This window comes from Rissa tridactyla, chromosome 14 (assembly GCF_028500815.1).
Source record: "Rissa tridactyla isolate bRisTri1 chromosome 14, bRisTri1.patW.cur.20221130, whole genome shotgun sequence".
NCBI classification, from domain to species: Eukaryota; Metazoa; Chordata; class Aves; order Charadriiformes; family Laridae; genus Rissa; species Rissa tridactyla.
In genome coordinates this window covers 12,398,622-12,959,965 of record NC_071479.1, presented here as the reverse complement: position 1 = coordinate 12,959,965, position 561,344 = coordinate 12,398,622, and the positions used below count along the sequence as shown (strand labels likewise).

The following is a 561,344-nucleotide window of genomic DNA, read 5'->3' as shown; positions in this document are numbered from 1 at the left end:
GTACTTTCTCACATCTTGCCCGCCTGGGGGGCTTCACCCTGCCCCCCTCCTCTGCCCCCCGACACCCAACCCCTCCACCCTCCCCACCCTGCCCCCCTCCTCTGCCCCCCGACATCCAACCCCTCCACCCTCCCCACCCTGCCCCCCTCCTTAACACCCCTCACACCCAGCATCCCCCGCAGCCCTCCTCTGCACCCCACATACCCAGCACCCCTCCACTGCGCCTCTTGCACATCTCTTACCCCCCTCCATCACCCCCCGTACACCCTACACCCCCCGAGTGCCTCTCTGCACCCCTGACCGAGTCCCTGAAGTCCCTCTCTCTGCCCCCCTGCTCCCTACCCGTCCCCACCGCCTCCACCTTCGTGTAACGTGGGACCTCCTCACATGCCAGCCTTGTCCCTGGGACTGCCCCTGCCTCTCCCCTGGCCGTGGGACACTGTCACTTCCAGCCCCCCCAACCTGGATGCCTCCCTCTCAGGGGGATCCTGTGGACTGGGACCACCCGGGGCTGCGGCCCCCTAAAAGCCATGGGTTCTTACCATGCTTCTGAGAAGCATCACTTTTTTCCTCCAGACCATATCAGGGCTCCTAAGCCCTGAAGAGCCTGAGGGAAGTCATTTATTTAGTCCTGGGAACAAAGTATGTTTTTAACAGCCCAAATCTGCAAGTTTTAGGTCCCTCCCTCCATGGGGGACTTGCTGGGACTAAACTGCACCAAGAGAGAGGCCGGGATCCCCCAGCAGCGCGTCTCACATGCTGGAGGTTGGGGCTCTCTGAGGATGCTCCTGGACAACCTCTCCTTCAAATAACCCAGCACGGGCCCTCACCGATGACGGGGCACACAGGTAGCCCAGGGTGCTCACAGCCCCCGCGTTGCCTCTCCTGGGACACACTGTGACGTGTCCCCGTCGCGCCTCCCAGCAAAGGCGCCTTTCTGCCCCAGATGGAATCACCCACAAATCCTGACTCCAGCATGCTCCACAGAGAGAGCCGGAGAGCCAGGAGGGTGCGTGGGGCTGGGCTGGGACCTGGGCAGGGCTCCCTGGGCCTGGGTGGAGACGTTCACAGGGCAGTACAGTTATCTGAAGGGTCTGGTCTGGGGAGCCCAGGGAATCATAGAATCATAGAATGGTTCGGGTTGGAAGGGACCTTAAAAATCATCTAGTTCCACCCCCTGCCCTGGGCAGGGACACCTCCCACCAGCCAAGGTTGCTCCAAGCCCCGTCCAACCTGGCCTTGAACCCCTCCAGGGATGGGGCAGACACAGCTTCTCTGGGCAACCTGGGCCAGGGGCTCACCGCCCTCACAGCCAAGAATTTCTGCCTGAGATCTCATCTAAATCTCCCCTTTTTCAGTTTAAAACTCTTCCCCCTCATCCCATGGCTCCCCTCCCTGCTCCAGAGTCCATCCCCATCCTTCCTGTAGGCCCCTTTTAGGGACTGGAAGGGGCTCTAAGGTCTCCCCGGAGCCTTCTCCTCTCCAGGCTGAACCCCCCCAGCTCTCTCAGCCTGTCCTCACAGCAGAGGGGCTCCAGCCCTCCCAGCATCTTCATGGCCTCCTCTGGCCCCGCTCCAACAGGTCCATGTCCTTCTTGTGCTGAGGGCTCCAGATCTGGACACAGCACTCCAGGTGGGGTCTCCCCCGAGCGGAGCAGAGGGGCAGAATCCCCCCCCTTGCCCTCCTGCCCATGCTTCTTTTGATGCAGCCCAGGATACGGTTGGCTTTCTGGGCTGCAAGGGCGCATTGCCGGCTCACGTTGAGATCATGTTGGAACACGGCATGGAAATCACTAGCTTCCCATGATTCTGTTTGTGGTAGCACCTGAAACTGCCACCTACACAGTGGGGAATAGCTTTCATCAATGTTCGTGCCGTGGTTCTGGGGGCGGGGGAGAAGCCCTGCTGCTGGCTCAGGTCCCATCTGTGTCCTCGCCCTCCCCTGATACTTATGGGAGTTTGTGTATTGACCGGGTTGATCAGGTTTTTTTAAGACCGTCATCCTCTGCCCACATCCTGCAGGTCCGGAGAGCAAATGAAGACCACTGGACTCCAGTTGATGGCATGCAAAGCTCTCAGCTTTCCCAGTGAGCCCCCTCAAAAAGCAGCTCAGGAGGTCATTTGGTTGCTCCTGCCCAAGCAGCTTCTGGGGGAGGCATGAAGCTGGATCTGGGGCTTGAGCTCAGGCAATTCCAATTAGAAACAAGGTATAATTAGCAATGGCAGGGGTGGCTGGGAGCAAAGTGTCAAGGGAATGCTAAGATTTCCATCCCTCATCATCATCTAACCAAGACTGGACCCCTTTCTTGGAGGAACAGGGTCATGACCCAATTAATTGGGCAGAATGCATAGGTAATGGGGGAGGATCCTCTGGCCAGTGCTAGACAAAAGCAGCTCATTTTCTCATCAGGTCTTCAAAGGATGTGAAACCACGTCAGCCGTCTCCACTGAGAAGAAGCGCGGTTGATTTTGGCCTCTCTTCTCAGACGTGCTTAGAATGGGGATTGAGGAGAGTCCTTCACAGGTAAATGTAGATTAAATACAAAGGAGTCTAATTCTGGGATTTGGTGATGCTTCTCCAATCCCTGACGCTGCCCACTTGAAGGTGCCGTACAAACACCCAGGGATGAATTAATTCTCTGACTCCACCTGGAACCCGAAGGAGCAAACCTCCCCCACGGGCCAGGGGGTTCCTGGCACAGTCCTTTGCTCCATTTTTGCCAAACTGGGCTGTACCTCAAGTCCCCGTCGGCAGCAGGAGCAGCCATTGGACACCTCCTGCCTGGGCGCAGAGCTCTGGCCCAGAGGCCCCTCTGGTCTCCCCTCCTGAAGTCTCCAGCCACATGGAAGGTGTTCCCATGTTCACCGTATGTTTCTACAGCGGGTTGATCACCATTCCAGGTTGGAAGTGAGAGACCAGCTCTTGACAGCTCTGCTCCGTGCACACAATCAGCACATGGGTGTTACCAGGTCGGGAAGCAGCCACCCCCAAGGACCTGCGTAGTTCTTCCTTTCTCTGTTTTATGAAGAACTCAAGAACTAACCGAGGCGAAGAGCGAGAAGGAGAGGAACCCTCGGTAGAAGCCGAACCAAATTAGATTTGCACTGACACTTACCCAGGAATTAAAGTTCTGATGATTATTTCACCATCACAGTGAAATATAGTTCTCGGAGACATCTTCCCATTTTTCTTGAGGTCTTTGATCCAGCTGGAGCGGGGAGCTGTGGTGATGGTACACCACTTCCCAGTGAGCTAGAGAGAATGGCTCCGCACTGGTTAATGTGGAGAGCAAGGAGCAGGAACCCCCGCTCGCTCCTCTGCCCATGCTGCTGACAGGTGGACAAGCATCTCTTCTGCCAGGCGGAGCAGCCGTCTGCAAGACAGAGCTAACCAGATGCAGGATCCACTTGGCCAAACCCAGGTCTGTGACCCTCACTGACCTGCTTTCTCTGCCACTAAAGTGTTCACGCACCCAAATGTCGTGCCATCCAATGCCGGGAGGCCTCAGGGACTCTGACTTCAGCAGGAACTGAGCTCCTTGCAAAAACAGGCAGGTGGGTTTCGTCTGACCTCTGGTCCCTCAGGGAGACCGTGTCCAAGCAAGGCATCTTCCCCATCCTCCACCACGGGAACGCCCTCCAGCAGCATTACCAGCTCTCCATCAAAACGTTCTCGCAGAAGGATTTTTGCCCGGGCCTGAGGCACCAATGGAAGCGCCAACTTCGGGAGCAAGAAAATGACCTTCACCTCCAGCACACCTAAGAAAGACGAGCTTCGCAGTCACCTCCCAGCGTTTGTCCCCGTGCCTGGATCCTCAGGGGCAGCAGAGCAAACCCTCCTCTTTCCCCGCCTGCGGGATGGCTGGTGCCGAGGTGGCATGGTTACCTGGGTTCTCCCTGCAGCCGAACGGCGCGCTCCTGCCGCGGTCTGAGACAGAGCGATCCCCGCGGGCCAGAGGGCAGGGAGAAGGGGGCGAGACATTCCCTGCCAGCTCCAGCCCCACCGGCGGTTTCTGTGGGGTCAAAGCAAGAGGCTCCAGAGCGACGGAGAGCCCCAGACGAGCCCCTTGGCACCCTGGGGTGCGTCCCACCTGGTGCCAGGGACTGGATGTGTCCCGTCTGCGTAAGTGATCCCCGTTTCATCCCTAAATCTTCCTTTGCTGTGGGTGAAGCTTCACTCCCTGAGGCTCGTTCTTTCCCAGGCGTGGAGGTGTAGAGCAGCGCGCTCCAAAATTTTCTGATTGCACAACCTCATCAGTGAAAAACACTGGAGTGTGCACCCCCAACATAGGTATATTTATCCATAAATTAGATCCGTGTTCACAATAATAGATATTTTAAAAGGATGAGATAAAGATTAAATGAATTCTAGTTTTAAAATATCAATTTATTTCACTTTATTCATTAATGGTATAATGGTTTATTTATTAATGGTATAAGTTAATTATAATTAAAAATACTTTCTTGCTGCACCCCAATAGATTGTTTTGCGCACCCCCTGGGGTGTGTGCCCCCCGCTTGGAGACCGCTGCTCTGGAGAAAGCACTGATCTTCCCTGACACATAGACCTGATAAAAGCTATATATGTTTCTTTTATCCCTAGTGATGCTCCTGGTCTTCACGGCGAGCTCCGTTGGTCCATAAGGTGGTGTGGTCTCACCCGTCGGTGTCGCGAGCTGATGAAGGCCGAGCACGGAGCACACTCAGGACATGCGGTGCCCCGACCCTTCCCTGCCACAGGGGCTCCCCGAACTCTTTCCCTGCCTGCCACCCCCAGAGGTGCCCACCCGGCCGAAGACTGACACGACTACGACTGGCAGGAGCAGTCAGGAGCTCACAGGTTTCCCTGTCGGCAGAGAGAGCAGAGGGGTGGAGGACGGCTCCGGCTCACCCTGCCCTGGGTACCGCGGGTGGGAAGGGATGTGAAATTCCTGTTTTATTTCCAAAGGAGCTGCCGATTTTGCAGGTGTCCTAAAAACTGGGTTCCCCAGTTGGCCTTGCCTTGTCCGTGTGCTCTGTCAGGACGTGTTTCTTCCTCACCTGAGTGGGATAAATCACGTTGGGTTCCTACTGGGAAATCCTTGGCTCCCTCAGGGACAGGGGTGTTTCCAATCGCAGAAAAGCAGTTCCCATCATTTCTGCTAACTAGGAGTCTTACAGAGCCTTATTTGTAAAGAAATCCCAACGCAGCCTTCGGCCGAGGTCCGAGATGGACGCATTTCGCGGTGCCTGTAGGCATATCTTCTTGCACACGTTGGGCAGCAGTCACAGCATCCTTTCGCATCTCTTTATTTACGATCACCAGGTAACACCTTCCTGGCTCCGTGTGCTGCCGAGAGCCCCTGACCCCTTCCTGAAGGCACATCAGGAGCCAGATTGATCTGCTCTCCCGGACGTGCTCGGGTACCACCCACGCTCCTGCTTCATTGCCACCATGTTGCACGTGGAAGCAGCTCACCGTCCCCAGGATTAGCTTTGACTCCTGAAACTACAAAGATCAATCCCCTGACAATAGTTTTCCTACTTATACATATTTTATTGCATTAAGGGAAAGACATCCGGCTCTGCAGTGTCTGCAAGTCCAGCCCAGACAAGATTATCCACCACTTAAAAGGAGATGCAAACAGCCGAGCATTACTGCTGTGCTTTGTGCGGTGTTTCACCTCCAAAAAGGCTCTGCTGAGGAATAAAAGCTCTTCCCAGAAAGCCTGACAAAGCCCAGGTGTAGATAAATGATTAAAGAAAATAAGGCTCACCAAGGGCACCATCACAGCAAAGCCAGTACAGCTTCTCTACCTGGGCAGTACCTATTTTTTAGGAGAAAAGTTCCCAGAATTACTTATTGGGAGAATTCCTGTGGCCGAGCAGCCAGCAATTTTACAAAATCCCCTCCTAGTCTATTTGGGTCTCCAGGGGATGCTGTGTGCCATCTTCCTGCCACTGGCCCGAGAGGGTGAAGATCGCCGCCGTGCTCCACACTGGGAGGACGCTGCCCGGCTCCTGCTGCTCCGAGCCCCGTCCAACCTGGCCTTGAACCCCTCCAGGGATGGGGCAGACACAGCTTCTCTGGGCAACCTGGGCCAGGGGCTCACCGCCCTCACAGCCAAGAATTTCTGCCTGAGATCCAATCTCAATCTCCCCTCTTGCAGTTTAAAGCTGTTCCCCCTCGTCCCATGGCTCCCCTCCCTGATCCAGAGTCCCTCCCCAGCTTTCCTGGAGCCCCTTTAGGGACTGGAAGGGGCTCCAAGGTCTCCCCGGAGCCTTCTCTTCTCCAGGCTGAACCCCCCCAGCTCTCTCAGCCTGTCCTCACAGCAGAGGGGCTCCAGCCCTCCCAGCATCTCCGGGGCCTCCTCTGGCCCCGCTCCAACAGGTCCATGTCCTTCTTGTGCTGAGGGCTCCAGAGCTGGACACAGCACTCCAGGTGGGGTCTCCCCCGAGCGGAGCAGAGGGGCAGAATTCCCCCCCTCACCCTCCTGCCCACGCTTCTTTTGATGCAGCCCAGGACACGGTTGGCTTTCTGGGCTGCACGCGTGCATTGCCTGCTTGTGTTGAGCTTCTCATCAACCAGCACCCCCAAGTCCTTCTCCTCAGGGCTGCTCTCAAGCCATTCTCCACCCGACCTGTGTTTGTGCCTGGGATTGCCCCGACCCACGTGTAGGACCTTGCACTTGGCCTGGTTGAACTTCATGAGGTTCGCATGGGTCCCTGCCCAGAGCAGGGGGGTTGGAACTAGATGATCTTTAAGGTCCCTTCCAACCCGAACCATTCTATGTTTCTATGATTGATTCTGTGAGAGAGCGCTCATCTGCCAGGATCATCTCTGCCTGAGATGGGCTTCCTGAGGCTGGCAGTGCCAGTTCAAGCCAGTTGTGTGTGGGGCTCCCGGTGCTGTGATGGTGGTACCAAGCCCTCGGGTCCCCACCAGGCAATAATGGTTCTGAGCATTGGATGCACTGGTCAGGGAGAGCAAGGAACTGCTGGCTGTGCCCCCACCAGCACCACACAGCACCGCCTGACCATGAGCCCCAGACCCCTCGTGTGCTGTGTCACCGAGAGACACATCCCTGCCATGGACACCTATAACACCCCCCTGTTGAGGGTTTTCCTTATGGCTCCTTTGACCTCACTGTTTCTCAAGCTGTAGATGATGGGGTTGAGCATGGGGGTCACAACGGCATACAGCAGGGCGAGCACCTCGTCCATCTCCTTGGAGCTGCTGGAGTGAGGCACCAGGTACACAATGGCCCCAGCGCCAAAGAACAAGGACACCACGGTCAGGTGGGAGCTGCAGGTGGCAAAGGCCCTCTGTGTCCCTGCTCCCTTCTGGAGGACAGCCCCGATGATGTGAACGTACGACACGAGAGTAAGGAGGAAAGAGCCCACCGCTATAGTCCCAGCGAAAGTGTACAAGGTGGCCTTGTTGAGGGGAGCGTTCGGGCTGCAGGACACCTTCAGCAAGAATGGCACCTCGCAGAATAAGTGGTCAATCATGTTGGACCCACAGAAGGGCAAGTGGGCTGTGAGGAAGGCCTGGATCAGAGATGAGAAGGAGCCGCTGAGCCACGAAACGGCCACTAAGCAGTGGCACATCTTCTTGCTCATGAGTGCTGGGTAGTGGAGGGGGTGGCAGATGGCCAGGAACCGATCATAGGCCATGGCAGCCAGGAGCATGCACTCGGAGCCCCCAAAGCAAAGGAAGAAGTAGATCTGTGTGATGCAGCCCACAAAGGAGATCGTCCTCTGCGGTGAGAAGGAGTCTCCAAGGATCTTGGGGAGGGTGACAGAGGAGTAGCAGATGTCCAGGAAGGAGAGGTGGCCCAAAAAGAAATACATGGGGGAGTGTAGGTGGGCGTCCAGCCAGACGAGGGTCATGATGAGCAGGTTCCCAAGCACCGTCACCAGGTAAACGAACGAGAAGCACAGGCAGAGGGTCACCTGTGCTCTGTAGGTATTGGAAAACCCCAAGAGAAGGAACATGGAGGGGCTGCTGAGATTTCCCCGCTGCAGGGACTCAGGGTTCATCTACAGGGAGAGCAGGAGGAGATAAGGACAGGTAGAAGCGGGGCGAGCGCTCACCCCTGCCGTGGGGCATCACCAGCTCTGCTGCGCGGTGGGCTGAAGCCATGACTCTGCCCCGGCACCCCTCACACCTCGCTCCAGGGGCTCGGGGGGAGCGGGGGATATGCCTGTGGGGGCAGATGTCGGGTCTCAGCCCACGGCGTTTGATCCTCAAAGCAACCCCTGACTCTGTGTCACCTGAAGGACACCAGAGAGAGGTGGGACCTCACCACTGCAGTCAGGAAGGATCCCAGGGACTGCTAAATGAGGGTGGACAAGAGCAGCTCCTCTCCCCCCCTCCAAGTTTCCCGTGCTGCAACCGGAGCATGGTCTAAAGATCCCACAAAACATCCAATGTGATGGGTTGGACCCTGCCTCGATGAAGAGTTACTGCCCTTCACGGGACCAAACTGTGTTTACACCATTAGTGAAGATACAGAAAGATCTCCTGCTTCCCCTCTCCATCACGGATTGCAGGAGCAGACCTTACCCCTCTCCAAAATGACAAAAAAGGAATTGTTAAAAGTTGCGGACAAAGGTGTCTGCTTGCAAATACCGCACTGTAGATGTTAGCCTCATGTGCACACCTGGAAGCAATGTAAGGGAGGGTCCTCTGAGAGACCTTGGGAGGAGCAGAAAGGCATCTGAAGGTGCTGCTGTAATTCCTGCAGGCTTGAGGGTGTCAAGGCAAAGCAGAGCCAGCAGCCTTCAGGAAAAGGGAAAGACTCTGCATCTAACGAGAAACTGAAGCTCAGGGATAAAATAAGATGAGACACAGAAGGTTTTGAGTGTGAACCTAAAGCTACTGAATCCCCGGGAAGAGCAGTAAGGAGACGCTCAGAGATTCGCGCCAGCCTGAAAGAAGATGTTAGCGCTGACAGAGCTGTCACCAGGTCCTTGCAGGGAGAAGCGTGGGAGCATCTGCCGGGCGCGAAGAGGAGGTGGTGCCAGGCTGAGAAGACTTGAGCACCCTCAAACAGCGTTGCAAGCTCCCTCCAAGAGGGAACAAGGACAACTCCACCACGCTGGGGATGTGCTCCACAAGGCGGAGATTCAGGGACGGGCGGTGGGTTTGTGCTGGTGCCCAGCAGCCGGGGTGGGTGTGTGAGCAGGGAGGGAGGGAGGAGCAGCCAGGCCAAGGAGGGGAGAAGCCTTCAGGGATTTGATGCCAGGCTTCGAGCCTCGACGGGAATGGAGGTCGAAGCAGAGGCACGTGCTGGAAGAGTAGGAGCTGGTAAACAAGGGCAGAACCACAGAGGGAAGGGAAGCACCTGTAGGGGTAAGAGCATCTGGGAGAGCGGTATGAGCAGCAAAAAGCTGGCGTCCCCTCTGGCTCAGGAAGAGCAGATGGTCCCTAGGAAATAACACAAATGATTGTGGCCTCATGCAAAGCTGGTAGGGAGGGACTGCAATTACTAAGAATTAATAAGATTCCCAGAGGTCAGAGAAATAGCTGGTGTGAGCAGAGCAGAGGCAACGGAGAACGCGGGAGAGGGTAAGAAAGGGAGGCGAGGAGGAAGGGCAGCACAGCACAAGACTTTGAGAGGCACCATCAAAAGATCTTCCTGGATCTAAATTGCCTTGGGAAGGAGGGAAAGGAAGGTCTGCCCGGAGGGTGCTGGGAGCCTGTCGCAGATCCCCCAGCCAGGCTGGGGTGAGGACAAAGCCCCAGGAGAGAAGTTCTTCCAGGAAGAGTAACTCTTTGGAGGAGTGGTGGTGTTATAAATCACAGCCTTGTCTCTAACGGTCATTCCGGATATCCTTGGATATGACATCTCGCATGTCTCTTCACCAGGTCACAGCATGAAGCGAGCTGATGGTTTTTTTTTTTGTACCTGTTCCTGAAAAATAGGCTGTTTTTAGAAGAGCTATTTGAGAAAATAACTTCAGCTAGAGTAGGCATGAGTCAATGCCGTTTTGCGTAAATGGGAAGATCAATAGGAGCAGATTGGTGGCTGTGGCTGTGAACAAGCACAAATCAGGACAAGTGAGGGGAGCTGGTTACTGCAGCTGGGCACGTTTAGGAAGCCGAGCATGCAAATGTAGAAAAGAGCTGGGGCTTCGTGAAAGAAAAGGTGCAAAATCCAGCTAAAAACTCCCATTCGAGCACAAGGGAGAGGCTGGCGGAGCAGGGCTTCTCCTCTAGAAAATGAGTAACTTATATACACCAAGGAGGATATTTGGAAAGAGTGGAAAACCTGCAAGGGAAGAAAAGAGCCTGAAAAGCAGTAAGCAAAGTCTGCGCTGAAAAATGGAGGAGTGCAGGGAGACTGTGGAAATTGCTTGTCGCGTTATGAGTTTAATATATGCCCTTCGGCCACGTAGTTGAAGGACGGGCAGCCCCGCAGTGCTGCTCAGTTCAGTGCCCTGGAAGTCAGACGTTGCCCACTCCCAGTTTTCCAGGAGGACAATGACAATTTATGGCAAATGCAGAGTGACTGGTGACAACATGAGGGCACGGGGACGACGGCGTCGAGGAGGGAGGAGAGTCTTCAGAGGTTTGCTGCACGTCAGCAGGGATGCGGGAAGGGAGCATGGAAGGAAGAGTGAATGCCGCTTCTCCTGCAGCGAGGGTGCAAAGCATCTCCGTGATGGAGGCTAAGCCCAATGGGAGAAGAGGAACCCAGGACCAGGCATTTGCAAGGCTTTAGGGGAAAGAAAACGAAAGAAAACTCGTGGGCACAGGAGCACCGGGACTCTGGAGCAGTCTGCCTGCCTGTAGGGTCCTCGGATGGAGAGCCAGTGGCCTGGTCAGCCCAGGGGATTCCTGAGTCATGAGATGCCAAACTGGCCATGGGGACAACGGAAAGGTTTCCAGTCCATGTGGGAAAATACCGACGCCGTGGTAGGTCAGTCAGACCTTGCCGGCTGGTACGCAGGGAGCCCACTCGAGGAGGAGGAAGCCGAGCTGCGCTGCCAGGATCCCTGGAGAGGGGAGAGTCGATCAGAGAGGACACGGCGCGAGGTGGTCAGCCCAGAGAAGCAAAGCCAAGCAGGGAGATGACTGCGGCATCAGGGAGCTTGAGCACGCTGCGGTGAGTAACCCCGGCACAGGCAAGCCTGTAAGAACTAGCAGCTTAAACCCAATTTCAAAAATGACTTTGAGCCAGGAATCATCTCCTTAGAACTAGTGCACCAGGGTTTGGGCAAGGAGCCGAGGTCTCGCGTCCTGCCTTCTCAAGAGGTTTCGGGCCCAAAGCGCTCACATCATGGGGCAAAGGCAGGAGGGGTTTTGGTTCCTAAATCTCTTTGTCACCACTGAAAACTTTTCTCTTTACCTAAAATTAACCTGTTCAAAGTATAAGTAGGTGTCCTCTGAGCCTTTGTATTGGTTTAATGAAGCAGAGGTGGAAAACTACATGCCTGGTTCACCTGGAAGATGGCACACAGATGTCCTGGGGAGGGCACCTGCCCCCAGCTCCCTCCCTGTGCCCCATGGCCTCACCAGAACCAGGGCCAAACCCAGGATCCACTCTCCCCAGGGCATCGCCACAGCCTAAACTACCAGAAAACCAGCTTGTCATCTCCAGCACCCGTTTCCTCCCTGGGATGTGGAGGGGGCAGGCGGCACGAGGCGCGCCAGACCGTGTGTGTCCCCAGCAGCGCCCTCCAGCCTGTGAGCCAGGGGAGGAGGTGTCAAAGGTGGTGTGTGACCGGGACGCAAGCGGCGTCTTCATTTCATTTTCCAATAACTGTAGGGGGCTGCAATTAAATCTGCTCATCTGATAGTCACTAGCTGGATGATCAGCCAGTCATTGGAAGGGTCTGTTTGCCTTTCTGCTAATTAAATTGCATTTGATTTGCAATAAAATCTGATACGAGACAAGTGAGCTCGAGGTAGACCTGGGAGCGGCTGATGGGCGCTGCTCTGTGCGAAGCACGGGCCATGGCCATGGTCTTGCTGGGTTCGTTGAGCGGCATCCCAAGCGGAGCGGGAGCGCCGTCGGGAAGCGGGCTGCAGCACAGGCAAACAAGGGACGCGCCTGCAGCCGGGCAGAGCCGTGTTTGCAGTAGGGGCAGGGCTCCTGCGTGCTGCAGGTGGGTGAGCTGCTGGCTGTGAACTTTGAGACACGCACCAGGCACCCGGGCGCTCATCTGGCTGCTGTGAGAAGGGCTGCAAGGACACCACGTCTGCTGGTGGCGGGAGAGGGGCACAGAGCAGGGCAGAGCCGGCCTCGCGGCCCCCGGCGTAGGGCTGACTCCTTCCCTCCTCGATCCTACAGCTGTCCTGCCATCGAGCAATCACCCTGCGCAGACGTCGGGGACTCCGGTGACCCAGCGCCTGCATGGCTTACCTTGAGAAGATGCTTTCTCTTTTCACACCAGGTGTGTCTGGCAGCACCAGCTGTGTGGGACACCGGGGTGATTTCAATACGCTCCTGGGAGGCACCTGGGAAAAGATCGCCTGGTACAGCAGGGTCCGTAATTGCTCCCAAAGCACAGCCCCCGGGGCACGGATGCCGTGGGAGCAGGGAAGCACATTGCGAGGGAATAGGGTGCGCAAGCGCTGTGCTCAGGGCCCGAGCGTGGACACCCCCTGAGGGGTGCCGCAGCAGCACCCCCACACAGAGGGCCCCAAACCTCCGAGGGCCGGGACTGGAGGGCAGGTCTGAAGTTGTTTTTGAACTTCTCAGCAGCTAGAGAGAGCCGGAGCAGTGGTCCTGCGGCAGAGCTGGAGCAGCACAGCGGGCTCTGCAGCCAAAGTGGCTCAGAGACACCCTGAAGCAAGAGCCCGAGGCCAGGAATATGTCAGAGTTTGGCTCTTCGGCCTGTGCTTTCCTTTTCTAGCTTCTTTTCCCCACTTTTGCAACCGAGAATGTACCTCCTGGGTTTGCTGGATAACCTTGTTTACTTCCAGATGTGCTCATTTGGATTTAAGAGTGACTTAACGGGCCCTAGCAAGAGTAAGGTGTCTTGTTTCTCTGAACAACGGCTTGGACACCTTCCGCCTCTGAGAAGTTTGGGAATCTGGAAGGGATGTTTCCCTGCAGATGCACCAGTCTGCAAAGGTCAGCGTGGGGCCTGAGAGCACCCACGGCTTTGGGGAGGGGAGAGCAATGGGGACGCTGGCCAGAAAGATCTCCCTGGTGCAGCACTTCTCCCTGCCCCCCTGGCTCGACCCCTCTTCCCACTCTCAGCCCACACAAGTGCGTTTTGGAGCCTAAAGCCTCCCTCCGTCTATCTCACCACAGCAGCCCCGGCCTTACCCCGCTCTGCCCGCGGGGCTCCGGCGGCAGCGCAGAGGAGGGCACGGGGCAGAGGAGGGAGGGCTGAGGGCACACCGAGAGCACGTGTGGTAGGAGCGGGCGTCTTCCCTGGTGTTGGCCACAATTATAATTAATTTAGGGCTACCAAGGTGATCAGGGGACTGGAACACCTCTCTGATGAAGAAAGGCTGAGGGACTTGGGTCTCTTCAGTCTGGAAAAAAGACGACTGAGGGGGGATCTTATCAACACTGATAAATACTGAAAGGGGGGGTGTCAGGAGGATGGGGCCAGGCTCTTTTCAGTGGTGCCCGGGGACAGGACAAGGGGCAATGGGCACAAACTTGAGCATGGGAAGTTCCACCTCAACATGAGGAGGAACTTCTTTGCTGTGAGGGTGGCAGAGCCCTGGCACAGGCTGCCCAGAGAGGTGGGGGAGTCTGCGTCTCTGGAGACATTCCAACCCCGCCTGGACGCGTTCCTGTGCCACCTGCTCTGGGTGACCCTGCTCTGGCCGGGGGTGGGACTCGGTGGTCTCCACAGGTCCCTTCCAACCCCCGCCGTCCTGTGATTCTGTGATTTATAATGAATAAATAATTTCTATGAGCAGGCGGTGCTCAGCTGGCTGTGTTTTGCTGGGTTCCTCGTTGTCGGTCCTGTTTGCGTATCTCCATGGCCCGGGGACCCACAGGAGGATCTCAGTTGGAAGGTACCCCAGGGGTCTCTGGTCCTGCCCCTGCTCAGAGCAGGGCCAGCTTTAAAGCAGGTCAGGTTGCTTGGGGACTTGTCTACCTCCATTTAGGTACCTCCAAGAATGGGGATCCCACCATGTCTTGGAGACCAGGGCATATGAGGAGAGGCTGAGGGAGCTGGGCATGTTTAGCTTGGAGAAGAGGAGGCTGAGGGGAGACCTCATTGCCCTCTACAGCTACCTGAAAGGAGGGTGCAGAGAGGTGGGGTTTGGGCTCTTCTCCCAGGTGAATAAGGACAGGACCAGAGGAAATGGTCTGAAGCTGCGGCAGGGGAGGTTTAGATTAGATATGAGGAAGAATGACTTTACTGAAAGAGTGGTCAGGCACTGGAACAGCCTGCCCAGGGAGGGGGTTGAGCCACCATCCCTAGAGGTGTTTAAGAAACGTCTAGATGTGGCACTTGAGGGCATGCTCTAGTGGCAGAGATTGTAGGGTTTTTGTGTGTGTATGGTTGGACTCGATGATCTCAAAGGTCCTTTCCAACCATGAAGATTCTATGAGTCTATGATTCTATGTTTCTGGACACATGCTCTAGTGCAGGACCACCTTCATGATGAAGAACTTTCTCCTTTTGTCTTGATGGAGCTTGCTGTATTGCAGCTGCTGCCCGTTGCCCTTCATCCTACCACTGAGCACTCCGGGAAGAGTCTGGCTGTGTCTTCTCCAGATCCTCCCTGAGGAAGGGGGAGACGGCAGCCCGATGTCTCCTTCGCCATCTCTCCGAAGGCTGGACCAGCCCACCTCCTTCAGCCTCTCCTTGTACGTGCTGTGCTCCGGGCCCTGACCAGCTTTGTGTCCTCCACTGGCCTCTCCGGGGTTTGTCAGGGCCTTTCTTGTACTGGGGACCCCTCAACTGGGCCCAGCTCTCCCAGCGCGGTCCCACAAGCGCTGCCTTGAGCTGATGGCTGCCCTTCGCTAACCCACACCAGGATGGATGTGGCTGCAAAGGCGCTCTGCTGGCTGATGTTCAGCTTGTTGCCCGCTGGAGTTGCAGGGCATTCCCTGCACGCTGCTCAGTCTGCCTGGCTGCACAGGGTTAGCCCAGCCCAGTGCAGGACCCTGCCTTTGCCTGGGCTGAACACCAGGAGGTCTGTGCTACCCCATTCCGGGGCTGCTGAGGCCTCTCTGAATGGCAGCTCCAGCACAACAACCTCTTCCCAGAGCTGTGTTGTCCCCAGGAGGTATATCATCACTGGTACTGGGCATTGCTGGGACTGGCGCATCTTCACACATTTCAGGAGATGCTGACCCTGGCAGCTTGGGAAGTCCCCAGCCGCATTGCTTCCCACCTTCAGGCCACCAGATGCTTCCCATCAGCCACGCTGGGTCAGCCAGTCATGGAACCAGGGTAGAAGACCACGTCCTGAGATGATCCAGGCTGAAAACAGGCACACGGTCTCAACAACTTTCAACACCCGGGGAAGCAGGAACATCCAAAGCCATTTGCGTTTCGGGTGCCAGTGCCTCGCGAGGCTGTGTCCCAGAGAGCACCATGCTGCCCCAGCGTCGCCGAGTGTTTTTCTTCACTTTTAATGAGTCTCAGTTGGTGTCATTAAAAGTTTCTGAACTTCTGCAATCTGAACTTCTGAAAAGGCTCCAGGGGGCTTGTTGCGCCACAGCAGTGCCTGGGGACAGGAGCTATATTTGCCCCTTCCCAAAACAGGGAGCAAAACCAGTGGGGCTCAGACCGGTGCAGCGGTCTCTATGAGCAGTAATTGGCAATTTGGAGGTGGCTCGATCCCACCCGTGGGAATTCAAATCGTTTATGCCTGTGCTATGGAGAGCCAATGCCCATCGCCCAGATCCCGGGGAGGGGCTGCCCCGAGCCTGGAGGGTGAGTACAGTTCAGCTGGGTTGGCACCCCCAGGCCCCATGTCCAGTGGCTCTTGGGGAACCCCATGGTCTCACTCGACACCATCTAAGACGGACGGCCAAGCCCTGATGACCGCATGTCGTTGGAGTGATGCCCGCTGCGGTGACGGTACCGGCAGCTGGGGATGGTGGTGCCAGCGCCCGTCACACACAAAGGGACATCCACGAGGCTCTCATACATGGTTGCTCCAGGCAGATTGGATGGGCACCCATGGGCTTAGGATTTTTGGATGGCCAAGAGCCATCCTGAGCAGCAAGCAGGACCTGGCTCACGGGCTGAAATCAAAACGCCATTCTTGTGACACTTAGAACTGGAAACCATCCAATACAGTCGCATTTAAAAGGGGAAAAAAATGGAAAGTCAAGAGGATTAAATATCACATATGGCACAGAGATTGTCGGAAAAGACCAGCTTAGCTTCACTCTGAGCGCTTAAGCTGATATTAGCAAATACAAACTCTAAACAACGTTACAAGGGGAAAGCCTAAATGGAAGCCAGCGTGATTAAATCAATTTGAAGGAGCTGATAAGAAATCAGATAAATGTTCTCAAACTTGCTGAAGCTGCACCCACATGAGGACAGTAAAATGACCTCGGGTAAGTCAACCGGCAAAAAGTAAGATAAACAGAGAAGACACCAGAATTTGTCCCCTTGCTCCTCTGCTCCGAGGAATGGCACCTGTACTTACGTATATTCCTTTCTTCAAAAGCAGCAGGAGCAGGAAATGTTTGGCCTGTATCCAGTCAAATTCAGAGTGATCATTCAAAAAAAAAAAAGAAATAGTAAAAATAGAAAAGTGAAGAAACTCTGCATCCACCTTGGCTGAGGAGGAGCTTTGGTGGACCCCCAGGCCAGAGGATCTCTTTTGCAAACACTTGAAAAAGTCTGTCCTACCAACGCAGAAGTAAAAGTGCAAGTGAGACAGGAGAAGACATTTCCAGTCGAAGTAAATCAGGTGTGAAACTCAAACTTTTCACTGCAGCTCGTCATCCGCTGCTTAGACTCACCTGTGCTACCTCTAGTTTTCACCGGAAGACTGGAAGAAGCAAATATGCTGGCTTTTAAAGAGGTTGTCAGACCTAAAGAGACTACAGACCAGTAGATCTACTATGCAGTGTGGGCTGGTAGAGAAGTTGCAAAAAATGTCTGACCTGGCTGATGTACGGACAAATTATGTCACAACGGAGACTGAATCCAACTTTCGCACAGGAAAACTGCACCTCAGAAATACTCCTTCTGGAGGAATCAACAAGATATGGGTGTTGGACATCCCCTGGTCGGCTGAGAAGGGTCTTCATCAAAGCTTGCAGAGGACAAGCTGCCGTAGGCTAGGGAGGAAGATCCTCACTTGGATAAAAGAGTGGCTGAGAGAGAAAAGGAGGAAGATCACCCCGGGAGCTCATTGTGCCAACAGGCATCTTGTAAAACATCTCGTCCGCATGCAGCAGATGCCAAAGGTGGCAGGTGCAGCATGAGAAGAGACGACTGGGGAACAGGACATGGCACCATGTAAATCTAAGCTGTACCCACACCTTCCCGGATGGGTAGAGGTTCAGGTCTGGTCACCCAGCCCCAGCAGGGACACGGCGAAGCAGGGAAGGGAGAGAGAAGGATGAGAGGCACAGCTGGATGAGAGGCACAGCTGGAGAGCGAGGAGACTTGTTAAAGATTGAAGATCTGGAACAGCGCGAGGTGGATGAATAGAGAAGATAGTCTCACATCACCAGCAAGCACCGCAGCCATCGGCTGTGAGTCTTCAAATTGCTCCTCATACACCAAGGGCTGGTCCGGCGCCTCCCTTGCCCCAACACCCCTCTGGTCTCTCCAGTAGCCGGTTGGGACCAGGGTGCCTGGGCTTATCTCCGCTGCATCCACCCGGTCTCACCAGCGGGCTCCCACAGCACCCGGCGAAGGAGCTGCAGGAGACACCCCCGCGACCAGCGAAAGGGGGCGCAGAGATGGGCGGTGAAGCTCCTGGCTGCGGGATGCCACCGGTGCCGAGAGGGTGCCTCACCCCAGGAAGCCCTTAAACATTCAGGGAAGAAAAGTCCATGTCATTACGTTTATGAAGACATCTGGCCAGGCTTGCTAGGGCGATGAGGGGGGACAGGTACAAGCCTCTTCTCACCCTGTCCCTGTGTGCTTCTCTTTGCCCCGGAACCTGCCTGTAGTTGAAGGCAGGGGGACAGGGACAGGCTTGATGGGAGGGCTGCGGTGGGGATCCCTCGCCTGCTCTGCATGGAAGGGACTCACACCCAGAAAAGATCTGAAATTGCAGCCTGGGTGCATCCTGCTCCAGGGCACGGGGAGAAAACAGATGGACAACAGGAGGAGTGGAAAATGCCGGTGGCAGAGAGAAATGATCTCACCGCTGTCTGGCAGGGTGATGGCTGCACACGGCAGGAAGGAAATATTCGGCTGGAACACGATGTGGAGACACCGGGACTCCCTGTCGCACAAAGCCCTTTGCGAAGGGCGTTGCTGGCAGCAGGATGTTTTTATCTGCATCGATCCACGCACCGAAAACAAGCCTCGAGGCAAAGCTGAGTGGGGGCCTGCTGCTCCTGGGAGTGTCGCAAATGCTGAACTGTTCCAGTCCAAACTGCCGGCAAGAATTCCTGCTGGAAATGCTGGCTTCCTTCCAAAGAGGGTGGAGATGGCACTGGGTTGGGACTTTCCAGTGCTGACCCTTGCCCTGCCGCTGCCGGGAAGTGCCCAGCTCTCTTCCCCACTCAGCACCAAGGCCAGGAAGGGACAGTTTCCCAAATGTATTTTCCCAGTCCTTGGGAAGAGAAAGAGGTACCTGGGAACATCCCAAGTGCTCAGATGTTGGGACAACACCTTCCTGGGCTACCTGCTACTGTCACACAGCAACGGAGCAGATCCCGAGCTGAACTGGTTGCCTGGGTGACTGGCCAGGCTGGCCAGGGACGGGCAAGGTGGAAAGGCCGTCAGAGAGGATTTTGGAGGAAATTCCTTTTCCAGGAGAGGCACAAGCTGCCTCATGCCCTGCCAGACCTCAGTGCCTGAAAGCACTGGACGAGCCCTTGGAGACGAGCATGTGTGAGGTGCCGGGGCTTTGCTGGAGACGAGGTTTGGCCTGGATGGGTTGTGGTTTCTCCTGGGTGGATCTGGGGGGCTGGACAGAGCAGGAAGGGAAGGATGGAGTGGGATTTCAGAAATATAAATTCAAAGCAAGGCAGTCTCTGGAGGCAGATGTCCGCCACCGCCATAATCTGACTCCGGGGTGGGCTTTCTCTGCACGGTGCCCAAGGGCAGAGACCACGCGCAGCCCCGCACCTGCGCTCTGGGTTTGGCTCTGGAGGAGTCAGACACCCACCTCCCACCAGGGCATCGAGGGGTCCCAAAGCTGAGTCTTGCCCCTGCCTTGGCCCAGCCCGAGCGGGTGGACGAGCGTGGCTCCAGTGGAGCAGGAGGCTGCAATGGCAGCAGGGCGAGTGCAGGGAAGGTGGGTTGGATGGTGGCGGTAGCTGCAGCCCTCCAAACTCCAATTTAATCTCTGTGGCCAAGTCCCATGGCCTTTCTCCACTGTTCTCCTCATGGCCACAGGATTTCCAGCCTCACTGCACCCCTCGCCTCACCTCTGCCCGGCCATGGTCCTGCTCCACAGGAGGCACCCAGGAGGCAAAATCCTGGCGGGTTCTGAAAATGCCCTCGCTTGGGTGAGCTCAGTCCAGGAGCACCCCTGGCTGCTCACCATCCACAGACCCCGGGAGGACAACAGAAGGGACCACATGCCCGAGCACCCCAGATTCTCCCCAGACAGCGACGCGAAGCTGCAGGGTGAGTTTCTGTTTATTTGGCAAAAAACAGGGACTGTGCGCTGGAGGAGCAGGAGGTGTGTCAGGGCCTTGACCACCAAGCTTGGAAGAGGGATGGCGGAGCAGCAGCCTGGAGCTTCAGAGAATGGGTCTTGCATTGGTCAGCAGGAGCATCTACCAGCCAGCCTGCACCTCCTAGAAAACAGCCGGGAGAGGGGGGCTGAGTATTTGGGGTGAGAAGGGCAACACAGAGGGCCCAGCAGGGCTTTCCACCAGGATCAGTGCTTTCTTTTCCAGTTATCTCCAGCTCTGTAGGATAAGCCATCTCCAGCAATGGATTTCTAGCTACGCCCTACAACTGAACGTGCACTGGTATGGTGGGGAATCATGTGCCAGGGTCGGCCAACAACAACCACATTTTGTGTGGTGAGACACCAACCCAACCTCTGGCCGGCTTTGCCAGTCCACAACCCTGAGTTCCCTCTGGCAAGAGCCGGTGTCCCGGCTTTTTCTGCTGGGTGAGCTCGGCAGCTGTTTCTCCACGGAACCAGTGGTTTTGGTGCAAGTGCCCCTGCTCACTGCTGGCAGCTGCACCTTGGGGGTCCCCGCTGCAGAGCAGCTCCGAAGGGAACAGTCCTACCTGGGTGCGAGCTCCAGCACAGGTCCGAACAACTCGGACCTCAGGGTAATTCCGGGAGTTCGTGGTGGCCCTTGCCGGGGCACCATGGGGCACAATTTCCAGCTGAGGACATTGCAAACACCGTGTTGCACCGCAGGAACTCACCTACACGTCATCGAGGCTGCATTCCTCTGTGGAAACAAAGAGAAAGGCTGAGCCCGGGGCTTGGTCTGGCTGGCTGCATTTAGCACCCAAAATAGACAACCCGGGAATGAACTTGAGCAAGGTGAAAGCCACAACGTGCCAAACCGGAGCGCTTTCTCCTGCCATCTCAGACCACAAAGTGGTGGCAGTGACGGGCTGAGCTGGTCCCTGCGGGCACGTCCTGGCTCCCCATATTGACCAAGCCAGCCTGACAGTGCTGGGCCGTGCTCACCTTGCCTGGGCAGCATCTTGATCATCTCATCGGTAAAGCTCTTCTCCCTCGCAAGCTTCTTAAACTGCGCTGTGATTTTGGGGCTCGCCTCCTGGGTTCTGCCTAAAGGCAAAGGCACGAGTTAGCTCCAGGCTGTGACCTGTCCCCGCATCTCCTGGGCAGCTGGTGAGCGCGCCCAGGCGAGGATGGGATGGATGGCGGACGCTGGGAAAAGGCTGGAGGCAGCGGTGGAGATGCTGGAGAGTGGCGGTGGGCAGGCACAGGAGACAGCCCTCCCGGGGGACAGAATGAAGCGGAGATCCTGGCACCAGCGCAGGGTCTCCTCTCTTGGTTCCCACCCCCCCTGCCTCACAGCAGGACCCCCACTCTTCGCCCATTTCACCCAGAGACCGTGGCCATGGACTCCCAGCACAGGGCAGGAGCCTGAGCCCAGCCTCCCCTGCCAGCCCCCAGTCGCTGCCCCTGCCCCTGCCCCGCTCCTGCGCCGGGCAAGAGGTGCTGGCGGGAGGGCAGTGGTGAGGAGGGGTCTCTCGGGACACGGCAAAGCACCCCGACACCTCCGAGCTGTTCGCCCCCGTCAGACCGTCACTGCTACGCACTGTAGAGCCTCAGCATGTGCAAGGTCTTCCCATCCTTCTCTCTGGAGGCGAAGATAACTGCATACGTCTTGCCGTCGGTATCCACCACCTGCGCCGTTTTGTTGCCTCGCTCTGCAAAAAGACGCGGAGGAAAGCGAAAAATTAATTACCCCCCCACCGCCCGAGAGCTCCCACGCTGCAAAAGGGCTGTAAGAGCGCGAATCGGGGTGCCGGGGCCAGGTCCAGCCAGCATGTCTGTCTTCTCTCTCTCCCCCTCCTGGTTTTTCCTCTTGCTACGGCTCCTCTGGAAGCCTGGGGGAGCCCCCAGGTCACGGCCGGGCGGGGGGATGGGAACGCCAACACAGGAGGCTCTGGGGATGGTCACTGCGGGCAGCTGAGTAGCCCCGGCCAGTGTCTTGGGCTGGGGATGGTGCGAAACCGCTCTTCCTTCATTCCTTGGGAGCATCCAGCCGCAGCCCCGTTGCAGAATGAACCTGCTTTTCCCCAGGGTTTAAGCTCGGTCTGAATGTGTCTGTCTTACCCCAGAATGGCTACCCGGGGGGGAGGAGCGGGGAGTCCACCACGTTAGAGGGTCACCAGCTCTGGCATGGACCAGCCTTGTCCTGCAGCCGGTGACCAGCCGCAGAGGGACGTCTCACCCCAGGACCTCGGGAGAGGCGGACGGACACCCCCAAGGACCATGTCCCCAGGGAAAACCAGCTGCTTCAGACAGGCCTAAGGGGCAGTGCCCCCACCCCGTCCTGGGGCCCGGGCTCCCCTCACTCACCGGGGCTGTGGTATTCACCCGGGACGCCTGTTTGCTTGTAGATCGCCTCTGATTTCTTACACCCCTCCGGGCTGCAAAACAGTGAAGGAATCACCAGCTGGGGTGAAGTGACCCCCCCTTCCCCTGCCCTGGGGATGCTGGCTCCGGTGTCGCGACCCCAAACGTGGGACTTGCCGTTCAGGGATGAGACGGTGTGGCCAGGTCATGCCACCCCTGGGGCGATGGGTGCCTGGGTTGGCAGGGCACAGTGCCGGCGCCCAAGGGCCGCCCCCTGGGGTGACATGCTCTGAGCTGGTGGGATGAGGCTGGTCCTGCTGGGAAAGCTTTAATCGCAGGGTCCCTTATCATCCCTGCTGGGAGCGGCAGGGTGCCTGAGCCCCCATGGTGGGACCACCCCTGGCTGGTGCTGCCCTGTGTCTTCCCGGCCTGCCCTGAAGAAGGGGGTCCCTACAACACAGCTCTCCTGAACCCCTGTCTCAAACTGTGGGGCTGGTGGCCCTGCAACCCCCCCCCCCCCCCCCCCGCCCAGGGCTTTGGTGGGTGCTTTGGAGGCACCCAGGTGGAGACCCATCAGTGAAGGTCCAGGGAGGAGGTTGGTCAGTGAAGCCCATGGAGAAAAGCACTTGGCACTTACGTGGGAATTGCAAAGGAGACCTTCAAGTCACCCTCCCCCAGGACCGCGATGGTGGCCGTCGCCATCTTCAGCTCATCCTTCTTTTGGAGGTAGCTCTCGGAGTCAGAGGCCAGAGCGATGATGTACCATTTCCCCTCAATCTGGCAGTGAGGGGGAGCAGTGAGTCCAGAGGAGCAGACAGGGGCTGTCCCCGTCTCGGGGACTGTGCCAGGACACCCTCAGGCCATAGGAAACCCCCATCCCCTCTGGCTACCGAAATCCCTGCTGGGGCACCTATGCTGGAGCTGGGCGACTGCCCTCACCTGGGTGTGACGGCGGAGCCAGCGGTGGCTGCGGTGTCCCCAGCCACCCCCGGTACCCAAACACCTCTCCAGCCCCCGCCCTGGTGACTGGAGGGCACGCTCCCACCCTCCCTTCCCTGGGATGCTGCGGATCACCTGGCTCTTGTCCAGCCCCGCGGCCCCAGGGTCCTCAGCCTCCGCGCACAGCAAGCAGAGCAGGGCCAGCCCCAGGCTCAGCCCCACGGTCCTCATCTCGCCGCAGCTTCCTCCGGCTTCGCCAACGGGATGGTGAGCGGTGCCGGGGCTGCCGGCTTTATAACACCGTGCTCTCCCCCTCTCCACCCGCCCCGGCTGTTCTGCGTGCCGAGCTGCACGGGTAACGCTGCCGGAATTGGCTTGGGCGAGGTGGTGGTTTCGAAGGGCTGAAGTCACCCCGGGGTAAACAGCGTCTGGTCTCACGGAAGAAGGAAAGTGCCTGCAAGCCCCGGAGGGTTGCAGGAGCTGTTGCACCAGCGCTGAAATTTCGGACTTTCCCGGTTTCTTTAGTCGCTTGTGGAAGAACAAAGAGAGCTTTTGTTTCCTGGCTCACTGATGGAGGGCGGGCAGGAGGAGCAGGGAGGTCCTTCCTGGCATGGGCCACTGCAGCGCCGTCACCCAGTGACCCATCACGAGGGGGCTCAGTGACCTGTACTCCGGCCAGGCTGGCATCTGCCCCGAGGCTGACGCTGGGATCGTGCCCGAGCCCGGGCGCCTGCGTGCCACCAGCTTGGCCTGACCCCGTGGCGCCGGCGCAGACTCGCCCCCCGGCTCCGCGTACTCGGGCTCCACGGAGTGGGACGCACCCGGAGCAGGGCAGGCAGAAGAAGGGGTTCACGTCACTGTGGGAGCGTCCCCTCCTTTCCAGGGTGTGATGTCCCCTGCGCCCTGGCTCCGGCGAGCTCCTGGGGTCACAGTCCAGAAAAGTTCGTGCTGCTCCCTCTCCGTCTGGCTGGGCATGGAGGGACCCCCGCTCCGGGGCAGGGGGGCAGTGGGGGGGACCAGGGGCTGCCTCCGTTGCGCAGGAGGTGGAGGGGGATGGACAAGAGTGCTGGCTGCCCTTGGGGCTCATTGCAGCCTGGTCCTACCCTGGTGAGTGGGCAGATGGGGACACCAAGGGGTCCGGGGACAGGCGTGGGGTTCCCAGTCCTGCCATGCGTTTACCCTGGGCAGCCCCAGCATAGCCCCCACTCCTGTCCAGGTGGTCCTGGGGGGAACTGAGCAGGGAATGGGGTGTCCTGGGGACGAGCTGGTGCTGGGAGGCAGAGCCTGTGCCGGCAGGGCTGGGCAGCCTGACCGCTTGCCCTGTGCCCCCCCAGCCGAGCTGCGCCAGCCCCTCTTCATCCCAGCTGGATTCTCCCCTGCCCGCATCCCCGGCGGCTGCCCCCCCTGCACCTTCCCCATCCTCTGCTCCCCACGCCGGGCGCAGCCAGCAATGCAGCAGAGGAGCCCCCCATCACCCCGGGGTGCTGGGACGAAGGGTTGGATCCGGGACCGCTGGGCGCAGGGGGGCTGGGGACCCTGGCAGCACCCCTGCTCCTGCCAACAAAAGCACCAAGTTCTGGCGCAGATTCTGCACCTATTTATTTAGGAGGGCGAGGTGTGATCCTGGCATGGGGCAGCGGGTCTGAGCAGAGCCCGGCCGGGGTGGACGGGAAGGGGCACCATGGAGGGGGGAGCAGAGCCCGGGTCCCACCAGGGCTGGAGGACACACGGCCCTGGCGTTGGCTCCTTCAGCTGCAGGGAGGCAGGACAGACGGATGGCCGTTAGAGCAGGGGAAAGCTGATGTGATGCAGAGCCCCGAAGCAGGGGGGGCTCCCTGGGGGGCTGCGAGTCCCTGCTCAGCCCAGGCCATGCCGGGAAGGAGACCCAGCTTCCACCGGCCACGGTCACCTGATATCCTTGGTGCATTGATCTGTCGAAAAGCAAAGAGAGGGGTGAGCGTGCCACGGGCACTGCCCTGAGCCCTCCCCCAGCATCCCCACACAGGGGGGGCCACGCGTGCCACCCCGCGCCCTCCTGGCACTCACCCGACTTGGGCAGGATGGCCACCATGTCCTGGGTCAGGCCCACGGTGGGCACGAGCTCCTTGAACTTCTGCAGGAGCTGGGGGCTGGCGTCCTGCTCCCTCGCTGCAGCCAGACACCCAACGTGGGGGCTGGTGAGTGGGGGGGGACCCGGCAGCGAGCCCCGCGCTGGGGGTCTGGCTCCCACGGGGCAGCGATGGGACCCCCGGGAAGGGCAAGGGCGAAGCCATGGAGGTGCAGGGTGGGCACAGGGCACCCCACAGCTGCCCTGGGCTGGCAGCAAAGGGGCACAAAGCCCTTGGGACGGGTGACCCACCTGCCTGGGGTGGCATGGGGCGGCTGGGGGTCCGCAGCCAGACTGGCACACTGCGGGGGGGGGGTGGGCTTCAGTTCAAACCACAATCAATTGAGGGCGTTTTTAGTGCAAGATTTCATTCACCCCAAAATGCATTCCCTGGGGGCGCCTGGGTGCCGGCATGTTGGGTCCCAATGTGGTGGCCCGCAGCGGTGGCGGAGACCCCGGCCCCTGCCTCCCCCAGTGCCTGTCCCCACCCCTCCCCGGGGAGCCGTGGGTGCCCGTCCCCGCGCCCAACACCCACTGAGGAGCTGCAGCGCGCTGTGGGGCTCCTCCCCTCTCCGCTTGAACTCCTGCACGATGGCGTAGCCGCTGTAGTCTGTCTCCATCACGAGCAGGTCCCTCATCTCTTGTGCTGCTAAAGGAGCCCACACGGTGCCCGGTCCGGCAACGCCCAGGCACCTCCGCGGCCCCCGCCGGGGCTCACAGCTCAGGACCTGAGCCCCGGGTTTGCCCGAGTGTGGGGGTCTGTGAAGGGAACCCCTGCGCGATCCAGTGGAGCCGGGCACCCGCCCGCACACGGCCTCTCGCCGAGCGATGGAGGCGGAGGGGCCAAACCCGCCTCCCACTGCCCCCCGGGCACAGGGGACCAGCGATGGACCCACTTCAGGGTGCCCGTAGCTCCGACCTCCCCCCAAGCCCGCACGTACCCACGTAGTGCCCTGCCTGCCCACTTCGCTGGAAGAGCAGCTCAAACTTTTGGCATTTGTCCGCCCTGGAAAAGGAAAATGGAAACAGCAAAAATGGCTGGACGCCACGTGGGAGGGCAGCGGGGTGGGGGGCAGGGGGGACTCCCCCTGCCTGGGGGACACGCTGGGGTGCAGGAAGGACTGGGGTCTGTGGGACGATGCTCCTCACCCAGCCGCCTTGGTGGGGAGGGGAGTCCCCTGCCCCAAGAGGGGAGCAATGAGCAGGACGATGGGCACTCACAGGGGCCAGATGAGCTTCAGAGCCAGGTCCCCTTCCGGCATGAAGCTGACGATGGTGATGGATGACTTCATCCCATCCTTCATCTTCAGGAACACGGAGCAGTTGGAAGCAATGGCTGCGACATGCCACATCCCTGCAAACTGCAGCAGGGCATCACCGGCGGGGTTTGGGAAAGCCACGGGGACCTGCCGACCCACCAGCGTGCGGAACACCCTGCCCTGCCCCGTGCCAGGACAGGGGACAGCGTCTGGCCCATGTTCCCTGGGGAAGCGCCACACAGTCCGGGGCATCACGGCCCCCCGGGTGTTCGCGTCCCTGTAGCAGGGCCACCACTGGGTCTGGCCACAGCACGCAGGAGCTGGCCGGGACTAACCCAACTTTGCTCAGGGCTGGGACCGGGGGGTGCCTGGGGGTGCCCAGCCGTGCCCGGGGACGCAGCACGGGCACCTGCCCCAGGAGGACCAGCCGGGGGGGCGCCCCGTGCCATTACCTTCTCAGTGTCGAAGTCTGGCTGCACAGGGACCTCAGCCCCCGCCGGCAGCAGGCAGAGCAGGGCCAGCGCCAGGCTGGGCAGCACCACCATCATCATCCTTGCTCCGGGGGCTGGATGCGGGCGGGAAAGGCTGCATGGACCTGCCTCTTCCCGCACCCACCTTTATAGCCCCCGCCGCTGGCAGCACCCCCTGCCCGCCCCCACTTTATGCAACGGGTTACACAAGAGCAGGGATAACTTGTACCCGTGTTAGGTGACAGCGTTGGCCCGTTCCCCCTCTAATTGCCCTGTCCCGAATGAATGCAGCCTTGTGTAAGCCCCAGCCCGGAGCACGTCAGGGACGTGGCGATGCCCCGTGCCCGGTGCCGTGTCCGGGGAGGGGGCTGAGGGTGTCCCCAGTGCCCCACTCTGGGCTGTTGCCTGCTGGCCCCAGGGTCCAGCAGTGCTGGGACGCATCCTGCCTCGAGGAAGAGGATGATTGAGCCCGTGTTTCAGCCCGGGGTTGAGCCGCAGCCCAGTGCCCCCCAGAAGGGGTTGTGGCTTCCCAGGCTGCTGGCAGCGGGCACAGACCCCGCTCGCAGCGAGGGTCCGGGCTCATGGCAAGGAGAGCAGGAGGGCAGCCAGGGCTGAGCCACATCCAATGTTCACAGCCGTTGCTCCGGTTCATGTCCATCCCGAGCCCACATTTTTGGAGAGACCCCCCGCCGCGCCTGCCCATTGCCCCATCCCCACGCTGCCAGCCTGCTCCTTGGAGGGGAAACTGAGGCAGGGCGGCTGGGGCGGCCCAGGGTGCCTGAGGGGGCAGACGGGAGAGGATCTCCCGGCGGGTCCCAGCCCCGGGGACGCCTCCTCCCTGGACAAGGCAGGTTTGGTGGCCAGGCAGCACCATGGCGCGGGGCTGCGAGTGCACACGGGGTCCCACCCCGGTGGCCCCACGGCCAGAAGCAGCGATCGGCCCTGACCCCTGAGGCCAGCCCCAGCCCAGCCCACCGCCACCGGCCCTGCTCCCCCCTCCCCATCGCAGCTCCCCATAAACGCCCAGCAGACAAGGGCGGGGGGGCTGGTTTTATATGGGCTTTAATGGGGACGGGGGTGCAGGCGTGGGGTGTGAAGGCGAGGAGCGAAGGCTGCTGTGGTGCTGGGGGACGTGCTGGGGACAGGACGGGACGGGACTCGCGGTGCTCTCGGGCTCCGGCGGGCAGCAGCCGGCGGGTCTGCCTGGAAGAGACGGGGAGGGCGCGAGCGTAGCTGAGCTGGGGGAGACACAGGGACACTCAGGGGGACACACGGGGGGACACACAGGGGGACACAGGCCCTGCCAGCCCCTCGCTGAGTGGGTGGGCAGGTCCTGGCAAGGTCCTGGGGCAAGAAAAGAGCCCCCATAGGGCCGGGGTGGGGGATCCCCAGCAGGGGTAAGGGGGACCCCAGCCAGAGGAGCAGCCTGGGGGGGCCAGGAAGGGGATGGGGGCTCTGCAGGGTGGAGTGGCTCTGAGCACCCCCGTGCCCCCCCCCACCCCATAGGGCTGGTGTGAGCCTCAGCAAAGGCAGGACTCACCTAGGCAGCGTCCGCCATGCATTTGTCTGCAGGAGGAAGAAAAGCGGAGGTCAGCTCATCCAGGGGCTGGGGGGGGCTGCTGACCCCCCCAAGGGACCCCGCATGGGGCTCTGCCCAGCGGCACCCCAGAGCTGGCCCCGTGCTGGCCCCGCAGGGAGGCAGGCAGAAGGCAGGAGGGTCTCCTCCCTCTTAACCCCCCCGGCTGACTGCCTGCCCCCCACCATCCCCCTGCCCCTCCGGCTCTCACCCGTCCGGGGCAGGATGAGGATCTCTTCGTCCGTCAGACCCTGCTCCCTGGAGAACTGGGTGAATCTCTCCAGGCGCTCGGGACTGAGCTCCTTTGTCCGACCTGCAGCCGAGAGCAGGGTGAGAGGCAGCCCCCCCGCACCCCCGTGAGGGGTCACACTGCCCCGGGGTGCGGGCAGCCCAGCAAGGGACAGGCTCCCCAGGGAGGGGGTCCTGACCCAGCCACCCCATGGGTCACCCCAGCTTGGGAGATGCTGCTGCCCTTCTCCCATGGGAGAGACCCCCCCACCGAGGGCATCCCTGGGGGTCCTGGGGGGTGAGGGGGTGGGCGACGTGGGGGTCCCAGGGCGGACGTACTGTAGAGCAGCACCATGGTGGAGGAGCCGGTGCTCTTGGAGATCTGGGTGGCCACCAAGGCGTACTCCTCGTAGTTGGTCTCCACCACGCGGATGTCATGCTTGCTGCCCCAGCCTGCAGGAGACAGGGAGGGCACGGCTCAGCCCCGGACACCGAGCCAGCCCCGAGGTGCTCCAGTGGGAGCAGGAGCAGGGACAGGCGACAGAGGGGCCGGGCTGGGAGCTGGGGGCACGTCAGGGGCTGCCCCGCGGGAGGCCGGGCTGGGAGCCGGGCACTCACGTGGGCTGGTGTAGCTGAACCGTCCCGGCTCCTCTGTCTTGGTGTAGAGGCTGTTCCTCTTCTCGCACTGGTCACCCCTGGGGAGCACAGCACGAGGACATCAGAGGGGGCCAGGGGGGATGCTCCAGCCCCAGGCATGGCACCATGGGGGAGCACCCCCTGCTTGCCCACCCGCTTCCCACGCCCATACTTGGGGTAGGTGGAGGTGACTTCCAGGTTCCCGTCTGCGGTGGCAGAGATGACCGTGGTGCACATCTTCATCAGGTGCTTCTTCTCCTTGAACCAGTTGGAGTTGGAGGCCAGGCCGATGCTGTACCATCTCCCTGTCAACTGCACACAACCTCCACTCAGTCCCCGGCCACACAGAGACCCCCGTCTCGCCCCTCGGCCACCCGACAGCCCCCGCCCAGGCCCCGCCCAGGTCAGCCTGCGCCCCACGGCAGGATGGCGTCCTGGCGTCCTCGTCCCCCAGGGAGCTGCTACAGCTCCCAGTGTTCACAAAACCCAGCAGCCAGGAGAGCCCTGGTTTACGACATGCCCTTCACTCCCAGTACCCAGGGGGTTTCCTTCCTCTTTGCCCCAAGCCCAGGGAGGGGGTGACAGGACCGCCTGGCTCTCAGATGCCATTTGCATCCATCTAGGGGCATGAGGAGGGGTCAGGACCCTGGGTGGGGGCATGGCTCATCCCAGCCTGGTCCCCAGGGCCACCCGGAGGGGAGCTGACAGCCTCGGGGACGGCTGTGCTGGGACACCCTGGCAGGACATGCCAGACCCCATCCCTGCAGGACGTGCCTCCATCCCCATCACTTCCCTGGGGTGGCTCTGTCACCCCGGACCCCTCCGGGGGTTCCCTGGGGGAGCAGGCAGCGTGGCCCCCGCCCTGGCCTGGTGGGACCCCAGGGCTGTGGGGCTGGGATGCCGGCGCACGGGCGGGCTGGGGCTGTCCTGTCTGGGTCCTGCCCATCATGGGGCGAGGAAGGGGAGTGTGAGCACCCTGGGCATGCCAGCACCCACGGGCTGGGAGGGCAGAGGGGTGTGCGGGACCCCCCAGCACAGCAGCCCTTGTTTTTTTGGGACCCTATGTTGGGGGGGGGATGGGGTCTGGGATGGGGAGAGGCATCCGTGACCCATCTCCACGCTGCCTGTCAAGCTGAGCTTGCTTTTCTCAGTCTCCCCTACAAAATCCCTGCGCATCTACAGCCACCCCACGGCACAGCAGACAGCCCGGCCCCACACCTGCTCAGTCCTGCCCCACAGGCTGGAGCCTGGATCCTGCATCCCCTCCGGAGCCACCAAACCCAGGTGCCGGGGGGTCCCCAGGGACGGGGGGCTACGGGTGCACCGGCCGCCCTGCCCCTCCCAGTGCCGGGGCCAGCCTGGCCCCAAATCCACCTGCAACACCATCTCCGCACATTTTCAGGTTGAGGATCCCCCAAAATGCCCCGAACCCCCACGCAGGTGATGCCGGCCGGGCTGGGTCACCTTGTCCTGCTGGAAGTCGGTTTGCACGGGGACGCCGTCCTGCGCGCGCAGTGCCCCGAGCAGGGCCAGCCCCAGGATGCTGAGCAGCGTGGCGTGCATGTCTCCCTCCGTGCCGAGCCGAGCCGAGCCGAGCCGAGCTGAGCCGAGCCAGAGGAGCAGGCAGAGCGCTGCGGTGCCGGAGAGAGCCCGGCAGGCCCCTATTTATGGGCAGGCTGCACGGTGGCCGCCCGGGGGGCCAGCCCTGCCTCCCCCCGTGCCGTTATGCAAGCGAGAGCAGGGGCGAGCGCCCAAGCCAAAGGGCAGGCGGGGGAACCTGCAAGCGTTTCCCTCTTGTTGATATGACATGTTTGCTTCGGAGCGCCAAACTGCTCCACAGCAAAAATACAGCTTGCAGCCAGCGCGGCGGCTGTCCCTGCCCCCAGCGCCGCGGAGCCAGGGGCCGGTGCGGGCAGCCGGGGTGGCCCCCAGGCATGGGACCAGGGCCAGGATCGGGGGCCAGGGCTTGCTGGCTGCCCCCTCCTTGCAGGACGGCGTCACTCAGACCCAGAGAGGGGCCCAAGCGAGGTGGAGGGAATGTCAAGTGCCTGCCAGGTCCCGATCCAACCCATGGGACTCACGGGCACCTGCGGGTGCTCCTGCAGGACCCCCCCCCCCCCCCCGCCCCGGCCCTGACCCAAGTCCCTCCATCACCCGAGGGAGCATCTCCACTGGCCCTGCCACCCGCGGGGCTGACTCCCATCCAGATGCAGCTCCAGTGCACTCCGACGGCGAGCTGGGGGGCTGGGGGTGTTGGGGGGCAGCCAGACCCTTGCCTTGGGCAACCCTGATACCCAGCTCCCTGGGGACCAACACGCAGCCAGACGGATACCCCCCCCCCCCCCGCCACCCTGCACCCTTTGCCAAGAGGGGCTGGGAGACGTCCTCCCCCTTGGTTTGGGGTCATCAGCAGGCACTGAGCTGCCCCTCTCTCCCCCCCCCCCCTTAATTTGGGGAAACCCCGAGCACCCGCAGGGTGAGGGCCGGAGGGGAGCGCTGGGTGTCAGCCGCCGCGGCCGTGGCTCTGGCGGGGTTTGGGCAGGGCTGGCCGTGGCGGGCAGAACATCAGCCCCGCGACTCTCCCCGCAGCGCGGCCCTGCCAAGGCGCTTTACGTAAGGAGCCTGTTTTCACAACAGCTGGTTTTTTTCCCCTGGCAGCCCCCCCTACCCCCCTCCCGGCACATTCCCTTCCCCGCACCCAGCTGTGAGCCCGGCCTGCCCCTGCACCCCACGCGCCGGGGCGGCCCCAGCTCCGCGGATTTATTAAAACAAAACAAAAAGCTGAGCCAGGCAGGACTGAGCATCACGAGAGCCCGGCTGGGCTCCCTCCCCCCTCCCCGCCACCCCGCGCACTGGGCTGGGGGCTCTGCCTCTGTCCGAGCCCACCCGTGGGGTGCAGGGTGCCAGGCGGAGCCCTCTCCGTCGCACATTAGATGCACGGAGCACCCACGGGTGTCACTGCGGTTCTGCGCTGGGGCAGGGACACAAAGCGCCCCCCGGCCTGGGTATCCCGTCTCCCTGCCCTGCCCGGGCGGCAGGAGGGGATGCCCAGGCGTTGCGGGGGGTTACAAAGCAGGGGAGCAGCCCAAGGAGGTGGGTGGCAAAGCTGGGTGCAAGCTCAGGAGCGTGGGGGCATGTGGGGGTACACGGGGGCACCGGCGGCGGCGTGGGGCAGGCTGAGCCTGGTACGGGGCAGGATGGAGGTACCCGGGCTGTGGATCGCCGCGGTGCCCGGCCACAGACCCTTAGGCACAACCTGGGCGTTTGCGCCCCAGAAATGGGTTCAGGCCAGCTAAACGCGGGCTGGGCTGAGCGGGGCGCAGGGGGGACCCTGGGGACCGGCCCAGCTCCCCCGGGCGGGAGGGCAGGGCTGCCCATCGCCCCCCATCGCCCCGCCACCGCTCCACCACAGCGCGGCCACTTGCGGGGTGCGGGTGGGTGCAGGGCAGAAAGCGAGCCGGATCCGTTAACACCCCGCCGCCCCCGCCGGGCTCTTGCGGGTGGCCCGGGCTGGGGGGTCCGTGAGCGCGGCCGGACACCACCACTGCCCCACACGTGGGCAGCGGGGACGGGGCTGGCTTGGGGCGCGTCACGTGGCAGTCCCTTACATAAGTCCCTGATAAACAACATGTGTTACCAGTTTCCGCTACGATTGCAAAACGCCGGCGCTGGGGGCAGAGGGCTGCTCCTTGCCCCAGGGGCTGCGGGGTGCCTGCGGGGGCTGCTCCCCGTCCGTCCCCCCCACCCACCGCCCGGCCGGCACCGGGGAGTTGGCACCGCTCGCCCAAAACACCCAAGCGCGGGGGGCAGCACGGCCTCAGCCAGGCTGGGCACGCGGGGCAGAGGGCTCCCGCAAGGGGCCGCAGCCCCTCTCCCCTGGTTGCACCCCTGGGCCAAGCCCCCGCCGGCCCCCGCAGCGCGCTCAGGGCACGTGAGGGACGTCCCCTGCCTGGCTCTCCAGCCGGGCGCGGGCTTTGGGACGCGGGCGGGGGTCCGGCCCCGGCAGCAGCCCCTTGGACAATGCCGTCGGCAGGGCTGGGGCAGGGGAACGGGGTGTTTCGCTGCCCCGGAGGCCCTGGGGATGAGAAGCAGGACCACCGCGGGGCCGAGGTTTCCTCCTCTGGGATTCTCCTGGCTTGTCCCAGGGAAGGGCTGATCCTGCGCCGGTCCCCAGCCCCCCCCAAGCCCGTGCAGCCCCACGGCACCCAACAGCGTGCCATCCCCCCACGCTGCGCTGGGTGCTCAGGGCTTTCTCTCGCTCACCAGCCGGACTCACGTGCACTATGTCACCCCAGAGTAAATCAGGAACTGCCACAACCCCATGGCTGGGGTGAGGCGCAGGCAGAGAATGATGGAGCTGAGGGAGGGAGCTGGCCGGTCCCCCAGCACCCCCCGGCACCCCCTGGCCAGGAGCACAGGGCCAGGACACCAGCAGTCTCGGGGCGCGGGCAGTGCTGGCCTTCTCCTGGGGCAGATCAAGGGGTGACGTGCCTGGACACAGACTCTCCTCTGAGGCATTTATTGGGGTGTCGCTGGCTGCCGCAGGGCACGGGGGCGCAGAGCAGAGGGGTGACACAAAGCCGTGGGGGGACAGGACAAGGACAGCACAGCTGGAGGAGCCGGGGAGCCCCAGGGCTGGCTCCAGGGCTGTGGAGCAGCAGCAGGGTCTTCCCAAACCCCAGTTTGGTCCTGCGTGGCCATGGGCAGCTGGATGAGGCGAGGGCTGAGCTCTGGGGACCTCCTGCACTTACGGCTTTGTTTCTGGAAGGGGAAGAGAAGTGCCGAGGGGCTGGGGAGGTGTCCGAGCCCAGCACCAGGGCTGGGAACCCACCTCTGCCTCCCCAGGCACCACTGACAAGTGGTGGGGCTGTCACTGGGGTGCCCGGTCCTCACCCCGGGGTGTCCCTGTCCCAGGACAGCCCATCCCAGACCAGCCCCCACCCCAGGAAACACCAATACAGACCCCATTAAGCCCAGCCTGACCCATGTGGGGGGCAAACAGGGGCTTTCCTTTGCCAGGGGGCATCCGATGCCCATTCTGGGCGATGGTCTGCCACCTCCTCGCCCCGCACAAGGGCATGGATGGATGCTGTCCTGGGGGATGGTCCGGCATGGGCTCCCCGTGCCAGAGCAGCCCCCGTGGGGCAGGACCACATGGCCGCGGTGTGGCGTGGGTCCGGCCCGGCGTGCCCAGCCCACAGCCATGGCAGGGTGGTGCCCAAGGTGGGGCCAAGCTTGGCGCATGGGGGTCCCAGCGCATTGCCCGGGACCCACAACTCACCATCGAGGATGTGAAACTCATCTGCGGAGTCGCAAAATCCTGCAAGAGAGAGAGCCCGGGGCAGTCACCCTGCCTGGGCACCCGGGACCCCCCTGCCCTGCACCCCAGGGACACTGTGGGGCACAGCCCAGTCCTTGCACCTTGCATCCTGATCCCTGGGGTGGCCACAGCACAGGGACAGACCCCACACGTGGCCCTACCGTGGGTGACATGGGGCCGCAAGCTGCTCAAACCGGTGTGGATGTGCCTCCCCCTCCCCACGCCGGAGGGGCTGGACCCCAGGCCCTGCTGCCAGGCCCCTCCCGGACACAGCCCTCGCCGCGGGGGGCCCCTGCCCCCAGGGGACTGCGTGCCACCCACCGTATTGGGGGAAGTAGTAGGTCACGTCTTCGTTCAGGCCCACAGCCCTGACACGCTGCTCGAACTTCTCCGCGACAGCGTCACTGACCCGGCTGGTCCGTCCTGCGTGGGGAGGGAGACGCTGTCACCGGCTGCGAGCTCTGCCCCGAAGCCCCCTCGTGCCCCCCACGGCAAGGCTTGGGGCCAAGGGGTCTTTCAGCTCAGAGAAGCTGATTACCAGGTCCCCCCTCACCCCCCTGCAGCGTTTGGGGACAAAACTCTCCATCTGAGATGCTCTCCCCCGAGCCCAGCACGGGTTTCCCACCCCTCTGCCACCCCTGTCCCTCATCTGCCACGCGTCCCCCAGCACCGACCCACCGTAGAGCTTGACAGAGATGCTCCGGCCCTTCTGGTAATAGAGGATGGCGTAGGTGCTGTAGTCTGTCTCACCCACCACCACGTCCACTTTGCTGCCATAGCCACGGCCTGGGACAGACCGAGGACAGCCCCAGTTAGTCCCAGTTAACCCTGGTTAGCCCCAGTACTGTCCAGGGGCCTCGTTTCACCATGAGCGGGGTGTACAAGGGGTGAAAATCAGGGCCAGAGCGGGTGCAGCCCCATGGGGTGCCATTCCCCACCACCATGATGGCATTTGGCACTGGGGCACTTTGAGATCCCAGAGGTGGGATACTGGGAGGGCACTGGTACCAAAGCCCCGCCGAGAGCTGGAGTGGGGGGCTCCAGCTCCACGGTCCCCGCAGCCCCCGCGCCACCCCAGCCCGGCCTCCCTTACCCTTCAGGAGGAAGCGTCCGCGGGCCTGGGTGGGGAGGTAGCGCTGACGGATTTCCCAGCACATCCCGTCCCTGTACGGGGAGAGGAGGAGGCTGCGGGCGCAGGCTGGGGAGGATCCAGCCCGGGCCCCCTCCCGCCCTGCTTGCCTGGGCACACGCGGTATCTTTTTTCTCGGGGCATCCCTGGGGAGATGCTGCAAAAAGATGTCTCAGAGCCCCATGGAGACACAGCGAGAGCCGCAGGGCCCAAAAACTCGCTGAGCCCGAGGGGTCCCTGCCCCCTCCCTGCAGCTCTGAGCCTGGCTCAGCCCCTCAGATGCACTCCGCCCCCCCCAGGCTGGCGAGCAGCACCCATGGGTGTGCTGAAGATCCCCCTCCTCAGCCGTGCTGCCGCTGGGCTGGCCCCCAAAAGCTTGTCCCTGGCTGGGTGCCCATGGGGCAACCATGTGCCAGATCAGTGCCTCAGTTTCCCCAGCCTGGTTTCCCCCCACCTTGCCCAGCCTGGGCAGCCCAAGGCTGGTGGCCGTGTGGGTGGCAGGGTGCCAGCCTGCTGTGGCCAGGGCTTTTCCCACAAAGCATCCCAGGGGAGATCCCACCCACACTTTGCTCCCAGGCAGCTCTCTCCTCCTTGGGGCCTGTGGCCAGGGCACTGGCTCTGCTCGTACCCGCCTGCAGCGTCCCTGTCCCATCCAGCATCCCCATCCCAGGGCACTGGCCCTGCTCCGACCCACCTGCAGCGTCCTTGTCCCATCCAGCATCCCCATCCCGGAACGCTGGCTCTGCTCCGACCTGCCTGCAGCGTCCCTGTCCCATCCAGCGTCCCCATCCCTGGGTGCTGGCCCTGCTCCGACCTGCCTGCAGCGTCCTTGTCCCATCCAGCGTCCCCATCCCAGGACGCTGGCCCTGCTCCGACCTGCCTGCAGCGTCCCCACCCCACCCAGCGTCCCTGTCCCCATCCCAGGGCACCAGCCCTGCTCCAATCTGCCTGCAGTGTCCCTGTCCCTGCCTGCGGCCCCACTGGCTGGCACCACTCACAGCTTCCTGAAGGTGCTGATGGCCAGGCTCTGCCCCTCCAGGATGGTCACCGTCACCGTGGTGGCCTCCAGCTGGTGGCTGTGCTCTGCCAGGTAGCTGCAGCGGGAGGCCACGCCGACCAGGAACCACCTCCCTGCAAGCTGCATGGCACAGGGGTGGCACTGTCTGCTGGGCCACTGCCTCAAAGCGCCACCACCCCGCTGCCCCGAGCACCCACCACCCTGAGCACCCTTCTTCTGTGCTGTCTCCACTCGCTTGGCACCTCTGCCGCAGCCCGGCCCCTTGGCCTGTCCACGGGGCACGAGGAGCCGGCGGGTGGCACAGAGCAGGACAGACAGGAGCCTGGCATGGGGACAGGCTGGAGCAGGGGGACTGCGGGGAGGGGGCATCCGAGGCATCCCCGCACACTGCGAGCACCCCGGGGCAGCCCTGGGTGTGTGCTGGGCGAGCACCCCGCTCCCGTGTCCGCATCCTGCAGCCCCAGCTCAACCTGTGCCCGGCGGAGGCCGTGCCCAGCGCCGCGGGGGGGACGCGAGTGCCCAACCCCAACCCCAGAACGGCTGCACCGGCCCCGGGGCGAGGATGGAGGGGGCTGCGGGAGCCGGGGTCCGGCTAGACAGCAGCCGGCCAGGACGGGGGTCCCTGCCGAGGCTTCGGCCCCCCGCCTGCCCTGTGGGGCGGCTCTGCGGGCAGCGCTGGGGGGCTGAGCTGGGACTGGGGGTGCGCCGGGGGGGCTGGGCTGGGGGAGCGGCTGGCGGGGCGGGTCTGAAGGGGGATCCCCTGGGGTCAGGCCCGGAGGGGGACACGCAGGGGGACGGGCTGCAGCCCCCCCCACCTCCCTGCGCCCCAGGCCCGCCGGGAGGGGGGGACAGCCGGGTGCCCCCGGCCCCTCACCTGGGGGAGGCTGAGCTCCTCCTGAGCCGCCACCTTCTCCAGCGGGCTCTGGGCAGGGGGCGGCCGCCGCTGCCGCCCCGGGCTCTGCCCCAGCGCCGGCGAGGCCGTGAGGAGCAGGCCGAGGAGCAGCAGGGTGCCCAGGGCCGCCATGGTGCCGGGCCGGCGGGGACCGCTCTGCCGGGAAGCGGCGGGGTCAGGCGGGCAGGGTGGCCGGGCTGGAGCCAAGCCAGGCGAGGGCCTTGGGCAGCTGCAGGCCGGGCCGGCCGGGGTCAAGGCCGGGGTCAACGCTGGAGCCGGGGGTCCCCATGGGCCGGGCCGGGCCGGGTGGGTCCCGATCCCGGGGGTCGCGATCCCGGGGGTCCCCCCAGAGCCCCGGGGGTGCCGGGCGGCCCCGACCCCACGGTGGGGAGGCGGGGCCTGTTCGAGAGGGGCGTGGCCTGTGTGGAAGGGGGCGTGGCCTGACAGACGGGGCGGTGCCTGGAGGAGGCGTGGCCTGACCGGGCCGGGCGGGGCGAGGAGGGGCGGAGCGGTCGCCGTAGGTGAGCGAGCGTGCCGCGCTCGGCTAGCTGCGCCTAGGGCGTGGTGGGGAGCTCTGGGCTCGATCTCTCAGGCCTGCGGCGGAAAGCGGTGCGGTGATTGGCGGGGGGGGAGCACCACCGAGAGGGGCGGCCAGAGCGGCGGGTGCCGGCCGCAGCGGAAGCGCGGGGCGGGGAGGCCGGAAGCGCGGCGGGAGGAGGCGGGGGCAGCGGGGCGCCGGAGCCGCCGAGGTGCCGTGAGGGGCGGGGGCGTCCCGGGGCGAGGGTGCCGGTGGTGCCACTGGCCCTCGGGGCGGGTGCGGGCCCCCCGGTGCGGGGCTGCGGGCCGCCGGGCCGGGCCTCACCCCCCGTTTGCTTCCAGGCGCGGCGGCAGAATGACACGATGGACGCGGGCGGCGGCCCCCTCCTTCCCGACAGCGTCCTCTACGAGATCTTCCTCTACCTGGACCACGTAGACGTGCTCTCGGTGGGGCTGGTGTGCCAGCAGTGGCACGCCGTGGCCCGCGACGAGTTCCTCTGGAAGGAGCTCTTCTACCGCTACTACCGCGTCTCCCGGGAGGTGCCCCGGCACCCAGGTGCGCTGGCGGGGGGGAAAGGGGCTGGCGGGGCTGCTGCAGGGCTCCCGGCCGAGCGGGCAGGGCGGCGGGGCCGGCCCGGCGGCTGCTCCCTGAATGACGGCCCCGAACCCTCCCTGCCCTGAGCCCAGAGGGGAAGATCCTGCCCCCGTCTGCTGCTCAGCCCTCTGTCCTCTGGTGTCACGGCTGACAAAGCCATTAAACCGTATCACGTTAGCAGTTCTACGTGCTTGGGTGGTGGTGTGCACCTGAAGGGTACCATCAGGTAGTTGAAAATGCTTCGATTTTCTCTTTCTCACAGAAAGGTGGTCTCAGCTCTCCCTGGGCAGGTGTTCTCTGGTAGCCACTGCACAGCTTGTCCAGGCACTGCTGCTGAGGGAGATCCCAAGGAGACGCAGTGAGTCACTGCGCTGCCACCTCACAGCCTAGTTGGATTCCATGATAATCACTGCTGGCTTTTCCTGATCAGGACCTCACAGCAAGCCTCTGCTTCAGGCTCTGTCCCTTTTTCATCTGGACTAGGAAGAGCTGCAAGTGCACATTAGCTGATCAGACCATTTCCATAAGATGTAGGCAGCAGCTGCAGCCTGGCTGTGGAGAGAGAACGCGTGTGCCTGCTGCCCGGAGAGGGAGGTGGGCGTGCGGCCTTTTAATTGTACACTGGGCAAATGGTGACCCACTTTGCAAGGGCAGGTCGGACTTGATCTTGGCCTCAGCGTGCAGTGGGAAAATGGCCCAGTAACAGTCAGCATCAACTGAGCCTGGCAGGGCCTTCCCTGGGTAGAGCTGTTGGCAGTCTCGGTGGCAGCGGTTCTCTGCTCCCTGCTGAGTATCAGGCGCTGGAAGCGGTTTGGTGCAATCTGGAAGGGTAACCCAACGCTGTCGCACCAGCTGAGACAGGCCTTGGGGACCTGCTGACAGGAGTCCTTGCTGCCAAGGTGGGTCTTCCTTGAAGGCGGAAAAGCCCATTCCCAGCGTGCTGCAGAGGTCTGGGAGGGCTGTGCTCCATCCTCCACCCCACGGATGTGCACGGTGCTCCCAGCAGTGGCCACGGCAGGGGGAATTGGCTTTTTCCGCTCAGGTTGCAGTTGCCACAGAAGAAATGCCGAGGATCAAGCAGTAGGGAGTCTGTCTCCCTGCAGTGAGTGCACCCACTAGTGCAAAAGGGCCCTGAGAAGAGATGAGGTGTGGATGGGACAACTCAGGCTGCGTGACTTCACTTGCGCAGACCCTGGAGCTCCATGGGGTTGAGGACGTTTATCTTTAGGTTTTATCTGAGGCTCTTTGACCAGGCTTGTTCGCTTCCAGCCTCCTGGAGTTAGTTAGTAAGCTACTAGCCCTGTTCTTTAGCACTAATCGGGATTGAGCAGTCGGTGTAACTCAGTAACGTATTTGGGCACCTCCCAGGCTGCACTTCTGGAGCTGTGAAAATCCTCCACGAGGCAGCAGGAGCAGGGGATGGCTGGCAGGGCCAGGAAGGGGCTGAAGCGGGAGTTTGGGGAAATCCTCTGCCAACTTGCCTGCCCTGGGCAGCTGTGTTGTTTGGGGAATGGCATCCAGTGGGTCTTGTAAGAGAAAATGTTGGGGTTCCTTGGCCAGATGGGATCTGTCCAGACCGCTTCCCAGCCGGATGGGCTGGGACCGAGAGCTTCAGAGAGGGATGAAGCCCTTTGCCTGGAGAGCAGTGGCGGGATGTCCTGGCAGCAAGCTGCTCCCTGCCTGCAGGAGCAGGTGCCTCCTGGGCTGCAGCGAGTTCCAAAAAACCCTTCACTTCTGTTCAGTGTAACTAGGGAAATTGGCCCTTATCCATATACATGTATAATCCTCTTTGCTTCCTCGGGATTTGCTGTTGCAAGAAGTCTGTAGGCTGCCTTACCGGGCACTTTGTTAAAAATCCTCCTTATTTGTCTCTTTATTAGGTGTCAGTGTGACTTCTGCGAGGGTGCTCAAGGCTCTTCTACTGCCGGCTCCTCTTCTGTCCTGGCACTGCTGCGTCCAGCTCCCCTTCTTCTCTCTTGTTTTCTCTACTCTCTTATCTCACAGAGGTGGTTTTTCCTGGTCTTGTACCCTTTCTGGAACCTTCTTAACTCTGTGTTAGACAAGATAAAGATAATCAGAGCAGAGCCCGGTACCCTGAGGAGCAGCTTCCCTCTCATCACATGATAGATTTGTTTGCGTTGTGCTGGAGCACGTCTGCCGTTCCGACGGCTGTTTTGTCCTGAGCAAGGCTTTTGTTAGATAGCTGACAGCTATGCCCTGGATGTTTCTTGCAGTGGCTGTACTGGTTTACAAAGTAGTGGTACGGTGTGGAGTTGTGTGTTTACTGGAAGAAAACATTTTCTGTGCGTGGGAGCGGGGAAGCTACTGAGAAAAATATTAAGCCCCGCTAACGTGGCTGAAGCTGTGGGGACCTTGGCCCCAGCAGAGCTCCTGGCATTGCCAGCAGCAGGCACGACCACGCTTTGTTAAAGACTGATTCTGCGGCTTCTGTGTTTAGCTCAGGGCTGTTGCTTCCCTCCACTGACATTCCTGTCCCGTGTCCCTGCTCGTGTGTTACAGCTGCCGTCTCCTGGTATGATGAGTTCCAGAGGCTCTACGACACCATCCCTTGCGTGGAAGTGCAGGCCCTGAAGGAGCACAATGACCAGGTTTTGCACCTCAGCTTCTCCCACTCTGGCTGTTTGTTTGCATCGTGCTCCAAAGACTGTACTGTCAAGGTAAAGTGGCAGAACACACTCTGCACAACCCTTCTGGCTTTGATTTAGCGGGGCTTAGCCACGACAGCAGCCTTCAGGAAGTCTGTGGAGAGGAGAGGTTTGACCAGGTGTCCCCGGACTTAGGCCGGTTCCTGCAGATGCCGAGTTGTTCTCAAAGCCACAGAACTAATGACTCTTGCAAACGTAGCCTCGAGGGCTGTGGCTTCCAGCTCCAGCCCGCGTGAAGGTGGCCGAGGTGCCTGCCTGGCTCTGGCTGCTTTCTAGGTGTGAATCAGTCCCCTGTTGTGCCGTGGGTCTAACAAAGAGCGCAGAGATGACGATCCACTGCAGAAGTTCTTGCGTGAGGGGTTGTCTTGGGAGAAGTCTCTCTGAACGTGCTGACAAATCCGCCTGTGACAGTGCCATTTGCTGTGAACACCTTCTCCACTGGCTGATGGGAAAGCAGTCCTGCATTCAGCTGCTCTCCAAGCTGTTGGCCATTTTCTGGCAGGGGAATTGACAGGGAAATCGGGACTGGGGCGCAGTTAAATAGGGTCTTTGATATTACTTTTTTTTCCTGTCCTAGTGAGTGCTGGCAGAACAGGTAAAGTGGAACCGCTCTCAGGCTTCTCCACAGCTTTCTGACTGTTTGTCTGTCTGTAGATCTGGAGCAATGAGTTGGACATATCCCTGCAGCACAGCTCCAACATGAGGCCGTACAACTGGAGCTACACACAGTTCTCCCAGTTCAACTCCGATGACTCCCTCCTCCTGGTGTCAGGTGTCTTTGTGGGGCCTCACAACTCCTCGTCAGGAGAGATTGCCGTAATCAGCATGGGTAAATACCACCCTTGTCTTTACTGGGGCTTCCTGGGAGGTGTGAAATGGTGGGTGCTGGCTTCCCTTCCTCTTCAGGTGTGCGGTGGGCTTGACCTCTGCTTGTCCTGCCTTCCACCACCTGTGCAAAGGGGTCCCAATCGTAGTTTCATAGGGTAAACCTTCCGGATAGCCTTAGCTCTGCTCAGGTCGGCATGTCATCACCTAAAGGCAGCGTGGCATGTATTTATTCTCACTTAACTTCTGCTCTAAGCGACAGTCTGGGCAAGGCAACAGTTATCTGCGTTACCCGTTGTCTTGAAGGCACCGTTTCTGACTCAAGTGGTGCTAGTCCCACCCTGAGGTCTGACGTGGCTTTCTGAAGCGCATTCATCTGGGTCTGCTTCACCTCTTCTGCTGCAGTTCCGTGAAACTTGCTGATCCCAACTCTGTTGTCTCTTGCCGTCTCTGTGCAACAGTCCCATTGTACCAAAAATCGAGGAGTGCTGCTAATTGCACAGCTGTCTTGCTCAGAAAGGCCCTGAGCCCCAGGGAGGGGAGTGAAGAAGTTCTGTACGTGTTTGGCTTCTTCTTGTCCTTGGGGTTTCTGCTTTGGGCCGCGCTCGGAGAAAGGCTGTGAGGTTAGCTTGCGCTCTGGTCTGGCTTTGCCTGGCTGCCCTTTTTTTTGTTTGTTTCCCATGTGCGTGCTCTCTCCACACATCTCTGTAGAAGAGAGAAACAATCTGTCTCCGTAGTAGCAACTGGAATTGGGCGGTGGTTGGGCAGCGTCCGCTCAGCTTGCGGTGGAGATGCTGCATCGGTGCCTCTCCCACGGAGGCTTGAATCCGCTTCTCGTGTCTTCTGCCACGGTTTCTCCAGAGCCCTTGCCGGGAGCCATCGCCTCACTCTTGTGTTTCCCCTCCCTTCCAGAGAACTTCACGCTGCTTTCCAGGGTGAGGAATAAACCCTATGATGTGTTTGGCTGCTGGCTGAATGAAACCAACCTGATATCTGGCAATCTGCATCGGATTGGGCGTATAACCTCCTGCTCCGTGCTGTGGCTGAACAACGCTTTCCAGGTGAGGTGCCTTTGTTCCGGCTCCACAGGCAGTGCAGCTTCCTGCTGGCTCCTGGGGGAGGAAAAGCTGCGGAGGAGGTGTGAGCGGGGAAGAATGGCCCAGTCCTCCTGCCCTCCCTGTTTGTCTCCTCTGACTTGCCCTCAGGATCTTGAGCTTGAGGCAACGCTTGCCTGAGGTTTCTCCGTGCTCCATGTTATGTTGCAATATTCTAATTCTACCCCCAGATTCCATTAACTCTTGCCCCATTAATTGGGATGAGGACTTGACTGCAGTGCCCTAGAGCGTGCGTTGCTCAACAGGAGAGTGGTTGAACCACAGCAGGGTTGCTGAGGTCCTTGGTAGTATGAAGCTGGGCCTGGGACAGCTGTAGTCTGGCATGTGTCTGAGCGACGGCCGTTCTCCCACTTGGCAGCTCAGTGCATTGTTCCCGGGAGCCAGAGGCAGCTCAGAGGCTGAGCTCAGCCCTCCCTGTCCTTGCTGACGTTTCTGTGGGCCAGGTGCTGTCTCTTACGCTGTGACGAGACCTGGAGATCAGTGTGTGCTGGCCTTAGGCTGCTTGTTTGCTGCTTTTTCATTCCCTGGCACTTGTGCTGCTCGGACATGTTCCTCTTCCGTGTTTTGCCTCTGTCTCGATGTCACAGCTGCACATCCTGGTGTTTTGTGGTTTTTAACATGATCGATGCTGACCCCAGGTGAAATCCTCTGGTAGCAGAGACCCTTCCCCTAACCACTTCTCTGCGCTGTGCTGACACTACAGCGTTAACCCTTCCGTCTCCAGGAGGTGAGGAAGTTGAAGTCCGGCTGCAGGCTGCCAGAGCAGTTAGGCAGGAAGAGACCTGCTTGTGTTTGGGAGCAGATAACCAGGCTGGTCCCGCTGAGGGGTACAGGCAGACTTTAGGAGCGCAAAGGTCCTCTGCTGCTTGTATGACAACGGGGTGGCACTTCACGCTGCACCTATGTTTATCGCAGAGGCCTGTTCCTGAAATTCTTGTAGAGCACCGAGCAGTGACAGATAATGACCTCAGGCGGGGAAGCGGCAGCAAGGCTGCCAGGCCTCTGTGTTTCCCACTCCGCTGTTGTCTGCCTGCAGGAGCTTTTTGTCTCGGTGTGCCCACCTCTGAGATGGGAAGGAGTGCAACAAAGCTGGCCAGCCTCTTGGGCCAGTTCTCGTGGTCAGTGTTCCACGCAGCAGTGCGAAGAGAGGTCGGGGTGTGGGGGGCTGCGTGTCCACTGCGGGGGCTCGAGGTCTGGGCAGGTGGTTCTTGGTTTGAGCTGTAGGAGTGACCCTCCAGTGAGGTGGTTCCTGCTCACTTCTCCCTTCTGCTTGCAGGGCATAGAGTCCGAGAATGTGAATGTAGTGAAGAGACTCTTCAAAATCCAGAACCTGAATGCCAGCACTATCCGGACCGTGATGGTGGCTGACTGCAGCCGGTACGATTCCCCAGACCTGCTCCTGGACTACGAGGAGCAGCTAGCTGCTTCCTCCACCTCCACCTGCCCGGTCTTTGATCTTGGCAGTGACAGCGAGGAAGAGGAGGCCAAGCCCAAGCAGACTCCGGAGCCAGCAGTACAGGAATTGCCGGATGAAGGGGGTGTGACAGCAGAGGACGGGCTGCAGCAGTTCTTTGATGATATCATGGAGGGCCGAGTGAGGCCTGCCATGACCGAGACAGAGTTGGAGACAAAGGTGGCTGAGCTGTTTGTACGCAGCAGAACTAAACCGCCTGAGCTGAACCTGCTCTCCACGGACAGCAACAGCAAGACAAAATACTTAATCTTCACCACAGGATGCCTCACCTACTCCCCGCACCAGATAGGTAAGGCTGTGGTCTGAGCCCAGGGCATGGCAGCTTCCCTGGGGTGTGGGCTGCGGCTACGCTCTAAATTTGAATCTGGAAAAGACCTGGTTTATTTGCTGCCTGTTTGTGGTGAGTGAGTTCCAGTTTTGCTCAGGCCGATGGATTCTCGATACGGGAGGCTTTTGAGATGCCCCGGTCACTGAAGGGGGTTCCACCCCACAAGCGCTTGCCTGAGGGTTTTGTTGCTACCGGGTTTGACACGTGGCCAAACAAGAAAGCCATGGCGAGGGCTGAGCAGAAGATCAAGAAGGAACTCCTGACTTAAGGACATCAGCCACAAGTTGCACACAAGTGGGTGGATGTGAAGGGCAGTGGTTGCCCTGATGGGCACGTGTGGAAGGGCCCCGGCCCTATTGTCTTGTGGGGGTCAAGAGGGCATCGGGGCAAGGCTGGTTTGAGCACCTTGGGATTCACGCGCGTGTTGCTCGCGCAGTGCTCCTCAGCGCTGGGAGACAGAGCCCTGCCTGCCCCAGTGCCTCGCCTGCCTCCCCCGGTGTGTGACCCCCCTGCATCGCTTGGCCTTTCAGCCGTAGCGAGACACTTGGGCACCCCTGTTTTGGTATCGGAGAGCTTTCACAGTGGGTTCTTCGCTGCCTCAGCAGGTCCATGGCAAGCTGATCCCAGGCGGCTTGCTGGCGCTCAGCCTCCTTCCCCAGTGGGGCGCAAGGGGCTGTAGTTGCAGCACAAGCCAGGCAATGGCGCCGCCGGTGACCTTTTTCTGGGTTAGGACTTCCCTTGCTCATCTGGGGCTCTCTTGTCGAGGCACTGGGACTAGCAGAGTCTGAATTTATAGGAAATAAAAGCGCAGTGATGAGCAGAAGCAGGTCGTCTGGGTGCTTCTCCAAAAGCCCCTAAAGTTAGCAGAGAATTTCAGTGGAAAGGACTAGACAGATCAGTAGAAACGTGGGGAGGGAAGGAGGGCTGCTTCTAGACACGAAGACTCTTCTGTAAAGCCGGACGGTTTCAGTTCCTTTTGCTGCTCGCACAATTGCAGCCTTGCTTTCCTGCCCTTCTAACCTTCCTGTTCCTTGGTCCTGCACCAGTACAGCCCAGTAAGGCAGGGAAAGGCAGCTTCCAAAGCTGTAGGCAACTTAGAGAAGAGTCACTTGGTCTTTGCCCACCCAAGTTAGGAATGTGACCTGGACTGAGAGTAGCTCTGCTCCTGTCTGTGTCCGGGTCCGCAGACGGACGTGGTGGACCTTGGCCTGCCTGGGGACGCGCGGCGGGTGGTCTGCCCTGCCTCAGCCCCCTCAGCAGCGCTGCATCCTGACCCGCCGGCCTGAGCAAACGCTGCCTCGCAGGCTGGAACCTGCAGCGCGCGAAGGCAAAGCGTGGCGCAGAGGCGGCGTCTGCTTTTGGACTCCGCCGACTTGCAGCGCAGCCTCCCAGGGCCGTGGGTTTTGGTGCCTTTGAACTCCAGTGACTCCCTGGCCGGCAGCCAGCGCCCGCGGCACAGGCTGGCTGTTCGGAGGGACGAGCCCTGGCTCAGCCCCTCTCCCAGCCATGAGTCACTGCAAAATGTTATGTTTGCCTATCGGTTTGTGTGTCAAACTGGCCTTTGTGCATCTGCTGTCTGCCCCTGAGGAACAGGTACTTGAAAGAGCTCGCCGTTGTGCTCGTCTCTCGCCAGGCTGCTGGGCTGGAGCTGCTGGTGGGAGCCGCGCTCCCGGCTGCTGGGCATGGGTGCCATCCTGCCTGATCTGCTGCACTTCTGCAGGAGTTTCCTTTGCGCTCCTGTCTCCCTTGTGCGGGTGGCAGGCTGGAGGCACGGGCAGAGCTGCCTGTTCTACTGCTTTGTGCGCGGGGAGGCCACGTAGCTGAGTTTGGAACTGGGAATGTAGCTGTGGAAATGAGGATGAAGGTGCTGGCAAGCAATGCCAGTTGGGTGGAAGAATGAAGGCCCTGGCCTGAAGGTCCTGAGCTGCCCAGGTTCAGATGCAGTGATGTCGTGAAGGGCCTTGGACTTGAGGTGCAGTGTGGTGCCGCCCTGACCTTGTTGGCGTGCAGGAAAGAGAAGGGTGTTCAGCAGCGATTCTCTCGGAGAGGCGATGGGATGGGCCATCTTCCAGCTCCTCTTGGACCTGCTGAGGATTAAGCCCGTGTGTGCCCAAGAGCTGCTGAGGCTCACAGGAGTCCTCCAGGAACTGCTGTTGATGGTTTGTGTTTGGGACTCCTGTCTAGAGCTCTAAGGGGAGAGGGCTTCACCCACAGCATGTGGGTCGGGAAGTTCGAAAGCTGTAAAGCTGTAGAGCCCAGTTTGGGTTTAAACCCCTGTTCTTGGAGCATTCTGGGGCTGACCCCCCCCCCCAGGCTGGGTATTGCAGGAAATGGGCCCAGCCCAAGGATTCATCCCGGAGAAAAACCTTTCTGCAACCGGAGTGCCTCAGGGGCCAGCGCAGCTTCCTTGTGCTCCGGCGCAGGCTGCGGGCTGGGCTCGGGGCGAGGTGCGGCTGCAGCAGCCGGGTTGGCAGCTGGGCATCTCCCTGGCTGGGGGAGAACGTGCCAGCGTGTCCCTTACGGGCAGCGTCCTGGCCAAAAGCACCGCTTGCGAGAGCTGGAAGGAGCCCGTCAGGGACAGCAGCCCTGTCGTGGTCCTCAGCTAGCGGAGCCAGTTCTCCTTTCTCAGCAGCACAAAGGGAAGCCCCTTCTTGAAGCCTGGGGACTTCCACCAGCCCCGCTGTCTGCTGGCAGCAGCCTGCAGAACCGCCTGATTCTGCTTTCTGTCCCCAAGGGATTAAAAGGATCCTGCCCCATCAGATGACGACTGCCGGGCCGGTGCTGGGGGAGGAGAGGCGCTCGGATGAGTTCTTTGACTCACTGGATCACGTCATCGACATCCATGGGCACATCATCGGGATGGGCCTCTCCCCTGACCACAGGTGAGCGCGGCGGGGCGGCAGTGCTGGCCTCGGACACCGCGGGGGGTGGGCGGCAGCTGCTTAGGGGCTTTGGGGGAGAACCGGAGAAGAAATGACTGCGGTGGATGGAGCAGGCTGTCTGCATAGGCCGCTCGGCTTGTTCACATCCCCTTTATGCCCTAGTGCTGATGCCACGTGTCACCACCTGAGCACTTTCCCACACCTGCTTTGTCCCTTCCCGGGGCAGGGGGGTTGGAATAGCTGATCTTTAAGGTCCCTTCCAACTCTATCACCATTCTATGATTCCGTCTCGGCAGGAATGCTTTCCTCCTGCTGTGCTCCTGCGCCTGGTTCAGGACAGGATCAGGCAAGGACCGTTGTAAGAGCTCCTGGTGGAGCTGCTCACCTTAATCTGTCTTGTCCCTGAGGCAGATGGATAGGCCACTGTCCTTAAAGTTGGTTTTAACGGGATTAGAGAGGCTTTACCTCACCCCTAGGGCCCGCTGTCCCAGCTGTGGTGGCCCATTCCTTTCCAAACAGGGTAAGAAGTGGTTCAGCAGCGTGTCCCTGTGCTTCAGCCTGGGTTTCAGTGAGCAGAGCTGCAGGTTGTTAAAGAGCAGAGGAACGGCTCGGTCCCTGCCCTGCCCGGCTGCGCGGCGCAGTCACAGCTGGGGCTCTGTGAGCTTTGTTGCACGTGGCGAGGTGCAGCGTAACTCTCTGCTCCCTGCCCCAAGGTACCTGTACGTGAACAGCCGTGCCTGGCCTCGGGACTGCGTCATCTCCGACCCGATGCAGCCGCCCCCCATCGCCGAGGAGATCGATCTCCACGTCTTCGACCTGAAGACAATGAAGGAGGTGAAAAGAGCCCTCCGGGCTCATCGGGCCTACACGCCCAACGAGGAGTGCTTCTTCATCTTCCTGGATGTCAGCAGGGACTTCGTGGCGAGGTGTGGGGCGATGGCGGGGGAGAGGGGGGACAGGGTCCTGACCCCGTGCCCAGGAGGCCCCTGGGGCCGGCGCTGCGGGGTGGCTTGTGCAAGCAGGGCTGGTCTGGCTGCTGGAAACTCCCGTGTGTTGTGAGCAGAGCAGGAAACGGGAGGTTTGGAAAGAGCAGAGGGACTGAATCAGAGGCGTCTGCTAAAGGCCGTGCACCCTGCTCCTGTTGTGAAATCAGCGAGGAAAGGGGAAATTTGGGGCTGTGGCACGTTTGGGGTGGCAGATGCCCTTCTCGAGGGGCTGCGGGCAGCAGGTGCCACGGAGTGAGCTGAAGGGGCTCTTCAGACAGCCCCGAGGGAGCCGGCCTGCCCAGGCTGAAGCTCCTGGGTGACGGGGCTGCAGATGGAGCCTGGGGCACCCTGCGCCTGCGCAGAAGGAAGGGGGTTGGGAGCAGCAGGTTGTCGAGGCTGCTGGGGTGACGTCCTGACCGCTGTCTTGTCTGCCGCAGTGGGGCAGAGGATCGCCATGGCTACATCTGGGACCGGCACTATAACATCTGCCTGGCCAAACTGCAGCATGACAACGTGGTCAACTCGGTGGCGTTCAGCCCGGTGGAGCAGGAGCTGCTCCTGACAGCCAGCGATGACACCACCATCAAGGTGTGGCGCTCCCCTCGCGCCGTGCGCATCCAGCAGGCCAGGAAACCCCGGCCCAGGAAACTGCTCTTCTCCTGGCTCATGAACCAGAAAAGCTGAACCCAGGTACACCCGCTCCTGCAGCTTCTCACTGCAGCCACCTCCTCTGGAGCTTGCAGAGCTTTGTGCCCTGCACAACAGAGACGAGCTCTGGGCACACGAATCCCATCTGCTGAGTCAGGAGAGACCCCGGCAGCGGGAACTGCTTCCTCCTTGGAGCATCCGCTTCAAAGACAGAGTATAAGAGCCGAGGGCCCGTTCCTGGGCCTGGTGGGCAGCAGCCCGAGCTGGTCACTGCAGGGTAGGCGCCCCACAGCTTCTCACGAACGCTGCACCTTGGTCACAGCTCTCTGGGTGAGCGTTGGTCTCTGAGAACAGACTGAGACGCGTCTCCAGCGTTTGTACTGGGTGAGCCTGGGCCGTGGCCGACCTCGCTGGGAGCTGCCGGCTGCAGAGCACTTGGCAGAAGCGGCGGTACAGTGCTGTGCTGCCTTACTGCAGGACTCTTTTAATATAGTAGTTTTATTAATGTTTGTTTGTCCCAAACCTCCACAGGCAACTCATCTGGCTGCTGGGTAACGCCGAGTGCCTCCTCCCACACGGCACCTTGGCCCCGGGGGGCAGCGGGGGAGGCAGGGCTGGGGGCCTCGCTAGCGTCTCATGTGGCCCCTGGGGACGCAGCCAGTGCCCTGTCGATGCCTTCTGTTAGAACTACGTGCTGACCAAGGTTTCCAAACTTGAGAGCGGGAAGGGCTGGTGGTAACGCGGTGCTGGCTTTTCCTCCGTCTTCCTCTCCGAAGCAGCACTTAAATAAGCTATGGCATCGGTAACCTATTTATTCTAGGGGCTGTGCTGTCCCCTCCCGAGGGGGTGGCCGTCAGGGTGGCTGGTGGGTCTCGTGGTCACCTCCCTCCCACGCTACGCAAGTTGTGGCACTTTAGGCTCTCTTGGTACGTTCTCCGTGAATAGGTGCAGGCACCCACGGGTGGCTGCAGGTATTCACCCAGAGGTGCCGGGGGGGACGCAGCCCACTTCTGCCTGAAGTGACAGTTGAATAAGCTTCCTTCCACCTGGAATGACTTGCTGGGGGTTCGGTGGCCGGCTTCTCCGGGGACCCCTCCAAGGATGGAGCTGGCTCACTTTGAAGCGATGACGAACGCGGTGGTGTTTACTCTGTATCTGTCCCTGACGCTTTTCTCCCCCTAGCAGCTACCCAACCGTAAGAGTCTAAAATTAAGCTCCTAACCTTGACCTGGCCCAGATGGCCGGGGCTGGCGCTGGCCCCAGGAGCTGCAGTTGTTCCTGGGAGGGGGGGCTCTGGGCTGTGTCTGGAAAGGAGCCGGGTCCCAGGCAGGGGCTGGGGGAGGCGGTTCAGGCTCCCCTGGGAGCACCGGGGGCAGTTGTCTGTGCCGCTCAGGGCCTCGGGTTGCAAATACTAGACTTAACGGAGGCAGCAGATACTGTCTCGATACGCACTGATGGCTTTAACAGCTCCTCTGGCCCTTGGCAGCAGGTTTGTACCCCGGGTCTGCTCTGCCCCAGCAGGTGCCTGTGGCTTTATCCAAAACCCCTGTACTCAGGTTTTCTGTCAGCGTAGGACTTCCAGAAACACGGGAGCCCTTCAGGGCTGTGTGCGCACACGGGATCCCCATCCAGCTCTGTCCAGTCACACAGCAAAGGAACAGCCTCTACCTTCTTCCCTCCCCCCCCAAGATTGTGAAATCTGTTCTCCTTGGCTCGGTGTAGTAGTGAGCAAGGCACTGAGGGTTTATGTTTGTACCGAGTTTTGCTCTTCACTATGGCATTGAATAAATATTCTGCTAAAGCATCTCTGCAATGCGAGTTTGTTTTTCTGAGTGCTGTTCTTCTACTGAAGCCAGACGTGTCAAACTGCTGCGCCTGCGTCCCTGGGGGGCTCCAGAGGTAGGCGACTCCCTCGGAGTATCTGCCCTGGGCTGTGCCGGCAGCGAGCTCTAAAACAGGAGCAGAGAGGCAGAGAATTGCCCTAATCTTCGTTGCCCTTGGGGAGGACAGGACAGCCCCGTGCACGGGGAGCGGCAGCTCCTGGCAGCCCGGGGGAAAGCTCTTCTCTGCCAAGTGCCACGGGCTCCAGGACAGGCCGGGGTCTGGAGCATCCTGGTTTCTCGCTGTTGGCGCTGTGGTTTCTGAGCCCTAACGGACACTGCAAGCGCTGGGGCCGGCCCTGTGGTGCTGGTAGCATCAGTGTCCCCTTAGAGCCTCTTGCCGTCGTCCTTGGTGCATCGTGGGGCCGCTGCACCTGCGTGAAGTGGGTCTGGCTGCTCCCCGGAGGGGACAGGCCCCTTGGGGTACCCTCCTATTCGTCTTCTGCAGCCACGCGCCGCTCCCCAGCCCCTCGGCTGGTGCTGCGGCTCTGGGCGGGCAGGACGGGGCTTCCTGCAAGGACGGTGGGAGCAGCGCGGGCACTTGGCTCCCAGCAACCGCTAAGAAAAACCCGCCTGTCCTACAGCAACTCCGCAGCTGCTTTATTATTCAGCACCAGGGTGTAATGGGTTACATTTGCCTTCGCAGTTGTTCCGCAGCTTCCCCTCTGCCGGTGAAGCTGCCCCGTGCCTGCTCCCACCAGTCCTGTGCCCCCCTGGCACCGGTGAAGCTCCAGCAGCCAGGCTGGGGCTGCATCACCCCCCGCCCCAGGAGCTCCTTCCCCGCCTGGTGCTGGGCAACCCCCCCCCCCCAGGCTGCAGCGTTCCCGCAGGGAGGGCAGGAGCTGGGGGAAACTCCCAGCACAGAAATAAACCCCCACCCCGAGGGGCTCCTGCTCCTCCTCCAGCCCCAGACTCCCCTGGGTTATACGAGGATGCTCTTCCAACTGCTTTTATTAGTGGGGGTTTTTTTGACCATATTACATCCTCAAGGGGAAAAAAAAAAAAAAAAAAAAAAAAAGAGTTACTTCACAGTACTAGGCCGAGATGGGTGTTCTCCAATAGCTGTGGTCAAAAGGGGAAAAAAAAAAATGCACAAAAAAAAAAAAAAAAAAATATCCAGCGGTGGCTTACACCGAGCACTGTGTGCCAGGCGGGCTGGCAGAGCCCTGCCCAGGAAGGGACCGTACCCCCGCTGCAGCACACGGGCTGCTGCAAGGGACACGCGCGACAACTGCCGCTGCACGCTCCAGAGCCGCTAAAAAAGGGAAAAGGACCAGAAAGCGTCGTCAGCATCAGCTCTGGCCCTGCCCAGCCGGGCGTGAGGGAAGGGGAGCGCCGCAGCTAGTAAAAGCATCTGTCGCAGGGGTGCGCGGTGCTGTGCCGTACCCCTGCCGTGCCGCGTCCCCCTGCGAGAGCAGTGCAGCCCCCCGTCCCCGCCGCAGGCTGGATGGGGTCGGCCTGATCTCCGCTCGCAGCACCGGCTCCCACCCACCTTCCAGCCGCCTGCTGGGGCAGCAGGCCCAGCACCCCCTCCCGCAATAGCCCAGACTCCCCCCAGCTGAGCCAGCACCCCCACAGTCGCCCCCTTGGCCAGAGCCACCCGGCCCCGCCGCAGGCAGTAGGGGGGGGTCCAGCACCCCAAGAGCAAAGACAACTCAGACGAAGCTTCCTCCCGCCATATAACACTTAATTCCCAGTGGCTAATGAGCAGAACTGATTTTCCTCCCCCTTTCCAGACCTTTCCCGGCCTCTGTGGGGCTGGGAGCTCCCTGGGGCCTGGCCGGAGAGCGCTGTCAGGGGTAGGAGCGGGGCTCAGGCTTTTTGTTTCCTCCTAAGGCAACACAGGGGCCATCCCCTCCCTCAGGCCAGGCACGAAGGAAGGGTCCTGCCTCCCCTCTCCCACCTCCGAGAAGAGCCAGGGCTGCAGCAAGGCTGGGCGCAGGCAGCTGTTGGCCCGACGCCGCTGCAGGTGGACACGCACCGGCTGCCCCTGGGAAGAAAGGGACAGGTCCCTGCCTGTCCCCAGCCCCTGCATCCCAGCAGCCAGGCCAGGAGGGCTCCCAGGCAACCTGCCCCCCCCGGCTGCCACAGGCTCCTGTCCCCCTCCTCAAACAGCAGCGTCTGCCCCCAGCCACGGCCTCTGCACACAACAGCTACGATCAGATCCACACCGAGACTTTATAGAGGGGCTCAAAGGGCATCCCAGCACCCAGCCACAGCCAGGGAGAGCCCCCGGCCACCGCAGCACCCTTGGGTGCAGGAGGTTCAGCTACGTGACAGCCTGGAGAAGGACGTGGCGGATGCCCGGAGCTCCCCAGGAGCGATCAGGACAGTGCCACCACGCAGGGAGCGGGGGACTCCCCGGGCCCCGGCTGGGTGACAGCTCGTCACAGGGGTTGCCGGGCCAGAGCAGAGGGGGAAGCAGAACACGAGCACACAGGGCTCTGCACCCATCAGGCTGGGCACTGCTGGCAGAGAGGGACTTCGGGCCTTCCGCCACCATGATCCATGGCGACCATGAGCATGAAGATGGTGACCGTGCTTCAGCATTGCTGCCCGCCCTCCTGGCCGGGTGCTGGCCAGGATCCCAGTCTGTTATTGCAAGGCGGGCTCAGCAGCCAGCTCCTGGGACCAACAAGACCCCTCCTGGGGCGCGTTGGGATGCTGACACGGGTGAGGGGAGCGCAGGCGGAGAAGGCAGCAAAGCCTCAGAGCCCAGCACAGCCCACTGCCTGCCCAGAGCTACTCATGGCCACAACCAACCAACTCCAGAGGGACCAGCCGGCCACAACGCAGGGATGTGGCAGCAGCTTCTTCTCCACAAATACAGAGACTTTCTCACGAGTGCTGAACACTTGCTGCCCAGAAGGGAGGAGCGCCAAGAGCCCAGGGACAAAAAGGGGACAGCAAGCTCCACCTGGGGACTTCCTCAGCCCCACCAAGTCCTACCCCGGTGGCTGCAGACTCCATGAGGGGCCAAGCAGAGAGAGCACTGCCCTGTACAATGACCAGGAACCGGCAGGCAGCCGAGGGAAGGACGGGGGGGAAAGCTGTGGCTGGTGGGCAAGGTGGGCCCCGGGGAGGGCAGGGGCTGGCCAGCAGCTGCCCACTGCGCAGGCGGACCAGAGACATGCCACATCTGTCAGTGCCACAGCCAGGGAGGTGACAGTGCCCATGGGGATGGATGGCGGCAGCGCAGGTACCGACAGCAGCGAAGCTGTGTCCGTGCTCAGCGGCTGGAGGGGGCCCTGGGAAGGCGGGTGTGCCTGCGCTGCTGCAGCTGAAAGCCAGGACAGGAGCATCCGTGTGCGAGGAAAGACAGGTTCCAGCGCTGCCACCACCCTGCCCAGCGCTGCTCAGGTGCAGGCAGGTAGAGAATGGCAGGGTCTGGCTAAAAACGCACCTGGGGCTCCCAGGGTTCAGGGGCCTGAAGTCCTGCACTGAGCCCTGCGTCACCCTCGTCTCCCAGGGCAGGACGGGCAGTCTCCAGGGAAAATTCACTCCTCTTTCACTATGGGCATCCCTGGTGCTGCCCCACGCTCCATCTTTGACAGCGGGCACTGCCTGCCCCGTCCCGCGCTGCTCAGAGCACAAATCACCCATCAGCCACACAGCGAGGGCCAGGCGTGGGGTACCACTCCCCCGCCTGCCGCACGGCGGGGCTCAGCACCCCGCTCCCCAGGCACCGATGGCGTCAAAACAGCGGCAAAACGTCTCGCACCTCTCTCGCCCGCCTTGCTCTGAGCCTGCCACGCGCCCTTCTCCTCCACCGAGGCACAGAGCTGCCAGCAGCGCAGAGCAACGGTGCCGCTGCGCACACAACACTTCCAGGAACACAGAGATCTCTGAAGAAAATCCTAGACAGCTGAGCCAAACATCCACTTGAGGTGGTGCTCGGGCAGGCCAAACCCTTGTTTTACTACACAGCACTGAGGATGTGCACTAAACTGGTAGAGCAAGAGCTGCACTGGTTTCCACTGGGAGCCCAGACAGCAGCAGTTCAGACACCCGAGTCCCTGCAGAAGATCTTCTTGTACCCCACAGACTGTGAACGTCCACCCAAACCTCTTCTCAGGGAAGGTCTCTCTGACACCAGGGAAGAGGGTTCCCATCAGACACCTCTTTTCCACTCAGAGCGAAGGTCCCATTTTGGGAAGGGCTTTTGCCTTCCGCTTTTGCCCCCTCCTCGCTCCGAGCACTGCCAGAAGTGCAGCGCCAGAGGGGGATGCCCCACTCGGGGGCTGGCTCTGCGTTCACTGCTCCTGGAGGTGAGGAGGGTTAGAGGCCCGTGAGATCAACGATGGCTTTAATAAAGATGGCGTCATCACGCACGTAGGAGTTCTTGGCTTCCATCACGGAGACGGGGCAGAACAGCGGGCAGCCGCTGGCAATGTTCATTTCCGTGATGGGTCGCTGAAAGGAGGAGGACGTCACGTCGGGTCGGAAGGCGTCGATGATGTGCTCCCGGTTGTTCTGATCCAGGAGCATCAGGGTTACCTGCGGGGAAACACGAAAATATACAAGAGTGGCTGAATAAAAAGCACGTGGAAACCCAGCCCTGGGACTGCTCACTGGAAGCCTGTGAAACGTGCAAGTACCAACGCAAGCACAGCCGCATCACGTGCCTACAAGTCTGAGAAATGCCTGTAAGCAGGGTCAGCCCAGAACTTCATCTCGGTGACATTTTGTAGAAACCTTCCCACATCCTGCCCTGTCACTGGAAACTGCTGTGTGGCAGCACAGGACTGTCAGACTGACTCTGAAAACCTACAACCGGCCAGGGCGGCGTTTGCTCCCAACACCAATTCCCCACGCAGGTATTTCATTAAGTCCCACGGCTGCCGTCCCCCTGCGAAAAAAAGGCGTCCCCTTCTCTCTGCATCAGGACTTCGCCCGTTCTGCCTTGAAGTGTCTCGCAAACATGCCGCGTCTGGGAACAGCAATCGGAGCTCCCGATGCCGAGTGAGCATCAGCTGCACCCCAAGCACCAAGGCTACAACAACCCTCCTTCGCCCCGAATTCGTGCAGAGGCTCTGCTCGCTTCCCAACCCCGCTGCTGCTCCCCAGCTGCAGCCTCTGCCGTCTCACGCCCCTGCCCTGTAGCACGCTCGGTGCTTTCAGCACGACTGGGGAATCCCCAGGGCAGCCGACATATCAAAGTCCTTCCTTTGCAAAGCAAGAACAACAGCTTCTGCTTGCTAAGTAGGCCAGACCAATGATGCCCAGCTCAAGTAGGTGGAAAACCAGAGAGGCGCGTTGCTGGACATAGCGGGCTTTGTCCCAAACCTACCTTCTGGTTGAAGGGCCACCGCAGAAGCGCATCGTTGGGTCCTTTCATCACCACGAAGAACAGGGACAGATGGGTCCCACGCCCGGTGCCGTCCCCGTTCAGGTAAACACGCAGACACATCTTGTAGCCGTACTTGCTCGTGTAGAAAGCTATCGGAGTTGCAAAAGAGACACAGTCAGTGTCCAAGCCAGCAAAGCCTGGCACCAGCAGGTTCCTTTGAACTCTGAGGACTCTAAAGTTTGGATCCTGGAAGAAGCCAGGTCTGTGTCTTAAAATACCTGCACCACAGAGGTGGTCTGGGAAGCCACCACGTACAAACAACAGATAGATGCCATCTTAGACTGGTCTGGGGACAGCCGGAGGTCAGGCAGCCACAAGGCCCTGGTCTAGCCGAGACACAGAGCACTGTGGCACAGAGCCGGGCACCAGCCGGCCCCTCGGGCTCCCCCCCAGCCACCGCAGGCACTGCGGGACTCAGTGCACTGCTATAAACAGGCAGACGGGCACTAGCGAGATACTGCGGCTCTTCCACGGGGCAAGGAGCAAGAGATCAGGGCTTTGTCACCCACTTCCCTCCTGGCACTCCCTGACCGGCTTCCTCCAGTCCTTCTTCTCCACCGAAAGACTTTCAGGGCAGATGCCACCCTCTGCTAGTCCAAGCAGCACATCCTCACCGCCCGCCCGGGGCTTCTCAGCACTCCTTGTAATGCCGTGAACGCAAACCCAGGTGGGCAACTGGAGGAAGGACGGCCCCAGCGCGGTGGGAGTACCCAGGAGAAGGCACCAGGCAGCCGGAGAGCTAAAAACCTTGTGCCCCACACCACCAGCTCGAAGCAGAGATCAGGGCACGCTGCTTCCCACCAGCGTGAGCAAATGCAAAGTGCGTCAGAAGGGAAGCAAAAGCCCCAGAAAGCCACCCCTGGTGTCTGACAGCCAGCAGCAGGTGGCTTTCCAGCAGGAGCTTCACTTCGGACTGTCCCAGCTCATGCCCCTGATGAACATTTCTCACGTGGATTTGCCTTTTGGAACTCCAATTTTGCCCTTTGCAAAATCCTGTGGCAGTCACGTCCTCACAACGCAAGCGAGTGCTAACTCTGCTTCCTTCTCTTTAACACTGATGTCATTTGGTATTTCCTTGTCCTTACGTCTGAATGCAAACCAAAGAATTATACCCAGTTCCCTTTTTGAACTTTCATCCCATTCACAACCTGGACCTCTCTCCTCTCAGCTCTCCCCTTCCCAGACTGAGCAGCACTAGTCTATCTGCTTCACTTTCTAAGATTAAAAAAAACCCACCTCCACAAGAAACGTTTGTTTCTCAATCTAATTTTCTCAGCCAAAGCAGCACCAGGAACGAGGACGCCTCGTCTAAATGACACAATTGACTACCGTAGGAAACAAGGCCTTGTACTTTGCACTTGTAAGATAGAGAGTCCTGCCTTTTCCAGAGGCAGTCCCAGCCCTGGGCAGAGGCACCCACACCTTCCAGTCCCTCCAGCCACAGACAAGATCGTCGTGAGCAGACTGCAGAGATCAACCAGCAACACAAACACGGTCTGTGGCCGTGTAGTTTTTCCTTTGACGGACGAGTTGATAAAAGCCCTGAGCCCTGCCTTTGCTGCCCTGCGGGGCACGGAGACCGGCCGGCACGCAGCATGGAGGAGGCACCAGCAACCACGAGCTGCAGCTCCGGTAGGAACTGTGCCTTCAGAGAACGGTCCAACGCCTGGGCGTACAAAGCCTCTTGCATTCAGAGAGGTTTCACCCCTCTCCCTCCCTCAGGCTGACTCTGATACTTATCCCTCCACCAGCTCACTTGATTCTCCAACCTAGAAAAACAAATCCCACCCCATCATGGGGACCCCCGGCGGCACCAGCCCATGGAGGGGCCTGAGGAGCCCCTGAGCTGGGGCACAGGGAGCTGGGACACCCATGGCCAGAGGACAAGACTCGGCTCCCTCCAAACTGCAGCCCCTGGGGACACGCAGGTCAAGCAGCTCTCGAGCACGGTGCAGGAGATGGAGAGGATGCGAGATTCAGGCTCCTCTCTCTAAGCCAAACAAAATAGATCTGAAGCAGATTTATCGGCCTTGGGAAAAGGAAGGAAGCGCTGCCCGTCCCGAAGGGGACGCAGCGCAGGGGTTTTCCACGGCTGCTGCCGACTTTGAAAAGGAAATGCTAATTGCCTGCGCGCAGTTTCAGTAGCAGTTTAGTTCCCCCTCAAGAAGGAGAATCCTTTTTTTTCTTTCAGTTTTTCAAGAGAAAAAGGACAGCCTTCACCCAGAAAACAGATTTTAAAGTAGTTTTAAAAATCCAATTGCTTTTATCTTGTGGCCCAGGCACAGTCTGCTTTTTCACAGCACCAGGAGGAAGGTACGCGCTCAAGGTTTGCGTGCAGCTCTGGGCGTTATGAAAAAGCTCTCCGTGCCGGAGAGGCTCTCCGTGGCTCAGATCCAAGCGATTCCCGCTCAGGCAAACCACAAACTCCCCTCCTCAAGCATTCTGTTGCGAGGTGAGATCCCCACTGAGCAACGACATCGTGCGGAGAGATGGTTTCACCTTACAGCGGCAAGCCTGGGAAGCGCTTTCCTAAGCAAACAAGGCAAATCATGACCTACAGCTCACTGCCCGAGATCTCCTTTTTGAAGAACAGGAAGAACAGTGCTGGGCTGGGGCAGCTCTATCTAACGTATTCAAGCACTTTTCTAGGTATGGTTTGGGCTTTATTTAGACATAGTCTCTTGCACCATCATGGTTTAGGTACTAAAATATATTTTGGGGGCTCTAGTATATATTTCCTCCCTTCCTTAACCATTTTATTGCTGTTTTTACGATCTCTGAGTATTTTAATTCTAACTAAAGGGTTATTCAGGGCTATTCCAGAGCTAAGAGGTTACATTCTCCATTATGAGAAATTAAAAAGGTCTTCTGCAATCAAAAAAACACCTCTTTCAGCAGCAGTTTCATTTAGCCCAATGTTAAAAAAAAAAAAAAAAAGCAGCGGTTCAGGCTCCAGAGGAGAAAGGGGGACAGAAGTTGTGACAGAAGACAGAACAGCCACCATCTCCCCTGCTAAGGGCACCGCTACAAAACCCACACCCAGCCGAGACACAAAAGGCTTTTGCAATTTTGCGGGCAATAACCTGGAGAGAAGATCGCAGGAGAGCGGCCCGTGATTGCCTCCTGACGCTTCCTGGCAAATTCTGTTATCTTCCAGATGAAAACACCGTCGTAGGTGGAAGCTTCCATGTTGCGGATCTTTTCCTCCATCTCAGCCATGGCCAGATCTTTGAGCCCGATGCTCCTTTCCAGCTGCCGGACCTGCTCAGTGGGACACACGGTGCAGCCTGGTTAAAACACGTACTGCTGTGAGACCCGAGAAAGCCAGCAGACACCAGCATCCCCTTCGGGATGACTCTTTAGCGCGAGACCTTCTCCGGAACTGACAGGGATCACGGGAGAGTGAAATTTAGCATTGTAAGCCAATTCACTGAAGGGTCCTTTTGAACCCTGCCGTTATGCATGGACACAACTCAGTGCTTGAGCTGGAAACTCTCCCAACAGCGAACAGACAAATCCTCCCAACGAGCAGCTCTGTGACGTTAGCAGCACGAGAAGGGAGGATGGCGGGGAAAAAAACCAACCCAGCATTGTGACAAAACTAGATGGAGAAAGAGAAGAGCCTACACCTGGCCAACAGGTCTCCAGAGGGTGAATCGCTGCTAGCTAGCAGAGGGTCACACCAGTTTGGGCAGGCCCCTTGCAGGGGGAGCACAGGCACCCCCAGCTGCGGCGCTCAGCAGGGACCACGCTGGACCATACTGGTGGGGGCAGCTGCTTCACGCCTCCAGACTGTGCTCGGCACAGAGCTGTAGCGCCGCATCAATGGCGACACTCCTGTTGAAGGTCTGGACAGTGAGCAGCCCCACGGATTCAGAGAGATCCGGGGAAAGGCCGGGTGCTCTGTCTCTCATTGGAAAACTTCACCTAGGAACAACGTCTCGGTGTCTGCATAACTTGATTACTAATAGAGATCTCAACGCTTTATGCATGTCAATTTAATCCCCATCTTTTCCAGGAGACTTTTGAGGGTTGGGCACAGGCAGAAACAATGTTGTAGATCTGCGGAGTTTCAGGGCCAGGCGGTGAAGCTTTGCTAGCCAGTAACATGGAAAGGAAACCGAAAAAAGTCTCTGCTCAGAGCGCTGGAAAGCCCAAGCCAGTGGTTACACACCTTGTTACTCAGTGTTTCGATTTTCTCCTGGTCTAGTCGATGTTGCCGACTGTAGGCTTCGGCTGTTAGAGACACTCTTTCCACCTCCCGATTGAGCACGCAGACAATGTTCTCAAAGGTCACTGTTTTCCTCTCAAGGGCCTCACACCTTCCCAAGAGCTCCAGGGACCTGGAGAGCTCTGACTCCGAGCACAGAGAGTTTGCTGCCAGTAGTGGGGAGTTGTTTTGTGACGAGGAAAGGGTAGGAAGGGGCTTCAGGTCTCCAGACCCAGCCTTGAGGCTGAGCACAAAGCTCAGTAGCATGTAGAGATGCTCCGCCAAACACTTGCTTTCATGTTCTGGTAGCTTTTCATTTTCCACCTACATGAAGAGAAATATATCCCCCTTTCAGCAAGCTCAATCTACGCTGTCACCATCCACAGAACAAATTCCTCCTCTCGAAGTCACAAAGTTAAATTATAAAGGGGAAAAATCAAAGAAAAATAGTTAAAAAAAACCAAACTGTTTTGGGGGTGGGTGGGGTGGTGGTGTTTGTTTTAGAAATGCAGCAAATCACATACAATGGCAGACGCTTCACGTTTCCCCAGCTGTACACACTATTCTGCTCTGTCTTCCTCCATTGCTTCCCAAAAGGGCTCTGTCAGATGCACTTAACAGCACCAAGGGACAAAGCCTCACATCGTCCCCCTGAGGAGGGATTTACATGAACATCACCAGTAGGAGCTGGGAAAACTAAGCCACATGGAGAAATACGGCCTGGCCCAAGCTCCAGCAGGAGCTGCGCTTACAGCAGCGTAATCACCAGAGTCTCAAAGCACTCCGGGTGTTCCTCAAGGAGGAGGAGGTTTCCTTCCACATTAAGTTCATTCTCTGGATACCCAAACTCTGGAGAGCAGGTGATGTTAAGGTCCATTTGCAAAGGGTGTGAAACAGCACTTTGTTCAGATATCTGAACGCAAACACGGGTAACAGCTTGGGCGACAGCAGTTTGCAGGTTAACTCCAACACTGGAACTGAAAACAAGTCCCAAGATAAACATCAAGAGACAAGCCCTTACCACCTCAGCACATCCGACAACCTCAAATCTGCAAGGCACTTTAGATCTGCCGCAAGTCTTCACATGGTCCCGAAACTAGAAAGGAAGGCAGGCAGCGTTAGATCTTAGGTGTTCCCAGTAGCTCCCTTTCCATCTCGCTGACATCTAGGAAACAGAAGACGATCTCGAGAATGCCCACGCCGTCGCTAAGCACTGGCTGCCAAAGCGTGTGGTTAAACCCGGGCACTGCCTACCACAGGTGTGCCTTTCACTGTAATATAAATACAGCGCTGACACCTGGAAGGAAGTGTTATTTCTCTTTCTCTTGTCGGCTGAGAGGTGTCTCTTCTCACCTGCATATACAAGAAAGAAGCAGCAAACAGCACAGGTACACCTTATGGATGCTGAGGAAGAAGCTTCACGGAGGGCAGAGGAAGGGGAGGCATGAGGAACAACACGTAACCCTGCTCAGGACGTGCCACAGCCGGGTATTTTTACTTCCCACTAAGCATTATAAATCGGAGAACAAAAGTCTTCCCAGTGGTCCCGCCTAAGTATTTATAGCGATTCTTGCAGGTCTACCTGCGCAAGGGAAGGTGCTCCGCGGGGCCCGGCATCCCCTCGCTGCGGTGCCGAGGGACACCGCACCTCGGCCACCTCTCGTGGCAGCTGCCACAAAGAACCAAGGCCAACGATGGATATTCCTACAGAGAAGTGCCACGAACGCCCCAGTTGACAAGCTGACTCGTTTGGGTTCCCACACAGTGCATGATTAACGCTAACGAGCACTGGCACATTACCCTCTTGTTTTTGATATACCTCTCATCATCAGATATCCGTGGTCTGTTCTGAGCAACCACCATATTCCACATTTAACACCTACATCTGCTACGACAGATGTCAATTAAAACTGTTTTTAAACCACTTTTTTAAAAAGCTGCCTAGATCCATCTGGCTGGCTTAATGAGTCAGGTTACTCTGAGTTACAATGGCTGCAGCTAATCAACAAAAGTTTGGAGAGAGATAAAAGGAGGAGTTAACATTTAAACAAAGCACAGATCACCTACGGGAATGCTACGAGCCTAGTCTCTGCTGGGCTCCAGCTCCAGCCTGCAGACCAGCGGATCTGTATCCCAAGGTCCCGGCACAAAGCCCTTCGTTACGCTGCCCATTGTGAAGAACTCTCTGCTCATCTTTTTGATGCTTTTGTCCCTCTTGTCCTGCTGCTAAAGGGCCTTTTGCAACAGCGCTACTAAAAATATTTGCTCGTAGCAGGCAGGATGGTTTCAGACGAACGTGTTTTTCGAAGACATTTCCCAAAACTTTGACGTTCAGACTTTTGAGCCGGCAGCGTGGAGGCCCTATAAATTCCATTACACGATGAATTAGAAATACTTTAATTCAGCTGAAGAGGGGCTCCCTTTCCATAATTGCGGCAGTGGTCGACACGGTTGTTTACACAGGACATAAGCACCCTTCAGACCCGCGGGTGTGCTTTTCCCATGGAGGCTCTGCACCCAAACGTGGCCAACGCCGCTGGAAGGGAGGTGGCGGCAGCAGCACGAACACAAAGCTGCAAGTGCCAATGAGTCACGTTCACTCACACCCTACCAGTGTTTTGAGCCGTATGGAAAGGTCACATCTGTACTAACGGCTCCCACTTAATTGTTTTCCCCACTCCACTCTCTAATGGTCTTTCGTTTTCCTCCCCGCTCCAAGAGTGCTGGTGTCAGCCCACCGAGACCCCAGCTGCCACCGTGGCACGCGGTTCACCGACAGTCACCTTCTCCCTGGGAATCTTCTTCCCACAGCCTTCGCAAGTCAGCGGAAATTCAGGGCAGACTTCGTCATGAGCCTGTAAAGGAATTGACAGGAGAATAGTTGGTGCTCTAAATGAAAGCTCCGACGAGGTTATATGCTGAGTACAATTCAATGGGGGTCGTTTTATACTTTATTACAGAAGAGCGCTGTATTCTACCAACCTATACTCAAGTCCTGGTCATGCTGACAATTTTGCATGCTGACTCATTTGTGCGATCTCCAGGCCTACAGAATTTTGGGTGCCTACGTAGCCTCAGCCTCAATTTAAAAGCTGCTATAATAATTTAAAAAAAAAAAAATTAATAAAAAATTACTGCTTTGATGGAGAAGATAATCAAACAGGAAACTCCATTTATGGCTCTGCCAGGAAAACACATGTTCAGGCAGGTTGAGTGAAGTAAGCCACTATCTCAGCAAGACAATTTGTATAGTTTTTCCACTGTAATGGTTAGCAGCCAGCTCAAGTACGAACCCATAGCCTACTCATCACACGCTGGGCTGAGCTGGCTGATAGGATCTTCACATTCAAATCAGAAAACCATTTTTCAAACAGAAGGCAAAAATATTTTAAAACTGTTTCACTTAATAGCCCCGGCACACAAGCACCCACCCCCGCGGCACACGCGGCGGCCGGAGGAGCTGAACGAGCGATCAGGGCAATGTGATAGCTCTGTCCTCAGCAGACGCTGGGGCCAGGGATACCGACTAAACTGGGAATGCGAGAGCGTGCCTCCGCGTTCTGTGTCATCTCCACACTCCTTAAACCTTCTCTTTGACACATCGACCAGTTGGAACAAGGCATCTTAAATCCCATGAATATGCAGTTCAAATTTCAGATTGAAAGATAAGAGCACTGAAGTATCCTGCCATGGTAGTAACGGGAAAAAAAGCAGAAGCATTTATTCTTTATTAAAACGAGTTACTCTCTGAGGGGGGGAACATGCACAAACTTAAATACCGTCACCACACCAGAAACTGGAAAGTGAAACCCATTAGTGGCTCAGCTTTGGCTTTAGTTACTCTCTCCTTTTTATACTTTAAATGAGTAATCAGACTCAAAGCCGCCCTGCGTTGTCCCTGCAAAGGTGACGGGGCAGCCCGGGCCGGGCACTGCTGCTGCAGAGGCGGCGGCTGAGCACCCTCCTCCATCCCACTCGGAGGGGCTGAACCCTTTCCTCTACCCACCTACTGCTCTCATGTTCTAGAAACACCTTGATAGCATCGTCCCCACGACCCACAAAACGCTGGCATAGGAACAGACGGTCTGGCTGAAGGAAGGAAACGTCACTGTAGAGACAACTATTTAAAAAGGGAGTATTTAAAACTCACGTTCTCCCGTGCCAACGTGCTAGGCGTGAAACCACCCCCCCCCCGGGCTCCGCGCTCCCCACCTCCCAGCACTCATCTTCCATCCCGACTCCATGCTGCACGGCGATGTACCGCCCCCCGCGCGGGCAGCCCTGCGAAGCGTGCCCAGCCTGCAGACGAGGAGGGAAACCAGCTACGCTGAAAGTGCAACTGGGCCCTATGTAAACTGAGACGCCCAGAAGCATCGGCTTTAACCAGCACAGCTCCAAACCTCCAGACGAGTGGTTTTGTATAAACAGTTTCAGGCTCTGCTGGAATCCCCTGTTCCTTCCCTCTCTACGCGGGTGTCTAAACAGAGACGGATGGTGTTGCCGCTGGAAGAAATCCACCCCACCCAGGAGCCAGAGAGCAGGGGTTGGCATTCCAGCCCGATCTGCCACACTCCCCCAGGAATGGGGCAATCCTCCTGTTTACACCTTTCCCAAAACCCACATCCATGAGCTTCTGCAGCAGGGATGAGCATCTCTGACGTTCAAGCACTCACTGTGAATTAGGCAGCTTTGGATGGCCATCCCTGTGAGGAGGGCTGGGCGAGAGCAGGGTCACCCTCCCAGAGTGAACCTGTGCTGGAAATCAAGTCCGACGGGGGTCGGGGAGGGGGGATGGCAAGAGAAGAATTAAAGTGGAGCTGGAATGCAATGGTCTGGCTCAGACCTTCAGGGCCACTCTCCCATTACCCCAGAACCGACTTCTCACCCAGCAGCCGTAAACGGAGGCACGGACCGGCCTGCAGCACCCAACAGCAGGAGCAGGAAGAATCAAACTGGGCAGAGTTAACAGCCTGCACAGCAACACCTCGCTCTTCCCGTTCAATTAAAACCAAACCTGCCAATTGATCCGCACATCAATTGCACTCCCTAAAAATAAACAGCAAGACAACCCAGCAGCAGCCTGTACATCACATGCCGCCGTCAGAACAGGCGACTCTCTGGGAGCCCACTTGGGAGACTGGAAAACCAGACACCACCGCTGCCTTTGGAAGGACCAGGGCAGCCTACGAGCACTCGTGGGTACCCCTGTGGCCGCTCAGCCCCTCCTCGTGTTCCTCTCCGCAGCAGCGCCGAGGGGCTGAGCCCTCCTCCCCTTGCCCGCAGGCCTGCTGGCAAACAGAGCTGCCTGTGCCCACGCCGTAACTCTCCTAACCTCAGCATCAGGGAAGCAGAAAAGCGATTTGGAGTATCTGCAGTTGAGGTTTCTCTCGGGGATCACCCCTTACACCCCTAGCACTCGGTCAGCAGGAAGGGGCTGGTCTTTCATGGCAGCTCTGCAACAGCAAGGGCAGCACAGTTCAGCGTGGCCGTGCAGAAATGCACAGGCAAACAGAGGGAAAAAGCGGGATTTAATAACCGCAGCTGATCCCTGGAAGACACAACAATCGTTTCTTAAGGAATGCCGGGATGAGCTGCTCTGCTGCGCCTGTATAAGTAAGACAAAAGGGAAAACTGCAGTTTCATCTGATCGCTGTTTCACCTCTCAGGGTTTCGCTAAATTTGCCTTGAACTACGGAAGAGGCTACTGCTGAAAATTGTTATCCCTGCACCGCGGTGGCAGAGCAGGAGGTGTACCCACCCCCCAGCTGCCCTGCTTATGCCCTGCCGTATCAGCCCACGTCCGTTTTTATGGAGGTCCTGCAGCCGCCTTGGGAAATCCGTAAGCGTGACACAACACTCCTCCCACGCTCAGAGGCAAGGCGGGCTGAGAAACACCACCTTTGGAAGAGCTGCTGCCCGGGCCCCGCAGGGGGGGCATCGCCAAGGGCAGGGCGGGCAGAGGGATGAGGCGCAGCACAAGAGGCATGGTGCACACCGCAGCGCAGACGCTCTCCGGCAGGTCGACCTTTGAAAGTCAGTCTGTTAGTGCCCTCTGAGCACGGCAACAGCAACCGTTAAGCACAGACGAGGCTGAAAGGCTTGGCAGCAGGAAGGGAGCAACGAAAAGAACAACGAAGAGGACAGCAGAGGACAGCCAGCTGAAGCGGCACAGGGCACACCAGAGCGCTGTCAGGGCCTTGGCAGTCCCCAGCCCCTGGCACTGCCGTGTCCAGCACACGGCTCCTTTGGCATCTGAGCCTGGCTACAAGAAAAAGGGTAGGCCCACGGAATTGTAGAAAAACCACTGAAAATGGGTCTGCGGTGTAAGAGAAGCCTGCCTAGCTTTCAAGGGAAACTGAATCCCTTGCACCAAGGAGCATGAGTTGCTTTGTGCACCTCTGCCAGGTCCCCAGGGGCTCCGGAGCCCCCAAGACGGGAACGCGGCGCACAACGCAGGTACTTTGGGGTGTCCCGCTCCTCTGAAGTCAACACGCCCCTCCCTGCTGCGTCTCCTCCTCGTCAGGGGAGTCCTAAGGCTGGTGTTAAGCCAGGCCTGCTCCAAGCTTTCCCCACACAGCTGGGCCGGGCTACCACACACACGGTCCTTGTGCTGTCGCATGGAGCCCAGCAACACGGGGCTGGAAAGCAGCAGCCCAGTTCGTAATTCACAGTGCCAACTGGGAACGTGAGATTTCCCAGACACGATCACCCGGTGCCAGCCACAAACTGCTCCCTTTGCTGGGACATGCTGGTGACGGGGATCCAAGCAAGTTCACTTGGCGTTATCACAAATAATTAAACCTCAAAGAAAGCGTCAAAACCAGAGATTAAGTTGCCATCGGTAACTGCTTGCGGGACACGCGTATGGCAGTGATGGCATGGGAAACCAGCCTTTACTCTGCTCTCCAACGCCACGGCGTCCATATGAGTTAAGGCCAAAAACTGGCAGAAGAGATGTCAGGGGTTCCCAGGGGCCTCGCTCACGGCTCTTTGCAGAAACAGCAGAACAACCTCTGCTTTCAGCTTTCTACGGCTCTGTTCATCAGCTTTTAGGGCTGATTAGACAGACGTCTGATTTGGGGTTTATTGGTAGCGGGACATCAAGGCAGCGTTTCTTGCATTGCAGACAGATGTGAAAGCAAGAGCAGGTTTTGAAGAAGGCCAAAGGTACCAGAAACGTTTGAAAGCAGCAGCAGGTTTGCTACCATTTCCTAAAAGACTCTGCCTTTCCCTGGATGCTTTGAACTACAGGAGCATGAGGCAGTGGGATGCTCCATACTGCTTTTTCCAAATCCCTCCATCATCGCAGAAGAACGATTTTCCTAGGGAGACTCTACCCTGAAACGGAGCCACAGAGCATTTTAGATAAGGCTGAGTCTGAACCTGACACGGCCCCACGGCTAGCTGAACCCCTGCACCACTGTCCCTCACCTCAGATGTGGCTAGCTGCATTGCAAAACAAAAAGACTAAATTTGCTTGCTAAGGAAATTAAAAATTATGGTGTTGGGACTACAGCTGGTTGAAGCGTAAGGGAGATTCAAAGCACTTGGGAACATCAGATCAGAGATAACCCCATAGGCCTTCTAGGCTACAATTAACAGCTACGGTCACAGTCGTGTGAAAAATACCCAAGACGTGCTGTTCGTACCTAATGAGGTCACTGCTTGAGAACAACCTGTCACCGGGGAGCGAATACCAATCATACCGTCACACTAACGATGCCAGGCGCTGGCACTGATCTGGATTCACCTCCGGTAGTCATTGCTGACAGCCGACCGCTGTCGTTAGCTGCAGGAGATGCCGCAGTGCTGACAGCTGTGCTCCAGGCACACTGAAAAGCACTGTCTGTGCTAACCAGGTCTCTCCATCCTAAAGAGATCTCCCTCCCGCCCAGCAGTAGTTTCACCAGCAGGCAAAGCTTCACCTTAACCGTTCAGAGCAAAAGGGCAGCCTCTCAGTGGTCTGCCTGACCTTCATATCAGAAAGGGCGATGTTGACAGCGGTCAGGCTCTGCGGGCTGCAGGTGGTGGGCAGGGGGATGTCGACTCCTTTGCCTCGCAGGCAGCGTGGAGGTGTGGGCTGTGAACAGAAGGGCTGTGACAGCACGAGGCGGAGAACACCACTGGCACCCAGAAAAGGGGAGATGAAACAAAAATCAGAACTGGGACCGGTGTCTTTCACACGCTGGAGAAGTCAAGTGTGTGGTAACTGGCTTGATTTCAAACCTGACCTCTCTAGGTTGGCAGAGAGTTGGAAGCGCCTCTTTACCAAGGGTGCACGATCATGGCTTTGGCTCCTGCTGGATACCCAGAGCTCAAGGAACATCTCCCTGGGTGTGAAGTGCTGCCCCACAACCCCCAAAGCTGCACTCATGCTGAGGGGTTTCACCATGGCTTAGACGGGACAGACAGCACTCACCTCAGCTTCAAAGCTCACGACTTACAGCTTTCCATTTTCCAAGGGGCAGATGCCAAAACTGTTAATGAGGTGGGCCGCAAGAAGGCTGAGCTGTTTTTAGAAGCTCAGAGCAGACCCTCTACAGCCGGGGCTTTCCAACCCCCTCCCACGCGCGCTCTCCGGCACTCCCCGTGGCTTACCTCCCACCACGGGCTTGGACGGGAAACCGCCTCGTGTCTGGGCAGCGAGATACAGAGACTCTACTGCAGGGACTGTAAGGGAGGCTGGGTTTTGTGGGGGGACTCTGGAAAGTAAAGGTGTGTCAGATCCCTCTTCCCAAAAAGCAGGAGGTCCTTTTTGGTCACCTGCACGTGCAAGTCAGGGATCCTCCCACAAGAAAGTGCTCTAGTCCTGGGGCAAACTGCTGATCAGACTGGAGACTGGCTGCAAACTGCGCTTCAACACCACGCCGTAACTTGGAGCCAAAACCTTCAGAAAAAGACAATAAACGCTGTACCTGATTTTAAAAGGAAGGTTGGTCGCCCTGCTACAGCATCATCAAGCGTGCTTGTCACAGCGCTTAAAATGCCATACGCCATGCAGACGACACTGCTATAAACCACTCAGAAGTACATTTCAGAGGCAAGAGGAGCTGGTGTTCTAAGCAACGTGCAAAAGCCTGAAGCTGAAAACCACCACCAAAAACTATCGGGGTATTCCTGGGACACGGATGGAAAGGGGAGGCATGAAACAGTGAAGCACCGTGAAGCAGGAGGACCCCCTGGCTCAGGGCCCCCAGCAGTTTTCTCTGCACGAGGTGTAGCAGGGCTTCTCCAGCACCTCCCAGCAGGAACGCTGGGCAAGAAGGGACTGCCCAGTCACCTTGTGCTCCAGGCCCCAGGAAGCTGTGTAGCTCAGGAGATGCAGACATACTCTCCAACACCACGGGCTTTGGAGTAATAGCATTTAAGTTCTGAGTTTGGCATCTTCCACAGCCTTCCAGGCTTCAATTGAAGTGAACTCTTCAAAACCATGGTGACAACTGACTACAAGGAAATCGCATCCCTTCCAGTTTGGGTTAGGATTGGTTATCACCACAGATGACAGTCACCCACCCTCATCGGCTGAGCTCATCTGCTTTCCTAGAAACCATCCCTCCCAACTTAGTTTAAATACTGCTGTCAGGATTAAGCTTAAAACTTAGTTCTCCTTCCAAAAGTTAGGCAAAGCCACTTCCTTATGTCTCAAATAATTCTCTACCTGCTGAGATGACCAGGGCATAGTTAAAACCCCAGTCTGGGTAAGAAATGGAAATGCCAAGGCTGCCCACGTGAACACCCCTCTGCAGCCCCCTCCTCCCATCCCAGTCCTGGTGGGGGACAAAGAAAGGACTTGGCAGTATGAAAAGCATAAATAAAAAGTATATGAGAACTGAAGATATGTTGATAAAACAGAAGGGAGACGTAGGCAACTGGAGGTACTGCAAGGCAAGAAAAGAAAGGCTCCAGGGCTGAGAAATCACAAACTCCCTCTACCTGGCTATCACAGAGCATGTTTTCTCGGTCCTTCCTTTTGCTCTAACAGGCTAGTTTTAGTTTCTGTGACCCTCCTCAGACTTTCCACCTGAATCTAAAGGCTCCTGCCCATAGCCTGCTTTTCTGTATGTACATTCAGGCAGACTCATCAGGAAAAGAGGTTACTGATTAAAAGGAAAAACCCTGCAGCCCCACCACAAACCGCATTATCTGAATGCCACTAAATATTTACAATATTTACAAAGTCAGAAAAATGCATTTATAAACCCAGACATGTTCTAAGCACTTAAACATTTCATACACTTCACACAGCTTTAAGCAGAAGTGCAAGTCACGTCCAAGCAGATTGCACTCTTTCAGTTTTGGATGTCCCTTTGAGACCTGAACTTTGGTCTGCCTGAACAGAAAGCAAAACTGAAATCAGTTTTATTAATTTTTTTTTTTTTTTTTAAGAACTGGAGCTTTTCAGATGCAGAACATTTTTTTCCTTGTACGTGCCCTGATAAGATTAGCAAACCAGAAGTGACAGTATCTCTTGATATGTAAGTGGATAGCAGCTGAGTAAGTCTCTCTCAGTACGAGCACAGGATTTTTAAATTAGCAAACAATGAATTCGCTCTTAGGGACTTTCCATGTCCTGTCGGAAATAGCACAGCAAGGGACTTTCCATAGTGGGAGCACTGAGCTGCTGCGGGACATTACAGACATTGCTGGCTACAGATGCAAGCGTACCGCAGGAGGCAACCTCTACCTTGTGGCACTAAGCCAACAAGCCCACCCGTAAGGCAGGGTTCAGCGTTAGTCCGCGGTACCAAGAGACGCTCTGGGATAACGCGGTCCTTTGACACCTCCTTTCACCAGCCCTCCTCAGCCACACATACCATCTCCTAAGCTCCGACCGCAGGAGGACAGCCAGGCCTGATTAAATGCCCCAGCTCTTTGGCAGGCAGCTGGGAGGAGAGATAACACAAGCCAGACCCTGCCTCCTCCCACCAGTTCCCAGGAAAGGATCAGCTTTTCCCAAGAGGGCACAAAATACCCTTACCCCCGCCGCACTGAATGCACCCGCAGCAGGCAGAGAGACAAGCTCAACCCCAGGATGAACCAACTCGCGCTGCTCGAAATCCCCGCTCCCGTTCATTGCGCAGAACCACCACCCCGACAGCCACGACCAGCGCCGCAGACCCGAGCACTCCGGAGCCGCACCTCTACGAAACATACTCTGTTTTAGCAAAACACCTAAACGGAACCTTTTGAGGATTAGGTGGAGAGTAAAAAAATGAGGCACAACCTTATCAGTTCAGACACTCTTACGCAGTTGTGTGTAAGATCCCAGAGCATCACACGCGCACGCGAGGCAGACTTAGCCCACGACAGCTCATTGCCCTTTTGAACTTCTAGTGTGAGTCCTGGCTGGACTCAAGCCCGTGTTCAAACACTTGTAAGACCACGCAGGCAGGACCTCTGGCAGCTGATGATTTTTGCCGAGTCCTGCAGGAACTCTTTAAATGTTTTATTTTTTTTTTTTGTTTTTAAACAGGGGAGGAAAAGTTCAGAAGAGCTCATCAGTCACAGCACGATCAATAGCATTGGAAGCTGCTGACAAATATAATTTTATTTAGTCTAACAGAGATGAGCCCACTTACTACAATCCCCATTTTGAACACTGCGGTAGGCATCAGACCTCCAGTCACTGGTCATCAGCAGAAATTAAAGCGTGGGTCAGACAATCTGCAGGCACCAACAGGACAGCCTGAACCTGGAACCTCCATAAAACACACTGCACCCTGAAATACAACTCCCGACCTCTGCTGCATCAGGGTGAAGCTTTTAACTTGACATTTACCCAGTCATACATCCACACCATGAGCCACTTCATCTACAAATGAGCGTTTCACCGCAGCAGAACCATTTAGCACCCTACATCCCCTCATCTTTTGAGCTGAACTTTCAGCATAAAGAAGCGGAAGGTTCTAGACAGCAGGACAAGGAGCAGAGGCACAGAAGCATCTCTCTGTAACAGGCTCGACGAGCTAGGCAGAACACTCAGGTGTGATCCACAGCTGCCGTTTCCTCCTGCCACCTTGCAGTGGCATTGCAAAGAGAATCTAAGAGCGAGGTTAAACCCTTTCCTGATCCTGATACACAGTTGCCACCACAGCTCCATGAATGACAGGGCTACAATCTTTACCTTTGGCGAGTGTTAGAGGGAAATAAAATTTATTCCTCTTATCTCAGGCCCCTCCACGTGGTGATTCTTCCGTTCCAAGAGGTATGACAAAGCCGTCTTTCAGGAGCACCAAAGCTTCACAGGTCAATAAACATTCACTACTAACTGCCAGTGCATTTTAACGATGCAAATTGCCACAGCAGAGCTGACTGGTTGGAAAGCCCAGGGAAGGATGTGGCCCATTGCCATCCTCAGCAAGACGACACTTCTCAGGAGGCACGTTAGGTGTATGCATGCTAAAGACCAAACGCCCAGGGCCGCGAAAAGACGACCTAGATTAAAGAGTTGATAGGCTTCTCAGGAAGAGCAGGGTTGGAAAAATCATCCTGTCCAGCAGCTCGTGGCCCAGAACAACTTGGAGAAACGGTGGCCAGCCCGTGACCAACGCCCAGCCCCACTGCCCTGGTAATCATGGGGGCAGCTGGCTGGAAATAGGATCGTGGCCAGGCCGCTTTCCCCAAGCTTATGGGTCTGAAGTAGGTTTTAGGTTCACATATCGCAGAGAACTTCACAAGAAGTTCATGGCACAGCACAGTTTCTTGACAGTTCACTTGTCTTTTATAGCAGAAAGGAGTTGGAGAGCGCGCGGGTGGCTACCACCATGGAAGGGACGTGCTTGGTGCCCACAGTCATAAGCGAATCTGAAATTGTTTCAGTTCAGCCTGTGCCCTCAGCAGGGCAGGCAAACCTGGCTCAGCCAAGAAACCTCTCCAGCTCCCAGTGAAGTCCAGGGAGTTGAAAGCTCCCACCACCACTGCTAGTGTCAGCGGACAAGGGAAACCACCTGAGCCTGCCCCGAACACAGAGGAAAGAAAAAGGACGCAGACATCGAAAGCCTTGCTTTCATCTTTACCTCGTATTCTTTAATAGTCCCCTTCCAAGTGCAGCCACTGTTAATACAGACAGCAGGCAGACTTTCCACCTCCCGGCGAGCTGCGTTGTCTGGGAAAGCCTAAAATGGAACAAACAAGCAAACCACAAAAATTACTGAGGGGCTGCAGTTTTAGTCCAGTCTCTTAGTTCTTTATTATGACTTTATTAAGGCTCCTCCCAGGCCAGTTGCCACATCACATCCTCAGAGATGTGTTAATGGCAAACAAATCGTTATTACAGCATTTAAGTAGGCTACCACTATGTTGACATGACCTGGATTTTAGAAGCTGGGGAGTCCACCACATTAATCATAACTCTTACTACTGAAGAAAACGTTTCCTAGGAATAAGGGATTCTCAGAACTTGAGCTTTAAACAAAAACTGGAAATGGTATTAATGGCATCAGTCAGCTGCTTTATTTTTTAAAATGCATTTTTACTTACCGAGCTTGTTTCCAAAATAGAAATTCCTTCTTCGTATATTCCCTCCTGAATACAGCTGGCACACTTTTGAGGTCCAGCACTAGCAAACAGAAAAATAATCATCAAACACAAGAAAGAGACTGATTTATGACCTAAAGATGAAAGGATTTCTGGTACCTTGTTAAAATGATAGCACTTTCTCATTTTTAAAACAACGGATTGAGCCTTTGCTCAGGTATATTTTTGACAGCCATTTCTGATTAATTTTTTTTCTTCTCCCAATTAACCGCTCCATTCAACTTCCCTCACTTAAAGGCAAGAGCGAGACAGGACACAAGGAACCTTTTCTGCAAGCCAGGGTGTGCTTAAATTTCTCACATTTTGGCACAACCACCACGTCATGACTTTTAGGAGGCAGTTCCTTCAGGAGCTGGGCTGAAGACTGAAAGAGATGGGTGACCCACCTGGATTGCCACCTGAACAGCAAAAACAACCTGGGAGATTCTGGAAAAGGGAACTTTGACGCAACTCCCGGAACAATAAAACCAAGTCAGAGGTTACACATTCCCTTAAGGAAGGCCTGATGCTGAACCTCAAGGATTAAACACAGCTCCCTCGCCGAGAAGGCCCTGAAAATGAGACTTTTCTCTCCTTTTTTTTTTTGCTTGAAAATGCCTTTTCAAGCTTTTTGTCTTCAGACTGAAGGCACAAAAGTTACCTTATAATTTTCTTCAGACAATAGGAACAGTAGCGATGTCCACACTGAGCTTGAAACGGCCTCCTCAATATATTCTTGCAATTGGAACAGAGGTATTTGACCTCCAGCTTAGTTCCCAGGATCTCCTTTGCAAATCCAGGCTGGTTTAGATCCAAAGAGCCAGGTGGAGTAGAGTTTGCTGCTGCCATGTGAACGAAAAATTCTGGCTGTATCTCCAGAGCCTGAAAACAAACATATTTTCCCTGGTTGATTATTGTAATTGGATGATGGTAATTTTTCACACAAACTGTATTTACTCGCAGCATATTACACCGGCCCCCAACACACCAATGTAAACGACAAGCCTGCCTTCACGTAGTTAAAACCAGGGAAAGGAACTTTACAGTTAATTTTAGAATTCAACCCAGAATAAAGAGCAGATAGATCTCACTACCCACCCCCCCCCGCCAAGTTCATTTGAAATGCAGCCTGAAATCAAGGTTCCTGGCCCAAAACAAGGTAAAAACCCCTCATAAAGTCGAGCAGGAACATAAATAAATCGCCTCAGCCCACCCGCAGGCGCCGAGCGCGGCAACCACAGCCTCCCACCGCTTGTTTTTCCCACGTCACTTGCCCAAAAGGACCGGAATTCTGCCCCAAACCAAGCCGCTCCCAGGGTTCTGACAGCCCCCCACCGCCCGTACGGGGAGGAACGTCTCCCGAGCTGCCGGCCGCTGGCGGAGCTTCCCCGCACCAGCGCAATCCCCGCGGAGCCTGGCCCGCTGCCGCCCCCCCGCGCCCCGCGGTAAGGCCCGGCCTGCCCCGCCGTGAGGAGGAGCCGCGGCCCGGGACGGGCCCGGGGGGGTGTGGGGGTGGCGGCGGTGGCGGAGGCGGGCGGGTTCGCCCGCCTCCGCCACCGCCGCCACCCCCACACCCCCCCGGGCCCGTCCCGGGCCGGCACTCACCGGCCGCCTCCGTCCGCGCCCCGCACCGGAAGCGCCCTTCAGGCCCCGCCCACCGGACACGTGTAGGAAGCCACGCCCCCTCCCGGCGCCTAGCAACGGCCCCGCCTAGCAACGGCCTCGCCTGGAGACGGGAGGGGCGGGGCATCCGGTGTCACCGCCCCCTCCCGGCAGTGTCACACACCCCCCCCATACTGTCACCCATCCCTGTCACCCCCCGACACACCCCCCAGGGTCACCCACCCCTGTCACCCCTCAGTCACCCCACTGTCACCTCCCCTCAGCACCCCCCTTCCACCCCCAGTGTCACCTACTGCTGTCACCCCAACGGTGTCACCTATCCCGGTCACCCCCAATGTCACCTATCCCTGTCACCTCCAGTCATTCCCCCAGTGTCACCCACCCCTGTCACCCACACTCACTCCCAGTGTCACCTACCACTGTCACCCCCACCCTCCAGTGTCACCTGTCCCTGTCACCCCCACACTGTCACCTACCCCTGTCACCTCCCCTCAGCACTCCCCTTCCACCCCCAGTGTCAGCTATCCCCGTCACCCCCAGTCACTCCCCCGGGGTCACCTACCGGTGTCACCCCCACGCTGTGACCTATCCCTGTCACCCTTGGACACCCCCCAGTGTCACCTACCCGTGTCAACCCCCAGTGTCACCTATCCCTGCCACCTCCAGTCACTCCCCCAGTGTCACCCACCCCCGTCACCCCTACTCACCCCCAGTGTCACCTACCCCTGTCATCCCTGGACACACCCACGGTGTCACCTACCCGTCACCACCAGTTACCCCCCATCACCTCTCCATCACTCACACCCTCAGACACCCCCCACCCAGTGTCACCTCCCCTCAGCACCCCCCTGCCACCCTCACCCACGGTGTCTCCACTCCCCTGTCACCCCCTCACAGTCAGCCCCCGTCATCCCCACCCTCTGTCACCTTTCCCTGCCACTGTCCCACCCCCCCGGTCCTCCTTGCCCCCTACCATAGCTCTGTCTCAGTCCCCTGGGACCCCTTTGCCCACCCCCCGCCTGCCGGTGGGGGACACAGAGGGACAGCGGCGCTGACCTGGGGGCACCCTGACCCCCACCCCGGGGTCCCACCCTATTTTAAGGCACATTTGGCCATTTCGGGTGGCGCTGGGCACCCGCTTACCTGCGTGCAGACCGCCATGGCAGCCCCGCAGCACCCGCTCGGTGGGGACCAAGGACTGGGGCCGCAGGGACGGACGGGTGACAGCGGGCGGGCTGCGGTTTTGTCACCAAAAAAAAATAAAGGTGACGTCGGGGGAAACGCAGCTGCGGCGGTGAGGTCAGCGCCAGGGGCTTTTCGCAGGGGAACTTGACGGACAAATGTCACAGCGGCAGCGTTTGTCACTCGGGGGCCCCAGCCTGCGTGTCCCCCAGCCCGGCTGGCATGCCAGGGGCTGCCGGAGCCCCCCCACCCCGCGATGAGGCAGCACCGCAGCTCGGGGGCTTCACGGCCTCCTGCACGGTGCTGCTCTAGTTCTCACCGCGCGGGGAATTCACCCGGCGCTGGGGAAATCCTCCCCGCTCAGAGCCAGGCGCCACCGGCTGGGCACGACCCCCGGAGGAACGGCCGTGGTGTCCCTCCCGGTAGCCCCCGCTGCGAGAGCGGAGCAGGGAGGCCAGTCGGGGTGGCCCACAGCGGCCCACCGTGGGCGAGCCCAGGGAGGCACCGAGCCCCTCGCACAGGGCTGCGGGCTGCTGAGATGCTCCCCGCAGGGCTGGTACGAGTGACCGGGGGGACAGCCGTGGGGACAGGGGACACGGTGCATCCCCGCACACGTGGTGGCAGTGGGACGGACAACGCTTCGCTCGCTGTGCTGCAACATCCCTTTTTCCCGGCACAGCGCTCTGGGAAAGCGAGCGTGAAAACCTCCGCGCTGCCAAAGCTCTGGGCTGGCTGGTGGGATTCAGGGAAGACAAGCCCCCGTCCCGCTCCGGCAGCACTGGTGATCCCGGGGCCCTGCCGGGCAGGACACGCTCTGCCCAAAGAGGAAGAGCCATCAGCGACACGGGAACCGCCTGGGGTTGCTCCCAACACACCCCAGCTTCCACCGCGCACCCAGTGGAGCAGAGCACCGCGCCTCACCAACCTCCCACCGCCACATCCCAAAGCCACTCCTTCCTGTCTCCGGGGTGGCCGGAGCTGGGCGCGTGGTGGGGACAGACACCGCAGACCCACAGGGCAGAGGGGAACCCCCCCCCGTGCCCCTGGCACCCCATTTCTGAGCAACGCCCGCATCACCCGGCCGCTCCTCCCGCGTTTCGCTATGAGGACCTGCAAAACCACCGCCCAGGGGAGTTAACTCCCGGCCCCTCTCCCATGCCCCTCGTTTCAGAAATGACGAGAGCAAGCGGCTCGGGTTTTCCCGCCTTTAGTGCGGAACTTTTTGTGTGATTCAGATGCAGAGTTGAGGGATTTTATTGTCTCCCAGCTGAAAGGGCAAAGACGCTGCTGTCTTTCAGAGGCAGAGCTTCTGTAGAATGGTTTGGGTTGGAAGGGACCTTAAAACCCACCCAGTGCCACCCCCTGCCCTGGGCAGGGACACCTCCCACCAGCCCAGGTTGCTCCAAGCCCCGTCCAACCTGGCCTTGAACCCCTCCAGGGATGGGGCAGCCACAGCTTCTCTGGGCAACCTGGGCCAGGGGCTCACCACCCTCACGGCCAAGAATTTCTGCCCGAGATCCAAACTAAATCCATTCTCTCTTGCTTTGAAACTCTTCCCCCTCATCCCATGGCTCCCCTCCGTGATCCAGAGTCCCTCCCCAGCTTTCCTGGAGCCCCTTTAGGGACTGGAAGGGGCTGGAAGGTCTCCCCGGAGCCTTCTCTTCTCCAGGCTGAACCCCCCCAGCTCTCTCAGCCTGTCCTCACAGCAGAGGGGCTCCCAGCATCTCCGGGGCCTCCTCTGGCCCCGCTCCAACAGCTCCGTGTCCTTCTGCTGTCGGTGCCCCAGCGCTGGAGGCAGCACTGCAGGGGGGTCTCCCCGAGCGGAGCAGAGGGGCAGAATCCCCCCCTCGCCCCCCTGCCCACGCTGCTGGGGATGAGCCCAGGCTGCGGGGGGTTTCTGGGCTGCCAGCGCACGTTGCCGGCTTACGGCCGGCTTTTCACCCCGCAACACCCCCGAGTCCCTCTCGGTGGGGTCTCTCCGTCCCTCCCCCTCCCCGCCCCCTCACCCACGGCCTCACGCCGGCTTCCTGCCAAACGGGCGCAAACTGGGGAATTTTGCCGCCAAGCGGCCGCCCCAACCCGAGGGCCAGTGCTGCCCGGGGAGCGGGACTGCGCCTGCTCCGCCTTGCCCGAGGGGAACCCCGGTCCCCGGGAAGGATGGGCCTTCCCGCGATACCCGCCTCATCCACCGGCGGGCAGTGGAAATGCCCCCCCCCCAGCCCCAGGCCCCCCCTGCGCGGAGGTACGGGCGGGCGGGAAGGCCCCACAGCGCCTTCCCCCGCCAGCTGCCGCCCGGGCGGGTCCTCGGCGCCCGGGGCCGTCCGAGAACCGCAGCAGCGGCGAGCGGGCCGGATGGACGGACACCAGCCGCCATGGCGTCCCTACCCGCCGCGAAGCACCGACTCAGCGCATATTCGGCTCCGCCCAGCCGGGCGCAGCTATTGGTCAAGAATTCTGACAGCGCCGCAGCTTTAGCCAATCCCTTCTCGGTAGCGGTTTATTGGCAGCAGCAGCAACCTCTCAGAGGGCACGGCCGCATGCCCCGCCCGCCTCCAGCCTGGTGTGCACACTCACCAATCGAATAGCGAGGAGGCTGATTGCTAGGTTTCTCTACCTATTACGAACAAGAACGTCACGCCCGGCTCGCCCGCTATTGAGCGCCCTCCATTCCTGAGTGGCGTGGGCGCCGCCCTATCGGCGAGCGCGGCGGCCGGCGGGGGGCGGGCGTTGGGCTGCGGGCCCCCCCTCCCCACAGCCTCCTGAGCGGCGGGCGCGGCGGCGGGCGGGGTTGGTGCCGGTGCCATGGCGGAGAGCGACTGGGATACGGTCACGGTGCTGCGCAAGAAGGGCCCCAGCGCGGCCCAGGCCAAGTCCAAGCAGGTCAGCGGGGGACTGGCGGCGGGGAGCGGCCTAGACCTTAGGCCGCAGGTTCGCCCGGGCCTCGGCCGCAGGCTTGGCCTGCGGCCGAGGCCCGGGCGAGCCTGCGGCCCATGCTGAGGGGGCGACTCCGGGTAGCGAAGCCCTCACCTCGGCCCCTTTTCCCCTCCCCAGGCCATCTTGGCGGCCCAGCGGCGCGGAGAGGATGTGGAGACCTCCAAGAAGTGTGGGTATCCAGTGGCCTGGCTCCCCCTCAGCCTGGGGGGTAGGGGGGGGGATAGAAGGCAGCACACCCCCTTCTTCCAGCTAAGCTAAAAGTTGTTCTAATTGGGGCTGCGTAGAGCTGAGAATCACTGGGAAGGGGGGGCAGCGCCCTGGGGAAAAGGGGGAGCGCTCTCTTGTAGCCAGCTGTGAGTTTCTGGTTGCCCAGAGCTGAGCGCTGGCTAGTGTCTGCAAAGGTCTTGGAAGAGCTTTCGTGATCGCAAAACTCCCCATTTTCGCAGCTTATTTCTCTTGTTGACAATGTATGCTTAAGGATTTCAGTGACTGCGTATCTTCCGTCTTTAAAAATTCCCTGTTTCCTGTCCAAGGTAAATTATCAGGTTCTCTCACCGTAGGGATGAGATTATGATGGTTGGAAATAAAGAAAACTGTGATCTTTGCACGAGATTTTAGTCAGCTTGATCAAGAGACTGAATGTCAGAGACTAATGTGAGAGAAAGGATCCAAACTATGACTTAAATACTGTAACTAATGAGACAAAACAAATAGCGTGTTTTTGAACCTTGGGCTTTCAGCAAAGCTAAGTAGGGTTAAAGTTTACATATAAAAGGCATCAGAAAATTGATTAAAAGCCACTTATTCACACTGCCTTATACCTGAGCAAACAAGATACAAGTTCAAATATTAACCTCCACACATGCTGTAGCACAAACATGTGTGTCCGGAATAGTTTGAATATTAAATCCACAAGCAGTAGCAAGATCTTGCCTATCTGGAGTGAAGTTCAGATGTGAAGTAGCGAAAGGGGAGGGCTCTGCATGGCTGTGTTTAGACATTGACTTTAACGGGATTAAGGTAACATGTTCTCTGGTGGACAGGATCTGGTTGAGATTAGTGCAGATGTTGGCATGTTGAAATCTTGAAAGCTCCCTGGAATCCTGGGCAGCTGAGTGCTTACAAAAAGTGTTTTGATACTTTTTGGCGCAGCTCTGAGCCTTGTTTTGTTTGTCCTTGGTTTGTTTTTTTTTTTTTTGTTCTTGCTTTGAATGATAGGGGCAGCAGGCCAAAACAAACAACACTTTATTACAAAGAACACGGCCAAGCTCGACCGAGAAACAGAAGAGCTGCACCATGACAGAGTTCCGCTGGAGGTGGGCAAAGTGATCCAGCAGGGCCGACAGAGCAAGGGCATGACGCAGAAGGACTTGGCCACAGTGAGTACGGCCCGGGGCCCACCAGCCTCTGCTCCCGCTCTCCTGAGGCAGGTTTAGGTACCTCGAGGCAAAGGTGGACACTTTTCCTGTCCCCTGATGGGCAGCTGCAGTGGGATGGTATCATGAGCAGAAAGTTTGGTGAACGCAACATCTCTGATGTCTGATCTCCAGGCAACATTAGTCATCTGGGAGATGTTTTAGGGGTTTATCTGTGCAGGCCTTGAACACCTGCTTGGAGACGGGGCGTTGCTGCGGCTGGTGAGCTGGTAGGAGGCTTTTTTTTCCCCTCTCCTCCTGTCAACTCACCACTGCCGTGAGGCTTTTGTGTACCATCTGGGCCTGATGCAGCGTTCAGGAGCTCGCTGCTCTCTTAAGGAATAGCAATATGTAGTGCCACTGCTCCTCCTGGGAGGCGGAGGGAGGTAGGAGGCTGTCCATGATTGGTGTCAGCGTCACTGTGACACTCAAATAGTGTAGGGAGGTGATAGTGGTGATGGAGTAAGCCTGGAAGTAGCACTCTGTCTTCCGATCCTGGCATCATTAGAGGCTGTTACTTATCTGTGTGAGTTGTGGGGGGTTGGTGCTGAGTGTTTGCTGTGTATGGAGCCAGTGTTTAAGACACATCCTCTCTTCCTAGAAAATAAATGAAAAACCACAAGTTATTGCTGACTACGAATCAGGAAGAGCAATCCCCAATAACCAGGTTATGGGCAAGATCGAAAGAGCCATTGGTAAGTTAAGAAAGATGACTTCAAAAATAATGGCAATGTTTTCGGTGCCTAGGAGGGATGTTTTGGTTTACTTTACTTATATTTTCCACGTCAGGAAGTTGCTTGGCTGTAGGTTATTGTGGGTGTGGTGTCAGTAAGCTGTGTTCTGATAACACTTGGATCTGCTGACTGAAACCAGAACTGAGAGCTCTTTTTTCCTTTGTTCTTCATCTTCATGTGTGGAGCCGTGCCCTGGGGACCACCCCTGTATGCTCCCCCCCAAAATCAATGAAATACTGAGACCCGTGAAGGCCTGATTATCCTTGGGAAGGTATCTTGCAGCCACTAGTGTTGATGTTACTCTCCTAGGCCAGTTCAGACACTGTTCTCTGGGAAGACGGTGCACAAGCAAGAGTCGGAGCTTTGTCTGAAAATAGTCTGGTGCTCCTAGAAACTAAAGCAGAGTTCTCCCTAACTCTGGTTCCCCTGCCCTCTTTTTTGGATGTTTTCTTCCTTATAGCAAAAATACGCGGAAATAAAATTACCAGGTGGGTGATGGAGTGCTGATGGCCGCTGATGGTGGTCGTCTCCTTTGTCTTATTCCAGGCCTTAAACTGCGTGGGAAGGATATTGGAAAACCGCTGGAAACTGGCCCCAAAGGGAAATGACACCAAAGCCTCGAAATCAGTTTGTCCAGACTGATCTCGTCTGGCTGGTTCTCCTTAACCACCAGAATCTCTCTTCGTATTGCCAAGCTGAACAAGAGGGTTTCAGACTTGCTTTGGGGGGGAAATCTGCCGAATCTGTACCTGCTGTAAAAAGGCAACCTTAAAGAAGCGATTTTCCTGATTTTGTTTTTCCTTCCTCCTTTCCAGAGATTGAGGAACTAAACCCAAAAAAATACCGCATCTGAAAAAACATGTGCGTCTTGGTGTTTAGAAGCAGCTAAGGTTAAGACACTTGGGGTGGTCTGAAATGCGATCATTTAATTGGAAAAATTTGTGGGACGGGTGGGATATATTATATATAAATAATTTGGGAGAGTTGGGGGTTGATCAGTGTCTGCATTTGAAATGATGACTCAGTCACTGCATCACAATGACATTTTTGTTTGTTCCTTCCAGCCTGTTTTAAAGAGATCTATAATAAAGTTTGATACCCTTCAGTTGCACAGGGTACTTGCTGCGTGTTTACCAGCTGGCAGTAAATTTTTGTTCTGGGGTGTGAGCGGAGCTGCAGCACCCTCTTCCTTTGGGAAGCGTAATTAGTGGGACTACCTGGAGTGTCTGGGGCATGGGCGGGTGCTGTTGCAGCTTTCCTGGCTGATCTGCCCCTTTCCCCGGCGGTGAGGACTGCAGCTTTGGCTGGCGGCCCAGAGATGAAATCAGTCCTGTGGTTTTGTCGTGTGCGGAGGTGAGCGGAGCCTGTGGGGTTCTACAGAGCGAGGTGGATGTGGACACGGTTGGTTGGGCATTTCCATGAAGCCAGAGCCCTCCTTGTGTCTTGCCTCTGCCCTTCCCCGGCTCCCACGAGCACAACGAGGTGGGGGCTCGTTCCTGTGGGCCAGTGCCGTGGTGGAGCTGTAGGGACAGCGCTTGGTGACTGCATGGCATAACCTAAGTGGGACAGAGCTGAAGGGAGAGTTGTCTGTGGCAGGGCAAGAAGAAAAACAGGTTTCGGTGGCAAACCAGGAAAGCAGGACACCCCGATCCCCTCCAGATGAGCTCGGGGGGTTGAGCTAATCCCCTAATGGGGATGCGAACCGGTCTGGCTGCTGCTGTTCTTGGGTGGCGGGTTTGGCCGGGGGCTCCTTAGGGCTGCACAGGATTAAATTAAGTTTTGAAAGCTGGGGAGGGGGAAGAGAGGGGTCCTGGGCTTAGGGTGGCCCGGGTGCAGGTGGGGGCGCCCTGGCCCTGAGCCCAGCCAGGGCCTCAGGAACATCTTTCTTTTTCCCAATGACCTTTGAAAGGCACGTGGGCGGTGTGGTGGTAGGTGGGCGCCCATGTGGTGGGGCCAGGGCTGCTCTGCCTCGTGTGCTGTGTGGTGCCCCCGCTCTGCTCCCTGCCCCCCCCCGCCTCCCCAAACCCAGCAGGGGCCCTGGCCTTCCTCCCCGTGGCAGCTGTGTGCCCTGGGAGCTCTTGTGCCTAATCCCGGGCGTGGGAAGGAGCTCATGCCCTGTGCAGCACCTGCTGATCTGCCCAGCCCTGGGGGGGGGCCAGCACAACGCGCTTCACCCCTTCCATGGCCAGGACCGTGCTCGGACGTGGTTGGCCACTGCAAGGAACTCCTGCTGACGGCGCCTGGCAAAGCATGGGCATGTCACTACGTCTTGGTGCAGAAAATTCATGTTACGAAAAACAATGTAATTTCCCGAGCAATGGAGGTAGTGGAGGCAGTGGCACGTCCCTCGGCGGGGCTGGCACCCCGGGGTGAGCGCCCGCTGCAGCTCCCCGCTGTTGGATGCTGAGAGCCGGAGGCGGCTGCTGGAGTGTGGGGTCTTGCCGGGGGGATGCTCTGCCCTGCGTACGCCTCGCAGGAGTGAGTAGGCAATTACTGCTGCTGGCTTGTTATTTCAAACCTCATTCCCCTCTTTTGGCTCTGGAGATATAATGACCTTGTCCTGTAAAGAAAGGTGAACGGGAATCGGTTACAGTAAGCGTAGGCTGTGTCTAATTTGAAATACAAGGACCTCTTCCAGGCTGCAGAGGGGAGAACCCGTGTGCTGACCAACCAGCAGAGGAACCAAACCGCCCAGCGTGCCCGAGGGGCTCCATGCCCTCTTTGGGGGTCACTCCTGGGGTCAGTGGCTCTGCTGGGGATTACGTGGCACCAAACTCGTCAAGGGAAACTGTGGCTTAAGCTGCTTCTCACGGTTTTAAGTTGCTGGCTTGAAGAGGATGAGCAATGTTTGCATGACCTGCTCCCTGCAGGGCTCTGGGGAGGAGGATCGCAGCCTCAGCTCTTTCTGGAGCAACTGCCTGATGGCAGCAGCAGCATTTCTGGGTCAGTCCTACAGCTTGGGGTCACTTGTTAGCAGGCAGCCAGATAAGAGGCAGAGCCCTTTGCACCTCCCTGACATGTTGGCAGAGTGCGGGCTCAGGGGGAGCCTGCCGGGATTTGCTGAGCTTTTAGGAAAATGCTGTTTTGGCGCAGCTGGGGGCAAGCAGGAGAGCCCTTCACCCCTGTCCTTACATCTCGAAAAGTGATGTTGTCGAAGCCCTGGGGAGCGTTGCTCTCTGCTGGCGTCCCGCTTGCTGGCCCTCGCCGCTTCAGCCAGTACCAGCCTCCGACGGCCACCAGCGCCAGGACGATGATGGCCAGGAGGAGACTGAGCACCACCTGTGTCACAAAGCTGCTGGAGGATTTCTCTGCAGGGAGAAGAGATGCTGCCAGGCTCAGCTCACCAGGAGAGCTGGGTCTTGCACCCCTCAGCGCCAGCACTCCGAGTGGTGACGGGTTGACCTCTCACAGCCAGAACCGGCCCCGCACCTTCCACTGGCACCTCGGGGCTGGAATGGCAGCCCCTCCCCGAGCTGTACACAATGTCGTCCAGTGCCACCGTCCCCTCCATCGGCCACCTCTGCGTTGTGATCTCAAAGATGATCTGTGGGGGGAGATGGGATATGGGGGGGGGTGATGTCTGGGGAAGGCACCCCACAGCCCCGGAGGGCACCCTGCACCCCAGGGCCACCCCACTCACCTGGAACTCGCTGTGGCTCTGCACAGGCACCACGCCGCCCCGCCAGCCCCGGCTCCGGTGCCCCGCCACGCTCCACACCGTGCGCTGCCCCGCCGCACTGTGCAGCCTCACCCGCAGCTCCCCGCAGGCTGCAACGTGGAGGGGGACAGGCACCCTGGCATCCCCGCAGCCCCTCAAGAGCCACCGGGCCCTCCCGGCTGTGCCATCCTCCCCTGGGATGGCGGTACCCAGCAAGAATGGGCATCCCCACCGCCCCGCCGGAGCTGAACCTCAGCGTCCATGGTAGCGTGGGTGGGGAGGGGGTTTGCAGCCCCTGACCAAGCCCCATCATGGGCTCCTGACACCCTCCCCAGGGACAGCCCCCCCCTCCCTGCTCCTGCGGTGCTTACAGAGGTGCTCCGGGATGTCCATGTGGTACCAGAACCGCAGGCAGGAGTCGGCAGCAGCAGGCAGGTGCTGGCTCTCCAGCCGGGCAGTGGTGCCCCCGGAGCCCAGCACACTGGTGTCAAAGTGCACGTAGTGACCTGGACAGGTAGGAACAGAGCACAGGGTGTCCCTTTGTCCTGCAGCCCCCTCCCCACATGTCCTGCTCCCCTGCAAAATGCCCAGAGCGATGCCTGGAGGATTGCCCCCCCACTCCCCCCAGCCCCGCTCCCTTTGGGACCGATCCATCTCTCTCAGGCAAGGAGGGGGCAGGGATGCTGTGGAGCAAGGCCCCCCTAGGATGCACTGGGTGGGGGGGGACGCGACATTCATGGGTGACCCCATCCATCCCCAGCTCCTCTTCCTCCCCCTGAGCCGTGCCATGGTGCCCTGGGAGGGATGGGTGTCTCCTACCATCCCTTGTGCCCAGGGTGTGATCCTGTTCGGGGCCGGGGTACTTGACAAGGGGCACCCCGCTCTTCCAGCCCCAGGCGAAGCCGTGCAGGCGGGGGTCCGAGGGGCTGCTCCAGCCGCACAGGTCCCGCTCGAAGTCACAGGACGCTGGGAGAAAAGGGGGGGCTGTGATGCACCCAGCACCGCGGGCACCCACTGCCCTGCGCTATCTGGTGGGAGACAGGGCATCTGGGGCGGAGGGGGGCAGCCCCCAGCCCCCTCCCCACTGCCCCCAGCTTTGGGCCAGGCCAAGCTCAGGGCAGGAGCAGGGCGCCTGGTGGCCACCGCAGAGCCATGATGGATGGGACAGGCTGTCCCCATCTCCACAGCCGTGTGCCCCCATGGGGTGCCCCATCCCCCCCCACCCCACCGCGGGCCGGTCCATGGTGCTCCCGTGGTATGGGCTCTCACCTGGCTCGGGGCAGGCTCCGTCCGACACGTGCAGGTCATCCAGCGCGATGTACCCGCGGTCGCCCCCAGCTCCCACTGCCTCGAACGTGGCCTGCCGGAGGGGTGGGCAGGGTGGGACGCTGAGGCTGGCACCCGCCACGCTCCCCTTGTCACCGCTGCCTGTCCTGCTCCCCGCCGTGAGGTCCCCGGCCACTGCCCCGTCTCACCTGCCAGTCCCCATCCGGCTGGACGGTGACGTGGCCGCGGTGCCAGGCATCCCCCTCCATGGTGCTCACGCTCATCACCTTCCTCTTCACCCCGCTCTGCTCCACGAAGACGTCGAGAGATCCTGCCCAGGGCACCCGCCATGGAGGGGGGGGGGGTTCCAGGCTGTAGGCCATGTGGGACCCCCACTCGTCCAGAGATGCCCCCGGGGGCCTCACGGGAGGTCATGGCACTCACCTGGGGTCCCGGCACTCAGCTGGTACCAGAAGGCCAGGCACTGGGTGGGTGCAGAGGGCTGGTAGGGCCGGGAGGTGAGGGCAGCCACGCGCCCCGCAGGCAGGGAGCCCCTGCCTGTGCTCACCACCATGTAATGGCCTGTGGGGAGAGAAGCCCCCGCGCCATCAACCCCGTCCCTGGGGCGGCACCAGGGGACTGCTGGGGCTGAAGTCCCCCCTCCAGGTCAGGAATCTCCCCCAGGCTGGGGAGCCCTGGGGCTGGGAAACTCCAGGTTTGGGGAGCCCCATACAGTAGTGCCCTCTGTACGTCCTGGGCAGGGCAGGCAGGAGGGCAGGCAGGGTGCTCAGTGCAGGCAGGGAGGGCAGGCAGGACACCCAGGGCAGGCAGGAGGGCTCCATCAGAGCCCCGGCAAGCTGTGACCCTGGTACCTGTGGCGGTGCCGGTGGTGTGGTCGGCCGCGGGGCCGGCGGCGGTGCCAGTGCCGTTGCTCTGCCGCAGCCAGGAACGCGCCTCGCTGGCTGCCAGCCCGCAGGCATCCGCCTCGAAGGAGCAGGAGAGCTCGGCCCCACAGGGCCCCGCCGTCAGCGCCAGGTCGTCCAGCGCCACATCCCCCAGGAACCCGTCCCGCAGGGCCTCGAAGGCCACCTGCCACCCAGACGGCAGCGTCAGATGGCCCCGGGCCCTGCCGTCACCCAGGGGCGTGCGGGGGACGCAGCTCTCACCCTGTACTGCCGCTGGCCCGTGGCAGGCAGCGTGGCCTGTCCCCGGTGCCAGACGCTGCCCTGGGTCCCCCGCCGGGTCCACAGCACCGTCTCCTCCGCTCCGTCCAGCCGCAGCTTGAGGTTCAGGGTGCCTGGGCAGAGGGGAGCGTCAGGCAGCCGTCCTGCACCCCTTGGGGACGCCGCGGTCCCCAGGGGAGCGGAGCCTGGCTGGGGCATCCCCGGGAGGATGCCATGGGGCTGCGTACCGATCTGCGGGCCGGCCAGGCGGTACCAGAAGGAGAGGCAGCGCGGGGCGGCGGTGGGCTGCTGGCGGTAGGTGACGAGCTGCGCCCGCTGCCCGCGGCTCCACGGCGCAGAGGGGTCCGCAGCCAAGAAGTAGCCTGAGTGTTGGGGACAGCCAAGGTGGAGGGGACACGGAACATGGGTGCCCTGAGCTGCAACACCCGCACCCCGGTCCCAGATGCGGGGGCCTCCGGGCTGCCCCAGCCGAGCTCGCCTCACAGGCGTGGGGCTGCTTGGGGTGCGCAGGGCACGTGCCAGCCCTGGGGAGGGGAGGTTGAGGGGTCCCCTGGGCCGCCCGGGGTCCCCGGGAGAGGAGCCAGCCCCTTACCCGAGCCAGTGGTGTGGTCAGAGCCCTGCCCCTGCCCCGTGCCATGGACCCATTTGAAGTCGCTGGACTGATCCTGGTACCAGCCACACGTGCCCCTCTCGAAGTTGCAGGACAGCTCTGGCAGGAGAGAGGTGACCGTGGAGGGAGAGGGAGTGGCGATAAGGCACCCCAAAAGCAAACAGGTCCCCGAAACATCCCTTTCCCTCTGCTCCCTGGCCCCACTCCCCGACTTCGCCCCGTGCGAGCGCCCTGGGGCAGGGCGGGTGCTCAGGACTTCTGCACCTCGGTCCTGTCCCCTGGGCTGGGGACAGAGTGACAGTCACCAGGCAGCCCCTGTGGGAGCAGCACCCATCTCTGCGGGTGGGGGGCCGGGGTCCCCCCTGCTCGCGTCCGCCCTCCCTGCCCATGTGCCCCTGGCTGTACCCGCGGCCTCTGATGGCACCGCGTCGGGGTGGCACTGCACGAATGTCACATTGTCGATGGCGGCGCTCCCCGAGTCCTGCAGATCCACCAGCCCCAGCAGCTCGACCTGGGGGTGGCGTGGCGGCGGTGAGACGCAGGGCGCCTGTCAGGGCCGGCACTGCCCTGCCAGTAGCCGAGCAGGCTGGTCCCTGTGCCCCTGGGCGCACCTGGAAGGGCCGTGTCCTCTCCCCCAGCAGGACACGAACACGTCCCTCAGCTGTGCCAGCGTGTCCCCACGTGTGCCAGGCCAGGTGGGTGGTGCCGGTGGTGTGATCCGTGATGCTGACGGCGAGGAAGCCTGGGCAGGAGAGGCGGTGTTGAAGCCACGGGGACCAGCAGCCCCCAGCCACCCCCTGGAGCCCCCCCAGTGCCTCAGCACCTGCCCAGCCATGGCCACAGGGGACAGGGGTGGGGATAGGGACACCCTGGCTCCAGGACAGTGTGATGGGGCAGAGCAGGGCTGGGAGAGCCAGCAAAGGCAGGCGGGCGTGGGGGGCTCTGCCCTTTGCCAGGGTGGGACAGGGAGCGGGCAGGGGACCCCGGGGCTGGGCACGGGGGTTACCTTGGGGGCTGTGGTGGATGCGGTAGCTCATCTCCATGGCGCAGGCAGGGCCGGAGGGACCCAGCAGAGGCGTGCGTGCCTTGGCAGCAGCCATCGCTTGTCCTTCTCCTGCCTGGAGGGCCAGGAAAGCGCCTGGGCACAGAAGCGACATGAGAGGTCAGGGCAGGGGTCCTGCGTCCCTGTCAGCACCCCCAGCCCAGCACCCTGCCTGGGCATCACCCCCCGCCTCCCACCACGGCACCCGCCTACCCCAGCGGGGCAGGAGCGTGGGGTCCCTGCGCCCTGGGAGCCCCCGCGGTGCTGGGGACCAAAGCGCGTTTTCTCGGTGGTGGGAACAGCCTGACCTGTGAGGACGGTGTTGGCAGCCTCAGTGGCCCTCTGCACGCCCCAGCGCAGCCGCCCCACGCTGACGTCGTGCCAGCCCCCGGCCCCCGCCTCGAAGGTGGTGGCTCCTGCAAAAACCCAGGCTCAGCCCCATCGGGCCACCGTGTTTCCCGGGGGCCGCGTGGGCACCCATGTCCCCCCGCCATGCCAAGGAGTGCCCAGGTCGCCCTGCCCTGGTCCCCTGTGCTGCCTGGCTACCGGGGAGCTGGGGGTCGCCTGTGGCTCTCACCACAGCGCTTCTCGTCGGAGCCGTCGGCACACGTCTCAGCGAAGTCGCAGGCCAGCTCCGCGCTGATGCAGTCCCCGCTGTCACAGGCCACCTCCTCGGCCGTGCAGGGGGCGGCACGCGTCTGGCTCGGCAGCGTGGTCGAGGTGTTGTCTGATGGTGAACCACCCTGGGCTGGAGAGTGGTGGTGAGAGGGACCGGCAGCGTCACCGGTGTCACCCCTTCAAGCCGTGGTCCCATGTCCCTGTCCCCAACCATCTCCCAGCTCTCCCTTTCCCCCAGCCCCATCCCTGCCCTGCCCTGCCTGCTGCCACCAGACGGAGGGGACGGAGGGGGTAGCTGCTTGTGTGACACGGCTTGGGCAGCAGGTTTTGGCACAGGGGATGGAGCGTAACAGCTGCAGGACGAGGACACCAGGCAACCTGGGCTGCAAGCCCCAGGGCAAGTGCCTGCCGTGCTGTGCCCAGGATGGTCACCATGAGGAGCAGAAGGACAGGCAGACCCTGCAGTTGGTCCTTTAAGGATGGTGCCATGGGCACAAGACACCTGGGGACCACTGCCCACGCTGGAGCAGGGGTGGGGGACAGCCACCCTCCAGCTCACCCTGCATCGGCTTGCAGCCCGGAGAGAGGATCAGGTCATCGATGGCCACAGTCCCCGCGCTGCTGGCCACCCCCTCAATCAGCACCTGCGGGGAAGCACCGTGCCAGCAACATCAACATGGGGTCTGCACAAGTACAGAGGGGACAGGCAGTGGCGCTGGGCACGGGGGGGGCACTGGGGAGCCACGGGACAGGGGGAACCCAGCTCCTCTGATCGGCCGACACAGCTTCCCCCGGGAAGGGGCTCGGTGGCAGCAGGGGCGATGCCGCGGCTGGAAGGGGTGCATGGGGTAGCCTTGGGGTGACGGTGCTGCCCCTGCACACAGCCGTGGCTGCGGCTGCCCAGGGGTGCTGTTGGGTGCCCTCAGGGTGCCATTGGGGTGCCCTCCAGAGCCAGCTGGGAGGGGGTCTGGGGGTGGGGGTGGCCACGGGGCATAGCAGACAGGACGGTGGGAAGGCATGGGGGGACATGGGATGGATGAAGACACCCCCCCACCCCCTTCCAGTGGGGCAGTCCCTGGCTGGGGGCGGGGGGGCTGCTAGGGGGATTTGTAGGTGCGGGCACAGGGACACGAGGGTGGCATATGCCAGGACTAGGAGGGTCAACCCCTACTCCCAGGCCCACGGGTGCACACTGGGGGTGACCCTGTGCCCTCTGTGTCCCTTGCCCTGCAGGCAAGCCCAGCTCGCCCCAGCATGGCGCCAGCCCACCTTGAAGCTCTCGGTCACTTTGAAGTCCACTCTCTCCCGGACCCAGGAGCTGCCCAGGTCCCCCATCCTCTCCCTCACCAGGTGCTTGGTGGTGGAGTTGGTCACATAGGAGATGCTGAGGCTGCTGGTGGCTGAGCCGTGGAGGTAGCAGTACAGCACGAGCTGGGGATGGGGAGGGGGTGAGTGAGCCCCGAAGCCCTGGGCAGGGGTACGCACCCCCCCCTGCATCCCACGGAGCGGCTGCCACCCCACCGAATGCTGACGAAGGTGGGGCCGAAGGCGCTCAGGGCTCCCATCAGGCACTGGAGAAGCCACCAAACCACCCCCAAAAACCCTCTGCCCACCCCCAGCAAAGGGCCAACCGCAGCCCCAGCCCCTGCGGGGGTCCCCATGGCTGAGGACCCTGTCGCCTGCCACCACTGTGCCCACACAGGCTGCGAGACGCGGAATCCCGGCTGTGACTCACGGAGCAGGAGTTGGTGGCCTGGAAAATGGGACTGCTGAGCTGTGCTGTGCCGCTGGCCCCCGCGGCCGAGGTGTCGCTCACGTGGAGGAAAAAACCTGTGGCAGACACCAGGCAGAAGCTGAGCGGTGCTGGGCCGGGTGTGCGGGTACAAGGTGCTGTTTTCCCGGCAACGGCCTTAAGCCAAGCCCAGGCACACGTTAGCCCAGGGGCTGGAGGCCATATCTACCACGGGGACCCTGGGGTGCCAGTGCCTGGCCACGTACCTGCCCTGCTGTTCCTGCTGTGGTCCCGGGGGGGGACGCTGTACCCAGTCCCCAGGCTCAGGCTCGTGTTCCTCTCCCACTTTGTCTGCCCGTCCTCTGCCTTCCAGCTGCAGAGATCGTCCTCAAAGGAGCAGTGGGAAAAGTTCTCTGCAGGGAGGGAGGCAGAGCAGAGTGACCCAGGGAGGTCCCTGTGATGGGCTGACCCCTCCATAAAACCATCCGGGTGATTTTGTCCCTTTGGCCGCACAGCCACGGGGCAGAGCTGAGGTGACCCCTGCCAGCCCCACAGCCCGGCTTTGCCCCACCGACGCAGACCCTCAGCCCTGACGTGCGGACAGGGGGCCGGTCCCGGGGCCAGGGATGCTCACGGCAGTGCATGGGGTGCTCATCCAAGCCATCTCCGCAGTCGTCAGTGTTGTCGCAGAAGCGGTGCTGTGCCAGGCAAGACCCCCGGTCGCAGTGTCTCTCCTCCGCCCCGCAGACCTGCTGCCCTGGCTCTGGGGCGGTGGGACACACAGTCAGCACCCGGCCAGCCCCATGGGGACCCAGCACACGCTGGGCTCCCCCCACATCCTTCCCTGGGTTGCTCGAGGGACAGGGTTTGCTACCTGCCCCGTGCCCCGGCCAGGCAGATGCACCCAAGACCCAGCGGGCAGCAGGAGAGCCCCCCCAGGTGCAACGCCCAGACCAGTTTCCCTGGGGATCCCGGCTGGTGTCTCACCCCTGTGAACGCGGGACTCACCCTCCAAGCCGCAGTTCCTGAAGATGACGTCGTCGAGAGCCAGCTGTGCCCCGCATGCCGGCGGTTGTGTCAGGGAGAAGATGAGCTGCCGACAAGATGCCAGGGACGGCACGAGCTGAGCACCTGCCCAAGCTCCCCAGACATCCTTAGCTCCCCGTGAGGGACATGGGGGCAGTGCCTGGGTACCGACATGGCCTTGTCTCACCTGGAACTGCCCCGCGATCCGGCCTGGGTAGGCGACCAGCTGGTGCCAGCCCTCGCCTCCGCGCCCGGGGCTCTGCCACAGTCCCACCACCTCATCCCTGTACGCCATGGCCAGGCGCAGCACCGGCTGCTCCGTCTGGTTGAGCCCTGTGGGGAGCCCCAAAACATGGCCCTCGGCAGTGGGCACCCCGGGGTACCCATGGGGACTGAGCCCTGCCCCCTCTGGGGACCAGAGCCGGGATCCCCGGGTCCTGCCAGCTCTGTGTGCAGAGCATGGAGGGGTGAGCGGGATGGCAAGGATCCATCTTGACGTGCCGGTGGCTCTGTCCCTGCCATGGGGGCAGGTGGTCCCGTCCCTCCCCACTGCCCCCCATTGTCACCTCCCTGTGCCCAGTTCCCCGAGACCCAGCCGTGCCCGCCGTGGGCACCCTCACCGCTTCCCGAGAGGTGGTACCAGGCCCTGATCTCACACGTGGCGGCCGCTTCCCGCATCACCGGTGACCTGAGCCAGGCTGTGGCCGCGGTCTTTGCCGGAGGGGACACCGTCACCATGAACCACCCTGGTGAGGGCAGAGAGCAGAGCAGGGGCTGCAGCCCCATGGGATGGCACCAGAGCCATGGCCAGCAGAGCTCCTGCCCCACCATGGGTCTGCTCCTACAAGGATGGGTGTCCCAGCACCCTGGCTTCAGGGCACCCATGGGTGCCCGGAGCCCACTCACCAGCCAAGCGGCTCCCACTTACCCAGGTCAGTGCCCACGGTGTGGTCTGAGTGGGGCCCCACGTCCCATGCAGCCAGGCTGGCCCTGCCCCGCACCCATCTGTAAGTCGAGGTGCTCACGTCCTGCCAGCCGCAATCGCCTTCCTCGAAATCGCAGGTGAAAGGGGTGCCCAGCACCGCTGAGCCCCGCAGGTACCCTGAGGGCGGGCAGACGGGGGGTCAGGGCAGGGCTGGGTCCGCCCTGCGCCCACCGTGGGGACCTGCACCCACCCCAGGGACCTGCACCCACCCTGGGGTCCTGTACCCATCCTGGGTAGCTGCACCTCCCCAGGAGGCTTGTGTCCATCCCAGGGACCTGCTCCCACCCTGGGGTACTGCACCCACCTGGGGAACTTGCACGTACCCAGGTGACCTGCATCCAGCCTGGGGACCTGTACCCACCCCAGGGACCTGCCACCAGCCCAGGCACCTATGCCCACCCCAGGGACCTGTACCCACCCCAGGGACCTGTACCCACCCCAAGGATCTGCACCCACCCTGGGGACCTGCGCCCACCTGGAGGACCTGCACCCTCCCTGGGGTCCTGCACCCATGGTGCCCCCGTCTCCACCGCAAGATCTTGCCCCAGGAGCAGGGTCTGGGAGCGGGGCCGGGGGGGGCGGGGGGGCCCAGGCACTCACCGCACTGGTTCTCATCGGAGCAGTCACTGCAGTCGCAGACGAAGTCGCAGAGCTGCTCGGCCGCGCTGCTGCAGCTGTTGACGACCGTGGACCAACTGGGGAGGATGGTCCCAGCTACGGGAGAGACAACGCGGCTGAAAACCCGGCGAGGATCCCGGCACAGTGCCCACAGCAGGTGACAGAGGGCACATATGACTTACGGGTGACATTTGTCTGGGCTCCCCGGTTTGGGACTCTGCCGGGGGGACACTGAGCTCTCAGCAGCAGCAGCAGCCCTGGGACGGGACCCCCGCACCCCACACCACCCCTATCTCCACCTTTGCCATGTCCCACCCCCAGCCCTGCTCCCGCGCACCCTCATGGTGCCAGAGCCTGCTGGGGCTGGCGCACCAACCCTCCAGTCCGCTCTACCACACCCCTGCTCTGAATCTTGGCACCCATTTTGGGGGGAAACAGGAAAATTTGGTCATATTCCTCCCCACGCTGAGCAAAGCCATTGGTAATACCCAGCCCAGTGCTGGCGGCTCCTCCCGGGCAATGTAGGGCTGAGCTTCGCCAGCGGAGCCCAAAGCAGGGTTTTGCTGGGCTGCATCTGCCGCAGACCCCCCCCAGGACAGCGCAGACCCCCCTGGAGCTGGGGAAAGCGGCGATCCCCATGGGAGCCCGCTCTGGGGAAGGACAGAGCAGAGCAGCCAGCGCCGCGGCCCCTTCCCTCCCCGCAGCGCGACCCCGTGTCGGCAGAGCTCACCCAGCAGCAGCAGCAGGAGGGCGAACACCGCTTGCCCGGCCATCTGGGCCTCCGGGCCACGGCGAGGGTAAAACGGAGCCCAGAGAGGCACAGGGCCGGTGGGGAGGTCACACAACGAGCCCAGGGCTGGAATCTGCCCCGTGTTGGACTTCAGCCCCGCCGTTATCGGCCTCCCAGCCCCAACAGTGGGTTTATGGCGAGGAGGTTTGCCGGGCTGGGACGGGTCACCCGTGGTCCTGCCGCCCGGCACCGCTGCCGGCATCACGCGAGCTGGCAGCTGTGCGTCCCCAGGAGACCTTCGACTGCTTTTCCCCACCGAACCCCTCTTCTCCAGCCCCTCTTTTCCAACCAGGCTGAGATGCCGGGTGCTGCTCTGCCCGGGATGGGGCCAGCTTGCATGGTCTGGTGGCACAAACCAGCTCGGCGAGGAAAAAGGCCACTTCTTCCTGCTGAGCCAGCCATGCTGCCAGTCCGAGAGGAGAAGCTGGCACCTCTGCCGGGGCGTGGGGGCCATGCCGTGCCAGCTGCCTGGGCTGTGTCATGCCTGACCACAGGGAGAAACAGTCGCTGAGCGTAAGGAGCAGCGGGAGAACCTTGGGGCGCAGGGCACGGGCTGGCAGCCGGGTGCAGCCCGGCCAGGGAAGGCAGCTGTGCTGGGCGAAGTGGGAATGGGGTGCCAGGAGTGACCCAGAGCCGGGAAGGGGTCGTGATGCACTCGGGCAATGGAGAGCCGCAGCAAGCAGGATCCTTAGGACTGGGAGTGTTTAGACATAAAAATGTTGGAGCTTCGAATTCAGAACAAAACTCCAGCTGTCTGGAGACTTGGGACAGGCTGGGAGAGGAGGCAGGGACAAGGAGGACATACAGAAGGAGCAGCCTGTCCCAGCACCCAGCTGAGCTGGCTTTGCCGAAAGCTTGGGCTCCAGCCGAGCCTAGGGACCCACCAGGGCAGTGCCCAGGGACCCCCCGGGGGCAGGCAGGACAGGGGGGATCTCATCCTGCCCAGCGCGGGCAGAGCAGCCAGGCAGCCCCGTGTTCCCGCTGCTCCACGCGGTCTGTGCAGCAGCCGCTTTGGGAGGGTGCCCAGGCCGGCGCAGAGCCTGGCAGGCTGCCTGCAGCCCTCCTTCCCCAGCCTCCGGCTGCCTCTCCCCCGCCTCAGCAGGCAGCTCCTGGCCCTGGGGACACAGAGGTGCCATCTGCGGGGCCAGCCCTCACCCCCGCCTGCACCGCTCCATCTGGCAGAAGCGTCTCAGCGCCCAGCTCGTGGCCGCTGCGGGGCAAAGGGGCACAGCTCTAGGGCCACAACCAGGTCACTCCCAGGGGAAATCAACCCCGGCAGAGCCCCAGTATGGGCTGTTCAGTCCGGAAGGAGCATGGCTCGGCAGCCAGAGCCGCCACAGGGCACCACCGGGGCTGCCTGGTGATGGCAGCCACTGCCCAGCCTGTTTCCCCACCTGGGCAGGGGAAGCTGCTGCCAGGACCCGTGGGGCTGGGACTGCCCCAGGGGAGCTCTCCTGCCGGCAGCCCCCGTACACAGAGACGGGCCCCCGTTGCTGAGGGCTGAGCGCGGAGGTTTGTCCCCTCCTAGCCGGTGGCCTTGGACAGCAGATTGCAGCACGATTGCATCAGGCGCAGTAAAACGCAGGGTTCAGCTCCTTCCCCCGGCGCGAGCCGGGGCAGGCGGAGGCTGGCAACCCTGCGCCCTCCCAGCCTGGGCACCCAGGGCCGGCAGCGCCTGCAGGCAGGACCCTGCCCTTCCCCGGAAACCTGGCAGGCACCAAGCTGACCAGGAGCCAGCGCCGCAGCCTCTTGGCAAAGCGGCCACCGGTCTCCTGGGCACCGCAGGCAGAGCATCTCCAGCAGCTCTGAGCCCTCCCCTCTGCACGGGGGAGGCACAGGGGGATGCCGGGCCCCCAGTGCGAGAGATGTGGGCATGCTGGAGCAGATCCAGCTGGCACCGTGACAATGGTGAAGGGACTGGACTTCCCAGGGGGTTGTCACCCATGTGTATAAAGAACTGACGGGAGGGAGCACAGGGAAGGACCCAGCCTCCTCTGAGCAGCCGGTGCCCCGTGAAGGACGAGAGACAAGAACAAAGTGACACCATTAAACGCCACTTCATCTTAAGAAAAACAACTTTTTTTTCCCCGTGAGGGTTGTCAAAACCAGAGCGGGTTGCCCAGGCTGCTGTGGGGTCTCGATCTGTGAAGGTACCCAAAACCCACCCGGCCACAGCCCTGAGCAACCTGCTGGAGCTGGCTCTGCCGGGGCGGGGGGATGGACAGGACATCTCCAAGGTGCCTCCAAGCTCTGCGATTCCGTGACTCAAAGGGCAGCTGTGATGCTCCGTGCGACCAATGCAAGGCAATCAGCCCCCACCCCCCCGCCGGGTTTGTCACCTAACAGCCACCAGTGTTCAGTGCACGCACAACCGCTGGGTGACATTCACCCCAGCACGGGGGAGATGGTCAACACCCCGCAGGAGGTAAGGTCTAGGCACAGCAGAGCTGTTTTTCTAGAGGCGCAGTGTGACCTCATGTGTCTTCAGGGTACCTGGGCTTAGCCCCCAGCTTTCTTCCCCCTTGCAGGGCTGGCGATGGCTTTGGGCACTGTCCTCCGCAGGGGACACAGCTCCAGCCCCCGGGCCACCAGCCAGGCAGTGGGCCCTGCACCCCCAGCCCGGCCCACGAAGCTCATCCCCATCCATCACCTGCCTTTTGAGATCAGGGCAGGACACTGGGCACAGGGGCCGAGCTTTAGCAGGTCGTGCTACCCCTGCACAGCTCCGGGTACAGAGGAACCGTCTCCTCCCCAGGTAGCCCACATCCCCAACGGCATGCAGCCGGCAAAGCAGCCAGGCAGGAGCCGGAGCACACAGGATCGCAGCATGACAAATGAAATGGGGCTGGGACCAGGGGAGGTGAGGTTCCTCCAGCCCCAACCTTGTATGGGACAGCCATCGAGCGATCCACCCGGCCAACGCGACCTGCGCATCTCCCCCAAGCTCTCCTGCCACTGAAGGCTCCAGCAGCTTTTCCCAGTCTCCCCACCCTGCTCCTCACTGGAAATACAAACGAAGAGTCTCCCTGGGAAATACTGAGGGGCAGGAGCCAGCCCTGGCCATCTGGAGGGCTGAAGTCAAGGAGGATGCTCTCCCTCAAGGTGTGACCACCTGCTGGCATGGGAATGGTCACATTCTTCCACACCACGCTCCCGGGCAGCTCGGCTGCCCCCCAGCAGGAGATGAGGGTGGTCCTTCCCTCAGGACCACCCTGCCCTTCCCGCCACCAGGTGTGGGGACCCATCGCTTTCTCCCCATCTGCCTCAGCCCTTCCCAAGGCAAATCCTGACACGCCTTCTGCTGTCCCCACCCCAGACCCTGCCAGCTCCGGGGTCAGGTCCTCCACGAAGGACTGGAAACCTGGGGGGGGTCATTCCTGCTGTAAGGGGGTGCAACCCAGACCCGGGGGAGCCATGAAGGTGTGACCACACAAGCAGCTGTGCTCCCCATCGTGTTTAATTCTCACATACACATGTGGGACAAACCCCCTCGCCACCGGGGAGGCCAAGGCAGAGCACCCACCGGCTTCACCAAGGCTTTGCCGCGCTGTGCCGGGAAGGTGGGGAGCACCCACGGTGCACGGGAAGTCCGGCGACAGCAGAGAACAGGCGAGTTCAACACAAAGGAAAACCAGGAGAGCCCAGAGTGCTGCCGAGCACGGGGAGCCTGCTGCCACCGCCCCGACGCTGGATCCAGCCGCACCAGCTCCAGGCTGGCGCCAATGCCGTTGCCCAGCCAGGGCGAGTCAGTAGCCTTCATTCGCCCAGGTGATCTCGTAGTCTGGATACTCGGCTTTCAGCTTCTCCGTAGTCACGGCGTGGTCCGCTCGCCCAAAGCCCTGGCAGAAGAGAGAGGGTCCGGAGGAGAGCTGGTGCGATTACGACCCAGGGGAGAGCTCGGTGAACCCCTGGGGAGGCTCAGCACAACCCGAGGCTCCGGCAGACGCCGCTGAGCCCGTGTCTGTGAGAGACCACTCGGCTCCAGCCCCTCCACGGCAGCGGCTCAGTCGCGGGCAGCTCGGCCTGCTCCGGCTGCCAGCGGCCAACGGCACCCGGGCAGGGGCACGGTGCCACCCCGACGCTGGGAAAGCCGGTGTCGGGGTGCAGGCAGAGGGACGCCGAGGGGACACGGCCACTCCCAGCGCCGGTGCCTCCGGCTCCCGAGGGGCGCGGCGCCGGTTGGGCCACGCGCGGCGGGAGCGCTGCGGGGGCTTGTGCCGCCGCCGGGAGGGAGGGAGGGAGGGAGGAGCCGCGCCCCCGGCGGGGGTCCCCCCCCGCCCCGCCGCCCCCGGCTTACCACCGAGTACCCGTAGACGTGGATCTTCCTCTCCTCGGGGCGGTGGGAGAGGCGGCCGCCCCCCAGGCACTCGCAGACCAGGCCCTGCTGCGCCAGCTCCTCCGCCGTCCGCTCGAACAGGTCGGCTGCGGGGGGAGGGAGCCGTGGGGCGGGGATCCCCCGGGGGGAGGACGAGGACCCGCCGCCGCAGCCGCCGCCGCCGCCCACGGACGGGCCCCCCGCCACGGGGCGGGCCCCTCGCCGGCTCCCGGGGCCCGGCCGCTCCCCCCGGTGCCGCCCCGGGGATGCCACCCGCCCGGCGCCCCGCGCCCCTCACCGTGGTACTCGGCCCAGCCGTGGCCGCGCACGACGTCCTTCCCGGGCCCGCCGGCCGCGCGCACGCGCACCAGCACGTACTTGAAGACGCCGCCGCCGTCGATCTCCACCTCCGGCACCCGCGAGAGCGCCGCCGCCGCCGCCGCCATCGCGCCCGCCCCGCCGCGCGCCCCGCCCCTTCCGCCGCCGCGGCGGCCAATCAGCGCCCGGCCCCGCCCCAGAGCCCCGCCCACAGCGGGGGGGCGGAGCCCGGCCCGGAGCTGGGAGTGCCGGGGGGGAGCGGTGGCGGCGCCCGGCGCGGGAGCGGGGCCGGGCGGGGCGGGGCCGAGAGGCGGGGCCGGGGCGGTGGAGAGTGGGGCCGGGGCCGGTGGTGCCGCTGCCCCCCGGTTCTGTCCCCCTCCCACCTTCCCTGACACCCCTTGGGCAGCCCCGGAGCCCCGGCCCCGCCGCCGTCGCTCGCCCCCGCCGCTGCCCCTCTGCCGCCGTTAGACCCCCCCCCGCCGTGCTAGCCCCGGGCAGGCCCCTCACCCTGAGGCCTCCCCCCCCCGGGCCAGGCCTGGCTCCGCGCCCGTGTCAGCACCCAGGGACCTCCCCACCCCCCCGCCCCGCCCCTTACGGGGTCCCGGGGGTACCTGGGGGGGCCTTAAGGCGCCCTCACAGGGTCCCCCTGCGCCCGAGGACCGTACAGTGACACGCTCTGGACACAGACACTGCAGCAACAGAGACCCTGCGCAGCCCGGGTCCCACACGCCAAGCCCGTGGGGCCACTGCTGCAGGCACTGGGGCCACCAGCAGCACCCGTGGCACCCCGGGCGCTTGGGGGGGCGGGGGGGGAGGAGGGCCCCCCCCCGCAGGCAGCTGGGTGGGCCAAGGCCGGGGGGGTGCCTGGGGTGCCCCAGCCCTGGCCAAGCACCGCTCACCCTCCGAGGGCTCTGTGGGGTCCTGCCGGGGCGGTGGCTGGGCCCTGTGCCCCACGGCACACCTCGGCCCCCGCTCCCCTCACCCCACGGCCTCCCCCAGCTCACCCCCCCCGCCGCTCCGGCTGCTGCCTGCCTAGCCGATGCCAGACCCCCGCAGCCCATGGCAGCCCCCCGGCCCTCAGTGCCGCATCCAAGAGGGGGGTTCCCGTCCCTCCGCGATGATGGGGCAACACCTATCTACAAAGGGGGGTGACCCGGGGGTGCCGGGGGGGGGGGGTCCCCACCCCCCGTTCACATGATGTCATCCAGGAGGTTGGGGCTGGCCACCCAGTCAAGGGTGCGGGGCTCGGAGGCTGCCATGATCATGCACATGAACTGTTTGCCCGTCCTCTTGTCGATGGGGTAGATGGTGGTGGGTGTGAAGCGCTTGTTGCTCTCCACGAAGTCGCAGAGCTGCTCATAGACGGCGGGGAACTCGTGCCGCAGGAAGACGCCACGGATGCGCAGCTCCCGCTGGATGTTGATGAAGCAGACCTCCCGCGCCTTGCGGCCCTCCTCCCCCTCCTTGTCGATGTCCGCCGTGCCAGGCGGCGGTGTCAGGATCAATGTCTCCATGTCCCGCTCCTTCTTCAGGATCTTTTTCTCGGGGCTGGAGGAGGCTAAGGCCACCTTGGCGTATTTCCTGACCGTCGGCACCTGCATCTTTGGCGACGGCCTCTCTGGCACTTTTTGGGTGACGGCCACGGTTACATTCAGGAGGAAACATTCGTCGGGGTCGTACTGGTTGCCCGTCTCCCGCAGCTCCCGGGCGTACTCCCCCAGGTTGTCCGAGTAGCTCTCCAGCTCCCGCAGGGACAGGTAGGTGGGGGACATCAGCAGGCTCTCCAGCCCGAACTGGAGGAAGTTCTCGGCCGAGCCGGCATTGGGGAAGCCCAGGAAGAGGACGCCACGGCCGCGGGAGAGGTAGCCCACCTTGGCGATGCGCGAGAAGGCCTTGTGTACCTCGGCGTTCTCCCGGCAGAACTGCAGGACGTGGCGGCAGACGCTGCCCACGCGCCCGTAGACGCAGCTCTCCTTGTGCGTGTCCCAGTCCTCGCGGCGGCAGTGCCGGGAGCAGTAGTAGGTGTAGCAGCTGTGGCACGACTTGAAGTAGAGGCAGGCGTTGAACATGGTCTCCGTGCGCCGGCACTTGGCGTTGGAGCACATCATCATGTCGTCCTCTTCCGCGCTCAGGTCAGGCGAGCAGTTCTCCGGCGACTTCTCGAAGGGGCCGACGGACAGCGGGGCGGGCGGGGGGCGCGGGGCACTGGCACGGGAGCTGGGACCCGGCTGCTCCTTCGTGGGTCGGGGTCCCTCGGGCACGCTGGGGGGGACCCTCCTGCCCTCGCCCCGCCGGGGGGGCCCCGGGGCGCTGCTGCTCAGGAGCTGTTTGAGCTGCTCAGCGAGGCTGTCCCTGTCTCCAGCGCGATGGCCCGGTGCTGGCTTGTAATCGATGACGAGGTCGGTAATGAGCTCATCCAGCTGCTCCAGGCTGCGCTGGCGTCCCGAGCCGCTCTCCCTGGGGACGGGCTGCGGGGCGCAGGGCACGGCGTAGGGACCGTGCTCCCGCCCCGCGTCCAGCATGTCCCAGCTGGCCGAGCGCCTCTCGCTCCTGCCCAGCCCGTCGGCACGGATGTCGTTGTCGGTGATGGTGATCTCCGGTGTGACGTACCAGGAGCGGCCGGGGGGACCGCGGCCGCCGTCGGCGTGCATCCTCTCGAGGATGGAGCTCTCCGAGAGGGACAGGGCGGCGTAGCGCTTGGGCGAGCTCGAGAGGTTGATCACCACCGGCTGCCGGCGCTCCTCGGGGGATAAGGCACGGTGCTGCTCCTGGGCGAGCAGGTTCTCGTAGCTGCGCCCACGCTGCAGGACCTCCTCCCTGCGCGCCGCCGGCGCCAGGATGTTATCCCAGGATTTGGAGTAGTGCTGGCTCTCCCGGCCCAGCCGCGGGGGGGTTACACCGTAGCTGGCGTGCCAGGAGGAGAGCATGGCCTCGCGCCCGGCTGGCTGCGGGGTGAAGCGCGACACCTGCAAGGTCTGGTAGGGCAGCGCGCCCCGCTCAGGGCTGTACCAGTCGCTGAAGTGCAAGGGCTGGGCACTGCGGGGCGGGGGGCACGTCCGCGACAGCACCTCCCGCTCCCGGTACTTCCCGTAGTCCTCGGCGTAGAATACCCTGGCAGAGGAGCCGAGGGCCGGGTACGTCCGGGTGTCCTCGGCGTAGACGGTTTTGACGGGGGTGCCGCGGGGGGCGTAGAAGCGGGGCTCGTCCCCGTAGAAGGCGCGGGCGGGCGCCTCCTGCACCGGGTAGCCCCGCGCCTCCTCCACGTACAACGTCCGGGGTGGCACCGTGTGGACGGCGGCTTTGGCCGGGTCCTCGCCGTAAAAGTGCTGGGGGATGCTGTGGCGGGTGGGGTAGGGGTAGCTGGCGTAGCCAGAGCTGCGGAGGGGCATGGCGGGGCTGGGGCACCGTGCCGGCTCCTCTGCGTAGAAGAACTTGGCGGGGACGCCGGGGGCCGAGAAGGTCATGCAGCCCCTCTCGGGGTACTCCCTGAACTCCCGCGAGGCCGGCACCGGCACCGTCTGGTACGCCAGCACCCGGGGGTCCGCCTCGTAGTACTCGCTGGGGTAGGGCAGGAGCGGGGGGTCCCCGCTGTAGGAGTCGCTGGGGGTGGGCGTGCGGGACGTGGACACCTGCCTGCTCCCGGGCACCGCCAGGCTGCGGGCAGCCCCGGGGGCGCGAGGCCAGCGCGGCGGCTCCTGCCGGGTCTGGGCTGCCCGCAGGCTGCGCGCCGCGTGCACCAGCACCGCCTCGTCCGGCTTGATGTCCACCCGGCACTTGACGTGGGGGCTGGCACCCACCACCTTGGCGCCCGGCCCCGCCTCCTCGAAGCAGTTGCTGCCCAGGCAGAGCGGGGAGATGCGGCTGACGCTGCTGCGCTGCGGCTGCAGCTTGATGGGGTGCACCTCGTTAGCCAGCGCCCGCAGGGGGACCTGGCTTTCGCGGCGTGGCGAAGGCTCAGGGCGGGAGGGCTCCCGCGCCACCCGCAGCGCCTCCCGCCCGCGCCGGGCCGGCGGCGGCGACGCCGAGACGGCGATGGGCACCGGGGTGAAGGTGGACTTCACCCGTGGCGCGCTCTTCGAGCGAGCGCGTCGCTTCGCCTCGCTCCTCGGCTGGGGGGCTCTGCCGGCGTAAGGGTCCGGCTTCGGCGGCGCCCGCCTGCCCGGCGGCCCCGGCGTGGGCTCGGGGGTGCCAGGGGGCGGGCAGGGGCGCTCCATGGCCGGGGGGGTGCCCAGCTGCTCGTCCAGCGACTCGAGGAAGTCAAAGCTCCTGCAATGGCGCTTGTTGAAGGGCTGCGTCTCGCGGGACAGGGACGAGGACATGGAGGCGTCACATTGTGCCAGGGGCTGGCAGACGATCGAATCCCCGGGGGCTGCGGTGGCCACCTTTATGTCTTGGTACACCGTAGACACCAGGATGTCAGGTGGGTCCGTTCGTGTCATCTTAAAAGCGACTCTTCTCCTGCCAGCTCCCCTTCAGACGGCCTCAGAGGAAGGCAGCCGGCCCTGCAAGAGAACAGATGAGGCGCCTAAATCCCGGCGGGGACCGCAGGGAGCCGCAACCGCACGGGACAAATCCTCCCAGCGCGGGGCAGGGTTGGGCCACCTTTTCAGAAATGGGGGTTCGGGGGCGTCCCAGCCTCCGCTGCTGCTAATAGTCAGATCCCAACTGGGGGAAGAAGCTGGAAAAAGGTTCGGAATCCAGGGTGCAAACAACGGAGTGGATGGAAGGGCACCCGTGGGTGCAGCGGGCACAGCGGGGCAGCCGGGGAGGGGTGCCAGCTCACTACAGGGAGAGGAGGCCACCGACCGCTGTGCCCCTGTTCCTGGGGTGCCGGACACGGGGACCCTCTTGCGGCATCACGGGAAATGGCAGCTCTGAACAGGGCTGCGGGGACTCAGCCCCGGGGGTTTCCGTGGTGGATGGGGAACGCGTGCCCGGCCCCCCCGCTGTGAGCATCCCAGCGGCTGTGGGGTCTCCTGGGACCACGCGTGCCCACATCCCAGCACCAGCATTGTAGGCAGTGCAGGCAGGAGCATCACGCATGGGTGGGTACCATGAGCACCCATCGTGGTGGCCAGGAAGCCCACACAGCTCTGGGGGGGGCAGGAGCCGTACCCCCTCCCTATGGCAGCTGCACCCGCCATGGCCCACAAACGCCTGGGTGGGGTGCCAGTAGTCCCTGTGGCTTGCGGCCACATCGCTCCCTGGGGCTCCTCCAGACTGGCACAGGCGGCAGCGGGGGCTGGCAGAGGGGTGCTGTGGTGGGTGCCCCAACCTCGCCTGCAAGCGGCAGCTGCTCCATCGCTTCCCACGGCTCCGAGCGGGACAGAGCAGGGTCCCTCCGCAATAGCCCCGTGCTGGAGGGGCTGTGCTGGCTCAGCGCTCGCTGGCTTTGTCCTCTCCCGCGTCCTGTGGCCGGGACACATCTCCGGGGCTGGAGAGTGAGCGGGATGGCACCCACGGGACACGGGGTCTGGCACCCACTGTGCACCCAGCGCCACGCACCCCACCTGCTCTGGGATGCTGCTACATGGGGGCCCGGGGTGGGCAGAGTCCCCCAGCTGTGTGACAAGGGGGGGGACATCGGCACAAGCCCCCGGAGTGACCGGAGGAGCAGACGAGGTGGTTTGCCCGCAGGATGTGGTGGGTTGTGGCACTGATCTTCGCCGACAGCCCAGCGAGAGCCGGCTGCAGGCTGCTGTGGGCACCACGCGGATGTACAACCGGCTCTGCCCACGGCAAGGACACCCGCCCGGCTTTAATGCTCTTCACATCCTATGGGGGTTTTGGGTTTTTGGCCACCTGGCCAAGGGGCCCGGGAGCGCCGGTGGGTGCCAACTGCTCCATGGAACAGTAAAGGTGCACGGTAAAGGCCAGCAAAAGGCATTTGGCTTTAAACAGCAGCAGAGGACCACAGGGAATGTGTTGCTGGGAGAAAAGGAACAGACTTTATTAGGCAAGAAGCAGGATCGACTACACAGAGATGGGGGGGCTCGGGTCCCCCCTCATTACCCGGATAAAGCCCTGTCTCCCCGAAGCTGGGGGGGATGGATGCTGGAGCTGAGGTGAAGCTGGAAGGTTGGGGTCCCTGGCAGGGCTGGGGGGCGCAGTGGCCAGGGAGAGCTTGATGGCAGGAGGAGATGGGGGTCCCAGTGCCTCCAGGGCAGGGGCGGGGGGGGTTTGCACCCATAGCGGCGGCTCAGCATCGCCCCTGCTGCGTTACAGCACTTGGGAGCTGGGCCAGATCCGGGAGGGCAGCACCCCACGCCACGGCGATGCCGACAGCGGCGTTAGGGAGCCCATCCCTGTGGTGTCGGGGCGGCTGGTGGGCAGGGAACCGTGGCCCAGGGTCCTACCTGGTCCGGCGGCAGCAGGGAGGGGGTGGGTGGGCTGAGCTGGCCGAGGGCCCCGCCACGGCTCCATCCCAGCGCTGCAAAATAAAAAAGGCATGTGAGGGTCCTGGGAAACCCCCAGCCATGGTGGGGGGGGGTGGTGCCAGGGCCACGAGGTGCCTTGGGGAGGCATCAGCCACCCCAGGAGCCCCTACAGCCTCGGCCCTGCTGAGCCAAACCGAACCGTAGCCCAGCGAGGCCACCGTGTGCTTCCCCGTGCCCTGGGGACCTGGGCACTGCATCCCACTGGCACCAGCATGTCCCCCACCCACCCCGGCAGCACCCCGCCGCCCGCAGAGCCACACAAGGCCGTGGCGGTGGGGGGACATGGGGACAGCACGATGCCGGCATCCCCAGCGCCGCCTGGGGTTGCCATGGTTTCTCCAAATTATTCCTCCTCTGCGAGGACAGCGTGGGTGCGTGGGGAGGCTGCCGGGGCGGGGGCGCTGCAGGGGGCCGGGGGGAGCCAGGGCTTTGCGGCACCGCAGGGAGAGCAGAGCACCCACAAAGCCACCAGCACCCTCTGCCCGTTGGGGGGGCAGAGCCGGGATGGCCCCGCTAACGCTGCCGGTGCCTGGTGCCACCACGCTCCCACAGCCCATGTGCCCCCGACACTGAGTCCCCTCCCCAGGGAGAGGATCTGGCACCCCCTCCATTCTCCTACCCCCGGCTGGTGGGCACTGGGTGCCCCGCTTCACCCCCAGCCCTGCCCGCTCTCGGTGGGGACCGTCTCCCTGCCCAGGGTCTCTGTGCTGTGTCACCCTGGGGATGCTGACACCGGCTGGCAACGCTTCCAGGGCCGCCGATGCCCACTGAGCTCCCTGCACAGGAGCCACCCCTGGGGGCACGTGGCCCCTGGGGACAGAGCCAGCCCCATGCCCACATCCCCACCCCCAGGAGGACCCAGGTGGTTTGTCACAGAGCCCCCCGTGCCCCTGCTGCTGGGCACGACACACGGACACCTCTGCCCAGCCTGTCCCTGGCACAGCAGCTCCCCGCCAGCACACCCACGGCGTCGCTGAGGGGCACCCAGTGGGACCCCCCCCACACTCCGTGCCATCCCACAGACTTGACCCGGCACCGCTGCAGAGCCTGGTGCCACCCACACACCTCCACCCCACTCAGCACCCAGCCCTGCACCCGCCGATGCCCATGGGACCCTGCCCGCAGCCGGGGACTGCCCTCACCCCCCAGCCCAGCACCCCGCGCCACCCGCCACGCTGTTCCCGCTGCGCCGTATGTGAGCACCCGGCCTCCGGCAGCTCCGGCAGCCCGTGGGAGCAGCACGAGGGTGCTGGGGGCCGGGAGCGACCCCGGGCTGCCGGAGGGGCCCACGGGAGGCTGCCAGGAACTGGGTCGCTGCCTGCACGCGCCACGTGCGGGCTGTGCAGTGGGGCTGTGCAGTGCCCTGCCAGTGCACACCGCGCTGCCCGCAGCACCCTGCCTGCGCGCCGCTCCCCCCCCACCCCCCGCTGCCTGCCCCATGCCCACGGCGAGGGTGCTGCCTGCCTGTTCTGCACCCACCGCCCTGCCAGGGCACTGCCCGCAGCCTGCCCCCACGGTGCCTGCACGCACCGCACCGGGTGCACTGCCCACACACTGCACGCACTGCGCTCAGCACTGCCGCGGAGCCGCCCCACATGCTGCCCTATGCCCTGAGCACGCTGCCAGGGCACTGCCTGACGTGCTGGCAGCTCGCTGTCCCCACGCTGCCTGTCATTGCCCCACGCTGCCTGCACCCACCGCCCTGCCAGTGCCCTGCCCCACAGCCTGCCCACACTGCGCTGAGCACTGCCAGGGCACCGCCAGCTTGCTGCCTGCCCCGCGCACACAGCAAGGACGCTGCCTGCACACACGGCCCTGCGCACGCTGCCAGTGCGCTGCCCCGTGCACGCTGCCCCTGCGCTGCCTGGGCTTTGCTGCGCACCCTGCCTGCACGCTGCCTGCCTGCACTGCATGGGGCACGCTGCCAGCGCGCTGCCTACACATGCAGTGCGCCGAGCACGCTGCCGCTGCACCACGCCGCGGGCGGCCCGAGCACGCTGCCAGCGCACGCTGCGCTGCACTGAGCTCACTGCCGGCGCGCGGCCCTGCGGACACTGCCAGCACGCTGCCAGCACCCGCATTGCCCTGAGCACGCTGGCGGCGCCCACATCTGGAAACACGGCCAGGGCAGCGTCTTGGGTGCCCCGTGACCACTGTGCTCGTGCAGATGACGTCGGAGGCAGCTCCAGCGCACTGCCACGGGTGCAGTGCCCACACACGCTGCACCATGGGCACTGCCAGCCCACGGCCCTGCGCAGGCCTGCGTGTTCCCTGTGCGTGCCGGGAGGGCTCACGCTGCCCGCGCACTGCCCGTACAGGGAGCTGGTACCCGGCACTGCCCGCAGGGAGGGAACCCACCGCCCCCCCGGCCCCTGCCCCGTGTATGTGGCAAATAGACACCTCCCTCTCTGTGCCACACAGTGCCCTGTGGCTCCATGGCATTGCCCCCCCATGCACATCGCACTGCCCCTCCACACACCCCCTGTCCCCCCCCAGCCCTGTGCCCCTGCCCGTGCCTCCCAGCCTGTGCACCCCCGGCATCCCCCACATCCCCCCAGCCCCTGCCCTGAGCCCCCCAGGCTTCCTGCACACACGGCTGCTCGGCCACAGCCCCCCCCCGGGTGCCCCAGCGCCCCTTGCCCTGCCTTCACCCCTGGAGGGGCTCATGCTGCCGGGGGGAGCAGCCTCCCCCAGCCCCAGCCCAGGAGGGTACCCCCAAGTGCTGGCGCCCGGGTGAGGAGGAGCAGCCCCCCCAGGGGCAGCACTGGACGCCCCGATGCCCAGCGCCCCCCGGGACCCCCCCGCGGGGGGCACCCCCAGACAGGCCGGGCCGGGGGCTGGGGGCACCGCGGGTGGGTTTGCGTAGCCCGGGCCGGGTGGGGGGTGCGTGGGGCGGCCCCGGGGGAGGCGGCCGGGGGGAGCAGGGCTGTCCCGGGCGCTGCCGCCGCCACCGCGGCCCGCAGACCCCGGGGCGGCGGCCCCGGGCACCGCCCCCCCCCCTCCCCCCCGCCCCGGTGCGCACCGGCACCGGGCGGCACCGGGCCCGCTGGGCCGCGGAGGGCGCTGAGCCCGCCCCGGGGCCGGCATCGCCGGGAACCGGGGGAAGATGGCCCGGCCCGGGCACTGCGGCGGGATGGGATGGAGGAGAGATGGGATGGGGGACACGGGGCGATGGGCACACGGGAGGGATGGGGGACACGGCGCGATGGGGATGGGGGACACGGCGGGGGATGGGGTGCGGTGGCTTGGGATGACTTGGCCCGGGGGCACGGGATGGGAATGGCCCCGGGGGGCCTGGAAGGATGGGATGGGGTGGCACAGGGGGATGGGATGGGGACGGGGATATGGGGCACGGGGGGGTTGAATGGGGGGAGCATGGGGGGATGGGATGGCCCGGGAGGGTCTCGGGGGGATGGGATGGGGATGTGGAACGCGGGGGGATGAGATGCGGGCTCTGGCCGGGGAGGGGGGGGGGATGGGGGGATGCGATGCGATGCGATGCGATGGGCCGGGGGGGCCGCGGGGGGGTGGCCCGGCCTGGGTGCCCCGGCAGTACGACAGGCCCCAGCCCCCTGCCCGGGCCCCCCTTACCTGCTCCGCGCCCGCCGCCCCGGCGGCCCCCCCGCCGCATCCCGCCGCCGCCGCCGCCGCCGCGCTAAGCTCGGGCTGCGGTGGCCATGGCCCGGCCCGGCTCCGCCCGATCCGGCCCGGCCCGGCCCGACCTGGTTCGGCTCGGCTCGGCTCGGCTCGGCTCGGCCCGGCTCGGCTCGGCTCGGCCCGACGCTCCACCGCGGCCGCCCGGCTCCGCCGCCGCTTGTTTTCCCATAAATACGGCAGGCGGAGTTACCGCCGGGGCCGGGACCGGGAGCCTCCCACCGGCGCCGCCCCCGGCCCCGGTCCCCATCACCGGTCCCCGGTCCCCGGCCCGGCTGCGCTCGGCCCCGGCCCCCATCCCGCCCCCGCAGCATCCCCCGCCCCACTGCGGGACCCCCCCGGGCAGGGTCCGGGGGACCCCCCGGCCCCCCGTGCCCCTCTCCCGGTGCCACCCCTCGGGGGGCTCCCCCACGCCGAGCCGTGCCATCGCGGGTCCCTGCCCTCATCCCGGCAGCCCCCCAGTGCCAGGAACCCCCCGGGCCCGTCCCCACTGGCACCACGTCCCGCCTGACCTTGGCACATGGCGGCCCTGCCCGCCCGTGGCCAACTGGGCAGCGAAATCCCCCGATAAGCTCCTCCGCGGAGTGGCCTGGTTTTCCCAGAAGCGCCGGGGCCGTCTCTGCCTGCGGCTGCCGGAGCCCCGCGGGGGGATGCTCAGCGACGCAACGGGCAACGTGCCGAGACGGGCAAAGGTGGCGTCTGATGGCTCTTGGCACATGATGCCAACACCGGAGTTCTGCCTCAGTTTCCCCATCTCCCACCTCCTCCAGCCAGTCTCTGCTGCCCACAGCACCAAAAGGCACCACCAGGGCCAAGGGTCCCGGCACCCCACCAAGGGGTCTTGGGTGCCGGGGACCCACCAGGAGCTCCCACGGCTCCGAGCCCAGAGCTGAGATCTGCTGCCCTCCGCGTGTCTGCACGGCGGGCGTGTACCGGGATTTGCTTGGTTTCAAAACCCTCCATAGCCAAGACCCTGCCCTCCCTCCGCTGTGGCACCGGGAGCATCCTTCTGCAGTGTCCCGTGTCTGCACCGGGCAGAGGAGCTCCGGGGGGAGCCGGGGGGCTGCAGCTCGCTGGTGTTGCTGCGACTCCCGCAGGAACGCAGCCCGAGCTGACGCATTTTGCCCCCAAATGCCCCCTGTGCTCCCAGGGATGCTTTGGGCACCACTGAGCCCACTGGGGCCAGAAGCACCTGCTGGGACTGGGCTGAGCCCCAGGAACTCATTGCACAGATGAGCGGGATGTGATGGCTGCAGGGGGGGGAGACAGGGAGCAGGGTTGGCGTGTCCCTGCTGCACAGACAGGGCCAAGCGTCCCCCCCCCAGGGCCTGGGGCCCCGCTCAGCCAGGCCCACCGTCCCCACGGGACTTCTATTTTCCTCCCTGCAGGACGTAGTGCTTGGGCTGCCAGTTTGGCCGCTCCCGCTGCCCCCGGCTTCCTGCCCCTGCGGCCCCCGCGGCCCCCGCGGCCACCACCGCACTGCTCCATCTGCTCCCTGCCTGCTGTCGGCCCCGGGCCAGCCAGCAGCGTGCCAGAGCTGAGCACCGACAAGACTTGTGACATATTGGCTGATGCACGCGGGAGCGCGGGGCAGGCCAGCTCGCTGCCCAGGGAGGTGTCAGGGCCCAGCGTCCTCCGTGGGTGCAGTCACCCATGGGACGCAGCAGCCCAGGGGGGTGTCAGGGCCCAGCGTCCTCCGTGGGTGCAGTCACCCATGGGACGCAGCAGCCCAGGGAATGCGCGGCGTCCCGGAGTAGGGGGTGCTGCTGCCAGGTGGGCACAGAGATGCCCTCCCCGAGGGCTTCCCCCTCGGTGCCACCCTCTGCCCACGCAGCCGTGGCCCTGGGTGGCAGCTGTATAGACCGAGGTCACCCACCCAGAGCTCCGCGCTTTGGGGTGGCCACGAGGGCTTGGTTGCCTGAGAGCAGGGGACAAGTGGGTTGGACTGTGTCCCCTGAGCCCCGTGGCGAGGGGTGGGGGGACCATCTGCTCCCCCCGTGCGGCTGCTATTTTAGGCTGGGAAGTGCTGAGGGATCCAACTGGACCACGGGCACGTCTCCACGCCACCGGAGATGGCAGCGCCATGGCACGTGCTGGGGCTCTGGACACTGGGGCTGTGGGCAGGACACCTCCTCCTCCTGCTCCTCCTCCTCCTCTTCCTCCCCGAGCCAGGGACAGCCTGGGGGAGAGGAGAAGGGGAAGATCCCTCTGGAGGAGGAGGGAGCCGGAGGCCGTGTCTGTGCTGGCCCGTCAGCGCTCGCTGGGAGCCAGGCGCAGGGGCTCTGGCAGCTCCGACACCTTTCCCCGAGCACCAACCGGCTGTTGGCTGGGCAGTGGCACCCCCAGGCACCCGGTCTGGGACACCCAGGGAGCCCGGCCCCATGGGCATGGATGAGCCCTGGGGTGGCCCTTGGACGGGGTGGGGGGGCTGCACCCTGGCTTTGCGCCCGCTCCCCGCAGGGGTGGCAGCCCCTCGGATGGAGGGGCGCCCTTGGCCAGTGCCGGCAGTGGGGAGGGATGGGACCGTCCCCTACCCCTGCGCAGAGGACGGTGGTGTTGGGTCCCTGCCATGGCCATGCGGGTCTGGGCTTGTCCCCAGCCCAGTTGCCAGGGGCCCCTGTCCTGCCGGCGGGGGACACGTGAGTGGCCAGTGGGGTGACACGAGCCGGAGCTCATTCCCGCAGCCCTGCAAGGAAGACACCAGCCCGGCGCCTGTCCCCAGCAGGAGCAGGTCCCGTCCCCACGTCCTCCCCCCACGGCCTGGCTGCCCTGCTGTGGCTCGCCAGGGGCAGGCATGAGCCGGTGTGGGGCAAACCCCCTCCTCTGCCGGGGCTTCTGTCTCCTCGGTGCTGTGTCCCCCCCAAGCCCAACAGGGAGCGGAGCTGAGCTGTGAGCTGCAGCCCCGTGACTCAGTTTCCCCACCAGCAGCACACTCCTGCCCCGCTCCCTGCCGATGGCGGCTGGGGAGAGCCCCCCCCGTGCCACACAAGTGGCTGTAGGTAGCCACAGCCGTTCGCGCTAATCACTCACCGCCTGACGGCGTGCGCGGTGCTGCGGCGTGCCCTAGCTCTGCCTGGGGGGGGACAGGGGTGGGCAGCACAGGCTGGGGCTGAGGGCTTGGTTTGTGCATCTCCCCGTCACCGCACACAGTGTGTCCCCGGTCACGGTGTCTGCGTGCGACAGACTCAGCCCTGCTGTGCCCCGGCCAAGGGAGAAACCGAGGCACAGAGGAACACCGTGCCCACAGGTCACACTGGGGGGCCATGGTGACACTGGACTCTCGGCCAGCCCCAAAGCAGGACAGACCTCAGCTCGGGGGGACGCAGGGGGTCACATCTGTCCCACACAGCCCACGAGGCTGGGGGCGGGGGGGCATCTTGCCCTCCAAGGGCTGGTCCAGCTGGGCAGGACCCAGGGGCCAGTCCCCCTGTTCCCCCCCTCCTGCACCGCCGTACACAGGGTGCTCAGACCCCCCCACTGCCCCGTGAGGCCCGTACCTCCCCCCCCTGCGCAGGGCCATGCGGTCATCGAGATGTCCCCTTGAGGAGAGAGCGGCTGGGACGTCCCGCTGCGCTGGGGTGACCCGCAGGGCTGGGCTGGGCTGGCCGCGCTGGGGCTACGCAGAGAGCGGGGAACGCAGGGCCGGAGGACGATGCAGACAGGCAGCGCCTGGGCCACCGGCCACCCCTGTCCTCGAAGGCCACCACCCCCCCATCCCACCGTGGCCACCACGGAGCTGGGTGCCTCTTTGCCGCCGTTCTGCCGGCGGTGCTGGGGTGACCAAGAGCCGCGCGCTGTCCCCAGCTCTCCCGCACGTCCTCACCGGTGCTTCCCTCCCACCAGCGTGTCCCCATGGGTGCCGGGAGGCGGCTGCGGGGTGAGGCGGCAGAGCCAGCCCAGCACCGCCCGGCAGGAAAAGGGAAAAAATCCCAAAGGATTTGGGGCTGGATGGTTTCACCAGCCCCTGCCCGGCCCCGAGCCCCGCTCGCGCCCCACTGGTGAGATTCAACACCCACCTGGCCCAGGGTATCGCCCCTCCCGAGCACCGGCCCCTGGGCCCCCTGGTGCAGCAGAAAGGGGCCACCCAAAGCAGGGTCCCCCCACATGTGCCCCGGGACACTGAGACCCCCCCCCCAAAACCTGCTGGGCCAAGGGCTCTCCCGGCCCTGGCTCCGCTGTCACTCTGGGAGCGGGGACTCGCTGAGCCAGAGCAGCGTGGCAAGGGACAGGGGAGGCCGGTGGGGACCACGCAGATATGGGTGGAGGATGACAGCTCTGGCTGTGCCAGTACGGGCCAGTTTCGAAGCTAGAAAGACCTTTCTGGGCATTTGGCAAAGGCCAGGAGAGGCAGAGCCTCGCCAGGGAAGCAGGTACGGGCAGGAGGAGGCAGGCAGCGAGGGAAGACTCCAATAAGGCGGTTCCCAAGATTCCCCCGGCCCCAGATGGGCAGCGGGACCGGGGAACCCCAGCACAGCCCACTGCCAGGGAGCAAACGGCCGATTCCTCGGAGGAGTTCAGAAAGCAACTGGCGAAAACCAATTTGAAGGATGTTAAACACAAAGCAACGCTGCCCACCCCTGCCGCGCGCGCTGGGCTCATCACTGAGCCAGGGCGAGGTGGCACAGCCTCCCGCAGGCGGATGCGCCTCGCGCTGAAGCTGCAAACCCATTTGCTCATCCCGATGGATTGGGCGGCCCGGCTGGTGACAGTCACGCTCCAGGACCTGCTCAGCAAGAGACAACAGGCTGGCAGATGCCAAGCAGCTGGCAGGTCCCGAAAATGCCCAGCATGGGGAGACGGGGGCCAAGCCACCCCACCACGGGATGCCCCGGCAAGCCCAGGGGACGGGGCAGGCTAGTCCTGCCCTGGGGGTACTCTGGGACGGCGCACATGTGACGGGACAGATCCCCACTGCCAGCTCAGGACCTGCTGCCGCACGGCACGGAGATTCCCATGTTGGTTTTGTTGGCGAAGGGCTGGGCGGCCCCGACGGCACGGCAGCGAGTCGAGGGAGGCGAGCAGCCCTGGTGCGGGCTGGGCAGCTCAGCACGGGGACACGATGGGAAGCGACAGCGCGGTGCAGGCCGTCGGCAGCCTGTCCTCGGGGCCACCCGTGAGACGGAGCCCGGCGTCAGGGCGATTGCACCCGCGGGGTGACGGCTCGGCGAGAAATGGGGCTGGGGTACGACTCGAGTCGAGCGTGAGCAGCTCTGGTGGGGACAGGCGAGGAGACGGCTTCTGGGTCTCACTCGGCTTCCCAGATGCAGCAGAGACATCGGCACGACCCCGCTGTGCAGCTGCAGGAGCGGGCTGGGTTTCCATACTGAGCATCGAGAGGCGATGCAGGATCTGTACCGTGCCACCCTTTGCCAGGCGGGCAGGGGGCTGCCAGCCCCTGGGCTCAGCGCGTGACTCCCCACGGCTGCTGCAGTCACCGAAGCAGAGTTTACCACAGTGAGGGCTCCAGCGCTGGGGAATGGCACGAAGCATCCCAAAACGGGGGTGGAGGGGCTGTGGCACCCTCTTACGGCCACCCTATGGGAAATGGGGGTGATGGGCACCCAGTGCCTCGCCACGCCCCCGGGGGGGGGGAGCCCATCTGGGGACCTGCGTGTGACACAGATGGCACCGTGAAGGTGTCAGGGATGCTGCGCGATGCCCCACTCCCTCCCAGGCTGCTGAATTTACAGAAGGGATTAATATTTGATACCTTCCCTTCGCCCCGGGCTCGTCATTCCCCAGTTGCCGTCCTCACCGCGTGGGCAGCCGGGGCGGGCGGTGGGCTGCGTTGGGGAACAGAACGTCCGGTGCGGGGCTACCAGAGCGGCTTCGGGGTGGCCGGAGCCGGGGGCTGGCAGCCTTCGCACCCTCTCCCCTGCCCACGGGAAAGGGAGGAGATGGGGACGGCACAGGCAGGTCGGGGGGGCAGGACAGTGGATGGGCACGGGGGAGACCTCTCCCCTCGCCACCCCAGTGCAGGCAGCACCACTGCAAGCTGCGGCAAAATCCCCCGTTTCCAAGGCAATGTGGGGATCCCACAGCTGGGAGCAGGCAGGATGCTCGCTGCTGCTCTGCCCGCCCCGCTCGCTTGCCCCTCGCTGCTGCCCGCCGACCACCCCGCAGCTGGGGGCGACGCTCGCGTTTCCCCGAGCGAGGAGCAGCCGAGCTGGCTGGCGTCAGCGTGACGCCCGGCTGGGTGCAGGGGGGCTCTCCCCTCCTGCCACCTTCTCTCCTCCTCTTTCTCTCGCATCGCCTCCCTTCCCCCAGCTCGGGAACAAGGGAGAGCCAGGCCCCGCTGCCCGCTTCAGGGGCTGGGGAGGGAGCCGGAGCCTGCCCCGCTGCCCCCGACGGCTTCGGTGGCAGAAGAGGGTGAGCGTGAAGTCTGTAAAACAGCTGCTGGTTGAGGGTCCCTGTCTGTAAAGAGGGTTGTAAACCCCACGTTCCCGTCTGCCTCCTTGGGAACGACGGGTTGGTCCCCAAAGGCCGGCAGGCAACGAGTCTTGAGCCTGATCACGGGCATCCATCTGCTGACCCTCAGCGGCGCCGGAGGCAAGACGCCGCCTGTCTGAGGTGCCCTCTCCCCCCACGGTGCCCATGGGGAGGGGGCTCAGCGATGCCCTGCCGGTGGGATGCAGCCCCGCCGTGCGGTGGAACCTGTGCCCCAGAAGCCCGGGCAGAGCGGCCAGCACCAGCGCTGGGAAGGGCTACCAGGCACCGCTCCAGCCTGCCCGACCAGTGCCACACGCCAGCACCACTCGCTCATGAACCCCCGAAGCCATCAGCCCCCTGCAGCGACGCACGAGCTGACCTCCTCGGTGCTGGGCTGGTGACCCCGACACCAGGCAGTGCCCCAGGAGCGGGGCCAGGCGGGGAGCCCACCACCCTGTGCCCTTCCACGGAGCCGTTCGCTGCCAATGGCACAAGAACGGGGTGTTTCTCCTACCAGCTCCGGGGAAAAGCCTGCTCTTTTCCCAGCCTGCTGGCTCCTTCCCGCAGCCAGTCTGCAGACGCCAGCACGGTCTCCATCTGCAGCTGCCACCCAGGCCAAACCTCAGGTGCAGGCAGAGCTACTCCGTGCTGACACCATCCTGGAGCAGGAGAGGCACGCGGGAGAGGAGACGCCGGCATCTCTCAGGTGTCCCCTGCCACTGGGAGACACAGCACCCTCCTCCTCCTCCTCCTCCTCCTCCTCCTCCTCCCCTCATCTCACCTCTGCCGTGACAGAAAGCCCCACCACTGCTTTCCCTCCTTGCTGCCGCCGTAAGGCAGAGCTTGCCAACAAGATTTGGAGCTAACCAGGAGTTTCACAGGTTCGCAGGCTGGCTGGCTGCCCCACGGCAGAGCCGGCTCCAGGCAGAGCACACGTGGCCGCAGGTAACACCTGCTTCAACCCGAAACGGTGCCCTGGTTTCCCACAGGCTGCTCTGTGCCTGGACCTGCAGCGTTAGCCCACCGCACCGCGTCTCACCTGACCGAGGTCTGCCTGAGCCTCGGGGACGCGCCGGGTTCCGCCGCGACGGCTCGCTGAAGGAGCCAGGGGATTATTTATTCCCCTTTGCTCGGCAGCCTCCCTGCGATGGGGCTGAAAGGTGAAGACTGGATACTCACCGTGAGCCGCCCTGGGGCCAGGAACACCTGGGACATGCCTGAGATGCTGAAGGCTTGTTTGGGAGGCAAACCCACAAGTTAAAAAGGCGCAACCACTTGCCCTGGTGTCTGTAAGCAGCAGTCTGAGCCAACGCTGGATTAATTATATTATGCCATGATTGAGACTGTTGCTAGGTTACAGCAACCCGTCCCTAAGCCCATCCTACTGCAGGATTTCCCCAGAATCGCTCGTTTGCGAGCTCCACGGCATCCCAGGAGGACAGGCAAGCATCGCCGTCTCTCCCAGAAGCAGGACCCTGCAGCGGGGAAGCCACGGGCAGCAGCACACCCATCCCTGCCCCCCGCCTCGCTGCCCTCCCTTCAGCTCTGCCCAGCGCCCGTCGCTGCCCCGGTGTTTGTCCGGCCCCGCAGCACCTCCCGGAGCCTGCGGCTGCTCTCAGGGGCTCCTCCAAGAGCACCCGCAAGTTCCCACACTCATTTTGTGTCCTGCTAAAACCCGAGTTTTCATACGACCTTTTCATGTTCACTGCTGGGGGGGAAGGAAGCAAATTCCCACCCCGCGCCTTGGGAAGCCAGGGAAAAACTTGTTATGACCTTACAGGAGCAACAGGAATAGGGTGAAGCTCAATCCCTCACGGGGCAGGACTGCTGCACTCCTTGCGCGCGGCCCTTGCCATAAACGATGGGGAATGACAAAGACCTGGTGCACCGGTGAGCCAGCCTCTGGCTACAAGTCCTCAGCGGGATAGAGCTGTGGGAAAGGCCAGCCCCATCTCAGGGTGCAGCAGGAGACGTATTGTACGGGAATCATTAAGCACCAGCCTGGCATGACCTCATCTGGACTGGCACGGCCACCGAAAGATGAACTGGAAGGGGGCTGGTGCCAAGGAGGGCTGCTAGCCCAGCCGGGGGACAGCCTGTCCAGCACAACAAAGGCAGAGCAGGGATACGAGCCCCGGCCGCACAGGGCTGGGAGCGGGGAGTGGTATTTAAACAACAGTGCTGGCAAAGGAACAAATAAGCATAAACCGGCCAGGAATAAATCTGGATGGCAACGACCAGACCGCTCCCGAGGCAGAAGACCAATGGACAGCTTCCCGCAGGGAAGCCAGAAACTGAGCTGGTTTGGGGTGGTGGGAGCTGCAAAATCCAGTCAGTCTGTCCTTGCGCTATTTTTCTGCCTGGTATTTTGACAATGGGGTGGAGGGAGCCATCGGCTGGGTATGGAGAGACATGTCCCTTTGGCACAGGCTGTGCCATGCTGGGCTGCGGTATACGGCTCAGCAGCAGCGCTAAGCGGCTTGATTCTCTTGCAGGGATGAGTTTTGTGACAGCCATGAACACAGATTAACATCAGCAAGAGCTTTAGCAAGCAGCGATGGCCACCTGTGCTAAGGAGACTTGGGCCACCAGGAGAAAGGTGCTGTGAACACGCTGCCTTTCCACAGGAGGAATCCGCGAGGAGAGGACGTGCAAGCACAGCGGAGGCAGCTCCAGGCCAGGCGGGCGCAGGTGAGCTGGAAGGTCCCGCTGAAATTGGCTCCTGGCTGGGGAGCCACAGGGATGCCGGCACAGAAGGCGACTGGGAAGCCTGCAGAGATCAAAACGTAAGTCTGCTCTCCGAGTACGACTTCACCCACTTCTTGGCACAGCAGCAGCTGCATCAAGTCACATGCCAGGAGTTGCCAAGAGTGACAGGAGCTGGTAACCGTCACGCTGGATCGTCCCACTCCAGGCACGGGTACAGCAAGGAACACCCTCCCAACAAAGAGCGGGCACACGTCTCGGGTCAGCAGCACGGCCCTGCTGGTCCTAGCCGGGATGCTACACCCGCTGCCCACAAAGCAGACACGCGACTGCTGCAGATGAGGGATAAATGCCTCGTCCCCTCTCCGGGAGGGCTGCCAGACCAGGCTGATGCTCCAGCGAGCGGAGGCTGCTCCTCAGGCAGCTCTCGCCCCGCACCCCGCGGAGGCTGGCCAGCAGCCGAGCGATCCCGGCGGGAAGACGCAGCAGGCGGGAACAGGGGACCTCGGCGTTACCTCTCATGACTTATCATATACGCTCCGGCTTCAAGCTGGCCCAGCGGGAGCCAAGACGCAACCGCACCGTGGCTGTGGGCCCTGCAGATCCCAAGGCAGGGGAGCACGTGCCTCCAGCAGCAGCCCCTGAGGACAGGGCTCCCTTGGCCGCGCTCGGGATGCGGGCCCAAGCTGGCAGGTACAAACGCAGCGACAAATTTGCACTTCTCCCTCCTGCTGCTCTAAACCGACCGAGAGACCTTGCAGAGCGTGCAGCTCTGGCCAGCCTTAACTGCAAGAAATTGCAGCTCCTCAGCCTCAGGCTCTTGATTTTTTTTTTTTTTTTATGGCTGACTGATACACCCAAAAGCAAATACACTGGTACCTCCAGAGATGCTCACGGGAACTATTTATATCGATGTGATCCTGCAGAAGCTTCCCCATAATGACAGGCACGTACACACGCTTTTTATATTTAGCCTATTTGAAAGACTGGGCATGGGAGAGCCCGGCTCAGACAAGGTCTATTTCTTTCCCCCCTCGCTCACCCTTGCCAGCGCTGGATTACACCTCGTGCTGCGGCCCCGACCAATTCAGTACTCCCTGAAAAATGGAGAAGTCTAGCTCTAAAAAGCGCCTTTTTCCTGCTCTTCCCTTCCATGCTCCCACTTCACCCACCGGGTGGGATTTCTCTGGCCCTGCTGCCAAAGCCAAAACACGCCACACACCCTCCCGGGGCTCCAGGGTAAGTAAAGAGAGCTCCCGCATCTGTTTTTCTCTTTTAAAGGAGTATTTTGGAACACAATGACTCATCTTGGCTTGTTTTTTGTCTCAGCTCCTTGCACTGACAAGGAACACGAGCCGCAGGGAGCGTAAAGGCTCCCACGGCGGTCAAATCTGGCCCAGGTGAAAGACAAACCAATGCCAACATCAGTGTTTCCAGGGGACCCGCCGCCCGTACGGCCTTCTGCTAGCCACGGGCTGCGCTCGCGAGGAAGCAGAGCTGAACGAAAACGCTGCCTCCCTTACGCTGCGTGGAACAGCTCTCTCAGGACAGACCTCTCTTCTGGGGAAAGAACTCATGGTTTTTACGTTCAACTTTTTTTTTTTTTTTTTTTTTTCTTTTTTTAGGTGAACGATTTTTAATTTAGCGCCCCGATCCACGAAGCGTAAGAACGCAGCAGCACGAGGAAGGGGCAAGTGGGACGATGCCCTCCTGTGGGACAGCCCCGGAGTGACATGCAGCTCCCGAGCCCAGGCGGACACGCTTGCGGTGGAGAAGAAGATGTGCAGAGGCAGTTGTACAACAGAGCTTTATAGTCAGAATGAATTGTACCAGGTTTTTTCGATGCAAAAAATGGAACATGACCCAAGATCTTCACAGAACAGAAGCGCTTTCAGGAAGGCAGCCAGCCGAAGCTCCAACACCTGCCTGCCTTCTCGCAAGAGAAGCCTCACACCGGTCGCGTCCCAAGCCACTTTTGCCTCCTCAGACGTGCAAAGTTTGAACTGTCCCATGCAATTTCCCTCCAGTGTCACACGAAATGTAGTAAATGCTCAGAGAAGTAGGCAAATGCTAATGGCAAACAGACCCGAACAACATACTGCTCATGCAGCAAAAAAACCAGTTTGTTTTATAGGGCAACAGTTACAAGTGTATTTTGGGGTCCAGGGGAAAGAAAAAGAAAAACGGAGCAGGGAACTGCCTGCGGTTCTAGACAACTCTGGAGTGAATAACGGCTCAAAAGAACACCTTGCTTTATAGGGTTGTAGAGGGAAACCCCAGTTTGGATTTCATGGTTGACATTTTACAACAAAAAGGGGAGAGGGAGAACAAAACCAAACCTCAAATCAACCTGCAAGCAACAGGGGAATGTAATGCACAGATCCTTGAGGGAGCTTCACCGTCTGAGCTGCCAAAAGGACACCAGAACCAAACCAGAAGGGGGTATGGAGAACTAACAAGCTCCACCAAACACAGGGGCTGCTCACTCAGACGCAGCGAGTGCAAAGGGCTGGCCTGTAGCGCCCATCCGATGGCAACGAAAGCTGCCGAGCAGGCACCAATCCGTGGGTCCACGTTCAAAGCAAAAATTAAAAGGCTTCCCAAACTCATGGGGCAGGAGGAGGCTCTCCACTTGGGCAGGGAAGGGCAGCCCGTTGGCTGCTGGGAGGCTCGGCCCAGGACACGCAGCTGCGGTACGGACAGAAGCTGGAGCAGGAAGGATGCTGTCTGAGCTACAGTGGTCGTCCCCCTCAGCGCAGAGAGGCAGCCCATGTTTTACAGCGTGACTGTAAAATGCCTGAGAAGCAAATGCCTTGCCATGCTAACACTTCCCTGGAGACAGTTCTGAAGCTCTGGATATCTTCATTTCCACATGAGAGTCATGTCCCTGAGAGGTACCGAAGGGAGGGGATTCTAGTATATGCAAATTCAAGGGTGGGAAATGCAGAAAAGCACGGATTTTTCTCTCTTTTTCAGGTTAGCTTTGCACTTTGCATTGTTTTCCCAAACTGCATAGCAGCTTACGTGTAGTGTCTGAGACACTGGGGCCACGGAAATCAATGGGGCTTTATGAATTCCAACAGCAGCACCAGTGAGTGCTAATTAAGCTGCTGTGCAGAAAGGTCCTGTTCAAAGGACTCCAAAATCACACGCACTCTCTCTCCTGGCCCTGCGGCTGCTGTTACAGAGAGCTGTACCATAGCATGATCTGCTTCATTTAAAGCTCATCAACTGCTGGGTGGAGCAATGGCCAATACCACCTTTCTCATTAAAAATATAGGAAGGATAAAAAGTTAAAGACTTGAGACAGGCGAGCACGATGCGTTCATGCGGCATGTTTTGTTGCACTCCTCTTAACAAGACAGGAATTTCAGGTGTGCAGGAGTGGAATATGGCAGGGGCGGAGCAGGAGGCAGGTCCCCTTCGCCTCCCACACCCTGCCGGCGACCGACGGGGCATCTCTGGAAGGAGAAAAACCACCAGCCTGGAAGGGGGCCTGGGAACTGCGCCCTGAACCTTCCCCTTACACTCAAGTACATCTCAGCTGGATTTTCTTTGCGTAACGAACGCACCAGAACAGCACACGCAGATGTAAAGCTTTTTGTTTTGCCAGCTCTGTTTTGAGAGAATATACGGCAAATGGCCAAAGCTTTACACATCTGCACCTGGTCTGGTGTGACTCGTAAGAAAAGATGGAGACAGCCACGACAGAAGAGTCCACTGCGCGTACATGCAGCCAGCCTACAGCTCCTCATAGTCCCCACCTCCTCGCGGCTTGCTCGTGCTGGCTCCTCCTCCTCCAAGAAAAGCCTCAAGTTCATCTATCTCACTGTTTTTCTCCTTGCTCTTCTTTTTCTTTTTCTTTTTCTCCTCTTTGCTCTCCTCCTTCTCTTTGCTCTTCTTGTGTTTGCTCTTCTTTTTCACAGACTTCTCCTCTTCCTGCAAAATGAGAAAATGTGGATTAGTAAATCCCCTGAGCAAGCCAATAACCCAGCATATATCACCTCGAAACTTGGCTCTGACGGGAACCTGACTAAGGGTGAAGCATCCACTACCAAGGCTGGCTCGGAGCTCATTCCAGAAGACCCTTCTGCGCGTTTGGACAGAAGAGAAGCAAGACCATCTGGTTTATACGTAGCAGTGGTCTGTCAGGCAGTTTGTGCCCGACAATAGCCCAGTATTGGACAGGCAGAAATGTCAAAGACAGAGCCTCCTGCAGACTTCCCTCGCTGCCTCTGAGATCAGCTCTGCCAGGGACACCCCTCTGCCCGGACGAAGTCACGGTGCCATCAACAGACTCGGCCCAGCAGAGATGCACCGCTCTATTTAATCCTGTATTTCACAAACTCACACACTGCCTTTTCGCAGTTCGGCTGTTCTGAAAGCTGGCTTTTAAGCTGCCGGAGGGGAATGGTCTGCAGAGCCTGGGTGGCAGAGCCCCGGCTGTAGGATGGGAGAACGGGGGGGAGCCCACCAGGTACACAGAGCATGCTGTAGAAGACCACCCCTCTCCTTGGCTGGCAGGTAATACGGCAAGTCAGCTCTGAGGAATTAAATAGTACCTCTTTGCTTTTCTTTTTCTTCTTCTTTTTCTCCTTAGAAGCTTGTTTATCTGTTCAAACAAAAAAAAAAAAAACCCCGAACATTGTTTTTAATCAATTTAAACTGTAAGAGATGCAATTCTGCCCTGCCCCGATTCCTGAGAACAAAATGCTCCATCCTGGAGCCATGTGCAAAGGCAATCCCGAGTCCTCAGGACAAGCTGTGCCCCTTCAGAAAGCAACATAAGCCCCTGCAGTCACACCCTAATTTAACCAGATACACCTAGTTTAATTACAAGCATCGTATTATGTACGTTATTCTGTGTTACAAACGCTGACCTGGTTGTTCACTGCGTCACAGCTGCTAAGTACACAGACCAGCTCTACAAACTGGTCCAAAGGCCAAACTGGGCACCAGATTATTATTTCCAGAACTAGAATGAGCTTCTGGGAACAACTTCCCTCTGACTAAATACTTGAAGGCAGACAGAACTCCCAGCAGGCACCGTCTGCGCTTCTGTGAGTCGAGCCGGTAACGGAAGGCCCATTCCGGAGCCGGTGCCGGCAGATGGGAGCACCCTAGCAGGCCAACACTCACCGCTCTTCACACTGCGCACAGAAATTATATCCCCATGAGGCCAAAGCGTCAGTGCTGTCGCCCTGCTCCTGTAGCCACAGGTGGCTACTTTCACAGTATCGAGTGAGTCCCAGAGTCCATCACCGTCAAACCATTTGTCCCAGGTTATTGCGGTTGATGACTTGGCTGCTAATTAGACTGTGCTGGACGTCCACTGCCTTGCGCAAGAACTCCTTGAACAGAAGAATATCTACTCGGCTGTTTCACAGGAGGGTTTGTAACTGCACCACGTTCCACGTGTGGTATTTGATTGCCAGCCTTACCTACGCATTCTTTTCCTCGGTTGATCTGTCAATACTTCTCCAGCCAAGGAGAAGTCTAATTGCTGGTCAAGCTCCAACTGACTGACTATCAAAACACATTTTTATATTTATCCCAGAAAGAGGAGATAGGAGAAACCCACATTGAATTATTAAAGATGCTAAACTGAAGTTAAATTATTGACCTGGGCCTCTGCAGATGCACTTCTAGCTATTTCAAGCTGTGCTGTTCAGCAGCTCAAAGCGACAAGCTGATGAAGCCATTGCAGGCTGTGACACCTTGCTTACGCTTTCGGAATAGCTATTCAAAGAGATCTCCCTCTGGTGCTGCTTACAGCTTTTTCTCTCCTTAAGTCTTTTACTTCTCATCTTTCGTGGTGACATCAGGGGCAGATCTATAGGAAGTTGCTTTGCAGTAACGCCAAGGCAGCAGAAATTATTTGCGCGAGTAAGATTTGTTCCCTCAAGGGATGGGAATAAAAAAAAAAAAAAAAAAAAAAAAAGCCTGAGGAATGCTTAGATTGGGATCAGAACCCAACCCCACCTTTCCCCAAAATAGAAGAGCAAATTGGCAGGGTATGTCAGAGCATTTTGCTCAAACTGATCCAAATTCTTGAGGGGGTGGACACTGCAAGGCTGAGCACCACTCCCCAGGCAGGCAAGGCTAAGCAGGAAGCCTTATACAGAAGCAGCTTGTGAAAGACACGCTCCTGCTTCCAGCAGCGACAGAAATAATACACGGCTGAAGCCACAGACGAGCCCAGTTTCCCCCCTCCCCACAGGGAAAAACTTGAAGAAAGTTATTTGTGCTATGTTAAACCACATTAAAGACTCACACAGGGCACTGCACGAAGTTACGGGGTATTTTATTTAGTGCAAACTGGTTTGCTAACACCCTGGGACCATTTTGGAAAGAACAGATGCCTGACAAACAAAATCAGCAAGAGTGGAAACAAGGTGTGACCTTTACCTTCCTCACTGCTCTCCTTGGGAGCAGTTTCTTCCAAACCCAAACCAAAGAGATCTGCGTCATTTTTCACTTTAAAGGAGTGGACTGTTGATTTCACAGGCTGGGGTGGCTTTGCCAACGAGGTATCGTCATCAGATATTTCAGAAAGATCTTCCCGGACCGGGAATTCATCCTGGAGACAAGAACAGACAACACAGACCAATCTTTCAACCAAAATCTCTAGGCGCGTTTTGTATACACAGACGTCAGATGTCAGCACCGGGGGAGGAGGGAAGGCAGTCACAGCTGAACCGAGCCGTTATTGCCTGGAAATCAATGCCCTTGATCTTATAAGCTCTATCTATTTCTTGCCTCAGTAAAATGTCTCGGTAGCATTGGTACTGGAAAGTGTGCTCTCATAACATAAAATCTGTGCTACCAAAATCAAATTTCTGATATGAAGGGATTAAATGAGACCTTCCACTGTGTTAGCTCGACAGCATCAGCCTCTAACCGCCCTAGAGAGGCACCTCTCGTTTGGGGAAAATCAAATCCAGCAGGCTGAAAACTCACCTCCAGACCTGACCGACAAAACCTTTCCCCTGTGCAGCTCCGTGGGGTCTCGCAGACCGGAGGCAAGGTGCAGCAGGGCCGAGGAAGCGGCCTGTGTTCGCAGAATAATTCCCTTCGTCAAGTCAAAAGGGAATGTGCTCCCAGGGCAAATTTGCCCCTTCAATGTGGGCTAAAAACCAGGACGCTGCAGAGACTGGATATCACCCCAAAATCCTTTTTCTCTGCATGACGGGAAGGGAAATGAAGTTTAATGGTCTTCTGACACCTGCCAACTGATCCTCTTCAGAATTCGTTAGCCACTCCTTTCTATCCTCCGTGCCGACCAAACACGGCCTCGCTCTGCTGCTGACCCAGGCAATGCCCCCTCCTCCTCGCTAATGGTGGTGTTTTTCCTGCTTTGCCTTGGAAAAACCCACAAACCTTGGACTTGAAAAGCATGTACAAGTTGTGGGGCATCTCCCTGACGCTGTCGCAATGGCCAGCTCCCTCACAAATCCTGTTTCTCATCATCGCGTGCTAAAGAGAAGCAAACTTGCTGCAAATACTTTTGCTTTCATATTAAACCGCCAGGAAAGGCAGGTACTGAAACTGCCAAACGAATGGAAAATTCCTTAATAAACAGCACGACACACAGGCAAGGTCAAAAAAACTGGGACAACCGTCCTTTCTGCAGGATTCTGGAATGATGCAAACAATGAAACACTCCTGAACGCCAGCTAACCAAGACACCAGGAGTCCCCCTGAACAACAACTGCCCATCCCAAACCACGGAGAGCAGTTTCTAGAGATCGCTCTGCTCGCTGCGAGCACGGATCACCGAAATCAGGGATATCTCAAGCCACAGCAGCAAGCTCCTACCAGCCCAGAGAAGACGCTTGTGTTGTCTGCACGTTGAACACAGGATGGGTGCAGAGGGGATCCCGCTGCGCCGTGTCTCCGAGCAGACACCTGCAGACAGCACTGCGCAACTGCCCCGGTGTTCCGTGTCACAGAGACATCCCGGCTGACCAGGCCGTACCGGAAAGGCTTTCTCCGGCAGATTTCCCTACTTCAGTAACGAGTTTGCCAAGCAAATTTTGTTATGGCCTTTTGACTGCTGTATTGACCGCAGGAAGCTCCCTTGTTCTCTCTCTCCGGCATGCACACACTTTGACATGTTAAACTTTGGGTGAAAAACCGTTAGCTTTGTATTTTATACCTTCCACACTGCTGGACTGACCACGCTTTGGACTTACTGAGAATAAACAGCACATTAGAACCCATAAACACAAGCCTTCTTGCTGTGTGGCTTCAACAGCCAGAGCACTGGTGGGTTTGTGCTTCTATCAATCTCTTCAGGTTGCTTAGCACCTGACTTGCTGCGACTGCCGCCGCGAGATGGGAGAGCAGATGAAAGCTCTGCTTAGTGAGATGCCTCAACACTTCAAGCTCAGCTTCGCAGCAGCACACAGCGATTCCTGCGTGTTATTTACCATTTTCTTCTTCTGGCTGTCAGAATCCTCACTTTCGAAGTCTGGGTCATCCATAACAAATGAGAGCATCTGAGTAGCTATTGGTCCCTCTTGATCACTGTCAGACTCCTCAGGCTTCTCCTCTTTGACCACTTTCTGCTTGAGAGCGTGTCCTTTGCTTTGGGAAGTGGTCTTTGGGGCCTGGGCTGCCGCTGGGGTGGCGGCAGCAGCAGCTGGCAGGCTCACGTTGAGCTTGCTGCTGCTGTTTCTTTCGGACCCAGAACGCGGAGGTAAACTGTCAGGAGGCTTCGGGTCAGTTGCTTTGGTCAAAATTGCTTCACTCTGGGGTTTCAGAGAATTTCTGGAAGACCTGAGAAGAAAGAAACAAATTGTCAGAGCCTGTCCACACTCCCACTCTGTGGAGCAAAGCCCAAACACCAATTAATAGCTGTGCCTGCCTCAAGGGCTGCAACGAGCATCTCAACGGGAGAGGCAGTTCAGCCTAGGGGAACGTGTGTTCAAACACACACTGCTCTGAGGCTGAAGATGACCCTGGTGTCCCTGCGGATGCTGATGCACAGGTGCCTGTGCCGGCGGGCAACGCCTGACTATCACACACAGGATGTGGTACGGGGAGAACGTGATCCAGTTCATCATTCTCCAGCACAGGGTGTGGTGAACGACTTCCACGCCCTTCACCACAAGACTCGGCTCCTCGGTCCTCACATGGCTATGAGCAGACGTTCAGGCACTCAGTTACAGTTTCTTGTTCAAACTTGAGAAAAAGGCTGGGCCGTTCCCAAACAGAAACGTACCAGCGACCACAGGAGCACGGTGCTCAAAGGCATGCTGCCCAGATGTGGAGCAGAAAACACTGCAAAAAGCAGTCACACCTCAAGGTGTGACTCGAGCGCTAGCTCACAGCTCAAGGAACCTCCTGACAGAGACACCAGAATTACCGAGAGGCCGCGCAGAAGTCAGCGGCAGGACCGAGAAGAGGCCCAAGTTTGCCAGCACAACCCCACACTTCAGGCTGTGCTTCGTACCTTTTTTTTTCCTGCTCCGTGTCGATGCCGTCACCAGGTGTGAGTAGGACCTTAGAGTCCTTCACCTCTTCCTCTTCCTCCTCACTGGAGAGGGTGACGTTCTTGCTGGGCACTCGCTCTGCTGCCAGCGTAGGTCTGCTGGGGATTTTGTCATCCAGATCCAGGTCATCTTGGAAACCTGCCACCATGGGGTTCCCGCCGGGTGCCTCTCCGTCGCTGCAAAATAGACAGTGATCAGACCCAGCACCCCCGGGATGTGCTAGGACGGACGTGCCTCCCCTTGAAAGCCGACTGCTCCTCGCCTGGCTTTTCCAGCCAGCTTCAGGGTCAACATCCCTCACCCCTGCAGCTGCCCCGCCAGCCCTCCCCCTCCACCCTGCCCAGCTGCCGCCCCCCCCAGCCAGGCTGGCCCTGCGGGGCTGGCACAAGCCCTCGATAAAACGGGCCACCAAAAGATGTGTCACACAGTGGCTGCTACCGCTCAAGCTGAAAATAAGTGGCTGGAAAAGGTGAGCCTCAGTGCTACAGAGCTGCCTGTTGCTTCAGCTCTATCAGAACATCTCTGGTCCAACGCGCAAGGCTCAGCCAATTAAGCCGTGGGAACTGCCTGCCTTAATCCCCACATCCTGTAATTAAACCTGATCTTATAGTGCCACTGCTATGGGAATTCACTTGCAGCTATTAGCTTCCCGGAATTATTTTTGTTTCTCTGGTGCTCCCTGAAGCAGGCAGCTACCCAGACACCGTAGCCATGCTTTAACATTCCTCAAATTAAATTAACCTAAGGACGCGCTTCTAGAGCTAGGAGTCTGTCAGCCTCCCTGGACCTAACACAGTTATGTGTTCAGAGGCACCTGCTTCGCAGCTGAAATTACCGGCTGAGGATTCTTGTCTGAATGTCCCCAGGACTCAACGATTTTAATACTTTCTGAAGGATTTGCTCATGTCAGGAATATATATATTTTGCCCAGTCTCAGCTGATGAGCCTTCGCATTACCTTTCCTCACTCCGTTTGCTTTATCTGCAACAGATACCCAGTTCCTTCCTGGTGACCTACCATGCACAAGAGTGACCGTAAATTAATGACTCGATACGGACTGTACAAACACAGCCTTCATTTTTACGCAGACACAAATAAAAAAATGATTATGGCTTGAAGCAGATTAGATTTTAGAGGCACAAAAGGAATCACAAAACCCTAAAATCTTTGATCTGGAAGAAACTGGTGTTCCCCAGTCCCTAGCACACGGCCAGCACTGGAAGAGACAGTGGAGCACGGTGTGCTGATGGGATGGGAAATGCCAAGGCGCTAACACAGTCCGGCTGATTGCACTACTCACTCTGGCCCTTCTCACGCCTAGCTACTGGTTTAAAAGTTAGTTTTAAAGAATGAACACATCTGCCAACAGATAATGGAGTTATTTGTGACGTGCGGGACACCACCGCGCTTACCACAACCGGTGCAGCACACCGAGAGCGACTACCACCAACGCTTGTCTGGGTCAGAGCGCTAAAACCAGGGCCAACACCCAGCCCCTCCTGCTGCTTCTGCTCTGGATCCCTCTGCTGTCAGGGCTCCCAGCGCAGCTCCCGGCTGGGCAGAGGCAGGCTGTTGAAGAGCCCCTTCATCATTAACACTGCTGCTCTCAGACCGAGCCAGAAAGGAGGCACACAGCCTGTCCCGCATAAAGGAGAAGAAAACTGGTGCCCAAAACAGCCGCCAAGGCTGGAGGAATTACAAGTGAGCGATTTCTGAGCTCTGTGAAGCACTGGCAGGGTTTCCTCTTGAAACGCGCTGAAAGGAAAATGGAGTTGCGTCCTAAAAATGGCAGGATATTATTCCGAAGTAGTGACACTGCATTTCTTTAACACATCACTGCTCTATTAAGCAGTGACTCTTCAGAGATTGCTGCCACCGTCCTTCTACCACACACCACACAAGACTTGGAGCCTTTAAAGCATTCCCAGTCTGAAGAGACCATCCACGTGCGTACACACACCCGCACAAAGTGGGTCATCTCCCTTTGCAGTGAATAAATTGCCTCCATCTATAACTTCCACACAAATCCTTGAGCGACAGCTTAAGAGCAAAGCGATGGAGTGAATACACGTCAGGAAAATCACTGCTGCAGTATAAACAAGGTCTGACAATGCAAAATTAGTATCAGCTTGTGGTCCTGAGGTTCCAGCTGGAAGGAATTCAGAGCATGCAAAACCAAGCACGTTGCACCACTCTCCGACACTCGAGGTGCTGCCAAGCCTGCGTTAGTGTTGAGCCAACGTGTTCACAGGTGCAGGTACCCACCAAAAACGACTACGTTCGCCGAGGTCTGCGTCTGAGCTACTGATCAAAGAGCATGCCGGGGTTTCCTCAGCGAGCCCTCCGTCGCGTACGTACGCAGAACAGCTGCTGGTGATGAAAGAAACCCTGCTGCAACTTGAGCACACGGTCTCCAACCCCGACTGACCATGTTCCGCCAGCCCTGCTGTGTGGCCAGTGGAGACAGCCCCGCGGGCAGCCAGCAGAATCCTCTTGCCACATCAGCTTTCGGGGCTAGAGAAAGAGGAAAAACCCAAACTCTAGCCAAGCAGGTAAGCTGAGGGAATCGCATGCCGCAGGAGGAGCCTGCGTGACTATATTCTAGAGATGAGGGTCTTCTGGTGTGACCCAAACAGTGTCCTCAGCTTCCCTCACTTGGTCTCGCACAGCTGGGTACCGCTATATAAATAAGAGATGCTAGAGAAGCAAAGAACCAGTTCAAAGCCCTTCAGATGTAAGGAACAAGGAAATCTAATCAATGTTTAAGATAAACATCTAGTGATGCTGAGAAGACAGATCGGGAATACCGTTAGGTACAGCCCACCCATGGACCTAGGCCAGCCTGACCCAGCAGGAGGGAAGAGGGGAGCCCATTTGGAGCCAGATGAGCTCCTCCGGTGCAGTCACACACACACTGGCTCAGGGTATGAGGCTAAAGAGCAGCAAATTAAGTTCTGAAAGAGCAAATTGGGAGCTTGAACTGCCTTCCTAATTAACTGGTAAAGAAACTGATTTTGGGAGTTCTCTTTATTGCAAGCTAGAGAACTGTAACACACCATTAAATAAAACCCAGGACACCATTAATCTCTGTAGATCTGCGCTGGGATTTAGCTACAGCAACACCACGAGACGTCAGGAAGTGCTGGAAGTCTCAGCAGCCGTCTGATCTTTGGGCAAGAGCAGCCTTGTTCCACAGGCATGAGCTCATGCCTCACAGCGAGCGCACTTAAGAAAAAAAAAGTGTTTTTTCCTAACATTACTGCTCCATGTCAACTCTTGCCCCGTTGTTTAGAGATGTTACGGAGTAAGGAATGAGAGAAGTCCACACGAATTCCCTACATCAACAAAACGGACAAGAAATACCAGACTTCACCAACTCTTTCTGAAGCTCAGAAAAGCAAACAAGTTCCTACAAAGGGAAGCAAACAGAGCCCTGAGCGCAGGAGGCCGTTCAGTCACACCGCGTAACATCCTGCTTCCAACAGAGCACAACCTTCCCCGCGTCCCGAGGAGCAGCCCTCTACGTGAGAGCGGCCGGAGCGTGTGGAGCTCTGCCTGGGCGGGGATGCGGAGCCTGCTGCGAGGACCCAAGAGATAACAGGCAAAGGTGACACTATGGTGGGTGCCCGCTACGGGCTGCCTGACCAGGAAGAACAAGTGGATCAGGCCCTCTCTAAAAAGACTGGAGCAGCCTCATGTTTGCAGGCCCTGGTCCTCATGGACTTCGACCACCCCCATGTCCGCTGGAGGGACAAGACAGCAGGACATAAGCAATCCAGGATGTTCCTGGAGTGCATTAGTGATAACCTCCTCCTCCGAGCAATAGAGGAGTCAACGAGGAGAGGTGCTTGCTGGACCTCATACCCACAAAAAATGAGGAAGCCCCACACTGGGAAGAAGGCCAAAGGCAGCCTTGGTGGAGTTCAGGATCCTGAGGGCAGGGAGGAGGGTAAGAAGCAAGGTGGACTTCAGGAGAGCCTCTTCAAAGATTTGGCTGGAAGAGTCCTGTGAGATAAGGCCCTGGAGGGAAGAAGGGCCCAAGAAAGCTGGTTAATATTCAAGGACTGCCTCCTCCAAGCTCAACAGTGGTCCATCCCAACGCATAAGGAGTCAGGCAAAAATGCTGGGAGGCCTGCATGAATGAACAAGGAGCTCCTGGACAAACTCAAACACAAAAAGGAAGCATACAGGGGATGGATGCAAGGATGGGTGACCTGGGAGGAATACAGAGACATCATCTGAGCATCCAGGGATGAAATCCGGAAAGCAAAAGCCCAAAGGGAATTGAATCTGGCCAGGGATGTCAAGGACATGAAGAAGGGCTTCTGAAAGTAAACAGGTGACAAAAGGAAGACTAGGGAAAACGCAGGCACGATGCTCAATGAGAAGGGGGACCTGGTTACACAGGCCATGGAAAAGCCTGAAGTACTGAATGCCGCCTTTGGCTCAGTCTTCACTAGCAAGACCGGTCTTCAGGAATCCCAGGTCCCAGAGACCAGGGGGATAATGTGGAGGAAGGAAAATGCACCTTTGGTGGAAGAGGATCAGATCAGGGATCCTGGACAAAGCAAAACTGGACATACGTAAGTCCACGGGCCCCGATGGAACGCACCCACGAGTGCTGAGGGAGCTGGCAGATGTTATTGCAAGGCCACTTTTGATAAACTTTGATCAATCACGGCGACTGGGAGAAGTACCTGAAGAGGAAAGCAAATGCCACTCAAGAAGGACCCAGAGAACTACAGCCCGGTCAGCCTCGCCTTGATCCCTGAGAAGGTGATGGAGCAGCTAGTCCTGCAAACTATTTCCAGGCACATGAATGACATGAAAATCATCAGGAGCAGCCTGCATAGATTTACCAAGGGCACGTCATGCTCGATCAACTTGATAAAAGTCTATGATGCAATAGCTGGCCTGGTAGATGAGGGAAGGGCAGCGGTGCCTGGACTTCAGTAAGGTCTTTGACACTGTCTCCAATAAAATCCTCGTAGGGAAGCTGTTGATGTACAGGCTGGATGAGCAGACAGTGAGGTGGACTGAAAACTGGCTGAATGGACGGGGCCAGAGGCTGGTGATCAGCAGCATGAAGTCTAGTTGGATGCCAGTAACTACTGGTGCACTCCAGGGATCAACACGGGGCCCAGTCATGTTCATCATCTTCGTTAATGATCCGGATGGTGGGGCAGGGTGTACCCTCAACAAGGCTGCAGATGACACCAAACTGGGAGGTGTGACTGACGCACCAGAGGGTTGTGCTGCCACCCAGAGGGACCTCGTCAGGCTGGAGAAATGGGCTGACAGGAACCCCACAAGCTCAACAAGGGGAAGTGCCAAGTCCTGCCGCTGGGGAGGAACAACCCCAAGCACCAACATATGCTGGGGGCCACCCAGCTGGACAGCAGCTTGGCAGAAGAGGGTCTGGGGGTCCTGCTTGAACATAGGCCAGCAAGGTGCCTCTGCCGCAAAGAAGGCTAATGGTATCCTGGGCTGCATTAGGCAAAGTATTGCCAGCAGGCTGAGGGAGGTGATCCTTCCCCTCTGCTCAGCACTGGTGAGGCCACACCTGGAGTGCTGGGGCCAGGTCTGGGCGCTCCCCAGTACAAGAGAGACATGGGTATACTGGAGAGAGGTCACGAAGGGCAATGAAGATGACAAGGCCAGGCTGGATGGGCCTTTGAGCAACCAGGTCTAGTGGGAGGTGACCCTGCCCATGGCAGGGGGGTTGGGACTAGATGATCTTAAGGTCCCTTCCAACCCGAACCATTCTGTGATTCTCTGAAGTGACTGGAGGAGCATCTCTCACATGAGGGCTGGGACTGCTTAGCCCAGATGTGGTGGGTTGACCCTGGCTGGATGCCAGATGCCCACCAAAGATGCTCTATCACTCCCCTCCTCAGCTAGACAGGGGAGACAAAATATAACAAAAGACTCGTGGGTCGAGATAAGGACAGCGAGAGATCATTCTCCGATTACCATCATGGGCAAAACAGACTTGATTTTGGGAAAATTAATTTAGTTTATCACCAATCAAATCAGTCGGATAATGAGAAAATAAAAACTAAATCTTCAAACACCTTCCCCCCACCCCTCCCTTCCTCCCGGGCTCAACTTTACTCCCGAATTCTCTACCTTCTCCCCCACAGCGGCACAGGGGGATGGGGAATGGGGGTTGTGGTCAGTTCATCACATGTTGTTTCTGCCGCCTCTTCCTCCTCAGGAGGAAGACTCCTCATGCTCTTCCCCTGCTCCAGCATGGGGTTCCTCCCACGGGAGACACTCCTCCACAAACTTCTCCAACGTGAGTCCTTCCCACGGGCTGCAGTTCTTCACAAACTGCTCCAGCGTGGGTGCCTTCCGCAGGGTGCAGTGCTTACAGGAGCAGCCTGCTCCAGCGTGGGTCCCCCATGGGATCACAAGCCCTGCCAGCAAACCTGCTCCAGTGTGGCCTCCTCTCTCCACGGGTCCACGGGTCCTGCCAGCAGCCTGCGCCAGCGTGGGCTTCCCAGGGGGTCACAGCCTCCTCCTTCATGCATCCCCTTACTCCAGTGTGGGGTCCTCCATGGGGTGTAGGTGGATATCTGCTCCACCATGGACCTCCATGGGCTGCAGGGGGACAACCTGCCTCACCATGGTCTTCACCAGAGGCTGCAGGAGAATCTTCGTTGCAGTGCCTGGAGCACCTCCTCCTCTCCTTCTTCACTGACCTGGGGGTCTGCAGAGTCGTTCCTCTCACGTATTTTTACTCCTCCCTTCTGTTGGACAGGTTTGCAGGTTTTTTTTCCCCTTCTTAAATACGTTATCCCAGAGGCACTACCTCCGCTGCTGATGGGCTCAGCTTTGGCCAGCGGCAGGTCCATCTTGGAGCCAGCTGGCATTGGCTCTGTTGACACAGGGGAAACTTCTAGCAGCTTCTCACAGAAGCCCCTGTAGCCCTCCAGCTACCAAAACCTTGCCACGCAAATCCAATACACTTGAGAAGAGAAGGCTTGTGGGGACCTTAGCAATGTATGTAAATACCTGAAGGAGGGCGCAAAGAAGATGGAGCCAGGCTCTTTCAGTGCTGCCCAACAACAGGACAAGAGGCAACAGGCACAAACTGAAACACAGGAGGTTCCCTATGAACATCAGGAAACGCTTTTTCCACTGTGGGGGTGACTGAGCACCGGCATAGGTCAGAAAGGTTGAGGAGTCTCAATTCATGGAGATATTCAAAAGCCACCCGGACATGGTCCTGGGCAACCGGCTCCAGGTGGTGCTGGCTGAGCAGGGAGGTTGGACCTCCAGAGGTGTCTTCCAGCCTCAGCCACTCTATGATTCTGTGAATGTAGCTATCTCTGCTTCACAGGGGAAACGCACTGTGCACTAAGGCGTTCCTCACATGAGCCAAGTGCAAGACTCTTGCTTACAGAGAGCCAGGCAATCCCTCTTGTTTGGGTAAGAGAAGTGATGTCACAAATTCTCAACACACAGCCCGCTCTTCTGCCACATCTTCAATGGCTCTTCAGTTTCGTACCTTACACTTGGTTACAGCACACCCAGAAGAGATGCCGGCAAGCTGCGTAAGCTTAGCACTCAGATAAAACGTTCAGGAGACCTGAACGCATCTCTCCAGTATGTTCTCAGGCTTTGTTCAGACGCCAGAGGAAAACAGCTTCCGGCATTTCATTTTTTAAAACCAATAAAATCTCCATCAGGTTTGAGTTGTTTCACAGGAGAACTTTTGTGTTATTTCAGAGATAAAATTTCTGCAGCAGTAGCTTTTGTTGCAACTACAACAACCTATTGACTGCAGTGGAAGCTGATTAGGGATGGTGCTTACAGAGCTCTTATGTTGCTCCTGGGCATCATGGGGTTGTGACCGGCATCCTGAAGGAAATCAATTATTGCAGGTGATGGTCAGAACCACATCTACACCTCTGGATTTCGGCACATCAGGCTTATTGTGGTAGGCCTTTCTTGGCAAGAAACAGAAGGTAAAATTGCCGGACTGCTGAGAAAACTCTGTGAACCACAAAAGAAACCAGAGCAAGACATGGATGCCAAGCTGCAGGGAAATAATGAGCATCTGAATTTGAAGGGATGCACTGCAAGGTCTTCTCCTAGGGAAACCGAGCTGTTCTAACTGCAGATGGTTACCACTGTCATCAATGGATGAAGCTGTGAATAAGCGTCCTCTCTGTGAAAGCCCCCACCAGCTCATACACACTGGAAGGCTACCAAGCCTGGGGACGGAGCGCAGAAGGGAATCATAGCAGCCAAGAACACGACGACTCTACAACCAAGGAGCAGGGCTTTTGCACCACTGTTGGAGATGTTTGGCTTTTTGTATGGCTTAACACCTATTTGCTTCCAGTGACCGACGCCCTGGAGAAGAGGAGCCTTTGTTAAACACCCATCCTCCTACCCACGGCAAGAACCACAGCTAAAGAGCGCAAAGGGCACCCCAGGACCCAGCCCTTCAGCAAACCCCAGGAAGGTCAGGCTTGTTTCTCCTGACATTCACTTGTTAAACACAGAAAAATATCCCAGCTCAGCCACAGCCACGAGCAAGGCACTTTGTAGGCCAGCATGCTTCTAGCAATCACTACTTTTTTTCTTTCTTTCTTTTTCTTTTCTTTTTTTTTTAATAGAACATCCACGTGTTCTGCCATCACAAGGGATGATGATTCAGGCTGACCTGCATCAGACAGGCATCAAGCCTCACACACAGCATTGATTTCAAGTTGTTGTGGTTGAGCTAGAGAACACTGAACGATGACAAAGATGTCCAAAGATGCAGAATCCACCACACTGCCAGATGAGCTGTATCAGCGTTTAATTACTCTCCTGGTTAATCCAGCGCTGATGACAAGAGGCAGCAGGCAAGGAGTATTCTAAGCGGAGGGATGCAGAGCCTGTGAGTACGCTTAGGTCACGTCTTAAGTGACAGTCTGCTTTCAGACAGTTTGCTGCACATCCCCTTGTCTGAGCAGCCCAGTACACATAATCCCTTTTCCCTCCTTTTGGTTAAAAAACACCAACGCCAGGAAAAGAAAAAAAAAAAAAAAAGGAAAAAAAAAAGCAAATCCAGCCTACAGCACAAGCACATCTCTCTGCCATTTGGAGGACGGAATTATAGAATCACAGAATAGTTAGGGCTGGAAGGGACCATTTAAAGGCCACCTAGTCCAACCCCCTGCCGTGGGCAGGGGCATCTTCAACTAGGTGGTTGCTCAGAGCCTCATCCAACCTGACCATGAACGTTTCCAGGGATGGAGCAGCCACCACCTCTCTGGGCAACCTGGGCCAGGGGCTCAGCACCCTCAGTGTAAAACATTTCTTCCTTATATCTACTCTAAATGCACTGTCTTTTAGTTTAAAACCATTACTCCTTGTCCTCTCGCAACAGGCCCTGCTAAAAAGTCTGTCCCCATCTTTCTCACAAGCCCCCTTTAGGGACTGAAAGGCTGCAATAAGGTCTCCCCGGAGCCTTCTCTTCTCCAGGCTGAACCCCCCCAGCTCCCTCAGCCTGTCCTCCCAGCAGAGGGGCTCCAGCCCTCCCAGCATCTCCGGGGCCTCCTCTGGCCCCGCTCCAGCAGCTCCGTGTCCTTCTGCTGCTGGTGCCCCAGCGCTGGAGGCAGCACCGCAGGGGGGTCTCCCAGAGTGGAGCAGAGGGGCAGAATCCCCCCCTCACCCCCCTGCCCATGCTGCTGGGGATGAGCCGAGGCTGCGGGGCGTTTCTGGGCTGCCAGCGCACGTTGCCAGCTCATGGCCAGCTTTTCGCCCACCCCCCCCCCCAGCACCCCAGAGCCTTTCTCTGGAGGGCTGCTCTCCATCCCTCCATCCCCAGCCTGTGCTGGGACTGGGGGCTGCCCCGTTCTGGGTGCAGGACCCTGCACTTGGCCTTGTTGAACCTCATGAGGTTCACACAGACCCACCTCTCAAGCCTGCCCAGGTCCCTCTGGATGGTAGCGTGTCCCTCAGGCATGTCAACCGCACCACTCACCTTGGTGTCAACTGCCAATGTGGTGAGGGTGCACTCGATCGCACTATGTCATTGATGAAGATATTAAAAAGTACCGGTCCCAAAACAGACCCCTGAGGGACACCACTTGTCACTGATCTCCATCTGGACATTGAGCCGTTGACTGCTACTCTCTGGATGTGACCATCCAGCCAATTCCTTATCCAGCGAACAGTCCACCCATCAAATCCATATCTCTCTGACTTAGAGAGAAAATCCTGGGAATGAACATTTGAAATGGACAGAGAAAAAGAAATGCACCTAAGACAGAAAATGGAATCTGCAGGCAAGCATTCAATGACACTCCCAAGGGAGGACGACTGTCTACATCCTTCCTTCCAGAATCCCATCAAGCCACAGAGTGCCCCCAAACGTCCTGCAACAAACACAAACCCCTTTATAATGCCTTAGGGATGGCAGTACCAGGCCACGAAGGAACGTGGCCATGCTTTGGGCCTCTGCAGCAGGTGCGCTGTGTTCCGGAAACAAAATATCTCAAATGTTTCAGCACATTCGGCCGGAAAGGAAATCCCTTCCTGACCCAAAGCAACCCAGTGGATTAACGCTGAGCGTGAAAGCAAGATGGCAAAACCATGAAGGTGGTGACTAGCTTTTATCGCTGTTCCTCATTCCCAGGGAGCTGTGTGTACTGTTCAATGGGAGACAGTGAACACTACGACTGACTACACCACAGACAGAAAGGCCTAGGGGCAGCTAATTGCTCCGCAATCACTTTCGGAACAGTTGCAACAGGTTAGCCAGGCCTGACTCATCATCCGGACCGTGCATCCAGGGGTGTCCCTGTCTCACCCTCCCTCCATCCTCCTTGACTTACCTTTCACTATCGACACGGTGTTTAGTCTGCGGTTTCCCTTTGTCCTTCTGCGGGGCTGGGTCTTCTAGAAAGCTGTGGTCCAGGCTGTCGTCAGGAACAAAGTCCTCCACGCTCTGTACTTTTGCAGGGGCTTCAGGGTGGGCAGGAGGAGTGGCGGCAGCGGGATCTGCATTAGCAGCGGTAGTTGTAAAACACAGGGTTCACCACAAGCAAGACAGAAATTTGCTTTTCACAGATCTCCCCTGCCCAGGGTGGCAGCAGCCACGACGCAGGACCTTGGCTGCACAGCAAGGGAAGAGGAAGGGTATGAACCGGGTACTCAAACCTGTGCGGAATCTTGCATGAAGGCATTCACAGACCACGCACAGCCGCTGCGGTTTACAATGCACCTGACCCAGGCCCTCAAATAGCCTGAAAAACTCGCTGGCCCTGTTCTACAGTGACTGCTATGACTGACGATACCACCGCCAGATGTTGTACCTATGCTGTGCGCACCGCTCCTGTGTGGGGTCCCTTCATGACTCCCTTACCTTTTCCAGACAGCTCAGCTCACCCCCTCACCTCCTCTTGCCTTTTCAACTCTAACTGTCAAAGGCAGGATTTTTTCACGCTGTGCTTTTAGGTGCCCTGTGTAACCAAAAGCTCAAGAGCTACTGCAAAGAGAGACCTGCTTTCATACAGCTTATTTGTAGAGCCACCGGTACCCATCTTCAAGGTATCAGAATGAAATCTCATGAAATTAGCATAACCAAGAAGCCTAACGCAATTAACCTTCTCAGAATTTGCAATCTTCAACCTTTTTCCTCTGCCTGGACTGCACCTCACTTCTAGGCTCTTTTCTTTTGGGTGAACAAGATCTCTATATTTTTCTCTAGATTTTACGCTACTAGCACAGCTTTCAGATCACTTTTGCATACAAATAACACTATTACTAATGCCATAGAGTAGCGTTGGTGTATGAAAAAACACAGCCAGAAAGAATTACTACTGCAAGACTTCAAGGGAAAGCTTAAATAGCAGCTCCCTTATAAAACGAGTATTACTTTGCGACAGTGATTTTTCAACCGCTTTCCAGTTAGCTAGTCCCGAGGTATGTTCCCGCAGAGGTGCGGACCCTTGGCACGCTACATAAACTCAGTAACGCTGACAGACCAGCTTTTCCTAGCTACTTTTTGCAAACTTCCTAAAAAGCTCCCTTGAGATACCAGGACTGCAGGCCATAAGCCTGAAACAGTTCTCAAGCTAAGTGACAGATTTAAAAAAAAAAAACAAAAAGAACAAGAAAAAATAGAAACCCCAAAGATTGTAACACTGGTAGCAGACCACACATCTTTTTTCTACATATCCATATGACAAAGGGGTTTTTATTGGCAAGGGATTTCTAACGTTCGCTCCTCTTTGTTTGCTTGTTTCTGGGCAGGAAGAGTCACCAACAAACCGAAATGGGTGCACTGTGTCATACCTGGTAACAGATTCAGGATGCAGAACACCGTGTGCAGATCTAAAACCGAAAGATTTCAACATCTGAAACTGCAAACTGTGTTCCCAGCACCTCCTCCTTTCTTTCTGTGGGTGTCTCGAGAGTGCTGTGAGCTCTAGGGATTGACAGCTTGAGAGGGAAGGTATTTCCAAAGGGTGATTCAAACCGTGTCATGCTAATGATTTTTAGGCAGTGCCAGCTCTGCAGCTCCAGTTAGCTTCGCAAACAAAGCGAATGTGACAGGCAAATTAAGGTCCAGATCAGCAAAAGTGCATGCAACAAAACCCTCGATGCCTCTGCCCTGCAACTTGGTCAGGGAGGGGTTTGGACCCAGCGCTGCGCTGCTCTGCTCCGGTGTGTACTAGCACTGAGGAAGAAGTCGAGGCGGGCTGCCCTCCTCCTCAGCCCATCTCTGAAGGAGCATATTTCCCCGGAGGGGAATCTGCTGCAAAGCCTGGACTTACGCGATCATTTCTGGCTGAATAACCTTTAAAACCAGCACTCCGCTATTCTCGTTAGCACACAGGAGCCCCTTTGAGCTGCCAGACTCTTGTGGAGGCAGAGCTTCAGATAGCTCCTCTAACAATTTCTCTTGCTATTCAAGAGGCATATGTGCTCCTGGTAAGAAGGTGACAGTTATTTTATCAGCGTGCCCTGAGTGTTCAGTACCTTCCTCCTGAAGCATGCCACAGCCACCACCCAGCTGGCTGGACACTGCCCCCATCCAAGCTCAGCACAGAGACAAACCAAAGCACCGCTCGGGAGAAAAATAGAGTGTGACAGCGCAGCTCTCCTTGGCCACGCACCGCACACACACAGGGCCCGCGTTCTTCAGACACCTGTCTGCTCAGCCTCTCGCAGGGCAAAAAATGGAAGGAAAACCGAGAAGCACCTGCAGGTGAGATCCTGCCCAGACGCTGCACTCCAGCACCTACCTGGCTGGGGAGGAGAGGGCTCTGACGCAGGAGACGTCCCAAACAGACGGGAAATAATGCTGCGCTTGGGCGGTGGGACTGCAGGCGGAGGTGCTGGGGAGGCGGTGGCTGGCGGAGGCGCATGCGGCTGCTGGGCCTCGGGTGCAGGCACTGGTGAGAAGGATGCGGGGGGTTCAGGAGAGATGGTGGAGCTTGTGGAAAGCGGCTGCGGTGGCTGTGGGGTGCCGGGGCTGGAGCTGCCCGTCGATGTGGAGCTCGGAGGTACGATGGGTGACTGGGAGCCAGAGGAAGGGCTTTGCCCATTAGTTGTTAGTGGCGATGTGTGTCCTCGACTTCGGGCTTCCATCATTTCAAGGAAGCTGCAGGGAAGATAAATTGCAAATATAAGGAATGGAGAAAACACGCTCCACAGAGCACTGAGCACGATGCTGGGCTGCTCTGGCTCTGAGCTGAGCTGGGAGGGTAGAGGTCTGCTCTCAGCGATGCTGTGACTCCCTCGGCCACAATAAATCTGGTTCACCTACGTGAGCTAAACTCACCCGATCTGCATCGAGGTGTGGAGAATCCCAACCTGCTGTGCACCGCAAGGTGACACCTACATTTGCAGTGCTGCTGGGAACTCCCTGGATAGACAGACTATAACAACATGCCAGGGCTTGAAACACAACCTTCAGTCAGTTCTTGGACATATGTCTCTAAGGGAGTATCCAGGAACGGCACATTTTTAGACTCTATAGAAGAGATCAGAGTGTTCGAGAAAACTCAAATGCTATAAAAACCTCTCCTTTCAGCCAAGAATGGATTTGCGAGGAGAATCCTTGAGCGTCAAAAGAAAAGAGCTATCCAGAGGGCTCACAGAGGACTGACTGCAATTATCCTCCTCGCCATGCGCAGATACACAGGCAGCCCCCCCTGCACATATTCCCCCTCTGCGCGGGAGGCAGCGGAGCCAAGCAGCAGAAGCTCTGAAGCAAGTTGTGGTCCTGGCTGGATTCCTGACTAGAAATAAAGCCTGTACCGCTACAGAGGGTGAAATGCTCTAGCCTCTGCAAAAAGGAAAGCAAGCCTGATGCTGCTGCAGCCTCCTTCTGCAGCCTGTTTGGTTAGCAGCATCTTCACAAGCTGTACGCAAAGAAACACTGACAGAAAGCCAGGCTTTCGCTATGAAATGGTCTCAAAATAAGATCTGCTACATGTCGCACGGCTGGGAGATATAAAAAAGGCCACCCACAGTGAAGTATCATGTATAAAATCTAGCACGTCATGGTCTTGCCTCTTGTTTCATTAAGCCTAATGAATCCAGAGCACAGAGGCTTTGGGTTCATCTGCTTCTGCAAGATGGACTCGGTTGCGCTCCAGGCAATGAGTGTGTCCAAACAGGGACTCCTCTCCCCCGCAGAGCACGACCTCGTCCTTCAGGGACTTGAGCCAGCCAGACCCCTCCGCTGGAACGACTGCTAAGCAGAAAGCTGGGGCTAAAAGACTCTAAAAAAGAGTCTAAAAGACTCTAAAAAGACTCTATCCCCTTTTAGCAGGGGCTAAAAGACTCTAAACCCCTTTGAGATATCATTTTCTATTTTAAGGAACAACCTGATATACTTCTAAGGAACAAACTAATATACTTAGCAGTATCTGGAGCCCTGGGGAACAACACTCCCAGGAAGCTGTTACTCGAATTGGAAAACCAGGGGTCCTTCCTAACTAAGGAACTGGATAAAGTGGAGATAAAGGGTGGCACTAAAAAGCAGTATTAGCAGTACAGAGTTCCTCCAGGATTAGCCTTGAGTTCAGTATTTCAACGAAGCGGCACAGAGATTAGGGAAATGCTCACGGGGTTGCGAGCTGGGAGGCAGCATCAACAGAGAGGACAGGGACAAGATATAGAAAGAACTGGATGATCCTGAGTAACAGAAACGGGAAGAAATTCTGCAGTAGAAAGGAAATAGTCCCCTGCTCTGCTCAAGGGCTAGGAAACAAGTGCTCTTGCTCCAAGTTCACCACAAGTGAATGGGTAGGCAAGACTCGCCTCACTCATTCCAGAAGAGCGGACTAAAGGCTGCAACCGCAACGCTGCCTGGCAGGAGCAGAAAAGGAGCCTGGCTGTCACACGGCGTCCACTGCCCGTCCCCTGGGACCGCTGTCAGGGCACCCAAATCAGTGCCATGCTGTGGTAGCCTCACTGATGCTTCCACCGGGATCTGGGGCAAGGCTTATGTGCTTATCCACCCAGCAGCCTGGCTGCAATAAAACAAGCCCCTGGCAGAGCTGAGATTGGAGCATCCATTCCAGCATCCTCCCTCCCAGGGGACTAGTAGCTGGGGTGAGCTGTGCGACAACGCATTCCACCGAAAATGATGCATGATTTGTCATGCACCAAAGAGAAAACATAAAGGAGCTTAACTCTTGCACTGAGCTCTGTGGAGACTGCATCAGGTTTGTCTGGAAGGCGCACAATGCATCACACACACCGCAAAAATATCACAGTGTATTTTTAATGCATCGTTGTCACTGTGCTGCAGGGCCGAGCAGTCGCCCATCACTGCTTTCTTGAAGAGGGGGTCACCATCCATGCCACTGAGCATCCCTGGAGGCACACTACGCATGGCATCTCTGGTGACGGAAAGATAAACCAAGGGCACCTGCAATTCAGCCCTTGTCCAACAAAGCAAATGCTCCGAATCCACAAAGCCATGTGAATTGCTATGGCCTGAAAAGCCGTCCACGAGACTTGCCGGCACGGGATGCGCGGCTCCGCAGATCCACACCAGAAGCACTGAGTGATAAATTCTGTCATCCCTCCCCCCCGAGCTTTGATTCAGGGCTCCTGGCGAGCCGAAGGCAGGATGGCTGAATAGCTCTGCTTTGTGGTACTCATCCCTCCTCCTCCCAAGCCCTACTCAGGGTTAATGACTCCTGCCTCCCAACTGTGAAGAGAGATTAATCCCAGCTGATCTACATGCTCCTCTGTTCCTGTTTATAGCAACAGCGATCCTGGCTGGAAGGTCTGCAAGCTCAGGCACTGCCGCATCCAGCACCCCAGACACTGATGCCAGCGCTGCTCGCCCTCCTGGAGGAGCTGAGCTCTCCGACTGCTTATGGGAGCAGCGAAATCACCAACGCTACAGGAAAACAGAACTGAACAACCTCTGAGTCTCTGATCAGGACACTGGGTCCCACCATCAAAGCAACTGGGTGACTCAGGTACACTGAAGACAAAGTATCGATGATCCTGTTTGAAGGACACACAAAGTACATATATATTCATTTTAGGATGCAGAATATGAAGCTCCAAGAGTCCTTAAAGCTGGACCCAACAAAGCGCAGGACGCTCTTTACGATATCAGGGTATTTGAAGATTTACTGTACTTCGTAGGACCAAAGCTGCCTGTTTTGGAAACAACCTGCTTTGTTCTGGGCAAGCAGCCAGCTCCGGAGGGAGGGAGGGCTGCGACTACCACCTGTTTCTCCTGCAGAAACACATGAATTTTAAGAGCTGGAGGGAAAAAATGCCACATAACTGAAGTATAAAGAGTATCATCCTTCCCTCCAGCTCACCTAGTCTGGAGAGTAACACACATGCAGGCTTCTTCTGCACCTGCTCCTATGCCTTGCTCACCTACATTATGTGAAGGGCATAAGAACAAGTTATTTTTAGGAGAAAGACACAATGGTTATTTGGGGACAGCATGACACAGGCTCTTAGCCCAGCACAGCACCGAGGAGAGCCGTGGCACGTGTGCTTCGTGTCACCTTCCTCATCCCCAACCAGACACGTGGGCCAAGCTCTGTGCTGTGTGCCATGACACCAGGGAAATAAGGATGGTCGGATACCCGTTTTACACGGGCTGCATAAACCAGCTCTGCTGAGCTTTCATATTCATATCTTCTTCCGTGAAAGAGGTGGGCGGAAAAACAGCACACATGAAAACGCTGCCAGCAAGCTCTCAGTAATTTCCAGGGTGGAGGTGTCTCAGCATCCTCCACGCTTCGAAAATACTACATAATGCATGAATGCTTTCTCTGGCTTTACGCACACTCTGCAGAGGCACAAGCGGGGCTGTTTTGGGAACGCACCAGGCCAAACCTGCCACGTGTCTGGTTTTTCTCATATTCTATACAATCTGGCCACTGTGTTCCTTGTTCTATCATTTTGCCACTCCTTTGCAAAAGGACTCACTCAAAATCTTACTGTGCAACAAGCAGCTTCGCTAGGTGCAGCAGAGCAGGTCCCATCGAGGCACAAGCTGAAGTCGTACTGAGACCTGAGTGCACTTGTTCTGGCCAGGATTGGGAGTCAGCAAACGTGCCACGCCAGTCCTGATGGGTTATCTGTCCTCACCCACGTGTGGCTGAGGTGAGGTGGGCTCCTCGTTTGCTTTTCAATCATAGAATCTTCATGGTTGGAATGGACCTTTGAGATCATCGAGTCCAACCATACACACATAAAAAACCCTACAATCTCTGCCATTAGAGCATGCCCCGAAGTGCCACATCTAGACGTTTCTTAAACACCTCTAGGGATGGTGACTCAACCCCCTCCCTGGGCAGGCTGTTCCAGTGCCTGACCACTCTTTCAGTAAAGTCATTCTTCCTCATATCTAATCTAAACCTCCCCTGCCGCAGCTTCAGACCATTTCCTCTGGTCCTGTCATTATTCACCTGGGAGAAGCGACCAACACCCACCTCTCTCCACCCTCCTCCCAGGTAGCTGTAGAGGGCAATGGGGTCTCCCCTCAGCCTCCTCTTCTCCAAGCTCAACGTGCCCAGCTCCCTCAGCCTCTCCTCATATGCCCTGGTCTCCAGACCCCTCACCAGCCTGGTCGCTCTCCTCTGGACACGCTCCAGCACCTCAATGTCCCTCTTGTACAGCGGGGCCCAGAACTGGACACAGCGCTCGAGGTGAGGCCTCACCAGTGCCCAGTACAGGGGCACCATCACTTCCCTGCTCCTGCTGGCCACGCTGTTCCTGATACAAGCCAGGATGCTGTTGGCCTTCTTGGCCACCTGGGCACACTGCTGGCTCATGTTAAGCTGGCTCCACCAGCACCCCCAGGTCCTTTTCTGCCGGGCAGCTTTCCAGCCACTCTGCCCCGAGCCTGTGGCGTTGCTTGGGGTTGTTGTGACCGAAATGCAGGACCCGGCACTTGGCGTTATTAAACCTCACACAGTTGGCCTTGGCCCATGGATCCAGCCTGTCCAGGGCCCTCTGGAGAGCCTTCCTACCCTCCAGCAGATCAACTCTCCCACCCGGTTTGGTGTCATCTGCAAACTTACTGAGGGTGCACTCAATCCCCTCATCCAGATCATTGATAAAGATATTAAACAAAACTGGCCCCAGAACTGAGCCCTGATGGACACCACTGGTGACCGGCCGCCAAGAGGATTTCACCCCATTGATCACAACTCTCTGGGCACGGCCATCCAGCCAGTTTTTAACCCAGCGAAGAGTACACTTGTCTATGCCATGATTCGCCAGCTTCTCCAGGAGAATGCTGTGGGGGACGGTGTCAAAGACCTTGCCAAAGTCCAGATAGACATCGTCCACAGCCTTCCCTGCGTCCAGAAGGTGGGTGACATGGTCATAGAAGGAGATCGGGTTGGTTAAGCAACTGATCCTTCCACTTAAATCCTTCCACTTCAGACCGAGCCACAAGTCCACATCCTCAAAATCCCTGAAGAACTCACTGCCAGTTGGACCCGCTTGCAGGAGGAGACTTCTATGCAATTTAAAGATGAACACGCTCAGTGGGAACAAAAATTCATCAGGGCCTGAGGTTCCCGTTGCTCTGCTCCCAGAGCAAGCAAAAAAAAAGCACAAAAGGGCTTGTTAGCCTCACAGTTCCTAAAATTGTCAGCGCTCATGTTCATTTACTACTGAAGATGGGAGCAGCCTGAAGCTTTTTGGCTTCTGGTTCTAACGTGCTGTGATCAATTTTTCAAACTTATTTCATGTGGCAAGAAATGCTTTGGGTTATTTTATTAATTGTGAAAATGAAGATTAGTAGGCCGTGTGACATCGATTTAACTGGGGTCACTGAGGGTTAGATTTCCACGTGTTTGTTTTGGGCTGGTTAAAGGTACTGAACCCGATTCCCCCCTAAGCCCAGGGCCCTGACTCCATTGCCAAGCGCAGTGGCATCCTGCTGCCCGGGCCTCGGAGAGCACGGCCCCTCCTGAGAGCTCCTCAGGTCTTCCACTTGACACAAAATGGATGCAGTTAACCCCCCCCTCCACAACATACTGGACACGCTCCGTGCTCTCCACTTCTCTAGCACGGTCGATGGCAGTAGGGTTAGCTGCAACTAATTCCCAACGCAGCCCCACACAAAACACTTGCCCGAGAGTCCCATCACACTGGCTCCTGATCTGTCTGACGGCAACAGGGATTCACAGCAAGCGGGAACGATAAAGGCGGGGCAAGGGGAAGGGAAAGCAAAAGCGGTTTTACTTTCCTAACCGGTAATTCAGCCTTTAGGCAGTGTGATTCTGCACTTCAATGTAGCTGAAGATACAGGAGGACAGCTCGAGCGGCAGGTCCTGCTGCCAGACAGCGCCGGTGTCACTCAGCACCACGGTATTCGCAAAATTACAAGCTCTAATGTGGAAAAACCAAACCAGTAAATAAACCCCCCGAACGCAATCAATGTCTTCGTAGCAAATAAAGCTGTCTAACGCAGGCAGTGTGTCTCCCAAAAGAAGAGCCCTCATCAGGAGAGAGCAAACGCCTTTCTGCAGTCACCGGTCCCTCATCTTCCCCACCCGGACAGAAGCACCTGGCTGTCCAGGGTCCCCTGAGAAGGCAGACGACAGCCGTATGGCACCGCTGGGAAAGGACCCAGAAGGACCTCCATCACCAGGCAAACCTGGGACAGGTCCTGCCACTGCAGAAGTCGCAGCTTGGATTGTACAGCGCCTCAGAAAACCCAAAGTTCAACCGCTTTGAATATATTTTTACAAACTGACTAACAGTTTGCACAAGAGCTCTTAAACACAAGGAGTAAATGATCTGAAAATTCATTTCTCATGAACAATTCCTGTGAAGAAGTTGGACTTCACATGCTTATGAATCGAACAATCACACAGTGGTTTACAGATGACAATTTCCTGAAGCTTCTCAAAACCGAGTGTGAAAGAAGATGGAATATCTCACTAAGAATAACTTAAGTATTCCTTTTGACTAACTCACATTAATCCCTAGGGGGAAAAAAAAAAAAAGTTAATTCAAAGAGAGCTGATTACTTAACCCCTGAAATTAAATTTTGCCTTTTGACATGAAAAAAAGAGTAATACTAGAAAAAATGCAGCCAAATGTAAAAGCTCATGAAAACCATGCATTAAATCTGCTTCTTACTAACTTTCGCAAATGTCTCCCCCAGCAGTGTATTCCTGAAAAAAATTAATATGCGGGAAGAGCTTCCGCAATTTCCCAAAAACTATTTCTCTGAGTGCGCCGTTCAGTGAGGGAACAGGCACACTGAGCATGAAAAGTTTTCCTTGTGACAGAAGATAAGCTGCGTACAATTAAAGATGGAAAAATTGAGCAAAGCAAGCACAAATTCAAAACAGTGAAAGGAAAAAAAAAAAAGTCATTGCTGTTTGTTTAAATTAGAATTCAGGAACTCCAAAAGGGATGAAATTTGCCAGCATGGAAAATGTAAAATCTGAGAAATCACCGGGAAAGCAGGAGAGCAAGAGATGTGGCAGGCGGAGAGGAGCCAGCCCAGGGAAACGGCTGGAAGCCTCTCTGTGCCGGAGAGCGGCAGAGCCCCGGCAGCGGAGGAGCAGCGTTGTGTGCCACCTCGTGTCTTCTCCGGGAGCCACATTTGGGAGCAATGACGGCTCGTCCTCGGGTACCCAGCTGCAGCAGGAGCAAGAGATCTCGTGCTCTTTCTGTTCTCACCCATCCAAATTTAGCCTCGGTCATTGTGACAGAGCAGCTCCTGGATGCGCACGGGGGCGAACGAAATAACCGAGATGTCCCAGCGCTGTCACCTCGCCTTGCTCCACGGCCTGATTTTATGGCAGGAGAGCAGGAATCGCCTCGAAGGAGGTGCGGCAGCAGCCACACCACAGCCTGCGGACACCTCTCCTTGCCGCGCAATTCGTGCTGAGTGACAGCAGAAATCCAAGAGTGTCTCAATCGAAGCCACCAAGGCAAGGGCTGCACGTCTGCCGGGGTCACCAAGTCACACCGCACCAACGCAGATGCTGTATACAACAAGGTAAGCGTCGGAGGACAACACACCAGGTGCTCATTTTGACATCCACAACGGCAGCATGTCAAATGTGATAATCCCGAAACGACGGACATCCGACTGGTGTGGATGCAAGGACCTTCCCAAGCCCTAACGACGAGCACTGCAGACCTGCCTCACAACTGCAAGCTCTAATTCCCACCACGCACAGTCACTGTGTGCACAGATACTCTGTTCACCAGCCTATGCTTTTACTAAGAATCAGAACTTTACCCAAACCAGAGTTCCCTGCCACGTGGATGTGGTTATTTCTATAAATCGGGACTTTGGCTAAAGGACTCAAGCCTGAAAAGCTCCTGCAGGGATAAAAAGTGCGTTTACGAAGAGTATACTTTTCAGTTCAGGGGCTGAAGTAACCTCTCTGCAGTTTATCTGCTTCAGAGAGGTGCCACTGAAACAAACATGGGGTTCGGAATAAAGCCTCAAAAATCCTAAAATAGCACTCTATTTTAGTCAGCGTGGTCAAAGTACTTAGACGTGACACGGCCCGATGCTTTTCTTCGGGGATCAGTGGCTCAATTCAGGAAGCATCCGGGGACATTTTAAACACCTTTCTATAAAGAAGCGTTATTTTCTGAAAGTAAAAAGCATTGGTCTCAGTACGGAGACGTAAATGTGCAGCTGCTGAAGGGAAAGCAGAAGCTGGCCAGCTGCATAAAAACGTCAGTTTATTTACTAAACCGGAATCCTCGGGGAAAGTCTTGCTTCGAACATTTTGGTGACTCCTCTTCTGGCAGGTACTAAGGTATTTTTTATGCCACGTTAAGCCAATTATGCAGCCTAATCGCGCCATTAACCCCCTGCAGTGCCAGCCCTCCCCAGCAGCTGGGCAGCCCTTTCCCGCAGCAGGAGAAGGGCAGCCGCTCGCCCGGGCGGGCAATGGGCATCTTCGGGTGCGCGCACCCCATCCTGCTCCGCCTGCGCTCACGAGCTGGTCTGGAAAACGACAGCCCGCTGACGCGTGGGCCCAGTGTTCATTTGGGCTTGGAGTTTCTGCAGGTGACTAAAGGGCTTCTATTGAGGTGATGCTTGCGACCCATCAACTGGCCCAAAGGCAAGAACATGCCTTCGGATTTGGTAGTGCACAGTGCTTGGAGCAACGTGACCTGCCTGGCCCCAGGATTCTGGATGCTACCGCACTGCAGATGATACTCTTCAGTAATCACAGTACTTCTGCAGGAGCGTGCACCCAGAAAGGGCACTTTGTGGCAGTGGAAGCACACCAGGGTTATCAAACGGCCTACACTGGTGTGGTCACACTGGATGGGATGATCCAGCCCAATACCCACCGCTGGAACTAGGGCTCCTTGCCATCCCAGCTCTGCCAGCACCACACCGCTGCTGCTCGCTTTAAGTTCTGGTGGTAAGCAGATGCTTCTCAGAGCCAGCCCAACTCAGATTAACCCAGAAGCAGAGACGGCAGAAGGCAGTTCTCTGCTGGATTTGCGAGCTGAAGCGGCACATGCAAGGGTCCAGCAAATGCTAAAGGTGGTGTAAGCGTGAGAGGTGACAAAACATCAAGATCTTCTGGTCTAAGTTTGGAACAGCTCTGCCAACTCTTCGTTCTTTTTTAGTATCTTCCCATTACTGATGGGAAGTAATAAACAAAAGTACTGGAAAACAATCTGAGAGCACGGCCCCCACATCCCAGCCCTTTGAGTAGGGACATCAAGAGAAGCGCTGAAGGCATGAGGTGACTAACCAGTCCCTAAGGAGAGGAATGAGGAGACTAACCAGTCCCTAAGGAGAGGAATGAGGAGACTAACCAGTCCCTAAGGGGAGGAATGAGGAGACTAACCAGTCCCTAAGGGGAGGAATGAGGAGACTAACCAGTCCCTAAGGGGAGGAATGAGGAGACTAACCAGTCCCTAAGGGGAGGAATGAGGAGACTAACCAGTCCCTAAGGAGAGGAATGAGGAGACTAACCAGTCCCTAAGGAGAGGAATGAGGAGACTAACCAGTCCCTAAGGGGAGGAATGAGGAGACTAACCAGTCCCTAAGGGGAGGAATGAGGAGACTAACCAGTCCCTAAGGGAAGGAATGAGGAGACTAACCAGTCCCTAAGGGGAGGAATGAGGAGACTAACCAGTCCCTAAGGGAAGGAATGAGGTGAACGCTCTGCCAAGTACTGCTTGGTGTGTATGGGGGGTACCTCAGCGTTCTCGCAAGGGAAAACACACTGCCCAAGGTTATAGAACCTGAAACCTGGTCTGAAAAATGCTTGTTAAAATGGCCATGCATGCATGCATATTTCATAATCATCGATTCCAACTTCCAAATAAAGCTGCCTGTAAAGAATCTTTTTCCAATTTCATTTTGTGGTTGACTTTTCTGGCTTGCACACCGCTGCAATAAAGACCTTGCAATGGGAATTCACAGAACACATTTGTCAACAACATACAAATCTGAAGAGATTCCTGTTCCCTGTGCTACGGATACACTGGCTTTGTAGGGCTAAATCTGGCAAATGCTCGTTTCAAGCAGCACGCAAACAGACAGGACACCCAACAAACACAAGGCAGCAGGAACTAGCCACTATCTCAAACAAGAAATGCACTGAGGAGTCCAGAAGTATTCAAAGGGAACAAAAGACAACACTGTTGTTGCTATTACTTTGCGCCTGTCACAAGGCACACAACACACAGGAATGCAATAGCCAAAAGAAGGGGAACCAACTTGTGTGCTGAGCAGTAGAGAGATGGAAAACACCCTCTTTGATCATCAGCGGCTGCAACATACTTATCGAGAGTCCCGTCAGCACGTGCTACCTCCAGGCGCGCTGCTCAGCTCCACCTCCACTGCCCTCCCGAAGACCACATGCCTGGAGGAACCAGACCCTTTCACAGGGACCCCCAAGGGCATGCTTAACTTCAGCTGATGCCACTTAAAAGTGATATTTTACAAGATCCAAAGGAACCCTAAATGTCAGTCAGTGGACCCCTCGAGTCTGGCCACGTGCCATAGCTGGGGCTGCCCAACATTTGTGTGACACTTAAGACTGCAACAAAACAGTTAGAAAAGATGGCTCAATGACATACAGTTCGTAGTTTTGATCTTCTGTCTCTTGCTGCACTGACAGCTCCTCCAAAGTTGCATCAATATCCAGCTGATTCGTCTCCAGCTGCCGTAGCAACGTCTCCCTCTGAAGAAAGGAAAACAAGCTGGGTCTGAGCAGGAAGGGTCATTGCAAGAGATCTCTGTGCTCACGGGGTGCAGTGAGATCTTGTGACACCGCTCTCCCCGCTGCAATCAATTAAACAGGAGCTTCAGTCCCTCTCACGGTGTTCAGTTTAAATACAGAAGCACAAAGGGAAGCTGAAGCAGTAGCAAAAGTACGTTAGTCCAGAAAGTCTGTGTGTAAGAAAGTAATTTGTTCTGCGAGCGGTACTCAGCCATAAATCAATAACGTGTGATTTTCAGAGCCAGCAGCGCCAGCTGCATTTGGAGAACAGTACCAACCCCTGCGGAGAACAGAGGTGCAATCCACTCATTCTCATCTTTTATTCATCCCTGTGCTAACGAGGTCCCTCTGTGAGTAGGACGCAGCTGATGCAAAACCTCACAATAATTCTCTTTTTACTGTCCGGGGAGGTGAGTGAGCACAACCTGTCAACTCGGGGGAATTTTCGAAGTCACTGCCCCTCTGCCTTCAGGTGCTGCCCCACAGATGGGGGACAGACCCTCCAGGCCAGTTGAAGTGTACAGTGAGCGAGTTGGCTTCACTAATGTACCACGGGGTAGCTAAATTCAGTCCTTCCCTTTCCACATTTCCAACAGAATCCAAGCAAAAACCTCAGCTGAGGGGAACTGCTGGCTTAAAAGGCCCCAAATCAATTGCAAATGGTCATGGGACACTCCTCCGGATAGCCCGGATGGCAACCAGAAGAGCTCAATAACCACAGCGTTACGCTGAGCCTGCGCGGGCAGGGCTCACCCAGCACCGGCCTCCTTGCCCCTCTGCCCAGTGGCCCTGGCTCTGCACCGGCTCCAAGCCACAGGGCTAACACAGCGTCCACCGCAGCAGGAACAGGCTTCGGGATCCCCTGGGCAAGACCAGAGCTGTCTGTGGCCACAGTCCCCCTCCACGGCTTCAACCCCCCTGCTCGGCCGCAGCCGCACAGCTGGGCACTGCCGGGCCTCCCGGGGAGGCTCACAGCACAGGGCACACCGGGCACTTCACACACCGAATCCTAGAGTCAAAAATCAGGATGCTCAGCACCTGCAAGTGTCAACCCTCCCTCTCCCACCGCCTGCATGCCCGGTGGCACGGGAAGCAGGGACAGCAGCTCTGCAGAAAGAGACCTGGGAGTCCTGGGGGACAACAGGATGACCATGAGCCAGCAATGGGCCCTTGTGGCCAAGAAGGCCAATGGCATCCTGGGGGGCATCAAGAAGAGTGTGGCCAGCAGGTGGAGGGAGGTCATCCTCCCCCTCTGCTCTGCCCTGGGGAGGCCGCACCTGGAGCACTGGGTCCAGTTCTGGGCTCCCCGGGCCAAGAGGGACAGGGAACTGCTGGAGAGGGGACAGCAAAGGGCTACCAAGATGCTGAGGGGATGGAACACCTCTCTGATGAAGAAAGGCTGAGGGATTTGGGTCTCTTCAGTCTGGAGAAAAGACGACTGAGGGGGGATCTTATCAATGCTGATAAATACTGAAAGGGGGGGTGTCAGGAGGATGGGGCCAGGCTCTTTTCAGTGGTGCCCGGGGACAGGACAAGGGGTAACGGGCACAAACTTGAGCATGGGAAGTTCCACCTCAACATGAGGAGGAACTTCTTTGCTGTGAGGGTGGCAGAGCCCTGGCACAGGCTGCCCAGAGAGGTGGGGGAGTCTCCGTCTCTGGAAACACCCCAACCCCGCCTGGACGCGTTCCTGTGCCACCTGCTCTGGGTGACCCTGCTCTGGCCGGGGGTGGGACTGGGTGATCTCCAGAGGTCCCTGCCAACCCTATGATTCTATGACAACTTGTGCTGGGATGCATCCGATGGCGCTCGCTGCTGCACAGCGGTGCCACCACACCTTGGGTGGCCAGGCTGCACCTCCGTCCAGACAGGAGGGGACGGGACAGAAACCCCAGGTCTCCTCCAAGCTGAAAAAGTTTTTGCTTTTACCACTGCCTTATGCTCAACGTTCACTCAGGTTTTCTACTTTGATAACTGTTTTTTGAAGTTTAGCATCAGTAACTGCAATGAATTTTTAATTCTATGTTTGAAAACACACGTGCTTGCTGCAAAAAAATTCCATAATCTACCACACAATTTACAGAATAAAATCCTCATGGGAAGACAAACATGGAGCGGGGCCAGAGGAGGCCCCGGAGATGCTGGGAGGGCTGGAGCCCCTCTGCTGGGAGGACAGGCTGAGAGAGCTGGGGGGGTTCAGCCTGGAGAAGAGAAGGCTCCGCGGAGACCTTGGAGCCCCTTCCAGTCCCTAAAGGGGCTCCAGGAAAGCTGGGGAGGGACTCTGGATCAGGGAGAGGAGCCATGGGACAAGGGGGAACGGTTTTAAACTGAAAGAGGGGAGATTGCGATGAGATGAGGTCTCAGGAAGAAATTCTTGGCTGTGAGGGTGGTGAGCCCCTGGCCCAGGTTGCCCAGAGAAGCTGTGGCTGCCCCATCCCTGGAGGGGTTCGAGGCCAGGTTGGACGGGGCTTGGAGCAACCTGGGCTGGTGGGAGGTGTCCCTGCCCAGGGCAGGGGGTGGCACTGGGTGGGCTTTAAGGTCCCTTCCAACCCAACTGTGATTCCATGATTGGGATAAAGCAAAGGCATTCAGTATCCATGCACTCGTACTGTTGACAGTGCAGTTCTGTAGACACGACAACTTTAGAGCTATCAAGAAAAGGCACAAATTTAAAGAGCAAGTATCTCATCTGCCTTCCATAAAACACACCGCTCTCCTCTGCCCAGGGAGCAGTCAGGGCACAGACCGAGTCCTCCATGGAGCAGCCTCATTTATATCAAATTCTACCATGACTTAAATCAGCAAACGAGGTTTAAGTAATTTTTGTTTTGTATATTTATAAGATTGGGTGATTCATAATAGCTGATAACCTTTCAGCATGCTAATTTACTGGAAGATACAGTCCTTCTTGAAATTTAAGAGCTTCAATGATCATTTCATCTAATTTACTGCTTCCAAGGCATTTAGATTCTTCATTTTTACCTTTGTTATTAAGAGCTAGGACTGATCCATACCTCCCTTGCTAGGTAATTTTTATTCATCATATTCACAAGCTCTATGCAGATGGAAGCGTGACTTCAATTAACGTGTGTACAAAGAATTATGAAGTCATTAGTTAACTTGCATTCCCTTTATTGTGGCATACAGACAACAAAATTTCAGCAAAACACGCTATACATACTTAACCTTGCTACACTAAACAGAAACACTAATCAAGACTTTAGAAGTAATTCTAGCTTTTAGAATTCAAATTCTAGACTTCAGAATTCAAGAAACTCGAAATTTTAGAAGTAATAGATTTCATCCTTTTATGTTATTCATACAGTGTAAGCAAAAGTGAGACAAAAGAGAGCATTTTTTTTTTTTTTGCTTCCTCGTCCTCGGGTTCCTAACAGGAGTGAAATAAATGCTGACCAAATTAGCTGAGTAAACAGAGACAGAAGGGCCGCTGCTCTCCAGTGCTCACCTTAGGCACCGAGATAATGGCTTTTGTTAAACAAATGCTTTGTCATTCCTCATCCTTTGGCAGCAACATATACCAGAGTTGTATTTATTTAAATTTTCACAGATTACAGTAAATTAAGAACTATAATTAAGAGAGAGCTGCGTTTAGTTCTGTAAAAATTCATCACTAATAGTGGACTTCCAAATACTTAAAAAATAAATTCTATTTTACCATGCTGGTATTAAAATATTAAAGAAACAGCTTATTTTTAGCAACGACCCAAAAGAAGGGAATAAGTCATGTGCTACAGACCGGCGCTTTGGCTGACTGCCACTTTCAAGTGCTTCCTGGGAAAAGGCAATTTCAGCCGTCTGCAGAATTCTGTCTCCTTCCAGCGCAGCATCCGAAGGCCGGGTTGACCTGATCACATTTGCACATTCTGTGGGCCACCAGCACTACCTACAGCCAAACCGCCCTCTCAGGTTTGACAATCCTTCCCCTGGAAAGGAACTGATAAATAATGGACGAGCGCGGGCTGCTGGAGGGGACGCGCTCTATACCGGGGGTATGAATTTCAGGCACTGCTTTTTTATGAAAGATGCATGAAGGGAAGCTGAACACAGAAGTGTGCAACTTAAAACCACCGCTCCGAACACCAACTCCGCTGAAGGACAGCGTGGAATCTCGCATACGGCTGGACAACTCCCCTTCCCCTGGGGAGCTGCGGGAGGGCAGGCTGAGGACCACAGAGAAACCCCAGAGGTCGACTGAGACCGATTAAATCATACGTGTATTAAATACCTGGGAGCATTCCTCTCCTTTAACCCTGCTTTCCACCAAAGTCCCAGGGAAACCATTCCTTTCTGGAGCCTGTTACTGGCAAGTATACCTTATACCTTCTCTCTGAAGGTATAAGCAGAATCTTTAGGAAGTAAGTCTAGCTGTGATTTTCCTACAAATGTTACCATCGTGCTGCAAGGTGGTTAATCAGGCCCAGCGGGACCAGCCCTGGCTCCCCGTCCCTCAAAGGCACAGCCCCCAGCGGGTCTCCAGGAGCAGCAGAACGCCCAGAGCCACCCAGCAGCAGCTACCGCGGAGCAGCGCGAGGCTCTTCTAATAAACCTGCGGCATAAATGCAAGTGGCATTGGAAAAACTAAGCGCAGCACATCTCGGCTGAAGATCCACATCAAGTAAAGCCCCAAGCTTTACTTGGGGCACCCAAAAGCCTCCAAATTTGCAGTGTCACCTGCCTCAGCACAGACTGGCAAGGCCAGGGATCTCCTGCACGCCGGAGAGAAATGAAAGAAGCCTTCTCCACATTGGATCCTATGCTGTGACTTCTATCAGAATGCACAGAAAAGCACCTGCCTCCAGTCCCTGTACGAGCACTGAGCTGCAGGAATTAGTTATGGCCTTGCTGTTTTAAAGGAAAATGCAGGCAGCTGTGATCTGGCCACTCTCTCCTTGAATGACAGACACAGGACAACCTCCTCCACTGCCACCTTCTGCGTCGAGGTACAAAGAACGGAGCAGACTTATTTACAAGCATAGTTCACGTGTGCCCTTCCAAACCTCCCCCTGTATGTTTTGGGAACTAAACTGCAATGAGAAGTCTTTTTAGGCTTGTTTCTGCAGTGCTGAAGTATTTAATTACATTACACGAGGTTGCAGTTACATTACACAGGTTGCCCAGAGAAGCTGTGGCTGCCCCAGCCCTGGAGGGGTTCAAGGCCAGGCTGGACGGGGCTTGGAGCAACCTGGGCTGGTGGGAGGTGTCCCTGCCCAGGGCAGGGGGGTGGAACAAGATGATTTTTAAGGTCCCTTCCAACTCAAACCATTCTGTGATTCTATGAAAAACACAGGATTTTGGGGGTCTTATTATGTGGCACCTGCACCTTTTAGGCTACTCCCCGTGGCACCCCGAGCAGCAGAACGAATGTGGGCTGGTCACCCCACTTCCCTCACCTCTCCCAAGCAACCGTCACTGGAACCTCCGAACAACTAAAGGTTGTATGAGATTTATTTTTATTATTTTCCTGAAGACCAAGGTATGCCCAAGAAGTTCTCTGGCTTTGGGGACCATTACGTTATCTAAGTGTCCTAATTGCCTTCAGTCTCAGATTAATGGATGATGTTTACTTACACGCAGCACATTTAAATGAAAGGTCCCCTAAGGCTCCCATCCTAAAGCTGCTCCCAAGCAAACCCGATACTACAAATGCTTTGGCATTTCCTGCTTATAACTACAGCTAGGGAAATTACTGTATATACTGATTATTAACAGTATCGTTACAAGCAGCTTCCAGAAACAAATCTGGCAGGAAGGCTGTGCTTTGTCTCTTATCAACATGTATTTGAGAAAAAAAAGGAGAGATCTACAACACCGACAAAAGTAACCTGGGAACTAATTATTCTGCATGATTTCCACAAGACGTCACTTCCCCATTAGGAGCCAAGGTTATAAAACCAAACATTTAACCAACACCACGCTGGTAGATTTCAATCTTCTCCACTACGCAGCAAGTTGGGTTTATATCTCAGATTCCTACAACTTCCTCCTCAAAAAAAATCTATTGTTTGACTTGTTTTACTGGGTTTTTATACATTCGATTTTCTTAACCCGGTTCTTTCTGCTCTGCAGCCTGAGGCCATGGTGACATCCACTAATACATCCGCCCTTCTTCTGAACTAGCATTTCAGTGGGGATTATTTGTATAAAAATACACACAGACATTGCAGTTACCGGTGAAAGTAATGTGAAAGTTGATCAAGACCAACTGCCTGGTTTTTTCCATCCAAAAGAGAACAATGATACAACATCATACATACCCCCCAAATGCATATGACGTTGATCCCAAAGGACTCCTGTGTGATCACCCCAAAAGGTCCTCTTCTAAAGGACCACAGCTGAGAATTCCACCCTTCCGTGCCCATTCGGCCTTTGCTTTCCACCCAGCTCACCCAAGAAACCTCCATTATGAAGGAGACACGAGACTTAGATCTATGGGCACAGGATCCAAGCAGATCAGTTACCAGTTGGGCAAAGACAGTTGTCCCTGAACTGTTCAGTTCATGACCAAACCTCTCCTCACCTGAGTTTTAATTGAACAGAACTTAAACAAGAATGTTTGAACAAGAAGTTGAACAAATGCGTGCACGTAACATTTTTGACTTGGTACCTACACCACTGGATGCAATTTTCTTGCCGGTGTTATTCATCACCTCGGATCCTTTCTCCAGAGGTAAGCATTTGTGAACACAGCAGAGAAGAGCCCTCTCGCAAGCAGAGACGTGTTGAAGTCATAGGCACTAATGTACTGACATAATTTTGTTAACAGCTCTTACAAAACCAAAGATCTACTCAGGATCCTTTAACAACAAAAGCAACCCCAAATACCAAATTCCCACCTTAGAGACAAGGACTCTGTCCCACCCGCCCAGCACATCAGGGAAACACCCTCTCTCTTACCTGCAGCTGCAAGAAGGGGATGTTGAAGAACTTGTGCAGGTACTTGAGGCCAAAGCTGTTCTTCATGGAAGACTCAGCATAGCGAAAATACGAGGAGCCGGGAGGCCTGTCTCAACCAGACAGAGAGAGAGAAGAAAACTGTACAAAGACCATAGACTGTGTACACACAGAAGAGGCACTTGCTGAACTACATACCACGAACAACCCTCATTTACAAGCCAAGCCCTCAATCCCCAAATGTAGGCTAGCAGGTCGTTCTGCTAGGGACTCCTTATTTTGTTTACAGACCAAATTCACACTTTGCTCCTCCGGAAGGGTGGCACAACGCGGCTGCTGTTGTGTTGCAGCGTCACGAGGCTGCCAGACTAAGGAATACTATGTCAGGACACCGGGCCATTGGTTTACTAAATGAGGGGTTCAGTGAAGGTTTTGGTTTAAAACCACAAACAGACCTAACATTAAGTCACAAGCATCAGCAGTGGGCACGAAACTCAGCTAAGTCACATACAGAGATGAACCTGTAAAGAAATTATTACATTACAGAATCAAGCCTTAAAACTGACATCATTTCTGTGTGCCTGACAGAGGTACTAACAACTAAGAGATTGGGAAAATGAAAAAATGCCTTAAAAACACAAAACCACACAAAAAGGTACAATCTACTGAATCCTGAACAACAAAGACTATTTTATACTAAATAACGGAAAGCCTCAGATCTCTGCATAAGGGAAAACCTTGCCCGGCTGGCAAGGGAGGCGTATGACGTGGCTGTGCCCAGCAAGTGCTGCGTGGGAATGCTCTCAGAGGAAGAGCAAGGTAGCCAGCTGCACTAGCTGCCTCTCTTCTACCAGAATTATTTGGAGGAGGGAACGGTCGCGCTGCAGGGAGAGGATTCTTTCACAAGAGAAGGACTACCCAGAAAGAAGACGACTTTTTGGGAAGAGTAGTTCTGAAAGGCACATGCCAACAGGTGCTGACTGTTTCCAAGAATATAGCTAACAGCCTGCCTGGTACAGGCTCCTAGATCAAAGAGCCCATCGTGCAAACTGCAGGTGCTGCACGAGACACTTGGAGATCTGAAAGCCCAAAAGTTAGGCACAGGGTCAGAGGACAACGGTGGCGTGCATCTCAAACACGGCAGCAATACGGTTATCTACAGGTGATGAGAGAGTAGCCGAGGTCTGCTCCCCCGCCTGGTGACCGTGGTGCCATCCTACCTGTTCAGATTGTCGATGAGGTCCCGCACATCGCCAGGCAGAATGACCCGGTGCTCCCCCATGTCTCGGTAATTCCCAAGCACGCACACTGGAACGTGGGTCGGCACTTTGGGAAGCTCCCTCAGAATATAGTTAAACGTCCTTCACCATAGGAGAGAGAGATAAAGGCAGATGAGTGGGAACATCATTCTGTGAGCAGTTTCATGCACACATCACAGGGAAAAAAAAAAAAAAAAAATTTTTTTCCAAAATCTTTCTAAGACTGTGGCTTCTTTGCCCCCTCAAATAAATACATGAACTGTAAACATGTTTGTATCATTCTTCATTAAAAAAAAAAAAAAAAAGGTTCAATAATCCACTTCCACCAGCAACCTCACATCTCCTACCGCAATATTGCCCTCAGTCCTACAAAACTGTGTGGGGTCAGCAGAAAGAAAGGATTCCCTCCCTCCAGCTGTCACAGGCTCACTGACCCACACCAAACCTGTAAAACACAAGCTTAAATATGAAGCAGGAACTCTTACCACCTCCTCCTTCCATTCCGCCTTCCGTATGTCTCTCCCCCTCCTCAGCAGATGTGCAAAATGAACAGTTCATTATTTCCGTACGCTACTGCAGCCTAGGGCCTCTGAATAATCCTCACTAATCCCAGTCTTCCTGGGAATTTCTCAGGAGCATTTCCCTTTCCCTTGTGTTCTGGAGAGCAGGGGTTTGTAACATGCCCAGCATGTTTGGCACCTGTGACAGCACTAATTACCAAGCCTCAGACAGCCCCATATCAGAAACTGCAGCGCACAAGCCCCCAGGGAGACTGCTTGTGTGAAACAAGCCCAGCAGAGGAGTATATTGAAGACGCGTCAGAAGATAAAGCTATTATTTTCAAGGATACAAGCTTGCTTCAACTCAGTAGCCTGGTTATCAGCTCCAGAGTCCATCTGGGAATCAAGAAGCCTAAAAGTCGTTTGTTTTTACCAAACAAGCGAGAATCACGGGGTGCATGCTGCTGAAGGTGTCTTACCACTGTTTGGTAATGTCAAACATCATCACGACGCCATTGCAGTTTTTATAGACATCCAGGAACTCTGCATCCAGAGCCATTTCTGACTCTGCCTGAGGAAATAAAAGGCAAAAGACACAGTAAATAACTTGATTCAACTTCAGCCTTGTACAGAACGCAGCTGACACAGGGCTGAACAGGCAAACTTTCTGAAATGACAGAAACGGTAAGAAGCATCCGCGGATTTCACATCATCATCATTTACGCAAGACACCTGGTGGTTCACAGTCCCCACTGCCCACAGGAGCGGGGTGTGAAGCACCTGACAGTCCCCGAAAAAACCACGTCTGACAGCAAATGCTAAAACCCACCCGCTCCTCTTTCCCCTGTGCCCCCAAATCCAGTGTTGACAAGATAACTCCATATAAGCGACAGGACGCAGGACAGAGGTCACAGCTCCCATTTCATCTCTTTGCCGACCCAAATATTGACTGTACTTCTGTTGCCTCCGGTGTATAAAGCCAGGATTTGTCTACTGAGTTTCTCCCCGGCAGGGCTGAAAGTATTTACTAGTCCCTGATCTGCTTTCCATCATTTGGACTCTGCATGCTGCAAAGTACAGTACTGGCACTGTACTGTACTCAACCTCCAAGGCTCCTGCCGCAATTTGGGGCCTACGGAATAATTCTCACTCGTTTCCCAGGAGTGGAAAACGCACGGAGATTTGTGAAGGAAGGAGCAGCTGTGATATCTGTTCTCATAGAGGGTTTTTCCCCCCCGCCAGGAGAAAATTTTGAAAGAAAATTCCCCACATCTGACCACACAGGTTGAGCAGGACTGGCACCCCGGTGAAAGAGGCAACTCTTCACAGCCCTGACTCCCCCCAGAACCGCGCGCTCAGCCCTCCCCACATCAGTGCTGCTGCCCTTCCCATCAACCTCAGCAAAGCCGTTCCTGAGCCAGTCCCAGGACATGGTCTGTGCGCTGAGCCCCAAAGGGCACTGACTCAGAAACAGGAGCAATAAAGCTCTTTAAGAGCTGCAGCAGAGATCATGGGATCACGTGCCTTTAAACTGATTTCTTCCTGAGGATAAAATTGTACATATTGTGAAAGAGGTGCCGTGAAGTGCACTGGCAGCCCAAATACAGTTTGGGGAAGTGGCAGTATGGTCTCCCATGGGGCACTTGGACCTTCTGCTGTAGAACAAAAGGACACGCAATTCGTGCAAGAGCCTTGAGGAAGCCGCTCTGATTATTTTTACACACTAGGTAGCACTTCTATTGCCCCTTCCTCCTCTGCATTTCAAAGGGTGTTAAAAGGTAATTGTTAGCCCAGTCTCAAGGAGCAGCCAGAGAGCACTGGCGTCAAGTGACCTCTTCAGGTCTCTCCAGAAGTCCATTACAAAAGGACTTGCTGCCACTGAGGGTGTGCAGACAGGTACAAAGCTACCGAGTAAACATCTGGGGCACAGTCACTCCCAAAAGACAGAAGGGAAAACAGCAGGGAAGTTGCGGTGAGGGCACGAACAAGGATAAAATGCACCGGCAAAAGAGCGAAGAGCATCAGGGATCAGATTGCCCCTCAACTGCCTGCCGGGCCAGCCTGAAAGCGGAAACAAATACAGAACTTACTCTCCATGGACCAGAGGTGGACTAGAGGCCTCCCGCTAAGAGGCAGACATCCGCGTTAAAGGTGACTCACCTCCTGAGGGTCATTTTCCAGTTTCAAACCATCTCCTCGTTTTTTGCATTTTCCTTAAAAAGAATCGTAAAAAAAAAAAAAAAAAAAAAAAAAAAGGGCATTACACCGGGCAGAGAAGTCCAGGATGGGCAGAAGCCCAGCGTTTTGAATATGACCTTAAAGCAGATCCAACTTCTACTAGAAGCACGGGGAACGAGGAGGGGTGGGACGGACATGCCTTGCCGAAAACTGCCAGCTACCCTGTTCAAGAATACCAGCTTGAATAACTCAAAGATGAACGGGAAGAAAGTCTGGAGCAGCTAAAACCACGCGCTTCACAGCACAAAGCCACGATGACTGAATAATACAGGGTTTGGTGCCCTCACTGACCACAATGGGAAGCTGATCTGTTACATTTTTTTGTTGCGTTATTGTTGAAGAAACCAGAAGATTGTCATGACTGACCGGCACCGCTACGCACGCAGCCTTCCTGAGATGCTACGGCGTTGCTGTGCTGTGTCACTGACCTGAGGCGAGCAGTCTTGGCAATAAATGTCACCTCAGAGCCCAGCGGGCACTTTGGGCTGACTTGTGACCCAAAAAAAAGGGGTGGCAGGAGACGATGAGAATTTAACAGCCAAAAGACAGACCGGAATTATACGAGGGGAAATCTAAGCAAAAGCAAACAAACTGTATCGAGGGGGAGGTGGAGAAGCCGGGGGGAGAGACAGCCTGCCCGCGCGTGAAAGGCCAGAGCCAGAGAGTCAGGTCTGGTCATCACCAGCAACGGTGCAGAAAGGAAATCCTGCAGATGCACCATCCACCGCCACACGCTCCAGCGACACGTGCACAAAGACAAGCTAGAGGACAGATCACAGGGAAGTGCAAGAGGCAGCAGGCTAAACACTTGGAAAAGACACAAGAAAGCCACTACGGAGACTTGCCCTGCAGTGACACAGCCACAATCCCGCCTGGAGGAAACCACGGGTTTCCCTCCAAATCATCCGCTGCTTCTAAGGCATGTGCTAAAATACAGCCCTTAAGCTTAAAGAGCAGACCCCCTGCGACTTCTCCCTTTTCTTACAGCTTCAATAAGCACTGGATAAATCCACAAACCGACATTTTACAGTACCACTGGCATTTGACTCGGCGCCCCCAGAAAAGGAGTGGGTGTTTTTAAACCTCGGGCTCCCTGAAAATTTTGCTTTACATCACTTACGCTGCAATCCTGCTTCCAAATCTTAACGCCTGCAGGCACAGCAGCCAGAGAAGACGACACCACATACCTGCACCCAGGATTAGCAGAGGGGCCATCAGCTAACGCGATTTTCTGTTGTAGCCACTCAGCACTAATTGCTGGGAGACTGTACGCCAGAGGAGGATGTCTTTCGCCTTGTGCTGAAATGCCATGAAAAATCTGCCCTTGCCCCCAGGTAGAGAGTTTAAACTCTGTCTGTGTACAGCAGTTTCCCGAGTTTTATCAAATGATGAGCACTGCACAATGCACAACCCTGCAAGATCGAGTTATGTTTCACAGACATCAAATATCTTCCAGATCTTACTGACAGCAATTAAGAACGGTATTTCTGAATTAACTTGGTTCCATATTTTCTTAGTCAAAATAATGACAAGTTAACTAAATTATAATGGCAGAGTCTTAGAGTTCCTTCTCATAATTTCTAGAAATTCCCTGTGTCACCGACAACAGAACATGTCGGCAGCTCAGATGCACCCGCAAAAAACCCTCCCCTTGACTCCTTCCATAGACTGCAACACCGGGGACCAAACCAGCTTCCGACAACTATTCAAACACGGAGCAACTACTTGTAAAATTTGTGGTTCTGCCAGATGCTGCGTGTGAGAAACAGCGTGTTTCACTTCCTTTTGCACAGAAGGATAAATAGTTATGAAATACTCAGTTACTCGTGAAACTTTTAATGCTGCAGGATACAGCAGGAGATTCCAGTCCCTACACCCTGACAGCGCCTGGTGGGTGCTTCACTGCAGCACTGCGAAGTGTTTGCCACCCTTGTGTCATCTTGCTGGTGGCATCTGAAAGTAGCAGAAATACTAATCCTGATCCTTCCCCATTTATGCACCGTTTTTCCCTGGAGGATCCAAGCATGGGCTCTGATTTTTCCCAGCGCAACTGAAGGTGTGGGATGTCTAGGACTTGTGTGCCTTTTCCTACTTCAATTACGTTCATTTCAAGTCCGTAGCATTTGTGTGGTTTCTCTGAATGTCGAAACGTCCCTACTTCTGCAGTTACTGCTAAATTCTGCTTGGCATGACCTGAATTTCTAGGTGTTAAAACAGAAGCCCAAGCAACCACAAATACTCTTGACAGGTCCTCTCGTCCTGAGCCATCAAGGTAACCTGGACACATGTACGGCCAATGCTTTGAGACTGAATTTAGACTCGCACGCCTCTCCCTGCTTAGGGCTTTATGTGTGTAGCAAGAGGAATGAGTAATATTCTTATATTCTTAGGTGGTGCTCATCACTGCTGTAAAGGAGGTCATCTACAAAGGAGTAACAGAGCTGAAAAGCGCATGTGTGTACATATTCATGCACAGTGTCTATTTTTGGAACCAAAACTGCAGGATGAGCCAGATGAAGACAAGATGTATGTAGTGAAAAGATGCAATACAGCCTGTAACGGTAAGTGCACAATGAAGATTGTGTTGTTATATGACCGAGGTCCTGTCTTCAAGGTCGCACTGCTGTGCGATCTAGGAGCCTCGATTAGAAGGCAAGGGTCTTCGCGTTGCGATTCCTCTCTACCTAGAACGATGACTGCTCCTTATTTCCAAGCACAATAGCAAGACTGAAACCAAATAACCTTCCAGCAGTGGCCCAAAGGCTACACAACAATCCTTTCTGAATGCCAGAAGCCTTGGTTCATGGCCAGCACCTGAGAGCCTCTGCACCTCTGGGAACCATCAGTTTTGTTGCAGGACAGCAAGGATTCAGCACAGCTTGCCAATAAACCTTGTCCACGGTGCGAGGGAGACGCTTCTCTTCACCATTCAAAAATACATATCTAGAATATTTGCACCCCCGGTGTTATCTATCTTATGACACCTGAAAATAACAGAAATGTTAATTCTGTTCTTTCCTCCTTCTTGCAGCACACCTCTGGGAGGGAGAGGGGTGAAGAGGCAGGGAAAGGAAAGGAGTCTCCAATATGGGGGAAAGAATTCATGCTATTTTAGGGGCCATAGAAAAAAAAAATACGGTTTCATCCCTTCGGTTAATGTGTGGGAAAGGATGCAGAAACCAAACCAGCAGGAGTTACAAGACAGGAGGCCAGAACTGCTCCTGAATCACCTGCATCCAAGCAGCTTCTTTGCATTCAGATCTGTTACAGCTTTATGACCCGCAGCAGTTACACAACTTGCTGCACAGCCAGAAGGATGAGTCAGGGCTGTGACTTGTGCTGAGAGATACCTTGCCTGTGTTCTGTTAATCCCAAGGGCAGCAAAGGAGATGGTCTTTACTCCGCACACCGCACAAAATTCAATACAATCCGTAGCTGTGGGCAAGCTCTACTCGTTAAGATTTTAACAAATGGCGTCATTACAGAAATGAGCCCCTCTCTCGGAGCAGGCCCAAGGAGAACCCAGCAGGCTCCAGTGAGTCTGCGCATTGCAAAATAAGAAACCCCAGAGAGTCAAGGAAAAGGTAAGAGGAGCAGTACAGGACAGTGGTCGCTATTTCCCCCTGCTTCAGCGCACCAACCAGCCTCAGAGGTTTTAAGCTTTCACAATAAATCTCCCCACACTTCCAAATTAACATCTCTCCGCTAAACAAACGTCACCAAGGCAGCAGCCACCAGCCAGGCAGGGCCAAACGAGCTGCCTCCTGCCCTCCTGGAACGGGCTGGAAGGAACCATCAGAGCACGCTGCTGAACTGCCAAGGCTGGGGGGGCGCGCTGCTGGCGAGCACGAGGAGAAAGGCCACTCAGTAAAACCACATTTAGCTTCAGTACGTGAAGTTTTTCAGGGTGCAACTTACTAAGTTTCCCCAAATCCTCCAGTGCACGTTCACCCCGGGACACGACGAAGGGCAGCAATGCATAGCAGAGAAGAGGCTGAAGCTGCTTTACAAGACTGAAGTTGGAAACTGCAGTTTACGGATATATCTTTTTAGACAGTCTAGTTACATCCCCACATCAGGCTTTCAATACACTTTCAAACGTCTTAATTTAAACAGAGGTCTCTTAATTTTCTCTAACAAGGAACAATTCTTCCAAAAACGGGAAAACACTGGCAAAAAAATTTAGCCTGGAAAACAACGCATGTCGAAATGCATTTTTTGGCAGTTTCAAATCCAGCCTGATAAAGGCAGCATTCTGCACGACTCTAAATATGCACATTAGCCAGGATCTGGTAGGCAAGGGAAAAAAAAGGAGGATCAGGTCTTGTCAGCGCTTGCTGCAGCAGCACTGGATACTCCACTACTAAAAGTCTACAGTCTACATCAGTGTCGCTCTCACCAAAAGCATCACGCAGGAGGATTTTTTGTCCTAAGCACACAGAAGGAAGAACAAAAATGTCATGAAATAACATTAAGATGAAAGTTAGATGTGAGCAAGCTCTTAACAGTTAATTTGCACATTTTCCTAAAGTTGTCCTTATCAAGAACCCGCACCGCTATAGCAATGATCTGAATTTTTACTCTGCATTGGTTAAGTACATTTGATTACATACAAATACATATCTGTGGTCCATAAGTACCGATCTTAACACAATGAGCTTTATTTCAGAAGAATATAAAGCAGAGAGAAGAGAGTCCCTTGAGATTTCTGACACATGCTCCGCTGTCAGAAATGAAAGCGGTATCAGAAGAGCTGTTATCAACATCTGCACGTATCAAATCTGATCCGTTTTGCCAAAAAAAATGGCAAGTCTCCAGTTGAGAAGATGACTCTGCTCAGAGAAGCTATTCACAGAAATAAATGCTGGAACCACATGAGTCCAAAATTAACTGTCTATCTATTCATACCAAAGTTGCAAGGCGGCGAGAAAACAGATGTTTTGCTCAGATTCCAGCCCGGCACATCTTATCCCAGGATCTGAAAGCCAAACTGCAATCAGACTGACTTCAGCAGTAACTCTGGCCCAAGAAAGGTTTTGTCTACACTGTGAAAGCTGGCGTTTAAGAGAATAAAAAGATAAAGCGCCCGGGATTTTCATTTAAAGTGACTGGCTCAAGTTTAACCTAAAGGCTCCATTATGCATGTGAACTAGAGCTGCTATCTTTAATTATCTGTGCTTTTGTACTATTTTAAATACAATTTAGCCAACACGAAAAATTAATTTTCTCTCTTTCCCACTCCCTCTTATACTTAACTTCTTATTTTTCGGCGTTACCGCGTGTGTAAGTTGCACAGATGGTACAGGGGGGGTAATGCCCCTGGGATGCAGGTCTGCTGAGGGACGTGTGCCAGCACCGGTTCTAGCGAAGGCTGGGGGAAAGGGATCAGCAGCCAAACCATAAAAGTTTAAGTTTCAATGACTGCGGTCAACGGATCTGACTGACAGACACACGCAAACGTGGAGCGCAACCCACAGAGCAAGAGCCGCTCGCTCGTAGAGCTGCGTTCCTGAGCATACTCGCTCTAAAGCAGGAGCCTGGCCGGTACAAAACGCCTCATAAGAGCCAAACAATATTTGCATTCGGGGCTACGGAATGGGCTGTTAACATTTACATCTAACCCCCACCCCCTTCGAGCAACAGATTCCACTGCATCCAGACTGCCTCGTCACATATGTTTTGGGGATTTGTTTTTATTTTTTTTTATAAAATAGAATTTTTTACTCTGACTAAAATTGAAAATTAATGAAAAATGTATTTATACAACGTAACATTTTGCTTGGCTAAGCATTTAGAAATGATTTTGGATTAAATATATTGCATTTTCTGTCCTAAGTGAATTTACGTAATTGGCTTCTCTTTTATCCTTCCCTCCTACGTACATTATTCATTGCAGATAACATTTTATCAATTTAACAATAGCATTCCTTTACAAAAACAGCTCGGCAACAACTTTTATAAACAGAACAAAGAACTCAGTAGCTGTCTAAACATATATAAAACTATAAAGGAGAGAAGATAAGTTTATAGTAAAGTTGAGAGAATCTGAATACACGAGCAGCAGGCTGTTTCATCTGTCCCGGAGCACGTGAAACAACTGCTTCCCAACAGCCGGTTTGATCTGAAGTTCAGATTGCGAATAATGGGCTCTAGCACAGGAGACTCCTCTCTCCTTTCCATATTTTTTCAGGAAGTAGCATCCGTGCACTTGAAAAAAAGTAACTACAGATGTTTTTCTAAAGTAGAAGTAGGTATTTCTGAATTCCAGGTAAGTGTCTAACGAAATTTGAGAAAGAACAATGAATCTCCATTAGAAAGGAAGTTACAATTCTTACCTTTGTCAACTACATCCCAGACTTCAACTTTAACAATGTCGTCGGTGGCTAAAAGCACAAGAACACAAAGTGTTAGAAGGGGGTTTCAGTAAAATGACCAACAGCCAACGCCCCCCCAAAGCCTCACCCAAAGCCAACGCTGTCAAAGGAGGAGATCAGCGTCAAAGGAAAAGCAATTCTCGAGTCAGTTAAAAGAAAACCCAAACATCACAAGAAGGCCCGCTGTTGAAGGCGCATGTTGTACACCAAAACCGTGCTATCTAAAGAACTTCTCAAAGACCCTTAGTCACATAAGCGATAGCTAGATTTCCTTGATGTTTTATGTCAGATTTGAAGCATGTTATAAATATTTTGTGTGGATTCTTTTCATATTCTTTTAAAAAAGATATAAATTTAATTTGGAGAAGAAAGCCTGGTCTGCAAGCAAGGCGTACAACTGAAAGAAAGGAAAATACGCATTTAAGGCAGATCAGCCTTACTACTACTGTCACATCGTCATGGGAATGTGACAAACAGCGCAGACAGTCCCGCGGCTACAGAAATCCACCCTCTCTGCAAATTTCATGTTGCCTTTTGTGAAAAATAAGACATTACTAGCAATTTTGCTTCTTAACAAGCTGCAGTATCAGTAAATTATAAGCAGCAACATATATTTGAGTTTCCAAAATCTGAAGCAAGACAACCAAAACTCTAACTACAGAGAGACTCCTGCCGGTACTGACAGCGGGCAGCGAAACATTCAGATGGCAGGAGGGACGGGCAGCTTTGCTTAGATGTTTCTGCCGAATCCAAATAAGCAGTCTGGTCTTCAAGAAGTTATTCCAAGAAACAATTGCTTTTTGGATAAGGTGTAGGCTACAAGGCAAAAGCTTGCACTTGGAGCGGCTCTGAACATAAAGCAATGGAATAGGCGGATCATGTCTCAGAGTAGAAAATAATCTCCTAGGATGGCATGAGAATTCAGCTAAACCTCATTGTCAAGCCAGGAAACGTTTCCTCTAGAGAATTCACTGTTGGCTAAACTTAAATGTTTCAAAATATTGTAAAGACAGATTACGAATAAAGGAAAACTTTGATCCTCTGCTTCTGGAGAAAGATCCTATGTTACATTTATGCATGAAGCAAAATCAGCCTCTGTTTTTCCTCACAGCGACTCCCGCGTATCTTCCGCTTCGCCAGCGGGGCACGGACGGAACCGGAGACTTGCCCAGGCTCAGCCCGGCCAGTGCCTCAGGCTCAGAGGAGCCTGCAAACACAACAGCAGCCTGCAGTCCTAAAACCTCCGCTCCAACCATTACACTCCCCAAATTACTTCTGCCCCTGAGTATTTCTACAGGCCATCAGGCCAGCTACGGCTGAAGTCCAGCCACTCCCCACCTGCCACTCACTCTCCTGGCACCCAGCTGTACTGGGCTGGCTACTCACGCCCAGGCACCGGCACCCCTGCGACGGGCGCTGCTGGAGTCCACGGCCCACTTGGGGTGCGCCGTGACCCCGCAGGTGCTGGGACACAGATCGGCTGGTGGAGTTCTGCCCCCAAATTCATACCCTGCAGCCGGGACTGGCAGTGTTGCTGCTGGCCCTGAAGGACAAGGGGATGGTCAGACCAGCAATCCATCTCGGCAACAGCCAAGGGCAGGAGATGTTTTCCTTTCTCAGATGGCAAACTTCGGAGGGGCACAGGCAGAGCCCAGAGGGCTGCTTGTTCTTTCCAGCAGCGCCATGTGAAGCAGAACCTAAACGCTATCAAGAGGCTTCCACAGAGAAGCTGGAACCCCATCCCAACCCTTGGGATGACGTGCAAGGGGTGACCCGGTACCTAGCACTGGGACTTTGCTCCTGAACTCCAGAAATCTCCACCTCCTTACCCTAACACCAAATGCACCCTCGGTTAAGATCTGTTCTTGCTGCCGAACGATTTCTGCAGTAACCGACAGTAGAACCCCCAGACGACTGAGGGGCTGAACCCTTGGACCCAGAAAAATCTGTTCTACACCCTTTTATCTGAGGGGGAGCACAGAATTTCAAGAAGAACCTGACTGCACGAGATCCAAGGAAACCATTTTTCCACATGGATTTTTTTCTTCCTCGTAGCCATTAAGTTCTTCCTTTTCATCACCAGCTCCATTCCTGATTATCCTGAACACACAAGAGGATAATTACTTTAGCGCTGCTGTGTTGGCTTTGGTATGACTCACACACAGCAGCATTTCACCTTAATGGCTTTGGAAGGCACGTTGCAGCAAAAAGAAAGTGCCAATTCATCCTTTTAAGCCTTTAACTTGGATTAGCAGAAACCATGGATCAAACCACTCAAAAGATCTGTACTCCGTTGCGATTTGGCTCAGTACTCTGTAGCCAGGGACTTTGCTGTCTCAAAAAACAGTGGAGAGATGTGAGAAGACTCCACTTGCAAGAAAGCTCATTTAAAAATAATAATCGTTGCTTCATGGGTGGGTTCCTCACCAGGAATTCACAGGCCCTTGGACATATCTACTCTCCTGCAATTATACGATTCAATTAATCGTATCGCTTTAGACCACAAATTCTACAGGGCAGAGCAGCTCTGCCATTCCTCACACCCATCTATAAACCACTCAGAGTATCTGAACAGAAGTATTTGCCAATTTTTATTCCAGACTCCCCTTCTGAGACTGCCAAATGGAGAATAAGATTAGTGACTAGCAGAATCTAAGCAAACATTCATTAGGGTCAGGAATGGTAACTCCTTACTCGGACACAAAAATGACAAATATCCATTGTAGAGACAATTGGAACAGAAAAGTAATTTTGTTCATTCTAAGTAGGAAGAAACAACTCAAATCCCTCTACCTTTATTAATTCCTCCAGCATAAAATTTCTGGAGATATGACAAGGTGTTACACTCCACATGTAAAATTTAAATCTTCTAATACCAGACAACCTAAGAATCCTTCAATATTTGACAGCCATGTAATTAACATCCGTAAATATTTGCTGCCAGCTACCTCACAGTGTTTATTCAGGGTAGCTCAAGAGCATGACCACAGGAAAAACAAACTTTATTTTTCCTGCACAGATTAACTCAGCCAACAGGGCGGTAATTAGATCTGAGCCAATTTCTCAGAGTGCCCACATCGCCCATCTCGGGTGGAAAGTTTTCACAGCAGGAAACATACCTTACAAGGTTTTTTAAAAAGAGGGCTATTTTTTAAAACAAGTTTTAAAAACGTTAATGGAAAATTTCCTATACTGCTGGAAATTATTACTGAGAAAACAATACAGTGTTTTACAATGTAAAAGAAACAGAAATGAAAGGCACAATTTCATGTACAGCCTTACAGATACTTAGACTAACTCAGCAACACTTCACCTTGAAAACTATGTACGCTAACCAGCAAGCTCTATAGAAACGTATCACATAAGCACTAGAAATAACAAATACACCTGCAGTTATCAACACACAGAAAAGCCAGCCTCATGCGCAGCCGTCTTCTGCCCCAGGACTGCATCCACGTTGAAAAAGCCAGTGCCTGAGTCTCAGCTCAGTAAAAGAACACACGGTCCCTAAAACATGCAGAGACGTGCAAGACGACTAGACGTCTCTACACATGAACAGTCTCCAAACACCTTTCTGCGTGTATACAGAAACCTGTACGCATGCATTTGGTATGCCTGCTCGTGTATACAAAAACAATTAGGTATGAATAAGCCCCTTAGAAATCAAATGCCAGACTCCCAGGCTGTATTTACAAACAGTACTTCTGTTACCTACGCTGATTAGCGAGGAAACTGAACTCGGAAGCTTTTACTGATGATATTGCAGAAAACCACAATTAATATTCAGTGCACTCTTTAGACTTGGCTATCTAAGAGGTATTTCATTTCATCATCACGGGAAGACAGAGTTCAGGATCATGGGTAGTATGCACAAAACAACAAGTAGGATTGCAACCTTGGACCTCAGGAGGGCTAACTTTGACCTCTTCAAGAAACTGCTTGGAGAGATCCCATGGGCTAGGGCTCTGGAAGGCAGGGGGGCTCAAGAGAGCTGGTTGATATTCAAATACCACTTTCTCCAAGCTCACGATCGGTGCACCCCTAAGAGCAAGAAATCGGCCAAGGGAAGCAGGAGACCTGCATGGCTGAGCTGGGAGCTTCTGAAAAAGCTCAAGTGGAAGAAGGAAGTTTACAGCACGTGGAAGAAGGGATTGACCACTTGGGAAGATTACAAGAATGCCGCCAGAGCGTGCAGGGATAAAACTAGGATAGCCAAGGCCTCCTTGGAATTAAATTTCTTCAAGTATATTGGAGGCAAAAGGAAAACTAGAGAAAATGTGGGCTCGCTGTTGAGTGAGACAGGAGCCATGGTGATGGAGGATGCAGAGAAGGCAGAGGTACTGAATGCCGCCTTTGCTTCGGTCTTTACTGCTCAGGCCAGCCCTCAGGAGTTCCAGGCTTTGGAGGTAACAGCGAAACGCCTGGATGAAGGAAGACTTCCCTTTGGTTGAGGAGGATCACGTGAGAGATCAATTAAGTAAACTGGATATCCACAAGTCCATGGGTCCTGATGGGATGCACCCGAGAGCCTGAGGGAGCTGGCGGAAGTCATTGCTGGGCTGCTCTCCATCATCTTTGAAAGGTCCTGGAGAACAGGCAAGGTGCCTGAGGACTGGAGGAAAGCCAATGTCACTCCAGTCTTCAAAAAGGACAAGAATGAAGACCGAGGAAACTATGGGCCAGTCAGCCTCACCTCCATCCCTGGAAAGATGACGGAACAGCTCGTTCTGAGCATCATCCCAAGGCATGTGGAGAAAAAGAAAGCTATTGGAAGTAGCCAACATGATTCACCAAGGGAAAATGATGTCTGACTAATCCGATAGCCTTCTACGATGGCATGACTGGATGGACAGATGAGGGGAGGGCAGTGGGTGTTGGGTGTTGTCTACCTTGACTTCAGCAAGGCTTTCAACACGGTCTCCCACAGCATCCTCATAGGGAAATGTGGGTCAGATGAATGGACAGTGGGGTGGATTGAAAACTGGTTGAAAGACAGAGCTCAGAGGGTCGTGATTAGGGGCACAGAGTCTAGTTGGAGGTCAGTGAGGAGTGGTGTTCCCCAAGGGTCAGTACTGGGCCCAGTCTTGTTCAATATATTCATCGATGACCTGGACGGAGGGACAGAGAGCACCCTCAGCAAGTTTGCTGATGATACAAAGCTGGGAGGGGTGGCTGACACACCAGAAGGCTGTGCCACCATCCAGAGAGAGCTGGGGGGAAGAGAAACCTTATGAAATTCAACAAGGACAAGTGTAGGGTGCCGCACCTGAAGAGGAATAACTCCATGCACCAGGACAGGTTGGGGGTGACCTGCTGGAGAGCAGCTCTGTGGAAAGAGACCTGGGAGTCCTGGGGGACAACAGGATGACCATGAGCCAGCAATGGGCCCTTGTGGCCAAGAAGGCCAACGGCATCCTGGGGGGCATTAAGAAGAGTGTGGCCAGCAGGTGGAGGGAGGTCATCCTCCCCCTCTGCTCTGCCCTGGGGAGGCCGCACCTGGAGCACTGGGTCCAGTTCTGGGCTCCCCGGGCCAAGAGGGACAGGGAACTGCTGGAGAGGGGACAGCAAAGGGCTACCAAGATGCTGAGGGGACTGGAACACCTCTCTGATGGAGAAAGGCTGAGGGACTTGGGGCTCTTCAGTCTGGAAAAAAGACGGCTGAGGGGGGATCTTATCAACGCTGATAAATACTGAAAGGGGGGGTGTCAGGAGGACGGGGCCAGGCTCTTTTCAGTGGTGCCTGGGGACAGGACAAGGGGCAACGGGCACAAACTTGAGCATGGGAAGTTCCACCTCAACATGAGGAGGAACTTCTTTGCTGTGAGGGTGGCAGAGCCCTGGCACAGGCTGCCCAGAGAGGTGGGGGAGTCTCCGTCTCTGGAGACATTCCAACCCCGCCTGGACGCGTTCCTGTGCCACCTGCTCTGGGTGACCCTGCTCTGGCCAGGGGTTGGACTGGGTGATCTCCAGAGGTCCCTTCCAACCCCCACCATTCTGTGATTTCTTACTCTGATCTAAGTCTGTTTAGGCTGAAGCACTCAAGTTTGATTTTGGAGATAGTTTCCATCATCCAAATGACTTGTAAGCTCTACTTTCACCCATCAGTAACTGATATGCTGATATTCTGAGAAAGAGGAGTGTGGGGTAAGGATGCCACAGCTGAAATACATCATGCCAGAGGTTTCGCTGCAGATGGCGAACACCACTGCATGAGCACCGCACATCTGTCAACGCCTTGGTCCAATTGATAAGCAGAACATCAGGAAGATGGTACCCAAAATACAGATCCTTTAAGAAGAAATGTAGAAGCCAACAGGCACACCTTTGCATCATCGTCACATGGAGAGTCCCTGTGAAAGAATCTGAAAACCTGTGATCAGGCTTAGCTCAACATCAGATCCTGAACGAGAGAAAACCTGAGCAAGTATGACCTGTTTCTCTCCCACATCCGAGGCAAATTACAACCATCCATCCTTATAAACCTTTTCAACCTTTGTCAAGAGAGAGCTGACTCACGTGGAAGCCTGTCTCCATAAGGGCACGAGAGTCTCCAGAACTTTGGTTACCAGCTCCCTGTGAACATACAACAGCAGTATCTGCTTGCCCTCCTTGCGAGGAAGCCTATGAAGCCAACAGAGACTGAGAGAGCACTGTCCCAAGGCTGGCTGCTGGTGAACACACCCTGTGGCTCTGTGATCATTATCACAAGACTTGGGCATCATGGTATCATCCAGCAAAGCAAATTTTAATTGGTGAATTAGACGAAGCACCCAATTTGGTGTCTACCCAAACTGCACGGGTTTTTTTCCCAGCTGTGAGGAGACAGAGAGTACCTGATTCAACAAAAGGTCAGGGCGGTGCAGATGGACAACGTCTGATAATGACAAACTAACTGCTGACCTCTTTTTTAAAACCAAAGCAGTCTTATAGAGCAAGTTCATCTTGAATCAGTAGTTCACCCCACAAGGCTGCAGCATTTTTGATCAGGAACCTGAAAGCTGGACTTAACGCACTGTTGAATCATAGCCTAATGCAATTTCAATGCCTGCCGTGTCTTCTCCAGGCGAGACCCAGGGCTGTCATAGCCCCTTTATACCGTCAGAGCAGATGGGGAAAACAAAAAACCCTCACATCTCATCTCTCAGACCCAAACAAGCACTCAAAAAAAGCTACCGATAAGATACATCTGTGGTTCAGTAAGTCACCCTGGAGTTATTAGTACTACAGTCGTTTTTTAAACATCACCTTCACCAGTTACAGGATGCTCTTTATATTTTAATCAGTAAAAAACTAGTTTGCACCACCCTATTCACTTCTACGCAACAGTAACACCAAAAGCAGGGTTAGCCTCAGAGGCATATTTCCGTAATAAGCCTGTTTGCATTAACAAGTCAAGCGTATCACAAATATTTCAAATCTTTTGGATCACCTATTAAACGCTTTCCTTGAATTGCGGCTTCCAAAGACCTATCCTTTAGCACTTATAACATATAGTTTCTGAGTAAAGCTTTTAAAAACACAACTGAGAAACTGTGAATAATAAATTAAAATAACAAGAGTGATGAGAGATCATTTTATCTCCCAAGCAGACATAGAAGAAAGAAGCAAACAAGGCTGCAGAAGAATTTCCACCCCCAAGGCACTGTCCCATGACTGTCATTTCCTCCATGCCCTTCCATCTTACTTTTATAATTCCAGTGGATGCTGGTGACTTGGATCTCCTGAGTTGGAATATATTCCTCAATGAATTTCTTTCCCTGCAGTCGGTGCCAGAGTGTGGTTTTCCCAGTGTTCCTGTCCCCTCGGATGACAATTTTCACTGGGGAAAAAAGCAAGCAGACAAATAAAGTTGATTAAAAACAAATCAAAGAATGCTGTGAAAAGCATGTTAACTTTTTGCAAGCATTATTCAGACGTAATTAGTTCTCCTATATTACACAGGCATAGATGGGGTTTGTTAAAAAACATGAGCCTCAGTCATTAAAATTAGCGTTTATTCAGCTGCTCACACTAGCTCAGCAGAAAGAACCAACATCAAGATTGAATCTCCAGACTCTGCACAACTTCAGCCAGCTGAGCGTCCATTCCTTCCATCCTCCTGCCTTCTCTACCTCTGCCTAGCCCGTACTCCCATTCTGTCATACCCTGCTCCTTTGCCAGCCTTCTGTGCCAGGCTTCTCCTTCAGTTACCTCCTCTATCGTTCCCATTTCTCCTTAAACACTTCTCATTCCTTGAGAAAATACTCACTTCCTAGATCCACTTGCCCCATGTCCCTGAAAACTCAAGGACCGGTTCTCGGCGGAGCCAATGAGGCCGGGTCCTGCGTTCAGAGGTGCTGCTCCCTACATCCCCCGGGGGTGCGACTCTGAACCCCGGCAGCGGTGAAACCATTCTGGGATGGGTTTGGAGAGCTGAGAGGCAGCTTCTGGTGAACATCACCGCAGAGTTAAGCTGCCGTTGCTCTCAGCTGTCCCCAGCTTTCTCGCACTGGGGCAGCAGCCCCTTTCCCAGGGGAAGCAGAACAGGACTGTGTATTGGTGCTCCAGCTCACAGCCCAGACAGTCTGCGGTGAGGAGACAATCCTTGGCAGGGACGAGGGGCAAAGCAGTGAATGTTCACAGGAGTCTATCTTAAACTGCCCCCGATAAATTCGCCAAACTGCCTCTGTTGATAGCCACAGTTCGATTCCAATTAAATCAAAAGCAGTCTATGTTACGTCCTTAGAAACAAGCTAAACTGAACCAAAACAAGCATGCCCCTTTGGGGACATACACTCACTTAAATAACAGTGAAATAAAACCAAGAGAAACTGCATCTCTGAAGGTTCTCTGTGTGTCAGAGTCTCTACCACGGGAGCCAGCCCTCAGCTGGTTTTAGGTGCAGGTGTACTGACGGCACTCGGCATTCTCAGAATCTGCAGCCTCAGGTAAAGGCACAACAGCCCCATTTCCACCGACCGGCCTCGCACCAGCTCATCTACCACCACGCGCCTCTGCTTCTGCACGTGCTTGTACCCGCTGCGAGGAAAGTCTGTCAATGGAGAAGCTCGTTCAGACCCTCCCGAAGAAGTGTCCAATGCATCAACTGTACACAACCTGGCAAAGTAACTTCTGCAGCAATTAACATCACGAACTTTCCAGAGCCTACCCAATGCTACCATTTTCTTTCTGAAAACAGTATGCGTTGTTTTCTAAATTTTCTGTTACATTAAAGGATGGGTTTTTTTTTAAATACCCTCCTTGTTTTAAGTGGCAACCACAAGGCTATTAGGAAACACAAGCTGACTTGAACAGAATTTTTATGCTTGCGTTTTGAATAGGAGCTATTATCCCCTAGAAAATGGGCCACTCAGAGGCATCTAATGGCAGATTCAGGTGATTAGCATTAGGTTGTGCATCATCATTTGGGCAAGGAAATCTCAGACTGAAGGCTGCCTTCTGTTGTAACTCAGGAGCTATTGCAGGCATTTCAGAGAAAAGTTTAAGAGGTAAACTTTAAGGTATGTGCTGATTTTGGCTGGGACAGAGGTCATTTTCTTCATAGTAGCCAGTATGGGGCTGGTTTGGATTTGTGCTGGAAACAGCCTTGATAACACAGGGACGTTTTAGTTATTGCTGAGCAGTGCTGGCACAGCACCAAGGCCTTTTCTGCCTCTCACCGGCGAGGGCTGGGGGTGCACAGAAAGCTGGGAGGGGACACGGCCGGGACAGCTGCCCCCAGCTGCCCAAAGGCTGTCCCACGCCGTGGAGCATCGTGCTCGGCATGGAAAGCTGGGGGAAGGAGAAGGAAGGGGGGGACGTTCGGAGGGATGGCATTTGTCTTCCCAAGTCACCGTTGCGTGTGATGGAGCCCGGCTTTCCTGGAGATGGCTGAACACCTGCCTGCGATGGGGAGCAGTGAGTGAATTTCTTGTTTTGCTTTCCTCATGCACAGCCTTTGCTTTACCTATTAAACTAAACTGTCTTTATCTCAACCCATGAGTTTCTTCAGTTTTACCCTTCTGATTCTCTCCCCCATCCCACCGGGGGTGAGCGAGCAAGCGGCTGCGTGGTGTTTGGTTGCCAGCTGGTGTTAAGCCGCGGCAAGGTAAAACAGACAGCACCACAAAGCCTGTGGAACAGTTTAGTCTGGTGAAATTTTGTGCTGCAGTTTCCCTGTGCTTTTGCTGCTGTACACTGAGACGTGCTGTTGTTTATTCTTTTACAAAGTTACTTATTAAAATAGCAAAAGGATAACAAAGGCAAAAATGAACATAGTATTTATAGGCTGACTTCATTTACAGGTCTCAGCACATCTCTGCAGAGACAACAAACCATTTCCTGCATTTCCTGTCACTCTGTGTGTGATTCTGTTTCCTACTTACAGTGAAACAATCAATGTTGGGTTCCTTTGATTTTTCTGAATTAATGCAAGTCCATGGCATAGGCAGAATGAGATTCCATTTGCCCCCGTTAAAACCCAGGGCTTTCTAAATGCTCTCGCTGCCTACCTTAGAGCACCATTTTAAAATTCATATTCCCCCACGAAGTGCAGCATGAGATACTGAAACAGTGAGTTTTAAGGGACAAATGGACCCTCCCTTAAATACTTAGGCCGCTCTCAAGGTGCACTCTCAGGATCACTGCCAGATGACTTCACTGTGAGCTCTCCCCAGAAGGGGTGATCCTGCCTCCCCCGGGACCTTCCTAGTGCCAAGAGCATTATTTATGCAGCTACACGTTGAGTCGGATCAAGGAACTGAACCGGCTGAAAGCTAACCCCAAAATTATTCCTTTTCAGTTTTCTTCTCTAGCTCAAGTGCCCAGCTGCAGGAGCGGTAGGAGCAGCACACAGGAGGCACGGCTGGAATGGCAAGGAGAGCACCCCACCCCTGAGCAGCTCACGTTCAGATCAACGCAAGGTGCTCGTGGCACCACATGCTCAGTTTGAACAGGTCCAACGGCCCTTCGCAGCTTCAGCACTCCCCATATCAGGATCTCTTACCTCCTACACAGTGCATGAGTTTTCACTGACTTTTTTCCTGAAGAAAGAAAAAGTCTTTAAAAACAGAACAGGAGGAAGGCAGGTGATGTAAATAATTTCTAGCAAAACAAAATCTGTATTTGGGACGTGGCTGGGGCAGGTGTACTCAATGACAGGCACCTTCAAGACAGGAAGAGCTGAGTGAGCTTCAGGGTGCAGCCAGGCAGGTACGTGACAGGCCTGGGCTGTGTCTGAATGCAGAAAAAGAACCCGTAATTATGGGTGAGGTTAGTACCATTACCTACGGGACAGTAACAATCGCTGCCTTATTTTGATTTTAAGTTAAATCAGCACTTACTGCAACAGCCATAGGTTTGTGGCAAAGACAGGAAAATTATCTGTGGGAAGAAGGGCAGGGATGGGGAATAGATCAAGATGAGAGGAATCACAGAATCATAGAATCACATATCGCTTTATTCATATTGTCACTGCATCAGGACAAATAGAGGGATTTCCACTCTCCAGATGAAGAAATGGAAGCAGAGCAGTGACGATACGGGCCCAGAGGGCAGGTCTCAGACCAGCTCAGAACTAGAAATGAGCAACTCCCAGCTCTGCCCACATTGCTCCAGGACACCGCAGCAACTAAGGATCTCAGACCCCGCAGCAAAGATCCCCAAACTTCTCTGCTAATAATCCCCATACGGAGGGTCATAACCTTGCCCTCATTAAGGTCTTTGGGACTGTGACTACAAGGCTGCAACTCAAATCCTTTAAACTGGTTCTGCTGCCAAAAGCAGCACACCTGATCTGCAGACACCCCCAACCACGCTTCCCCAGGGGGAAGAGGCCAGACAACAGTCGAAGCAGGTTTGCCACAAGGTGCACAAACACCTGCATCAGCAGTAGCAGAAAACACAAGAAGGTGGGAAGCAGCAGGACGAGGGGAAGCCTTTCTTTTCGGAGTAGCGCTGAATGAAAACACTTAAAACTACAGAGTCTGGGAACTACTACTCTCAAAGAACACAAAAGAAGTAAGGACTATAATGATTACCAAAAGGATATACGGTATTCATTTTGTCTTTTAAAGCACGTTTTAGGCAGAAAAGTAATAAGGGGAGGGACTGAGGGAAATCTTGGAGCTACTGACTTGGGTATTTCTGCACTGGCGACTGTCACGGGCAGGCCGCAGCTGCCCAGAGGAGAGCAGCCCGTGCTCCAGGCACACGCAGCAGTGGGGTTTGTCGCGTGGTGAGCGCACTGGGTGCAGCGTCAAGAATAAAGTCCAAAGCAGGCGGCGTGCCGTGTTCTGGGCAACAGGATGGATGGATCCGAACCTTTAGCACTTCCACATCGTTTGCTCCTGTCACTGATCACCAATGGATAACTCCCAGGGAATCCTCTTGCCAGTGCAACCCAGCCAGAACCCTTCCTTTCACCCTTGTTTGCCCATCATTGCCTTACATGAACTTCCACATTTGAGTAACCTCGTGCTGGTACTTCCTTCTGTAATTTGTGTTGTAATTTGTTTAAACAAGCACCGCTGACAAAGGAATGAGATCCACCTCACTTGCTCTCCACCAAGCCCACTTGCTCTGGCCTGTGCTACCCTCCCTGGGCTAGCACAGCTACCCGAATGGTGATCAGATCAGCGGAACTGACCCAAGTTTTCACAAAGATTGGTTCCCATACTTGGAACCATGATCTCCCATAAACATCCAAGCCATTACATACATGGTAGAGACCCACATCATTTTCATCTCTGTACCTTCCATAGCGCTCGGGGAACTCTGGTGTTATTTGGGCCACGGTAAGTAAAACACAGGAGCTCCGTGCAGATGATAAAGAGAGCAAACAAGGAGTGTGTGTGCTGGGAATGCAATATGAAAGTGTTTTTGTTTTGAAATAGGATGTCCCATGCAGAGGACGTGACTGCTGCCGAGGGCTAATACTGGCCTTTGCTCTCATCGTTTCATTAGAAATCTAAAGCTGCTCACCCTGCAACACTCTTCCTTTTGAAAACTTAGCTGAGTGGGAGAGAGACTGTCAAAATCAATCATTTTGGTTCAACTTAGAGGTGCATACCACCCAGTGCTTTTAATCCTCAGCTTGTAATCTTTAGAACACCACGCCATCTTCAGTGTCACCTCAAACCGGGGGGCTGTCTGGTTACAAAATGTACTTGCCAGCCGTGAAGGCTGGCACAGCATGGCCTGTTCTGAGCCCTGCAGCGAGGCACCGAGAGCCAGGTGATAAGGCCATTTACTGCCCGCTTCATCAGCGAGCAACTCAAGGCATTCTCAGCACACTAAATACACTTCTGGGAAGGAAATGGGCTTCAGTTCACAGCCAGTAATGGTCTACAAAAGCAAGGAAACATTTCTTTAAAACAGGTAACCACAGCACCCTTTGGTTTAGGTTCAGCCAACTGCAGGAGAACAGAGGAGTTTCAAAGATCCATAGGTGTTAATGGTGGCTACAAAACACCTTTTGCACTCCTCTGCTGAATGTCACACATTTGGGAAGAAAGGAGCCCTGGCAGTGCATAGGATTTGCAGCTCTGCCCTTCCTGGGCAACGGCCCTTGTAATGACATTCCTGCACAGCCCACCTTCACCTCAGACCATAACCTCACCGTGCTGGAACCTGCCCCTCTCTCCAGTGCCATGCCTGTGTAGGGTACTCCGAAGCCCTTTCGTAATCCTGCCTGTATCTCCTATAAATATTATGTAACAGCGATCCAGGAAGAGTTACTATGGAGATTGGAAAGCTTCCCTTATGGCAGTGACTGAAAGCTGCAGTTTTAGTCCAGATATGAAAGCAATAACTGGAACACAAATCCTGATAAAACAGGGCACGAAGCAAAAAGCTTTCCCAAGGCTTTCAGTAAGGAGACAAAAAGCAACCAAGCTACAGCTGGTAGCTCAGCTGCTGGCATTTTTGGCCTTGCTGCATTAACGGCAAGTAGGTACATACCCATGCAGGTTCACTGACAGCACAGTTAGTCAACACGTCCTCGTCGACTGCTGTGCCAGCAGGATGCAGCTGATCCATACTACCCGCAGCACAAACGCTCACTCCCTGAAAAGTCAACTCCGTTCTCCTACATAATTCACAAGCTGGTATGAGCTACCTGATCTCAACGTGTACCGGTGACGCACGTGGATGTGTTCTGGTCTGTGGGATGCACGAAGCCTCTGCACAGATCAATGGTCTTTAACCAACAGATCTCCAGGTACGTGTTTAACCACGCAGTGCTGTATTCCGAGGCATAATAGTTTCATCCTCACCCCCTGTCTTTCACTGGAAATAAAGTCTCTCAACAACACTGTGCTTCTGTTCACATTCCTGACTGCTTGCTAAGACACTAATTTTCTAAATTAAGCACTACTGGCATATCTAACAGATGCGCGATGGACAAAGGCACCAAATGCTCTCCCTAGTATAGCACAGAGCTTCAAAATATATCCATTCAAAAGCCCAGTCAACAGTGATAATACTAAAAAAAAGCAAAAAAACCTATCCCCAAACCCCAAAGTGCAAACCCCTCCCTTCATGTTCTCTTTCAGATTAAGATCCAACCTAAGCTCCATTCCTCCAACACGTGTGCCTTTGCAGAATGTAGTCAGTGCCACGTTTACAAATCAGTTTCCTTCTAAACCGCCAGTCTCTCGGCCTTCTGCAGTCTGACTTCCCTGCCCGCCTGGATCCACACAGACGAGCTGATACTCGCAGCGCTCTCTGGTACCATCTCTATTTTCAGCAAGGATGACATAACTACCGTCCCTGTCTCACAATTGTTATTTTGGGATGTATTTCACATACTTGCAGTGCCCTCCTGAAACATTAGAAATAACCTTTACTGAGCATCAGGGGGAAAACGCAACCCTGAGCCTCAACACTGAAAGGAAAAAAAATTCTGAAGATGTTCCCTGAGAAAAGAGCAAACGTATCAATTGCAGAAACAGATAATCAGAATGAAATTATGTACCAAGGGCACATAAAGGCATACATCACTCCCCTTGTATTGAAGCCTGGCAGGGCAGAGCTTTTCAATAGACCCTTATCATATAACCACTAGAGCTTAATTATAAATACCATTATCCTGGGCTGCAGGGAAGGTCACCCACACACTCAGGGGAGTTACTCTCTTGATGGTTTAACTGACAAAAATTGATTTACAAGGAATTCTCTCTTGTGCCACAATCAGCGGAAAGCAGGCAGCCGTTCAGGACATCTGCTGACTGGGGACACTGCTGCACTACAGGTTCCCGAGTCCCGCACAGAAAGGGAAAAGTTTCCCATCCCTCCTGCCTCCCACGCTTCCGCAAGCTCTAATATTTCATTGCAAACTTGGCTTTGGGCAAATACCGGCAAAAGCACCACCACGCACAACGAAAGCATATGCATGTCACAGTCCCACCACGCTATGGGGCATCAGATGGGCCACACCGACGCGTCTCGCCTCCCACCCGGGGCCAGCCGTGGCCCCCGCCAGACCCCCCGAACCTGGGCTCCGACTCACTGTTATACTGGACTCCCTTGGCAAACCTCCTCTGCAGAGCCTGGTTCATGGACTGCAGCCCCGCAGGGATATTCTTGTCTCTGACCGGAGTCTGGTCCGAGCCCACCAGCTTCTTCAGGGCCGAGAACATCTTTCTGGTCCCACACCTGCGCCACCACTTGCGGGAAAAGGGCCGCTGCGCCGGGGCTCAGGGGCAGGGCGGCCCCGGGGCAGGGGGCATCGGGGGGACTCACAGCGGCGCGGGAAAATCAGGGCTGAGGCAGGGCTGGGCCGGCCATGAGGGGCCTCCCGGGCTCGGCAGGGCGGAGGTGTGCGGGCTCGGCCCGGCCCGGCCCGCAGCGGCGGGGAGAGGGCTCAGCCGGGGCCCCGCCGTGTGCCGGGGTGCGGGGCGCTAACCGGGCATGGCCCGGGACCGGGGCGGTGCGGGGAGACAGGGGGGCTCCTGCCGGCGGCGGTGGGGCCGGGGCGGCGGCTCAGCCCCGCCGGGCGCCGCCGCTGGAGGCCGGGCGCGGGGAGCGGAGGCGGCACGGGGCTCCCGCCGCCGTCGCCATCTTGCCTCTTCCGCCTCGCCGCCGGGGGACGGGGCGCGCGCGGCGCCGGGTACGGCGGCCGCCAGGGGCCAGCAGGGCGCGGAGCGCGGCCGGCGGCGGGGCCCGCGCCTGGCTTCGGCCCGCCCTGGGCGCGCCCCCAGGACCCCTGTGATCCCCCACGGCCCCTCGGAACCCTTCCCGGGCCCCCATATGTACCCCCATAACCCCCGTCACCCCCTCCTGGGCCCCTCATGGCTCCCCGAGACCTTTGCAGACCCCTCCTGTGAGCTTCATGGCTCCTCTGCCTGGGACCCCTGGGAACCCAGTAACCCCCTCCTGGGACCGCCATAGCTGCCCCGCGACCCCCATAACCCACATAATCCTCTCCTGCCACCCACCCCTGCCCCCAGCACCCCGGAGCCCCCCCAAAACACTTCTAATTCCCTGCCGGGACCCCCACCTGTGAACCCCACAACCCTTGTAATCCCCTCCTGGGACCCCTGTAGGCCCCCAATTCCCTGTAGTCCTCTTCTGGGACCTCTATGGCCCCCTGTGATCCCCACAGCCGCTGTAATCCCCTCCTGTGACACCCCCATTTTCCCCCCGTGACACTCACAACCCCGTAATTCCCTCCTGTGATCCACAATAATCCCCCTGTGACCCACTGTAACATCTGTAATTCCCTGCTGTGACCCACCACAGAGCCCTGGGGACTCTAAACCCCTTCTGTGACCCCTCAGGTTCCCCTCTGATGCCCTTGCTGTGACCTCCCCCCCCGCCGTGATCCCCATCCCTCTCCATGAGCCCTACCCCGGCCCGTGACTGCCCCCCTGGTCCCACCATGCCCTTCCTGCTATGACCTCCATGCAGCAGCAATTATTGGTCCTGCTGCCCCCTTCCCAGCTGCCCACCACCGGCCCCCAGGAGATGGGGGGCTGAACCCCAGCCAGCGGGACGCCCTGAGCCCCCCAGTGCCCCGTTGGCCAGCACAGCACAGCGTGGGCAGAGGGCAGCTGAGGCAGGGAGAGAGACTCAGTGGGGACCCCCCAGCAGCCCCACAAAGCGGGGGGACACGCCACTGGGGAGGCCAGCGAGGACCCCACGGTGTCCTCTGCCCCTCCTGGACACCCCACCCTGCTCCCCACCAGCTTGAGGATGGACACTGGGCTCATTGGTCACATTAGCGACATTTACTGCTGGAGACATCTCCTGTGCCGCTGCCAGCAGCTCCTGGCACCCTCCTGCCGGGCCCCAGTGCTGGGTGCCGGCAGCTCGTCCTCCACCCGCGTCAGTTTGACAGATGCAGAAATTCCTCGTCCTCTGCAAGTGGAGAGACACATGGAGTGACAGACGGACCCACAGAGCCCCTCCTAGCCCCACAGACAGATGGCGATGGCTGATGCTTCCCACTTTGTCCCTGCTGTCAGTGATGGGGAGAAGTGGTCTGGACCCTCCATGCACCCCCATGCTGTCCTGGGATGTCACTTCACGTCCTGTCACCCGCAATGGTGGCATTAATGAACTTTATATTGGTGACAGGAATAATAAAAGATGGGCTCTGCGCTAAGACACGCTACTCCGGCCCCATTTCCCATCCATGGGGCATGGTGAGTGCCCAGCTCCTGCCCCACAGGACTCGCCCAGGGCTGGCTGTGGTTGAAGACCCTTGAGCTTGCCCTTCTTTGTGGGAAGATTTTCCCCGTCACACTCCCAAAAACCTGCTGGTCCATCCATCCCACGGGCTGAGCAGTGCCCATTGTGTCTCCCTAGGAGGTTCAATATGGAAACCCCCGTGATGACTAGAGCTGGAGGGTCTGTCAGGCATTGCATGGAGGGTACACCCCCGGCGGGGACCCTGTTTTGGTCCTTATTTGGTGTCAGGGTCCCTACAGCCCCCCCAAATCTTTCAGCCACTCTTCCCTCAGTGGCATCCTCTCCTGGGGGCTGTTGCCTCTGCTGCTCCCCATGGCACCCCAGCCTGCTTGGGCCATTTCCCCTTTTACCAAGACCATTTTGAAGTTTAGTCGTGGCCTCAGTATATCTGCAGTCTACACAGTCCCCCTGTGTGATACTGTCTGTGGATTAATGACCATGTTCCTCAGTTCGTCAGAGTCCCTGACCCAGGACAGCCCCATCCTGGGCCCACCCAGATCCAGGACAGCCCCATCCCAAGCCCAGGCAGACCCAGCACACCCAGACCCAGCCCGGAGCAGGACAGGAGATGGTGCAGGCTGCTGCCCTGGGTCCCCCAGCACAGCGCGGTGTGGTGCAGGCAGGGTGCAGGCAGGGTGCGGGCTGGGTGGGGGTACCTGCCAGAGAAGGAGCCCCGCAGTACTCCTTGCACTCCTTCTCCGAGTAGAACTGGTTCCCGTTACCCTTGCAGCCTCCGTAGCTGAACGTGATGCACTTGCCCTGAGTGGCGTCGAAGGCCCAGCGTGTCACCGGCTTCTGGCAGGGACCCTGGACGATGGGCAGCCTGCAGGCAGCTGTGGGGACAAGGGGCTGCTCTGAGGGCCGGGGTTCAGGGCCCCCACACCTCCCACATGGATGCTGGACACATGGGGTCTCTCTCAGATCTCCTCTGATGCCTCAGCAAAGGCACCTCCCATGCCCACACCCCACCGGGATGTCTCCTGGTGGTCCCGCTCACCCTCGGTCCGGCACGCCTGCAGGCACTCCTTCTCCGAGTAGAAGTTGTTGCCGTTGCCCAGACAGCCGCCATAGAGGAAGGATTCGCAGGCCATGGAGGAGGAGTTGTAGAAGAAGCGGGAGAGCATCCCGCTGCAGGGCCCGGGGTCCCGGCTCAGGCGGCACGAGTCTGGGGATGAGCGCAGCATGGGCTGTCACAGGCAAACAGGGATGCAGGGCAGGGGGACACCCCATGCAGCCCCCCTCCCCTGGGACGTACCTTCCTTGTTGCCGATGTAAGGGGGCAGGGGTCCCGCGGCCGAGCCCTCCTCGGGGGGCAGGACTGCTCTCCGCGCCCTCTGCACGGGGAAGGAAGCACAGAGCTGCTGTCAGCCCCTGCCCGTGGGACCTGCTGCCCACCCCATCGCCCCCGGACCCCTGCTGCCCCCGGGATGGGCAATGGTGGGGGCAGCTCTGCTGGGTGCTGCAGCCCGTCCAGGCTCCAACCCTCCTCGGTGCTGCCAGCACATCTCCAGTCATCGATCTCGGGTCAACAGGCTGTGATCCCTCCCCACATCATGGTCTTCCCAGCCCTGTGCTCATCATGGGTGGGCACCAGGATCATATATTTTGAATAAAGACACCCAAAGTGCCCCAGTCATGCCCTGTGCTGGGGACATGTCTCCGCTCTCGCTGGTGTAAGGTGGTGTGTTACCTGCTCTCGAATCAACTGCATTGTTTCTCCTATGAAAGTCCCCCCCCCCTTGAAAATCCTTCTAAACTCAACTCTGTTGCGTGACCGTAGCTGAAGGATCAGTGGGGCACTGAGCTGCCTCCCCATCCCTGGAGGGGGGGTCCACATCATGGCTGGGGCACCCAGCCAGGCAAGGAGACACCAGGCTCCACATGCAGCAACTTTCACCCCGTGAACAAAAATCAGAGTAGGAAAGGACCGTTGCCTTCCACTTGGAATTGAGCCCTAGTGCCCACCTGGCCCCAGGACCCTCACCCTGCGGCCCGTGCCTGCCTGTGCCCCCGTCCTCGCAGGCAAAGCCCATCAGCAGAGATGAAAGAGCATCTCCCAGGGCAGTCAGCAGAGCTGCTGCCCAAACAATGTGTCCTGCCCACAGACCCTGGTCCCTGGACACCGGCTCTCCAGTAGGTTTGGCTTGGAGGGGATGTCCCCAGCCATCTCAGGAGGTCCCGGGCTGCACCACTCACCTGGGAGGCAGCTGCAGTCTCCTGAGGAACGCATTCACCTGGCCCAGATGACAGGAGAGAAGATCAGCAGCATGAGAGGGGAGGCACCCTGACGCACTCATCTCACTGTGGTCCTGCACTGTGCACACACAGGACCCCGGGGAAGGGGATGCCCCCCAGTTTCACCCCAGCATTCTTCCCTTCTTGCTGCTTTCCACCTCCCACTTACAGGAGCATCACCCTGAAATTCCCACACCCACCTCCGTCATGCTAGCACCTTCTGAACCCCAGGCTGAGCAAGAAGCTCCTCGGGTCCTGGGAGCACCCAGTCATGGGATCTTGAGTGACCCTGGGTGTCCTGCGCCCTCGTTCCAGTACAACATTGTGGGGTGCGTTGACCTGACAGCCCAGCAAGGACCCCACTAACTGGAAGCTGGTGGAAGCCTAACTGATACATGGCCTTCTCTTATTCCCGTCCCACCCTACTAAAGCCCTTGTCTCTCCTCCCTCCATCCTGACTGTCCCCCTTTCTCCCCAGCCTTGCGCACCAAGAAGGAGCAGCCCCAGTGCTCTGGCATTCTGGGGGGACAGGCAACGGAAGAAGTGCCTCGTGGTGGGTTACCTCTGTTGGCCAGGATGAAGATGGAGTCTGCGGGGATGCCCATCTCTAAAGCCAGCTGCTGGAAAGACTCGATGAGGTCCTCCCGCAGCTCCGGGTTCCTCCCTGGGCAAGGGAACAGGCTGTGAACAGGGTTGGGGTGGGAGGGGGTCTGCATGCAGTCCCCCAACCACCCACCGACCTGCAGAGCTCAGGCAGCTACAGGCAAGCCCAGTACCAGCCTCCTGATCCTACCCAACCCCTCCTCTGTTGCTCTTGACCAGCCTTGAGCAAGGGCTCGGACAAAGTGGTTCTAATGTTTTTCAATCACAAAAGACAGCATCTCCTGCCACTGCAGGGTTTCTTCCAAGCAGATGTTGCCACCTTCATCCCAAACAATGGGCTGGTTTGGATGGTCACTGTGTGATATGGCTTTAAGCTGAGCCACAAGACTCAGCCTCTGCAGTGCTGAAGATGAACTGGTCCAAAGCACCACTTCCAAAGCCACGGTCAGGTGCCTCAAGGGACCATTGGGTGGTGTTCCTGAGCTGTATTGGTCCTCAAGTACCATAGCCAGACGTACCGTACAGCTTCAGGGTGGTGCTTGGGCCAAAACTACTTTTCTTCTTCATCAGAATGACAGCATATTCTTCATAATTGGTGCGGAGCACATAGGACCGGATAGACACATCCCATTCTGGTGAGACAGAGACACAGGGAACATCATTCCTGTCCCTTGGGGAGAAACGGGGCAGTGTAGGACAATCCCAGAGCTGGGGGCTGAAATCAGGCAGCTAATTCAAGAAAACAGCTGATTTTTGGGAAGCGGACTCTGATACAACCCTGAGTCCCTTTAGGCTCACCAGCCTCTTCTTAGTCGAGGGGATTGGAAACCGAGGGTTGTGGACAACTGAGGCACCACCAACGCTCCTGAGATGTGGCTGGTGGGATCCTGCAGCAGCTTGAGCCCTTGGGGACAGGAGGGATCTGCTGGAACGTCTCATAATCCTGTGCCTATGCAGGGACAGTGGTGAGAGCCCCTGCCCCTGAGCCCCTTTCCTCAAACTTCACTCCATACTTTGGCTGGAAATGACCCAAACTGTGGAGTGGTTTTGGAGCCCCACTCTCCCAAACCCTGGCACTGGTTCCCATCACCCAGCCATGGCACAGCTCTTGCGGATGAGCGGGTCAGCAGCGAGCCCAACTTACTGGGGTTATAGTAGGTGTATTTGCCGGGAGTGCTGGTTTTCAGGTACTCTCCTGAGATACGCGTGCAGTCACCTTGCCTGGAGGGAGGAGGAAAACAAGCAGCTGCTTGGAGTGATCGTTTTTCTGGTTATTGCACAAAAATCATGTCTTGGGCACCAAGGCCATGGCGCAGGACCCCTGAAATCACCCTGGGTGTTTGAGCTCAACCCAGACCCTCCTCAGGGCTCTGATGCCAGCCAGGGCAAGCAACTCCCGTGTCCTGTCCCAGCCCCTGGGAGATCGTGGGGTGGCTCTGGGGGAGGCTCGAGCACCCACGGCAGTGCCCCTACCGCAGCCGGGTGCTGGCGGTGCTGATCTGGTCGTTGCTGGGGCCAGGGCCCAGCACCAGTGTGCCCATGCTGAACTTCTCCTTGTAGTTCTTCATCCACGTGCAGGTCGTGCCGATGGCGATGTCATACCACTTCCCGTACATCTGCGGGGAGAAAAAAGGGACATCACCGCCAGCCCTTTCCACCGAGGTAGGGCACCTCCTGGTTTCCTGCAGAGCCGAAATATTCCTGGCCCAGAGAGCAGCTGGGGGGATGATGGTGCAGGGTGCCAAGGCCAGAGCTGCTGCAGGATTTAGGAAGCGGATCAGCACGAAGCAGGATTTTCCTGGGTTCCCTGACCACCAGGCAGAGCTGGAGGCATCAGGCTGGCATCTCCCTGTGTGTCCCGGGGGACCCCAGACCCAGGCACACATGTGGGGCTGCTCAGAGCCTGGCAGGGGACAGGGCTGCCTGCGGGACATCTCCCCGGCACGCTGCATCCTGCATGAATCCTGCGCGCTGGGGCTGCCCGCGGGCCCTGCCAGCACCTCTTAGGCTGGGCGGATCAACAGGCATCTCATGGGATTCACCAGCCCCAGCCGCTCGGGCTCCGGCCGCCTGGCTGAGGTGTTTGCCGAGCTGAGGCCATCCCAACGGCCAGAGCTGGTGGGGTGGCACCCCGGGAAGGACACGCTGCCAATGCCTGTCCCACACAGCCTGACACGGGCATGGATAAATATCTCCCTCCCTTCTGGAGGAGAAGGAAATAAAGCTTTCCCCTATCCCTTCTGCCCCAGAATTAAGGGACCGCAAGCCGCCATTACCCGCTCAGCCTCAAAATTCTCCTGCACTTGGATATCCTCATCCTGGTCCCCGACGGGGGTCCCGCTGACCACGGCAAAGAGGAGGAGGGAAAGGAGACCCCAAAACATTGTGACCGGTGGCTTCAGAGTGCTCCTGAGCCCCAGCGCGCCCGCGGGATCCCGGACTCTGTGCTGTCCCCAGTGCGCAGCAGTGTGACCTTCAGACTGCGGCCAGCGGGGCCGGCCAGCTCGGCTCGGGGGGGCTGCCAGGGGGGAGTGGGGCAGCTGGTGGCCCTGCACGGCCCTGGCCACGTGGGCCTCGGCAGCGGTGGGCATTTGCAGAGAGCTGACATGGGGTGCAGGAGGGGAGACGAGCACCCTCCTGCTGCGCCAGGCTGAGCTCCTCACCCTCCCCGGTTCCTACACAACTGCTTGGCCCAGACGTGGGGCCAGGACCTGCCCGTCTCCTTTATTCTACCTTGGGATCCATATTCCTACTCTGGCACCCTGCAAAGAGCCTGCAGAGCCCCAGCCCTGACAGCCCAGCCCAGCCCTGCGGAGAGGAGAGGACTGAGGGGTCCCCAGCGCTCACCCCAGGCCGCCTGACCCTGACCAGTGTCCGCAGGGAGCAGAGTCCGCGCTGCCTGCTCCCCTTTTGGACCCCCTTCCCCGGGGGTCCCAAGCCGGCGGCCAATGCCTGGGTGTCACCCATCCTATAGCCGAGGATCCCCAGGCCCGGCAGGCGTGGGTGGTGCTGGGCATGCCGTCCCTCCACTGTTTGCCTTTGCAGGATGATTAACTGAAACCAAACAGCCCCGGGAGAAATGGCAAACAGAGCAAAGGGCAGGAGCCCCTCTGCGGGTCAGCCCCCAGCCCAATATTTGCAGAGAAGGGCCGGAGCCAGAGGCACGCTTGCAGGAGGCGGCTGGACTTTCACCCCTCCTCACCAGCGCAGGCCACCAAGGGACCCTTTGCGCAGGACCCATGGATGCGCTGCCCGGCCAGCACGAGCTGCGGGGGAGGCCGTGGTCCGGGCATCTCATGGCACACGTCTTCGCGTCACATCTGGGGCATCCTCAGGAGCAAGGGGGAACCTCTGGACATGGGGCAGAGACCCCTTTAATGAACCCGCCTCATTAACCCGCCCTGTGCTTCTCTCTGTCTGGAGGAGCATCTCCCCCCCGCCCCGGCCCAGAAGCAGCGCTGGGCTCCAGCCCCCCGAGCGGGGGCTGCGGGACGCCGGGGCTGTCCCGGGGGTCCCTCCCCGCGCAGGGGTCCCGCTGCCCCCGGCCCCGCCGGCGCTAGGTGGCAGCCGGCGGTAAGGAATGACAGCCCGGCCCCGCTCCGGTCCCCGACTCCGCTCCGGTCCCCGCCGCGCTGCAGCCTCGGCGGGTGGGGGGACATCGCTGTGCCCCCCCGGGGCGGCCCTTCCTCCGGCGCCGGGGCCGGGACAGGGCCCCGGGCAGAGGGGGCGGCGGGGACCGGCAGCGACGGGCAGTGGGGGCTGGCGACGGTGGGCAGTGGGGGCTGGTGGTGACGGGCAGTGGGGACCGGCAGTGACGGGCAGTGGGGGCTGGTGACGATGGGCAGTGGGGACTCGCAGCAATGGGAGGTGGCGACCGTCAGCGATGGTAGAGGGGACTGGCACTGATGGGCAATGGGGGCCGGCAGCGACAGGCAATGGGGGCTGGCAATGATGGGCAGTGGGGACTGGTACTGATGGTAGAGGGGACTGGCAGCAATGGGCAGTGGGGACTGGTGATGGGCAGTGGGGACTGGCAAAGATGGGCAGTGGGGACTGGCCCCGGGAGCTTTGCAAAGCAGGATGGGCTGTTGAGTGCTGGCAGCGGGGATGGAGCCCTGTGCTGTCGTGGGGCAGGCAATAGGCAACGTCCAGGGAGGCAGGACCGGCTGCTCGTGCACTGCCCATGCGGGAATGGGCCTTCCCATATCACTGGTGCACAGAAATGCCCTGTGGGGGCAAATGTGCTCAAACAGCGGCAGTCCCAAGTGTGAACAACACAGGATACGCTCCTAAATATCCTCTTTGGGGACCAGTCTGCTTTACTGGAAGCACACGTGCCCCATGCTGGGACCTGGCTGGGGAGGGAGGAGGATGTGTGACCCTGGCATCAGTTGTCCTTCCTGCGGCTGCTGCTCGACTCCTCTCCTCCCACTGCTGGTGCTGGGGGGGAGCGGAGGGAGCTGCTCCCTTCCAAAGGAGGAAGCTGGAGAAGCTGCAGGCCTGGGGCACATCCATCCCCATCCTCTCCTCTTCTGTGCACGTGAGCATAGCACGAGGCTGCAAACACAGGCCCACGGGCACCATCCTTGCTGGGAAAGCTGGGGAGCAGCTGTACTGGCTGCAAACCTCAGCTCGTGCACGTGTCCTGTGTTGAGAAAGGCCGGGGAGGTGGTGCGGGCCCCCATCCCCTTCTTCACTTCTGAAAACGCACTCACTGTCCCCATCCCCATCCCCGAGGCTGTGGCAGCGTTTGTGCCAGGATCACTTAATGGCTGCTTTGGCTGGGACGGGGATGGAGAAACCCCCCCAGACTGCCAGAGCACAGGGCTGCGATGGAGCCTCTGCGGGGCACGGCTCTCCAGGGAGGGGGCTGCTGGGGTCCCGGGCAAGGCAGCCCCAGGGAGCATCCGCCAGAACAGGCGGCTGCGGCTGCCCAGGGAGGGACGTTCCTGCGGATTGCTCTGGCCGGGAGACAGGGCAGCAGCGGTCCTGCGGGAGCTGTGGGGCGCGAGCAGCTGCCAATTCGCAGGAAGTTTAGAAAACACTTCGGTTTCAAACCAGTTTGGGCAGAAACCAAATGTAGGGAGAAACCAGCAGAAAATTCCTGCAGACCAAATTCCCCCGTCCCCACTGGCACAGAGAGGCCCCAGCCCCCAGAACCCCCCCAGTGTGGGGGCACAGTGGGGCGGGCACGGGGGCAGGAGGCACAGCAGAACCTGAGGGAGCACCAGGCACCATGAGCGGAGCCCCAGGGCCCCGTGCCCTGAGCAGGTGGCTGAGGACACACGGGGCAGGGCCCTGCAGAGGTGAGGGCCACCGGGATTGAGTGTCCGACAGCGGAAAAGAAGATGTGATTTATTCCCAGGGGCCTGGCCCCCCTCCTCTCCCACTCCCCGCTGGCTGTGTTACAGGCTAGAGGAGACATTCCTGCCTAGTCCCTTCAGTGTCCCTTTATGGACCTGCTGTCCACAAGCTTGTCCACCCCCTTTCTGAACCAGTGTTGCCTGGCTCCTTTTCCTCCCCGGTAGCAAGCTCTAGATGTTCAAACCCCACTACGTAAAGAAGTTTTAGCTTCTCTGTTTTAAACCCCTCACTTGCTGGCACTCCTTCCTCCAAGGATTGCTGGAGAACTGCAGATTCATGCTCATCTTGTCCACAAGGATTTTGCAAGCCTCGCTCATATCCTCCCTTGGTCTTCCCCTTTCCAAACAGGGGACTCTCAGCCTTTCCAGTCCCCTCTCGCACGACAGGCGCTTCATCTCGTTGGTTATCACAGAGCAGGTTCAAAGAAAGTCAACTCCTCTATCTCCTTCTTGAGCGGTGAAAACCAGAGCTCAAGCGCACGGCACCCAAGGCGAGGGCGCATCAAGGTTTTCTACAGTTTCTACAAACCACTTTCCATCTTGTTGCCAACACTCTTCTTCATCACACATTTTGATGACTTTTTTTGGCTGCTGCTGCTGCCAATTAACAGTTCTCTGAAATCCCCAGGTCAGTGATGGCTCCCAGCTCTCCTCCCGAGTTTAACCACTTGTCCTGAGCTCCATGCCAGTGCCCCGCTCTGGTTGCTTCTCCCTTAGAACATCACCTTCATTCCTCCCCACCAAAGCTTTCCTCCTGCCTCTGTGCCCCTCAGTTTTGTGAGATCCTTCTGAAACTTCCCATCAACACAGCCTTTGGCCATCCAGAAGAGCTCAGTGTCATCTGTGAACCTGAAGATTTCCCTCTTCACTCCCTTCTCCCGGGGATGTATGAAGGTGTCGAATATAAGACTGGTCCCAGGGCTGGTCCCCGGGGCACCCCACTGCTGACTGTCCTCCATCCTGATGAGTGACTGTTCAGCCCTGTATGTTGTTTCTGATCCTTCAGCCACCTTTCAGTTCATGGAAGAGCCTTTCTTCTGCTCCCACAGCAGCTTTGTTTCTTTAATAACCTGTGACGTGGCGCCTCGTCAGAAGCTTTCTGACAATCCAGACAGACCCTCTGGATCCGCTGCGTTTGAGACAGGGTCCCCCCTTGCAGGAGGTCTGCCAGCTTCTGCCCAGCTCCACGTTCAGCCACACGCTCCACAATCCCATCCTTCTGCGCAGGCTCTGCGCTCTCACTGGTGCTACAGCAAAGAGAATCTCCATGTTTTAGCTCCCTTTTGCAGAGGTGAAAGTTTCACTGTCCACCAGCCTGCTGCCCAGCTGGAAGGAGAGGTCCCACACGGCAGCCTCTGTGGTTTATCATATAAGTTGTCCCCAGACACGAGTAAACACCATCTGTCCTGGGGACGTGCTCATAGCCAGCTTGTCCCATCAGTCTGGGGCTTCCTCTAGATTTACTTCAAATTGATCTGGCTCCTCTGAGCGACCTGCTGAGCACGTGCGCCAGGCCTGGGCTCTCCCCACCGCTGCTGGCCAACATGGGAAAACGCTGAGCTGCGGCGTGGGGCCTCACCATCCTGGAGGTCCCATTAGACCCTGAGCATCCCCTCAGCCCTTAGTTGGCTTTCTGCGTTTTGGTGGTTTAAGGGCATGTTCTTCGAACAGCTGTAGCATCTTTTTCAGGGGGCTCCGCATACCCGTTTTTAGCTTTTTACCTTCCTGTTTCCAGAAGAACTGCCATGTTTTGTGGACTTCCCTGTTCTCTCCTAGACAAGCTTTCCATTTCCGAAACGCCAGTGTTTTCCACGGTACCTCCAGTTAACTCTCCCGTCAAACCGGGAGCCGGGCTGTTCAACCACCTCATCTTCTTTTTGAATTGTGGTGCACGCTTTACCCAAGCTTCTCAGGGCCTATTTAACATCACCTCCAGGTTATGTTTAGGATCTCGGGGTTGGGATATTTGTTGATAGTATGCCCCATTTCTACATACTTCCTTTTCCCGAACTTATTATGGGCTATACCTGGCCCTCTCTGTCCCGCTGCACTGTTACACCTGGCAGTGCTGTGCTTTTTAGTATGAAGCAGTTCCCCCGGCGCCTCTTCCACCCGGTCCCAAGCACTCAAAATCCACCCAGAACAAGATCTTTGCGATGAGGGTCTTGGAGCCTCGTTGCTCCAAGAGGCTTCGTTTACTGCACCCACAAATCCTATCTCCGCATCTCGTCTTGACGAAGCCGGTCTGTACGTGGGGGAGGTGACCTCCCACCTCCGCTGTCTGAGCTTACACGTTCCCTGGTCCCACTTAATATTTCCAGATGACTTACTGTTCTCCTTGTGCGCAATCTGAATTTTACATTTTTATTATTAGAGCCTGGGATTTTCACCTGCAAAGATTTCTTCAGGCACTTTTTCCTGTACTGTTTCACCGTATATAACCCCTTCCTAACCATACCCCTCCTCTGTCAGGCCTATGAAGCTGGTAGCTGGGGCATCACCACACCTTGGTGGTTACCCTCCTTCCCCCAGGTCTCTTTGTCCTGGTGTACGGTGCCATCGCGTGCTGCCACGCTTACCATTTCCCCTTGTGCTCCTGGCACCGGTGTGAAAGCTTTTCCAGTTCTGCCCTTGCTCCTGGGCCAGCCGTCTGGCAGCCTCAGGGCTCAGCACCCTTCGCTTTCGCTTCCGCTTCGTGTCCTTCAAACGCTCTGAACATCCAGAGCCTGGTTTGTGTCCCAAATGCCTTTTCGTCCCCCAGCTGTGGTTACGCTCCCGTCTGTCTGCCCAGGCTGTGGCCTGGGGAAGGGCTCTGTTTGCATTTGATCGGGGCTGGTCAAGTTATGGTTTTAAAATAGCAGCAGTTATGGCTTTAAACAAAGAGCTGCCAGGAAGGGAGATGAAGCTGCAGGCACATGGGCTGGGTTTCAGGGGGTGGTGTGTCCCACAGCCCCTCTGCCCGGGAACAGCATGGGATGCTTGTGCTCTGCAGTGGGTTTCCTTTCTGTGCTCCACAAACCTGCCTCTCCTCCTTCTTCACCTCCTCCTCCTTCTCCTCCCTGTCTGCTGGGCGCTCCTTACCTTGAGGGCTCTGCTCCTACCCTGAGGTTTTTGTGATCCGTCATCCCAGCTGTGGCAGAGGGGAGTCTCTGGGCCTTGTAGTGAGGGTGAACACCCCACAGCACTTGTGGGGCTCGTCAGGAGACCTCCTGGAGGCTTGGGCCCTGCTCAGCAGGCATCTCCCCTGCTTCAGAGGCTGGCTGGTGTGCCAGGTGCTGCCTGCCTCTCCTTGCGCTGGGCTTGCCAGACCCATGCCAGCCAAGACGGTAGGCAGGGATGGTGGTACAGGGTGGGTGAGGTGAGGACTTGCAAGGGGGCACGGGTATCATGGAGACCTCAGGTAATGCTCCCTTGTGTCCTATAGGTCACGGAGTGCCTGGGAGCACGTTGTGGGATGAGGACGAGCTGTAGGACGAGAGCAGGCAGGACCTCCAGCATGGCCAGCACATCTGTGATGCTCTTCAGAAAGAACAGTTGAGTGTTCAGCAAAGGGCAGAGCAAAGGGGGGCAAAGGCTGGGCTGGGGAGGGAAGTGCAACCCAGATCTGGGGACAGTGACAGGCACAAATCACCCAGGCTCACAGAGGGCAGCGTTGTCCCTGATGGAGGTGGGCTGGGACTGGCTTCATCTGTGGCCCAGGCACTCGTGTCCTGCTCCTGGAGTGTCCCTGGGCACTCGCCACCCATCAAAGCTGGATGGCAGCTGTGGACCTGCCGGTGCAGACCTGCTGGGCTGCTGATCGGTGGCACGTGACCCATGGTGGCCTGTGTCCCAAGGTTTATGCTCAGCTACATCTGGGTACATGGGACAGCAAGAGGGAGGGATGGCAGAGCAAGAAGGCTGCTGGGATAGCTGCGCCTCTAGAGCCCCGAGGCTGTACGTCTGCCCTTCGGGACATCCCTGGAGCTGGCTGCATGGGTGCAGAAGGACAGAAGCACCACCTGGGGTGGAACCATCCACCTGATGGGGTGGCACTTGGAGCAGGGTCTCAGGGTGGAGGTGGCACGGCCGTGTGTCTGTCTGGGAGGTGTGGCAGCATCCTCAGGTGGGGGTGGGCTGTGCCACAGGGTGTCTCTATGTGGTGTCTGTGCCTCGAGCTGCCCGGTCATTGTGTCTCCAGCCAGCAGCATCAGCCCAGGCACCTCCATCCCCAGAGATGTGGGGACACTTGCCCATCCACCCACACCATGTCTGTCCGCACAGGTCCTTCCTCCGCCTGGCCGCTGGCCCTGGGGCTGGCCTGTCCACCCCAAAACCCCAGGAGACCCTTTCCATGGGTGCCCGGGGGACGAAGCCACTGTGTCCCCATCACCTCCCAGCTCCCCATCCCCGAGCCGCCTGCTGCTCCGGCTGCCCAGCCGTACAGATGGCTTCTCCGCCGCGCCGGGTCGCAGCCTCCACCCTCACGTGCGGCTGCTTTTTGTGTCCCTTCTCGCTGCGCGTCGGCCTCACCCCGTCCCTCCCGCCCCTCCGCCGCCCGCGCCCCCCAGCGCAGCCCCCACCAGAGCCAGCCACACACACAAGTGAACTTTTCTGCGTTTTCCAGCAATTAAAAAGAATAAAGCAACAGTTGTCTCCAGGCAGGGCATGGATCCTGGTGACCCTGATTTTCTGTGTGGCTGGGCAGGGTGAATGGGGCTATTGAGACCCCGATGACTGGCATCTCCACTCCAGGATTGTCTCCCCTTCCAAGTCCCCCTCCCCGCGCTCTCCTCCTCCCCACCCTCCTCCCCGCTTTTAATTTCCTTCCTGGAGAGAGCTGCTCATCCCCTTCCCATTGGCCAAAGGCCTGAAAGGGAATGGAGGAGACAAGGGAAGGATTAAAGACGCTCTGCTTAGGAGCAGGCAGCCTGAATACAAGATGCACCGGCTGGGAAAGAATGGGGGCTTAGTGGGGCACCAGATCAGACCCGCCTCCGCTGCATTCAGCCCGACCTGCATTCCTGCATTGCTAAGCAGGGACCTTTCTCCCTGGCCAGCCCATCAGAGGGACGCCCCGGACCCCTGTCCCACCTGCCACTGCAGGTAGACCTTCCCGGGACGGTCCCACCGCGCTGCATTCCCTTGGGATGCAGCCACACTGGGAGACAGCAGCACTAGGGTGCTTGCAGGTCCCTTGGGTCAGCCCCGTGAGGATGAAGAGGCAGCTGGGGTGTCCCTTGGACCAGCCTGGGAGCCAAGTGGGGCAATTCAGGTCTCCGCAGCCCTTGCCACGGCAGACCTATGGGCTCCATCCTGCAGGATTGGAGTTTAAGGCAGTCACCCCCGCTTCGGTGCTCAGAGGAAGGCTGGAGCCTGCAGCAGGGCTGGGCGTGTGCTTGTCCTCCTGGAGAAGGGCTGGGGCACTTCCAGCCACAGCCTTGGTGTCAGAGATGGTGGTGCCCCACTGCTTGTCAACCATGTTCTCTCAGCCACAGAAGACCCCTCAAAAAATCCATGGGTGTTCGTTGCCCTTCTCAGACCCTCCTGTAGCCATGCAGTTTGGGATGCAGATGGGGCACGGTGGCTTGCATTCACCCCTCCCACTGAGCCCATTTACCCCATTCCACAGCGTGCGTGTGACAAAGGACTTGCCACACTCTGGGCTTTGGGCTTCTCCAAGGGCAGGTCGGAGATAGGGTGGATTTTGCTGCTGGAGCTGCTCCTTGGGAGAGGCTGGAGCAGAGCAGGGTGGTGGGAGCACGGTCTTGGGGTTGCACTAGGAATGAGGGCCTCCAAGGGCAATGGTGGGCAATGGCCACCTACGACTGACCAAACCATGGGGAGTCGCCTGGGAGCAGGACTGTGGTACCAGCAGCATCTGGGTCTTTCCATGCCTCTTGCACCCTCTGTGCCAGGTCGACCATGAAGGGTCTCAGGTGAGGTCTTGTCTCAGGTGAGGAGCAGGTAGGAGTAAGTCCCCTGCTCAGGGCAGTCCAGGATCGGTGCCCGCTCTCTCTGCCCAAGGACACCCCCTTGCCAAGGCAAGGCCAGTCCACCAAAGCTGGGACAGCATAGCCCCCTCTGTGCTATTAGTGTGCTGGGTCAATCCTTACTGCTCGCACACACGAGTTCCCCGTGGTTGGGACGGAAACACCCCCCTTCTGTGTGAACTGGGAATACGAGGCTGAGACTGCTGGCTTGAGCTGGTTTCCTTCACAGGACAGAGGGAGGTTGTTCTCGGAAACTTCTCCAGGTCCCTGCTGACACTCACCCCAGAGAGCTCTGTTTTCTGGTGGAGCCCAACAAGGCCCCGCGGTGAGCAAGAGGTTTCCAGGCTGAGAAGCTGGTGGCCTGCAGTGGGGAAGGTCTGCAATGGGGAAGGTCTGCAGTCCTTCAGCCCCAAAGAATCAGCTGTGAAGGCACCCCTGGGATCCCATGCTGCCAGGAGCATCCCAGGGAGCCCAGGTTCCCACGCAAAGACACACCTCAGGGCACTACACACACTACTTTTGGGGCCCTGCGCTGCGGTCTGAGCTCCCATGTCCCATGTAGTGGTTAATGTCATTTTAGGTTTCCTGAGGGTTGTCCCACCTCTCCCCATCTTCTGATCTAGATCTCTTGCTGGCCTGGTCCCTCACACATCCCAAAGAGATGCAGCACCTGCAGTGGTCAGGACGGAGCCCTGGTGACCTGCAGGAGCCCAGGGTGGGATAGGGCCGAGTGCATGGAGGTGGCTCGCCAGGGTAGCCTCGATCACCTTCCAGACTCTTGATTGTATTGATACAGAACAGGACTCAGGCACCAAAAGACAGCCACCTTGTGCCAGCTGAGATGCCCCAGGGTACCCAGGACATATGTGCAAGTCCAGAAGATGGGATGGCCTCCAGACCCTAGGGCAGAGGCCAGGCAAGGACACCTCAAGCAGCAGAAGGAGCTTAGGTGTAAGTGCTGCCATCCCTCCCTGCCTTTCACAGCCAAAGAAGGAGCTCGGACACCACCTTGGATGGACATGCCGGGGTCAGAGCTGAGTCCCACCCCGCTGACCAAGCTGTGCAGGCAGGGTCCCAGTTCTCGCTGCCTCCTGAGCACCGCATGTGACCGTCACAGTCTCCATGCTCCAGCTGTCATGGCTCAGTCAGCTTCAACCCTCACATGTTAGAATCCAGGATTTTAAACCATTTTTCAGTATTTGGTACTGAAAGCCCCATCTCCTGGAGTGCTGTGACTCCAGCAGAAACTTGGTACCAGAAAAGAGCATGAAACCCTTCCTGGGGGTGTGTCTCCATTTCCATCCCAGAAGGCAGAAGAAAATGCCCACCTATTCCTCCTCCAGAGAAGAGTCACATCCCTTCAAGCATCCCACCACCTGCATCAGCCTCAACAGCTGACACGGAGCCCACCTCCACGGCCACTTCCACCACTGCATCCTCTCGCTCAGGGAAAAGGTCTGAGGGCATTGCACCAGAAAGCTGCCCTGACTCTAGGGCAAACTAGGCGAAATGGGTAGGAAATCATCAGTTTTGGCATTAAGGGACCTCCTTTTTCAGCATGAGGCACCTGCCCCACTGGGTGAGCACCAGCCGTGGTGAGGCAGAGGTGGCTGGTCCTCGCTCAGGGGCTGGTGGGCACCTCCCAGTGGCCCTCGGCTGTGCCTGGCCCCGCGGGAGCCCTCTCCCTTCTCACCCTTCACCAAGACCAGGAGCTCTGCCTTTGGGAAGATCTCTGTGGGAGATTTTCACCACCCTAAGATTTGGGTGTTCTCATCGCCCCATCACTGCCGTAACACTCCCCAGCGCCGTCAACGGGCAGGAGACATGGCGGGGGTGTCCCCACCTTGTTGCTCCCCCAGACTCTCCCATCCCGTGTGCTTCCCAACCAGCCCACGTTGCCTGTAGAAACCAGGAGCTCCATCCCGATGGAGGAGCCCAAGGGTCCCAGGTGGGGAAAAAAGCTGAAGCACAGGTGAAAGGCAACTCAGCTCCCTGTGCAGTGGCCGGGGGGAGCTTTTGTCCTTCTTCCGCCGTGCCGAGGGGATGAAGCCTGGCGTTTCCCAGCCTGCGGCAGACACAGCCCCCGGGGAAACCTGACGGGGATGGAGAGCCCGGGATGGAGAGGGACCACGGGACTTTCTCTTTAATGCAATGCTATGAATACTCGGGGTCTTTCTGCTCACTGTTTAATGGATTTGAATGTGAAAAGGTGGTGGAATTGGGAAGAGGGGAAGAGAGGGGGGGAGGCCAGGCCTCTTTGTTCAGGGGTGCTGCTCCAGTCTTGGATTTATTTAGCATTTGGAGGGCTCTGGGGTCTTTCTCTCCTCCCCAGCCACTGCAAAGGCTCGCTCCCTTTTTTGCCTCATGCTTATTAGCATAGCAGCTGCTCCGGGAGAGGGGCTAGGCAAGAGAAAAGGATAGAGGCGTCCGGGAAATGAATAGGAGGGGAAAAAAATAGCTTAAAAGGACACAGGCTTTGAATGAGGGGGAGTCGTGAGTGGAAAAGGGGACGGGGGGCGGCTCGGAGTTGTCACCGTAGCTGTGAATGTGAGCGGGGTGAAATGCGAGGACCCGCCGGGGATGGTTGCCCTGGCCGGGCACTGCGCCAGGGGACAAGGGCCTGATCCTGGCAGTGCGGAGCGAGGCCAGTGCTGCCCCGTGCCCCCCGGCTCGCGGGGACACGCAGGGCAGTGGGTGCTGGGCCGGCACCCTCCTGTCCCCCCAGCCCTGCTGCCCAGGGCCGCCCTGCGCCCCTCTTCCTGCAGGGACTCGGGCTGCCCCGGCCCCTGTGGCCGGGATGGAGGGGGTCCCCCAGCCGTGACCTCCAAACTGAAACATCCAGGGAGAGATTCCAGTAAGTGTCGCAGCAACTGGTAGTTCCCAAAGGTGTTGGGCAGCTGCAGGACCCGACCCCTCTCCGTGGGGCAGGGATGGGGCAGCAACCAAATGCACGCAGCCAGTGCCTCCGGCTCCTCCACCCACTCCCCGGCAGAGCCCTCCAGCCACAGGATGACTCTTTTACACAGAGCTAAAGGAAATCAGGTGTCCAGGGAGCTGCCACACTGCTGGCGGAGGGACAACCGTGCTGAGACACGCCAGCGAGAGCTCCCGAGCAAGCAGGGGTGCGCGGGCAGAGGGCTGGTCCTGGGCAGAAAACCTGAGAGAGAGCTGGGCACATTCGGAGTCCACGTGTGCAACGGCATCGTGCGTAATAACGTTGACTGGGCATATGTGAGAAGTGTTTTTTCAGCTGGAGAAAACAAGGAAAGTGGTGTCAGTGCATTGCCAGGGGTGAGAGGAGGCTGCAGAGGTACCGTTTCCAGGCAGAATTCTCCTGGTTTTTATAATCCATTGGGAGCCAGGAGCGTGCTCGTCGTGCCCTCACCTTTCAGGGCACAAACCACCAGCCCCGGGTGCTGCTCAGCCTCGCGCTGCCCCACCGACACATCGCAGAGGCTGAGCGGGGTGGGCACGGCTGCTCGGCTGATGTCCCCTCCGGCCGTGGCTGCGCGTGGGCCAGCCCTGCCTCTGCTCCATGCCACACAGCAGCATCTGCCGGCGCCCCTGCGCCGGGCTCCCCGGGGTTCCTCCATGTTTGGGCAGGGTTGGCACCATGGGGGGGGTCGGTCAGCAGAGCCAGCCACGCTGCCAGCATGGCCATCCTGCCCGGGCTAAATGTGAAGCGGGTTGATGCTGAGCTGGGTTGGCCGTGAGTAGGATGGATTTGTCAGTGAGCGAGTGCTGGCCGCGGCCAAGGACAGCCCGACGTGCACTGCCCTGCCGGAGGGGCTGAAGCCAAGAGCCGATGCTCACGGCTGGGTTTCTGTGGCCCTTCTGGCTACTCTGGGCTGCCAGGGCCACTGGCCAGACCATGAGGGAAAAGGAAAGGCACCTTCTGGGGAGCCTCTTCCTAAGAAGCAGCAGGAGGACCTCTCCAGCTCAGCCGGACCGCGGTCTGCCACCTCGCGAGGGTGCGGCTGGAGGTGCTGCTCTCCTCAGAGATCGCTCCCAGCCACATGACGGTGTTGGATTCAGGGTGAACAAGGAGTTTCCAATTAAAACAGTTGCCCCAAACACCCTCCAGCCTGTCAACTGTCCAGCTTTGCCTCTGTCCGTTCTTCTACCCATCCCTCTGTCCATCCCCAGCCATGCCCCTGTTCCCCCATCCCTCCCCAGCCACCCCCACCATCCCTCCATTCCTCTGTCCCTCCGTGTTCCCAGCGACCGCCCCCAACCCTCCCCAGTCGTTCCCCATCCGAGCAGCCTTCCACCCCGCCAGACCCAAGCCCCCTCCACCTTCCTGCCCCAAACAAGCCAAACCAGGATGTTGCCCTGGTTGGCCATTTCCTTAGGGCCAGGAAGAGGAACCTGCTAACGTGAGGAAGCCAAAACCTACAGGTCTGTGTCCCACCCGGTGTGAGACCCAGGGGTCACCTCTCCCCGGGCGCCCCGTGCTGGGCACCCCGAGAGACGGGTGCCTGTGGTCACACTGGGACATGGCAGCTGAAGAGCTTCTGAGAAGACACTTCTCCTGCACGCACGATGGAGCATTGGGACGTGTGCTGCCACCAAGGAGAAGCGGGAGCCACCTGTGGTCCCTGTGCTGGCGCATCCCAGGCCTGGGAGCACCCCTGGGGGGACACAGCCCCCTGAGCATGGAGGTCTGCAGAGTGACAGTGACTTTAGGCCACGGGGGCTTGGCCCTGAAACCTCTGCACCCACCTTGCGGCAGGGCGTGGGGGTCGTGCACGCTGCAGGAAGAGCCCAAACCGGCTCCAGCTCCAGCATGGGGAGGGACCCGGACCTTTGCACCGAGTCCCAGCGCCAAACACGGCAGCAGCACTGGGGCAGCGGTGAAACGGGTCGAAACCCTGAGCTGTCCCGTCCCGCACCGTGCGCTGCGGACCTCCGGTGCTGCCACCCCCAGCCTGCCCGGCCACCCCCTCCCACCCCCTCCCCCGCGCCCAGGGGCTCACCCTGAAGGCGGGGATGGAGCCCAGAAAGCATCGAGAAGGGGCAAAATAGGAAGGCTGGAAAAGAGGGCAGCCTGGCCAGCCAGACCGAGCCGCCGGCTCCTCCCCGGCACTGAACAGTAGTCGATTGTGATCTTTTTCTTTTTTTTTTTAAAAAAAAAGGTAACTCCTATTCGGATCTGCAGGCTGCGGCATTATCATAGTCATACAAGCGCCCAACAAAGCATCTATTTAAAATGTACTGAATTTTGATTACAGCCCGTCCCCTCTCGCTCGCCCGCTCGCCGTCTTTCTTTCTCATTCATTACTTACTGTGTTAAGCTCCCTGAAATTCAAATAAAATCCCACCTCCTCCCCCCTGCCCCATCCATATGCGTTGGTCGATTCAGCTCCGATGGCTGGGCTTGACGGATGAAGGGCAATAGAAGAGAAGACAAAGCTGTCAAACCTCGCCGGGCTGTGTTGACTTCCCATCGCCCCCACGGCCGGAGGGGAGCCCGATCCATCTGGTTTGGAGTCAGTAGCACAAACAAAAGCAAAAGACAATGGCAGGAAGCACTTGAAAGTTCAAATTCTTGCTTTGGTTTCTCTTGGAACAACAGCACCTACGTAATGCGGCCGGCGGACAATAATGCGCAGCCAGGGACACGCAAAAATGCCAGAAGAATGTGCTTACGCCACCAAACGATCCAATATTTTTGTTTTATTGGAACAGAAATAGAAAAGGGGGAGGAAAAAAAAAAAAAGGAAAAAAAAAAAAAGCAAGTCTTTGGAGTTCCTAGATTTCTTGGACGGGGTTTCTGTAGAGCGGAGAGCTGCGGCGCAGGGTGGCCGGGGGCCGTGCAGGGCTCAGCCCCGGGGGGGTCGGGGTTCAGCTGCACCCTCGGCGCGTCCCCGCTGCGGGGGCCATCGCGCGTGGGAGCCCAGGGACGCAGGGTGGCACCGCGGGCACTGGGCTCGGCGCTGGGGGGGGGGCGCGGGGGGGCATTCACCACCCAGCCCAAATCCCCTGCAATGGGGCTGCCGCAGGCCCCAGCCCACCCCGTCTGCCCCAGGGAGAGAGGAGCTGTGTGCCAAAATGATGCGTTTCCTCAGAAAAAACCCCTCCTTGAGGTTGTGGCTGGCCCGGCCCAGCTGGGGAAGCCCTGGGACAAGGTGAAGAGGGAGAAGCCGTGGGGCTGAGGTGAGCGGGGCTGACCCAAAGCGGGCGCCTGGACGGGGTTTTGCAGCAGCCCGAGCCCGGGGAGGGGGGAGCTGCACCCGCAGGGTAACCCCGCAGCGCCCCGGCCCCGGGGAGCACCGGTTTGGTGGCACTCGCCGGGGGGGTGGTCGGTGTCACACAGCTCCCACGTCGGGCAAAATCGTACCGCGCCAGGAGAGGGGAGCGGTGCTTGCCCCACATACACGTCCCACAGATATGGCCGCAGTCAGCGGCTGCCACGAGCCCCCAGGTGATGAACCCACAGGACCGCCAGCATTTGCGACTGATGGTTTTGGCATCAGCCTTTTTTTTTCCTGCTAAAAACCAGCCGGGATGGTCGGTGCCCATCTCACCCGCCTGGGCAGGCTGCGTATGCCCAGGGCACCCGGGGGCCGCCGGCTGTGTCCGCCCCAGGCACCCTCCCGCCCCAGCGCTGGGTGGCACCGGGCTTGGCACGTTGGGGTTGAGGTTGGCCAACCTGGAAAGGTCACACCTCCGGGTCTCCTCCCCACTGCCATTTGCGGGACAGCCCCCCCGGCATCCCTGGGAACCCACGGCCCGGAGCCAAACTGGGCACGGCACAGATTTCCCAAGGATTTGGGTGCTTTCAGAGCTGGCAAAATTATCGACGTGGAAAAAGCCTCAGCCAAAAGCCCGCGCTGCTGCCAGTGAGGGAGGCTTGCCTGCACCCTTCCCTCAAAGCCCCAGCTGTGGGCAGGACCCCGGTGCAGACACGGGGATGCCTCTGCTCTTCCCACTTCCCAAAGCGGACGGATCCCGCCTGGAAAACCTCTAAGGTGCAGGGCTCAGCCTGCTTTTGGGCAGCGGCCTGCTCTGAGTCACGCAAGAGGATGGAGATGCCTTTGGGGATGGAGGACCCCACATCGACTCTCACCCCATGCCCCTTCCAGGGGGCGGCTGAAGCCACCCCCAGACTGCCAGCAGCCCCTGGCTGGAGGTGACCCCATCCTCACAGCCCAAGGGCTTGACGAGGACCAAGCCACCTCAAACCCTCGCTGGGGCCTGGCGTAGGCTGAGGAAGCCTGGGAAGGGTTGCAGGGAGCCATGGGGTGGCTCAGCTGGGGCTGCAGACCCAAACCACACACCCCATGGCCATGGTTCATGGGGGCCATCCCAGGACCGGCCACAGAGCTCCCACCTCCCTCCCTTGGGGCAAGTAGCTTCTGCAGGAATAGCCCAAAGCCCACGTGCCCGGTCCAGCACCAGGCCTTGGTCTGAGCCATGCCCCCTCCACCGGCCTCCACACGCTGGGATGGGGCAAACCAGGACCCCCCAACGCCCCAGGGAGCTTCCCCCAGCCCCAGGGAAGGGGCTGGCAGGGGCTGCACATTCCAGCAGCCCCCCCCCCCCCAAAATCCCCCCCACCCACCACCCTGCGGGGGTGTCTTTAACCCCAGAAGAGCTGCAGGTTCAGACACTGAAACAAGGACCCGGGGGGACGTGGCCAGCCACCCCCCCACCGCGGGAGCCACCCAGCATCGCCCATAACCACGTGAGAAAGAACAAACGAAAAAGCCATTTTAATTTTTTTTTTTTTTTTATAAAAAGATCAATGAAAAATTTATTTATAAATTTCGCACTCTGGGACTACACGTCTATATCATACACTCAGGAATATGCTGTACTGTACAGACTTTATCCAGTTAGAAATGATCATATAGTGACCCACATACAGCTTCAATATAAGCCTAAAAATTCTTAACATTAATTAACATAATTAAAAAAGGTATTTGCATCTAAAGAAAAATCTACAGAAAAACTCCTTTCTGGAGCAATCTGTGCATCAGCTTCAATGTCTGCTTATTTCACTGACATTATCAATATATTCTTCTTACAAAAATAATAATAATAATTAAAAAGATGACTGCCGGAAGGCGACCAGTCATGCACAAAAGAGCCTCCCCCACCTGCCTCTTTATTTTTTATTTTATTTTTTTTTGTACTCCCCGTTTTGGCGTGAAGGGTCAGCAGCACGATGAGCCAACAAGGGGGGTGGGGGGGACCCTCATTTCAATTTGAATCAATCTGCATCCCTTTTACTTCTCAGGATCAAGAGAGACGCAGGGTGTGGGGGTTGCATAGAAAATTGAAACTCTAGGGACTAGGAAGGGCAGCAGCTTTTCAGTAAAATACAAAGGGATGTAAAAATACATCAACTCACAATTTCAGAGCAAACCCCCTTCCCCAACGTACAGTTTCCCAAAATCTCAGCGTGTCTAAAGCTCCAGGAGGCTGGAAAGGAACAATACTTTTCTTAAACAACTCACCCAGCAAATCACACAGGAGATTCACAGTCTTAATAGGTATTTTATAAAAATATAAATATGGGTTACATCATGTTGTCTTTACAACACTGGACAGAGCTCCCTTTAGACTGGGTTTATAACCAAGATTTCTTTTTAAAAATCCATCTAGAACTTGGCTTTACAATACACTTTTTAATATCATGTCATAAATGTTATGACATTTCATTGTGGCAAATCCATTTAGTCAAAAAAAAAATAATAAATGTGCAACCATCTGGTAACGACGATAAAACCTCGCTAGAAAAGATCTTGTTCCCACCCCGTAACTATCGCACAGAAGCACCAGTGGAAGTGCTGGACACCCCCTTCCATGCTCACAGAAAGACTTCGGCCAAGCAGTTCCTTGCAAATTACAGCATGAACAGTAGACGCTTTCGACAGGGCTTTTTTTCTTTTTTCTTCTTTTTCTTCTTTACATCTGGAGCTTTTAAAAAAAAAAAAATCACCTCGAATTGTTGAAGTAGAGAAAACCAAAACCAAACTGCAGGTGAAACCATCAGAGACAAAGCAGAATATTCAGTGCAATGGGAAATAATCATGGCAGACTCAAGTTTTTTTTTTTTAGTTTTAAGACTAGGAAAACAAACAAACAAAAAAAGCATATTTCCCAAACCATATTTTTGAAACACTCACCACCATCTTCAAACAATACCAAGCTCACAGTCTTCACCCACAAATATATACATACATGATAAATAGTTAAGACACAACCCAAATAAACCAGCAGGTAACTATTTTCTTTTTTTTTTTTTAATCGTAATGGTTTGGATGCAGGGAGCAAGAGAGGAAAGAGCGGGGAGACGGCAGTGATACGGATGGTTTTAGTGCAGACGAAGAGAAGAGGGCTGAAAGATCAGCGGGAGAAAGGAGACTTCTGAAATTTTCCGCATTTTCCAAATGGATGTTCTTGTGCCATAGCAATAAAAAGCAGCATTTGCGATTATACGTGCAGTCACTTCAAAATGCGACTTCGGGTGGCTTTCTCTTCTTCCTCCCTTTCTTTTATAAATATATATATTTAGGCATATATATATAATATAAAAGGCGGGTGAATCTACATACGTCAAATGAATCGTTCTGCATTGAGAAGTGTTATCCAAGTTTCACCAAAAGAAAAAAAAAAAGTTCCCAAACTATTTTCAGTAGTTTTCCGGCATCTCTCTAGGCAGCAGAGAGCGCTCGCGCTCCTTTTCTGTGCAAAAGCAAATCCTCTGCCACTAGAGTTTATTTCACTTTTCAAAAAAAAAAAAAAGAAAAAAAAAAAGAGTCCAGGATTTGCTAATCCCCCTTTACACACAAAACCAGAAGGATTCAATGTCTTTTCCTGGGATCTCACGCGTGCTAAACGGATCGGAGGAGCGGGTGAGGACGCAGACTTTCTTCGGACACCCAAAAAAAAACCAAACCAAAAAACACCAAAGCAGAAAACCCAACGCAAAAGAACACACACACACACCAAAAAAAAAAAAAAAAAAAAAAGGGGGGTGAGAAAACCGGGTCTGTCATATTCCAATGGAGTCGCCTTGGAAAGAAAAAAAATAAATCAGCGGTGGGCAAACACCGGGAGAAGGTGGGGAGGGGAGGAAGCCTTCCCTGCTCTTCCTCGCCGGGGAAGGGCGGCGGGAGCCCCGGCCCGGCCCGGGCAGCGCTCCCCGGGCCGGCCCCGCTCCGGGGGCACCGGGGGGAACGTTGAAATGAACTCGGTTCTGAGCCAGAATACTTTAAGTCGGAGGGAGCGAGGGGAGCAGGGAGGGAGGATTAAATATTAGCGTGGGGGGGGGACGGGGAAGCCCTTAAAGCATCTGACCAGATGTCAAACTGAAACCGTGAATACTGTGAGTGCAGCCGAGGTAGATGGAGGAAAAAAAAAAACAAAACAAAACAAAAAAAACCAAAACCAAACCACATTACAGTAGGAAAACAACCCTTGGAAGGAGAAAAAAAAAATATTTAAAAAATAAAATTTAAAAGCAGGCGAACGGTGGCGTGTTTTGCGTGGGGCCCCAAATCTTCGCCAAACGACCCCGGCGCGGGGGTGGGAGCAGCTTCGGCGGCCGGGGGAGCTGGGGAGGGATGGCGGGGGGGGGACGCGGCGCCGGCATCACCGGGCGCCGGCGGAGTATTTGGCCTTGGTGATCAGGTAGAGGACGATGTCCTGGTGGCCCCCGAAGGCGGCGATGTGCAGGGCGCTCCAGCCGTCCCGGTTGGCCAGGCGGATGTCGGCGCCGAACTTGACCAGGAGCTTGACCAGCTCCAGGTTGCCGTCGATGACGGACTGGTGCAGCGCCGTCTGCCCCTCGGGCCCGAAGGAGTTGACGTTGAACTCGCAGTTCGTCATGTTCTGCAGCAGCGACTGCAGCTCCTTGGTGTTGCCGCGCCGCACCGCCTCCTGGAAGACGCGCTGGCTGGGCGGCGGCGCGGCCACCGCCGACACCTCGCTCTGGCTCATGCCGCCCCTCAGGCCCCGCCGCCCCGCATGGACGGCGCCGCCTCCGCCCGCCCGGGCATGCGGCGCTGCTGGCGGGTGCTGCTGCCGCCGCGACCCCCGCGCTCCCGCCGCCGCCGCCGCTCCGCCGCCGCGCCCGGGCCCCTCTGGAGCGCAGCCGGCCCCGCGCGCGCCTTTTACCCGCCCTTTTATTTGCATAACAATGGCACGGCCGTGACGCCGCGGCGGAGGGGGCGGGGCACCGCCGCCGCGCGCCCGTTGGAAGGCGCGGGCGGGGAAAGGGGCGGGGACGCTGCGGGAAGCCACGCCCCCTAAGGAGGGAGGCGGGGGAGCGGGGCGGGGGGGCGCGCCCGGCCCGGCCCGGCCCGGGGCTCCGCTCGGCTCCGCTCGGTGAAGTCCGGCCCGGCTCGGTATGGCCCGGCTCGGTATGGCCCGGCATGGCCCGGCCCGGCTCCGCTGGGCCCGGCCCGGCCCGGCTCGGTAAAGTCTGGCATGGCCCGGCTCGGTTCGGCTCGGCACGGCCCGGCTCGGCTTGGTGTGGTCGGGCATAGCCCGCTGCGGCCCGCCCCGGTCTCCCCAGGCCCGACGCGCCGTGGCCGCAGGCAGGGGGCACCACCGCCCAGCCCGTGCCGAGCCGCGCCGTGCCGCAGCGGGTCGTGCCGGGCCGAGCTGAGCCGGGCCGTGCCAGGCGGCCGCCGCCGCCCCCGCCGCCCGCTTCCCCCCCAGCCGGGAGCCGCTGGACCTGAACCCCGAGGGGTCACCGAGGTGCTGCGGGGGGGGGGGGGCGGTGTGTGTATTGCAAATACCCGCAAATCTGGGGGTGACGCCGTTTTGCCGCGGGTTTGTCTCCCCGTGAGGAGAGGGACGGGGGGGATTCAGCCCCACTGGAACCGGCCCCTCCGTGGGCGCGCGGCGGGGGTCGCACGAGGTTTCAGGGATCCACGGGTGGGATTCAGTTTGGGGGGGCAAGAAGACACAGCCCCCACCAGGCACCACCAGCCCCAGAGTGACTCAGTTCGGTCACGGGGCTTTCTCCGCGGTTGGATCCGCTGCCCAGCCGATGACCAACTCCGGGTGCGGGAGCGCTGGGAGGTGTGTGTGACACAGCGGGAAGGCAGGAAAATGGGCAAAAAGGCACCAAAAATACTGCATCAACCCCAAAACATGCCAGAGGGACCCTCCCTGCGCCCGTTTGGCCCGCGGGGAGCAAACGGCGGAGGCTGGGTGGGAAGTGGCGTCCCCCGTCCGGCACTCGCCGCATCTGCCGGGCATTTGGTCGGCTGGAGCGGGGCGGGAGGTGCAGGAAGAAAGGAAGAACATGTCGTAAAACGAGGTGACAGCAGCCGCGCCGAGGGCAGCTGGCCAGCAAGCTGCTGTCACCTGGCCATGCCGGCATGTCCATTTGGGGATGGAAAGGGAAAAATGATCCAATTGCTAAAATTCTCCCCCAGTGGATGAAACAACACCATCTCGGAGCCGTCCATCACATGGCTGGAGGACAGTGGCCCTGAGCTCAGGGCATGACTCGCCCCGTGGCGTTTTCCTGGGACTTTTCCCTGGAGCTGGGGAGCGCTGGGACTCTGCTCCTGCCCTCACCAGTCCCTTGTTGGAGGGGGTGAAACCAACCTGGGTAGGACGGATCTGGCGAAGCAGCTCCTGCTTCTCCTTTTCTAAGGCCATTTCTGCAGTTAGTTTTCCTCATCCCCATCCTTGTCCCCATTTCCGTTCCTGTCCCATTCCCGTCTCTACACTCATCCCCATGTCCATGCCCATCTCCCCATCTCAATCTCATCCCCACCTCCACCCTCAGCCCACGGCCACCCCATCTCTGTCCCCATCCAATCCCCGTCCATCCAATCCCCATCCCCACCCATCTCCATCCCAATGCTCATCTCTTCCCCATGCCCCATGCCCATCCCGTCCCAACCCCTGTCCCATCTCCATCTCCATCTCCATCTCCATCCCATCCCCATCTATCCCTGTCTGGTCTCCATGTCTCACCCCCTTTGGTTTTCCCGAGCCAGGGCTCTCCCAGTCGCAGCTGTAACACCAGCGCATCGAAGCGCGTTGTTCTCATGGAAAAGGGAGGATTGGGACATGGTCGCAGTCGGGGGCTGGTGGCCGGCACAGCACCGTGGCTGCAGCTGCGGCCGGGCTGCAGGCGCTCCTTTTCTGGTGTCCCGTGTCTGTGCAGCTTCTCCCAGGACATCCCGGTGCCACGGAGGCGTGGAGCCCCCACAGCGCTGGCACAGGGCACGGAGGTGGGCTTGGGATCCATGTGCGGCCACGGGAGCCAGGTTTTCCCAAGGAGCCACCCTCTGCCTGTCCTATCCCCCCGAGGGCCCTGTCCGGGGCAGGAGGTGGTGGCTCTGGCCCCCATCACTCCAGCCTTGGTGGCAATGGGGGGCTCCAGTGGCAATCCCTGCCTTCCTCTTCCCTGTGTCGCCTCGCCGAGGTGAGTGGTGGGCCGTGCAGGGACTCACGGTGACTGACGGGAGTTACGGCTCAGCCCGGCACAGCCCGGCACTGCAGGCAGCCACGCCGCGCTGAGGCCACGGCAGCCGGTCACCGTTCCCCGGCACCAAACCCGGCAAGCCCATCACGGCAACGCTGGCAAAGGGAAAGCAGTGGGTCGTGCGGCGGTTCTGCCGGAGCTGGGCGGCACGGTGGTTGCCGTGGGCTGGGGGTCAGGGTCCGCTCCTGCCGGCTCACCCTCTCCTTTCCCCTCCTAAATGTCCCAGCACAGCGGATTTTGTGCATTTACGGGCCGTATCCTGCGAGGTGTGGAGCCCTCTTAGCGAGCCGTGGGAGAGTGGGAATTGCTCACACCTCCCCGGTCTGGGGCTTGGCCAGGGTTACATCCTCGCAAGCAAATCTGCGTTTGCCAGTGACACTGGTGAGAAAAATAAAGCGCCCGGGCAGGGACCCAGCCATGCAAATGTTCGGGGCTGGCAGGTGGGGGCAGGACTCGGCCTGGGAACGGCGCCAGAGAGGGAGGGAAAACAGCAAAAAAAACCCAACAACAACAACAAAAAAAGAAGGAAAATAAAAAGGCAATTTTGCAAGCCTGCATTTCAGCTTCGATTTTGCGCCCCAGCTCTGTAACCGGAGAGGAGCCGGGTGCGGTGGTTCGGCCTCCCCGCACGGCTGGGGCTGCCCGCTGGCCGGCGAGGGGCCGGGAGGGGGCCGGCGGTGGGCGCTGGAAGGCCCCTGTCCTCCCACCCGGCACTCGCTTGGTGGGGCCCCGCAAAACCAGTAGTCCCACCCAGTGATTTATCTGCTCTCTTCTGAGAAGAGGGGAAGCTGCGGCGAGTGCCGGCAGTGCAGACCCGGCGGGAGGCGGGGAGAGGGACCCGGCGCTGCGTTGGCTTTAGCAAACGGTCACGCTGAGAGGCGCGGACCAAATTTCCCCTCCTCAAGAGACACGATGACCAAATTTCCCCCCGGCTCGTGAGAGGCGAGAGGAGAAGGGACGGCTGCCGCCGGCGCTGCCGGAGGGGCTCAGAGCCGCCCCGGCACATTGGGCTGGGCACGTCGCAGCCCTCTTCTAAAAAAGCCAAGCGGGCAGTGCCCGTCCTCTGGACCAGGCGGACAAGCCAGCGAGAGTCCAGCCACCCCCGGAGGCCTCCTTGAAGGGAGCCGGAGAGCCGGGGGGACGGATCCGGGGCAGGCGGCGAGGGGGCGTGCCCCCACTTAATTCATTAAAATGTGTCGGAGAGCGTGGGAAAGACGAGAGCTTTTCTTCCCAGCGCAGAGCCCCAGCGAAAGGCGCGCGAGGGAGAGCCACCCGCCTGCTCGGCTCCCCGCGAGCCGGGAGGAAGCGCGAAGGTTTCCTCCGCCGCCGGCCCCGCCGGTGCTTTGCCTCCCGGCTTTTTGGCAAAGCGGTTTGCCGGAGCCCCGGTGGGGAAATGCCAGGCTTGGCCAACGCCGCCTGCCTGGCCGCGGGGATGCGGGGCTGAGGGGCTGCGGCTGCTGGGTGGAAATGGTCTCCCTTGGGGAGATCCACCTTCGGGAGGGAGGAGAATGGACCCCTGACCCACGGGGCTGCTTTTGGCAAGGGAGCAGCAGGGAAGGGGCTGTGGCGGGGGGGCGTCTCGGGGAAAACGCAGCAAAACCTTCCTCTGCGCTGCCTGAGAGCTTGCAGCGGGGGCAAGCAGGGGCACGGCCGTGCGACAGGCTTCACACTCTCCCCATGCAGGTAATGTGGGAGCATCCCAACCGTGAACCTTCAGCAACACCCAGGCAGTGCCCTGGGGGGGGGCCGGGCCCCTGCCAGGCAGAAAGCTCCTGAGGTTTGCAAGAGAAACCTCGTGGTCGTGCAGCGGGGACACGTGTGTGAGTGCCCCGTGTCCCCTGCAGGGAGCAAGGCACCACAAGCAAAGCTCTCTTGGGTGGTTCGGGGAAGCTGCGGGGACAAGGGGAGGTTCCATCCTCCTGGGACACCTGCACCGTGGGGGCCACCGCGGGAACGCGGGGTGGGACTGCCACTTCCCGCGGATGCCACCATGGATGCTGCTCTGCATGTTCCCTCCCTCCCAGCCTGGGACAAACAGGATTTAAACCCTGGGCGAGACTCAAGAGTGGTCACAACCCTATGTGTGGTCGTTGTCTTTGGGGAGACGCAGGTGGGGGCATCCCTGGCCCCAGGGCTGGAGGACCCCGACTCCCCGTAGGCACCATGGTGACATGGTGCCGGGCCGTGCGGGTTGGGTGGTCACGCCGTGGCTTGGCCTTTTAATCATTCCAGTGGCCCTTATCAGACTTTACCCTGCTGGAAATTCTGCAGCTCTTCCGATGTTCAAACCCTGCCTGTAGCCTGCAGCCTCCACATCTGACAGCGGGAAAACGCTGTTCAGGCAAAAGGCCACCAACTGGGACAGCCTTGGAGGTGGAGAGCTGCTCCTGTCCTGCCCAGGGCCACAGGCAGGGCTCCCCAGCTGTGCCGGTGCCCGGGCCACCCCGCGGCATCACCTTGGCTGGTGTCCCTGCCACAGCCGAGCACACGCGTACCAACTTGCCTTGGCTCGAGCCCGTGTCTCCCGAGACACGCGGTCCCTGGGGCTGCTGGTTGACTGCGCCGCGTGGTCACTTCTTTGCGGCGGCTGCGGGGATGGGGGTGCGTCACCCCACTGCTCCCACCGCACGGTTCCCCCGGGAGACACGATACAGCCCATTGGGACTGGCCTGGGGACCCGACGACCGCTCCATGGGGATGTCCGTGGGATCAAGGCAGGCTGGGGGGGGTGACGCAGCCATAACCCCCGTGGGACACACGGCGAGGCATGCCTGGCAAGCGGCTAGAAGCTCATTTGCCTGAAAGTCATGCCCACATATTGGCAGGCTCATGAGAAGGGTCTGGTCCCAGGCTATTTCCCAGGGAGCAAACATCCTCCCGATGCAAATCGCCCTCCTCACGTGGCACCGACACCTCTCTCCTCGCCTTCCCCCGGCGAGGGGCCAGCAGCGGTGACCCCCGGCCCGTGGGAGCAGCGTTTCCACGGTGTGGGGCAGCAAAAGGGCCGGAGCTTGCCGCCAGCCTCAGGCTTGTCAGCCCTGGGTCCATGCCCAGAAACACGCCAGTTTGTTTGAAAACGGCAGCCGAGCAACTGGGAGCTCGATCGGAGCATCCGGCTGGAGGAGCGGCTCGCATCGAGGACGGGCAGTGGTACAGCCCTCGCCCTCCTCCTCCTCCCCTGCCTTGCCGGCTGCCTCAGGGACCGACCAGCCCTAGTTCAAGGCACAAAGTCACGCCAGGGAAAACCGAGCTGATTTCTCTGAGCCGGTCAAATATGCGGCGAGGTTTCCGCTCCAGATTACAGGAGGAAGGAAGTTTGGTCGGAAGGGGATGGGGATAAGGTGGGGGAGAAGGGAGGGAAGCGCATTCCTGCCTGATGAGGAACAATGTTGATATATTCATTTGTAAACTAAAGCTGGCCTGAGCGCCAAACACCTTGTCCCCATCAAACTCCGAAGGATATGCGAGGAGTACACAAGGCGAGGAGAGGAACCGGCCTGATATCCGATGCAGCGTGTGATTTCCCAAGGCTGAGAGATGCTGCTCATTCAGGTCTCATTCAGGCTGGCGAGATAAAGCAGAGATAAAACACTTCCCCGGTGCTGTTTTATCACAGGGTCCCCCCGTGATCGCATCCTGCAAGGCAGGGGCAGGAGCTGAGCGCAGGCGGAGCGGCCGGGGGGTGGAGGGGCTCTCGGCGCGGGCAGCCCACCCGGAGCCTGCAATCCCTGCCGGAGCGCTGCGGGAGCTGCCCTTCCAACACACGATCAAACAGCTCCATAAAACCACGGAGGGCTCATTACTGCCCTAATAAATGTTAAACATTAGTATGGCACAGACAATGGGATTTTTTTAATTTTTTTTTTTTTTTTAAAGTAGCCATATAGGGAAACAATATTGTAGACTGATTAAAAAGCTGGTTTAATTCCCTTTGATCTGTATCCACCATTCAAAACTGGACAATTTATTACTTCCTGGATGCTGCTCAAGGCCGGTCCGACGTGGAGTTTGATGTTGACTGTGTGTCTGTGACTGGAGGTGACCTCGCCACACGGATCCCACCTCAGCGTCACCTCCTGCGGGCAGCAGAAAGGGAGAGGTGCCGTGCTGGGTCTCAGCCACGTCCCCGGGAGCTGGGTGAGACCCCCCTGGGAGCTGCTTCGTGCCATGCCCAGGCGTACACGCGACCTGCCGGTGTCTGCCCTGGGCTGCTCTTCTCCTAAAACAAGTCCCCCCGCGGTGAGCCTGCCCAGCACAGCCCAGGCTGGAAGCGCAGGAGCCCCCCTCAAACTGAGGGAGGTGGCAGGGAGACAAAGCCCGAGAGGTGGCCAGGAGGTGACCCTGCTGTCCCCAGGGATGAGAGGGAAGGCCCCAGTCCAGGCAGCTGCGTGGCCAGGAGCCGTCCCCAGGGCAAGTGACAGGGTCAGCGTGCCCTGCTGTCCCCCCCACCAGCTCCCCTCCGCAGTGACAGCGGTGGCAGACTGAGGTGAAACCACAGCTCCAAAAATCCCAGTGAGCAAAGCCCATGGGCTGGCTGGAAGTGTTGTTTGGGAGGCTCGGGGCTGCAGCTCCAGCCTCCCCGCTCCCGGCTGGGGCCGGGATGACTCAGACGTTGGTGTGACTCAGAAGCTTCCCCCAAACAGGGTCTGGAGAGGTTGGTCTCGTCGCGCGATGAAGCATGGCTCACCGAGGGGGGCTGGCAGCATTCCTGCTTTGCTTCATCCCCAGCTTCTGGCCTCCCGGAGCAAACCCCAAAGTGGCAGGATGCTGACACACGGATGAGTCTGTGCGGAGCCCGGGGGGCTCGGACTGCTCGACCTCCAGCGCTGACAGTCCCACGCTCACCAGCTGGGGTGGCTCCAGCAGTATCCTCTACCAGCGGCTGGCGTAGAGGGCTGCTGGCAAAGCATGAGCCTCGTCCTCCGTCTGCTCCAAGAACACTCGTTAGGATCCCCAGGTGCTGCCCCAGGGGAGCTGGGGGCTGGTTGCCCACAAGGACATGGCAAGGCACAAGCCAGGAGTGTCACGGAAGAGGCAGCTCATGCTGGAGAATCCGATGACTGTTTTGCAGAGCGTCGAAGCTGCTGGCACCAGAGGTGCGTAAACATAAGGACATGCCGGTTCCAGGCATTGAACAGGTCACCCGGACACACAACGGGAAAACGCCCAGACCCAGAGCACCAGCCCAAGGCAGGATCATAGAATCATGGAATCATGGAATGGTTTGGGTTGGAGGGGACCTTGAAGATCATCTCGTTCCAACCCCCTGCCCTGGGCAGGGACACCTCCCACCAGCCCAGGTTGCTCCAAGCCCCGTCCAACCTGGCCTTGAACCCCTCCAGGGATGGGGCCCCCCAATGTCCTCAAGGGTCCGGGTTCAGCACCCTGCAGCCATGGGGCAGCCAATGCCCCAGGGGGGTGCCGAGGGTCCCTCAGCAGGGATCCCATGTGCCCCTTTCCGCACGTCTCCTGCCATCCAGCTCGGACACTTGAGGGCTCCAGGAAGGGCTAAAAGCAGAAAAGTGTCCTGGCAGCCTCAGGCAGCCTTCCTGTCCCTGCGCAGGGATGGGCAAGGATGGAGGGATGGAGAGCTGCAGTGCTGGTGGCACTGATGGATAAGGAAACATACGCCGCGGTCCGTACAGCTGAGACTGCAGCCAGCGCACTGGAAGCATCTCCGTCCAAGCATGTCACCAGTGGTGTCCCTCAGGGCTCAGTTCTGGGGCCAGTTTTGTTTAATATCTTTATCAATGATCTGGATGAGGGGATTGAGTGCACCCTCAGTAAGTTTGCAGATGACACCAAACTGGGTGGGAGAGTTGATCTGCTGGAGGGTAGGAAGGCTCTCCAGAGGGCCCTGGACAGGCTGGATCCATGGGCCAAGGCCAACTGTGTGAGGTTTAATAAGGCCAAGTGCCGGGTCCTGCATTTCGGTCACAACAACCCCCAGCAACGCCACAGGCTCGGGGCAGAGGGGCTGGAAAGCTGCCCGGCAGAAAAGGACCTGGGGGTGCTGGTGGAGCCAGCTTAACATGAGCCAGCAGTGTGCCCAGGTGGCCAAGAAGGCCAACAGCATCCTGGCTTGTATCAGGAACAGCGTGGCCAGCAGGAGCAGGGAAGGGATGGTGCCCCTGTACTGGGCACTGGTGAGGCCTCACCTCGAGTGCTGTGTCCAGTTCTGGGCCCCGCTGTACAAGAGGGACATTGAGGTGCTGGAGCGTGTCCAGAGGAGAGCGACCAGGCTGGTGAGGGGTCTGGAGACCAGGGCATGTGAGGAGAGGCTGAGGGAGCTGGGCACGCTGAGCTTGGAGAAGAGGAGGCTGAGGGGAGACCCCATTGCCCTCTACAGCTACCTGAAAGGAGGGTGTAGAGAGGTGGGTGTTGGGCTCTTCTCCCAGGTGAATGATGACAGGACCAGAGGAAATGGTCTGAAGCTGCGGCAGGGGAGGTTTAGATTAGATATGAGGAAGAATGACTTTACAGAAAGAGTGGTCAGGCACTGGAACAGCCTGCCCAGGGAGGGGGTTGAGTCACCATCCCTAGAGGTGTTTAAGAAATGTCTAGATGTGGCACTTGAGGGCACGCTCTAGTGGCAGAGATTGTAGGGGTTTTTGTGTGTGTATGGTTGGACTCGATGATCTCAAAGGTCCTTTCCAACTATGAAGATTCTATGAGTCTATGATTCTATGTCCATGTCCAAGCAAGGCCACTGTCCTGCCACAGCACCAGAGGCCACTCAGGCCAGAGAGACCTCAGCAGCTCTGAAGGAAGGCACTTGCTGCTGACACTGCCATTGGGAATAGGGGACAACGTAAACACCTACCCGTGACGTAGAGGCAGAAAGCCTGTTAGCATGGGTGCCATTTCCTAGTGCCAAAGCCCTGCACGGACACGGGATCCAATACTGGGGCTCATCCTGATGGCCCAGGACAGGGTAATTGTGGCCCAAAGATGAGGAGGTTGCCCCAGGGCACATAAAACCAGGGTCTGTGTCTCTAACCGACTGCATCACCACCTGCAAAGTGGATATTTGGTCCCTCCAGGTACCAGTTTTCCAGGACCAGAAGCCCTGCGAGCAATTCCCAGGGCACCGGGGCAGGTCCATTTCAAGATGCCGGTTGAGCAGCACACTTCATGTCACCGCCTGGCCCCAGAGTGCTGCACCAGAAACAGGACAAAAATGACCTGGGGGTAAAAGCGAAGAGGAAATTCCCATTTTAGATAAAGAAGGAATTAAGAAAAACGCATTAACACCTAGCGGGAGTGTAGGGCTGGAAAAAGAGGACGTGAAACACAATTCCTTCACGTTATATGCAAAAAATGTAGACAACTGAGGAGGGAAACAAAGAATCAATGTAAAAATGATGGCCACCGAGGGCGAGATCAGCAGAAAGCATTTTAATCCCATTAGAAGAAATAATCCCCATGGCTGGAGGTGTCAATGTGCACACAGAAAGGTGCGCCAGGCCCCAGGAGCCTCCAGCCAAGTGGGAAAATTGCTTTTTTGCTTCTGCCCATCTCTGGATGAAGTAGCCATCTCCAGGGTAAACCAAGAGAGATGGGGAAGGAGGTGATAAAGATGGCGAGAAGGGAGTTTTTTTTCGCTCAAACAGACCATTTTTGTGTGGCAAGCCCTGGTGCCTTGCACCCCCTGGCCTGGGAGGGTGAATGGCCACCAGCCCATGGGGAAGCCGGGCAGTGCCGGGGCACGGCTGGGCTGTGGGGGCTCGCTGGGTGACAGCCACCCCCCTGGAGACAGGGGACTAGAGGGGACAGATGTGACAGTCCCTGGCTGTGGCTCTGTGGGTAGCACAGAACCTGTCAGCACAGCTCCGTGGGGAGGAGAGGAGAGGAGAGGAGAGGAGAGGAGAGGAGAGGAGAGGAGAGGAGAGGAGAGGAGAGGAGAGGAGAGGAGAGGAGAGGAGAGGAGGCAGCGATTCCCCAGGGAAATCCCCCCAGACCCAGTGTCCCCACGTAGACAAAGTCTCGGCAGCAGGAGACGTGGTCCCTGAGCCCTCCACGCACAGGGGCTGCACCGTGCCAGGCACGGACATCGCTGGCATCAGAGAGGCCTCACTTTGCGACCCCCAAAACCAGACTGGGAGGAGAGAAAAAGTGGATTTAGGGCCAATCTGCAGCAGCCAGCATCGAAATATTAAGCACTGCAGCGCAGCACGTCCCTCGGTCCACAAGCAGAGCAGTGGCCAGGGCCGGGGGCACTCGCTGGTGCACGGGCACGGTCTGGCAGACCCTGCTGTGATGATGATGGTGATGTTCAGCCAGGGAGCAGGCTTCTTCTCCGAGCTCCGCCAAGTCAAGCGCAGGGAAGGAGGGAAAATAACCCCCCAAAATCCCCTTAAAAACACAGAACCCCAGAGCTGCTTCTGGCCAGAGCCAGACTCACACCTCAGTGTGTCCTGATGGGAAGGGAACAGGCTCAGCATCCCCCCCCCCCGGGCCAGAACGGGTCCTTAACTTTAAGCACACACAGGGACAGCAGTGCGTGCTGCCGTGGTGACAGTCCCTGCCTTCGGGGTGCTGCTGGCGTCCACCTCGGCTTCGTTCATCACTGATGAAGGAGTTGTGGTTATTTTACCCTTCCACTTGAAAGAAATGGGGCTCCACAGACGAGGGGCAGTGGGTGGCCCTGGCAGGGCTGCGAGGGAGGTGGGGATGAAGGAGTGGGCATGGGGTGGGCACAGGCACCCTGCTCCCCTCTGCCGTCTTCTGATGGAAATCGGGACAAAATGGCACACTGTGACCACGCACGTGTCACCAGGGATGCTATGCCACGGCAGCACGGGGTGATACCCGTGGACGGGGCTCAGCAGGGACTGCTGGGGAGAGATGGGGACATTGCGGGGACGGTCACCTTTTAGGGTCGCTTGTACTAATCCCCAGGCAGGCGCTCATGGCAAGAGGGATGTGTAAAGTGTGAAAAGGTTTGGGTTTTTTTTTGCCAAAGGGCTGAGCTGGGGGTGAGATGTCCCGGGGAGGGGAAGCAGCCCCTGGCACTGCATGGCCAGGAGCGCTCGGAGAGGGAAAGCGAGTCTCGTGCCGCAGCGTAAGCTGCCCGGGCAGGCATTGCGCTGGCCCGTAAATGTCACACTTCAGCCAAGAGCCCCTCGGGCCCTCTCAGCAATAGCATCAAGGGCCTGGCAGTTAACCTGGATTAGAGGAGGAATTTTGCAAATGCTCCTCGGTTGCAGGGTGGAGCGGTTTAAGCCTGTCCCTGGGTCAGGAGGCATCGGACGGCAGCGCCCGGAGCTGCGGGGCCAACCTGGCTGGGCACCTCGCCTGGCCTGGCCCCCCCTGCCTCCTTGGGATGCTGGCTACTCCCGCCGGTGGCCCCGGTTCCTGGCGACGGTAGGACCACACGCTTTGCTGCCTTTCCCGTGCATGCCCTGCAGAGCCCCGGGCACGGGGGGTGGCTTGACGGACCCAGGCGGGGGTAGGTGGGCAGGTGGGTACTGCTGACCCCCCAGGCTGGCAGGCTGCTGTGGCACTAGTGGGAGTCCCCCCCAGACTAGTCTGGCTCTGCTGGGGCATCCCTGGCTCCAGCGGGGGGTGACGCGGGTGCCAGCGGGCGTCGTGGTGCACCCAGAGGCTTTCCCATGGCTGCCCAGCAGTGCTCAGCCCCCCCAGACCCTCACGCCTGCACCCACCCATCGCCCCCCGAGGAATGCCGCGAGAGCTGCTGGGAGAGCAGGACGGGGTGAGAGGGGACGCTGGGGACGGGTCGTGGCGTGACACGTGTCCCACAGGCTGTGGAGTGCTCCGGGCACCGGAGATGCTCTCTCCCCTCTGCTGCTGTGGGGGACGCGGCTTCTGGCTGCCCGGCATCAGCGACCCGGCAGAGGCGCACTGGGGCGAGTGTGCTGGGCCCTGATGGGTGCCGCAGGGTCGGCACCGCCCGAGTGGCATTTTGGGGAGCTCTGCCGCCCTCTCGCCATGCCCAGCCTGGAGGGAGGCAGAAATAAAGAAAGGGTCTGTTCCCTGGCCACTTTCGATTTAATGATCTCATGGAGGCCGTGAATTTTTGGGCTGTCATGAACCACCGGTGCAAATGGGACAGTCCCCTTCACTGCGGACCCCAAAACAAGAGCCCCCCCTCCCCGCCTTCCAGACTCGCCACAAACCCACAGCCCAAAATCTGCTGAGGTTCACCGGGGATCATGTCCCCTGTGGTCCCTGTGCTGTTGCGGAGCCGTCCCAAGCCCCCGTGTCCCCCCTCAGCTCAGCTCGTAGATGCTCTGCTCATCCCCGGCGGTGACAAGAACGTCTTGAAACTGGGAGACGACGCGTCCAAAATGGGACCCTTCCCAAAACACCTTCCCGCAGCGGGTGCAGCAGTAGAAGTCGGTGAGCTCGGCTTTGTCCAGCACCCCGGGGGGGATGGCACCAACCTGCAGGACCGTGTCCCCCACCAGCGCTGCGGACGCCCCGTGCTGTTCTGGCCCCTCCAGCCGCTCGCCGTGCCGGGGGGAACCGGGCTGGGCAGCGTCGCAGGCTGGCATGGCGGCATCGCAGCCTGGGCTGGGCTTCTCCTCGCTCCTTGCCAGGCAGCCTGCGGGGAGAGGAAACAGCAGATAAACCACCAGGCACTGGTGTGATGAGCAGCGTCTGTGCTCAGCCATGCGAATGACCCTTGTGAGGGGCCCATCATCCCTGCAGGGAGTCCGGACTCTGCCCTGCATCCCGGGGAGGAGCGTCCCATGAATCTGGGAGAAGGTGGCCACCAGCATCCACCAACTGCTTGCCCTGAGCACGGCATCCATGCAGTCTCCTGCTCCCCGGCAGCCGCCCGGCACCTCCCGCAGCTCCTCCGCCGTGTCCCAGAGCGGCCTGGGCAGCAGCAGGCTCTGCCGCGCTCTGGGGAGCTATTCCAGTCTGAGGACCTGCACCAGTGCTGCTGCTGTACTGGGTGCAGTGGTTTTGCCTCCCTGTTGCAGGTTGGGCAAGGCTGCTCTCCGAGACGGGGCTGTGCCCCCTGGGCTGCATTACAGGGCAAGCAAACAGCAAGGGAAGCCTTTACTGCTGCTTTAATTAAAAAAAGTACCATTAACAGCTGTTTGCACTGCTCGGGACACCCAGAACTCTCCTGGCCTGCCCGGGGACAACGGGTGTTGGGGTATGTGTGACACCCACCTCCCATCACGCAGCCTGGGCAGGGGACACCGTGGGGTGCCGTGTCCTTGAGCCCTGGCCCCGGGCAGGCGGATCGCTGCCATCACAAACTGAGCGCCACAAACCCCATGGCATTTTTGGCAGCTGGGTGCAGGCTCTCACCACCCGCGACCGGGGCACGGCAGGTCGCTGGATCCGGGCGGCGGAAGCCGAGGGCTGAGCTGCCTCCCATCCATCAGGATGCCTGGCAGCCAGGGACGCCCGCCGCAGTTATTGCTGCGGGATGACTCATTTTTGGCAAGGGGGGGGACTTGTCCTGCCCAGGCATCAATTAAGACAACAAACGGCATCCTGCATGGCTCCAGCGGCACCTCTGGGGCATCCAGCCTGCCCCTTTCGAGGATCAGAGGGAGCCCGGTTGGGAGCCAGCTGTGCCGGAGAGGTACACAGCATTCCCGGACAGCTGCTCCCTGCATCCCAATGCCACCAGGAGCTGGGACACACTGGGGATTATTGCGGGGGAAAGCAAGGCTGAGGACAGCCCTGGAACGACCACCCGGTCCCAGCAGAGCCACCTCACGCGGCGCGGCAGAGCCTGGACCCGTCACCGCACAAGCAGAAAGAGCCACAGCCAGGGAGAGGTGCGGGAGGCTCAGCTCGCACCAGCCCGTGGTTCAGGGGGGCTCCCCAGAGCCCCCCCCGAGACCTTCCACACTTCCTCAGAGGAGACCAAACAGCCACACTCAGGGTCGAGGCTGTTGCTGGGGTTGTTCTCAGGGTGCTGTTGCAGACCACCCCGGACCACCACGCAGCCCAGGAGTGGCACAAGTTTGGGGAACGTTGCCACAACAGGAGGGGAAGCAGCCCCAGCCCCAGGCCCAGTCCCAGCCACCGGCCAAGAGCTGGGCTCACCATCGCTGCGCCCCGGGCCAGCGCCCCGCAGCCCTGCTCGCAGAGGCGCCTTTCCTTCATCCTCTGCATCTGCTTGGGACACCGATGCCTATTCTTGGAGAAAAAACAGTGACCTCTATTTCCCATTTTCTCCAATTTTTGGCATGTGGTGAAGCACCCGGGCTGCTCTCAGGAGATCCGTGATGGCGCGGGGACCTGGAGGAAGAGCCCTAGAGCCCTGTTCCCGGGGCACAGAGCCCGTCAAGCGGGTGGCAGATCCCCGTGGCAGGAGGCAGGGACTCTGCCCTCACCCTGTGTCTGCTCCCTCCGCCCTGTGCAACAAGATGGCACGGGGTGGCCTCAGCCTGGGCGTGCAGGGACCAGCTCGCTGAGGAGGCCGAGCTGCAGGATGCACCTCCCCAAGCACCCGCGCCACGGACTCCCTGCAAAACCCTGGGCCATCACTTCTTTTGCTTTGGTTGATAACACACAGACACAAATCTGCCTTTCTTCCCCTTTTCTATTCATCACCAGACCCCTGCATCCCCCTCCAGGACCCCAACGGGAGGGACCTGCACCTTGGCTGGGACTTTTAGATCCAAGCGTAAGCGAAGCGACGTCGCCAGCAGCCAGCACTGATGTCCGACGTCTTTCCCTGCTGTGGAGCTTAAAAAATTCCCTGGCTGACCTTGCAGCCCCCCAGCCCTGCCAGCGCCGGGGCAGGGACACTCGATGCTCCCGCAGCAATCCCGGGCAATTTGCTCTCCCTTCCGACACGCTCCATCAGCCGCACTGCTGCTGGCGGGCAAAGCAAACTGCAGACCCCCCCCTCTGCCCTGCATGGATGGGGGGGTGGAACCCCCAGCTCTCCCAAACACCCTAATCCCACCCCCCCGGGGTTCATGAGAAAAAGGCAGGCAGGGAGGAAAAGTTCATCCCTTAAAAGCCCGGGGAGAGAAAGGCCGCGATGGTCACCCAGTCGTTCTGCCTTTCGCTTGCACCAGCCCCCTCCTAATTGTGGCTCTTCAAAGGGTTGAAAATGCTACATCACTTCAAAGTGACCATTTTTGAATGGGAGCTTGTAAAACCCCTTCTCCCCCTCCCACCAAATTCTTTCCAGGGCTTTTGAAGATGCCTGCGCCCCCCCCTGTTGCCGCCACGGTGAAAAGGGCCCCTGGGCGCCAGGCACAGGGTGCCAGCTGGGTACACAGCGAAAACTGTGCCGGGAAAAGGTCAGATCCCCCAGAAAGAAAGGGGTTTTCCTGGGGAAAAGGGGGGATTTTTTGAAGGAGGAGGGGTTTTTTGCCCCCCTTGAGATGGGCAGAGCCTTCCCCGGCAGAGTCGCTGCTCCCGCAGGGCTGCAGCCCAGCTCACCCCGATGCCGATGCCGTGAACAGCGGTGTTACGCTGGAGCCGGAGCGAAAGGCATGTGTGGGGTGTGTGGGGCTGAGGGGGACCGAGCCCGTCCTTCCAACGTGCTGGGAGTTTTTCAGACCTACGGCTTCCAGAGGTCTGCGACGGTTCGCACCAAAGGCTGGATTCCCACCGCATCTCTGCGGAGGAGAAATGAAAGCGATTCCTTACCAAATCAATTCGAAACACCTCTTGGGAACTAATAATCCCATTATAAAACATCTTGAAAATAAAAAGCCTTTTGCCTCTCGCTCACCTCTCCCCCCTCTTGCCCGGGTCACCCTGGAGATGACGGAGCCTGATGCGGGGTTGAGCCCTGCAGCCCCCCAGCCCCCCCGGGGCTGAGCACCCACACGTGTTAGTGCCGCAGAGCTCTGCAGGCAGCCAGGATTGTCCCCATCCTGCAGGGCCATCCCCGGCCCGGCATCCCTGCTCCGTGCCGAGCGGTGTCCCCCTGCCCTCCCCGCGAGCTGTGACCGTGCCCTGCCCTCGCACGTGCTGCCCACCACGCTCCAGCCCCTGCCCACCCCCGGGAATTAACACCCCACGGGAATAGCACAAACCGCCGCTTTTCCCACCCACGGACACGTCCCACCTCCCAGCGAGTGCTGCCGTGCCCAGGAGAAAGGGAATGCTGCAGGACGCCAGTTCTGCTTATTTTGGCTCAGGTTTCTCCCCAGGCTGAGCAAGGCCACCCTCAGTGGTGGGATCCCACCTCTGCAGCCCAGGAGACGTCCTCGTCACCCCGGCGGCAGCCCCCCGCTTTGTGCCCAAGCCACTGCCACCCAGCCCAGAGCTCGGCTGGCCCCACGCTCCACGAGGTGGGGAGCACCAAAGGCTGGATTCCCAGCGCAGGAGCCCCACCAGCCCGGGAGGGATCCCCTTCCTTGAGCCCCCGGCCCCCAGCACCGGGCAAAGACCCACGGCAAAGCCACATCTCACGCCCTGGGGCACTGCATGGTTCCTGGTGCCCAAACACCAGGGGGCTTTTGTGTGCCCCACTGCTGGGTCCTGCTCGCAGATGCTGGGGCTGAGCCCAGCAGGGGGATGGGGGGCACGGCAGGGGCTGCCCGCAGTGGGCAGGGGGATGGTCACCCTCCCCTGCCCACAGAGAGTCCCTTAGCGGTGCGGGGGTCATACTGAAAGGCCACCACAATGGTGACACCGATGACCCGTAGTCCCTACAGCCTATTCTGTTGGCTGCAACGCAGGAATCCTGGTCAGCATTACTGGGACCCCCCCACTGCGGGATGGGGGGCACGAGAGGGCCTGGGAAGCTGGGAGAGAGCAGGATCAGGGCAAACCTCCTCTGAACCCGTGCCCATTCCCCTTTCCCAGACCACACAGCCCTGATTTGGCTGGAAACAACCCATCCCCGCGCTGTGAGCCCTGGGCACCCTCGGGGTTTCAATGTCAGGGCACTACCAGGTAACCCAGACTCCCCGGGGGAGGCGGATACTTCTGCACAAAATCCTGTCCCCCCGGGCCCCATTTCTAGCCCAGGTCCTTCTGTGTCACCCCAGTTAAGACCAGGGCCTTGGGGCGAGGAGCCGGGTGCTTGTCCCGGCCGGCTGGGGCGGCTTGGCAGCGGGAACCGGGAGGTGCTGGGGTCTGGCAGCGCTTGTGCAAGCTGAGAGCCCTGCTCCCAGCCCGCCAGCCGCACCCAGCTGTCATCGCAACCGCACACACGAGAGACTCGTCCGTAATTAGGCAATTAAGGCTGAGGTGTTTTGGAGAAAGCGCACATCGTAAAGGCTTTGCACAAGGCTGAAAGCAGACCTGGGAGCATTCTTGGAGTACAAAGGTGCATGGGAAACCTTGCCGCGGTGAGAGATCGAACCCGATAAGAGGAGTTACGAGCCTGAGAAACACACTGGATTGCAGGGCACTGAAGATGCCTGGTTGTCTTTTCCTCCTCGATAAGGCAGATAAGCAAAGGACAAAGGACCTGGGATTGTGCAACCTGGGCTGCAGCAGCCCGGCCACGATCTTAAGACATTCCCAGGGTGGAGGAGGGAGGATGAGCTCAAGGCGAGAGGCACCTTCAGCTGCCATCATCTCCCCGCGCCGCTGCGGGAGAAAACCCTGCCGGCTCCCGCACCCAGCATCGGGCAGGAGCACCGAATGGTCCCCGGCTCCTTCCTGGGGAGCGTTCGGCACACCACCACTGTCAGCGGGTACGTGCAGAGCTCTGCCAACCCGCAGCCACAAAAACATCTCTGGCTTCCCAGCCTGGCGGTGGTTTTTCATATGAGCAAGCGAAATTCTTCCGAAGTGGGCGAGCTGGCAGAGCGTGACCCAGCTGAGCCCGGGGGGTGTTTCTGGCCGGTCTCACCACTGAAGCCCCCGGTCCCGGCCCTGCCCTGCAGCTCCTTGGTCCCCATCCCTGCCCTGCCTGGGGACAGATGTGAGGATGCCCCCATTACCCCACTGTTCCCCAGAGGGAAGAGAGTTGAAATGCACGGGCTTGCCCGGTCTGAGGGTGAAGGACCAGTTGTTTTCATGTTTTGCAAAATGTTTCAGATGGCAAGGGGTGATTTTATGATTAAAACAGCCTTTTCTGTTTGGCAAATCCTAACCAGATCGAATGCGCTCCATCCTCGCCTTTCCCAGGGAACGGATTTCAGCTGGCAGAGCATCCCCTGAGCACCGGGCCCTGCGCCAGCTGGTTTTACCACACTGAGTAAGCAAGAGGCTTCCCCAGGCCAGACAAGAGCCTGTGACACATCCCATCCCCCTGGGACATTTGGGAGCCCTCACGCTGCCAAGGGCCTCCAGCCAGATCCCGTGCCGTGTGGTGACCCACAGCCCTGCCGCCCCTCTCTGCCCCATCTGCTGCCTGCCCCAGGCACCTGCGCGGCTCAGAGCATCCCACTGGGAAAAGGCATCGCAGGGCAAAGCTGTCCGGGCTTGAAACTATTTCCAGCACTTCCATCAAAGCCCTCACGCAGGGCAAATGTGGCTGTGTCAGGGAAAACGTTCCCTAAAACCTGGGAAAGTCCTAGGTCCAAGTTGGAATGAGCTATTACAGGATGAATAATTTGCCCCTCAGCGCTTGGAAGCTCTGCCATAAAAAAACTGGGAGCCAAATGGAGCAGCCAAAACATGAGCAGCCCCGGGCTGTCTGCAGGACCCCGGGACTTGGGAGCACCCGAGCAGGCACAGGCTTATGTCAAGGGTTGGTCCTGCAGGATCCATCCCCATCCACAGCTGATGGCTGCCCCAGCATCCGTGGCTCCCGCTGCGCCTGCCTGCTGCTCCCCGGAGAGGTGACATCCCCTGGGAGGTGGCACCCTCCTGGCCTGGGAAGCAGAAACCGGGAAAGGGCATTTTCTTGCCAAGCAGCAGCATCTGGACACGGTCCTGAGGGTTAATCCCTGCACGGTGGCGTGAATGAGATGACATGGCCTGGGCTGGAGTCATGGAGCAGGGGCCAGTCCCGGTGCGGGTGAGCAGCTGGGGGCTGTGGGTGCTGAGCCCCCTGTGCCATGCGTTTGGCCACGGCCAAGGGCAGAGCAGGTCCCTGCCACCAGCCCCCTCCAGAAGGAAAACGCGAAGGAAATAGGGAAACGACGGAGATTTTCCTTATGAACGCACTTCTCTGGCTGCCCATCCCATCCCACTGCCACCGCTGTCCCCACCAAGCGATGGCAGGACATTTGTCATCACACCCTTCCCCTGTTCCTCTCCCACAAAACTTGACCCAAAGTGGGACATTTTGGGGACAACCTAGTTGAGCTCATGCTGATGCTTGCAACCCCAGCAGCCCCTGGCAGAATATAAACAGAAGCAGAAACCCCAGGGTGGCTGAAGCCCCAGGACACAGGGGACCTCCCTGGCAAGTCCCCAGGGGGACGTTGGCTCGGGTGCCACCTGCCCAGCGATGCCTGCTTGCACAGGAATCACACCTATTTTACGTCTTCCTTGCAGCAAAACACCAGCCCTCTGAGGATGTTGTGGCGCCTTTGGTCCCCGACCGCTCCGTGTTGGCGGATGCTCCCCATCGGAGGATGCTCCCCGAGAGGGCCGTGCCCGACGTGTCTGGTGCAGGGTTCCCGCCTGGCCCAGCAGCCAGAGGTCCTTCCCCATGAGCCTCCCCCAGGGACACGGGGGACCTGGCGAGAAGCCGCCTGGCACAACAGGGCCACGGGGTGTTGCAGCCATGGTGTAATGGGTAGAGCACGGTGGTCCCTGAAGAGCCTGCGTGGAGGAGCAATGGTGCCGTGCGAGACCCCCCCCAGATCCACCATCCCCGTCCTGAAGGGGGAAGGGGAAACCGCTCACACGGCTGAACGCAAACCACAGCATTTCTATTTCCCATACACTAGAACTGGCTGAACAGGCCCGGCTGGTCGCTGGGTACACACACAGCGAGTGCCCTCACCAGAGAAACCGCTGGGGAGGATGCCCCGGCCTTTCGGGAAGCGCAGCACTCCCAGGCTGCCTACACCATGGGAAAAGCCGCCCCACCATGTCCCTCATCCCCAGAGCCACGCGTGCGGTTCCCAGCAATGCCGCAGCCGGCCGGGAGCAGCCGGCAGCCGCCGCTTTGCGCTGCTCTCTCCTATCGAGCAGATGGGGAAACTGAGGCACGGCAAGCGATGCACGCGAGGCCCAGGCTGGGTCGGAGCAGCGAGAGGGGCACGTTTCCATCCTGTCACCAGTGTCACCACCAAAACACGGCTCGCTGTGGGGAGGACTGTGGGGGGGTCAGTGCAGCTCGGGGCAGGGCACGGAGGAGCCTTCCCCCTGCCGAGCCCGCCGGAGCCCCGACGGAGCCTTGCCAGGCAGGTGGCACCACGTCACTCCTCCTGCAGCCTGGCCTAGCTCAGGAGCCACCGCACAGGCGAGAAAGGCCCCATTAGCAGCGCCTGCCGGGGGGCACTTCACAGCCCAAGCTGAGTTTTCCATGAGGCTGTCACTTGAGCCGCTGCTGGCATGTCACCAAACCACCCCGGGCTGGGCAATCCCACGGGCGACCCAGTGCCTCGCAGGGCAACGCGGGGCAGCCGGGGGGGTGGGCTGGGAGCCGCGCTTGGCGTGCACCAGCTCAACCAGGCACCAAGCGGGCTTGGAAGAGCTCTGCGGGTCCGCATCCAGCAGCAGGATGGTGGCAGACGACCTCATTCCCTCTCTGAGAGATCCCCAGCTGGAGCGGGACGGTCCCAGGTCACCGGTCCCAGGGCAGCGAGTCCCGAGCGGGAGGGGGCCGGGGTCGGAGCGTCACTCCCAGCCATCGGCGCCCACCCACTTACCTGCGCCACCGTGCCCTGGCGCCTGCCTGCTGCCCTCCACCAGCTGCCTCATCCTCTCCCTCGTGACCTTCAGGTACTTGTCGCAGTTGCACACCTGGAAGGAGAGGGGGAGGTGGGTGAGATGGCGGCCGTGCCCCCCGGGCAGCTCCTGCCTGCCCGGAGCACACAGCCCCGGACCGGGCACCCCCGGCAGAGGCTGGGCAGCCCCCAGTCGCATGCATTGTGGCAGGGGGAAACTGAGGCAAGGCCTGTCCCACTGATGGGGGGCGGCAGAATGGCATCAGGCACAAATCTCGGGGTTCACAAGCCACAGGAACTTCCTCTCCAGAGGCACTCCACCTTTACGGTGCTTAGCCACATCTTCACGCCAGGCCGCCGGTGCCACTGCCCGCCCCCAGCAGACCTCACCCCCAGCCCTACACCAGACCAGAAAACACCAGAAGTGGAGGTTGCCATAAAACATCAAGCAGACACCCAAAGTTTGGGCTGAGGCTTCGAGGCTTGTTCTCTCTTGTCTCATAGGAGCTACGGAGAACGGCCGCGGACCCTGAGACACGCTGGGGTCCCGGCTGGCTCTGCTCCACCTGGCTCTGCCGCGGCACCACAAGCACCGAGTCCCAGTTTCTAACCCCACCTTTGGTTTGCCAGAACCCACCCAGGGAGGTCTCGGAGCACTTGCACGCAGCGGGGGCTGGCCCTTGGGGAGCCAAATCCCTCAAGGAGCCCCCAGACCCCACCGCCGAGGAGCACCCACAGCGGGTGCCTCGGGCTGAGCCCAGGGTGCGGCTGGCAGCCGAAAGTGCTCGCCCAGAAGCCATCGGCACGAAACCTCCCCGGCAGCATCCCTGACAGCTTCGCTCTCCTCTCCCCATCCCTGCTTGGACGGGAGCTGGGCGCTGGGATGTGCCGCCACACCTTTCGTCAGCTATTTGTTTTGAGGGGCTGTTTTCTGCTTGCGGAGCGTTTCCAGCACGCTGCACCCAAGGCAAGCGGGGAGAGAGGTACATAACTTCACCGACCAGAACAAGTTCCCTGCCTGGGGCTTTGCTCCCAAGCCTGTTGAAACCAGAAAGGTTTTTCCACTTCCTGACCGGGCACCGGCGCGGGCCCGCGGCGGCTCTGCCGGTTTGCGGCGTGTTAGCTGGAGCGGTGCTGGGTTCACGGCGAGGTGCAACGATGCCCCTTCTTCCCACACAGCTGCCTGAGGGACGCCAGCGGGGAGGATAATTTGTTTGAAAACGAGCTCGCCACCATGTCCCGGCTCTGCCCTGCAGCAGGAGGAGGTTATTTCCACCAGCAGCCTCCACAAAACCAGCACACGCTCCCCAGCCCCGGCGTGATTTGGCCACGAAAGGATGCCCGGGCGTTGGGCCCTGAAACTGCGCTGCTCCAGCCCCGCGGAGCAGCAGCACAGACAGGCTGAGAGGGACACGGCGCGATCTTGAAAGCATCCAAATGACATGGAAGCCGCTGCACCACTTTTAAAATGCAATTTTGCAGCAATCCCCCGGATTTGACCGATGGAGCACTCGGTGGATAAGGAACTGGCTGGATGGTCGCACTCGAAGAGTTGCGGTCAACAGCTCAATGTCCAATTGGCGAGCAGTGACCAGTGACGTTCCTCAAGGGTCGGTACGGGGACCGGTACTATTTAACGCCTTTCTTGGTGACATGGACAGTGGGATCGAGGGCACCCTCAGCAAGTTTGCCGACGACACCAAGCTGTGTGGTGTGGTCAATACGCTGGAGGGAAAGGATGCCATCCAGAGGGACCTGGGCAGGCTGGAGAGGTGGGTCTGTGTGAGCCTCATGAAGTTCAACCAGGCCAAGTGCAAGGTCCTGCACGTGGGTCAGGGCAATCCCAGGCACAAACACAGGTCAGGCGGATAATGGCGTGAGAGCAGCCCTGAGGAGAAGGACTTGGGGGTGCTGGTGGACGAGAAGCTTAACATGAGCCAGCAACGTGCGCTGGCAGCCCAGAAACCCCCCGCAGCCTGGGCTCATCCCCAGCAGCGTGGGCAGCAGGGCGAGGGGGGGATTCTGCCCCTCTGCTCCGCTCTGGGAGACCCCCCTGCAGTGCTGCCTCCAGCGCTGGGGCACCAACAGCAGAAGGACACGGAGCTGCTGGAGCGGGGCCAGAGGAGGCCCCGGAGATGCTGGGAGGGCTGGAGCCCCTCTGCTGTGAGGACAGGCTGAGAGAGCTGGGGGGGTCCAGCCTGGAGAAGAGAAGGCTCTGGGGAGACTTCAGAGCAGATTTCCAGGATCTGAAGGGGCCTAAAAGAAAGATGGTGAGGGCCTTTTTACAAGGACAAGTAGTGATAGGACAAGGGGTAATGGCTTCAAACTGGAAGAGGGGAGATTGAGATGAGATCTGGGGAAGAAATTCTTGGCTGTGAGGGGGGTGAGCCCCTGGCCCAGGTTGCCCAGAGAAGCTGTGGCTGCCCCATCCCTGGAGGGGTTCAAGGCCAGGTTGGACGGGGCTTGGAGCAACCTGGGCTGGTGGGAGGTTGCTCAGCTGGGTGACACACCGAGCTTCCACCCAGGATGGGCACAGGGACAGCCACCTCGTCCCCATCCCTCCCTGCCAGGCACGGTTACGCACCCTGTGTGGGCATGGGCCCACCTCCCCTCCATCACGAACACCAAACCCATCCTAATGCCCAGCACTGGCAGTTTGGAGCATGCCATGGTGTCTGGGCAGCGGTGCCAGCGTGCCAGGCACGGGCTCCTGCTCCCACTCGGGAGCATGGAGCAACACCGGTCAAATTTCTCTGCTCCTCTAAAATTCATCATCATCGTAAACTAGGTGCAACCACCTCCCTGGGCCAGGTACGCCCCGGCAGCCCAGGGGTAGCCTGGCGTTTCCCACTTGCCCAGGGTTGCCAGACGCTTGCCGCAAGGCTCTGTGCCCCACGCCATCTCCCCAGCCTCCGTGCCTTCGCCAGCACCAGCTTCCCAACAACACGGGGCAGGCGCAGGAGCCAGATAAGCCACTTAGCAGCAGCGCCAATTAGCCGTAATAAAAAATTGCAATTAATTTTTTTTAATGCCTTGCCAAAATGAGCCATCAGAAAAGACGGAGCGAATGGGGCAGCCCGCCGCCTCGACAGGCCGGGCTGAGTGGCTGCTGTGCAGGGTCCGACGGTGGCCTTGGGCTCGATGCTGGGCTCGTGCCTGGGGACGCAGCTCCCCACAGCCTTCTGCACCTCAGTGTCACCGCCCGGGGGGTGGAGCAGTTTTTTGCATGGGTCTGGCTTTTGTTTGAAGGGTAGGGAAGTGGGGCGCCTCTCTGCTGGGGAAGGGATGGGTTTTTCCTCCTTGGGAAGGTCTGGTTTCCCCAGCTCCGCCGTGGCAGGACGACTTGTGGCCACCACGAAGCAGGGCGGATGCCAGGGCAAAAATCTTTGTGGCGGTGACACAGCAGGAGACGGGGGCACCCGGGGACACTGCCTGGGGGTGCAGCCGCTGTGAGCAGCTACGACCCAACAGCGAAGGGTTTGGCTTCTCCCCCGCAACATCTTGGGGTCCCCCCAGCCCCTGTGCCCAGCTCGGCGTGGGGGTGGCGGTTTCTGCCCCACGCCCCCAGCCCTGTCCTGGGGACGATGTGGGGAGCGGGCTGAGTTGGGGGTCTCCGTTCACGCCGTCCTGCCCATCCACGCGGCCGGCTGGGCCACGGGGGAGAAAAGGGGTGAGTTGTGATTGGGAGGAGGGGGCCGGGCGGCTGCAGCCCCCGCACGCCCCGTAGCACCGCCCGGACCACCGGCACCCATGGTCCCGTCGCGCGGCGGGGTGCCCCGGTGCCCCGAGGGCTGCGGGTGGCAGGGCGGCAGCGGGCACACCTCGGAGGAGGAGCAGCGCTGCCTTTCTCACGCTGGGGCAGCCCTTGCCAGCACATGCTTAGTCACTGGTAAATCCCAGCCTAGATCTGCTCTGCCCTCTGTGAAATGGATCTTGGCTGCACCCCCGCTGAAGCAATCCCGGCGCTCGGGAGCCATGGCGGGCGCGCTTTCCCACGGCAGCCTGGCTTCCAGCACCCCGTGTGAATCAGCCCCTTCCCGGGCAGGCGCTGGGTGCCCCCGCATGGCACGCATGCCGCCAGCCGGGCAAAGCCAGGGAGCACAGCCCCGCTCCGATGGCCCTGTCCTGCGGCGAGGACAGTGCCTGGGCAGAGATGTCACAGGGGACGGCTGTGACGTCTCCTCCTGCCTCCCCAGGCTCTGCTCGCCACGTCCACGTCAAGGATGAGGAGCAGGTGTGACTCATCTCTGTGGTCCCCGCTGTGGTCCCCCACTGTTGTCCCCTCTCCCTGCGCCCATCTGGGTGTCCTGACTGAGGTGTCACACCCCGGTGCCAGGCACCATCACCCCCACAGCCATGTGCTCCTGCCCCGGGACCTTGTGCCAGCATCCACCGCTCCCAGAGGAACTCTCTGCTGCTCTGTGATGTCACCACTGAGAGCTGTGACACAGGGATTAGAAGGAGTGATGTCATTGGACCGGGACTGTGATGTCACATCTCACTGTGATCACAGAATCACAGAACAGTTCGGGTTGGAAGGGACCTTAAAGATCATCTAATTCCACTCCCCGCCCTGGGCAGGGACACCTCCCACCAGCCCAAGTTGCTCCAAGCCCCATCCAACCTGGCCTTGAACCCCTCCAGGGATGGGGCAGCCACAGCTTCTCTGGGCAACCAGGGCCAGGGGCTCACCGCCCTCATGGTAAAGAATTTCTTCCTGAGATCTCATCTAAATCTCCCCTCTTGCAGTTTGAGGCCGCTACCTCGTGTCCTATCATCACACTCCCTGATCCAGAGTCTCTCTCCATCCTTCCTGTAGGCCCCCTTCAGGTACTGGAAGGGGCTGAAAGGTCTCCCCGGAGCCTTCTCTTCTCCAGGCTGAACCCCCCCAGCTCTCTCAGCCTGTCCTCGCAGCAGAGGGGCTCCAGCCCTTTGATCATCTTCATGGCCCTCCCCTGGACTTGCCCCAACAGGTCCATGTCCTTCTTGTGCTGAGGGCTCCAGAGCTGGACACAGCACTCCAGGTGGGGTCTCACCAGAGCTCTGCTGCCCACGCTTCTTTTGATGCAGCCCAGGACGCGGTTGGCTTTCTGGGCTGCCAGCCGACATTGCCAGCTCATGTTGAGCTTCTCGTCCACCAGCACCCCCGAGTCCTTCTCCTCAGGGCTGCTCTCAAGCCGTTCTCCGTGAGGTCACAGCAGGAGAGCTGGCGTGGATCTCTGTGCTGCTGTGGTCCCCGAGCATGGCGAGGTGCTTGTCCCCAGCCTGAGCCACCCTGGCCACGTGGGCAGCTGCTGCCTGAGGCTCTCCCAGCCCATGCAGCCGAGGAGGACAAGGCAGGTGAAACATCCTTTTGCAATACTGGCAGCCTGTCCAGTGGCTTGTTTTTGTTTAGGACGATCCCTGCCTCTCCCAGCCCTCCTGGGTGGGGATTTCACCAGCAGTGACGCACGAACCTCCCGGGACTCGAGGGACTGGATGCTTCAGCCTGGAGCTCCGGGGCCATCTCAGCATCCCATCCCCTTTCTGCGCCTCCACCTGGGAAGCCAGGAAGCTCAAAGAAAACTTGAGTCCAGCAGACAACAAAAGCCAAACCTTCTGGGACTCAAAAAGGGCCTGGGGGGCCAGTGTGAGCGTGCCCAAAGAGGGTGGTGTGAGCCCAGCTGGAGGTCCGTAGGCTGGTGCCCCACACAGGTGGCAGATGAGCGGTTCAGACAGCAGTGGAGTCGGTTTTGCTCCTTCCTGTGATACCCCTGAAAGCTGCATCTCCAAAGTGCTCCTTGGTGATGCTGAGCTCTGCCCAGCGGAGTCGCCCCCGAAACAGTCCCTGGGCTCGCAGGGTTCCTTCCGTCTGCTCTGGCGACAAACATCATGGACCAGTGTCACTGAGGGATTTCCTCGGCAAGGGTTTTACTGGTGAGACACAACCCTCTGCCTGGAGAGCTTCTGGCTTGGGAAATCCTCAGTGTATCAAAATGAGCTGTAAAGGACAACGGTGCCCGGCGTGAACTCTTTGGGGCAATTCAGGGCAGCTCATGTCAGGACAATTCCTTGGGCGTCTTCTGCTCGCCATATCACAGGACTATCCAACAGCCACCTGGAGTGATATCTCCTTTCCTACACACCGCCTACCCTCTTCCCTTTCTTTCTTTCCCTCTCTCAGAGATGGATATCACCTGGTGAAAGGGCCACTCCTCCGGATGGAGGCTGCAATTCTCATTTTGGTTGTGAAAGCACGGTCCTTGAGCATCCAAGAGTTTCTTTCAGGGACTTATCAAGACTAGAAACCTCCCCAGATCAGGCACGCAGGCTGCTCAGGCTCAGCTAGCTATTTCCCCAGCACAGGTTGTCCACGTGCAGGCTCCAAGCCCAGGAGTTACAGGCGGACAGGTCTACCTCCAGCAGAGCGCCTGCCCATCACGCAGAGAGCACCCAGAACGGAGGGAGATGGTGGGAAGGACAGCGAAAGAAAACCAGGTAACAACCTCGCAAATTCCAAACACGAGCCGGGAGCTCATCACGCTCATCTGCCCACGTGTATATTTTCACACGCTTTTACCGAGTCTCCAGCTCCTCCTTGCTGCACTCACAGCTTTGACCTTCAGACTCTCTCCTCTTCCTCCAGCAACGCCGTGGGCCGGATTCCTCTCTGCCCTGCAGCGCCTTCAAGGTCCTTGCACAAAAAGCAGAAACCTCAGCAATTCGACCCGGCAGAGCTTCCCACACCCTGGAGGTGCCAAGGCCAGTCGAGGCGGTGAGCGTGGCCCCCGGCACAGCCGCCCCTCCAAGGGGACTTTCAGAAAGCGTCTGGCTGGGTTGTTTCCCTTCCCCTTTATGCCAAGAGCTTTTCTCACTGACATTCTTATCACCAGTACCTGGGAATTGTAAAGGTGCACGGTGCTGCTCCTGCCCTGTTATAAATGGTCTAATGTCTGTCCTTGGGTACCAGCAAACCCACCCCAGCAGCAGATGACAGGCGTGGATGCGTTAACCCGGTCCTTCTCGGGAGCAGTGGCTCCTGGCGCACACAACGGTCCTGAACGGCCACCGACTCCTGGGCAGACCTGTCTGCCAAGGACACGGTGAGAGCCGCGCTGGGAGGTGGGCTGCGACGGTCCCACATGGGCATCCTCCGCCAGACCTGCCTGAGCAATGGCATTTTTATGGCCATCCAAACTCAGCAACACGCTGCCAGTAGAAATACGGGGCTGCCGGTGGGTTCCTGGCATTGCACGGGGGCATTTTGGTTCACAAAGAGGGAAGGGCTCTGTTTATTGAATCATTAACATCACTTCCCTCATCGCCAGCCAGGTACTCTGAGAGGTCTCTTAGGCAAGTGCTGACCTAGCCCAACCCTGCTAAGCTGGTAAGATGACATGGGATCCCATGCCAGCCTGGTACAGCGTTCCCACTGCTTTCTCTGCTCCCGCTTTGCTATTAGTCATCCGTTTCTGGAAGGTTTCTCATGCATAATAAAGTGTTTCAACACTTGCCTAAGCCAGCTCGTCTCATCAGGAGTGACCCGCTGCATTTCCCAACGCTTTCCCTAGGCAGTCCTTCCGACTGCCACGAAATACGGAGTAAAACATGAAGTTTTCTATCCCCCTCGGAGGCAAAAGGTGTGGGAAATCGAACAGATAAGAACGCCTTTAATTAGTATCATTTGCATAAGCTCTGGGAAAAGCTCACCTGACAGCTAGAAGGGCCTCGCTTGTCTGGGAGCACGAACCACGGGCGCTGAAACGGGCAAATTAGCGGAGCTCTTCTGTTGACAAGATTGGGGAGATAGCAAAAATGGGGGGTCAGCCCCAGGGCACAAAAGTGGCCAGAGGTGACGGAGCCCTGGAGGCTCCGTGGGGGGCACCCCAGATCCCGCTGCCTCCTTTTGGGGCCCCCCCAGCTCCCGCTGGCTCCCTTTCGGGGTAACCCCCCCTCTCCATTTTCACCTGCCAGTTTGCAGCTGCTCGAAAGTGAGAGAAAAGGCTGCGATTTTGGGGATGGAGGGGTCCGTCAGCTCCCCTGGAGAAGGGCAGGGACGGGGGGAGAGGAGAAGAAGAAGCACAAGCACATCCCCAGATAACGCGCGGAGGTGTCGGAGAGGGCTCAGCATCCGGCAGGGACGGGAGCAGGGTTTGTGATCTCTGCTCCTCAGTGCACACGCGCTCCCTCGCGCGCTGCAGGCCCCTGACCACAAACCCCATCCCGCTGCCGTCGCGCTGCCTTGGGTAGTCGGCGCCTAATCGTCAGCGACACCGAAAGCCCTTTTCGGTACCTCAAGGCCTTTGCAGTGATGAGAATCTCACCCGACATTACACCTAAACCCACATGCAAAGCTGATTTTCCCAGGGGAAAAAAAAAAATGATGCTCAACCCCCCCCCCTCCTGCTGCACACATCCCCCCCCCTCGGGTCCCTCTGTCTCCTCCAGCTGCCTTTCAGACGTCTCGCGTCTCACTTGCTCATTTTTCTTCCCAGCTGGGCTGTGAGCTGCCGAGATGGGGGCTGAGCCCTTCCAAAAAGCTGGAGCTGCCACAGCACCCTTGACCCAACCTTCACCGTAGCCGCAAGCCCTGTTTATCCAGCACCCAGCACAGCGGGGTGCTGCTCCGGGACGGGCTCCCAGCGCTTACAACAAGTTTACTAACAAAGCCAAACCAGTAATAACTGCCTTATGATGAGGTTACGCAGCATCCCCAAAGCCTTCGTTTTAGGGTGAGCTCTGTGCCAGGAGCCGCCGGGGCCCGGTGGGTGAACCATCCCTATCCACCCTCCTCCCTGCCCGACCGCCGCTGCCTCCGCTCCTCCAGCCCTACGCCAGCGCTCTGCCTTCCTACCTGCATAAATGTGCTTTACGTCCACCTCAGGGTTAGGGTTAAGCCCTCCTGGGTGTGCAAACACGCACCGGGCGGCTCCAGGGCACACACCTCCCGCACCAGTCTGCTCCTGAGCCATCCCAAGGGAGCCTGCGCCACGGCAGGGGAAGGGTTAACTCGCCCAGATCCCTGCAGTGCAGCTCATTGCTGCTCCTCTTCCTCAAGCCACTGGGTTCTATCCGTCCGGAGGTGAGAGCACAGCCCTTGGCTGGAGGATGCTGGAGGTTGGTGAACGTGAGGGCTGGAAAACCCAACCTGACCTGAGCTCTGAACTCCCCCCAGCGCTGGAAACAGAGCGAGGGTCCACCTCCCTCCAGCCCATACTTGAAAGGGTCTCACCCGAAAATGATAATGCAGGTGGAAATCTGGCTACCAAGCATCCTCCAGACCTTCAGGAGCATCTCATTTTGGCACCAGAAGCGGAAAGGGTCACCGAGATACATTTTCTGACCGTGAGAGTCTGAGCCCTGGAAACTGCGAAAGACCAAACCTTTTCTTTCTATAGACAAGTCCAAGGCTCAGATCATTAACAGTCAGGCACGGCACTGCTCTTCGTTACCCAAACGCACGCTGGCCCTGCTGGAAGCCGAGTTTCCTGCCTGACCCAGGTCCCACGAAACCCCAGTGCAGCAGGCAAAGCCTCGGCTCCGTTGCTCCACCCTCCTCCCGGTTGGACACGCAGCCGTCCCGGGGGCTCCGTCCTCTGCTCCCCATGCTAGGCAAGCTTTAGGAAATGGTCTTTGTTATGTATTAAGACAACAGCTACCCTTATTCCTGCTCCTCCTGCCTTCCCCTGGCAGCTGTCCCTCCTCTGGTTGAGGTTCTGGGACCATCTGTATAACGTATGGTGGAGTTTCTCCCCTTGTGCTGTACTGAGCCCCCGAAGCCGTGTCTGGCTGGAAGCTGTGTCCCCCAAGCTCTCCGCTTTTCCCCAGAGCAGTTTTCAGCCCCGTACAAACAGCCCAGGCCCCCCTGGGCCAGGTGGCTGCGTGGCTCTGCTCCTTCATGGCCATCTGGTCCACGAGCATCCTCACCCACATCCCCGCTGCTGCCTCCTCCGCCCTCCCCGGGCACTCCTGGGGGTGACACGGGCTGGTGCCCCCGGGACGGTGCAGCGGCAGAGCTGGGTGGCGACAGCGGCAGCCGGGGAAGTTGGGCTCATGTTTCAGCTTCTATTTTTATCTGGGAACCCAAGTCTGCCCACGGTGCAATGCGGAGGCCCCCCGGGGATGCGCTGCCTTCCCCAGCCGGAGCCAGATACCATCTGCGCGCTACCTGCCCTCCCCTGTCGGCATGCCAGGCCTCCTGGTAGAGGGCAGCAACTTCTGAGGCAGCTGGACATCCCGCCTGCACCTCTGCCCGGTCCAGGGTGTGGTGTGGTGTGAGCGAAGGAGCCGGGGAGCAGAGCCACCTCCTCCAGGCACAGCTCCCTGCAGGTCAGGCCCCCCCCCCTCCTCCAGCTGCGCTGAGGCCGGGAGCACTTCATCACAGCTCACCCTCCGGAGACACACAGCAGCCCTCTCGCACGCTCACCCATGCCACCGCCCTGGGCAGCGGCCAGATGCAGGTGTCCCTTCTCAAGCCTGGCCTTAAATCCACGCCACAAGGGTAGGATTCACCCCCCCAGCCCCCCGTCCAGAAGCAGCGGTTGGAGCTCAGCAGGATGAGCTTGGTCTCTGGAGCCGGGCTGGGGGTGACGAGGTGCCACCCCTGCTCAGCGCTCCGCGGCAACCCCCGCAATCCCAGCCGGCGTGGTGCTCCCCGAGACGTGCCTAAGGCTGGAGGGCTGCACCAGACCCATCGCTTTTTATTTACTAAAGCATTAAAAAAAAAAAAAAAAAGATTTAGTGGACATAGTTGCAGAAAAATGTAAACTTGAGCAGCTCCAGCCTGAGAAGCTTGTCTAGCCGGCAGGTTGTCCCGGGCAGAGACTGCCTTCGCCAAGCCAAGAGCAGGCTCCCCAGCACAGGAACAGGATTTTGGAGCCTGGCCCCTCGTCCTGGGCAACCACAGCGAGCGCGGGGGCAAAGGCGGGAGGAGGCGAGACATCCCCCCCCCCCCATCCTGCCAGGCAGCGCCTGCTGCTTTAATTGGGGCGCGAATAGAAGCTGCAGCAGAAAACGGGAATATAAAAAAAAAAAAAAAAAAAAAAAAAGCGTGAGAAAGGAAATCTGAGCAAGGCCTGGAGCAATCTAACCAATCCAGCGGAAACAATAGCCCAGGAAGAAAAACCAGTTCCTACACATAAGGTAGAATAGGCTGGGAACGGCTGGAGGAGGGGAGGGAGGCTCACCCCGAGCGCTCCCAGCCTGCAGAACAAGCCGGGCATTATGAGCTGCGGCTGCCGGGGCACCGTGCCCCCTTTCCCAGGGGCTCCGGGCAGCGGGGGGACGCCTGCCCAGCCCCCTGCCCGCACTGCTGCCCACACTGCTGCCCATGCTGCGGCCCACACTGCTGCCTGCACTGCTGCCCACGCTGCTGCCCACACTGCTGCCCACGCTGCTGCCCACGCTGCTGCCCACGCTGCGGCCCACACTGCTGCCTCACTGCTGCCCACACTGCTGCCTGCACTGCTGCCCACACTGCTGCCCACGCTGCTGCCCACGCTGCTGCCCTCACTGCTGCCGTTGCTGCTGCCCACGCTGCTGCCCACACTGCTGCCCACGCTGCTGCCCATGCTGCTGCCTGCACTGCTGCCCACACTGCTGCCCATGCTGCTGCCCTCACTGCTGCCCACACTGCTGCCCACGCTGCTGCCCACGCTGCTGCCCACGCTTCTGCCCACACTGCTGCCCTCACGGGCACCACTGAGCAGAGCCTGTCCCCGTCCTCCTGACACCCCCCCTTTAGCTCTTGCTGAGCAGTGATGAGATCCCCTCTCAGCCTGCTCTTCTCCAGCTGAACAGCCCCAGGCTCTCAGCCTTTCCTCAGCAGAGAGATGCTCCAGGCCCCTGACTGTCTTTGTAGCCTCCACTGGACTCTCTCCAGCCGTTCCCTGTCCCTCTTGACCCGGGGAGCCCAGAACTGGACACAGCGCTCCAGGTGTGGCCTCCCCAGAGCAGAGCAGAGGGGGAGGATGACCTCCCTCCACCTGCTGGCCACACTCTTCTTGATGCACCCCAGGACACCACTGGCATTCTTGGCCACAAGGGCCCATTGCTGGCTCATGGGCATCCCGTTGTCCAGCAGGACTCTCAGGTCTCTGACCTTTCCAGCAGGTCAGCCCCAACCTCTCCTGGTGCGGGGGGGTTATTCCTCCCCAGGTGCAGCACCCTACACTTATCATAGAATCATAGACTCATAGAATGTGCTGGGTGGGAAGGGACCTCTAAAGGGCATCTAGTCCAACCCCCCTGCAGTCAGCAGGGACATCTTCAACTAGATCAGGTCACTCAGAGCCTCATCCAGCCTGGCCTTGAATGTCTCCAGGGATGGGGCCTCCACCCCCTCTCTGGGCAACCTGGGCCAGTGTCTCACCAGCCTCAGTGTAAAGAACTTCTTCCTCATGGCTAATCTAACCCTGCCCTGCTCCAGTTTAAACCATTGCCCCTCGTCCTATCGCTACCTGCCCTTGCAAACAGCCCCTCCCCAGCTTTCCTGGAGCCCCTTTAGGGACTGGAAGGGGCTCTAAGGTCTCCCTGGAGCCTTCTCTTCTCCAGGCTGAACCCCCCCAGCTCTCTCAGCCTGTCCTCACAGCAGAGGGCCTCCAGCCCTCCCAGCATCTTCGTGGCCTCCTCTGGCCCCGCTCCAACAGGTCCATGTCCTTCTTGTGCTGAGGGCTCCAGAGCTGGACACAGCACTCCAGGTGGGGTCTCCCCCGAGCGGAGCAGAGGGGCAGAATCCCCTCTCTGGATCTGCTGGCCACGCTGCTTCTGATGCAGCCCAGGAAGCGATTTGCCCTCTGGGCTGCGAGTGCACATTGTTGGCTCCTGTCCAGCTTTTCACCCACCAGTGCCCCCAAGCCCTTTTCCGCAGGGCTGCTCTCTGTCCCGCCATCCCCCAGCCTGTATCGATAGCGGGGATTGTCCCGACCCAAGGGTAGGACCTTGCACTTGGCCTTGCTGAACTTCATAAGGTTGGCTCAGGCCCACGTCTCCAGCTCGTCCAGGTCCCTCTGGATGACATCCCATCCCTCTGGCACATCGGCTGCACCACTCAGCTTGGTGTCATCGGCAAACTTGCTGGGGGTGCACTTGATCCCACTGTCTCTGTCATTGATGAAGATATTGAACAGCACCGGTCCCAGTACAGATCCCTGAGGGACACCACTTGTCACCCCTCTCCATCTGGACATCGAGCCATTGACCACCACCCTCTGGGTGCGACCATCCAGCCAGTTCCTTATTCACCGAACAGTCCACCCATCAAATCCGTACCTCTCCAACTTAGAGAGAAGGATGTTGTGGGGGACCATCTCAAAGGCCTTGCAGAAGTCCAGATAGATGATAACCGTAGCTCTTCCCTTGCCCACTGATGCAGTCACTCCACTGTAGAAAGCTACCAGGTTGGTCAGACAGGACTTGCCCCTGGTGAATTTTGGGGACTTGCCCTTGTTGAATTTCATAAGGTTTCCCTCCCCCCAGCTGTCTCTGTACGGCGGCACAGCCTTCTGGTGTGTCAGCCACCCCTCCCAGCTTTGTGTCATCAGCAAACTTGCTGAGGGTGCTCTCTGTCCCCTCATCCAGGTCATCGATGAATGTATTGAAGAGGACTGGGCCCAGTACTGACCCCTGGGGAACACCGCTAGTTACAGGCCTCCAAATGGACTCTGTGCCCCTGGATCACAACTCTCCGAGCTCTGCCATTCAGCCAGTTCTCAGGCCACCTCACTGCCCACTCATCTAAACACACTTCCTAAGCTCTCCCATGAGGATGTTACAGGAGACAGTGTCAAAACCCTTGCTGAAATCGAGGTGGACTTTGTCCATCCATTGGAGCAGCATAGGACGAGTGCGCAGGGCAGGCGGAGGTTTTTGGGGGGGTGTCTCGCCAGCCCCGATGTGTGGAGCAGTAAAAGCTGCCCCTGGGTCCCACGTGTGACGATCTCGGCGCTTAGCGAGGTCTCACAACTGGTTCAGGCTCTTGGTGCTGCCGGACGGGAGCCTGGAAAAATCAGCTGTGGCACAATCGCCTCGGACATGGGTAAGACGAGCCCCAGACCCCCGACATCCAAAGCCGCCCTTTAGTTTAATAAAGAAAAGCTCCTAAGACAGAGATACCACATTCGCAACACCTCAGACAGCTCGCCAGCAGCCTGACGAGGGACACACTTTGCGTCTTGGTCTGTGTGTTGCCATCCACCAAGTCCGGGAGAAACCCAACGAAGCACGGTGCTCGCACCGCCCACCGCCATGCACCGCTGTGCAACCCATGCCGTGGCGGCCGAGCTGGGGGTCCCTCCCCGAGATGGCCCCTTCCCAGCAGGGCAGGACCATGGATGGCGGGACCCTCATGCCCAGCTGACCTGCTGAGATCAGCTCTTCCTCCTCACTCTGAGACGAAGATGCGGAAGGGGCCGCGGCATCCTCGGCAGCGTGGGAAGGGAGCTCCTGGAGAACCTGGGAGGCTCCAGGTGTTTGCTGGCTCCTGCCTGTGCCTCAGAGGGTCCCCTGTAGAGCGGCTGCTCCTCTCACCTGGGCAGCACCAACCCCCTCACGGAGCCTTGACCTTCTACTGTCACTGCCTCCCACCTGGTCACCCCACTCCCACCATGTCCAACCTGGTCACCCCACTCCCACCATCTCCACACCAGTCAATTCCAATCTGGTCACCCCATTCCCACCACTTCCAGCTTGGTCATCCCACACTGACCATCCCCACTCCCACCATCTCCACACCAGTCAATTCCAATCTGGTCACCCCATTCCCACCACTTCCAGCTTGGTCATCCCACACTGACCATCCCCACACCCATCAGCCCCACTCCCATCACTTCCAGCTTGGTCGCCCCATTCCCACCACCTCCAGCCTGGTCATCCCACACTGACCATCCCCACACCCATCAGCCCCACTTCCATCACCTCCAGTATGGTCAACCCACCCCCATCACATCCACTGTGGTCACCCACCCCACTTCCATCACCCCCGCACTGATCAGCTCCTCTCCAGCCACTTCCACATGTATTCAACACCAAGCTCTTCCCTCACCTGTTATTTCCCTCGTGCTCTGCCGTTCCGCCTCGGGAGGCGTTTCTAGCTCGCTCCTCTGCAGTTCGCTCACTCGTCACCCACGTTCGCTCCGGGCTCTCTTGCCCTGCCCACGCCCACCCTGCAGCCCAGCGCCAAGACTATTTCCCTGCCCGACCCTTCTGAGAGCTCGTCACCAGCCACCCCACGGGGAACTCGCTTCTCCCTTCAGCTCCCTTCTGAGTCACTCCCAGCCACCTTCTCCTCTTGGATTTAGCAAAATCCACCCAGTCCTTTCGATTCATTCTCTTTCCGCCCCCCCAACCAAAGTTTTTGCAACATTTTTTTCTACTTCTGGGGAGCAGCTGAGCAGGCAGCAGCCTTCCAGTGGCCCTACAACAGCAAACCCGGACCTGTGCCCTGTGCTTCCACTCAGCCCATAAACAAACCCATTTCTGTCACACCCGGTGGCGTTGATAAGAAAAGGAGCAAAGCTCTGGCAGCATCTCAGCAGCCAGGGCTCCCTGATCCCGCACACAGGACAGTCCAAACTCCAACTCCAGCCTGGAGCCGCAGCCCCGTGGGGGCTCAGGCAGCAGCAAACGCGCCCGCACACGGATGGCAAATGGGGATCTGACATTTTGCGGAACAGGAGGGGATGGAGCGGTGCTGGGGACAGTGGGGAAATAACCTCCCGCAGGGCTCTGGCTGACGGCAGAGGTTTCCGTCCTGCCTCTCGGCCCTGCGTGGCATTTGACAGGATGGGTTTGGCACAAGCCTGTGCACCAAGGACCACCCCGAGCCCAGCGCGCCGGCGATGCTGCTCCTGGTGGGCCGCTCCTGCAGCAGGTCCCTGCAGCCACCTGCCGTCCTGGTCAGGCTGCTCTGCTGGCGCTGGAAGGGGGCGTGTGGCTCCTTCACCACTCAGGCCACGGGCTGAGGGACAGACGGTGTCCCCAGAACACGGGCTACTCATTTATCCTGGCGTCTTTGGGCAACCTACAGCAGCAGCCCAAGAGCCCAGTGAGAGGCTGGCACCGTTCCTCACCTCGGGGTGGTCCCCGTGAGCGTGGGACTGCTCCAAAGGCTGTCCCCCCCCGGGCACCAAGGGGCTAGGGAAGGAGTCAGACATGAAGGCCAGATCCTGCACACCCCGACAGGGTACCAAAGGGCTGCACAACCCTTGCTTGGGTAAGGAGGGCTCTGGGAATGAGCTGTGGCCTGGGACGTGCTGCAGGGCTGGCAGGGAGTGTGCAGCCCTCGCACCGCCTGCCAGCCCCGGTGGGGATGACCCCGAGCACCCACCCACTGAGTGTCACCCCTGAACCCAGACTGTCCCCTCCTGGGCACGTTGGCTGTCACCAGACGGGCAGGGGGATGGCGGTACGCGAGGCAGCATGTGACACAACATGGCCGGACTCAGCAGGTCCGCTGCCCAACACCTCGGGGGGTCAGGAGGGCTCCCGTGGGGCAGGCAGCAGCCCCGGGGGGGTGGGCAGTGGGCACAGGGTCACAGGCAGCGCGCAGGCAGCAGGCGGGCAGAGAAGGAGGAGCGCTCGGAGGGCGCGGGCAGCCCCTGCCTGCAGGTCCCACGGTGCGGTGGGTTGGTTTGCTGGGCATCTTGCCGCAGGTGTGTCGGGAGCCTGCAGCCGCCACGGCGTGCCACGTCCCGGCCCTGTGGACGTGGCTTCTCACTCACACGCAGCCGCCGCGCTGGCAGCAGCCACCCTCCCCAGGGAGCTCCGTGGTGCCCCTACGGTGGTTCCATCTTTGGGCTCCGAGCTGGGGTGCCTCCGGGCTGGATGCTGCCCCTTCCCTCGGGGCTGGGCACTTTCCATGCGCCCTGGGCTTATCCAGCCACCTCAGCGCCTGCCGGCAGCTGCCAGCGGGACCCTGCCTGCACGCCCAGGGTCCTGCTCGGTGGCTCTGGAAAATGAAACCGTGACCCATCTCGGGCAGAGCCTGCCACGACCCAGGGCCGGGGCGCTGCTCCGAGAGGGCGCTTCGGGAGCAGAGCAGAGCGAGGGACCCCTATTTCCCCTCTGTTTTGCTTGGCCACCATGCCCAGGTAGGACAGGAGGGACACCGCGCACCCCACCCTGGTGGGCAGCCAGTGGTGGCAGGGATGCCCGTCACGGGCTCCGCGGTGGCCGGGGGCGTGGAGGCAGAGCAGGTATTTGCCTTTTCGATGCAGTTGTTGCCATTACTCTTACAATGAAGTCGGAACACGCTCTCCATCACATGTAAATCTCTCAGGGCCCAGGTGGATCCACCTCTCCCAAGGTCACCTTATTTCCCGGGTGTCATTGCCACTGTGCTGTCCCCTGGGTCTCTGTGGGGGCAGCAGTTGCTCGGATGTTCCAGATGTGGAGGGCCACCACATCACCAGAGGCCTCAGTTCAGGAGCAGACCTACCCGTGAGCCCTCCTAATATTCCTCCTCTGCTGATGGAGACACCCAGCCTCCCCAGGCTTTGCTCTCCTCGAAGCTCAAGATCTCACTTGACTTCTCTCTACCGTGAGCCGAAACTTGTCCTTGTCCTCACGGAGAGCATAAAAGTCCCATTCTCTCACCTGCATTAGCTCAAACACAGGCCAAGGATGTTAGGGAGACAGTTCTCGGTGCAGACCCTGCTTATCTCACAGGGCCGTTGGGACCAGGGAAGCTTCCTGACAAATGGTGCAGCAGTGGAGGGGACCACGGTGCCGGTGGTCATATGGCTTGGCCAGGATGTCCCCGTGGAAATGGCATGTCCTGCCAGTGAATTAGGCGACAGTCAGCCCCTCTGCACAATCCGCCCAGGCAGTCTGGGATGGTCCCTGCTGCAGATCCTGTCCCCTGTCACCATGCCTGGCGGAGGAGCGGGAGGTCCCCACCGCTCCTCCATGGCATCACCTACCAGCCTCTGAGCAAAGGCGTCAGCCTCTGCCCGCGCTGCCGGCACGCCTGGAGCAGGAGGGAGGAAAATGCAGGTGATAGGCAACAATTTTAAGTCCTGGAACCATGTTCCCAACCCATCCTGCCAGTGTCCTTCTCTCTAGACAGCCCCTGGCAGTGCTGGGACCACGGCTGGCCACCTCTGGGACTGAAACTGGACAGGTATGGCTGTAGGACACACTGAATGAAGGTGTACGGCCACAAGGGCCCCAAAACGACTGAGGAACCTTTGGTAGAACAAGGGTGGATAAAACAGGGGTTTCAGTGAGGCCCAGGCTGGTGCCAAGCACCTTTGGAAGGCTCTGACCATCCAACGCACTGGTTGGCCATGGTGGTACAGCTCTCCCACGGGGGAGCAGATGTGAAGCTGCACAGCTGGGCTCTGCCAGCATTTCCAGCGCAGAGGAGCAGACAGGGAGCACCATCTCCTTTGAGAACAACCACGTGAGTTTCACCTTGAGGGAAAGCACCAGCTCTTGCAGGACTTTTCCAAAAGGATCTCCAAAAAACAGTCCCAGAAAGAAGCCATGCAAGCTGCTAACTGGGACCTCCAAGGGGGAAGCCCCCGGGAGCTGTCTGGGGGATGCGCCGCTGCTGCTGGAGCAAGGAGAAACCCCAAGAGACCTCGTGCACCGATCCCCCGTGTTCCCAGCCCGACACCTCCCAGACGTGCTAACGTGACCCCAGGGTGTCGGTGACATGTGAGGTCACTGCGGTGAGACAGACGCGTTCCTGGGAGAGCACCAGCACCTCCACCTCTTCCCACTGCAGCGGGGGGCCTGGGAAGCTACCTAGAGCATTGCACACTTGTGTCATGCAAAAACAAGGTAAAAAGGGGGAATAATATACACATAAACATGTGGCATTTTCTTAGGCTTTTGCTGGATCCCAAGGGATTTGCTCTCTACTGTTTCAGTGGCCAACTGGAGGAGCGCAAGCTGGGACAGATGGCAAGAAGAGTGATCCGACCCCACCAAGCCTGGTTTTGTTCTTTCCCTGATGAAGGGGACGCTGGCAAGCAAGCGGTGGCAAAACTTTAATTTCACCCCGCGGAAAAAAAATACCTGCGAGCGGAAAATGCTGCTGGGCTCTTTGTGGAGGCAAAGTCGGGGAAGGAAGGTGTGTGCTCCATTCCTCGCATTCCTCCCCAGCTCCCGGTGGCCGCGCTCCCCAGGTCCAGCCGGGTGCCCAGGGGGTGATGGAGAGGGCGGAGGATCCTGTCGCGCAGCCTCGCTGCCCCACCAGCTGGGCAGGGTGCAGCATCTTCCCTTCTCAGCGCCAGGGGGAGAGCGATGGGACCCCGCTGGGGTCCAAGAAATGAAACCTTTGATCTACGTGGGCAGCATCTTCAGAAACATTCGAGTGGGGGGTCCTGCACAGGCGACCGTTGTGTCCCCGGGTGCCATCCCGTCGCACCCCAGCGTCCTGCCATGTGCACGGCCGTCACATTGCACCCCTACGGCCACATGCCGGAGCCTGCTTCAGAGCAGGGCACCGTGGGCTCATCCAACTATCCAAGCGTAGCCAGTGGGATGCCCTCTCCTCCGGACACCCCGCATTGTCCCCTCTCCTGCAACACCAAACAGCAGAGGCAAAACCATTGCGCTGCTGTCGTCCCCGCGCCGCCCCGGCTCCCTCCCGGGCACATGCGCGAGGGCACCGCGCCAACAGCTAATGGGAAAGTTCAGGGTCGGGGCGAGCCGCGGGGAGAGGCACATAAAGGGCTCATTGTGCGGCAGGTCTCCCTCGGCTCTGCTCATACAGGGCGAGCAGTTCAACAACAAAACGCAGCCCAGAAATATGACAAGACACCTTTTTCCCAGGCTGCTGTTAAACTCTAATTAAACATTTCAGCACACTCGAGCGAGGGAATGTCTGCTTCTCAGGCCCAGGCGATCTCAGCTGGAAAACATCTCCTCCGGTGCAAACAGGCTTGCGCAGGTTGACCCAGAAAGACGCCCCTTGGGCCCAGGGATGATGCGAACCCCCATACCGGGGTGGGCAACCTGCTCCCATCCACCCACCTTTGGGCCAGCACGGGGACTACTTGCTGCACCCCTCTCCGGAGGACGGGGCCGGGCTGGGGCAGCCCAAGAAGGGGGCCGTGCAGCCGGGCACACCGTGGGCAATGTCACCGCCGGCAGCCGCTGGCACTTCTCCCCATCCCCAGCGTGGGAACTGGGAGTCCCTGCACCGAGGGAGCACGGCCCAGAGAAGCAAGAGGCAGCGTTTGCGCCCGTGGCAGCCCCGTGCAAAGACGAGCCAGGCGATAGCTGCTCCACGATAGCCCCAAATCTGGCCTTTACGACGCAGAACTTGCCCACCGATGAAAAAGGACCGTGACTCTGCCTTGCCCACGCGGCTGTGCAGCGCCTTAGGCAAGGTCAGTGCCTCTTCAGCCCATTGCCCCAGAAATATTTAATGTGATGCCTCACAGCAGCCGCATAGCACAGCCCAGACGCTCGGTCTTCAGACCCGGTAGGTTTTTGGATCTCAGAGCCCCTGTTTCAGTCAAGCAAATTCTTCTCGTGGCCAGTCCCTGGGGCCACTGGTTCCCCTCCCCAGGCCTGGACCACAGTTCGGCTCCCCCGCTCCAGGGTTTGGATATTTAAAAACAACCCAATGGACAGGCAAAACGTTGGATTCCCATTCTTTGGGTGCTTTGCGATGCTGACCCGCAGGCGCTCACCATCATCACACCTCGCTGTGACATTTTGGTTGGTCTTAAGTAACTGCTTTCCCAAGCTCCCCCATCCCACCCCCTGCAGCCTCCTCCGTGTCTGGGCAGGAAAACTGGGCTTAAGCCGCTTTTCTGACCCCCCAGGGAAGCAGAGGTGCTCCCGGCTTTCGTTTGACCCAGAAATCTCCAACGCTCAGCAGGCTGGAGGAGATGACCAGCCTTGGGACAAAGGGCTCCCTGCGGAAAGCTCCAACCTGAAGCCCGTCACCTTCCAAAATCCCACCCTTTGCTTTCCTCTGGGTTTTCCGGGGCGCAGAGGACAGCCTGGCCCCGCGAGCAGCCAGCCCCGATCCCCCGAGAGGGGTCTGCTGCTGGCCCAGCGTGCCTGCGGGGCCATGCACCGCCGGGGCGGGCAGGGAGGCACTGTCCCCAGCCTCGTGTCACCGCAAACCGAGAGGCGGGAACCAGAGCACACACTCTCTAAGCGGTGCTGGGCTGGAAAACCCAGTGAGGCCGGAGCTGGCATCCCGCTATTTCAAAGAACGAAGGAGAAAGAAAAGAGCATGAAAGAGCTGAGCAGTGAAGCCAGGCGCTGCTGGGAGCGAGGGGGGGCACAGGGGCTCAGCCACTCAAAGTGAGCAGAGAGGGGCACGGCAGCTTGAAGAACCCCCCCGGCATGCATCACCCGGAAGCCCAGGACGGGTACGGTGATGGGGAACCGGCAAAGCCCGGCGCGTGCTGCAAGAGGCAGCCCTCCCCGTGTTATTGAACACCGGCTTTGGCCATCAGTTGCAGTAATTCCTCAGCACCTCGTTTCTAGTGGGCACATCCCATACCGCCCCCCCCAAAAATCCCCTCACTTGCTGCGATGCTCCGATGTCCGACCCAGCCACGTGGGGAGGGGACACGGCGGTGCCGAGCTGCCGGCACTGCTGCAGCGCAGCTGCCGCTTCGCAGCGTCCCTCGTCCCCCCCCTGAGCACGGCCCAGCGGGAGCGGCACGCCGAGGACAGGCGGCTCCGGCTCGCCGGGGACTTGCAAGCTGGTGGTTTCCCACGTGCAACCTCCGTAAGAAACAGGTCACTCAAGAAAGGGTTACTACAAAAATCTGCCATTTCTAAGATTGCTAAGTAGTGGGAAGGTGTCTTGCCCCGAAAGGCTCGGAGCTGAGTGACAACCCGTGGATGACACTTGTAATTTGGCATCCCGTGGGGGTGGAATTTGGCAAAACTGGTCTCTCCTGCTCCAAGGACATTCCAGCTCCCGGCATGGGCAGTCTGAATTGAACTCCCTCAATAAATACAGCAGCCAGGGGTTTAATCCAGCTCGGCCCCCCGCAGTTAGAAAAGCAGCAGCAGCAGCAGCGTGCTCCTCGGGGAGGCTCCCAGCCCGCCCCGGCGAGGCTCCGTGTCCCCAGACGCCGCCGGCAGCGCGGTTCCTGCCACCAGGCAGGCCATCACCCCTGCGAAACCTCACCCTGGCCTCTGGGCTGCCCGTGCTGGGTGCTGTTACCCTGAGAAAAAGGCAACAGCCACCTGTATCCGGGACCCCTCCGTGATGGCATGTGGCTGCGGACAGCTGACAGCTCTGGAGGGGGCCACAGCCACGCGTGGGGGTTGTCCCCATGTGCCACACACTCGCAGGGCTCATCCCCCTCCTAAGCCGCTGCAGCAGGACGGCGGTGGAGGCTGTACTTAAGGAGGAATCTCGATTTTTCTAGGAAAAGCAAGGCAGGGTGGCAGGGCCCTTAAACCCTCCCTGCGCGGCATCCAGGGTGTGCTGCGCTGCCCGGGCTCTGTGGGACACGTCCAGCCCTGAACCCCGCTCCACCGAGGACGCCCCGTGGGGCACCGTGAGCCCCAGTCCTGGCCCGGCCACAGCCACAAGGCAGCGAGGGAGGTGACAGCCATGGGGATGCAGACGAGGGGCGCCCATCGTCAGGGCACTGCACACACCAAGGGGGCTCACCCCCACCTCCCAGCCCCGGGGACCGCGTCCCCACCAGGCACCGTGACCCACAGCCTCCCCACGCTGCCCACGGCTTGGGGAGGTTTTGACACCGTGGGCTGGCGATGGAGGGGGCTGGATCCTGACTCCTCGGCCGACTGTTTCCCAGGCTCTTCCAGCGGCTGCCCCCGCCGCGAGGACGTGTGTGCCGATGGGATGGGATCCGGGCGCGAGAGGGAAGCGGGGACAAAGGCACTGCACCGCGCTGCTCCTCCTCCTCTTCCCTGCTCTTGGCAGGGCCGGGGGGGGGACTCCGGCTGGGAAGGGAAAAGGTTCCCAGGGCGAAGGTGTTAAATACCCTTCTCCCGTGCTGCTGTCACCTCGCAGTCCCCGGGGTGTGAGAATCAGACTCTATTATCCCCTCATTAGGAACTAACATACTGTACTAACCTTTTCACATGAAAGCTACGGTCTGTTCGCCAACAAAAGCTGACGCTTGGTTCCCAGGAGTGGAAAAAAACCCAACCCCACAAGCACTTAGCGGGGGCTCTGGGGCCAGCCGTCCCCACCGGCTCTGTGCAGACCCTGCCGAGCCCCGGCGGATGCTCCAGAGGGGAGGAAGGGGCTCTGGGAGCTTGGGGGCCAGCCGGGCGCACAGCCCCACTGGAGTGGAGCAGGGGAACCCCCCCTTGGGGCGAAGGGTCCTTCTTCCAGACCCCGAGATGGCTGGGGTCCCCCCGTGCCTGTCCCCCCGCCCTGGGGAGGCATGGCTGGGGCTGTGGGTAGGGGTGCAAGGGGGACGCCCTCCCCTGGGGTTTGCGTTGCAGGGAGCCCTTCCCCATCAGGACACACCGCCCTGGCCGTCGCCTAGAGAGGGGTCCCAGGGCTGGCAGACCCCCTTCAGCCACCGGAGCCGCTCCAGCTCACCCCCAGGTTCCCCTGGGGTTGTGGGGGGGGAGCAGTTTGCAGGACTTTGGTTCTTCCCGCATCGCTGACCAAAGCACGGTGGGATTTGCAAGAGCTGAAAACTCCCACTTCTCTTCAGGCTACCCCGAGAGGTGGGAAGCGAGGCTGGAAAAGCGGCACTGCGCCGTGGAAAAACTCATCAGCGCAACATCTGGGGCCCCAGGTCAGCATCTAGAGCTGGTTTTAAGAGGTTTTAAGAGCACTGAGCACAGTGGGTGATGGCCTCCCTGGGAAGCATGGGAACGGGATGTGCGTCACTGCAGACCACATCTCCTTGCCCCAGACATTGGCAGGCATCGCCTGAGAAGGTGAACACTTGGGGTATCATCCTCCTTGCTCGGGCTTTTAATGAAATGAGACCCACCTGGGGCAACAATTTGAGCTTCTGCCCATCACATGCTGAGATAAAGATGGGGCTGGAGGAGAGATCTTGAAATGAAAAGAGTTTTCGTGCTTTCTTCACTTTAAAACCATCTGCTCTGCTCCATTTTTTGCTGGAGACCTTTGACGGCTCGGGGAAGTGGGCCTGAGAGGTGCCCAGGGCCACAGCAGGACACAACCCTGGGGGCACATCCCTGGGGGCACATCCCTGGGGGCACAACCCTGGGGACGCATCCCTGGGGATGCATCCCTGCCTTCCCACGTGGCTGCGAGACCCCACAAATTCCAGCTTCACTCACCACCTTGCACCTCAATCAGCTCCACGCTTCTAACGAGGAAAGCAGGAGGGAGGAGGGATGCGTGCCCATTTTTTTCCTTCCCCCCCGCCCCCCGCCATTGATTCCTTTCCTGCCTCCACCTGCAGTCAGCTCCCTGTGAAGGCAGCTCCCTCCCTGACCCCACAACCCGCCCGTCCCTAAGGGCTGGGGGACTTTTCCATGTCCCCCAGCTAGCCACTGGCCCCTTCCCAGTGCCCCGGCGTGGGACAGGGATGGGGTGACCCTCTCCCCCCGCCCCCAGCTCCACCGGCTGGTACCGTTGCAGAGAGGCGGGTGGTTTTTGCGTTGCACACACATGTTTATTAGATCCTGGCCCGAGCCCACTAAGCTGTTTCGCACAGGCTGCCGGCAACAGCCTCCCGAGCTGTTTCGCCGCCGTGGGATGCTGCGAAGGTGTCAGCGGTGCTACGCGCTGTTTTACAAAGTAATTGAATTAAAACCGGTGAAACGCTTCGGTGCTGCCCGGCTGCTCCTCTCGGCGGCGTGGCCGGGTGCAGCGGCCCGGGGTGGCCCGAAGCACAGGCGGCTGCTCCCCGGGCTGCTCTTTTCGGAAGGTCACTTTTCTTCTCGGTTGCTGCAGTCAGATTTGGGTCATCGGGTTTGATCTAAACATGTCAGAGGGCTGGAATTCAGGGGGAAGCAGAAGCACGATAAACGCAGGCTGTCTCCCGGTGCGTTTCTGGGCTGGTTTCAAAAAAACCTCTTGGTTCACTCGCGGTGTCCGGCAGACGGGCTGGGAGACCCGGCGGCGGGTTTAGTTCACGGCCCGACACAGGTGCCGCGGTGCAGCCTGCCCACCACGCCGGCACCGACCGCGGCACCACCTCTGCACACAGGTGTCCCTGTACTGGAGATGAGCCTGCGGGCGGTTTATCACCACCTGCCCCAGCTCAGAAGCACCTCTGAGCCGCAAATCGAGCCAAGGCCACGGGCATTAAGTTTTGTGCAAGGTGAGAAGCGATCCTTACCCAGCAGCCGGGGCGGATGAGGCGGGAGGAGGGAGAGCTGGCGCAGAGGAGAGGCGCAGAGCTGAGTCGGGACCCTCGTCCCCGGGCTTCCCGCTGCCAACCCAATCCCACCGGTCCTGAAGAGGTTGGTGCTCTCCAGGGAGGGGCAGGCAGAGCACTGCCAAACTCACTGCAGCTGTGAGAGAGGAGCAGCCAGGAAAGTCTGTCCGGCACCTTCAGCCCAGCCCGGCTCCCTGGCGCTCCTCCCCAGCTCCACACATCGAGAGGGTCCGGCGTGGGCGATGCGCAGCGTTGTCCGAGCAAGCCCGCTCGTCCCCGGGGCAGGCGGCAGCCCCGGACCTGCCGGGAAAGCAGCCGGGAGACACAAACGGAGAGATGGGTTTAGAGGATGGCGCTGGATTTTCCACCCTGCCTGAGGTCCACCTGAACCCAATCATTCCAAAGACGTTCAGAACCAACCAAGCCACCCTGAGACAATGAAAATTAACTTTAAAAGCAATATTTTAAGCTGAAACAAGTGACTCCCCCTCTTTTTTCAGCTCAGTCCATGCAGTGACGAGCGCATTGCAGTCCGGGTCATGCAGACGCCAAGCTGGACATTTCTCTGGCTCCATCAGCATCCTCACCCAACACTCTCTGCAGGTCCCCAAAGCCTTGTTGGTCCCCACCTGCCATGTCAGGGGGCTCAGTGCTCACTGTCCTTTGCTTGTGGCTGTAGCTGGTCCGGGCCTTTGGCCACCACCAGCCTGCCCGGAGGTCCTGCAGAGCTCTGGGACACACAGGGCCAGGGCTGGAGGATAAAACCCTCTGAGCTCTGCCTGAGCAGCCCGGGGCGAGCAGATTCAGTATTCGCCCTGGGAGGGAGAGCTGGAGGAGCAGCTGGGTGGGAGTTTGTTCTGCTCAGCACCATTTCATGGGTACCTGCAAGGTTGAGGCTCCTCAAAGCAACAGTCCAGGCCCTTGAACGAGCTCTTGCATACAAAAATGACACACAGAAATGAGAAATGGGCCTTCATCGGGTACCTGGGTAGAGTCTTTGGGGGGAAGCAGCTTGCCATTTGGTCTTGGAGGCTCAACCTCAAAGTCCAAGGCAAGTCAAAGTCCAAACCTCCAAGTCACAGACCTTCTGGAGAAGGTGTGGGTGCCCATCTGCCAGAGCACCAGCCTCTGCTCTCACTGCTCTGCATGAGCCATCGGGGTCAAACCGCACCGATGCAGGTTACAGGGAATCTGAAGCAGAGCGTCCTCAGCAGCCCAGCAGACACCCTCTCTGCCCACAGGATTCCTGCTCCTCCAGCTTTAGTCTTGGGCAAAGGAGAGGCTAAAGAGAATTATTCCTCCATGATAAATGGGGAGCTGCCTGGGTGCTGCCTGCACCCTGCTGAATTACAGCGTCTGAGTGGCGAGGGCAGAGGGGGCGCTGGAAGAGCAGCCCGACACGCAGCCACCCCTCGGAGAGACCCAGATGGTCCCGGCGCGGCCGATTCCGCACCTGCACCCGAAACCGCGGGGCTGAGCTAAAGGGAGCAGGGTGTGCAATGGCAGCACGGCGCAGCACAGGGCAGGGCACTGGTCACATCGGGCTCCCGCCATGCACTGCACCGCGGTGGCGTGACATGGGAACGCTTTTGCCTGGGGACAGGAGTCCCAGGGACCGCGGACATCGAGGTTTGCCGTTCCCCTGCCACTCTCAGGCAAGCCACTGAGTCCTGTCCCTGGTCTCACCCCATGCAAACCAGAGATGGAGACTTCGCCCAAGGCTGTGTCACCGCTGTGTCACCACTGTGTCACTCATGTGGCGCTGGGTGACAGGGATGACCCAAAGCAGCCGGCAGAGTCGCGGGCAGGGCCAGGAGCTGCCTCCATGCAAGAACAACCCCCCCCAGCCATTCTCCTTCAGCAAACACCCCAGAGCCTCCCCTTCCTCCATGCAACGTCCTGACGGATGCTCAGCGGGTCCTGACGCCGCTTCAGCATCTCAGCCGGGAGGGGACCGCGGCGCTGCGGTGTGGGGCTCAGCGTGGGGACCTGCTCCACCGCGGCCCTGGGAAAGCCCAGCGCTGGCTGCCGCCGTCCCGCTGCGCGGCAGAGATGAGAAGAAAAACAACTCGCGGGGCTTCCCCTCACCTCCCGTCCTCGCCCCGCGCCGCGGCCCCGCCGGCTCTTTCATCTCCAAGCGCCAGTGGCTCTTTCATCTCCCGCCCGGAGGTGCGAATCGCTCCCCTCTCACGGCAGCCGCCCCGCCACCGGCCGCTCACGCTGGCATCGGCACTCGGCCCAACGCTGCTGGGACCAAATGGCTGGTAGCCCGGGTGCCCTGCAAGGCCCCGCTCGCCGGGAGGGGGTGGCAGGTGAGGACTGGTCACCTCTGTCACCTCTGCAGTCACCGGCAAAGTGCTCGGGACCCCCAAAGTCTGGCTGCTCCCAGGTGCCTGCAGAGAAATCGAGGCACCAGGATTTCTTCCGGTTCTTGCAGGGGCAAAGAATATGATGCCGGGCTTGTGCCTGCTCTCATTCACGTTTGCTCAAACTCGTTCATCTTTCTTAACCCGTGCTGATGCAAAACCAGCCCGCGGGGATGGGAACCATCTACCCCAGCAGGCAGATGTCCGTGCCACCCCGGCGCTCCCGGTTGGGGATGACGAGGTGGCTCCCCAGCCTTAAAGCCCGAAGGAACCGTCCCGGCCGCCCTGCCCGACCACCAGCCCACCACCATCCCGGCAAACAGCCCTGCAGTTTATGGTCCAGCTACAGCTTATCTTTGGATTCTGGTATAAAAGTGACAAGGCTTCGCTATCACAACATCGGTCAGGGTGTGTGGGCACACAATAGCTCTGCCAAAAGGGCTGGGAATCCTTATGAGCAGCATTAAACGAGATGCCCGATGGATAGGAACTGCAAGGAAAGCACAGCTGGGTGAGAGGCACAGTGCGAGCACAGTGTGAAAAGCTGGGAGAGAATGAGAACAAGAAAGAGAGAAAGAAAAAGAAGAGAAGACGAAGAAGAGAAAGAAAAAAGGAAAAGGAAAAAAGGAAAAGGAAAAGAAAAACGGAAAAGGAAAAGGAAAAAAGGAAAAGGAAAAAAGGAAAATAAAAAGAAAAAGAAAGAAAAATAAAAATAAAAAAGAAAGAAAAAATAAAAATAAAAACAAAAATAAAAATAAAAAGAAAAAGAAAAAAAGAAAAAGAAAAAAAGAAAAAGAAAAAGAAGAAAAAAAGAGAAGCAACAGGCTCATGTGAAGCACCCCGACTCCAGGACTGCCATGAACCCAAGCCCAGAGCTGCCCCATGGCCGCCGTACACCGCCAGCGTCAGCTGCTTGCGGCCCCCCAGCTCTGCACCCCGGGGGGCAGCTCTGACCCGAGCCGTCCCCAGGAAACACCCACCCGTGGGCGCCATCCCAGTGGCAGCACTGGGAGGGACCATGGCCCGAGCTGGGTAACAGGGTCGTGGGGGCCATCGGGCCCAGGGACAGTGGGGTTGCGGTGGCAGCTTGACCCCCCCCTGGGGAGCCAAATGAGCCCCAACCAAATCCTAGAAAACAGACAAAGAGTCTCCTCCTGGCGCCTCAGCTGCCTGCGCTGGGGCCGGCGGTGCTGCGGCAGCGGGGTGAGCGCATCGCCGGGACAGGCACCGCACGGGCGCACGGCGTCGGGACGCGTCAGCATCACCACGTCACGGAACTGCACCCAAAAAACCAGCAATTAACACCAAAGAGTTTTCACACCACCAAACGGCTCCTCTGCAAAGAGCCAAAGGGACGAGCCATGGGACCGGTGACGGCGGCGGGCCGGGGGGGGCTCTGAACTGAGGGGGCACAGGTGGCAGAGCCACCGCGGCTCCCGGCACACGGGGCTGCCACCGACGAGCGTGACGAGCTGCAAACCTGCCTGTGGTGGGGCCGGGGCTGGCGGGGCGAGGGGAGCCCTGGCAGGACGGTCCTCGCTGGCCTGACCCAGCCCCGGCACGGGGAAGACGCCCATGCAGAGCAGAGCGCACCTGTCCCGGCTGACACCCCCCTCATGGGGACATTCCAAGTCTTGAGGAGTTTGTCCCATGCGCCTTCGCCGGTCCCAGCAGGGCACCTCGGAGAGACCCAGTTTTCAAGCCTGCTCGCTGGCTGGTCAAATGTTGAACGTCAGTTAAAAGGAAGTGATTGGCACCTGTGGTTAATTGAATTGTTTTGCACGATTGCAGCAGGCAAAAGGTTAATATCCATCCACATTTAATCTAACCCCGCAAAACGGTCACGAAACTCAGCCCAGCAAAACCTGACGGTCCATCTGAACGGAGGCTGACGCTCCCAGCCTGCCTTCCCCTTCCAAACCCAACCATCCTGGCTACTGCCCCTCCTCACATTTACCGCTTATCCTCCTAACCCACCGCGGACAGACCGCCTTGGGGCGTCTCTCCTCCCTGCGGACACCCGGGGTTTGCAGAGCTGTGTGAGGTGCACACGGGCTCAGCATCCCTCGGGTGGAGAGGACAGGTCTGATCCTCAGGTGTCCCAGACAAACGCCTTAAAGACTCCAGCCAGAGAAATGCGGTCTTCTGGGACAAGGAGACAATTGCCCTTGGCCCTCTCCGCCACCGGAATAAAGGAATAAAACCAGCCACTGGCAGCACCTCCACAAGCACCCTCTCCCCCCCCGCCCCCCGTCACGGTGGCAGAGGGGACCCCGGAGGGGACCGAAGGCTCAGAGAGGCAGCGGGGGCACTGCCAGGGCGCGGAGGGTTCAAGGGCTGGAGCGCTCCAGGCATCCGGCGCTGTTTGTTTCGCTCCGGAAATCCGGATTCTTACCTATTTTAAATAAAGCGGCCGGGAGGACGACGGAGCGTCAGGCCTGTTGTTGAGCGCACAGGAAACAGCTGTATTCGATTAGGCAGGGCTAAGTTGGTGACTCTGATAGCCTGGGAATAATAATAATAATAATAATAATAATAATAATAATAATAATAAAATCCCCTCCTGTGGCAGGACTGTTTATTTTCTATAGGAGAATCCAACAGCAGCCCATCACACGGCAGCCAGCGACCGGCTGGGTCCCTTCAGCACGTCCGCAGGGGTGGGCTGCGGTGGGAGAGGCTGGAGAGGACCTGGCCCAGGGTGGGCGATGCCGTGCCCCGCGGGATTTCGGAGGCAGGCGGGTGGGTGCTGGGCTGACGGAGGGTTCAGGAGACGCCTTTGCAGCAGGTGGGGCACCCGAAGGACAGTGGCTGGAAGGAGCTGGCTCACCCAGAGCACCATCCCCTTCCTGCTGCTGGGGGGTTTCCCCTCCGTGCCCACAGCGTGTGCCGCAGCCAGGCACCAGCAGCGCAGGATCACACTGGGATGCTCAGGACGCGGCTGTCTCAGCTCCCTCCAGCCCTGTGGCTCCCTGCACCCAGAGGAGAGGGAGGAGGAGGAGGAGGAGGTGGGCAGGCAGGGTGCGGGGTGGGTGGGTGGAGGAGCCCGGGCAACATGGCTGGGTTTGTGCAGGGCCCTGACCAAGGGTGGCGAGTCTGAAAGCATCCCATCTGCTCTGAGCAGGAGAGCATCCCTGTCCTCATCCCCATCCCCATCCTCATCATCCCCATCCCCATTCCCATTCTTGCCCCACATCTGCGCACGCTCCCAGGCTCGCCAGGAACACCCCAGGCTTGCCAAGTGCTGACTCAGCACTCGGGCACCAGCGAGGGGTGGCAGTGGCAGGCGGCACAGCGCGCACGCGCCCTCTGGCACGCAGGGGGCCAGGGAGGCGTTTTTGGGCAAGGCTCCGACAATGCGGCCAGGTGGCGACTCCTTCCACCCACCAGGAAGGACCCGGACCAGTGCGTGCTGAAAATCCTGCTTCTGGGAAGCCGTTCCCATTTTTTTCATGGCTCTTTCAAAAAAAAAAAAAAACTTGGCCATTGCCCAGCCCTAACAGAGCTACGCTGCCCCTCCAGCTCCTAGACTCCCAAGTGACCTCCAGGAATATTTCTACAGCTGCCCACACACATTTCCCAGGAAGGGCAGCGTGCATCCTCGGCGGCCGAGCAGCCACGTTCCCGCTGTCCCGCTTGGGCTGCCCCCTTTCTCCAGGGTAATCCCACTCGTAGACGAGGCTTTTGTTTTTCCTTCCGACGTGGCGGGATGCAGCCGGAGGACGCGGTGGCAGCAAATCTAGTTGTTGTTTTCCCCTGTTTGCCTCCCTGCTGGACACAGAGCCTGTGGGTCCCACTCAGATGGGGCTGTTTAGACCGTCAAGTTCTGGCTCGTTTGAGCTTTTGGGGGTGGCTTTGGAGTCACCCTGATGGTCCCTGCGGAGACCCCGAAGGACGGGGTGCCGGAGCCTCAGCTCTTGGCGAGGCTTCGGCAGCAAAATCAGGCTTCAGAGGAGAAACGAGGGCTGGGAGCAAGTTCCAGTCTTGGTGCTCAGCTCATTTTCTGAGACGAGGGATGGCAGATGAAGGACCAGGCAGCTTGCTGGGTTCAAGTCACCTGCAGCTTCTCGCTGTCAGGTCACAGGGGGAAAAGCCAGAGGCGGGATGGAGGGATTTTCCCAGCAGGCTCCCTCCCTGGCACGCCGCCTGTCCCCAGATGCTCCGCGGTGCTGTAGCGAGCCTCGGCGCCAGATGCAGAGCAGCTGAGCTTCATTTAGCTGCTCAGGGCAGCTCTACTGCACATCCCACAGCGCTTCATCGGGGAAATTCCCTGCCTGGCCTCTTCCCGAAAAGAGGCCGGAGCAGGAGCTGGACCGAGAGGTGGGTCAGACCCAGCCCCGGGCCCTTCTCCCCATCTCTCCCAGCGTCTCCACGTGGACATTAAAACCGTGTCAGCAAATAAGAGCCTGAGGATGAGGGAAACGCTCAACCTATCAGCAGGTGTCCAGGTGGGGCGAGAGGTGACGCCGCAGACACCCCTGGGATTCGCAGGGCCGGGCGGCCGCGCTCTCGTCCAGCAGCCGTTTCTCGGCATGAATTTTTGGCACAATCCTGCCTCCCCCACTCCCTCTGGGAAATTTCACCGATAACGCTGAGATAAAGAAAAACGCCCTCCACATTCCCACCCAGCCGCCTGCTGGAGCATCCATCCTGCCCGGCCCTGGCTCTCCCGGCAGCGCCGGGACAGTTTGCAAGGGGGAATGCACAGCTCCCGGCCCCGCGGGTGATGCTCAGCTCCCAGGGACCCCTCGAGCATCCCTCCTGGCCTTGTGAGCGGGCCGGCAGACGTGGAGCATTGCTGGGACCGCTCACCCCAGTCCGGGCTGGCCGGTCGGGTTCCCACGTACCGCCTTGACGTCACCCCGAGAGCGCAGGAGTGAAAGGGGGGCCCTCGGGCGCCTGACAATAGCGCTTTCCTTCCCCATCAATAGCGGCGAGAGACACGCTGGGCTGACACGGAACTGTGCACAACAAAAGCCAGTGTCCGAACAAATCTTCTCAGGCGCTGGGTCCCCCGGGTGACCCGGGGTTAGCCCGGACTTTTGCTCCCGCCCGGCCCTCCGGAGCAGGAATGTCCCTCCGCACTGCGCCATGGCTGGTTCCCACGCTTCCAACCTGCTTTGCTATTTATCAGCAACCGGCCTCTAATCCCCTTTGTGAAGGTCTGATTCAAGCTCAGCACAATGTGGCGAAAAGGGAGGGGGCAGGCGGGAGATGAGGGAGGGGAGAACAGCCCCAAAGAATGAAAATCAAACCCTTTACCTTTTCCCCCCCTCCCCGACGATGATTCCCTGGGGACTCTTTCGTCCGGCACCTCTCTGGGCAGTGCCAGGCTGCAGCGGGGAGCCGGACGGCTCAGCCCATGGGAAGGGGCTCGTGGTGGGATGTGGTGGTGTTCAGGAACAAGCAGAAACGGACAAAAAAAGCACTTGCGTCCCCTTGCAGGTTAATTCGGCTTTGATGCTTGCTGCTCCTTCACGATCCTCCTCCTGCCGCGGCTCCATCCATCACGTTTTCCCAACAGGGGTGGATGGAAATGTGCCGTGAAACATCTCTGGAGGGTGTCCATGGGGCAACAGGGAACGTGAAGCCCAACTCCCTCCCGTTCCAGCCACCCCACCGCAACCCTCTCTCTTTGCAAACCTCCTTGGGGCCAACAACCCAGGGGAATTTCCCCAAGCCCCCAGCGGGCAGAGCCGGGTGCAGGTGCCCTGTGCTGGGCTCTCGCTCCATCCTCCCCAGGGCCGAGCCCCTCCTCCGACTCCTGTTCCCTTTAGGGGAGGATTCGCAAGCCCTTTCCCCAGATAACTTCGGAACAAAACAGCTTCCAAAGGCTGCGCTACTTACAAATGAGGGTTTTCAAGCTTTTGTCCTAAATCCAACGCTGTTTTCTTTGCAAACGGCGGGGGAAAAAAATAAAAGAAGAAGAGACGACCTCGAATGCTAATCTTGTTAGGTTAAACTGTTCGCTAAACAGATGGAGGTGCGAGGCAATGGGATTTTTGTCTTTTCGAGGAAGGGGTTAGGTTTGTAGGGCACAGAGGTCATTCCGGGCAAACTGGCAGCTTTGCTCTTTGTGTCACCGGAGCAGGGAGAAAGTAAAGTGGCAAAACTGCTGCCGGCTGAGCTAGTACGGTGCTCTGGTGGTCTTGCAGGATGAAGCCCCCGAGCATCGGTCCAGGCATTGGGGTTACTCAGAGCCAGCGCAAGGCCAAGGCACCCCGAAAGGGACACTCTGACAAAGATGCCATCGCTCCCCGATGCCACAGCACCTCGGCACCCGCCAAGGAAGACCCTCCCAAAAGCCACCCTCGGCTCCTCCGGCACTCGGCCCATCTGGGGAAGATGCCGGGGATGGCAGCCTCCGGCATGGCCACTGCAGCGTCCCCTGGGACCCACTCGCAGGCTGGCTTCGTGCAAGGGCTGCCGGGCTGCTGGGAAGTTTTGTGCACTGGGCTATGAACGGGAGCAGTGCCCTGAAATCCCTCGGGAGACAGAAACGGTTTCAGCTGAAGGGTCCGGACCCACAGAGGGATGCGGCGGCAGCCACAGCACAGCCCCTCTTGCTGCTCCCATGGGCTTGCCCGCCGCACCAGAGAGGCCAGCGGGGTTAGTGCTGTCGCTCTCGGTCAGGGTTGGGGTCAGGAGCTGAGAAAGTCACTGGGGCACCAGGGACAGGCAGTTTGGATTAACGCAAACCGCTGGTGTTGTCCCCCAAGGCCAGGCAGGGAGCTGGCGGAGCCCTGGGGAGCTGCCCTGCCGCAGAGGGCCTGAGGCGGCACAGCCCCCATCACCCCCCAGCCCTGCATCCCTCCCTAACGCTTGGCTTTGGCACCCCCCGGGCCAAAACGCCCCGTGCTGGCGCTCGCCCAGGTCTGGCAGCATCTGCTGTCTGCGCCCTGTGGCACCCCACGGGCGTCAGCAGGGAGGGGGTCACCCCGGAGGAGGGCACTGCCACCTCCCTGGGGGACATCGGGGTCCAGAGGGATTTAGTAAGGCGCTGTCAGACACCTGGGACCCCACAGAGCGGTGAATAGCTGCTGGCTTTACTCTAAATCCCTCCAGGTTTTCCTCAGGTCTACCAGGGCCGTCACTGTTTCCCTGCAGGCTCCGCCAAATCCAGCTAAACCCCTTTTCCAGCCTCAGGCTTTGCTGCAGCCCGGCCCTGTCCTTTTCCCCCTGAACCCAGGGAGTCCGGAGTCGATGGTTGGACTCGATGATCCCAAGGGTCTTTTCCAACCTAAAGGATTCTATGATGCCGGCCTGGGTGCTCCTGCCAACCCTGGGCTGCCGGGGACTGTCTAGATGTTCTACTCCAGCCTGGGAGCGCGTACCAGCCTGGGCGCTAATTCCAGCCTGGGTGCTAACAGCGGTCGGGGTGCTTCTGGTGAGCCCAGACGCTAATGCCGGTCTGGGTGCTAATGCCAGTCCAGCTACTTACCACCAGTTTGGGTGCTAACTCCAGTTTGGGTGTTTAAGGCCAGTTCAGCGTGGGTGCTAACGGCAGCCGGGGTGCTAGCGCCAGCACGGGTGGTGACGCCAGCCTGGGTGCCTGGGGCCAGCGCAGGGTGCTCAGCCCAGCCTGGGTGCTCCCACTTTGCCCGCATGGCTGCGAACCACCCCGGCTCAGCTCCAGCGCCCTGGGGAAGGCACAGCTGGGAGCCAGCCTGTGCCACTGTCACAGGCACAGCTGACCCTGCGTCCTCAGGCACCTGCTGACATCTGCGTGGGGACAAATGCTGGCAGCTGAACCCAGCTCGCTTGCTGCACCTCTGCAGCCCCAAGCCTCGCCTTTCCTCCAGCTTCCTGCAGGAAGGAGAGGACAGCCAGGCTCCCTGCTGGAGGCTCCGGCAGAGACGGAGCCTGGTGTGACCCCATCCTGCTGCCCCCGTGCTCCAGGGGACAGACCTGGCAGGGAGCGTGGGCCCGTCTCTGCCAGCCCAGTGCCAAAGGCTGCGGTTTGGGCACCGTGCCGTGCTGCCGGGCAGCGGTCGCACCCGGCTTCCTGCCCTCCCTGCACGTCCTCAGCCCGCCTTTACCCCGCCGCACGGCTGGGCTGCTCTGGAGGGCACCTGGGACGAAGCAGCAACAGAAATGAAAACACAGAAGTATGAAGAATCGGTCAAAAAAACCAACAACCCCGACCGGATCTGACAAACCGGCTGCCAGAAACAAGGAACTGCCCAGTGGGCGAAACCCTCAGGGGTCCACCACAAACAGGATCCGCTCCCGAATGGCAGGAGAGGATGTGGGAAGGAAAGGGAGGAGGTCCTGAGCGTGGTCAAGGAGAGGCCAGCTGGGAGAGGTGGGACAGCCGCGATGGCTGAAGCCGGCCGGGATGCGAGGAGATCCCCTCCGGGCAGTGTGCCCAGCCCCGGAGCACTGACTTGGGAGGCAAAGGACAAAGCCGGACAACCCTGAGCACCCAGAAGTGATCTTCTGGGCCTTTTTAGGCCTTTTTAGGCCTGCACCAGTGCTGAGACACGGAATCACGGAATCACGGAATCTTCAGAGTTGGAAGGGACCTCTAGAGATCATCTAGTCCAACTCCCCTGCTAGAGCAGGGTTGCCTAAAGCACATCCCTCAGGGCTGCATCCAGGCGGGTCTTGAAAATCTCCAGAGAAGGGGACTCCACACCCTCCCTGGGCAGCCTGTTCCAGTGCTCTGTCACCCTCACTGTAAAGAAGTTTTTCCGTGTATTTGAACGGAACTTCCTATGTTCTAGCTTGTGCCCATTGCCCCTTGTCCTGTCACTGGGAACCATTGAAAAGAGCCTGGCTCCGTCCTCCTTAAACCCACCCTTTAGATACTTTCCTTTACTGTCCTTTAGACACAGGACAACCATGTGCAGGAGCTGCTGAGGTTGCCATGAAACTCCGTGTGTGTTGTTTTAAAATAAAGGCTAAGGAGAGGGTGCCGGTGGGGCTTCCTGGTGGGATGCGCTCCCCCAGGTCCTACCAGCCTGCCTGAGCATCATCCAGAACCGGAGCCCAACAAAATCCCATGGGAAGACTCAGGACAGCTGAATCCCTGCTCAAGGCGGCTGCTTCCAGATGGCACCTGCAATGACATAGCCAGCAGCGCCCACAGCCCGTCCCTGCAGAGCTCCCTTCTCTGCCCAGAACAGCCCGACGCCATCCTGCGAACCAAAGCTGGGGCTTGTTGGGCGACAAAGGTCCCCCCCTCCACACTCGCCCAGCCATCGCTCAGCCCTGACCCTGGTGGGTTTGCTGGAACGAACCCGCAGGAACTGAGCAGCCACGGAGCCATGGTGGGCTGGGAGGAACCTTTGTGCCAACATAAAATCATGCCAGGAGCAGGTTTACACGCCGTCCCGGCTGGGATGAGCTCTCCCAGTTCTCCCACCTCCCTGTCCATCGACCCCCTGCAGATGAAGCAGCCGATTCCTCCCTCCGGCTACAGCTGCGAGCGCTCTCGGGAGCGTCACAGCCGGGTCCTGCCGGAGCTGCAGGCGCCTGCCCACGCGTGTCGGAGCGGGGGCTCGGGAGCCGCTTTGCTTTGCCTTCCTCCCCCCGGGGGCTGGAGCCACCACGGCCACATGAAGAGCGGGGAGGCTGCAGGCGTCTGGTTTTGCTGTTGCAACGTGAGCACGTTCTCAGCAGGCGCTTTCACAGCCCCCTGCCCCGTGTCGCGCAGGCGGCAGACGCAGCATGCTCCAGGCTGGGAATTCGCTGTTGTGCGCCCGTGTCCCCCCCTCCGGGCCCCCGGCATTCAAAACAAACAGGAGATGTGAAAACGCAGCATCCAGAAAAATGCGCGAAGAAGGAAACAAAAAGACAAAGCGGCCGGAGTGCCCAGAGGCTCGGCCAGGGGCCCACAGGGCTGCGACGGTAAATAAATAACAGTCCGGGCGTCCCGGTATTTGTCACCTCGCTCAGCCCCCCGCTGTCACTCGGGGCTGCGGGCAGAGAGACGCGCCGTGAGCAGGGTGGCACCGAAGCCAGCAAAGGGACCAAAGGAAAGCGGGGAAGCGAGCCCGCTGCGCGGCAGGAGCTCAAACACCTCGCAGCGCCCAAATGGGGGGGGTTTTGCTCTATCAGCCCAGGCGTCCTGGCCGTGCCAATCGCCACGCCGAGGGCTGGCACCCGGCACCGGCATTCAGGGCGAGCTGCAGTGCCATCCATCCCAGCACGGATAAGCCCATGATCGGGAATGTGAATTCACACCATGGCGGCGGCACTGAAACCTCCCCAGCAGCAAAAGGCAAATGACAAAACATGCTCTCGGCCCTGCAGCGAGGTTTGCTACAGGAGCCGGGGGAGCTGGGGCCGGCATCTCACCGGTGGGCACCGTCGCTCCTCCAGTGAGGGAGCTGGTGAGGTGGTCTGCGTTTGTACCGTGGGCAGAAATAACCAATTTCCCCCTTCTCTCCCCACATTGCACCCGTGGAAGCAGCCTGGCAGAGGGCGAGGGGAGCAGGGGGACATGTGCTCGCCTGCCGGACACGCCAGCTCAGCTCTCTGCCCCGTGTCCCCGATTCCCCGCTGCCCCGTGCACAGCCAAAGCCCCAGGGACAGGGCTCAAACTGCCCCGAGCCCAGTGTCCAGCTGCGTTCTGCCCACGGGAGCCCTGCCTTGTCTGTGGGGAGAAAGAGACCCCAGCTGAGGACAATTCTCCCCATCGGCACTTAGGGACATCAGGGACCAAGACCTACTCCTCTCCAAACGACCGCCGCCGCTGAATAGCCCAGACCCAAGCACCCAATATTTCGGGGTGTCCCGGGAGGTGAGATGAACCTCCCAGACCCTCAGACATGGCAAGGGGCTGGTTCCCCGACAGCCGGGCCCATGGTGGGAGTGTGATGCCAAGCAGAGCTGACAAAGGGTGCCAGCGTCTGCCGGCCACCGCTGCGGGTCCCAGCGGGCAGCCAGACCCGCTGCTGACCCGGGGTTTCTCCGGGGTGCCTGTAGCCCCCTATGCATGTAGCCCACCCCAACGCACAAGCCCAGCACATGTGTTTCCTGCTCTCCAGTGTCTTCAGACCCTCTTTTCACATCAAATCAAATTTACGTGTGTTTTTCCAGCCATAGGCACTCTGCAACCGCTTTGAAGCTGGGACGCCCCGTCAGGCATGACAGGGGAGAATTCTGCCTTCAAAGCTCCCTGCTGCCAAAAGGCGTTTAGAGAATGGTCAGGGAGAGGAGCCTGAGGTGGGCCCACCATGGCGCGAGAGCCAGACCAGCGTTCAGAGGCACCACGGGCACAGGATTTGTGCTGAGCCCATTTCTGGGCCCTATTTCCAGATTCTCTTTCACTCCGTGCGAGCTGTCGGAGGCATTGGAGATGATGGACTCGGGAGCAAACCAGGTGTAGTTTCTTCCACACAGTAAATGTCCATCCCTCCATTAGCTTTAACAAACACAGCACGAACTTCTTCCACGAAGTAGAAAAAGAGAATACTGTGTCTTTTAAAATTTATTATTTTTTGTTCTCTGAACATTTTCCCAGAGGAGAAAGGAGAAGTGAGGAACCTTCTGTGCCAGACTACGTGTCTCCTGCTATGCTGCAAAGCCAGAAAGGAAAATACCGTCACCCGAGCCACTGGGGACATGATGTGTCCTGGGGCCAAAGTTGCTGACCTGGGAAGCTGTGATGCCCAGCTCGGAAAGCCAGGGCTGGGGTCTCCTGAGGACATGAGTCCAGGAGAGGAGTTGGGTGAGAATCCTCTGGCTCAGAGGTCTTAAATGTAATTCACACCCGAGCATCCTTGTGCAGTGCAAGCGGTACCCAGTGACATCCACCAAACCTGGACCAGTCCTGCCGACCCACATCCCACCACAGCACCTCTGATCCCAGAATCACAGGATGGCGGGGGTTGGAAGGGACCTCTGGAGATCACCCAGTCCCACCCCCGGCCAGAGCAGGGTCACCCAGAGCAGGTGGCACAGGAACGCGTCCAGGCGGGGTTGGAATGTCTCCAGAGACGGAGACTCCCCCACCTCTCTGGGCAGCCTGTGCCAGGGCTCTGCCACCCTCACAGCAAAGAAGTTCCTCCTCATGTTTAGGTGGAACTTCCCATGCTCAAGTTTGTGCCCGTTGCCCCTTGTCCTGTCCCCGGGCACCACTGAAAAGAGCCTGGCCCCGTCCTCCTGACACTCCCCCTTTCAGTATTTATCAGCGTTGATAAGATCACCCCTCAGTTGCCTTTTTTCCAGACTGAAGAGACCCAAATCCCTCAGCCTTTCTTCATCAGAGAGGTGTTCCAGTCCCCTCATCATCTTGGTACCCTTTGCTGTCCCCTCTCCAGCAGTTCCCTGGCCTTCTGGAACCGGGGAGCCCAGAACTGGACCCAGCGCTCCAGGTGTGGCCTCCCCAGGGCAGAGCAGAGGGGGAGGATGACCTCCTTCCACCTGCTGGCCACGCTCTTCTTGATGCCCCCCAGGATGCCGTTGGCCTTCTTGGCCACAAGGGCCCATTGCTGGCTCATGGTCATCCTGTTGTCCCCCAGGACTCCCAGGTCTCTTTCCACAGAGCTGCTCAACAGGAGCAGGAGACCCAACGCTCACCAGGCTTCAGGTACGTGTCCAGTGCCTCCAGGGCTGCCAGGCCACACTTGGTGGTGACAGGGCTCCCAGACCATCCTTTCTTACCAAGTCCCAAGGCTCCCCAAGGGATGGGAGCTGAAGGGGACCCCAGGGCTGGCCGCGCCACCAGGACCACCCCGCTGCCCTGCGCATGGTGAGCGGGCAGAACCGGGGCTCTGCCAGGCTCCGCCAAGGCCAGCTCATCAGTGCCTAATTATCACGACAGTGGAAACTTCTCTGTGACCATCCAATGAAGGGCCACAGCCCCCTGCTCAGCCTGCAGCTCCCCGCGGAGCCTGACCGCCTCGTCACCCCCTCGCAGGCACGGGCTGCGACCAGATCCCCCCAGAGCCTTTCCTTCCCCTGGGTAATCCAGATGTGAGATGTCAAAAGTTTCTGTGGAACACCCGTGGATCTTTAAAGGGGGGTGGAAAAGGCTTTCCGTGGAACAAGACAGGACGACCACCTCATTGCAGACAGACTGAAGACGAGAGGGACACCTGCCGAGTCCAAACCAGAGGAGACCATTTGTGAGAAGTTCTCACATGCTGTGAGCAACCATCCTCATCTGTCACGTAAGAGGAAGTTGGCTGGGTGGGAAAAATGTTTGACTGTCAGAAGAGGAGAGAAATATTGGAAAGAACGTCCTGAAATTAGAAATCATGTTGGTGACAACTATAAACATTTCAGTAGGGTCAACAAATAAAACACCCAAGCTGGCAGCTCGTTCTGCACAACCCAACCCCCCAGCTGCAAAATCTTCTGGTTACCCTGAGCAGGAAGAAAGTCTCTGCAGAGCCGTGCTCCCCACAGCCCCGAGCTCAGTTTCCAGCTCCGGCACAATTGCCCTCCTCCACGCCAACGGAGATAAAATGGTCCTGGATGACAATCACAGCTTGGGGCATTCCCTGCCCGAATGAATCAACCCGAACAGCTACCGCTATTGCCAAAGAAAGGGCTTTGCTCCACGCTTGGTGACTTACAGCGGCCCGAAACCTCCTCGATACTATTTCTTTCAGCTCCATCAGTTCCTCATTGCCTTTTCCACTTTATCTCAGTGAGGGTATCACACAGATGTTCATGCACCAGCGATCGCATGCGATGGTTTATATTGAGGAAGTCTGACGGAGACTGCGAGCGCCCCGGCAAGGCTGTAATTTTTCCATACAGGGCCAGACCTTCCTCACAGAAGCGAAAAGACCATTTTGATAAATTTATAGATCTCCCACAGCGCACCACTGAGGAGCCTTTCTCCAGGGCGGAGAACTGGACCCTTCACCACAAAGTCGACTGTACTTGGAGATCCTCGGAGGAGGAGATTTTAACTAGCCATTTTTACTGAATTCCCTAGCCTGGCTCCTTACGGAGATAATTCTAATCAGGCAGACAGAGCTTCCGCAACCTCCGCAAAGCGGCCAAATGCCCCCGCGCTGCAGAGGCGAGAGCTCGCGGATGCGATGCAGAAGTGGCTGAGACGGCAACCTGCGTGGGAGTGGTGTGCTCTGATTTCACCCAGCCCACAAAATATTCCCTTCTCCTTCGTGACAGACCCAACTTCTTATTTCTAATCATGAACAGGGCATTTAAGGGACTTTCTGCCCACGGCTGGGGGGTGGCAAAACACGGGGTTTAGCCGCTCTTGTGATAACTCCCTGGGTTTTCCAGGTTACTTGTGCTCGCACAAGGCGGTGAGTCCCCCAGCCCTCTTGCATTTTGTGCCCTCCCAAAGGGACAGTGAGGTGCACCAGTGTCCCCTCCCAGGGACAGGGGCGGACACAGTGCATGCATGGGGGTTCGGCAGCACCCCCTGACGCCCATATTCTGCCCTCACCACCTCGACGAGACCCAAGAGCAACGCCGAGGACTTTGCAAGATCCCTCCCCAGCACGGCGGTGATGTGAGACGGACAGAGCGGGGAGAGCAGGGCCGGCTGCAAACCGCGCGTGCCCGTGAGCGCAAGCAAATCCTGCTAATTGTCAAAGGCAGAAGAGGGGGAAAAAAAAAAAAGGGAAAGAGGGAAAGCCATCTCTTACGGCACCTAAAACATGGAGTAAAAATGCATGGACAGGGCAGAGAAAAGTCCAAGTTTAATATTTTCTCACATGGGCAGAAGCACGACGCACTGGGCAATGAGGACGAGTAACGGGAAGGGCTGCAGCCCTCCACCATCCTCCCCCTGCCCCCCCCCCGAGATCCATCCCTGTGGGGAGGGACACTGCCGAAACCTTCCCACACGCCTGCAGGTACTGAAGAGCAGGAGAAGGAAGAGGCGGCACGTGCAGAGCCCTCGCCGGCGGGACGGGGTTGCCGGGGAGCGGGGTGTGCTCAGCGTCGCGGCAAGGAGCACCGGGGACGTCAGCGGGGACGGGCTCTGGACTGCAAATATCATCGCAGGCAACTATCGGAAAAGCGTTATTTTTTTGCTTTAAAGCAGTTTATCTCCACCCAGGCATCTGGGACGTTTTTCACGGCGACTTCGGATTTTGAAGATTTTTCACCTCACTTTATAGCTGGCTGAAACCCAAGATGGGTTTCCTGGGATTTTTTGGGGTGGAGAGGGCAAACCCCATCATTCTTAGCCCTGAGATCTGGCTGAAAGACCGCAAACTGAAATGAATGCCTCTTTGGGGGGTGTCCCTCCGCAGCGTATCTCAGGAAAACCAAGTAAAACCCATCCCGCAGGCAGGGTTAGGAGGGGCCGGGAAGGGGCCGGGGGCTCCCCGGGAGCACTCGCTCCCACCCCAGCGCCAGCTCGGGCTGCCCAGCCCCGCTTGACACCCAGCTTAGCGCCCAGCGCACCACCTACAGGGACGTTTGCTGGCCCCATTCCCCGACACCCGCAGCCACGGGCAGCCACGAGCCTTTGCTACGGCCCTACGATCCCATCGGGTCCCCACAACCCCGCGGAAGCAGGCGGGCGAGCAGCCAGGGCTGGGGGACACCTCGCTGTGACCCAGCTGCCCCGTCCCCGCAGAGAAGGTGGGGGGGGGCCACCTCCAGGAGCCCCCTTTGCACACCATAAAGCAAAAACCCCGCCGCCCCACAGACAGGCTCTGGTCGCCGCTGGTTTTTGCCCAGTGCAAGAAAATCTCCCCAGAGCAGGGACCGAGGGGGGGGGGGGCGTGTGTCTCGAAGCCCAAAGGTTTTCCCCAGCAATCGCGAGGGGGGGGGGGGGGGATGATAACCCCGTTCCCCTCCCCAGCCCTCCTCCCCCCCAGCAGGCAGGCTCCCCGCTTGCGATAAGGGCAGAAAACGGCCGAAAACAAACAAACAGTTCGAGTTAATGGGGCGGCAGTTATTTTTGGCCTAGAGGGAGTTCACACACTCTGTGTTGTTTTAGTAAATAACTGTAAATGGAGCTTGTGGTGCGGGGAGCGGGCTGGGAACCGGCTCACGCCGGGCAGCGGGGAAGAGCCGTGTCTTGTCGCACTGGTGCTAACAGGAAACCAACTGCCTCACCTACCTTCGCACCTCTCTGTACTCACACTTTTATTGTGGCCACATCCTTCGTCAGCCACATCAGAGAGACGCCGCAGGGGCAGGCAGCATCTCGCCGTGGGAAGGCAGCTCTGGGGCTCATCCCCCCACCTCGGCGAGGAGCGGTGGCAGCGGGGGGACGGCCCGCGCCGCCCCACGTCCTTTCCAACAGACGCACGGGGAGGAGAAGCTGCAGCACGAGTTGCCACCGTGACACGGACAATGCAAAAGCCAAGCTGCCATCGCCGGCTGGGACCCGGGACTGGGCGAGGGGGTGCAGGATGAGCGCTGGACCAACCACCATTGCACCCAGTGCCGATGGGGGTTCGTTGCTCCCCCATCACCTCCGCAGCGGCACGCACGGCTGTGCCCCGCGAGTCCAGCACGGCATCTGCATCACCCTGGGTCAGCGGGTCTCAGAAAAAGGCAGTTTCCTACGGAGATGCATCCTGCAGGGGAGCCAGGATTGCCTAACGCCCGGCCCGGAGACGGCAGCCTTTGCATGTGTTGAGATGAAAAAATAAACATTTTCTTCACTTTCTTTTCTTTGGAAAGAGTGATTACACTCTCGGGTGTCTGGGACAAGGATGTCGGGTGCCTGCGGAAGATCTTAGTGGCATTGGCTGAACTGGCCTGACTCCATAAAACGGATGCAAGGCTTTTCACAGGCAGAAAGCACAACCCATCAGGAAAACACACATAAAATCAAGCGACACATCATCTCAGTAAGAGAAGGATGGTTAGAACCAACCCCCTCGCACGGCCCGTCGTCTCAGAGCAATAAAACTTGAAAATAAAAGACAGCCGGCAGCCGCTGCCCGAGCAGAAGCGGGGGACGGGGACACAGGGCGAGGTCTGAGCAGCGGCGTCAGGCTCACATCTGAATTTCTGCGCCGCTGTCAGATTAAATCAGGCTGCTGGTGACATTTGCTTGGGGAACGGCTCCCCGGCCCCAGGGCGGCAGGGCGAGAGGGTGTGGGGGTAATTGGGGGAGACAGCTCCAGCCCGGCCGCATCGCCAGGAGCTGTGGCCACGGCCCCGTGGCCCACACCACGGGAGCTGGGCTCCCTGCGCCTGAGACCGCGCTGCTCCTACCCACCCACCGCTGGCCCGCAAACTTCCAGCTAGAAAGGAGTAAAAAACACCCTGAAGGCTGCTGGGGAGCCACCAGCTTTAGACAAAAAAACCCAAACAACTAAAATCAGACAATAAAATCACTGCCATTTCAGCAGGGAGAGGGGAAAAATAACCCAGCCTTCCCCTGCTCAAAACTCCAGGACCGCTGAGAGTCAAAACTCTTGGAGCATCTCTTTACGTAGAGCATCTAGATGCCAAAGCTCGGAATCTTTTCACTAAATGCCTATTATATTTTGCATCCAGCTTGGCAGGTGAACTCAGGCAGATAAATGCCGCTATTTAGCCGGGACACCGAAGGTCCTTGGGAAACCTCACTTCAAAAGCTGACCGAGGCGCCCGCAGACCCCGGGGCCGGCGGCGAGACACCGCAGGGATCATGTCCTGCAAGGCACCAGCCTGTCCCCTCTCTGCTCCCCGCGGCGGGAGGGAGGGTGGTGCAGGCCCACCCTGCAGTGCCGGAGCAGGAGAATGCTCATCCCTCCTGCAGCACCCCGGGGCAAAGGAGGGCTCCGAGGGTCCTGGCCAGCCCCAGCCCGGCCCACCCGTGGTGCAGCTGCGGCTGCACAGCTCCCGGCTAGATCCAGGCTGTGGCCATCCTGCCCAGCAAGCCCCGAGCCAAAGCAGCCATTAATTAAATGCTTGGTGTCATAAGCAAAGGGACTCCAAAGCTGCTGTTGTGACCGGTGCTCGTTGGGATCCCAGCCCAGGGTGGCTGCATGCTGGGACATCAGGAAGCCACCCGGCCACTTGCTCCATGCCCCAAAATACAAGGGTGGGTTGGTTAAGGAGGAAAGATCTCCCGAGCTTGAGACCATCACTTAGTCCTGCTCTCTGTGTCACCGGAACGAGACCCCGGCGAGGATAACACCTCGTTGCAATGAGCAAATTGAGATGAACGCTGATAACGCGGGTGCTGGCTGGAGCCCGGGCTGTGAGCTCAGGGCTGCAGGCAGAGCCCGCGCCGCAGAGGAGCACGGTGCCGCCGGGGAACGCGGGGTGCTGGCACAGCCTCCCCCGTGCCAGCTCCTGCCCGGGCTCCCTGGCATGCGAGCGAGCGCTGCCGGGGATGAGGAGGGCCGGACACGGTTGCAGGAAGGGAAGAAGGAAGCCGCGATGGTGGAAGTGCTGCTGTGCCGAGCAGAGCAGGAGAAAGCACCTGGTGCCATCTCAGGAAGCAGCCCTGCACCGGCAGCTCGCACGCTAAAAAGCCTCTTGCATCCATTTCAAGGCTTCAGGGTTTTTTTGCCAGTGGAAAAATGCCCGTGAGGGGAGGCTGGGGGATGCTTTTCCTGCAGGTTTTTAATGCATCCTGGGGAACTGGTCCTCGGAGCACCTCTGGGCTGGGGGCGGGCTGCTCCCCTGAAGCCGCAGCTGAACGGCAGGGAGAGGGTCAGCCACCCGCGCCAGGCCCTTTCCTAACAGCTCGGCAAAGAGATCCGGGCTGCACAGATGGCCCCCGACCACATACATCCACATCCGAAGCTCTAGGTGGAAAGGCCCCTTCCCTCTGGGCTCCATCCGGCCTTGGTGACACCGCAGCGGTGGCTCCTGGAGATGCGGGACAAGAGCTGCCGGTGTCAGAGACAGTCGTAGGGGCTTCATCTGCCTCCCCAGGGAGGATCTGCTGCTCCCTGATTGCTGCCACGGGGAACAGAGGGTCACTTCTGTTGGATGAGCTCGTCAAACTCCGGTTATATCTGCAATACAAATCCTGAAAACACTGTGTTTGTAGGCCCATAAAAGGCTTCCCTGGGGGGAGATAAGAATTGAAGACAACTGGCCTTAATGATGTTGGAGAGATTTATGGGATCACCTTAAAAGGATTTATTGGAGGGCTTTTTAAATGAGCAAATAATTAGTAGATTTATCTGCTTTTCGCTGCCTTGCACGTTTTACGGCCTTAGCGAAATCACTTCCTAGGATTTTTAATAAAGTCCGATTCTGCCCTACTTCCCAGGGTCCAACCCGGTGTCACCTCCCCTGGGCACTGCGAGCTGGGGAAAGCTCTGTGGGAGCTGAGAGGCAGGGCTGGGAGCGCCACCCTTATTTTTAGGGACAAATCATGCAGAAGAGGAGCAGAAAAGGAGGAGGAAGCCAGGGAAAGCTTCTGACGAAAGGCAGAGCTCTGAGAAAATCATGTACAATCACAGCGGAGCCCAAAGCCCCAGAGGGAGGAACGTGGGCAGCAATTCCTCGAGTCCTGGCGAGGGAATGGGCTCCAGTGCCCTTGCTGCAGTCGTGCTTGGATTTAAAGATCCGGGGAAGAAAAGCAGCTGAAAGGGACGGTCTGTAGGTCAGGGGAGCTGACTGCGCAGGCAGGGCCAGGCAGGCTGCTGGAGAGGCAGCGCTTTTCCGGGGAGAGCAGCACATCCAGTTCCCCCAGTGTGCTCAGGTCTCTGTAATGCCAGCTCCCGCAGGGAAAACATCCTGTCCAGCCACCTTCTCCAAGAAATCCCCTTCCCCAGCCAGCTGCCCCCTGCCAGGGCCAGGGGCTGCACTGAGCTGGCATCCCCCCGCCCAGGCCAGAGCAGCCCCCGCGTCCCCTCAGGGGCTGTGGTGCCCTGCAGTCCCTCTGACCCCGCAGCAGAAGGGACTTGGGCAGCCACCATGGGAGAGACCCCGCAAAGCCCCCTGGCAGCCCCAGCCCGCGTCCCTGCACCACCTCCACGCTGCACCCACCCAGCACTGCCGTTCCCAGACGCTCATAATGTTATTTAACTTAAATAAGCCCCACCTGGGTCAGACACGAGCTACACAGGGCCGGACTCCGCACCTGCTTCCACCAGCAAGGTGGGCTCCAGGCAAGAGGAAACGCGTGGGGAGTCGGGGTCCCACGCTCCGGGGCTGGCGAGTCGTCAGCTCACCGCTCATTAGGCAGCGGTGGGGAGGAAAGAGCACCTATTGTCAAGCTCAGAGTGACCAAGAAGAAGCTGTGCCGGAGCCACGCGTCCGTCCCTCGCACGGGAAGTGCCAACCGGGAGCATCCCCAGGAAGGTCGGGAGAGGGAGATGCTCCCGGCTGCTCTGCCCAGGAGCAGCTGCTGGGAGAAGCGGTGGCACAAAGCGTTTAGCAGGGTAATTAATAATTCAGAAAGGGGGCTACCCCTGTAGGATATGCCTGCTTGTGGGAAAAGCAAAATCCAGAGCAGTTGTGTTGGAAGGAGCCGGCGCCGGCTGGGGTCACGCTGTGCCCCAGCCCATCGGCCCCGAAGGGGAGCTTCATTCATGCCCAGAGACCCTCCCGGGGGCTGATGGCAGCAACCCGCAGCCCTGAACAGACCCTTGGTGCGACTCGAGGTGGGGATTTTGGTATTTTCCTGAGGTTTAGGGCTCCCGGTGGAACCACTACAGCAACAGGAACGGTGCCGTGACCCCCGGAGCTGTGTGCGGGGTGGTCATCGAGGAGAGGACGAGCAGCCAAGCTCTGCTGCCGGCGACGACGCAGGCTGTGCAGCCAGGCTCCCGAGGGAAACAACCCTCCATCTCTCGTCTCTTCAGTTGTTCAGTGAAGGGAAACCTCCTTTCCAGGGCCGGGCTCTCCTTTAGTTTGTTTTACTTAAGCACGAACAATACCAAAGTCTCCAGTGAAATTCCACTCCCTCCTTACGTTACAGTGTATAATGTGAACTAATATACATTAACGACATTAATACACTCATGCTATGGAGACTGACTGATATAATAGGTAGGTAAATGGATTTTCTTAACAGCCCCCACCCGTCACACCCAGAAACCTCCACATTCCCCCTCTTCAGGCTCCAGCGGAGCCCATTTCTCCCAGGACGGATCATCCCGTGTGCGGATCTTGCCGGCGAAGGATGGCTGAAAAGAAAATAGTCTCAGAGTTCACGGGGTCTGTGAGAAGAGTCGCGGGCCGGAGCTGCACATGCTGTGTCGTTAGTGGCTTTTGCTGCTAATTGGGCGCAGGCTGCCAATCTGGACTTACTCCAGCGGAAAAAGGAATCTCTTCCCTGCTTTTTTCCCTGACAAGTCAAACGTTAGACACCTTTAGAGCCTGTACAACTACTCAAAGCTTTTGACACTCTTGCACTCAAAAGCTTTGCTGTGCTGTGATTCTGTAGTTCATTAAGAGGCAGAGCAGACCCTCTGTCGTTAGGACAGGCCGGGCCCACCGAGCCCCTGTCCCACTGCTTTGCTTCCTCCTGCTGTGAGATTCCCTCTGGCTTAAAAATGCCCGGAGCAAAACAGTTTGTGGGTCTTGACCCTGCCCCACCTCCTGCCCAGGCCAAACCTGGGCTGAGATGCTCCGTCTTTATTAATGGCACATTGGGCAACCTCCAGTTCTTTTATCAATGTCCCTGACTTCTCCTGGGAAGCGGGAGATGTGGCTTCAACAGCAAACCTCTCCTAGGGTTTACTAAGCAAACCCCTACTGGATAAAATTCTTCCCGATCAGCAGCACCTACATTTTCCCCATTATTATCCACAGAGAGGAGGTGGAATCATAACTCATATGTGCCTCTAGAAACAGGGCAGTGGTGAGGAGAAACACCCACCATTTTGAAAAGAAATAAGTTGCCCTATTCTTAGTGCAGGCGATAAATGGGAGATAAATGAGAGGTGATAAATGGAGCCCTCGGCATCAGAAGGACACGGAGCTGTTGGAGCGGGGCCAGAGGAGGCCCTGGAGATGCTGGGAGGGCTGGAGCCCCTCTGCTGTGAGGACAGGCTGAGAGAGCTGGGGGGGTTCAGCCTGGAGAAGAGAAGGCTCCGCGGAGACCTTAGAGCCCCTTCCAGTCCCTAAAGGGGGCCTACAAGAAAGCTAGGGAGGGGCTCTGGAGCAGGGAGTGCAATGATGGGATACAGGGTAATGGCCTCAAACTGAAGGAGGGGAAATTTAGATTGGATCTCAGGATGAAACTCTTTGCTGTGAGGGTGGTGAGCCCCTGGCCCCGGTTGCCCAGAGAAGCTGTGGCTGCCCCATCCCTGGAGGGGTTCAAGGCCAGGTTGGACGGGGCTTGGAGCAACCTGGGCTGGTGGGAGGTGTCCCTGCCCAGGGCAGGGGGTTGGAACTAGATGCTCTTTAAGGTCCCTTTCAACCCAAATCATTCTGTGATTCTATGATCTCATGTTTCAAACTCATCAAACTTCATAAAATAATGAGCAGCTGTTGCAAAGTTCTGACATTTGCTCCAGGGACCTGTAAGCGTTGCTTGTCTGAAGACGGGCTCCAGACTGCAAACGCTTGCAGAGGGACACAGCTCAGCCCCGCGGGGTGGGCAGTTCTACCAGTGGGTTTCGGCGCGTGGGTCCCACCCCAAGCACAGGCCGCGGCTGCATTTCCCAACCTGGCAGCAGCTCTGCAGCCTGTGGGTATGTCAGCAGAGGGACTCTGCAGAGAATCCCAGAATCCCAGACTGGCCAGGGTTGGCAGGGACCTCTGGAGATCACCCAGTCCCACCCCCGGCCAGAGCAGGGTCACCCAGAGCAGGTGGCACAGGAACGCGTCCAGGCGGGGTTGGGGTGTTTCCAGAGACGGAGACTCCCCCACCTCTCTGGGCAGCCTGTGCCAGGGCTCTGCCACCCTCACAGCAAAGAAGTTCCTCCTCATGTTGAGGTGGAACTTCCCATGCTCAAGTTTGTGCCCGTTGCCCCTTGTCCTGTCCCTGGGCACCACTGAAAAGAGCCTGGCCCCATCCTCCTGACACCCCCCCTTTCAGTATTTATCAGCGTTGATAAGATCCCCCCTCAGTCGTCTTTTTTCCAGACTGAAGAGACCCAAACCCCTCAGCCTTTCTTCATCAGAGAGGTGTTCCAGTCCCCTCAGCATCTTGGTGGCCCTTTGCTGTCCCCTCTCCAGCAGTTCCCTGTCCCTCTTGGCCCGGGGAGCCCAGAACTGGACACACGTCAGGGTCCCCGCAGAGCTGGGGACTGTCCTCGGCAAGATGCTGCGAGGACCGACGGGCGCACGCCGCTGGCGGGAGCCATCCCACGGGATGCGGAGGGGATGCCGCAGAGCCCTGCCCGGCAAGGGGTGAGAGCACACCCCCGCGGGGCTGACATCTCACGGGGAAGCCCGTCCTTCAGCCCAGGCATCCTCCTACGGACACGGGAGCTGCCGGGAAACCAGAGGCTGATGAGTTTTTGCTGTACTGTGGGAATCAGCCTCCCTGGCTCCGTGTTTTTTATTTGCAGTACTGGAGATAAGGAACCCAGGGTGTTGTGGGAAACAGGAAGACCTTATCTCCCATCCCAAGCCGCTTCTCCTGCCACAGCCTCGGGTTTTTTTTGACTGGTCCCTGATGCTGCATGATATGAGTCAGCAGCGAGGGCTTGGTGCTGCTGCTCCGTGCTTCAGCCTCAGTGCTGCCCTTCTGGAAGCACCACCGAGCCCCAGAGCGTCCGGATCGTGCCAGGAGATTTAGTTTACAGCCAGCATAAACCCACGGGCATGTCCCCAGGGTCTTCCAGAAGTGTGGAAGATGCCAGAGTCTGATGGCAGGAGCTCTCTGCCCAGGTCAGCCCCCAACTTTGCGGGTTCCAGAGACAAGTTTAGGTAACAGGTGTCCGGAAACAAGAGCTTTTGGAGCAGCCAGCTCCTCGGTAGGTAAGGACCATACTACCTGCCAAAGTATTAAGACTAGAAATATTGAAATCCCAGACAAAAAGGCCTAACAGCTCATGAGCTGCAGGTGCACTTCCAAAAAACAGCTACAGAAAGAGATGGCTCCGAAGTCTGCAGGCACCTCCGCAGATCTCCAGAGTACCAAGCCTCCAGCCCTCCAGCTCCCTACACAAGCCTGAAAATGTGGATGATGTGGATGCTACTGTTGGATTTCCAATAAAAACACAACTATTGACTTCCTTTGCTTTTGTGGCTGCCGAGCACTTCCTCTAATAGCTGCAGCATGGGCTGGAAATCGACGGCGTTAGACAGTTTAATAGGGAACATACTGGTGTTTAGTATTACAGCCAAGACTCTCACAAATCAGGATGAAAGGTCAGACCCTGAATCTCTACTCAGACTCTGATTAAAGCCCTTTTTGCACCAGAACCACAGCTCTAATTCTTGATGGTCCCCAAACTGCCATTAACTCAGTTTGCTGTTATTCATCATGTTCATCCTCTGCCTCGTGGAAGCATCAGGAGCCCTGGCTGAGGTGTGGGACGCTGCTGCACCAACTCTGTACGAACAACAGACAGAAGGGAGGGTTCAGACACGTGAGCGCATCTCACGTGGATGCTTCCAAGCGGCTGCAGGCACCCGAGCTCAGCACCATGACCGTGGAGCTCAATCCTGGCTCAGACCCTGCTGAGAATGCGGGATGAGGTGAGCCAGGGTATCAGTGCATCATCTGCTCGGGGACATTTGTTGCCGACTCCGCAGCCATGAGGCCGCGAGGCTCCTGCCCAGCGGTGAAAGCCACCCTCTTTGCTAAAGCCTCATGGGACCAAAAGTGCTTTAAAAAGGCCAGTTGTGGGCCCCTTGTTTTGGATAGCCTCATGTGGAAGCTTTACCCAAATCCCCCCAAAGCTGAGCCCTGCGCATCGCACCCAGGTGGTGCTGGTGCTGAGCCCAGTGGTGGCGATGCCCGTGCCTGGGCCAGGCGCCTGCCTCCGGCTCCCAGCGCCGAGGACGGGTCATGGCGGAGCCCTGCGACAGCCCCAGCTCCAGCAGGCGCTGCACCGCCTGGGCAGGGACCAGGGGCCAGCCAGGCCACCAGCCCCAGGGGTGAATCCGAGAGTGAAGCATCACCGTGGGGCCCGTGGGAATGTGGGATTTCAGCCCCACGTCTCCTTCGGCTGCCTGGCCAAGGGGCCCTGCAGGTTTCGGCTCCCAGCCGGGGATTCGGCAGGAGGCAGGACCTGGGCTTACCCGTGCCTTGATCCACCTCCAAGCGACTCCCCTCATGTACAGCCGAGCAAGAGCAGAGCCTGGCATTACCGGCAGCACCTCCAGCCTTCCTGCAGTCCCTGTTTTGGCCCCTGTCCGTCAGCGAGATGCTGCGGCGTGCGGGTGATGGACACATCTCGGCTTGGATCTGGCCTTTACCGACAGCAACCGGGATGGAGCCAAGGGGAAGGAGATGGATGACAAGCAAGTGCCCTGACCCGGGCGAGGAGAGGAGAAGGGGATTAAAGGGAGGGATTAGCAGGGAGAAAAGTGAAGGTCGTCCTCAGTGAGAAAGAAACGAGGCAGCGGCAGCGGAGCCGGCTCTGCCCGGCCGCCCCTCCTGCCCCCGCCCCGGCTCCCAGCAGCGGCACCTCCTTTGTGTCTCCTCTGACCCGGGGATTATGAGTGTGGGAACGGGGCTGCCGCTGGTACCCTGTGCACTGCCGCGGCCTCGCGCGCTCACAAAGGCGAGGGCAGGTCTGGGGGGAAGCACAGGCAGTGAGGAATGGCTCCCGCTGCGGTTCTTCGCCGGCAGGCCGGCGGGGCCGGGGCAGCTGCTCTGCCCTCCTGCTCGCCCCGTGCTTGCGTCTCTGTTGGAAGCGCACCGCGGCGCTGCCAGGACCAAATGCGGAGCCGGCACACGGGGCTGTCCCCCAGCACACCGCCAAGATGCCGGTCATCTCCCATCATCTCTCCCGGGGCAGCACATGCCCCTCACACGTGGCGTGGGGCTGTCCCGCGCTGGCTGGGACGTGCTGCGTGCGCAAGCAGAGCACAGCACTGTGAGAAAACCTGGTAAATCAGCGAGCACCGAGTCCAGCCCCAGCGGGAGCTTCGGGAATGGCCGGACTGGTGCACCCGGGGAGATGGCTGACGATGCTCCTCGCTGCGGTGGTGACGCTCAGCCTGGGCGAGGCTCAGAGTCCCCACCTGGGTATTTCATCCTCACCCACCTGGCTCTGGAAATCTCCGAGACACAAAACATCCTCCCAAGCCCTCCCTTCTCCTTCTCCCCCTCTCTCCAGGATGAGGAGCCGCGGCAGGAGCCAGGTGCCACCAGTGCTCCTCCAGCTCTTGGCCTCGAGGTTCCCCCACCGCCTGGCCCTGCCGAATGCCCTCCCCGTGGGGAGGAGAGCTCATCTCCGCCCCTCGCGCCTTATCCTGGCATGTGTGCCCTTGGGGCACACAGCAATCTCAGGTTTAGAGGTTCCACCGCGACTCCCCTCGAGCACCCGCCCCGTCCCGGCGTCCCTCTGGGGACACAGCCCGGCCATGGGGACTGCAGCAGCCAGGGCACAAAGGGTTTGGCAGGAGCATCAGCTCCCAGGAAGTGTCAGAAAGGCCAGCCCACAATTAACAACTAATCAGGAAATGACTGTTGTGATTATTATCCTAGCGATCCTGGTAAGGAAGGCTCCTTACCTTAGGAAAAAAATGGATGTTGGCTCCAAGAGTCCTCAAACGAAACAACCCACTGTGGGAACTCCAGACTTTTGTAAAAACAAATAGTCTCAGTTTTGCGCATGAGTTTTTATTTTTAAATAAGCCAAAGCCAACCCAAGGATTTTTTCATGGAGCTCTGTAACCGTGGGCTTGTCAGGCCTGGAGGGGTCGGGGTGGCCGCTACCTCTGTCCAGGAATGGACACCCCATTTTGGGCTCCTCCTTATAGCACAGCAACAGCCAAAACCCATCGCAAATCTTCCATTAAAACAAGAAAACTGAGTGTAAAGCCAGTGAAGGGAACTACTGCCATTTCATCAGATGATCTTATTAATCCTTCTTGGGCTTGAGACCAATTTACAGCAAAACTGAAGGCACAGGCAATGCCGGCATTGGAGCCAGTGCCCCAACTGGATAGTCAGGTGTTTGATTTAGCATTGCAATTAAATGGGGCCATTGTTTATCAGTTGCTAAGGTATATTTGAAACAGATAGAATCATAGAATCACGGAATGGTTCAGGTTGGAAGGGACCTTAAAGATCATCCAGTGCCACCCCCTGCCCTGGGCAGGGACACCTCCCACCAGCCCAGGTTGCTCCAAGCCCCGTCCAACCTGGCCTTGAACCCCTCCAGGGATGGGGCAGCCACAGCTTCTCTGGGCAACCGGGGCCAGGGGCTCACCACCCTCACAGCCAAGAATTTCTGCCTGAGATCCAATCTCAATCTCCCCTCTTGCAGTTTAAAACCGTTCCCCCTTGTCCCATGGCTCCTCTCCCTGATCCAGAGTCCCTCCCCAGCTTTCCTGGAGCCCCTTTAGGGACTGGAAGGGGCTCTAAGGTCTCCGCGGAGCCTTCTCTTCTCCAGGCTGAACCCCCCCAGCTCTCTCAGCCTGTCCCCACAGCAGAGGGGCTCCAGCCCTCCCAGCATCTCCGGGGCCTCCTCTGGCCCCGCTCCAACAGGTCCATATACAATAATAAAATTTTAAATATGTCAGAGTTTGCCTAGAAAAGACATTCCCAAGCAATACAACGCCAGTCTCTAATGAGCAGATATTACTCAAGTCCAGCTCTAAAGCCACTAACCCACTTACTCCTCCTCAGGCTTTCCAGTAACTCCCATTACCTTCAGGAGCTCAGCTCAAAGGATTAGGAAATAGATCAGCTGAAGTCTGCAAAATGGAAAGTGCTCCGTAACTGAGCTGCGCTGTGCCAGGGAGAACCACAGGGACCCTCCTCTGGGGCTCAATGAAAAGGGGACTTCTCCAGTTATATCGACAAGTATTTTCTAGTTGTGATGTCAACCAAATACCACTCTTTTTTTTTTTTTTTTCAGGAAATCAGCGAGCACAGACATAGCCATGCAACTAGAAATTCAAGAAATGAGCGTTGCCCTGAGTTAAGTACATTAAGAAACCAAATAGCAGAAAGAAAATGTACCATGCAAGCGGCAGTTCCAAGCACGTAGAGCAAATGGAGTTTTGGGACACCACCGTGTCACCTGCAATTGCGAGGTGCCTTTGCGGGTCACGGCCATGCTACGGCACCGGAGCCCTCTCCAGCCCCCCAGCAGGACAGCGGGCGAATTTGGGAGCCGGTGCTCAGGGATGATGCTGTTCAGCACTCGCTGAGGCTGAGACCCGGCGCTCAGCTCTTCCTCCTCCCCGTGCCTGCCCCCAGGAGGGACATCAAGCCCGTACCCGTGACAGGCTCTCAGCAAGGGCTTCTCCAGCTCACGAATTGCACAGCTAAAGGTAATCAGGATAAAAATATTGAGCGGTGAGGATGGAGCATGATCCCGCTTTCCCCCTTTCTAAAAATCCCTGGATTTTCTTCTATTCTGGTGACCCCCCAGGAAGCATCGGTCCCAAAGAAAGATGTAAAAGCGCGTCCGACACCTACACCATGAGTCCTTGTGGCAGAGCCGCTGCGCGGCCGGCACCCTGGTCCTCCCTTGGGTGCCACTGTCCCAAATACACCCCACTGAGCACACGGTCCTGGGTGCCACCAGGTCACCCGTGGCTGGCAGCACATCCACGGCCATCAGGGTGCCACGGCTCTCATGTCCCTTAGGAGAGTTAAGATGATGCTCACTTGGAAACCACGAGCCCTCTGTTTACTTCATCTCATAGATGGTGACTAATTCCATCATTCAGAGAGCTGACGATGATGAAAACAAGTGGAATGATCAGGAAGGAAATTAAAAATAGCCCTCATGTGGCACTGTGTCAAGCGTTCATGTTTAGATTTTAATTTTATTTTTTTATTCCAAGTTTCTTTGATAAAATATTTTCCCATGCTGAATGCACTTGGAACGTCCCCTCCAGCACGGCATTCCTGACGGATGAGCCAGGCTGTCGCGGATCCTATGCCAGAGCTGTATTCCCTTCGCTCCGCGATTCTCACTCCCACATCCACACCTTTGGGACCTGGAAGTCATTAATCATCGTGCACCAGCCAGGAAGGTACCTCTGAAGGCAGAAACACCATCTCGGACACAGGACGGGAAGGAAACTGAGACCTTGACAGCCAGCACGAGACTGGGAGCACAGCTCTGCCTGGCTCCTGCGCTGGGTACTAGTAGGTAAGACTTTCAGCAGGGAGATTTTCCAGCCATGAGACTCAACGATCTTGGTAGAAAGCGGATCTTTCCCCGTCCCGCTGGCTCTCTCGCGTGGATGCAAACTCCATGGAGATCTGGGGGTTCCACCTCACCCACCTCCATCCATGGAGATGCCTACAGCTGGGCTCGGCACCACAGCTCCGCTGACGCTTGGTGGAGGGGAAGGGGGCGATTCACCTCACCCAAAGCAGGTGGCTGCTTGGGGCTAAAGCAAATCCTGCCCCAGATGTCAGCGGGGTGGAAGGTGTCAAAGGACAGCCCCATGCTGCGCCCAAGGCCACCGAGAGCCCCCTGGCCACCAGGTGTGAATGCTCACCAGAAACTTCCCTGCGATTTCCAAGTTCAGCATTGTCTGGAAACATCTGAAACAAGACGATAATCTGATTCCAACGTCTTTGAATGCAAATGCTTTTTCTTTTTTTTACAAAACTGCTAATTTAAGTTACATTTTCAATTTGTGTTTCTCACCATGAACAATTACTAGTCTTTGGGTTTTCTTTAGATTTTTTTTTTCCTTTTTTCTCTTTCAGACACCTTGCTGCGGCCGCAGGTTCCGAGAGCGAGCTGGCAAGGTTTCACCGTGAAAAATTACTGAGCTGCAAAAATAGGAAACACTCCTCCGTCCCCAGGCTCCCACCACTCATTTATCGCCTCTACAGGAAACACAAACGTGTACGGCCTCTCTGTTCTGGGGGAACGCATTAAACCCCCATTCCTTACACATTGTTAAAAGAAATCCAAGGGTGGAAGGAATCCTGAAAACAGCATTTACAAGGGAAGATGTGCGTCAGGCTGTTTTGGTTCCTTCTGCGGAGGCCCAGGGACGCGCCTGTGGTACCGGTGGGGAGCCGTGGAGGAGCGCGACGCCAGCCTGTCTGCCGTGCGCAGGGCCGAGACGCTCGGCTCCCAGCGGGGCCAGAGGGAGCAACGGCCACCGGCACCAACAGTAACTTTAATTTTCTCTGACACAGTAGGCAGGGAAGTGGTGACCAGTGCTCTCTGGGAAGAAGGAAGTTTTATGGATCAGTTACTGAAAAACTAGAAATCTGCCTTCCCAAAGTAGTGGGGAAAGCCCATACTCATAAATATCTTTAAAACCTTCCCGTGGGAGCGCAGGCAGCAGCGAGACAGCCTGCAGATGCTCATCCAGCGGCCAATATTAGCCGCTTCCTATTCAACATTTACAACTGAGCCACCTGCTGATGGAGCGGGCTGGCGGTTTGGATTGAGGTGGTCTTTTCCCACACATGAGCCCATCACATCTCCTTTGCAGTGGGCAAGGATGAGTAACTCCTCTCCCATCATGCCCACAGGCAGCGGAGAGAAAGGTTTTGAGTTCCTGCTCTGCCTCAGGCACTCGCTTTAGGGTCCCAGCAGAGACCTTCTCTCCTCACGGGCTGCAGAGGGGCCTGGACGACCCGCTCTCATGGAGACATCTCCACCAGGGATGTCTGAAGGTCAGTCACAAGGTCTCCAGCCTGGCTTTCTTGGGCACAGCTCTCTGCTCCCTATTACCCAGCTGTGAGACCTGTTTCCACGCACCAACGCCGCCCCTCATGTCTGGGTACGGGCTGCTTTCACTACAGGCAAAAAGAGTCCAGCTTGACCTTCCTTCCATCCAAGAGGCACCTCGGCACCACGGAGTGATGGCCCTCAGGGCCCTGGAGAAAGACTCTCCCTTTAAGGAGAAGGGCAAAGCACTTTGTGCAGGGATCTGTGCTTGTTTTGTCATGGGACACATTACCCTGAACCCAAAAGAGGAAGGAAAAAGGGGGGGGGGAGCTTTTGCCTTTCTGGTGGGAACAGCATTTGAGCTAACTTTGTTTCCCTTGGGGAAAGGCACCAAAATAACAGAGGAAGGGGGGTGTAGTGGGGGGGGGGTGGGGGGATGAAGCTAAAAAGGCTACGTAATCTGCCTGGGAAAAAACGCGCTCCCAACAGCGCTGGTGAGGCCGTCCATCCGCCCGCCGCAGCGGGCAGCGTGGCTCGCCCTGCCCGAGGAGAGCGGAGCGGTGCTGGCACGCTGCACGCGCGTCCCGCGGAGGGACCCTGCTGCGGTTCTGCAGGGCTGCGGGCTCCACCTGCCCCCATCGGGCTCTCCAAAGGCAGCCCGCAGAGGCAGGGGCGCTCACCAGGGAAACCAGGGCCTGGAGAAGTTACGTGCTCGGAGTGCCCCGCACGCCGGGCTGGGATGGCAGCCTGCCATCCGGCCCCCCCACTGCCCCCAGCCTGCAATTCATAGAATCATAGGGTTGGAAGGGACCTCAATTAATGCTCTTCGCTGCAATGCCCAAGCTGGATGCCCAAGACAAGGCAGGCAGGTCCCCCTGCAGGGTCCCTTACGTGGCGGGGGGATCCCCGCCACCCTCCTGATGGTCTTCACCTTCCAGCACGGCGCATCCCTTGGTGCAGCCGGTGCAGACACGCCGCACGGGCACCAGTGTCGGGCTTCATTCCAAAGCATAACGCCACGCCAACCAGCAGACTGGTAAAACCTCACGGTAACCATACTGGTAACATCATTTTTTCTCACCATAGCATTACTTTCCTTAAGCAACACGGGCTAGGAGCCTGCAGTGTGCCAAGCCCGACCGGTGCCTAGTATTCTCATGTAAAACAGAGATTTCCAATCTCTGCCTTTTTGTGTCGTATCTTGAACCCAGCAGAGTGGGATAAAGACCACATCAGCTCTCCCTGGCGAAACCTGCGGAGCCTGGGGCAGCACAGCACCCCATTGCAGCTACACCTTAACAGAGCAACGTCCCGGCCTGACATCGGGGCCTCGGAGGACGGCACCTTCAGAAGGTGGAAAATGCAATCCCTCGCCCATGAGATCACCGTAGTGAAGAAAAGCCGATGGTGCGACCTGCCAGGAGGCCGAGCCGCCATGTCTCCATGTACAGGCGGCAGCGGAGCAGCCCCCCATATCAGGGTGAGAAACCTCCTGTGGTGGTGGAAAAGTGGAAAAGTGGAAAAGTCTCTGATCTGCTCCAAATTCACCCTTGCTCCAAAATCCACAATGACTAATCCCGTATCAGCAAAACCGTTCCCAAGCACCAAGCGTTTTCCCCCCAGCTCTGAGGCAGCGCTGGGCACGGTCAGAGCCTGGTGGGTCCCAGGGCAGGAGAGGCAGCACCTGCCCACACGGAGCACCGAGGAGCAGAGGCCACCTTCGCCCCAGGAGCTTCCCCGCCTGCCACAGCCAGGCAGATACACCGGCTCCGGACGAAGCAGGGACACGTGCCCTCTGCTCCTCCCCACGCTTCCCAAACCTCCCCACGGGGCCGCTGCACTCACCCCACCGCTTTAGCGGGGAAAATCTGTTAAGCCCAGCAGCAACTCCCAATTTCTTGCCCGAATGAACTGTATTTTTGCCACTTCCTCCATGGAGCAGGAGGGCGCGGAGAAACCACTTTGTTTTCCTGCCGTGTCCTCCCGTTTCTGTCCTTCCCAACGTGCTGCTGGTTGGTTTTTGCAGGCTCCGCTCACCCACCAGCAGGCCTTGTCTTCCAAAATCCCACCTCACATTCTGCTTGCCCAACTTCTCCCATCTTGCATCGTCTCGCTGGCTTTACCGGGGCTGCACCTCTATTTTCTGAGGATCGCTGCTCGACTGAAACGATCTGGGCCTTGCCCTATTACCCTCTGCATACCCCCAGCGCTGTGTTGGATGGGCGGAGAGAGGCTGTTACAGGCCTCAAATTGCCTCTGTGCTGAGTGTAACCAGATCCATTCTCTTTTTTTAACTTTAATAGAAGTATTTCAGCAAATCAGTTTATTAAATGTCTTCCTAAGTACTAGGTGGAATGAATAACGATGCCAGAAATGCAAATAAGCACAAAACCGCGCAGCTTCAGGAGGTAACGCTCTCTTTGCCTTTGCACTGTAGGAAGCCCGGGAAGTCCCTCTTCATGAATTTCGGCTGAAAGGTATTCCCAAACTCACAGGCCAGCTCATGCCTGACCTCCGTCCTCCTCTTCAGGACTGAAATAAAACATACACAAAGGAACTAGTGATACTCAAACTCTGGAGCCCGCTCATTTTTTTGTCTCGCGAGAGAAACGAGAGACTGCAAAGGTCTTAGTGACTTCTGGCTGTTTCTCCAGTGGCTTCTCTTCCCTGAATGATTTCATCTGTCGATGGGTGCATTCCTAACTGTGTCATCGGAGGGCACAGGAGACCCGGGACTGAAGATGACCCGCGGGTCTCCAGAGCACAGGGACGTGGAAGACGCTGCCCGATGAGGACAGGCCAAGGGTCTTGTCCTGCGCGGGAGGTGCTGCTGTCTGCCCACCCGAACACCCTCACAGCACCCTTCAACCACATCTGCCCGGGTGTTCCTGCAAGCTCAGCCCTGTGTCCTGCGTCTCCTCCACTTATCCAGCGGGTCACTTCCATACAGAGGAAAACGGACACGGGGCCGGCTTGCGGGGCTCGCTCTTGACCAGTCTTTAGTGCCTGGTTTGTGTCACAGCATTATCTTCTGGGCACTGACCAACTGACTTGTAACGAACCAAGCCAGTTTCTTTCTGGGTACTAAATTAGGATTCAGTATTTTGCCACAAGACTCTGGACAACTGGCCCATTAGGTTTTTTCTTTCTGTCTGTGATGAAGCCCTGAAGTGTCTGTTTCGCCTTCAAAAGCAAATAAAATATCTGCCCGGTTGCTTCCTTGTGCGCGTGTGTTTGCGGGATCTCGCTGCCTTCTGTGCCACCTCCCGCACGCCCTGCAGCCCAGGCTGTCAGCACAGGGCTCCCCGTCGGCAGGTGCTGCAGTCACGAGCAGCACACGAGGCGGTTGGGTTTCAACACCCAAACGGGGAAAAATACCCCTGGGATTGTAGGAGGTGCTGGGAGGCAGCAGCAGAGACTGAGTGGCCTCGCAGACGGGAAGGAAAACCCAGCCGAGCGCTGTGAATCCCTGGGACCGTTTGTTTCTGACCCGTGCTGGGCTTGCCCGGGAGAAGAGCCCTGCTCCCCCCTCTCCCTGCGCCCCTCTCCCCTTCCTCCCTGGTCACTAGCAGGCGGGGAGGTGACGGGGCTGGCAGTGACAAGTGGCAAAGGGGAAGGGAAGGCCAGCACCCAGGCACTGCCGTGACACATCTGCTTTGTTCCTTCCCCTCTCTATTGTACCCAGTCGAGTATCCACCGCTCACGCTGCTCCCCCAGCCCCTGCGCGCGGCCGTGTCGGAGCACCCCAGGAGACGAGGGCTCCTCTGCCTCTATTTTCATCCGCGAGGACGAACGCTTCAGTCCCACGTGCAGAGAGAAGCGAACGGACTGGTGCTGAACTGGGAACTGATGGGGGGCGTCTGGTGCGGGCCCCTGCTGTGTGCCTTGCTCTGCGCGCCCAGCACCACCCTCCTAATTAAGGCGTTGTTAAAAATTCAGCCCAATTTGGATGCAGAGGGGGGCTGCGGGGGTCACACTCTGCGCACCAAACTGTCCTTGCGCTGCTGCCCACAGCCCTGCGGAGACAGAGAAAGCCGGAGCCGAGTCCCGTTTCCTTCCAGACGAGGATCTGGATGCCTCTTGGATGCAGACTCATCATTGGAATGAAGGGAGAGGGAAGGACAGGGCATCGCCCTCCTGCGCCGTGCCTGGAAAGCGGCGCTGGGTCCCGCGCTCTCGGCAGCAGCTGCGCTGGCACGTCCCTGGCTGCGGCACGTTCACTGTCACCGCTGCCCCGGGGAACCCCCCGCCGCAAAGCCCTGCGCTCTGATAAAGAGTTAAGGCACTCTCAGAGGCAGTTCTGTGAGAACATTTCTCAGAGGGCAGTGCACTTCTATTCGAAATAATTTTCCATTCCATTTATATCTATATAATAGGAGGTGGCTCTGGGGTCTGAGTTTTCCATAGCCCCAGACCTCATTTCCCTGCCTGAGCCTGACCCCTGCTCAGCTTCCCCAAGAATAACAGAGAAAAGTTCAACGGGAGAGAAAGAGCCACGGGGCTGAGCTCCCGCGGCTGCCTCCCCATGCTGCGGGCACGCAATTAGACTCGTTAATAGATACATATATGCATATATATATATTATATACATATTACATATAACAAAATGTATACATTTATACGTATACAGGAAAAGCCCTGGAAAGAAATGCACCTGGAATGAGATTTCCAAGCAAATACAGCAAGAGAGGAACTGAGGACGATCGCCGCAGTCTTTTCTTGGTTCTACAGCAATATCTTGCTTGTCAATAGAGATATTACGGTTCAGTACTTGGCTAATGGAAAGGTTACTCTTTCTGCTAAAAAGGTTTTGATTTTTAAAAATATTTCTTATTAAAGAGTTTTCGGTTAAAAACACTCAAAAGCATTTTGTTGCTTGCTCGTGTTGTTTGGGAGCGGGGAGCACCCTTCATGAGCAAACACACAGTTTCACGGAACAAGGCTGGGCAGGCCGGAGTCCGGGCGGGAATTCTGCTTCACGTAAAAACCACCCTTGAGAGGAATCACCCCGATCAGCCCCCGCGGCCTCTCGCCCCACAACCGCCCTGCCTTGGCTGCAGCCATCACCCCCGGGCCGTCACCCCCCCCCCCCCCCCCCCCGTGATGGCCACCGGCCCAGGACCGGGCTCACCACGCCGCGCTGGGCGGACCATTTCGGATGAGTTTCGTGGACACCAGAGCGTGGCATCTCCTCCTAATCCAACCGCTGCCTCCCCTGGAGAGAGCCCGGCATTTCCCTAACCTTAAGCCTGATAAATGCAGCAAAATTCTTCATCTGACAAACCCAGAGGGAAAGTGGTTCCCATGCCAGGGGCTTGGGAAGTGCCCATGGGGGCCACACTTTGGTGGAGTTCCCCTCCAGGACCGCAGCACCAACCACCTTAGGACAGGAGGAGGTAGAAAACGTTTGTGTTTACGTGTCAGAAAAACGACTAGTATGTAAAAACGCCTGCTTAGACTGACGAACTTCCATTAAAATCCAGGGAAAGGCAGCACCTAATGAAAATCCTGGCTATTTTTTGCTGCAGTCCAGTGAATTCATCGCTCTCAGCTGACTGAGGTTTAATCATGAATAGTTCTGTCTATTGTGCACCACTGAAAATGCCGGAGCAACTTCCAGTTCCCCTGCAGCCCATACAGTTTTAGGAAGTCTCAGCTACCCGTTTCTCTCCTTTCCTTCCCACACAGCTGCCTCCTGCCTTCTCCCGAAAGGCTGCAGGCACTGGAAGCAGCTGAGCTCACGAGAAGGGCACCAGGTCATGGAATCACAGAATCCCAGACTGGCCGGCATTGGCAGGGCCCTCTGGAGATCACCCAGTCCCACCCCCGGCCAGAGCAGGGTCACCCAGAGCAGGTGGCACAGGAACGCGTCCAGGCGGGGTTGGGATGTCTCCAGAGACGGAGACTCCCCCACCTCTCTGGGCAGCCTGTGCCAGGGCTCTGCCACCCTCACAGCAAAGAAGTTCCTCCTCATGTTGAGGTGGAACTTCCCATGCTCAAGTTTGTGCCTGTTGTCCCTTGTCCTGTCCCCGGGCACCACTGAGCAGAGCCTGGCCCCATCCTCCTGACGCCCCCCCTTTCAGTATTTATCAGCGTTGATAAGATCCCCCCTCAGCTGTCTCTTTTCCAGACTGAAGAGCCCCAAGTCCCTCAGCCTTTCTCCATCAGAGAGGTGTTCCATCCCCTCAGCATCTTGGTAGCCCTTTGCTGTCCCCTCTCCAGCAGTTCCCTGGCCTTCTTGAACCGGGGTTCCAGGGACTGGCACGGGACAGAAAGGTCCTTCCCTCAAAAGCTGCCTGGACAGGCGTGTGTCACACATGGGGTATTTTTCAACGCAGCTCTCTCAGCAGCAGCTCGAGGAGGTCACACCGCCGGGCAATTGGGACTGGTCACACTGAGGTCTTTGGTTGCACACCGTATGAACAACCATGTTCCCACCTCCCCGGGTCCATCAGGGTCCTCCTCCTCCCCTTGCTGTGCCAGGAAGGAGCCACTCTGGCGCTGGGTCTTCATGAAACGGAGACTCTTCGTTTAATTCACTAATTATTTGATGTCATTTTTAGGTTCTGCTTCTCTGTTCAATACACATCTAGTGCAACATCTTGGCTATTGACCCATTCAGATACCAAACCCGACAGAAACTCACAGCTTTGGGCTGATGCCCGAGTCTGTTTAGGAGGTGCTGAAACGAAGACTGAGAGAAAAAGAAACCGCAAGGAATGAGTATGAAAAACAAGTGGAGGGAAGAGGGGAAAGAGAGAGATAGCTAACAGATGCTGGGATGCGATGCTTTACACCCCGCTGCGATGGGGAGGACTCCTCCGCCCTGACAGCCCAGCACAGGCCACTCGGCTGGTTAAAACAGAAATAAACCAGTAATATTCAGAATCGAAATATACAGAATTGAGTTTCCCAAAACTACCAGCCCCACAAGACTTTCCATCATTAATACACTTGCTGGACTGCGCCAAAAAGGGATGGAACTGAAAGACGCAGAGGACTTTTCAACACCGTGGTCAGAAGTGCGGCCGCAGGAAGGGATACCCCCCTGAGCTGGCTCTTAATGAGCTCCGAGCTCATTAAACCTGAGCGGAGCCTGCTGCAGGTAGGGCCAGCGCGGCCGCTGAGAGACGGGCAGCTTTGCTACGGAAACGGGAGCTAAGGGCGAGCCCCGAGACACGGCGATTCCCAGATGAGCTTCCTGAGAAGCACGGAGAGTGAGAACGGGCGCCGACAACATTTCAGTATCAGGCCACATCCAGTTTTTCACTTACCCCCAACATGGGGGTAAGTGACCCCCAACATGGACCCCCAACATGGAATCGCTCCATTTAAGCTGGACCAGAAACTGCTAATTCCTGTAAATTCCTCACCAAGCTGCTAAAAGCTGCCTCGACCTTCCCTCGGCTCCGTCCCGCGTTGGTTCCGTGATGGCGGGACTCAGAGCACACTGGTCACTGTGGTCTATCAGCAGACACATCCCCGCAACTTGTGCAACTCCACCGCTCTTTACTGCAAAGACGCCAACATGTGCCACGAACGCAGGGCAGAGTAACACGCTGTCCCCAGAGAAATCATCCCGCACTTCCCAAAGAGGACTTTCGGGATGGCTGCAGGAACATCTTTGCAGCTGGCCGCTTCTTGAACCTCCCGATGCAGGCTGCTCCGCAGCCCTCTGCACCCACCCGGCTGCCTACGGACCCTGCGTACATCACGGGGTGCTGAAATTCCCATTGCTGGGTCGGGAAGAGTTATATATTTTAGAGGTTTCAGTAGCTCCACAAGATTCAATAAGCGGAAGCAAAAACCAAGCGTCCTTCGGAGCACAGGGATTTTTCTAAGGCGCAGGGGCTCAGCAGCTCGTACAGCGCGCGGTGCCCGTATCTGCTATAACGCCCTGGGCTCTGCTTTGGGCGCTGACTCCAGCCCCAGCCAGGACACGGGTTTTCCACTTTTAGATGCCCGCCTGGAGGCCACCCAGCCAGGCGTGCCCCGAAGTGGCCCCCGAGCCACGCTTGCTCCCCGGGGCAGGACGCCTGCGCCTGCAGCTCCGGGAGCAGCTCCGCGGACAACGCAGCGGCCGAACAAATCATAGAATGACAGAATGGTTTGGGTTGGAAGGGACCTTAAAGATCATCTAGTTCCGACCCCCCCTGCCCTGGGCCGGGGTCCCGTTACCTCCTCACCTCAGACTGCAACAGCAGGGGGAAAGGAGCAGCACCCCGAGCCCACCCCAGCGGCAGCTTCGTGCTTTCCTACATCAAACCAGCTCCAACCCCTCCACGAACCCCGTCGCGGCGCTTCGCTGTAAGGACCGGCCGGGGCAGGGAAGGGAGCCACGCACATCTCCCTTCTTCAGGCCGGGGCTGTCAAGTCGGCAGGGAAATACTAAACACTTCTCTAAACTTCCTAAATGTCAAGAAAATATTTACAGGGCCCACTTCTGCAAAGCACGCACGCCAGCCCAAAGGGCACGCAGGCACACTTCGCCGGGCGCTGCCTGGCATGCTTTTTGCCATGATTTTTATTAAACATTTGCGGTTTTCCTGCTGAAAAACCCAGCGAAAGATTAATGCCAAAAAAGTGACTCCTCTGGGGCTGAAACTGTCAGGGAGCCAGGACGCAGGGAAGTACGGAGCCTGCGTGTCCGTTCCTTCCCTAACTTATTTTACAGCCAGAGAAACGAGACCCAGCCTGGCCAGGACTGCAGCACGTTTAGGGGGAAATCTGTGCTAATGCTGACCGCGCTCTGGAGACACAGCGAAGACTCCAGGCCCACGCTCGTGAACATTTCACCAGCAAATAAATTCATATAAAAACACTTCCCATGAATGTGATTTTTTTTTTTTGCCCCCTTTTTTTTTTTTTTTTTTTTTTTGCTTTAAAACGGGATTGCTATGGTCTCTAATTTTCTCTAGGCTGTAACCATAACTCTGCAATGCCTCCCAGCTGTTGAAATCCTGCGCTAGCCATGGAAATGGGCTGAGCGTGGAGCTCGGCTCCTGGGAGGTTTCCACCACGGGCTGGAGCCACGCCGTGGTGCAACCAGAAGAGGCAGGTTGGCACCAGGACAAGTGACATGCCCGGCTTCGGCGTTGCCGCGCGGCACCGCTGCTGCGGCGGATGATGCCGCCGGTGCGGCTGAGGCAGGGGACGAGCTCCTGCCGCGACCCCCGGGGCAGCCGCGGGTGCCCCAGCCTGCGCGTGGGAGGGCAGTGCTTCACCGCAGCACCAGCCTGCAGTTATTTCCAGCTTCAACTATTACACTTTAATGAAGGTTTTCTAATGAGCTGTTTAAATAGTCATTAGAGGCCAGCACTGGAGAGGGAGATAAGTCTTGTGGGTATCTCCCCCTGCGAGAAAGGACCTGATAAGAAAGAACTGAATGATTTTCTTCTGGGATCAATTCCAACAAGCAATTATCCCCTTGATACCACGCTGCTTAATCAGGAGCAGATTGAAAAAACACTCGACAGTGGCTGGCGATGAATGGGCCACTTTCCCAGCATCGCACAGGGGAAGGCTGGAGGCTTTATGCCAGTACCTGAGATAGGAGATGATCCAAATGGTGCCGACGGCTCATTTGATTTACAGAAAACAATAATAAATTTTGGTTTTTTATAATCTTCACGTAGACAGAAGAACCATCAGCTTTGATTCCTGATGTGTTCCCATCTCAGCTATTCAAAGGGTTTAGGTTTTGCTTAATTTCAGGTGCTGGGCGACTTGCTAATGCCGACCAGGAACCCGACTGCAGCTCCTGCGCCGTTTGGAGCACAAGGGCTCCCGTTCTGCCGCGAGCTGCTCTCCCCCTGGCAATTAACACCCAGCAGATGAGCCGAGCTGTGACAATTGTGCAGGACAAGATGACTCACAGACTTGGCTAAAAACTTACTAGTTATCCTCTGATGTTGTTGGAGAGTTAAGTAAGCTCGAACATTTTAATAGGCTTATTTTCTCACCATTCTACCGCCTCAGGTGATCCTTTGTGTTGCAACACAAAATACCGTATCATGGGATTATTAGAAAAAAGAAAGGCACGTGCTCAAATCGTCATTTTTGTTCTGTCACACCCTGCCAGTGCCAATATCTGGAAGGGACTCTGGCAAACGGTGCAAGCAGCAAACGGTGCAAATAGCAATGGCGCAAACAGATTTAGCAAATTGCAGAAAGAGCAGCCAGGAGGGATTTTTTTTTTTAAGGCTGGGGGGTATTACTCACTCTCGGCAGTGCAGCATAGCTAAGAGATGTAACGGTATAGCAGGACACAGGGGACAAAATTCCAGTGCCCATATGCATGTAAGGAGCACAGGCAGGGACACGTCGAGGGGTGACGGGAGGTAGAAGCATACGGCCCTTCGTTAACTGCAAAGGCGAAAGAAAATCTGCAAACAAGTCTTCTGGACAAGTCAGACCACAGTCACGGGAGAACACACACCCGAGTCCCGAACGCAGGGGTGGGAAGGGCTTTGCTGCGTTACTGAGGCTGGGCTTTGCTCCTGCGGTGCCGTGTCCTCTCACCCGTGCAGGAATTGAGTTAGGGTTCTTTTACACTGGGACAAGGTGTGGAAACCTGTTTTTTGGGGGGATTTGGAGCCTCCTCCTAATTTCCAGCCTGGCTTCACTCATGGCACTTTGCACCCTGGTTCCCGGGTGTTGTCGTCTTAGCTCCACGTCTCTCCTCCCTCTACGTGCAGGCAGCGAGAGCAGGGAGAGCCCCTCGCAGCCAGCCCCGCTCCTCAGCCCACCCACCACTCCACGCTTTTTTAGGTCTCACCTTGTACAATAGCATCTTCACTTCCCTGATCTGCCTACGGATTTCCCTGCGGCTTCCACCTGATTTCATCTGCTGGGGACCGGAACTGGCCGCTATCGTCACACCGGGGTTATCCAAGCAGGGTGAAGTCAGAACAAAGATCTTTCTAGCCCAGGAACCTGCCTCGGACACTCACTGGCTGCTGATATTAAAGCGTTTCATGATACAGTGGAGCCAGCTTTATAGCTCCCTTCTACCAAGGGGGGGGTCACCTCAGGAGCCCCTATTCCCTGAACCCTTTCCCAGTGCCTGCTCACACTCTTGGACTGGTCCTGCCACCATGTCAGATCACATGGGAGCCGTTCACCTTGCAACCACGGCAACACCCCCTCCTTTTTTTGGCCAGGTTTGCTGTTGCCGTTGCAGTGCACTGAACTGGCTTCCTGGCTGGTCAGAGGAGCCTCGGCGGCTGCTGGAGCTCAGCAGGGTGCCCCAAAGAGAGGTGGGTGGAGTGGGACCTTCACCTTTTGACAGCAGTGACGTGTTAAAGTTAGTCGGGTCATCCCATGTGATCACATCCCGTGAGATGGAAAGGAGAGCAAGGCACCGAAGAGCGAATCCTCCCCAGGTTTCAAGAACAAACACGCTCAGGACATCGAGGGATGTAGACAGGTGGTTAAGATTGGATACTAGGAAAAATTTCTTCGCCGAAAGGGTTCTCAAGCATTGGAACAGGCTGCCCAGGGAAGTGGTGGAGTCACCATCCCTGGAGGTATTTAAAAGCCGGGCAGACGTGGTGCTGAGGGACGTGGGTTAGTGGTGGGTTTGGCGGTGTTGCGTTGATGGTTGGACTCGATGATCTTAAAGGTGCCTTCCAACCTAGACCATGCTATGATTCCATGATTCTGTGACAACATCCCACAACCAAAAGCAGGACCTCTGCACCACATAGTTGGTTTCTACAACACCGTACTGCAAAGGGCTCCAAATCCAACTATGCATCACGCAGAAACGGGCAGCGCTTCTCCCCCTGCCCTCTTTCCTCTGCCCGGTTTCAGTGACTAAGGGCTGACCCCTGCACCAGGGCCTTTCGCACTGTTTGAGTTTGTCGGGCTCCAGCTGAACATCAGCTCCACACCGGAGCTGCACAACCCTCCGTTCATGACTCTCTGACTCTGCCATTTCATCTCATCCCTTGTTTTCCTATCCTGAAGGGCATCCAGTTCTTTGTGCGTAATTTCCCCCAACTCCTTTGTTTTGATGATGATTCCCAATTACGGGTAATTACCAAATTTCGTTAGTAATTTCTATGTTTTGTGCCAAGACCATTAAAAATATGAAGCAACATCACTTCCAAGACTGATTTTTGAGAAACCCATTTAGCACAGTCCTTGCAGCCCAGCACCTTCCTCTCCAGTTGATTTAACATTTCTCCTTTACTGAAGACCAGACAACTTAGATATATCCTGTCTGCTTTGTCAAGAAGATCAGGTTTTTTATCTACTCTGGCATCACTTACTTTCAGAAAATCCATATCTCATCTTATCCATTTTCCATGTTCTTAATTATTCCCTGTTTTAATGTTTATTCTAAAGCTTTGCATACTAATAGACTCTTACGTGCCAAGAACACATTCTCCCTGCCCCAATAAATAGACCTCTATTTGCTGTTCTCCAGCCAAACCATCCAACCCCTGTGGTTTGACGGATTTATTACAAACCTTTCTTCCGTGACTTCAGCTTTGTGCCAGCCCCTTCTCATTTCTGGAGGAGACGCTAGCTGGCCCGACCCGTTTGCATGCTCAAAGATCCTCGACTGGTTGCGGCATTTCCCGTCCCCATGCACTGCCACCAGTCACCCTGCCTCCCGCCCCTTGGCCACCATCCCCAGTGCTGCCAAAAACCTGGGTGCAAGTTTTCATTGTATTCCTTTCAGGACTATACATAGATTATCTTTAGTCTCTGTCCCACCCTCAGCTCATGCCAGCCCCGCTTCTTTCCTGCTTCCCCTTTAATCTATACAGCTGGACCGCTTCCAAGAGTTGGGCAACCCATCTTTTGCTATTTCCTTTAATAGCCTGGGCAAGGTTGGATTCTGCCTTACTTTCAGACTTGCTTGCCTTACAAAAATTGCATAACCGCTTTTTAGTACTGGTCTTTTCTCCGTTGCCTGGGGACTCCCTGATCTCCCTCAGCAGCATCCCTTCCTCCCGCCCACCAGCCCCCTGTCCCATTCCCTGTCCCCACAGATCCTCAAGACCCCCTCTCCCCGCCCTGGGAGACGGGCAGGGCTTTCCAGCAGGAGGGAGCTGTGGTGAGTCACGGCCTTCCTGGCTGCGAGGCCGCGGGCCATCCTGTTTGTGTTGGGCCAGGGGAGCGGGAGCCTTCGCAGGAGAGGTTAATCCTGCCTCGGCCCCGGCAGGTGGGCAGAGATGTCCTGCCAGAGGGAACGATGGTGCCCAAAACGTGCTCCTTAGCTAAAGCCCTCTGTCCCTCCTGCCCACTGCCGTGCAGAGCCCGTACCCGGCTGCCAGAGGGGAGCTTGGGCAGGTGCTTGTGTCCGCCCCAGCTGGCCCCGTGCAGCTCCAAGGGCTGGGGAATCAAACAGAACTTGATAATGATCAGTATTATTTTTAGATCTTTCCTTCCAGCCACTCTCCAAAGCAGTGCAGGCTGTGAGCCGTGCAGCACAGGCTGCCTTTAGTGCAAACCCACAAACATCCACAAAATTGAAGGAAAGAGGTAGGTGGGAGGAGGGAAACCCTAGGAACTCGCCCTGGGAAATAGCTCTGCGGTAGCACGCCTTGCTGGAGGAACAGTGCCCCGGTCACCAACAAAGGCGTGCCGTGCAGCGGCAGCGCTGCCAGAGGGTCCTGCCCACACAGCCAGCCGGTGGGTACCCGCGGTGCCCCGAGCAGAGAGCGAACCCCCCCGGGAGCAGGACTCCAAACCTGTAGTTCTGCATTAAGTCACTCCTCTGGAGCACCGTCCCCGCAACAGCTCTCCCCTCCGGCGGGAAGAGAAACGGGAGCCTGTTCATCAGCTGCGTGCTCCGGCCACACGCGGTTCGTGCAGCGGGGCTCGGGGCTTGGCTACCTGAGAAGGTTTTTACCAGAGAGGAGCAAAGGAAAGTGCTTCAAAAGAGGCCGAGAAACATTGCAGCTCTTGGAACGGCTCCAGCCTTGGCTGGGAAGTTGAGACATGCCTTGGAGGGGATGGGAGTCCCCTTGGAAGATAATCAGAGATTTCGAGTCTCTCCTACTTCCTTCTATTTACAAAGTCAGCGAAGCCAGAAAGCTGGTTCTCCACCCCCACCGCATACACGACAGCCTCTCTGCTCACGGCGGGACCAGGGGACACCTCGACGTGAGGCTCCTGATGGCCCCTTGGGAACTACAGCCACCGGGGGAAGCGGGTGCTGGGCTGCGGGAGAGGTTCCAAACGCCCACCATGGCCAAGAGCAGGGCAGTGAGACGCAGTTGCTGGAGGGATCCCACTTCCTCAGGGCTTGTACCCATCACAGGGCACACATCCCACGGGCACCCGAGATGCTGGGGCAATGCCAGCCCTTGTAGCCTGAGGAAAGACCACTCTGACCATCTCCTCTTGGACCAGGGCTGCCCGTGGGGTGCTCGGCGCCGCGCTGGCTCCTGCCAGCCCTCGGGTGGACAACTGTCATGTTCGCTCCCTGCTCAGCCTGCCAGTCTCCAAGCGGCCTCTTCCCGCGCTACAGCAACCTGTCCGCGTCTGCGGTGCCTCTGAGCCCTTGCGGTGGCTGGACTGGCAGGAACTGGGCTGGGAGGGCTCATCCAGACCAGCAAGTCCAGCGATCATTAATCACTGGCCGCTCGCAGCGCGAGGGGCTCTGCAGCACGTCTCTTCTGCACGGCTGCACCACAGCTGCGACTCCGCAACAGGCAAACGGCATCGGAGGGGTATTCTCCAGCGAGAGAATTCACCAGCCATATTTAATAGCTGCCACCCGCCCTGTGCGTGCTCAGGGGGGGCCCTTCCTCTCCATACATTTCCCTTCACTACCTTAACGGAGGAGGAAGCCCCAAACACTTCACAGACGGACTCCAGCTCTTGCACCACTGCACTTGGCAAACGGAGTAAGTTTAATGGAGAACTTCTCCGCACCCAGCAGCAGAAGAGTTAACACCAGCAGGATGCAAGTGGCCATGCTCCCTCCATGCTCAAGGAAGGGCTCTTGGTTGGAGAAATCCAAGCAAAACACCCAAAGCAGAGGAGGGACCTGGGGTGTTTGCACGGAGGCTGCTCCCCACTGACGTTCCCTCCTGGCTCGACTTCAAGGATTGACCTGGAACCTCACACTGCATCTTGTAGGCAGCAAAATCCCTCCATTCCCAAAGTCCCAGGGCCTGTGGGCTATATCCATGTTGGGTAGAGAAACAGAATCAAACTACTAAGGAGAAATCAGACATGAGTTCAGGGAATAACCAGAGTCTGATGACATATTTTAGACACAGTGATCTTTATACAAAGCAGTAAAGGTCACACACTGACTAAACAGCTTGGGTCTAAGAACTAAGGGCAGCCAAGAGACACACACAGTACCCCTGGCACCCTACAGGGCACAGAGCCATCCCTTTAACTCCACGTGCCTCAGTTTCCCTAGCTCTACCCGAAGCTCTAGGAAACTGGTTGTCCTTCACGGGCACGGAGAGAGCTCATTAACCAGTGGCAAGAAAGCGGCTTGAGAGCCTCCGAGGGCTGGTGTTAGAGCCACACCAGAGGTTACTGCACCCCGGGCTGGTTCACAGCCCTCAGCCGAGAAGGAAAGGTCAATCCCTGTTGCAAACACTTGGCAGAACAACTGACTGGGACGCTTGCGCTGATGCTCATCTGCAGCCGGGTTGTCTCGGGCCTCTCCCAGCTCCCACCAACAGGGGCACGAACTGCGTGAAAGGAGTGAGAGAGGCTTAAAGCGACACGGCTTCCCCTGGCACCGGTCAGGAGGCTTCCAGCTCTCTTTGCTGCTCCTGACAAGAACTGTTTTCCAGCCAAGAGGCTCTTCCAGCACCGATGCGCAGAGACAGGAATCCATGGCAAGACAGGAACCTGAGCGCACGGGCTGAAAGAAGCTTTGACACTCATTTTCCCACCAAAGGAAGCGCAAAATCCTCCCTTTACCCAAAAATGCAGACGCACTCTCTCATGCTGCTCCCCTGAAGTGTAGGCGCCCCCGCTCCCCGTGCAGCTCCCAGGCAGGCGCGGGTGCTGTGCCTCACCGCGGTGTGAGTAAGGACCGAGCCATGCAAATCCGAAGGCAAGTGTGTGCGTGTTGCAACAAGGAGGAGGCTGTTGAGCCCAGGGACTTGGCTCCTCTTGTGAACAGATTCAGGGAACGTGCTCATGAAAAACCTAAGTCTCCAAGTATTTTATTTTGATCCATGAGCCTGGCAAGATCTCCTGTGAACATCCACTCGGTTGGGACTACATGGGCCTCGGAGGAAGAAGTGGGAGTGGTAGGAAGTCGGAGACAGACTGGAGCAAGGTTTGCTTCCCTGCTGGGAAGCCAGAGGGTACGGCTGTAATCCCTGACATCCAAACTGGAGCAGAAGCACAGGGAAAAGCCTGAATTTTCCTCCGAAACACGAGGATGCTAGCATGCCTTTTGAGTCTGAAAGGGATGCTGCTCCCTCAGCCCCGGCATCCTGCAGCTCCCTCTCGCTTGGGAGATGCACGGGCACATCTGGGGTCAGACTGGTTCCTCCAAACACTCCTGCCATGATGCCAAACCGAAGGGAAACTCTCAGTAACACAGCGCTGCGGATCTGTCGGAGAAGCAGAGCCTTTCACTCTTTCTAAATAAACACAGAAGCCTTGATATTTAAGGTCAAAAAGCTTTTCCACTAGCGGCTCTTGGTGTCTGAGCAAAGGCTTCTTGGCCACCCCCCAGGCTGACTGAAGATCTGGGGATCAATAACATAAGCTGAACGGATTCTGCTCGGCACAGCTCAGAGCAGGGCGAGAGGTACCAGCATCCAACTGGTAAGCTACGATGGAGCAAGATGCATCTGATCTTGGCTCAACAACTTCACGTGATGAGGAATCTGCTCCCTTCCTAAAGACACTGCACACATCACCAGCAAAGCCCAAACCTTACATCCCATGAAGGTGAGCAAAGAGCTCAGCGTGATGTGGCCTCGCAGGACAGCAAAAACGAGCCCATCCCTTCTTTGAGTGATAACTGGAGAGAGAGTGCTCCGCTCAGCAGCCAGCACATCACCCACGTGGGACATGGGCTTTCAAATAGTCTTGATGGCTCAAGTGCCAGAGTCTCTGTGTGACACCGATGGCCGGTGTCAGTGTCCATCGGGATGGCGTGTGGTACCTGCAATAGCTTAGCTGAGCACAGCACCTTCACCTCCAGCTGTGAGCACGTTCACGCAAACATGCGGACTGACTGTTCATACATCTAGCGGTTGGCTGAAACAGAAATGGCAGCTAAGAGAAGGGAAAGAGTCAGGTTGGACTCTCCTTCCAGGGAATGTCCAGGGAAGTCCACGGACATAAAGAGCTGAGAAGAGCTGAGACAGTGGGAACACGAAATCAGCCAACTGCCCTTCTGCACTGAGACATGAAATTCAAGTGAGGCCCCAGTGGGAATCTAAGGCAAACTCACCGCCAGGATAAAGGCTGCCGTTCGCATGGCCAGCAGCGACTGCATTGCGAACCAGTGAAGTCATTATCGATTTCCATTCACAGCTACAGAGAGGCTTCAGAACAAGCCTGTGACATGGAAAACGCTGCCGCTGGGATCCCAGCACCCTCCAGCCTGGTGCATTTTGTGATTATTGACCTTATGGTGGAAGCTCAGGCTAAGGAAACAGGCTCCTTTTTATTCCATGCCTCCATGAGAAACTAAGGATCTTTCTGCTGAATTAGCCCGGGTGGCTGCTCTCCTTCTCTGCACAGGCCAGAGCGAAGTGCAGAGCAATGTTCAGACCCCGAGCCTCGGCTACGGCTCCGTGTGATGGATTATTTATTTCTGTAGCTAAACACTGGATACATCATCTAAAACAGAGACATTAAGAAGAGCTTGAAACCCTCTATCTTTATTCTTCTTCTTCTCTTATTTAAGTATACAGGATAAAGAACAGTAGAAACAGGTGAATGGTTTCATTATTCGGGACACCCTCCTGGCAGACACACTCAGCAGAGTGGACTCAAGCAACCTCCTGTTCCTTACTCTATGTTGGACATTTCTGTAGCTGTCTTGTATTCGGAAGAAAATCTTTGCTCTCCTGTCAACCTTGGAGTTTTGTACATTTACATTTGCCCAAATCCCAGGAGACGTCACGAAAAGCACGTCTTTTCATTGGGGATTAGAAAAGAGGAAAATCTTGAAGAGGTGAGGTGACCACCGGTGAGTCCACAGCAGCACGACCGCGCCATCATCTACCCAACCCAACCACCGACATCTCCACCTGGGCAGCTCACCTGCTGCTGCTCGAGATGAGGTCTAGGGACGGGCTCTTGCCCTCTCTGCCTAGTTGGCTGTGGGACAGTCAAGTCCTCTGTAATGACGCAGCCCTGAGCTGCTCAAAACGATGATGTCTTCCTCCCCAACCCCAGAGGTAGACATCTAAAGACACATTTCTTTCATTCATTCTAGGAAACCCCAGGGCATGCTCAAACCAGTGTCTGGTTCAAAGAAGAAAGGTGAAAGTTTAGAAATTGTGACTTTAGCAGTCAAAATCCCCTAGCCGTCCCCCCCGCCGGGAGCAACTGTCCATCCAAGGTGAAATAGCCTGAATGCTAAGAAAGGACTTGGTGGCAGGCGTTCGGCGTAGCAGGTCTCCCCGTCCTGGCACGATGGACGCGGCTGTTGCTGCTCCAGTGCACACCAATACTCGGGGTCCAAGACACATCAACACTTTAAGATAATACGGCCTGGGATTTTCTGCGGGCTCTTGTGGAGTTGGGCACACAAACCTCACAAAGTTCCAAATCACTTCACGTCCCCGATTCACGCGTGTGGCTGGAAATCCCCACCAGAGCCAGTGCCGTGCCACGCCGTGCCGTGCCGGGGGAGCGGGCTGGGACAGTGCTGCCGCGGGAGCCTCGCAGTGTTTGCTGTCCCTGGCAGGAAGCTGTTTGTCTGCGAGGCAAGGAAACAAGGAGGTTTTGGAGACGGCAATCCCATGCAGCTTCTCGCTGCTTTTCCCAGCTACCGATCCAAGAGCGCCTGTGTTTACTTCCAGCCTTCCTCTCTGCTCCGCTGCCAAGCAGCCTTCACGGCCGGACGCAAACCACTCCACCAGGAAATGCGCTGGATCGCATCAGATAAAAAGGCCGTCGCACAGGGACACTTCACTGGCGTTAACCCTGCTCTACCTGCGTCCCAGCAAGGTGCCCAGGGTTACCCGCGGGCAAGCTGACCCCATGCACCGCCGCGTTTCTGCTACCGGAGCCTGAGCTCTCCTAGCTGGGGCTGCTCCGCCACACGCCGGTGCTGCAGCAGCTTTGGGTTGCGTCCAGGCGGCACCGAGGAGCTCGCAGGCAGGGAGGACGGACATGCCAAGCGCATGTGGCCGCGGCTCCAGGTTCAAAGCCCACGCGCCAGCTAGAGCGGCTCCTTTGCAGTGGTGTGATGGTGGGAAATGCAGGAGATGATGCTGTGCCCGTGGGGGACATGGCTCCAGAGCGTTTCCCTGTGGTGCGGCCAGACCGACTTCACCTGGATCTGTGACTGACCCACTGGGCTGAAAACGCTTTCAAGGAGCAAATGAGACGGGACTGCCCTGCGGGTCGTGGCGGCTCACCAGACAGTGACTGTGGACTGAGGGGCCCTGGCTCAGCCTCTCCTCTGCTAAAGCGAGGACACGAGCTGCCTCCTGGGGCTGTGGCCCGGTGGCATGCCGGGCACGGCTGTGGGCGCCCACTCCAGACCTGCCAGGACCCTCCCCAGAGGCACAACCCTCAGCAGCACCGTGGGGCTCGCTAAAGCAGGACTCAGAAGACCAGGCCCGGCTCTGGCACAGCTTCTCCTGTCAACCTGGATGTGTCACGTCCCCCATTTCCCAGCTGTGAAGCCATGGCTCTGCCAGGCCCACGTGCTCCCCGTGGCACGGCGTGTCACTGCCCGGTGCTGAGGGCACCACCACCACGGCCTGCACTCAGCAGGGGAGCTGCGGCAGGAAAGGAAGTAGCAATGAAAGACAAAAATGTATCGAACCATCGGAAAAGCAGTTTCTCCTGTGCTTGTTTGTATTTTGAACACATTTGCAGTCTCCTGGCCCTGCCGGCCAGCCGGCAGACGGGCATGGGACTGGGCTACTGAACACCCACCGCTTTCTTCCCCCTCCACCTTTTTGCACGTTTGCAAAAAGCAAAGCTCAAAGGCTGCGACCTAACCCACCGTCTTTCCTTAATTATCCCAAGTGCTCCAGCTAACAGCCTCCCTTAAACCCAGCTGTCCTGTCTCCTTTTCCTCTCCTCGGTGAGGGCTGGCCTCAGCCACCAGGAACACGCCGGCTGGTCCCAGCGCGGCGGCGGGCAGAGAGCGGGGAGAGGACCTCTGCTTTTCCTCAGCTCCTTTCCCAAACCAAACTCCATCCGTATTGAGAAACCCTGACGTTTCCATCATGGGAGAAAGGAAAAGAAAATCTACAATTGTCTTAACCCCCAGTAAAGCCCTTCTCGCTGGCGCAGCCGCAGCAGGCCGAGCAGTGAGCGACAAGCAGCCACCCATACATCATTCTGGCTGTGGCTGCACACGTTCAGATCCGCTACATCTTCCTTGTGTTTTAAGCAAGATAAAGGCTATTTTAAACTGACCTTCAACATGACATGCCGCTATTGCTATCCTGACCCGCTGGGGCGGCAGCTGACCTGATTTTGCTCTTACCAAGGACCATCCACTGCATCAAGCCAACGCATCCAAAAGACAAATCCTGCCTGGGCTTGAGGATGGGAGCAGGCGAACGGGCCATCACCGGCGTCTGGTTGCCCAAATCAAGGGCTGAGCAGAAGCCCCAGCCACCCCTTTTGTCTCCTTGGCTTAAAACAGGCTGTGCCCAGACTCTGCAAAATCACCCAAATTCACCCCATCCCAGCGAGCAGCAGAATTACCGACAGGGCAGAACTTTTGCACAGCAAAACCTGGTCATGCAGAGGTAGGAGGTCCCCTATTTTGCCAGAATACCTGGCAAAAAAAAAAATGATCTATTTACTAGCTTTGACATACTTTAGCCCTACTGCTAGCCCTGTTCCTGCTAATCCCTTCCCAGCGCTGCTCGCACACTCGCCCGGTCTGTGGGGAAGTGATCCTGTCTTTGACATACTTGTTATTGTGTCTAGCTCGCTCTCACGCTGACTGGCCCGGGGCCAGGCAGCAGAAGGACGTAACCTTGAGCCGGACCAAACCATGCCTTTCCCAGCGATTGAAATGGGAGAGGGCCTGAAGCAGGAAAAACAAGGAGGCAGCTTTTCCCTTTCTTTCGGTGGCAATTCCCCCGCCCTGCTGGGCCTGCCCAGCACACACACATTCCTGAGGTGGTGCCAGGACGGAGATGGGGCAGCCCGCGGGGAGTGAATGCCCCGTCGGGGCGGAGGCAGAGTCCCGGAGGCTCCGCCGAGGCCAGAGGGAAACCTGCAGCTCCCTGCGGAGGTCGATACGGGGCTGACTCACCCAGCCAGCGCTGCACAAACAGGCTTGGCAAGTGAAACGTCACAAAACTGTCCTCCAAAGGCCATATGGAGACGTACGAGGAGCAGCTTGACACCAGGTCTGCTTTGGGGCCAATGTTTTGCATTTTCCCAGTACGTAACATGAGCTAAACCATACCATGCTCTTGCTGTAGCTCCAACCATAGTGACTAGAGCACCCGACCCAGGGACGTACTTTTCCTCTACAAACTCCTGGCAGACGCTGCTTGCTGTCTGTCGAACCCAGTCTCCTGCACCTCCGGGCTCTCAGCTGGCACTTTCCTCAACGTCACATTTACCCTAAGCAAATCTAGAGGAGAAATCCTTCCAGCTCTTCTCCAGGCTTTGCGAGAGCCTCCCAAAACCCACCTTAGCCAGACGGTGCACAGACCGGGCAAGGTTTGCAGCCCCGGCCAGCACGAGTTGTGGGTGCTGCCCTTCGCCAGCAAACCTGGCCAAGCAAGCAACGCTTCAAACCACGTCCAGGGACCAGCACACAGCTCGCAAAGGGCTTTCCGGGGCGCATTTGAGCAGCAAAGATTTTTCTCACTACCTTCCTGAAATAAGCGTGGTTAGTATAGGCACCTGATCCTTAAGGGGATGCTTGAGCTTCAAAAAGGGTGTCTGAATGAGGATGTATTAGAGAGAGGCATCTTTCAGGTTTGGCAGCGATGTTTTCCCTGCCAAGTGGTCCAGCTGCTCCATCCTGAACGGAAAACTATGCTGTTATCATCTCCCCTCACGACCAGCTACCCAGAAATTAATGCAACTTCACAAATAACGGTCGGGGGATGTTCTGCGGACAGATATCAGTCCCCAAACAGGGCGGGAGTTTTTGGAGAATCGAAAAAGTAATGCCAAGGCAACATAACATTTACAAAAACTGCAGCAAGGTCTGCTAGGGTGTAAGGTCTGTCGTTACTGACAGCTCTGGCCTGCTTCTGCCAGCTCAGGTCCTTGCCCATGTTCCCAAGACAGGAGGTACAAGCTCCTGAGCAGACACTGTGTCCACCTACCACACTCCATCTGCAAGAAAATGCCAAAGATTTCACCCGGAATGGTTTCACAGAGATGTTTTTAACCGGCTTGAAGACAGCGGTGCCGGGCTCTGTCAGCCAAGGCCGCGGCAGCAGCTGCCCATGGAGTATGGCAGCGCGAGGCGGACGGGGCGGGCAGGGTCCCTGGGCACGATCCATCGCCCGTCGCGGGGCTGGCCCTGGGAAATCCGGTGCTGCCCCGCGGGGCGGCCGCTCGGCTCGGCTGGGCTCCGCTGGCCCACAGCCACGGAAGCGGTTGCCAACGGGGATCCAGGAGCAGCAATCAGGGAAGGAAGCACCAGGCCCGGGACGCTTGCAGATGGGACAGGAAGGGATTACACATATCCCACCGATCCGAAGGTGCGTCCCCCTCGAACAAAGCTGTTTCTGCCTCTCCGCGCAGCCGGGGCTGGGAACAGGCTCCCAGCTGCTCTGGGAACGCCGCGGATCACTTTCCTTTCCCACTGTCAGCACCTGCTTAGAGGTTACTTCCTATGACCTTCGGGGGTAACCCCGTATCACGGTTTTACTGCCCTGAGAAAGAGACGGGGATGATAAACCAGCGTGAAGATGAGGATCCCTCCCCCTCGCGATCCTGGCAGCCCCAGCGGACACACGGCCTTTCCGAGCGCCCGGGGTCTGTGCCGCAAGCCGAGTCCCCTGAGGGCAGCCTGCGTGCACTCTCTCCCATCGAGCTACAGACCGAGGCAGGAATAATATGAACATATATTTTTAGCAGCAGCAAATTATTTCTCTTACAGAAGGAATATTTCCATGCTGGGCTTTTTCCCTTCCCTTATCACAGATTGTATATTTAGAGCGTGAGAACTCTACCTCGCACAAACAAATGCTGCCAGGCCCCGTGCTCAGCGAGGGAGCCGCTTCTGGCCTCTCTGATGTGCCCCTATTTCGGACAAACCCCCCCATCTTTGCTCCCCAAGTGGGAAGGGAGTTTGGGACGTTAATGTGGAAAGGAAGGGAAAATGCACTCCAGAGAGTTATCAATCAGCACGTTTGTTAAATCGGCGCTGCAAGCGGCCGAGCTGTAGGAAACCCGGGGCAGACCCCGAGCCCTGCTGCAGCGACAAGCAGCTCCTCTGGCGCGGCAGCCCGGGCTTCACCGCTTCCCCTCTGGCTGCAGGTGCAAGCAGGGATCCCGAGGGATGGCTGGAATGGCCGGCGACATCCCCAGGGCGATCTGGCTGCTAAAACACATCCTACTTGCCAGTGGAGAGTCTCACCCAAAGAGTGGCTTTACAGCCTGCGCTGCACAGATCTCGTGAATGAAAGGCCACGGGGGCTTAAAGCCCCTTCCCACCACATGTGCAAGTGCCACGTTAACGGAGTGGGGCACCAAACTACCGGAGCCTCTTGTTTTCACTCTGCTTTCCCATCCCTCTTCCACGCTGGAGGCTGTGCAGTCCCTCCCTGCCTGCCTCCCTGCCTGCATCCCTGTCTGATTCCTGGCCTGCATCCCTGCCTGCCTCCCTGCCTGGATCCCTGTCTGATTCCCGGCCTGCCTCCCTGCCTGTCTCCCTGCCTGCCTCCCTGCCTGATTCCCAGCCTGTCTCCCAGCCTGCCTCCCTGCCTGTCTCCCTGCCCATCTCCCTGCCTGCATCCCTGCCTGATTCCCAGCCTGCCTCCCTGCCTGTCTCCCTGCCCATCTCCCTGCCTGTCTCCCTGCCCATCTCCCTGCCTGCATCCCTGCCCTCCTCCTGCCTTCCCAACCACTGCCCGGAGCTGCTCTCTGGCAGGGAGGCCGCAGCCAGCCGGGCAGCCCTGGATCGCAGCTACGGAGGCTTCTCATTCCTAGAGAGGAGGCTGATTTCACAGGCTGACCGTGGCAAACATCTCTGCGATTTCTGCAGTTTGTCATGGAGGAGGCGTTAGGAACCGCTGGATCCCTGTGCCCTGCTCCGCGAGGGAGCGAGACGGCACGATTCCTTCTGGCCGGTGAGGCCCGAACACTCCCCGCGGCCCCTCTAACGCAGATTTAACGCATTTCAAACAAAAATGCATCAAATGCCGTATTTCCACACCGAACATGGGGATTTCACGGTCTGGGTGACTTTCATGACATGGAGATTGATACGGATCCTTAATCATAGGTAACAGTTGCTGGGTGAAGGCCCAGGGCGAGGGCTTGGTGTTTCCGATGCCCGCCCGCGTCCACGCCTCTCGGCTTTGCTCTGTTTATTCTCCCCACACCTCTGCATGGGGCACCCGCCCCCCCACCGAGACTGAAATGTCAAGTCATCGGGCTTCTTGCAAATCACGGCAGCGCGCCTTTTGACCTGCACCAAGATAACTACAACAGCAGCATGGGAACGGAAACGAATCTGCCTGGTTAAATACTCATAATTTGTGGTCAGAGGCAGCGTCGCGGAGGCACAGCTCGCAGCGAGCGGCTTGCACGTTCAGGAGCTCCCACAGTGGTACATGCGCAGCTGTTTCAGAGCAGAAGGAGTGATGCACACCAAGGAGAGGTGGGTTTTACTCGCACTCAGGCATCCAGGCTCTCGCTGCCAACCTCTGCCAGTGCAGCGTCCCGAGGCCCATCCCGCCCGGAGCGGGCACTGCCGGCAGGAAGCGTGGTGCTGGTGGGGCAGTGAGGCGAGGCTCAGGCTCTCTGTGAATCCTGTCTCCCACATGAAGTTTGGAAGATTTACACATCCCCACCTGTAAACTGGTTTTCCTACTCCGTCCAGTGCATACCTGAATGTGCAGGAAAAGAATAGCTTATCTTGGCACGTTAGCATTCCCATTGTTAATCCACTTGATCCGAATTTCCACCAATTAAGAGGGATTTTCCCACCCATGAGTTTTCCCATCATGATCAGAAACAGCTGCAAATGTGTCACCTCCAAACTCAGATCCTGACCCTGCATGTCCTTGACGGCCGGGCTGGCTCCAGAGGCCGTTCCCACCTGCCTGCAGACCCAGTGGTGGCAGGACGGGCAGGGCTCCGGCCTGTCCAGCGCATCACCGCGGTTCTCAGCTTTGGTCTCCTATCAGCTCTTTTATTTGCGTGTTAACTGGTGTATGGGCGCAGCTGAGAGAGCACTAGCGGAGTTTCCACACCTGGCAGACGGGCTGGGGCTGCAGCAAGGCCGAGAGTTTCTCCCACTGCTGACTTGGAAGAGATGAAGAGCAACTAGAGACGGCACAACCAGTGCGTGACCTGCAGTAAGGAGCCCCAGACTGCATTCAGACACCTCGAAGGGTTAAAACCGGCTCAGTCCTCACAAGGCCACACCAACTCCTCTCTCATTTTCCTCTCAGGAATTTGATCACTGCTCTGGAGGCACTGGCCAGAGGAGGTGGGCTGGAGCCCTTTCCCTGCCCCGGCTCCATTGCATGTCCTCGTCTGCTCCACCCTGCTGGGTTAGGACCAGCTCTACGCCCACAGCAGAGCTCCCCTCGCTATGCACCTTGAAGAGCCGAGTCTCACCTCACCTATTCCCCCAGCGCCTCCTCAGAGCCAAAACACTGTGGGGTGGAGGAGACCAACAGTGCAAACCTCCCCTCCAAGAGAGGAGGAGGAAGGAAGCTCCCACCTCCAAGCTGGGACAAGCCATTCCTCGGTCACCTCCTCCCCTCCCGGCTGCAGGCAGACAAGTTGGCACAGCCTGGGCAGACTCTGTGTGAAGCTGGTCACGCATCGCGGGGCCTGGAAAGGCACAGTGGTGACGCGGGAGGTGGCATCCCGCTTCAGCCACCTCCACCTTCTTCCCTAAAAGAGCTCAAGCGGCTGCCCTGGCTTGTGCCCAGGCTCCGGCATTTCTGGAGAGAGGACGGATGGGTCTGGGGGTTTGGGGGCGTTCTGCACGAAGCAAACGGCCGTAATGGTGACCTGAGAGTTTTTCAGGAGGTCCAGGAGTCGCCTCATGGAGACAGAGGTCTCCATCAGCCCCAGAAGTCACCCGCTGCAGGGAGCCGGTCCCTGGCGCAGCCCTCTGGGAGAGAATCGGCAGGCGGGAGGGAAACAGAGGAGCAAAGGACAGTTCTCTGCCAAGACTCGTTTCTCCCATGCACGGGGCCAAGACTGGTTGCAATGATATCAGACCCACGTACTGTTCGGAGCTGGCTGGCCTCCGCGGGACACACAAACTCTCTGGCACGGAGCTGCGCTGCGCGAGGCCGAGCCCAGAAGCTGAGCTGCGCCATGTGAACCGCTACGAGTGGAAACGAAATCCCATTGAAATCGGAGCACATTCGCCACAGTGCGGAGAGCACAGCCGTGCTACAGCCGAGCTGGCAGCAGGGAGAACAAGCCCTGGTGTCTCTCACCTGCTCACCAAATACACAGAAGATGCTGCTCGGTGGCTCTTCCCCCAAAGGAGAGGACCCAGCTCTCAGGGGAGCCCCCGAAAGGCAGGATGGGCAGCGACGGGCACTGTCTGCCGCTGAAAATCTGAGGTTAACGGGGAAAAGTAGGAGGCTGGAAAGCTGGAAGGCATTTGCACATGTTTCTCATGACCTGGATTTCTGAGAAAAGTGGTTTGGTAAGGACCAAGAGGCTAAAACTCCAACTCTGGGTTCATCCTGGCAGAGGGACCTACTTGATTCGGGCTCCATACGAACAGCGCGTGGCCAGGGCTGGGCCAGCTGGCAGGACCAGCGGCTGGCAGAGCTGCCCGGGGCCAGGCAGGCCTTTAGGAACCAAGGAACCCTGACTACTCCTGGCTAAACACCTTAGTCCAGAAAAATACTTCAAATGGGGAGGGGGGGGCAGTGAGGAGCAGGCGGGAGGCAAGAAATAAAAGCCAAAAAATAGAAGGGAAAGCAGATGCATGTTTGGGGCAGTATTTGAACTGAAAACCCAGACAGTGGGAGTGTGAAAATGAGATTTCCAGACAGACGCCTTCTCTTCTGTGTGACCAGATGACTGGCTACAGGAACAAACCATCTGATACTGGGAGATGCACGTCCACGCACATCTCTAATCGGGTATTTCCAAAATTGCATTCTGCCCAGCCCCTGCATGGAGGGAGGCTCCTTTTCACAGGCACTGCTCTTCCCTTGTTTTCTTCTTATCATGGTGTTATCCCCCCAGGTACATTCTAAGCCCTCAGAAAGGCAACCTCTGGGCATGTGCTCCAAGAGCCAGCAGGAACAGGAAGGTTTCCCTTAGGGGCCGTGCCTCCGTGTTGCTGTGGTCACTACCAACAGACCCGAAACGCCCACAGAATCACTCGGAAGTTAAACCTGAGGGGTGAAGACTTCACCCACTGAGAAATACAAGGAACGTTTTGCGTGATGCCTGTTCCTGGAGCTGCCCAATTCCCTTGCGCAGGCAGGAGCTGAGTTAAAATTCCTAGTGTGAAGGAGAGAAGAGCCCGGCCCATCCTGCCTCCGCTGGCGGTGAGCTCCATCCCCCGCCGAGCGGCCGCGCCGGGACGGGCAGGAGCAGGCTGGGCGCAGTGCTGAGCGAGCAGGACGCGGCAGAGCTACTGTTGGGCCGTGCCGAGGCTCAGATGCAGCTGCGGTCCCACAGCTGCAACAGAAACCATCTGCCCGCGGCGGGCTGGACCGGCGGGAGGAGAGCAGGAAGGATTTCCAGGATGAGAGGGCTGAGAGGGAGGCAGGGTCTCCCGGGAGACGGAGGGAGCTGAGGCTGGTGGAGGTCTTCCCACAACGGCCATCGCTGCAGGGCTTGGGTTACCCTGTGGTGGAGAACGGGGAGGTAGGAAGGAGGGGTCAAGTCCTCTTTGAAGAGAGTTCAGAAAGAATCAAGACAGAGAAACGGAGGCGTTAAGAGATAAGGAAAAGTCCCTGCAAAGACAGACCACGGCAAGTCTTTGGTGGTACCTTCTGCCCACCCAGCCCGCAGGGAGCCTCCGGGCAGCGCACTCGCACAGAGGGGAGGGAAGAGCTTAATTCAACCTAAAATAAACAGCTGTGTTCAGAAGCACCTCTGTGTTTGCATGGAGCTGGGGTTCATTTATAGACTGCAAAATTGCTCCGCATATAGACGATCTTTCCTTGCTCGGTATCTGTTGTTTCACCTGTCCAACCATGGCAGCAGTTTGATGGATGAATTTAAGGGTCATACCCAGTAGTTTCACCCCGAGTTCTCCCCGCCGCACCGCTAGACCCTTGCTGACATGCAAGTTAGGAAAATCCCATGCAGTCTTCAGCACATGAGGCTTCACGGGGAAGGCCACTGAGGGACTATTCTCTTTCTGAAAGGATGAGAAACTCATTACCACCACAGACGGCCCAGCTCTTCCAGGCCTCTTGTCTAAAACGCCAGTCCAGCAAAGGCCACAGGCTTTGTAAGATTACAGCTACTCGGAGTTTATGAGGCTACATAAAACACGTACGGTGGGTGCATCAGTAACACAGTGGCCTATATTTATGGCTGGTGCATGCCCTCTGCAAAGCAGGGGTGACCCCAAGGCTTAGCTGGGGCCCGTGTGCTGGTATTTGGATCGCTTCCATCGGCGTTAACAGCTGGGCTCCGAGCAGCGGCCAAGGGCAGCTCAGATGTCGTCGCTCCGCTCCAGCACCCACCCACGGGCTGCGGCGATGCCCCCAGGGCCCCAGGCAGCCCAACCAGGATGGCCACCACCTTCGTGCTTTGCGCTAGCTCGGGGGAGGCGAGACCTCTGAGCTGGCACGGCTGGCTGTGGCCTTCCGAGCACCGTGCTTCTGGACTCCATCACCTCGCGTTGCAATGGACCTCCTTTAGGCAGAAGCAAAATTAAAGGGTTGGAGGGGTAAGGAGAGACATTTCAGAAGGCAAGGACCAGCCTGCACATCTGGGACTGGGGAGGAGGCGTCGGCAGGAGCCTGCCCGGGCCGGCGAGTCCCCGAGCGTGCGGGGCAGGGTGTCTGCGGCCCCCCCTTCGCTCAGGAAGAAGGAACAACAACAGGAAGAGAAGAGAACTCACTCAGACAGAAGATAAACAGACCAGCTAGATAGTGAAGCCAGAAGTTGCTAATTAACCTCAAATTGCTTCGGAAAGGACTCCAAGTGGAGCATTCCCTTCTGAAACGCGAACAGGCAGAGCTGTCCCAAAACATCTGCTGCCGCAGCCCCGCTTCGCCTGCCTGCTCTGCAGCCCTGCTGCCGCCATCCCCGCAAGCCCTGAGCTGTCCTGGGCGTGAAAGCAGGAGCAAACAACCCCAAAAGGAGCTGCACCTTGCTCTTCGCTCAGCTTAAACCCTGTCTGGGTTCAACAACGCTGGGCCGGAGCCCTCCATGCCTCCCACCGGCAGCAGAGAGCCTCTCCCCGCGCTCCCACCGGCATGACACCGAGCACCGCAGACGCCTGCTCCTGGAAGAGTGCGTGCATCGAACCCCGTCTGGGAGCGGCAACGCACCCCGAGCGCACCGCCTGCGCTACAGCGTGGCTAAACCCAGCAGGAGTTTGGTTAAGAAATAAAGCCCTTGCCCCTGCTGAGCGCGTTTCATGTGCCGCATGATAAGGAGATTTACAGAAGGGGGCTGGAGCGCAGGTCCCTTAGGCAAAGGAAATAAATGAGAGAGAAAAATTAAACCGATTGCTCAAACCCAAGGGCCAGTCAGGAACAATCTGGGCTCCTCAGAGCAGGAAATGACACTCAGCTGAGCATCTGTGTGCATGTCAGGACGGATTAGGAGCCTGTCAGGAGCTTGACATCAGCTTTACAAGACGATTATGTGCGAGGGCTGTGGCGGGGGCTCTGGACACCAGAAGCACCACTACAAGCACCGCAGCCCCAGAGCATCTGCAACACGGTATTTCTTCTCCTCTGCCCGCCGAACGTCCTCAAAAAATGATGCCAGGCTCAGATGCCGAACTTGGCCGCAAACCAGAGCAGGTTTTCACGCGCAGCATCTGGGGAAGCACGAGGATGCGACGCCCCTGCTCTGCCCACGAGGTGCCGGGCTGCATGTGCTGCTGCTGCCAGGTCCCGTTGTGTCTGAGGGCCGAGGGGTAATCCCAGTCCTGCAGCAGGCAAGGAGAGATTTTGGCACCAGCTTTAATGGAAACAGGCCTGGCGCTAACACTCTGCTAGCCTGGTGGTCTAGACATGCAAACACATTAAAATTCTGCACTGTCACGTCATAAATTTCTGCATAATTTCAGATTAGGAAGGGCTCAGAATAAAGCCTTCACCTGCAGATGGGTACCCCAGCACTCACTCTTCACCCTGCAGAGATACCGGGCTGTAGGAAGATAATGCTTTTGCATCCAGAAATGCTACTGCGGGGTACCGTGTGCTGCTAGCAAGAGGCTCCCGAATCTCTAGCGTCCAACCAGGTAACCTGCACCTGCAGGAGAGCGACAGCGACACAGAGCTCAGCCCAGGCGACAGAGCAGCCCCGGGATCCACAGCACGGCCAAGGCAGGCGGCTGCAGTGAGATGCCGGCAGCACCTTCTCCCCAGCGTACGCGCCGCGCCTGCCGCAGGGAGCTCGGCCAGCCCGGCCGGCGCGGAGCCATCCCCTTCCACCACACTGCGACTTACTCTGCGTGTGAGCCACGGGGAGCCTACACCTCGGGATGGCCCCGGGGACCACGCAGAGGAGAGCTGGGCTGTCCCCCAGCCCGGTGGCACCCGTGCAGCGCCACCAGCTGTGTCTGCAGCCTCGGGTTTGGAGCACCCGGTGATAAGAAGCAGCACAGAAGGCGAAGAAGAGCGATGTAGAACTGCCAGGGGACATGGGCAGCAAACCCCGAAACACAGAGAGAACAGCGATTAATCGAAAGGTTTTGCTTTTCAGGCGTTCAGACTTTGAACACAAATCCTGATCTCCCGAAAGCAAACACTTTTCCCTGCAAAAATGTTTGGTCATAAAACTCCACAGCACGTCAGTGCAATAGATTACTTTTAGCATTCTGCGCTGGATTTTGTTTTCAATTTCATAACATTTGTGGTGGGGGCTGAATACTGCCTACAAAAATAGTCCCGTTTTCTCAACCCCTGGTTTTCTTTGCCGTAGAAAGGAGCCTTAGAAAGTTCAACCCAGCTCTTTCCACTGCCGTGGTCTCACTTCATGGTGTGTCACAGATGCTGCTCTTCCATCTTCTTTGTGGATTCTCTGGAAACTCCCAAATTCTTGTCTATAAACACATTTTGAGAGCAAGTAAGTCCACGTTATGGTAACAGCCTAATGCTTTCAGCTTCTGGGCTTAAATCCTGCTGGCCGAGCTCTTCCCCGCTCGCGCTTGAGCAGCGCGGCAGAGGTCTAACAGCAGGAAAACCCTCGCTGTGAAATGACACTGGGGCGCTGAGTCCCAGCAAATCCTTAGGAGTTGCGGTGGACTCGCGAGTCATTTGTTGTATCGCAGACTAAAATCCCTCTTAATAAACCCTTTTTCTGAAATGAGGAGGAACATATGAACTGATTTCCATGCAGTCAGGCACCTGGACCTTCTTCCCGACGGAAAGGTCCCTCTTACCTGAGCATCTCAGAGCACTGAGCGGGTCACAGAGGCTCTCCCAAAAGCTGGTGGGGAGAGACAGGGACCCGCAGCAGGCCACTCACATCCCCATGTGCCTCAGGACCGGTGGAAGCAGCACTGGATATACCCATGTCTCTTCCGGGAGCTTAGAGCAAAGTTTGGGGACAAGAACGTCACCACAAGGATCCTAGAGCTGCCACTCAACGTCAAGGGGAGCCTCTGTGTTGACTTCAAAAGGACCTGAGATGGGCCTCAGGAGAGAAGCATTTCATATAAGTACTCACAGCCCTTTTCCGTATTCAGATCAAACTAATACCAATCCTGTATCCACCCCAGGGAGCCTCAGAGGTCCTGCCCAACCTCAGCTGTTGAAGGATACCACATAATTGTCCCGTATTTCTTGTTAAAGCTGCAATGGTTAGTACGGGCCTTTCGTCTCATTTGCTATTGCACACCCCTGAATTATCCAGCGTGACTTTGGAAATAATAAACAAAACAAAAATCCAAACTGACAACTTAGACAAGCATAGTAAAATGACAGATAACGGAACAACTACCAAACTCTGGGGAGGTAATATACAGGGGAAACTGGATGTCCCACCTGTGAAACAAGGCTTGAACTCCAACGGTGACCACAATTTGCACACGAAGGGACCATAACCGAACACCCTAACTGTTCTGATTTACATGATTAACACAGAACCTATCAAAAGCCCACCAGATTTTAAACGTTCTAAAAATATTTTAAAGCTTTCTATGATCGTCTAAATGCTTCCCATGAAATACCCATCTTCTGTGCCAGCCTCCATTCTCCTGCCCCGCAACTGAGCCCAGCACACGCCTGGTATCCCCAATTTGCCTCTCCCATCGAGGAGACGACGCTCGGAAACCCGTTCTCAACAACTGAGTTGCAGGCACATGAATTTAAGGATTTATGGCGGTAGGTTTCTAAAAGCCTCCTCGCCCTTTTCTCCTTTTCTCCGCAACACTGGTGAAACTTCATCCAGCGTTTGATAATCTTAACATGATAAAAAAAAAAAAAAGGCGCTAAAAAAATCCCAAAGCATCCCAATATCTGTCCTAAAGCAATAAATGATTGTGCAATCAACGGATGAACGATTTGGGTAAACGATTTGGGTATTTGACAACTCAGGGAGAGAAAGGAACAGTCCCACTGGCTGAGAACATTCTCACGCCCGAGCAGGGATGGGAATAAGAGTCAGTGCGGCTCACAACTGCTTTTCCTGCTAAACTTTACGGCCATTTCTTTTATTTAGAAAAATGACTAAGAGATTATAGCACGCAAGCAAAGCAAACAAATAACCCCTGTCTTAGAAAAATCACAACGTCACGATAAGGTGAGATAAGAAACGGTGGAAAAGTTATTGTATTAATGTTGATGAGAGCCCATAGGTGTTACACAGCAAGAAAAACAACCGACTCCCTCTCGGAAGAAAATGTTTCTTCTCAGTTGGAGAAAGAAAAACACGAAGCGGCTCAACTGCATCCCTGGAATTGTGCAATTTACTTTGCATATTTGGCAGCGAAAGTAGAAGAAGCAGTTTATAATCCCGGGCTTTCACGCAAATGACAGGTTCTTGGTTCTCGAAGGGGTATTACGTTTTGGTACGCTTTTTTAATTAACATTCTAATAGTACGGTAGAATTAAAGGAATACCATCGACTGAAAACTCACAGAGCTGTTGGAGCATTTTTAATGACTGGTGTCGCAGCAATCCCTAAACTGACTGCAACCGAAGCAGACCAGAGAACGAGCGCTTCCCGGGGCCGTTTGGGTTCAGCTGTATAATCGAAGCATCTTCTGTCCAGCCCATTCCTCCGCCTGCCGTCGCCGGGCAGGTCGCCCTTCACACGGCAAAGGGGACGGGACCTGAAGAGCCTGCGTTGGGGACGGCAAGGGCTGCATGCACCAGCTGGGCTGTGGTTTTCTTGAACCATTTCATTATGAAGATAATGAATTGCTGTACATTTCATTGTTTTAAAATGTTGATTTTCACTGCATTAAGGTGGAAATTATGTATAAAACACCCTGTAAAGCTCTTTGTTCTGCTCCAAGAGGTGGTTCTGCGTTTCAAGATAAGGAGCAGCCAGTGTGAAGCACATCTAGAGACCGAAAGGGCACTACCTGCCTGCAGGAACAGTTCAAAATGGGTGAGAATCTCCCGAAGACGGTAATTTTTTGGAAAGGAGCCATTCTAGGCAGTTCCCCAGGCAGCGATCGGGGCAGCAAAGGGAACCAACTCTGCTGCCTCGGGAAAGGAAGGCAAAAAAAAGCCAGGAGGGAAGTGAAACCGGCAGTTTTAAAGTCCTAGGGAGAGAGTCCTGTGACTGGGCACAGTCCTGTGTCACATGGAAGGTGTGGGAAAACGCCGAAGCGTTGGTTACACTCGCGTTTCCAGCTTCAAAAATAGCCCGAGAAGCGAAGCATGACTTCAGAGGCGCTCGGCTCCCCTGCGCGGTGCTGCCAGGGGGGCTCCCGGCCCCGGCCCCAGCAGGGGCTCTCCCACGCACCCGCCATCCTGCCTCTGCCCAGCAGAAACAGCCCCCATCGCACACCGATTCAAAACCCAGGCCAAAGTGCTTGGCTGGAATTATAAGTGAATTTGAGCTTAGAGTTAAACCTTGAAGACAGCCCGGTGAGTAAGGCATTTTCCAATTATCTCATCCAGCGTATCCAATCGCTGCGCTGACTTTATAATAAACTAAATGAAACCGCACACAAATTACACTGACACTAAGAACAACATCTAACAGGGCTGCCCTTTGCAATGCTATCCAGGTTTATTCTGTTTACAACTCTGTTTACTGCCCTAATCTCCCCAGATTACCCAGTCTCCAACATGAGACATAAACAGGCAGAAATTTGGCTACTGGTTCTGAGGACAAAGGGAATTTGGGGGATAATAAGAACAAAACCGTTTGGTTTTTTTCTCAGAATTGGCTGGGTTGCTGGTGCAGAGTGTGCCCCGGCAGAGCGCATCCAAAATGCCTCGAAAGGCGTTGCATGTCTCGCGGTCACGGCTCAGCACGCTCTGCGTCTGCCTGAGGCTCGCAGCTTCTCTGCCTCGGGAAGACGCGGCTTTCCAGCTCACGGGAATCTTCTTCCTGCACAGCTGGGGCTCACCGATGGCCCACCTGGATGGAGCGTCCCAGAGCACCGTGCACAGCCTGGGGAGAGGCAGGACCCGCGGTGCTCAGCGCCGTGCCCCTTGCGGCGCCCGTGCCCCCCTCTCACTCCTGGCAGCCCCTGGCTTTGCTTCCCCTCCACATGGAGCCACCGGCTCCGCAACAGCCACAGGAGAGACAACAGCACCGATGCCAGGCCAGGCACACGCTGCAACGAATGTGCAGCCCTCTCCAAAGAAATGATGGGAAATTGCCAGAAAATACAACCAACAGCACAGCTACCTGCACAAACCAGCCCAGCCGCTCGGCCCCCCGCGCGCAGTGCCAAGACACCACGGAGGTGCAAGACACCCTCTTGAGAAACCCCGGCTTTGTGCTGGGGGGGGGGACTGGAAGGGAAGAGAGTCCCATCCGGGCGTCACACAGCGACCGCCTGTTGCACTCTCGATGGTGTCCCACTCGCCCCGACAAGCCCCATAGAGCTGTCACTTGCCGGTGGCCACAATACACTTGTGGGCAACAGCAGCTCCTCTGCCCCGCGGTTCTGCGCGTGGTGGCTGGTCCTCAACTGCATTTCAATGCTACACGGGCGTCTTATCCCTGCGGAGATTCTACCCTGCCCTGCAGTTGTGGTAGTGGGACCTGCACGGTGCTTCAGGTGCAAAAGGAGAAAGATGATCCCCAAAACACGATGTCTATACGACCCTGCTCCCATCTGCCCACGTGCCGCCCCGGGGGGTGCTGGCCACACACCAGTCACCGTAACACCCCGCAAACTGGGCGCGGTGGCAGCAGGTTGGGGGGGGACACCGCCGCACTCACACTTTGTCACAGTGCCACAGCTTGCATCAACACCTGCGCTCATGGTGGACTGAAAGTGGAGGGGGACTTAAAAGATCGCAAAAGCAGCCATTAATTCATGCAAAACCCATAAAAACAGATGCTTTCACCAACTCCAGAGACCTGCCACACAGTTTAGCTGCTCTGTGTTACATTAGGGTCACATCCGATGTCCCCAGGCTGCTTCCTCATAAGCAAAGTGACAAGGAAAAAGGGAATAGTGAAGGAACTCTTGGCTGTGCCCCCAAGAGACCCTGCTCCATCTCAGCCCCCGTCCCCTTTCCGTGTCAGCGCGGGGCGTCCCAGCCCAGCGCTCGCTGCTCCCACGGTAGTGCTGACACAGCCCTTTGGTGACTGATGCGGTAAACCAACCCAGTGAACCCATTTGCGCTGCACGTAACCCTACAAAAAGACAAATAATTGGCGCTCCGTGTCTTTTTTAAAAAAAATTTCTGCGTGCTTTAAGTTGCTAAATGCAGTTTGCCTTTTTTCCATTGCTTCAGCTGTCTGGCGGCCGCGAGCACCTGCTCATTAAACACCATTTCCCAAGGTAGGTTTCTAAAAGTGATTTTGAAAAATAAGATTCTTTAGAAGCTCCAAAAAAGGCAACGGCATTTCCTCTTCAGAAGAGCACAGTAATAACTGAAAAGGCGGCTCCTGCTAGAGAAGAGCAGCACAGACAACACTGATGCTAACGGCAACCACCCAGGAACTCGGACAAGAACTGAACGGGGAACGCAGGGCAAGGCCCGGGCTCTCAACGGCCTTGGACGCTCCATCCTTGTGATTTTGCAGGTATTTTTAAACTGCATCTGAAAGTGGTAAGCGCCGATGCTTCCTGTGAGCTCAAGGCTGGCCACCAGCAAGGGCTCAGGTTCCTGTAGCCCACAGAGGTCAACGTCCTTTTGTTTCCCTCTGTCTGTAAGGGAAGAGGCATGAGGAAAGATGCAGGTGCCCATACGGACTGAAACGCAACCACCCAAAAAAAGGCCAGAGCCCCACGGGGACTGAACGGAGGGAGGCTGGCGAGCAGAGACTCTATCGGACACCCCTCCACAGTGCTTTCGTCATTCCACCATTTTAGGCTTTATCCTGCTGCTGATTACAGTGAAAAGGGTCGGGGTGACACGGAGAGGAACAAGTGTCCTTCCCAGACTGATCACCTCCATCCCACGAGGCTGGAGGCTCCTGGAGCCGGATTCTGTATTTTAACCATGTCTTTGCGGTTGGCATGTAAGAGACAGCTCCACAGGCTGTGAGTTCCCTTAGTCTGTCACCTCCATCTCTGGATCTTGTTTTCCCTAGATATCCGAGCTCCGAACCAAGCCCCGCACGTTTAACACACGGGCATTCAAAAAGAGGAAGGGTGATGAACAGCGGGTAACTCTTTTTCCAGTGATCTCATCACTATGGTCAGAAAGGGGAACTCAGATAAGCTTTGTGGTCTAGTACATAGAAATACCTCTATTCCTTAGAAACACAGTTTTGAAAATCATGTGCAATGGCACACAAAATTTACATGTACAGATGCCACGACTTGTTGCTGAAATCAGGTCTCTGCATCCAGAAATTCTTTGCTAATCTGGATGTCTGTTCATGCGTGTACTCAAATTCCCAGTGCGTGTTTGCACTTGTTACGGTAACGACATGCAGGAATCAGGCGCACCTTGTTTGTACATCTCTACCCAGACAGTTGCATATTTGGCATGACCGTGCAGTCCGGAGAGCGCTCGTGAATGAATTAAACCACTCGACAGAATCAAACGCTTGGGGAAAGAACAGGCGAGAAGCAGCTCTGCTTTCTATCCCTTCACATTAAAAATACGGAGGATCGACGTCTTCCAGCCTTGCCTCAGCGCACGCTGTGTAGCCTTTTCCCCTAAGGATGCTGAGCGGATGGACTCCTGTCACTCCGGAGCTGCCAGAGCGCAGTACCTGCAGCGCAGGAGTTAACCGGGAAACTCTCTGCATGCCCTGACCTTAGCTGGCCTCATTTATTCTGGTATCATAATTCTTAAAACCAACTATTGCCACAATCACTTCCACGTATCTATCTCGTTCCAAGAGGCTGCTCCTTCTTGGCCGGTAATTCTTCTCAGAGTCACTCACTGAAATCCCAGATCATTTAATTTCAAAACCAATTATATGTAATTAGAGGAATTTCTACAGCCGTCCCCTTTACTGGATGCACAGGAATGATCTGTAATTCATCTCCACTGATGGTGCATCTGAAGAGGCTTTGAAGGACTTTCTAGGAGGAAAAAAAGTTCCATCAAGACAAATTTGCCTCCTTTTTTCCCCTCTTTTATCTAAGGAAAACACCTAACATGAACACAGGGCCTTCAGTTCTGAGTGCAGGCTCATCTGGAGTTTATTTCCAGCTTCACGTCAGCCGCGAGGCCGGGGACGTTTCAGTCACCGCTGTTGAAACTTCCCGTGGTGATGCAGCAAAGATGGTGTGAGAGCTGTGGGTGAAACAGGACGAGCACAGTTTGTGTTTCAACTGGCTCGATGGAAACCAGCGGATTTGTTCCTTGCCCCACTACGGCCAGCAGCAAGACTGGCACGACCTCAGGCAGAGAGCAGGATTTTCCACAAAATGCTCCCATCTCCAGAACCCAGACCCAGGTAGCTCCCTTTCCGAAGCACCACGGCTCACACCGAGCTCATCTACATCCCCCAAACCTCGCTGCCTCTGGACTTTCCCACAGCCCTGGTTCGGAGACCTAGCGGAATTCAAACCCGATGAATTCACAGCCCAAATATTTCGGATTGTCAAAAGCACTCGGGAAAGCTTTAACATTCAGTGAGAGCTGACTGACATCCACTCTCCTAAGGCTCGACACCTTGTAAAAAGGTGTAAAAAGGTGTAAAAAGGAAGGCAGCCTTCTGCCAAAAGAGAGGCCTGAGCTGTGCCAAGGACGGCGATGGGGTGTGTTGCCGCCGCGATGGGGGTTACCGGCTTCTTGCTCGCAGAGAGGGCGGTTCGCGCTGGAAAGGGAGAAAGAAGCACCGCTGGCAAGGAGCAGGGCGTCAGGCGGCGGGTTTCCGGGCAGCTGTTCCTGCCGCAGCACCAGCACAGCCGATCTGCGAGACCGCTGGCTGACGGTACATTGGCCTCACGCGGGTACAGCAGCACTTGGAGCTTTCTCGGGGTGTGCAGCCACTTTTATTACTTTGGGGGCAAATGCCGGCGGGTTATTCAATTCAAATGATCAAATACACCTCACATAGTATTTTACACCATTCCCCATGTGAATCCTCTTGCTCTGCAATTTGGCAATTACTGGCAGACAACTTCTGGGAAACGGATTTTAAACTTTGGGGCTAAAACCAAGGTAATGTGTATGAGCTTTGAAATTAGAGCTGTTTGCAAGGGTGTGTAGCGATAGGACGAGGGGCAATGGTTTAAACTGGAGCAGGGCAGGGTTAGATTAGCCATGAGGAAGAAGTTCTTTACACTGAGGGTGGTGAGACACTGGCCCAGGTTGCCCAGAGAGGGGGTGGAGGCCCCATCCCTGGAGACATTCAAGGCCAGGCTGGATGAGGCTCTGAGCGACCTGATCTAGTTGAAGATGTCCCTGCTGACTGCAGGGGGTTGGACTAGATGCCCTTTAGAGGTCCCTTCCCACCCAACACAGTCTATGAGTCTATGATTCTATGATTTTTTTTTTTGACACTGGTTTTACACTAGCAGTGACCTGTGCCACGGAGCCTCCGTACCTTCAGCTAGAAGAGCGTAAGTCCAGTATTTGTATATTCAGGCAATTGGATTTTCCTATGTAAAAGAGAGGACTACTGTCACATGTCTTAGCTTTCATGCAGAATTCTTCTGAATGTTTTGCAGTCCCCTTTCCTATTTTGATTAAAGAAAGTTACTTTCAAAAGTGAAGGCTTATCATTTCTGGTGATCTAAACAGATGTGACTTGACAAAGGGGTCCATTGTAGGGCCATGTTAGTGCTTTATTTTTTAACGATGAAGGCTTTGGTTGTTTGTTATGGTGAGAAATAGTTTCCCCTCCAGATAGCCCCTTGAGAAATTCATGAGAGAAAATCCAGACTGTGAAAAGTATGGCTTGCGAGGAATTTGAAACAACATGACAGGGGAAGCAAATCATCGTGAAAATCCTATTACAGAAAGCCTGGGCTCATGACCACCTCCAGCCCCGAGCTCATCCTCCCCGACTCCAGGTGAGCTGTTTCGCCGTCATCTGCGCCATGACCAGCCACGGGAATCCGAAACGTCATTCAGCCTTTCTGTCATTCAGCTGCCCGGAGACACGAAGCGAGGCGGCTGCTGAACCTACGGAGGGGACAATGGTCTCAAGCCAAAGACAAAGCAACGTGCGAAGGAGTGAAGCCACGGGTCAAGGTAAGGAGGGAAGAACTGTCAACGCAACCCACTGCTGTCGTGCAATTCCGGCTAATCAGACACAGATACAGATGCAAGGCGCCCGTGAACGCTTAAGAGAAGTTTACATTTCAGCTGGGTCTCGCAGCTGGACGGTGATGGCTTCGCATGCAAAGCTGATTTCTCCAGGGTACAGCTCCACAGCGGGGTAACCAGTGCAGTGTCTCTGAAAAGCTCCACTTTCTGATCCCTTTTCAGGTTTGTTCCCCTTCCTCCCAGGCTTCTTTCCATGCACGTGTTAAAGTGCTCTGCTATATCGTAATTGAAGTATTGTTCAATAAGTTTCAGTTCTGATTTAAGACTTCATTTTTTAAGACAGCAGAATAGTTTGGGTTCATGTCAGAACAGTTTTAAGGCCTCCAGCATCAAAAATAATCTGTTGTAAATCTAAAAATACCAGCTTTTCAGAGAGGGGATGTGAGATGCCAAGAGATTTCACGCACACAAACAATTGAGAGACTGGGCTTCAAGTTCCATTTGCATTTTTTCCATGGTTACCTAACCCTGGACCCAGCAATCTGATCCGAATCACCTTGGGATTTTTTTTTTTTTTCTAACGCTCCCCCTGAAGTACGGTCTCGGCATCCCTCCGCGGAGCACGCGTTTCCCTGCCTGCTGCAGGGGGTGATGTCAGCGGCGGGGGCTCCGGCACGCTGCGGCCGAAGCTCTGGCTTCTGCGGGGCACTTTTCAAGGGCTGACCTGCGGGGCTGGGTCCAGCTACCCCTCGGCACCGGCAGCGATGATCTCGACACGCAGCGAGGGAGATGAGCGCGAGCACAATGAAGCCACCAAACCGCCAGCATGCAGGAAATTGGCCAATTAGCCAGGACTGACTTTTAGCAGAAACCGTACAAAGGGATCTTTATGGATGAGAAGATCGCAGGAAAGGGAAGAGAGAGGCGAAGATCGGGGGAAACGAATGGCGTGGGGAACTGTGATCAAGTATTTATGACCATCCTCTGAAAGGTTGTTCTTAGTCCAGCTTGTAACTAGTGACTGAATGTCAGGATTATTTAGGAGAACTCGTTAAAATAAGCCAAAAAAAAATAGTTGGTGGATAAACCTGACAATGCTTCTAAATCACAGCAAGCTTGGTCTAGGGACCGGCATCCCCCCCAGCTGGGCTTCCCTCGCACGCACGGCAGCCACGGGATGGCAGGAGGGCAGAAGCAGAGCGCTCACAAGCACGAGCTTGTCCTCCTCCCCGACGGCCCACAGGACCACTGGCACCCACTTTTGGGATGTTCAGGGTCCCTCAGACCTCAGCACACAGATTTAAACTGGAACAAGATGCGTCAAAACAGTAAGAAAGGGATGGAGAGAAGGAGGTCAGGTCTCTGCAGCTAGCAAAGATACCCCGGCCCTACGCAGACAGGTTCTAATTACGCTGCTGCTTGGCTAAAAAAAAAAAAAAAAAAGAAAATATGAAAATATCCATTGAAAAATTCCTTTTTCTGTCTGATATTGTAAACACAAGTTCAGCACAGGAGACTCCATGGGATAAGATGGTTTTGATGACTTCCAGCCGCGTATACACTCTGCAGACTCGCTTTCCAAACAGCCTATTATCACCGTGCAGGCAGCTCATTTATTTGCTGAGAATTCTCATTTAAAAAAGCCTAATCAGTCAAGATTTATTTTCCTCTGATAAGGCACAGGAGGGCACTGCTAAGGTTCTGGCTTCTGCCGCTTGTCAAGCTTCTTGTCTAGCGGTTAATGTCAAGCTAACACCACGACAGGGCTCTCGCACGTCGCTTCTTCAGCCGGGCGTCCTGGGGCTCTGTCTGCGGAAACCGGGGCTTTGCCATCGACGTTCCCACAGGCCACCAGACGGATCATTTCCCTGCCTCGGTCTCCCCAGACGTAAAAGTGGGGGCTTCCAGCCCAGTAGTCAAAATCATGCAAAGGCGGGTGTCCGCGACTGTCAAGAACCGAGTCTTTAACCAAACGCAGCATCGTTCCTGCCCAGAGCATCTGGAGCTGCCATAGGAGACAGGATTTTGGCAGATTAGCGTTTGTACATCCAACCTACCTCCCTTTTTCCCTGTGCTGGCCCAGATGACTCTCTCATCCGGGGGGAAGTGGCCCCAGGAGCCGGTCGCGGCGGCTCAGCCCACCCTGGGTTGGGAAGGAGCGGCAGCGAGGGGGGCAGAGCTCCCCCGCTCAGGGCCCGGCTTCACCAAGAGCCGAGATCATCGTTGGCAGATGTACCTTCCCCAGGGCCCCGAAATCTCTGTCAGCAAACAGAACGCAACTGGAAGGGGGGAAAAAAAGACTAAAAGAAAGCCTGTATTTGAAATATGCTTTGTTTTCTTTTAAAAAATCCAGGATCCCATCCAGTTTGAAAGAGGAGGCGCGCACTGAAACAAACTCTTTGTTTTTTGCATTAGTTCAAGAACAAAACACTTTTAAAATATATTCCTCCGAGGTTTAAGTACTGCCTCTAGCCCCCACTTCTGGCACGCAGGAGCAGGTCACAGGTACAGCCCTCAGAGCTGCAGCAAACCAGCAAAATGTCCCAGCATCCTCTTTCCTTAACTCTTCCCAGCTGGCACGGGGGGTGTCCCCCCACCCCGACACCTCCCGTGGTGCTCCCGTCCCCTGTGCGGCATTTTGGCCCTGTCGTGGTGGCTGAAGGACCTGCCACCCTCACCTGGGTGGCACCTCCCTCTGCCCGCTGCAGGGCCAGGAGCCCCTCTGCCCCCCCTGGGAATTGTGGCCTTTGAGCTCCGTGGGGACACGGGCAGAAATGACGTTCTCACGGGGAGGCCAGGGGGAACCAGGGGCTTTGTGGGAAAATGATACCACCTCACCACCACCACCACCACCACCACCACCACCACCACGGACGTGTGAATGGAGTCCTGCGGCGGCTTTGAGACTGTGGCACTCTGTGGGATGGGGACAGGGGCCCGGTGTGCCGCATCCCCCGGGGCAGAGAGCGGCAGCGCCACGGGCCGGGGCAGCATGCAGCAATGGCTAGGTGGGACAACGGCTCCTGTCTCCGTCTCCGTCCACTGCCACCACAAGGCGGACCTGGCCACCACCCAGCCTGCGTGGGGAGCCATCTCCCGGGCAGGCTCAGGAGGCTCCATGAACGGCGATGGCTCCGTCAGCCCCCCAGTGCCCCTGGCAGCGCTCCCGGCACGTCGGCAGCTCTCTGAAAACAGGCAGGAGCCCCTCAAACCTCAGAGAGCCACCAAAGAGCAGCTGAGAGCTTTGCCCAGCCCTGGCGGGGTCTGAAGCCCTGGAGCGACGCCCTGCCCTCCGCCAGCCTTGGCCCCCAGCGCTCCCCCAAAACACCCCAGTGCCTGATCGCCCGGGGCCGGGTGCTCGCTGCCCAGAGCAAAAAGATGCTGGTTCATAATGGTCTGCTCGCTGAATCTGCCGTCACGCAAACGGCGCGGCAGGCTGCGTCTGGCACCCGTGGAGGGGTAATTACCGTAATTGCCGAAGGCATAAACTCGCTCCCCATTTTCTCCTGGCTGCACCGACCACGCAGGTTGAAGCGTGGAAGGGTGAGTGCCAAGTATTATGGTGTGAAGCCATTTTCCATTTAGAGCTCTTGTTTTTCATGGCTTATAAGTTACCATTCCCCGCCTCCATTCCTTTGGGTTGAGATTTGTCATGCTTGTTCTTAACCCAGTGGAGAATTTCTTTAGGAAAGTTCAATAGTATAAGTAGCCGCAATTATTCATCTGGCTTTCGTCATGGCAGATAACAGATATTCACAGAAAGTTGCCATCTCCACGAGGGAGGCAGCAGCAGAGAGGACTCCTGGCCGCAATCCGGCAGCAGCACAATCCAACATGCCCCTGGGTTTTCCAGGAGTAAATTCAGCAATTCCCATACCCAGACACCGGCAAACACCCACCCAAACGCAAGCATTTCACCCAGTCCCCCAGGGCCGGTTTCCAGATAGCTGAGCACGAAACTCTGATGATCCTCAACTAGTCACGACATTTTCCAGATGCATCCTGGGTGCAAGTGTAAATTCTAAACTTGCTCACAAAACCAACAGGACCCGAACCTTCGGGCTCGGCGCGCGGAGAGTCCGGAGGGAGACACCGATCCCCGAACTCGCACAAGGAAATGCCATTTACAAGCGGTGACAGCTCTGCTCGCCGTGCTGAGGACTGCCTCTCCTGCGCCTGCGGAGCCTGCGCACAGCTCCCATTCGGTGGGAGAAGAAATAAAAGAACTGGGTTTTTAATTAAAAAAAAAAAAATAAAATGCAAGGAACTTAGACGCAAGCAACCGAGTGAGTGAGACGTTACGATGGAAGTCTCAAACGAGCAAATGCCAAATGTGCCAGGCGGAGAGTCCCACCCCGTCCCGTCCGCGTCCCGGGAGCGCAACGTGCCCGTGTCCGGCTTCCCAGAGTGCTGCCAAGCAAGGCAGAAAGGGGCTTCATTAGCTCCTACGGAAAACACAGCTTTGAGCATCCTAATTTTGTTTAGTTTAATTCTTAACCATAATATTTATATTAATGTTATTTATTATAATTTATTTTTATTTAAATGCGTACACAGAAGTAAAGTAAAATAAAGTTGTGTTAAGCTGTTTTAAAAACAAAAACCACAGACCAGATAAGCGAGATAGAAGACATCTTTCATGTGGAGAGATGGCTGTGGGTCACTAGACACTAAAACAAGAAACAGCAATTTGCTCCGACACCAAGGAACAATAAAAACGCTTTTGAACACTTAGACGAGGCGTTGTGAAGGCAGAGCAGGATTAATTCCACGGAAAGGAACGATTCCTCACTCTTCCACTTGAGGACAAAAAAGAAGCATAAAAAACCACAACCCTGTCTCGTTTCTGTAGGAAAAAACAGTCTTTTTTGTGCTTTGAAAAGGCATATTGCTTTTTCACATCCATTAAGTTATGTACCAAACGCTGAGTCTCCCCACAGATTTTAAGGTTAATAACATAATTTTGCTTGAACGAGTCCTCATTCTGCTGTCACACACCAAAATGACAGTAAATGACCCCAAGGGTCGGAGGATGCGCTGTGCTGGTACCTGAGTTGTTCCAGTGATTCATCACGTTATTTCTCAACGTGTCATTCCCCAGCAGCCGGCCAGTCCCAAACTCTTCCCACCTCGAGATGAAACAGCTGATCTCGCACAAAGCAGAAAAACAGAAATGCCAACGGCTGCCAATAGCAACAGCTTCAACCTCGCAAGGACTCTGCCACCTCCACTGGTGACTCAGAGGAGGAAACACAACCAGGGTTCCCAGCGGCAGCAGAACCAGGGCAGGATCAGGTCAGGTAAAGCAAAGAATGGGAAATGGGCCAACCTGGGGTAAAATGGTCCTCTTTAAAGAAAATATAAACTCACTGTAAAAAGGCGAGTTCCACTTTGTGTCCCCTTCTGCAAAACCTCCTCTTGCCTTGATGCTCCCAGCTGCATTTACTGAACACCAGCAGAATGGGAACAGCGGGGGAAACAAAGCGTGGCTGGGACACCGCGAGCTGGTCCCGGGGCACTGAGCGTGCACGTGGCGTGTCACCCAGCGCACGCCATCACGGCCAGCACGGCTTCATCGGGGGGAGGCAGAGCCACACTCACACTCAGCTGCCAGGGCCGCGCGAGAAGACAAACCTGGGGGAGGTTTCTGTTCCGGAGGAAGTCTCCAGAATACCAACACTAATTGGCAAACGCTTCTAAAACATTGTTACACTCCCGTAACGACTATGGCACCCCAATGGAAATGACCTTCCTCCCGAGGATGAGGAACTACGCTGGCGACGGACACAAGCTCTCTCCTCTGAACACGCAGGTGAGCTGCAGTCCCCGCCGACTGCAGTCTCGTGTGCGCGCGGCTGAATCGCTACAAGCTGATGCCAGAAACGAGCTTCAGTCTCCTGGACCTGCACCTTTCACAGCAGCATCCTGAGAAAAGTAAAACTGAGGAGTAAAAGGAATTAAAAAATTGTGTTGGTAAATAAAAATGTTATTTTTAAACAACTAAAAATGCATGTCCGCATGCTGCAAAGACAAAGGCCCGTGGCCATCAGCAGAGGAATACAGTCATCTCCAGGTGCTCGGCTGACGGGGAGCACCACGCTCGCTCCAAGGGACATCACAGTCCATCAGACCCAGACACAGCCTAAGAAAGGGCTCCTGGGGTTTGGACCACATTTCTATGTCCCAGCTCCCACCCGCCGCTCTCAGCGAGCGCTGCTGCTCCAACCACGCGGATATCTGAAATAGCAGCTCGGAGAATAACACCCTGCGAAGCTCACGCTTTCCTCCCGACGTGCTCCGGAACACTGAGACGGCTTGGAGCTCCAGGTGAGGAGACACCGTGTTTCAGGCCATGGGTGAGGGTGGAGCTTTATCATCTGCCCCTGAAACAGGCCACCACGAGAGGCTGAAGGAGCTCAGAACAAGCTCATGGAGCTGCCCCCATCCCCCTGGTCCCCCGTCAGTCTCACACCCCTGCCTCCCCTCAGCCCTGCCTGTAGGATGCCCTGTAGGATGCCATGGCACACCTTCCCACTCCCCCATCCCAAATTTCCCCCCCTCCTTCCCACAAGGTCTCCCTCCCCGCTTGCCTCCAGCCCCTTGGGAGCAGAAGCTGCTCCCCACATGCCAGCACACTGTGGAGGTTGGCGAACGGCATTCCCGAGCCCAATGCAAGGAGACGGCTCCAGCTCCCATGACACTGCTGGTGAACTCCGACCCTGGTTCCCAGGGCAGGGGGACCCGTGGCTGGGAATAGGGAGGGGATAAAAGCGTTACTCAGCCTTGACTGAGCCCCAGCTGTTGCTCACATCCCCGCTGGGTAACACCAGGCATGGCAGAATGCTCTCCGCGGCGCCGGTGTGGTCCCAGGTTAGCTGACAGTCCCCCCACGGGGTCCGCAGCTCCTCCAGCAGCTGGGGGGTTCTTTGCGGTAGGTCATTCTGAGACCACACTTCCCCTTTCCCAAACGCCCACCAAAATTTCCATTTCCTGGGCAACAACCAGCTGACTATCTGTTGGCTATGGCTTTTTTGGCACGGGCTGGTGCAGAGTTGTGAGCTTTCACCACCTCCTCGCAACTCCGGCAGCATCTTTACCTCCAGCCTCGGCAAACGCCAAATCCACTCACATTCACTGGAGCGTTCCCGCAACGACCGTTCTCCACCCACGCCACGGCCACTCGCCCCTCTGCGCCCTGGCCCTGCCTTTCCTCTCACTCAAACCCAACACCAGCTGCTTCTCTGGCCTCTCCCATTCACACCCATCGCTCCCTGTTCAGTGTCGAGGGGCCAGTTTCACTCTGGTCCTTTCATATCTTATTGTGACATTCAACTGCCTCTTACTATCAGAGAAGTATTTTGACGTTCTCACCATCTCAGGAGGGTCAGGACCTCTGCAGCTTGCTGATCAGACCTGTCTGCTCATGCTCTCCCTTCTGTTTCCATCTTTATACTTAGGGAATAAATTCCGTGGGGTGAGCATCTGCCTTTTGCCCTGGGGCTGTACTGCACTCGCCGTATTATTATTGCAATGCTACTAGCAGCGTTCCTCAAGAACGCGATATCCACCCCATTATGTTTCACACCCAGAAGACACCGCAGGCCGGTGTAAGTCGCTGGTTTGCTGGCTGCTCACTGGCTTCCCAAGAACAACGTAGGAAGGAAGCAAAAGTGCACCAAAGATACGCTAAACTAGCACGGTTTGGATAGATAAAGTCTATCCAGATGGACTGGAGTCTCATGCTGAAGCAAAACCAGCAACAGTGACGGCCACATCGCCGAGCCAAATCTTCCAATATTGAAAGAATTTCGGTTAGAGGTCACACACGAGAAATACAGCCACGCTCCTGCTCACGCAGTCTGACGCTGCCCGTCACTGAAGAACTTCTCCTGTGACCTGCCAAGGAGAGGTAAAGCGAGGGGCAGAGAGGAGCAGGGACAGCCCAGCCGATACGGGGCTGTTACCAGCCTTGGGAGGGCTGGAGCTCCACTTCCAGCTTCAGCTGCCAGACTGCTGCGACTCGGTGACAGCTTGAGCTTTCCTCGGAAAAGGAAACATTTCTGACTTTCCTGGCTGCAGACAAATGAAAGATTCTTCAGTACTTCACGAAAGAGCCAAGGTTGCTTTCCTGCCTCAACTTACTATTAGTTTTTAAATTCACTAAATCATTTTTTACTTTACCTCACCGTTTTTCACCGTTTAGCGTGAACCACACTAAACCTTCCAGACAGCCTTTCAGACACAATCCTCGCGACCAGAGCTAAGTGCGCCGTGTGTTAGAGGAAACAAAAGGACCAGTTAAAGATTTGCAGCCACTCCAGATAAAAGAAGAGGGATATTTTAATTAGAGTGGCCCTTCTACAGATCGTGCCCAAACCACATCAAATACATACAAATACTGACTGCAGGAAATTAAAGCTGGGGACTTAAAAATACGAATAAATCAAGGAATTCTCACGCTTAACTTTCTCCTCTGACCCCCAAGGTCTCCTTTCCTGATCCACTTTGCTGACACGAACAGAAATTTGGTCGATCTGCCAAAACAGGCCGTGTTCTCACCTCCACGTGCCCACACAGCCCAAAAGCACTAAGTTCTCTCCCCACATCGCTGCCCATTCGGATGTGCACGACTGTAATCATTTCTCCGGTCACGACGGGCCGAATGAGTGCTACTCAAAAGGGCTTGGCTTACGAGCCGGCTCGCCTCCTCCTGCTGGGGTTTTGGGTGAATGAGGCCTCTCCCATCCCCCCGGGACACCCCGGGCTCCTCACAGCCCCCTGTCCTTGGCGTCTCCCTGGAAGATGCTCTGCTGAGCCAGGCTGGAACAAGGGCAGCGCTTCCTCCCTGGGGGATCCGTGCAAAATATCCAGAGATCAACAGGAGGGCAGAATTAGGAGACCTCAGTAAATGAGAACCAGCTCAGCCTTGTGTTCATCTAATGCCATTCACATTAGGGAAGAGGTACTCCGGTGGCACTGCGACAATAACCGAGGGAGGGACGGGGCATTTCCACACTGAAGAGGCAAAGGGTAAAGATGGGGAGGATGTCAAGTGAAAGTACAGCAGAATCAGGCGGCTTCGGGTAATAACTGTGTGTTTCATAAGCTAGATATCAGCTCCCACCCTTCTTATCTTTGCTGCGCACAAAAAAAAGAGGTGCTAGCCTAGCTGATGATCGGAGACCGGCTTCAACACAATAGAGCAGGCCCTGCTTGCTCTTCCAAGGGGGAGATAAACTGTCAAGCGAATTGGAGATTAACTATCCAGATGTAAATGAATTCATTGCTATGCAACTGATAGGGCTCAGCCCTGGTTTAGTGCAGGATGGAGTCAGGTTTGGAGAGCTCTCTCAATGGCCAAAGAATTTATAACCTGTATTCATGGCACTCTCTGTAAAGGGCCGCCTAACAATGCAGGAGCTTGCAACCATTGTTCCTTTTGAAGGGCTTTGCCACTCCACCCCCACTCCTCTGCCCCCAATTTACTCCCCTCCTCCCTGGATCCCCCAGCAGAGCCCTCCGCACCCTTCCCTCCTCCTGATCACACAGGAAGAAAGCCGGGGGGAGGTGACCTCCGCAGCAGAATTTGCTATTCATGTTCCGTTCCCCCTCACAAATCCTTAACTTCTTGTCTCTTTTTAATCTTTTTTCTCTTGAGAAAGAAAAGATCAAAGGGCTTGGGGCTGATGCTTTCTGAACTAGGCACTTCTTGCCATGGGAAAACAGCGACGGGGAAGGGCTACACAAAGATGCTTGTGACTGGGGGTGGGGGAGAGACGATGAAACAGGACTTTCCTCCATGGAAATGCTTTCGGAAAGCCTTTACCAAGCATCCCTGTGAGTAAGATGCAGCTATCCAGCATCCACCCCATCCCACCAGGCCTGGCTGGGATACCGCAGCGGCAGCAAGGAGAGCGCATTTTGTTTCGGGGTCACACATGAACGGTGTTAATGTCTCCCAACACCGAGGAGGGAAATCCAGAGTCCAGGTGTTCAGCCTCAGCAGGACCCTGCTGTGCCGACTGGAGCACCAGAGCAGTGAGGACCTTGTCTGGAGGCCACTCGTTTCTCCTGGGTTCCTCAGGAATGCATTTGCAAGAGAAGGAACAGATGCACTCACAGGCCTGCTCCCAGCACGCACCGAAACCCCGGCCCAGCGAGGGCGTGCAGGGCTGTCCCGCTGCCGTGGCCCCACCACTGCCCCCCCCCGAGCTTCACCTTCACCTCTGCTTCTGCGCCCCCACCTAACCTACACCACTCTGCACGCAGAGGCTGCCTTTAAAGTTTTATTTAAAACATTCCCTAGTTCCAAAAAGACACGGGATTATGCTCTGTATTTCCCAGCGATCCATTGTTGGTGTGGAGGGGAGTGGAAAGTTCCTGTGTGCGCAGACAAGAAAGGGGAGGGCAGCAAAATACTCCCACCTCCCAAACTGGCCGTGATGAGAGTTCATCTCAAGGCAGGACTTTGAGGTCCCAAGGCATCTTTCCAGGGCCATATGGATGTTTCCCTCATTCGGTAATCCCAGTTTGTCACTGGCTGGCTGTCTTCTGCCAAGGTAGATGAGTCACAAAGCAGAAGCTGCACACAAATTAGATACTTGTCCCTAAGCATCGATATCAAATATTTCAGGGAGAAAAGTGTTCTTGGCCCAAAGGTTTGTGTGAGTTTCCAGATGGAGATGGAACTTCAAAGCAGAGGCTCAAATCTCCAACGAGGGAACATGCCTGCTGAGAAACCTTTAATCATTGTCGCTTGGACAAGCAACACACAAATAATCTCCCTTTCAGAGGTCTCCTGCTCCTGGGAAGGAGCTGGTTTGCACTTTCATGCTTTGGAAAAATGTCACCTAGCCTTGAAGGACTGATCTGAAGTAAGTTTTTTTACTTTAAACCTGAAATCAAGGCTTGCTGGCACAGAAGGGGGAATCTGCAAAGACTATCCAATTGTCCAGGTTCAGTCCCACCATCTCCTTTTCTAACAGAAATGCCTCATTTCTCTTCCTGTTGATCTACTCTGAGGGCCAGGACCCCTCCAGGACTCTTCAGAGACAGGCTGGGCCACCACTGCCTCCTCCTTCTCTGACACTTCTGCTCTGCTCCCTGATTTGCATTTTGCTCATGCAAGAGCTCTCATGGACTTGACAAGCTCTCTCATGTACCACTGTCCTCTGACAGAAGGTCTTGGCACCTCCATGTTCTGCAATAAATAAAACATCCTTCTGATCTCCCCGTAGATGCCCTCTCCAGAGCCTCCAAGCCCATCCGCATCGAGTAGCTCAGGCACAACTGTCTCACTGTTCTTCCGACTCTGGAAGACACAACTCTGCGACACGCAGGACAGGGCAGGATCCGAGGCTCGCTTCACGCATTTCATGTTAAATTATTTTAGGAACAGCCTTACTTGTGTTGCATTGACCAAAGCTCGCTTCTTGGCCAGTTTACACTCAAACCCACGGGCCTGAACTCATGTCAGGAGTACGTCTCTACGCACTAATGACCACAGGTCCCAACCCCACCTTCTCATACAGCAACTTCTGATTCAACTCAGGAATGTCAGATTAAAATCTGCTAAATACGTTGCAGTGTGAATCCCGTGAGGGCTCCACTAACCTACACCACAAACGAACCGCAGCACCCACGGCGCTGTAACAAATTAGAGGTCTTACAGGAACACTGAGAATTCACACGACTTTTCTGCCTTCGAAGCTGGTTTCCTGACACAGACTTTAAGAATGTGTTTCCTCTGTAGGCTCAACAAATGCCTGAACCCCGCGGGTGAGCCAAGGAGAACAGCTGCCTCTCTTCAGACGGGAACTACTTTCGCCACCACCCCCAAAACCCAGCCCAGGAGCGTTCTCGTTATTAGAGAGGATAAACGTTTGTGCTGAAAGAAAAATGTAAATTGCTCGAAGAGAGATGCCAAATTAGCACAAGTGACCCACGACCAGAAATGCAAAAATTCTCTAGTGGAGATTTAAAGGCAGTTGAATGTCTCAGCAAATTAGCTCCGAGGCTGCCACGATGACAAGCCTCCTCTCGCACTCATGCCACGATCGCTATAAACCAGTTGTCGTTCCAAAGCGTTTCTGATTAATTTTGCTCTACCGCTGGGGGAAAAAATGCTAAATGTCACCATCATAAAACTGCCAGATGTGTGTGTTTGGTTAAATCATACAGACCCTTCAGGTGACAGATGGCTCCCTCGTCCTCCTGGCTTTGCCAGGGCACCGCAAACCAGGCCCTGGGCACTTCTGTCGAGTCCTCGGTTTCTTTTGAGCCGAAATAACAATTCTGCTAAACTCAGACACGGCTCTGTGGATTATTGCCCAAGAGAGGTAAGCAAGAGGCACGGGCAGCAGTGTGACAACACAGCAAATCCAGCAGCGAAACTTCTGCTCCGGGATGAAAGGCAGCGCAGGCACGTGACACGAAGCACTAACACAACGCTAAATCAGGGAGCCACTTCATATTCCTGCAGAAAAGAAATATTTACAAAATTCCAACTAACTTGTCCTGGCTGGCTTTCGGATGGAAGGGTGCTGCCCGCCAGTGCTTCCTGACACCTCGTTCACCTCTGTCCCCTCCCGGCTGGCTCTGGGGTAAGTGGCCCTGCCCCAAGCTCCGGTGGCCAGCCCCGGCCCAGCCACACCGCATGACCCACCTCCCGCAGCGGGAACGGGGGTACGCGACCTCCTCTCACACGGTCACCCAAAGGAGACCGGCACTCGGGCCTTCTAGGGAGAGAACGCGACCCGCCTGCCGGTCTGCACGTCACCACAAGGACACACGCGGCGCCCAGCTCTCCCGCTCTTCCCTCGCTGGCCAGTAAGGGCTTACTGGTTTTTCCCACGCGTGCTCAGAGAGAAACTCAGCAGCTCCAAAGTGCTTTTGATGAAATACTATAGACTCAAAGTATTTGATTAGCAATTTGTCATGGGAGACAAGTGCTAAAAGCACTCTGAAGCACATTAAGAAACACCGTGTTTACAAGACACAGAACGGGCTGCGGTGACACGGACCGTGTCAAACGCAGGATGCACACGGAGAGAAAGGGCTCGGTGGCACTGACTGCAGCTAGGGCTTTTTGGGAACGTTATTGTGTGTCTCCATAAGCTGAAAAACGACAGTGTTACCATTATTAAAATACTCCCTATAAGGAGAAAAGTGGGGCCACTGCTCCAAGGAGACATGCATGCAGCCTTGTTCCCTTTCTAAAAATGAATCCTGATGAATACGTGACCTTTTTATGACTCCTTCCCTACTAACAAACCGGCTTCACAGAAAGAATGTGAATATACATTTGAAGCGCCTACTAGCAGAAACTGAATTGTGAAGATGTAAACTCCAGAATCTGCGCCAGAAGCCTACGTATATCAGTTGTTTCCACCCAGGCAGGGGACAGAAATAAACGGATTGACGAATTCAACCTTTCAAACTCCCAAAGTCCCCAGTCAGCACCTTGAGTGAGCTCTAATGAAGACACAGATAAGGATTTGTTGACGGAGGCTGAGTTCTTCTCCGCAGCCCAGAGGAGAGGGATACACGAATCCCACTAAACTTGGTGGAGTTCGATTCCTCGCGTCCACAGCCACCAACAAGACCTCCACGTGTATAGAGTTCCTCAGGAAGCGACCTTAAAACCAACACAAAGCCCACACATAACAAAGCTGCAAGCTGTCTCCAGATAATTTCTACGCAGAAATGAAATTCGTATTGGTAAGAGGTTTGTACGCTCCTCATTCTGAGGGGAACGCCCTAGAGGACAGGCAGCAGGTCCATGCAACGCCTGGGTGACCTTGCATGGTGTGGGACATGCTCTTCTCAAACAGCAGCTCCCCACTTGGGGAGAGCTGAGAGCCCGGAGGTGGCACTGCCAAGGTGCCACCCGTCCACAACGTCACCTGAAACCCACGTCCGAAAGGCGGCAGCTTGGCAGGACTTGCCCAACCGCACTCCAGAGGGATTTCAAGCGCGGGCCAGGGGCATTCCTGGCGCTGCAGCCCTCTGCGGGAGCTGGCAGCAGGAGCAATGATACGGAGCTGCTCCCTGACACCCAGCAGCTCCGGCCCCGACACAGCGGGCACCTCCAGGCCAGCGCGGCCGTCACCAGCCAGCCACCGCGGCCAGGTGTGCCTTCGTCAGGCCCACGGGCAGGACGTCACAGCACCGAGAGGAAAGTCCTGTTTCGGTTCCCCTGGCGCCCTGCGCCGCAGCACGCTGTGAAGTGTGGGGAACACCTCTGCCTCCCGCTTTTCCTCCTCATTCCTGTCTCGTCTTTACTTTCTCAGCACCTGTTGGGCGATGGTTTCATAAGCAGCATCTATCACCACGGCATCCGAGCGCTCCACAGGAAGACAGAAAGCCCCCAAAGGCCTAATTTTCCTCCCAACGTTGTCATTTTGCTTTCGCATTGCAATTATTTTCATAACAACAGGCTGTGAAGCCACGAAGATCGTTGCAGCAGGCAAGGAGCGAGGAAGAGAGCTGTTGTTACAAGCTTTTCTCTAATGGCAGCTTGGAAAAGTACTGAATCACGTTTCTTGTCCAAATGTGCTCTGCTCCGCAGTCTGCCATTAAGCGCTCAGTAAATAGTTTCCCATAAAAGCCCAAGGGCCTGTGAAAGAGCCTGACAGAATCTTATTCCCTCTTTAACTTCCAAAAACCATTAACTTCTCTCTCTTTAGAACTGCCCCAACTGGTAGGGATTTTTGGACACAAACCTCTTCAGCAGAGGAGCCGGAGCCGCGAGGCTGGAGGTGGCTGGGGCTGCAGCCGGGAGCGTCGGCAGCGTCCCTGCGCCCGGCACGGGGACCGGCACCGCGGCGGCCTGGGGGGCTGAGCCCGCGGGCAGGGGGGCACAGCCCAAAAGCAAAGGTTTTCTGCAGCTCCAGGGAGTTTCCTGGAAGAGCGGCGCGGCGAGCCCAGTCCTGGATGGCGCCTCGCTGCAGGACTCCCTCTCCTTGGCTGTAATTCCTCCATCTCAACAGCAAATTCAGAAAATAACGTAATGAAAACAGTCTTTTTTTTTTCTTTTTTTTTTTCCTTCTTTTTTTTTTCCATTGCTCATTTTATTTTACTGAGCTACTGCATACGGAGCCGAATCTTTATTTTGGCTCATGTCCTCTTGCAATATCATTACCCGCGCGCAAAGGAAAAGCCCTCTGGAGATTTCCAATCCAAACAGGCCCTTGTTTTATCTACAACTATTTGAGTACATGACCTCAGATAACCCCGTGGCCAACTGTGTGCCAAATTCAAACTGCAGCCATGGGAACTTTAAATACAGAGAAGATTTTCCAGCTTCCCTCCGAAGGGAAGACGTCGAGTTTCTTGCTCTCTTTGGGTCCGATGGAGCCGGGCTGTGCCCGTGGGAGCGCAGCCCTGGAGCCGTGGTGGCACCGCTGCGCCACCGAGTTCACCTCCGCCGCGGGACACCGTTGGGTGAAGGCAGCAGCACAAGTGACCTCCACTGCGTACAAACAGTCACTGTCCCCTCTGCTTCTCAGGGTGCTGCTCCGGCCTCAGATTACTGAAAAGACAAACAGCTGCACTTGGGCCAACAGACTCGCATGGAAGACTGTGTTTGGATTACTCTGGACAGGGGAGGTTTTTCATCTTCATTAGCCTGCTGTTCACAGCCATATCCGCAGTTTCTCACTGGGTCAGAGCCTCCTGCTCTCTCCTGCTGTTTATGAATCTAAATAAATCAATTAAGCCGGTATTTTGAATGAAACGCGGGAGACGTTAGCAGCTGGGGTTTCACAGACATTCCAGCGCATGTGGGTACCGAACCCTGCGAGTCCTTGGAAAACACAAGCCCAGCGAATCTGGAACCAGAATCAGTGACGTGTACTTTTCACAGCAGCGACCGCTTGCTTTTTCTCCCCAGATCAGCACTTCTTCATGTTACCCCAAACGCGGTAATAGGAAAGAGGAGAACGAACGCTAGAGCCGAACGCAAGCAAGGGGAAAAAATCTCGAGCTCTAGAAACAGCACAGGAATTTGGTCTTGACAGTCTCCGTATCAGTTTCCGACACTGTCACACTGAACACATGCCCACATTATTTCATGTCGGGAACCAACCTCGGCAGAAGGGCACAGCCCGGGACCCCTTGAGCACTGCTCTGTTTCTCTTCACTGGGATTTCCCTGTCGGAGAACTGGGGCACTTGCCGGGCTGAGGACACCGGCTTGGTTCGCGTCCCGGGGCACGCCAGGCTTCCCGGGACTCAGTGCAGAAACAGAGAGTTGAAAATCAGCATTTAAGCAGAGGCAGCTTGGACACGGGGACGGAAGGCAGCATTTGGACGCCTGGCATTGCTTTTGCACCCGGAGCAGCCCCGTGTCCTCGCCCCGAGCACCGCAGCTCCCAGAGCAAGACTGGGTCCGGTCCCCAGCTGCTGGGCAGGCCGGTCACACAAACCCGGGGCAGTTTTCAGCTGGATGCGACCATACGTTCGTATGCATCATCTAGAGACCTTTGCATTTCAAGGCTGTTGTTATTTTGATCTTTACAACCCCTGGAAAAAAATGAGTTCAATTAAGTCTCATCATTAGGAATTTACATAAGGTCACTTCAAGGCTTCGTGCATTTCCTCTGGTTCAGATCTCGGTGCTCTTGGTGTTTCCCCTCCTCATTTATAACCCCGTTGCTGTAGGGCATTCCAAGTAAATCATCCACCACCAGTTTCCTCTCTTCAGCAACGGGCATCAAGTTTTTCATTCAGGCTAAATGAAGCTTCAACTACTCGGTACAACAGCAGCCCCGTTAAAGGCACAGCATCACTTTGAGAGGTGGCGGTTTTCCCCTCGATAAAAAAAAAATAAAAAATTATTTTAATACAGAAGAGAAGGTATTAATTTTGATTCCTTTGGCAGGAGGAAAGATTTAGTTGCATTTGGTAGCACAAGCAATGAACCAATTCTTACATATTCTCTGGGAAATACATTTGCTAATCCCTGAGAAGAGCCCTTTTCACTACGAATAACTGGAGCAACGCGCTCGGAAGCGGTGAGCTGCATTCAGCCACGACGCAACACCGCGGTGCGGTGCACAGCAGCTACAAGCTGGTCACAACGGTACGGTTTCTGTTGACCTGGGAATAAGCACCCACCTGACTGTGCACTCCATTTATAAAGCTGAAGATCAAATTTGAACCAAACCAGATTTTGAACTTCCAGAAGGGACCAAAATAAATGGATATTTTAACAGGGTAGGGCTGAGGCGTCATCTCCTGAGCTGAGACCAGACAGCCATGGAGGACATCACGTCCTTGTAATTAAAGGGTGGCTACAAAGAAGATGGAGACTCCCTTTTCCGAAGGAGCCACGTGGAAAAGTCGCGGGGTGATGGGTACAAGTTACTCCTGGGGAGATTCCGATTGGACACAAGAGGAAAATTTTTCACAGTGAGAACAATCAGCCACTGGAATAATCTCCCCAGGCAAGTGGTGGATTCCCCAACGTTGGGCACTTTTAAGATTCGGCTGGACGGGGTGCTGGGCCACCTTGTCTAGAGTGTGCTTTCGCCAAGAAGGGTTGGACCAGATGATCCTTGAGGTCCCTTCCAACCTGGGATCCTACGATTCTATGACAGGCCACCCATCCCGGTGAGCCCCTCCTTGGCACGCTGCGCGGCACCAGCCACGTTCCCTTTGTTCGGCTGGGACGGAACAGACAAGGGCCATGGAAGCGCTGGCCTGAGCTCTTTCAGCTGTGGGCTCGCAAGGGCTTTGGCCAGCGTAAGCCCGTGCTGAGCCAGCGGCGGCAGAGCCCTCCTGCCCCCCTCCTGCACAGACGCACATCTGGGCAGCTGCAGCGCGAACCAGACTGGGGAACTGAGCTGGGTTAAAATTAACCATCTGGTTTTGACAGGTCCGTTTCAACTGGGATCAGTTCCCTGATCCAGCGACCCCGCAGTTAAACAAGCACTTGTGTCGGGGCAGGGGGGGCTCAGGGAGGCAGCGGGGCCGGGGAGAGGTGAGCGAGAGGCTTCATCTGGCAGCAGCGTCTGCCTACACCGGCTGAAAACCCTCGTGAAATCACGACAGAAAAGCGTCCCAGTCCCATTTCCAACGGACCCTCGGTGATCCTCAAGTGTTTTTCTGCCTTTCCTCTGAAAAAGGAGCCCAGCTCATTTAGACATCGTTCACGTTCCTGTTTGTATCCCAGAAACATCGCTGTACCATCAGTGCACGCTGAGGAAGAATCAATCCTGCCGTACCTCTGATACAGACCCTGGCTTCATTTTTCAAAGCCTTTCATACTTTTCTATGACTTTCAAAAGCAGTATTTTCAACGTTAACATGCAATAATACCTCCAGCTAGTGAGGATACTTTCCACCTAACCTTTTTCCTCTCTTTATTTCACGTCCTCTACTGACACAGCTATCTCTCTTCTGCTAAGCAACCAGCTATATACGCATGGATGAGTCTTTGCAACCGAAAAAATAACCAGGCTGATGCAGCTTAGGTAGGAGAATCTGACTGCGTGCATTCCTCCTGCGGCTGGCCCCAGGAAAAGGACACCCTGCCACTTTTAAACCTGGGAGGTCTTTGAGAGTTTGGCAGAAATCCCCTGGGAGGCCCGTCATTAGCCATTTAAAACTGTCTATAGTATGGGGCTGAATTGAAGCGTGGGACAAAGCCCCTGCAGAGCTATCTGTCAGGAAAGGCTCCCGATACTGGCAGGGGCTGTTAACAGTAACAATGATGACAATATAGCGGGGATTTTCAGGGGTGGGGACTTCAAAGAAACCCTAAAGAGGTATTTTTCATTAAGGAGTAAGAAAGCAGCTGAGCATTGTTTTTGGCACTGAAGCTGAATATGAATAATGCTGCGGCAAGTCACAGATCAGCACGGCATAAATTGACACTGATTTAAATATGCATGTGCTGCTTTTCCGTCCTGCTCCCCTTACGTGGGTTTTGCACTACCTGGCCGAGACAGCAGCCCTTGGGCCATCCCTCACGCTGATCCCCTTGGGATCCTCCAGCGCTCACGAACACCGCTCAGCGGCCAGCAAGCCCCTTAGGACGGCCACTACGCGCCATCGCTGTGATCTTACGGACAGAGGGTCTAGTGCCACCCCGGCAGGTTAGGTCAGGGTTTCAGCCTGACCCCCTCGGTCACCCCCAGCCTCCCCACCGGCCGACGCACCAGCTCAAACTGGGAGCGAGCCCGCGTCCCTCTCTGCAGGAATGACACGGAAGCCACGGCCGGCAGGTAGGGAGGGTCAGGAGGGGCTCTTGGTCCACAGGGACTTTTCTGCATTTAAACTCCAAATCTGTGGTTCTCTCAGGGAGAAAGGGAAGACGGTCATGAAAAAAGCGTAAGATGGATACCATGAAACACTCCTGCTACAGCAAGTCCTTCTCCTAACAATGAGAATTTACTAATTACCCTGTTGTTCACTGCGTGGACCATGATGATGAGCCTGTGAGGAGAAGTGCACCAACAAAACCATAAACAAGAATATTCAGTCGGAAGCCACGGCCTGCCCTCACCGGCCTTCTCCCGGCGGAGATGACCCAAACCTCGCACCCTCCTCTCAGGTGACCCGTTTGCTTTGCCAGGCCGGGTTTAGGAGCGCTGGGCTGCTCACCAGCCCGGTCCCACCGTAACCACCGGGGCTTTGTGTCCCTTTGAACCGAACCCAGGGCCAGCTCTTCCCCCGACAGCCAAACCCCAAAGGTATCATATCAAGTCAGCACAGAGAAAGCGCCCTCAGGGTTTGCGGAGCAGATTGACTTTCACACCTCACTGGCCACACAGAAGAAACCCAATCTAAACAGCGTAACTTTGCATAACCGATTATTTTCACTGGGGTAATCTGAGCCCTCCAGTAAATGCCACTAAATGCCGCTGATCCCGGGAAGGCCCCACTCAGGGGAGGAACGGCAGAAGGCAGCCAGAGCGAAGGCTGGCCAGGGCGAGGATGGGTTTACTGGTCATGGTTTGGCTGGTCCCTGCTGCGGGATGGGTTTACTCCTGGGAGCGAAGCGGCGTGCGCCCGTCGGTCCTCGCAGCATCTTGCTGAGGACAGTCCCCAGCTCTGCGGGGACCCTGACGTGTGTCCAGCTCTGGGCTCCCCGGGCCAAGAAGGCCAGGGAACTGCTGGAGAGGGGACAGCAAAGGGTACCAAGATGCTGAGGGGACTGGAACACCTCTCTGATGAAGAAAGGCTGAGGGATTTGGGTCTTTTCAGTCTGGAAAAAAGACGACTGAGGGGGGATCTTATCAACGCTGATAAATACTGAAAGGGGGGGTGGCAGGAGGACGGGGCCAGGCTCTTTTCAGTGGTGCCCAGGGACAGGAGAAGGGGCAACGGGCACAAACTTGACCATGGGAAGTTCCACCTCAACATGAGGAGGAACTTCTTTGCTGTGAGGGTGGCAGAGCCCTGGCACAGGCTGCCCAGAGAGGTGGGGGAGTCTCCGTCTCTGGAGACATTCCAACCCCGCCTGGACGCGTTCCTGTGCCACCTGCTCTGGGTGACCCTGCTCTGGCCGGGGGTGGGACTGGGTGATCTCCAGAGGTCCCTGCCAACCCTATGGTTCCATGATTCTAGGAATCCTCCAGCTCAGGCCGGTGTCTGCACAGACGGAAGCGCGAACAACTTTTTAGTGCCCCACTCATTTATATAGTCAGAAATAGGGGTGTGCAAAAGCAAGGCCAGGGAAGCATGCCAGCCAGAGCTGCGAGGCAGGCCGGTGTGCCAGAAGCTGTCTGCCTTTACTTGATGTCTTTTTAACTTTCTTTTCCACAATGTCCCACACGTTTTAGAGGCTTCAGCTTTCAGGCCGGCTCCCCAGCGACCCATTATCCTTGCACATCGATCACTCAATCCTGTCACCAAACAGCCATTCACATGACCTTGTTTGTAGGGAGCCGTGTTCCTCCTCCGACTCCTCTGTCACCAACTTCCTTCTCTCCAACCATCAGCTCATTTCCTCCTGCAAGACCCGGCTCAGTGATCTCCCCTTCTTCTAATTCCATGAAATTAGACTGTCAAATTAAAACCCTAACAGCTGCAGAGCTCAGTGCTCTGCCCACACCTCTGCAGGACACCCATTCCTGCTGCCATGCCGCAGGATCCAGGCAGGGGCGCTGCCCCGGGATCTGGCTGCCGGAGGTGGAACGGTCCATGCCATCGGTACCCCCGAGACGCAACTTGCTCCTGCGGTCCCTTGTGACCACAAAGCAGTGATCCAGCTGCAAACGGGAACTCCCATTTCAGCCGGGTCAGTCTCAACATCAGGGTCTGCCTGTGCCCCCTTCCCTGCGCAGGAGCTGCACACGTGAGGGAGGGACAAGTGACCAGGGGATAAGAGGCGCTGGGTCGCCATCCCGGCTGCAAGACACCTGGATGTAACCACAGTCATTTTAAGGGGCAGTTAGGAACATAAACCTGTCTGTGCTCACCTTAAACGTATGGTATTCTCCTACGCCACTAAAACGCCTCAGTAGAAGTAGCTCCCCAGAAACCACCAAGAGAAAAGCCGAGGTGGGGGCGGGAATGGAGAAGTTACTGGGGCTGAGAGAAACGGGCTTTCACCTGCATCGTCTCCTAGCGCTTCCCTCAACAAAAGGATTATCAACTCAGACTGCGTGTCTTGAATTAAGACAGGTAAACCATCTAAATCCACTTGTCCAGAGAAAACACACTGACTCACAAGAAGCACGCCCTGAATGTTACGTTTTCCACCTTTGCCAAAACTCTGACGCTGCCGTTCTCCCTCTATCACTCCTGGCGTCGGGAAACCGGAGGCTACGGGGCTGCCCTCTGGAAGAAAAAAGCTTGTGCTGTCAGGAGACTTTGTTCCAGATTAGCACACTCTCAAATAAGCTCGCTATAAAAACCTTCCCGCTACCGAGGGATTTCTATTGCCTTCCTGGGGGATGAGAGTGAAAAATTTATCCTGAGCCTCTTATAAATGACTGATTCAGTGACAGCACCCATGCCTAGCTCAGCAAAATCCTCCCTTGGGCTCACGGCACACAATATAGCTGTATTTCATCAAGACAACTGCAAAATACCATCTTCTTCAAGACTGACATGATGTGTGAATTGAGAAACTCATTTAAAAGCTTTCTGTTTCCCTTTTCACCAGGATACTGCTTTACCTGTCTCTGTTTCCGAAACGCTGAATGATCCCTGGGTCCGCGGGTTTACACAAACACAAAATGACTTCGTCTCACATCAAGTAATTTAGACCACGTGCTCCTTTTGGGGACAAGGTCTTCTTGAAAAGCTTAAACCCTACAGATGTTGCTTACCACAGAATCATTAGCTGCTTGGAGCTCAAAGTGCCTTCACAGCAGCAGATGAAGAAGGAAATCAGGTACCATGGCCCGCAGTGGTCAACAAATGTGCGGTTTTGGTGTAGGCTGTCATCTCCTACAATTAATACTAGGAATAAGAGATACGGTTTGTTTTACGCCAATAGGAAGTTACACAGTTTAATGCCTAGAGGTCTTCCGATAAAAGCTGTCGAGCACTTACAGATCTGGCAAATTCTACACTGAAGCCAAGTATGTGCAGCTCGGTGTATAATGCTGACTCAAGCGAAAGCTTCAAAAATGCCTGGAGATCACACATTCTTCTGAAGGAACAAAGGTCTGCTGCCGGGATTAACAGCTGCCCAGGCCAACACTGCAAATCTCGGATGACTGCAAAACTGCTCATTCCCCGTGAAGCACGTAGCAGGATTTAACTGCATTTGCAGCAACAGGACAAGGTTTTTGTGCAGGATTCTCCTCAGGATTTGGGAAAACATTCCACGATACTACCCGTGCTACAAGAGGGCCCACATCAAACTTTAGAAGACGGGCTCCTGTCTGACACTATTCGATCATCTCTGAAGGGAAAATAAAGGCCTGGAGGCCGCCTGGTTGGGTTCAAACTAATTCACTTCACCTGACCTACCTGAAGCTGGTCACTCCACTGTGAAAACAAGAACTTTGACATCGTTTAACTTTTAATGTCCAAAGTCTCTCAACTAACAAGACCCACTGACCATATTGCTGGTTCGTACGTAGGATTACCATCCTGAGAACCAACCAGTATAAATATACAGCCCTTCAAACACCGGGAGCTGGACATCTCATCCTTACCACCACATACAAACAAAGAGCATTATAAGGGCATCAATGTCAAAAAGGAGGAGAAACTCCACAGTGTATAAAACATGGGAATTTTGACTTCTTGACACAGTCAATGCACTGAACTCTGACCTCAGGAGGCACAGGGGACTGGAAACCAGCAGAACTTAAATTGGCTACAAATCTCTTGTTTTCTCATGACATTTGAGAGAAAACATGGGGACGGTTTCTTTGGGACACATGGGAGTTATAGCTGTGTCACTGCCTTCTCCAGAGAGTTCTTTGCTTTCCTTACAGTCACTCCATCACTGTCACCCGCTGACCTTTCATTACTTTCTCCCAGTGCACCAGCATCACTGCTGACCAACGCACTCCACCGTCTCTCCAAACCCACGAGAGGAAGAAAAAGCCTTGGACAGAACTGTACAAAAGGACATTTACTCTGCACTACGCTGTGTCTTCTTTTCTATGCTAGTCTAAATACAAGTGCTGTTTTCACTGCCAATCGCTGTTTGCTTGTGCTGTTTCCACTGGCTAAAACCAGCATTTTTCCAGCTAGTGTTGCCCTCCAGGAAAAAAACACACATTCATACCTTTCTTGCATTTAGCCCAGGAGAACAAAACTGGTTCCCAGGAATAAAGATGACTTCCTCAGAAGAAAACATTTGCTGTCAGCTGAGGTTTGACCTCTAATGGCTAATTTGGCATCATCATTTTGAGCACCGTAATACATAACACCGTGGAAAATTAACAGCTTCCCCACCCCCCCCACCCCGAAGTTTAATATCCGCTTGCAGCTTTGTAAGTGAAAATAAGAGAAAGGAAATAAATACACAAACCGAAACCTCGGGTACAGTCTCTCACATACGTCCGCAAAGAGAACCTAAAGACAAAGATCTGTTAAAGGAAATTTCACTGGAAATCAAGCTTCTGCAGACACTGAGAAAGAAACTCTGCAACACGAGACCGTCTTCCTTGAAGAAACACAGCTGATCTGCTGCATTCCCATATCTGACTTCCACTGGTCTGTGTAAAACATAAACTTCACGCTAACCCTATGAAAACAGTCAACATGCTAGAGAGACAACAGTCTGCTCCGAGCTGGTGAAAGGGGAAAAAAAAAGTCTCAGGCTGTCATTCTTCCCTTGCTGTGACCTTCATGCTCCACTGAATTTCTGAAGATACTGAAATCTTGGCAGGGAAGTGTACAGTCTGTGGGAACCAGGCAGCACTGTCCGGGCTCGCTGCTGAGAATTAGGCCCAGCCGAGCCCTTGTTTTGGGGGGCTCCGGGCTTTGCACGGGCAGCAGCGCGCCGCTGAGCGAGTCACAGGCTGGGCGTTTTACGGGATCGGTGCTGTACCCAGCCGTGCGTGGTGCCGGTGACCCCCCCGGGAGTGGGGCGGTGGAGCCGGTATGGATGGCACGCTGCCCGCCCTCCTGCCTCGCACCCACGAGCCGGGGCTCGCAGCTCCCGCTGGGATCCCCACCGGATGGGGCTTAAGCGTGTCCCCACGTCCCTGCACACGGTGGTGGCCGCTCGCCGAGAGGTCTCACTGCAGTTGATAAAAGCCTTAGAGACCAGCAAGTTACAACCCAACTGGAGACTCGAAGGGAGCACAATTTGCCTCGGCAAATTATCGCAACCCCTCGTGCCATTTAACGACCGTCGCGTAGAGCCGCTCCAAAGCAAAAGAGCGCCATTCCCGGGAATGGAGCACTGCGGTGCGGTAGGTGCATTCACGAGTGAACGCTCACATTCAGACAGTCCCGGGACAAGCACCTTTTGAGGTCAATTCGCTCCCTCAACAATGTCTGCAGAGGCAGAATAATACCAGCTGTGCTTCCTGGCCAGAGCCTCAGCAGCACAAGTCGCAGATTACATCTAAATTGCCAAGCCCAGGATAAACAAGAAGATTAAGAGGGCCTTACCCTCTGCGTTGAACAATCGCACTCTGAAGCAAGAAATCACAGCCTACGTAGTGGGTAGGCACAGGGCTGAGCTCTCGGTTTGGGTTCAGGGCTGGTGAGCAGCTACCACACATCTGGGGAAACCACAGATGCTGTTAATCACAGGTTTTCCTGACCTGTAGGCGCTGACAAATTGCATCCTATGGATGAACCTTTTATTAAACCACAGAGGGTTTCAAAATGATATTCTCTTCCTCAGCATTCCCAAGTCGACAAAATCCAGCGCGCATGACCCTTCTAATTCTTCATTTGCCTGGTGACACGTCCCTTTCCAAAGGGCTGAAAGGAAGCAAACAGGGACACGATGTTACCTCAGGGGAAGGCATCTCAAAAGCCGAAAACGTGGGCTCCGAGAACTGACATTTCCAAAATTCTTTGATGACCGTCTCAGCCCCGTTTCAGTCGCAGATGCTTTTTGTCCTAAGCAACCCCTCAAGACAAATCCCTCGCTGTCTGCTGGAGCAGAAAAATTACGAAATACGTCGCCTTTAAATTCTACTGTTTTTTCATTGCGCATGGGGGAAGGACAAGTGATGCATTTAAAAGAATGAAACGACTGTTGCCCAGGCCAGGAAAGGTGACCACAAAACGCAATTGCCCTGGTGCCACTTCCATGACTCGCTAGAGCAGGGAGATAGCTGCTCGGCTCACAAGTTAGTGAGAAAGATGATGTCTGGCAGTTCTCATCATCATCTGGACCGACAGAGCAAGCCACATAAAAGGAACAAAAAAGCCTGCTGATCAGATTGGTGTGACAGAGGCTCATGAGAGACATGCACATTTTCAACCTAGACGACAGCTTGAGGGATCTATATTACTAATTATCGACTAATATTGCCAGAGTTCCCAGGCTGGCTTCAAAGGTTCTCGCAAAGTGCCCCAAGCACAGGGTTTTTCAGCTAATCATAAGGTCTTTTTCTTTGTCCCTGCTAAATGGATTGCTCCATACTGGGCTCCCTCTGCGTAAATCAGCTTGCGCATGATGAGCTTTGCAGCAATGAAATTCGTTACCTTAACCACAAAAAACCCAGAAACATTCGCTGCAACTGTTAGAACACTTTTGCACCTAATTTCAAAAAAAATGGTGGTTTCCTCTCTTCCTCCCCCCCTGCTCCCCGCCTACTCCTAATCCCATGCTAACACCTTTCTGAAAGGCTGGGGTGAGCAGCTTTGAAACCAAAAGAGCAGGGAAGGGGGGGGAAAATAGATAGCAGATCTCCAGACAATGAAATAAAGCAGCTATCTCTCACATCCTGCAGCGCTCAGGCTGAGGTCATAAGTTAAACAGGACATCAGAATAGGTGATGTAATTTGCTTATTTAGGATCAGAGCATTCAGTGAAGTGAACGAGACAACCTATTTGAATTTGCAGATAATCCTATAACAAATGCAGGGCTGTTCGGTTGCAGAAACTGCAGCTGCGGCCTGAGACTTCTTTTTTTTCTCCGAGAATATTTATTTTTGCAGGGGATATAATTGCCATCATTTTTCCCAGCAGGAAAGCCTGGAAGCCTCACCTGGGACCAGCCTCCCATTGCGGTAGGTTTTGTTCCAACAGGGTCCCTGCCCCGGGCAGCTGAAGGGCCAAAGGGTCGAGTCAAACGGAGGGTGGGAAAGGGAAGAGGGGCCCAAGGGAGGCAAGGAGGTGGCACGGCCACACCGCAGGACACGGGTCCCCAGCCCACTCCCTCCCCTCCACAAGAGCAAAGCTTCGGACTCAAAATTGAGCCGAGCAGCAGTTCCGCTTGCAAGTAAAGCCCAGCTCGGCTTTTCTGAAGACGGACAGGTCCTCCTGGCCCCAAATCTGTCTGCAGAGCCTCACACCACCAAGGATCTTACGGCAGAGTCATAAACCTTTAACGACGAGGTTCTCCTAGAACAGGAATAGTTTATCGGCGATCCCGTGCAACACTGAACACACTATTTTCCCTTCAAACCGTTGTGACAAACACTTGCGACATAAAGATTTAAAGCTAGCAACTCACGCTGTTTATCTCCTCAGTTTATCACCACTCAAACCGTAATTTCACCCTGTCGGTGCCGCACAGCGCAGCATTACTCACAACCGGGGGCTGCCAGCCCCGTTCCTGAATTTATCTTCTTCGACACAAGTGTTTTTTCACTACCAAGAAGCCGGCTAGGCCAGACACCATACCTTAGCCAAAGGGGGGAAACTGCCCCGGATACGTGGGGCTCACCGAGACAGAGCAGTGGCTGGAGAGGCACTGCGCAGGCTGCGGGCTGCGCCCGCTTCAGAGGGGACTTCAGTCAGGCGGCACAGAAAAGCAAGATGGAAACAGCCAAGTCGGTCATCCGGGTAACGTCTGCCAAATCGTGGCCACTTTCCAGTGTTTCCTTAGGAGACTGGAACGGAGTTCATGTCCTCCTGCTGTCCCACCACGCCACAGGCGAGTGTCAAAGCAGGCAGGCACGTCCCACGCACGGACACCACGTCTGAGTGGCCGCAGCACCAGGAGGGGTGGGAGATAACCTCCGCCTTGAATGGACCGGCCTGTGAGAGAAGCCAAATTTCAACCCCCTATAAAACAAGCCAGGTGTCAGACGTTCGTATCCATAACTGTAGCCATCCTGTAGGTCACCTTCTTTAGCAGGTTTTGGTTTTTTCTCTCTTAAATGCAAGAAGTTCTGTGTTAGAACTGCCTCCAAGTTGCCCTGAGCAGAGGACCGCTCATCTTCCACTCAGGCCGGTTTGGCAGCTGGCCCTGAGGCTGCTCCCAACAGCCCCCGACAGCTCCACAAAGATCTTCCTGACTACTGTAAGGGACCAATGTGCTGATTCCATCATCTGAGAACACCCTTCGGCACCCACTGCACATCCCCCCTTTCTGAAGGAGCTACTTTTGGACATCTGAAAAGAAGAAAAGCTGTATACAAGATATTCAAATGTGTGCAGAGTTGACAGACAAAAGATATTTGCGTTTCAAATAGTGGGAATGGATTTATTTCAAAGATTTTAAGGCTAGGAAATGTATGACTTCTTGGGGTTTTTTTTTTGCATGGCACGAGAAGACAGAATTCATCTTATTTCCACTCAGATCCCCTAAAACCTTCCTCACCGGAGGCAACACCAGGCCTGGCTGAAGCTGATGTGTACAGGTGGCTTCTCCATGATCATCACAGAATCCTTAAGATGCGTCACTTGAGAGACACATGCAACGGGAAGACCACGCTGGGCCATAAGCAAGGCAGCCGGCAGCAGTCTCCATTTCTGGAGCCCTTCACCAGAGCAACCACGTCGAAGCCCAGCACAACGGAAAGCAGAAATGCCGAGAAGCCACGGGTGAAATCCTCCGTGCACTCGCTGTGCTAAGTCAGAGGTAACCGCTATTTGCCATTGTTTTAACAGAAAAAGGCAGTATTTTGGCAGGGTTACAAAGCAAGTCCATTCTTTATATCTGCAAAAGAGAGACCGTCTTTCCCTGCTGAGGGAGCTGACAGAGGAAACACATTTTATAGCAATCTTAGGCACAACATTGAATTGGGACCTATTTTTACCGTGTGCTCTGCACTACACGCATTAATTGCTACAGCAACAATATTTGCTGACATATTGACTCAAATCATTTACAGAACAGAAGCCCAAGAGACAAAACAAGCCCTTGCTCCCCCAGACAGCGAGAGGCAGGCAGGATGCCACATTGCTTCCTGCGACACACACAAAACGCTTATCTGCAGCTGATGGCAGCTGATAACCCATCGCCAGCGCCCCGCCAGCACGGCAGGGCCGTCCCCCGCTGCCGTCCCCGCAGCGCCACACCGAAGCTCCACGAAGGCGAGGAAGGAGAGTGGCCCGGGTTACGGATAGGTGTTACCCGTCCTCCCCCTGCCCAGCGCGTGGGCGGCAGCTCTTGGGCGTTCCTGGAGCCCAGCTCCCTCGCCACCATCGGTCCCCTGCGCAGGGACCGCCAAACCCTCCTCACCCACAGCAATACACGTCTCTGCAAGGGGGTGGCGGAGCCCCGGGGTCTGTAACCCGTTCAAAGCCCAGAGCAGGCAGCGTGGAGGGCACCGATGGGCAGTTTAAGGATCTAGCCTCCATCCTAATTAAGCCCAATTAGGTTTGCAGAGACTGAGGACGTTTTGGAAAGAACTCGCAAATGAAGTGCTGAAGCCTCTCACGGCCGCAGTGGCCACAGAGCACCCTTGTAAAAGCAGAAATTTGCCATTTTTGACGCAGGCAGTGAATAGTCCCTGCGTGTACGCGGCACGCTCCGTCCCGCCCCGCTGCCCCCGGCACGGGCAGCGCCACACAGCCGGCAAACCGCCTGCAGACGGGCGGCTGGAAAAGCTGGGATTCTCTTCACAAACAAGAGCACCAGGGAAACTCGTACAGTCTGTAGAGGACAGCTGAACAAAATCAGCTCCAGAACGCCAAAGCCTTAAATGTAGGTAAGTACGTGATTCCGAACGCAGAGCAGTTTGACAAATAATCGCATCTTCCCATGCTGAGCGGTATAAAAGATGCAGCTGTTCTACCACCACAATTTACAGGGAAGGCATTTCTCCTGGAAGTAAGAGAACACTTAGTATATATTCTTAGCCAGATTGATTACCCCTATTTATACTGTAAACTAAGACAGCACGTACTAAAAAGCCGTATAGTTAAACAGTTCCAGACTCCAGATCATGGGCAAGGGGTCAGTTTTATATCGCATGCTGCACAGCCTTCTGCATCTATTACAGATATCACAGAGTTTTCTGCAGCGTGGGGTTTTTTTGTGTGTGTGTGTGCTTACTCTTGTGGTATTTCAACAACCACCAGGAAGAACACTGCTATTTTATGGGATCTCCGGGAATCGGAGAATCCACAAGGTTTTTTTCAAGGGCTTTTTTTTCAATAGCGAAGAAGCCAGCATGTCACTCCGTAACAACTGCAATCTGTTCTCGGAACAATAAAACCACAAGACTGAACGCAGTATCTTATATCCGAATATATACGTTTATCCTGCAGCAAGATCAGCCCGTATTATGTCGATCCAATCTGCACGGTGTTACGTCACTCTCCGCTCCAGACAACCTGCACAGCTGGACGACTCTCCTTTTCTCCCTAAGTTACAGATACGGTTTCAACAACCGACATCAGATATAAGCAGAGGTCTAGGAAATGCTCCCCGGAGCGTTCGCTCAGAAGCCATTGCTATTCCTACACCGCCCGTGCAGTCCCACCAGGCCAGGAGACCCCACGAGCTCGACCAAGAGGCCCTGAGCCAGACTCCACCGAAGCGTTCAGCTGGCTTGTTTATTCCTAAGAGAAAGCTCCTTTTCCAGCCAGATTTGCAGTTTCTTCTTTTTTTCTCTTTAAACACTGATAAGATGAGAGAGGGTGAAGTCGCAAGTTGGTTTATATTACGGTTTTTGCAGGGATAGGTTTCAGCGTGTTACTGTAACAAATACAAGAGTGAAATTGGAAGAGACAGAGATTTGAGCTAACACAATTAAAATTTCTTCTTAAAAACAATCCACAGATACCCAGTGCCAAACACAATCCGGAGTCATCAACTAGCATGGACATGAATTAACCTAATAGCTTCTGAAAAAAACACAGTCCTAAAAAAAATCCTCCTATTAAAGTAATTAAATGTTATCAGAATCGCAGAGCCATAATTAAGCATGGTTTATAATTAAAACAGCATGTGTCCTAGACAGAGAACACAGCAACAAAGAGAGCATAACCGTGATCGTCGATGCCAAAACCCATGCCAAGTACCAAAAATCAGAAAACCAGCAGCGTTTCTAGCACGCTGCAGATGCAGCGCCTCTGCTCTTCTGACTCAGCCATCAACACTTGTGACGGATGTTAGCGCGCTCACAACTCCCCTAGCTTTGCAAGCTGTTGCCAAAGTTCAAGCAGAAATCTTGGGAACCAAGGACGAGACACTAAGTGCAAGACCCGAGAAGCTGAAGCAGCGCCTGCTGTGCAGGGAACGGCGAGCCGGCAGGAACTGGAACTCAAACAAGCCTTGTCCTACCTGGCAGCGGCTGAAGATATCCGCCAGGGACACTTGAACGTTGAAGTGCTTCAGAACCTGCAGGGCCTGTTCTCTTGCCTTTTCTGAGCAGTTCACAGAGAAACACCTTCCTTCTGCTACCTGGGACTGGAGCTTCAAAAGACAAGTCGTAAAAGACAATAAATGAAGCACTCCGTGCATCAGGATCCGTGGCTTTTTCCCTCATACACCTGGTTTGGTTTTAATTACAAATAACATTTGGAGTTAGGATGTGTTTACAGTCTAAATTTTGATCTAACAAGCACAACTGGCAATGTAACACTTAGCCAAAGCTGCAATAGCTCTGAGACTACCGAAGCACCGAAGCATTTTATACGTATAAATGAAACATGATTGCGCGGGTCTCCTTCAACTTCTAATTCGGTGATGTGGTGCTGAGAGGGGTAGCAAGAGGAAACTGAATTTAATCCCCGCTTTCACATGAAACCTGGCCAGGTCACCCGCAGTATGCAAAAGCACACAGTGATGGGGATGATGGCTGATGACAGTTGTACCACTTCAACCCTTCTAGCTCGCACACCGCTTCACCTGGAGGCCACTCAGGGCCAAGTGAATTTGGAGTGGCTGATGTGGACCATCCCGCGATGTTTGTTCCACTTTTAGCAGAGAAGTTTGTATCTGGGAACGAGCACTGGGAAGTTCTCGACACGCCTTTATGAACATACAGGGGGGCCTACGGGGAAGCTGGGGAGGGGCTGTTTGCAAGGGCATGGAGCGACAGGACGAGGGGCAATGGTTTAAATTGGAGCAGGGCAGGGTTAGATTAGCCATGAGGAAGAAGTTCTTTACACTGAGGGTGGTGAGACACTGGCCCAGGTTGCCCAGAGAGGGGGTGGAGGCCCCATCCCTGGAGACATTCAAGGCCAGGCTGGATGAGGCTCTGAGCAACCTGATCTAGTTGAAGATGTCCCTGCTGACTGCAGGGGGTTGGACTGGATGGCCTTTAGAGGTCCCTTCCCACCCAATACATTCTAAATTCTAAACATGGTGAGTACTCACAGCAAGATGGGACCAGCTACATGGAAGGAAAGGAGCCTGGCAGAGCCACCCCGTCCTCACGTAGGGCATACAAAGGCAAAGGAACAAAGGGAACCAGACATTTCCCAGGACACCACGGTACACTGGGAAGCAGTTATTTTCCTTTTGCAATTCCTACACAGCACTTTGAAGTTAAAACTTTGCCAAATAAGATTATGCTGGATGTGGAATTACCCATTACACCAGCTCTAGGCTCAAGGAACCGCCGGCTGGGTGAAGAACCCGTAACGTGGCACGGCTGCACGTGCCTCACGGTGTCTCACCATGGGGACAGTTCTCTTTAGGGCTCAGCTATTACGTAGGAAATTTGCAACCTACATTCTGCTAATACTTCAACTAGCTACTTGGGTAGTTGGGAGTTTTTAGATTCAGTTTGTAACAAAGAAGTCCTGCCTCTGACTCATGTGTCTCATCCAGAATAATTGCACTCCTCCAAATGAATTTTTGGGCAGTACCAAAGTGCAAAGGACCTGCAGCAGGCACCATAACACTGCAACCGCAGACTCGACAGGTTCGGTATATTCCCACCAACGCTGCGTTCTGACGTGTGTCTCGTGAAGGGCTCTGAACATCTGGTGCTGAGGGTAAGGTTGGGTTTTGCTTTGGTTTTTTTGTGTATCTATAGGAACACGAAACCTCTACAGCTTCCACCGGGACCTGTGCTTGATGGCTCCCATTCTCTGCCCTCCGAGCCTGAAGAAACGTCTTTAAGTGTTGAAACTATGTCAGTGTGGAGCCAGTCAGTAAACAAGAATCTTTGTGATAAAAAGCATGGGAATTGAGCTGCCTTTCACCTGCCAGCGAGGCCAAACAGAAACACTTTGTTCTGGATTGCTTGGCTTGATTTCCACCCCCCGCCCCCAAAGGAAAGCAATCGCTCTCCCCACCGATGCACTACTGAGCGTAAAAAAACCCTCACCCGAGCTTTGGTCATTCAGAACAGCAAACCTCTCAAGACCCTTAATGTAGTTTTTAGTGCAGAAAACATGAAAAAGCCAAGCCAGCTATTGCATTCACATCTGACTTTTCCTCTCCGCCACACCGCGCATCCCAGACCACGCAATGATACAACGCCAGAAAAATGCCAGAAGCTCCGAACACTTACAGTCTGATATGGGAGTCCAGAGGTTAAAATGACTCTTCCTTCCTGTCGGGCAATCTGGAAAATACAGTAAAAATCATAATGAACATGGGCTGATGTTACGCTGGATTCAAGCTTTCAGTGAAAGCAGAGAGAACATGAACTGGTGACGCCGAGTCTTTCCAGTGTCGACACACACTAGGCCAAGAGCACCCATGCACTCCTGACAGCAAGAGCAGCCCAAGGTATCGCTCGCTCACTGCACGTCCCCTCCCTGCCAATACCCGCCTTGCCTCACATGTGCTGGAACAAGCTACTCGTGCATCTGCACCGCAGATGGCCCAGGGAACCGATCCACCTTGAAATAACCCTATCAAAATCCTTTCTATCTTTTTTTTTTTTCCGCCCCCCTTAACCCAGACTATTTCTGTTTCCCCAGTCTGGTTCACCAAGAAGCAAGCAGGTCTGCTCACACAGCAATGCACAGGGGAGAAAGGAAAAAAATAACCTAAGCAGGTAATTCCAGTGAAAAAATGTACCATCAAATGTCTCTGCAAACTTCATAGACGTTAACAGAACGATTCTCACTCCACTCCTTAAAGATAAGACGGTGTTATTCTCCCAGCAGCCCACGAGCAGACATAGAAATTATGCACCCTTTCCAGGCTGCAAAGAACATCTCCATTAGAGTTTATCGCCTCCTGACTTGCAACCCTGCGCTTTTATCAGAGGTCTTGTCCTTCAAGGGAAAGGTCTGTGCTGAATTATCAGGGGACTCATCACCCGCGCTTCTGACCTTTGCAACGGAGTAAGAGACGCTTTCAAATGGTTTGGTGCCAAAAGGAGATACTAAATCTGGAACTGCAATTCTTCACAAGGATGAAAGTGTGACTGATCTTCGTACGATTAAATGACATCCCTCCTTCCCAGCCCTTCACCCCCTCCCGTAGGAGGGAAATAGTTTCATGGCCGTAGCAATGGGAGGATTCCCATGTGAACCGGCACTTCGGCTCTGCTGGTGCTGACAAGAGATTGGCACTTCAAGGTAGGCATGAGGTTATTTCTCTTCTCTGGCTTGGATTCTGTTGGAAGCCCTTGTATTTTTCACTGTTTCCAGATGTGTCTCACAGAGGTCTCTCTCCTGGATCAGAGTTTCAGAAGCTCTCTCTGGATCACTCTTTAGCCCTGGCAGGACGCATTTGGGATCAGAGTCCTGCTGCACTTCCCAGACAGTCAGACACCACCCAGCACAGCCAGAGACCGAAAAAAAACAAAAGCTGCCTTGGATAGGTAATCTCTTAAGACCCACTGGACCTAAGACTCTGAAGGCACAAACTCACCGTGCAGTCAAATAAGCAACCATTTTTTTCCTATCTTGACCTTTCAGGTAGCCGCTTCCCTCCTTCTTTTGTGAAGTCACTCTTTGGCTGCCAGTTCTGCACTGAGAAAGCGATTGGCAACAACTTCTAAAGCATCTTCCTACAGGCAAAATTACCGGATTTCTTTCAAAATCAACCCTCTCTCTCAATAAAGGAAAAAACTTCCAAGAACAGTAACCTTTAAGTGGCAGCGGGGACACCCTGTGCTGCACGCGATCCTACTGCACGCAGTCGGGTTCCTGAGCAGCCCTGCCGAAAAACCCACCCTCATGGCACATTAGCGAGAGAAGACCGGCCAGGCAACAGCAAAAGTTCACCACAGTGATTTGCCAACAAGGGAAAAGAGATGTGAAATTCCTTCAGACCCATGTGTGCTTCAGGGTAAGTCTGAGGATTTCACAGCTGGAACACTCCATTCTGACTTCCTGCATGCAGGGTTAATTAGTTCAAGCTTGATAAATCCCCTTATCTAAATGGCTCTGCAGAGACAGGCAAAGAACATCAAATAAAACGGAGAAAAGCAATAACTCTTCCAGCATGTTTTTCCGCCTCTGGAACAAGGGCTGGGAGCAGCACGCAGAGCCAGAAAAGCCATGTGATAGCACACATCTGACTGAAACCACCGAGGATGCGTGCTGGAGAAAAGGGCACAACTCCTTCCTTTCGTCCGAAAGAAGTAACGGAAGGCAGCGCTGGGACCACGCGGGAGATGTGTGCTGGGAGACGCAAATGAAAGGAAAAGGAGGACGAGAGCAGCGCGTCGGGGTGAGTGTCAGGGACCTGTGCTCCATCCCAAGGGCTGCAGAGAGGGCATTGGCCTCTGTTTCACAATCTATTAAAAAGATAATATCAACTTCCTCTGGAAAAGGCTTAGACCTTTTGGATAGAAAGCACTCCCTCATAACTTGGTAGTATTATTTAGCCCTTAACGCGCCTGTCTGTTCAGCCAACTTTCATCTTGCAAAGATGAACGAACTCAAATGAATTACCACCAGAGAGACCTGGAAGGACAACGACTGACGAGAAAGGGCAGACAGAGACCCTGTGATTCGAAGCCGACACCAGCGGCAGAATGATTCGTGACAACCTGAAGGATCCTGAGTTAAGGCCAAAGACGGTTTCAAGAAAGAGCAGCACGAGGCTTTAGATTTGTAATTTAAAATTTGCCCAGGCCATGCGTGACGCAGCTTGGGCAATGCCACACGCCCATGAAGAGGCAAACGGCAGTTCTCCCTCCGCAAGGCAGCAGCCCAGGCCAGGCCGTGACCCCCTGCAGCGGCAGAGGTGAAGCAGTGATCCTGAGCCCAGGCCAGCGAGGTCCCAGTTCAGACAGAAAGGGAATGGACAGAAAGCATCTGCTCCGGGATGCGTGCTGGAAAAGCACCCAGACAAGGATCTGCCAGAGAAGTGGATCACAAGCCTCGACCCAAGCCTGAAGCCCCCCACCTGCTATCTCAGACTCTTAAAATAGACAGGAAACCAAGAGCTTAATGGCTATGAACACACTCTGTCCTGCAGTGCACTTGCTGCTGGTATTTCAACCCCAGACGTCTCTTCAGCATTCCTGAAAACCATAAATTGCACAGAATTATTGCAGGATTTCATAAAGTGGCCTTAAGTACCAGACCAAAACCATCAACCCAATTTTGTTTCTTGACGCAGACCCATTTGTATCGTTGTTCAATGAAAGACATTCTCCTCCTGATGACTAAATATCAAAAGCAAAGTCTTGATCTTAAAGGCAGAACAGTTCTTCATCTGTCCTCCATGAATTTATTCCACAGACTGGCGGGGAGGTAAAAAGACTAGCAAACTTGAAGAATGTGGTTTACATCAAAAATATGGAAAAAGACACTCAAAGCTGAGACGAGATCAGAGATTAGATTCCCCCATTACATGAAGCTCTGCTCACTGCAGTACTAGAAGTCCCCTTTGTGTCCCATGGCTCCAAACCAGTCCAGGGCAATATAGCTCCAGGTGCACATTGCTCTAACTGGCTCCTGAGATCCGTCCAAGCCTGGCCCTCCTCTCCAACTCGCTGGTTCACCTGCAGTTTTGGGGGAGTAGGTGTAACCTTCCAAGGGAACCTTCTACACCGTGGGAGCTGCAGGAAGCCAGTTCTAGTTCTACCAGCCTTCTGGTTATTACCACACTTCAAAAGGCAGGAGGTTTGCCTTAGTATGCCAATTATTCTTAGAGATGAGGATGATTTTGAAGACCAAGAGCGTAGTCCATTAAAACAATAAAACAAACCAACCCACAACTCAATGGAAGGGGCTTTGAGATTTCACCAAGCTCTTAGAAATTAGTGACCTAAGAAACAACCAACATTGTCTTATAAGCTTCTGCTCCACTCCTGAAGTACAACGTTGCAAGATCTACCGCGGTCACCTCAGGCTGGTGGGTGATCCTTTAAGGTTAGTAAGAGAAGCATCCCACTGCTCTACCCGATTCTGCAAAATTTCAGAGAAAAGAGAAACACCCACTGAAACTTTCCCACCTCCTTCCAGTTATCCATCTAGAAGGCCCAAAAGACAGGTGTAAGATTCTCTGCAAAGAGAAGTTTGCAAGATGACAAGCTGGAAGACCTGGCTAGAAACACAGCAGGCGTAGGACGTGATTTAAGTAAAGACAAATGTATTAATTGGAAATAACACGTTGCATATAGGAATAAGTGGAATAATAGGAATAATACAAAGGGTGGCTCACTCCAATAACGGCAGCTGCACACACAGAAGGATGCTGCATGAGAAAGACCGAATCTCCATTGTCTTTACCAGATGGAGTCATGCTGTACCCTGGGATGGAGTCAGAAGCCTCTGGTGATGCCTACGGCCCTTCTCAAGAGAGGTCTCCCTGTTCTGCCCCGCGGCAGGGAGCATGGCTTGGGCCAGCCTGGCCATTACCCAAAGCTCTCCAGAAGGGGCTCCCACCCAAGGAGCAGGACCGGAGCAGCGTCGCCGGGCAAGGAGGTGTGTCAGGGACAGCCCGTGGTGAATCCCCCCGGCTCTCAAGGCACAGGCTGCTAAAGTCAGGCAAAGGAGCTCGTCCAGCACATCGGGTACAAATGTCATCCCCCAGCTGCACACCTGCTTTGTCAAACGCTTGCGTGCCTTGGGCTGCAGCAGCTCGGATACAAACCCAACACGGTGAAAATGTTACTGCCACCCCACCGAATGAGAAGACTTGGAAGACCACACGGCACCCATACTTGGACACAAAGCTGCTCTGCCCAGGGTGGCTGGTGCTCATGAACAGAGGCGAAAATGCTTTTGGAAGGCAGGACTGTGAGCTCTTTCCCTTCAACACGACGATGGATTCAACCAGAGGAATTTTCAGTACGAATTTCAGCTATTTTTCCAGTCAAGTCCTAATCAAATGGCACCATTAACTACGCAGAATGCAAACCAGTGTCATCTCACAGCAGTTCAATACGGGCAAACAGGGGAATGCGCTGGCCCGTGGTGTCAGAGGTCCTGCTCTCACAGGCCGGCAGATCTGAGGTCGCAGATCTGGCACGATAAACTTGCCACGACGACTGTTGTCCAAGATAAAACATTTAGCCAATAATAGCAGCACAACACGAAGCAGTACACAGGACACAGACTTCAAGTTTAGCCTGGGAATGGGGTTTTTCAAACCGATTACTGCCACATGCGTTAGTCTAAAATAAAAAAATAAAAAAAAATAATTCCTAGCTGGCCAAGCACAAGCTACAGAGCACTCAGGCTTTTAAGTTTGATCTCAAATAACAGAGGGTGAAGGACAGGACCCATCTGTCTACCGATATCTGAAGCCACTTAAACAAGCAACAGGAATGAGAACAATAAGGAGCAAATACCCAGTGATTCAGGAGTTCTTGGTACATGGAGATGTGTAATAGGACTGATAAATCACTTTACTGAAAGTACTATAACGAAGAACAAACACTAATTCTTACGTGTTCCTGGAGACACTAGTTTGAGACTGTGTTGGGACAACACCCAAACTGTCCATCTTGTATTCAGTGACCAGTAGCCAAACCTTTCTCCTGGACTTTGCATTAACATTGACAAGTTTTCGGGCGTAGAGTGGTCAACATTCAACTTCTGTTAAATCAGGACTAGCCAGATATAAAGCAGAGTGGGAGGAGTCTATTTTTATCTTTGATTATCCAAGCACAGATCAAAGGCTCTGCAATACAGTAACACTCCAAGGGCTTTTGATAGTGAAAGGATGTTTGTCCGGTCACCATAGAGAAAGCAATGTAAAACATCCTCTCCGTAGCACGATAAGGTATCAGGATGAGAAGCGGAGACGGGGCTCTGGGGGGAGGCAGTGAGAACTAGTTTGTTTAAATGACTTGTGCAAGTTTGGCAGAGACAAGATATTAATTAATTCTGCAGAAGTTGGAGCCTGCGCAGGATTCAGGCCAAGCAGACATCTGAAGAGGAAACATCCTGTGCACCAGGCCGGGTGATCAGCGCACATTTGATAGCAACGCACTGTGTGGGCTGGATATCTCCATTTCTGGCGTAGTAGAAGTATGTCTGAAATGAAGAAGCATGTGTCTCTCCTCTGAGAGGCAGAGGGTCAGAGTTGTTATGGGAGTCCAGATCGATGTTCATTGTCCCTGTGCATGTTAGAGACTCTTCCTTTCCCCATCGTTGCACTGCAAGTTGTGCCTGATCACTGTGGTGTTATCTCACAAGATGGCAGCCAGCTAAGACGTTATAAGGCAAGATATGATGGAAATTTTCCCTTTCATATTGAACAGCCATCTTTTGAGTATGGTTCTGCTCAACTGACCCAGGTACCAGGCAGGGCAATACCTTCCCTGGAAGTCCAGACTGGAGTCCATTAGAAACCAAAGCGAATTTGGGGTTCCTTTCCCTGATTTTTGTCTTTTTGCAAATCTACCACCACCTCCTCAACAAGGAGGCTTGAGACCACAGGCCACATCTAACGCTCTGCCTGTGTTCTTCCAACGACCTGAAACATCCCAGCTGCCAATGACACAAACAGACAGACACAAGTAAGGTTTGAGATCCCGGCGCTCTCTGCTCACCTCCCATCTCCTGGAAACAGAGAACTGAGCTCACACCCTGCTGTAGGGACTAGCTGATCCCAGCTGCCACGTGGCGCGGCTTCTCGGGCTGAACCAGAGCACTGAGGCTCAGCACGGGCACCGGGCAGCCCCCGCCAACCCGCTGCCTGCTCGGCGCGAGGGACTAACTACTCGGTAAGCAGCAGGTCTTCTCCAAGGAGTGGAGATGGCAGCTATAAACACCCGCCCCCCACCCGCCCGTGACTAACCTCAGCAGCTTTCCTGTGGTCATCCTCATTCTCCAGCATGCGGACATCCACGCCGAGGCAGCGGAGGTAGCGCCCGAGGCCTTGCAGCATGTTATCGCAGACCACACTGAACTCCTTCGGGGAGATGGGAGCGGGGGGACGCGGGCTCTCCTTGTCAGATCCCTGGCATTGCTACAGAAAGCCAAGAGATCCGTAAGCAGCAGAACAGAAACCTGATTTCCGGTGTATTTGTGTTCTGCCCCCCTGCATTCACCCGCCACGCCAAACCCAGCTGTCCCCTATCACCTGTATTACAGCTTCCCCCGTGCTCTGCAACCCCTCTAGTTCCTCCTTCGTGTCTTTCTGCATCACCCACCTTCCACTTGGGCAGGAGGCAGCACATGATGGGGCCAGTTCTGAATTAGCCATTCACTTACTGGCCAGCTGGCCACCCAGACTGGGGATCTGCAGCCTTTCCCTGGAGAAATGCCAACCTGGTCTTCCATGCTCTACGCAGACATTGATTTTCACGAAGTCACTGCTATTCCCCTATCGAATTATACTGCAATTGATATACATGTGCCAAAGTTATGATTTGGGAAGGGGATCTGACAGACAGAGGGAGAAACAGGTAGACAAAGCAACCACGTCAGCTTTGTTATCTTCGGAAGTTTAAAAATAGGCAGTGCCTGAATTCTGTTTATTTTATTTCAAATGTCCGCTGCTGGGGGAGTTCCTGCAGTTGGAGACTTTGTCGCTGGGAGGCTCCCAGAAGTACAATAGCTAAATTCATGGGGAAGGGAAGTTATTAAGGAACCTCCGACGTTCATCTTTGCCTCCAGGAACCTGAATCAGCTGGGACGAGTGAAGGACACAGCCACCACCTCTGCGGGGCTACGCTGTTGTTGGAACCAGAGTTCCTGCAGTGTTGTAGATGGGCTCTGCAGGTGCTGGCTCGGGCCTGGAAACGCCGGGGCACACCATGGAGATACACCCGGGCTGCCCGAGGCAACGAGCTCAGGTCCGAGAGCTCAGTGGGTGTGATGCTGCACCTCCCCAGAGCTGGTACAGGCACTCAAAGCTCTGCAGCACTGGGTAGACTGGACTGTCACCGGCTCCTGCAAGGACCTCGGTGGGTGCAGCTGAGACATCAGAGTGCTGTGACAGCGGATCAAGCCGAGCCTTTGACGCTGAGGTAGCTGGAAGACACTAACTGCTGCTTCTGTTCGAACAGATGGAAAGGAGCAGCAGCTGGCTCTTAGCTAGTGTTTATTCAATGGCCAGCAATGTCATATGTAGCTTTTTTCTCACGTTTCATGCCAGCAGAGAGCAAAATGCTTATAAAGGAGAATAGTGTCATTAGCCCCACTTCAGATAATGGACCAGGAAACGCTGGGAAAGAGAGCTTGGAGTCACACAGGATGCAGAGTCAGGAGAAGCCTGCTTTTTTGAGTCCCAGTCCAGGTTTCACCAATTACCTCTCGGTTAATGAATCTGACTGTACACAACACAAAGATGACCCGGGAGTTCACAAGGTAATTCAAGCCTGAAGTACTTACTTCTCCCATCTCTGCAGCAGCCAGTCAGGTCTGCTGGAACACACAATATCCCCACGGACACTGAGGGCTTAGGGAACTACCCAGCAGCTTTGTGTTTTACTTACACACACTTGGTACGCAGGATCCTGAAAAGGTGGCTATAATCAATAGTATTTCAGTCCAACCGCGGAAGATGGTGTTGGCTTCGGGAGCCAAATACACCTTTGTGACTACTCAGGAGGACACAGAGCCATAGCGAGTCTTCTCAGTCAATAAACAAAACTGTTTTTCTGCTAATGTTTTCATAGGTGCAGGAAAAAATGGAGGGTTGCATCTTAAAAGTAAATCTTTATTACTGAGAGAGAGGGACAGCCGCGTTCTGAGATATTTAAGCAGAGACACACAGCTCCACGTTATGGCCAGTGGAGTTTTAAGGCTCCGCCATGGCGCACATTGGAGGGGAGGCCATTCTCAGAGCACGTGGTGGCGGGCAGGGAGACAGAGACACGCCAGCAGCAGAAAGACTTTTTTGATCGATTGTTTTTAACTCTGCGGACTTGTCCTCTGGACACTATAAAGGAAGCATTCCCAAAGTGTAGAAGCTCAGTTAAAAGCAAAAGTGAAGAAGTCAGAGTTTTGAAGCCTCACTGATGCGACACCTAGGCCACAGAATTCAAACCCACCGCAGTGAGGAAACGCGGAAGGAGCAAGGTTAGCTGGATGCTGCCCCTCAGATCCGCACCAATATCTTGCGAAGACAAACGAACCTAAAATTGTAAGGAAAGACAAACCAAGGCACGCAGAGGAGAAAGCACATCTTACCAGCAAAGGGGTGGAGCGAGGAAGATGTTTCTGCAATAGTCCTGAGAACAGACTGCAAACAGGCATGCCACGCATAGCTAACAGTATGACTGAGAGACAAGGCATCATATGATTTGCAGGGGTCTTGAGCAACACGCAGCTCTTTGAAGATGTTTACAAACCTGTCCAGAAGGTGACGGTACTTCTTGTTTATTCAGCTGCTTCTTTGACCTGGGTTTTATGCTTGGTTTTCCCACCAGGCTCTCCGTCAGGTCTGAACTCAGACCAAAGCTTGCTGGATCCTTACAGAGTTTCTCGTAGATCTCCAGCAAACAGTACGCATCTGAAGCTGAAAAAAATGGAATATGAGCCTCAGCTGGTTTCATTCATAAGCAAAACAGAGGCTTTCCTGCTGCAAGGAAGAGCCCTCACCTTTGTAAATGCCACTGAACACAAACAACTTGTGAAGCTCCAGATTACTCGTGTCATACTCTGCACTCTCACTGATTCAGTGAGCACCACAACCCAACAGACGACCACAAAGAGCCACAGCAGAAGGCCTCAAAAAGCGACAGGCCCTCTGCTGTCTCTGACTCTAACGTAATGCAAATGATAGCGTGCTCGTTCAAACCACCACGTACGATAGCTTCAGCCAACCCACTTTACACTCTATTGTTACTGAGCAGCGGCTTGCCCACGGTTTATTACCGTATCTCAGCTATGGGAAGGTAACTTCCCCATTAGATGTAATATCTTAAAAAGTAATAACCAAGTTGTTTGCAATCACCTGCCCACACGCACTGCCGTGCGGCTTTTGTTCCTTGCAACGGGAACCGTCTAAGTCTCCAAGCCAGTTTTACAAGTCCTAGCGATTAACTTTTGTGGGAACTGTGTCAGCTTCAAGGATAGCTGAATTTAACAAAGGGCTGGTTCGCTTCAGTAGACTGGCCTTTGATGCCCCAGGAAAAGATTTAGCCCCAGACTTCTGACTCTGGGGTAATCGGCAATAAACTCCACTGGTCCCTTCACCGTACCAGTTCTGTGCCGCAGACTCGGACACCATGTCTACCCGTTCTTAACCCCGCTTTAACAAGCACTTCACTATGACAGATGAAGACAGCGCTTGTTTCCCAGAAAGGCTGTGAAATGAGGCAGAAGGAAGTGGACCTTCTTCCTTTCAGTTACTGAGAGGAATTTCCACTGAGGTGATGTTTCATCGGATGAAATCTGCAAAGCACGGGAATTCTTTCATAAGGGAAATAATGAATCACTGGACAGTTTAAACTTCAACCATTAAAGCCATGTCCACAAAAGGACAAACATGACATGTGCTGGCTTCTCTGAACAGGAACTAATCTGCAAAGCCATTTTCTTCCTTTGCTACTTAACAATTTTCCTGGCGACAGGCAACAGACAAACACAGCCTGTAATGAGCAACCTGTAGCACCTTGCCACAGAGTCGGTGACCAGACCTGCGTAGAGGATCTGTTCCTCCCGGAGAGGCCGTTTCTCCCAGTTAGACAGCTGCTCTGTTTTATCCAGAGGTTTCCCCAGCACATGTTGCACCAAGAGGCTGAGTCCTTTCTCCGGCTGCCTGAACCCTCTATCCTCAGAGCTCTGCTCCGGGGACAGTACATCGACCTTCCAGCCACCCCTCTTCCAGTCAATGGAGCTCTTCTGCAGCTGACGGAAAGAAAAAGATATAAAACCCAAAGTTATAAAACAACTTCTACAACAGCTCCTATTCCAGCGGGTGGGGCCCACAGCAACCCTATCATTTTTATCTCTTGCCTGGCATATTGAATCCCGTTGTCTCAGACGAGGGCTGGGATGGCATTAGATATATATGGCGTCTGGTTATTTGTTTAACAAACGCACTTGCTGGAAAGAAATCTGTTTCATAGCCAAGGAAGGAAAAAAAAAGTGCATTATCGTAGAGCATTGCATCAGAGCGACGGGGCCGTGCCTGACTTTGCGGAGGTTTGCAGGGTGCTCAGCCGTGAGGCCGTTGGAGACCTACTCAATGAAAGAACAGCAGCGGTAGTTCAGCACCTTTCTCCTGGTTCCGGTGAGAAAAGGTATTCCTGTAACACAATGGGCAACAGCCTTCCCGCAGTTGCCATTTCTCAGGTTAAACTGAGGCAAGAGCTGTTGGCAGGTACTTCAGACCCTGCAGCACTTCCCAGGTTGAGCTATCAGTCCCAACGATCTGGGTTCACCCCAACCCACAGCCTTAAACACACTCTGCAAATTTTACCCATTAAAATGGTTGTCCTTAACATCCCTGCAGACTGCTGACAGCCCCTGTGTGCTCACCCAGAGGCAGCTGGACTGCAGCTGAAGGGAAATTCCTGTGCTGAACCCACCAGCAGCCCTCCTGAAACGTTACGAGTTCTCCACAAATCGTGAACTCCATAATATCCGCTTCAGTCCTGCATGATCTTGGAATATCAGAGCTTCTACTAGAATTTACTCTTACCGAGCTCACGTATGACCTGTGCTCAGAAACATCATCCTAGACGAATGAAGCTGTATCTCCACTTCAATTGCTTTTTCACAGCTTTTATAATGGCTATGAAAAAAGTTATTACTATATCAAGCTCTGACTTTTTAGCTGATAAAAACAAAATACTTCTGTCTTTCTTTACGGAATCATGTTACCCTCAAAACCACAAGTGGAAAACGTCTGTTTGCTCATTTAGCCGTCTCCCTGCTAATACAGGACACAAAAAGACAACGCTGTGAAGTCATGGCAGTTATCTACGAGCACACACAGGAGACTAAATTTTCCATATCTTCCCGTGTCCATCCTTACTTGTTTGTCTACTTTGAGTAGGTCCACCACACCTCGCGCTTGCTTATCCGCGTCTTTCAAAGCAGACCATGTGGCTGCAAGGGTGTTAAGGTCTCCAGACATCCCATAACCTGGAGAAAAAAGAAGCCCAAATCACACAGATAGGAAAACTCAATCACGGCTAATGCTCTGCAGCTTTTTCCAGTTCAGAGTCAAGATGCTGACAACATATGATTAAACATTGGTGGAAAGACTGCTCGGATAGGGAAGAAGGCAAGCTCTCGTCCCTTCTCTTCCTAAGACATACTCTCGCAGATCAAGATTGGGAGAGAAGACATAGATGAAAAATGCGGAGTTTAAGCTCAATTTACTTATAATCTGCTAGGGCGGCGAAAGGCAATTATGAATTTGAACTCCAGGTTTAACAACTCCTGCCAAACGCCTCCAAACAGAATGCAAAACCAGGTATGGTAAGCTGGAGAGCTCTGCTGTGCAGCACGGTGGCTTTGGGACAGGGCCAGCAAATCCAGAAAGCTCCTCATGACAGATCTCCCCAGACCACTGAAGGCTGGGTGCAAGCTGGGGTTTGGTATGGAACTAAGACAATCCCAAGCCCGAGAGAGGAGGCTAAATCAGAAATCTTGGGTATGGCCTGAAATGGGGAAACATTTATATCATTCCCAGTTACACTGGTCACTCTGCTTCCTGGCATGGCAGTATTTGAACGCCCAGGCCTACAAAAGCTGGTCCCATGAAGTGGACTGAGAGAATGACAACCCCAAGAAGACCTAGGAATTGGACAAAATCATCTGTGTAAAGACCAGAGGCAGGGAGAAGAGACGCGTGTTACCTAGTTTAGTGATGGCTGCATCTGAGTAGAGCATCTGGATGAAACAGGGAAGCTTCTCCTTCTCACCCTCGGCCTCAGCTTGCTCAAGGAGCCGCGGCAAGTCAAGCAGGAACACCTCATCCTTCAGAGCGATTTGAAGGAGGGAGACGCGAGGCTTCCCAACCATGCCGAATGAAGGCTTCCACTCCATGTCAATGCCAACAACCTGCCCGGGCTGCAACACAGACAAACGCCGCCTTCACTTAAGAGACTGTCTATGCTTGAACGTAGCCTGGACAGTCCCGGTCCAGAACACAAGCGTTTCTCTTCCATCTCTTTGCTACTGTGCAAAATACTACAGAGACAAGTAACTTTCACAGCACACCTGAGTTCCCCTGCAGGGACCTTTCCTCGCACAGCAATTCCCAATCAGACAAGCCTAAAGGAAGCAGCTCGCCTTGACTTGGGGAGGGAGCCGTTCGACGGCAGCGGCCCACATACAGCCCCGCGTACCAGCCTGCTGTGAAGTTTCTGCTCCTTGACCCTGCAAAGTAAATGCCCAAGTAACACTCACCTGCAGCACCTTTTCCCAGCACCGCAGGGTCTCTTCCCACGTCTGCAGGAAGTGAATATTCGCCCGTGGAATAGGAAGCTGGTAATAATCCTTCTTCTTACTCTCTTCGTAATTGTCTGCTTTCGCGGCCTCTTCTACCCTGCACAGAACCAGATGCAACAGCTTTAAGCCGGGCAATGAGAGGAAATCCTGGACTGGAGGAACATCAGGAAGTCCTAAGCCCCCCATTTCACCCGGGCCCTTTAGTTCCCTCTGCCACGCAATTCTCTCTCTTACCCTCTCTTTCCTCACTTTCCCTGTAATCTCAGTCTCTTTCCTCTTGACTCACCTTCTCTTTCTGTTCCTGCCACAGAAACGGCGCTGCGTGCGAGACCTCACCACGCACGTGCACCGTACCCGCCGCAGAGAACACCCAAACCTGCACTTGCCCGGTCCCCAGTGCTCAGCTCTCTTTCCCAGAACTGATACAACTCGGATGACGAAGTTGGGCAGCTGTTTCCATTTTGGGAGATAACACATTTTAGATTTACTGCTTTTTGCCCTTGAGGTTAACATGGAAGTCTGCTAGCTCCCACGGTGTAATACAGAAGAGAGGAGTCAGCTCGGACCAGCTCTGCGTCCAAACAGGAGCTTCACGCTTCCCCACAGCAGGAACCGGCTCAGAACGGGACTCTCAGACCGCTCCACGCTACGGTCCCTGCCAGCTGGGAACGGCTGGATCTGCCTCATCGTTTCATAGTGACATGGCTTGGGAAGGCCTCAGGGCCCTCCTGGTTGCTATCCGGCTTCTTCTCCACCATCCCCTTCCCTGTAACGTGGCCACATAGGTTGCACAAGAATATTCGTCCCACGTTGCACAGGGATGAAATGAGGAAAGTTCAGAAATAAAGTTTCAAAATCTTCTACATTCAAGGGAAAACAGCCAGCCGAACCCTCAGACCGAGTGCCTTGCTCGTGCTGCTCCCTCCAGTTGGGTTTCAGACGGCACCGCACAGAGAAATTCAGGATCTCTGTATTCACACCCTGGGAATGCTGGAAGATGCCTGCAGAAATGAGCGAACTGATTGCCTACAACAGGATCTTACACAGCACATTTTCTTCGCAAAATGCAGCGCAGCCTCTCAAAATGGCCTTGTAACTGGAAGGTCAGCACATTGCGATGGTGTCTCAGCCAGATGATGCAATCAGAGGAAAGAAACTAATAAAAAATATCCAGCTATTTTGGACATATCACAAATTTCTGGATAGTCTCTTTCCCATAGAGACTTGAAATGGTTTATTATTTGAGAAAATATTTACTAACCTTATGTTTAGGAGACTGGGTGACTAATTTTGTAGCACAGCAGCTTTCGCTGTACAAACACTCTTTTCCGTGGGTTTGTGTGCACGGAGAAGTCAATATTTGTGTAAAATATTTAATGAAGGTGTGCAGTCTCAGGTCTCCAGGAATATTCTCACCTACAGCGTTCGGGAGCCACATGTGGTGTGAGCCGTGGCAGAGACGATGTCATTTATATGCCGGTACCACCTTGTGTGAACACCCTCTCTGGGAACCCGCCGCTTTGTTAGCTCACTAAATAAGGCAGACAGACTGTTTTATTAGGTTCCATGGCTCCACTAATTTTACAGCAGCTACTGCAGCAGGGATCCCGACTGGATGAGTAAACCGAGGCCCAAAGGGTTTTGCTCATCTGTCACATCTCCTCATGAATGGCAGCCATCGGCACGACTTCACCCGTCCACGACACAGCCTTCCTGGAGCAGAGATGTAGCAATGGCTTTTATCTTCCTAGAGGCGCAGAGTCTGTGGCTAAGTCACACTTCTGTTAACCGCCCCTTTGTGTTTTGAGGGATTACGCCTCATGCAAAAACCTTCTGGCTCCCAACAGGCGGCTGGTGCAGCTTGAGGAAGGAGGAGGAGGCAGCTCCAGCGCGGCACCAGAGCTAAGCAGAAGCATGACCCAGACAGACAAGAGTTTCCTGTGCTCCAAGTAAGCCATGTACTGTCTGGAGAAGTGTCTCTCTGCAGACAGCGTTTCGAGGGTGATTACATCTGTGTCATATTTCCCAAGGTTACACGGAGCTTGAACACGAACCTGTGCAGATCTGCACTAGAGGAAAGACCAGACCCACGAAGCTCAGCGCCTGAGCCGTCCAAGGCCATCTGTGAGAACCTCACAAAATCATCAGCATGAAAAAATAATAATACACCGTGTTCTCATTCACCTGTTGTGTAATTCCAGTTAGCCCAATCTATGCTCCAAAAATATGGGCTTTACTTCTGAAAGCTGCAGGTTTTTTCGAAACGCCTCTCCCAGGAGCTGGAAATTTGCTGTAATGTTGAAGACAACAAACCTGATGATAAACCTGTTAGAGCGGGTAACCTCGCTCAGTCTGAGGCTTGGTCTTCTTAAAGTCATCTCCTTAAGCCTTGTGAGGGTCAGCATTATCCCGGCAGCCAGTGACAGATCCTGTTACCTGGAGTTCCTAATTCTGACATACGACACCAGGAGGAAAGTCCTGCACTAAGAACACAAGGTAAAAGGAAGCACCCAAATCATCTGCCTACGACCACATGTTCTGCAGTAACAGGAGAAAGCCCAGATGGTGTGAGGCAGCCGACGAGCACGGGCGTGCAGACTCCGGCAACAGCCATGCTGAGAGGGACCCTGCCCCTGCTTCTCACACCAAGAGCACGGCGCTGAAAGCGTCCAACTCGCTCCCCAGGGAGCAGGGATCATCGACTTCCTGCTGGCTTTATTCCTCCCCAAACATGCAATGTATGATGTCATCGACTCCTCCTGGACACAGAGGCCATTTCAAATCAGAGTCAGACTTCCATCCGTACACTGAGAAGTTCAGCTCCATGGAGGACGTTGCTCCCTCGTACTAAAGGCTTCAAGGGCATTGTTTGCCGGATGCTGAAGATACGGGCTATCGGCTTGCAGAACGCTGTGAATAGTTACCTCTTGGGAGTGGTCAAGAGTTTCCCCCAAATTTTCTTCTAATCTCACCTGGCTTCCAAACTAGAAACACCAATCTCCACGCTAAAAAAAAGACCCAACGCATTTCACCCGTGAGGGTAAGAGAGAGACATCAAGCAAGTGGCGCCACGTCCAGCCAAGCACAACACCCTGGAATACGCTGACTGATGTGTACAATAGTGGAAGAGTCCTAAGGGACCCCAAAATTATCACTGCTTCCTCTTTTCTATTTTTGACAAAAGCCTTGGCTGTACCTGGAAGCACGCGATTGCTCCTCGAACAACAGCAAGGCTTTGAGTTATGCTGCACCCCAACCACACAGCCCAGAGCTCTCCCCCATTTGCATTGAGCACTCCGGAATAAGTCCTCTTCTGTGCACAGAATCCAATTAGATGAATTCCTGCACATGAATGAGCAGAGAAAATGCTGCTCGATGGTAGCAGGCCAGCCAGGTGAGCGTGTAATTACTCTGAACCCAAGGACTGTGGTAGCCTGCAGCCTTGCAGGAGTTCGGCTCCCGAACACGCGTGGGCACAGAGGCTACCGGGCTGTGTGCTTGCGGGACAACCAGCCAGAGCTCATCCAGCCCGAGCTTCAAGGCAGTATCACCTGCAAGCTCTGCAGTTCCTCAAGACTTGCAGTACCCTGCAGACGTGCAGGCCTTTCTGAAGGAAAAAAAAAAAAAAAGGTTTATAAAAGGGTGCCAAACACGGCTACCTTTGAATGCCATGTTTGAACATCTCATGGACAGAGACAACGAAGCACGGCAGATACATCATCACTCACATGAGTATAAAAGTGAGTTACTGGGGCTCAGCAAATCATTTGCATTGAGTCATTTTTTCAAATACAGCCTTTCTTCCTCCATTCGGCACAGCTGAGCAACTGCCTGGGATGCTGCTGTGTGAAGAGGACGATCTTGGGCCATCTTCTCGAAGAGACACAGCACAGAACACCCCGAACCAGAACGACAAAGCCCTGGTACTCCTCTGGATCTAGCTTGCTGTGGGGATCAGACAGCTCCTATCAGTTTAGGTGGCTAAATGCGTCTTCCTAAATTTTGAGCCTCTTTCCAGCTTCACATAGCTTTGGCTTCCCACCGCACAGAACCCGGCCACCCTCTTCCCTCCACCTTCCCCTCCGACACCAGCAGGTTCACAGAGATCCTTGGCTGGGGCTGTTTGCACAGTTCTGTGCACTTGAAATCAAGGAGTTGTAAGAACCCTTCTTAATATGAGGATTTTTCCACACTTCTTTTGTACCTCTGCCTTTGTATTCGTTTCAGGTCACGCAACAGGATGAAGCTCCCATCGGGGGAGGAACTGCGGCTACTGCGGCCTGATCTGCCGCGTACAACATGTGGTCCCAAAGCAGGAGAGGAACCATGGCACTGTGTCATTGGGATTGCATTACAGGAAGAAGAGCGGACAGAGCCTAATTGGGGGCTAAAGGCTTCTTAAGCTCACAGAATCACAGAATCGTAGGGTTGGCAGGGACCCCTGGAGATCATCTCCTCCAACCCCCTGCCAGAGCAGGGTCACCCAGAGCAGGTGGCACAGGAATGTGCCCAGGCGGGTTTGGAATGTCTCCAGAGATGGAGACTCCACCACCTCCACCACCAGCTCACTTGGTAAATTTGTGCTGGAGAGTCCGGTTTTACCCCAACTTCAATTAACGCGACTCTTCTGGGATCTGACCCCAAATGTCAAAAATTCCCATTACTTCTGAAAGCTTCGGATGAAGCAAAAGTTACAGACTGGCATGAAAAATGGCTTATGAGCTGTCAAAGGAGGAAGAAAATAAATACAATTAGAAAAATGTAAGGAACTTTAAAATTATTTTCTTGGCCATAAGTCTTCGAAAAGGCATGAAAGCAGACTACAGTACAGTGGGGGATGCAGATGCACACGTAATCAACTCGGTAAAAGAGACGCATACTCAGATCCTACCCACATCATTTCATTTGCGTTGTCGATCTGGCAAAGGGAGCCTGAAGACCCCTCTGCAGCGCGAAGCAATCTCATACGGCTTCTAAGTGTTCGGCAGTGACTTTAGCGTGTACCTTTTACAGACTTTTCCAGCCTTAAGAAAAGCAGCACGTACGTGGCCAAGATGTGATCTGAGTAAATGGAGGAAGTTTTTGCAAAATTATCTCCCTGAGGAAGCATTATGGCAGATTATTTTAAGCAAATATGTAGTCCTTGGATGATAAGTAATCTACGTTGAAAAGGCATGAAACAGAGTATTTACCTCTCTTGGATCTGAAGCTTTTGAAGCTCCTCAGCCACTCCGTAAGGCAGCATCTCCTTGGGCAAATTGTAGCGTTGTGCCCATCTTGCCGCTGCGTTCAAATCACAGTAACTGATTATCAACTGTATCAGGTGCCCTTGAAGCCACCGATTCTCTCCAACTGTGCTCTGCAAGGAATCCAGGGGGAAGGAAGACTGTCAGCGCAATCCCCATCACGGGTGTTTCCACCCCCCCCTCAGGAGACAGCATCCTCCAGGGGGTCCTGGGGAAGTGCAGAAAGGAGCGAGAATCCCCCCACTGCAGGAGCGATTTTGTGCAAACCCAGCAGTGCCGCGCTTCTCTGCCGAGAGCCGAAGAGCGCACAGTTTAACTGCGGGCTCAGCAGGGTACTCGGGTGCCCTCGGCAGCACGGCTGTTTGCTCAGGGAACACCACTCTGCAGGTGCCGCACCGAGAAACAAGGGTAAAACAATGCCCCTGACAGCCTGGCTGACGACTAGCGTGGTATTTGCTCAGACACTGATTGTATCAAGTAAAATCCGAACTGGTGACTGAACAAACAGTAAAGGTCTTTGGGCTCTTTAGGCAGGTAATTACAGGAGGGGTAAGAGTTTGGATTGTTTTGGTCTCATTTTGTGCCTGTGCATAGCCCTGAAGCGATGTCCTGGGAGAGGCAAGAGGATGGCTCAGTCTCTCTCCGGGTAAGACGGCAGCACAGGGTCTCCTCCAGCTTTGGGAGTATTCGCACGGGGAACCCGGAGTGCCAGCCACACAGGGGTTACGGGTAGGACGCATCAGTGAAGCTTTCCTGAGCCACAGCCTGTGGTGTTCAGAGCGAGGAGAAGGCTGGCTCACCCGCCTGCAGCCCGTCTGCACGCACTGCTGTGAACACGGGGGCACCAGGTCCCTCCCCCCGCAACACCAACAGCACGCGGTGCGGACAGACGTCCCCCGCAGCCAGCACGGACCAGCAGCACCGCAGACGGGGTGCAAGGTGCGCGCGGCGTCACCCTGCAGCGGAAATAGGTTATGCGAACTGTGCTCCAAAAGTCCTCCTTTATCCCCACCGATCCTAAGAGGAACGTGGAGCAGTCGCTCCAGCTGTGAAGACCTAGGGTTGGGTGCAGGAAATTCCTCCCTCAGTGCCTATTCAAGGCCTCTGTGGATGTGACAACGGGATCATTGCTTCCGCCACACGGACAAACACAACTATCCCGAGTGTCACCGCAGGAGCCTGCCTTACGCACCTGCAGGCAGGGAGGGCAGTTTGGGACGTTCCCTGTTCCCAGCAGTTTTCTGGCAGAAGGAACGTGCGCCGGTGCCTTAGCACCCTGAGGAGCCTTGCGGGCACACGCACAAACTCATGGCTAAATGTGGTTTAAGCCCAAACACCCAGCTGCGAGCCAGCGTGGCCGGGGCCCGGCAGGCTGCCCAGCCTGGCAGGAGGGAGCAGCTATTGGCAAACCGGGCCCAGAAGAGCCTCCACCGCGACAGCTGGGTTCACCGGAGCCCTTTTGTCTTGTTCACCCTCTTGGCTGCTGCCCTCTAAGGGGCTGTGGCACAGCAGCTGTAAGCGCAATACGGACACAGTGACACCGACACTGTCACAACAGCTACACGGGGGTGGGAATGACCCGCTCCTCCTGCCCGGCCAACGCGCCTGCGCTTGCAAACACCCCGGTGCCACTGCAGCCAGACCAGCAGCTCCCTCCTCTTGCCAGACGGATTTACTCATGGATCTGCCTTAGAAGTTAACCTTGTCAAGAAAACTTAATTGCTAAAACAAGTTGAAACTCTACGTGGTGGCTCAGGATCTGTAGCTCTACGGCTACGTTGCTGCTGGCCCTGCCAGCAAGCATTTTTCAGCGCAGCGAAATGCTCAGACGCACACTTAAAGTCAGTTCTCGCCCTCCATCTCTCCTTCGCTGCCCACCAAACTGCGGCTGCAGGGACAGAGTCTGCTCCAGGGACTGGCGGCACCTTGCTCTTTCTGCGCTGCGTGTACAAACACGGCCCCGGCGGGGTGGGAGGCTGGGCACCGGGGCCTCATTCCTCACATTCCTGCAGTAACTAAAAGGTGAGAAGTTGCCTTCAAAGCAGACACCCTGCACAGAGATCAGGAAACAAACCTGTTGATGGCCCCAAGGTAAAAGGGAAGGAAAAAAAGAAAAACAAAAAAGAAAGAAAAAAAAAAAAAAAAAGAATGACCCACCCCGTAGAGGTGCAGGAAGGGGTAGAGGCTTGGCAGAAAATCCAGAGAGATCTGGCATCCCAGGTAGCGCACAGGAGAAGCCAGTCTGCTCACGAAAACTGCTGCCTCAGCACAAAGTCTACACCCCTGCGACTTTGCCAAATGCCAAACCACATTTCTTCTCATGCGTATGTGGAAGAATATTTTTACTGCTGCTCCCAAGAGGCTGGTGGCACCGTGTCAGCGGGACGGGGGTCCAGCTGCTGAGCAGGGCTCTGTTCTGGGAGAGGGGCAGGAGCGGGAACCGCGGGAAGGGGCCGAGCAGGAAGGGAGAAGCTCTCACATTAAAGCTTCTTGCCCTCTACATTTCCTCCCGAATCTTTCCTCCCGGCGGTGCCAGTCCTGATAGTTTGGGCATCTCCCACATCTCCGCCTCCCGCAACCGAGCTCAGCCAAGCACCTAACACGTGGGGGGGGGCTGAATAACTCCTCCTGCGCGTCTGCCAAGCCACTTCTCAGAGTCCTTCCCGAAAAGAACATATTTTCTTATTAACATCACAGAGCAATTCCCTCTTCGAGCTTCCCCTGTGTCCTTCCTATTGTCTTTCTGCCTTTTTTCTAGAACACAAAGCCTTTGGGGTTGGATCTCTCTTCAGTTCACCCAAAGTAAATTCTCAATAAATCTCATTATGTCAGCTTTATTTCTGGAAATAATGAGGTGCAGATTTTTATTTTTTATTTTAATGATAACAGATTTATTCTTTCAACCACAAAAACAACTCTGGAAAGAAGGTTAATCTCTCCAGAGATATTACATCTTGCATTCTGAAACGGAAAATAGCTTTGTTTGTTTTTTTACTGAAAAAACCCAACATTGCTATAAAGGGGAAAGGCTTCCACCGCAACAGCTTTGCAAGAAGCAAGAATGTGGAAATTTTGGCCCCAGAAGATGTGGGCACAGATGCAGAGACAAATGTTCCACTAGGGATGACGTTTCATGTGTTTTGTTTTCAGTAAACGAACACTTTTCAAGAGGAAACTGGCACAGTTGTTCTGATCAACACCAGCGACACCTCCGAGCAGGAGAAGATTATGCAGACCATCAGGCTTCTTCACATCCCTCTCTGAATTCTAGACATATCATACGTTCTTTAATCCACAGGCGCACAAGAAAACTCCTGACAGCACCAACAACCCATGATTAAAGCTTTCCAAAACGACTGCTGCAGATTTACCTACCCGTAAATCCTGTTCCTACCCAGTCCGGTGCCTTCCAGAGCTCACCACCAGCAGCGCGGAGCGAGCTTAGGCTGTCCTGAGCTTAACCCAGAGCAGCAGCAGTTCCTCCATTACTATCAACAATCTGGGATCCAGAGAGCCAACATCTTGTCTGGAAGCCACCCTCGCCAACCCTCGATTACTTTTATCTGTGCGTGTTAAATTGCATTTCTGTCAGAAACAATTCTTCACTTTCCCTCAATATCTTTTACCGGAGAGCGAGGTTATTCACACCAGTGACACTGGCTATTTGCAGAGTCAGATTTTAATTTAACTTTTGAATGTCTTGGCCAATTTCCCCTGTTCTCAAGTGCTTCCAAAAACAACAAAAAAAATCCTGTGAGTGTAGAGAAAATGTCAAGTAGAATATTTTAGAGCCAGCAACTTTAAAAGGGAAAAAAAACCCCACAACTGGGCTTTGAAAGGACAAACCCACTGCACGCAGCGGAGGACACCAGCGGCATTTCTAAATTCCCCGCGGAGCTGCAGGTCCTGTGCGGATCCCTTTGTCTGAAGATTCCCTGGGACATCCTACTGTGTTAGTTTTATTGTTAATCGATTTTTTATTTGTGCTGGAGATCTCTGCTTTGACGTTAGCACCATTTGTACCCTATGGAGAGATGCTGCAGCTGCGCCTCATCGAAGGCAAGTCCTTTTCGCATGAGATCGGAGCTGGGACCCCCAGCGCCAGCTCAGCCCCGGGTCACAGCGTGGTCCGTGAGAGAAGGGGGATCCTGACTTCGGGGTCTCCTACAGAGATGGCACTCGGATGAAAGATGCCAGCTCTCCCCACTCTCACTTCTGAAGAGGGTTTCTTGTGAAAGCGGCAGGCCGCTCACCCACGGCCACCGCACAAAGCCAGAAGCATGAGAAAGCCCTGCTTTCTCACCACTTGAGCTGCTCCCTCCTCACAGGCACTGGCTACTCAGATGCACTAATTTATGAACTGAAGAAGAACAAAATAGCCTCCATTCATATCCCAGAAGACTGACTTTCAGATAGCAATCAGTGCGTCATTGACAGAGCCACACTTCAGTGTTCTGGAGGCCATTACCACATCAATGGTGGGGAAGTGGTCTTTCTTCTCTCTTTCAACAAAGCTCTGGCAATGTGGCTCCCTGGGGCATGTTCACACTACCTAGCTCCAGCTTTGTGAATCAGGAGACTCAGCTTCCCAGCCTCCCCACGCAGGGCAATTCAGAGGAGTCTAACTTACAGGATCATTCGAACAGATCCGGGCAAAGGCAACTCTCAAAGCCAACTGGCCTCTTGTACTGGGGTTCCTCACAAGGAGCTTATTGTTCCTGGGCAACCTGACCGAAGCTGCTGGCCTGTGATGAGTAGCTAGGACAACGTTGTGTGACGAGATGCATCTGGCTCCATTTTTCTTTCTGCAGCTCTCACAATCTTGCCAACGCAATTTCTCCTTCAGAACTCCAGACACCAGTACCAAACGGCAACCAGAAGAAGAATGTTAAGGTCTGTTAAAACGGACCAACTGACTGCCCAGCCAGCTGCGGCTTAGCCGGCAGGTCGAGGGAAGGGATTACTCCCTCTGTGCTGCACTTGTGAGACCACCCCTGGACACGGCACCTGGTTTTGGCAGCCCGGTGTAAAAGAGATGCTGACAAACGGGAGGGAGTTCAGTAAAGAGCGACCGAGAGGGTTGGAGGACATGATGGCGAAGGAGAGGCTGAGGGAGCAGGGCTTGCGCAGCCTAGGGAAGGCTAAGTTGTGGGCAACAGGAAAATACAATTGCGCTTTTCAATTTTATCATGGAGGATCACAGAGAAGATGGAGTCAGATCCTTCCAGAAATTCCAACCAGGCCTAAAGGAAAAAAAGATGACAGTGGCTGAACACTGCAATGGGTCCAGAGGGGCTGTGGAACCGGGCAGGGCCCTGCAACACCTTCTCTAAGGCAAGTTGGCCTTGCTTTGAGCAGGAGGGCAGAGAAGAGACCTCCACAGGCTTCTTCAAACTGAAATGAGCCTCTGATTCTGCGATTAGCACTGCTGCGCATTCCCCAGCACCGAGACTCGTCTCCACACAGACAGGCGGCTTCTTGCAGCAACTGCTGCTTTCAAGTTCCAAGCACCTCCCGGGTGAAGAACACCCAAGATCTCATCTACCCAGAATACAGGACGGTCCTGATCACGCTCAACAGTACTACACAGAGATCCAAATACATTTCCTGCATTGGGATTCCTTCCAAATTGATGTCAGGCGGCCCCTGAGGGAAGTCATTCATCTTCACCAGATGAAGTCATCACGTCTCCAAAATCTGCTCATACTGCCGCAGATGAGAGAAGGTATATAGTAGAGGGAAAGAACAAACTCTGCTTCCAAAGCCACATCTGAAGAGAAAGTATTTTCAAAAAATATTAAGCCAGAGGTTGAGCCGTATTTTAAACACGGCGTTGGACATCCTTTGTACAACCTTCCCCCAACTCACAGAGCCACGTAACAGATAAACGGCCTGCTGGCAACGGCTCCGCTTCGCAGGGCACACGTCACTTCCCACTTCAGAGGTGAAAGGCTCTGCTCTCAACATTCTACCTCAGTGAGTCTGACACAAACATTACCAGATTTCACTTCGGTAGGTGACCAGACATGGATATCAACGGTTCTTGTCTGGAGAAGGCACAAACCCAGCCAGAAACTGAGGTTTAACGGGGAGGGTGCAATACTCAATAACAAGAGTGCTCCTGCGTGCCCCAGCGAACCGTCAGCCACACAATCCCCGGATGCTTCAGGGAGGATTTAGTGAAGAGGGCACCACGATACACCTGTGAGCCGGTAAAGCTCAGCGCCGACACTCAGTCACGTTACCCGCCAGCACACAAATGCCGCTGCGCTAATGCTGTCCTGAAAAGTCAGCTTTTACTCTCTGATGGGTCACTGCTGCTGTGCTTGCCCAACGGCATTAGCCAAGGGACCCGCGCCTGCGCTCCTCGCTGCGGTTCAGACACAGGTCCCGGGAGGGCAGGCAGCCTGACACTCCCAGGGGCAGCCTGAGGCCGCGGTGGTACCAGTGAGTCGCCCAGTGCCACTTGTCTTCGGAGCCATGGACCAGTTCACGCTCTTGTTTAGCAGTGTAGGTGCAGCCTGACACTCTGGGGACTTTCCCAGTGGAAACTTTTTATTTTAACTCGCAACTTTTTTTCCTCAACTATATCCCACAGCTCCAGGGATGCCGATACACAAAATCAGGGTGCGTTCACCCGCAGTACTTGTTCTCCCCTCCATTTCTTGTTCAGGGAATGTCACCGACGTGTGTCTTTAATGAGCTACAGAGCCAGGCTAACCCTATTACAAGAACCTTTGTTTAGAGAGAGAAATAATTGCATGACATCCATTAAAAAACCCCCAGAAATACAATTCCTTAACAAGTAGATTTTTGCTTTTTGAGATATAATTTCTTTTTCCTTCAGTTCAGCCTGAAGTCTGTCCTGAGGGTCCCTGCTTCTCCCTGAAACACCTTTCTCACAATCACTCCAGAGGCGGCTTGTAAATTCTAACCTAACCCTGGCCCCAGAGCTGCCGAATATTATTCATCCCAGGGATCAGCAAAGGACCAAGGACTTGTTCTGAATACATAAGCCACACAGTTTTTGATACGCTTCCAGATTTCTCACACCTCTTGGTCCCACGATGGCAGGCTGGAGATATTTTCTGGGAGCATTCCAGCACTTGGCAAGACTGAAGATGAATGAGGATGGGGAAATTGGCCAAACTCTTTCAGAGCACCAAGTAATATGTTACTTATCACAGTAGACGCTTTGTCTAAGCCCAGTAACACAGTGCATTGAAGACAAACTGGCAACCCTTATCTTCCCAGTGTATTTTGAAGTAGCATTTATCTATCTGCCTTTTGTCATTATGTCAAACACACACACACGAACAAAGTCTCACTGTGGCAAATGGCAAATGCTGCTCTCCAGTTTAAGAAAGTGAGGGCTCCCATCATATACTGCGCGTTGGGTGACCCGCGCTGCTGCCGAGGTTCACTGAGCCTGGTCCTCGTGTGACCCAACAGCGTTTCTCTGGCCTCTCAAGCCTAAGAAGGTTTAAACAATTGTCAAGCACTTTCATAAACTTTTTCAAAAGTCACCATTACATAACTCTATTTTGGTTTCTGTCTGGAAGCACGGAAGCCTGCACGAGGAAAATAGGACATTTTCCATTAAGCTACGAGGCTGCCCGAAGGATTACTATTAAACATGATTATTCCAAAATCCAACTTAGCAGAAGTGTCCGACATCCGCTCGTACTACCAGATCTGTCTGCAGGAGCTCCACTCCAGCGACAAAGGCACAGCGAGGGACCGCAGCGACAGGCGCACGCTGCCAGAGAGCGACAGCGTTGCGGGGACAGGAGCAGAGAAGCAGAGCACCACTGCACCCCAGGGCTGCGCGAGCTGCGGATCCGTAGAGAACAGCCCGCAGGAATGAAACCGCTGCCGCTGTGTCTCCACTGCTGCTGTTAAATGAACTCCTGGGCTCACTCTTCAGCAGTTTGCCGGGATGTACGTGAGCTGAAGCCACCACGACGCCTTCCCGTTTCTTTTGGGGAGCCCTAATATTAACTCTAACAAGCCAAACTAGTATGCCAATTAACCCAACCAATCACTCAATCAAATGTTCCCATACCCAGGCACGTACATCATGAGAATTCATAAGCTCCATCTTCCTTTCCCAAAAAGTCGTGGAATTCCAGCACAATTACTCCCCAGCGGGGTGGGAGGATTTACCGCTCGGGTCCAGCCAGTGTCAGCTCCCCACGGCCGAAGCAGACTGTTCAGGAGGAAGGATCTTCAGACGGGGGAAGAGCCTCAGAAACCTCTTTCTTGTTCTCTCCCTACTCCATTCTCCCTTGTAAGGTCAAATCCCAAGTTACAAAGACGAGCAACAAAGCAGGAACGTCCTGTTACTTGGTCCTGGCTCTGGATTATTTTAACAGCTTTCTGTAAGGGTCCTCCTACACCAGGATGCATCGTTACTCTGCCCACACTTGTTCCTGATGTACGGCACTTCCCCTCAGATCTGCACTTTTCTTGTGGAAACAGCTGCATGAAAGACTGGTCATCACGGAGACCCAGGTTCTCACCTGTATCACTACCTTAATTAAAAGGCCTATAAGCTCTGAAGCGGAATTAACTTCAAATCATGGCCAAAGAACAGAAGCAGCAAGCTCATTTCTTTGCTCTCTTTTTAAGCCAGCCTGAGCTTCACTGACACCAGACTTCCTCGGTCTCTTCGCTGCTGCCGCCGCTTCACTCCTGGGCAGGTTTGTGAGAGCTCCTGCCCTGCCTTGGAAAGCCCTTCTCCAGGCCACGCCGGACCTCCTCACCGATGCTCAGGGGGCTACTTCATCCATCTTCCTCATCGCTGGGCCTTCTGCTCACACCTTGGGCTCTCCGCTCTGCTCCTGGGTCTGTTCCAGCCCAGGCTCGCTTCAGAACAGTTAGGAACTCGCTTTTAGGTTCTTTTCTCTCTAAGAACACGCTAATGTGGCATTCCCAGCAGGGGACGTTTTTCTACTTACTAAAAGTCTTCAAAGTGAATAAGCAAAAATCTTGACGATGGAAACGCTCGCTCAGGAGTGCTAACTCTTCCCATCGTTAGTCTCTGAAAAATGGATGCCCACAGGAAAAACAGGGGTTACCACTTATTTCTATTTTACCACGCACAAACCTCATCTGGCTCAACGCCAAAGCAGTAATAAGTATCGTTGCAGGATCTTTACCAAAAGCAAAGCTTGGCAGTAGATTTTTCTCCCCTTTAATCTCTTTTGGTACCTTTAAACTCCCCGTGCTTTTTGTTCTGAAGCAGAAATGCTCGAGAGGGTTGACTGAGTGAACTCTGAAATTCACACCCTGGCAAACTGGACTGATTTCCTAAATCCATAATTACAACGTTCCTCAGAGATATGCATTCTTTCAGAGCGAACAAGGGAAGATTGGTTTCCTGTTTCTTCCCATTTACATGACTTCTCCGTCAAGAGGAACTTTTTTTTTTATTTCTAAACAATCCTCTGTTTATGCGGTTCTCTTCTTGGCAGGGAACTGGTGAACTAATCTCGCCTAAAAGTATAATACAGCCAAACTATCAATTGCAAATAGCCCGAGCATCTTTGTGCCAGGCAGCTGATTTGCACAGGCCTTTAGAATCCCGTATCTGTCCGTGGAAGCGCTCAGACAGGTACCGAGCGATTACAGGGTTTTTAAATAACCTGGGATGATTATTGACTGACGGAGTAGTTTTACTGCCACCTGGATGAGAACATAAGGGTGGATCTGTGCGTGCGTGTGAGTACGTACAGGGCTTAAGACTTTAGTAAAACTGGGCAAATGTAGCCCCTACGTAGCACGTAGGAACTACTGGCAGAAACTACTGCAGGGCAAGAGTATCGCGGTTCTCCTGCCACAGAGCTGTCTCCCACTCGCAACCAGAAACACGTGCGGAGCCCTGTCGACAACCTGTCTGCTTCCCACTTTCACAAGGGCAGTGAACACAGCCTCTCCTGCTGGGCTAGCGGGCAAGCTCCGTGTCCCATCCCTGTGTGCCTATTTCTGCCGGAGAGGCCGAGGGCAGTGCTCTTGATAGGGTTCCCTTTGTCTTAGAGCAAAAGGAACACGAGGATTTGCTTGTTTTAAGGGAGGCTGTCCCCACTTTCACTTTGCGACATACAATCCTGTAGCTGATGCAGTTTGGAGTCAGGAACAGGTATCCTGGAATCGACTCCATTAGACTCCCAATGCAGCTTTCAAGGACCTTGTATGTTCCATATGTTCCTACAAAGTTTTGGATGACAGTCCTTCCTGTATTGTTTCCTACTTCTCCCATTTGGCTGAATTCAGCATACCAGCAGGGCACACCAGTTCAGTCTAACCGCTTGCCGACGCTCTTAACTCTTTAACACTGACCTCTCAACCTACAGCCATAAGCCAATTACCCTCTGGTTTATGCCAACCAAATCTCTTTCTGATGAAGCTGTGCTTTCGAATGAATGCACGCTAGTGAGAGAAACGTAATTACACCGCTTAGCAGCAGGCTAGGCCTGCCTGGTTGCAGGGCCTTTAAGGTCAGAAAGCATCTCTAACGTACCAAAACAATTTAAAGGAGATTTTTCCCCGCCCCCGTGTATTCTCTCCGGTTCCCTTTCTTCACTCTCCAGTAATTAATATGCCTGCACATAAAGGCTATTTGGCCACGACTTTTAAAACTGAAGCCCTGAGCTTTCAGAGCGATTACTTGCCAATGTCTCAGCGCAGCAGCAGACAGACACCAGCTCCCACGAGCTGCTGCCGACTCCCCAGAGCCTGGCCCTGTGGATCCGCACTTAAGCAAACGTGAGCTGATTTTCCAAAGTTGTTGAGCAAACACATCTTCCATCACGCCAGAGAAATTCTGGGGTAATTTTTTAAAATGTTTGTGACAATTTGGCAGGTAGTACAGAAAACAACGGCAGCTTTTCTTAGCTTCTTTGTACCTACTGTAAAATTCCACCAGAATTCGTTAGTATGTTTGTGCTTAACCACAACTTATTTATCTAGAAATGGCTGGATTTGTTACAAATAAAACTAGCATAATTATCACTAGGCATGCCAGCCCTCCAGGTCTTACAGAAGATAACCCTCTCTAAACCACGCAGGAGGTGTTTCCATTTAACTGTATATATCATCCTTTGACAGACCTTTCCTTAGACAGCAAGGCACGGAAGACACGGCACGTTTGGCTTTTCCCATGTACGTCTCCCACAACAGCTGTGGGTTTGTTAAACGAGAAGTTCCCATTTCTTTCAGACCAACGGTGCTAACTTCATTAGTACAGATGCATATTTTACTGCTCTCTATCCAGAAAGCAGCACGTAACTGAAGAATTACGTTATGCTGTTCCTGAGACAGCCACAGATGTGCCTGTTTTCTGCATCAGCCCTACCAGTGAGTCCTTTTGCTTCGCAGCTGATGTTATTTTAACAATCAATAAATACAGGACACCATTTACAAACTGAACTGAAAAATAGAAGGAAATCTATACTTTGCCTGCTACTTTGACTGCCCAGTTTTTCCATGGTTTAATATTCCCTTAGGTACAACATACTTTACATCACATTGTGGCTGTACGTTCTCCCCAGAGACCTCCACCAGGAACAGTAAATCTAAAGAAAAAGGCACGCGGCAAAAGCAGAGGGATTGTTAAAGCTGAGTTTCTGGTCAGTCCCTGAACAGGGGACAAAACGCAGGAAGAGGAATGAAAGGAGCGACGGGAGCAACAAGTGGACACTGGGGGAAGAAAGACTGCCAGTCCTCCACTGCCAGAAAGCAATTCCCTCAGTCCTGGCTCCGCAAGACAGACACCAGATCTTCAACCTGTCACTGCTCCAGGCCTAAATACCATCTATTTTGCGAAAGGGAAACGGAAAACAAACAAACAAACAAAAAACCTTCTCTTTTTTAAACAGCAGCTGTTAGGAAGCTGCTTGAAGTTGTGGAAAGATAAATGCAATTCTTTTGTAGACAGCGTAACAGGCAAAGACGAGGAGCAGCTCCTGCATATTCATACCCACGCCCGCACCGGGAGCTACCCGGGCCCAAGTGGGGCAGCTCCCGGGCGCAAGCACCCTGCTGCAGCAGCGCAAGTAGAACCATGAAAATTTATTTCGGCTGATGTTTCCTCCCTGAGACTTTTAAGGCCAGAAGGAACAAAACCAATCACCCACTGGTTCTAATTTCCTGCTAAAAAAGAGGCCATAAAGACTAGCAAGGGACTCCACACAACGGCTGGTTAAACTAGTTTTGGTTTCTACCTTCCAGGAAAACAGCCAGTCTAGATTTGACGTCTGAGTGATGAAATCCATTATATCCCTGAATAAACAGTTCACTCAAACACAGAGTGAAGGATAATTTGACATGCAGACTTATTCTGAAAGACATGTCGTTTATTTATCACCTCCTGAATATCATTCCCATTTGCATTGCACAGATTGCTTAATTCCCTACAGATATTAAGTTCCTCACACGACAGGGATGTTGCTGTCCTCAAAACAATCTTGAGGCAATTTAAAAGTTTGCCGAAACTGCTGGGGAAGGACACTAGATGTGGATATTTGCAAAGTGGCCTTTTTGACCTCTTGTCCTTATTAAAGATTCCCCAGAGCAGGATTACTGGCCAGGTGTTCAGGCCACAAAAACTTTAAAAAATAATTGCATTCTGCCCTTTAAATTCCCCTTAAAATTTACCTCCTTGAGTATAACAGCTATTACATTTTATTCCAGAGGTAGTTACATTTTAATTGAGGTCAAAATGGTCCTGTACAGAAAGAGCGCATTAGGATCTTGGCATCAGTCATTGAGGGCGTTTGCCATTTAGGAATTAATTGGTTAAATAAATAAGATTACATCAACTCCTTGCTGTAGCGTAAGGTAATTTACACCTATTAAGGACCAGGAATTGCCAAAGTTTTTCAAATGTGTTACACATAAAGGAGGGCACTTTACTTTTATGCCTTCTGTTTGGGCAGATTTCTGAATGTTATCTGAATACTATCTGCAAAGTAGCACAAAAACCTTAGAATTTTAGTGGAACTAGAGTCATACATTTGCTACGAATTACTAGCATCTCAGCCCTGGTCACCCAGAGAACGAGCTGGCACAGTGTCTGATTTTCATGGTCAGAAATTTTAAAATAAATAAGTTATCTCACTGCCACAGCTGGAGAAGGAGAGGAGATTAGCTGCAGCCTCTCCCAGCGCTGACCACGGAGAACAGCTGGCTCCAGGGCTCATCTGCTCCGTTCTCATGCAAGAGCAGAGCAGACGGAATAGCTGCACAACAGGGGCCCCGAAAAAACCACCGGCCGCTTTTTCTACGTGCTGTATCCCCGTCCCCTTCTCTCAAGTCGCACGCACCAAACCGAAGGACAGAGTGGTGCCAAGCACCCGCTGGCAAAAGGGCTGGCTGACGAGCCCCAGCTGACGATGGGTGCCCAAAGAACGAGTTCCATCTTTTCAAGCACCAGCGCTTTTCCCGAGTCTTAGTTTTGGAAGGGGTTAAGATTTTTACACTTGAGAAACTAAGGGACAGTTGCCCGTGCAAACGCTAGCATAGAAAGTGTTTAGATTTGGCAACGAAAGGCCCTTTGGCTCGAGGTCAGTAAAAGTGGAAGCACCATCTCTACCACCCCGCTCTCCCAGACACCTTGCCGAACAGGTGAGGGTAACACTGACAGTCCTAAATAAACTCACCGGTTTTAACCCTGCCCAACACTGATTCTAGTTTTGGCCCCAAGCAAATTGCTACGTTGCCGTGCACCGTCACCCTGTTCTGCTCCATGGGAGAAGGAATTCCACCGCAGGAAGTCCAAATAAACACACAGATCCTTCTTGGGCCAGAGGACCCTGAGATAACATTTTAACTGGTTAGCTCTGCTGCAGTCAAACTTATTCTCTGCAAAAATACTCTGGACATTAGAATCAGCGAGCATGCGCCTTCTGGGCTCTGACTGTTCAGAAATAGCCGTGATGTTCTGCCGTTCCCCCTGCACGACCACCCGTCCTTTCCTCGTCCAGCTGAGTGTCTCCTGTGGGTGGCATCAGGGCCTCGGAGCTTCCCGGGCAGCTCTCTCCTGGCAGAGACGGGCACAGCTCCCACGTGGAATGGACCAGACCTGAAGGGCTGCGGGTCGTTCCACACAAAACGGGTGCTTTGGCACTAAGCAACCAAGCCTAGAAGGGCACAACTGCCAGATCACCCCCAAAACATCAGCGAGAACACTGCACACTGAAAGCAGGGCAGTAAAATACCAGCCCCTCCTATTCCCAAGCCCTCTGTTAAACCAGGAGAATTTCAGGTCGCCAAAACACAGGTGCCTGGTGCTATTTGAGATGTCCTCGGGCTCTAGCTGCCACCCAAGAAGGGAGTGCTCCCCGGTAGGTCCCATGTCATATTGCCAACCTTGTGCAAGTATCTCGGATATTATCTGACATCTCAAACACTGCTAGAGGTGATGTTTGCCATCAGAGTTGCTTCCCTACTATGCTCCTCATAGATATTATTGTTCTATATGTTCACTTTTTGAAGGCTTGGCAGATGATTGAAAAACGCCTTCCATGCCTTTTAGTCTCCAAGTGACTTTGTCCTGCAGAATTTCCAGGGAAACGTCAGTATTCAGTGAGTCCCTCTCGCTGGTGGCCAAGCGCTCTCTGCAGCCACCGGCAGGATGACCCTTCCTGAGCACGTCTGAACGCATCTCAGCTGTTCTGTGGTTGCTCTCCCCAAATCTACCATCTTTACGCAGCTGATTAAAGCTATGAAAAATATGAAGCGTGCAAAAATGGAAGCAGAAGGGCACACAGCAAAGCAGACAATAGGCTCATGCCCTGCCTGCCTTTTTTTTTTTCCTGCCTATCTACCATCAATATCCCACACACCTTCCCCTCTGCTTGTGAAGACAGGCACTCCGCGGCGTCTTTCCATGCAGCTCAGAATCGGTTAGGCGAGCTGATGAATAGCGATGCGGCTGGCACCGTGCAAGAAGAGAGCTCTTCCCCTCCCTCTGCCCTCCAGGTATCTCTGCTCGGAGAAGATGATACAAACGGCAGCTGCCCTCCTGGGCTAACCCGGCGTGCCAGCAGGCAGCGGTGATGCGGGCAGTTTCCCTAGGGTATGAAGAGGTTTTGATCCCTTTGCTTTCCCTCCTGCCTCCTCTGCCTGCCGACGGCTGCCATCCCTGCCTGCGGCACAGCCCGGACAGCAGAGCAGCAGCGCGGGCGCTGGCAGGCGGAGGGGGCAAAATCAGTTTGCTACAGGGCTGGGAACAGGTTCCGTTGGCCCCACAATTAACTAACGAGTTTCTGCCTTTTGTAGGAGCAGTCAGGATCACACCTTCAATTCATCCCACAGGGCAGGAACAGGAAAGTTCTGTGCTTGTACTGCTCAGGGCAAACAAAAAGAAATACCAGCCCAGAAACGTCTATCGCCCGCCATACGGAAGGTGACGTGACCGGCACCACCGCCCATGGAGAGGCACCGCCTGCACCAGGGCTCTCGACATCTACATCATTTAAGACTTTTGTGACGGCTGCAGCACCGAATTCAACAAAAATGGGCTTTAAACCCATGAAGACTTCCAGCCTCTTCAGACTTAAAATGGAAAAAAATATCCAAAAATTCTGAGACTTTGCCGTTGTGCAGTCTTTTGGGAGTCTTGGTTCCCATTCCCCAGGTGACCCAGAGGCCACACTCCATCCCCATCCTCTGCTTCCCTCCCAGCACAATGTGTCTTTAATACAGCATCGCAAGCAGAGCCTGGCAGATACAAACTGTCTGTGAGCCTGAACTGCGCGTACGAATGGGACACACAACACCCCCCCCATCTCTCTGCAGCTCCGCAAGGAGCCTAATGGATTTTTTTGGTCAAAACACATCAGGTCACAGGTGAAGCTCTGAGTGGAAAGTTGAACCTTTCCCTCATGTAAAGCCCGATCTTTCAAAAACAATAAAGTCACGGATAACCTTAGGTTTTCCACTGAAAACCAAACGCCGAGATTCCTCCTTTGTCCCTTTTCTGCTGTTGAGCGCAGCCGCGCTGCCAGCAGCGTGAAGCAGAAGCCAACCTGCACATGCCATGATTTCGGTTTCCTCCAGATGCAGAGGTACAGATTCTGATCGCTTTCAAGCGGTGCCAAAGACAGTAATCTCCGATAGCACTGAGAGTCAGGACTGATAACAGGCAAGTTTAAGCACTACTGGTGTGATAATTACATAGTTGTCAAAAATATATAAGTTGGCAGCACACAGAAAATACCAAGTGGGGAAAATTTTGGGAGAGCAAAGACGACCTTCTGCCATAGCCCACGACGCAGCTGAGCCCCGCGTAGCTCTCTAGGGAGCTGCCTTCCCAGGCACCGAACTAGCACTTTCCAGAGAGCATCCATCCCCGAGCCTCCCGTCTCCACAAGTGACTGACGCAATCTGCCATCGTGGATGTTAACTGGGAGGTTTTTCCCACTATCCACCATAGCACTGGCAGAAATCCCTTCACCGCACACACCAAAGCGCATCCCGACGTCGTGACGAAGACGTCTGCTACAGTTTCACGGCTAATCCCACCTCAGTTCTTGACCCAGCAGTGCACCAGCACTTGTGCTGGCCTTTAAGCTTGTGAGAATCAAGGGGAATCCTGAGAAGTTCTTTCACTGGATAAGATCACCGAGATCAAGAGGCAAGACCCCTGCTCTTCCTCACGGTCTGGCCTCTTGCGGGGCTACGATAAACTACACACAGAAGCTGAAAATTCACTACTGCAAACACCCAGGAGGTTTAACAGTTGCCACGAAGCGCTGCTGGGTATTTTGTCAATGACCTCTGTCTTAAAAACATCCTCATGCCTTTTGAATTGTTCTGTTTCCTGCTGACCCACGAAAGAGAGAAGAAACATCTCACGTTTAAAATTCAGTCATTCTGCTGGTATGTACAGTCGGTGCCTAAGATCTCAAACGCATGAGGTCAATAGTCACGGGACCGGCCTGTTACCGCTCAGAGGCCCACGCTGACCATCCAAACGGGGTTTCAAAGGCAGGCTGGAGCCGACGGTCAGAAATCCTTAATGGCTGCAGAATTCAAACCGAGAGGAGGTACAGAAAAGGAGCAAACGCTCACCATGAGGCTGCAATTCCACAGGGATATCACGGACACATAAATAATCACTAAGGGCTTGTCACCATGGAATTTCTTGATCTTTCATTGTCACATATGTATTTATCGTAATATCAGGCCAAAACATGGCTGCCTGAACTGTCCTGTTTATACACCAAGAAAAAAAATACTGATACCCTTCTTCCTGTGTCCTTAAAAATACCTATGTCCTACAGCACAAGATGTTGAAGTCACAATATCCAACGGTCACCTAATAAACCTGTTGAAAACGATCAGAGTGGTCACCTAATATTTGTCCCGATGTACTCACACACCTTGTTAGCTGCCTCTCTTTTCCCCCCTCCTTGTAATTAATCAACATAAATATTCGTAGTGTTCGTTTGTAAATCGGTGCATGAAAGTAAAAGAACGTACTTGGCTGCAGCCAAACTAGAGCATTTTTAAAAATAACAGGAATTAAAATATAAATTTTCTTCCTCGCTCTTCCCTGCATGTACAATTTTGGTATATACTTACAAAGTTAGGAGAAAGTGCAAAATTTTAATTAAAGGATGGAGCTGGATATTCTGAACATCTTAAAATAATCTCCAGGCAATTAACCCTGAGAAAATGGGAGAGGGAAATCCACACTCACCTGAACGTGATCTGTCCAATTCTCCTGAGTCATGGTTTTCTGAAAAGACAAAATTACTTCTGAATCGTCTTAGAAAGGGAGAACGCTACACACAGCAAGCTGAAATTTAACACGCCGCCTTACACCCTGGCATCAACTGTGACTGAGGAATGCATTCTGGAGCACACGGGAAACCTCTGCTTCTCATATGTCACCAGCCGGGGCATGGCAGAAAAACCCAGCTTAGATGAAGTAATTCACGCAACTGTTACACTACAGCACATAAGACCCCAAAAAATTCACATGCAATCAAAGCACCCAGGCGATGGCAGGCCAGCAGCAGCCCCAACTCCCGTTATTACCCGGAGCTGGGTCCTGGGCTCGTTTGCAGAAATCTAATCACCTTAACAACACTCTGCAAAGCGCGGCGGCGTTTCTGAATGCCTCAAAGCTCACATGGGGCTCTTGCAATGACAGAGACGCTGCTGAGCAAAGCTGAAACGGGCCACGATCTGGTGGAACGCATGGATCATTGCTGTCGCCTTTACCTCAGGCTTGCAACACGTCCATAGACTGTTCACCCCAACAGCCAGCCCCGCGGAGAGCCAGCCCCACGGGCTCCAGCAAAGGCAGCCATCGCAGGGGTCATCTGCAAGGCTGAGCCTTCAGAATACAACAATACAAACTCTTCTCAACAGCCAAGTCACGAAAAATCCTCTGGAATCAGGGGGTCCGGGAAAGGAAAGTGATAAGTTAATATCCCCATTCCAATGTAGTTCAGAGCCAACCTCGGGGAGGAACTCGGGGTGAGACCTACTCTCCGCTCCGCCGAGAACACAGCCTGCACCAGACGCATCAGCCACCGCGGCCCGAGCCTCCCCCCACTTCTGGCAGAGGAAACGGCGATTACTAGTGCCACTTTTATGGAAAGGTACAAGGGCAAACAGGGAGTAAGAGCCTCAAAGAAAACACCTTTGAGATATACAAGCATGTAATTTAAATACTAGTGAGATAAAGGAGCCATTTAACCAGACCTCATCCACAGCTGAGAATGGTAAACAGAGAACACCAAAGAGCTCTCAGAAGAAGGGACTGTGTCCAGAAACAGCTGCCAAATGTACCTTAATGGAAGTAACCGGCCAGCTTGGATACTTTAAATCAAGCAAATACTCCAAAACAAAGGAAAGGGAAGGCCGGAGAGAGCAGAACATCAGATCAAGAATCCATTCCACTCTGCAAAATAAATACACCTGGATAAATGCTTTCTACTCTCTCACCACGGATGAGCGAGCTCTCTAGAACGATGTCATCCAACATTAAAGCTTTGAGATGCAGGACGCTGAAATGCTCGATCCTCTCCAGGTCTTCTATCAGCGGATCTGGCGGGCAGCAAGGACAGATCAGAGCCTTCACGGATGGATCCGGGGGTCTCGGGGGCAGAACTGGCTGTGCCAGAATGGTGTCATCAGGTCACCACCACTCAACCCCAGCTTCGCATTCAACACACCGCGGAGCCGGGGGTCAGAAAAAACGTGTGCGTCTGCCTTCGTCTGTCAGAACATCAAACGAATCTTCCTTTGAACAAAAGCACAGGCACTTCTGGAGGAGGTGTCTCATTTCCTGAAAACCGGCTCTCTGAAGACTGGATCAATAGTCCCGCAGGAACACCTGAACAACCTGTTGGGCTCTCTTAAAACTCTGTTAAAAAAGCCTCTCGTATCTACGAGGAGAAAGTCTGCTATGAACTGCAGATGAAACGCCACTCCACGTTTGGCAAATACAGCTTGATAATTCAAAATTCAAGAAATGGAAACACTTTGCTATGCTATTCAGTCTTTTGTGGTCCTTGTCCTCCACAGTCCAATTGATACAGCTGGATACAAGGTATCCAGGCTGTTTTTTTCCAGAAGAGGCAGGAAAAAACCTTTACTCTCAGCTGGTACAACCTTTCTCCCGGCACAGGATAACGATAAATGCCAGACCAACAAGAGAAGCATCAAAACTGCCCTGTTAAGAAGAAGAGAAACGTGCTCCCCGTCGCAGCGCGCTCAAGAGCGTCCGCGGGGCAGTGACTTGGCTCAGCACACTCAGGAGAGGGGAAAAGAAACCACAGTCAAGGAATTCTGCGGCCAGTCAACCTCCAAGCTGCCTCCCAGAAGCCTGCTCCTTAGACAGAATTAACGGCAACTTCTTATTGCTACGAGCCCCCAGTGCCAGCACGAGGACCAGCGTATTCGGAAAGAGAATTTGGCGGCTGGACGCGAGTAAAGTTAGTTCAAAGAGTGGTTCAGGAGCTGGAAGTCCCACCCTTTTGCTCAGCCGTAACAAGGCTCTTTGTTAGCGCAAAAAAAGCGTCTGTGGCAGGTTTGGGCCATACCTATCACAGCCAGGCCACAAGTACCAAAGTGAAGCGCCCCCAAAGAACCCAGCAGTGTGGAATACCTATACTCTGGTGTTCTTAAAAAAGAACAACACAGAACCCCCCCCCAAAAAAAACCCCAAAATGCCAAAAAACTCTTTAGCCAGTATGCTCCTGCTTATTTGGGATGGCTGAGAGAAACTGGCTGCACGGAGAGCAGCCCCTGCCCTGCCCTCGTGTCTCAGAAGGCCGCTGAGGGTGCTGCGGGGGAGAAGCATCCAGCTGTGAGCAGCCACGACACCCTGTCATCGGAATATGAATGGACACACAAACTGTTCACTCACAGGAAAACCACATCCAATACCGGATCTAGCGCATTTCTACACAATAATAATCACAGTGAAAACTCGCTCGTATGCCATCAATACATTTCAGTCGTATCCACTACGTTATTCAAAGCGCAAACAAACAAAAAGCCTCGTTCACACAGGCCACACAGTAGAGAAACGTACCTCAACAAATCTCTTGTAAAAGAGGTAGTTCAGAGTTCTCAAGTGCCGTTGATTTATGACATTAGGGCAGAGAGCTAAAAGGAGGAAAAAGACATTTAAGTATACAACATAGCTGAACTTCCCCGAAGTTTTACCGTCTAGACATTTCATTTTTCCTTCCCCAATTTCAAATGCGGTCTGTGGAAGGCAGGATGCCATCACACTTGGAACAATGACGGGCAGACACAGACATTGTCAGCTTATCTCGACTATAAACTGTTATTTACACTTTCAACCACGATTAGCAATGCTAATCCTCGGTTCTGATATCTCTGGTTCTACCACCCTTGAACGATAAGATCCACTTGCTGGTTCAATATCCTTCACAGTCAATGACTTCACACCTTTAATTAGGCAGCATCCTCATACAGGCACCACCTCCAGTCTCTAGAGGCTGAATTCTTTTGGATTTAATTGGAACCTGTGCTGTTAATTCATTGAAGCAGTTTTGAACATGTTACTCAGGACGTAAACTTGTGGCTAAAGTTTATCCGATTAAAATATATATCCATGAAAGAGATTCCACATCCATACAAAGAGGGAGGCGACTATTGTTTTGCTGAGCTAGCAAGCAACAGTTGTTGTTATTATTTTTATTACTCTCATCTTCATTAGATATGCCTCATTACAACTGCAAACCCCAGGATCTTCACATAGCACCTTGTTTTGAAATCCAGCACAAAGAGAGATAAAGGCAGCAGATAAAATACATTAACAAGGATTAGCATACGTATCTGTCAGTTCTTGCTAGATGCTGGCATGCATGTGCAGGGAAAGATCTAACCAAAGCCTTCACCGGGGTTTCAGTGGCTAAAACCATCTCCGTGGCAGGAAGGAGCAGGGCCAGCAATCAGGAATGGCAACAGAAAACAGTACAGTGCAAATTCTCTGCAGCCTCCCTTGGATCGACATACCCCGGGAGAAACCTGACCCAAAGGGCTTCGGAGCCTCGCACCCTCCGTGCCCCACGCACACGGCACAGCCCAGGATGAGAAACCGAGAGAAGGAAGAAAGATCTCTGCACGCCAGACCCTGGGATCCGCAGGACAGGAATTGATGCACCACTGGTTACTGCAGCTTCTCCGAGTCTCCTGAAGCATCGCTTCATAATCTGAACATCTCCGTCTCACGTAAAAATGGTTAAAGCTGTTATTTTTAAGTTAATCTTCCACAGTGTGACAACATATCCTTGCCCTCAAAGGTTCTGAGGAAATTATTCAATTATCCCACAGGATATTATCCCAATAAATATGGTGATCTTTCCTCTGGATATTAGCCCAATATCTGGATGAAACACTCTTAAAAGAAGGTAAGATCAACATGAAAATTAATAACCGCCATCTAACTTAAAGATTTCAAATCACTTCAGAAAGAAACACAGCACCACTGCTCTAGTCTCCACAGAGATCCGCTGAACGTTTTTTTTCTTTGAGCGGAAATATCCAAAGGCCAGGACTTGGCAGAACTGAGGGATTTTAAGTGCCCGGCTACCTGTGCGGAAAGTAGGACAGAGGAACACAGATGGACCGGGACGTTCCTGAAGGCACTAGTGACATTTTCTATTCCGATGGAGCAAAGGAAGTGAGTTTGAATTCAGTTTTCTAGATTTTATTAAAAAAAAGAGAAGGACTAATCAAAAATGTGAGGATGAAAAGTAACTTGGTAAGAGAGACAATGAAATGAAGGGTTCAAAGCTCTAAGGAAAGGAAGAACAGCAAACCAAAAAACAACAAAATGGGCTTCGATAAACTCAAGAGAACTGGCAGGTAAGATTTCATGTGAAAAGGGGAAAAGAAGTTAAGAAGAGCTGGCACTGGAAAAATTGGAAGTGAAGTAAGAGACTTAACTGCTGAATCAGAAGCTTTGATTGACCGCAAACAGAAGAAATGAAGTTTAAAGAACGTGGAAACATGTTAAAAGAACAGCACAAACACATAAAATCAGAAAGCCCAAAGTATAATGTAAGACGCATCTAGTAAAAGCCATAAAGGCAAGAGAAATCCCATATAGCCTTTTGGAGGAAAAAAAACAACCAAAAATCTAATGGCAAGGCTAGAGAAGAACTGGAATAGGCTGTTGACAGTAAACTTTAGGAATAGGTTCCACATCCCGTGTATATTAGAAATAACTGGAAGAGGTCCTTTGGCTTCGGGGCAGGAGGGTGACACAAGGCAGCCTTTGCTGAGTCTTTGCCAGATCTTTCCCCGGCAGTTTCAGGAGCACCTACACCTGGTACTTGCAGAGATCAAAGCGCTTCAGGGCAGAGCGACGACTTACTCCAGGTCAAACGCCCAGCTGAGCGAACAGGAGTCTGAACTCAGGTCTCCTGAGACAAAACCAATGTCTTGGTTGGTCAGAGCAAAAGATAACGTGCTAACCTTTTCGGAACAGGTACCGTCCTTCTACTCAGTGTTTGTACAATGGGGTTTGGGGATCATGACTGGGTTGTGGAGCACTAGTGGAATACAAATGGTATAATACTATGAAAGCACCTCTTTGTGCGTGCGTTAGCTCTTAACCTGGCAGTTGCACCACAGCAGTGCTTCATCTGAACTACGTTCCACATCTGGGACTGACTCAGAAGCAAAAAATCCAGTCTGCTCTCAGCTGTTAGCAGAGAGTTAATGGCTATTAGCAACACAGAGGAAGTAAAAATGAAATGTGTTTGTCACGCAGGGTATGAAACCCGCAATACACACTTACTTCATTCGTGTAACATTGGTAAGATCGGTCTACTGGGGACATGGTGCAATATATTTTTAGGTGTGGCGCGTGGCTCCCACTCCCAGGTGATACGCGATGCCTCCTGAGCTGGGATGTGGACCCAGCCCTCTCTTCACGCTGCCCTGAGAGCTTGACTTCCATTCACAATGAGCCTCCTTCACCCTGTCCTGGCAGAACAGAAGGTCTCTGACAAAGCAGACTTTGTTTGGGGACAAATTAAAGGAGCCTTTTTTAAATAAAATCGAGGTACCTGAAATGCTAGAGGCTTTTACCTTGGTAATGCTAAGGATTGCCGGGGAATCTGATGAGGAGCAAGCTGTGCATTAGTCTCTCAGTGTATCATGAGATTAATCCCTAAATGCGAGTTAGCAGAGGGTAGGGCCGGACTCAAGAAAACCTCTTTTTCTTGTAGCCTTAAAGATGCATTAGTGTCTCTCATAAAATGCTCTGTGCGCTACAGATCAGGCTCAGTGGTCCTCAGAAAGGGAGGTGAAACAGCAGAAGCCCCCGACTACCCCCAGTCCCCTGAGCTACCTGCTGGCCTTGCTGCCTGGAGCACTAGCCCACTGGAGGAAGAACAGAGAGCGCAGCACAAGGGTTTCAATCTACGCCGTGGTCTTGAGACACGTGTCTGGATATCATGAATCCATGCTCAGAACTGCAAGAGTGGTGTCAGCTTTTCCAACGAACAGCTCGGAGCTGCTGGCCAGCTCGTCTTGGTCTAGAGCAGATCACACGCCACTGCCTGCGCTTCAGTAGACAAAGACGTAGCTGAGAAGGAAAGGGCCCCCACAAGGACCCCGGCATGTTCCATCTCCTTCTCCTTCAGCGCCTTGACTGCAGTCACTGCAGCCTCAGGAACGGATGGCTCCTGTCTTCTGATGTCCTAGAGGTCCTCCTCAGTCACAGCACTATGTAGAGATGCGCTGGTATTTAACACGAGAGCTAAAAGACCTCTGAAGGAAAATCACCACGGAAGTAGGGGGAAACAACCCTTGTAACGCAAATGTAAAGGAAAGGAATAACCTTCTGCTCCATTTAGGGAGGAAAAGGTAAAAACAATTTGAAATTTCCTCCTTCCAAAGGCATTCTTGTAGAGCTTAACAGTCACCCCTGTGTCTCTAACACAGCATCTTTTGGAAGTGCCTCCTGTAGCCTCCCTGGGGTCCCCGCTGGAGCCCTCCCTGCTGACCACCCTGCCGTGTCCTCGCAGCTCCGCAGACCTGGGGGGTTTGAGGACAGCTGGGACTTACCTGAGCAGATGCAGGGAGCGCTGAGCAGCCCTCGCCTGCCCTCTGCTGCCCCAGCACTGACGGAGTGGCAACGCTTAGCTCACAAATCAGTTCTGGCGCTTAATCAGCAGGATTCACGCAAAATTGACATTCAAGGTTAAGCCAAAAGGAAAACCTCGTGGTCAAATGAAGAGAAACATTCCTCGTAGTTTATGCTAAAGAAACTTTCTAAAGACTACGGCAAAAACACGTTCACAGTATTCAAAACTTAAGGTGCTCAGCTAATTTATTACACTGCTACAGGACAATCACAACTTTTAACTGTGCATTCAGTCACCACCTCTTTTCTATCAACGCCACTCTTACCTGCTTTATTCTCATATAGGCGCTAAGGCCCAATAGATGAGGACAGTTATACTTTTCAGAGTGCTGTCATTTCTACCTTATATTCAGCGAACTTTGAATGAAAAATGCCACTGAACTCTCTGCAGTTTACTGGCTGTGCAAAAACACAACTGAAAATAGACTCGACCATTTCAAAGCCAGGTATGGCCTGTTCCCTCATCTCTGAGAACTGTTTTGACGGAAACTTGCATCTGTAAACCTAAGTCAATCTCACAGGGTCTCCAAAGACTATTAAGTAATTAGCCTGCAAAAGCTACAGGCTCGTTAAACCAGAGCATACTGACCCACGTGTGAGAAAAGACTCTATAAAACTTGATTTCCTCAATCACGTACCATTTCTGCCCAACTTCTTCCTTCCTCAATAAAGCTAATTAAATGGAATCCACACATAGTTCACTGGGACACCTTTGAGACTCAGCAGAAAATCTTCCACTTACTGTTTTGTGTGTTGACAGGAATACTGGAATACCGTCCGGAAAAAGAAGAGGTGGACTAATCTAAGCATCCAAGATGATGGCTTTCCCCGTTCCTCCCCCGCCCCACCAAGAGATTCCAGATCTTTTTTATACTGGGCACCTCCTATCTGGATCTGAAATTTAAGACTCTCAGTTCCAAGGAGTGTTTAAAATCTTAATGGCTGACCAACACCTAAGTTTTGCTTAGCAGTCAGTGAAATCTCCTGCGAGTGGAGAAGAGCGAGCTCGGGTGGTGAAATACGAAAGCAGATTGGGGACTGCCAGAACTGAGTCACACACAAGTTTGCCTTCTCATAGCAAGAAACCCCCGTCCTCCTCCAGCCTTTCTCACCGAAAGCCACTTCCCTCTTCAGCTGCTGCTCTCAGCCTCTCTCAGCGAGTAGGAGTCATGAGCGAAGAGGAGACGGAAAGCGGCAGAAGACTGGGACATCAAACAAGCCCACGATCAGGTCAGGTAGCAAGAAGTGTGAGTTTTACCTCACTGCTAGCTGCTGGTGGAGCTGCTCAGAACAACAGAAATGAGGGGGTTTTAGCCCGTGTATTTTTACCTAGCCTGCTTCCATTTTGTACACTCACAGTCAGATTTACTTCCACTAAAGAACGGAGAAAGAGCATCCAGAAATTCAGAGGATGGGAGGGGAGAGAGGTGGGAAGAATAAGAAAGCCATGTTATTCCAGCTGCCACCATTTCCCAGTTCAGTTCAGGCAGGGCCAGAACTAAGGCAGAAATTCCCCTGTAGGGCTTCCAGCCCCTTCCAAAGCATTGCAAAGGAGACTAAGACGGCCACGGTTTAGCAAAGTGTGAAGTCCTGCTCTGAATTACATGTGATGTTACACGAAAAATAAACACACACTTTCATATATGGGATGATGAGAGTCATCCAACACTGGCTTTAGCTGCCCCAAATCTGGCGTCTTTCTAAATCGGTGGCCCACATCCCCTCTCCCATCGACAGAGGTGGACAGCCCTCCCCAGCAAGTGACTTATCCTGCACTGTAGACACTGCAGTTTGCACGGGATAAATCACTCTCTGGAAGCGTAGGCAGGAAAGGGATCTGTATCTACCTCAAGGAACCTCCTCACCACATGTTGCAGAGCACTAGCAAGATTTGGACGTTATTATTGGCAGCTGCAACACCTGGGACACCATCGGCGGGCTGAGGCACAGTGCCATCCCACAGAGAGCACCTGACATCAACAGCTACATGCTCCTTTCCTAGATTATTTTTTTAAAAATCCCTCAGGATTTTGCACGTGAAGAGTTACATCGTTTCACCTCTACCGTTAATACAATACCCTTGGTGGATCTTTCATAAGGAAAGGGGAACAACTCAATTCTCTTCACAGATCATGACAGACAATACAGCCTACTGAATGACCAACCTTGGAAAGGAGGAAAAATTACTGGAGACTAGTAAACTCCTGGGAAGGTTTTAGATTTTAAATAGATCACCCCCCATATGTCTCAGCTTTCACACCAACGTGCTAAGTTTAATTATATTCACTTACCCTCCAATGAGGTTTTGTAAGGATTATCACATTAACTTTTGAACAGCAGTCTGAAGATGTGAAGATTATATGCAACGTAGTGTTGCTGCCAGGTGTAATAAGCCCACAATTTGTGGTTAGAAAACACTTTTCAGTCCAAGAAAAGAGAATTGCCTATCTTGGGCTGATGATGGAAAGCTTTGCAAGGTAACACCTAACGGTGAACCTAAACGTGTCTGACCCAAGGTCCCAACGAGAAGGAAAAAAGATCAACAGTCACCGCTAACAACCAAAGCAAAACAAATTAGATTTCATTAGATAACTGGTAGTGAAGCCAGTGATGAAAAACAGTGATGAAAAATGTGTTACTTCTCTTGGAAGGCTGCAAGAGTCTTAAAATTCTCTACCACCAACCCCGGTTTATGCAAAGAATACAAAGGGCTGTGCCCAAGGGTTATCTCTTCCCAGCTGATGGACCCATAACTCTAGAAAACAGATCCCCAGATGAATAATGACTTGCCTCTTATGTGAGTGGAATGGAGTCATAACTCAAAGCTGACCATCATGTGTTTATGTAGAGCCATTCTGAGGTCAGGATTTATTTCATATCGTGGAAGAAGCAGTCTATTAGTCACAAGCACTTCATTCTTTGACAGAACAAAGTGATAATTCCCATAACTTACCAGCTTTGTTTTTCAATACCATTAATTAAACCCTGAAACTTCCCATGATAAATTGCAGCAGAGATTCCTTGCTGAACATGGAAGAAGACAAATTGACTTCATCTGTTCTTTATTGCTGAGATAACTCCACAATATGTTGCAATATCACATACCTGGATCTACGTTAAATCGGTCGAGGAGTCTGAAGACCAGCTTGTTTAGCATTTTGCGGTTAAATTTATCTGGTTTGTACCTGGACAGGCCTTGATACTGTCTGTAAGCAAATAAACAAAATCAGAAAGAACATCTGTGTAATCGCCCGAAGTATGTTTCCCACATAGCAGCTATTTAACAGTTGCGGCATGAGGGTTTGTGAGGCATTGGTAAGAACAGTCCCCTGCCTTGCCCGAATGACAGCAAAGAGCCATCAATACAACCCCACAAACTTCCCTGTCAATGACTGAAGCAAGTCCAGAGGCTTATTTTAAAGAAAGAGAAAGCCAGCCACCCCTCTGACTGCTCTGAGCAGCAGGATGTGGTGGGAGGTGTCCCTGCCCATGGCAGGGGGGTTGGACATGATGATCTCTGAAGGTCCCTTCCGACCCAAACCACCCTATGGTTCCATGGTTCTATGCCTTCAGAACTAAGACTGCAACTATGGCATCTACACCCTGCATCTGACTGTACGGTTGGCTTTGTGACTGACAGGAGCTATTCTAGTGAGAGGCAATTTATAAATTAAAACACACACGACTATTTCATGAGCGCATGAAGGTTAACCACTTGCATCTCTTGTTTTTCTGCCACTTCATCACAGTATTATCTTCCTGCAAAACCTGTACAACCGATACTGAAATTCACTCTTGTCTGCAGCAAAGCACGAGACTCTGATTGCTACAACCTCCCGGAGGAAGCTTTGATATTGTTGTACTGCCGAGATCTACTGCACAGGTTTCGTTTTGCACTCCTGGCTCCTGGCAGGAACCGAGCATCTGTCAATAGGAACGATACCTCTGTGTCGTGGGCTGAGGTGTTTGGGAAGACTCTGGCACAGACACCAGAATTTCCCCTTTCTCAGCTGAAAAGTAAATGCATTGCACTCCATTATGCTGAGAAATTATCGTAGATAGACAACCAGAGAACATACTGTCCTCTGACAGCAAGTTGGCCCCAGCTACCTGGAAAGTAAACAAGCGTTTCTACCTTGTGATGTTGCTGATATTAAAACCAGGTTCACACCATGTGTCCAGGATCTGCAAGAGCTTGCTCTGGAGCTCAGGATATTCTCCCACATAATCTTCCACCAAGTTAGTTTTATCTTGGAGCAGTAGCGGTGTACACATCTAGGAGAAGAAATTACATTTAAAGCCCCGTGCCCTGCCTCTGATCCTCATGTTCCGCAGGCTGAGCGCTGCAGCAGACAGAAGGCACACAAGAGGTTGGGGACGTTGCAGACTGAGATCTGGCAGAGGGCTGTCCCCACTCCCTGCCGCTCGGACACGGCGAGCAAGTCACAAACCCCCTGCTTGATCGACCAGAGCTGCTTAAAAGAGTGATGTGACATTTTCAACACAAATATTAGCCAACACAAATATTTGCCAACACAAACGACGTGATGTTTTCAACACAAATATTAGCAGAGCTTCAAAATAGCAAAAGCGCTAAAACGCCATCATAGTGATAACCATTTGTCAAGAACACAGCTAGAATTTTTTATAACAATGGCTGCGGTTAGGAAAACGCTCCAGTAAGCTGTAACGGGGTCTAACAAAATACACCCTGTCACTTCCCTAGAGGTAAAGGCACATCGGCAATGCAGCAGTTACTTCTGGGGAACAAAGTAAAGCCTCAAGTGAAAGGCAGCGCAACGTGGAGGGCCTTGATGGATCTCCAGCTAAACAAAAGGTGGATCTGATGACAGAGAAGCCTGCAGAGGAAATGACTCACCTTCTCCACATCTTGATCTGGCTGTAATTTTAGCTTAATACTCAGCATGGCTGCCTAGAAAATACAAAATACGTCGTGTATTTAGGAGAAGAATGACACAGTGGATAAATGGACGTTATTCCAAAGCAAAGTATATATGCTATTACACAAATTTTTAATGTGTTAATTATTTCTGTTCAATTTTCAAGTACAAATCATATAAACATTTGGCCCCGTGCATTCCACTTAGAAACGTACAGAACGCTCCTGGCAGAGATGCATATTCTGAGCAGCAGCATACCCTGGAGCAAAAATTAAAGATCGAGCTGTCTGGCAGAAAGAGAGAGAGAAAGTAATGTACTTGGACAAAATCAGCTAAGATGGATTTTTCTATCAATATAATTGTAAAAATCACCTGACCCACCACACCTTTTCTCATGTAACTTTATCCATCTGGCTGTGTCTTTTAAATTTTGTAAAATAGTTGCGTTTGGTGAAAGCAGCTCCAGATTTAAAAGACTCTGAAATCGAGCAGTCTTACTTTTTATTATTTCTGCGTAGCTCCACACCCCTGAAAGCGCTACGGTTCACCACAATCGGAAAGACGGCAAGAACTGTATTCCTTCCCTTTTGTGGTACCCACAAATCTTCGATAAGCCAAGACCTGCCACGGTCACAAATTAACTCCAAATCGGTATCTTCTGGAGATGAGGAAACCCCGCTACGGCGAACTGTGGTAACTCAGACTGCCAGCAGAACCGGTCCAGCCGCTGCCTATCCTGTCCCAGCTGGGTGATTACAGCAACGTATCAACATCTAACTGTGCACTGCTCGGGAGGCATATAAATTAATTTGGATTTTAAGCAGTTAATAGTGTCTAATTTCTGTAGTGTGTGGGAATACTTGGATCTCAAATACAGAATAAGCATATAATGGCTTTCTTTAATATAGTGTATTGTTCCAGTAAATAGAGTAATAAGAGCAAGGAGCCTTCCGGCGCGTTAGTACTGATGAAGTTGTGAACTAGGTAACGAGGATGCTTTACATGAAGCGTCCTTCTAATTACTTTGCAAAGTTAGGCTGTGTTTCCCCAAATGGTTGTACACAGCCTTTGATAACACGACTTCTCTGACCCTCCTGCAGCATCCACGGAACGCCGAGCAACAGGACGGGGTACGGAAGCAGCTGAGTTCACAAGTGCCTGTTTATTCAGATGAGGATAAAACCAGTATGTTTGGGCTTAGAGGAAAAGCTCTTCTCTTCAGCAGGTTTCTCTGCTATCTGTGATTGATTTTGCTTTGAGAGAAAGATCACGAAAATGATGGATTTATTTGTCAAAATCGTTGCATTTTAGCACTGTGTTATTTGTTAGAGTATAGAAACAAATATAATACAGTAAAAAACGTCCATTCCCCCCAAGCAAACGCAAACCTCCTCATTACGCTTCTACCTGCATGAAACCTTTACAGAAAAGTTTAACCAGCAAAATAACCTAAGCGGGGGTAGGAGCACACCTTGAAACACATTTTCTGTGTTATCACCCAGCAGTCCAGTGACACCTCAGTTTAACTCATCGCTGGAGGCACACGTTGCGCAGACCCAGGCAAGTGACGCAGACCGAACTCACGGCTCACCCGAGCGCCGCCGACAGCAGGAGCCGTGGGTTACGGCACCTTCGGGGAAATTCAGGCATGTATTTCATCCCCTGCATCACAGACCGACTGCCCAAAAGCAGGCTGCCAGCACGCACCGCACACGTTCAATTGTTCCATCTTGCTGTCCGCAACGAACAGAGATGCCCAGTTAACAGTGGGAAAACATGTTTTTTTCCTGTTTGTTTTAGGTTTGGGGTTTTATTGAGGGGGGTGTTGGGGATTTTGTTTGTTTGTTTGTTTGTTTGTTTGAACACAAAAGGAACACTGGGTCACTGACAGTCCGGCTTCATCCCCAAACCAGAAACCAACAGAAGAGCTTTTAGTGACTAAAGCAGGAACTAACATCAATGCAGTGTCTGTATGCCACAGACCAGATACTGAGCAGAAAGGCACAGCAGCGTCTCTCAGCCCAGCTAAATCTTCAACCAAATCTCTCACTCCAGGCTTTATAACTACTCCCCCCATTTAGAGGCTGATACGCTGCTCTGCTCCACAAGCCGCCGGTACCTTTTCTCTCAAATTATCAGATTAACATCACAAAGTTCAAGCTGAGTGATTACTCTCAACTTGTACGCGACTTGAAGGTTGCTACTTCTGTTCTGGACCTGAAGAAGGGTTTTGGGTCTCCAAAGCTTTGGCATCTGGTTTTACTTTCCTCCCAGCCATCTCAGTCTGCTGAATAAAAAAAAAAAAAAAGCCAAACCAAAAAACCTCCAACCTGCAACTCTCAAGATCTTGTTTCACCCTTTGATCTCATTAGTATCTTTTTATTAAACAAGCAATCCGTTAGTTTAAACATGCAAGCACACAATGGTTTCCCTAATAGCTTTTTAATGTTCACATGCATGTTCAGCTGAACCTAATTGCAGAACTGTTATCTAAATGGCATAGTTTTATCTCCATCTCTATTAACAGTACAGGTGACTTAATCAGATGAACATGCGCCGCGTCAGGTTAGCTTTTCCTCTTTTACTAGATGTGTATTCTACTCTGTACCAAAGAGTCTAGAGCAACGAATACTCGTTCAGCCAAAGCATGGAGAGACGTCACCTTCCAACCCCAGCGGTGGCAGACCCGGCTCCCACCACCACCGCCGCTGGTCAGAGGACCGCCATCCTGCCATGGACGCTCACCCGCTTCAAGCAAACCACACGAGGTGGTTTTTAACAGCATTTTCCCATCACCCGGCTAAAGTAGGGGATGGAGCAGTCAGGCGGATTGTGCTGCTGGCAGGAACCTCCCACGGCGGGGAACCCCGGGGCAGGAGCCTCGTCCGTGCACAAAGCTCAACGTGGCAGGAGACGCATGGCCTGGGCCCTAGGAGCAAACAAGGAGGCTGGATGGCAGGGTGTAGTTACACGGGCTGGCTGGCTGGATAGCAAGGACAACTTAGATAAAATCAGCGTGTTTACAATAGGAATAATAAGAGAAGAGATATGAGTAACTGTAATAAAGATGAAAGTGTCTGGCAGCTGTGTCTGTGGTCTTGACTTAGAGCTATTTTAAGATTTTGTTTTGTTATTATCATGTTTTGAATTGTTTCACTCCACAAACAAGTTTTGTGTAGAAAGACCCTATTTTTAACAGTCTGTTTATAGATGATAAGATCTCCAGAAAAGCAACACCTCACTCTCAGACTCATTTTGTAGTTAGAAAACAAACATTCTAATTAGGCAGACAGCATGCTGTAACCAAAACGGTGCGAATCCCCCTCCCCACCCAAGAAACACTTGCATTTCCCCATATGCAGAGCTGCACCCTCCAAGCTGTGCTGGAAGACTGGCCAGCGTAGCTGGGAGCTAGCAATTACGTTAATCCAACTGCAGATGCTCTGACTCAGGTCGGATCAGCAGGGCAACGGAAATCCTAAACAGCCGATGTCTCCCCCACATCACCAGCTGATCGATGAGCGAGACCCCTTAGCTATTAGGCAGGAATATGGAAAAGCTCTGGTGAACGCTAAGATATCGTCAGCTTAACAGGGTCTACCCACCCTCCCTCATGTAAAGAGAACACTTTATAGTCCTGACCGCTGGTACTAGTAGCCTTTTCTCAAAAATACACTTAATACATAGAGAGTTCCTCGCATGTAATCTAATAACAGCAAAGAATTAGCATTATTGCTACCCATAAAAGTGTTTCATAGAATCACAGAATCACAGAATGGTTCAGGTTGGAAGGGACTTTAAAGATCATCCAGTGCCGCCCCCTGCCCTGGGCAGGGACACCTCCCACCAGCCCAGGTTGCTCCAAGCCCCGTCCAACCTGGCCTTGAACCCCTCCAGGGATGGGGCAGCCACAGCTTCTCTGGGCAACCTGGGCCAGGGGCTCACCACCCTCACAGCCAAGAATTTCTTCCTGAGATCTCATCTCAATCTCCCCTCTTCCAGTTTGGAACTGTTACCCCCTGTCCTATCATCACACTCCCTGATCCAGAGTCCCTCCCCATCCTTCCTGTAGGTCCCCTTTAGGGACTGAAAGGGGCTCGAAGGTCTCCCCGGAGCCTTCTCTTCTCCAGGCTGAACCCCCCCAGCTCTCTCAGCCTGTCCTCACAGCAGAGGGGCTCCAGCCCTCCCAGCATCTTCGTGGCCTCCTCTGGCCCCGCTCCAACAGGTCCATGTCCTTCTTGTGCTGAGGGCTCCAGAGCTGGACACAGCACTCCAGGTGGGGTCTCACCAGAGCAGAGCAGAGGGGCAGAATCACCTCCCTCGACTAAAACCCTCCTGCCCCAGATCATAACAGAAATATGGGAAAGGTTGGTTCCTCTCTTGCCTTGCTTCCCCCAAGTGGATACAGGACAGGTACATGATGAAACCACTGCTTAGTTCAGAAGAAAAGGTGACCCACTGCCTGACTCAAATCCCATCAAAGTTTGTGAGTCTTCTGATTGTCCTTGGCGAGCTTTGGGTCATTCTTTGATTTAATCATGGTGAAAGCAAAAATCATATTTAGACAGTTCGTAATAATTTTGTTTCCCAAGGCTAAAAACTTAAACGTATGGCAAAGGAGGGCTGGATGAGGATGAGGAAGAATTCAAAGCTGGGCAATACTACATTAAATATATCTAAAATGCTCGTAGGTGCGTTGACCACATGATGGGGGAAGTTACCCAAACCTGACGCACGCAGGTCAAGCCATGAGCACCAGACCACTCTCCTGGTCATGCGATTGCAAAAACAAGAGTATTGGGAAAATGGTGACTGTTTTGAAGCGAAACACAAGCCCAGAGCACCCTGCACCAATACCTGATCCTCTCTACTTGTTTTGAGTGCAATTGGCTGCGTCTCATCTAAAAATGACTTTTCTTTCCATATACAGTACGAAGTGCAGGAAGCCACACAAGATCTTATCTCCAAGGGCTTGTGCACTTGGGTGGTGTCTACACTGACAATTTAGGCAATTTTCCCACGGTGGGGTTAGCATGAGAGGAATAACCTTTTGCTGGTAGCACTGCTTGGAGTGATGATGCAGGACAGACACAAACGGTTTCTGATGACTCCTGCATTACTTAGCTCTGCTGCAAGCAAGTTGGGGCAACACAAACTGAAATATGCCTGTGCTTGACTTAGTGTAGTATTTCTGAACCAACGGCGAAAGAATTTCTGAAAACCCAGAGAACAAACCAAACAACAGAATGAGACTTTGCAGAGGAGGATCCAACGTCAACTTTAAGAAAATCACAGTGATCAAAGCCTGGATTCATAATAATGGTAGAAATAATTGAGTAAAAGGCACACCACATATTAATCATTGGGAACATCTGTTTTGTGTTTTGGAATCACTCATTTCAAACTCGTGGCTAATCAGCTTTGCTCAGAGTGCATCACCGCATAGTGTGTGACACCAGGTTAGATGTTTAATTACTTCCTGCTTAAAGAGCATACAATATACGCAGCTGTCTTCAGGAAGATCTTCAGAAATGAGAAAAACATGACATTTCCCAGGTCCACTTTCAAGGGAGCATAAACATATTTTGTAAGAAGTGAGACCGTCAAAATGAAGCAGTGACAGGTTACTCCTATCTAAAGAATTTGAGGTAGAGGGAGAAAAGTAGAAGTCAAGGCTGGAATATGCGTGTGCACAGGTGAAGGGAAGAGCGAACTGAAACAAACACTTCCATAATTTGTCTTCCTCAGGTCACCCAAAGCAGTTTTAAACCTGGTTTAACCTGTCACTGCATCCTCACAAACGACCAAACCTGGTCGATCCTCTAGAGCACTGCCCCAGCTTCCCGTGCACACAGGCCACCCGCCTGCACCAGACTCTGCACGGCTGGATCTGCTGCACATTCGCACCTCTTCTCCAAGAGCCCGCTGGTTTGACAACAGCCCAGAAATGCTGGCAGATGGAGCAGAATACTACCTTCTGAATTATTATTTCCCAGCAACGCCTTCCCAACCACTTCACCAGACAGACGCCCATAGCAGCGGCGGCTCCAGAAGACGTGGTGTTTGGGAGCAGGCGGCAGAGTGGTCCGTGGCCCGCAGGTTGGCTACCTCTCTTCTGGAGCGGCATGAATCTAGCAGGCAACATGCTGCTACAGCTGTCCTTTAGCAGTAGATTAACTAGAAGTTAATTTAGAAGTTAACAGGAAAAAAGGATAGAGACTGACATCATCACCTTTACATGAGAAGCATCCCCTGTAACATTTTCCTTGTTTTTCTTATCAATTATTATGTTTCATTTAAAACAAACAAGGAAATTCAAATGCACACACTTCCACATCCAGTAAGAGTTGAACAAGCCTTTGTAATTAAGGTGGTGAATGGGGGAAAGAAGCAATATCAGACACACTTTCACTCTCCTGAAAACGGCTCAAAAAAGTCAGAGTGAAGAAATCCAAAATCTGAATATCCATTAATGTGCTCAATCAATCTTAACACTGTATTGACAGATTTGCAAAAATACACCATGTGTACTCAGGCACCATGTACGAAGTAGGACTACAAACAATAACATCCCTGAACTGAAGTTCAAAATATCCCTACGCTGAAAACTGAAAGCCATGTTGGTGATTGAACTGTGCGTTTCTACACCTTAGCATATTTGTATTCCTTTAACTCTTTGGTCAACTGTCCTTTCTACCGAATTATCAAATCACTTCTGTAGGAGTATGTATTGTTGACAAAAACTTTGAATTCTGTGTCTACAGAGCTTTTTCTCTGGGTACTTCAACTCGTTTTATGACAAATTTTAACAACTGAATTTTAGTGGATAATCCACGTTATCTTCATTGAAAAAGCAAACATTCACTGAATTTAACATACAGAACAAACCTTCATTATTTGTAGAAATTAACAGAGAAATATGGATGGACAACAACCAAAAAAACTGTTAAAAATTAAATACTCCCTGTCCCGCTAATAGCTTAGTCCAATATTCTGGTTTAAGAACCAAACTGATGAAGGGAGAAAAATGCTGCTAGTCACCGATACGGAGAAGCCGGAGTGGGAGCTCTCTCAGGCCCAAGAATATTTCTGGTTGTCAGAGCCTAAAAAGATTATTTATTGTTTCCTTCCTAAACCCAGCTCCACTGCCACCTGTTCAGAATTTACTATAAAGCTGTTAAACAAGACGAGAACTTTGATGCTGACTGTGAAAACAAGTTTCACTGTATCTGACCTGAGCAGCACTCACTACTGATCCAGAAGCAAAGGAATTTGATTTTTTTCTTTAAGCGCAGCTATCTTTTTACCTTTATAAGCTGTTTAAAAAAATGTAAATAAAATAACTCGGTGGACAATAGAGGGCATTCATCCCACAGAAAGACAGCCGCCACCCTTAGACATGAAATATCGCAGCACATTAAGTCATGAGACCCCGCTAATCAAAGCTGACAGGGCCCTGAATGTGATTTCTGCTGAGACTTAGCGATATCATGGGGCACTGAAGCATGCACAGCCTGCCAGACTGCCCCTGTTCATGTGACAATGGCTTTTATTCCCGAAAGGGGCCTGCGAGTGACAAGAGTCCCCTTTGTCTTTGGGCTCCCGCATTCGCAGTGCAAGAGAGGTTCATTCAACCAGCCCCAGACACTCTTTGAAAGGCTGAAGTGTAACATAAGATGACCATGAAACACTAGCTTGCCTTCTGCCTACCCTTCATTCTTCTCAAGCACAGCCTGGCCTATTCAGGGCCTCTCCCAGACTCGCTCGCGCTGCATTACCCCCGGTCTGCTGAATCCCGCCATTGTCCCGGCCCCACCGGCACCCATCGCCCTCCCCACCGCGCCGGGCTGCGGCACGGCCGGGACGGCCCGGGCCGAGGGCAGCGTGGAGCCGTGGGCCGTGGCTTTGGGGGGCTTCGGGGAAGGGCACAAAGCCGGCACGCTTCAGGCGGAACCCCCCGAGCGGGACGGTGGAACCCTTCTGCCTCCTCGCGCCGTGTGGGCCGGCAGGAGCCCACCCGGGAGCCCTCGCACAGCGCCGAGCGAGGCCCCGGGCTGCCATGCTCCTCCAGCAGCTGCCAACTCCATTCACAAGAGAATGGATAGAGACCCCGAACAGGCCAGACGCATCACAACCCCACTTGCATGGCTCTGCTTTTTCCTTTAACTCGCCGATGGGCTTGTTCTGCATCGTGGGAGCACTAGTGCCATCCACTGGCCAGCGCTCCCCATCAGGTGCCTCCTCACCACAGCTATTTTATGCCGAGAATCACAACAAAGTTACCTCCACCTGCGCCATCTTACACCAACCCCCCACCGCCTGTGCGCAGCTGACCGTCTCCCTGCCGCCCCACGGCACCACAGCCCACCACAAACCCCCCGGCTGCGGCTATCCACAAACTGGTCCAGCTTTTGACCAGCTCTCCTGAACCAAGGCCTACAGGGAGCGTTGGATGCGCTTCAGAAACGAATAACTGCCGTGGGATCTCCGGAACCTCATTTTCTGAAGAGATTTTTCTCCAAAACCTCTGTGAGCAAAAGGAGCCTTGGCCCACAGGGCAAAGCTGGGGACCTCCGTGCATCGCCCACTAGAGTAGGAAATGCTTTAGAATAAATGCCTGGTGTCTTGTAAATACAGCAAGGAAATAAATAATGACAGCAGGGATTTATAAGGATTTCTGTTCATTCAGGTGAGAGACAGAAGAGCCACAAATCCTACATGTGAATCTGCGTTACTGTCCCGTCGGAAAGCCGGGGGAGAGCAGGACGAACAGACCCACCACAGCCCTCTGCAAGTGCTCAGAACCCTCGTTCCAGGCTTTTTGGGGTGTTCCTGTGAACATAGGTATGATCAGTCCCCAAGGGCAGTAAAAGATTTCCTGTTATTCTTGAAGATGATTCTGCTCATGCTTCTGGCAACAAACAAAACTAGAAGAAAGTTATGACCGAGGGTAAGCAGCAGTTGAGGTTTCAACAATTCCACCCCAAAAAATTTAGAGCTTTCCAAAACCAGATCTAGACAGAACTGCATTTTTAATGACAACAGTAAATATCTTTGGAGCCACAAACTTAAAAATCACACTTGAATATAGTCAAACGCTACATTTCTGTTAGGATTTTCGAAGACTCACGCTCAAAAACTTATTGAGCAAAAGAGTACATTTCAAGCAGCTACCTGTGAGCCTCTAATCAAGGATGAAATACCCTTGTTGCAATATTCAAAGAAATCAACAAGAATGGAATTCCACGATCTCACTTGGGAATCTGGCTTTACTGACGAACAGGATTTTTAAAAAGCTATTTAATTTTTTTCTTTTGCTAAACGAGATCAAGCTGTTCCACACCATCAAAGTGAACCATCTTCCCCTGAGAAAACCAAACCTACGTTTTTTGCCTTTAAAAAAAAAAAAAAAAAAAAGCATTAAGAGTATGGTAGTTTGCTCATGAGAACACTCGCAAGGCTACCAAGACATCACGGTGATGACAGAGATGCCGCAAGTACTCTAAACCACAGGGTAAAACATACCAAATTCCGGGTTTGGTGAGCTCCTGCTAGTGTCAGCCATCAGACTCAAATACAGGAGCAGCAACACATTTTCAATACGAGCCTCAATGGTAAAGAGGCTTCGAAACTCCCCAAACTGAGAACCCTTTGGTCAGGGTAATCACGTGGGAACACAGCGATTTTCCAACCCCTCCTCGCTGCAGGCAGACTGGAGATAGCACAGCAGGTCTACGACCAACTACTAAAATCCCTTCTTTTCTTGCCAAGGACAAGGAAAACAAAAAAGAACACAACCATCCCCTTAAGTTCTCCAAATTAAACCCTATTAACCTGTTACTTTCAAAGGTCAAAAAAGGGGTGGAGGAAGGATTCACTGGCATTCTGTACTCAGCCATTAGGAAAAATGAGGTTGAACGCAGCCTACTTGGGTACACGGGAAGACCACGCTAAGCTGCACCATTCACAGCGTGCAGCTGCTGGGGTGAAGCGGAATTCCCATTGAAATGCATCCAAAAAAGGACACAGCCATTAACAGAGAACTAGAGAGCTGGGTAGGTAAATTTATTTGAAAGACATGACCCACCTCTTTGTAACGGCCCTCGTGATAAAGATGACTGACGTGCTCAAGCAAATAGTTCCGGTCTGCTGTATGGAGCTGGTAAATGCTAATCAGAGGGTCAAGAAGATTAGCTGGGCACTGGGCTAGTATTTGGAGTACACGGGCCTGCAGTTTCTTCAGCTTGATGCCAGACTGAAAAAAAAAAAAAATCAAACACAGATTTAGTAAAGATGGCTACAATTCAATGGCAGTTGAAAATGCAGCTTGTTTAAACAGCGGAATAAGCCAATTCCTTGGGAAGGGATTCTCCAATTTCCCCACGGAGTCTGCAAGCAGAAATCAGAACAATATGATACACATTTTTTTCACGGCATCCAATTTAAAAACATTAAATGTTTGCGGGATAATTCTGGAAAAGGCATATGGCCTTGTGCAAAAGTAAAATATGAAACTGGAAAAATGCCCTCTTTTACTAACACAGCTATTTAGAAATTCTCCCCTCTAGCTCCCAGCAGAAAATCTTTGAATCCAGCAACTCCCTCAAGGGAGATCTCACCTATCAAGCATAAGAATTCAATTTTCATTCCCAGGCTTGCTCCTGGGTGCAAGAAGGGAGGAAAAGCAAAAGCATCGTCAAAAGACGCACAGACACAAGTATTAATCCTTGTGTTCCTACACGATCGTTCTCTTATGCCATAGGAATGTCAGTGCCGGTAGCACTTCGCTGCACTTTGCAGATACCGAAATGGCAGAGCTCAGCATCTAAAAACAGCCTTTTGGAAAAATGGGAAATGAAACAATACAAACATAAAAGCGTCTTGCAGTTCAGAGCCAAAAGCATACAAAAAAAAGAGAAACTCTCAATAGGTCAGAGTATATGGAGGCATAAGGAATGGTAAACATTAGGATGTATAATCTGATGACCCAACGTTACAAAGCTAATCATTCAGCTGCTGAAAAGTCATACTGTTACCATTTTCTGCATTCCCGATGATAAAAGCTCCCCACCATATGGCAGGAGTTAAGCAATTGTACAGTAACTGGCTTCCATTTGCAGAACTGGAAGAATACGCAGAGTAGATTACTGCAATTGGTTTTATCCTGACAGCAGGGATGTGAGTTCCAGTGGGAAAGCCTCCAGCCCGGCAAAGGCTGCGAGATCAACGCTTGATCAAAGTGGTTTGATCTGGAAAGATGGAAATCCCAGCTTGGAAGGGGAAATAGAGCGCTCACATCACAGCTTCTAATATTATTTCATTTTCAGGCCAGCATACAACAGATAACCACATCTCAGGACGAGTTTCACACCTCGTCCCACCGGGTTTGCATGAGCCTACAGAGAAGACACTGGACTAGGGAATAAAGTGAAACTGGGGACACTCGAGGGACATTAAAATCAATTGCCCTCTCCTTTCTCCCGGCCCTCTTACTCTCCCTTTTTCTAACCTGTTGAACAGCAGGATGCTCTTTTATCCAAAGCTGCAGCTCCGTGCTGATGTAATACCCGAGGGAATGCCCTTTCCCCTTCCAATCGCTGCTGCTCTCCAGCATGTCCAGGAGTCCTGCCAATGGGTCCTCCAGCCCCGCAAAGCCCCGCCTGATTTCTTCCTTGAGCTGCTGAGATACAAAACCACATTGTCATGGACAAAAAGATTAGTGAATCCTCCCTTCCCCCAGCTGAACACAAAGCTTTATTTTTTTTAATTTAATCTATTCAGAGAGGTAACTGTTGCTATTCAGCCACCATCCGCGCCTCCAGTGACTTTTCATGTCATTACAGATTCCTTCATGGCTCACTGCACCTCAAACCCAATGGGAAAAGCAGCAATTGTCCACACTAATTATCCCATAAAGACAGAGAAGTTGTTCTGTGGGGGCAGACAAAGGGGCTTGGGATTTGGGGGAGGGGGAGAAAAGAAGTGAGCTGGAGAAAGGGGTGTTATTAGGAAAATGGGAATATTGGAGGTAGACAACTGGGCTCAAAAACCTACTCGTCTTCAAACAGACCTACAAGTAATAAAGCATATAAACCCCTCCTCCGCATTCTTGTATCACAAACTTTGATGTTTGACTTTATGCCCGCTTCAGCCACAACGGCGTAATGCTCAGAATGTTTGGGAGTATCAAACTAGTTTGGGTTTTACACCCAAGATTAAAAAGAAAGAAGTATCGGCGTTCAAACTCCGTCGGATTGCCACGCTGCAAATCTATGCGCCTTTCCTCCAAACCTACCTGAGGAGGGGATTTGCTGTCACCGCGCGCCAGGCACTGCACACCTCCGCGAGGCTAAAGGCCGTAGGAAGGGGCTCGGAACATGGGAAAACTCCACGCCATAAATCTTAGGAATCCCAGGGCGATGCGTTTAGAAATGTGAAGGAATTGGACACTCACTTTGTGAATGTTAATAGGCTACTTACTACCCATCTGGTAGAAGTGATAAATTAGCAGTACTGAGCAATATCTTTATAATGTTTACATTAGAAGTAGTTTCCAAGGAGCTGGGAGGGTTGGCAGGGTGAAGAAGTGGCATCCTTCAGTACCCACACAGGACCTTTCACCGCATGGTACACGTACTGGCGCGGAGCGAGGCAAACGCGGAGACAGAAAACAAGAAATCACTAAGAGCAGCTGCTCTCTTTCTTTTCTGGCTAAAAAGCAAAATCCAAAAGATGCTCATTCCCGCCTGCAGCCAGCACTTGTAATTTACTGTATATCATGGCCCCAGTCGTGGCTTCCAATGGAAACAACATAAAGTTTGAAGAACGACATGGAAAACAAAAGAAAATCTACAGAAAATTTGCCAATGAATTTGTTCTTTTTTATTCATCGACAATATTTACTGGAAGACGGTTATTTTCCATAGTGTCTTTCATGTTCTGGAAAAACCACAAAACCTATCGGTTTACGACAGAAACTGTTCCTTTCTCACTAGATTATCAAATGCAGCATGAAAAAGCTGATGACTAACAAAGATGTGACTTTAGATAACAGATTTCTCCCTGTAAGTATTTTTCCCTGTGGCAAGAACTTGCGATGTTAAACACAGGGCTCCAACTTCACGGCGAAATTCAGCAGAAGGAAAAGGCAAGCTCTTATCCAACCACAAACATCCAACGCAACAGCCAAAGGAAAACAAAGCAACTCGCCAACTAAATTGCACTGTTTATAAATGGCCTCTCTTCTTTTTTTCTTACCCCCTTCCCCCCGCCCCCCGCAAAGCCCCTCTTCAGCACATTTAGACTGAACAAGAGCTTTCACCACAGCGCTCAGCTCCTCCTTGGGCTGGAGGCAGAGCCTGGGCTTTAGCAGGACGGGCTCCGGCAGACACGGGCCCCGCTCTCGCCCGCGGAGCGTCTCCGGACACCCACGCTACTGCCGGCAGCACAGACTGTTGGTATCCAGACTGAATCTTGACTTGGTACCAGCCAGCCTTTGACAAGCAGGGGGAAAAAACTTCTTCAAACCTTCCTAGCAATCTGAAGATTTCAGCTATGCTATGTATACTTTGAGAGGGAAGAAAAAAAAAAAAAAAACAAAGGAAAAAAAAAGGCATGAGACACCTAAATCAGAGAGGAAAGAGTGCTGTGCTGCCTGGCTCGTCTCTCTGCCAGAGAAGGATTCCTCTCAAACGTGTAATTGCCATTTCCATTTCAATTGATTCCCATGGCAGGGAGTGCTCCTTGGGGGATTTCTACAGCCTGACAGATCATGGGAATAGGAAAATTTTGCTGATGCTCAAACTGCAAACTCCTTCATTCAGTTTTGGTCCCTTATTTCTAGTTACACAGCTCAGGGCAGTCTGCTGATGCTTCTTGGTAATTCCAAACCTGTCTTTCCTATGTAGGAAATGACCACTTCTTACAAACACGTTCCAGAACTGAGGTCACGCCATGGACAGATACCTTCCCTCAGCTCACGGTCACTGATGTAAGACCAAGGGGCTGATTCACCCCAGTTAACAGACGGCACTGCCTTACGCGCACACACGGCGAAAGGCAAAGCAGCTCCCTGCCATTCAAGCGTCAGTGGAGCAGACCGAGTTGTACGTAAGTCAACTTCCCTCATTTCTTTGAAGGGGACAGTCGGGTGTCAGCAGCAGCACACACCTCGAGCTGCACACCGCGGGCAGGGCAGCAGCCGCCCCTGAAAAACGCGTCTGCGCTTGCTGCGGGTGCCCTGCATGTCTGAAGGGCGGCGATGCCCTGAGCGTGGATTAGCCCATCTCAGGGACAGTGTGACAAGCACGTGTCAGGAACCATTCACAGAATCATAGAATGGTTCGGGTTGGAAGGGACTTTAAAGATCATCTTGTTCCACCCCCGTGCCCTGGGCAGGGACACCTCCCACCAGCCCAGGTTGCTCCAAACCCCGTCCAACCTGGCCTTGAACCCCTCCAGGGATGGGGCAGCCACAGCTTCTCTGGGCAACCTGGGCCAGGGGCTCACCACCAAGGATTTCTTCCTGAGATCTCATCTAAATCTAGCCCCTTTCCGTTTAAAACCCTTCCTCCTCCTCCCATGGCTCCCCTCCCTGATCCAGAGTCCCTCCCCAGCTTTCCTGAAGCCCCTTTAGGGACTGGAAGGGGCTCCAAGGTCTCCCCGGAGCCTTCTCTTCTCCAGGCTGAACCCCCCCAGCTCTCTCAGCCTGTCCTCCCAGCAGAGGGGCTCCAGCCCTCCCAGCATCTCCGGGGCCTCCTTAGAGGCAGCTGCTGCTGTGCCACCGTCTGGTCCCACCACAGCCCTCCTCATCTCTCTAAAAAGGCCTTCCTCCTGGTTCAGAAACGCATCCTCCAGGCTCAGAAACGCGCATCTGCTCATGCCCACAGCCACGCGGCGCTGCCTGACGGGGGGGACCGAGGGGGGCAGACCTGCCCCACCGGGAGCTGCAGCCTGCAGGCGCTGCGAAACCAAGCGTCTCACTGGGGTAGAGCGTTCCAGAAACAACCAAACTGAATAAGCGGAGCTGCAAGTGTGACTCACGGGGATCCTCCAGCTTTTCCCCCCTCAGCAGGAAAGCTGCGGTGCTCCCTGCCCAAGGACACGTCGATGGAAGGCTTTGTCTTTTTCAGCGTATTTTTCTTTACAATCCGCACACATCCCAGGGTACGCGGTACAGAGATTTTGATGATTACTCTTTCCTGCTGTTGTTTTGTGGGATTAACTGCCCTCAAGACCTAACAAACAATATTTTTTTTTCTTCCAACTCTAACAAAACTTGATAGAAAGCTCAAGGCTTCAGAGTTGCTGAGCTCAAGTCTATGTCGGTGACTGACCATTTGGAAAGGCACCTCTCACACTGTGGTTCCAGTTGTTTAATTATTCTGGCTGGGAACCACAGACTATCAGTAATGGAAAGTCTCGGTGCGGCAGACGAGGACAATGACTAAACCCTCCAGACACCTAGGATGGAGCACGTACACCAAGGTCCTCAGCCCCGCCGGCCATTGCACACAGGACACATTCCACGTGGCCACGTGGTGAGCTGCAGGTTTTTGAGTCTTTTAGAAAAAAAACACCTTGGCTATGAACCTGCCTGAACAGCGCAGAGTTACACATGGGAAAGTCACCGCTAAGCTGATGCATCTAGTGTTTTTGTTAGTTGTCAAGCTCCCAAATTTAGATGAAGTATATTTTACTCCCTACGAGAAATCTCCACGTAGAGCCCGTAGGGTGCTGTATAAAAATATAGCACTAATTTTAGACAGGCAGTGTAAATTGCATTCACCGCTCTAAAAGGCAAAACCAAACCAAATAAAAAAAAAAAAGTAAAAATACTTTGAATACAAAGGCTTTGATATCATTCCACTTGGCAAAGAGCACTTTTCTACTGACTTCAACCCTCATTTTTTCAGCTACTAGAAATATTCTTCCCCCCTCCCCCAAAGATCCCCCATTGAATGGACCAAAAAAGTGTTTAAAAGAAAACAAAAGCAACTGTGATTTTTTTCGCCTCTGTAACTCAGCCCTGTAAACTTCAGCTCTTTTATACGAGCCCCTGAGCTGCTTCGCATCACACAGAGCTACCTTTTCTTTTCACTTCTTGCTGCAAATGCATGGGCTCTTCCCCTGCGTGCTGGAACTGAAAGCAATCGTGAAGAACTGCAGGTCTGACCTAAGCGTTCTGCGGCTGGACATGCTCTGCATGCAGTTATGAGCTGCAGTGAGGAGGGGAGCTCAGCCTTACCTTCTTCATCTCCTTCTTTGTCCAGAGAAGCTGAAGGGTTTTCAGCAGCAGGAGTGGGTCCTGGCCTGGAGGAGGGGGAAGAGAGAGAGAGGGAGAGAGAGAAAAGGGGGGAGAAAAACAAAACAAAACAGATTTATTGGCTCTGTACAGGCAGCCCAGACACACTGGTGCATTGTTTCACCGGAGAGAAATCAGCTACTCCGTGCCACCGTGTTTGAAACCACCAACCTTCCAACTGTCAGTCAGGATTAAAGGGCTAAAATCCCTCACTCTGAAACCCTAACAAAATAACAGACATCATCCATGCATGGCTTTAACTAAACACCCACACGGGCTCAAACACTCAAAAGCTGCAGTGGTGCATTTACGACTAAATCATGCTGCTGCTGCGCGTCCCCCCCGACTCCCCCTTTTTCATATTAAAACATAATGGCCCTCGAAGGGTGGGCACCTTGCACAGGTCGGGAAGGATTATCAACGCGCTAATTTTTAATGAAGTGGCTCTAAAGTGTTAACCCCACCGCAGCCCGTGGGTGGAAGGCACGAGTGGGTGAATTTACGGGCAGATGAGTCTGGGTTTGCTGGGTGAGCGCTGGGTGGCCCCGGTGGCCGGGTGAGTGGTGGCCGGGCGAGTGGTGGCTGGGCGAGTGGTGTCCGGGTGAATGGTGGCCGGGTGAGTGGTGGCCGGGTGAGTGGTGGCCAGGCGAGTGGTGGCCGTGCGAGTGGTGGCCAGGTGAGTGGTGGCTGTGGGAGTCATGGCCGGGCGAGTGGTGACCAGGTGAATGGTGGCCGCATGAGTGGTGGCTGTGGAAGTGGTGGCCAGGTGAGTGGTAGCTGTGGGTGTGGTGGCTGGGTGAGTGGTGGCCGCGTGAGTGGTGGCAAGGTGAGTGGTGGCCAGGTGAGTGGTGGCTGTGGGAGTGGTGGCCATGTGAGTGGTGGCTGTGGGAGTGGTGGCCACGTGAGTGGTGGCCGGGCGAGTGGTGGCCAGGTGAATGGTGGCCAGGTGAGTGGTGGCTGTGGGAGGGGTGGCTGGGTGAGTGGTGGCTGTGGGAGTGGTGGCCAGGCGAGTGGTGGCCAGGTGAGTGGTGGCCGCATGAGTGGTGGCTGGGCAAGTGGTGGCTGGGTGAGCGGTGGCCAGGTGAGTGGTGGCTGTGGGAGTGGTGGCTGGGCTAGTGGTGGCCGGGTGAGTGGTGTCCAGGTGAGTGGTGGCTGTGGGAGTGGTGGCTGGGTGAGTGGTGGCCGGGTGAGTGGTGGCTGTGGGAGTGGTGGCCGGGTGAATGGTGGCCGGGCGAGTGGTGACTGTGGAAGTGGTGGCCAGGTGAGTGGTGGCCGGGCAAGCCGAGCTGGGCCCAGGCCAGGTTCCAACGGGATTGGGTAAGATGGTGTGTGAGGAAGAGGAAAGATGAAGTGCTGCTGGGATTAGTGGCAAGGCTAAGAAAAAGAGTGATCAGTTATTACAAAAGAAGGTTATTTGGAATTTTTCTCTTTTACTTTTCACCTAGTTATCTGAGAACTTGCATTCAGCTGCTCTTTTGTATCTATTATCATTCATCACACCGGTATTATTCATCGTACCATTATTCATCACACCAGTATTTCTGAACCGAATGTTGAAGAATGTTTCATTTTAAAAGCAGTAACTTTTTTGATATCTGGTTCTATTTAATTCGCAATCATTTACTTACGAAACCATGACTCAGAATATTGTGAATGAAAATCTTCTACTGCATCAACAGTTTAAACGTGGAGAACGAATTTAAAAATCTGAATTTCTCCAAAACTCTCCTTGTATATTTAGTGCAGCTCCTCTTACATTCTCACAAAGCCAAATGAAAAATGTTAAACTGAAAAGGAAACATCTTTTCAATCACCTTCTGCGCTCTACAGTTCCTAAATGGCTCATTTCCAAATGCTGGATTTCTTGCTTAGTATCGCCTCTCACTTCATATTTCAGGTCACAAAAAGCTACTTCAACTGTGAAAAGCTCTACCTCATCCAACCACACTCTGAAGCCCTGCATTTATGAAATATATTAAGTAGCAAGCTGATTACTGGTCGAGCCAAGAGAGCGACAGTATTCCCATTATCCACTAACCCCCGGGAAACACCAGCCAAATTAAAAATGCCACATTTACAATTCATAAAATAATATTTTTCTCTCATCTCTGCTTGTTCTGAAATCTTGAACTCTCCAAACACTGGCTGTTCTCAGCTACTGCCGTTCCTTTGGAAAAAGAAAAGTCTCTTTTTACAACAGAACAGAAGAAAATCCAGATCCCTGCTCCCCACAAAATTAGCAACCAACGGTCAAATTCAGCCCACGTGTGTGTGCACGCATATATACACACTCTGCTCTTGGCCTGACTCCCACAGAAATTTATACACACACAGGAAAAAAACTTTCGAATGCAACCCAGTGTGTAACCAAATACACTGTAAATCTGGACGGTAATTAATGCAGTGAACAAGCCAGAATGATACAGGAAATGAGAGCCGTTAGGAAAGCAGTGTTTCACTTCAGATACAGCCAATAATTCAACTTGTTAAAAAGCTTTCTAAACCTCAATCAACAAAACAAGCCCTTTTCTTATGTGACTTTTTCCTACCTTACCTCCCTGTAACTGAAATCAGATCTCACCGTTTTTTCCGTACAGGGACGCATGAAAACCATCTCCCCACTCAATTTTCAGCGACTCCCCATGCTGCCGGCACGCCACTGTGCGAGCACGGCTCAGTAGGAAACAACCTTCCCCCTGCCCAGCCCCTGGAAGGGAACGCACCCATACCGTAGGCATCCCTCTGGGGTGCCCTGGGCGCTGCCGACCCCGCTGCCGGGCAGCCAGGCCGGCCGGCGGCACGGACCAGGGCCCAACTGCTGGGGCAGGAGAAGGTCGACCATGGGAAGGGCAACCACCCGTCTGCTGGCATGACCTGACCAAAAGGTTTTGCTCTCCCTTCAGTTTGTGCGTAAGAAAGAGTTCAGTTCTCCAGAGTGGGGATTGAACAAGGGAAGAAGAAACAACAACGCAATGTTATGCTTGTGCCTGGTCCCACCAGACTGGGGGAGTTCACGGTGGATCTCGAGCTATTGTACCTAGCTACCCTCCAGCTAGGACAGAAGATGTAAATGTGAAGGTCCACGTCATTTTGGCTCCTGAAGGAAATGAACAATTAATCTTTTCTTTCTCCTGCGGAACCTCTCTGGGGGGACAGGCCTCCCCAGGGTTCTCCTGGCACCTCTCAAGAGTGAAAAATGAGTGTCTCTGGCATGGGTAAGGAAGCAGTAACAGTACTGTTTTGTTCCCACTGCAATACCAGATAGGTTCCTGCTCACCCACATCCGAGAAGGAACCAGAGAAGTATCAGGAAACTAATGCCAGGATATCCGAGGAAAAAGGACAGGACCTTAGAAGGAGTGTCATAAGCCTTCCAGAGCAAATCTGGAGAGCAGACGATTGCTCAACACAAAAGGGAGAGGAAGAAATACAAGGGAAGGAAGAACAAAGCAAAGCGACTGAAAACCAAATGGTCACAACTGAACCACAAGCGCATCTGGGCTCAACTCAGAGGACAAGAACAGGGAAATTCTGGAGCGACCACCAGACACTGCAGTAAGAGCAAGAAGCAGCAGTTACTAAAATACACGTATTACACCAGTGACAGAACAGCGCCTGAAAAAGCACGGCCTGGTCACCCAGGCCAGGAAAAAACCGTCATATGTCACACCAAGAACACACAGAATTTCCACTTCCAAAGAGCAGTTAAATTCTGCAGAGACTCCTACATACTGAAGAGATATCCAGCTACTAGCTGGAGAGGAGAAGGCTCCGGGGAGACCTCAGAGCCCCTTCCAGCACCTGAAGGGGGCCTACAGGGAAGCTGGGGAGGGGCTGTTTGCAAGGGCAGGTAGCAACAGGACGAGGGGCAATGGTTTAAACTGGAGCAGGGCAGGGTTAGATTAGCCATGAGGAAGAAGTTCTTTACACTGAGGGTGGTGAGACACTGGCCCAGGTTGCCCAGAGAGGGGGTGGAGGCCCCATCCCTGGAGACATTCAAGGCCAGGCTGGATGAGGCTCTGAGCGACCTGATCTAGTTGAAGATGTCCCTGCTGACTGCAGGGGGGTTGGACTAGATGCCCTTTAGAGGTCCCTTCCAACCCAACACGTTCTATGATTCTGTTAGCAAGGGTCATTCCATGAGCAAAAACAAACAAAACAAGGATGAGGCCATGTAAAACAGCATAAGGAAAGTGCTGCAAGTAGGAGAGCATCAGCTCTCTCTGCTCCCAGCTGCATGCAACCAAGGATGGCCAGGTCCACCACGCTGGAGCAGCTGAGATGTGTCCCGGGCAGCTGATCCCATTCAGCTCCTAAACCAAGCTCAAAGAGAAAGTCCTCAGTCTGACCCTGATCCTTCACAGCTCCAAAAAAGGGGCTGCAGACCATAAAATATCTGGCAAAGCTTCACCAAAGGAAGGTTATAGCACTTGGGTGGAGATCTCAAAAAGACACATCTGCACCCGCTCCATCAGGACACAAACGACCTCAATTTCTTCATCTGTCAGTTTCTCCAAATAGTGTGTTCCTGTTTTAAAAGGTTTGACATTAGTATATTTCCTTTCAACATTTTTCATTCTGCAAATATATTTCCTCTGCCCTGAATCTGGTACCAAAATTGGAGGAGATGGTAAATCAGATGTTTTCCAGTTCTCAATATCTGTGGTTACATTTCAAAACCATATAAACCACAAGGCTTATATTTTTGAGTTAGAAAAGTGCCTTTGAGGAAAGCCATAAACTACTTTCTGTTCATTCTCTCCTTCGCCTTTGTGCATACATCACTCGGAACCCGCTGTGATCACAACAAAAGCGGTGCCCGCGGGCTGGTGAGGTAAAGCCGTGGTTTTGCTATTGCGTCCTTGCAAAATTCTGCCGCGTTATTCAGCGGTTCTGCCGAAACGCCCCGGCAAGAGAAACCCGCGTTCTGCCGGGGGCTCCTGGTGTGTCTCTCTCGCGTGGGGAAAGGGAGACATCCGACCCCGTAGCGGGAATTCATCAATGAAAAAAATCTCTCGACACTTTTTCTTTGTGTCAAAAGCCATTAAACGCCCCACGGCCCGAGACCTGGAAGAATTAACAGTCAACTCATTAAAAGATACGGAATGCAAAAAAATAAAAAGCAGCCCCCAAAAAAGGAGGCTAAAGGGACTGAAAGGCAGGATCACCCCCACCAAACAGTCAATCACGGCTGAAATTCATGGACGGAAAAGGTCGAGAATAAAATGCTCATGGTTACGTCTTCTTTAGGCAGACCGCTTATACCTCCGCCTTGCAAATTAACAGGATTTTACTAAATGTTTAATGGAATAAATAACAAATCCAACCCACCCAGTAAACAATCAGTGCATTTTCCCTACGATCTATCGTTTGTGCGCTTTCCGCCGCAGTAAATCCCTGAAATCTGTCCTCTGCGGGAACTCCTGCTAGTCTCAACAAGCCTTTGAGATATTTTTCTGAAAGGAAAAGAAAGGTTCTAGGTACTTCGATGCCACCGTACGTGCAGCTAGCCCGTTTGCACTTCAAAACTAATATATATATATATATATATATGTATAGGCAATGCACAAACTGGGGGGGGCGTGCGGGGGAGCAGAGTTATCCATCCAACTCCTGTTCCAGCAGCAGGATGGGTACACCCACTGCTGCACAATTGCCATTACAACGGAAAACCAAGACGTAGTTTGCTATCTGGATTGGGAATTAATCAAAGCCTCTTACCAAAACCTACTTTGTCTCAATTTTTTTTCAGAAAAGCGTCTGTAGTTCACACCAACCGTGAGCAAACTTTCTAGAACGGAAAGCTGAGACGGAACAGAAATGAAGCCACCTCGATGATGCAAAGAAGGAAGGGATACATTTTCTAGGGGCAGATTTTGAATCTCTAATTAAACAAGCTGATTTAATTAAAGAGATACAGAATTCCTCCCGAGAAAGCCACAGATTTTTACGCCTCAGAGCTTTTCTCGCTGTGACTACTTTTAATGAGCACACGCAACACAAATAAACCTTCCAACCTTGTTTACGTATTTTTGAGCTCGAGAAAATGATTCCACCTGGAGTTTCTCCTACCCAGTGAAATGAAATTTAAAAGACAAACAATTTTAGAATATACAGGTATTATGCAATAAATACAATGAGTTGTAATAAAAAAAAAAAAGAGAGAAACGATACAATAAAGAAACAAAAGGTAAAGTACTATATTATTTTAAAATGAGTGGAAAGAGCAGAAAAAGCACGTATGCGTGAATATTTGGCAGGGCATGGCAGTGCCTTTTCCTTTTGCTTTGTAGGTGGCTTTTTCAGTAATTGGTTCTTACTTGGATTTATCCCGGGGTGTGGGGAGAGGTGCCTGACACGCTGCAGAACCACGGAGCGGTAAAGCCGCCCCACGTACTAGAACGAACGGTCACCGACCAAACCAGATACGATACAGATGAACCCATTTATCCGAAAAGCAGCGAGGATCCCGCGATTGCAGCAGCGTTTGCTCCTGCCACAACATCCCTCCCGCTGAAGGCGCGTTCAAGAGACGCTTAACGCCCTGGCAGCAATCCGAGCGGGAGACGAGGCCAGCAGCAAACCTGGGAAGGAAATGGGGAAATCTCACTGAAAACAGTGAGAAATTCAGAGGCCAAGACACCCCCCGCCGCCCCAGAGCATCCCTAAGCAGCGCGACCCCCAGAGCTGGGAACTTTGGGCAACTTCTTGCTTATTGCTGTTTCTTTTGGAGTAACTGTTGTGTTTCCATCGTAGCTGCATCCAGTTAAAATATAACCTTGCAGCAAGGCTAATGGGACTCTCTTCCTGGGTTTCCGAGGGAGGGAAGAGTGAGGGGTAATTAGTGCACCAGAAGGCAAAAGCCAGAGGCAGGACGGGGTTTTTTTAGCCGCTCAGAACTCATTAGAAGCAAAACCCTGAGAAGTGGGTTTGTCGGTATCGCTCCATCCCCCTTACACCAACCCATTCTCCATTTCTTATTGAGAACACGTGTTCCAAATGATATTTAATGGCATTGCCGTAATTTGCCTGTATTTTTCCGAACGGTGCCGAGGATCGTATTTCCTACTTCACCCGCAATGAAATGCAACCTCTGCTTGCGTTGTGTCCGCACCGACACACGAGTACAGCCCGGACAGGCACCGCTTTCTGCAAACCCAAGCTCAGTTTTTGCCTGTTCTCATTCAATTCACTTGCTGAATACAAAAGTCACAAAGCGTTTTGCTTAATAGACATGGCACTGCACCAAATAAATTATAACTGGGAGTGAAGAGGGATTTACATAAAGAGAGGCATTTATAAAAATGCTGTTTTCCCCATAAAGAATCAAAACCCAAACAACTTAGCAAGCAGCCAAGAAGGCAGAACTCCGAACTACTGGGAAACCCTGGTGAGAAGACCAGTACCAACGCGAGTGCTTTAGCAGCCCTTTGGCAAACGCCGTGTTTACCCTGTGTCCCAGAATCACAGAAGGTGTTGGGTGGGAAGGGACCTCTAAAGGCCATCTAGTCCAACCCCCCTGCAGTCAGCAGGGACATCTTCAACTAGATCAGGTCGCTCAGAGCCTCATCCAGCCTGGCCTTGAATGTCTCCAGGGATGGGGCCTCCACCCCCTCTCTGGGCAACCTGGGCCAGTGTCTCACCACCCTCAGTGTAAAGAACTTCTTCCTCATGGCTAATCTAACCCTGCCCTGCTCCAGTTTAAACCATTGCCCCCCGTCCTATCGCTACATGCCCTTGCAAACAGCCCCTCCCCAGCTTTCCTGGAGCCCATTTAGGGACTGGAAGGGGCTCTGAGGTCTCCCCGGAGCCTTCTCTTCTCCAGGCTGATCAGGTCTGCAAGTTCCCTGAACCGAGGGGGTTTATGGCTCTTGGATACTTTGTCATTACCAGTTAAATTGTCTTAAAGGGAGACTGATTTTTTCAGGAATATCACTCCCATTCCAAGAATGCCATGCCCAGGATGAACTTCCAGCGCATCCTTCTCCATCCCCGCACGTCACTTTTAAGCAGAAACTCGCACCGTCTTGGGGATGGGGAGGGTTTTCATTCCCAAGAGTGTCCGCTCCCATCGCAGATGCACCTGCACCGAGGTGGTCTGAGCTCTTCAGTACTTTCTCATGGCGGAGTCTGTGTCTTAGGGAGAACAGATATTTCCAGGAATGATAACAGTTCCCTTCCAAGAACACTATGACTAAGGAGTAACCACTGGGTGACTCATCCCAGTTTCCACGGACTGCCGTGATGAGACTCCCACTCAGACCAGCAGCAGCCCAGAGGTATTCGCTCGCAGGGAGACGTCTCCTGTCCCAGCGTCTGCAGACAGGCAGAGGAATGCTGCCGGAAGAGCCTGATCAATTTAAATGTTAATTACATCCCACCGCTGAATCCTCCAGTGCAAAATTTACAAGAGGATCAGATGTCACAGAACTATTTCATTTCAGAAGCAATAAATTGCTCTGCTTTAGCACAATTTCTCGGGCTGCAAAATTCTCTCACCATGCCCAGCGACTGCTCCTTAACGGCGTCTCCCGCAAAAGACAAATATGCCTTTTAAACGTATAACTATGTGGGTTTAGCTGAATTCAAACAACAAGGAAACAAAGCAACAAGACGGAGAGGGTCCTTCTTTATAAGGTATGTCTGGCTCGCTCCAGCCTTTGGCTCGGTTTCCAATTTTAGCTGCAGCTTTCTAATCGGCAGAGCTTTGAACTCCACCGCACAGAACCCTTCAGATCTCCGAAGGGAAGTAACCACACGCAGCTACCACAGCCTTAAAAACTCCACACACCACACACCTCCCCTGTAATTTTAACATTAAAGATTTCGCCTTTTGGGAGGTCTGTGAGGCTAGGTTCACCGAAGGAAAAGCATTCATTACTTGTTCCTCCAGTTCTTCGTTCGCACATTCCGATTCACCTCCTGCACTAAGAGCCAGTGGAATACCTGCAGCAGACAGGAGGGGAAAAAAGGAGGAAAACCCCCCCCCAAATCAGGAAGTTCCTCACTTGTAATCACCTGATTATGAACATCAGCTCATTTTCGGTAGCCAAAATCCTCATTTAACATGAATGGTTCCTTATTTCTCCCTTTGTCGACCACCTGGGACCGCTCTGACACATCTCTTCCAGCCCTGCCATGCCCGTAGATGACAGCCATCTGTCCCTGCTCCAGAGGAGAGCAGAGCCGGAGGCCGTGCCTGGGCTTCCCTGCAGGCTCTCCACAGCAGACGAAGTACTCACAGCTGGACTCGTTACTGTGGCAGAGGTGTTCACATCACCTAACGCACCGCCACGGTGTGGTCCCAACAGCAATTCCAACGGCAGAACCAGATGATGTTTCGGTTCACAGGGCAGACAAAAACCCCAGCTGAAGCCAAGACAATTCCCACCACCCCAGCTCTCTCCCTGTGTTAGGAGCCGGGGAAAGCTGCCTTTCCATCCAAAGGAGACAGCTGTTCCATCAGCAGGAAATGTTTTGCTACACTTTAGGGGGAGGTCAGTATCTAGAAGCTTATCTTCTGGTGGTTCTTCACCATCGTTCAGACAGACCTGATTTAATGCAAACACGTAGTTCAATGATGTGCCTTGCCTGTGGGATAGCAAGGTACAGGCCAGCAATTCCGGAATTGGAGTCTCTGGTTTGGATCTAGTGTATTAACGTGACAGCACGCAATACTATAGCACAGCTCTACTAACTGTATTTTCTCTCATAACCTTGCAAAAGCTTATCACAAAGCATTCGGCAATGCACCCAATGCTGATTTCGTGTTCCTCATTTGATTCTTCTAGAGAAAAGCTGGAATTCCTCAGATGCCGTTAGCTGAGCCCATCCCTTCCTGGGATCCCTATGTTAAGCCATATCTTGGTCTACGCTGCCGACTACATCGCTATTGAAAAGCCAAAATTTAGAGATGGAACAGAAATATGGCTGGAGAGCGAGCTGCAGAGGCAGAACACGGAGAAACTGCCACGCTGGAGAGGGGAAGGCAGATGAAGAACAGCGGGCAGAGTAAAAGTGCACTGGGAGCAACACAAGCTAGAAAAAGAATCCGGTCTTTCTCAATGGCAGTAAAAGTCATTCTTTAACTAAGGGCAAAAGAGATCCCTTCCATTCTGAGAAATTTGAGTTATGAAAACATAATAGGAAACCTCACAATTTCGCTAAGACATGCCCTGTTTCTCAGTGAGTCAGAAGTTCACATTCTTCTAATGCAACCTCCCAACTGAAAACAATCCCCACACTTCAAGCAAAAGAATAATAAAGCACACATATGCTTCTTATAAAACAATCCTTACAAATAACCATGGCTTTTGTTTTCATAATGGCTAAAATTCATCATTTCCCCCCCAAAAAACACAGATCAAACAAAATGCACTCTCATTAAAGACAAGGCTCGCTTGTCTGAGCAGAACACTCAATAACATTTTCCTCTTATTTTCTTAGTGCTTTTTGTCAATGAAGACTGAGGAGAGCCGCTCGCCAGGCCCCGCGGCGGGAGGCGGGCAGCCCCGCCACCTCCACCCCGCAACCCCAACCAGGGACCTTCCTCTGCCCCGGCCACGGCACCCTGCGGGCATCGCGCTCCTCTGCCGCCCCGGGCACGCAGACGCCTGAGCGTCACCACCAGCCAGCACCGCCCACGGCACGCCAGCAGATGCCCTTCAGATCTGTCGCCAACTTAAGACATAAAAATGAAACCTAAGGAAGGAGTTACCCGGCTTAGGGAACATCCCCCCACAGCGCCCAAGATGTCCCGCTCTCAGGGAGCGGAAACGTCCCCTCCCCTCGCGCAGCGGCAAAGGAGAGCAGCTCACCCCGTCGATGCGAACACGCAGAGTCACCACCTCAGACAAACCGGAGTCATTCGGGGACACCTTCAGCACACCCCGGCTTGACAAGGAGAAGTGCACCCATTTTTGCATAAGTGGCAATTCTAAAAATAATACTAAGAAGTTGCTTCCTAGGTAGGTAATGAAATCCAAATTAATAAAAGCCAAAAAACATAACGATCATTAGCCTTTTGCGAGAAATTGGTGACACTTTTAATGGTTTCCTCATCTGTTTGATGGGCTATAACCTCATTACCGAGGGTTATTGAGCACCAAGATGCCAAGGCAATCCCTGGCACGGGAGCACTCAGGGACTGATGGGTGTCGGGGCACGCACCGAGGGGAGGACACCCGTGCACCCCCTCATCCCCTTCTGATTTTCTACACCTTCTCCCTCTATCTCCACTGCCAGGCACAGCCAGGGGGGTGACTGAAGGCACTGAGCTCGGTGGATCCCCGTCCTGCCGAAACCACGGCTTGTGCTCTTGTGTTCAAACCTATTTGTGCAAAAAACACAGTTTCATCATAAAATATTTATTTTCCTCCAAATATTCAGCCAAGCTATTTCTACTAACTTTAGCCAACGGCTCCATGCGTTTTTTTCAGTGATAAAGAGAAATGGGTTTGGTGCCATATAGCGTCTCAGGGTTGAGAAAGGGTGAGGAGCTCCCAGAGCTCCCTGCCATGGAAGGGGCCATTCCTCACCACCTGCCGAGCGATGGGGCTCTCACCGTGCCACCACGAGCCCAGAGCAGCAGGATCCGTCACAGCCAGGGCACAAGGCAACCAGTAACAGGTTGGAGAGCAGCTGGAGAGCAGCTCTGTGGAAAGAGACCTGGGAGTCCTGGGGGACAACGGAATGACCATGAGCCAGCCATGGGCCCTTGTGGCCAAGAAGGCCAATGGCATCCTGGGGGGCATCAAGAAGAGTGTGGCCAGCAGGAGGAGGGAGGTCATCCTCCCCCTCTGCTCTGCCCTGGGGAGGCCACGTCTGGAGCACTGGGTCCAGTTCTGGGCTCCCCGGTTCCAGAAGGCCAGGGAACTGCTGGAGAGGGGACAGCAAAGGGCCACCAAGATGCTGAGGGGACTGGAACACCTCTCTGATGAAGAAAGGCTGAGGGACTTGGGGCTCTTCAGTCTGGAAAAAAGACGGCTGAGGGGGGATCTTATCAACGCTGATAAATACTGAAAGGGGGGGTGTCAGGAGGATGGGGCCAGGCTCTTTTCAGTGGTGCCCGGGGACAGGACAAGGGGTAACGGGCACAACTTGAGCATGGGAAGTTCCACCTCAACATGAGGAGGAACTTCTTTGCTGTGAGGGTGGCAGAGCCCTGGCACAGGCTGCCCAGAGAGGTGGGGGAGTCTCCGTCTCTGGAGACATTCCAACCCCGCCTGGACGCGTTCCTGTGCCCCCTGCTCTGGGTGACCCTGCTCTGGCCGGGGGTGGGACTGGGTGATCTCCAGAGGTCCCTGCCAACCCCTGCCATCCTGTGATTCTGGGATTCTGTGATTCTGTCCCTACACTGAGTTCATGGCATTTTCACGGAAATGGAAATTCAGGAGCTTAAACCCAACACGTAAAACAGCACTCCAGAAAACTAACAATTCCTTCTTGCAAGCTTATCACTCCTGCAAAGCTGAAGAAAACTAATATTGTCCAGGATAAAAGGGGGAACATCTTACACATGTCCTTGTTTTCTGGCTACTTAGTACCGAGAGCATCAGGAACAGCAGCAGCAGCAGGTCTGGCGGACTGAACTGCAGCTTGGGAAAGAGGAATCACATGCAGAGTACTATCACAAAGCTAAAAAGATATGTATTTTTTCCCTTCCAGACATCTCTGGAAATCCCCAAGTTCTAAACCTAAGAACCTTTAACTGTCTCTCCTAAGCAGTTTTCCCCCAACTGTTAATACTAAAAAGCCACAATACATGTTTTGAAGTCATCCAACTTTCTTTTTAGAACAGTAACAATAGTTTGATTCTTGTTTAAACGCCATTCCCACATTTTTTTCTGCCAGTTCCTCACTGCTGTGTACTTAAGAAGAATCAGCAGATGCTGAATGGGGGCCAGAACCTCTCCCTCTCTGAGGCCGAAGCGCAGGGTGGCGGAACTGAACCCTGCGGGGACGGACCAGCCGCCCTGGCCCTTTCCAGAACCCAAAGCGCTGCAGCTCCTTCCCCATCAGCCCGGGCACAGGCACCGAGGGCGTCCTGCTTCTCCCAGCTCCGAAGGGTTTGCGTTTCGGTTATCTACACAGCTCATAACTGGCAATGCTCATTCAGGTGCTCTGTATCAGACACTGAATTTGTTTTCATCTGTGGCTGGATAACGCAAGAGCCCCAAGAAATCTGTAGGTTACACCTGAGAAAGACAACGTGAGCCTGGAGAACACTTCAGCTTTTCTGCCAGCATTTCAGAAGCGTATTAAAGTAACCTTCTCAGTAAAGCCGACATTCACTTTTTTGTTGTTTGTTTACTTGCCGAGACCATTCCGATCACTGAAGATAGGTCATCAGGTTCAAGGAAACTTTGTTCTCTAAGTATCCAAATGAGAACTAAACTGTTTTTAAAAACAGGAGTTGAAATAGAAATTTTTACGTGTTGAGACCTGATGTTAGCAAAGTATTTAGACTGTGTTTTAAGCACACGTTAAAATGCACAGCTAAAAACATTTGGCCCACTTTCAGTTCCCCAACACAAAGGCTCTGACCTTCAGCTGCAGAAATCCGGGTATTTTAACCTGTCCCAAGTGACACCACCTAATTTCAGCCAAAGCTTTAAATGTAAATACCTCCTTGAAGGAAGAGCTCCATGGATGAAATTCTCACCCAAGGAAGCCGACACAAAACTTTCCATACACATCGACCAAGGAACATCACTGGGCTTGGGTCCACATCCTAACTTTTTTATGCAGTTTTTCATTAATGCTTGATTTCTCCTTAAATTAAGGAAAGTTTCACCTGAGTTAGGGTTCACAAGAGCTTTCTATCAAGTTGTACCATGAAATGCTTTTAACATAACATTCGAAAGACATCCAAACCTTGTGTCACGTAGCAGTGAGGATGGCAACATCTTCCTGCCCTGTGTTGTGAGGACTCCAGCTCATTTAGCAAAGCAAATATAGGTGCACTGAGCTTCTCACGGGAGCGTAGGGCTGCGGATGGGGAAACTCTGCTGGAAACTCTCAGAGAACACTGCTGGAAAACACTGACCAGTTCTGCTTGAGAGAGGAAGATCTACTGCTTTTGTAGATCTTCATACACCGACCGATTTTCTACTGGTAGAAAATGAGGGGGAGAAACCAAGGCTGCAGCAGCTCCACGTCTTCTGGCGCTGTCTCTCTCCGGAGTGGGGTCATCGTAACAGCTCCAGTCCTCCCCTTAGCACACAGATGGCCTGGCAAGAGCTAGAGCCGTCAGCCGAGCCAAAACTCCAATTAATGGTGGGTACTAGAGACAAGATCAGCATCTCGCAATTACAACCGAAACTAACTTTTCCAGCAAGGCAAAAGCCCACAAGTTTTATTGCCCAATGCTTAACAAAGGCGGAATCGAAGAAGGGAGGCACAATTATGGGAACAAGGCTAAGGAACTTAAGAGCACATTACATTTTGCCACTTATTGCTTTTATTAAGCATTTACTTTGAAATTCACAGCTTTCCAGTACCTGTGTGAGAGCTCCTCTTCATATGCTCTACCCAACACATGTTAAAACTTGTGCGAATCTTTCCCATCAGTTAAAAAACAAAACCCCCAAAAAGTCCATGTCTGCAGCACATATTAGTGTCGTCTCCCCCGGCCCATGGGTATTTTTAGCCTTAACAGATCTGCTGAGAGGAAAGCTACCGACAACCGAAAGGAATGCCTTTTCAGATTTTATCTCTGACAATTCTTTGTGAATGTAGGTATGTCGGAATTACGTGTGAACGCTGCTTTTTTCTCTTGACTTCTACATCTTCATTCTGAGCACTCTGAGGCAGGACAGAAGGAAGACACACTGGCCAGCCCCAGCGGTATCTCACCTCTCACTCTCAGAAGCCCAAGGCCGGTGCCCTGCATCAGGCAGCGCCGTGGACGGTAAGTCACCACTCGCCTTCCTGAAGCCCCTTGCTGGGAAATTCCCTTTTCCCTCTGCTGCTCTTGGCCGTTCCTCCAAGGCACAGGTAACAGCAAGTAAGCAACCATCACCGCTCCAGCCCAGCAAATCCCGGGCACTGCTGGCTTATTTTCTGCCCCTCAGGCTGTGTTTTCAAGAGATGATGCTCTGACACCATCTTTCCTCCTTTTCTCCATCCTCGTCCTCCTCCCCAGCGCAGGGAGACAGGCTACGAGCCACAGCCGCGCAGGACGGGCAGATGTAGGCACCCGTGACCCACACTCTCGTTGGGCAGCATAATGAACCAAACTCATTGGCTTTAAATGCTAATTGGAGGAAATATCATAGCATTCTTCTAATCAAAAATAAGGCTTGTGAAGTAGCTTTTTGGCTTCCCTTCAGTTTACCTATAATGTAATTAAAAGACTCAAGTAAACAAAGTGCAGAAGACCCATCTGTCCAGGCTGAATGAAGCTTTCCACAGCCGAAATACTTTGCTTATGTTGAAGAAAATAATGGTAAAATTCCTACAGCAACAAATTCCTTCTTCTTCCTATAGCTAATTACATCTCAGAGTGTTCTCTTAAAACTCTGTCTCCAGTACCGATACTCAATATTGCCAGAGAAAGCAAGAATCTTCAAATGACATGTTCTTCATCTGGAGCACTGGGTCCAGTTCTGGGCTCCCCAGTTCAAGGACAGGGAACGGCTGGAGAGGGGACAGCAAAGGGCTACCAAGATGCTGAGGGGACTGGAACACCTCTCTGATGGAGAAAGGCTGAGGGACTTGGGGCTCTTCAGTCTGGAAAAGACATCTGAGGGGGGATCTTATCAACGCTGATAAATACTGAAAGGGGGGGTGTCAGGAGGATGGGGCCAGGCTCTGCTCAGTGGTGCCTGGAGACAGGACAAGGGGTAACGGGCACAAACTTGATCATGGGAAGTTCCACCTCAACATGAGGAGGAACTTCTTTGCTGTGAGGGTGGCAGAGCCCTGGCACAGGCTGCCCAGAGAGGTGGGGGAGTCTCTGTCTCTGGAGACATTCCAACCCCGCCTGGAGGCGTTCCTGTGCCACCTGCTCTGGGTGACCCTGCTCTGGCAGGGGGTGGGACTGGGTGATCTCCAGAGGGCCCTGCCAACCCCCTCCAGTCTGGGATTCTGTGATTCATGCGTGTCTCTGCTCCTGTTGCTGCTTTTGAAAATCCCATCCTGAGGTGCCAGGAACAGTTCCGATTACTCCAAAGTGTGCCCCAAATGCTGAACGTGCTCCCTCCACGCACAAAGCTCCCCAGGACACCTCTAAGTGATTGCAAAGTAGCCAAATGCTTTTCCACGAGCCGGCTGGCTCGAACCATTCTTCTCTGGGACACATTATGACTCCACACGCAGGCTCAGGCGAAAGCTTGCCCAGGGCTTCACACCGCGCTACCACCGACTCACCAGCTTGCCTTCGATTTTTCAGCGTTTCTAGTACTAGATACGAGGCTGCATAAAAGATATCACTGCTACTTAAGATCAAAGCAGCGACGGCTATTCACGTGCAAAATTTACAGGTGCACCCTCTTAGATAAAATAAAAATAACACCCGAACCTTTGAGAGGTGCTACACGTGGCTTGCGAAGTTGCAGCTCTTGGGAGGTTAAGTAGAAAAGAGAGGATACCTGTCAGCCCAGCACCAACGTGTCTGAAGAGATTTGCTGGTTTCTATGGCAATGGGGAGGGTAAGGTGCTGCCTGGTTACAATTCTGACTGACGCACATCTCAAACAATCGTTCTCTTCCTGTTCGTATGACATAAGAAAAACAGGATGCTGAGAGGTGTTTATCTGAATGAACAAGATAAGCAGCCTCGCTGACGTTTCTAAAACTGTAGGATTTAACTAACAAGATGTTATAGATTTTCGGGGGGGGGGGGAGGGAATAAAAAATCCAACTGCTGCGCTGCTGAATGTGATTAAATTATGCATGGAAAGATCCTTTCCCTCCGAACCCGCAGGAAACAGTTGAGGAGTTGTTATATGAGCCATGAATACCAATGGAAAGTCTTTTTAGTGCGAGATACCGAGTTACACTGCTGAATCAAAACTGAGAAAAACAGCTTAGTGGGCAATACCCTGCCGTCCCCCCGAACTGTGTTCAGTCCCGGGACGCTGATGGGGTGGGCGACAGAGCGTCGGGGTGCTGCGATGGTCCTGCTGCTAGAGAAGGAAGCCGGGCTGGGTTATAAAGCGGTTTGTGGCAAGAAGAACTATTTTGCAGGCGTTTCTCGGGCATCGCAGGTCTCCGCAGTGTTTTAAATGTCCATCAGTGCCTGAGAGGGAACCTCCTCACTCCACATCGCGATTTCATCAATGAGGGAACTTGCAACAGGCCCAAATCATGCAGCAGAGTACGGTGCTGCAATCACTGCTGCCCACTAATTAAGACGAGCTGGTGGAGCCCAGCAGCACACTGCAGTTTAAAGCAGAAAACCAGCTCGTGCCCTAAAAGCACAACCACATCATCCCAGGGGAGGTTCTGGAGCAGGGGAAAGGTACTGCTCTTCACAGCCATGCTCTTGTCGTCCGCACGCAGGGGCAACGCAGCCAGGTAATGATAACGAACCATTAAACAGACGGCGTGTGACCCGGTGGCAAGTCGCATTCGCTTTAACACATCGCTCCTTCTCATTTGGAAAAGAGAGCTCGCCAGAGGCAGGGAGAAAGGACGAGGTGTGCTTAGAGACAGGTACGCCCGAAAGAGCTAAAAGCAGCACGGCTTGGGGAGTTAACTGCCAGCAGCTGCCTTGCCGCGGCAGCAGAAGAACGGGACGTTCAGCAAGGACGCTGGAAGGGACAGGTGAGAGGCTGGAAGCGGGACATCACTCTGTGTTTGAGGAGACATTTGCAGTATATGAACCACTCAGAGCGGAAGGCTTTACGTGGCATCAAAGGAAAATAATGAAGAAGAAGGGGAGCATGCTTCAGCCTGACTTTCCCGAGGGGCGATTCCTGTTCAGGAATTACGGACAACCAGTTAAAGTCTCCTCAGTCTTCGGCCTCACAGGAAAATGAATACTGCTAAATATTTTGGCTGGGGACGTCCAAGAATTAGCTGACAACTGTCAAACAGGGAAGTTCAACAGTCTTTCACATATTTTTTCACAGCTTCACCTATTTAAAATGCACACACAATTTAAAATACAATACTCATTACGGTCTTCTGCATGCCATCACACCCACGGAAGAACCAGACCGTACACCACAGTGCTCCCATCACTCAGAAGTACAACGTGTCATTTTCCCGGCCCATGGCAGGGGGGTTGGAACTAGATGATCTTTAAGGTCCCTTCCAACCCGAACCGTTCTGTGATTCCGTGACTGTACACCGCTGCGCACCGGGCCTGGCACCAAAGCCCTGATATTAACAATACTTCGGTTTATCGTCCATCAGCCACCGCAGAGCTGTTTGAGCACATGGTAAGAATAATAATGATGTAAAAACTCTTAAAATAGAAAATGAGTACAATCAGATATTGAAGTGAAGGGTTAATGAATGTGTGGACTCAGTAATTAAAGCAGCGAGCGGTGGGGCGCAGGAGGAGGTGGGCTGAGCCCGCTCTCCACGGAGAGCCCCGCGCAGCTGCCAGGGATTCCAGCATCAAAGTGCCCGCGCGCTGCCACAACAGAATGGGATCACGCAGTGCGAGAGATGCGACTGAATGCAATACTCACCTTCACCAGCTCCGTGTGCTACCTAGAGCATCCCCTGTCCAGGAGTCGCAATCACAGCTCGCAGCTGGTTCAGAAGGAGCTGCCTTTGGGAGCACCAAAGCAAAGACATTAGGAAGCCTGGAGTGGCTTCCCTGACACTGCAACATCACCAAGTTTGAGACAAAGCTACCCCAACAACTCTGCACGCCCTTGTGACCTGCAGTTATCTAAAATCCTTTGCAAGTGGTTGCCCTCCTCCACCTCCACTTTCTTTATTTCTTTTATTTCTTTGAAATCTCCCCATCAGACTTGCCCGCAGCCAAGGACGTGCTGATCTCTCAAATGCAATCCTTTTACGGTCCCTACTGTGACCACTTCAACGCTTTCTTGCAAATCAACGATGCCACCGAGACATACCCAAAGCAGCAGAGCCGAAGAAGCACTATCGCACAGAGCTGCCAACAGCGGGTCTTACCTTGAAGACAGCAGCCCCCTATGTTTGTGTTTTTCCTTTTCTACATCGAGCAGGTGTTGGTGGCCTTAAAAAGCGGCACCTCAGGCTATATATTAGTTTATAAGGCACGAAGATGCTGCACTTCTTCCCCACACGGGCACTGGGAAGCGCAGCAGTTCACCCACAGTCTCCCAGGAGAACCCCCATGGAAACAAGAACAGGTGCCCGATCCCAGCCTCCCTCATTTTCACATCAGTATGGATCCATCTGCTTTATTTTCACTTCGGTATGGATCCTTCTCTTTTAACAATTGCTTCCAACTTATTCTCGCCTGGTATCAGCAGCTGCGGGAGTCCAGCGCAGCCCCCAGCGAAGCACAGACCCTGCTGGGTGGCCGGAACCACGGGGACTCTCAGCGTCCCCACGAGCACATCCCCACGGCCCTGGAGCTGCTACGCGTCCGTGCAGCTCCCTCTCGCCCACTGGGATTCCAGCTGCACCAGTCCCATCGTCTCAGGGCTCCCAAAAGCCCCACACCACGGCCAGGATGTCACTTACGGATCAGCTCTCCAGGAGCAGCCCTGATTTCCAAAGTCCTTTAGGAAACAGCGGGTGACTTTTGCGACCTGCGTTATCCATCGCAGAAGACGCGGGGCAGAAGAGATCTGTTTAAGAAGGTGGATTTTGACTTACTTTTATGTAAATTTTGTTTTCCCATTTGGTGCACGTATTTAAGTCAGTATCAAAGGAACAAAATGGAAACCAAATCATTGTCTCCGGTTTGGCTGGTTTACAGACCAACTCCCAGCCTTTAATTCTAGGAAGTGAGCGACCGCGGAGTCTCCCGACAGCCAAAGGCCCCTCTTTCAGTCTCCCCGGTTGTCTTGGAAGTAGCCAGGTTCACGCGGCCCCATTCCGCCTGCAAGGGAACATGGGGCAGATGGAAAGAGGGAAAGACAAAGACAGACAGAGAGACACTGCGAAAGACGGAGAGACAAAGAGCGGCGGCGGATGAAAAGCGCATGGAACGAAGGCAGGACCCAGCCAAGCCAAACAAAGTTTTCCTTGAGTGATTACATCTGCTGGAGAGTCCCCAGCTTGCACTCTCCTCGCTGAGAAATTCTTTTAATTGTGTCTAGGACATTTTAAAAATCCCAAGAAAAGCTCCTCTGTAATCATGAAAGCTCTGAACTGTGTGAACTTTTGTTATGCTGAATTACTGAGAGTTTGCTACGTACTTCTTCAAGTAAAAGCTGAAAATTGCTTTACAGAAGATATTTCTGAGGTAGAGCCCTGGGGAAGGGAAACCGATGATAAATTTTAATTTCTTTTTCCCCAAGAAAAAACAAACAATTTAGAAAATTCTCCCTCCCGATGTCTGTGTAGCCAAGTGCAAAGAGCATCCAGAAGAAAATGAAAAGAGACACCTCTTCAAATTAGGCCAAATTAAATAAGGTTCAACGAATGACTTGTAGAGCCGAAGCCCGCAACCCCCTGTAACGGCTGCCCTCCCGGGAAGTCAATGGGGACGGCGGCTCTTCCCCAGCCGCTAGAGCCGCTGCTGCCCAGCGGATGGTGGGAGCGGGCGGCTGGGCAGGAGTGTGGGGCCAGCGCAGATGCAGCCCCTCTGCCGGGACGTCGGCCTGCCACAGGCTTTTGCTTGTATGTACGAGTATCGACACTTGTAAGCCAGAAAGACAGATTAGCATCAAGCAGTCTTCAAGTTGGCTAAAAGGACCGTGTTTCTGCCCTGCTCAGGCACGCTGCTGGGGTTATCGGAGTGCCACTGCCCACGGGCTTTGCATCAGGGTCCATCTCCCACCCGCGGCAAACCTCCAGGCAAACCTCCCTCGCCTTCAAGTTGTTTTCCTAGCATGAATTCGTACCCTACCACCCACGCTGATAACCAGAAATGCCAGAGAGTTGACAGACTCCAAGTACCTCATTTCTCTCCTCCACAACCCAAACACCTGCCTGCACACCTCGGGTAACGAGATAACGGTGTTTACCAAATTTGAGGGTCAGTCACTGAAGACGCTGTAAAGGCAAGGCTCAATGTTAAAAGACAAAAAAACCCACACAGCGTGTCGAGCTGGCCCTCACTTCGGCACAGTCACACGCTCCACCGTGTCCCAGGTGTGTGGCACCCGGGAAGGTGAAAGCATGACTGAGAGGGGGACACCTAACATGTCTGCACCCACCCAACAGCCACCCAAAGCTGTGCTTTGGCCTATACACGTATTTCCAGTACTTCAAACTAACATCTGGCTGCATTTCACCACTTTGCTGGAGCAAAAGCAAAGTGCCGGGTCCTCGTTCCATCTCTTTTGCGTATCGCATGGGAGTGCGGTCACACCGACCCACCTGAACCCTTCCCGCCCGGCAGCTCGCCCTGCGGAAAAACGGGAGCCCTCCCCTGCCCCAGCCCGCGCGGGCTCCGCTCCTCAGCAGGGCACCACCACTCCCAGCCAGCCGCCGGCAATAAACTCACTGGGGATGAGCTCTTGCTGGGCCGGTGAAGTGAACCAACTCAGTGAAGGGTCCAAGGTAGCAGCGCTGGAGCCCAGAGGATGACTCACGGACCCAGGACTGGGCGTGAGGGCACAAGGGAGAAGGGCAGGGAGCAAGACCTTCCCCTTGCAGCTGCAGTGAAGCCACTAGATCAGTCAGCGCTTCCACTTGCTCCGTTCTGCCAAAACGCACGCACACAGATACACATTATTTAGTTGTATTGTAGGTAGCGATGCATATTCTTCAATGAACTGCAGAGGAGTTCAGTTTTGTGTGCTCTACGATGCAAAAAAGAAGGCTCCAACTTAGAATAGAACTCCTAGGTCAGCCACAAGAGAGGATCCTTCGTCTGCTGCAGCCCAGCACGGCCAGGCTAAGACGCTGCAGCACCTCGAGCACCTTCAGCAGGAGAAACAACCACTGCTGAGAGGACGCAAATGCACAGGCAGACATCAGCATCATCCACATGCATTTTTTAAACAGTACGTCTTATAGTAACTTTAAAACAGTATCTATCCTTAAGATAGGCAGCCTTTCCAGGCAGATCCTCCTCCTCTGCTCAGCTCTTCAGGAAGCACGACCATCCCTCCAGAGCCAGGATCGTGCCATTTAGAAACACCAGCTCAGTATCTACTGAATGACACTTCAAGAACGTGGCTGAAGGAAACCTCAATGGATAGAAACACTAGAAGCTGCTACGGGAACTGGTGACAGCCACCTACCGTGGTGCTGAGCAGAAGACTAGGTGGCACCTATGAGATGGGGAGCCTGACCTGAACCAGGGAGCAAAGGGATCGATGGCTCTCTAGACCCTGCCACATGGTACAGGGAATAAACAGCCTGGTGGATACAGAGCACAATTTGAGAACTCCTACTGCAATAATCTCAACCTTCAGCACTGTGCAGGGTCCCCTAAAAACCCGCGGTTTGTTGGGGAGGAGGTTGGGGTTTTGTTTTATGCTTATTTGCCTCTTGTTTTTTGTCTTAGTGGACAACATTCATTTCCAGTAACTGTCGACCAAAGTGGATAAGGAGTATTTAACAATAAAGTGCAAGAATCCATTATGAGTAATGGCAACCCATGTGCTTTTATGAAACAATAACACACCAACGTGAAATAAATCAGTGCCTTTTAATTTAACAATGTAAATTACCCTCCCACCTGCTGTGAATCTCCGTAAGGAGAAAAAGCTGGCTGCATATTTACCAAGCTGTCTATCCCAGTCCCATTCTGAACTGGCCTAATGCCCTGGGGTTAGACTGTAGGACTCTGTCATCTCTTGCACTCGTATGACCTAAGAAAGGGAATGTGGCCCTTTTCCCACAAGCCCAGAGTGAGAACATCATAAAAGCTGAACTTTAGCCCCCTTTTTGGGCAGGCAGCACAATAGCAAGGAGGATGCTGTTACTCCCTGGAGGCTCCGCTGCTGAAAAACATCACCAAGCTCAAGTAAAAGGTCAGTAGTTAGGATTGCATCTCTTGTTTTCTTCAGTTTTCCTCCTCCGTCAAAGGCAGTTAAACATTCTTTGCACACACCCCCTCCCTCCTTCTGAGAAATGCAGGAAGGAAGTGCTTGCAAAATAGTTTAATTTAAAAGAACGCACAATCACACACAGCAAACACTGCTTTAGACTCGGAGCAGGACATTTCTGTCGCCTCACAGTTCCCACTAAAACACAAATGAATCCCTGCCACGGCAGAGCCGTTCCTCCCTCCCTGCCGCATTTTCGCTCCCAAACCCTTCTGCCGAGGGGCAGACACCTTGGCTGAGAAGACCTGCAGGGACGTGCTGCAGGCACCCCCCTGGCTCCGGCAGCACACACCGCCCCGCAGGCTCCCCGCAAGCTGGAGCAGAGGAGATGCGCCTGGAGAGCCAGGGAAAGGAGGGTGCAGCAACCCCCACAGTCCCTCAAGGCGCCGCACGGTGACACGCTCCAAGAGGCAGTAACACGGCCCTGGGCCGTAGGACACAATTTCGCCTCCCGTCTTTCTCATAATTAGTGCTTGTTTGATTTCACTGTATGTTTTTCCTCCAACGTTTGTTACCTGGACCTTACTAGAGTTTGTGAAGGTTGTTTGGGACTGTTGGATTTAACTTGACCCTTGACTTCCCTAGGTTCATGTGAAAGAACCAGAGTGGGAGGAAACGGCTCTTACGCTCCATCCCTTTTTGCAAGAGGAATGTAGAGACCAGCAGGCAATTCATGGAAAACTTCTCTCTTATCAATCAGTTCATGTCGTGTAACCCCATTTCCAGTCTAAACATAATTCTCCTCTGTCACGCGGTGTTGTCGTATCCCTGGGCAAACAGCATTTACTATCGCAAGCCCATTTCTTTGACTTACAGAGACTTTGGCAGTCCCGAGTCTTCCCTCGAGCCACAAACCGTGACAGCCACCAGCACATGTCAGAAGGGGCTCGCGAGTCCCTGTCTGCTTTCACTTCTTTGAGAATTACCAGCCCTCCCAGCCACAGGCTCTTGAAATAAACACCTCGGCCGCTCGCAGCCTGTCCCAGCCCGGCAGCGCTTCGGCTCGGTGGTTTCAGCAGATCCGATCATGTTACTGCCGTCCCGCGTTCCTTACATTGCTGGGCTAGCACGCGGTGGATTGGTTTCAAGTTGGCACTCTTGTACTTAAAAGGGACACTGTCAACAAATCACAGCCCTGTCTCTTTTTTTTTTTTTAACCCATTGCAGTCACAGCGCATAATTAGATTAATAAAATAAATAAAAGATCGGTGCGTGTAGGAACTGGGCAGAATTGCACCCGCTGCCCGTTAGAGTGACGTCTTCTTCCTCCAAACGGGATCACCGGGACAAGAAAAGACACAACAAATTATTTTCAAGAAGGAAATTAAGAAATTTTGCATGCTGTGAATGTGAGCACTTTCCCATGTACAGTCAAACAGCTTCACAAAGGGGAAGATTAATACTTTTACGAAACAGGGAAATGAGACTGCCAAATGCCACAAACTGTCTGGGGACTTCGGGTCTACGGCAGGACCTGAAACCAGGTTGCTGAGTTTTGCTTTTTTTCTTTTAAAGTTGACAACTCCAATTGACGGCATCTACTTTCAGCCCTGACCAGGGCGGGAACCGGACTTTCCTTAGTTCTAGGCCATTGCCCGGATGGGTAAGTTTTTTGGTTTTGTTACTGTTTTCATAAACACACAGCTATTACTGCTGTTTATTATCCTTCCCACCCCCTGTAACTTTTACCTTCTTTTCTTTTGCAACTGGTGTTATTCATGGGCTTTTCGGCTAGATTCAAAAAGAATTGTTGGTGTTTCAGAGATGCCTTCAGATTTTAAACAAGGGCTCCATAATACCGCATTCTGTAAAGACCTTAAATAAGAAATAATTTCGATCTCACAGAGTATCGTAAAGGCATTTAAAGAGCTTACACCCCACCCCATGCCTGTTGCAAGCCCAGACAAAGGACAATAAAAATGTGGAACAGAGGAGAAGGAATGAAACAACCACAGAAAAGCACATCTGGCTGGGCAGACGCGGCGCTTGTGCAGGTAGCCAGCACAGAGCTGGGGATTTTTTTGCTTATCAAGACTGTTAAAAGAGTTACACACTGGTTTTTATACGATTAAAAAAAGCATAAAAAGCATAAACTGCACTGAAAGATTTGTGACAAAAACCACCACATCACCCAGTATGGATGTGGGGTCAGAGTGGCCAGACTTCAGCAGTACGCAGTTTGCTTCCGGAAAGTCTTCACCAATTACTTCCACAACTCTAGCCCAAAAACCTTATCATTAAAACAACACACTCGTGCTGTAATTCTAGAGCTTACACTCACATTCAAGTTTCATCCCAACTTTGCCAAAACATAGCCTTAAGTAAATACTATTCTGACCCCGAGTACGCTGGGCACGCTGCAAAGGCCGTCGCGCTGCAGAGCTCCCTGACAGGACTTTTTCAGAGAGAAAAGTCAGAAAAAGTTGAAGGAATCCTGTAGTGTCAGTTAATTCAGGAAAAAACGCCACAAAACATTATTTTCTTAAAATATGAGCAACTGCTGAAATTTCAGGGTAGGTTTTCAGTTTACCATTAAGCTGGACTCTTCACTTGAATTTTACCCCAAACCTTCCAGTGACCCAAAGAGAGAAGTCTTGGAGGTGGTGTAACTCCACACTAATTCACAAGCTGATGTGCTGAGCTGGGTGGGAGGCGTGGGCTCAGAGTACAATTCAACACGGGCAGCATCAAGTTGAAAAAGGAGGGCAGGCGTAATTGCTGCGGTGGTTTATAGTCTTTCCATCCCGCTCCTTCCATTCGCGAGTACAAACCAGTCCTCTTGCTGTTGGACACTACTCCAAAGGTAGCTTTGGAGTATCTCAGGCCAAAGAACAATAGATAGCTTCCAAAATACCTACTGGAAAATACAGAGTGAGAAGGCGGTGATGCAGATGGGGCTCTATCCGTGTGGATGCTCACACCTAGACAGACTAACCTCGGTGCTCAGCCTCATACATACGGCATTCAGGCTGGATGTATAAAGAAAATTAAACCTCAAACATGGAAAAGTTGTTTCTCCGTCAAGTTAGACTCTCACTATTCTGCCATTTCCAGTTGCACAATAGGATTATTCAGTGATCTTGAGTGTTTCAGTGATTGCTCATCATCTCTCAACAGCTGATCTCTGCAGGCTTTTGCTATCAGAACCAAAACGAAATTCCCAGCTCGAAGTTGGCGAGAATACTAAAGCCATACTGAAAACAATAAAACCAAATAGCTGTTTTAAGGAATGTTAAAAAAAAGGTTACAACGCAGACAGGTCCGAAAATATTATCTAAATATTGTAATGCAGCTTTTAAACAAAACCAGTAACACAAGAAAAAGATCACAGCTCAGTTCTGAGCCTTTTCTTGGAGGGAGGCACAGAATCCTATTCAGCCAAGGTGATTCATTTAAAGGTGAGGCCTCCACCTTATTTATTTCCTCCTTCTTTACGGCATCCCGGATAGCGTTTGCCTCATCGCTGCCCTACCCCGAAGACCTGACAGAAACCTGTCTCCGTCAGGCCAGACAAGTCACTTCCTTCCCCTGAGGCCAGACCCAGCACTCCAGACCCGAGAGCATCCCCGGTCGCTTCCTTGGCTTAAGGCTCCACAACCTGTCGGGGCAGTAGCTTCTTTACTAAACATCATCCCTTTTCCTTCTTTTTCTCCTTTTTTTCCTTTGATAAGCTGCTTCTTCTAAAGGGGAATTTTGATTATCAAAGTACTTAATTATAAAGGGGAAGGGAAGAAAATCCTCAGTAACCTGCTGGCAGACACAGCCCGCAGATCGAACTGGCTCGTGCACGAATCCCAGCGGTTTGCGCTCCCGCTGCCTCCAAAGTGTTTATGCGAGACGTGTGTTTTTCCCGTTGCTTCCCGATTGTTTGGCTGGGCTGGGTGATGGATGGTGGAGATGGTTGTGTCTGGAAATGTGCTCCGAAGTCGACAGGAAGCCGAGGGGGCCTTTGCCAGCACTTCCTTCCTGCATACACGGGGAGGACAGAATGGGAAAAACCTTGGCTGTCTCTTACCCTGAGAAAAGTGCTACCCTTCCAGCTGGATTACAGTAACAATAATTTAATCTTTCACAAGATTATAATATCCTTCCTCTCTAAGTATAGCTACAGTGGTAGCAAGGCTGAAATAATGAAATGAACCAACAATGTAAAACTACAGGGGGATGGTGCTGGAAGCGGAACAAATGGAGGTCCAGATCTGCAGATCCCTATCTTCAGTCAAGATACAAATCACGAGTGGATCAGATCTGTTTAACCCAGTATCTTGGCTCCAAGAGGAACCAGTATTAAGCGCTTCAGTAGAAGGTGTCCAATCCACCCAAGTAGTACATTGGGAATGTGTCCCTCTTGGCAGCTTCACTCCTGTGCCTGTTTTAGGGAGTGGATCTAAACTCAAATCATAATATTTATTACCCCTACAAAAAATAACGCTGCAGTGAGCAATCTGTGATCCATGTGAGCCGCACATTCCTCACGAGCACCCAGGATGGTTTGTATCATGGAGACTTTCCTTGAACGGCCTCTGGGTCCTTTCGTGGATGATTCATGAACCCGCGTGACGCGCAATCATCATCTGTTCACAGTCACAAAAACACGTGCAGAGTATTAAAGAACAGATATTCCATGTTACCACAGGAATTTTCCTAAGATTTTCCATTCTTGACTCCCAGGTTCAAACCCATAGACAACGGCAAGATCTTCAGTGTAAGCAGGTGTTCAGAACCCCAACCTCATCAACCTGCTCTCCTACAGCCACATGGACCATGACAGCAAGAGCACGGCACAAGGAGGGTGGCTCTGAAGACCACTTTCCTTGCTGTCCCAGCAAGGGGATATCCCAGCAATCCCCTGGATGAGTTTGCTCAAGCAAGTCCGAAAAAGGGAGGAAAAAACTCTCAGGACTCTTGACAACAAAAGAAAACTCCCCAAACCTGTGAGCAGACAGCTCTCATTACAGCCTCGACTTCTGAAAAAGGAATCAGACAAAAAGACCTCAGCCGTTAACAAAGAGTAGGGAACAATGGAAACTGTCAAAAAATAGCCCTCACGTCAGAACCAAGAATGCCCCTTTTTACACATCCAAAAAAGCAGAGAGCCGAGCGAGAGCCTGGGAGGCCGTTGGGCGCTGCTTCTGCCTTACGCCTCCCCGGCCCTTCTCCTTCGCAGAAACTGCCAGAAGCGCCAGCTGATGCCGGATTCCAATAACCAAACATGGGGATGGAAGACGAGGGGAAATTTATGGCAGGACAGAGCCAGAATAAGTAACAAATTCCTGTCCATTCAACCTCTCAGGCAAGGACCCTAACTCTGAAACTTCAGGGGATATACGTGAAAATGGTATGTGTGCGCATCTTCCCTGGGCCTTACTTTATAGAGTAAAGCAATTACAAAAGAAATTAATGAGAAAACTAAACTATGGATGAAATCTGAATGAGTTGTGTAACACACAGTAATAAAAATCATGTGTTCTTCCAAATTGGTGAGAAGTTACAAAAACAGCAGATTAAAAAAGTTGGAAACCGGAATACAGTTCTAAGAATGTTGACATCTAGTTGTCAAGCAACTTCATCCAGTAACTTCACGGCACGCAATTTAGCATTGAATTCACAGGTTTTGCTCTATTTGTAACTCAGCATTCTTCTCCAATAGCACTAAGGAAAATAAACGGAAAGCAAATCATGGTGAACGGCAGGAGAAGATAAGCAAAGGCTTGGACAAGCAGAAAACTCACCCGTGGGCTGATCACTTGAGTCACCGTCCTGATTCATCCTCCCAAAGGCGGCACCAGATTGGGATGCTGAGCTTGGTGGTCTACAGCTCAGTGTTGTCAGCCCAAGCTCTTGCTTCTGAAAAGAAGAATGTAGCGTTACTATCAAACTGTAGGAACTTCACCCTGCGTGACAAAGGAAATACCTTGTGTGTGGTCTGGAGCCTTTGCATCTAAGCAGGATAGTGGAGAACCTGTGTGCACGTACAGCTTAGCGCAGAAGTCACAGTGCAGTGCCCGAAGATCAGAGAACTAGATGGTGAGTCAGGGAATTAAGTCAACCAAGAATCACTGCAAAGTGGCACCTGAAATCTCATGCAAGTTAAAACAACGTGTAGTTTAAACAATGATCCTATTCTGGATTCCTGGAATAGGCCAAGATCAGCTTTCAGCTTTCAACTGCACAAACAGGAGTCTCTAACACTATTTACTTGATTAACCAAACAAAAAGAATGACCTATCTAACTTCCAAACTGGACCAGCAGTCCACGTGAAGGTATGTTTTTGCCGTAGCTAAACAGCTCCTCCTCTTTGTTTGCTTGCCCTTCCACTCATCACATCTCGACTGTGGTAGAGTTGGGAACAGAACCCATGTCTCCCAAATCCCCGTCCAGTGCCTTAACCACCACATCCTTCCTGCTGAATCACATCGCGGGGTTGTTTATCAGGAAGGAAATTCCCCCTCGAGAGTACTCACTCTGAGTGTGCTGGTGGAACGCAAATGCTTACAAAAATACAAATGGCCTAGCAATAACAACAAGTGATTTAAGCCCCGGTACAACAGGCTGAGGGTACGTACGCATCAGTATATTGCTTTTTGTTGACAGCAGCGGCCTAAGTAAGGCACCATCGAGCAGGACATTACACAGAACAAGCGGTGCGTCTGGATGTCCTCGGATCAGAACAGCCTCCTGCTCTTCTAAAGATGATACGTAACTTTGCAAACCTCTGCCCCACGGTTAGCATCAGGTGGGTGGCACTCAGAGGGGATTCAAGAGGTTTATATTCTTACCAGACCCCGCAAAGGTCACCTTTGGTAGCATCTCACACCAAGCTGCTAAGTGCAGGCAGCTCTAGTACGTGATCCAGTGGGTCAGAATGAACCTCAACGTGATGTACTAGCAAAAGACCTTCGCTTTCTTTAAGGTCTTTAGCCAAAAAAAAAAAAAAAAAAAATCAAAGCAGGGCAGGGGGGGAGATACCAAAAGTGGAACAAACAGGTTTTAGCCTAAACACACTTTACTCCATTAGTCGCCTAGAAAACAAAAAGGATTGTAATTCCTCTGTGATCTGTTGGAGGACACAAACCCACTGAAATGCAAGTTCATGGTCCAGGGCTCTGAAGAACTTGGCTCCGCTCAGCAGCTGGGCAAAGGAGAAGAATTTCCCCGCTTGCAAGCAGTGGCTTTACAGGTTGCGTCCCGCGAGACCCCACCACAGCACCCGACACAAACACGCGCTTGGGCAGGTTCCCAGAACTCCGACAAGATTTCTTTTACTCTCACTCCCTTTCAAATGCCATTGTGTAGAAATTCCAGCAGCAGCACCTCCCGAGGGGCAGGGAACCAAACCCTCAATCACGACATCCTGGGGTGATGCTCACACATCTAGAGCAGCTTTTAAACAGCACAGGGGATGGGGCTCGCTGCCTCCCGCGAGCTGCTCGGGAGCAGGCCCAAGGGAGACGTGCTCAGCCTCTGGTGCACAGGGCGGCCATGGGGCCATGGACAGCCAAGGGCCAGGTCGGTCCCGCAGACGCAGGCAGGGCCCCGTGGGCTCCGCTGGACACACCAGCCCCACGGGAAGGCAGTCTTCTCCCCAGAGGAGCCTGGTCTGAGGGCAGCCAACCCACCACGCACCCACATGAACACCTGGAAGCTTCTGCTCCCTACGCCATCTCCTCTGCTTGCTCATTAAGCTTCAAGACTGATCCCCACTGATCCCCAACCACGTCAGAAACACCTCTCAAAGCAAATGCAGGGAGGATTGGTGCTGCTCTGGAGGCACAGAGCCCCCCCGAGGGCACTTTGTGTGGGATCCATCTATCGCACACAGACACCTGCATCTCACCTGACCATCTGAGCTCCCCATCCGACCAGTGGAGACACAGGGGCACCTCTAAGGACCTCACCCAAACAGGGATGACTTGAAGAAGACATCTATGGAGTAACCTGTTTCTCTCTGGTGGCTGTCTAGAGAGTCCCGGTGGCAATCTCAGATGAAGGCATCTATGTCCAACCAGCTGAATCCCACCCTCTGCCGTTACTTTACCCCAGAGCTGAACATACTGGTTTTGCCAACCCACAGCACATCGAGAAACACATCAGAAACTGTCAGGCAAAGCACCAGTCTCAAACAAAATCAAACGCCACTGCTTTGAAGTTTGGTATTTTGAATCTATCACCTACTCATTCTTTCTCTGTTACTTTAATTGTCTACGGTTTTTGTATTTATCTCAATGTATCTACACAGATACAAGAGTCAGAAGGAGCCAGACTCCTCTCTGGGGTGCCCAGTGACAGGAAAAGAGGCAATGGGCATATGGGCATGAACTGAAATACAGGAAATTGTGTTTAAACATTAGAAAAAAAAACAAACCACTTTTTTTTTTCCTCTCTCTTCACCCCTTCCCTCCCCGTATGAGCGATGAAGCTCTGGAACAGGCTGTCCAGAGGGGCTGTAGAGTCTCCATCCTGACTGGACACAGTCCTGAGCAGCCGGCTGTACCTGTCGGAGTGGGTGATCTCCAGAGGTCCCCTCCAACCTCAACTATTCTGCGGTTCTGCAGTACGCTTGAAGACTGGATATGAAAAGGCTCCTTCCATTTGGGATGTACATGGTTGAAGACAGACAAACCTTACTACCCAGGGGTAACACCTGAGATTTCCAGAGAAACGATCACGTAGTCTGCTCCCTGTCCTTCGCCCCACCAGGAATCACTGCTGGCTGCAGAATACCTGGCCCAGGTTTGCTCTGCACCGCTTTGTAGTTTTGCACAGCACTGGCATCGGACACATCCAATAACTTACTGAAGTAAAAGTTTCTTGCCAGAAGACACTTTGAGGTACTACTTGCATTCTTTTGAAGAGTAAAAACAAGTCACAATTTCTTCAATTTCTTTCAACCTTGACATTATCTAAAAACCCTCAAGCCTTGCTTTTTTACAGGACACAAGAGTAACTTAGGAATTAACATTAAACGTAATTCAAGTGTTCTTCACTAAAAAGGCTATTCTCTCATTCCTTGCCTGCTGTTTTTGTAGTCAGTATCAAGCTTGTGTTTTTTTCCTATTAGCTCACAGAATCACAGACTGGCTGGGTTGGAAGGGACCTTCGGAGACCATCTCCTCCAAGGCCCTGCCAGAGCAGGGTCACCTGCCCCACTTAGGTCTGAATCAAATGTGTCCAGAAGGAGAATGGAACTCCACATCTTCAGTCCTGCAGGATCTTGTGGCCAGTCTGTAGTGGTGAGTAGTGGCACGTTAGAAGATAATTGCTGTTATGGATGTCTTCTGCTCGGTTTGAAGCATCCCCCATAGAGAAACCCAGCTAACAGCTAAAGAAAAAGGCTTCTGCAAGGAGCTGCCAAACTGCTTCTCCAAGGACTTCCAACTTTTCTCCAGAGCAGGTGTGGGCACTGCCAAGCTCTCGACCTGGGCACCGGTGCCAGACAGGAGTGTTTTGCTCCCGATTGCCCCCAGCCATCCCGAGTAACGCTCATGGTCTGAGGCAAAAAGGACAAACGTCTGGCAAACATCTGACACCTCTCCTGCCCACAGTTTGTAACTTCCCGAAAGGCAAAGCCACGTTCAGGTGGCTGGGGAGGCATTTACACCTGATGATGGAAACGGAGCTCAGGCTCCTGCTTCCCCGGAGAGAGCTGAGGCCACAGCCACCACCAGACAGGGAACGGAGGCCACCGGTTTCCTTTTGAGCCATTTCGGTCCAAGCAGGGCCATCTCGGGGCTGGGGCCAACAAGAGCCTCCTGAACCCTCCGCTCCGGAGCCCCACCAGAACAGCAGCAAATCTCTCTCCTGTGAGTTTGTTACCCCTCGGCAGGGTCAACTCCTGCGTCGGTGTCTCAAGCCCTGCCACAGCGGGGGCTTTCCTTATAGCCCAGCAGCTGGCTGAAGAGACTGCGGAAAAATCTGCTCTCTCCTCAGAAAAAGTCACCAAAACAAAAAAAGTGGGTTTCTATTCCGCTTGGTTATGGAAAAAGATTTGAAAATGTGAAGTGAGAGTAACTAAAAGCTTTAGAAACAAGAAGGCAAATACTAGGAAGCAATGTTTATTTGTAGTCTTCTTAATACTGTGATTTTTAAGCCTATGCCACATTTTCGTAACCTGCTTTTTATTGCTTTAGTGTTACGTACAGGCACACGCGGCAGAAGATGTCCAGCATTATGGACCCCTCTGCAGAAAAAAAAAAGAGTTAGGAATATGGGTGAAGGAGCTGGAAGTCCTAACAAATGCATCATCGAAACCCCATGGGTGTCTTTCCATTGACTTTTACAGACTTTGGATCCCCTACTTAAACCCAACCTGGCAGCCCTGGAGGCGGATTTGGCTTTTGGCTCCCAGCAGTCACAAACCCAACACTTCATAAGGCACCAGCTGAACTACGCTACCCGAAATCTCTGCTCCGCTCTCAAATCACGGCATCTCGGACCTCAGTGTGTCACAAATTACCTACATCCCCAGGCTGTCCACAAGCCACCTCAGCAGCCTTTGCTCTTTCAAAGCGGGAAAAAGTGACAGCGATTCCCGTGGTCTCTTCCTACCCCAGACTGAAACGCAAATAGCAGTTCCACCTATTTCTCCAGTCTTTCTTTTATCACATAAACCTTTAACTACTCAAATAGAAACTTCACTTCTCTGTGAGAAGGACATAGGAAAAAAAAAGCACTGACACCAGCAAAAAAAAATAAAAATTAAAAACAAAAAGGCAGCAGGAGCTGTCAGCCAGTGCCTGCCAGCAACACCCCGGCCGGCCCAGCGGCTCCCGGCCATCAGGGCTGCCCAGCGCCGGCACAGCCGACACCAGCGCTCCAGGGTGTTACTGGGAACAGGCCAGGACAAGCCCCTGCAGCTAAAAGCCGCCTTCTGTATCAATTAATTTTCTTTGGCTTCATTCTACGAACGACATCCCTGTTTCTCTGCTTCGGTTTAATGGACTTTTTACTAAATGATTATTGATTCTTTATCATTTATGGGAGTCATTTAATCACTTCATACCATTATTATCATAAGACTCATTGGAACCGCTGAAGGCTCAAACCAGAAAGCAGCAGAGCTAGGCAGTTCCAGCTACACCCTCCGCCTCATTAGTGCTGACATTAAAACTAGAAAGCAGCTGCCAAAATATCAACAGATGTCTATCAAAGTGGGTTGGATCATCAAGGCTATCCCCCTCAGCACAGCGAAACCCGCCAGCTTGACAAGAATGTATTTTAATGGAAGTTCCTGTCCAAGTTTCTAACATCAATAAGCAAGTTGTTGTGACACCGAGGGAATAAATAAAACCTGAGCCCGTGGAGAAAGCCCTGTACAGCAGAGAACGTGTCTCCCTGCGCCCGCTGAGTGTCCAGCACATCACCGGCACCAACAGGACACCAAGAATAAAACAATCATCGTCTGCAGGTACCAACCATGTGGAGCAACATCTGAACCATGTGCACATCCCAGCCCGGCAGCTCACTCCTGTCTGTCTTACTCCTGACAGTAGAGTTGACCCTCCGTTATAAAAGCAGCAACTTCAACGCCCGGGTCACCGCATCCCTTCCAGCCAGGGTAAACAGTTTACCAGCAGCATCCGACTGAAGTTAACGCAGCGACACACTGCCCCATTCCCTTTGCAGCACCACAGCGAGGAGGGCGATTCCAGAGGGGGGGGCAGGGACAAGCTAACATGACTTCTTGCAGTGAGATGAGTCCTCCTTTCCAAAGGAGGGGGAAACAAAAAAAAAAAAAAAAAAAAAGAAGAAGAGAAAAGAACTGACAGCTTGGACTTCAGTTTCTGAAAGCCCAGGAAGACCTTCAAACAGGATCCTTCAGTGATTTCTGCCCCAAAGCTCTCCCGTTGGAGGGACCCTGTGACTCCCAAGGCACGTGGGAGGCAGAGCAAAGCAGCCCAGGCACACCCACGGGGTATTTGCCTTCCGGGGCATTCGGTAAGAAGAACAGTTGTCCTTTTTTCCTGTAGATCTGAAGAGTCACGGATAGATAGGAGGAAATAAATACTTTACATGATTCCTAAGTATCCCTGTAACCCCTAGAATTACTTGGGAGACAGTCTGCTGCCTGCCTTCCTGGAAGCTAATTGCAACAGAGCATCTACGAAGAGGCTCAAGAGAAAAAAAAAAAGCCTGGCAGCAGCCTCCTCTGTCACCACACTGGCTCTGAGCATCTCCTCAACGGCTCCCAGAATGACATCCCGTCACCTGCAAACCTCCACTCCCACCAAGAGGCTCCTGCCGACCGGGAGCAGCACAGACACAGCCCGGCCTCCACATCCAAGCGGGGGAGTACGGCTGCCCATCGCTGCCTTCTCTACCCACCCCCCCCACCTTCTTGAAGAACGTGTGAGATCCTCCTGCGCTGCCAGCAACAGGAACGGGTACCACTCCGCAGACCAAGCTATCCCTGCTCATCTCACGCTTCCTGCGCCTCAGTCACATTCAGTCTCTTGGAAAACTCAGCCTGAAAACAACCAGCACAACTAAAGTCACTGCTGAACCTCGGGGCAAGGCTTCGGGGGTGTTTCTGGGTGTCCGAGGTGGTTCTCTCACCGTGCTCCAGCCCCAGGAAAGGCTGCTGGCTCCAGAACACAAGGGTGCTGTGGTTCACCCCAGCTTTTCCCTGCGGAGGCCGAAGGAGAGGGAGTTTGTTTGCTGGTCTCTGGCCCCCTCTGCTGACAAACCACCACCGACCCGTCCCAGCCCTCCCAGTGCCCGGGGCACGCACACAACCTTCAGGCTGGAAGGGCCGTGCCCTGCTAACGTAACCCACCTCTCCTTTCCTAGATGAGCATTTCATAACGTAGAATTCCTTTTTCTCTTATTTGTTTGGCCAGATATTGTTGTAAAATTACACTAATCACAGGTGCCTCCTCTTCCCCTTGGTTTGCTCCAGTAACTGAGCACTCCACGTAATGGGAAGCGCCCTACGCTCCTGTCTCTGGTGTTACCTAAACCCCCTCGTATTTCTCACCCTTTCCACCTACCAACGACCCCCAGCACCTTGCAGGCAGCATCCATCCTCTCCCTTCTTTATGAAGAGATAGGTACCAGGGAGGCAATCTAAACCCCAACAGTAATTTGGAGAATGAAAAGGGCGATAAACCAAACACAACGTTCCTGTTCAGGTCTCAGCCGGGGATAACAGAGCCTATCATCCCTGGCAGGGAACCATCCGAACCCTCCCAGTCCCATGCTTTTGATGTACAATTCCTCAAACAGTCCCCACCGCGCACTTGTCACAGCATCCGCAGCACCGCGACCCCTCCACGTCCCTGAACCGGGCAGGAGGAGCCAGGGGAGCAGCAGCGCGGGCAGCCAGAGCTGTGCCTGGCAGGGGGCTCTGTGCCACCCCCTCCACCGGTGCAGCCTGGCACCGACGAAGGAAAGGGAAGACATCATCTCACACCCCCATGCCACGTACCCCAGCACCAGTCCTGCTCGCTGCCCAGGGCACGGTGTCTCACACAAAGGCACGCGGGGCTTCGAACGCGGCCAGCGACACCCCGTGGCTCCGTGCCCAGCAGCCACCAGAAGCGATGGGCTTTGCTCAACTGAACGAGGAACGCGACACAGCCTGACCCTGCCGTGCTGTCCGTGACGATTCCTGCGGAACACTGAACACCAAGGAGGGAGAACAGTCTGTGTAAAGGCCGCAGCGAAACAGAAACCTCGTCTTCTGAGACGTGTTAACTTTGGAGATCGATTTTCAGCCTTGTTACTGTCTGCATTTTTCTGCTTCTTGCTTTTTCTTTATTCATGCGAAGGAAAGGGCAGGAGAACAAGCCCTGCTGGGCAGTTACCACACGCTGGGTAAGCCAAAAGACAGCTCGCAGGCCACGGAGACACTTAACGCTGGTACTTTCTAAATGCTACTTCAAGCACATACAGGTTGCCCGGAGCCTACCAAAGGATCACCACTTCAGAAGAAAGAATCCCAAAGGCTCATTACACCGCCAAACCAGCACCTTAAAAAAAAACCTAAGGGAGGTTTGGAAATACGCAATGCAGATTTTCGACTAGAATCGACGTGTAAAAAGTTCTTAGCAAACAGAAAAACTATTGAAGTGAACACACTTGACAAATTCAATTCCAATTTGTTAGACACTACTTAAAACTACTATAATAGAAAAAATCTGAAAAACTTTGAAAAGCCAGGGGACTAAATAATCAAGACAATTGTAACATGTAAATCCTTCCTACTAGAAGATCAGTCTAGTTACTTTAGACGCTGACAATTCAGTATCTCTTGATCTCTCTCTCAAATTTAAAAAAAAGCTTACTTTGCTTTCTTTTTTCCAATCCTAGAATAGCCTTGTGTTAACACTGCAAGCACCACCGGGGACTCAATACATGACTTCGCTACTTCCCAAAACAGAGCCAGGGCTGTTTCATTTTGACTTCTTCAGGCGCTTCATCTGCTTCCCAGCATTTTGATTTCAGGATTAGGCACCGCTGTTAAGCAACGAACCCAGCGTTAGTGACATCTGTTCGGTGCTCTGTGGCAGAGCCTTTGGACCTTTTCTGTGGTATAAATCTGGATAAATTGCCGAGGAAGCTTTATCATCTTGCATAAACTTATTAATTTTTTTTTTTTTATATGCATTGACCATCCTCCAGAGTCTGACGCTTCTAAAAGACTCTGGTGGCCAGGCTCTGGCGGAGGTAGCCGGAGACACGGCTCTGGCCAGCTGTGGTCCCACCTTGTCCGCACAGCTGGCTGGAGGCGGACGCCCGGTGCCTCAGCTCGCAATTTTGGCATGTTCATGTGAGCAGCGGGTGAAAGTATTTGTGCAAAACTGCTGGGCTCTGAGCTACAGAAACCGAGATACAAGGACACATTCCTTCTGCAGCACTAATAAACAGTGGGGGACAGTCATCTCCTCAATTATTGCAGCTGCTTGGCCGGCAGACGTGAGTCGGAGCACTAACACACACAGCTCATCAGTGCCTGCAGGAACATGATCTGAACTCGGGCCTCCTGCCGAATACTTCGCTTTAGGGGCTGCTCCTGAGGGATCGCCAAGACTCTGCAGCCACATCTACACTACGAAGTTTTGGAAGTGCAATTATGTTGGTAAAAGTGCAGTAGAAGTGATCACTTCCTGACGGACAGATGTTCATCAACCCCCCAGACAAAAGAGACAGGATTTTAAGAATTGCGGCATTTACGTGAGCAGGGAAAGAGGGAGGGAGGAAAGTTTGTCTTTGACAAAATCACCTTTTTTTTTTTTAAATAAAAAGTGAGGAAGCTTTCCTTCTTCTGAGGGCTTTGCTTGAATAGCTCTAGCTATAGACGCACCCCTAAACAAAAAGCTTTCACAGGATGGATGAGTAATTTCAGCAATCCAGTAAATTTTCATCTTCACCTGCTTCCCTTGCTGATCTCCCTTTCTACTCACACAAAGGAGCTGAAACGCTGCCCTGTTGATGTCTCCTTGATTACTTTCACTCCAGACCACGTCTAAACGCTACTAGAATCAAAGCAGAATAATCCAAGGATTTCCTCTCAAATCAGCATTTCCTCTGTTATCCCTGCTGTTAGCAAATCCCCCAGATCTCGACTGCCTGCAGCTCCTCATCTTCCATCCCAGAGTTACGAGGAGGCTGCCCGCACCCGGAGCGGAGCCAGCAGTGCTGCAGCTTCCACGGGTTTCAGGCAACTCTCACGTTTATGGGCAAGCTCCTTTGCCGTCTCCCAAGGGCACTGCTATTACGCCTTGCAAACGTTTTCAGAACCCAGGAGTCCCACAGGCTTCCAGGTTACCTTATCAGGCTTGACCTAGATTTTCTTCACTGCTTTTTCTCACCTGAGATCTGATAAATCTGGTCAACGAGAAGAAGCTACTTGCTTTAGTTAAGTTTTGCCTCGTATTTCTGTTTGCTTTTTACCTGCATTATTACCTACAGGTCCTCCTGCCTCCTTCAGGGGATATCCTCATCGTTAAACGCTGCGACAGAAGGCAGCAAGGAGGGGGGAGCGCTGGCTGACGGGGGGATGGAGAGGCAGGAGCTGCAGCAATCAGAGACCAACCACCAACATCTGGTAGCAACGGAAAGGCTGGAGGAGGTACCGGCTTTGCTGTGGCTGAAGAGCCTGACTACAACGTGAAATATAAATCAAGGGATGACCGATTACTGGCTTGAGACTTTGACCAGTAGATCTCTTTTATAATACAAGATCAAACCTTACAATGCGCTGGTGGCCTTGTTTGCCCACGCTCTGTGAAGACCTGTGTCCTCAACAATCTCTCCTGTTGGCACCCAAGGGACTGACACCCCCATATCCATCCTGCCCAGGAAGAGTTCTCACTGCTTCTTTCTGAACGAGTTTCATTTTCACTGTCAGCAGCAGATGACATCAGGGTCAATTAAGGCTGCTCATCAAAGTCATTTAAGTCTTTGTCAACCTTTTAGAGCATGAAGCCAGTAACTCCACCACATTCTCCTTGTAGGCCTCCTCATGCTTGGACCCGCTGCAAGAGAAAGGACATTCTGCCCGAGTGCAGGGACAATGTCAAATCCCACAAAGTCAGAACAAAGTCGAGTCATGTTATTCACCGCACACTGCACGCTGAATTCCGATCTCCTCCCAAGCGATATCATTGTTATCTACACCATGCCTGGTAATACATTGCCTTCAGGGAGAGTTCTTCCTCACTCTTTCTCTCCTGAACAAGCTGAGAGAAGGTCTTCCTCAGAAAGCAGGCCCTGAATGCAGTGATTAAGCCATCAGTTGGATTAAGGAGGTCATCTTTGTCGGGGTAAACAACTTCCACAAGGGACACTGGTTTGTAATCAAGTTTGTGGGAGATGATATTGTCTAAAACAAGGAGAGTCTTGAAGTCGGGGTTCTGTTCTCCTTGCAGCAGTCCTGGAAGGCCAGCACTGGGAAACCACTCCTGAAACACTGGGGTGGTGAGCCAGGCTTTCATTTGTCTTTCCATATGACTGTAAAATGAGTCTTCAGCGACCTTCTCACTGCCCTTCAGTTCTTATTATGATAAACAAGCAAGGGCTTTACCTTCCAGCCTTCCCCAAGAAATGGGTCAGACCGTCTCAGGGGAACGGACTACCCAGTTCAAAGGCTCAGATTAATTTTCAGAAGCGTTCTGGGCAGTGCCATGCATGGTTGCTGTCAAACTGCCTGCTCGGATTAGGAGATCACAGAATCATAGAATCACAGGGTTGGCAGGGACCTCTGGAGATCACCCAGTCCCACCCCCGGCCAGAGCAGGGTCACCCAGAGCAGGTGGCACAGGAACGCCTCCAGGAGGGCTTGGAATGTCTCCAGAGACGGAGACTCCCCCACCTCTCTGGGCAGCCTGTGCCAGGGCTCTGCCACCCTCACAGCAAAGAAGTTCCTCCTCATGTTGAGGTGGAACTTTCTACGCTCAAGTTTGTGCCCGTTACCCCTTCTCCTGTCCCCGGGCACCACTGAAAAGAGCCTGGCCCCATCCTCCTGACACCACCCCTTTCAGTATTTATCAGCGTTGATAAGATCCCCCCTCAGTCGTCTTTTCTCCAGACTGAAGAGACCCAAGTCCCTCAGCCTTTAGTTACAGAAGTCTCGACCATTATCTTCAGAAGAAGTTGAGAAAAATGCTGCATTAGTAAGAACTGGGGCTGTTACGCATCCATAAACAATATTATTAACCTGAAAGGCATGCGTTTTTCTCAATATGATTTATTAGTTGCAGTTATAGTTGCAATAATCACAGTCTAATTTTTCAGAAAGTACTACGGTTTATGCATAGTTTTAACCACCTTTTGAAAGACCTTTAAGTAATGATGAATCGACCCATAAAATAATACAAATGTTAGAACCAACATAATATTCTCCTTTAGGCATGGGCAGGAATATCTGATTTATGTCTGCCAAATGATTTGGCATCCGAACAACTGGCAACACATTCAAAGTGAAACAGCAAAGCTGTGGGCAACCGCTGGAAAGACGGGGATTCTTTCCCTTTTCATTTCAACATGAAATGCCATGTCTGCTCTGGGATGTTATAATCTAATTCACTTGTTCACAGGGCAGCAAGTTGGCTACATCGGGATGGTCTGCATCTGCACTGCTTTGCCACAATGCCATAAAACACCTCATTATGTAGGCACAAGTCCACACTTGATCAAAGTAACCGCTGGAGAGAGATCTCACCCTTCAACGCTCTCCCGCAAAGCTCTCCGCTCTGCCAGTGTGCAGATGCCTGCCAGAAACCGCGGGGTCTGCAAAGCAAACCGAAAGGGAACCATGACTTCTCCTTTGGTGTCACTAATCCAGCCAGCACCGCTGCCGTACTGGTGGCAGGCATCGTGGAGGCGATGCTGTGGGACACCTGCTCATGGTGGTCGGTAAGAACTGACCTTTTCAGCAGAACCGATGCGCATCGCAGGTGCGTGAGAGACCAGCTCCCCAAGGTCCTTCTCAAACCCCAAAGGGGTTGGTGCTGTATGGGACCAGCACTGTGCATCCTCCGAAGGGTGCACGATAACAGAAGCGTGGGGTGCTTTGCTGACAGACACGGCAGAAGGGTGCTCTGCTGCATCTGCTCGCCTCTCCACTGCTTCCATTGTGTCCCTTTCCACGGCCGCACGCTTTCTTTAAAGTTTTTAAAACTTTCTTAAAAGTTTGTAACAACGGTCCTAAATATTATCCCTTCCTCGACTTTTGTGCCTTAAATGGCCCTCCACACCGGGAAGCAAGCCAGTGATATTATTTAACGATTTTTCCCGGCTGCTTTATTTTCCCGGCGTGCTGTCTTACGAGAGGTGCTCAGTGTGAGCACGTGTTAGCTCAGGGAAAAAGTCCCCTCACTCCCTGTCTCGGCCTCCCTGCAGGTATAACTTCTGGTCAGGTTTTACAGAAAACAGAGGAGGGTAGATAGGCGTCACCCTGCTGCTGCCACCACGGCAGCCACAGCTCGGCAGCACCAACCAAACCATAGAGTCATAGAAGGTGTTGGGTTGGAAGGGACCTCTAAAGGCCATCTAGTCCAACCCCCCTGCAGTCAGCAGGGACATCTTCAACTAGATCAGGTCGCTCAGAGCCTCATCCAGCCTGGCCTTGAATGTCTCCAGGGATGGGGCCTCCACCCCCTCTCTGGGCAACCTGGGCCAGTGTCTCACCAGCCTCAGTGTAAAGAACTTCTTCCTCATGGCTAATCTAACCCTGCCCTGCTCCAGTTTAAACCATTGCCCCTCGTCCTGTCGCTCCATGCCCTTGCAAACAGCCCCTCCCCAGCTTTCCTGGAGCCCCTTTAGGGACTGGAAGGGGCTCCAAGGTCTCCCCGGAGCCTTCTCCTCTCCAGGCTGGACACCCCCAACTCTTTCAGCCTGTCCTCACAGCAGAGGGGCTCCAGCCCCCTGAGCATCTTCGTGGTCCAAATACTGGGACCTGAAGCGAGACAATAACCCAGGCACCGAAACAGCTCACTCCAGCTTTTGAGTGCTGCTGTTACAGCGCTACGGGACACCAGAAGCGCCGACGAGCATTGACTGCTCCCGCTCGTTACCCGGGCAGCAGAGCAATGTCTCTTCTATCTACTTTCCAAGCAACAGGTGAGTGCAGAGTGGGGCAGAAAGTCGCAAGCACGGCTCTTTCTGCAGCATGTTTCAGTGAGGCGAGCCCACAGAAAACAGGGTCTTGCTAAACAAGAAAGGCACTGGCTGAAAAGACACAGAGCAGTGCTGCTTATAGGTGTCCCGTGTGCTCCCCGTCTTGGTTGAGGCACCTTCGGATTCAGTGATGAACCGACCGTATCCCTTGGGCAAACGCAGTCCAGTTTCTTCAGCCTGTGCGTAACTGTGGGCTGTTGCAGCCCCTCTTCAGGGACTTCAATCAGGCTAACGATGGAAATAAGGCACAGGGAAGTTTATATTTAAACTCATTATCAGAGAGGAAATTTCTCACAGCCTGATGGTGGTTAAGGAAAACATTATTTGGTTAGAACCCAAGAAACTTTACAATAGAGTAGGGCACTGCTGCAATGGGCAGAAGCAGAGGGACTGCCAAGGTGTAGCACTTCAAAACACGTCCCTGTGAATCCTAAAGAAAAAAAGACCTCCTCAGAAGTGAGATTTTCCAAGCCTAATGAGGATGACATGCTGCGAAGTGAGGAAACCACTGACTTTGTTCACATATAGGGCTGGAAGGATACAATGCGCTTTAGGAAGAACTGCAACATTCCCCCGGCCATGCAGGTAAGCCTGATGGCCCAAACGCTCCTCACCGTGCCCACCAACTTCTCCACATCACTGTGTCCCTCAGCTTCCCCACATCATTGTGCCTGTCAACTTCTCCACATCACCATGTCCCTCAGCTCCCCCACATCACCATGTCCATCAACTTCTCCACATCACCGTGTCCCTCAGCTCCCCCACATCACCATGTCCGTCAACTTCTCCACATCACCGCGTCCCTCAGCTCCCCCACATCACCATGTCCGTCAACTTCTCCACATCACTGTGCCCCTCAGCTCCTCCACATCACGATGTCTCTCAGCTCCTCCACATCACTGTGCCCCTCGGCTTCTCCAAAGCCTTCTGGGACACAACAAGGAAATCTGAGACGACATGCTGAAAATGGAAAATTGCAACCTTCTAAAAATTATTAATCACTTCAAATGCTGAAACAATACCCTTTGTCAAAGCTGTGGATGGTCAAGTTGGCACAGCTCCCACTAAAGAGAAACTCGATCTTCACGGGTATGAAAGCATGAAGCGGCATCCTGTGCTGATGAGATACTCGACCTGAATTTCTTTCAAGGTACTTCCGCCACCTCCTTTAGCCTAAGAGTTTGTGCAAAACAGGAAGACAGAAAGAGCCCGGGCCAACAGCCTCCTGAACCAGAGACACCAGGCGGGTGCAGCGGGAGGGGGAAAGCTCTTCATTGATGGTAACTGAAGGCTGCTTGCTATTTACTGGGAGGAAAAACATCTTTTAGAACACTGTGCATCCTTCCAGGAAGCTATAACGGAAATTTAGCCAGTGAGGCACTACGCCGGGCCTCCACACACTTCTGTGAGCCCTGCGAGCAGCGGTCGTCAGCTGTGAACGCTTCGCTGTCCTGCGGCGGCTCCTCTGCGCCACCAGCACCCGGCCCTGCGCGGGGGCAGAAAGGAGAATGAGCAGAAAGAGGCCCCCAGAGGCCCCCTGTCTGTCTCCAGATAAGATCAGTGAAGCACCGGGCTGCAGCGATGTTTGTACATTTTAATTAACGTTAAGAAAGGCAGTAACAGCTTATTTTATTGAGGGCTGGGGCAAACTCGCAGCCCAGCCATTTTAAGCAAGGAACGCTGAGAAAATAAACAACCGGTATCTGAGAGCAAGGCATTTCTGACCTATGCTTAAATCAGCGCTCGCAGCTTTATCGCCGTTTCCCCACCGCCCGGGATGCTGAGCTTCCCCTGCGGCTGAGGAAGGACGCTGACGCATGGCACAGCCTACCCGCTTCGTCCCACTCAGCAAACAAAGAGGAAGCTTGCACGGGCGAGATCAATAACGGGGAGGACACAGAGGCAGTTTGTCCCCAACGCTGGGCAGTTAATCCTGATGCACAATCCCCCCCCGTGAATTTAAAATGCTTGATACATACCGTCTCTGGCTGTGATTAAGCATCTAATGACACACACCCTCTGATAGATTAGAAGTATTTGTTCTGTGCTCACAAAACGCTACAAAGAATGAAAAGCCTCCAAGGAAAAAAAAAAACAAACAGGAGGCTCGAAACTTAAAAAAACCTAAGAAATAAGTGGCTCCTAAGTGTTGGCTTAAGAGTGCGATACAGCAACAGAACAATTTTAGGTAGCTTCCATAAAAAAAGCTACAACATTATTTCTTACTACGCAGAATGTCTTGTGTGTAATTATTTGTAAGTACAAATGATACAAAGGCAGAGGCCAATTTAAAAACAAGCCAACCACTGCAAGCACAGCAGGATATTAGACGTGTATTATTTCACGGCTAAGGTGGAACACTTCACAAAGCACTGAATATTGATTTTATTTCTGTACACTGCTTGGTTTGGAGAAGATATACAGACCAGAACCGATGCTAACACCAGCATTTCAATATACTGCTTGAATTCACTCTCTATTCATTATTTCTGCATTTCAAATTGGATTTTATGGTCTCAAATTCAGAAGCAAAGCGAAGCCAGTGTAATACTGTACTTATGGCCACCGCAACACGCATTTTGAATTCCACTGTTTCACCCCCACTTACCTACGCATAATTAATAATCTCTTTACACAGATTCTCATTCTGGTCCATTTCAAGAGCCTGTGGGAGGGAATTAACCTGGCAACGCTTGTCACACATTAAAAATAAGAAAAAAGGAACAAGGGAAAACCTATAAAGATAAGAGGACTGAGGATACCAGAACACATACATGAAAAAATATGCCTTTACAAGGACATTGCCTCCCTCTTTCTGAATGCTCAGAACTGGTTCACAGGCAGATAAATTATAATTTTATTTCTCAGATAACAGAAATTCAATTTAATATGCTCAAAGCAACCAGCTCTGAGACGGAGCAGAGCTCTGGAGACCTCTGGCGCTCCTCAGGAGAAAGGAAAAGCCCCGTCCTAGCCCGGAGGACGTGCCTGCTGTACTAAAAGGCAGATGCCTTCAGAGCACTGTATGTTTAGTCATCTCTTTATCAAACCCTTAACTAATTAAACAATCCTCTTGTCAAAGAGGACAGTCATTGTTTGTGTGACCGATGCCCTGTAAACATAATGGGATAATCTGCCTTTCTCCTTTTTTTCTCCCTCAATTCTTCTAAACAGCTGGGGGATGCGCTGCCCGCTCTCCGGGAAGCCCCCGCTCATCTGTCATTCTCCTCCGCTCGCGGTGCTCCGCGGCTGCACGCAGCATCAGAAGCCAAGCTGGAGACAATGACGCCTCACATCCACCAACAATCCATCTGAGACCGTGCCATTAAAGAGTCCCCAGGCCTCTGGAGGGGCTGAGCGAACAATTGGGAGGGAAAAAGAAGCGATTCCTGGACAGAACTGACAATTAAACCTATATTGATCTACAAACGGCAAAAGATGCTAAACCGAAAGCATTTCCAGTACCCTCTTTTGACCTGAGTACCAGGGAAGAAAGAGCTTGCAAATGATAAAGCTTTGATCAGATGGCATCAGGCTTGCTCTTTGCTCTTACATCTGCACAGTTACACCAGCAAAAGCTGTTAATCAACAGTTAAAAGACCCCGAAAGTCACACTTTCAAAGCTGCTCTCCAGCCCCAGGTACCCCAGGGAACAGCTCATCTCACAGCAACTCGGTGTGCGGACATGCCACGATTAACAGAAATCAGAGAGGGCAACTATTTTCTCATGTGAAATGAGGACGGTGTTTCTGTAGGTTGCAAAATCCAAAGGTTTGGGGGTACGTCCCCTCGCTGTACTCCTGACACGGGGGTGCCTCCCCTCAGCAGAACTGGGGGAAAGCACCCCGGGCCCCTGCCCAGCTCTGCTGCCCGGGGACAGCATCATCCAACTCCAGTGCCTGGCACTGCTCTCCTTCAGGGAAGTGTCTGGTTTCCTACTCACACCACCAGCAGCAACCTAAACTTCTTTTCTATAGGAAATTCAGACTACCCGCTATTTGAAATTTCGAATTCAAATGCCTGAAACCAAACTGAATCACTTTTAAAGCATGAAGATTTTGCAGAGCTGCGGCTCCCGGGAGAGAAGCGGAGAGCAGGCTGGGCGGGCAGCCCTCGCTCCCCGAGCCCTGGGGACACGGGCTGGGACAACATCTGCCGCTCTGCCCAGGGTGCTCCGGTGGCAATGGCCACACATGGCTGCACTGACCACAACTGGTGATAACCACAGTTTCATCTGGTATCATGAGGTTCATACATATCTGCCGGTTTGACTAAGGAGGAAATGCAGTATTTCTCTATGAAAGGTAAGGAGGAGGAGGAGGAGGAGGAGGAGGGGGAAGCAGCGGGCAGTGGGAAGGGAAGGCTGAATAATACCCAAATGTGAAAACCTTCAATGCCCATCAAAAGAAAGCTCAAGGCCCTCTGCAGACTAATCCATCATCGGTTGTATTGTCAGAAATACGGGATTACCAAACTCCTCACAAGCCGCCCGGGCAGTTCCTGGCAGTGCCGTTTCTCACAGAGAAGGGCAGAGGACAAAGGGCTTAGCACAAGCGGGACAACCCTTCTCCCGAGCAACTCCACTCCGCCACAGTCCAGTTTTGAGGAGAAATCCCTTCCCCTGCTCCTCCACAAAATACTCAAATGCCCACTTCAGGCGGTGTAGAATCATAGAATGGTCTAGGTTGGAAGGCACCTTTAAGACCATCGAGTCCAACCATCAACCCAACACCGCCAAACCCACCACTAACCTGTGTCCCTCAGCACCACGTCTGCCCGGCTTTTAAATACCTCCAGGGATGGTGACTCCACCGCTTCCCTGGGCAGCCTGTTCCAATGCTTGACAACCCTTTCCGTGAAGGAATTTTTCCTAGTATCCATCCTAAAACACCCAGAGCCCTGCTCCTGGGTAGGACAGAGAATAAAACACATCCACGGAGGCTAATAAAGCCGGAGTGCGAGACACATCAGCAGAGCGCACGCCCTACCGAGGAACTGACGGAGGTCTTCAGGTGTCCATGTGCCCGACCTCACTCAGCCCTACCTTCAATGAGCTCTCAGTTGGCTTAAAGCTCATCCAAAGGAGACCCAGCAACCACGTGTCCTGTGCTCAGGAGAGAGCACGTATAACACAAAGTCTGTTCTTTTTGCACCTCATCTAGACCACAGCAGGGGAAAAAAATGCAAGACTGCTCTATTTTTAACCTACCACCAAGAGAGACTTTATAGAGCCATGCTCGCATCTGAACAAGTTCCTCATCTCAATCCAAGTTAAACCCAGCAAGTGTAAAGAAGACATCCCAAATGGAATATATCAAAGACAAAATGATGTTATCCTAGCAAAATTGCAAAAATTTCCATATCTCTAACAAAACAACTAGCAATATTGGCCTTAAGGCTGTTTTTCTTGCTCTCTGCCTTTTTTGTTTTTTCCCTTCCCTGGTGTTCCCTCCCCACCTCATCGCTGCAGCCAAGTTTTAAACAATATACATGAAAATAGCAGCTTTCAGTCTGTTCCTGGAGTAGCCAAGTTAATGAGGCCACATGGCATCCCAGGGCACTCCGGAGAGAAGGGTTCAAAACGCCTGTTAGTGCAGCCTGCGCTGCTCTAAAAAATGTAAAACATTTCAAACTGGCCAGCATTTCACTTTCTTTCTCCCCTGCTCTCCAAGTAAAAGAGCATTCAGACTTCCAAACACATACTGTGGAAAGAATGACACACTTCTGGAAAAAGTGAAAGACCGGTTTGCCTTTCTCAAGTCAAAGTTTTATAAATCAATGCAAATATTTTTCAAAAAAAGGAGCACACTTCTGCGAGTTATACCACAGCAATCAAACAGTTGTTGTAGAAACCAGTACCTGTTTTTCCTGACCTGCATTTTCAGGTTGGCAGGAAATCAAAGTTCATGTCAAATTACAGCAGATTTTGAACAGACTTGCATGTGCCCTCCAATCTCAGCTATTAAATCTGTTTGGGCCCAGCAAGATCATTTTTTGTATGAAAGAAGGTACCACTTTTTAAAATTACACGTGCTCAGTATTCTATAAATGCAAGCAGGTTGTCTTTTTGTTGTAATACTAAAAGGAGGAATTGATTTTCCAGAGAATTTGGTTCAACTAGAGACATTTTCCTCCCCTTGAACTGCTATATATACATTATCTGCCATATTTATAATAAAAGCCATGCGGTTAAGCAGACACAACCACAAAATGCAAACGAGTCTAGTTTTGTCCTAAAGGCCTTAATATGAAAATGCTGCGGGGGTAACAGCAGCCTGCGTGGGTCTTGTGTTTATATAAACAAACAGCAACCAAGAAGCAGGCATCTTCTGGGCTAAGAACCAGCCCGGTACCTGCGGCCAGGCCCCACGGCGCAGTGGGCCATAGAGCAGCAGGGGAGAACGCTTTCATCTGCTCCACTCCTCGCCCCACCACGAGGCCATCAGCTTCCTCCTCGCCTCCCCTTTCGTCTGCGTGGGGTTGTGCTTTGCCTGTGTCCTGGTTTGAGGTAAAACAGAACCAACTTTCTGTTCAGTAATTTTGCTTCTTAGATAGGCCTCTTGTAACTCTCTGAAATTAACAGCGCGTTGTGCCGAAAATGGTTCGTTCTCAGAGTGGTAAGGCCAATGTTTACAGTTAGCGCCAAGGAATGGTATGCAGAGAGGTTCTTGCTGATACTTATTGCTGTAACAGCCACAGTCAGCTAATTTCGTTATTTGCCCCCTTGGAGGGTCGGAAGCGGAAAAGCGTAGAGGGGTCCCACCTGCAGGGAGGAGTGCAGAGGACAGGGGACCAAAAATTGACCAACAGGGTATTCCACCCCATCAGCCCCATGCTCAGTGTAGAAGCTGAGGGATCACAGGGTCACCTCGCTTCCTTCAATGGCTGACGTCTGAGGAGGACCCTCTCTGTTCATCTGCCTTTGATCCCGATCCGTGTGTTCCTGACCCCAACTCTGGAACCCGGTTCCCACCCGTCGTTGAGCCCAGCCTGGGACTTCCCCAGTGCCTGCCTGTGACATCACCCTGGGAGCTTAATACGGTTTTGTATATACTGTATCAATTTCATTATTTTCCTTTATATTTTATTATTAATGTTCCATTAAAGTAGCTTAGTTTCTTTTAAACTCATAAATCTCTTTACCTCTCCTCCTCCTCTCCGTGTATGAGAGGTTGGGGGGGAGCATCTGTCACCGGCCATTGGTCGATTTGGCCCAAACCAGGACAGCCTGTTCGAGAGCGCAGCCCGTCCCGGGGTTTGGCATTTCGGAAGGGGGCCCACGCCAGGCCATGGGAGAGGCTGAGGTGGCTGCGGGGACTGGAGGGCGGCTCAGCAGAGCAAGCGGCCACCACAGCCCCACGCTGGACCTGGGGGCTCTGCCGGCCACAGAAGGGCTTCTCGGGACCCAGGCTGGTTTGTGGGCACAGACAGTACTGACACCCAGTGCCGGAGCTCCCCAAAGGCAGAGCACGAAGGAGCAGAGCAGGGACAGGGGTCTGGCAGGGGGTCACCTCACACCTGGCACAGTAACAGCCTGGCCGGACTCTTCTCCTGCCCCCAAGTCACCATCCCCGCTCCCGGGCCGGCAGTACAGGGACACACCACCAGGCTCACGCCGACATGGAAGTGGTGGAAGGTCCAAGAGGGTTTATGGCCCTGGCTCCCAGGGGGTGACGACGGCTGGGCTGCTTCCAGGCTGGAGCCGCCATGGCACGCTGCAATAATGACATCAAAGCAAGGCTCGCTCCCAACCTATAACAGTGATTTGACTAGTGATTTTTAGTGGGGCCTGTGGCAACAGGACAAAGAGTAATGGTTTTAAACTAAAAGAGGGAAGATTTAGACTAGATATAAGGAAGCAATTTTTTACGCTGAGGGCAGTGAAACCCTGTCCCAGCTTGCCCAGAGAAGCTGTGGCTGCCCCATCCCTGGAAACATTCCAGGCCAGGTTGGACGGGCCTCTGAGCAACCTGGTCTGGTTGAAGATGTCCCTGCTCATGGCACGGGGTTGGACTAGATAGTCTTCAAAGGTCCCTTCCAGCCCAAACCATTCGGTGACTCTACGACTGTATCACCTTTTCCCCCTATAACTTTCCCTGTTATTTGCTCCCTGCTCTGCCGCACTCACAGTAACTGAGACCGTGCTGACGGAGCCCGGATTGCACCACGCTCCTCTCCTTTGGGACTGGCACCTCTGCGGCAGAAATGCCCGCTGATCCGAGAAGAAACGGACACTGAGAGCTGCGGCGGTGGGACAGGACAGAGAAGAGCTTATGTTCACGAGGACTCAAGCACAGAGCACAGCACTACGCTCAGCCTCAGAAATAAACCCAATCTTTCTATTACAGCAGGAGATTTTTTTTTCCCCCAAGACCACTAAAGCTACTACGCAGAAAGAAGTGCACCTCCCCGGCTTGACCTCTGCGAGTTTTATTAGCTGCTTAAGTCATGAACCATCGCACTCTGCTTTTGCCCCTATCTGGTTTAACATAAGCTTGCAAAAACTCTGTGTGAAGGAAACACATTTTAAGTTTCCTTTATTTTCATGCCCATTTTCAGATCTCTGTAGTTTCACAATGGCCATATTTCGCTAAAATTAAAATCGCTGCATTGCAAAACACATCCAAGAACAAAAAGCTTCAATTAAGCCTTTTTTTTTTTTTTTAGAAAAAAAACATGTTTTTCACAATCATGGCAGAAATTCTTTAAAAATGCATCTCCTTCGGGCCAAGTTAAAAGTGCTCAAATGCGCTGTGCATGCAAACCCCGAGCACACGCTGGCCAGGAGACTCCCCACCTATTCACATCCACGTGAACCAGAAATTCCTTTCAAATGCGTACGTTAACAGCTGGATTTTTCCCGTGCTATCTATACTAACCAGACCCAGCCTCCAAACCTCGCGGTACCCTGCTGAATTCCAATCACAGACCGCCATAAAGTATAAGGAGCCAGACATCCATTAGCAGGAATCTAAACTGCGCTGTGTTTTGGGAACTGCTGTTTTCGCTTATGTTTTTTTTGATTTATACCTCATAACTGCAAAACTAATGAGATTCTAATGAAAAGTGGGACATTATTCATTTGTTTTCCCCCCAGGAGGTTTGGTTTATTTTCAACAAGCATGCTACTGATTAAAACAAGAGGTGATGGTTTTAAGAAGCTGGAACATAAACCTGTTCCCAAATGTGCACGGTCTAAAACAATACACTGGTTTCTGTAGTTTACAGTTTCACTGACTTCATCTAAGTTGTTTTGTTTAAATATCTATTTTTTTTAATTTTTTTTTAATGGTCACCTGTACATAAAAAATAAACGTCTGATTTGAGTATCAAGTAATTGCACTGAAATCTTTACCTAAAGTCAGCCCTCCGGTTGTTGTGCTTCTTCCCCGCCCCAAACAGATCACCCCAAACCCCTGCGTGGATGTAAAACTGTTTGCAAGTGTTTTTAAAGACTGATTGACACTTACAATTGAGAAACCAAATACAAAGTAAGGTACACAGATAATTAAAAATATATATCTATATAGTTCTCCTTACTGAAAACCTGGAAGTCCAACCTCATGCATTAGACACTCACTAAATATCCGCAGTAGACTAATGACCTCTTTGAAAAAAATATTAATACTACACAGGTCTGTAGCACGATGGTTAAGCGTCACATCTATAAAGCTTTCCCAAACAATCATTACTCAGCCATATATTTAACATTTTCTAATCTCAAGTGTATCTCACATCATCTGTATGCAACCAAGAGTGCTTTTCATTGCTGCCTTTCACGGGGCGTTAGTTCAGATAGCGCAGAGCTCCCGAAACGCACCGTGCTGCATCTAGAACGACTCTGATCCGAAACTCAAGCCCTCAATACAATAGGGTCATGGAGAAATGAAATGCTAAACCAGAGCTTTTAAACAGGCATTTAAATTAGGAAATGAGTTCTATAAACATAGAGCATTTGAACTGTCCATTTGCTATGGATAACACAGCAGGGCCGCCAATTACTAAAGTCATGGACTCCAAATTGGCAGCGTCTGCTTTCCAATATTACATCAAATTCCTGACTGCAGCGCGCAGGAATTTAACTCCTCAAGATACAAAACAGAAACGCACCAACTACAAAATACGGACTGACAATTTTAATACTTTATTCATTAAAGCGCATTCGGTTACTGCCTCATGGTTATGTTCCACAATCCAAATTTTTATTAAAAGATGTTAAGCCGCATCCTGGGCTGCATCAAAAGAAGCATGGCCAGCAGATCCAGAGAGGTGATTCTGCCCCTCTGCTCCGGTCTGGTGAGACCCCACCTGGAGTGCTGTGTCCAGCTCTGGAGCCCTCAGCACGAGAAGGACATGGACCTGTTGGAGCGGGCCAGAGGAGGCCATGAAGATGCTCAGAGAGCTGGAGCCCCTCTGCTGTGAGGACAGGCTATGAGGACATGCTATGAGGACAGGCTGGAGAAGAGAAGGCTCCAGGGAGACCTTATAGCGGCCTTCCAGTCCCTAAAGGGGACCTACAGGAAGGATGGGGAGGGACTCTGGATCAGGGAGTGTAATGATAGGGCACTGGGTAACGGCCTCAAACTGAAAGAGGGGAGATTTAGATTGGATCTCAGGAAGAAATTCTTGGCTGTGAGGGCGGTGAGCCCCTGGCCCAGGTTGCCCAGAGAAGCTGTGGCTGCCCCATCCCTGGAGGGGTTCAAGGCCAGGTTGGACGGGGCTTGGAGCAACCTGGGCTGGTGGGAGGTGTCCCTGCCCAGGGCAGGGGGTGGCACTGGGTGGGCTTTAAGGTCCCTTCCAACCCGAACCATTCTATGATTCCATGTTGATTGTAGAGAGCCACTTCTCCGAGTTTAGGTTTGCCCAGTCCCTTCCCTCCCAACTTTTTCCTTCTTTTCCTACATTCTAAAAGTTGGGTACCAACAGCATCTCTGTCCTCCAAGCATTTCACCCCAGCAAACAGGATCACCTGGAGGTTTTAGGGGAACAGAAAATTCAATCTGCTAAGTCTAAAATACCGGTTTGTTTTTGGAGGCGATAAACAATTCAAGAAGTGATCCTGCAGCACTCAGCTGAAGATGAATGTCCCACAAAGAAAGCACAAGAAAGATAAGTTGTTCCACCCAACTGAACAAACATTTCCTCAGTCACACCCTCTTCACATAAAAGCAGGAATCTTTCTAAACTCATACTGAACAATTCTAATGGAAGGTCACAAACAATAACAATGGATAATTAAAACAATAATCACGCTTAGTAAGACAAAAATTATAAGTAAATTGCTCATCGGTTTTTTTCAAACTGACCAAGCCTCAGTAAGAACATGTTTTGGACAGAAGAGAATTTGAACTTAAAAGATTACAACAAGCTGCTATTCATCAAAAAATAAATATCCTCCCCCTATTTGGTACCGTGGGATTCACTATACAACAAAGGGATTTTGTGGGACAAAGGAAGACAGAGCGTAACAGACTTGCTGAAGAGGTAACAGGCTAAAGTATTTGGGAAGCAGACAAGTTCTTACGCTGCTTCACAATTATCCATCCCCAAATCCAACAAATTAAAACAAATGAATACAAATGGGGAAGTCACCATTTTTGCAACAGCTAACAAAGTTTTTGCAACAGTTTTAAGAGGCTTAAACCAACCACCCTACTGGATTTTCTTTTTTAAAAGTACATTATCTCCAAAAAAAACCCTTCACATTCTTAGCCGTTGCATTTACAAAGTTGTTTACACCACGTGAGGCTGCGACAGCACGCCGTGCAGGCAGCACACCTGCAGTAAGCTGGTACGAGATGATGGAAATTGAGCAGTCTAAACCCATTGCCAAAGATTGTGAAAACGTGCAATTCTCGTCAAAGCTTACACCTGTGGGGTTTGGGTTTTTCTGGTCCTATAAAAATATCTAATTTAAAACGGTGGAGAACCATGACATAAAATATAGTGTAATAAATACCAGCGTTATCCGTGGCACGTTAATTACAGGGCTACGTTAACTGTAATTCTAGAGGCGGTATCAGAAGTCAGACAGAAGCTTTCAAAACAACTTTCAGCCCACGAGTGAGACAACCAGCACCAACGCTCAGCACCTTCCTATCTCAGAAACCCGCACTGGATCCTCCTGGGAGAGCTCAGAGGAACCTGGGACTAAACATCCTGATTTAAAGCCAGCCCTTTGGTTAAGCAGATCTTTAGACAAAGAGAGCTGCTCCAGACCTCTTCCACCTCCCAGCCTCCGCAGAGGAGGAACCTCCGGGCTGAGCACATCAGCCCACACCCGGCTTACGGCTCACCCGAACGGCACTGCCCTGCTCAGCACCCCGAGCTCCCAGCACCCCTACCTTGAAGATACAGGAGTGGGAGTTGTGTTGGAGCCACCATGAGGAGAAAAAAAAAAAAAAAGATAATTTATCTGGAAAATATAGCCAGTATTTTCATTTGGAGTTTTCTGCGAGGAACGAAATCAGATGAAGAACAGCTACAATTCTGCAAAACACCTCCTTCCCCAGCGTCACCACCTTCAAAACAGAGGGTGATGCCCCAAAACACACAGTACTGAGGCGAGAAGCCATGAGATGAGAAAGCAAGTGTTCCAGGTAGTGTTACCTGTTTTTCAGATGGGAAACTGAAACGCAGAGGTAGACCAGATGTTTCCACTACCATGAGGCACACACCTTGAGATCTCGGGAACTTGGAGCTTATTTTTTAGTTTTTCAAAGCATTCAGCTTGACCACACTGTTACAGCTATGTTGGCTCTAGGTTTGTCACCAAGAACCTTTTATTCAACTATGCCAATGAGGATGGTGGGAAAAATTATGAAAGGTTTCAGGCAGAAAAGCACATTGCAGGTAATACAGCAGCAGAAGGGATTTCGTGCCATTTAAACCTCCTCCTCTATCCACTGATCCTGTTCCATGGGTTACAAACTACTTACCTGGCTCTTTCCTCCCAAAAGAGGATTCCCTCATCACGGCTCTCCTTCACTAGTCCCGCTGCCCCCACACTACCCTTACTCATCTCTATTCCACAGGCCCAGCTCCTTTTCCTTTCAGAAATCATTTAATCGAAACTCTGAACAATTGCTCTGAGCGTGCTTAGCTTCAAGACAGCTGCCTCTGTATGAGACCTCTACGGAGGAAAAAAGAACAGAAGTCAGGTTTTTGTAGGAATGCAGTATTTCCTTTTCTCGGCTCCCTCTGCACGCCCTGGTTACGGTAACGCGGGAGGCAGAGCTCTGACAGACAGGAGCTTTCTTAACTACACACTCCAGAGCACATCCATCTTCAACACTCTGAAAAGCAACTTGGAAAAAAAAGTTTGTATGTGGTCATGTAATTAAAGACTGTCATAATTCACACCCACGTTGTGGTGGGCTGGTGTTGTGCAGGCATCCTTAACTCTGGCATTTCCTTATTTTAGGCTACTTGCATTTGAAATCTAAATAATGTTTTTATCGTACCGTGCCATAAATTAATTGTGCAGAAAAAGTAATGTCTTTAAAAAATAATTCTTCAGAATGAAAGCCCAGCTAGATCCCTTGCTAGAATTAAGCCACAATCCCTGGCTCCTCATTCACACACCAGTCCCGGGACAGAAACACATCTGTGAACAAGCTTGAGCACATAAGCGCTCTCACTGCGCTTAAAATTAAGCATATGATAAAGCGCTACAGGCTTTAGCGAATCAAAGCTGCAGAGAAAACGCACGGGGCTGAGATCAAAGAGAAGAAACTGTAAAGTGAATGGATTCAGAAAGGACTTCGGCTGACAAGCCAGGCATTCACACCATCAGAGGTCCGAACAGAGCCTTTTTCTTTCTCATTCTTACCCCAGACAAATGAAGAATAATATTGACGCCATTAGCAATAACTGGGAGATAACGGCATTGTTTTCCCTGCCGATGAGGCATGCCTCCGTGCGTGGGTGTGGGATGGGTTAGTCGCTATGGAGCTGGATCAAAAGCGGTTGTTAAGGGAACAAGCAGGAAAGGTAAAACAATGGCTGAGATAAGAAGCATCTCAACAAATATGCAACCAGACTTCTGGGTTTATAGCTGCGAGGAAGGCGAGAGCTTGGCCCCCACCCTAGCGAGGCGGACGTTTGCCAAGGCTGAGCAGCAGGAGATCAAAGGGAAGGCTGGGACCCCGGGGACCGGCCGAGGAGGGGAGGAGGCTGGTGGGGCGGCCGCAGACCGCCCAGGGCGCCAGCACCGGCCCGGATGGGGCCGCACGCCGAGGGACCGGGCTGCCAGCGAGGACAGCAGCTCTCCAGCCACAACCCAGCCTCGGTGGAGCCTTCCCAAATGAGAAAGAGAAGAAAAAGGTGAAAACAAGACCCCCGCGTACAGGCCTTTTGCTCTGTGTCCTTTGTGGGAAGGAGCTCTAGAGCAGCAGGCACTGCCACCGCTCCATGAAAGGCAGAACTTCCCGAGATGGAGGAGCTCATTAAAGCCTTCTTACAAAGCAAGACTTCTTGAAAGCAGCCAACTTCTCCGTCACAAGGTTCTGTCTAGCGACCTTCACCCAAAAACTCCTTCTTTCTAGGAATTAATGACAAATTGCTTGCCCGCCCTCGTAACCCAGAACTCGGTTCTCGCACAGCTCCGTACAGAGGGTGCACTCAGCAGCGTATCATCTGCTCCTGCAAGTCATAAGCTACAAATTGAAGAAACACACCAGGAGCTAAAATGAGTTTCCGAGAACAAAAACAGCTGGTAAAGAAACAAAAGCCAAATATTCTCCTGGCTGCTGGCTGCATTTTTTTTTTTTTTTTAATTTAGCTTAAAAGAAAATGAAAAAAATCTGCTTGGAACCCAAACAGTCTCTAGCTGAAAATGTGGTGTCTAGCCTGAAAAACAGAGGCTTGTGGACACCATGCCAAGCAGCACAGGATTCCCATGGACCTGGTGTTTCTCAAGCCCTTAATGTGGTTCAACTTAGGCAAGTGGTTTTAGGATTCCCAGTTTAAAATCTACAACGCACATCTGCAATTCATTCTAGTTTCTTATTTTATTTCTTACTTCTCCAACCAACTCCAAATCATTTTACGAGTTCTTGCAATCCGGTACTAATCAGTTACTCATGCTGCAGGAGTCCCCGCTTCCTAAGAAGGGCTCCCTTTGCACAAGAAGCCAAGCTGTGCATTTCGTCAGCCGCATTTCGCCAGAAACAACAGTAACTACCTGATAAAATAAGAATGCTTGGCGGTGTTTAACGCATGATTACAAGACACAGAAAACTTCTATCCTAATATACAGCAGTAACCATTTTCTACGCTTCTGTGGGACTCACCACGTTAAATCGAAGGCGACTCCTCTGCTAAAGGACTAAGGGAATTGCCCGCTTCTGAGAGGGGGATTTGACCAAGTGGCTTCAGGGAAAACTTAGGAGACATTTTCATCCAGCTGTTAGGAAGGAATTCCCATATGAGAAACACCACTGGGTTAAAACCTTCAATGGAAGCGTGCCAAAAATCAGACTGTCGGGATTTGTCCCCTGCACATCAGAGCTGGCAGACGAAACGCAGAGAGGACGTGGCAGGCAAGGGCAGTAATTCTCTGAAGCCATTTTGTCTCAGTAAGAAGCACTAATGCATGATATGGATTGTCTCTTTACTTCCTTGCTCTTCTTGTTTAAAATACAGGTTGTGTATTTTAGCGCTGTTGTGTATTTTAGCACCAGCGCTGAGACCCTCTGGAAGAAGCAGCATCACCACCTACTGCCCTGCCACGGGGAGACTCCACTGGAGGGGCCGCCAGTCAGACGTGAGAGGCCAATGCAGACACATCCTCTTCCTCACTCCAACCCAGACCAAAACCACGGGTGTAGGGTAATTCCTGCTCTTGGCTCCCACAACAAGGTTCACGGCACGTAATACAGAAACCCAGTCGGCGGCGAACGGTCCAGTTTTCAGGGGTCCAGTCAGCCTGTCATCACCCACCCGGTAACAAGCTTCTCGCTCCCCGGCGTTCCCTTAAACTTTGGGGGGGAGCTACAGACCCGAACAGAATCAGGAAATTAAAATGGCTTTGTTCATAAACATTCTCCGGCTGGCGGTGGATGCAAACGAAAACTTTGCTGGCATCACTACATACCTTGGCACCATCAGAGGATCCAAGTGTGACCAGGGAATGGACAGGGCTGCTTTTTTCCAGTTTTTATCTTTCTGCCTGAAAAATCTCAACCGCTCCCTTTCCCAAAGTGCTCTCAAGATGAAGCTTGTACAAAGACGAGGAGCAACAGAGTCAAGTTTCAACCAGGAAAATTCTGATTAGATACTGGGGGGGGAAAAATTCACAGTTGTCAAATGTTGGAGCAGGTGCCAGGAGATGTTGTGTTTCTCCATCCTTACAGATAGAAGGGCCTGAGGAACCTGGTTATAACTGAAGTTGGTCCAGCCTTGAGAAGATGAGGCAAGGGTAATCTCCGGAGGTCCCTTCCCACCTAAATCATGTTATTATTTTATGATCTTGGTTTATGACTCCCCGTATTTACCACCTGTGGTTACTGGGTGGGCAGGATGCAGCATTATCAACACACAGATAACACCTGGTGGCTCATCTCCATTTTGTCCAGCTCTGTTAACAGTCAAGAGACTTGCAGGCATGTTAGCTGAGCCGGTTAAAGGAAGGTGGCGAAACTCAAGCCAGGCAAGACAAAGAGGATAATTGTGGGTTTAAAGGCAGAGAGGAGATGGCAAAGGTTGCAGTGACATCCCTCACGGCAGACTGAATCTCCACTGGTCAACTCAAAAGTAATTCTAAACCTCGCAACAGCAGGTTCCTCGCTCACCCTGGCTCAGTGCCATCCTGCACCAACAAGTCTGTCACAAGGGGGCTTTTCATAGTATAAGGCAAGTAGTTATCAGGCCACATCTCTTCTTTGTGTGGCCTCTTCTCAGCTGGGATCGTTCACGTAGGTGGTAAAGCCATGCTGGGCACAACCGCTACCTAAACTGCAACCCAGAGTTGTTCTGACTGGCACAAAGTAAACATTTCTCACATTACAAAAAATAAAGGAGGCAACAAAAATACACCTCACTGCGATACCACTGTGATCTGTACTCAGGTTCAGAGGATGCGATTTCTTCTTTTACCGATCTCCCTGGCCACTCGTAAAACACAGATTACAGATACAGACTTGCAAAGATCGTCTGTACAGGTACGGACTGCGCTCTCGCATGCATTCAGTGGGACACACCGATGGAGACTGCAGCATAAGCACGTGGAGACTGACCGCGGCAGCGGACTCACCTGCAGAAACGGAGCTCAGCTTACCCTTGGATGCACCCTCCGGCCGGAGCACCTGCCCCTCTCCCCTCGGCGCACCGCTACAGCTCACACCAGCCGGACCCTCCTTGGAAAGCATCCTGGCAGGACATTCCCCACGGCCACTGCTGTTACGTACGCCCGCACCCGCAGGGCGCGTGCCCACACACACGCAGCCTTGGCATGAAATAACCCCAAAGGCTCTGACTTCTCTGCCGTGGTGCGACAGCTACGCTTGACAGGACTGGAGACTGGGCAAAGAAGATTAATTGTGGCAAGAGGGGGGCTATAAAGGTCATTTGCAGCTTTGATTTATTTGCTTGCTGAGCCTCAGGAGCTACACACGATTACTATTTAGTGTTGAAAGGTTATTTTGCAAATATGGCTTTAGTTACCCATTAAGCGCTCCTGTTTGTAAGCCCTGTAAGTTTTAGGCTCACCCAGGGTGTTTTAAATGTCCCTCAAATATGAAGCACCAGGAGCTGTGTTCTTCACCAGGAAGCCTCCTCCAGAAGTGCCCTGCCAGGAAATCATCTCCCCCTGTCTCCAGACGTTCATTCCTGCATCCAAGTCAAACGGTCAACTCCGAAACTTCTACTGAGGACTCTTCCCCCACCTATCCAAATGTCAGGTCCCACTGAGACCTGAAGGCACTGAGGATACATTGTCGTCATTCCGAAGGCTCAGACAAAAGCATAAACAAAGCCATCACCAGCGCGGCATTAAAGGACTGTATAAAAACCCCCGAGTATAAAACAGTGACAGCAGCAATCACTGCAGCATTGAATTTTAATACTTCAGTGATGGAATTTTTCCCAAGAAAGGAGAAATCACTTCTAAGAGAGGATGTACGTTAGTAAAACAAATAAGTCATCAGGAAGAAGGAACATTATTCTTTCACATTCACATCATCTTCAAAAGCAAAATAGGTTACAACTAATTTAGCCTTTTTGCAAATAGACATTTCCCAGTGTCAAATTATAAGCAGTCAGAAAAAGACAGTGTTTGCCATCTAATGCACCACACTTTTTTATCATCTCTTTAAAGTTATTAACAGATTGTAACCTCCTGTAACTGGGTTTGAACACGTTTTTCTGAGTCCTCTAAACTGATTTTGATTTTTTAAAAAATCTTCATAACGACTTTTCTGATGGCTTTTCATACAGGTAATCTGAAGTCACTGTCCTGAAGTGGCATCTCTGCACGCAAGAACATTCCCCCTGCCGACTGCGTTAATAATGGTTAAATGACCCGCTGCCCACTATAAAGAAAAATCTGAACAGGAACTGGGGAGACCCACGAGCGCGTGGTCCTGGCACACGAGCGGGAGTACAGGTCCTGCATTACTCTGGTAGACAAAAGGGTTACAGCCCCCTTGAAGAGCCAGTGAGATCATGCCCGAGATCATGAGAAAGATGCAATCACTGCTAGGAATCGCCATTGACTTTACTGTCTCCAAAAGCAAGCAGGCTCCTTACAAAATTTTCCACCTAAATGGCTCAAATTTTCAGGGCAGAAGCAGTTTTAATCAGAGTTCAATATTCACGCTTTCCAGCACATTCTCATCCCCGTATCAGAAATTTTAGCTATCGAAATCAGCCACAATTCTGTACATCTTTCCACAGCGAAAGCCCTGGAGCTGGACAGGATCCAGTCTGATGCCCAGAGCCCTCAGCTCCCTGCCAGGCACACAGCCGTCACGGGCAAGTCCACACCACAAAATCCTGCTGGGCAGGGCACTAAGTTTTAGAAGATGGAAAGAAGCATTAACCGTTGACACGTCATTCCACAGCACATCTCAGTGGGTAGAAAAAACAGGTCCCTCTGTGGGGACGCCATCCCACAGCAGAGGGGACACGGCAGGATAGTGCTACAGCCCCACTACTCCTCCCAGCTCCTCCTGGGTCAAGAAGATCCTCCACCTCAATGCACACTCCTCTTTCTCCCACCGTCTTCAGCAAAGGCTGGCGGATATCAGATGGCACTTCTGGGCATGCTCTAGTGGCAGAGATTGTAGGGGTTTGGCTTGTTTTGGGGTTTTTTTGTGTGTGTACGGTTGGACTCGATGATCTCAAAGCTCCTTTCCAACCATGAAGATTCTATGATTCTATGTCTCCTGCACAGCAGCTCTCATCCAGCTCTGTCTCCAAGAGGAAGCAAAGGGCCTTCAGCCCTCTGTGTGAATGCTCCTCCTGCAGCATCGCCCCAAATTCAAGAAAGGGGGCAGAGGAGAGGAAAGGCCGACAAAGTTGGGGTAGCAACACAAGATTCATCACGAAGGCAGCAATGCGTAGCAATGTTAATCCAACACACACTGCAGAACCACCGCATCGTTGAGCTCATTGCTGAGCTGTCGGTGCATCACTCACCACTGCTGCACAGAAAACCACAAAACTCGGACAGAGCAACAATGACCAGATTTCTTACAGGAGGAAGAATGCTGTCAAAGCCTGCTTTGGGGGCAAAAGAGCCAAACACTAACAAATATGTTTTCACCCTTCTGAGTTCCTATTCAACAGAAAGTTAATATAATTAAGAAATCTTTTAAAAAAAATCAGCCAGAAGCTCCTATTTCACTGCATAGCTCCCAGGACAGGTACAACTTCACCATTTGGGCATCTATTATTGCTGTCTTCATTGACTTCCTAATGACAAATCTGGCTTTGATGAGGAGATCTATCTGCCCAAACGGTGGATCAAGATTCCCTTCCTTGGCGCTGAACGACTGCTTGCCCCTTTCAGGCTTTCAGAGAGCACTCGGATGTGGTCCTATGGGAGCAACCAGGAGCGTGGGCGGGAGCTCGCACTGGCTGCTCATGAAGCAGGACTCTTGAGGGAACACAAACTGCACATCCTTCGTGGTTCTCACTGACTGTCCTAGGAACGGCAACACTGCAGCCAGAGGACAAACGTCTCCTCGTTATCAGCCCAGCCTACAATTAGCTGATAATTCTCAGCTTCCAAGATTTGGAAAGACAGGCTCTGGAGAAACATTCCTCCAGTTTCCTGTTTGAATAACGCAATCCTCACTGTCTGGATCTCGCAGTCAGAACGTCATGCTGCACCCGGGCCAGCTTTATTATTTCTTTCATGCTTACTGTTTACATTTTGCCTTTCACCCTCCACATGTTTTCTATCTAGAGCTCTTGAAGGTAAGTCATGAGCTTCAGCTATTGCACAATGCAGCATCTCTAGGGACCTTTTATATTCTCCTCCAGATGGTTGGGTGGACAATACTCTTCTTTCCACATCCTTTACCCTCTTAAATTCTCACGAGTCCAAGTTTGACCAAATTTTTAAATTTAGAATACAGATAAAATTGTTTGCTCTAGCTTCCTCTTTATTTTTTTCATGCTGGAAAAGGTTGGAAAATTCTTGGCAATAGGCTTCTACTGAGTATACAAAATGTCAATTTGCCTGGCAACACTGCTGTGGTGGTACGGCCTCAGTCAGTTGCACTTGTGATGACAATACTGAATGGTATGAAAACATTTAGCTGTATTAGGGAATCGGAGAAGAACAGAGCTGGAAGGGCCCTTAAGAGCTCTTCTAGTCTTCCTCATGCCTTAAGGCAGAATCACAGAATGGTTCGGGTTGGAAGGGACCTTAAAGATCATGTAGTTCCAGCCCCCTGCCCTGGGCAGGGACACCTCCCACCAGCCCAGGTTGCTCCAAGCCCCGTCCAACCTGGCCTTGAACCCCTCCAGGGATGGGGCAGCCACAGCTTCTCTGGGCAACCTGGGCCAGGGGCTCACCACCCTCACAGCCAAGAATTTCTTCCTCAGATCTCATCAAAATCTCCTCTCTTCCAGTTTGAGGCCGTTACCCCATGTCCTATTATTACACTCCCTGATCCAGAGTCCCTCCCCATCCTTCCTGTAGGCCCCCTTCAGGGACTGGAAGGGGCTCTAAGGTCTCCCTGGAGCCTTCTCTTCTCCAGGCTGAACAACCACATCAGCTCTTGCTCCTCCATTTTCAACAGATACTTATCTAAATCCAGTCTTAAAACCTTTCCAACACTAATATTCGACAACTCACCAAGGAACTCAATTTCAGTCTTTCATTATTTCTGTTCAAAGTGCACAGGAACAACAGCTTACTTTTCTGGTAGCTTTTGCCTAGCTAAGCAGCGCTATTACACCCTCCCTTGCCCAGCCGGAATCACTCCTCTTCCCCCTCTTGTCTCAGATCTCATTTTCTGGACCTCCAAATAGTTCATCCCTTGCTCTCTAACTAGCAGCCCACGGTTTTCCTGAAACGCAGCCTGGGCACAGTACTCCAGGCAGGGGCATTACCAGGCCCCGTTGGCACAGCAGGCTTATTTCACGTGTTTTAAAGACACCTGCATGCCGTCCTCCCCTCCAGCAGTCGGACATCGCGGGCCACAGCAGATAAAAGCCAATGACGTCTGTACAACTGCCGGCTTGTCACTCGTCTCCCGGCCTGAAAACATGGTAATTCTTCCTTAAATGCGGAGCCTTGTTCTTACCATAACTAAACTACTCCTCTTTCTAGGCCATTTCTCCAATCTCTTCAAAGATTATTTAAATTCTATACTTAGCCTACTGGCACGCTCATCATAATCCCTCCCAAACATAGTTTACCACTTTCCTCCCTCCAGCTGATTCCCAGTTGTAGCATACTCGTACACCACTCAAACGATACACGCGCCCTTTTATTGTCTGACCCAGGAACAATCGCGGCTGCGTTTAATAAATGGTGTGACACGCCAAGTATAGCAATTCTATGCATGGTAATAACAAGGACGTACACGGTCAATTACCACGTTCTACATGAAGAGACATACACTTTCAAGCAGTTTATCTTAATTTTGATTATCTGTGGCACTACGTTATCTTTTTTAGCACCGATGTATTTTTAGAGCACTAGGGAAGAAAGTACAAGAGTTCAGACAGTTTTCAAAAGCCATTCGGGAGACTTAGCTGGCAGTTTGGAGTATTTTTATCCTTCCGAGTGCTTCACTAGGAATGGTGTGTTAAATTAGTTTCTAGTGGACTTCTGAGCAAATGTCAGTGCAATTATCCTGCCCGCTAAAGGCATGGCTCGTGACAAATTCTACCATGGTATTTTATCGTATGATAGCGTTTAGCAAGCTGCACATGATTAAATTCAGTTATGCCAGTGAAGGTGCGAATGATCTTATGCTGTGATCTCTGCGCAGCTGGGATCACAGAGGTATCTGGGCATAATTCACCAAAAAAAGTCAATATGTAAAGTAATTTCAAGATTTTTCAAGGTCGGGTTTGCACCAAAGAGCCATTCTGGGTAATTCTTAGCTAATTTCTCCAACAACATAGAGGCAGAGTACTTCGCTAAATAAAGTATGACTAAGAACCTACTCGAGATCTTGTTAATAAACAGATAGGAATGGAAAGAAAGGAATTTCAAATAAAATTAAAGAAAAAAAAATCGGGAAAAAACAGAAACTGCAAGACAGCAGCATCTCCACAACAAAAGAAGCAGCTTAGCCAGCGGGGACATTCTAAAGAAGCACAAAGCATCCAACCGGCCTGGATTCCACTTAATGCAATGAAATTTTCCTTTAATGTAAGGGAAGTTCTGGGAAGCCGTGCCCCGTACCGGCACAGGTCCCAGTAAACCGGGAGATCAGGCCTCAAGAAGCGCAGCTGTGGATGAGCAGGCACAGAGCTACGCTGCTGCCATAGTACTACCGCCGGCAGCCAGAAGAAGAGGCTTCTACTGGTGTCCACCCCCGTGATAATGCCGGGGAAATAAACCCAGCCAGCTCACTGAAAAATAAGGATAAAAGCTTAAGCAACAGGCAAAGAATGGAATTGTGCGGTGACTGATCCTTTCATTAATCCTCTGGTAAGAAGGACCACATTCAACAAATGCAAAAGATGAAATTTATCTGCTTTGTTAACAATTAAGTAGCATGCATTTGTTAATTTTTTCTTGCACGGAACAAAATTGGTGGTTCTCTGCCCAAATGTTTGAAGAGGGTTAGGAGGCTGCTTGTGCCGAGCAAGACAGCATGAATTGTCACAGTTCTCTGCTGCACCAAGCCAGCGTTATACCTGCTCCTACACAATTTCAAATTAAAAAGAAAAAATAATAAAAATCCTAAAAGCTGAAAGAAACATTTAGTATGTGCATTTCCAACTGCAAATTCAAATGTTTCTGCAGCAATGAGATGGTGTTACATTATTGCCTTGATCAGTCTGGAAACCAGCACAAAATCAGCTATCGTTTTTCATCTTTATAAATGAATAGAAAAATCACAGTTAATACAACAGTTGTTCTTTTGGCCAAGAACAACAGATTACTACTGTGTTTATAACAATAACTGGGGGGGGGGAACAACAATCCTTGGAAAACTGGCATGTCATATCAGCAAAATGTTCACGCATCCTTCATTTGCTTGGGCTGTTACAGACCTGTTTGTTTATAAATGAGAATTCAGTCCCGCTCCTGCTCCTGTGAACACCCAAATGTAAATAAACGCATCTCTGTTCAGCGTTTGATCTCCGTTTCATGAAAAAGGACGGCTACCAAACCATCGGTCACGAGGATGTTGTCTTGCACTCCTCCTCCTCAGCAAATCACACAGGGGCCTTAGCACTAAGAGACGCACACACCTACGGGAGTAATTAAAGCATTAAATGGAAGCATTAAGGTAATCCAAATACAGACAGGATTGCTATAGTAATTAAAAGGAGGAAATAGTCAATTATCAACTGAGAAGTTACATTGCCAACCTAAAAAAAAACCCTGAATCGAACTAGGCAGCCAACCTTATTTTCATAAATTAAAGGCAGACTCTATATTTGAAAGCTTAAAAGACTTTTTAAAAAGTGTATTACAGAAGAATTTCCAAGGAATCATTTTGACACAGTTTGAGCTTCCAGATTGCCTCCCCCCTACCCAGGTACGTGACATGGGAGTGCACACGCTCACCCATTTTCTTCCCGAGTTTACATTTAACTTGACGGGAAGGGAGGAGGAAAACCGCCAAGGGAGCAGAATGCTTGTCAGGACCAGCAGCGACGGCCACACACGTGGACACGGGCAGGAGAAAGAGCTCGCCACCAGCCTTCTGGCAAGACGAGTCCTCACCCCTCGCACGTTTCTCATACCAGGGCTGACAAGTGACAGCGCCCGCTCGCCACTAATCCGCACCCTGTTCCAGAGAGGGAGGAGTTTTTAGGCCAAACACACTTACTCCAAAGGAAAGGAGGCTGCAAGAAGAAAAGGTGTTAAGCTGGTCTCCAGGTACCATGGAGCTTTTGTGCTGCCTGTGAACACCGACTCTAACTACGAGACTGTACAAGCACCGATGTGAATAAGTTAAGACCACAGCTTAATTTAAAAAACAAAAAACCAACAAAAAAAAAATCTATTTCCAGATGCACAGCATGCTCACCGAACACTGCGGTGCTGTGCAGCAGCTGTTCTTTAAGTGGCCTTCTTCTAAAGAGAACATTATGTTCTCTTCCGCGTGAGCTCAGAGAAACCGGGAGTTTTGCCCCTGCTAAAACCACATGCATGTAGACCCCTTCCAGGCTACAACTTTTATGTATCCTGAAATGACTTCCCAGGGCGTTCTTTGAAAGCCCTTTGGTTAACATGAATGGCTCAGCCAAGAATGGACTTTTCTGGATCTCGCTCATAGATTGTTACTAAAAGCTGTACCAGCTCATTTTTCCAGCCTCTAGGAATTCTGCGTGTGAATGAATTTTTTTTTTTTTCTTTAAGGACTTTGCCCCAGGATCGTTATTAAAAACTACTTCCAGACTAGGGAAAAATCTCGCATATAATGCCTTTCCAAAAATACCAATATTAGATTATCACTGTGCCCCGTGAGTAAAAACTGATACCCCTAGCAAAATACTTACAAAACCGTGCTTAGGAGTATTACAGACACTTTACAATGTTATTGAAATCTGATCAACACAACTTCATCTAAAGTCAACTCTAAATCACACTGTTTGTTACCAACTCTCACAATTTTCACGTGAATCTTGGAATATTTACTCAAGCTCCGGCTCAGAATCGTACTGCTGTGCACATCTCATCTTTCACTCGTTTGACAGAATGAGGATACAGTAAATGAATTGTGTCCTACATGTGTAGGACTGGAAATTGTCCCGGTATTACCTTGCAATCGAGTAAAGGCTTTTAAAAATGGGTTGACAATATTTTCCAAGTTCAACACAACTTCTTCCAGTAGGAATGAACAGTACCTGGTATGACTGTTTTAAGAGAGAGAGGTGAAAGGTAAAAAACCTTTTCCTGTTCTACATGCCATCTGTAGTGGTGGCGATGTGACAGCTACTTGAGCCACGTCACAGTCAGAAGGAAACAATCTTGACCGGAGCATCTTGACCGGAGACCTTCCGTCCGATTAATTCCCTCCCTGCACTTACGGCCGAGCAGACGCAGTGAGGAACCAGCCTGACCTGCCCTTCCCAACTCAACACTGAATTCCTGCCGCGCGTAGAGCGGTGGGGGTCTCACGTGGCCTTGAGCGAGAGGACGGTTCCCTTTTCCTGAGGGTGGCACGCCGTCAGCACTCGAGGCTCCCACAGAGGGTAGCAGTAGCAAGCAAGGGACAGGTCGTGCTGTCCGTGTACAGCTACACCTCCTGCAAACAAGGCATCACTACAGAAAAGAAAGAGTTCAGTTTACTTAAAACTGCTGCGTTTACAGGTTCAGCTGCCACTCAAAGCACATGACGCAAGTTCGATGCAAGTTGAGTCCTTATGGCAATCAGCGGTACAGCTAACCTGACGGTAATCAGAATCATGGTTCATTAGTTCATTTTTTTAAGTTATATTTTAATGATTGGGCCATTGAAACTTGTAGTTATTTCTGTATCTGGCTCACCTCATTAACTTGGGGGAAGAACCTCGAGTCCCATTTCCCACCTGCAAGACGGGACAGTGTTGTTCGCCCGCCTTCGCCCGGTGCGCGGGGTGCCCAGGAACACGGCCAGAGCCAGCGCCTGCGAAGCACTGGGCACCTCCCGTGGGAACAATGGGACGCGCCGGCTGCCAGCAGCTCCTGAAACGCTGGCACAGACACATTCAGGATTCTTGCATCACTCTCTTCAAATTGGGAACTTCAAAGTCACTTACGTGACACGGGCTTTGTGTTCCCCTCCAAAAAATACGTATTTTCACTGAGCAAACAGACATTAGCTCTCATACAAGCACAAACCTGGTGAGAACAAGCTGAGGACACCTTTCCTCCAGAGGTGCCCAGGCAAGGGGACCCCCAAGACAAGGGGGTCACATACTGACCCATGTCTTCCCCCCCCGTGCTGAGGGCAGCTGCTGAGCGGGAGCGCTCAGGCCATGGGCATCCCCCATCACACCCATGGCCTGAATCCTCTCCTTCCCTACGGGGCTTTCAAGACCCTTCACAGGAGCAAAATTTTCACTCCCTCCAGCAGCAAATTAAATTTCAGTTCATCCCTGCCACACAGCTTATGCAGATAATCTCAGCCAACCATTATCACTTCTTACAAAATATTGGATAAATAAAATACCAAATATTATGCAAATCATATACCCGTAAAAATAAAATAAACGGAAAGGGAAAAATTATTTTACTGTTTAACCTTGTCAGCAAAGTGGAAGACGTATTATGTAGGCAGCTAAACACGGCACCATGTCTCAAGCCTGAGACGCTGAAAGCCATGTTATTTTAACATGTAAGCTAAAACCAAAGGTGGGATGTTTTGTTTCAGTATGCATTGGCTACTGTTTCTGTCCACACCTGCAGCCAGAAAACACTCCAATGAAGACACACAAATAAATGAGTTAAATGTTCACCTCCTCCATTTTTCCCCAGTAATCTACTTTCAGATGTCAGTGGAACACATAGGTGAGTTCCAAAATGAATACTTTTTTTTTAATCCTGAAACCCTTGACTCACTGTCACCGAGTTGGTGACATGATGCTGATTTTCATAAATCTTCCTGCTATTAACAAGAGATTAACATCAGAAACTGGATGCTGAGAAAAACAGAAATAGTATTGATGGCTTAATTCTTCATGGTTTGTGATCGGCTTCAATAAATTTAGGGTTATTTTTTAAAAGTAATAAGTGAACTACAGACAGGTTCACGAAAAATAAACCTTACCGTACTAACTGAAAGGACTAACTTTGATTTTTAATAAAACTGCAAAATTCAGGTAAAATGCACAACATCCTCATAGAAAATCTTGCAGTTAATATTTGTTTAGATTCCTTTGGAAAGATGCTGTTGTTTGGCTCCATCTTTCTTACACAAATGGTAAATACGTTAAAAAATTGCGCAGATTATCCTTATTCAAATGTTTTGGCAGAAGTCCACGCAAACAGAGAAACCCCGCGTAACCTCGAGCTTATGAATGAAAAATAAAGGAAGTCTGAGAAAAAAGTAAACTAAATGTACTGCAGAAGAATACTCCTAAATAACTGGCTAACCAGGAACACCCCAGTGTGTAAAGGCATCCGGGGGTTTCACAGGATGACAATGCTTCGTGGGAACAGGGGCTCTGGGCTGCACATGCACGGGCGCTCCAGAAGCAGATCTCAACGGTTTCTTGGAGTTAACTGTCCTACGTGGCGAGGCATCTTCTGAAATCTTGGCATCTTACCAGGAAAATCCCGCTGCCCGACGTACTTGAACCGACATGGTCGGGAGCAGGGAACCCTGGACCACAGGATTAGGTAGGAGATGAGGTGGAGGGAGTATTCGAGCACTGTCAAAGCAGCGGGAGAACCCATCTGAAAGGTGCAAGCCCGGAGAGTAAAAGAATTTACACGCAATACCAAGGACTACACCACCGGGCAGGAACAGCAGCAATGAAATTAAGCAAGAGCAAAAGGTAGGCTGAGTATCTGGGAAAAAAAGTAATGCTAACCAGTGAGAATCAATACAAGGAATTATTCCTCAGGGAAACAGTGGAAGCGCTTTTGCGTGGGTATTTTATGAGAGACTGGGCATCCCACCAACAAATGTACTGCAGGAAAGAATCAGACAATGGCAAGGAAATGGATTAAACGTGTTAGCAAGACAATTTCCAGATCCGATTTCTGTGAAGAGAAGACCATGACCTCACCACTGGATCTGTGGTGTTACCATTAAGTACTGTCCCATACAAGCCCCAAGTCCCTCACCAGCATGGGTATGGTCTTAAGACAGACCACACCAAAGACTGAAAGGGATCTGGGAGTGTCTCTTCATTGTTATTTTATTTTTGTATTAATGATGGGTCAATTTATGTCCACAGATTTTGTAAGGCAGAATTCACCAGGGATACTGAGGAGGAGAAAACTGAGACACAGAATAAAGCTTTTGGGGAAAACAAGAGATCTGAACTTGATTAAAAGAAAAAAACGCCAGAGGAACAGAATATTTGAAGACACATATGGGGAAGAAGCGACTCTTTTCCAAGGACAGATGGCAGCAATGGAAACACTGAAAATGGCTGGATGGCCAAACTGCTTTTCTGGATTTGCCGCATCCTTTCCAGTTCACTCCAGTTCACTGAAGCACAGCAGAAGTGCCAGCAGCTTTTCCGTGTGGAGGGTTCCCACAACTGTAACAAGCACAGAAACGATTTCGGCACCTATCAGAATCTGATCAGGTCTCTGTGTACCCACCATTTGCCTTCCAGATCAGAGCAGCTGTTTCAGATGCAGCTGTGGGAAAACTCAAAAGCCAGAGCTTGCCTCTCACCGGCTGACTCATCGGGGTTGGCCACAACATCCAAATAAACAGGAGCTTAGCAAACGGATAACCCGTTTCATCAGTCACATATTGAATTTAGTGACACCTCAGTGAAGCACCACAGAAAATGATAGAACCGATGAAGCTGGCCGTCAGGGCAGAGGACTATCATGGTAAAACAGGACTCAAATATACAAATAATCTCCCCAGGGAAGCGGTGGATTCCCCAGCATTGGACACTTTTAAGGTTCGGCTGGATGGGGTGCAGGGCCATCTTGTCTAGAGAGTGCTTTTGCACCAAGAAAGGTTAGACCAGATGATCCTTGAGGTCCCTTCCAACCTGGGATTCTACGATTCTATGAAACCTCATCTCGTGACTCCAAGCTGCTCCCAGCATTCCAGGACAGCTTTGCCCTGGTACTGGATACAACAAGGCCCTCCCTCTTCTTCAGACCAAGGGTTCACATAAGCCTGCAAAATTACTGTACTGAATATTTAACACCTCAGCTCGTAAGACCATCTTCTTGCCCAGAGATAATGCTTAAGACTCTTTTTGATCTGTGTTATGTCATGTCTTTATTTTTTTGTCATATATATTTTTTTAATGCTCCCAAAAGTTACCTATCCTTTCGGTTAGCTCCTGGCTGGGTTACTGCAGAGATGAACCTCGAAGACACTTCATGCGACAGAAGCGCATTTGCTGCCTTCCAAACACTGGAGCACAATCGGACCGAAGGATCATCGAGCCAATGTCCTGTCTCCAAAGGTGGACGACGGCAGATGCCGAGGGAATATCATTAACATGGAGCAGGTGTGAAGTGATACAGCCCTGACACTCCTCCAGCTTCTAGAAATCTGCTGCACAGGAGATCCAAGACAGAGATGGCTGTTGTGCTTCTACAAGGTTTTGAAGGAATTTTTTTCCACTAATTTGTTCAGTTGCTTCTTCAGTTCACAAGAGCTTTAGCACTCGTACCACCCTGCAACAAAGCTTTCCATAACTCATCTTTGTTGCATGAAAAACTACCTCCTTATGTTTGATCTAAACCTTTCCACTGGTATTAGAAGAGATTGTTCACAATTTCTTCCTACTCCTGTTCTTTATTTCACTAATAACTATATAAAGTGTGCAGCAGATGGGATCCTCAGTATGAAAACGCAACACCATCCCACTGAATTGTCACAATAGCTGAAAAGCAGATGAGAACAAACTAAAAAAACACAGAATTAAATGCTGAGAATGGACAGACTTCTAAATTTCATCCATTTTTCAGAGGCACGAAGTTTTGATCAACAGTTATTTCAGGAATGCTGAAAGATTAGATTTTATGAATACAAGTCTTCTAGAAAGTTTCCTTTATTTTCTCGTGGCTGCTACATCAGCTGAAAAAATATAGCCATTTATTTTGTTTATGTGTCCAGAAATATAACTGGACATAAGCGTACCAAATTAATCCAGGTCTGTCATTAAGCAGAAATTGAACATGGATTGCTCTCAAAAGCACTGGTAAGCGCAGGCATTTCCAGTATCCCGGCCCGTGGCTCACTACATTTATCGGTACCTCCAAAGAACTGGGAGAGATGAGTGCCGAGTTCCGCTGGAGGCCGCAAGAGATTTCAGACCTCGCTCTCCTTTACATCAATTTAGCAGTAGTTAGTGAGACAATGGGATACATTCTGTTATCTGTAAGACAGCAGAGTCACCAGGCGCTTATTGTAACATCTACCAACAAACCTGTCTAGGTCACCTGCTCAGATGCAGAAAAGAGTAAGGCTTCAGATAAACAAACCTGCCGAGCCCCTGTATACCTTCTTATCATTATTTTTAACCTATCGCCCAAAATGATGGAAAAGGAGTCCTCGGCCTCCAGTATGGAGGAACATAATGGTGTACATTCCTCTAAATTTAATGCTGCTGTTTCCAAAGGAGGTAATAAATACCAAATGAATAGAAGAGCTGTGAGTATGCCACCAGCATGGATTGTCATTTAAGTCCTTTCCAATTATAAGAACAATGAGAGCATGTGCCTGGAAAAGACTTTGGGGATATCCTTTCCACCTCCCCCAGCTACGCGGCCGCGGGCTGTCAGGCAGCTGGGCGGCCCATGCCACGAGCAGGTTGGCTTCCAACGCGCCCGCAGTGAACAGAGAGAAGCCGCGGAGCCTCCGCGCGCCGCACCCAGCCACGCCGGGGAGCCAGGCACCGCCATTCCCAAGCCTGCGTGCATAGGAAATTACAGACAGGCCTCGCTCCAAGAACGTACTTAATCCTCAGCAACACCGAGTAAAGCAAGGAGGACTCTGTCTCCATCTGAGCAGACTGGGAACACTGGACTGTATTACACAGAGACAGTGGCTTTCAAGTACTGCCTGTGCAACGGGCACTGAGTGAAAAAGGAAAAGTCAAACACTTTATACAATTTACATGCCCCGCAGTATCTAATATGCTCCTTAAGGTCCCAGCAAACCACCTCACACCAATCTGCAAAATCTACTTTTAAAGTTTGAAGTTAAGAAATACTTGAGATTAAGCATAAATTTAGGGGCGCTATTAGGTCAGGCTCAAATCTAGATGATACTCCGCATTAAAAAGTAAGAGCTCACTAAAACACCACGTTTTCCTTTCCTTTTTCTCTGTTCAATCGAAGCGGATATTTGAAAAAGGCACCTTATTTCTATCCTGCATTCACTGCACATCACAATCGTTACGTTAAGTAATGGGCTGATTTCGGAGATTTGGTGCTGCTGCCCCGTTACAGCTGGATGCATCTCAGGAGGGCAGGACGTGCTGGGGAAGACTTAGGAAGACACGCAACAATTTCCTTATCCTTCAGAGACCGAGGAAAGAGGAACTCTATACTACTTTCACTTTTTTATTCTTCATATTTGTTCACATTCTTAAATATTTATGAATTCTGTATAATCCCAGACTGCATTTTATGAACGCTTATGAATGACACAACCGTTTCCCGGTAATGTGAAGAATCAGGACAGGCTAATAGGAAATCGGAGATATCCATCTCCCACAAGAATGAAATGTAGTTTGCTTCTGCAGATGGTTCGATGCCACTGGCTACCTGCCAGCTTCTTTTTGGCAATAAGAGCATCAGCAAGGATAAATTAAGCTTCATAAGCACCAGTGTACACCTTCTTATTCCGCCACCTTTGGCGAGGATGGGTCCGAATTGCTCAAGAAAACACGTTTCAGATCTCAGCTTCACGAGGACAGAGACCTTCATCTTCACCAGACCGGAATGTTCAGTTCTTGAAAGTCACACCGACGCATTTGCTGGTGAGCAGGGAAGGATGTCTCCTTCCACTTAAAAAACACACTGGGCTTATTTAAACTGATCCATTATATGTATTTACTGAGCAGTTTCAGCAAAATTTTGGCTAAAAGATAATGCATGCTGCTTGGTCAACTGAAACAGATTGTAATCCCCACATTTTTAGCCTCCTGTTGTACTCCACAGTCTTCCACCCCTTCCTCGGGGCAGCAAAAGTCACCAGGGATCCAGCCTAGCTCCTGCTGTACGGGACTGTACGACCGCATCCCGGTGGGGTTTGGTGTGAGCACAGATGGGAGACGGCAGAAGGAAAAAGAGCGTATTGTGCTTTGCAGACCATTCTGCCTGGGGGGGTCTGGCAAATAGCGCTGTACATACGGCAGACAGAGTTTGGCTTGTCCACAGTTAAACCCCAACAGCTCATTGACAAGTGCTGTAACAGCGATATAGGAAATGGAAAACAATGTAAAAACAAACAAGAAAAGGCTAAAGCGCCCTCAGGAATTTTGCTCCTGAAATCAATTTCACATTAATTACTCAATAGCAACATTTGAATAGATTCATTTGGTTTTAGCCAGGCTGCTATTTTGGCAGGGTATGTCACCTTGTTTTCTCCTCTCGTCCTCTCATATTTTATGAGATACTCGCTGCAGGTTCTGTGTCAGCTCGTTTAGGACATCTGCGTCTCCTAGGGCTAGTCCTATTGTCAAGAGACACACGCTTGTAGGAGCTTATTCATTTTAGGATAATCTGGCTCATGCCCTAGGAACTTTTCTCTGCTGACCGTACAAATCCTGGGCGTACAGGCTCTGCAGGGCGCAGAGCAGCAGCAGATGTCCACATTCGATCCCTCTCAGAGATACAGAGGTTGGGAGTCTTCTCACCTCGCTGCAGCCAAAAATACAGTGTCTGGTCTCACTGCAGACCACGGGAAGAGAAGCAGGTTTCAGAGCACCCCTGAACCCACCAGAGCAGCCCATAAACACTGCGGTTCTCCTGGACTGGAACACCCGGAGACGGGTGTCATTTAAAATAGGACCCAAAAGAGACTTAAAAAACCCCAAATGCACCACGCGTACAAAACAAACTGAAGAAGGCTAATACAGAAAAATGTGAATGTAGTCTAGGCACACAACTACTTGATTCCAAGCTATTTTCAATTCTAGAAAAGTCATAAATCATTATAAACCACACTTACAGAACCCCAACAATAGTGCCGTAACGTACTTCTGATTTGAAATTGCTTGTAATTTGACAAAATTTTATCCAGGCGGATATTTCCTTGATGATATTTCCTTGATGGAAATTGCAGACTGAGTTACTGGAGAAAATTCCTTCATAAGCATTTCCTCCATTTCTGACACATGTACGTTTTCCATACCCGGATGTGGTTGTACCATTCTCATTAAAATCCCTGCAGATGAGGCCAATTTGAGAGCCACAAAATAAATCTCATTTGCAAATGCTCAGTAAAGAACGGCTAGAAGGTCAAACTTAAATTTCTTCAAGAGCCCTAAACGTAGAGTGCAGCAAGCCCGAGGAGCTTCCCTTCCAACAGCAATTCTGGAAAACTGCAAATAAGGCTCTCAACAAGCACTGGAATGGGGGAGAAGGAGAGGCAGGCGGTAACAGTGCCGCAAGCTGGCAAGGACACGGAGTTAGCGGGGATTGCTGAAACCGCTTATCACTCACAGCCTCTACTGGAGTCAAAAAGCCCAAAATTGAAAATCAAGAGATAATTATTACATTTGCAAAATACACCCAACTAGGAGTGGCTGTCAGCATACAGAAGACAGGACTAAAAAGCAAACTGCTCTTGACAAATCGAAGAAGTCTGGAGGAAAACTATAAAGAAAACAGTCCAATAGGGATTCTAAATTAGTATCAGAAATCCCTATTAGACACAGTACCGGACAAAGAGGTCACGGGAGACACTTTCACAGGGATACTGTAATTCTGCAAGAATTCTGCCTTTCAAAAATAATCCTAAAACAGTAAAGGAAGTCTGTATGCAAAGACTACGTGCCTTTTAAAAGAAGTTAAAATGCGAACCGCAGTAGACCACGTTATATGAAAGAGGAAACTATTGCTCTAATCATCATTTCCAGTCTTAAAATCCCTATATCTGGTAAAGGCCCAAAATTCTCAAGTCCACCAGAAGCACTAATTTCTTCCAAGGTGCTTTCTAAGAGTAGTTTTCAATTTCTGCTATTTTCTTGGAGGTCTGGCTAAGAGATGTGGGTTATGTGTTAAACACTGATGGTGTTAGACACCGTAGATGAGACAGAAGGATTTCTGCGATAGTATTTCTAAAAGAAGATTTATACCTTTGAGCAAAGAGAAGCCTGAGAAGTTACAGAAGTGGGGGGAGGGAAATCCCAAAAAAACCCCGAGAAAAACCCTGGGATCTCTTTTGCAGCCACAGCTATTGCTGTCAGAAGATACTACCGAAAAGGAGAATTCCTTTATCCAAGCTGTGCAGCATATGCCAAAATGCCTAAATGTAGGATCAGATACTGACCATGGAACGGTGTTTGGAGGTCGTTTCTGTCCACAGCAGGCCCCCAGAACGCAGCTGCACTCAGCATTTGCATGCAGACCGAACACGGGCCGGGGCAATGAATCTACCCCCTTGCTCCCCTGCTGCCCCGCTCTCTCTGGTTATTGACTCACAGGTTCTCAGTTTCCAGCTGAAGGCCAACCCCAGCCCAGGGATGGCAAATCACACGTTATCCTGCCCCCTCCTTCTGTGGCACAAAGCAGCACATGCACCGGCAAGTCTGCAGAACCTGGCACAACAGCACTGCCTCTTCGGCCAGCGTTCTCATCCCATTACTAATAAACTGTGCTTTTAGCAGTATTTCCTTTGAGGAGACTCTTCCAAGTCACCCAGATTCCGTTACTCCTAAGTATATCTGGTTCTACTGAGCACTCTGTGCAGCTTCCCTCAAATGAAGTGACAAAAAAAGAGAAGCTCCAAAACCAACTTGAATTCTCAGCCAAGTTCTCATTTTGACAATTGTCTTGTGGTCTCACCTCTTTGAATTCAACCTAGACAAAGACACATGTGCTCTTGACACACCGTCACAGGGTGACCACGCATCACCAAAACCCACGATACACTTCTGGAACATCCCCACGCCCCAAGGTCACAAAGCCTTGCCCCATCCTGCTTTCTGTACTTTTCACAGCCACATTAAGGAGACGTTGACCAATTTTAGCCAGGAATGATCAACAGGCTCCTAGAGCATCACAAGTTTCTTCCCACACGCTGCAGGATTCCAGAACTAATTTCTTCTTGTACATAAAGGCTACAGACTTTGCCTCAATACTGGGTTCTTCAAACCTCACCCCACTGTTCCTATTTCTTTCTCCTCGACTGGTGATGGAAAAGCTGGGAACTAGAAAGCAGACAAAATTGGAGTAACTGCCGCAATTTTCACTCCCATTTAAGCATCTTTTCATGCAGAAGACAAGGAGACATCTCCACGTCAGGACTCCCATTAACATCTTCCAACAGCGATAAATGGCTCAACTCCACAGATGGAATCAAAAGGGGAGACAGAGTTTTACCTGCTCAGTGGGAAAAGGTGGGGAGACGTGGGCGGATTCAGGAGACAGAGGTGACTACTCTTTCCTGCCACCTGCCCCTTCACGAATGAGACATCTCGAGTTTACAAGTGATCAAATTAACATAGCACATCTCCTCAAACCTGGCTTTTTCAGCTGAAAGCGTGAAATAAAAAACCGTACAAAGGCATACCATCTGTGCGAGACAGCATATAGAAAACCGAGTTTACACAGATGGGACATATCACACGCTCCCTTATGCCTCTATCAACACAGCAGCTTTGCAAATCTGCCCTAAATAAAAACAAAATTGACAACACGTTATGTCTGAGGCCAGCAGGGCTGCGCATGTACTTGGCAGAGTTTGGATTGTTGTCTCCACTTTTAACAAACAACTCACTTATAAATGGAAAACTTGCTAACATTCAAGTATTCTGCTGTGTTCCAATGTCAGGAGGATTGTATTCAACTAAGTCTCCTGGAGGGATCAACTAACTGGCCATCAGATTCATAGGGATGAAGCTGTAGGTTGCTTAAAAACTAGCAGGACATGACACAGCCTTCTTGGGATCCACAGTAGGGACAAAACTGATCTGGAACATTTTCTAGTTCCATTAACTCTTTACCAACACATAAAAATAACACTTTAAAGATGTTCATTTTTCCAAGTTACATTAGGTGAAGAATATAGTTGAACAATATAGCTGAACGCATATGGAAATGCTTAAGCAGCAGCTCCATTTTCTGTCCAAGAAGTCTGTAGACAAACACCATAAACTTAAGTTACGCACATGACAACTCAATGTACTACACAAAAGAAAGAAAAAAAAACAACAAAAAGAAGGACAAAAAAGTGTGTTTTCATAAAAAACAAATTTATTTTTTAGGAGCATCTGAGAGAGGAGGGAGTAGCTGGAAGAGACAAGTACAGAAATAGCAAAATACAGTTAAAGAGAATAAGGCACCAAAGACTGGCCACGCCACGTGAGATGGCATCACCCAGCCAGTATCGGGTCTGGGATGGTGGTCAGTGGCCAATGCCTAAGGAGGAGAACTGGGCAGCTGCATCCCCCAACACATTCCCCGAGCCCACAACAACTTGTAGCTCAAGATTTCCACATGCCAGGTATTGGCTGAAATAGACTTTATAGATCTTTCTTCTAAGAATACATCCAACCACTTTCCTGCAAATTCTCAGCACCAGAGTCTTGTTGCAACAGCTGCCACACTGCATTCACCACGCAAAGAAGTATTTATTTTGAACTTCCCAATTCCATTTGATGTACCTTTTTTTTTTTTAGGGAATGAAAGAGAAATGGGGAATGATCGCTTATCTTCTGTCCCACTCAGGCATCTTTTCCTCAGGCCCCGCCATCCTTCATTTGCAAGCTGTTCCATAATCTGTTATTGGGGGAGGCAGTACCGCGTTTAGCCAGAGCTGTAAACAGAGATAATTCCATTTTCTCACATTACTCTACACTTACTGACGCCAAGTTTAACCTGTTAGTTTATCTTCGAATCACACAGTACCACAAGGTAGGTGCTTTTGCAGCTTTAGAGTTGCCTATGCCAAAGTACTTCTAAACACTCCGACGTTATTTCTCTATCCATTGCCTGCCACAGATCATCTGTGAGAGTGTTAAACAGCACAGGGCTCCTAAGGCTGCTGTGTCACTCGAATGGTAACCACCCTCCATGAGAACAACAACGACTGCTACACTTTTTCTCACCTTTTAACGGGTTTAACAGTTTACTGAAGACCATTCTTTCTTACGCCCAGAAAGACCCGCTGCTTTAAGAAGCTGCGGCAAAGGACCATGTCAGAAGCTGTCTGAAAATCTGAGGATCCCATACACACTGGAACACCCCAATCCAGATGTTTGCTGAGCCTTTCAAGTCCTTGAAGATTCATCAAGTGCAACTTCCTTTTACAAAAGACATGACTCCTCCATATTCATATAAAATCACGTGCCAAACAATTCTAATCTATATTATTCTTTTGACGACGCTGCACAATACAAAGCCAGATTTCTGTCTGCCGTTCCCCAAGCTCCCTGGAACTCTCTGGCAAGTTGGCACCGTATCAGCCCTATCTATTTGTTCTCTAATGGGGCTGAGGGGGTTTTAATCGAAAGGCTGCACACAAGTGTTAATAATTCAACGGTTTCTCCCTTGAAGCCCTCCTGGGCTCTAACATCCTGGTGCCTGCAGCCAGTTATTGTTCACTGCGTTTTAACGTTCTTCCACTAATAGTTGGGTTTGAGATGGGTTCTGGTAAAAAAAAAAAACCATGAGAAGAGTAGATGCCTCAGAAACTTATTTGCTCTTTCTGGCACTCCTCTCTTTCTGCTTCATCTTCTGCAAGTGATTCTTTCACACCCTCGTCTTCAAGGGTTTTGCAAACTTTTAGACAAGCTTCTTATTCCCAACATATTTGGAAAAGAACTGTTACTTTTTATACTTTCTCAAAGCTGTTCCCCTAAGTTTTTGGCATTTCAAAGTGTTTGTTCTTTTCTGTCTTCCTCACTTGGTCATGACTTCAGCTTTTGGAAGGATGCCTCTGCCTCCAAGGCCTTTCTTCCCTGCTGTTTCACATCATAACTTTTCTCTCTCTCAACCAGCTTTTGATAGGGCCAAAGCATTTGCTCTGCAGTATAGTGCCTTTAAATAATCTTCACACTACCTACAAGCATTTCACCCTTTTCACTGCTCCTTTCAGTTTCTTTTTAACATCCTTCCTCATTCTGATGTACTTTCCCTTTCGAAATCAAGTATCACTCCACTGAAGTTTTTGGCTTGGATTCCTTCTGCCAGGATCTGTACGTGCACGGGTGGTCACACTTACGGAGGGCCACCGTCAGTGAAATTTTGCACCAAGTTCTGCACAATTCCCAGGAGAAAGTCAGAAGTATCTTTCTCTCTCTGGATTCCCTGGCCGGATGTTTCCCAAAGGTGTCCTTGATGCCTACGAGCAGTGGGGTGCCAGTGTTTTTCCATTGTGTTTCCTACTTTAAAGCTACATACTCTGTATTATTCTATACTTTTCCTACCTACAAGTTCTGAAATTTCGAATCTTAAGGACTGTTATTAATACAGCTCTTTTCCTGAACTGACACTTAGCTTTTAGACACAGGACTATTCCCCCATGGGTTTGAACTACTCTGTCATTCCTGTGTAACCTCTAACTTGGTACGAGCGTGTTCCAGTTGAGGGTTTCCTTCCATCGACTTTCTCATAGCCCTGTTCAACACTCACATAAAAACCAAACTCCCTCGGTCATCCATGTTATTTCTTAAGATTTTAGAGTCTGTCTAGAAATATTACACGTTTGGTCCAATTTTCTTCTTTTTTCGTGTTCTATCAATGCTAATCTAAGGGGGAAACCTATCTGTCATATGATGAAAACTTTCACTGACAAAGCAAACATGGTGGCTTTATAAAGCAGCTGTGTTCAAGAAGAGCTGGGAAGTGTTGCTTGAATGATTATCTGATAAATTCTTGCATCAAGCATTTTAGCTTCTTCTGTACTTCTGAAATTTTTCTGCTATTACTTGCCACCAAAAAAGGGTTACAGATATGTATGATAGGAAAAAAAAAAGAACAGCAAGTGTATTTTCTACTAGTCGCTACAGACGAGGGACAAAACCTAGACTAATTAAGCCAGCAACACCAGGGGAAGGAAGGAAATCTTATGATGTCTTGATTTTGGGGTTAACTTGTAGATATTTTAGAAACTTATATGAACATGAGAACGTACTTTGAAATTTTTCCATACTCATCATAATTTCAGTGTGTCCCTGAACCCACACACTAAAATACACGAGAACAGACCCGACCATCAGCGCTTCTTAAGCCTCTCGAAAGGATAAAAACTGAAGAAGAGTCATTTATCGTACAGAGCTATGTGGAAGTCTAGAGGGGAAGAAAGCCAGTGGAATCACTAGAGAAAGGCTGCATCTACTGGACTGAGAAACTGATTTAGATACTGAGAAAGAGAAGAGCAAATGTAGGTACAAACTGCTGCTGGATTTTGTTTCCTGTCACCCAAAACCTGGCACTTGAGAACCTGCCGCTCTGGAAAAGCAGACAGTCCACCTTGTTTCTGGGTTCATCATGTTGAGTTTTCCCTGTTCGTGCTACAGAAAATGTGAAAGTTATTAATTACTCTTCAAGAAAGGTAACTGGTATTTAGCTATTATTCACTGTCTAAGTACAGAACGTTTGCATTACTTCTGTTATGTTGTTCTTAGTAAATATATAAACATCAAGATGAATCCACAGGACATCTGCTCATCTCAAGAAATTAAAATAATTCCTCTCTTTGGAAGTTCAGGATCAAATGCATCACTGAATGCAACATTTGCTTTAGAACCTCGAAGAAAAGCAACAAATAACAGGACCTTGTAAGCGGTTTATTTTCCTTGATCACTGAATAATAACTATGACAGTTATTTAACCCTCTCCCACCTCTTCCTGTGGGTGTTCGTGTTGATGCTGATCAAGTTTGACAGCCCAAAATAGCACGTCAGTAAGAAAATAAACTATGACTGCAAACTTCTCATTAAGTATGATTTTTGTTTTTCAAATATCTGCTATGCTAATACTGCTGCCTTTTACCAAAATATTAAATGAGCAAGGTAAAGAAATTGCTGAAAAACTGAATGCTGGACGTAATGTCACAGGCAACATTTTTAGGTCAAAGGCTAAATCTTCTAAGTAGAAAAGACAAAGTTACTGGAGAGAGAACAAAAAGCATCAACCCTCATATTACACACACTGGTTAAACACATCAGAGGACTACACAGTGAGTTATAAAACACGATTTAGGCATCAATAAGTATTTAAGTGCTATTGTTCATTCAGCTGAGCCCTCCACTACCCTACCTTTGTTCTGAAGCTACTAAGGTTGTACAGACAAAGACCCCCTTATCATACCTATCACTTGGTGGTGAAAGTGATGAACGTTTTACAGTTATTACACTATATTTCATACCATATTTTAAAGCGTCTTGAGTAACAACTACTACCCACTGCTCTAAATCACACCACAGGAGCCCCAGAATCTGCCCGTCAGTTATCCAGCACTGACTCATCCCTAGAGGAAAAACTATGGGCCTTGCAGTTACACTTTTCACAAGGTTTCAGAGTTCAATATCCAGCAGTGAGAACAAAGGCAGGCAGGATCCCAGGCGAGCCAGATCCACTGCCTTCCATGGCCTTTGTTACTCAAAGGAGTGCCAGTAATCCTAGGAGAGACGTTTTGTCACATCTCTGAGACGCAGCTGCAGGTACTGTACGTGAACCGCACCACACTCTCCTGTTAAGAATTTCGGTTGTATGCTTAAGTGTTTACAGCTTCATTTACCATTTATAATAAAGCCTTCCAGCAGAATAACAAATACCGAGGGTGGCAAATTAACATCAAAATAAAGGAACATACAGGACACCGTGAGAACAGGTTTAAGGGGGAGGGAATTGTTTACATCATCTTCCAGAGTAAGCTGAAGGAATTCTCGATGCTCGGGACAATAAGGCCCAAGGGAAATGGTAATGGGAGAGAAATAAATTCTTTCACCTCTGGGTTGAAATCCAAGTCAGGCTGGTAGTAGCCAAGAACCATTAGCTTAACATCTGCGAGCTGTTTGGTAACCCATGCGCAGTGAGTTATATTCCTTAGTGTCCACATCACAGTCCCACTAATTGGCACCACGTTGGCAAGCTAAACAGAGAGGTTAAAGACTGAGCGTACAGCAAGCATGAACTACAAGATTAGTCAACTTCAGTTTTGAGTACATATGTGATAAATTATACATTTGCTATATGTAACTCCACCTAATTGCCCCACCATCCTGTTCTGCCCTCAGAATAAAATTGTAAATCCAAGCAAGCCAACAAACTGTCAGCATTCCCTTGTCAGGCACGCAGTTTCTGAATTACTAAGACACAGTATTAAGTTCATTACTATTCAAAGCGCTTAAGCGAATGCTTAAATTTTAAGCGAAATACTGTACAGCATAAAGTTAAGTATGAGATAAAGTGTTTGAATAATAGGTACCAATATCCATTAAAATAGTATATTTTCCTTAATGTCAGTTTTTAATTCAAAACTGCAACATTCACTCAATCTACAGTAACGATATGGGCTTATAAAACCCAAATAACAACAAGGCTCTTTTCTCTGTGCCTTTCCTTCTTCCACAGCTTCCCAACAAAGAGAGAGTGCAAAGGAACAAAGCCGACCTAAGAAAAAGACCAATTTGCTTTTAGAAAATTATCCTTTGTGGTAAAACATCCCCGTGGTAAAACATCTGTGTCTGAGGACAAAAAAAAAAGAAAAAAGTTATCATCTCCTAATAAATAGCAATAAGAGAAAATTGATTTTTCATATCATCTGCATATGGCAGCATAAAAACCAGTCTGCACTACGAAGGAAGGAAAGTCATGTTACAGTTTAGAAACTGTTCCTGATGTTTACACATCACTTCAGTTTAAAGAACTGCTTACGATGGGAACATGGTGAAAGCTGTTGAGCATGAAGGGAGATATAAACGAAGCAGCTTTGCCAGAACTCTACCAGAAAACAGAATCACAGAGTAAGTTAGTTTGGGAGGGACCTCGGGAGGTTTCCAACCCAATCGGCTGCTCACAGGATGGCCAACTTCAAAGTTGGAGCAGGCTGCCCACGGATATTTTCGGTGAAAGCACAACATAGCACAATGCCCTGCAAAATTCACGTATAAAGAAATTGTTCTTGCTAGCTGAATACCCCTTCATTTACCACTGCTCTGGAAAGATTCAGGTTCTAAGTTGTTTTGAGAAGTAATAATGGCTAGCTGCCATCCAGAACAGCGACCAACTGAAAAGGAAACAAACCTAACCTAAATATCCATTAGTACCCCAAGGTTTGGAGAACTTCACTTGGTAGAATGCAGACCTGAGGACAGGAGATCGCCTGAGCGAGCTTGGAGAGTATAATCCTCCCAAGGTCCATGTTTTATCGTATGTTGGGAAGGTATGCTCAGCTCAGCCCTCACTGAAAAACAGGGGCAGTGACAAAAGGTCAGTCTGCAGGAAAACAACCCGGCCCCCGGTAAGTCTGCATTCCACAGCCATGTTCAAAGGGATGGATTTTTTTTTCTTCTTGTGCAAGGAACACTTGCAGAGTTAACATCCAGAGAATCTCATAGCATCTAAATTGCTTTAAACAGCAACAGTCTAATTCTTTTAGCACAGGCTGCTAACCATCACCTGGCTTACCTGTCCTCTGACAAAGCCAGACCAAGTACTACTGAAAGATGCTGCCAGTTCCTAGTGTCCGCACACACGCTGCCCAGGGTTCTGTGGGCTTTTTTGGAGAGCTTGGTGGACCAAGGGATCAGCCTGATACAGCAAGACCGCTCCTTCCCCAGAGCTGCAGTCTCACCGCCTGCCAGGCAGCGAGGACACAACCTTCTTTTCCCCATCACTGCCCGCTAAAGCCTCTAAGGTGCATCTTTTCTTACTCTCTTCTGTAACTCTGAGAAGTAGAATAGGATCATGCCACATTTTTTAAATGCCAGACAAATTCCTTCTGCTTGAAGATGCGTTACTATCAGCTTCGTTTAAAATCGCACCACTGCAAATAATTATATTGACGCTTGCGATGGGATCTGCTGTGCTGACATCTGAAAAAGCATTCAGGGAGTTTGTGATGACTGCCAGGAGTCACACAGGAGCTGGAAGAAACCAGGCTAGCACCAAAGACACAGCCAGGGCAACTGTTCTGCCTTTGGCTGCATCCAGCCCACCACGCTGCCAGTTCAGGACGTACTGAAGTAAATCTTCAGAGCTGATTCATGGTGCAACAGGAGTTAGTTGTGTGATACGGTCCTAGAAAAGGTTATAATTAAACAATGTAGTGAACTGCTTTACTGAGCGGCTCTAACATGCGCTTCTGAACCCTCACGCAGACATCAAGTAAGCATTGATACACAAATAAATGTTTTCTCACGAAACCAAGTATAGAATAATACCAAATTCATGAGTTTCCTGAGAGTAATTCCTCTCCATTTGGAAAACAGGAGGGGTCCAAGAAAGAAATCCTTCTCTGCAGGGGAGGGAGGCAGGAAGGAAGGAAACGTGAATTACATACACCTCTGGATAAGTCCCCCTCTTAAAAAAAGGAAGGAAATTAGAGTTAACTAAAAAGACCATCTTTAGCATCACTGCACAAGCTGGGGAAAAAACCCTAGGAAATCCTGGCTAAGGATAATGCTGCCTCCTCCTGTCACTGTTGGGCTTTCCACAGTCCCTGAAAGGTCCATTTTTCACTCCTTCATTTGCAGCACCACTTTGAAGTCACCTACAAATCATACTCACTATTTGATGGTCACCTCTCCCTATGTCATCCTATGCTGTTTTTGTAATAGGGCTATTAAAAAACATGTGTTTTCACTTTTTCACTTTTTTTTTTTATTAAAAAAGGATAACTCATAACTGAGCAGAGACAAAGGCTCTGTTGATACAACAACATGTGGATTAAATCTGAAAGGAGAAAGAAAGCTGTTCTATTAAACTGACAATCCTGCACAGAGGGCTTATATCTAAATTGGTGTAATAAATCAATAAGAAAGATTTTTCTTTAGCTGAAACAACCATTTGTTTAGGCATGGAACAAGAGCATTTAAAATTGCTCTGGACACTGTACACAAAAGGGTTTCTTCAGTTTTGTTCTTTTTTTCTTTCTTTTGTGTTTTAAGTATATCCCCAAAGTTTTACATTTGCTTGATTTAAAAATATTTACTTCTTGGCGCTTAAACTTCTGACAAGTCAGCCAGCCAGCACCACTGTCCTCTTAGCTAAACTGCTTCTACTGAAAAGAAAAGAAAAAAGGAAGACAAAAGGGAAGAAAAAAAAAAAGGAAGAAAAATTGCTTACTCCATTTACATTATTACATTAGGCAGAAGACTAGCCTAAATTTATGCTATCCCCCATTATGTTCCTCTCCTGTATTTTTATAAACACACATACTACTTCTTACCCTAAATTCTACTAGTAGTGGCTTCTTCACTCTAAGTTAAGCTGGAAACACTCTCCAGTGGTTGCTCCCTCCCCACGGCAGACAGCAATTTGTCCCACAACATCTTCTGAGAGCAACACAACAACCTGCCATATCAGAACGTCAATCTGGAGTTAGGCTAACGGGAGGGAGATGCTCAAGAAACTACAGTCACAGATCTGGTCTCCAGATCCCAAAAAGACAAGCTGCTGCTGATGCACAGAGAAAACTAAGGAGGACTTGGCAGAACATTTTAAGTACAACTGATTGTAACTATAGACGGGACCAAGAACTGCAGCCGTCTTTTAATAAAAATCAGATGGTACCTGGAACTGATTTCAGAGCTAAAGCACAGATGACACTAGCATTTACTAATTACATTTACTACATCATGCCATGAAGATGGCATTGGCTAACCCATGCAAACATGTCAACACACAAGTCCATCTAGTCTTCAAAGACTGACAAAGATCAAAACATAAATCATCACAAAAATAAACTTTCAGTTCCACAAAAATGTTGTGTGAGAAGATATTTGTAGGAGATGCTATTCAACACTGGAAGAAAGCATTTCATGCAAGCACGCTGGACCTCCTCTTCAGCACGTTCTGTAGATGTCACTGGCTGCTAGATTACTATTATGTTTTAGAACGCCCGAACTACATGTGTGATAAAACACATGAGAGGGCATCTACAAATGGACAGAACATAACACTAAGGGGGTGAAGATTTTGGCTAAAGCCTCTGTCATTCAAAATGTCATTTCTAATATCATTTACAGAAATGACAAGAACTGAGCTTTTCAAAGCCATTAAAAATACAATCCAAAGCCCCGCAGATGAAAATGCTTTAGGGTCAGTAACTGGTTTTTTCTAGCAGGGAAGCCCTTATTTATTCCATTTCACCTTAATTTCCATTTGCCGGTCAGGCAAATAAAAGTGTCCTCAGAAACCAGAGCTGATGCGGTCACTCGGGTGCCATCCCTGACAGCCTGACCGTCCAGCCTGCCCTGCCTGCTGCCCTACTCCCAACTCCCCGACACAATCCAGGGGTCCACAACAGCCCCGGGGTGAGCTCTGGGCTGCCCACACTCCCTGACCCACTGCCTGTGCCCCAGAGATGCTGCTATTGCCGCCGTCCCACGAGAGGCGGTGGGAGATGGGAAGCAGACCAGTTACTGTGCCGGCACGGAGCCCAGCAGCTGTTTGGCAAGGCTGCCGAGCCAAGACCTCGCTGCAAGAGCTGCTCACCTTGTTCCAATCAACTGCCTTAAAGTCGGCAGGAGTCTCTCCGCAGCGCTTCATTCCATACATCTGCAGCCACCCACATGGTAACCATGTCTCAGCTCAGCTTCTGCTGCCTCCTCAGGTACCCTCTAGTTGGGACAGACACTGAAGAACTCCTCAGAAGGAACATCTCAGCCGTCCTTCCTTACTCCAAGCAACCACTCTGCCAAAAAGCTATCAAGGAGCCATACTAGCGGGACAGAAAGGGAAGGTGCAAGAGGAGATTAAAAACTAGGAGAGGAAAAAGATGGCCTGACAATTAACATTTTCTTATTATTCTGCTTTAATCTTGGAGAAGCAGAGTCTCATGGCCATAGTTCTTTAGGATACCAAGCAAAGGTTGTGGCACAGAATCTGCTTCGATAAACTCTCAGGTTGCCGATGTCTACCATCTTTAACGCAGAGATGCTAAAGCTGTCACCTCGGAGTAAAGCTAAGCCCCTGCTAAGAAAGACATGCCGGTCCCAGCTGGAAGGAATACTTCCCAGTAAGGAGAGGGGTCAGTCAGCCAGACAACTGGTTTCTGTCCATAGCTGTTACTGCCCTGTTCTGTGAGCACATTCACATCCCATCCCCACGCAGCGCCTCTTCTCGCACCCTGGAGCAGCACACGAGCGCTCCCGATGAGTGGCTACACAGAACCCAGCTACCAGCAGTAACGCTAGACACAGAAGTGGGAATTTAGAGGCTGAATAAAACAATATATTAAAGCTGAGGTTTATGCTATGTAGGCATGGTTCCAGCATAGGAAACACGCTCCTCAGTTCTGCCAAGCCTATCCAGTGCGGTATGATTCAGTGCTAATTGCTCAGAAAAACGTTTCAAGTTACACCGGTTTGGTATGCTTCTTTAAAAGCAAAACAAGGTATGTTTGGGACAAAGTTAAGATTATGTTTATGTTTACAGACAATCTGACTCCTGCATATAAAGAATGCTTGGACAAAAAAACTAAAACCATCAAGAAAAGTCAAAAGTAATGCAAATGATGTGGCTCTATAATCTTGCCAGAACAGAAGAAGCACCAAAGCATTTGAGCAAAATACCGTGGTCTTAAATGTATCTTCCCTGACTCCTGCTTGGTTCAATATTTTAATTATATTTTTAAAAAACTCTGAAACACTTCAGATATCAAAGCGCATGTATATACATTGATTAATTCTCCCAAGGTAAAAATCATTACCCTCTGTCTTAGAGAGGGCAAGTGAAAGAAGACACGAGAAGCTATTTGTCAAAGGCACAGACGGAACTGATGTAAGGGCTGGAATTAAAACCCGAGTTTCTGAAGCAACTTACTGTTTCTAAAGGATTTATTTTTTTAAGATGATAGCAACAAAACAAAACAAAACAAAAAAGGTTCTAAAATGGACGTATATTTAGGATCAAGGCAGTTTATGAGGTAAAGGCCATGAGAGAAACAAGTTATTTAAATTAATTAATCCACAGTTGGAAAACTGTAGTGAATTACCTAATGGATTGTTGCTATGTTCCAGCACAAATACTAAATCAGCCTGCAACGTAGTCAGTCTTGCCCTGCATCACAAAAGAGCAAAGTATATAGAGCAATCCATCTCGAGCTCCATACCTCCTGCTCTGGGGCGGCAAATTACATTTGCATCGGGACTTTTCCCTGCAGAGTCCGTGGCGAACGCTGCGTGCTGTTATTCACGAGTGCCCTCTAACGAAGCTGCGGCGGCACTTCAGAACACGGACAAGGGAGACTAGAAAAACCCAAAATGAGACTTTCCAGAAATTTCTCATTAAACACCAAGCCTTGTTTCCATGTGAACAAAAGGGGAAAACAGATAATACACACTAACTGGAGACTGCTCCTGCACAGACATTTTATATTTCCTTGTATTATGCAGGCCCTCACTGGTAAACATCTCGGCAGGCAGTGGTTCTAAAGACAAAGATCACAGTTCGCCCACTCTGAGAGAAGAAAGGATACGGAATCAGATGCGCTCCCGGAGCAGCAAACCCAGCACAACTTTTTAAGGTAAACTGAGTTCTACACAATCTACTTCATCCATAAGGAACTGCTGGGTAACTTTTCAACATGCAGTTAAATCAATCTTTACAAATACAAGGGAATATCATGAATGAAGTTCACAAATCAAAATGGAATCGTCATAAATCTATTCCCTGCCGTACCATAAAATATTGCTTATTTGAAAGAATCTCTTCATCTGAGAGTGGCCACACAAACTACAGTGATGAAACAGTATTTGCTCTAAGTTTGTACAATTGGTACTTGGTTTATTGTCAAGTCCCCTTTCACCTACCCACATAAGCTCATAAAACATCCTGCAAAAAGACCCATGTTTGTATTACTTTCAGAAACAAACTCCGCACAGAAAAGCTGATACTGATCCTCAGAAAATATATTAATTTTAATAATCTCAATGTCAAATTGTCCAAATAGACCTGTTCCACTTAAACAACATACCTAGAAATACAGAATGAGGGGGCTGCTGCCCGGGGTGGGACCAGAACAGCCGCAGCAGCCTGTGCAAGTGTGCCCGCATCCTCCCCCTGCCCTGCACCGTGGCACCCCGCGCCGCCGTCCCCCGAACACCCAAGCTACGTCCCCCAAACACCCAAGCTACGAGCATAAGGTGAAAGAGATCGACAGAGCAATCAAGCGAGAAGCCAGGCGAGCAAGGACCAGGAATTCCTTAAGCTGTGCTGCCCCCACCCTGCCAAATGGGGCCTTTGTCCCCATGGTGTCAAACACCAGACGCACGTCCAGACAGACTCACCCTGGGAGGAGGGCAGGAGGGTTTATCTGCCGAGGGATGTCTGGGGAACTCCGCTCCCACCACAGAGCTGCAAGGAAGCAAACAGGCCTGTTAACGTGCCGCACTTTTTGTACGCTGACCAACATGACACCTAAACTCGGCTCAATGCAACCCTAACTGAGGCACCGCGCTACCTGCTGCCTGGGAACGACAGAGACTGGCAGCCATCAAATGTGTTCTTCAACCGGAGCCTTACGTATCTGCCAACATTTTTACTTCTTTACTGTAACGTTAAGATCCTGTGGCTAAGAGTGACAGAAGACTAACAAGAACACCATCCTGTTGTTAAAAAACATTCCAAGAACCATCGTCCTAATCCACGCAGGTTATCCACGTTAACAAAGACAACACCATCAGGAAACCTCCACTCCCATCCACCCCAAGGACCCAGTGGCAACTACTGCTTACAAAACAAAAACCAGACAATAATGCTTTCAACTACACGGCCAATAAAAACCTGCTCTGCACACTCTGAAACAGCAGCTATTTATCCTGTAAAGCAAAACTGCACCCCCCTTCTCAAAAAGCGAAACCAATTCCCTTTACTTTCTAACAGTGGCAGGTGTTAGTCCCCAGGGAATATTTTCCGAAAATTTCCAGGCAATTGTATAACCTAAGAAAACCCACATGGAGAGGTTCCATACAGCATTTCCCAAGCAATGCAGAGTTCCTCCTGTGCTCGCTCTCGCATTTTCAAACATTCCTCCCAGCATGGCTGTGTTCCAGCCAACTTTTTTCCTGACATAACAGCTTATTCCTTGAGGAGGTTCAGGCAGAGTTTGACATTAAAAAAGATCAACAGTGGAGAGACAGGCAGTGTCCTGGATGATTGGAAAAAAAAAGACTTTTCTTTCATGAACGTGTAACCCAAACAATTTGTGTGAAAATCAAAAATGATCATAAAGTGCCTTTTGAAACATGTAGCAGAAAGTGTCATCACAGAAGAAGAAAAAATGCGGAAAAATCTAAGAGCAGAAAAAGGTCTGAAATTAGCAACCAAGCCACACAGTTACATGTATAGCTATAGCGGTAACCCCTTGTATTGCAAAGTATTCTGCTTTTTGAAGGCAGATGAGCAACAGCCAAGGATAAATCACATTGTATGGGTGTAGCTTGCCATCAAATAGGAAAACACAGCATTACTTTAATCATAAAAGAACAGCCTGAAATCACAGTAGTCATACATTTACACTTAACAAGCGTGACCATATCCTTCGCAGAGCCAGAAAGGTAGTAAAGAGGAATTTACTTAAATGCATGGAATACACGTAGAGCTAGAAGCTCCTCTGCTCTTGGTAACGTACAACAAGAACCACGGTAATGCTGAGCTGAGCAACACGCACTTCGTCCAACGCACAGGAGGCAGATCTCACTTGTACTGCCATAAACCTGCAGCTAGGCTTTCACCAACACTGAGCAGAGAATCTGGCTTCTGTGCTACAACATAAAAAGAGGCTTTTTACACCATTTTTTGTTTCAGCAGGCGCCATCACTAGCGGGGACAGGCAGGGAACAGCAGCTCCCAGTTCTGCACCAGGACGCCAACCATAACCACACCTTAGATATTAGCTTCAAACTGATTCTAGTGCTGCTGCTGTTCAAATGTTCAGACAACATAAACTGGAACTTCCTTTCCTTTGCTTAATTCTTCCATTATTTGTATCTACTTTTTCTTCATTAGCAATTTCCTTCTGCTTCCAGATCCACAGTGTTGCAACTGTACAGGGAGCACACAGCTTCGTGCCAGTGGGATATACTGGTCAGAGAAGGAACAGGACTCTCCTGTTGTATAGGTGATGGGACAGAAGTAGAAGGATTTTTAGCTGCTTCTGGTACGATCAGATTCGAAAACACTTAACCTCTCTTTAGCTTCATCTGTCCACCTATTTCTTGCAGAACACATTGCAAAAAGGATTATTCTATAAAAATTAGTAACATATGATTTATTTTTTTTCGTTACAAAGGTCTTTGACAGTAGCAATCGCTCCAACCTTCAAACAGGTCTATTTCTCCTTAGAGCCAACAACAAGGACTATGCCCAGAGCATCATCCCAAACAGGTGGCAAAGCTGAGACAAAATAAGTTGTTAATTATGTAAGCAGGGTCTTCTTGCTTGATTTTTCTCTGCAGACCATAAAGCATTACTTGCCCCAGTCCTGCAGCAGGCAGTTAGCACAGCTGGGAAAAGACACCCTAGAATCATAGAATGTGTTGGGTGGGAAGGGACCTCTAAAGGGCATCCAGTCCAACCCCCCTGCAGTCAGCAGGGACATCTTCAACTAGATCAGGTCGCTCAGAGCCTCATCCAGCCTGGCCTTGAATGTCTCCAGGGATGGGGCCTCCACCCCCTCTCTGGGCAACCTGGGCCAGTGTCTCACCACCCTCAGTGTAAAGAACTTCTTCCTCATGGCTAATCTAACCCTGCCCTGCTCCAGTTTAAACCATTGCCCCCCGTCCTATCGCTACCTGCCCTTGCAAACAGCCCCTCCCCAGCTTTCCTGGAGCCCATTTAGGGACTGGAAGGGGCTCTGAGGTCTCCCCGGAGCCTTCTCCTCTCCAGGCTGAACCCCCCCAGCTCTCTCAGCCTGTCCTCACAGCAGAGGGGCTCCAGCCCTCCCAGCATCTTCGTGGCCTCCTCTGGCCCTGCTCCAACAGGTCCATGTCCTTCTTGTGCTGAGGGCTCCAGAGCTGGACACAGCACTCCAGGTGGGGTCTCCCCAGACCGGAGCAGCGGGGCAGAATCCCCTCTCTGGATCTGCTGGCCACGCTGCTTTTGATGCAGCCCAGGATGCGACTGGCCTTCTGGGCTGCAAACGCCACCCTACTCCTGACTGCAAACATCTGGACAAGGCTCACACTGTCCAGGCCCCAGTTAATGCCATTTGCTCATGTTGCAACACCAAACCTTCATGAGGGTTCACAAAAGAAATAAAACTTTTATCCTCTGGGAAAGCAGCTTTCCAGACCTCTCTTCTGATAGAAACCTAACTGGAGTTTCTCTTCTGCCCCCCCTTATCCCACACGTACACACTCTCCTTTCATTTTTCCTACAGGAACTTTTCAGACTTTTATCACAGACATCTACCATAGTTTTTCCTACACAATAAATGTTTATGACACATTTATTCAATTAAAAGATGAAAATGTGAAATAGCAAGATGTTCAGCACTTAGTGGGTCTCCTATTTCCGTCAGCGTAGTTCTGGTCCTTTCACACGCCGCTCAGGCCCCTATGGCCACCCCTTCCACCAGGACAGCTGCTCGAGGAGGCTGTCATAGCATCGACCATCCTCAGGCAGCTACAAAAGAATTCAGAATTTTTATTTTAAAGGTACAGGCATATTAGACAAACTCGCTAATTGGCTTCTGAATCAAATTATTAAAACTTGGTTCAGGAGAAGAACACTCTTAATTCCCATAAAATGTCTCTGTCAACCTGTTTCTTTAGTTAGTCCAGGGGTGGCCTGTGTCCCCTCATCCCTCCTCCTCTCCAGCTACATCACACCTCAGCAAGTTACTTAATGCAAGTTTGGGTAAAATTATTTATTCACAGAAGCAACTGCTTTGGTTGTTGTCGTGGTTTGGACTGGCCAATGAAACGAAGGACAGATGTTCCCTTTTACTTGTGTCCCCTTCAGAGGCGGGAGAGCATCTCCCTTCAGGGAGAGCAGGATGAGAGAGAGAAGAAACTTCCGAGTTTAAAAAAACCCCCAAAACTACTTTAATGAAAATATTAAGAAAATAATAAAAAGAAAATAATGAAGTATATACAATATATTCAAAACTGTATCAAGCTCCCAGGATGACGATGACATCACTGCGGAGTCCCAGACTGGACTCAGCGACAGACGGGAACTGGATTCCAGATCTGGATACAGGAACGCACAGATCGGGATCAAAGGCAGACAAACAGACAGGGTCCTCCTCGGATGCCAGCACTGAGAAAAAAAACCTGACCCTTTGATCCCTCAGCTTTTACACTGAGCATGATGCAGATGGGACGGAACACCCCGCTGGTCAGTTTGGGGTCACCTGTCCCGTCCGCTCCTCCCTGCCCCTCTGCGCTTTTCCACTTCTGACCCTCCAAGGGGGCAAATAACAAAGTGAGCTGACCTTGGCTGTTATAGCAATAAGTGTAAGCAAGAGCCTCTCTGCATACCATTCCTTGGCACAAACTATAAACAATCAGGTCTTATCACTCTGTGGGCAGATGCTGTCGGAAAAATATGCCGTTAATTTCAGAAAGTTCAGTTCGTCAGAAGAGGTTTAACTGAAAAGTAAAATTACTGAAAATTGGTTCTGTTTTACCTCAAACCAGGACACTTGCCAAAGAGTATAAACGCACAGACCTACTCCTCTTACCGTTCTTACCAACTGCAAACTCTACCTCTGCACTGAGATCCGAGCTGTAACATCACAGAGCTTCCTTGCAGGGCTGAACAGGGAACTCCCAGCCCCGAGTGTGCTCACAGAGACACCACCCGCTTCTGCCTCCCACCTCTCTCCAGCCTGCCCCAGGAGCACAACAGAAATTCCGCTTGTTCCAGCTTTGCCAATTCCTGTTTGCCATGCCTTGCGTTAAGGACCAACACTACTTTGTGTCGCTGTAAAAGGCACGATTCGAAGTGCTGCAGTTTAGTCCTGAACTTCTGCGCCTGCTCTGCGCACCGCGCGTTTCTCTGACGCGGTTTCGTACGAGCAGCGTGTTCAGCTCCCCCAACAAAGGGAGACGAGAAAAGTTTGCTGCAACTGCTAAACTGTAAGAACCAACAAAACTTTGTGGAGGTGAGTGTTATGATTTCTAACAGGCAGCATTAGTGCCTTAAAAACTCCAAATAAGTTTTCTGATGGATCATTTACATGCCAGAATATCTGTTTTGCTGCTTCTACACCAGCATTTTGCTGGTTCTACTCCACATGTTAAAATTTGACTATTTCCACTCTATTGCTTGCGCATACAGTGAGAAAAACCATGGAACCAGAAGCCTTGGCTATTAGTGACGCTTGTGCCCAAAAGCTGACACACGGCCAAGGGCAGGTGCCTGTTTCCATACAAAACCAGGGAGGCAGCCAGCCCTCAGAGCACACCAAAACGCACAGTGCTACATAAGAGGCAGTTTCGCTATTCACGAAAGCACAGGGAGATGTATTTATTTATATAGGAATTTTAATTAAAAGTCATAATTGCAGAATGAGTCAACAGAACCTTTAGTTGCCCCTATCATCCAATATGCTTTTATAAAACCTGCTATCTTGAAAGCACTCTCGTCCTACTGAAACAATATATTGAGACAAATAGATGCCAAAATCCCTTTAGAAGAACCCGATGAGATAAAACCAGTGCCAGCAGAAAGTCCCAGCATGAAAACTATGCTCTTGCTGAGGGTGAAAAACTCGTTTGATGCCTTAACAAATCAGACTTTGCTGGATCAGACCACACAAATACAGAGAAGACACGATAAATAAGGGAGGGGATTCTCTGGACTAGTATAGCAACTCAGTGTGTGCTCTTTGTGGCCAAACTGATGATTTAAAGAACAGCAGAGGAAGAAATACGCTACCCTAATCTAACTTTCCCCTGTAAAAACAGCATGTGGAATTCCCCCTTGAAGCAGAGGTTCATCCAAAAGCGTAAGATTGCTTAAACCTATCTTAATTTAGAACTACAGACGTTTAAGCAACATTAAAAAAAATACAATCTGCTATTTCTGCAGTCAAGTGGCCTAAGAAGTAAAGAGTCCCAAGTGACTCAGTGATAACCTCACCAATTTCCCCTCAATCACACGGGCACCCTTGCACCAGCAAGTTGCCCAAGATTTCAGGTTTAAGCTTATCTTCAAAATAGAAACAGTTTCAGCTGAAGAGCTCCAAATAATGGCAAGCCTTTAACCTCTCCTATAAACTGTTCCTATAATTAACCTCCATCACTGCTAGGAAATTGTGTCACATTTAAAGGAATTGGTGTAGCTTTGACTTTCAGTTACTGGATCCCATTATGCCTTTCTTGGAAAGACTGAAAATATTCAGCTATCACATAACTTTCCCATAGGCGTGGATTTCCACAGAGTGGCTGAGTCACTTCTCAGCCCTCTTCTCTTGGATGTGCCTGAATAAACTCAGTTCATTAAGTCGGTTACAGGGCTTGTTTTCCAGAACCAGAGCATTTTTGTGGCCTCCTCTGAACTCTCCAGTATTTTCATAATTGGAGATTATGTTCCAGTAGCCCATTCTAACACCACCAGGCGTACACACATGATCACTCCAACTTGATTCTCTTTTAAAAAAGAAAAAACAACAATCAAATCAACTATTCCCACAACAGTGAAGTTCAAATTGTGTCACTGATGCAACTAAATCCTGGAAGTCACTCTCTGCCACCTCCTTGTTTCTGGTGGGAAGCCACTGTGGTTCCTAGACTTTACACAGTCTTTTTCATTGTATTAAGATCCTTCTCCCATTTGGAACAATCTGACCAGGACAGTCAGGACAGTCAGACCAGGCTACAGCAGTAACATTTTGTCACTGATCATCTCACCTATCTGCCATCAGTAAACTTTAACAACAAAGGTGATAAACCTTCTTTTGGATAACTGAAATCAGTATTAATATGTGAACAAAGAACCAGTAAGTGGAGGAGTGGAATGGAAATAGCCCACTCATTTATGTCTTCCAATTAACGATCAAGATGCAGGGTTTGTTCCTAAGATCATTCTTAAATTTGCCTTGCAACGCAAGCCTTACAACGCCACCTTTGTTTAATTAAATTGTCAGGTCGCACTAGAGTGAAATTCCTCAGAGAACGTAAAGTATGTGACACTAACTGTGTCATCAACTGACTCAATCAGATCTTGACATCTCCCCTCAAGAAGGAACACCGAGGCACGGGAGGGGGAAAACTCTTTGTCAAGCATATGTTGTCCACATTCACTGTATTTATAGTGTCTAATTATTTACAAAGTTTTACTGCACATTTTATTTCATTCCTGCTACGGACATGAGATTAACAAACTTGCTTTTTTTTTGTTTTCCTACAACGCATTTAGCCTTCCCGCAGGTGTGGTCGGTACCGGTGACACCTCCACCCCTCGGCTGTCCTGCCCGTCCCCGCACACGCCCAGCCGGGCCCAGGCGGCTCAGGCAACGGGCTGCGAACTCAGCGGTGTGAAAACAAACCGCTGCGGCTGCTGCCTGCAGCGGGACTGACGGACGTTCCCTCGGCTGCCCTCGACAACTTGTAATTAACTCACTCCAGTTACCTGTACACCACGTACGGTAGCTATGCCAAAGCTCCGGAGCGCGTAATTACTGATAATTATGACCCCGCAGGGTGCTCGCTGCCCGCCTCTCCCCTGCACGCACCGACCACTCACCTGGCGCCAACCCGGAAGCGGCGACGGGAACGCCGGCGTCCGTCGCTCAAACCCTTCCCCGCCGCTCCCGCCCCTCCGCGCCCGCGGCGGACCCGGCCGGCCCCGGAACCCCCGGAGCGGGTCCCGCGCCCCGCCGGCCCCTTTCCCGGGCACCGCCGCACGGAGGGGGCGAGGTCGCCCCTAGCAACGCTCGAGGGGCGGGGCCGGGTGGTGCCTCAGCGGCCGGGGGCGGGGCCGGAGCGGGAGGGGTTTACCGTATTTACCGGAGCGCGGCGGCGCCGCTATCATAGACTGTGTTGGGTTGGAAGGGACCTCTAAAGGGCATCCAGTCCAACCCCCTGCAGTCAGCAGGGACATCGTCAACTAGATCAGGTCACTCAGAGCCTCATCCAGCCTGGCCTTGAATGTCTCCAGGGATGGGGCCTCCACCCCCTCTCTGGGCAACCTGGGCCAGTGTCTCACCTCACCACCCTCAGTGTAAAGAACTTCTTCCTCATGGCTAATCTAACCCTGCCCTGCTCCAGTTTAAACCATTGCCCCTCGTCCTGTCGCTCCATGCCCTTGCAAACAGCCCCTCCCCAGCTTTCCTGGAGCCCCTTTAGGGACTGGAGGGGGCTCTGAGGTCTCCCCGGAGCCTTCTCCTCTCCAGGCTGAACCCCCCCAGCTCTCTCAGCCTGTCCTCACAGCAGAGGGGCTCCAGCCCTCCCAGCATCTCCGGGGCCTCCTCTGGCCCCGCTCCAACAGGTCCATGTCCTTCTTGTGCTGAGGGCTCCAGAGCTGGACACAGCACTCCAGGTGGGGTCTCACCAGAGCGGAGCAGAGGGGCAGAATCCCCTCCCTCGCCCTGCTGGATGCCCTTCTTTCGACGCAGCCCAGGATGCGGTCGGCTTTCTGGGCTGCGAGTGCGCATTGCCGGCTCCTGTTGAGCTTCTCCTTATCCAGTTCCTTATCCACCGAACACTCCCCCCACCAGGTCCCTACCTCTCCGCCCTGGAGAGAAGGACGCAGCGGGGGCCGTCCCAAAGGCCTTGCCGAAGTCCGGACAGGTGAGGTCCCACGCTCTCGGTGCCCACCGTACTTCCTGTAGTTACCGCGCGCCCTCAGCCGGCCGCGACACTCTCTGTCGCAGGGGCGGCCGCCGCTCCCCGCCCCGCTCCGCGCCGCGCCCGGCAGGTGCGGCCCCGCCGGGACCCGGGCACGGCCATGGCGTACCGGGAGCTGGTGAAGCGCTGGCACCAGGGCGTGCTGGCGGCCGACGGCGGCGACTGGGAGGCCGCCCTGGAGATCTTCGCCGGCATCGCGGACCCGCCGTCCAGGGTCTGGTTCAACGTGGGCTGCGTGCTGCTGCTGGCGGGCAGGCCGCGGGAGGCCCTGCGGGTGAGCGGGGCTGGGGGGGACGGGGGGGACGGGTGTCCCGCTTCGAGTTCCAATAACGCTGAAACTCAAACTGATTGAAATCCAGCGTTTCTTACTGCAGAATCGCAGGCTGGCGGGGGTTGGCAGGGCCCTCTGGAGATCACCCAGTCCCACCCCCGGCCAGAGCAGGGTCACCCAGAGCAGGTGGCACAGGAACGCGTCCAGGCGGGGTTGGAATGTCTCCAGAGACGGAGACTCCCCCACCTCTCTGGGCAGCCTGTGCCAGGGCTCTGCCACCCTCACAGCAAAGAAGTTCCTCCTCATGTTTAGGTGGAACTTCCCATGCTCAAGTTTGTGCCCGTTGCCCCTTGTCCTGTCCCCGGGCACCATTGAAAAGATCCTGGCCCCGTCCTCCTGACACCCCCCCTTTAGCTCTTGCTGAGCAGTGATGAGATCCCCTCTCAGCCTGCTCTTCTCCAGGCTGAACAGCCCCAGGCTCTCAGCCTTTCCTCAGCAGAGAGATGCTCCAGTCCCTTGATCATCTCCGTAACCTCCACTGGACTCTCTCCAGCAGTTCCCTGTCCTTCTGGGACCAGGGAGCCCAGAACTGGACCCAGTTCCAGCTAACAGCAGGAATGCAAGAGGTGACAGAGGCAGAACAAGGAGCCCCGTGGCCCCGGACAGTCCTGCACCAGCGTCCGAGGCTGTAAAAAGAAACCGCTGTGCTGGAAAACCGCTGCCCTCTGGAAAGGACGAGCAGCTGCCCGCGCTGGTGCAGCGGGGCGAGCACCCCAAGGAAAAGCCTCTTAATTACAGCACCCAGCATGTCTGCGGGGCTGGCTGCCAGCTGCCCAGCGAGGAGGTGTGTGTAAGCCATTTCTTAAACAGCAAGAAGGGAGCTGAGACAGTGCCCAGAGCCGTGGAACCCCCGGGCAGAGCGGCTGCTGTAAGGGACAGCAGTGAGCACAGCGTGATGGAGCCCAAGAGAGGGTTTTTAGCCCCAATGAATGGTCACTGACTGGGAAGTAGCTCGGCTATACTTCCGCATAGGTCAACGGTTGGGTGTTTATTTTTTCTCTTTTATAGCACAGTAAAGCAGGCTGTTGAGGCAATGTGCGCTGTTGGAGACATGGGAGAAGCCAGCTGCCACCTCGCCGAGAGGCACAGGCGCTCCCTGACCTCCAGCAACAGATTTTCACTCCTGCAATGCTGTCCCTGCCTGGGCAGTGTCAGCAAAGTCTGGGCTTTCAGGCTTGATTCATTACCTACATACCATCTCCTTGCAACAATAAGTGAGAGGGCACACCTCCTCGCTTTCTCAGAAAGACATTAAGACAGTTTTCCCAGCACAGTGTTGCTTTGAACCATCAGCCACCAGCTGCTACCAGCTTTGCCAATACTCACCTCTATTTAGCTGGGAAACTGGACCAGAAATACTGACTTGTAGGTGCAGCGTGAAGCCCTTCAACTTTCTCCCTTGCACCCCTTCACACTCATCCCCGTAGGCGGTTTCAAACAGCCTTCCCCAGCATGGCCGGTCCCGCTGCTCCCACTGTCAGGGCAAACTCTGCTCCAGGCAACGCGGTTTTCCCATCGCAAGATGCCGGATGGCAAATGTAGCTCATTTATGTCCAGTCCGTTTTCCCAAGGAAGGATAAAAACCTGAAGCTCAGCTCATACAGAGCCAAGACCCGAGAGGTTACTTGGAGCTGTCTCCTGCCCTGCAGCCCAGCTCGGAGCTGGTCACTCTGGAGGAGCTGGTCACCAGCCCAGGGACGGCTTCTGCGCCCAGTGCCAGTGTGGCGTGGACGCGGCTGGCGGGGTGCACATATCCCACATCGACAAGAGAGATCCTAACTCATCCTTGGGATGTGTCTCTGTTTTTCTCCTTAGGCGTTCGATAAAACGGTTGCGAAGGACAAGTCCCTAGCTGTTGGCTTCTTTCAGAGAGGGTTTGTCCATGTGCAGCTGGAAATGTAAGTAATTGAGGCGCATGTCCATTCTAGTCTTTGGTTTTCTCCTTTTAATCATACTTCATTCCTAAAATTCACTTCTTCCAGCAATCTTAAATAGTTCATAAGGCCCAGTTTGGCCTTGTAAACCGTGTCGCAGGTCAGCAAGTGTTATCTCTGATAAGGCTGAGAAGATTTGAGCTGCAGAACTTTGGGGTCCAGGGATGGCTAATACGTGACGTGACCGTCCCACACATACAGAGAAAGAAGCTGCTGCTTTATGTGGGGCTGCCAGGAGGTTACATTGCCATTCGGGTTTCCTTTGGGAATGAAAAAAATATAATTGCGCTGCTTGGTGTATCTTCATGTGGTACGCGTGAGTCTGGCCTTCCTAAAAATGCAGTCTTCCCACAGCATCTGACTCTCACTCTCTGCTGACAGCGGATTTTGTGGGCCTGATCTCAGTCTCACTGATTTAATGTTGGGATTGCTCCACTACTGTCACGAGATTGATTACTCATTGTTTCCGTGGTTAAACCATGGTGCCATCCTGCTCAGAGAGGTGGGTGGAGGATTGTACAGATGCCTTCTTGCCTTCGAAGTTCAGTTATTCTCTTTCCTGTTATTTTCCCCATGTTTTCCAGACCTTGATTTCAACAAAATGACTGGTTTTATTTCTGAGAGGGAGTTAAAGTGAGCAGTTCTGCACTCACAACCAGCCCATCGAGCAGCTACAGGCTCTGTTCCTCTGCCAGCGGAGCTGCAGTTGGGGCTGGTGGAGCCCGGCCAGAACGCTGGCCCTGCTGCGCTCTGCCGCAGTCTGCCCCGAGCACATACCACATAACGCTGTGCGGCAGGTCAGGGGCAGCACAGCTGGCAGACCTGCCTCCTGCCCGAGGAGGTGACGGCCACCAGTACCCCATGGCTCCTTCCCTCATCGGATGCTGCTCCCACCTACCCACCTCCACCTGTGCACCTTCTCTTGGCCAGGCAACCACTGCACACCCCTTCCTGGGCCCTTCCTTTCACCACCTGCAGCCTCGGGGGGAGCCTGTTTTGATTTCGGTTGCATAGCTGGTGTAAATTCAGACTAATTCCCGTCCTTATCCTTAGAGTTTTTCTAAATTTCTGCTTGCATTGCTCTGGCCGTGCACGTACACTCGCTGCTCGCCATCCCCAGGGGTTTCCCAGCCCTCGCTTCTCCTCGAGCTGGGACAAAACTGGGCAAGGAGCTCACACCATTTCTTAGTCTTTGTTCTTTACGTTTTCTCCTCCTTGGAATTGCCACTATTTCAGGTGTGAAAACCTAGTGTTCCTCCTAATCATTAGAACAGTGCAGAGAATCCCGTGTTCATTTTGTACTAACTCCCAACAAGGAGAGGACAGGGAATTTTCTGTGGTCACAAGATGACGCGTCTCTGGTGCAGCTCTCCTCATCCAGGCTACAGAGAAGAACACGTGGTTTTTGCTAGCTTGATTGTTGAACTTCTTTATTAGAGTCCTCAGCTTTTTTAGTCTCAGTTTCTCCTGTCATCTCTGCATTGCAGGTATGAAGAAGCTCTCTCTGACTATCATCTGGCCTTCAGTCATCTAAGACAAAATCCCTTCATCGATTACAAGCAGCTGGGACTGAGGCACATACTCTACGCATGGGAGGTAAGAGTCAACCTGTGTCACCAGCCCTTGCCCTCTGTTGGGGGTATTCATCAGGTCTTCGGCAGTAGTAGCCCAAGAGCTTTTCGAGACAATACATTAGAACAGGAAAAACATTCTGCTTGCACTTTATTTTTTTTTTAAGCAACGGATCATAAAAGTCATAAAACAACATCATCTCCAAAAAGCTTGGCAGATTATACAGTCTGGAAAGTAAAATTGTTCAGAGCAGATGCACAGGAATCTGTATATTGGTTTTTTTAGCTTTTCTATGCATGTAGTATTTACACTTACACGCATGTAAATATGCATGTAAGTTCTGTGAACTCCTCAGCTCTAAAAGCTGAAATAGGTTGAAGTATAGGCAGATGGGAACAAAATTGGTCCATAATGAAGACTCTAAGAAACTCATGTGCATGAAAGCCTGTCTTTCCAACTCCAGCGACTGGTCTTAACATTACCTCAGTGTCTAAACGGACACACTGGGCTGCAAGCTGTGTTTGGCTTCTGTAACACCTCCCTCTGCAGCTCTGACACCATCACATGGAGTCAGCCTGCCACATCCTATTCAAAAAAGATTTAAGTCTGAATTGATTGTAAATATTTATAATATTTGGAATGTAAAAGACACCTAGAAACTGTACTTTACTGCAAGGGTTCGCTTTGTCTTCTGTCCCGAGTCCAAACACACAGACTGAAAAGCAGACACAGGACAGAATATTTAATTTTTTACTTCCGCAAGAGTGAGGAGTCATTGTGTAACTCAAGTCAAGCATGCCCAGAAACCTGTCATTCAGTCTGGGTCAATTTTCGTGTACCTTATACCTGGCAGAAAGAAGCTATCCTTGGCATTTGTGGTATTACCCCAACCTCATTGTTTTTAACAGTTTCCGTGCCACAGCACTGCCTTCTCTGAGCTGACGCACACTTAGAAACAGCAGGTTCCCTTTGGAAGGCACAGAGCTGCAGGAGTGCCCCGAGGCCGGCTGAAGGAGGGGGGTGTCCGTGCTGGTGTGAACACCCAGGTCCCCACTCCACGCGCTCTAGGCATTGCCAGGACATGTGCTCGCCCTGTGCTGGCACTCTGCACTCAGGATCTGCATCCTGATTCGACTGGATCTCACATCTACCTGCAGCTCATTTTTCAAAATACACAAACATAATCCTCCTGCGGAACCATGCCATCAGCTTTCCCCATGCATGGCTTCTTAAGGGGAGGAGATGTGCTCTACGGTTTGAAAATCCAGAAATATTTCCCTCTTGCAAAACTAAAGCACTTCTGAGCTGAGCGAGAGCTGCTGCCTTGCCTCTCCACGAGGGAGCATCTCTGCAGTTCCTGTAGGTGTTCCCGATGGCCGTTCCCCACCACCCCTCAAGCAGCAGTCTTCTACTGCCATGATTAAGGAGGAAAGGAAAAACATCCTTTTAGCTGCAGTTCTCTCCCGAGCACTCCTTGCATCCAGATACCACAAAGCAATTTCAAGCTGGTAGCTCTATCACGTAAGATAGCAAGCTATCCAACAGCGAGTCTGTTAGGCCACACTTGTCTTGTAGGCCAGCAGCGTCTCCATAGGCTGACTGTCGGCCAGGGACAAGAAGAGATCATCTCCCACTCTTAACTCAGCATATAGATCAAGGCTCCCCACCAGCCAGTCTGTAAGACTCCCACGCTTTGCCACTTCACCACCGAGCATACTTACATGCTGCTAAAGGGTAACAAGCTACAGCTGACAATTCGCACATTCACAGCCCACTACAATGTGAAGCGGTTTCAGTTATTTTGCAGTGAAAAGGAGTCAGAATTACTCTGCGCAGCAAAAAATATTACCTAGTTGCATGCAGAAAGAAACCCAAGAAAATCCTTCCTGGCCTTTCAGATGTAGAAAGAATAAGATTAAAACTTGTGTGGTACCAGAGCCTGGTGCTCCCTGTGCCTCTCCTTGCCTTCAGCAGCGCCAGCAGCTCCAGCACACGCCTGAAGGTACAGCTTTTATCTATCTCTTTCCACTCTGATGATGGAGTTTTCCCAGCTGTGCTGCTCTCAGTGCCTTTCCAGTGGGGAGAAGGTTGGTGTTGCTCTAGTATCTGTGGTGTCTCAGCGCCTGGCCCCTGTCCCTTGGCAGGGTTTGGTAAGTCATGTTGGGTGTCTGTTTGGTCTCAGCCCGCTGAGTTCTGCTCCCTCCCTGCCCACTCCAGGTGCTGTACAGCACTGCAGCAGCACAGTGCCGGCTGCAGCAGTGGCAGGAGGCCAGAGCCACCCTAGAAAAGGCTGTTGTCTGGAGACCTGAAGGAAGAACAGCAATCCTGGACCTGGCCCTTGAGCGGGTGCAGGTAAGACAACCTCTGTGAGCTCCTGGATATGTGCATTGGGCTTAAGTTAAGAAATATGAGATAAGAATGGTTTAGGTTGGAACGGACCTTAAATATCAGCTCGTTCCACCCCCTGCCCTGGGCAGGGACACCTCCCACCAGCCCAGGTTGCTCCAAGCCCCGTCCAACCTGGCCTTGAACCCCTCCAGGGATGGGGCAGCCACAGCTTCTCTGGACAACGTGGGCCAGGGGCTCACCACCCTCATGGTAAAGAATTTCTTCCTGAGATCTCATCTAAATCTCCCCTCTCCCAGTTTGAAGCCATTACCCCTTTCTTGTAGGCCCAATGTGCTAATTGTTGTATGTTTGGGTTCTCTTGTCTGCCCACCTGCTTGGTCACCTGGTGACAGTGTAAGCCATTTGCATGTGATGCTCTACCAAACTAGTGCTTCAGCTAATTAGGTAACTCCATCACCCCCAGGTGCTTCACAGCAGAGAAACACCATAGTGGAGAATTATGGGATAGTCTCTCAGGCTGTGGAGGTGGCATTCTAGTCCCTGCTGTTCAGGAGCTTAGTTCTATTTGTACTTGTACTGTAAAACAAGTTGTCTTATGCCGTCTTTAAGTGCAAAACCCATACAAGTGCAGATTTGGAGGGTCTCTGTTTTCATGACACCGGCTGACTTTTTTGAGTTCCTTTGGCCTCAGTAACAATTAGTGGCAGCTCAGATATTAATGATAATCACGTTTAGAGCTTAAGTAGAGTGTAAAAGTGTTTCCGGGGTTGGTTCCAAATAATAGTTTCCTGATAGACTGTTTTATGATCAGGAACAACTTGCAGATCTCTGATTTACTCTTCCGGGAGGGCTCGTTATTTTGCTACCTACATACTCACTTGTCTTATTTGTATCCTTTCTAAGAGATGGTCACTTTTTTTTTAATCTGATCATCTCTTCTAGCATCGTGTTTGTGCTTTACGTTAGTAGGTTATTTATATTTGCTATTGGCATGCTACTCAGTGGTTGAACAGAGGAGAAAAAAACAACATTTGAAGTCAAGTAGAAAAACTGCTTAGAGATTTGCTTAACAAACCTTACTCCACTGCTCTCCCTTCCCATGCCAGTGGAGTTAGTCTTTGACTCAACACTGGGTAGTGGCTGTGGAGCTCTTGGTTTGCAGTGCTTGTTAAACCTCAGTGACCTTTTTCAAGTTCACAGACATAATTTTTGCCCCAGAGTCTTCCTGGAACTGGTTTTGCACACACGGGGAAGTTATACTTGCTTTTCACTGCTGTTAGGTTTCATTAAATATTAATTGATGGCTTTTTCCTTATCTGCTTTCCGTGCCCTAGGACCGTCTGTTTTTGGAGCCCATGCAGGTTCCTCCTGGGGAATTTTTCAGACCACGAAAGAAGGAAGTCGAACAGCTGGATTCAAAAGATTTCCTGGGTAAACCCAAGGTAACAGGCATGTAATCGTTAAGATTAACAGCAAGCAGATTAAAATCCCACCTTCTGACGTCTCCAGAGAGCATTATTGCTGGCCACTCCACCGGTCACTGCAGTGGTGGAGACCCAAGAGCAGGATTGTCAAGGCTTCCAGCCGGTCAAGGCATCTGGGACACAGAAGCCAAAATTTGTATGAATTCCCACCTTTTTTATGAAAAATGGACTTTGGTACGCAAAACCTTCCCAATCTTGGTCACTTTAAACTCTGAAAAAGCTGAGCAGGTAGTTAGGGAAACCCATGGTTGTCCTTTTGCTGCCAATGACATTTTCAAGAGTAGCACATTCCTCCAGCCTGCTCCTACTCACCACTGCATTCCCAGCGGGACGGGCAGGCACTTGGGAGACAAATGCCTTGTCACGTCCTTTAACACAAGTCATCAGAAAATTTCTCTGGTCCCTTCTGCGACCAGTGAAGTCAGCAAAAGTGCCACAGGCGAGAGCTGTGACATGAATAAAGGGAAGGGAAAGTAGTTCATTCGTGTACTTTTAAAGAAACCTTGGAAAGACTAAAAACACAGGGACAACAACAGTTTAAGCGGTTTTGGGAATCCAGCTCTGTTTTTTTCCACTGTGTGCGTGGCTCCACTTTATGTCTGACTTCAGGATGTCAGAAGGAAATAAGTCTGAGTAGATAACCTTGCATGAAGCTTGAGAGTTTCTTTTTCCAGCCTGAATTCAGTCATTACTTTCTCCTCTGACAGGTGATCTCGTCCATCATTCCCAATGATGAGTACATTGGCTTCGAGCCTCTCAGGCCTCAGGTGAGCAGGACATAGCTGTGAAAGGAGGAAGGGAGCTGTCGTGGAGCTCCAGGTAGGGCCTCAGGTCTTACCCATCAGGGTAAGAACATACTGTTGAACAAACCAGCGCAATATCAGACTAGATCCGTGGGGCCGTTCAAAGCCAGGTGGTGGGCTGCAGCATTGTCTGGAAGGGACTCAGCGATGTGAGTCTCCAACCCTTTGAAGTTGTGGTTTTGTCTCTTCGCCATGTCAAAACAGCAGTGGAGACTTTGCTATGCTCAATATGCGTTTGCCCCGCACCTCAGTAACTTTGTCAGCGTAAGCCTGGCTGGCTTGCGCTGTAATAGGAGTTTCTCAGAACCAAGGGTAGGGTTAGACTTTGTTACTCTCCTCCGGATGGGATAAAGAGGGAGGCAGAGAAATAGGAGGCACATCCTGGTAAGGTGTGGAGCAGCAGACTTCTGTCTTGGCGCTGTGGTGTGACAAATGATGTCAAGAGTACAGACAAAATACCACAGTGTGGTATTCAGAGGGACAATAAATAAGGTTGCACCGTTGCTATATAAGGTATTGTTGTAAATAAATGCTGCTGTTTCCTCCCACAGAAACAGGGCTTTTATGAACCCCGTGCTGACGCTCTACGGTAAGCATTCACTTCTGTTCTGGGCTAACTCTTCTCTCACTACTTCTGTTCAGAAGGTCATGTTTTGTTCTCTGATGTCTTTGTCTAAAGACTCTGTGGGATCCACACCCACTTCTCACTAAGGGTGGAGTGAATGACAAACGTGCAAAGGCTTGTGTGGCTGCAAAAGGCACTGCAGATCAGTGGCACCTCTCATGTAAGGACCTCAGGGCAGTTTGCAGGAGTTGATTAAATAGTCCTGGGAGACAGGCATGGATCATGTCATGGCTGGGGAATGGAAGCCAAAAGAGGTTGTGGGACCTGTACAGGTCTGTGGCAGAGGATGCTCAGATGCTCCATCCTAGTACCCAGGAAAGGCCTCCAAATACTCACTCTCAACCATGCTGTGTTGAGCCGATATCACCAAAATTTGGTGATATTGTACCAACAGTACTTCGCGGCTGAGTTTAATAACTGTTTTGATATGGAGGGTGGTTATTAGTGTGATGAAAATGGAGCAGTTGCGTTTGGGAAATCAGCGTTTTTCAAGCTCCTTTTGTTCCCAGTTGAACCAGAGGGTAGCAATGGAAATCATAATTTCCCAACACCTGAAACTTTTGGCATGTGCCAGTTTGGATCGGTGCAGTGTTCTGGATCAAAGCCATCCCAGACCAGAGCTCCAGGGTTAGTAAAGGTGCTCTCATGCTTTCTTTCCAGAGACAGTGAGTTAGGCTACTATCGAGTTTTGTCCCATTATTACCCCGAGGACTCGGAGAAGTTGGCAGTGAAAGCCAGCAGTTTGGTCTTTGTGCTGACGAGAGGAGCGGATGGCTGGGCTACAGCCATCCACGCGGGACAGGTAAGGAAACCACGTGGGCTTTCCAGCCCTTCCCCACCAGCAGAGACCACAGCCCTGCCTGTGAAGAGGAGCTTGCTGCAACCCTCTGAGCACGTGCCTTGGGGACCCACCTGTGGCACTGCGGAGCAGGGGTTGAGTTCAGGAGCTCGTTCCCCCAGAACATGGATTTCTCGGACACTTGTCTCCCACCAGCTTCTGCCACTCACCTCTGTAGCTCCACAGGGGCATCTCTTTGGGCACTTCCACCGTACAGGATCCTATTGTGGAATCGTGTAGGATAACAGACCTCACCAAGGGCCACCATTTAGAGCAGTATTTGTCACCTGAGAGCTCTAATGGAGCTGAGGAGAGAGGTCGGTCCTTACCTGGTGTGTAGCGCCTCTGTTAAATTAACTTTGTGAAAGTTTGGGGAGGGTTTCAGCTGTGCAGGCAGGTTTTATAAATTGCTCTAGAGAAGACCTGAGGAATTGAAGCCCAGCAAGTCTGACATCTTTCTGCAGACTGGGGAACTATAGTGTAAACAGATTGACTAGAAACAGATAAATATGATGACATGGGAAATCTTTTGTTGACAGAAGCCATTCCTCACATGTCTACTTAAATTCTTTGAAAGAGGCAGTGCATACCTGGACTAGGTTGAGCCAGTGAATGTATTATCTGCCTATATTTCCAAAAACAGTCAAAAGATTCTTCACAAGACCCCTAAAAATACAGTGAGCTGTTTCAGCAAGAGGGGAAGTGCTCTGAGAAGTGATAACAGGTTAAAATAAAGGGTTGGCATAAATTAAAAGGTTTTTCTTTGTTTGTTTTTTTAAAAAGAAAGGATGTCCCTGCAGAGAATCTACTGTGACCTAAGCATTTAGCATATTCCTAAGGGATACATTAATAGAGGTAGTGCTAGGGTGCTTCTGAAGGTGACCACGTTCCATGATAGACAATCAAACCGTTCCACGTAGCCTGAAGCATCTGGCGCTAACAGTGAACAATTACAGAAGTACTTGAATGTGCTGGTTGACCGCTCAGTGAAGTGTCAGATGAAATTCAAAGTCAAAAAAAGTAAAATAATAGACCCCGGGGGAAAAAAAAGCATAACTACTCCCAATGATCAGTTGAAATGAATAGCTCAATAGCAGTGATTGTCAGAAGACACTGAAATGCTGCTGGACTGGTATCCCTTGACGTCCTGAGCATCTGTTTTAGGAGCAGGGTGTTGGGCTTGGTGGGTGGTTGGTCTGTTACATCGCAGCCACTCAATTAGAGCCACTGCTTTCAGCAGAAAAAGGTGCAAAAGGACCATTGGATTTTGTTCAGCAATTTCTGAACATGCACCATATGGGCTACCATGTGCGACCCTGGGCCTCCATGGGCACGTTCGTGTTGCAGTAGGGCGAGCAGGCAGCAGTGTTTGGTGAGGGCAGAAGCAGTGCAGAGCGGGGCTAAGGGGAGATGGGGCTGGGGGGGCTGGGGCTGCGCCTGCCCCAGCGGCAGCTCCTGTCTCACGGCTCCTGTCTCACCCTGCTCTGCTTTGTGTCCCGCAGAAGCTGCGCATACCGAGCTCTCTCCTGGAGCCTGCCTCAAAGATGGATAAATGGGTGAGCTGACAACCTTGCAACCAGGGGGGAGGACAGGATCAAGGGATACATTTGGGACTTTTATTTGTAAGATTATCACAGGATAGAACAGCTGTATAAGAGAAACATAGAGTGTGAAACACTGAGACACCTTGGCTGAAGACCAAGTGCTCTTGAACAGGAACAGCAGAAGAGTTAAGGGCAGGGAAAATACTTATTTTTTTTTTATATACATTGGATCTCTTTACACCAAAATCTGTGGGCTTGGACACACAGCCAAGCCACCATGGCTTGCGTTGCAAGCTGATCTAGACATTGTTACCTCTTACCTGCCGTGGGATGATGGAGCACACGAAGATGAGCAGCTGCCAGAGCTCGCCTGACCCGCTGTAACTTGCTGAGGCACTGGAACACAGTGAGGAGTGTGAGGGCTTCAGGCACATGTTCACCCAGCCCGCTCCCATGTCTGCAGCCGCTGGATGTAGCACAGAAGCGGGTGAGGAGTGCTCATGTGTTCTAGTTCACCGGCAGAGTGAGAGTTAATCTCCTGCTGTGGGACAGTGATATCTTAAACAGGCTCTGCTTTTGGCCTTGAGTCCATGCACCTAAGCCCTAAACCTTCACCTTTGACTTAAGAAAACTTCCTTCATCTCCCATCTTCACCACAGGCATATCCACACATGATCCAAATCACTTTCCATCTGAACCCAGCGCAGAAAGGTGTGACTCAGACCTGTACTACCTGTGAGAGATTTTTGAAGCACATGGTTGTTCTGATGTTGCTATGATTATTTTGTTTTTCTTTTCTTCTGAATGAATCCCTGGCCATAGCACGGACTTGGGCATTTGCTCCATGGATGTCTGTGACCACCCCAAGTTTGGCTGGGTGAGCCGGCAGATGGCAGGGAGAGGCCTCGGCGCAGCATGAGCATCCTCCCTCTGCTCCAGCACCAACCCAGCAAGGGGCGGGCGGGGAAAGGAGTGTCCCACCAAACCTCTCGTCACCCCTGCTACCCAAGAGAGCTGTAGAGACCATCACTTGAGTGCTGTGCCTCATCCAGCCAGTTGATGAACTGGTCACCCTGGGGCTCTCTCTGTGCTTACACCCAGAAACTTACAACTGGCTGCAGCCTCTCTCATGCACACCAGCCTTGCCCGGTCTCTGCTGTCTTCTGCTCACTCCTTTCTGATGTTGTTCTGTTGCAGAAGATCAGCGATGGGATTCCCCTCCCTCCTGCCCAGGTGCCTCCCAGCCGACTCCATGTGAAGCAGAACCCAGGTAGTTCCCCAGGACTGGGACCTCCGTGGGTGCCATTACACCTGCTCTAGGGGTGCAGGGGGAGGCTGGTTGCCCACTGCAGCCATGGCTGCCTGTGTGCTGGAGGCTTGTGGAGGAGCTGCCGGGGCCTCTGCTGACTGCAGGCGCTGTTCCTCTGCCCTTGTTTTGTTCTGCAGAATCTCCTGGGGGAGAAAATGCCTCTGCAAATGATGCTGGTGCCCAAATGGACTTCAAGGTAAGGTGTTCCACAAGCTGAAGCTGCTACAGGCTCAAGAGATCAAGGCTGTGAAAAATGCAAGACACCTAGCTAGATCCTCCAAAATTCCTGAGCTGCCCCAAAATCACTGGAAAAAAACTCTTCCTCTGCCTGTTTTCTCATTCCAGAGAGAGGGTCCCATGTGGTCTTTCCTCCACCACTCCCAAGTTTGTGACCATACAGTTTTTTGAGGCAGCCCATGGTTGAGGCTTACCAGGGCAGTGCCCTTTTGCCACCGTACAAGGAACCAAGAGCCCCAGACGCAGCAATGTTCTCAGGCATGGAACTTTCCAGCCCATTTTGTGAGAGAAAGCTGTCTTTGAACTACCTGCTGTCCTGTCCCCGCTTCTCCAGTGTGGCATTTTATGTCCCTGTCGGCCTGGGTATCACAATTCATGGATATTTGTGTTCTTCTGGGATCATGTCCTCCGATGCACCTCCATGTCATTACCAACCACTGTGTGTGATGGAGCTGGAATAGTTCCTATGTCCACCTGGGGACAGCACCTCCCTGGCAGTGCCAGGTGCAGATCAGCTCTGCTCCCTTTGTCTTTGCCACCCCTCCTTGTAGGGCTTTTGGAGCCATTTTTTGTCAGCTGTACTTCAGACGAGGCAGCAGAATGTGGGGACTTGGCTGCATCTCTCCAGCTGGCTGGAGGAACTGGGGCCCTGCTCATACACCTCTGTGGTTGGGAGAGACCTGCGTGACCGGACCCAGAAACAGGCTCCCAGGTCATGGGAGGAACACTTGATCCCAGGCTTTGAATTTGTAGTTCCCCCTCTGAAATTCAGATCTGCATCTTGATGCTGCACTACTGTAACGTGGTACCACTGAGCCGAGGGGTTGTGTCTGTGTCACCTCTCGTGATACAAGGGTCCTGAATAACCAGGCTGTTTATGGTGCCATATCTCTTGGCAGATCCCACCGGCCTGCGGAGAAGCTTCGTCCAGCGCAGACAGACCTGTTGTGGTGCGAGCGTGCTGCGAGTGCACCGTGGTGGTGCGGGCAGGAGAGGTGCCGTCGCTGCCGGCCCTGCGGGCTCTGCTGCGGGAGCGCTTCGGGCAGCAGGCAGAGCGAGGGATGCTGAGGTACGCCGCGGCACGGCCGGGCCCTCCGGCACTCTCCGGCCATCAGCGTGTGTGACAGGGTCACAGCAGCCGTTCCCCTGAGGATACTGATCTGCATCTGGTCTCCTGGCAATATTGAATTGGGGTCAAAGCATTCTAGCAGAGATTCACAAAGACGTGAGCGCACAGCCTCCCTTGTGGGGTTAACCTTACCGTGGCTTTTGGTTTTGTGAACAGTGTGTGCTCCATGGGCTTCGGAGGCCCAAAGGGTCTTTCCCAGGAAACTGTACTACGGTCAAGAAATTGAGGAACAGAAGGAAAAGCTCTGTGCAGCTGCAGCTGCTGTATATTGATTTTTCTCCAGCTCAGCCTTTGAGGTGCACTAGGATCAGCGCAGAGCAATCTGGGAGTTGGTCCGGGGTGAGGTCTCCCTGGCTGTGACACCCCTGGGGACGCACAGTCAGCGTGGTCAGGAGAGTTTAGGCTCTTCCCCTCAAGTGAGTGTGTGAGGAGGTGACAGTGTCACTCCCTTAGCACACAGGGTGGCCCCATGTCATCATGCAAGGTGGCAAGCTCAGAGCTGGCTTACAAAGGGGACTTTTGAAGACTGAAGATGTTAGAGGGCTAGGCTTGCCTCCAAGTCTGGCTTTAAGTGAGGTGATTTGAGATGTGTTAATGAACCCTTGCAGCTACAGGCATTCGGATGGCAAAGACCTGGGTGCAGTTTCTGGAGAGGAGGATCTAGGGAAGATGTGGCAGCAGCTGACAGATGGCAGGCTGACGCTCTGCTGCCAGGTACGTGGGCTGTGACAAGCTTCTCTGCTGTGCTGGACTCAAATATCTGCTTTGCCTTGCGTCCTCCATGCTGACTTTCTCCCGCAGGACTCGGACTCCCACTCGGGCAGACCGGTCCTCTACCGGATGCTGGCTCAGCACTCTTACCTGGCGCAGGGACCGGGCGACCTGGAGTTCAGCAAGGGAGACCTGCTGGATGTTCTCTCTGAAGGTAGCTCTCCAGTCCTGTCTGCAGGCTGTACTAGAGCAGGCTTTTGGAGTCTGCTGCGGGGAGGGACTGGGGAATAGATGGCCTCTCCAGTGCTGTCTCCGGCTGAGACTCCCAGGACATACAGGCTTGCACTGGGTTTTGCCCAGAGTTGAATTCCAGCCATGATAATTCTTGCTAACCCCACTCATATGGGCCCGGGCTCATCCTGCTCCTTTATGTTTTCCCAGTGAACGAGGACTGGCTGGAAGGACGCTGCAATGGCAAGACTGGCATCTTCCCCAAATGCTTTGCAACCCAGACCCAGGAAGGCAGTGGTGCTGCCTTCCTATAGCAAACAGGAGCCTGTTCCTGCACGACTGCACTGTCTCCCAGGGGCGAGAAACACAAGTCCCAGCTCATCTGGGCCACAGCCAGCGCAGCCAGGAGCTCTGCTGAACCTGGACAAGATGTGTCCCCCACCCACAAATCCCACGGGGTCAGTTCCGTCAGTCTGACAGCATTTTCTACAGCCTGTTCCCAGACCTGGCGTTTTTACCTCTGTGCTTATACTGCCCAAGATGTGCTTGTGCAGGGGGGAACTGGTGTTTGGCAATGGGAAATGTCCACGTGTCAGCTCAGACTGTTGGCTGGGAAGAGGTTGCTCTGGATGGAGGTGTTCACCCCCTCTCCCTTGTTGCTCACGTTCAGGCTGGGAAGGTTGACCGCACTCTAATGAAGCCAAGGACAGCCGTCTGAGCCAGAGGCAGAGCCCAGTTCCCCAGCTCCTTGGACCACGTACCTTTATCTCCACCAGACAGAGATGCTGCTCTTTGGGAAGGCCTCCCTAACCAGTTTGCAGTGGGGTGTGTGGGATAACACCTTGGCTTAGGACCACCATATATCTTCTTCCACAGCAAATACCCCACGGATGTGCCAGATCCAAAGGGCCTTTTCTTGCTTCTTTTCTTAAGCCCTTAAGTCCTGCCTGGATGCTACAGCTTCATGCTGTGTGGGCAGGGGTCTTGCAGCACAGAGGAGAGGTAGTTGTGGAAACACCCCTGCTCAGACCAGCCTGGGCTTTGGCAGAGCCTTGTGGGGGCTGGGGAGAGGGCCGGCTGGGCAGCGTGGCGTTGGGCTGGTGGCTGGAGGAACTGAACTGACCATCCAGTTCCCGCAGCTGAGCTGTGCTGGGCTCTGCCGATCTAAATAAAACACTCAAGTGCCTGGAGGTGGAACCTGCTGGGGATTTGGTGTCTGACAATGCTGGGCTATGTAACTTGAATATAAAATAAACCCTGAGCCAGAGTTGGCAGCTCTTAAATCAACTTCCACTTGTATTCTTCTGCTGAGATATGCCAGTAAATATTTTTAAAGACAGCTGACGGTGTCTTTGGGAAGATATTCTGTCACATACTACAAAAATCTTGCACGTCTTGCATACAGCTAAGGTCACCCCTCTCCTCGGAGTTTAGGTGCCACCACTGCTCTCCGTCACCAATTGCCTCCCAGGGCTTTAGGGCGCGCAGCCCGGCAGGACTGGAAGTGCCAAGGAAACTGTGCTAGGCTGGTTGGTGACTTTCGTATTTGAAAAACAAAATGGATTTTATTTCTAGTTTGAATGTATCTGGCTTCATCTCAGTCAGCTTTTGTCAGCCAGATTAAAGTCTGTTCTGGAGTCAGGAGTCTTTTCCCCTTGGAGGTACTTAGAGACCTCAAGACACCTTTGTTATCTTCAATATCTTTACAGAGATGACCCAGTTAAACCTCCTAAGCAATGGAGATGGGTCTAATGCCCAGGATGCCTCTACTCAGGAGGCTGGGAGCTACTTGGTTTTCCAGAAACACTGGAGGAAAGCAGCCAGCAGGCCTGCCACCATGGCCAGCACAATGAAGGAGACGGCACCTGCCCACAGACTGGGCTGGTGCCCCTTGACCTGTTCCAGAGCCTCCGCGGGGATCATGTTGGTGAAGTTCAGCATGAAGCCCAGCGTCCATCCGATGTCCGTGTTTGCTGCCTGAGGTGAGAGAGCAGAGATCGTTCAAAAGTGCCTCTGCCAGGCACCAGTAGCGAGGGACTGACCAGCACCTCTCCCATGAGCTGCCCCAGCTGTGTTTTCACACATGGACCTGGCTGTGGTGAACCTGATCTTACCAGCACCAGTTACACAGAGAGCTTTCCGTCCCCTCCTTCCCAAGGGCTAAAGGGCAGCTGAACATGGGTGACTGCTCTGGTCCACATGCGCCTTTGTGACCTTCGCATGATTTTGGATCTGAGCTTTCCTCCTCCCCCAGCATGCTTCAAAATTGGTAATATTCTGGTTCAAATGGGTCATGGGGCCACCATAACCCCTCTGATGCTTAAGTCAATTCTGCCCAACATCAGGCACTGAAGAGGCCAAATCCTGCTCTGCCTTTCTCTGACCCCTTAAAATTAGCTTAGGTTCACACCAGAGTAAGCGAGAAACAAACTGGTGTCAGAGGTTTGGGGACAAGTAAGAAAGAATGAAGCTGTGCTGGGACCACTGGGTAGCAGCCGTGAGACGGGGACACATTTCTGGCATGAGGGACTCCAGGGATGCTGCTCCTGAACGTGTCTTCAGGCCAGGGCAAGGATGCGGCCGCAGCTGCCTGCCCGCTCCTGCGGCCCCACAGGGTCTTTACCTGCCGGCTGAAGCGGATGTTGCTCCACGTGAGCTCATTGAACTTGTAGCCATCGAGCAGCAACGTCAAGATGTAGGTCGCCATGGAGCAGTACGTGTGTAGGTACTGCTTCTGCTGCGGGAAGTTCTCCACCAGCTGTGGGGCCATCAGGGGACACGGTGCAACGGGAAATTAAACAGATGCTCAGAAACCCTCCCTGGCCCAAGGAACAACAGGACGTGTGCTGCCTGGGCAGGGATTCGGGACAGGACAAGCACAGGGCTCCTTGCTGCCCTTCACAGGGCTCTCACCTCTGTCCAGTTCTTCTTGCAGAAGGTCTCGACCGTGGAGTTGACGTCATTTAGAGACTGCTGGCTGGTCAGGTTCAGGAAGTGGAAGGTGTAATAGAACCCAGCAAAGGCCTGGGGGTTGAGGGGAGATGGTAAAAACTGCATTTCCTTTGTCACCCAAAAAAACCCTCAGGGGCCCCTCTTCCCTGGAGAAAGTCTCCCATGTAATTCCCAGGGTTCTGCATCCAGCACCCACTTGATGGTCTACCAGAAAGTCTTGGGGCTGCTGCTTACACCCTGGGCTAGCTCAGACTTGCTCCTTGGGACAGGGTCTTCTCATTTCCCTCAGGGAGGGCTGGGACATCGCAGGAGGCAGAAGCCACCTCCCAGCATAGGAGAACAGGTTTGCAGATGGGACCAGCTCTAGGGTCCCCTCCCTCCCCAGCCCTTCCCACAACCAGTGACAGAGGAGACTCCCACCCTCCGTCCTCCCCACCACAGCCGCAGGGACGGAGGCTCCTTACGAAGAACTGTCCCCGCACGGGCGGCTGATAAACCCCGTTGAACCCGCACGTCCTGTTGGCCCCACAGCTGAAGTTGAAGAGTTTCTGGATGGCGGTCCTGCACTCCGCGGGGTTCCCTGTCCCCGTCACCGTGAGGACCTGTGCAGGGCCGGGTGTGCTTGGTGCACGGACACAGGGAGTGCTGTAGAGGTCTGCCGTGGTGACGTTCTCCCGGTACCCCTTGGGGTAGCAGGGGTGGGATATCTGCGGGGTAGACGGGCTGCCCTGGAGAGAGAGGGAGCCGTTAGCACCGCCCCGGCACCGAGGATGAGGATGGAAAGGAGAGAAACAGCCCACAGACGGCGTCTGTTCCCAACCCAGATGCAGGGCACTAGCGTGCTGGCCCCACCACCCACGGGGTTTTATCCACGGGGTGCAGGCACAGAATTGAGGTGACAAGCATGGCACAACCATGCTGTGGTCAGGGCCCAGCTACAGCGGTGGTGGCATGGCCAAGGCCTTGTGATGCTGAGCCATTAGTGGGGCTTGGCGTAGGATGCCAGCGAGAGCCTCCCCCACAGCCCATCCTGCGCTTAGACGTTCCCGAAAAGCAGGATCTAAACCCTCAGAGGTTTGGAGGAGAAGCAGGATCCATCCTTTGCGTGACTAACCTGCCCGCGGCTTTTGCTGGTCCTGCCGCCGGCCCCACCACTGAGCCGTGCTGGGGTGGCAACGCCACCGCCAGCCCGTGCCTCCCCGCGGGGATGGCGACCTGCTCCCGAGGGCATGGCGTGCGCTCTGCCTGCGCAGAGAGCTTGGTGCTCTGGCCACTCGCTCTGTCCCCTCTGCGTCGCGCAGGCCCCAGCCCACAAATGACCACAGACGCGTCCCGCCTGCACGGTCCCCCAGCACCTCCGTCGCCCACAGCGCTGGGCGGTGCGCTCTGTCCGAGGGGAGACCGCAGGATGCTGTGGGGGGGACTGCTGTGCAGGAGAGGGTGTTGGGAATCCTCCCTCCGGGAGGGAGGGCAAGTGAATGGGGACAGGGAAGAAGCTAAGGATACAGCCGGGCTTGGAAAAGGATGAAAAATGCCATGACACGTCCACGTCTGGGGAGAAGGGAGCCCTGGCAGGGAACCACCACCACCTTCCACTCAAATGAGAGAATTTTCTGCTTCAGTAGATAAAATCTACGCCTCTCCCAGGCTTTTAAATTCGTGAAAACTCCCAGTCCCCTGACGCTACTTCCGCAGGCACGCCCAGTCTTTCTGGAAGGTATTTTTGATGGCAATGGGAAACGGTTGAGCGGGTCCGGGTGACAAGTGGCTGCGGTACCTGGTGGAGAGCTGCCAGCAGCCTCTTCAGGGCCTGCGTCTGCCCGTAGCAGAGGTAGCTGTGGGTGTAGAGCGAGTAGTTGGTGCCGTACAGCCGGAAGAGGACGGAGGTGTTCTTGTCCTCAATGGTGACTCCAGGCTGGAAGGTTATTTGTGTCGAGGCACCTCCAAGGTCCAGAGCTCCCAGAACCTCCGTGGTCTGTGGATGTTCCCATTCCTCTGCAAAGGAAAACTGGCCCCATGTCGTGGCAAGTGTTAGCCTGAACTGGGGGCAGTCACAGTCCCTGTCCCTTCCCGTAAGGTTTTGTGGGCTCAGAAGCCCCTCAGGGACCTTCCACACCCCGTTTCCCTGTTTAACCCCTTCCTGCCTGCGTCCTCACTGACCCACATAGACCCCCACGGAGCCCCCCGGCTCCTGCGTATCATCTGGGATGCAGAGACTTTCAGGAGGGAAAGAGTAACACGTTCACCTGGGGGCTGATATTGCTGCATCTGTGATAGCAAAAGGGACCCGTGGGTGAGTGGAGAGCACGGGGCCAGGCGGGGCTGGACACAAAGACCCTTCATTCTGTTAATCCCATCAGCGGAGTTGAGTCTGCAGTTCACAGCCACAGGCTACATTTATTTGGGTGACCAGTGCCCTAAACCTACATTTTCCTCTCCTCTGGGACTCAAGAAACCTGGGGGGAGCTCAGACAGGGATAATTGAGCTGCTTGCCCCTCCTCTGCCCCCCCCCACCCCCAGCCCGCACCTTGACCAGCGTCTCCAGCAGGTAGTTGACGGTGATCCAGCCCAAGGAGCCCTCCTCGTTCCCCGTGAGGATCCGGGCTCCGCGGAAGTCCACGGGGTACTCGCCAATGGCCTTGGCGACCTCGGCGAAGACCTGCTCGGCCTTGGTGCTGTTCTGCTCCCTGCCGGGGAAGGAGATAAAGGGTGGGCGCTGGGGCAGGCAATGGCTGAGGTCGAGGAGAGCTCGGAGCCCTCTCCCCCGCAGCTGCTGCCTTGGGAGTCTCCCTGGCGGTGCTGCCCGCGGGCTCTGCCTGAGCACACGGGAAGGGCGATGCCGGTCGGGCAGAGGAGGTTCGGCCGCCTCAGGCTGCTGCCGGGCTGGGGCTGGAGGGGGCTGGGGGGTTCCCCGTGGGCACGGCCAGCTCCAGGACACCCCGCGGGACTGCACACATGGGTGCTCTGCCCATCACCAGGGCCTGCCTGGAGAGCAGCCCCCGTAACCCCAGCCCCCGTGTCCCCAGCCCCCACACTGCCAGTCCCCCATTCCTCCAGCCCCCCATGCCCCCAGCACCCCACACTCCCAGCCCCCCCTTACTCTCAGCACCCCATACTCCCAGCCCCCCATAACCCCAGCCCCCGTGTTCCCAGCCCCTCTGCCCCCAGCACCCCACACTCCCAGCCCCCCATAACCCCAGCCCCCGTGTCCCCAGCCCCTCTGCCCCCAGCACCCCATAATCCCAGCCCCCCATAACCCCAGCCGCCCATGCCCCCAAACCCTGTGCCCCAGTCCCCTGTGCCCCCAGCCCCCCATGCCCTCAGCCCCCCATGCCCCCAGCCCCCCACACTCCCAGCCCCCCGTGCACCCAGCTCCTGTGCCCCAGCCCCCAACATTCCCAGCCCCCCACACTCCAGCCCCCCACACTCCCAGCCCCCCATGCCCAGAGCCCCCCCATGCCCTCAGCCCCCCGTGCCCCCAGGCCCCGGCCCAGCCCCCTGCACCAGCTGCGATGCAGAAACGCCTGGTGGGGAAGGGGCCGCAGGTGGTCGCTCCGGGCAGTGCCGGTACCTCAGCAGCCGCATGCCCGCTGTGGCCCCCAGGTAGGTGGGGGTCTCCCGCTGCTGCTCTGCCGGCACGATCTGCATGGCCGTCTCCAGGCAGGGCTTCAGGCTGGCTCCAGCCTCGGCGGGGTTGTCTGCGTAGCTGGAGATGCCGGGTCCTGCAAGGGAGCACCCCGTGATGGAGCCAGCTCAGGGCCACCCAGGACGGGCAGGACACCAGGGGACATGTTCACCCAGAAAGTCCCCGGGGGTTTTTCCCTGTGTACCAGGGCTAGTTGTGCCCTGTTCAAGGGTGTCCTTGGCAGGACAGAGCTCCGAGCTGGGTGGCCACGGCTCGCTGTGGGAGCCGGTGATGAGCTCCTGCTCGGGACCGAGGGGCAGGGCTGCAGTGTGAGGCTTCTGCTGAGCACATGCTTGATCCCAGGGCGGCCAAACTGCTGGAAGGCGGCCAGAGGGTCCCGCAGGACTCAGTCGGCAAACGGAGCAGTTCCTGATTTCCCTGGGGAAGGGGCAGGCTCTCCTTTATCCTGCTGGGAGGGTGTACGGAGCCGATCGGCACACGCAGAGGTGCCCTCTGCACCGCTTGTTTGAGTTCCTATTTTTAGAGGCTGGCACCAGATCTGAGCACCCAGCACAGTCCTGTGGTGTGTAGGGACAGGCTCTGGGGTGGAAAAATCACTATTTACCTTCCCCCGGGCTTTACACACCGTTACTGCCTTTAGCCCACGCACCCTCTCCCTTACACTTTGCCCTCTGCCAGACCTCTGCAGTTAACCAGTAACTGCCACGCCGCCGCCGCAGAGCCGCCGTCGAGGTCAAAGAGAGCTCGGAGCCCTCTGACCCCCCGCCAGGCACCTCTGCTCTGCCCTGGTGGCCTTTGCCAGTCCCAGCCCAGCTCCATGGACCATTTAGCTGACCCTGCCTCCCCTCACTAGCCCAGTCCTCTCCTCTGGAGAGACCAGACCTTGTGCCAAAGCCCAAATGCACCTTTGCGTTAGGAATTAATGGCTCTTTGTGTATTTATAAATGCCCAATAAATAAATGCCCTTTGGGTCATTTACCGTTTACCACACCTGGCACAAACCAGGCAGCTCACCATGGCGCTGTGGGGCAGCCACCCCGGCCAGCACCGGCTCCCAGCCCAGTGTCTCCACGCTGGGCAGGGACAGGGGAGAGGGAAGGATACGTCCCAGCAGACTCACCAGACACGTTGCAGACCGCCACCTGGGAGACGATGCCGGTGCCATTCTCCTTGTCGGCGGGCCACCGGTAGATGTAAAGAGACGTGTGTGTGGAGCCGGCGTCAAACACCAGACCGTACTAGGGGAGGCAGAGGGGACACGGCGTGTCAGGGGGTGCAGAGCAGCTTCACCCGCTGCAGAGCAAGGGGAGCTCCTGGAGAGCCAGCAGAGCTCCTGGCGGGCAGGGGAATCTCCAGCGGCCAAACGAAGAGTGTCACCAGAGCACGGAAAGCCCTGTGGCATTGCAGGCACCAGCCGTGTCGGGGACAAGGCTCTATGACAGGCTCTTTGAGCTGGCAATGCTCTGTGATGAAAAGGCTGTATGTGCCGTCAGGCCAGTCACAGGGACCAAACTCTGCCAGACCCGCCTGGCACGCCAGCCTGCCTGGCAGTTTGTCCCCATGGCGGTGACAAACAGCACAGCCTGCCTGAAACCTGGGGAAAATCCCGTACCAAGGGGCAGCCAGCACCCCAAGCGAGAGCAGGCAGCTGTGCTGCTCCCAAGGACCCTACCTTGGTCCTGGGGGGCAGAAACACGTCCTTCACGTTCACGACGCTCAGGATGAGGGCAATGATGCTGAAGACGCAGGTGGCTGCCAGGAGACCCACAATGACCTTGGCTTTGTAGCCCATTCCTCCTCCAACCTGCAAGAACAGCCCCAACCCCCAGCTCACACCTCTGCATTGGCAAGGCTAGTTTTGAAATGCAAACCTCATGGATGGACAAACCTCTCAAGATGGCACTTTCCCCTTCCCTAACAAGGGCTTGAAGCCATTCTCTGGTGCATGGCTGCTCTTACAGGAGGCTCTTGGCAGTCTTGGGGCTGAGACACCCTCTCCTTCTGAGCACTTCCTCCCCAGGGGATTTTCAGCATGGCTTTTTCACCCCCGACTTCTCACGTGCAGCCCTTCAGGTCCCTCTCTGCACTCAGCCGGGACCCCACCTCTCTGCCCTGCTCCAGCTGCCACCTGGGTGCCAGGTCAGCATCTCCCGTCCCAGCAGCATCACTGGGGAAGCGCGGCAGTGGCTAACAGGAGTCCCAGCCTGGGAGCAGGACCATGCTCTGGCAGGTTCCCAGTGTGGCCATCATGTCCGGGGTGCAGAGCTGCACCTCTCTGGCACCCACATGCTGCCATCGTACCCTTCGCCCTCACAAAACCCATCCCACAAGACTCGGGACCACCAGGTCACATCTGTTGCCCAACAGGCCCAGACTGCCCTCGAGAGGGTCCTCTCTGCTCCACGCAGGCTAACAGCATCTCCAGCCACGTGCCTCCTGCCTGACCCAGCTCTCCGCAGCTCTTGGTGACGCCGCAGCAGGTAAGCGGACTGGCAGGGACTGTGTCCTTGCCTGCAGGCGATCCCCAAGCCTCTCCCGCAGCCCCAAGGGCAGGCAGAAGGGCAGAGGCAGAAAGCTGCTGCCAGTCTGGGCACACAGCCCCGTAGCCAAACTGGCACGCCAACAGCGATAGCGTTGCATGGACGGGCAGTGGCAGCGGGGTGTGGAGGAGCCCCTGGGGACCAGAGCAGGTCCCACGCTTCACGCTTGTCCAGCTGGAGCTCAGCTCCTGGCAGAATCGGCCCCGAGGCATCAGTAAGAAATTGCAGCGGAAAAGCAAAGCCAAAGGGTCCGGTTCCCTGCAACGGCCTCAACGCACAGCAGTGGACACGTCCCCGGGCTCAGCACCCCACAGCTGGTACAGATGTGGCTTTCTACATGCACAGCTCTTTCCTCCCCCTGCACCGCCCTGCTCCGTGCCGCCGGCAGCCTGCCGGCGGGGAGTCAGGCTGGCATCCCTCCACGGCGTGAGGCTGCAAGCCAGGCTCCAGCTGAGTGGTGGACGCCGCGAGAGCCCTGGACACAGCCTAGAGAAGCTGCTCAACCCAAGCAGTGCTTTGGGTGGCACCTGGGGCCTGTCACTTGGCTACACAGTTCTCCTGTGAGGGCATAAAACCAGAGAGAAATCCCCTTGCCTTTTGCCAGGCCAGGTCAGCAGCTTGACAGGAGAGGAAAGACCTTTGGCAAGGTCAAAGGAGATGTTGATTCCTGTTTTGGAGTCAGCATCTCCGGTGACGAACACAGGTGACCAATCCCCTGCGTGACATAAGATGTATAATGATGGATGCCCAGGCTGCCCAGAGAGGTGGTGGAGTCTCTGTCTCTGGAGACATCCCAAACCCACCTGGACGCGTTCCTGTGCCACCTGCTCTGGGTGACCCTGCTCTGGCCGGGGGTTGGAGGAGATCACGGAATCTTCAGAGTTGGAAGGGACCTCTAGAGATCATCTAGTCTGGAGATGATCTCCAGAGGTCCCTTCCAGCCCTACCAGTCTGGGATTCTGTGGATAGCAGCCTTTCTTCTGGCCCATGTCATGGGACATGGGACTACAGGAAGCCCTTATCAGACCTTATCCTGCAGCCAGCAGCCCTCCCCTTTTCGGTGGGTAGGGACAGAAATATGGGAGCAGCTTATGAGTGCCTGTACTGTCCCCTCTGATCAGCCCTGCCAGAATTTGCCCAGGTATAACTGTTGTAGGGGTGCAATTCCCCTGTTCCAGGTAACTTGGCAATGGCAAAGGTCCCCAGCCCCATCCTGGAAAATTCTGTCCCAGGCACCGTGTGGTGGAATGATATGAAATGGTGATAAATTGCACTGTCCTGCACGCGGGAGTGGGTGAAAAATGGGCTCCACCTGCTCTGGTGGGGACTAATTTCCAGTTTGACTGAGCAGGAGGCAACATCCAAAGGCAGCACAGAGCGGGGCACGGGGAGGGAGCCCAGCGGGTGGAAAACAAAGTGAGAGGTGTGTGAGAAGCTGATCGACCTGCCCAGCCTTTCAGCGGCACCTCGGGGCTGCCCGGCGCTGACACCCGCTACCAGTCCCATTGAGCAGCAGGGATGGGGAGGTGTTGGTGATGCCTCCAGAGATAAAGAAGAGGCGCGTTGCCACCCGGTGCCACGAGGAGCGACGCCCGGCCAGTTCAACGTATGGAAAGTTCAGCGCTGTGCACAGCGCTTGGGTCATTGCTGCACTTGTTTGTGTACGACCGGGCGCACCGATGTGCTCTAAGCACCCGCGGAACGTCCCTCACCTCGCAGCGCCTCTCGCGGGGAGGGACAGAGGGGGCCAAAATATTCCGAAGGAAAGGCGCAGAGGCACTGCTGGGTCTAAACTGTCTGTTTCTCAGGAAAACGGGAAGCTGACTTCTCTGCTGTGCACATTTGGGATTTGGAAGTCAAAAGGGCTCTTAAAATTGTAAGCAAGAGGGTGAGCGTGCATGCCAGGAGCATCTCTGCCGGGCAGAGCGCTGCCCTGCCTCCCATCTCTCCCACCACCGCTGGGGCTCAGCAGTGCCCTCCATGCCCCGTCCATGTCCCCTCTGCCCCCTGCACCGCCGGCACCTCGTGCAGTGAGTGGCCACCCCATGCAGTGAGTGGCCACCCCAGCCCTCCTCCCTCCTGCTCCTCCAGCCCTCGGAGCACCCGGCTCTGCTGCTGGCCAGAGCCTGAGCCCACCACCACCCCTCCGAGCACAGCTCCTTCGAGGGGCACCCTGGCCCCTTCCCCTGCCTGTGGCTCACCCGAAGCTGCTCCCGGCACCGTCGTCCTCCCCCGGCTGTCGGCACGTACCTGGCGTGCGGAGCCCTGCTCCTGGGACAAAGGCTGCCCCGAGTCCCCGCTATGGCCGTCCCCTTGGCCCCGGACCAACAACCTGCCCAGGAGAGCGCTTGGCTCGTCCAGGAAAGCCGGGGTGGAAACAGCGTCTGGCATTAACCACTTCACTGCCGGAGGAGTGGGGCTGCCGGGGAGACCTCCACCCACAGGGGTGGTGGGGGGGCCCGCGCTGCCCGGCGGGGGCTCAGCAGGGGGGCAGCTCCCCACGAAGCTGGTGACAAGTCCAGCCTGTCCTTCTGCCCCTTGGGGAGCCTGCGAGCGGGCTGGCCCCGGGACCAAGGCAGTGGCTGACATCTCTGCCCCAGCCCTGCTGCATGAACACTCTGCGGGGCAAAGCACAGGCCAAGGCTGCCACCCCGCACCCCTGCTGTCACCTGGGTCTGCCGTACCCCACACTGCCCCACTGCAGGCAGAGACAGGCTGGCAGAGGGGCTCGGGACAGCAATAGGAGGAACCTGTTTCGTGGAGACCTACCCCCATGGCCAGGGACCCATCCCCACAGCCAGAGATCCATTTGTCCCCACAGCCAGGGACCCATCCCCACAGCCAGAGACCTGTCCCCACAGCCAGGGACCCATCTGTCCCCATGGCCAGGGACCCATCCCCACAGCCAGAGATCCATTTGTCCCCACAGCCAAGGATCCATTTGTCCCCACAGCCAGGGACCCATTTGTCCCCACAGCCAGGGACCCATCCCCGTGGCCAGGGACCCATTTATTCCCACAGCCAGAGATCCATTTGACCCCACAGCCAGGGACCTGTCCCCATGGTCAGGGACACATTTGTCCCCACAGCCAGAGACCTGTCCCCATGGCCAAGGACCCACCTGTCCCCATGGCCAGGGACCCATCCCCACAGCCAGAGATCCATTTGTCCCCACAGCCAGGGACCCATCCCCACAGACAGAGACCTGTCCCCACAGCCAGGGACCCATCTGTCCCCGTGGCCAGGGACCCATCCCCACAGCCAGAGATCCATTTGTCCCCACAGCCAAGGATCCATTTGTTCCCACAGCCAGGGACCCATCCCCGTGGCCAGGGACCCATTTATTCCCACAGCCAGAGATCCATTTGACCCCACAGCCAGGGACCTGTCCCCATGGTCAGGGACACATTTGTCCCCACAGCCAGAGACCTGTCCCCATGGCCAGGGACCCATCCCCACAGACAGAGATCCATTTGTACCCACAGCCAAGGATCCATCTGTCCCCATGGCCAGGGACCCATCCCCACAGCCAGAGATCCATTTGTCCCCACAGTCAGGGACCTATGCCCATGGCCAGGGACCCATCTGTCTCCATGGCCAGGGTCCCGTCCCCACAATCAGGGACCCGTCCCCACAGACAGGTTCTCATCTGTCCCTAAGGCCAGGGACCCGTCTGTCCCCATGGTCAGTGACCTGTCCCCGTGGCCAGGGTCCCGTCGCTCCGGGGCGGTGCAGGCAGGGCTGCAGGCAGGGCTGCCGCCGGGCGTCCCCGCTCCCCCCGCCGGCAGCGCCGAGCTCCCGCCCCGGGCCGGCCGGCTCCAACCCGGACATCCGAGTCCCGCAACCGCCATCGCTTTCGCTTTGCAGCGCTCCGGGGGCTCGGCCGGGCCGGGCCGGGCCGGGCAGGGCAGGCAGGGCCAGGCAGGGCAGGCAGGGCAGGCAGGCAGGGCAGGCAGGGCTGTGCAGGCAGGGCAGGCAGGGCCGGCAGGGCTGTGCAGGCAGGGCTGTGCAGGCAGCGCCGGCAGGGCTGCCCTCAGGCCGTGCCTGGGGCATAGGCAAGGGCTTCTGCCCGGCTCGGTGCAGCCTCGCCCGAGGAAGGAGCGCGGCTCCCGGCACAAGTACGGCGGGGGCCGGCTGGGGCCCGTTCAGCCCGCGGGTCAGCCCCGCTCGTCCCTGCGCTTTGCTCTGCTGCCCGCCCCGGGGCAGGTTCATGGCCCCCACACCCGGCTGCTCCGTGTCCCTGGGGGGGGTCATTTAGGGGCTGTGGGTTCCCAGGCTGCTGGGACCCCAGGAGGAGCTGGAGAGCCGGGGCAGAGGCAGGCAGGCTGGGGCTGCCCTTGCAAAGACCATTCCTCCCCACAGCCCTGCGCGGGGATGCAGGCGAGCCTGCTCAGGGCGCTGGGATGGAGCTCGACGGCCGTGCTGGGAGTGCTGGGGGTGGCCGTCTTCCTCCTGGTCCTGACCCCTGCGAAGGATGCTGCCCTTCCTACAAGGAACAAAGTAGGTGTCCAGTGGGACCTGGGGGAGCCCAGGAACGACCACCTTTCCACCTCTCATCCTTCCGTCTGCCCTGCCTTCCTCTCCACTTGCACATCTTTCCATAACCAGCCTGGCTTTTCAGGGCTTCACCTAACTGAGGTGGCACTGGGCAGATCAGCCACCCCCCCCCAAACCACGGTCCTGGCTCCTTGCTAAGGATGGGAGAGGGAAGCAGCCCTCCTCCCCTCCTGGGACTGCCCCGTCTGCCACCCCAGGCACTTTCTCCTCTCTCTTTTCAGACATCCAGGTCTCCTGGGTTTCCATCTCTCTCTTTCCTGTTGCTTTCTGCTGGCTGACTGTTAAAAAGCAGTCGGGGTTTGTGAGGTTTGCCACTCTCAAAGGTCTGAGAGCAGCTTTGGCAGCCTGAGCCCTTTGGGACATGGCTGGGTGCCTCCCTGCCCTGCAAACCACCCTGCTGACCTGCACGACATCCCTTTCGGAGCTGTAACTCCTCTGATCGGCTCAATCGGGGGGTGAGAGGTGGAGTGGGGCTGCTAAAGGGAGGGTGGATATGCAAACCTGTGCTGCTCGTGTTCACGCAAGGGAAGCGAGAGCAGAAGCTCTCAGACACCCTCCCGTGGCACCTGGTGCAGTCCCGAGTGTGCTGTGACCCCGTGTCCCCTCTGCCTCCCCCAGTATGGTCTGGTGTTTGATGCCGGCTCCACGCACACAGCTCTCTACATCTACCGGTGGCCCGCGGACAAGGAGAACGGCACCGGCATCATCTCCCAGGTGGCAGCCTGCACCGTGTCCGGTGAGTCTGCCGGGACGTGTCCATCCCTCTCTCCCAGCCTCCTGGATCTCTGTCCCAGACTCTCACGGCATTGTCGGCGATCTGAGTCTTCCAGCCTGCGCTGGGCCAAAGGGAGATGGCCTGGTGGAAGAATCGAAGTGAAGTGTTAGGGAGAATAGTTTGCACCGCAGGGAGCCCTACAGTACCTGGGGGATCCAGAGGTGGGTAAGGAGTTTGGCCCCCAGTTAGCACGGTTCCTGGAGCCAGTCCAGTCTTGTAGCCGGTCGTTTCGCATCAACTCGCAG

The 561,344-nt window shown here is 54.3% G+C and overlaps 18 protein-coding genes across 37 annotated transcripts in view; 4 read left to right on the top strand and 14 right to left on the bottom strand.

Annotated features, from left to right (window-relative positions):
* Positions 1-7,076: 7,076 nt before the first annotated feature.
* Positions 7,077-8,039, bottom strand: LOC128917637 (olfactory receptor 1361-like). Its single transcript, XM_054220985.1, has one exon. The coding sequence runs from the start codon at positions 8,019-8,021 to the stop codon at positions 7,077-7,079; it is 945 nt and encodes a 314-aa protein (XP_054076960.1). The 5' UTR covers positions 8,022-8,039.
* Positions 8,040-19,685: 11,646 nt separating this feature from the next.
* On the bottom strand, positions 19,686-23,398 carry LCNL1 (lipocalin like 1). Its single transcript, XM_054220637.1, has 7 exons — positions 23,161-23,398; positions 22,724-22,863; positions 22,090-22,160; positions 21,324-21,434; positions 20,725-20,826; positions 20,454-20,479; positions 19,686-19,864 (listed from the first exon to the last, which is right to left on the bottom strand). Exons 1-6 carry the CDS (start codon positions 23,254-23,256, stop codon positions 20,454-20,456), a joined length of 546 nt encoding a protein of 181 aa, XP_054076612.1. The 5' UTR covers positions 23,257-23,398; the 3' UTR covers positions 19,686-19,864.
* A 1,242-nt stretch (positions 23,399-24,640) lies between these two features.
* On the bottom strand, positions 24,641-26,942 carry LOC128917619 (lipocalin-15-like). Its single transcript, XM_054220962.1, has 7 exons — positions 26,844-26,942; positions 26,354-26,493; positions 26,074-26,138; positions 25,668-25,781; positions 25,072-25,173; positions 24,935-24,956; positions 24,641-24,777 (listed from the first exon to the last, which is right to left on the bottom strand). The coding sequence occupies exons 1-7, from the start codon at positions 26,940-26,942 to the stop codon at positions 24,774-24,776; spliced, it is 546 nt and encodes a 181-aa protein (XP_054076937.1). The 3' UTR covers positions 24,641-24,773.
* A 973-nt stretch (positions 26,943-27,915) lies between these two features.
* On the bottom strand, positions 27,916-31,191 carry LOC128917532 (lipocalin-like). 2 transcript variants are annotated; one of them, XM_054220766.1, is made up of 7 exons: positions 30,766-31,191; positions 29,474-29,613; positions 29,284-29,360; positions 29,005-29,118; positions 28,649-28,750; positions 28,402-28,427; positions 27,916-28,060 (listed from the first exon to the last, which is right to left on the bottom strand). In XM_054220766.1, exons 1-6 carry the CDS (start codon positions 30,862-30,864, stop codon positions 28,402-28,404), a joined length of 558 nt encoding a protein of 185 aa, XP_054076741.1. In that variant the 5' UTR covers positions 30,865-31,191; the 3' UTR covers positions 27,916-28,060. The 2 variants fall into 2 exon arrangements, with proteins under 2 accessions (XP_054076741.1, XP_054076740.1); XM_054220765.1 differs by having other exon boundaries at positions 27,916-28,064; positions 30,766-31,023.
* A 2,595-nt stretch (positions 31,192-33,786) lies between these two features.
* C8G (complement C8 gamma chain) lies at positions 33,787-38,059 on the bottom strand. Its single transcript, XM_054220166.1, has 7 exons — positions 37,643-38,059; positions 36,749-36,888; positions 35,715-35,785; positions 35,300-35,407; positions 34,943-35,044; positions 34,583-34,621; positions 33,787-34,062 (listed from the first exon to the last, which is right to left on the bottom strand). Exons 1-7 carry the CDS (start codon positions 37,790-37,792, stop codon positions 34,049-34,051), a joined length of 624 nt encoding a protein of 207 aa, XP_054076141.1. The 5' UTR covers positions 37,793-38,059; the 3' UTR covers positions 33,787-34,048.
* Positions 38,060-38,321: 262 nt separating this feature from the next.
* FBXW5 (F-box and WD repeat domain containing 5) lies at positions 38,322-51,529 on the top strand. 2 transcript variants are annotated; one of them, XM_054220159.1, is made up of 9 exons: positions 38,322-38,409; positions 38,540-38,753; positions 41,313-41,470; positions 42,113-42,287; positions 43,196-43,344; positions 44,675-45,161; positions 47,935-48,082; positions 48,796-49,008; positions 49,506-51,529. In XM_054220159.1, the coding sequence occupies exons 2-9, from the start codon at positions 38,561-38,563 to the stop codon at positions 49,750-49,752; spliced, it is 1,770 nt and encodes a 589-aa protein (XP_054076134.1). In that variant the 5' UTR covers positions 38,322-38,409; positions 38,540-38,560; the 3' UTR covers positions 49,753-51,529. The 2 variants fall into 2 exon arrangements, with proteins under 2 accessions (XP_054076134.1, XP_054076135.1); XM_054220160.1 differs by lacking the exon at positions 38,322-38,409 and having other exon boundaries at positions 38,421-38,753; positions 44,675-44,775; positions 44,863-45,161.
* A 3,949-nt stretch (positions 51,530-55,478) lies between these two features.
* TRAF2 (TNF receptor associated factor 2) lies at positions 55,479-76,347 on the bottom strand. Of its 4 annotated transcripts, none has more exons than XM_054220161.1 (10): positions 76,277-76,347; positions 75,333-75,553; positions 74,636-74,714; positions 74,173-74,271; positions 63,940-64,011; positions 62,178-62,252; positions 61,121-61,480; positions 60,030-60,207; positions 56,887-57,035; positions 55,479-56,093 (listed from the first exon to the last, which is right to left on the bottom strand). In XM_054220161.1, the coding sequence occupies exons 2-10, from the start codon at positions 75,518-75,520 to the stop codon at positions 55,875-55,877; spliced, it is 1,419 nt and encodes a 472-aa protein (XP_054076136.1). In that variant the 5' UTR covers positions 75,521-75,553; positions 76,277-76,347; the 3' UTR covers positions 55,479-55,874. The 4 variants fall into 4 exon arrangements, with proteins under 4 accessions (XP_054076136.1, XP_054076140.1, XP_054076138.1 ...); XM_054220165.1 differs by lacking the exon at positions 76,277-76,347 and adding an exon at positions 76,016-76,157; XM_054220163.1 differs by lacking the exon at positions 76,277-76,347 and adding an exon at positions 75,946-76,155.
* Positions 76,348-80,192: 3,845 nt separating this feature from the next.
* EDF1 (endothelial differentiation related factor 1) lies at positions 80,193-83,664 on the top strand. Of its 2 annotated transcripts, none has more exons than XM_054220959.1 (5): positions 80,193-80,356; positions 80,528-80,579; positions 81,629-81,789; positions 82,427-82,520; positions 82,745-83,051. In XM_054220959.1, the coding sequence occupies exons 1-5, from the start codon at positions 80,279-80,281 to the stop codon at positions 82,789-82,791; spliced, it is 432 nt and encodes a 143-aa protein (XP_054076934.1). In that variant the 5' UTR covers positions 80,193-80,278; the 3' UTR covers positions 82,792-83,051. The 2 variants fall into 2 exon arrangements, with proteins under 2 accessions (XP_054076934.1, XP_054076933.1); XM_054220958.1 differs by lacking the exon at positions 82,745-83,051 and adding an exon at positions 83,106-83,664 and having other exon boundaries at positions 80,198-80,356.
* A 1,175-nt stretch (positions 83,665-84,839) lies between these two features.
* MAMDC4 (MAM domain containing 4) lies at positions 84,840-95,528 on the bottom strand. The gene is given in 29 exon segments (XM_054220957.1): positions 84,840-85,119; positions 85,692-85,867; positions 85,989-86,103; positions 86,200-86,327; positions 86,589-86,723; positions 87,037-87,183; positions 87,487-87,577; positions 87,693-87,814; positions 87,928-88,065; positions 88,356-88,572; positions 88,650-88,780; positions 88,895-89,029; positions 89,260-89,376; positions 89,683-89,788; positions 89,889-90,019; positions 90,284-90,415; positions 90,628-90,735; positions 90,897-91,067; positions 91,497-91,581; positions 92,207-92,368; positions 92,673-92,767; positions 92,936-93,082; positions 93,304-93,432; positions 93,678-93,762; positions 93,883-94,028; positions 94,316-94,441; positions 94,624-94,797; positions 95,281-95,425; positions 95,427-95,528. Coding segments are annotated over 29 exon segments (3,705 nt in total). The 5' UTR covers positions 95,490-95,528; the 3' UTR covers positions 84,840-85,071.
* A 3,999-nt stretch (positions 95,529-99,527) lies between these two features.
* PHPT1 (phosphohistidine phosphatase 1) lies at positions 99,528-100,869 on the bottom strand. Of its 2 annotated transcripts, none has more exons than XM_054220629.1 (3): positions 100,782-100,869; positions 100,386-100,510; positions 99,528-99,927 (listed from the first exon to the last, which is right to left on the bottom strand). In XM_054220629.1, exons 1-3 carry the CDS (start codon positions 100,847-100,849, stop codon positions 99,845-99,847), a joined length of 276 nt encoding a protein of 91 aa, XP_054076604.1. In that variant the 5' UTR covers positions 100,850-100,869; the 3' UTR covers positions 99,528-99,844. The 2 variants fall into 2 exon arrangements, with proteins under 2 accessions (XP_054076604.1, XP_054076603.1); XM_054220628.1 differs by having other exon boundaries at positions 100,702-100,864.
* A 1,042-nt stretch (positions 100,870-101,911) lies between these two features.
* On the bottom strand, positions 101,912-105,172 carry AJM1 (apical junction component 1 homolog). The gene has a single exon (XM_054220771.1). The coding sequence runs from the start codon at positions 105,158-105,160 to the stop codon at positions 101,912-101,914; it is 3,249 nt and encodes a 1,082-aa protein (XP_054076746.1). The 5' UTR covers positions 105,161-105,172.
* A 16,567-nt stretch (positions 105,173-121,739) lies between these two features.
* Positions 121,740-187,369, bottom strand: RABL6 (RAB, member RAS oncogene family like 6). Of its 5 annotated transcripts, none has more exons than XM_054220460.1 (16): positions 186,904-187,368; positions 179,101-179,235; positions 171,378-171,425; positions 164,965-165,017; positions 163,284-163,375; positions 162,266-162,406; positions 161,049-161,154; positions 153,991-154,094; positions 142,698-143,056; positions 140,283-140,448; positions 131,710-131,814; positions 129,405-129,620; positions 128,380-128,728; positions 126,356-126,527; positions 124,510-124,559; positions 121,740-123,886 (listed from the first exon to the last, which is right to left on the bottom strand). In XM_054220460.1, the coding sequence occupies exons 1-16, from the start codon at positions 187,031-187,033 to the stop codon at positions 123,689-123,691; spliced, it is 2,424 nt and encodes an 807-aa protein (XP_054076435.1). In that variant the 5' UTR covers positions 187,034-187,368; the 3' UTR covers positions 121,740-123,688. The 5 variants fall into 5 exon arrangements, with proteins under 5 accessions (XP_054076435.1, XP_054076436.1, XP_054076437.1 ...); XM_054220461.1 differs by having other exon boundaries at positions 131,710-131,811; XM_054220462.1 differs by lacking the exon at positions 171,378-171,425 and having other exon boundaries at positions 186,904-187,369.
* A 1,228-nt stretch (positions 187,370-188,597) lies between these two features.
* Positions 188,598-194,391, bottom strand: AMBP (alpha-1-microglobulin/bikunin precursor). The gene is made up of 10 exons (XM_054220686.1): positions 194,201-194,391; positions 193,398-193,540; positions 193,069-193,145; positions 192,443-192,556; positions 191,884-191,985; positions 191,283-191,320; positions 190,342-190,420; positions 190,084-190,251; positions 189,743-189,919; positions 188,598-188,753 (listed from the first exon to the last, which is right to left on the bottom strand). Exons 1-10 carry the CDS (start codon positions 194,306-194,308, stop codon positions 188,722-188,724), a joined length of 1,038 nt encoding a protein of 345 aa, XP_054076661.1. The 5' UTR covers positions 194,309-194,391; the 3' UTR covers positions 188,598-188,721.
* A 16,617-nt stretch (positions 194,392-211,008) lies between these two features.
* NRARP (NOTCH regulated ankyrin repeat protein) lies at positions 211,009-214,329 on the bottom strand. The gene has a single exon (XM_054221121.1). It carries the CDS (start codon positions 214,207-214,209, stop codon positions 213,862-213,864), a length of 348 nt encoding a protein of 115 aa, XP_054077096.1. The 5' UTR covers positions 214,210-214,329; the 3' UTR covers positions 211,009-213,861.
* A 12,516-nt stretch (positions 214,330-226,845) lies between these two features.
* Positions 226,846-531,515, bottom strand: EXD3 (exonuclease 3'-5' domain containing 3). 7 transcript variants are annotated; one of them, XM_054220222.1, is made up of 22 exons: positions 531,410-531,515; positions 523,021-523,087; positions 460,220-460,334; positions 431,313-431,377; positions 426,576-426,746; positions 425,154-425,321; positions 415,045-415,098; positions 414,301-414,440; positions 413,271-413,371; positions 406,071-406,144; positions 403,221-403,259; positions 385,460-385,626; positions 380,226-380,364; positions 379,673-379,886; positions 378,844-378,953; positions 377,501-377,711; positions 376,211-376,377; positions 373,711-373,881; positions 367,061-367,114; positions 364,879-365,010; positions 235,408-235,501; positions 226,846-227,288 (listed from the first exon to the last, which is right to left on the bottom strand). In XM_054220222.1, the coding sequence occupies exons 3-22, from the start codon at positions 460,254-460,256 to the stop codon at positions 226,954-226,956; spliced, it is 2,643 nt and encodes an 880-aa protein (XP_054076197.1). In that variant the 5' UTR covers positions 460,257-460,334; positions 523,021-523,087; positions 531,410-531,515; the 3' UTR covers positions 226,846-226,953. The 7 variants fall into 7 exon arrangements, with proteins under 7 accessions (XP_054076197.1, XP_054076194.1, XP_054076196.1 ...); XM_054220219.1 differs by lacking the exon at positions 531,410-531,515 and adding an exon at positions 530,429-530,518; XM_054220221.1 differs by lacking the exon at positions 531,410-531,515 and adding an exon at positions 530,315-530,418.
* Positions 531,516-531,569: 54 nt separating this feature from the next.
* Positions 531,570-547,897, top strand: NOXA1 (NADPH oxidase activator 1). Of its 2 annotated transcripts, none has more exons than XM_054220228.1 (15): positions 531,570-531,805; positions 533,678-533,760; positions 535,284-535,392; positions 537,586-537,720; positions 539,052-539,159; positions 539,909-539,968; positions 540,556-540,593; positions 541,290-541,431; positions 542,970-543,023; positions 544,209-544,281; positions 544,458-544,516; positions 545,457-545,626; positions 546,301-546,400; positions 546,488-546,611; positions 546,839-547,897. In XM_054220228.1, the coding sequence occupies exons 1-15, from the start codon at positions 531,632-531,634 to the stop codon at positions 546,940-546,942; spliced, it is 1,533 nt and encodes a 510-aa protein (XP_054076203.1). In that variant the 5' UTR covers positions 531,570-531,631; the 3' UTR covers positions 546,943-547,897. The 2 variants fall into 2 exon arrangements, with proteins under 2 accessions (XP_054076203.1, XP_054076202.1); XM_054220227.1 differs by having other exon boundaries at positions 546,295-546,400.
* LOC128917362 (ectonucleoside triphosphate diphosphohydrolase 8-like) lies at positions 547,851-558,067 on the bottom strand. 2 transcript variants are annotated; one of them, XM_054220231.1, is made up of 10 exons: positions 557,969-558,067; positions 554,900-555,031; positions 554,348-554,465; positions 553,153-553,303; positions 552,109-552,268; positions 551,358-551,588; positions 550,045-550,308; positions 549,542-549,652; positions 549,252-549,386; positions 547,851-548,605 (listed from the first exon to the last, which is right to left on the bottom strand). In XM_054220231.1, exons 2-10 carry the CDS (start codon positions 555,017-555,019, stop codon positions 548,414-548,416), a joined length of 1,482 nt encoding a protein of 493 aa, XP_054076206.1. In that variant the 5' UTR covers positions 555,020-555,031; positions 557,969-558,067; the 3' UTR covers positions 547,851-548,413. The 2 variants fall into 2 exon arrangements, with proteins under 2 accessions (XP_054076206.1, XP_054076204.1); XM_054220229.1 differs by having other exon boundaries at positions 558,018-558,067.
* A 1,582-nt stretch (positions 558,068-559,649) lies between these two features.
* Positions 559,650-561,344, top strand: part of LOC128917477 (ectonucleoside triphosphate diphosphohydrolase 8-like) — a 7,011-nt gene continuing 5,316 nt past the window's right edge. Inside the window, exons 1-3 of the mRNA XM_054220640.1 lie at positions 559,650-559,885; positions 560,130-560,267; positions 560,943-561,060. Of these exons, the coding sequence (XP_054076615.1) occupies positions 560,142-560,267; positions 560,943-561,060 (244 nt within the window). The 5' untranslated portion in view covers positions 559,650-559,885; positions 560,130-560,141. The remainder of the gene's footprint in view (positions 559,886-560,129; positions 560,268-560,942; positions 561,061-561,344) is intronic.

Excerpts from the sequence above, each read along its gene's own strand:
- LOC128917637 (XM_054220985.1), bottom strand. The coding sequence starts at position 8,021 with ATGAACCCTGAGTCCCTGCAGCGGGGAAATCTCAGCAGCCCCTCCATG.
- LCNL1 (XM_054220637.1), bottom strand. The coding sequence starts at position 23,256 with ATGAGGACCGTGGGGCTGAGCCTGGGGCTGGCCCTGCTCTGCTTGCTG. Across the intron at positions 21,435-22,089 it reads GGGTGAATACCACAGCCCCG|AGCGAGGCAACAAAACGGCG; the intron begins GTGAGTGAGGGG and ends GTCTTTTTGCAG. Across the intron at positions 20,827-21,323 it reads GCACATGCTGAGGCTCTACA|GCAGAACCCAGGAGGCGAGC; the intron begins GTGCGTAGCAGT and ends CTTTGCCTTTAG.
- LOC128917619 (XM_054220962.1), bottom strand. The coding sequence starts at position 26,942 with ATGATGATGGTGGTGCTGCCCAGCCTGGCGCTGGCCCTGCTCTGCCTG. Across the intron at positions 26,494-26,843 it reads CAGACTTCGACACTGAGAAG|TTTGCAGGGATGTGGCATGT; the intron begins GTAATGGCACGG and ends GCCCTGCTGCAG. Across the intron at positions 24,957-25,071 it reads GGCCATCCTGCCCAAGTCGG|ATCAATGCACCAAGGATATC; the intron begins GTGAGTGCCAGG and ends GCTTTTCGACAG.
- LOC128917532 (XM_054220766.1), bottom strand. The coding sequence starts at position 30,864 with ATGCACGCCACGCTGCTCAGCATCCTGGGGCTGGCCCTGCTCGGGGCA. Across the intron at positions 29,614-30,765 it reads CCGACTTCCAGCAGGACAAG|TTGACAGGGAGATGGTACAG; the intron begins GTGACCCAGCCC and ends GGTTGTGTGCAG. Across the intron at positions 28,428-28,648 it reads CCTCATCCTGCCCCGGACGG|ACAAATGCATGGCGGACGCT; the intron begins GTGAGAGCCGGA and ends TTCCTCCTGCAG.
- C8G (XM_054220166.1), bottom strand. The coding sequence starts at position 37,792 with ATGGCGGCCCTGGGCACCCTGCTGCTCCTCGGCCTGCTCCTCACGGCC. Across the intron at positions 35,408-35,714 it reads CGGACGCTTCCTCCTGAAGG|GCCGTGGCTATGGCAGCAAA; the intron begins GTAAGGGAGGCC and ends GGTCTGTCCCAG. Across the intron at positions 35,045-35,299 it reads CATCTCTGTCAAGCTCTACG|GACGGACCAGCCGGGTCAGT; the intron begins GTGGGTCGGTGC and ends CTCCCCACGCAG.
- FBXW5 (XM_054220159.1), top strand. The coding sequence starts at position 38,561 with ATGGACGCGGGCGGCGGCCCCCTCCTTCCCGACAGCGTCCTCTACGAG. Across the intron at positions 38,754-41,312 it reads GGAGGTGCCCCGGCACCCAG|CTGCCGTCTCCTGGTATGAT; the intron begins GTGCGCTGGCGG and ends CGTGTGTTACAG. Across the intron at positions 48,083-48,795 it reads GGCCTCTCCCCTGACCACAG|GTACCTGTACGTGAACAGCC; the intron begins GTGAGCGCGGCG and ends CCCTGCCCCAAG.
- TRAF2 (XM_054220161.1), bottom strand. The coding sequence starts at position 75,520 with ATGGCAGCAGCAAACTCTACTCCACCTGGCTCTTTGGATCTAAACCAG. Across the intron at positions 64,012-74,172 it reads GGACTATTAAAGAATACGAG|GCTCATGACGAAGTCTGCCC; the intron begins GTAAAGATGAAA and ends ATTCCTTTACAG. Across the intron at positions 56,094-56,886 it reads GGTGGCCCTTCAACCAGAAG|GTAACCCTGATGCTCCTGGA; the intron begins GTAGGTTTGGGA and ends GTTTCCCCGCAG.
- EDF1 (XM_054220958.1), top strand. The coding sequence starts at position 80,279 with ATGGCGGAGAGCGACTGGGATACGGTCACGGTGCTGCGCAAGAAGGGC. Across the intron at positions 80,580-81,628 it reads TGTGGAGACCTCCAAGAAGT|GGGCAGCAGGCCAAAACAAA; the intron begins GTGGGTATCCAG and ends TTTGAATGATAG. Across the intron at positions 81,790-82,426 it reads CGCAGAAGGACTTGGCCACA|AAAATAAATGAAAAACCACA; the intron begins GTGAGTACGGCC and ends CTCTCTTCCTAG.
- PHPT1 (XM_054220628.1), bottom strand. The coding sequence starts at position 100,849 with ATGGCGGCGGCGGCGGCGGCGCTCTCGCGGGTGCCGGAGGTGGAGATC. Across the intron at positions 100,511-100,701 it reads CGGCTGGGCCGAGTACCACG|CCGACCTGTTCGAGCGGACG; the intron begins GTGAGGGGCGCG and ends CTCCCCCCGCAG. Across the intron at positions 99,928-100,385 it reads ACGTCTACGGGTACTCGGTG|GGCTTTGGGCGAGCGGACCA; the intron begins GTAAGCCGGGGG and ends CTCTTCTGCCAG.
- AJM1 (XM_054220771.1), bottom strand. The coding sequence starts at position 105,160 with ATGACACGAACGGACCCACCTGACATCCTGGTGTCTACGGTGTACCAA.
- RABL6 (XM_054220460.1), bottom strand. The coding sequence starts at position 187,033 with ATGTTCTCGGCCCTGAAGAAGCTGGTGGGCTCGGACCAGACTCCGGTC. Across the intron at positions 161,155-162,265 it reads CTCATCGACAATCTGAACAG|GCCTCCCGGCTCCTCGTATT; the intron begins GTAGGATGGCAC and ends TGGTTGAGACAG. Across the intron at positions 123,887-124,509 it reads AGAAAAAGAAAAGCAAAGAG|GAAGAGGAGAAGTCTGTGAA; the intron begins GTACTATTTAAT and ends CTCATTTTGCAG.
- AMBP (XM_054220686.1), bottom strand. The coding sequence starts at position 194,308 with ATGTTTTGGGGTCTCCTTTCCCTCCTCCTCTTTGCCGTGGTCAGCGGG. Across the intron at positions 193,146-193,397 it reads ACCGCCAGCACCCGGCTGCG|GCAAGGTGACTGCACGCGTA; the intron begins GTAGGGGCACTG and ends TCCTCCCTCCAG. Across the intron at positions 190,252-190,341 it reads TTACATCGGCAACAAGGAAG|ACTCGTGCCGCCTGAGCCGG; the intron begins GTACGTCCCAGG and ends GCTCATCCCCAG.
- NRARP (XM_054221121.1), bottom strand. The coding sequence starts at position 214,209 with ATGAGCCAGAGCGAGGTGTCGGCGGTGGCCGCGCCGCCGCCCAGCCAG.
- EXD3 (XM_054220222.1), bottom strand. The coding sequence starts at position 460,256 with ATGAATCAGGACGGTGACTCAAGTGATCAGCCCACGG. Across the intron at positions 413,372-414,300 it reads AATATCAGCAACATCACAAG|ACAGTATCAAGGCCTGTCCA; the intron begins GTAGAAACGCTT and ends ATTTGCTTACAG. Across the intron at positions 406,145-413,270 it reads CCGATTTAACGTAGATCCAG|CTCTCTGCCCTAATGTCATA; the intron begins GTATGTGATATT and ends TCCTCCTTTTAG.
- NOXA1 (XM_054220227.1), top strand. The coding sequence starts at position 531,632 with ATGGCGTACCGGGAGCTGGTGAAGCGCTGGCACCAGGGCGTGCTGGCG. Across the intron at positions 533,761-535,283 it reads GTCCATGTGCAGCTGGAAAT|GTATGAAGAAGCTCTCTCTG; the intron begins GTAAGTAATTGA and ends TCTGCATTGCAG. Across the intron at positions 537,721-539,051 it reads TGGCCCTTGAGCGGGTGCAG|GACCGTCTGTTTTTGGAGCC; the intron begins GTAAGACAACCT and ends TCCGTGCCCTAG.
- LOC128917362 (XM_054220231.1), bottom strand. The coding sequence starts at position 555,019 with ATGGGCTACAAAGCCAAGGTCATTGTGGGTCTCCTGGCAGCCACCTGC. Across the intron at positions 550,309-551,357 it reads TGCTGGCAGCTCTCCACCAG|GGCAGCCCGTCTACCCCGCA; the intron begins GTACCGCAGCCA and ends CTCTCTCTCCAG. Across the intron at positions 548,606-549,251 it reads ACATCCGCTTCAGCCGGCAG|GCAGCAAACACGGACATCGG; the intron begins GTAAAGACCCTG and ends CTCTCACCTCAG.